The sequence below is a fragment of the Mauremys mutica genome, chromosome 4 (assembly GCF_020497125.1).
Source record: "Mauremys mutica isolate MM-2020 ecotype Southern chromosome 4, ASM2049712v1, whole genome shotgun sequence".
NCBI classification, from domain to species: Eukaryota; Metazoa; Chordata; order Testudines; family Geoemydidae; genus Mauremys; species Mauremys mutica.
In genome coordinates, this window is record NC_059075.1 from 66,118,832 (window position 1) to 66,690,628 (window position 571,797).

The 571,797-nt window shown below is 43.7% G+C and overlaps 3 protein-coding genes and 5 long non-coding RNA genes across 23 annotated transcripts; 3 read left to right on the forward strand and 5 right to left on the reverse strand.

Moving 5' to 3' along the window:
- The first annotated feature begins 56,934 nt into the window (after positions 1-56,934).
- On the forward strand, positions 56,935-211,092 carry LOC123369404. 10 transcript variants are annotated; one of them, XR_006579024.1, is made up of 5 exons: positions 56,935-57,208; positions 94,321-94,464; positions 136,486-136,607; positions 183,970-184,028; positions 185,382-185,456. It is a non-coding gene; the product is annotated as an uncharacterized LOC123369404 (long non-coding RNA). The 10 variants fall into 10 exon arrangements; XR_006579025.1 differs by lacking the exons at positions 56,935-57,208; positions 94,321-94,464; positions 136,486-136,607; positions 183,970-184,028; positions 185,382-185,456 and adding exons at positions 196,958-197,018; positions 203,632-203,727; positions 203,900-204,003; positions 205,841-205,989; positions 210,748-211,092; XR_006579027.1 differs by lacking the exons at positions 56,935-57,208; positions 94,321-94,464; positions 136,486-136,607; positions 183,970-184,028; positions 185,382-185,456 and adding exons at positions 196,958-196,986; positions 203,629-203,727; positions 203,900-204,003; positions 205,841-205,989; positions 210,748-211,092.
- On the reverse strand, positions 124,744-141,480 carry LOC123369407. Of its 2 annotated transcripts, none has more exons than XR_006579036.1 (4): positions 141,384-141,480; positions 140,671-140,906; positions 136,512-136,590; positions 124,744-124,871 (listed from the first exon to the last, which is right to left on the reverse strand). It is a non-coding gene; the product is annotated as an uncharacterized LOC123369407 (long non-coding RNA). The 2 variants fall into 2 exon arrangements; XR_006579035.1 differs by lacking the exon at positions 124,744-124,871 and adding an exon at positions 135,491-136,111.
- On the reverse strand, positions 142,673-160,966 carry LOC123369408. Its single transcript, XR_006579037.1, has 3 exons — positions 160,849-160,966; positions 145,261-145,396; positions 142,673-142,726 (listed from the first exon to the last, which is right to left on the reverse strand). It is a non-coding gene; the product is annotated as an uncharacterized LOC123369408 (long non-coding RNA).
- On the reverse strand, positions 198,616-329,898 carry PCNX1 (pecanex 1). Its single transcript, XM_045014974.1, has 36 exons — positions 329,676-329,898; positions 319,726-319,934; positions 315,885-315,990; positions 311,287-311,332; positions 309,751-309,840; positions 303,269-304,960; positions 278,182-278,314; positions 273,506-273,690; positions 262,782-262,872; positions 259,643-259,700; positions 257,222-257,439; positions 255,468-255,621; positions 253,755-253,787; positions 252,660-252,831; positions 250,698-250,808; positions 247,947-248,038; positions 246,076-246,185; positions 244,905-245,010; positions 242,877-242,969; positions 240,623-240,773; positions 236,951-237,092; positions 235,335-235,512; positions 234,538-234,646; positions 233,757-233,886; positions 232,442-232,500; positions 230,615-230,830; positions 229,903-230,156; positions 227,399-227,629; positions 225,858-225,958; positions 223,660-223,810; positions 220,345-220,575; positions 214,702-214,976; positions 213,017-213,222; positions 211,325-211,764; positions 209,333-209,473; positions 198,616-203,697 (listed from the first exon to the last, which is right to left on the reverse strand). The coding sequence occupies exons 1-36, from the start codon at positions 329,826-329,828 to the stop codon at positions 203,557-203,559; spliced, it is 7,008 nt and encodes a 2,335-aa protein (XP_044870909.1). The 5' UTR covers positions 329,829-329,898; the 3' UTR covers positions 198,616-203,556.
- Positions 329,899-336,594: 6,696 nt separating this feature from the next.
- LOC123369409 lies at positions 336,595-355,881 on the forward strand. Its single transcript, XR_006579038.1, has 3 exons — positions 336,595-336,678; positions 352,820-352,939; positions 353,666-355,881. It is a non-coding gene; the product is annotated as an uncharacterized LOC123369409 (long non-coding RNA).
- Positions 355,882-364,654: 8,773 nt separating this feature from the next.
- LOC123369405 lies at positions 364,655-367,568 on the reverse strand. Its single transcript, XR_006579034.1, has 3 exons — positions 367,381-367,568; positions 366,224-366,418; positions 364,655-365,102 (listed from the first exon to the last, which is right to left on the reverse strand). It is a non-coding gene; the product is annotated as an uncharacterized LOC123369405 (long non-coding RNA).
- Positions 367,569-379,765: 12,197 nt separating this feature from the next.
- MAP3K9 (mitogen-activated protein kinase kinase kinase 9) lies at positions 379,766-485,331 on the forward strand. 5 transcript variants are annotated; one of them, XM_045015792.1, is made up of 14 exons: positions 380,059-380,599; positions 387,052-387,465; positions 401,323-401,503; positions 414,956-415,104; positions 420,049-420,224; positions 426,068-426,308; positions 427,613-427,735; positions 428,755-428,908; positions 437,004-437,116; positions 437,909-438,721; positions 442,131-442,468; positions 481,901-481,968; positions 483,058-483,109; positions 484,724-485,331. In XM_045015792.1, exons 1-13 carry the CDS (start codon positions 380,257-380,259, stop codon positions 483,092-483,094), a joined length of 3,150 nt encoding a protein of 1,049 aa, XP_044871727.1. In that variant the 5' UTR covers positions 380,059-380,256; the 3' UTR covers positions 483,095-483,109; positions 484,724-485,331. The 5 variants fall into 5 exon arrangements, with proteins under 5 accessions (XP_044871729.1, XP_044871726.1, XP_044871727.1 ...); XM_045015793.1 differs by lacking the exons at positions 481,901-481,968; positions 483,058-483,109; positions 484,724-485,331 and adding an exon at positions 462,447-463,050; XM_045015794.1 differs by lacking the exons at positions 380,059-380,599; positions 481,901-481,968; positions 483,058-483,109; positions 484,724-485,331 and adding an exon at positions 379,766-379,852 and having other exon boundaries at positions 442,131-444,193.
- Positions 485,332-494,929: 9,598 nt separating this feature from the next.
- On the reverse strand, positions 494,930-529,688 carry TTC9 (tetratricopeptide repeat domain 9). 2 transcript variants are annotated; one of them, XM_045012705.1, is made up of 3 exons: positions 529,196-529,686; positions 502,583-502,765; positions 494,930-496,052 (listed from the first exon to the last, which is right to left on the reverse strand). In XM_045012705.1, the coding sequence occupies exons 1-3, from the start codon at positions 529,503-529,505 to the stop codon at positions 495,973-495,975; spliced, it is 573 nt and encodes a 190-aa protein (XP_044868640.1). In that variant the 5' UTR covers positions 529,506-529,686; the 3' UTR covers positions 494,930-495,972. The 2 variants fall into 2 exon arrangements, with proteins under 2 accessions (XP_044868640.1, XP_044868641.1); XM_045012706.1 differs by lacking the exon at positions 494,930-496,052 and adding an exon at positions 496,059-497,677 and having other exon boundaries at positions 529,196-529,688.
- Between the last annotated feature and the right edge of the window lie 42,109 nt (positions 529,689-571,797).

Consider the following 571,797-nt stretch of genomic DNA (forward strand, 5'->3'; position numbering starts at 1 on the left):
GCAGGTATAAGTCTGCTTATAACCAGGTTGAAGACCCAGGAGTTGGTGGGGCGGTGAACCTCGAGGCATAAATGCCCCAAGCCCTTGAGGAACCTAGAAACCACAGCGTGTGAGAATATGAAGCGGCCACTCTCCCTTGGGAGGAAGGTAGAGACGGCTGCCAAGTGCACCCTTAATGATGAACTGCGCCCGGCGCTGCTGTTTGAAGATCATAGGCAATCCCAGAGGAAATAGATCGGAACCTCTGTGGGGGAAACATTGTGTTTCGTAGCAGCAAGAGAAAGACTGCCAGTTGGGCAGATACGTTAACCGAGTGGAAGGCTTCCTACCACCCAGGAGAATCCTGTAGAACCGAGGCAGAACAATGCAACTCGGATCGGTTTAGGCCCGCAGCAGGCATGCGGAGATGTGCAGGGATTGCAGGTCTAGGTGGTAAAGTTTGCCGTGATCCAGCGTTATGAGGTCTGGGCAAAGAGGCAGGGGAATCGGTTGGCTACCGACAGGTCTAGCAACATGGTGTACCAGTGCTGCCTGGACTACGCTGGAGCGATCATGATCAGATGCGCTCTGTCCCTGCAGAGTGTTAGCAGGACCTTGCGAACCAGCGGGAGCGGTGGGAAAGCGGACGGCAGATGGCTCGTCCATGGCATCAGAAAAGCGGCCAAGATCGAGTCCTGGGAGAGGCCTTGGCATGAGCAGAACTTCTCTCTCATTCCGTTCCCGCGAGAGCGAAGTTCCAGAAACGCAATGGATAACATCCGGAGGAATCAACCACTTGAGAGACCGGAAGGAGCTGCTGAGGCGATCCGCCAGAGTGTTCCGGACCCCGAGGAGAAAGGACGCTACAGGTCCGTCAATGGAGCTGTGCAGGAGTCCTGGAGCTGGATAGCTCCCTGCAAAGAGAGGAGGACCGTGCTCCTCCGTGCTTGTTTATGCAACGGGTGTCCGTTGTGTTATCTGTGAACATCGAGACACAAAAGCCTTGTAGGTGCTGCTGAAGCGCCTGGTATACAAGGCAGACTGCTCTCAACTCCCGGACATTGATGTGCAAAGGCAGCTGTTGAGCCAACCAAAGGTCTGGAGTGGGAAACTGACCCAAGTGAGCACCCCAGTCAAGAGATGGGGGCGTCCATCAAGAGGGACACCGAGGGTGAGGTGGATGGAACAGCACCCCTGCACACATCAGGGAGGGCGTCGACCCCCAGTCGAGGGAGCCTGGGACGCTCGGGGGGGATCAAGGCGACCATGACCATGCTGTCTCTGGCCAGGTGGTACACTGAGGTGAGTCATGATTAAAGTGTACGGAGGCGAAGCCTGGCATGTTCGGTTACGCACATGCAGGCAGCCATGTGGCCCAGAAACCTAGGCAAGTTCAAGCCAAAGTTGCCGGGAAGATCCGTAGACCTTGTACAATGGTTACCAACGCGTGAAAGCAAGGCGTAGGTAAGCAGGCTGTGCGATACTGAAGTCCAGGGTGGCCTTAGTTAAGTCTATTCCCTGAGCGGGAATCCGGGTGGATTTCGTTATATGGATCCTCAGGCCTAAACGCAGGAATAGGATCTCGTCGACGCCCACACGAGTGGTAACTTGGGCCCCGGTGGCCCCTGGAATGAGCCAATCGTCCAGATACGGAGAACGTATATCCGACAGTGGCAGAGAGGGCAGCGACTACAGCCAGACACTGTGAATACACAGGGGGCTGGATAGAGGTCAGCCGGGAGGACTGTAAACTGGAAATGATGGTTGGCCACAAACCGGAGGTACCTGCTGTGCGGAGGATAAATGGCGACGTGAAAATACGCGCCCTTCATATCGAGGGCTGCATACCAGTCTCCGGGATCCAAGGATGGAATGACGGTCCCCATGGATACCATGCGGAACTCCACGTATATCAAAACTTGTTGAGCTTCCGCAGGTCTAGGATAGGTCTTGGTGATTAGGAACTAGTGGGGCTAGAACCTTTTGTCCCTTTCTACCGTGGAACCTCCTCTATAGCTCCAATGGTGAGGAGCGCCCGCACCTCTTGCGAGAGGAATTGCTCGTGAGAGGGGTCCCTAAGAGGGACGAGGAGGGATAGGCTTTTGCCCGATTGGTGGTTAGGAGGACCCTGATTTTGGCCCCTTAGGGGTCCCGACCAACGCCTACGACTGCCTCAGCGTCGCCTGCTGGCAAAGCCCTGTCTTTGTCTAGGTGCAGGGTAAGGGCGGCGAGGCTGGGCGGAAAGGTCGGCGGTGAGACATCGGCATGTACATGCCGAGAGGGAGTGCATAGTGACCTCGCTGACCTTTGGGCCTTGCAGCCTAGGGCCAGTTTTGAGAACAGGCCTTTGTCATTGAAGGACAAGTCCTGTATAGTGTGTAGCAGCTGCGAGGGAAGGCTTGATAACTGGAGCCATGAAATGCACCTCGTGGCAACACCCGAGGCCAGAGCCGTGGCTGTGGAGTCCGCTACCTCCAACAAGGTGTGGAGGGGAGCTCTTGCCACTTTGAGCCCTTTTTCCAGGAGGGCATCAAACTCTTGATGGGAGATCTGAGAACCCGACTCCGTAAAGTCTCCCACTAGATGACAAGGGAGCAGGGGGAAATACGTACATATAGGTGCCCGTCGTCCCTGGAGGATACCATGCACATGCATTCGACTCCCGTGCCTACGGGCGGGATAGTGGCCACTTGGAGATTCATAGTGAATGCCACCCGTCTCGGGAGGTCCTGATGGGCCCCCAGGCCGATTAGGGGAGGGTCCAAGGAGCACACTTCTGCCACCGCCTCATCTGGGGAGGAGGGAGATGAAAAGCCGGGGCAAGTGGGTCTTGTATGGGCTCACGCTCCTGGACGACCTGCCGATCTGGTGGGATGTGGGAATCCGGTGGCAGAACCGGACTCCCTCCGTAGCAGTCGGAGAGGGACGACTAACTGTCACCCCTGGTACCCAGTGCTCTGACGGAACAGAGCACGATGGGAGCACAGGTAGCGCGCCCAAGATGTACAGGGCAGCCACTGATGGAGTTCAGGGTCCTGTCCTGGAGCACCCGGAAGACTCTGGTGTCCACATCCGAATGGATGGCCATGGCGCTCGACGCGGCACCGGGAATCGGTACCGTGAGGCCTACCGGTACCGAGAGCGAGAATGGGACCTGCGACCGGAGTGATGCCGGGAGGCTGGCTGAGATCTCGAGGCTCGACGCCGGGAGCGGCTACGTGAGTCCAGTGCCTGGAGCGGTGCCGAGAGCTGCATCTGCACCGAGTGTACCAGGTCGGGGAACGGGCCGCTGATCGGTGCCGCGGGTACGACCGGTACCGATATGGGGAATGGTGCCAGGACCGTAAACGGTGCCGGCACCGGGCTTGACGACAGGAACGAGAACATCTGCGAGGCTGCGATCGTGAACGGTGCTGCTCTGTGGTGCCGACGCCGGGTGGTGTGAGCAAGACAGGCTCGCAATAGACAATATAACCCGCACCGGCGGTACCGGGGGTTAAAGCAGCGCAGGTTCTGCCCTTGCCATTAACACCCTCGCTGTGGAAATGTTTCCTGCGTGGAGGGAATGGTGAGCACAACCACAGCTCGCATCGGGGAGCGTTCAGGTGCTGGACTCGACGGCTCCTGCGTGGCCGGAGTCTACGGTGCTGATACTGTCGGTGCCGCAGCAGGTACCGGGCGCCAGGCAGTGCGACGTAGTAGGGCGCTCGGGCTGCGGAGCAGGCGGCTCGGACGCAGCTTCATAGCGAGCTCGACCACGGTTCGTACCGGGGAGCTTTCCAGCATCGGACTCGACGGCTCTTGCCTGGCCGGAGTTAATGGTGCGGATATTGTCGGTGCTGCGGCAGACATCGGTGCCGGGCGATCCGACTGAGCATAGCGCTTGGCTGCGCAGCAGGCAGCTCGGACGCAGCAAGGATATTGTGCCTCTTCATCCTCCAGGCCGAGTAGACGTCGGAGGCAGCGACGGTCGGAGCTGAGAGGCCTTGGCGGTACCGAGTGCCGGTACGGTACCGAGTGCCTTGGCGGTACCGGTGCCGAGGGAGCGTTCCTGAAGATTAACCAGCGCTCGGTGCCGAGAGCGGAGGAGCAAGAGCTGCCTCCCTCAGGAGCTGTTTGAGACGAAAGTCCCGCTCCCCTTTGATCTCGGATTAAAGGCCTCACAAATGCGGCACTTATCTATGAGGTGAGATTCCTCAAGGCACTTAGGAGAGGATCTCATGTCGGCATCGGCTTGTGGCCGGCCGAGCATTATAAAACCCTGTGGACCGGGCATTGGACCCGGCACCGGGTGAGGGGAAGGGGATACACCCCGAACCCCTGTGAAATAAATACTATACTACAAACAAATAAAGTTAACTACAACTATAAACATTTGAACTATATACTTAACGAGAGAAACTATGAGTAGCTAAGGAAGTGGAGGTCAGCTAAGCCACGCTCCACTGTTCCAACGACCAACACGGGCGGTAAGAAGGAACTGAGGAGTGGGTGGGTCAGCTGGTGTATATATCCGGCGCCATGATGGCGCCACTCCAGGGGGCGCCCAGCCGACCCACTGAGTTGCTAGGGTAAAAGTCTTCCGACGAATGTGCACGCGGTGCGCACACACCTACATGGAATGGATATGAGCAATCACTCGAAGAACCCCCCTATCCAGGGCCGGCTCCAGGGCCCAGCACGCCAAGCGCATGCTTGGGGCGGCATGCCGCTTGGGGCGCTCTGCCGGTCGCTGGGAGGGCGGCAGGCGGCTCCGGTGGACCTCCCGCAGCATGTCGCCGTGCTTGGGGCGGCGAAATTGCTAGAGCCGCCCCTGCCCCTATCAGCTCCCTGCTCCCCCAAGTTCCCTTTGCAGCAGCTGCCCAGCAGACTATCAATTGCCAGCAGTTCAGCTATCCCTCCCCCTACTGCTCCTGCCCTCTGCCTTGGAGCTCCTCCCAGGAGCCTCCTGCTTGCTGTGGCGGGGGAGGGAGGGAAGGGGGCTAATGTCAGGGTGTCCCCTTCCCCCTGCACATCCCATCTTCCATAGAGCAGGGGACACACACGACAGGACTCAGGACAGAGGGAGCTTCCTGGCAGCAGCTGCCGTCTTAGCTTGCTGTTCTACTTAAAAAGGCATTGTACTTAGAATGGGGTCAGCATACTTAAAGGAGCAATGCGCATCTCTCTCTCTCTCTCTCACACACACACACAGACACACAGTGTGTGTGTGTCTGTCTGCCATGCTGTCTCCCCTCCCTCCATTCGTGCTACCTTGTAGAGTATGAGGCTACATTAACAATGAGTTAACTATTGAGGGCTCAGCCAATTGCTAGTTCATCATTTAGCAGTAAGGCATTTCCTGGGAAATATCCTGACTTCACCATCTCAACCAAGCTTCACAATCATCATCACTGTGTACCAGTATTGTTTGTTTAAGTGTGTGTGTGTGTGAGTGAATATAGTTTTTGGTGAAAACATTTTCCCTGGAACCTAACCCCCCCATTTACATTAATTCTTACGCGGAAATTGGATTCACTTAACATCGTTTTGCTTTAAGTCGCATTTTTCAGGAACATAACTACAATGTTAAGCAAGGAGTTACTGTACTATACTCTGAAAGCAGCCGGTTCATTTCAATATGACTACTTGTAGAATAACGTACTACTAAATGTGAGCATGGGTGGCAGAATTAGGCCCTACATTAGTTAAGTCCTCAAAACTTGCTTACCTTAAGTCCTTTATCTTCATACTGGTGCAAATTTGGAAAGCCGTTCTTTCCTTATTATTCTAGTTTCAAATTAGCTCAGTCACTGGTTCCAAGGTTCAATTTATCTTCACATCCAGTTCTTCTCTATTGCCAAGAAATAGATATAGGGTACCTTCTGAGCTTGGAGTTTCTACTTTCTGGATTTGAAAGTTATTTTCTAGTATTTCAGGAACTTTTCTCATAATGCATGTTTAGCGATATTTTAATGAAAAGATCTGAGTATTTAATATCTCCCAAAAAGTGCAGTACCCAGCAACTCTCTTCAAACACATAGAATGTTGTCAGCACTTCACATCAGTGGCAGATTAGCCACTAAGCAGACGGGGCCCGTGCCCAGGCTCCCCAGCCAATTGGGGGGCCCAGGAAAAATGGGCACCCCCACGCCCTGCTCCCGCTCTGCTCATCCGGGGGTGGGGAGCAGCGGGCTTTGTCATTCCCATGCTGCGTTCTCCCCCTCCCCCCAACATGTTTCAGGTCACAGGGAACGGGCAGGGCAGCTTTTCCCCTCTGCTCTGCATCCTGCCTCAGCAGCTGGACACCACCTCCTGGGTCCCAGGGCCCTCCTGTTTCCTCTACAACCAAGAGTGTGAGGGGCGGGGGGTGAGGAGAAGAGAAGGGGATACAGGAATGAGTGGGTGGAAGCAGGAGCCCAGCATATGGCATTCCTTGGGCGGCAGCAGCCCCAGCAGGGAGGCAACCACAGCAGCACGACAGCAAGGACATCACTGCAGCAGCCAGTGTAGGAGTGGTTGCCAGCAGCAGCTGGGGCTCCCACATTACACTGTCCCCCCCCCCAGCACCCTAGGTAGTACTGTAGGCAGAGAGCGAGAGCCAGTGAACCAAGGGGATTGGCTTCAGTGTGCACGTGTGCATGGGTGCGCTTTGCCCCCCCCCATTGCCCCCCCGCCCAAATATAGCAGTCAAAACTACACCTATGGACCCAGAACTGGAGGAGCTCTAGCTCTCTGCGGCAGACTCAGGGCTGGGGAAGCTCTGCCCACTGCGGCCCAGGGCCATGGCAGGGGGAGGGAGGGAGACAGAGCTTCTCAAGTCTTGGGACAAGGTGTGGGGGAGGGGGCAGGGAAGCAAGGTTGCAGAGCTGCGGGGGCGGGGACAATAATGGGCTCATTGTGTGTGGAACAGGGCAAGATGGCAGGAGGAACAGGCAGAATTAAAAAAAGGCCTCATCCACCTCATTCAAACAACTAACAAAATCATCCAAAGCAAAGGCCTTGGTGGTGATGGGGGACTTCAAATTACCCAGACATTTGTTGGGAAAATAACACAGCAGGGCACAGATTATCCAAGAAGTTCTTGGACTGTATTGGAGAATTTTTTATTTCAGAAAGTGGAGCCAGCTACCCAGGAGCAAGGCTGTTCTAGATTTGATTTTGACAAATAGGGAGGAACTGGTTGAGAATTTGAAAGTGGAAGGCAGCTTGGGTGAAATGAAAGTGATCATGAAATGATAGAGTTTGTGATTCTAAGGAATGGTAGGAGGGAGAACCGCAAAATAAAGACAATGGATTTCAAGAAGGCAGAGTTTAGCAAACTCAGGGAGTTGGTAGGTAAGATCCCATGGGAAGCAAGACGACATCTGGCAGTTTTTCAAAAAGAGACATTATTAAGGACACAAGAGCAAACTATCCTACTGCATAGAAAAGATAGGAAGTATGGCAAGAGACCACCCTGGCTTGAGCAGGAGATCTTCAGCGATCTAAAAATCAAGAGTCCTACAATAAGTGTAAACTAGGTCAAATTACAAAGGATGAATATAAACAAACAACACAAGTATGTAGGGACAAAATTAGAAAGGCCAAGGCACAAAATGAGATCAAACTAGATAAAGACATAAAGGGTAACAAGAAAACATTCTACAAATACATTAGAAGTAAGAGGAAGACCCAGGACAGGGTAGGCCAGTTACTCAATTGGGGAGGTGGAGGGAATAACAACAGAAAATGTGGAAATGGCAGAGGTGCTTAATGGCTTCTTTGTTTCAGTTGTCACCAAGAAGGTTGATGGTGATCAGACATCTAATGTAGTGAATGCCAGTGAAAATGAGGTGGGATCAGAAGAGGCTACAATATGGAAAGAACAAGTTAAAAATTACTTGGACAAATTAGATGTCTTCTATTCACCAGGGCCTAATGAAATGCATCCTAGAATACTCAAGGAGCTGACTGAGCAGATATCTGAGCCATTAGTGATTATCTTTGAGAAGTCATGGAAGACAGGAGAGATTCCAGAAGACTGGAAAAGGGCAAATATAGTGCCCATCTATAAAAAGGGAAATACGGACAACCCAGGGAATTACAGACCAGTCAGCTTAACTTCTGTACACAGAAATATAATAGAGCAAATAATTAAGCAATCAATTTGCAAGAATCTAAAATAAGGTGATAAGTAAAAGCATAGATATGACAAAAACAAATCGTGTCAACCCAGCCTCATACCCTGTCAAAGAAAGCTAGCAAGCCTTGTGGATAGGAGGGATGTGGTAAATGTGGTATATCTTGATTTTAGTAACGCTTTTGATACTGTCCCGCATGACCTTCTCATAAATAAACTAGGGAAATGCAACCTAGATGAAGCTACTATAAGGAAGGTGCAAAACTGGTTGGAAAACCATTCCCAGAAAGTAGTTATCAGTGGTTCACAGTCATGCTAGAAGGGCATAACGAGTGGGATCCCGCAGGGATCAATTCTGGGTCTGGTTCTGTTCAATATCTTCATCAATGATTTAGATAATGGAATATAGAATACACGTATAAAGTTTGCGGACCATAGCAAGCTGGGAGGGGTCGCAAGTGCTTTGGAGGATAGAATTAAAATTCAAAATGATCTGGACAAACTGGAGAAATGGTCTGAAGTAAACAGGATGAAATTCACTACGGACAAATACAAAGTACTCTACTTAGGAAGGAACAATCAGTTGCACACACACAAAATGGGAAATGACTGCCTAGGAAGGAGTACTGCAGAAAGGGATCTGGGAGTCATAGTGGACCACAACAGTCAGTCAACAGTGTAATGCTGTTGCAAAAAAAAAAAAAAAAAAGCAAACATCATTCTGGGATGTATCAGCAGGAGTGTTGTAAGCAAGACACGAGAAGTTATTCTTCCGCTCTACTCAGCTTTGATTAGGCCTCCACTGGAGTACTATGTCCAGTTCTGGGCACCACATTTCAGGAAAGATGTGGCCAACCTCTAGAGAGTCCAGAGAAGAGCGACAAAAACAATTAAAGGTCTAGAAAACATGACCTATGAGGGAAGATTGAAAAAAAATTGGGTTTGTTTAGCCTGGAAAAGAGAAGACTGAGAGCGGACATGATAATGGTTTTCAAGTATGTAAAAGGTTGTTATAAAGAGGAGGAAGAAAAATTGTTTTTCTTAACCTCTGAGAATAATACAAGAAGCAATGGGCTTAAATTTCAGCAAGGGAGGTTTAATTCAGACATTAGGAAAAACTTCCTGTCAGGGTGGTTAAGCACTGGAATAAATTGCCTAGGGAGGTTGTGGAATCCCCATCATTGGACATTTTTAAGAGCAGGTTAGAGAAACACCTATCAGGAATGGTCTAGATAATTAGTCCTGCCATGAGTACAGGGGACTGGACTAGATGACTTTGAGGTCCCTTCCAGTTCTAGGATTCTAATGGGGTGGGGCTGTGGCTGGGGCCGCAGTCGGAAGGCGTGGAACGGGCTAGGGCTGCAGACAAAAGGGCTGAGGAGGGGCCCTCCCACTTGCTGTGGCCTAGGGTCCCACAAAACCTTAATCCCTCTCTGCTTGACGTGCTCAAAAATAATAATAAAGAACCTTTCTTTGCTGGAACAATTTTTGGCACATTAACCATTAATGAAAATTATCTGGAATTCTTTAGGTTACCCAATATCCTTATTGTGACCCTATTGGTCCTGGAGTAAATGAGAAAGCAAGCATTTTTTCTGTTAAGTGCATTCTTTTTAAAATTTCCACTGTTTTGAAATTAGACATTTTCTTTATGTACCTAAATTGAACTCATGCTAAAAGGTTCCACTATTTATTTACATTATGACTCTCCAACCCCGCCCCCTCCCCCAAAATATACAACACTCATTACTAAATCAAATCACACACAAATATTGTGGAAATACACACACACTGCCACACATACATTCACTGTGTGTTATATAACAAAAATCAAATGTCAAAAGGCTCATGTGGCAACGTGATTTCAGTTCTTTGAGGGGCTGGAGAGATGAACTAACACACAAATGTTGACATCAAATATTTATATATTTTACACACACCATTTACAAATGATCAATAGGAAATGGCAGTGGAGAAGGGCATTGACTGTTGGTAGACTACTGGCCAGGGAGAATAAGGAAGTGCATAAGGGAGCTTGTCAATGTGTATAGGGGACTGTAGTCGGGCGGACTGCCCCACTCCCTGTGAGAATGGGCTGCAGCAGGCCAGGGTGCCTGCGCAGACAGGGCTTATTGTGAGCCAATCAGCGAGGGGCTTATTGTGAGCCAATCAGGGCCAGGCTCAGACATATATAAAGGCTGCCCAGAGCAGGAGCAGTCAGTCTGTCCCAGGCCTTCGACAGGGGAAGGTCAGTCTCCAAGGGAGGAGACTAGCATCACGGACAGCACAGTGCTGGCCAGGCTCGGGGAGGCTAGGGAGCTTGAACCCCGTAGCCTGCCAGGCTGCAGGCCCTGAAGGGAAGGGCCTAGCGGGTGCAAGGGGCTGTAGGGGAAGCGGCCCAGGGAAACAGACAGCGGAAGGGGAGGAAAGGACAGCGAGGCTGACGCCAGAGGGTCCCTGGGCCGGGACCCAGAGTAGAGGGCAGGCCTGGGTCCCCCCCCTTCACTCCTTGCAGTGCACCCAGCCATTGGCCGTAGGGAGCGGCCATATTGCTACGCCAGATCCCTGACAAGAGGGATTGGACTCAGAGGGCGGTTGGACACAGTGACTGGGGTGTGGGACTGCTGATCACCGACCCCCGGAAGGGGGCGCAGATGGACTAAGGGGCACTGCCGGAGGGCAGTGGCCTCGAAGAGGACGCCGCCAAGCACGCAGCAATGCGGGTCCAAAGACAACAACAGAGGACAGAACGACGGACGGGACACCACCAGGAGGAGGCGCTCCACTGGAACAGAGCTAATTCCCAGAGTCACCAGCAGGAGGCGCCGCTGGGGTGAGTTCCAACCCGTTACAGGGACCAAGAAGACAAGTTCCCTCACTGCATATACACCTCTACCCCAATATAACGCTGTCCTCGGGAGCCAAAAAATCTTACTGCGTTATAGGTGAAACCGCATTATATTGAACTTGCTTTATTCTGCAGGAGCGCGCTGCCCTGCCCCGCCCCCCCCCCCCCCCGGAGCGCTGCTTCACCGCATTGTGTCCGAATTCGTGTTATATCAGGGTAGAGGTGTGTCAGGAACTATGTAGGAGGCTTTTGTCATGTAAACCTTAGGAAATCCACAGGAAAGCAATTCCCTCCTACAAGTTTCCAAAGGTCAAGAAGACAAATTCCTGGGTGTAGGTCCTTGCTTACCACACAGCCAATAAAACTCAAATTCACTTATCTGGCTGAGTTACAAGACACTCCTTTTAATAAAGGATGCTTCCCCATCAACTTCCCGTATGAGGTGTTGAGCCACCATTCTCTTTTGACCAGAATGGATACAATCAGTTATACACCTCAATAGTCAGAAAATACACTGTATGACAAATTAATTTGACAAAACTTATAAACACTAATGTAAACAGAAATGGTTACAAGTACAGTATTTATAAATCAACCATTTGCATAATCATTAACTTAAATTGCCTATACCTGAGTCAATTTTAAATGTTCAAGCTTCAGAAATATCTTTGCTACATGGAACCAAAGTTACTCAAATTTAAAAAAAAAAAAGGCGTGTTTTTTAAATGCTTTTTAACTAACAGATTTACCTGGAAATTCTCAGAACATTCTTCTCCAGACATATAGCACATACTCCTTCCAGAGAGAAAAGACAATATTCTTTGTATAAAGGGAAATTTAATTCCTATTTTAAGTACAAATCTCAACACAACTTCAACTATAGAGCGCCATCATAATATCTGATAGTGTTGAAAATATTCTAAATTCACTGTAAAATAGATTTTTTTAAAATTTAATTAGCACTATGTTCTAGAATTATTTTATAATCAACATTACCACAGAATTTAGTGTTGCTTTGCTACAGAAATCAGGGAGCCTTGCCAAAGAATGTAGGTCTGATATCCACAGAGTAAGTGCAACAGGCCTTGGTTGTAAGTGTAGTTGGTGAGAGGTCCAGGTTTAGCATCAGACTCAAAAGCTGATGCCCTTTACACCAATGGAGCATTCCCAAAACATTTCAGGAAAATGGCCATGATTGATTTTCTATTTACAAATCGTGCCGTATCAGGTGGACAAACAAAATTTAACAAATGACTTTAAAGGCCAAAGAGGAAAAAATAAAAAACAACTTTTATCCTACCCAAAGTCAGCCCACTCAACCACTCTCTATCCCCAACCAAGCAAAAGCCTAGGGAAAGGGCTTTCCAGTGTACACCAAAAGAACAAAAAAAAGTGGGTTCTGTCAGAACTGTAGGAGAAAAACATCCAAGGATCAAGAACTCTCCAACACCTGCCACCAGCTAGCTCCCAGATGTTTAAATCTATTGACTAGATATAACTAACATGACTTCAGCTGCTTTGACGGTATATTGGTAGAGAGTCAGTCTCTCACATAGCTAGAACTGAAGCCATATGGGCATAGGTATACTTTGTGTATCTGCTTTACAAACACAAAATTACAAACCATCTTAAATTAAAGCTTCCAGACCTACCCAGGATGCTTCAGGTCATCAAACTAGTCCTTTTCAAATGCATTTTAGAGTCCTACTTCAACAAAAATAATACATACTAACAAAATATTTCTAGTTGGTTTTGTTTAGAGTCTCTCATGGCTACTAAACACTTGCTGAATGTTGCTTACCTGAACAGCAAGTCCAGGTGCTATGAACAAAATTGTCTGAACAAAGCTTCAGAGTTAGAATATTATTTTATTCAAGTGCTTCATCTATGGTAACATGGTGTACTGTGATAATATTGCTTAATTCCTGTTAAATCCTTGAGTCAAGAGTAGAAAAATAATGGTGTTACAGTAATTATCTAGTTCCAAGAAGCTAATTACAATGAAAGGAATACACACAAGTTAATCACCCAAGGATCACTACAAAATTATAGCTTTAAAAACAAAAATCACTTTTATTGCCATTTTTACATAGATCATCCCAAAGGCCCCCCAAAAGGTGAATTTAAAAAGTTTATATCAATCCACCTTTTTTTTCCCCCCATCTTTCCCCAAGCTGGAGCTACAGCTTTTTATATATATTGGTTAAAGTTGTAATTATGATATTATAAGTAGGTTATGAGTGAGTCAGTAACCCATCTGTCTCCTTGAAAAAGAATGGAAAAAATGTTTTTTTTTAAATTAGGTATTAAAACAATCCAAGCTGTCAGCTATTACTTTGCCCATTGACCAATATGATGACAGAGCTGCACTTAGTATCTAATTATTACTGTGCAATTTTTACAGGTTTTGTTCTCCCAAGTTAATTAATTTAAGGTCTTCTCTGTTCTGAAAAGTAACTTCAAAAAAGGCACCATAGGATTGCATATTTGTCTCTGATTTCCAGGTCTTGTTTGATTAGTCTATACATAAAACTGCAAACTGACCCTAGAAACTGAAAGTTAAGTTCTGACAGTTTACAAATCTCAAACAGCACAAGTAATAGACATTCTGCAAACCAAATTCTGTTCTCTATTAGAAACACAGAAATTGTCATATTAAGACAGACCAAGGTACATCTACGGCCACTACCCTGGATCTGGCAGGGCCCAATACAGATGGTTAAGAAAAGGTGCAAGAAAAAACCGCTTGGCAATTAGGACATAACTTTTCTTCCTAACATCTTGCAGTGGGCCTATCCTGAAGCATGAGGGCTTTTTTCTGCTATAAAGTTTCACCCTATCAAATTTATCTGTACTGAGTATTGTCTACGAGTTATGGGGCAGATCCTCAGCTGGTGTAGATCAGCATAGCTCCATTCATTTCAGTTCTTTTGAGGTGTGAAACTGAATAGGATCTCATAGCTGCATTAGCTCTGCAGTGATAACAGGAGTAAAGACTTACTTTTGTCAATAAAGTAAGCAAATATGTACATGGGGCAGACACATTGAATAAGGCAATACATTTTACTCCATCAATTTTCAAAATAGACCCACATTTTAAATTACATAGTTCACTAGTGTCTTGTTTAGCCTCAGAAGGGATCAAACTGAGTCAGATCACAATGGTTCTGAAAATTGATGTATTTTTCTTGAAGCTACCATTTTTGACTCCACAATCTAACCTTTAACTTTAAAAAAGTCTCTAGCCCATTTGGATTCCAAAGATAACATAAATAATTAACCTAAAATAAAAACCTGATGGTACAGAATCTGCACTGCTGCTGAAAGAAGTATGAACTCCCAGTTTAGTTCAAAGGAGTAAGTCAAGTCTAATTATGAAAAAGCATTAACTATTCTGCAGCTAAGCAAAGCATGCAAGAAAGGAGTGTGACAACATTATGGAGTGTTTTGGCATCAAGTGGGAGGCGCTGGTTTGTGAGCAGAGCTTGAGAGTACCATTACTTCATCTCCACCCACCCCCTTTAGACTCTTGATTATAATAAATATATGCACTCAATAGACAAATACATTCTCCAGGAGCAAGCAACACAGCACGTCACCAGAGGAAAGGTTTCTTTTTGGATAGGGTCAGTAGCAGCAGCAAATATCCTCACTATTCCCATGATTTTATTCCCAGCAACAGGTTGGAGGTGAGCATTTTCTCTGCATTAGTGGATACCAGTCTGAGGCTTTGGAGGATTTATTTTGCTTATCTTCTGCTCATGTACTTTACAATTTTTTACAATAAACAGGACAAAACAAGCAGCTTTTATTTCAGAAGTACATTCATATTATACAGCTCCATACTGGACTTGCAATTAATTTTCAAAAGAAAAAATTAACTTACACAAAATCCTACTATCCATGAAAACGCTAATTACATTAGGATTAACATGTGGATTTTCAGAATGCCGACCTAGAATTAACAGACAATACTTGAGACAGTATCTGAAACCTCTCATTTTTATACATTGTTCAAACTCAAAAGGGTGTTTATATTCAGCTAAAAACAAGACCATACAATAGAGAAGGCTTTTGGAGTGCATACTAAAGCCTTTTGAGACATACTAACGAATGCAAACAATCTAGAATCATTCTGATCACCTTGCCCCTGGCGCCCCCCCCCCCCATTTCAAATGAACATGGTGACTAATATACTTAAAGCTGAGCACATTAAATATCTCACACTAGGATTCCAACTTTCAGAATATGCATTAAACTTGGAACTTCTCTATCATCTTCTGCCCTTACAGTCCAATTCTGATTCATCAGCCAGTCATTGGTGAAGTGGTATGCAGAATAAAATACATTAGCTACAGAGCATGAGTATACTAAGTCAGGCTTAACTGTATTCAGATGTTTTATCCATTACTATCAATTATACAAACAAAATAATCTTAAGTAAAGCTGAGAAAGTGTTTTATTTGTTCCTTCCAACAACTTCACTAAACTGGATTTATATTGTACAATAAGTGTAAGGAACTGTTTATAATACATTAACAAAAACAATTCCTTTCTAATTGCAACTGCAAGTCACGGAGTGGCCAAAAACTTCCATTTATAATAGGCAGGGGATATACTATACCTAACTACAGGTCTATCAAATATTTCCAGTTCTGCTGTGCAGCAGCTTGTGTTTGACACATCATAATCCAACAAGTTAAAACACGTTCAAAGTTACTTCATGGCATTACTACAAATATATTAGGGCCAAGAGGCACACCTAGTGTATGTTATTATTCAATTTAAGCTACTCTCCTGGTCAAAGATGAGGGAACCCTGCAGTATCACTTCTCTACAAACAAACAAAAGTTACAGATTAGCATTCTTGGTGCAACTCTCAGGAGGGAGAGCAGAGACAGCATCTTGAAAAACAGGTGAACTGCTAGTCTGTTTCAGCAGCACTCCCACCCCAGGATTTACCCTCACTGTAACTATCCTACAGGACAATCATACAGTAGTTTAAATGTTTACTTTCAAGTCAAGCAGTTCTAGGACTCCCTTTGTCCATTAATTGACCTCTATAAATCACAAAGAAGTCAACATTTGTTTTCAATCTTTTTAAAAATATATATAATATTGCTATATTATGGGTTGTTAAACAGTATGAACATTCACTCATAGTTGGCAAATCTGGTGACCTGTCATTTAAGAAAACACACTCACAAGAGTCAGAAACACGTCACTAGAAACTGTAAATTAATGACAAAAGTTTGAAGGAAATACTTGGCTAAAAAGTAGCCTATTGCACAGCATCTCTGAATTCAAGCATTGTTTTTAAACCTAGTTATAAAATAGTTTGGCCCAGTCTACACAGGCTGGACCAAATTACATTATAACAAAATAGAATACAACCACATTTAACCACTACTGCTCAATTCTGTGTTTACTGCATACACAAGGTCCCACTGAATTTCAGTGTGTCTTGTTTTTAAACTTATCTTGCTTTCCATTCCGAACTACATATCTAACTACAGCATTGCTGCAGGTGTCACTTACATCTCTGCCTACACTGTAAAAAATTGTGTTGGGGGAAATGGCTTACAACACAGTAGTCCACAATTAACACACAGTATGCCCTTGTACCATAAATAGGAATCAAATATTTTAGCCACAATCCAAAAACCAGTCCAAGTTGTAACTATGTTCCTGACCACATCAAGTACATATTCAGGAACATAATTAAAATTTGGACTGGTCCCAGCTACACCACAAGACCAAAGTGTATTTTAACTATATCATGTTGTAATCAAATCCTGTGATATGTTGGTTAGAGGTTACCCAAGAATTCTGTAATAAATTTCAGACAAGTTCATATGCTGTAAGAATGCAAAATCCTTTTATGTAACTCATTTTATTTCTCCTTTACTGAGACAATGTAACTAACAACCAGATTTCAGAACCCACCAAAAAAAAAAGTCACTATGTGTATAAAATAATCTAGGGTGTAAACAATTTTTATTTGGGTAGATAGGAATTACTTTAAAAAACCCTTTTAGTTTCTTAAGTGCAGAAACAAGCATTCTAATCAACCACAGTACATACTACAACTAAAGAGTTAAACAGAAAATGTAAAACTGTAGGAAAGCCCAACTGAATTTGGCAATACTCTGCTATTTGCATACATTCTGTGAAAGAATCAGTAACAATGCACATGGTCAGCTCTGGCAAACAACCAGAAAGCCAATCTAGTAGTTGCTTTATCAGGGGACACATCCTATCTCCAGCCAAGGAGGAAAATAAAAAACTACCCCCTTCAGTGCGTTGGAAGGGCATTTATGGACACAACGGAAGAAGCTAATGTAGGGGGAAAAAAGGTTATTACATTTCTTTTTTAAAAGAAAATTTTAAAAAAATACTTTCACACAGGAAAATGATAAAGACAAACACACCACATTATCTGAGGGTGATCACTTCACAAAGTGATCACACTATATCTGACCTATTAATCCTCCTCCTCAAGCAAAATCTGAACACTTTCAAAAGACGAGCCTTGGACATTAAATTCATAACTTTGCTAGACAAAAAAATCATGGACTGAACAGACACACTGGATTTATGCCTTATTACAACAAACTAACCCACTAACAACCACTTCCTAGCTGCATTTTTCCCCCCTTTCCTCTTGAATGGTCCCTTGAAATGTGTTAACTATTTATGCTAAACAATTTGCTTAGAGTGTCACTGCTAAATACAAGATTTGAAACTTGGGCCTTGGCTACACTTGCAGATGTGCAGCGCTGGGAGTTACAGCTGTGTTCGTACAGCTGTGTAGGGAAAGCGCTGGTGTGTGGCCACACTCACAGCTACCAGCGCTGCAGTGTGGCCACATTTGCAGCGCTGTTGGGAGTGGTGCATTATGGGCAGCTATCCCAGCATTCAAGTGGCAGCAACGTGCTTTTCAAAAGATGGGGGTGGGGTGGAGTGTGACAGGGAGCGGGAGAGAGAGAGAGTGGATTTTGGAGCTGACTGTGTGTCAGCTCCCTGCCTTGCAAAATCTGAACATTTCTTCGACCCCTCATTCACTCTTAACTGCAAATAGCCTGCAGACCAGATAAGCAGCTGCTCCAACGGACTCCCTTTCTCCCCCACCCCCGCTGTTTCTCTCCTCAAGCAAACACTAGGTTGTAGACATTCATCCCCCTGCCTGCCTCATTCACAGCAAGGTAGTGGGTTATCTCAATTGATTGTTCACAGTCAGTTACAGATTGATCACAGCAAACAAGAGCTGTGTTTGTTTTTTAGATAAGCAGCTCCCGGAGCCCCGAGTTCACAACAAAACAAAGAGAGGCATCATAACAAAACAGAGTAATTTAGTTAAAAGCATTCTGGGATATCTCCTAATCCCTGGAGGCCAATAACAGCGCTGGTGTGTGGCCACACTTGACGAGCAGCGCTGCATCACCAGTGCTGCACTCGTTATACCCCAAGCAGACCAGGTGTACAGCCAGCGCTGCAGCCAGGGAGTTGCAGCGCTGGATGTGCCTTGCAGGTGTGGACAGTTACTAAGTTGCAGCGCTGTAAAGCCTCCACCAGCGCTGCAACTCTCCAGTGTAGCCAAGCCCTTGGTCTACGCTAGACTTATGTTGGTATAGCTACATCGCTCAGGGGGTGTAGAAAATCCACACCCGAGTGATGCAGTTACACCAACCTAAGCCCCGATGTAGACAGCGCTATGTCGATGGCAGGGCTTCTCCAGTCAACATAGCTACCACCTCTCTGGGAGGATAAGTACCTACACTGTCAGACCTTCTCCTATCAGCATAGTCAGCCTTCACTAAGCACTGCAGCGCTATATATGTAGAACAAACTCTGAGTTAGGCTATGTCTACACTACAACCTATGTCAGCAAAATTTATGTTGCTCTAGGGTGTGAATATTTCACCTTGAGTGATTTAAGTGACACCAACATAAGCATTTGTGTGCACAGTGCTATGTCAGCAGGAAAGTTTCTCCTGCTGACACAGCTTATGCCGCTCATGAAAGTGTTTTTTTATGCCAAGAGGAAAGCTCTCTCCCATTGGCATACAGTGTCTTCACCAGATGCACTGTTGCAGCGCAGCTATATCCGTATAGCTGCACCACTGCAGCGCTGTTCGTATAGACATGACCTTAGACCGGAAGAAGAGCTCTGTGTAAGCTCAAAAGCTTGTGTCTCTCACCAACAGAAGTTGGTCCAATAAAAGATATTACCTCACCTACCTTGTGTCTGGGAAATTATCAGTTCACTTGCAATCACATCTTACAGGTGCCTTAAAAACATATATATCCACTAGAAAGCTATTATAAGCAGTCTTCCCATTCTTCATGTCTGCCTTATTTTAGGAAGCAGAGGCAAAATCCACCTGTACAAAGGAAAGTTACTTTCCCCCATTCCGTTATCCGGTACATAACACTTGTATTTATTGAAAAAACTATTAAGTCAAATCTACCTTAGCAGGCAGCACTATAATTTGCATTCAAGACTCTGCATTGCAGGAATTACATATTCTTTTGTAAAAAAGAACAGGCTTCAATGTCTGAAATCATTGTATGGAGGAAACTTTGCTATCCATATTCATTTGTATCATATCATGACTATTTTAAGTTCTAAAATCTATAATTAAAGAAAAAATGTTCTGCTGTTGACTCCTTGAACAACTTAGAACCACCAAAAAAAAAGCCAGTGAGAAATAACTGCAATGAATCACCCACAGTTATGTCCATGGAAACACTAAATCATTAGGATCATCAAAGAATGCAGACACTGTTTAACTATACACTGTGGAACAGATCTTCAGAACGATCAGAAGGTTCTGTTCTCAATTCCACTTCAGCTCAACTTTTCTGCAATGTAGGCTTTCTGAGATTTGTCAAAATTTCCAGGCAAAAATATATTAATACCTGACAATCAAAAAAACCTTTCACAAGATTCTAAAGCTGACAAACCTGGACCTCTCTAGGGCTTGTTACCTACAGCAGTTCTCAGACGAGTATCACGACTCCCAAATTAAAAGGGAATTTTCTGCTTCTACGGGGTTTTATAACTGGTACTGTATGTTGCTTTATATTCATAAATCTAAAAATAAAAAGATACCAGAGGATGCATCAAGTTTCCTTTTAAAAATATATTCAGGTCATCTTTTTAGTTTATATCCCTTTGCTACACAAAGCAGCTCATCTTTGCCACATTTCTGTCTAGATTTCGCATACAACCATAGTGACATCTCATCTAATTCCATCTCTTAGGTGAAAATCTGAGTGCAAGTGCACATGCAGCCTTCACAACTTCCTTTACTCCTTCCAGCTATGTACCAGAAAGCCATACTCTATGCTTCAGTAGCCAGAATGTCTGTATATGTCATTTTTAAATCAATTTTGAATTCTTACCCTGTTCCTTATTTCTCCTAGTTACTTGTATGTTAATATGAATTCTTGATGTTTCTGTTCTTCCTGCCAGAATCAATAATAAGTCAACTTCAAAAGGAGGAGTTCCATCTGCAGATTTTTAAAACATGGATTTTATTTTGTAACACAATTTACCAGAGACTGAAACATCCCTCCCATCAAAAATGCAATTTCCAAGCAAGGAATTTGTTTTCAGTAACTCAGAATTGGACTGGATATCCATTTCACTCTGTGTGTTGCTTAGGAAGAGCAAGCCAAATAACTGAATGGATTTTCATGCAACTCAACCAAAATCTGGTCCTGCCATCTACTTCAATATTCCTCCCTGCCCCACCCACCTGGGGACACACACACACACACACACACGGCTGCAGCTCAGCTCCCCCATGACTGAAGTCCATAACGTCTTGTTCAGAGTTACGGACAACCTCCATTCCCGAGGTGTCCGTAACTTTGTGGTTCTACTGTTCTGTGACTGGAAAGAGTTTCTGTGTGTATTAACATTGCTCCAAAGCCCTAGAGGATGGCAAGTGGCCTTATGTTTCTATTTTCTATCTTCAAACACTGCAACCTACAACTTCAGATCATTAAAGACAGCACCAAATTAACCATTATTGTGTGTTTTGTTTTTAATTCCCACATTTGTTCCATTTTCGGCCTGGTCACCAAGTCTGTCAGCTTCCCCAACCTTTTCTTGAACTACTAGATGAAACCAAGATACCCAGATATTACAGTGATAGTGATGCTATGTTAAGAACCTACACAGACAGTATTTGAGAACTACAACTCCTGGGCCATGAAGAATCTCTAAACCACCAATAGTACTTCCTAGTTTGATTTAATGTAGTGTGATGGGTGAAAAATGTTGACCTGCGAAGCATTTTCTTAAAAAAAAAAAAAAAAAAAAAAAAAGCTGAATAATTTCATTTTGAAGTTCACATTCAACTCAGAGGTAGTATCCTGGATTAACACTGCACTCTTACAGAACTTTCCAAGCTTAAAGTGCTTTACAAATATCTAATTCATCTTCATATATTTGCATGCATTAAATATTTAATATTTGATAAAGGAAGGCTTCATGGAAGTTTGATTGGTTTTGAAACAGGTAAAGCCAGCTGAAGAAAAAGCACAGGATACAGAGGCATCACAGTTCTATTATCCCTTTGTAAGGCTCTCTAACGGCATGACAAACAAAGAGGGAAAACATCCATCCATCCTTCTATATCATTGGTTCAAAATCTATGATTTTTTCAGTTCAAACTCAGACTACCGTATATACTTGTTCATAAGCCGAAATTTTTTAGTAAAAAAGGGAAGCACCAGAGAAGGGGGTCAGCTTATGAACGGGTATAGAGAGGGAGAGGTGGGACATGGCCCCTCCCCCCAACAGAGGGAGCAAGGAGAGGCAACACAGCCAGCAGAGACAAAAGGGAAGAGATGGGGCCAGAGTTTCTCCACTTCTGGCCACGCTGCCCACCCCCCACAGCCTCCGAAGCAGCTGCAGCTCCGGGGCTGGCACGCTGCAGCCGCGCCGCTCAGACCCGCCCCCTAGAGCAGGCTGCGGCCGCGCCGCCCGGGTGCCCGAGCATGCTGCGGCCACGCCGCCCAGGTGCCCGAGCATGCTGCGGCCACGCCGCCCAGGTGCCCGAGCATGCTGCGGCCACGCCGCCCAGGTGCCCGAGCATGCTGCGGCCACGCCGCCCAGCCCGCTAGAACACGCTGCAGCCACACCACCCGGTCTGGCCTGACAGAGCAGGCTGTGGCCGCACTGCCCAACCTGCCGGAGCAGATCCAGCCAGGCCAGAGACATCCTCCTCTGGCCCTCCCCAGATAAGGTGGGAAAGGATAGGATGGGGAGAGTGTGGGGGTCCCGGGCTACTCCCATGACTCCCAGCTTCTCCCCCCAAAAATATTTCCCCACCAGTTACTGTCCCGGCCCGTCAGGGTAAGCAGCTGGCGCGCCGGGACACTTTGTTTCCTTAGATTTACCTCCGTGCCTGTGGACGCTCGAGATAAACAAACCATCTTGGACCACCAGAGGCTCATCCTGATGGCCCAGGAGACAGAGTTTGCTGACCCCTGAATTATAGGGTCGGCTTATGAACGGGTTATAAAAATTTTCCATTTTTACTTATCCATCTTGGGGGGGTTGGCTTATAAACGAACCGGTTTATGATCAAGTATACACGGTATTTTGTTTTATAATTGAATTTCACACTTGCTTTGACACATGAACCAGAATAATGAATGTATACAATTTTTACATGAGACTTTTACACACATTCCCCCACACAACCTAATGGGCCCTTCAACTAGATCAGAACTGAAGGGCATTATGACACCATAGTAAAGAATCTAGGGCACACTTTCCATCTGAGTTTACAAAGGGTTGGAATGTGTTTCAATTTGGAATATATGATCTGTTAGCAGTAATATGTACTTCCCCTTTCTCACCTCTGAGGAAAGATTTCACAATATGTCATGATCAATATACCATAGTCAAGCTATCAGTAGTCATACCATTCTATGGTTATATCTTAACAGCAGATCTTAAGCAATGAAGCTATGCTAATACAGGCCTGACTCACCTCTTGTCATTTGTTAATTTCTCCCCTCTTCCCAGAGGTCAACCAACCAAGCCAGTTAATTATTGCTTGGTCTAAGAAATAACTGCTTTCTAGCAAAGATTCACATACAGCAGAATCTCAAAGATACGAACAACAGTTACAGACTTAGGACATCAATCGGGCAGCCACGGAGATCAAAAAACCCCACACATGCGCGCACATGCACACACCAGCAAACACTGTACAGCTTTGGGCTTTAGCTCTGGGAATCACAGCTTCAGAAATGGGTGGGAGGTTGGGGCTGCAGCTGCAGGGTGGCGGAAGTCAGGGCTCCAGGCAGGCAGGGTGAGCTGGAGGCTTCTGACCATCAGGAGCACCAGGGCTCAGGGCTTTAGATCTGAGGGAGTGCTGGGGTTCGGAGCTTCAGCCCCACAGCTCCAGTCCCATGGGGGTCACCCGGGCTGAGGGCTTAAGCCCCGTGCATCTGTTCCTGGCATCAGCCCCGTGAAGGTTGCCAGAGCTCCAGCTACGAAGGAGTGCCAGTTTCAGTCCCAACGTTCCCCCCAGAGCTAAAGCCCCAAGGCCTGGTGCCCCGATCCTCACCTCCATTGAAACTAGGGGTGAAGCCATGGGGCTGAAGCCCCATCCTCAGTTCCCTCCACGGGGCTGAAGGCGGGAACAGGCTGCAGGGCTGAAGCCCTGAGCCCCAGCACCCCCCAGGAGGCTGAAACCAGGAGCGAAGCCACAGGGCTGAAGTCCCAAGCTCCAGTGCTTCCCCAAGGTCTAAAGCCATGAGCCTCCACATGCATCTGACGAAGTGGGTATTCACCCACGAAAGCTTATGCTCCAATACATCTGTTAGTCTATAAGGTGCCACAGGACTCTGTCGCTTTTTACAGATCCAGACTAACACGGCTACCCCTCTGATATCACACAGTGAAGCAGCTCAGAATCTTGGAAGTGCAAATGTGCATTAAAGCCATCTGAAAAGCACAGAACCTGGCCCTTGAATTATATTTCCAGCTCTGCCAGAAGTGACCTTGTTCAACCCATTATCTCCCATCTTTAAACTTAGGGAAATGATGCTCACCTGCAGGCTAAGTTAGGGGTATGAGGCCTTGCTTTGTAATAAGTTCTAAGAAGATCACAGAATTAACACTAGTCAGTGGAGGAGGAGCTGAGCCCGCACACTTGCCCCTAGGCCAAGGGAGAGGGAGTATGGCAGCTGCTGCTACTCTATCATCTTCCTCTCCAGAATGTTAGTTCTGTGCCTGACGGCATACTCAGTACAAATGACAAAGAGCTCTGTAGGGCTTAAGTATGATCAGTGAAGATGGAATCAGAGATTTTGGAAGCAAGCATCTAGTGAGCTATACTGAGCATCTGCAAATAACAATGTTCAGAAGCCTACAACTTGACCAAATTAGGGTGGACAGCAAAAGGCATATCACTGACCGCAATGTCATCTCCCTTCCAAATTTCAAACTCCTCCGCCGAACTCTTAATACTGTATACTAAATCTCTTCAGAGAAACTGCTGGGGGGAAATAATGAACACTGGAAAGACTATGTACTTTTCCGCCTAGCTTCATTCTCAGACAACTGAACTGCATTAGGACAATTCAGCCCAAGGCACAGTGTAGCTAGCCACAGAAACTTTCAAGCCCAATGGTTGAAGTTTATCAAGAAGTCATAAGCAACTAAAATAGGGGTTTATCACAAAGTGTTTAAAAAACCTAACTACAAGCATCCCTAATAACTAAAACTATGATGGAGTCGCCATCCACTATATAAATTCCCAGAGACTGCACACTCACTGCTCACCTGAGTTATGCAGCACTGCCCCGACTATACAAACACTAACAGACAGCAGTTCAGCTGCAGACATCAGGTACAGGATGGTGATGGAGTATGCATTTGGGAGCAGAAAAACAATGACAGGAGAATCTTCACTCTGACTATCTTCCTGTGGTATTCCGCACAATAATTGTGAAAACAAGGAAGAGATGTTTAGGAGTGTCAGTCATAGGCCTGCTGCAAATTATACAGCAGTGGACAGACAAGCAGGTCAAGTGCTGCATGCACTAGGTATGGAAACAGATGGGCAAACAGTGCAAGTTGCCTTTGGTTCTGCAGGCACTCTTAAGAGTTCCTACAGGATCTCTTAAGCCAGCAGCTTCATTTCCCTGTCATAAGGGATGTATTCCATCTTTTTTCCTCTGTCATCATCCCCAAATTTATCTTGGCACTCAAATGCAGTATAGTCTGTCATCCTTAGTCTTCTGGTTCTTGACCTCCATCTCACCTCTTGGCATAGAGATCAGTCAAACATTCTACTGCTGTTGCCGTATCCTTGGTCAATCATCTGGTATCTGTGGGGCTAGCATTTGCAAACTGGGGGTGCCTAGGGCTGTGGCAGTGGTCTGAAATGAAAAATAAGAAGGTTATCAGGTGTATTAAGACACAGGCCACCATCAAAATTCCAGGGAATGAAATAAGAGTAACGCAGTTGGCCAGTTTTGTTTTTATCTCTAAGCCTTTGCAGAATTGAAGATGGTAAAAACAAACTCCCATGACCTCACTAATTTATTTTTGTTCTTTCAGGGAATAGGGGGTGTTGGAAGGTCCATGGGTGTATGGATTGGGGGTTGTATACTGTAACGCAAAAGGACTAATACTGGATAACTAAAAACAGGTTAAAAACCCTCTAGCTACTGAGGACTCTTGCAAAAGGAAAGGAAAGCCCATTTTGAGCAACTGAAGAGAAATTTGCTCTAGAGTCACTCCCTGATAACACAGAGCACACTATGGACCTGGAGAGAGATAGAGAGTTTCCACAAGGATGTGATGAAGTTAGCACAACTTCACACTGCCCCCGAAAATATAAATCACCAAGCTAGAGAAGTGATTTTACCAGGGATTTTTTAGGACTACCCTCCCACAAGGGCAAGTGGGGGATGGGAGGGGGGAAGAGAATAAGAACTAAAACAATCTCTTACTTCTGATAAGACTGCTTCCTTGAATTGGCTGGTTTGACACATAGGGCCTGGACAAAGCCAAGGTTCCACTGCTTTTGCCTGAAATTGTGTTAAAGCAAGTTGCATTCTAATAATTATGCCTGTGTTTCATGGACAATTAAATGTAACTGCTGTCAGGTACATGCCCCAGTCAGGCTGCAGAGCAGAGCTAAACAAGCCAACTGCTACATTATATTGTACCTGCTGGGGCCATGGTGTTCATAATCCTGCTTTGCCCTTTTCAATATTTCTGTGGTTTAGTAACTTCTTAAACTTATCTGCACTTGTCTGCCATTTTGAGTCCAGCCACACAGCACAGCTCAGCCAACCACTGAGCACTGTATTCTGGATAATTCAGCATTAGTTTGAGTCAGGGAAGGAGCTAACATTTCTGCTCCAGCAATGGATGAGAGGGAATTTTCACCTTCACTGAGGCTGCATCCCCCATTTCACAACAGTGACAGAGTTCATATCTGGAAAACTAGTTCAGCAGCCCCCAAATACACAAAGTTTAAAACAATAAAAAAACAACACACAGTAATGCACCTTGTACAGAGGAGGTTCCCTCATCTCTGCAGTTGTCATTCTCCAAAACTTGCTTGCCCGTTCTCACAGCAATCTCCTGATATTCTGATTCAGAAAAGGTCTTGGAACACTGGTACAGTTGCCTTGTACGGTTTCCTTTCAATCTCTTTTACATCACAACACTGTTTCTTTTGCAACTCCTGCTGAGCACTGGGCAGAGGTTTTCACTGAACTATTCAGGAGGACACTAAGATCTTTTCCTTGAGTGCTAAGAGTTCAATTAGAACCCAACAATATGTATGAGTATTATTGTATATATGTCAATACTCAATTTCCTGTCTTTTTCCTGCCCATTCTCCTATATTTGTTAGGACCCTCTGAAGTCCCACACAGTCCTCTCTCATCTTCACCACAATAAGTGTGCATCACCTGCAAGTTTTCCATCTCATCTTTCATCCACTTTTCCAAATAAACTGATTAACATATATAGTAACATCTGCCCCGTGCCTATCTGGCTCAGAGCAAGTGTAAGCCACACAGTGGTTCAATTGTCTGTGAGCTGTTGGGAGCAATTTGTGTGTGAACTCTGGGTGTGTTGTAGGCATGCTTAGGGCCCATCCAGTGGTTAGCATGCCAAATTTTTCTCGCCTTGATAGGGCTTTAGCTGTCCCACTGATGTTCCCATTTTCAGGCAACACTACAACCACTTATCTATCAACATGACAGTGTTAATCTAAATCAGGGGTCAGCAACCTGCGGCACGCAAGATGATTCTGAGCGGCACTCACACTGCCTGGGTCCTAGCCACTGGCCTCGGGGCTCTGCTGCCAGCCTGGGATCCTACCACCGGTCCCCTGCCACCTGGGGTCCTGTCCACCAGCCCCACTCAGACTGCTGCCAGCCCTGGGTCCCGGTCACTGGCCCCAGGGGCTCTGCTGCGGGCCCAGGGTACCAGCTGCCGGCCCCCTGCCACCTGGGATCCCGTCTGCTGGCTCCTCTCAGCCCACTGCCGGCCCCAGGTCCCAGCAACCGGTCCCAGGGGCTCCGCTGCCGGCCCGTCATCCCGGCCAGCAGCCTGGGACTCTGCAGCCACCCCCAGCTGTGGCCCACTGGCCCCAGCCTGGGGCAGTGAGGGGTGCAGACAGGGGCAAGAGGGGGCACAGCTCAGCACCCACACCTTAAAAATATCCCAGTACAGTGGTGCTGGAACAATATTTAAGTCCTGGTTTGCTGCTTACATCACTATCACGTCACGTGGAACAGCGCACTGTGTTTGACGTTGTGTGTGCCGTGTGTTGCGATTTTTTCCCCCGCTGTAAGTTGAGGGTTACATTTGACAAAATGTCAGCTCATAAGAAAGCAAAGTTAGATGTTCGTTCATTTCAGCCTTCTTAGATAGACATTTGGATTTATTCAAAAGAAGGACCGTGCTGTTTGTGCTTTCTGTTCTGAAAGTGTTGTTTGTCACACATCAAGTGTTCGACGACATTTTCCAACGAAGCACAAGAAAACCTTTCTTGACGAAGCAGACAGGACTGAATCAATCAAAAAGGCAGTAGCAGGATATGAGAAGCAAAGCAGTGTTTTTAAATGCTTAAGTGTAAGTAAAAATCAAGCCACAGAAGGAAGTTACAAGATTGCACAGTGCATTACAAAAAAATCTGAAAGTTGTTTACAGATAGGGAATACATAAAACGTTTTTCTCAGCTGTTCGGAGGTTTTGTTCAATGATTTGCCAAATAAAGATACAATCTTATCCAGAATAAAAGAACTGCCTGTCTCTGCCAGAACAGTTGAGAGACGTGTAAGCGAAATGGCAGAAAACATTAACGAAAAGCAGACTGCATTAAAAGACACAGCAGTGTTTAGCATTACAGTTGATGAGAGCATGGATATAAATGACGTTCCACATTTGGCAGTTGTTGTAGGATATTGTGCTTCTGATGAAATCAAGAGGAACTCTGTGGCCTAAAACCCCTGCATGGCACCACAAAGGGGGGTGGGGGGGAAGATATAGCAGAAAGTTTTGTAAACCATTTTGAAGAACGAGGAATTGACATCAGAAAAATATTGAGAGAGACAACAAATGGTGCTCCTGCCATGGTCGGAAAATAGAAGGGATTTATAAAGTTACTTGTAGATCAAATTGGCCGCCCAACAGTCAAATTTCACTGCATCATCCATCAAGAAAACCTATGTGCTAAAATTTCTAATTCAGAGCTCAATAATGTGATGAATACAGTGGTGCGAATTGTGAATTTCCTTGTTGCTCGATTTGCTTTGACTCACAGTTTCAAGCACTGCTAGAAGAGATGGACAGTATTTATAACGACATTCCATTTCACAGCAACATTCGGTGACTACGTCGTGGCAAGGTTTTGGTGCGCTTTGTAAATTGGTTTGATGAAATCAAGGTCTTTTTGTCAGGGAAAGGACAAAACTTCCTCGAACTGGATGATGACAAATGGCAGTGGAAGCTCATGTTTCTAACCGACATCACTACTCACCTAAACAAACTCAACCTCTGTCTCTAGGATGCAGAAGAAACGGTTCTGGATCTTTATGAAGCCTGGAAGGCATTTGTTGTAAGACTAAGTTTTTTCTTGGGATATTCGAACTTCGACTTTCTGCTACTTCCAACACATAAAAGAGCTATCGACATGTTGAACTGTCACTGTTGATGAGATTGGAATGTACATGCAAGAACCGGAATCAGAATTTTCTGACTGATTTCAAGATTTCCAGCGATTTGGCCCAATGCTTTCTTTTCTAATTAAACATGAAAATTTCAATGAAAGCGACTTATATTTGTCTATATTTCAGTGGATGGGTGTTGAAGATTTCAAAATGCAGCTCATTCAGTTAGAGTTCAGAATTGCGGGCATCAAAGTTTGTGGATCTGTGGAACGCACTTGAAGCTACTAAGAGAGATCATGGGGCCTCTATTCTGACCTGCCGGACATCTCTGCCAGTGAAATTTAACTGTTTGAAGAAAATTGTGTTTGCAGTGCTTTCAGCATTTGGATCCACATACCTGTGTGAACAGGTATTTTCACACATGAAATCTGTCCTCTGTCCCTCTTGGAGCCAGTTAACAACTGATCACTCAGAATCCTATGTGCAGCTTATAGTATCCAAATACATGCCAGACATTGGAAAACTCAGCAAGGAAAAGCAAGGGCAAGGATCACACTAAACTGATAAGATCTGCATTTTAATTTAATTTTAAATGAAGCTTCTTAAACATTTTAAAAACCTTATTTACTTTACATACAACAATAGTTTAGTTATATATTATAGAGAGAGACCGTCTAAAAAACATCAACGACTTAGATATTGGCATAGAAAGTACGCTTATTAAGTTTGCGGAAGATACCAAACAGAGGGATTGCAACTGCTTTGGAGGATAGGGTCATAATTCAAAGTGATCTGGACAAATTGGAGAAATGGTCTGAGGTAAACAGGATGAAGTTTAATAAAGACAAATGCAAAGTGCTCCACTTAGGAAGGAACAATCAGTTTCACACATACAGAATGGGAAGAGAGTGTCTAGGAAGGAGTATGGCAGAAAGGGATCTAGGGGTTATAGTGGATCACAAGCTAAATATGAGTCAACAGTGTGATGCTATTGCAGAAAAAAGCAAATACGATTCTGGAATGCATTAACAGGTGTGTTGTGAGCAAGACTGGATAAGTCATTCTTCCGCTCTACTGCGCTGGTTAGGCCTCAACTGGAGTACTGTGTCCAGTTCTGGGCACTGCATTTCAAGAAAGATGTGGAGAAATTGGAGAGGGTCCAGAGAAGAGCAACAAGAATGATTAACGGTCTTGAGAACATTACCTATGAAAGAAGGCTGAAAGAATTGGGTTTGTTTAGTTTGGAAAAGAGAAGACTGAGAGGGGACATGATAGCAGTTTTCAGGTATCTAAAAGGGTGTCATAAGGAGGAAGGAGAAAACTTGTTCATCTTAGCCTCTAAGGATAGAATAAGAAGCAATGGGCTTAAACTGCAGCAAGGGAGGTTTAGGTTGGACATTAGGAAAAAGTTCCTAACTGGAATAAACACTGGAATAAATTGCCTATAGAGGTTGTGGAATCTCCATATTTAAGATATGGTTAGATAAATGTCTATCCGGGATGGTCTAGACAGTATTTGGTCCTGCCATGAGGGCAGGGGACTGGACTCAACCTCTCAAGGTCCCTTCCAGTCCTAGAATCTATGAATCTATGAACATTAAAATGTATTACTGGCACACGAAACCTTAAATTAGAGTGAATAAATGAAGACTTGGCACACCACTCGTGAAAGGTTGCCGACCCCAATCTAAATTTTCCATAGTACAGTCATGAAGAAAACACAACTACCTTCTTTGCAATCAAGTATGTAAAACAGTTCATAGGTAAAGAGAAGCTCAAGTTTAAAGGAAGGCAATGAAGAGGCAATAGCCCAATGACATGGGTAAGCATGAGTACAGTTGTATTCCAAATTTCAATGAGGAAAAAGTTTCAGTAGCCAAAACAAAGCTTGACAATAGAGGTCTGGTTTGGAACTGCAAGCAGAATTTTAAACTCCTCCATAAGTATTAACATAGAATTAAAAACATATTGCTTAATTATCAGGAATCAGGGCCTGCAGGAGAGCCAGTCTCAAGGCTGCCTCATGAGCACAGCTGGCTTATAATAGGTTGCCTGACTGGCTACACCACCTGATTGGTGGGAAGAGTCAGCAGACCAGCTCTTAAGCCCAGCAGTAGCAGCAGTTCAATGGCTGCCCAAAGCATTTGCCCACAGATACATTAGGTCATTCCTTGGCTGCAGCCTTGCCTCACTCCAGGTAACCCAGCACTAATCATAAGGCCTGACTCCTGCTCTAACCACTAGGCCCAACCACCCACATCCCAGTCTCTGACAAGACCAAAAGTGGTCTTACTAATGTATGGGCTAATTTATCACACAAACAGATAAATTATATCAATGTCATCCTTCAGATGCTAGCCCTTTGGCTTATTCTTCTCCACATATATAGAACTCCTCCTTCATAAAAAAAACATGTCATAGTGCAAAAATTTGCCCTGATACACACACCAGACAACCCAACTGATGAAGAACTCAAACTATAAAATTATACTTGTAAATACAAAACCTCAACAACTTAGCTTTCAAAGCTGATGACAGCAAGTATATACTGATGCCCCTTTCTGACCTTAGCAGCTAGTCAAAGTTCAGGGCCTTGGGCACGTTCCAGTTTGAATTAGAAGTTGATAGTGCCTGGTATTTCCTTTGATGCAATCAATTATTTACAAGGAATGTACAAATGCAAGAGGAACCAAGAATAAAAGGAACAGTTTTAGTTTACAGCCCCAAGCCTCTTTAGCCAACAGACCCCAAAGCTCTCTATAGCTTTTTCCAGGCTACTGTGTTTTTAGGCTACTGCTTGGCTGTCTTGCTTTTTGCCTCTGCCTCTCTTTGTTCTTGTCTTTTTCAGTTTTTGGTCTCTTCTGCCTTCTCACACACACATACTAACCAAAATCAATACTCAGCCAAAAAACTCCTAGATGCATTCACACATTCCTTTTGTCTTATGTGGGGGACTTATTCTTAGTTATATTAGTTGTGAACTCACCCATCAGTTATCAGTCTCAATGGGTTTTTAATTCAACCCACAACAAGGTTTTGCCCAACTCACAACACAGTTCAGTGTTGTTGTTTGTTTTTTAAACTCAAAATATACTTATTCACAATTACTTTGGACAGGTTCCATAAAACTGTACTTATTTGACAGTGCAACTAGATAACGCAATCATTACTAAACTGGGAGACGCCCCTGTAGAAGACAAATAGAAAATGTCCGGAAAGGATTGTCCTTTCTTCCTGAAATATGTTTCCCTTTTACCCAATACATCATAAGTCATATGCTGTCACTGAAATGGCAAGTTCCTACAATGGAACTAGTTGATTTGTGTAAACAAAAAAACCCACCTATTTGTTGTTCCCTTTCCTCTTACACCCATCTACACTTCTGTCTTTACACTGTGCTCTCCTCAGGACAGGGAATGTCAATTCCTGAATGTCCTGAAAGCACCCGCTATATCATGGGTGCTCCTATAAACAAGTGGTAAATAAGAATAATAGTAACCAATAATTCTAGGTTAGTTTTTAATTATTATATAGTTCTGCACATATTTAGTCTCTCAAGACGTGTGGAAATAACTTCACAGTTTTCTTCCTTTGGGATTAAAGCAAGGACACCCCATGGCGTCCTCATTATAGTCCTGATAGAAAGGCAAAGAGGACATAGTACGCCATGACCTTCTGAGAGGCACCCAATCCACAGGATAGCTCAGATGGCTAATCAAACCCCCAAAGGAGAAAAAACAAGAAATACAACAGAGGGAAAAGAACTCAGCCCTCAGAATGCAGCAGCAGCCCCATGCCACGTTTGCCTCCCCAGCTTCAGATGCTACCAGCTTCCCCTGGATACTGTTGCACTAGACTCCAGTCCTGTTTCACCTGTTCTGTGCTTCCCCAGTGTGACAGAAGAAAGACAGGTGGTGTATCTCATAGGGAGAGCAGAAAATACCAGAAAGAAAAAGGTAGGGACATATGGGGCATTGAGACAAATCCTGGTTCCACTGAAATCCAAATGACCTGTGCCCTTCAGTGAGGCCAAGATTTAAACTCAAAGACACTCCAATAAGGCTCTAGGAACCAAAGAGTTACCTATTTTGGCACTCTCCAGCTTGTTGGCTGCTTGTATTGGGCTGGTGGGGTTGCCAGTGGAAGGTTTGTCCCCCATATCATCTTCCTTGCATATTGCTGTCTTCCTCTCCATGCCAGTGCCTCTGTGGCCCCCATTACCCTCATCCAATTAAACAGCAAAGCTACATCAAATGAAGTTCTATGAACGTTTTCTGCCACTTTCAATCTATTGATAGATGACAGTAAGCTGTGCTAACAGCATTGGGCCAGTAGAGTGAGGGCAGCCTAGGGGCTGTCAATCACTGTGTCTGCTGTGTGACCTTTGTGCATCTATACATATGCGGCAGGGACTCCTGGCCCTAGGAGCACAGGTCGCAAAGTCCTATTACAGTTAGGATTCGTGTTCTGTTTTTTCAGATTTTATTTGTTAAAAAAACAACCTGGGAATTGTTCAGTGTTTATTTTCCAAACATTAAAAGCAGGAAGAAATCAGGTTTAAAAATAATTTATTAAAAAAAAAGGGGGGACGGAGAAAATACTTTCATAATTTATATTTTACTACAGTATAACAAACTTTATGTACAAAAAGGTATTTCTCTCTCTCTCTCTCTCTCTCTGAGGTAGTAATTTTTCCAGAAATCCTGGTTTGCATACACTCACATAATTTTCTTCAAAATATTCTCACTCATGTCCAGCCTCTTGTTATCTTGGAGGTAGCCCAACTTTGAAAATAAGTGCTCTGCATCAATAGATCCAGGGGCTACACTCACAGCTCACCCATGCCACTGTGCTGAAGCTGGGAAGTATATCTTTAAGACTGTTCCATAAAATCAGCATATCCACTTTCACATTGTCAGGGTTAGGCATGTTCATATAAATCGTAAATTCCCCTTTCAGATTTGAAATTTCATTTTTAGTGGCAAATGGTTGAAACATTCCGGCATAACAGTCGTAGTCTGCTGCCCAATTTATCTTGAAGAAAGGGTGCAATACCTGGATGACATTCCAAAAACAATCTTTGGCACCAAACACTTCGGGGTTCAGATTACAAGCCCTGGTCATCTCCCATTTCCCACTAAACATTGCATTGAAGGTTTTGAATGCTTTTTTTTTTTTTCTGTTCTCTTGTGTTCTGGGGTAAGAAGGATTTCCAGAAACAGCTTGGTTTTCACATAGTATGTTTCTCCTGCACCTTTTGTACTCGATTCAGCTGAGATTTTGGTTGTTAGGATCCAGTAAGTGTCTGTATTGGAAAATGTGTTGGTAGTAGTCAGAAAAAACTCCAGTGTTTTCTGTGTCACACAGTGATTCCAAGTTTTTAACAATGAACATTATCTTGATGTGCAGAATCTGGCACTCATTTTAGTTATTTGCCAGTCTCTCAAGAAGTTCTGCTTAAGAGCCAACAAACTCAGGATGATCTAGGAGATGCATTAGCACAGTTCATGTGTTATTTACATGACAGTGAGGTACAAGCTCATCCACCAACGTGGATCAACAGGATAGGTAATTGGTAGTCGACTCTGCACTTGTTTAGCACTGTGTAAAACAAAGCCTTTAACTTGTTCTCATGCTTGAAAACAGCCCCGAACCCAACAATGCAAGATTTCATGTCTTTCATTTCTTCTGTAGCAGTAGCTGCTGACAACGTTAATCAGATGATCAGGACAGGTAATATGTAGCAATTCCAGTTTCTGATTGAATTTAATCTCCCATGCAAACTTAGTCACGTAGGAAGCAGAATTCGTGTTAGTTGTGGCCACATTTTCCCAGGTTAGTTGGTACATCTCAAACATGTCAGTTATTGCTGCATCAACAAAATGGCTGTCAGCAGAAGGGATGAATATCACATCAGCACAAAACAATGCAGATTTATTCGCTTTGAAATAAAAAAAAAAAACAAAAGGCCAAGAATCAGACAGTCTAAAGCATCAGGAGACTCAACAAAAATTAGACTAGACACCACATTTCCATCAATTCATTCCGTCAGTTTGGATACTAAAGCATCATCATTTTCTTTCAGATACTTCAAAGTGAGGTTTGTCTGCATTAGAAAGAGGTTTTGCTGCTGGACAGTATTGTTGCATAAAGTCATCAATAGGTCCCTCTGCAATTAACCGTGGTTGTCCAGCAAAGCAAAGAGCACACACAATTTCATTGACACAATTGTGCTGTGTTCTCTCTTTCATTAAAACCCTGGTGAAAGCTCCTGATACTGTTTATCCCGAAGCTCACTTTCTTCTTTAAGCTTCTTGTGTCGCTTGCTTTCGACACACTCCTTTACTCTGTCAGTGCGAGCACTGACCTCAATGCTGCAGTACTTGCAATGCGATGCATCCTCTTGATTCCCATCTTTACTTTTCTTTAAAATTTCTAAGCGCTTATTTTCTTGTTGGTATTCAGGCATAGATTTGTATTTCTGTCCCAGGTTTAACTTAACTATCTTTATCTGTGGAAGATTGATTTCAACAGATGCAAAGAAATAGGTGGGCAGCATCTCCTTGTGAGCCAATCTTAGAGTGATATAAATATTGCTTGATTTTCCAACTTCCACCATGTGTGTGTTCTGTGTTTTACATTGTTGAACTGCTTCAGTTGCAGAGCTGCAGGATACAACAATCACGTAAAGCATTAGAGTTTAACAAAAATAAGAACCTGAAAAAACATTGAGTGGATTGATAAATGGGTGTAATTCAGTAACAACCAAAACTCCTTCAATTAAAAAAACCTCTCAATTTACCAGGTAAAAACTGAAACTGTGGAACTCTAGTTATGATTCATGTGAAGGGTACCAGTCTTTCTCTGTGCAGCAGCAATTACTAGTTTACCCAGCAACAGTTCCTGATTTGTTAAGGTGTTCCCCTGTATTGATTGTCAGTTGTTAATATATATATTATATACTGTTACCAGTTCTTGGTGAGTTATCTGCTAGCTAGGTTGCCCCACTGTGATTCTGCCTGAACCAACAGAGCCCATGTTCATGATTTCATTTCTGCAATTAAGTTTATTGTTTAAATACTTATCAAAGACTTCAGAATTTGGATATCAGACCAGGCAGGTAGTAGAAGGAACCCACAAAGGAGCACTATTGCCTGTTAAGGGGAAGGCCTAGAACTACCCAGCAGTCAGAGCACAGTATTTTATACAAGTAACAAAACTCCTCTCCCAAATGCCTTGATAGTATGTCTATTCAAACCATCACCGCTAAGATATAGCATGAAGCACAAAGAGAACCTAAGGATCCCTGTGATAGTCTTTCCAGATTGTTTTGTAACAAGAAGAATTTTGACTATGTTCAGGGATCTTTGTTCCAAATACTAGCCTCTCCGCTCAGTTAATGGACCCTAAAAGCTCCATTCATAATAAATATATTCTTTTTCAAGGACCATGTCTCAAACAGTTCAAGAAAATACACAACCTTAAATTAGTTAAGATATATTAAAGTAGACAATTACTAACACTATTTACATGACAATAATTCACACAACAGACAAACATCAACAACTAATAGGGTAGGAGAGGACAGTTGGTGAAAGAGGTGTGCAAAAAGACCAAAACCAAACAAAAACAAAAACAAAAAAATGTTGAGGGGGTAGTCTAGTGTGCTGGAACCAGGTAGTATACCTGATACAAAAGCACTGTATGTGTAACCACCATAACAGTTTGATTACAAAAAACCATCAGTATGAACATATATGTGCGTGTTTTAAACAATAAGAAAAAACCTCTCCTACTCTAAGAAAATGTGTTTAACTTAACATGACTGGTCAACCACCACCCTTATCACTCTCTGCTTTGTCTCATCTGCTGACAGCCTGATCCAGTGCCCACAGAAGCCAATGGGAGTCTTTTCATCTACTTCAGTGGACATTGGATCAGGTGTATAGGCCCCAATCCTGCAAACACTTACCCACCAAGCTTTAAGCATGAGCAGTCCCACTAATTCAATGGAACTACTCATGTTACCAAAGTCAACCAAATGTGTTTACATGATTAGGGCTTTTCACTGTCAGGCCACGTCTACACTACAAAGTTAAGTTGACTTTATGTAAGTCGACATCAAGCCTCCGCTTTAAGCAAGTCAGTCTTGTGGGTCCACACTACACATATAGTGTCGGCAAAGTGCATCCTCACTAGCAGGGCTTGCATCGACGGACGGAGCATTACACTATGGGTTGCTATCCCACAGTGCATGTAGACGAGTTGAATTTTGGGTTGGACTTGCAATGCCTTATGGGACCAAAACATTTGAAAAGGTGGTTTTGGGAACATGGTGTTAGCCTCCCATGGTGCACTTACCTCCCTTCCCTGAAATAAATGGCAACAAATCAAGCCTTTTTCATACCTTTTTTCGTAAGCCTGGGTTACCTGTGCATTGCCATAGCATGGACCCCACTCAGCTGTACACTGTTGTTGTGACCGTTACGAACACCTTGCGCCTTATCCTACAATATTTACACAGAACAACGTGATGCCACACAAGCAGCCCTGCTGGAAGACAGAGTGGAGCAATTCGCAATTGCTAGCAACAGTCACGCATCACCTTGACATAGTTGAGTGCCGCTTCTGGGCCCAGGAAACAAGCACTAACTGGTGGGACTGCATCGTTATGCAGCTATGTGATGACATGCAGTGGCTGAAGAACTTTCGAATGCATAAGGCCACTTTCCAGGAACTGTGTGAAGAGCTTTCCCCAGCCCTGCACAGCAATACTAAAATGAGAGCTGCTCTGAGAGTGGAGAAGTGAGTGGCAATAGCTCTGTGGAAGCTTGCAATGCCAGACTGCTACCAGTCAGTGGGAAATAAATTCAAAGTGGGTAAATCTACTGCGGGATCTGTTGTGATCCAAATTTGCAGGGCCATCAACGGACTTCTGCTAAGAAGGGTAGTGACTCTTGGCAACGTGCAGAACATAATGGATGGTTTTGCTGCGATGGGGCTCTCTAACTGTGGAGGGGCTATAGACAGAATGCATATCCCTATCTTGGCACCAGGCCACCTTGCCAAAGAGTACATAAACCAAAAGGGGTACTTCTCAATGGTATTGCAAGTGCTGGTGGATCACAGGGGCCATTTCCCTGACATCCATGTGGGATGGTCAGGAAAGGTGCATGATGCGTGCATCTTTAGGAACTCCAGTCTGTTAAGAAAGCTGCAAGCAGGGACTTTCTTTCCAGACTGAAAAATAACCATTGGTGATGTTCAAATGCTAATAGTAATCCTGGGAGACCCAGGATCTGAAAACGACAGCTGAACTCCCCTCCCCACCACCAATTTTGTGCATTTGTGGTTGTACAAAGCATCCCAGAAAATGTCTGATTTTTAAAATACTTACCCACACTAGTTTCAGACCCCAAATACAGAAGGTATTTTAAATGTTTTACGCGTAGCTTATTTTTCTTTATCCAAACTTGTTTACAACCTTTCAGAGCTCATGTAAGCTCAGCAAATACAGTCGTTCAAAAAGACTTAGTATTTATAACATTAAACGGATTGGCATATATTAAACAATCTGACTGGATTTTACACGACTACATTTGTGTGTGTACATACATACATTTTATAGATTAGATTAGATAGATATCCTAAAAAAACTACGTTAAAAGAACATTATTTAAGTTGCAAAAGTAAAGCATACAAAAGTTAAATGCCACATTTTATGTCCATGCTGTGGTAAAAAACAGTATCTGAATTAAGATACTGAAGGGATCTGAATTAAGGTTGCATATACATCCATAAATCTACTATTAATTTTCAAGTGTTGGATTTTGTGACCTAAATGCTTTTTTAAAAGTTTATTTTTGCATGTAATTACTTAGGGTATGTCTACACTACCCATGTTACAGCACGGCAGTGCTGTGACATGGGCAGTGTAGACATACTTTATCACCGGGGAGAGCTCCTCCATTACAGCACAGCAGAGCTTGGGCTGAAGGCAGAGTTGGGAGCTGAACTGGCAATGGGGGAGGAGCTGGGGCTAGAGACAGAGCTGATCTGGGGGCAAAGTGTCAATAAGGGCAGAGCTGGTCTGTGGACAGAGAGGGATTAAGGACAGAGCTGGGCAGGGGGCAGAGTGGAGCTGGGGGCCGTTCTGGCCTGAAAGCAGAGCTGGGGGCATAGCATTCCCTACCCACCCCCCGTGGGGGCTGGCCCAGGTCCTGCTGCATGCCTCTCCAAGTGTTCCTCTGTACTCCCCCAGTGTGGGTATGCCCCACAGACTGGTGACCACTGGTTTAAAATATCTTGATAAGCAACATTACAATTGGACTCTTGATAGCTGGGGAACAGAAACAGCAAGATGGAGTTTTGCAAGGGAGTTCTCCAGGTGAAGCAGGAGCAACAACGTGGCCTTTGGGATGCATTTGTTGTTTGTTAGTTTGCTTGAAATGTGTCTGCTTGATGTAAGTTTATAATGTGGTCTGTTGTGGGGAGTGTCATGTTGAGCCTAGTGGGGCCTGGTAGGCAAGATTGAGAACTTCTTAACAAGGTTTTGATCCCTAATCCCTTTAGGATCGGTTAACCAGGAGACAGGGCTACTCAGGTAAAACGGGGGTTTAAAAAGCCAGCTCCAAAGCAACCAGAGGAGCTAGTGAACAGGAGCAGTAAACTTCCTCACAAAACTCCTGTTTGGAGGGGGAGTGTGAGAGCCAAATACACCTAATATTCCCTAAACTTAGGCCAATACACACTTCCCCAACCCAGTCCCCTAAAAAGCCGCAGAAGTTAAATTAATTCAGGCAGAAGTCTAGCAGCAGAGTGGGGGCTATCCATTTTAATGCACTAAATACAACATGTATGATTACCTGCCTTGTGGGCAGGTGGTGTATGTGTGCCTTTAGTGCAAGTAGCTCATAGCCCTCAGAGAGACAGGATGGGGACTTGAGACCAGAGTGGTTGAACTGGAGGAACTAGGGGAGACAGAGAGGTATATACGCAAGCCTTTCCAGGACACAGTAAAATGGCCCCACCCCCAGTATGACAGCCTCTGTGATATTCAGGAGAATAAATCTCTTGAGGAAGGAAAGCATCAAGCTGGAGCAGAGGGAAATGATCCCATACTGGGGATCCTACTTCCAGATGATGTCATGGTTTCCTCTCACACCGAGGATACCCTTCCTGGGGAGGGGACCCCAGCTATTACGAAAAGACAGGTAATAATAATTGAGGGATTTGATTATGAGAAATACAAGCAGCTGGGTTTGTGATGACCAAGAAAACTACATGGTGAATTGCCTACCGGCTATGAAGGTTGTGGATTTCGAGACATCTACATAGATGCATTAACGAAGAAAGACAGAAGTTGATAAAATACTGGTAGGAACTGAACGGAAACAATCATATGAAAGAGTCTCATTCAATTACATCACATGAAACAGGGATTTGGAGCAATCAAATTTTTGAATTGCTCCACTCCAGCTCCGGGCAAAAACCTACTGGTCCGTTCTCCAGCTCCAGGCTCTGCTCCAAAGCCCTGACATGAAGGTAAACTACTAAATATTGACACATTTTATAAGTGTTTGTAAACAAAGCAAGAAGTCTAAGGTGGGTGAACTTGAATGCCTGGTATTAAATGAGGATATTGATATAATAGGCATCACAGAAAGGGGGTGGAATTTTGATAATCCATGGGATGTGGTAATACCAGGGTATAAAATACATAGGAATGACAGAGTTGGTCACGCTGAGTGCCCATAATGTAATTAAATTTAACATCCTTGTGGGTGGGGGAAACACCAATGAAACCCACTACAGTAGCATTGTAGTTAAAAGTAAAAAAGTTAGAGTGGTTCAGCTATATTCCTCTCTTGGACCTAAACAGAGTAAAAGAGGTGATTAGAGGCAAAAAGGAGTATTTTAAAAATTCAGAGTCAAATCCTATTGAGGAAATAGAAAGGATCATGAACTCTGGCAAGTCAAGTGTAAAACTATAATTATGCAAGCCAAAAAGAATTTGAAGAGCAAAAGACAAAAACTAACCAAAAAAAAATGTTTAAGTTTATCAAAAGCAGGAAGCCTGCCAAACAATCAGTGGGGCCACTGGACAATTGAGGTGCTAAAGGGGCATTCAAGGAAGACAAGGCCATTGCAGAAAAGTTAAATGAATTCTTTGCATCAGTCTACACCACAGAACATGTGAGGGAGATTCCCACATCTGAGGAACTGTCCCAGATTGAAGTGCTGATAGAGGTGGTCTTGGAACCACCTGACTTCAATGAGTTCTGTATCAGATCTTAGGCAAGGGATCAGGGTGTACAGAACCACAAAAGCATACTTACTAACCTTCAAATTTCAGCCAGTGTATCTCCACTCAGGGAAAATAAAAAAGGTTCTTCTATATTAACAGCAAAACACTTTAAGAAAGGAAGATTACTCATGCTGCAGTTTGAGGACAGAAATATGCAAAACAAAAATATCAGTTTATAGTGCTTCAATGAAGCAAAACCTCAAAAATACTGCTCAGTTGGTAGCATTCAGAAAAGACTTCCAAGGAAAATTAACACCCAATCTTTGTGAACTTCTCCAATACTCCCAATAAACTTTAGAGGAATGACATGTGCAGACCTAAGACTATAATAATGTTTGAGTTAAACCAACCCTCAAGTCACCATGCAGCATAGCAATTCGCTTCCAGAAATACAGCCATCTCAACATGTTTTATGAGAATGTGCTTCCAGCAAAGTAAGAAGTTGTGCTAGTGGGATTTAAAACTAAAAACAATACTATCCAAGCATTTACATACAGTAAGCTACCAACTAAAATGGGGGAAATGTTGAGTTGGAACATGAGGCTCATTTGTCATTTTTAACAAGGCTCTCAGCACAGGGCTTATTTCAGTGCAGCCAGACAATACTTTAAATCTAATTTAATACAACTCTCCTTGAACACAGAAAGATTGTCAAAATGCAACTTGTAAAACAAAACTTCCCAGTCTTTATTGGATATTTACCCCAGTTATATCTTTAGTTTAATTTTTTAAAACACATGTACTTCTAGCAGCCTTTGGTTTGACAGTTTCTTATAAATGCACTTCAGGTTTACAGATTCCTCATGGTCCTATTTGTTGCATGCATCAGCTTGTTCTGTTCATTCTGCAGTTTTATATACTGTGTGTCTCACTTTATTATTACAGCTCAAAATGTATGACAATAGTTTATCATCAAACTAAGAATGGGAGTCTGAGCAGGCTTAATATAGCATTTTGTAGCACCACCACATATTCTGTTGGAACGTTATTCTACTAATCTTAGTCACTTTTCAGGCAAAAGAATGGAAGTCAGTAACTCTGAGTTCTATTCTTGGCTCTGCCGTTTACCTGTGCACCCTCCAGGCAAGTCACACAACACTAGTGTCTGAATATGCTTATTTTTTTAATCGAGAAAATACTATTACCATACTTCACAAGGATGTTGTGATGGTTAAACTCTTTAATGAGTGAGAGGTGCTATACGGATGAGTGTTATACAAATGTAAACAAAAGAAAGAAATGCCATCTCAAAAGGCACTCATAAGTGAACAAGATCAGGCTGACTCAATACTGAACCAATACCCAAACATGAGGCCACCGGCAATATGATATTCTGTAGGAGATGCCGCCTTCTGGATAAAATGTAGAACTAGGGTCCTGAGCACATGAAGTCAATGAAAATCTCTTGGCACTTTTCACAAAGTACACAGATGTTAGCTTCGGGGTCTTGACTAAATTCCAATTTGCTAATTAGTCAGCTAATCTCATTTATCTTTACACTTTAAACCTAGTAAAATATTCTTCTCTTACCTTAAACTGTTGTGAAAAACTGTTGTGTTTAATTCCAGAGACAGCTATTCACACCCACCCTTGTTTCTCTAATATCCTGGGACCAACACAGCAAACAAATATTCAATCATCATTAATAACCATGTGTCAGACATATTTGTGAAGGGTTACACTATAGTATAGCTATGGACCTTTGCAGTCTACTTGATTTCTTTTCCAAAGCAAAGAAACCTTTAAATACAAGTTTAACTGGAATTAGAAACAATGACAACTCATATCCTCAAGTTTTGCCCATACTGCACATAAACACCTTAATGACTTTTAGGACCAACAGATATAGACTTCAGCCAAACAGCAGTGGCACTTCATGGTTAGCACAGCTTTGGTTTCTGCCTTTTGAAAAGATGCACTCCACTGACACCAAACTTTACTGCCTTATGCTCTGAGTACCAGATACTTGATTAAGGCCTGGTCTACGCTACACAGTTAGGTCAATGTAAGGTAGCTTACATCAACCTAATTATGTCAATATACACTCTACTGCCTTGTCCTGCCGATGTAATTCCCTACTACATTGACAAAATAACTCCACCTCCATGAGAGGCACAGAATTTGTGTCGGGGTAGTTAGGGCAACACAGCATCTTTGTCACACTGCCTTACTTACATCAGCTGTTGGTTGTCTTGTCAATTTCATGGCTGGGTGCTGGAGCCATGAAATTGACAATAAAGCTGGACAGGCTGTCCCCAACTCCCCACCAGGCTTCAGCCAGGAGGCTCCCCACTCCCAGCTGGGAATGGGGAGCCAAGAGCCCAGCGGGGAGCCACACAGAGCTGAGAGCCATGGCTCTCACCCACCACACTGCCCCTCTTCAGTCAGTGGAAGCACTCCTAGTGAGGACACGCACCACCGACAGAAGGAGGGTAACGTGGACATAGGTCGACATAAGGCTGTAGTGTAGACATGCTCCTAAGAGGTCAAAAGATTTTCCAAATTGTCAAGATCTTTTTTCACCTACACCTGAGCATTAAGGTGACTGCAAAGAAGGTACCTGTTGCTATTCCTTATTTATTAAACAGAAATATTAGCATCGAAAATCCAGTGATGCAAATACAATACACAGTAACTTATCTGTTTTCTTTAAAAAAAAATATGCATGCATTCAAAAAGAATTTTTTATTTGGCAACATCTCTTTAAACACCTAAAATTGAAAGTTTTTTTAGCTGATTTATCAGCTACAGTTGAACAGTGTAGATGCATAAACCAATCACAACTTAAACAGGGGTACTCTGCATCATACTGTGCATATAATTACTTGATTTTAAAAATGTTAGCTCTCAATGGTGCTTAAGTACTTTAGCTGCAAGCATATGCATGCAACACTCACATACTGTAGAAAGCCCAAGAACTTTTGTTGCCACCTGTAAAATGTTACTGAAATAGCACAGCCCTGCAACAGAAACTCTACTCTTGCTCCATGTAAAGAAGGTAAATGGAGTACAGAAGGACACACAAAAACAAATAGACCTTCTTCAATATCCATTGTTATAACTTTATATCTAGTACCTCAAGATGACATCTAATTCCCAGATGTGTTTAAAATAACTGTAAATGAGAAACCATTAAACAGCATTAGAGTCCTTAAACCAGTATCTACACCAGGGGTCAGCAATCTTTCAGAACTGGTGTGCCAAGTCTTCATTTATTCATTCTAATTTAAGGTTTTGCGTGCCACTAATACATTTTAACGTTTTTAGAAGGTCTCTTTCTGTAAGTCTATAATATATAACTAAACTATGGTTGTATGTAAAGTAAATAAGGTTTTTAAGATATTTAAGAAGCTTCATTTAAAATTAAATTAAAATGCAGAGCCCCCCGGACCAGTGGCCAAGACCCGGGCAGTGTGAGTGCCACTGAAAATCAGCTCATGTGCCACCTTTGGCATGCATGCCATAGGTTGTCTACCCCTGATCTACACTAACATTTTTTGCAGAAATGTTCTACCACCACCAGGCTGCATCAATGGTGATAGCAATAGCTTTAGTATAAGAAGGCACATGTGTTTTAGCCATTACATCATCTAATCATACTAGGAAAAGGCCTATGTGAAGCTGTGGGTGTAAAGGTTCTACTATATGCCCAAGGCCTAGCAATCTGATTGTGTTCTTTGCAGCTGGGGAGGGGGGTGCGGAGCATTCCCCTACCTCTGTTTCTTCTGGTTGGTTTTCCTCATCCCTCCTCTCACTCTCCATGGGGAACCACAGGGAAACCAGGGGGAAAGCATCTCTTTAGCCCCATCTCTTCTTCCTTTACACCCTCTCTCTGGATGATCTGTTCAGCTCACAGTTTCAACTAGCATATTTACACAAATGATTAAAAAAATCTCCTCTTCTACTACTGGAATACAGCAAAACCCACATTGCCCTCCAACAAGACCCAAATATCAGTTTCTCCACTCTCTTATGTTGGATGTTCTATCAACTTTAACTTAGCATGGCCAAAGCTAAACTCCTGATCTTTCCACCCAAACTCTTTACTCTCCACTTTATCATTATTAACAAAATAATCTTCCCAATCTCTCAGGCCTGTAACTTTGTGATCACATTTGACTCTTCTATTTCTGTTGCTACATACATTCAGGCGGTGTCCAAATCTCATCTCATCTCTTCTTGTTCCAAAACATTTCTAAGATCTTATCTTTTCTTTCTCTAGACCAGTGGTGCCCAAACTTTTACTGTCACACCCACTACTTAGCAGTAACGGAAGATGTTTATGCCTTCCCACCCCCAAATTACTGCACAGTTGGCTCAGCAGAGGAGATTGGGCTGAAGACAGAACTGGGGGCTGAACTGGGGAAGGAGGAGGAATAGGGGTTAAAGGCAGAGCTGGACTGGGAACAGAGAGGGAATGAGGCAGAGCTGGGCTGGCAATGGAGCAGAGGGTAGCGTGGAGCTGTGGCTGGGACCAGAATTGGGCAGAGGGCAGAGTGTAGCTGTGGCTGGAGCCAGAGCTGGGGTGGCAGTGGGGTGGAGCTGCAACTGGGGCTGGAGCAGTGGGTGGAGTGGAGCTGTGGATGGGGCTGGAGCAGAGCTACAGCCCCATGGGGGCTAGGCTGGGCCCTGCTGCACCCTCCACATCCCCTTAGGGGGGTATGCCCCACAGTTTGGAGATCACAGACAAAATTCTCATCACCTCCTGTTTTCATTACCACCTCCAGTCTCCTTAACACTCATATTTCCACTCTCCAATCCATTCAAAACACAGCTGCAAAAAATAATTTCCTTGACTTCTCACTCTCTCCCTGGATACCCCTCTTTTACCACATCAACTTCAAGCTTCTTCTCCTCTTCAAAGCCCTCTACAACTGTTCTTCTCCCTAATTCTCTGCTTGTTTCTTAAAGCATCATGCATGCCACAATCTGCCCAAGATGCTGGTCTCAACTGACCATCTGTCAGCTTCCCACACAAACATCTCCTTCCACAGTGCCCCTTACGTCTTCTCCCTGAACTTGTTTGTAAGGTGACTGTCTTCTCTATCTTTAAATCTCCTAGCCTTCTGCTTTGACATCAACCAATTAATAAAGGCTAGGCTAAAAAGTAATTGGGAATACTTGACACTTACAATAAATACAAATTTGCAATTTTAAAAATCATAAATACCCAAAATCCCTTCCCCTTCCAATCCTGCACAGGGTTATTTGTCTTCTTTGGTTGTACGCTTATTGATGATGGGTCTGTATGTGATCAATCTTGCTTGTGCACTACAGAAATTCAATTATTATAAATAATAAAAGTCAACGAAAAGACCAAAGTCTAACTTGCATATTTTTCCCCCCATTTTGCACAGATGATGGTCTGAAATAAGTATTTGTTTTTCCAGTTTTCAGAAAACTGTATATTGTATCAGGTGCTGAGCAAGTTGAAGAGCACATCCACAACAGGTGATCTCTTGTCCTTGACAGGAATAAACCTGTTGGCAGTTTAAGATAAATATCTCCCTGTAAGTAATGAGACGCTGAAATTAAACACATTAAAAGAAAGGAATAAAATGGTAGTTGTCCAACTACAGAAAATTGCAAAATGTCCTTTCAGCTGCTTCTAGTGTGAAAGCATTCACTTGTAAATATTGGGGTTTGACCGAACTGGCAGTCAACATAATAGCTTTTTTGACTAGTTACATTTTACCAAAGCAGTGTTCCTAACTAGAATGGACTGAATCTTGTCATATAAAAGAGTTACCTGTTCATTGCTATTCACTTATTTTAATAGTCATTTTAAGTTATCACTCAGTTTAAAAATCTTGACCGCATCAATATTTCTGTGAATGATTAAATCCATAATATCCATTTTATTGTCACAAACAGAGAATTCCTTTAGCATTGGGGGGAGGGGGGAGAATGAAAAGGGAGACTAACCTTTTAGCCTAGTATACTGATGGTTCTTTAAAATTCTCTTTTCACATCTGAAAGTAAACACTTGTACCACAGTGCTCATATTAAAGTATGTCATGACAGTGTTATTAAACGACAAACAAATCTAAGTAGGTTTAAAGATTAAGGGTTTGACTACAGGAGTGAGTTATTCTGCAATAAATTAAGATGTGAATTTAAAGCAGAATAGCAATTCTACAATATCTTCCTGTGTGGACACTCTGGCTATGGCTACACTAGAGAGCTTACAGAGGCACAGCTGCATTGAGAGAGCTCTCCCATCGACTTAATTAATCCACCCACAACTCTCCCATCGACTCAATTAATGCCACCCATAGCAGCAGCAGCTATGTCGGCAGGAGAAGCTCTCCCGCCGACACAGCACTGTCCACACCAGCATTTAGGTCGCTGTAACTTATGTCTCTCAGGGAGGTGGCTTATTCACACCCTGAGCGACATAAGTTATACCGACATAAGTGGTAGTTTAAACATACCCTCTTTTTCAGGAATTAGAGTGCCATTTTCCAGGTTAGCTTAATCTGCTTCAAAACTGAACTAAACCGGAAAAAGACACTCAATCCTGAATAAGTGCATCCACATGGGGAGTTATTCCCTAACAACTATTGCAGTCAATTTCCCGATGTAGACAAACCTTTAATAAAGCCAAAAAAAAAAAAAAAGCCCATCTTTTCATCTTAGAAAAAAACATACAATTCCTTTCTAATTAACAGAAGCATTAGTGTTTTAATAAAGATCACCTCCACTTTTTCTGCATGATACTGCAGTGAAGATATAACGCTGACTTTTTGACATCACAGTAACTTCCATGGAAACAAAGCTATGTCAAATACAGGCTGATGATTTCACTGCAGGAGGCAGCAGAAAGCCTAGTGGGATAGTTAGGAAGACAGCCTTATTCAGACATGACCTTTTTCAATAACTGGAGAGGGAAAATGCAAGAACAAGAACTGGCCAAGTAAATTGCTTTCTCTCTCTGCCTTCACAAGTTTGCTTCAGCTTGAAAGTTGTTCTCTAGGTTTCATTCTTTGCTCAAGCTGCTGAAAACCATGAACAGTAACATAATGGTCTACTTTAGAGATTCTTAAACTTCATTGTACCGCGACCCCCTTCTAAAAACAAAAATTACTACTCGACCCTGGGAGGGGGGACCAAAGCCTGAGCCTGCCCAAACCCAGCCGCCACGGGGAGCGGGGGAGGGAGGGCAGCCAGCCGCCAAAGACCAAGCCCCACTGCCCTGAGCAAGGAGAGGGGGAAGCACTCAAAACCCAAGGGCTTCAGCCCCAGGCAGGGGGCCTGTAACCTGAGCCCTGCAGCCCAGGGCTGAAGCCGTCCAGCTCAGGGCTTCAGCTTCAGACCCAGACCCGGGCGCCAGCAAGTCTAACGCCAACCCTAGCAACTCCATTAAAATGGGGTCAGGACCCCAAAGTTTGAGAACCGCTGGTCTACTTTTTAGAAAAGAATCACCAAAATATGTACAACAAAAGGTTTAGCCAACTTCAGAACTGAAACTACAATAATATTGCTAATGTAATGTAGTATGTAAAAGATACATACTAATTTATGAAATCAAGAAGTTTTGAGGGGTTTTTTTTTGTTTTTTAAGGGATTAGAATATTAAACATAAAACTTGTAGAATTATTCAGCCCTTCAGCATAACCTAGAAGCTTAAAATCCAATTTAGTCTTTCAAAATTATGCATTTAATGCTAGAAGCCTGGATTGTATTCAGCGGAAACCTGGCAGGCCCACTAACATTTAGGCTGCAGAGTGCAGTATCCACTTACATGAGACATGTACAAATATCTCCTTTGCCACCATCCAATTAAACAGTTCCATGCAAATATAGGTTAATTAAAAGGACTAAAGAGAAGGGGAAATATAGAGTCCAAACAGTGTTGCTCCTCAACTGAGTAGCTCATTCTTACAATCTAAAGAATTCAGACTGCCAATTCAGTAAAGAAGTGTTGTCTTGAACAAGACTATAAGATATACTTATCTGTGATCAAATTAAAATAATTCTTTTCCTATGAAGTGGCAGTCTTAGTTATTATATGAATCTGTAAAAAATAAATATCTATTTGCACTGAGACAATACCTCTCAAAAAAGTCTTTACCAGTTTGAATTTACTTTTCCACATTCTCAGGGGCATATAAATTATTATTTGTTGTCCCCTAATTTCTAATCTACTTTTTTTTTTTAACTGGTACACTAGGTCTCGCCTTTGTAATGCAACAGCAAGTGAAGTTTGCTTTATTCTGCAAGCATCAGCTCTTCAGAAGTTTGAGAGTTCACTTTATTGCACTGTTCAAAGACAAACATTTAAAAACATGATGTTTTATTATTGGCCTCTTACAGAAAAGTGTGTAGTTCCTAGGTGTCAGTGGATAAGAGAAATCAGGTTTTCTGCCACAGAGGTCTGAAACCTCACAGCCATAATTAAAGTACGTGGATAGCCATTGATGACACTGCTGATATCCCAAGCAAAAAAAAAAAAACACAAAATGGACTAAACATGAAAAGAGTACAAAACATTTTAGCTGAGTCACAAAAAGTTTGCTACCAAGATGCTTTGGATTTTTTTAAAAGACAGCTAAGAAATTCCTACAACTACCACTTCATAATTTAGTGCTTACTTTTTCCATCATTTATCTGAACCAGAGAGATTGGAAAAAGTTGGAAGTTGAAAAACACATTCTTTTTTAAATACTTGCTACAAAAGGTCTAAGATTTACACTGTATACTTCAGGTGACGATATGAAATACAAAGAGATGATTCTTTTACATTAAGCATGGAAGTAACAACTGCAATTTGTTATTTTAAGACTTAGAAACAAAACAGGGCATAAAGTAAACAACAATAAATTTATTTTAATCTCAAAAACAAAAACTTAAAAGTTTTTCAGTATTATGTCAAAACTAGGTAGTTACTGGACAGAAGAGCGACATGTATTTTTTGTACATGTTTTCGTCAAGCAACGTGTCACCTCTTGCAACCATTAGCTGTACTTGGCTATGCAACAAAGTAGGCAACAGATGTGAAGCGAGATATTTGCTTACTTTCCTGGCTGAAGGAAAGATACTATTAAAACTGACACTGCAATACCAACAGGCAGCGACTATGTTTCAATGTAAAAACTCTTCTTAAACAGATTTGAAAGACAACTTTTCCTTATAGATGCCCTCAATTTCTACTACAGTTAGCACTTCATACCAAGACAAAACAAAAGAAACCAACAAGAAAAATAAACTGGTTTAAAGGCAAATGTGTTGTGTGACAATAATATTTACATCAGTTATCAATACTTAAAAGCCAACAGATGGGATTTTCCCCATGATCTATTTGATTTGAAAACTTTACATTTTCAAACCACTGAAATAGTCCTTAACATCTGTGAGGAAAATGTTATCCCAATTTTACAGATGGAAACACTAAAACAGAGCGGATAATTCTGTGCCCAAAGCCACTTAAGGAGTCTATCTCAGAGCTGGGATTACAACTTGGAATTCCTGTCTCACAGTTCTATGCACTAACCAGAAGGTCACCCCATCTCCCAATAACACTTAGCAAATGCTGTTTTGAAAGTACACACACAAAACATATCTCAACACAAAAATAATCCAGATAATTTATACATAGACAAGCTGTTTTACAGAAACTTGCATTTTCCAGGTCTACGATAGTAAGTCTGTCAGTAATGAACAGCCCCATACAACTCTATGGCTGATACTTATCATTCTAGCATCTGAACCAGGCATTTAAGTTTCAAAAGTACTATGAATAGAAGCAGCAAGGATGAATTTTGATCTAACCAAACAGAAATCTACAGGGGTTTTATATATTCAGATCTCTTTGTACCCACAGTAAAAAGCATCATCCATTAGTGATTATGAAACTCACCAATTGCAGAGATTTTTAATTCATTAATTTGCTCTATTCAAATGAAATTCTCTTTAGGAACATTCACACAAAGAAAACAAAAATCTTCAGAACAACTAAGCTGAAGTTACACTAAGCAAAACACGCTCATGGTAGATCCCAATCCAGAGTCTGAAAATCCCACTTGTCTACTTGTATTAGTAAAGAGGAAGCTGAATAAAAAGGACCAAACTCATTAACTTCTGTAGAATTTAAGCTTCCATGTTAAAAAGAAAAAAAAGAGTATCTAGCCCTTATGTTAATGTAGATACCCTTCAAAATGTAAGCCAATATAGGATTCTCTTCCTGAGCTGAGCCCACTGACAAAGGACTCCAGTGTCTCTGCAGCTACTCATAGGTCTCCCAACTCAGTGGTTCTCAACCAGGAGTCTGGGACCACCTGGAGGGCCGCAAGCAGCTTTCAGGGGGGCCACCAAGCAGAGCCAGCATTAGACTCGCTGGGGCCAAGGGTAGAAAGCCAAAACCCCATTGCCTGGGGCTGAACCCAAAGTCTGAGCAATGTAGCTTTGGCAGAGCCCTGTAGCATAGGGCCCCAGGCAGTTGCCCTGCTTGCTACCCCTTAATGCCAGCCCTGGCTTTTATATGCAGAAAACCAGTTACTGTGGCACAGGTGGGCCATGGGAGTTTTTATAGCATCTTGAAAAAGCACCTCAGAAAGAAAAAGGTTGAGAAGCCCTGTCCCAACTGACACCAAAGTATAAGTGCTATCTAGAACCCATGGGTAGAACTGAAACTGCTATGCATCATGTTAGTTTTACAAAGCAACTGCTCAGAAAAAGCTAGAACCAGTCTGAGGCACTAAAATATTGCTACTCAAACTCACTGATAGTTATAGTCCCATCGTCATTTTTAGCAGCATCCTCAAGATATAATATTTATGCATCCATCTAGCACGTTTAAGGTAAAGTGTACAAGCTCTTGCCCAAACAGTTTGGGGTTTTTATTTTAAATAAAAACAAGAACCACCACAACCTTTCACATCCCATAAGATACCACTTTAAACAAATTCATCTTAATGTCCATCATTAGAAATTTAAAATGAATTCACTGATATATTAAGATTAACCTATTTAAAATTTCCCATTTAGAGAGATCTATTTGAAGTCAAGCCACTGAGTCATATCTCCCTGGAAACATAAACCATGGAACAATCTAACATGTATTTTTTCCTGCTAACAAAAAGGATATTTAACGTATGATTAGTTTTAAATGCAGAATGCTGCATTGCTAAAGGAATAACAGATTGGGGTTTGTACACCCTTTAACAAAGAAGCTTTAGGCAAAGTCTCTTAAAACCTGGAAAAGAATGTGGGCAGTTTTCTGGATGGCAGGTAACTCGAAATTAGTGGAAGTCCATTTTCATACTAGATACTATATAGAAATAACAAAGCAAGCTTTCTTCAGGAAGAGGAATTCCAGAACAGTAAAGCCTCCATCCTGCTTTCCGATAGTGCAGAGCACTGGAAAAAGTTCAGGTACTGCACATGTGAACAAAAGAAGAATCTGAACACTGATTTCAAAGTAAATAAAGCAAAGACACAAAGATATTATGGAATTATCATACAAATGTTTAAAAAATTAATCATGTTAACATGTAGCCAAAGAAACACCAACATAAAAAATTGTTTCCAACAAACCAACATGCAGGTTCAATCAGAATATTTTTTAAAGCACTGGAAATATCAACATTAGAAAGCCAACCAATCTGTGTGATCAAAATTTTGATGAGGGCAATGGTGCAACTGTTTCCACACCACAGTGGGATATCCTGGATTTCCAACCAGTAGCGCAAAGAACTGAAATAGTTAGCAGCAAACCTCTTATTGAAGGGATTAAACTATTAATATGGAGAAAACTGTGCTTTTTTCTTCTATACAATCAATACACTATAGTATAATACAGAAAGCTGATACAAAAGAGTGAAATGGGCCTCAACTCTTACACATACTACAGGAACTTGTGTGTTTTCTCAGTGGCTTGTCCTTTTTTCACCTGGCTTTCTTTCCTCTGTTTGCAAGAATCTGATCTTCCTGAACCAAATACTCTTGCTAAGGAGAACAAAAACAGAATTAAACAACTATATGTTCAGTAATAGTAGAGTCTACAATTTTGCAAATAAAAGTGTCAGATATATAACTGAGAAATATTAGTAAGACTGAGGAGAGAAGTTACATTAGAATGCAAACAAAGTTCTTGGGATACCATAGGCAAGAGAGTTCATAGACAAGGAAAAACCTCTCGGTCGGTTTGAAGACTTGGGGAATGGAGGTAAGATTTTTGGACACATGATCAAAATAGACTTAAAACAATAGCTACAAAAATGAAGAAAGTAATAAAGACATTTGCTAGACCAAGAGGGATAAACAGAAAAAAGAGCAGAAAAAAATAAAATCATAAACAAAGAAGTGATGATCGGACATGTTGAGGCAGAAATAGTAAAGACCAATGAAGAATACAGCAGTGCACAAATCCCAATTAAAATTTCATTTCCATTCTCTATTTCAGTTATTTCCCTCTTCAACTTATTTATTCTGATGCTCACATCTACACCTGCTAGTAGTCACAAACTCCCACCTTTGTGCAGATTCCTACATTCAAGTCACAACCCCATTTTGCTTGTCACTTTGCAATATAAAAGGTTCACTTAACCATAATTGTTAACCTTGTATTTCCATCTCAACTAGTAATACTAACAACTAAACACAAATTAACAGCAGTAGCACCTACTCAATGCATTGCTGAGCAACATACTAAGTGCATTTCTCTTAATTAACTGACCATGTGTAAGCCAGTTACACAGGCAACTTAAAAGTTTTTCTGTTCCTAATTATCTATCGTTACGAAGATAGACATTATTTGAATAATGAATTCAATCATGTAATTCACACACTTCTACTTCCTGAACTCTATGAAGGCTCCCATTAAAAAAAAAAAAACTAATTAAAAAAGGAAACGCAATGTGTTTTTTTATATTACCAGCAAAAAATCTCAAATTCCCACATTGTGTTTCTGACTTAATGACTGATATGACATCTGATGGCCTAAGGCATGAAAGCCTTGGCAGTGAAATACAATTTTTAAACCATTTCTTTGAGACTTCTAATGCAAACTTTTGCTTCATTATTTCCACTTTTCTGATCCTCCCCAAAAGGAGGAGGGAAAGGAGCTCGATGGCACCTTCTACATAGAAAAATAATGACCAATATTTCCATCAAAAAAGATGACAATTACATGTTATTCAATCAACACTTATGCTGTCTACAAGCAAATGTTATGGAAAAAATTTCTATTTTCTCCTTAGGAAATTGCTTTAGGATTTACACATAAAAAAGTTAACACTTAACTCCCACATAGCATTCACAATGGTCAAGGATCTGAGTCAGAGTTTCATCATGAAAGGATTGCTTTCTAGAGGAAACACCAATCTAAGTTCACCCAGATAGAGCTGGAATCTAATGAAATCTGACACCTTTCCCTCCCGCCCTCCAAAAACAAATTTACATTGTATTATCAGCTAAGGACACAGCTCACAGATACACTTAGGCCAGCATGCATTAAGGGATTTATTAAAAACAGCATTACTGAAATATTCAGTGCAGACACTATTTTAAAGAAATCTTGTGAGCAATACTGCTCGCAGAAATGCACACACACATTTTAGAAAAAAATGTCTTCTCCATGTAAAAAGTCACACACACGCAGTAGTCAAGGTTACACAAGGAGATTTTCCTTTAAGTTGAGCGATTCCCTTTTTGTACTGCAGCTTTATCAGAAATGAATAGGTGCACTCCTCATTAAATGAACATGATCAACCTTATGATTGGTCAGTGTATGTGTATATTTTATGCATGAAAAGATATACAGTGAGCAATTCAATGTCACTAGTTTTGAAAATATAAAATGGAAAAAGGTGAAGAATGAGGACGAAGTCTGCCCCCTCCTCTTCTCTCTCTTTACCTGGTTTTCCTCAAACACAAACACAGCAGCTACTTTATTCCATGAGATCCAGTTTAAGGTATCCCCTGTATTTCACTTCTCCAGACTTCAAGGAAAGAAATTAACCACCTCCAAACATTTCATTCCTCCACTCCCTTTCCAACAATATAAACATTTAGATTATCAGCACTGCCTTCAAATGAGCTAATCATCATTACTGTGGTGCCAAAAAAACTACAAAGCAAAGCTGGCTTTTAACAAAAAGAAAAAAGAGTAATGCTACTTGTGTACTTATAGCATCAAATAACTCACTTCTTATAGTGGAAACAGCCTTATAATCTGATTATTTCCCCCTACCCCACCCCCTCAAAAGAAGGGATGTGTCTCTCTGACTTCATTTAAGAGATTTCTTTTTTTTTGCTTGTATTTAATCTGTTTATTGATTTCATTAAATAGTGTATGCAGTACTATAAGCAATGGGTACATTCCCTAACACATCATTGCCTATTGCCATTTCAGAACAACCTGTGCCTTGGTTCACTTAAATAACTTACCCCCTTTTCCTTTCTTCCCCTCCTTGGGACCGTTCAGAGCCGTTCCCACTCAACGTTCCCCTTCCTAAAGAGAAAAAACGCACATACACAAAAGCCATCACTACTGCACCTCCTCCTTCCACCACCACCTCCCTCGGTTCTGTTCACAGGGGAAAAATACCATGGGGGAGGGGGACGGATAAATCCATGTCACTTTTTGCTGAAAAAGGAGGTATCCAAGGAGCAGCAGCAGAAGAGGGGGGGGGGGGTAGAAAAGCCAAGTTAATATTGCGGCTTCTCCTTCCCTTGTTTAAGTTGGGGGCAGGGTGACTGAGTGTGAGGAATCCTTATGTCCAACCCCTTCTTTTTCCTCCTCCTTCTGCCTCATCGGAAATCAGCTCCAGTCGGAGCCCCTGGCCCCAGGACTTTTCCCCAAGGTTGCCTTGGGGCTGTTAAAGCCGTGCGGGGAGGGCAGAGAAAGAGCGACCCTCCTCCCACATAGACTCAATACATCCGCGCACCACGACCTCCCCCACAAAAATCTGGGGGGAGAGCAAAAGACAGAGAGATGGGGTGCAAGGGCACGCTCTTCGCGGGATCAGTGCCACGCAAGGCTCGAGGACTCCCCACAGACACATGGCAGTTTTGGGGGTCAGGGTCTAACTGACCCAGGGATGGGCGAAGGAGATAAAGAGATTAAATTAAGAGGCGTGGAGGGGTCTCTCCTCATGAGTGGCCAGTTCTCTCCAGGACCCTCCTCACCACTGAACTCTGGAGACTGCGGAGGAGGCGGCTTTCGATTGGGAAGGGGGCCGGCCGGTCTGGTCTGTCTGCTCACGATCCGCTCCATTCACTCTCCCCAGGCTCCGGCAGGGGAAAGGGGCGCCCCTCTCCAGCTCAGGACGAGCTCCACGCAGGGCCCCCCTCCCCAGGCTAGGGGCTGCGGGACGAGGAGGGTGTCCTGCCCCCGCAGGCTCCGCGCTACCTGCCCAGCTCCCGCACTGAACTCACCCAACAAAGTTGCTGCGGCTACTGCAGGAGCCTCCGCGCTGCGCTCCCTCCCCAGCTCCCGGGATGAGCTCACCCCGGCGCCTGCTCCGCCTGCTGCCAGAGGAGCTCTCGCGAGAGGGGGGAGGGGAATAGCCTTCCTGCAGTTACTATAACAACGGCCAAGCGCTGGGCCTAGCGGAGCGGTTGCAGCCTGCGCAGGACGAGGGGGGTGTCTGTAGCTCCGGGGCTCGCCCGACCACCCCCGGAGCACGTGGGGACCGTTTGCCCCCCACTTCAGCGCGAAAAGCCCGCGCAACGGGCGCCCGAGGTGGGGTGAGACCGTAGGGTCCCGGGCTCCAGCCAGCCGAGTTGGCCACGGAGACGCTCTTAGAGTCTGGATTTCGGGGAGGAGCGGACAGGTGGCAGAGCAGGGGCGTTACACCAGGTAGTCAACCGCAGTGTGCGGTAGGGACGTGCACAGGGCCCTTCGGGGGCTGCCACGGGCTTTCACCGCCGCTGGGTCAATCTGAATGTATGTTTTGTTTAAAAAGAAAAAAACCCCTTGGGCTCCCCATCCATGAGTAGTAGGGAAACTACCTTTGAAATGCACCTTCCTCCCCCTCCCCAGGGCAAACCCCACAAGGCAACTCCACCCCACCCCCCAACAGCTAGTAGAGAGCTCACCCCTGGAGATTAGATTGGTATGATCGCACCTCTCCTCACTCTCACATGACACAAACCCTCTCTCATACACGTGTGGTGCGCTTTGTGTGTTGGGAGGCAAACACTTGTGGTATTTTCAATACTTTTGATCTGTTATTGCTTAAACTGTGGAATTGGGAACACTCTAGCTGAATGCAAACTTTTAGTGTTAGATATCCCAGTGTAATGTGATGATAATGCAAATCTTTAGACCCATGTAAAAAAATAATCCAGCAGATTAAATTATTTTTCTGGCAAATCCATAACAAAATCAGCCAGGCCAGTCAAATACCAGCCAGGTGGTAACCCTGCTGGGTAAGGTTGGTGGGATGTCTGTGCCCATCCAGGGGTCTCCAGCAGTCAATAGGACTCAAAAGATTCAAAAATCAGGAGTCAGACCCTTAAAAAAATCATGAGATTGACCCCAAAATCCTGAGATTAAATTGTGTTTTGTCTCACATGAACACATGGCCCCATTGTATTGGGCACTAGATACAAGAGACAGTCACTGCCCTGCAGAGTTATACTCCGTCTAGCACAAAACATGGTGTTGAGTTTGTGATGTTGGAACTGTGCTCATCAAACCCATCACAGAGGTGCTTTTATGACTCCCATTACCATATTATCAGAGAGCCTCACACACTTTAATGTATTTATCTTTGTAGTACCCTGGTAAGGTAGGAAAGTGGCATTATCCTCATTGTGTAGATGGGGAACTGAGGCAAAGAAGCTAAGGGCACATCTACACTGCAAAAAAAAAAAAAAAAAAAAAAGGAGCAGCAAGGCCCAGAGCCCAGGTCAATCAACTTGGGCTCACACTACAGGGCAAAAATAGCAACGTAGAGGTTCCTGCCCATGCTGGAGCTCGGACTTTAACACCCACCCTTTGTGCAAGGTTTCAGAGCCTGAGTGAGAACATCTACACTGCTATTTTTAGCCCCATTGCATGAGCCTGAGTTAGTTGATCCAGGCTCTGAAACTGCTGTGGGATTGGTTTGTTTGTTTGTTTTGCAGCGTAAACATGCCTTAAAGTGACTTCCCCCAGATTACACAGTTGTCATGGGGCAGAGCAGGGAATTGAATTCCACTCTCCAAACTCACAGACTGATGCTGTGACCACTGGTCCATCCTTCCTTTCTATATAGGGATTACCAAATGTATATTCGATAGTAACAACTTAATTCCTTACATTTTTCTGTGAGGCTGGGAGTTCATTTCCCAGACATGAGGAAGAGCTCTGCATGGCTCAAACTTGTCTTTCTCACCAACAGAAGTTGGTGGGTGAGGTAATATCTTTTACTAGACCTTTTCTTTGTGGGCAGGTGGCATGTGTGTGCATTTGATGCAAGCAGGTCATGTTCCTCAAAGACCCAGAGTGGCTGAAGCAGAAGAGCTAAGGGAGACAGAGATACATATATGAGACATTCAGGGACATAGCAGAGCGTTCCCACTCCAGTCTGATGACCTCTGCTGTTCAGGAGGATGAAAGTCTATGGGAAGGAGATCAAGCTAGAGCGGAGGGAAACAATCTCATAGTTGAGACCCTCCTTCCAGATAATGTTATGGTATCCACTTGCACTGAGGATACCCTTCCTGGGAAGGGAACCCCAGTTATTAGGAAGAGACAGGTAATAGTAATGGGGGATTCAGTTATTAGAAATAGTTGGGTTTGTGATGACCAAGAGATTCACATGGTGAATTGTCTGATGGGTGCGAAGGTTGTAGACCTCTTGAGACAGCTGGATAGATTTATGTGTAGTGCTGGGGGGAAGCTGGTTGTTGTGGTACATGTAGATATCAATTACATAGGTAAAGGTAGGAGGCAAAATTTAGGCTGCTAGGTGAGAAGAAAAAGTCCAGGGCCTCCAAGGAAGTAGTCACTGAAATGTTTCCCGTTCTACATGCAGAGCCAGTCAGACACGCAGACCTGCAGGGTTTCAATCCATGGATGAGATGGTAGAGTAAGGACCAGGGATTTAGGTTTAGTAGGAACTGAGGAATCTTTTGGGAAAGGAAGAATGGGCTACTCTTAAACCAAAATGGAACCAGTTTGCTGGCATGTAAAATTAAAAAGTTCATAGAAGAGTTTTTAAACTAAGGGCTTGGGAAAGTTGACAGGAGCAAAGAAGTACACAGTTTGGACAGATACATCCCTTATCCTACTAAAGAGGAGAGAATAGAAGTTGATAAAATACAGGTAGGAACTGAAGAGAAACAAGCAAATGAAAGAGTCCTATTCAATTACATCACGTGAAGGCAGACAATTAAATATTGACACATTTTATAAGTGCATATATAAAATGCAAGTTTAAATACTAAGATGGGTGAACTTGAGTGCCTGGTATTAAATGAAAACATTGATACAATAGACATCACAGAAACTTCGTGGAATGATGATAATCAATGGGACACAGTAATACCAGAGTTGGTCATGCTGGTGGAGGAGTGGCATTATATGTAAAAGAAATCATAGAATCTATTATAATAAAAAGCTTAAATGAATCAATTTGTACCATAGAATCTCTGTGGATAGAAATTCCATGCTTGAATAATAAGAGTCTAGCAGTAGGAATATATTACTGATCACATGACCAGGTTGGTGACTGTCAGTGTGAAATGCCCAGCAAGATTAGAGCGGCTACAAAAACAGAAAACCCAACAATAAAGGGGAATTTCAGCTATCCCTGTATTGATTGGGAACATGTCATCACAGGCTGGGCTGCAGAGATAAAATTTCTAGACACCATTAATGACTACTTCCTGGAGCAGCTAGTCCTGGAACTCACAAGTGGAGAGGCAATTCTTGATTTAGTACACAGAATCTGGTCCACGTGGTGAATATAGCTGAACTACTCTGTAATAGTAATCATAATGTAATTAAGTTTAACATCCTTGTAGTGCAGGGAATACTAAAGAAAGCCACCATAGCAGTATTTTAACTTTAAAAAGTGGAACTACACAAAAATGAGGAGGCTATTTAAGTGGAAATTAAAAGGAACAATCACATGAGTGAAATGCCTGCAAGCTGCATGGAAACTTTTAAAAAACACTATAATAGAGGCTCAAACTATATGACTATCCCAAATAAAAACAACAGTAAGAGGACAAATAAAAACCACCACCATGGTGAAACAACACAGTAAAAGAGGCAGTTAGAGACAAAAAGGCATCCTTTAAAAATTGGAAGTCAAATCCTACTGAAGAAACTAGAAAGGGGTATTAACTCTGGGAAGTCAAGTGTAAAAGTATAATTAGGGCAGCCAAAAAAGAATTTGAAGAGCAACTAGCAAGAGTCTCAAAAACTAATAGCAATTCCTTTTTAAATAGATCAGCATCAGGAAGTCTACCTAACAATCAGCGGGGCCAATGGATGATTGAGGTGCTAAACAAACACTCAAGGAAGACAAGGCTGTTTCAGAGAAGTTAAATGAATACTTTGCATCAGTCTACACTGCCTTTCTTTTATGGTGACAACTCTGAAAAACTGTCCCAGACTGATGTGTCAGTAGAGGAGGTTTTAAAACAAATAGATAATTTAAACAGTGATAAGTTACCAGGACCAGATGGTACTTACCCAAGAGTTCCAAAGGAACTCAAATATGAAATTGCAGAACTATTAACTAACCTATTGCCTAAATCACCCTCTGTAGCAGATCATTGGCAGATATGTTATGCCGATTTTTTACAAAAGTCTACAGAGGAAATCCTGGTAATTACAGGCTGGTAAGCCTAACTTCAGTACCAAGTAAATTGATTGAAACTATAGTAAAGAACATAATTATCAGGCTCATAGATTATGACAATATGTTGGGAAAGTATCATCATGGTTTTTGTAATCATGCCTCACCAATCTATGAGAATTCTCTGAGGGTGTGTAACAGGTGCTTGCTACTCACTGCTCAGGAACGCCTCCTCATGGCTTATCTGAGGAATTAGCTCACCGCTGACCGTGCCCCATCCAGCAGTCACTCAGGCCATTGCCTCAGTCACTCACTCTGCAGTCCCTTTCTCACTAGTCAGGAGCATCTGCACCTCTCCTTTGTGGCTTAGTCCTCCAGCTAAGTCACAGTTGTGTTCCCCTTCTGGGGTCTCACCAAGTTCTCTCTCCACATAGTCTCAGGCAGACTCTAAATCCACTCTGCTGACTGTGCCACTCTCACAATGGCTTGTAGGGGAACCCCGTCCTGCCCTCTACTCTGGGTTTCAGTCCAGGAACCCTCAAACCAGCCGTTCATGTCTATAGTCCCTCAGACTTTACTGCTCCTTCCCTGGACTGCTTCCTGCATTCCTATTAAAGGCTCCTACTCTCCCGCGTTGTATCAGGCTTCCTCACTGTAGCTCTCTTCCTATCATCAACTCCTAGGTTTACAGAAGCCCCGTCTGCTCATGGGCAGCAGGTATCACAGGCTAGGAGAGGCTGAGCCTCCCCAAACAGCCCTGCATGGCCCAGCCCCCCCTCCCCCCGCTTCCTGCTGGTGCTCTTCCCCTGTGGCTGGGCTGGGGCTAGTGGGGGCCGACCTGCAGCCCAGGACTCCGGGCAGCTGGGGCATGTGCTCGTGCCACCTTCCAGGGTTGGAGGGCTGTGCCGCCCGCCCAGTGCTCCAGGGGTGGAGGGTGTTGGGGGCCACATTGCCTGCCCAGTGCTCTGGGGCCAGGGGCACTGGAGGCTGTGCCGCCTGCCTGATGCTCTGGTGCTGGGGGCTGTACCACCAGCCTGCCCAGCACACCAGGGCTGGGGCATCAGGGCCGACCACCACGGTGGGGTGGGGGTGGCTCTGGGCTCCGGCAGAGGAGCAGAGCAGGACAGGGGCTAGCCTCCAGAAGTGTGTCACCCATGTGCCTGCTCCTACCCCCTCCCCCACCATGAGCTCAATTAGTATCATTGTCCCTTAGCTCCCCAGCAGATGCAGCCTATGACTAATTGTTCTCTCTTGCCACCTTAACCCTTCAGTACCAGGGTGGGGTGAACACCTCATCACAGAGTATGAACAAACATGTAGACTAAATGATCCAGTGGATATAGTGTACTTGGACTTTCAGAAAGTCTTGGACAAGGTCCCTCACCAAAGACTCTTAAGCAAAGTAAGGAGTCATGTGATAAGAGGGAAGGTCCTCTCATGGATCAGTAACTGGTTAAAAGATAGGAAACAAAGGGTAGGAATAAATGGCCATATTTCACAGTGCAGAGAGCTAAATAGCGGGGTCCCCCAAGGATCTGCAGTGGGACCAGTGCTGTTCAACATATTCATAAATGATCTGGAAAAAGGGGTGAACAGTGAGGTGGAAAAGTTTGCAGACAATACACAACTATTCAAGATAGTTAAGTCCAAAGCAGACTGCAAAGGGCTACAAAGGGAATCTCACAAAACTGGGTGACCAGGCAACAAAATGGCAGATGAAATTCAGTGTTGATAAATGCAAAGTAATGCACCTTGGAAAACAAGCCCAACTATACATACAAAATGATGGAGTATAAATTAGCTGTTACCCTCTCAAGAAAGAGATCTTGGAGTCATAGTGGATAGTTCTCTGAAAAGATCTGCTCAATGTGCTGCAGCAAGCAAACAAGCTAACACAATGTTAGAAACCGTTAGGAAAGGGATAGATAATAAGATACAACATATCATAATGCCACTGTATAAATTCATGGTACACTCACACCTTGAATACTGCTTGTAGTTCTGGTTGCCCCATCTATCTCAAAAAAGATACATTAGAATTGGAAAAAGTATAGAAAAGGGCAACAAAAATAATTAGAGCTAGGGAACATGAGAACAGATCAAAAAGATTTGGACTTTTCAACTTGGAAAAGATACAACTGAGGGGGGATATGATATAAAATCATGAATGGTGTAGAGAAAGTGAATGAGGAAATGTTATTTATCCCCTCATATAACATACAAACCAGGGGTCACCCAACAAAATTAATAGGCAGTAGGTTTAAAACAAACACAAGGGAGTAATTCTTAACACAGTGCACAATCAACCTGTAGAATTTGTTGCCAGGGGATGTTGTGAAAGCCAAAAGTATAACTGGGTTCAAAAAAGAATTAGATAAGTTCATGGAGGATAGGTCCATTCATAGCTATTAACTAAGAAGGTCAGGGATACAACCCCATGCTCTGGATATCCCTAAACCTCTGACTGCCCAAAGCTGGGACTGGATGACAGGGGATGGATCACTCGATAAATTGCCCTGTTCTCTACACTCCCTCTGAAGCATCTGGCGCCAGCATCTGCTGGAAGACAAGATTCTGAGCTAGATGGACAATTGGTCTGACCCAGTATGGCCATTCATATGTTCTTACAAATATAAAATAAAACAAAAAACTCACACTTCAGTGGCAGCTCATATCCCACAGGGCTGGACCCAGTTCCCTGCTCCAGATGTTGCAACTTGTGCACACAGTTGTCCAGCCACCCCTCCATCATCATGATTTGAGCCGGGGGGGAGCAGCTGGGCCATTTGAATGGCACTGAATTTGAACGGCATTGCAACACCCAACCCCATCCCCACATGGCTAACATTAAACAAAATTAACTTCTCCCAAAATAAAAAAAATATATATATATATATATATATATATATATATATATATATATATTATATATATATATATATATATATATATATATATATAAATAAACGGGGCTCTACTAAGGTATACAGTTCCCTATTAGTTCTAATGTTACACCCGTGAGTATGAGGCCTGCTTTCTGGAAGATAAATTTATTCAGTCAAGTTCTGACCTTTGTAGTACTTACACAAGTAGGATCTGCTACTCCTGGAAACAGGCAAAATCTCCAACACGTGATATTAACCTTAGGTTGGGATCTGCCAGTCAAATCAAAGCAATTCCCCTCTCCAATGACTGTCAGATCACAAGTTAATAACATGGCTGCAGATGAGAAGAAATGAGCACACAACATCAGCACCTCCTCTTCCATGCTGGATTTTGCACAGCAAAGTTTTGCATTTTTTGTCATGCTCAGAGAACAAGCAAGATTTTTCTTGCTGAAGGATCTGCCCTTGTTGAATACTTCACAGATCAGCATTGGCTTGCTCTGAATACTTCTCTTCAGGGACAGACTACAAACCACTTCACTATGGCTAATGTAACTGAAGCTTTCATTGACCAATCTCTAAAGCTAAGATTCTGTATCAAATATCTCTCGGTTTTTGTCTTTTCTTAGTGGCACTGGTGCGCAATATAATGGCATCTAGAGCAGGATACGTAATGCAAGTCATTTTCAGTGAGCAGTTGTTTCAATGTTCAAATGTACACTCTAGCGATGTTTGCTTTCTGGGAATGTTTGGGCAAAAGAGTTAACCAAGACCTACATAAAGATCCAAGTGACTTGCAAGCTTCTGAGAAGGTTTCTCCCTAGATATCATGTTGATGGGTGCCCTACAAATGCTTGGATGAATTTCCAGTGTATTCTTTCTCTCCTGGATTTTCATCTTGGGGGTCATGACTACACTACTTCTCTCATACTGCTAAATGGGAGGGGGGCTTCAGCTACATTATAAAATGGTCCCAGGACTGTCCCACTATAGAAAAGGATGAGAACTATTGATCTAGAGCACTGGATAGTTACATTTTATAGATCTAAATAAATCCACATTACACCCTCCATCCAAGGATCTCAAAGTACTTCACATATGTGAAGAGGAAAGTTAAAAGTTTCAGCCTCAGTCCTATGAAGGGATTAGTCCAAATGGACCTATACTCTCCAGGCAGGCAGAACCATCAAAATTCAACATTAGATGTGATTTTACCAGCAGATTGCATGCTGCTGTGCAACTGGACTTGTCACTAGAAAATCAGATCATGTCAGAACATGTCATTGCTGATAACACTACTGAAGCTATAAGTTAACCATGAACATATGCACAATGTTAAACTTGACCTATCCCTGTCTACACTGACTGCAAAGTCATGTTTAACATCATGTTAATTAACATGACTCTTCAAGGTCATGTTCTAACACAAACTCATTTACTAGTGAATACAAGCTCAGTGAGGAGGAAACTTTACATACTGGGAAAGGAAGGCTGCACTTCTAGCATGTTCCTTACTCTAATCACAACAATTTGTTTCAAACTAAGGTCCGCATCTTGCTACTTTTGTGAAAATAAGGATTACTCCATGAGTAGGAGCTGCATGCTCCTACCCAAAGGAAAAAGCCAAAATGGACAAAAAATTGTCACAATCATCTTTCCATGTTTAATTGACACACATAACCATAAAGATATTCTGTCTAATGTTTGCAGGATATCTAAGTTTCTCACCCATTCATTTTCCTTGAAATCTCATTTAAAGAAACACTTGCCCTATACTTTTTGTTTTTAAAATGTTTATCATCTTTACTAACTTTTATCATTTTTATTTTGAAGTATGAAAATAATTTTTCTGGGTCTTTGTCATGCTTTTTGTGGAGAAGAATGGGCATATGGCTAAAGGCTTGTCTACATGGGGAAATTGACCAGAATAGCTAATAGCTGTTCCAGAATATCTCCCTGTGTGGACATGCTATTAAAGAGTAAAAGTAGTTTTATTCCAGAATAATTACCCAGCTTTAGAAGCACACTAATTATTCCAGAATAAAGTGACTTTTATTCCATAATAGAATGTTCACACATGAAGCTATTGCAAAATAGCTTATTCCACAATAGCTGTTCCAGCCACTTTCCCTTGTAAAGAAGCCCTAAGAGATGGAAACTTCTGAATGTCAATCCTTCTGTTACTGTCTTGTGTGTAACCTTTGCAAAATCAGTTAATCTCCCTGAATTACTTTCCTTGTCTGTAAAATGAGGATAATGATACATACTTGCTCACCTCACAGGGGTGCTATGAGGATTAATTAACATTCATGCAGCACTTCGAAGATGTAAAATGTTACATATGTAGTATTATTGTTTCTGATTAGATCTGGTCACAACTAGAGTCCCAGAGCCAACTGTGACGGGTTCCCCCCAGGGTGCCACCTGGAACTGGGGTACCATTGAGCCCCCTGACCCACCCTAGCCTGGGCTCTCTCTTACACTGTACTGCTGTGACAAACTGCCAAGCTCTCCAGGCTTTAGCCTGCACTTTCGCCAGCATACATACAGGTACATATACACCCATATGCACTTACATGCAGGCGCTTTGACCAGCCGCTGCAGTCAATGTGGAGAGGAATATGCAACAGCCTTCTGTCCCTGAGTTATGATTCCAACACAGTGGTTTAGATAAAGCAAAAATAACTTTATTTACTATAAAAGATAGATTTTAAGTGATTATAAGTAATAGCAAACCAACCAAAGCAGATTACCTAGCAAATAAACAAAAAAATGCAAACTAAACTTAATACACTAAATAGTTTGGATTGAATAGCAGATTCTCACCCTAAGAGATGATACAAGCAGGCTGCAGATTCTTAAGGGGCAAGCTGCACTTGCTTACAGCTTGGAATCCCCAGGTGTTCTATTCACAGGCTAAAAATCCCTTTGGCTTGGGTCCAGCACTTCCCCCAGTTCAATCTTTGTTCCTCAGGTGTTTCCAGGAGTCTTCTTGTGTGGGGAGTGAAGAATACCCAGTGATGTCCTTCCCCGCCTTATATAGCTTTTGCCTATGGCGGGACCCCTTTGTTTCAAAGTTTATTTCCCAGACCGGTCTGTTGAAAAACACTGACATCCCAAGATGGAGTCTAGAGATATGTGGTTGCATCACATGTCTTTGTAGAGTCATAGCAGCCATTACTACGAGGCTGTCTGTAGCGTCCTCAGGAAGATTCCTCAGATGGGGGATAAACTTCTTCCAAGGCTTATTGTTTTCCTAATGGTCCATTCTCCACCCATTGTCTAGAACAGGGGTAGGCAAACTTTTTGGCCCGAGGGCCACATCTGGGTGGGGAAATTGCATGCAGGGCCATGAATGTAAGGCTGGGGCAGGAGGTTGGAGTGCGGGAGGGAGTGCGGGCTGCAGGAGGGGGCTCAGGGCAGGGGTGCAGGGAGGGGTGCAGAGTGCGGGAGGGGGCCCAGGGCAGGGGGTTGGGATGCAGGATGGGTGCAGGGTGCAGCAGGGGGCTCAGGGCAGGGGGTTGGGCTCTCAGGGCAGAGGGCTGGGATGCAGGATGGATGCAGCAGGGGGCTCAGGGCAGGGGGTTGGAATGCAGGAGGGGTGCAGCAGGGGGCTCAGGGCAGGGGGTTGGGTGTGGGGTGCAGGAGAGGGTTGGGGTGCGGACTCCGGTCCAGCGCCACTTACCTTGATTGGCAGCGGCATGCAGCGAGGCTAAGGCAGGCTCCCTGCCTGCTCTGGCCCCACGCCGCTCCTGGAAACGGCTGGCACCACGTCCCTGTGGCCCCTGGGGATGGGAGGGGCAGAGGGCTCAGCACACTGCCCTCACCTGTGGGTACCTCCCAAAAGCACCCATTGGCTGCAGTTCCCCATTCCCGGCCAATGAGAGCTGCGGGGGGCAGTGCCTGCAGGTGAAGGCAGCATGTGGGGCCGCAGGGACATGGGGCCGGCCGCTTCTGGAAGCGGCGCGGGCCTAAGGCAGGCAGGGAGCTTGCCTTAACCACGCAGTGCCATGGGGGTGGCAATCCCACGGGCCGGATCCAAAGCCCTGACAGGCTGCATCCAGCCTGCGGACCGTAGTTTGCCCACCCCAATCTACAATGAAAATATCTTGTCTAGTGGGCGTTACCCAGGTATAACTACATGTGAAATACAGATACATAGTCAATATTCATAACTTCAGCTAAAAATGATGCATGCATATAAACAGGATAAACATATTCAGCAAATCATAACCTTTCCAATGACATCTCACATGACTTATCTTGCATAAAATACATCATAAGTATGTCATAATCATATCATAATAATATCACTGTGAAGAATATGGGGTGCAGTGTCACCCCAACTACCCCAAAAGATTGGAAAATTTGAATCAGGATCTGAACTTTGCGGCGCTGCTTCCAATAGAACATACAATTTTTTAACTGATGAATATCAACAATATGCTCAACACTGTATAGAACATAGCATTTCCCTTGCCCCAAGGAGGAAAAAAAACAATATAAATTGGATATAAAATGTATCAGCTGACTAGAGAATGGATTTAACACAGAGACAGCCAGGTAGAACCCTTGATTAATGACCTTCAGGACATGATACAAGGCCCATCTTTTCACTCTGTCTTCTGAGAGGTTGTATTAAGTAGGGACAGTTTTCTTTTCCTATCTTTAGAAGAGATGGTAGAGAGTTCTTGACAGTGGGATAGATTCAGTAATTTACACCTCTGTGCCAGCTTATCTCACTACTCCAGATGGGGATTTTATCCTGGCAGGACGTAGACAGTGTTCTCACTTGTCCCCCGCCCCCTCAGCTTTCCTCTGGGGGAACAGCTTTAACTCAATGTCTACAGAAGCTCCACAGAGATGAAGTATAGAATCATTACACTTCCCAATGCACTGACCACACCATCTTTGCAGCCAGTGTTGCCTGCTTTTTGAGCTCCATGAACCCTTTGTGGCCTCCCCAGTATAAGGGAGTTTGCAGCCATTTTGCACAGCAACCTTTTCAATAGTCAACACTCGCTTACCCTATATCTGGTCAATTTTGTTGATGTAGATAATTAATGATGGGGTTAAAATGTTTAAAGTAATTACAACTAGAGATAGGATCAGCCATTACTTATAGTTTAAAAAATAAAGTTTATAATTACAAGGAAATGCTTCTGACTTTGGTATATTAATAGAGTTCACAGGAAAAGTTTGTTTTAAAAAGATTTGAACAAACAGGAACTATGTATAGCACACTAGGGCAGAGAGAGTTTGTAGCACAGAAACAGCACAGAAGAAGTTATGTAGATGAGCATGAAAGGAGAGGACACAAAGAGGATTGTTAGGTGGGAAGTATGAAATTAAATGGTCGCTGTCAAGGCTGACAGGCCACAAACGTGACCTACCAACTGTATGTAGATAACAGAAGCCCACACTTTCACATTTCAGTTTCTTCTTGCCAAGCCTGTCTTGTTTTCCAGTCAGCAAGCACTTTACCATAATTTGCAAGAATCTGGATGATTCTTATGCATTTCAGCAATTGCCTACCCACTGAAATACAGCAGATATGCTCAGATACTATAGTGATGAGGGCCATTTAGTTTCTAGACAATTAGATATGCTTGGCAGAAAAAACTGTAGCACACACAAGTGCAAAGAGAGACACGTGTCTTGAATCTGTATTTGCAGGGATACCAATGAGCATAATTTCCATTTTAAGACAAACATTGTTTGCAGTATTGTTGTAGCAGTGTTGGTCCCAGAATATTAGAGAGACAAGGTGAGCAAGGTAATATCTACTTATGCTAAACAATCTGTTCCACGTTGTATTTAGCTGTGAAACTCTGAGTTCCTTTCCCAGACCAGAGGAAGAGCTGTCCCTAGCTCAAAAGCTTGTTTCTTTCACCAACTGAAGCTGCTCCAGTAAAAGATACTACCCTGCCCCCTTGTCATTTTAAGTCTAATACAGATCTTATTTATTAAATGAAATTCTTGGATCAGGAACACTTTCAATAAAAGCCCAAATGATAACTCTGATTTATGCAAAAGTAACTGCAATCAAATGTAATTTGAAGGTATTTTTAAGAAAGATGTTAGTGTTTTTATTTTAAATCAACACTTAGCAATACAGGAATTGCCATCCCAGATCAGACCAGTGGTCCACCTACTTGAGTCCAACAGCAGCCAATATCACAGGCTCCAGAAGATGATGCAAGTAAAACTGTAAAAGAATTATGGAATCTCCTATCCATAGAGGAAGTTTTTTTAATTTGCAAATGAAGAAGGACAATCTCTGTCACTGAAAGTAATGAATACCATAATATTTAAAAAATAACATGTATACCACTTTTAATCCTGAAGGATTCCAAAGTATTTTTACACACTATATACTGTATTACACAAAATGTGTTAAAAGAACATTATTGAGGTTGCAAAATTAAATACACAAATATTTGGAAATGCCAAAATTAATATTACCTATGCTATTTTAATTTGCGCCCTTCCCAACCCACATGTGAATACATTATGATACCGTCTTTAATTCCATGGTCATTTGCTATTTTTTCCACAGGACCATTCAGTGCATAGGATGGATGTGTTCTGGGGGTGAAGTAGGGTTGTGGAAAGAAGGAGATTGTTGTCTGTAGGACCCAGCTTCATATGATGCAGAAGTTGGAAGGTGTGTGGTGAATGAGAAAGGGTGTTGCCCGAAGAGAAAGGATGGTTTCATGGTCAAGGCAGTTGAATGTTACCCTAGAGAAATGGATTCAATCCCCACCTATACCAGAGTTCCTGTGTAGTTCTAGTAAAGTAACTTACACCAAACTTTTCACAGGTGGTCGCTCTTTTTGTGTTCCTCATTTTGCAGAAATGAGGAGTGCTTACAGCTGCAATTCAAGTCAATGGGAGCTATAATTTAAACATATAAAATGCTAAATATTGCTAAGTTTGCTGAAAAATCAGGTCCTAGGAATTTTGGCACCCAAAATTAGTGGACTTTAATCTCTCTGGGTGGGAATCCACAAAGAGATTTAGGAGTTGCAATGTGGAGTGTCACAACATTATCTTTTAGGCACCTAGAAAATCCAGGAACAACACTTCAATCAAGAAAGCCAAGTTGGTGTGTAGGCTCCTAGGGCCTATACAAGGAAAGGGGAGGGATGGGCACCTCCTCTCTCCAGAAAAGCCAGCATGCTGGGCCAGGAGCTGTCTAAGATAGGCAATGGGAGATGCCAACCAGATGGGTTTGTGCTAAGCCCCATCCCTCTGAGATTGGTGCCTAAATCCAGGCTACAGGGAGCTCCACTTAGTGATACATAAATGGACACCTGCTGCCTGGAGTGGATGGCTTAGGCACCTAAGGTATTTCTTGCAGAATGAGTTAGGTGTCTGCCTTGCTCCAGGCAAAATGTGTGGCAGAGGGTTCTGCCCACTTTATAACTTTTAGTGTAGTGGTTAGAGCACTCACCTGTGATAAAGGCAACCCACATTCATATCTCTCCTCTGATGAAGGGGAGAAAGGATTTGAACAGGGATCTCCCACCTACCAGAAGAATACTCTAACTACTGAGCTATGGGATATTCTACTATGCAGGTTCCCTCAATCTCTCCTGTTGAAGCCGTTCCACTGTGGATAAAGAAAGAGTAGTTGGAGCAGGTAAGTATTTATCCACAGTGGAACAGTCATTGGGCCAGAGAGAGAAAAAGAGAATTGGAATGACTCTGTATTCCAGTGGTTAGGGCTCCCTTGTGGGACTTGGGAGACAATGGGTCCAGTCCCCCTGCTCCAATCACTCTTTTATTATTTATCCATAGTGGAAAGCTTCAACAGGAGAAACTGAGGGAGCTCCACATCAGAATATCCCATGCCTCATTAGTTAGAGCACTCTCCTGGTAGGTGGGAAACCCCTATTCAAATTCTTTTTTCCTCTCTTGCAGAGATGGGGGAATTGAACTTTGACCTCCCACATCCCAGGTCAGTACTCTAAGCAATAGGCTAAAGTTAAAAGAGGGGCACCACTTCCATTTCGTGGATCCCACCCTTCTATGCCTCAGTTCCCCATCCGCAAAATGGGAATAATAATATCATCTCAGTTGTGAAAATAAATTTAATAATAGTTGCGAAGCACCTATACTATGCTCATGAATGCTACAGAAAAGCCCAGGAGGAAAATAATAAATCTGTCTTCAGAGCAGGGTTACAATAGCATGAAGTAAATAAGGCATGGGGCCACACACAGCAGAACAAAGTGAAAACAAAATAGTGAATAACTGCTCATTAACTGAACACCGTTCATCTTGCTCACTGAGTAAGGCAGGGGTCTTCTGGAAAATAATAGTATGTGATCATGTAATTAAAGGCTGTATCGTAATGCATATGTACAAGGAGGGTGAATTAAGGTTGTATAGTCAACCCACTCTGCCCAGGCCCCCCACAAATGCACAGTGACCACAAATGCACAGTGCCATGCACAACATCACCCCTGCCCACAGCTCTACAACAACTGCCCAGCACCCCCCACAGAACCCCCACTCCCTAGTGCCCCAACACACACAGATCTTCCCTGCCCCTTCACAGCCCAGCACCCCCCCCACAACTTCCCACAGACCCACTCCCCCAAGCCCTGCCTCCCAGCCGCGCTCACCGGCCCTACTGGGAAGCGATTGTGTCTGCTGGGCTGAGCTGGCAGCGCAGCCAGGGCCGGTCCCAGGGCCGGGAATCGTTCTGGCCCCTCAGGAGTGGCACGATTAGCCAGGCTAGGACCTGCCCGGCTGGGCTCCCTCAAGACACACTTTTCTGGAGGGGCCCAGCCAAGCCCTCCACACTGTCTCCCCCTCCACCTGGCTGAGACTGGCCAGGCTTCTGCACGGTCCCAGGCAGCTCAGCTCCGGGGAGGCAGGTGGGGACCTTCGGGTGGTGGGAAGCAGAGACTGCCCGGAGCCGGAGGTGTACTGGGTTTCCAGCCAGGGGGCTGAGAGGAGCAGGAGGTGGGGCCAGGGAGTGGAGAGGAACCCTCGGCCAGCCGGCGGGCAGGGCGAGAGGAGCCAGCGGGGTCTCAGAGCGCAGTGTAAGCAGAGCAGGCCGGGGCCCCTTCTGAGCATGGGCCTGGTTCCATGGAGCTGCTGGAGCCATTGTAAACCCGGCACTGCCCATACCACCAGCCCAGGCTATAACAAGAAGTTCTCCTACCACTGTAATGCAGTTACCTCTCAGGAAGGGAGGAGACACACAATAGCTATTTAACATCACCATCAGCATCATCAAACGGTTTGAGAGAGGAAGTGAAAAGAGTGTAATCCAACTAAAGCACCGCGCCCGGAAGCAGCCAGCACCACATCCCTGCAGCCCCTGGGGGCGGGGTGGCAGAGGGCTCCGTGCACTTCCCTCACCTGCAGGTACCTCCCCTGAAGCTCCCATTGGCCGGACATTCCCTGTTCCTGGACAATGGGAGCTGCGGGGGGCGGTGCCTGGAGGCAAGGGCAGCGCACGGAGCCCTCAGCACGGACGTGGTGCGGATCTGGCCCACGGGCTGTAGTTTGCCCACCCCTGAACTAAAGCCACAGTGATTTGATAGTTTTTATGATTTATACAAGTCACCCATAAAAAAAATCATTTAGTAATGTACACTAATTTGCAATATAAGTTCTCAGGAAAAGATACTTAAAATTATATATAAATAAAAAACCTCAGCCTTCAGAGACTTTTATTTTTTTTATAGTCCTATAATTCAAAAAGACTGTTTTCCAAACTGATATTGTACATCCAGTTAGTTTATATGTGGCTTTGTGGCTTTCAGGGTTCTGAACAAAATATAAAATGACACAGATATTTATCTTCAAGAAATCACTCTTATGCACAACAAAATTAAATTATAGTGAAAACTGAATGATGTTGGAAGAAATTACAAATGACTTACCACTCATTTGTTTGATGGATAGTTGACCCAGCTATCACTTTTTGCAGATCTGCCAATCAGCCCAAGTTCTAGGATTCATTCCTATTCTTGTATTAGAATCACAAATTAGTCACAGTACTCCATTGATAGAATTCCTGTTGAAGGAATGTCTTTGGAGAGGTGAGGAGGTCAGTATTTCTAGGTTAGCATTAGTATAGCAATGACTTTTTGTTATGTTTTTAATTTGATATTTAAAAGGACACCATCAATTTAAAAGTCACACTTCTGTCTGAACATTTTTGTACCTACAGTTGTAATTCACAACAAAGATTACTGTAACTTAAAGACATTGGAGGAAAAACAATCTGTTTTTTAGTTTGCTTACTTCATGCTTTTAACAGAAATTAATGAATAGTCAATTTCACTCAGTCTCTTCCCTGTAGAGAAGCCTAAGTGGTTGCTCTTGCAGTTTGTGTAGAGCAGTAGTGCCCAAACTTTCCTTGTTGCATCCACCCCATTACCAGTAATGGATATATCCCCCCCTCAGCAGAGGTGGTTGGGCTGATGGGGAAGCTGGGGTCAGAATTGGGGATGGGGGTGGAGATGGGGCTAGAAACGGAGCTGGCTTGGGGCTGGAGCATGGGGCTGGACCTGGGCTGGAGGTGGAGTGGAGCTGGGGCTGGAGCTGGGCTGGGGGCAGAGTGGAGCTGTGGCTGGGGGCAAAGCAGGGGGCGGAGTGGAGCTGTGGCTGGGGGCAAAGCAGGGGGCGGAGTGGAGCTGTGGCTGGGGGCAAAGCAGGGGGCGGAGTGGAGCTGGGGCTGGAGCTGGGCTGGGGGGAGAGTGGAGCTGTGGCTGGGGGCAAAGCAGGGGGCAGAGTGGAGCTGGGGCTGGAGCCAGGCTGGGGGCAGAATGGGGCTGGGTGGTGCTCCCCCTGACTATCCGGGCGCTAGCCCGGGCCCCACAACATGCCCCCCCCAAGGGGCACACCCCACATTTTGGGGACCACTGGTGTAGAGTCTTTCACACAGAAAGAGGGGAGGGGAAAATGAAAAAATATTGTAAAAACTCCAACAATTGGCAGGAAGACTGCAGAACAAAGAAAAGACTTGAAATTATTTTCAACACTTTTTTTAAAGCTGACTGAGAACTGGTCTACACACGGCTATAGTATGTTTGATAAAAGCACTTTTCTGTTGATATACACAACTGTATCCGCTAGGGGCTGCACCAATTTATAGCATAAGTATACTGGTTTAGAAAATTGTACATAGATTAACCCTAAATTTTTACATAGATTAACCCTAAACCCTTGTACATAGATAAACCCTAAATTTCAGGTCGATGGTGACCTTTTAACAAAAACAGCTTTTCAAGTTTGAGGTTTTTGTTAGAAATGCTTAGAGAATATCACCTTTGTCCGACTTGTCCTCATCTGTCCCTCCATGAACACAAGTCAATGCCACACCATTCTATTTGTTGCGAGCATGTTCTTTCCATTTCTGGCCAAAGAGTTTTGTCATGGGATTGGCCCAGCGTGTTTCGGTCTGCCCAGTGATCACTTGTGGTCTCTGAGGATCCAGTCACTGATGCGGGCTGTCCACCTATTGTCTTGCCTGTGGTCTACATGATCTACACGCCCATCTTCGCTTTGCGTCATACATCGCCTGCACTACATCGGTCACCTCTGCACATCTTCTGATCTCCTCATTTGGTATATGATCACGGAGCGATATCTTACACATTTGCCTTTCCATTACTCTCTGGGTGACAGCAAATTTTTCTTCCTCCGCTTTCATTGTTGACCAGCTTTCTGCTGCATTATATCATTGCTGGCAGAACAGTGGAGTTAAACAGTTCTTTCCTTTTCTTCATGGGCAGTTCATTATCCATTAGAGACATCTTTATTTTGTTGAAACTTGCCCACGCCGCCTTTCGCCTCCTACTGAATTCTCCTTCGAATGAGTTGTCTCTGCTCAACTGCTGACCCAGGTAAATATATTTGTCGACTTCCTTGATTTCTTTCCCGTTTACAGTAATGATTCCTTCTGCACAATGCTCATTCCACATCCACTTTGTCTTCAATATGGTCACTTCCAACCCTGGGTTGGTTAGGGAATATGACCAGACAATAAAACATCAAAAATAACAACAACAACAGCAGCAGCAAATAATAATAATGAACAACAAAAAAACAATAAAACACCTCAAAGACTCCAAGCGAGTCTATGAAGTCTATGGGAGTTAGTCATATCCTGTATGGGGAAATTAGAGCCAGTACAGTTTAGTTTATGATATGAACTCCTGTGAAATGAGATAGATTAGTTCAGTTACAAACAGTATTCATCTTGATGTTCTGGTCAAATTCAGGTTTGGGCAGTTATCCTGCCTACCTAATTCTCCCTACGTTTTCAGTCATATACTGGCATTTTCACTTTCTGGCCTAAACTGGTGTGTAATGTTGCTTTGCAGTGTCAGAGTCTGATCTCGTCAGTAATCTGTGCATGTAACTCCCATTGATTTCAATAGAGTGCCCAATGATTTAATGTTAGGAAAATCAGGCCCCATTACAGCGTGGTGGCTGCATTTCTGCTATGGGACAAGAGATCCTTATTGGTCTCTTGCCTCTAGGGAACCTTAGGATGAAAAAAAAAATCAGTATAATGGGAAAATACTAATATAGAGTGAATGTTTCAGATACACACTTTAAGTTAACTGTTATCTCTGAGCCTGAATCTTATATTTCAGATGAAATACAGCTATTACTATGCACATGCTGATCCGTAAATGTAATGGATGTTGAATCTTCTGTCATGGCTTCCCTTCCTCACAGATGGAAGCATCCATGCCTCATTTAAATATAGGCATTTTCTGAAATCAATGTTATATAATTACAAACTGAACTAGTTGTACTGTGAATCCAACAATAGTCTCCATACAGCATCAGGATGATCTACATGTCAACACCCAGCACAGTGTATCCACAGCACCAACCAACCCTGATAATTCATTTTCTTAGAAATGCCGAAGGTATTCAGAACAAAAGGGAATGAGATGTGGTAAGGATCCATTTATATTAGAAATAAGGCAATTTTCAAAAGCAGGTCCACTAATCTTCTCCTCCTGTTGAAAACAGTCTAGCTGCTTGTGTGTACAAAACAAAAACAATTTCAATACTATTACAGAAAGTGATCTCAATCATGCTTTCTTTAATTGTGCCAAAACAGTTTTATCCTGTCCAGGCAATGTAAATCATGTTAAAGGGAATCCACAGCCATTGTGAGCAATGAGGTAATTTCCCAATGTAGATGGGACTAGAGAGTCAGACACTTATAACCTTCCATATTAATGGATTAGACAAATATCTCTCAGGAACAGAAATATAAATAATTTTTAAACTGTTTATCTCTAAATCTAACCCTATCACTTTCACAGATGTGGAAAACTATCATCTTGAAAAATCATCACCAGAGCTCTTATTGGCTAATCATGCCCTGAGAGCATGCCAATGTTTCCTGCAGAGTAAGTCGTTGATGGGTATCATACACCACCTGTACCAGTAGAAGGGAGGCACAAGTGAAAGAATAAATATAGCATCCTCCGCTGCACACACTTTACCCACAGCTATATAGAGTTGGATGAACAGGCAGAAAGGAAGTTGACCTATGGGTAGATATGAGGTCAGAAGGGAGCAAGCCTATGGTGAATTTTGAAGAGTCAGAGGGCACTTTTGAATTGGATTTGGAGATAATTAAGGAGCTAGTGAAGGTGACTGGAAGAGTAGGGTGAAGTGGTTTTGCTTCCTAGAGTGAAGAAGTCTGAGTGTACCATTATCTGAATCTCAAAGTTTTTAGACTGTAAGAATTAATGCAGTGTTGTTGTAGTCATGTTGGTCCCAGGATGTTAGAGAGACCAAAGGTGGATGAAGAAAAATCTTTTATTGACCAATTTCTGCTGGTGAAAGAGATTCCTCTAAAGAAGAGCTCTGTGTGAGCTAGAAAGCTTGTCTCTCTCACCAGCAGAAGTTGGTCCAAACAAAAGACATTACCTCACCCAGCTTGTCTCTTTAAGAGTTCATTGCAGCAGTCGAGACAAGGAAGTGATTAGGGTCTAAGTAAGAATTTCAGCAGAGGTAGTGTCAAAGTAAATACAGATTCTAGCCAAGTTCTAGAGGTGATGACAGGCAATCTTACAGTAACGAGAGATGTGGGAGGAAAAAAATAAGTTCAAAGTCAGTTTAGGATGAGTTCAAGATTTCTTGTCATGGAAATATTAGAGTCTGTGTTAAGGACAGTGATTGAGGAGTCACATAAGGTGAGCAGATGAATGTTTGTTTTATCATGAAATTATTTCATTGTTATTTAAGGAATAAAAATCCCTCCTGCACACCCAACCAAATTTTTTTGTTGACAAACAAGAAAACATGTGTGTTTGATCCAGCAAAATCTCTTCCTGGCCCGCTGAGTCACAGAGACTTCACAGCTCTTTTATGTTGTGAAGATATTATTCACTGAGGAAATCCACTCTGTTTTTTACAGCCCCTTCCTTCTCAACAGCAGGACCTTTAACTCCACCCATCCTGATTCCTATGTCGCAGAACCCTCACAAATAGGTCCTCACACACACAAAAAATCACTATATTGTAAATTGTGGGTTCAAAGTACGGAAATTGGTCTGTTAGTACAAACGCCCAATGAATGCTGACAGGTTTTAAAAATAATCCTACAGTCAGACAAAACGTTCTCCACAAGATCAGGCCAGAACATATTCTGTCTTAACCTAACATGGCTTAATTGCTTTTCAGAAATAGCAGACTAAAGGTCTGAGACCCATAGGTACTGAGAACCTCTTAAGGCATTCTGAGGGCTATCAAACCCATTGACATTAAATGGTATTTGAGATCACTCATGACTCCTAAGAAAGTACTCAAAACCTGGGAGAATTAGGCCAGTGGCAAGCATCTGGGAAGCTGAAGAGAAAAGTTCACAGGAGAATATCAGTAAGGAAATAATTATCTCTTGGTTTTCCAAACTATTTACAAGATTCTTGTTCAACCAAAAGAAGACAAACCAACAAAGTCTCTGGACACTTTAACAATGTGTTGTTAAAGTTTAACAATAAACTCCAGATGACAGCCAATCACAAGTTTTCTGTTGCAACTTTTTCAACAAAATATTACTTTTTAAACAAACATTGTTATGAAAAAATGTAATTTCATGCAAAGCTTTCTATTGTTTCCATGAAAAAGCAAAACCTGAGAGCCAAAATGTTCAATTTTCAGGGTTTTTTTTGTTTTTGAAAAGTGAAAACTGAATTTTACTGAAAATCAGAGTTTAAAAAAAAACAAAATATATCTATCTTCACTTTTTTCCTTTCAAAATAAGAACATTTCCACACTAAAATTCCCAAATATACATTTTTCCATTTCTTAGAGAGAGAGAGAGAGTGAGTTTGTGTGTGTGCGCGTGAATGTGTCCCAAACCAAGGAACGTACCTGCACACAGGGCAGTTTTCACTCCAGAACTTCCTGTCCTAGTTTCTGGTTAATAAACTCTTGTGGCTTCCTCACACTTTTCTGAAATCCCTGCTGGGATTAAAACTTAAAAAAAAAAAAGAAAAAAACCTTCTCACTTTGATGACGTATCTTGAGTATACCAGTCCTGGAGGGTGCAACAGAGCTTCAGGATCCCCTCCCAGAGGTACTGAATGATTTTTTGCATTTTGTCACATGACCCTAAAGTATTGTATATTTCAATCTCCATTTCTATAAGCATTTTAATTTATAACAAACTACTTCTGCTCACTGCCAAACCTTAAGCTCTTTTAATTACAAAAACAGGATTGTGAATTTGATTTTAGCACAATATCTGTAATTTCAGTTGCTCTGTCCCTATCTCAAGTCATCTAATGACATGGATAGCTCTGCTAATTTACTTATGAGGCATGTGGATGACATGACTTGCTGTCTTGACATTTTCTATGCAAACCTTAAAGATTTTTTCATTTTATCACAACGATAATGCTTTTCAGTTGTACCGCTCTCCAGAGGAATGGATATAGCTTTCATAGATACATCCATAGGCAAATACTTTAAAACAATATAAATGTTGCAAATTTTACTAATGATACTGTGCAGAGGAGTTCATTATGTTTCTCACTGCAAAAACAGCCTAATTGCATCACGATATCTATGAGTCATATTAATCGGAGACATCTGTTGATGCAGGAATTCATAGGCCTTACATGAAACAAACATTGCAGGAACTCATAGGCCTTATATGAAACAAACAAAGAATACTAATGGATTAGTAATTTTAAATTCTGGCCTGCCATGATCTCTAGATTCATAGGAATGTAAGCAAAATCTAAAAATGAGGTAAGCTTTAGATGTCTAGATATGTAGGTGGTGTTTCTCTGTTAGAAAACCTATACTTTACCAAGTTCAAGTTTCTTCTAAAAGATGTTGCTTCCAGTATCCTCTGTATTGAACAGAACAGATGGAAATACAGTAAAGCCTGTATCCTGATTCCTACCCTCCAGTAATTCACTTATAGCTCATCTTTGAATATCAACATGGCATTCACCACAAACTGGTCTTTCAAGATGCCATGTGTAAAGTCTTTTTATCCCCTAGTCTAGTTGTTGTTGTATCTCCCTCCCTATAATTTAGGGACACATAGTAGTGACCACAGCTCAGCAGCAAGGATCCTGGACCAAAGATTATTTTAAGCAGGAGCACCAGTCCACTTTTTCAAAAACTGCATTGATTATTTCACACTCATTTCATGTATAATTTGAGCCCTAAATGGAACAAATATCACCGTTCTTTATTTAAAGCTGCACATACTTTGCTATTCAGTACCGACCAAATGGAGATGAAGATAGTAAATGAAAGTACATATGCAACAATTGTATAGACTAGGTTTGCTTCCTGGTCCAAGTGTCCTTGTGATTGCCCCCTGCCCCAGAGAAGGGGGGTGGGGGCAGAAAACTTTTCCATGAAATCCATTACCGCTATGTAACTTCATTGACGACTATGGAATTACTTGAGATTTACACTGATTTAATAAAAAGAACAGGAGTACTTGTGGCACCTTAGAGACTAACAAATTTATTTCAGCATAAGCTTTTGTGGGCTACAGCTCACTTCTTCGGATGAATAGAATGGAACACACAGACAGAAGATATTTATACATACAGAGAACATGAAAAGGTGGAAGTACACATACCAACTGTAAGAGGCCAATCAATTGAGATGAGCTATCATCATCAGGAGAAAAAAAAACTTTGAAGTGATAATTGAGATGACCCATAGAAGGTGTGAGGAGAACTTAACATGGGGAAATAGATTAAATTAGTGTAATGACCCAACCATTCCCAGTCTCTGTTTAAACCTAAGTTAATGGTCTCTAATTTGCATATTAATTCGAGTTCAGCAGTCTCTCTTTGGAGTCTGTTTTTGAAGTTGTTTTGTAGCAAAATTGCCACCTTCAAGTCTGTCACTGAGTGGTTAGAGAGGTTGAAGTGTTCTCCCACTGGTTTTTTAATGTTATGATTCCTGATGTTTTAATAGCAATCAAAATCTGGCCATAAGAGCAGAGAAACAGTTGGCTAGATCTAATATAGCATTTCAGATGCAGCAATCTATTCCCTTTGCTTTTAGATAGGTCCCTGCTGCCCTTTTAAAAGTGTAAACATGTAATTACCGTAAGCATAAGCAATAAAATATTCTTGATGTTATCTTTCAGATGAGATCTTTAGAACTGGAGTCCCATTTTCTATGTGGTCATTGAACATCCCATAACACTCTTCACTAGATTAAATGTTTGCTCCAGAGTCTTTGGCCAAAATTTCTTCTCCTCATCTTCTACAACATATGGTATACCAGTTAACTACACCTCCATTTTAGAGGTGGCTGCATTTTGACGGGGCTTTACTGATATAGGTGCTAGTCCTGCAAACACTTACACACGTGAATAGTTTTATGCACACAAAGTTCTAATGAACTCAGTGGGACTATCCACATGAGTAAAAGTCACTTGCCTAAGTGAAGTGCTTTGGGATATTTGTCATATCTTCAATTCTTATAGTAATTTCCTACTGACAGCGAAGCTGCCTGATGGAAGACAAATCCATTTCCTGGCAATTTCTGAAGTTTCAAGATTTGTTTTCATTTTGGATTGGAATGAAAACAAAATCTGCTCTACCTGAGTCTGAGCAGAGTTTTTAATCTGAAATCACTATGAATCATGCACAGCAGGGACTTGCTCTTTGGTTTCCCATATCCCAGAGTCACTAGCTGCCTGTATCCTCTCCTGCCCCCAAATACTTCCCAACAAAATTTTTGTGGCAACCTATTGCTTTTGTTATTTGCAACCTTATATTATTTGCCTCTCCCAGTTGACAGCAAGCACATACACAGAGCAAGAAATTCTCCATTTGCTATTTCCTGAGACAATCATATTTTATGGGTGAAGGCTTTTAAAGCTTTGGAAATTACATTTGAAATAAATTAAATAAATTAAATACTGCCATTAACTTTGTTTTTAATGGGCTGGTCCCATGGCCTGTTGATAGCATTTTGTGAGATATGATGAAATCCAAGTTAATTTTTTTGATTTGGAGATTGCCACCTGAAAAACATACTCTGTAATGACCTCTGGCAGCTGATGAAGGATCAATGTTCATCATGCTCCCCAATATGCTGCTTTCCTGTATGACAGCCCGAAGGGCTGCTGTTGTTACACTTACTAGACCAACCAATATTTGGTCATTTTACTATAAAACATTGTATTTTGTTTAGATGTACATTATTTGTAAAACAGAACCTTCAGAGAACCAAAAGGATTTAATATTTGGATTTATGGGGCCTGATTCTCATTTGCACAAAGACCCATTTACAGCTCTTTGACTGTATAAAGGGGCCTTAAAGTAGGAGTAAATTATATGGCCAAAGCAGAGAAAAGGGAGCTAATCAGTGTAAATCAGACTCATGCCCTTAATGTCCAAGTGGGATATATATGCTATGTCTTTAAAAAAAAAAATTAGCTGAGCTAAGAGGAAAACAATGAAATTAGAAAGGAAATTTAAAAGGGCTGAACTGAAGAAATAAAACATTAGTGGAAAGAAAACCAGCAAGACTAGGAGGAGTGATCATCATATCTGGGCAGTGAACATTGCTCCAGCTTCTAAAAGACCTAGCCAGTCAACTTGAGTTAACAGCTTTTTAGACTGTATATCGAAATCCAGGGATATTCAATTTGATTTAGTGATTATTTATTTCACATTCTTTGTTATTTGTTGTGCAATTGTTATTAGGGGATAGAATATTTTTCTTTAATATTAGGTTAAATGTACAAAAAGTAACTATTACGCTTTTGGGTATTTTCTTTCCATTTAATAGCATAAAAAGCCTTTTAATCTCACTGAAATTTTATTTTATATGTGCCAGTTTCCCAACCTCGTGATACTAGCCAGATAAGATTGTTATAGAATATAGATGATTGGAACAGGGATCTGTGAACCACATATTAGCAGTGTTTTTTATCTAACGCTGGACATCTATCAATATGTTTTGTGGAAGAAATGAAATTTCACTTCCTCTGTTGTCCGGGTCTACAATACTTGCATAAATGAAAATCCTTCATTATGTGATCATTGGGATCTTTATTATAATAATCTATTGCATCATGTATCATCATGCACACACTGAACTTCGCATCACAAACATTTAACTACAAGTATGAAGTTATTTGGCTATAGATTATTTGGGAGCCTAGTTATAGCACAAACTTGAACATTTCTGTAAGACTATTATGTCTATTCATGTCACTTTTCAGGTGTTACACAAAGATGCAATAGTAACTTTAGTTCACCAAGAACCCTACACCTGGTCCTGCTGGAGGCTATTTTGCAATTCACTGTCAATTGTGGTGTTACAGGTGCTGATACACAAGTAGGAAATTGGAGCTCCCTGTCAATAAACAATCATGCTCTAGTTTCAGCACAGAGGAAGGAGGCAGAATTGAGAGCTGCCTAGAAAACTGAAGAGAACTCAATCCATTCTACGCCATGCCTAAAATGCTTTCACACATCAGTACGATTGAGAGAATTACGGCTGTAAAAATCAATTTGAAAGGACTCTTCACCCACACCTTCTTTATACTCTGCAAATCTCTTAAGGCCCAATTCTGTCACCCTTACATTGAGCAGTCCTTGATGCTGCAAGTAGTCCCACTGACTTCACTGAGATTATGCATTGAGTAAAGTACTGCTCAGTTTGCTTAAGGGTGGCAAAAGCTGGCCCTACCCTACCAGGAGCTGCAGGAATGGCTCTCTGATTGCAAATAGAAGATGTGAATGAATGTAAACTTATTAACAGAAAAATGAAAATATTTGAGGACAATTTTAATGGGATTGGTTGGAGGGTGGAAAGGCATTTTGAACAGATCAGAAAGATAACTTTTTGTCCAAAACATATGTGGTTTGTTCAAAAAGTAAGAAATATGATTGCAAGAAAGTACAAGATTTCCTCTATTCAGTTTAGAATTATTTTAAATTCTACTGATTACCACTTGGAAAAAAGGAAGCAAACAAATTGGAAAGAAAAAATTACCTTAATGGAATGCTTGCACCCAGGAGATACAGTAATGTTTGAGAACACCACCAAAAGAGTGGATGAATGAGTTATGTTTTATTATTTACATTAAACAATTATGGGCAAATTATACACTTAGTGACCAGCCTATGGCTTGGGCAACCACTGGTGGCTTTTATATTATGGGTCTTGGAAGCCCCTGTGTTAAATTGTTTTGGATTATGAATTTAAAATCTGCCCCCTGAGCAGCACCTTGTAATGTTTAAAATTAACAATTTGAATCACCCCCATCACTATAAAGAGATAGTAGGTGCCAACATCCCCCCAGCTGTCTCCTACTGCTTCCCCTGAAGCCCCAGGACCATTGCTCCAAGCAGCTATGCTCCCTTTCTATTCTAGCTGCTCACCAGCTCCCTCATTGCTGTCTGCTGTCTTTCAGGGGGAGAAAGAGGAGAGTAGCAACACCATTGCTTTATCACTTACTTCCCCTGTGGCATATGTAAGTCCCAGGGAGAGGAGGATATAACCTCAACTGTCTCTGCCTGAATCTAGGCATGGCTGAATCTAGGCATGGAGAAAGGATGGCTCCCTTCTCCAACAGAGCCACCTAGGGCAGCACAGGAAAGGGGGAAAATACAAAGGTGGTGAGAACCAACTGCCAGTTTTGGCTCCTGATTCTGTGCTCCAGTCCTGGTGCAGATTAAAGCAGCCTGGGTGGCTGCTCTACCTTGTGCTAATCAGCTATGATCTCCAAGTGACCATAAACTAGCTGGTAGCAGCCACAGTGCCATTCCTCCTCCTTACATTAGAGGTGCAGGGAGGAAGTCATAGGAGTCAGATACATACCCACTGAAGACTCCAGCATGCCAGAGAAATCCCCTGCAGGGATTTCTGCTCCCTTTGCACCAACTGACTGTTACAAAAGCACTGGAACAGGTAAAAAAAATCGGATCCAAAGTATTGACTATTGCCCCTTTTTTTAACATAAGGCTTAGCCCTTGTGCTGAAGTGTTTTTATGCCAGTGGTGTAAATCCAGAATAAACCCTTTCAATTTACTGTGCAGTTATACCATCCGACAGATCACTGATAGGGCCCAGTCATGCATTCTTTATGCATCAAAAACCCCCATGGATGTTCACAGACTACATGAACAATTTAATATTTACCATATATACTCGTTCATTAGCCTGTTCGTTTATAAGCCGACCCCCCAAGATGGTTAGATAAAAATAGCAAAAACTGTATGGCCCTTTCATAAGCCGACCCTACATTTCAGGGGTTGGCAAACTTTGCCTCCCAGCCATCAGAGAAAGCCACTGGCGGGTCAGGATGTTTTGTTTACTTGGAGCGTCTGCAGGCATGGAGCCCCTCAGCTCCCTGTGGCCATGGTTCGCTGTTCCCAGCCAATGGGAGCTGCAGGAAGTGGTACGCCACTTCCCGCAGCTCCCATTGGCTGAGACACTTCCCACACAGATGACATCAGGATAGGAGGGACTGCATGCACTTTGGATGACTGGCCCTTGGAGCGTCTGCAGGCATGGAGCCCCTCAGCTCCCTGTGGCCATGGTTCGCTGTTCCCAGCCAATGGGAGCTGCAGGAAGTGGTACGCCACTTCCCGCAGCTCCCATTGGCTGAGACGCTTCCCACACAGATGACATCAGGATAGGAGGGACTGCATGCACTTTGGATGACTATATGGCCCTTTCATAAGCCGACCCTACATTTCAGGGGTTGGCAAACTTTGCCTCCCAGCCATCAGAGAAAGCCACTGGCGGGTCAGGATGTTTTGTTTACTTGGAGCGTCTGCAGGCATGGAGCCCCTCAGCTCCCTGTGGCCATGGTTCGCTGTTCCCAGCCAATGGGAGCTGCAGGAAGTGGTACGCCACTTCCCGCAGCTCCCATTGGCTGAGACGCTTCCCACACAGATGACATCAGGATAGGAGGGACTGCATGCACTTTAGATGACTGGCCCTTGGAGCGTCTGCAGGCATGGAGCCCCTCAGCTCCCTGTGGCCATGGTTCGCTGTTCCCAGCCAATGGGAGCTCAGCTCCCTGTGGCCAGGAGGGACTGCATGCACTTTGGATGACTGGCCCTTGGAGCGTCTGCAGCTCCCATTGGCTGGAGCTGGATTAGACTGGATTAGAATTCAAAACAATCTTGACAAATTGGAGAACTGGTCTGAACTCAACAAGATGAAATTCAATAAAGACAACTGCAGAGTACTTCCCTTAGGAAGGAAAAAAATCAAATATACAACTATGAAATGGAGAAAAACTGGCTAGGTAGTAGTACCGCTGAAAAGGATCTGAAGGTTATATTCAATCACAAATTGAATATTGACAATATGATGCAGCTGTAAAAAAAAGGCTAAAATTCTGGGGTATATTAACAGGAGTATCATATGCAGGGATCCTAGTTTTCCATGATAAAAAACCCAAAATTCTCCAATAAAGAAACCAACATAAAAATCTGTGTTTTTCCATTATTACAATGAAATGCTGAATTTTAGTTTCCCTCGCCAAAATATATATAGGTATCAGTTGAATAAAGTGTTTTATGGATACAGCAGAGCCCTGTTTATCCAATCTAACTGGGACCAGAGCCAGATTGGATAATCAAAAATTTTGATAATTTGGAGAGCTTCAGCATAAGCCCAAACCCTGCCACCTGGGGCCAACAGCAGGAGACCTGTCACCAGGACTCGGGCTGTCAGCCCTGGTTTGGTTAATATGGAGAGCCGGATAATGGATGCTTGGATAAGCAGGGTTCTGATGTATATGTTTTTGTTTTTTCACAAAATGTAAAAATAAAAGATTCTTTGTAAAAAACGCAAATTCCATGTTTTTCCATGGCAAATGGATTTCTAGAATCCCTGATCATATGTAAGACACAGGAAGTAACTGTCCCCACTACTTGGCACTGGTGAGGCATCAGCTGGAATACTATGTCCAGCTCTGGGCACCACACTTTAGGAAAGATGTGGAACAAATTGGAGAGAGTCCAGAGCAGAGCAACAAAAATGATCGAAGGTTTAGAAAACCTGACCTCGGAGGAATAGTTAACAAACTGGGCATGTTTAGTCTTGAAAAAAGAAGACTGGGGGGGGGGGGGCTGACCCAATAACAGTCTTAAAATATGTTAAGGGCTGTTATGAAGAGGACTTGTATCAATTATTCTCTGTGTCCACTGAAGGCAGGAGAAGTAGTAATGGGCTTAATCCGCAGCAAGGGAAATTTAGGTTAGATATTTAGGAAAAACTTTCTAACTATAAGGGTAGTTAAACTCTGGAATAGGTTTCTAAGGGAAGTGGTGGAATCTCCATCATTGGAGGTTTTTAAAATAGGTTGAACAAACACCAGCCAGGGATGATCTATGTTTACTTGGTCCTGCAACAGCACCCAGGGCTTGACTTGATGACTTCTCATGGTCCCTTCCAGCCCAAGATTTCTCTGATTCTTTGACTAACCAGTAGCTCTGCCTCAAGCTACCACCACCATTCTCGATGATGACAATATTTTCCACTGACATTTGTTGCATTGTGTGGCTCGCATCATCACTTCAGAGTTCATCAACTGTACTGTAAGAAGAGATGGGCTCAAACTGAAACCCCAAAGCCAAAACTCCACAAGCTGTAGAGCAGTGATCCCCAACGCGGTGCCCACGGGTGCCATGGCATTTATGTGCGCAGGGGAGAGAAGTTGCAGCCCTGCACCTGATGGGGGCAGAGAACTCAGGCTGCGGGCGCAATGTTCTCTGTTCCCGGCAGGCGCAGGGCCCGCCTAGTGCCCAGCAGAGGAGAGAAGTCGGGGTCCTGCGCTGCTGGGGACAGAGAACTCAGGCTGTGGGTGCCGGTGTTCTCTGTCTCCGGCAGGCGCGGGGCCCACCTAGTGCCCAGCAGTGGAGAGAAGTCAGGGTCCTGCGCCTGCTGGGGACAGAGTACTCCGGGGCTGCAGGCGCTCGTGTTCTCTGTCCTCGCGGCTTCTCTCCAGCTTCTCTCTGCGCTGCCCAGAACTGCCGCAAAAAAACCAAACAAACTAACAAACAAACAAACAAAAAAAGTTCCGACTCTGCCATCCCAAGAATGGATGCAATGCCACCCGTAGCATGTGCTGCCCCAGGCACGTGCTTGCTCCACTGGTGCCTGGAACCGGCCCTGTATGTGAATATTCTTCCGGCTGCACTGATACTGCTGTTTTCTTGTGCTTTGCGATTTATTTATTTTTTTAACATTTTGTCCCAAAATGAGTGGTTCAAATAAAAGATAATGTACGGATTATTTCAATGCAGAGTGGGAAGAATCCTATTGTTTTATTGAAAATAAAGGGAAATGTGTTTGTTTATTGTGCGGGGTGCTGTTGCAGTGCCAAAAAAACAATGTCGAATGCTATTTCCAAACTAATCATGGCTCTTTTGACATTAGCCATCCACTTAAATCTGAGTTGAGAAAGAAGAAAATTAATCAACTCAAATCAAATCTATCTGCCCAGCAATCTGTTTTCATTAGACAAGTGGTAAAGTCTAAAGGTGCTACTATTGCTTCCTTTAAAATTGCTCATCTGCTCGCAAAGAAGAAAAATCCCTTTCAAGATGGTGAATTGTTGATGGAAGCATTTTTGACTGGTGCTGATTGCCTGTTTCAAGGATTTCCTAACAAGGGTGAGATTTTGTCGGCAATACAAGACTTCCAGTTATCAGACAACACAGTTACGAGGAGGATACATGCAATTTCAAGCGACATGCAAACTCAGCTAAAGGATGACTTGGAAATATGTGACTGGTTTTCACTGCAATTTGATTAGTCGACAGATATATCGGATACAGCGCAGTTGGCAGTTATAGTGAGGATGGTATTTAGTGACTTCACCGTAAAAGAAGAGTTACTAAAAGTATTGCCTATGAAAGGGCGAACAAAGGGTGAGGACATCTATAATTTATTCAAATCTTACGCAACATCAATTAGTATGCCACTACACAAGCTGTCTGCGATCACCGCTGATGGGGTACCAGCAATGATGGGCAGCGCCAATGGATTCATTGCACTCTGTAAGAAGAATGAATCCTTGCGACGTTATGAGTATAATATAATATCTCATTGAAAGGTGAAAGGGCCAGAAAGAGTTAATTAACTCACAGACTGACCTGACCCATGGGTGAACCTTGAGGACTGGTTAGGAAGATATGTAAATGACTAGAGCTTTGAAATGCAAGTCTGCATTGTTAGAGGTAGAAGGGGAGATGTTTGCTCAGGTCTTGTGATGTCAGCAAACAAGTGTTGTCTATTGCTATAGTTTTAATTCAAAGATCAAAAAAGGAATATTAACATTTATAATGATACTTGAGTGAAATAGTATTATTGTCTATGTGTCTCTTTGAAGGTTGTGGTAACCTGTATCTGAACTGTTTAATGGATAAAGTACTCTGTGCTAATTGCCAGAAGATTTGGGAGAAGGAATTAAGCCTATTGTTTTCTCAGGCTGAAAGGCTGCTGGAAATGTATAAGAAGCCTGGGACACGATCCTACTTCATCTCAGATCTGCTTTGGGTTTCAAGAGGGGGAAACCTTAAGCCATAAGGATTGAGATCCCCAGTCATTGACTGGAGCCACCCTGAATATGGACATTGGACTATAACCTATGGACTATTTCTAAAAGGACTTTTGGCAACTACAAGCTCATCTCTGCTTTGTATCTGAACCTCAAGAATTGAATTCAAGTCTGTCTGTATATTGATCTTTTAACCAACACTCTCTCTCTTTTCTTTTTTAATAAATTTTAGCTTAGTTACTAAGAATTGGCTATAGCATGTATTTTGGGTAAGATCTAAGTTATAATTGGACCTGGGTGCGTGGCTGATCCTTTGGGATTGGAAGAACCTTTTCTTTTATATGATGAAGTAAGATTTTTAGGAATCATCATCATATCTGACAGGTGTGTCTGGATGGAGGCCTGAGGCTGGGCACTTTAAGGGAACTGCGTTGTTTGGACTTCTAAGTGACCAGTGAGGTACTAGAGAAGCTGTTTTGTGCTGGTTGGTAAATCTAAGTATTGGAATAACCACCAGCGTTTGGGGTTTGTCTGCCCCATTTGGTCTGCAGTTCACCCTGACTGAGTGACCTCAGCTGGCTCCCACGGGCAGCACCGTCACAATCCTTTCCAAACTTTATGTCTTATCCAGGGCCACCCAGAGGCGGGGTAAGTGGGGCAATCTGTTCCGGGCCCTGCAGGGGCCCCCACGAGAGTTTTTTGGGGCCCCTGGAGCGGGGTCCTTCACTCCATCCAGGGGCCCCGGAAAACTCAGACAGGGCCCGGGCCCCTGGAGCTTCTTCCGCTCCAGGTCTTCGGCGGCGGGGGGTCCTCCACCCCGGGACCCACCGCCGAAGTGCCGGGTCTTCGGTGGCAATTCGGTGGGGGGGGTCCTTCCGCTCCAGGACCCGCTGCTGAATTGCGCCGAAGACCCGCGGCAGGGGGTCCTTCCGCCCCAGGACCCTCCGCTGAAGTGCCAGGTCTTCGGCAGCAATTCGGTGGCGAGGGCCCCCTGCCGCCGAAGACCCCAGGCCCCCTGAATCCTCTGGGTGGCCCTGGTCTTATCATTGCATTATCCACCAAGAAGCTTTGTGCGTCAAAGTTCTTTCTTTTCAACACGCCATGAATGTCATTATTAAAATAATTAACTCTATTTGAAATAAACCTTTGAAACAACGACTTTTTAAGGCCCTGTTGGAAGATGTTGATGATAAACAATCTGATCTTATCTTGCACACAGAAGTACGATGGCTGAGCAAAGGTAAAGTTCTTGCACGTTTTTTAATCCTAATTGAAGAGATCAAAGAATTTCTGAAGTCCACAAATCAGAACTTTGAGCAACTAGAAGACTCCAGCTGGTTAATGGACTTGGCTTTTCTTGCCAACATCACTGACAAATTGAACATTTTAAATCTTGAGCTCCAGGGAAAAGACAAATATGTGGCTCAAATGATAGGTTCTGTAAAATCATTCAAAGCAAAATTGATCTTGTGGATGTCACATATGAAGACGAAGCCTCTCGTACATTTCTCAGGTATGAAGAAAATGGTATGTGACAGTGATTTTAACCCATCACCATTTGTTATCCACATTCAAACACTTCTGGAAGAATTTGAAAAGAGATTTCAACAGTTCACCATCATTGAGCCTGTAGTTGTCTTTCTTGTGAATCCTTTTACTTGCCAAATAGAGGTAACAGAAATGGCTACATCAATTGTGAGTCTCATTCAAGTAAGAACAGAAGACGTGGAACTGGAGATTTTGGACCTTCAAAATGATATTGTTCTAAAATCCTGCGCAACAGATGAAAACTTTTGAAATCTGCTTGACCGAAAAAAGTTTCCTGCCTTAAAAAATGTAGCATACAAAATAAAATCTTATTTCAGTTCCACTTATCTATGCAAAGTTCTATTTTCAACAATGAACATCATAAAATCAAAATACAGATCTCGGCTTACAGATGCCCATCTTGACAATTGCTTACAAACGGGAATATCATCCTACTTTCTCAACTACGAAAAATTGGCTGAAGAAATACAATGCCAAAAACCACACTGACTTTATTAGAAAAACCACGTGAATTAATGATACCTATTTTCCATTAAGTGCTGATGAGCACGTATGATTAACTTGTGTTTAACTTTTTCATATTTGTTTGTTTATTGAAATCCAGATACAAGTAACAATACAAAGAATATTTTTAATTAACCATAACTGGCTATCTATGTTAAAGTAAGAATAATAAATATATTTGGACCAGCAGTTCAACAATGTTTTACTTTTTTAAAATAAATAAGATGAAAACAGTTTATATTTATTTTGTAAAAACTCCTTAATTTTTCTTACAGGTAGATAAAAAAAAGAGCAAATTCACATGGTAAAGTGAAAGAGTAATTGCCGAATAATTAATACCTTTTAAATGTAAAATTACCTTTTTTATCTTATGGATTCATATATTATGTAATATTAAATATGATGTTTTTCGTATTATTTAATGTACAAATACAAAATAAGCCTTGAAAAAACTGTTGGCGCCTGCCACACTTCTGAAAACATGAATGTGCTACTGGCCACAAAAAGGTTGGGGACCACTGCTGTAGAGTGTTCAACCTCCAAATATAGATCCAGATCAGTATGTTGGAAAAGGTCCCTATTTTTATAACAGGCTTTTGAAATTCAGATCAAATTTGGTTGCTTGAACTCATCTCTAGTTATGTGTGACATGATGGATTAACATGTAATACGCTTTCTTTCCTTTGATAACAAAAAAAGTAATTAAAGAATGTCTGATTGAATCTGGCATGAGCTTCCCATAGGAGAAACTTAAATAGTATTCCATTGATGCTGTTGATTTAAATGCATCACAGTTACAAATGCAATAATACAATCATGGAACATTTTAAGAAGGGTCAGTAGCACATACACCATGGCAATACTAAAACAAAGCCCAAAGATTAAGATTTAGAAATGTAAGTAATGCGGTTAAATAAAAAAATTCATTTTTTTCATTTGATTTTGGAGAGAGCTTTCTGACATGAAAAAAGAAGTTTGCCCTTTTTTTGGTAATAAGATTTGATGAGGTATAAGAAGAAGAGGGGTGAGGGGGAAATCTCACTGTTGCCTTCCCTTCAGCAAAGCCCCAGCATTAAATGAGAAATCAGCTTGTTACTTGCTGCTCCTTCTCCTATCATCTATTCGCAGAAGTTCATTACTTAATTCCCATTCATATCGCCTCTGTGGAGAATAACAGGCTGATGACATTTCAGTTAATCATAATCTTCCTCTTCTGTGACAGCCAGCCAGCAGCCTTTTTTAAAATAAACTTGCAGAATGAAATTTTTTAAAAGAAGGACTTTTCTCACTCTCACAGAGGGAAAAATTGACAAGATGAATACGTGAGAATATTACAGAAATGAAAAAAATTCACATAGGCTTATTACTGCATCTCTCTCCCTCTCAACATTTTCTATGCTATGCTGTTGCCAGTCATATTTTTTACTGACATACCTTTACACTCACCTCTTATAATATACCTCTTATCTACAGCATACTTAGTAGCAAGAAAGATGCCTTAAGTCTCCAAGCATTGACTTTAAATATCAGCTGGTTATGGATACACTAGTAAAATGATAAATTGGGGGGAAACTGAATTTGATCCAGTACATTAACAGTTTATAACCTGAGAAACTTGTGCTAAGATTTCAAGCCATTACTGGTATCCATCTTATATGAGAGTCAGTATAATAGATCTGTTATAGTAACCCAATTACATTACCAAAAGATGAATGGGAAAGAGAGGTTAATGTGGAAACACTGTTTGGGGTTGGGAAAGCCTCAGAAAGCTTGAGAGAAGGCTTACTCGGACTCCAGCAAGGAGAGAAGCCATTAGCTAGCAGTTGAACATAAATCAAGGAAGGCTTGAGACTTGAATAAAGACCACAGAAACCCAAGGCAATAATGAGGGCTTGTGATGGGGTATACAACCTGGACAACAAAAGGTTATAGAACTGTTCTGGTCTCAGCGAGCTCCATCCCACCACACCTGCAAGGCAGGTACAGGCTGGAGGAGGAGCTTAACAGAGGAGCAAAACAGTTCACTTGTTAGCATACCAGGGGAAAGAACAGACCTTCAACCCTCAGTTCCTGAGGAAAGCCCTTATGGGCAGAGCTTCCCAGATGACCATGGCCTGAAGGATGGATCCTGATACATCCTGAGAGAGAGTCATTCCTCCCTCTTTCTTACTAACTCAATTTATATGCATTAATCCCCACTGCTTTTTGTTCACAGGCTACCCCGACTTTGACGGGATCAGGCCAGAGGGCCAAGTCACAGGAAGAGGCAGGCCACTGCAAGGTGGAGCAGACATCAGCAGGAGACACCCAGTGGAGAGAGACCTGTTATACCATGCCTGGCCACAAGGAAGTGCCAGTGGTAAGTCAACCCCTTCACAGGACCAGATAAGCTATTGGTAACATAAGAACATAAGAATGGCCATATTGGGTCAGACCAAAGGTCCATCCAGCCCAGTATCCTGTCTATCAACAGTGGCCAATGCCAGGTGCCCCAGAGGGAGTGAACCTAACAGGTAATGATCAAGTAATCTCTCCCCTGCCATCCATCCCCACCCTCTGACAAACAGAGGCTAGGAACACCATTCCTTACTCATCCTGGCTAATAGCCATTAATGGACTTAACCTCCATGAATTTATCTAGTTCTCTTTTAAACCCTGTTATAGTCCTAGCCTTCACAACCTCCTCAGGCAAGGAGTTCCACAGGTTTACTGTGCACTGTGTGAAGAACGTCCTTTTATTTGTTTTAAATCTGCTGCCCATTAATTTCATTTGGTTGCCCCTAGTTCTTATATTATGGGAACAAGTAAATAACTTTTCCTTATTCACTTTCTCCACACCACTCATGATTTTATAATAATAATAATAAGATAATAAGATATTTTCCATCTTATTCTCTATCCCTTTTTTAATGATTCCTAACATCCTGTTTGCTTTTTTGACTGCTGCTGCACACTGCGTGGATGTCTTCAGAGAATTATCCACGATAACTGCAAGATCTCTTTCCTGATTAGTTGTAGCTAAATTAGCCCCCATAATATTGTATGTTAGTTGGGGTTATTTTTTCCAGTGTGCATTGCTTTACATTTATCCACATGAAATTTCATTTGCCATTTTGTTGCCCAATCACTTGGTTTGTGAAATCTTTTTGAAGTTCTTCACAGTCTGCTTTGGTCTTAACTGTCTTGAGCAGTTTAGTATCGTCTGCAAAAGTTGCCACCTCACTGTTTACCCCTTTCTCCAGATCATTTATGAATAAGTTGAATAGGATTGGTCCTAGGACTGACCCTTGGGGAACACCACTAGTTACCCCTCTCCAGTCTGAAAATTTACCATTTAGTCCTACCCTTTGTTCCCTGTCTTTTAACCAGTTCTCAATCCATGAAAGGATTTTCCCTCTTATCCCATGACAACTTAATTTACAAAAGAACCTTTGGTGAGGGACCTTGTCAAAGGCTTTCTGGAAATCTAAGTACACTATGTCCACTGGATCCCCCTTGTCCACATGTTTGTTGACCCCTTCAAAGAACTCTAATAGATTAGTAAGACATGATTTCCCTTTACAGAAACCATATTGACTTTTGCCCAACAATTTATGTTCTACTATGTGTCTGACAATTTTATTCTTTACGATTGTTTCAACTAATTTGCCCAGTACTGACATTGGACTGACCGGTCTATAACTGCCGGGATCACCTCTAGAGCCCATTTTAAATATTGGAGTTACATTAGCCATCTTCCAGTCATTGGGTACATACGCCAATTTAAAGGAGAGGTTACAAACCATAGTTAATAGTTCCGCAATTTCACATTTGAGTTCTTTCAGAACTCTTGGGTGAATGCCATCTGGTCCCGGTGACTTGTTACTGTTAAGTTTATCAATTAATTCCAAAACCTCCTCCTTTAGTGACACTTCAATCTGTGACAATTCCTCAGATTTGTCACTTACAAAGGACGGCTCAGGTTTGGGAATCTCCCTAACATCCTCAGCCGTGAAGACTGAAATAAAGAATTCATATAGTTTCTCCGCAATGACTTTATCATCTTTAAGTGCTCCTTTTGTATCTTGATCATTCAGGGGCCCCACTGGTTGTGTTCTGCATTTTCATATTTTATTTATTTAAAAAATTCTGGGAATTTTCAGTGTTCATTTTTCAAACATTAAAAGTCAGATGAAATCAGGTTAAAATAATTTTTAAAAAAAATCGGGAAAAATTGGGAAAAAAAGAAAAACAAAAAAACTTTTATAATATACACATACAGTATAATTGAAACTTTTTTATGTAAAAAGTTATTATTTGTTTCTCTCAGAGGTAGTAGATTTTCCAGAAATCTTGTTTGCATATGCTCACATATTTTTCTTCAAAGTATCCTCACTCATGTTGAGCCCCTTGCTATCTTGGAGGTAGTCCAACTTTGAAAATAAGCACTCTGCATCAATAGATCCAGGGAGTACACTCAAAGTTTGCCTGTGCCATTTTGATGAAGTTGGAAAGTGTGTCTTGGCTGTTCCAAAAAGCCAGCACATCCAGTTTCACATTGTCAGGGTTATGCATGTTCATATAAGTAGTAAATTCCCCTTTCAGATTTGAAATTTCATCTTTAGTGGCAAATGGTTGAAACCCTCTGGCATAATGGTCATAGTTTGCTGCAAAATTCACCTTGAGGAATTGGTGCAACCTCTGGATGACATTCCAAAAAGAATCTTTGGCACCAAACACTTCAGAGTTCAGATTATGAGCCATTTCTCGCTGAGTGTTGGGGTGGAGGTTTTGAATGCTTTTTTGGTTCTCTTGTGTTCCAGGGTCATAAGGATTTCCAGAAACTGCTGGGTTTTCTTGCCATATGTTTCTCCAACAGGTTTTGTGCTCAGTTCAGCTGAAATTTTGGTTGTCAGGATCCGGTAAACATCTGTATTGGCAGTAGTCTGAGAAAACTCTACTGTTTGTGTATGTGTCACAAGTTTTCAAAGATGAACATTACCTTGGTGCACAGAATCTGGCATTCATTTTGGTTATGTCAGTCTCTTCAGAGTTTCTGCTTTAGAACCAACAAACTAAGGATGATCTAGGAGATGCATTAGCACAGTCCACATCTTATTTACATGACAGGCAGCGAAGTACAAGCTCATCCACCAATGTGGATCAACAGGAGTAGATAATTGTCAGTCAGCTCTGCACTCATCTCACGCTATGTAAAACAAAGCCTTCAGCTTGTTCCCATGCTTGAAAATGGCCCAAATCCAATGATGCAAGATTTCACATCTTTCATTTTTTCTGTATCAGTAGCTACTGATAACACATTAATCAGATGAGCAGGACAGGTAACATGTAGAAGCTCCAGTTTCTGGTTGAATTTAATCTCCTGTGCAAACTTAACCATGTAGGAAGCATAATCTGTGTTAGTTGTGACCACATTTTCCCAGTTTAGTTGGTACATCTCAAACATGTCAGTTATTGCTGGGGTGACAAAACAGCTATGAGCAGAGGTAATGAACGTCACATCAGTAAAAAACGATGCGAGTTTATTCGCTTTGAAATAAAAAATACAAACACTGAAGTCTAAGAATTGGAGCGTCGAAAACATCAGGAGACTCGTAAAAAAATCAGATTAAACACAATACTAAAGTATCGTCGTTTTGTTTCAGATACTTACTAGTGAGATTGTCTGCATTAGGAAGGGTTTTTGCTGCTGGACAGTAGAGTTGCACAAAGTTACCAATAGGCCACTCCGCAATTAACAGCAGTTGTCCAGTGAAACAAAGAACATGGACAAATTCATTCACACAATTTTTGTGTGTCCTCTCTTTCATGAAAGCTTGTTCCAAAGCTCACTTTCTTCTTTAAGCTTCTTGTGTTGCTTGCTTTCAACATGCTCCTTTATTCTGTCAGCATAAGCGCTGACCTCAATGCTGCAGTATTTGCAGTGCAATGCATCCTCTTGATTCCCATCTTTACTTTTCTTTAAAATTTCTAAGCGCTTATTTTCTTATGGTACTCAGGCATAGATTTGCATTTTTGTCCCATGTTTAGCTTTTTACCTTATCTATCTTTATCTGTGGAAGATCGTTTAAATTCAGTGCTGCACTAACTGGATGAAAAGAAATAGGAGCGCAGCATCTCGTGAGCTAATCATAGCGCGATATTAACATTGTTTTATTTTCCAATCTACACTGTGTATGTGTTCTGTTTTTTACAGTATTGAACTGCTTCAATCTCAGAGCTGCAGGACACAACAATCACATAAAGCATTAGTATTTAACAAAAATAAGTAGCCCAAAATATACTGAGTAGGTTGATAAACTGGTGTAACTCAGTAAAAACCAAATTCCTTTAATTAAAAAATCTTGTAATTTATCAGTGAAGATCAGTAACAATAAAAAATATGGAACACTAGCCACAGGCCAGTAGTTTAACTGAGGTAGTGAGAGTCTTATGATACTGGAGAGAAAACCACATAGCAAAAATTGTTGGAATCACAGGCCATCAGCCAAATTAAAGATCGGAAAGCCTCAGGAGGTTCGAGTGAAGACCAAGCATGGGAGCCCAAGGTAACATTTAGGGCTACAGAGGCAAGCCCACAGGACAGCAGTATAAAAACTAATAAAAGGTTACACTATCCAAAACAACATGCTTTATGTGAAAGTTCTGATGCTATCAAAGCCATTACCATTTGTCCAAGACCACAAAACCAAAAAGAATCAAACACTTAGCAACATCCCACCTTGTACATGGTTACAGGGGACACAGTTTAATGAAGGTAAATGTGTAGAACAGTGTAGCAAGGAGACGTGGCCTCCCTCAGAGTGACAGAGAGGGACCACAACATGCCCCCTGGTGGGCTGAACCAGGAGAGCCACGTCTGCCCCACTGGAAGCGAAAGGGCAGGACAAGAAGGGGAACTACAAAAGGCAGGCCCTGCAGCTCAGTTGTGGTGGAGCCAAAGGAGATGGACGCATCCCACTTGCTGCTGGAGCCTGCAGAGGAGCTGCTGGGGCTGCCTCCTGAGGACTGGCCAGAGCTCCCAGGACCATTGGCCAACCAACACACTGAGGAGTGGGTGGGACTGCTGCTTGAGAACTGGTCAGATCTCCCCGGGCTGCCGACTGACCTAGATGCTGGGAGCTGCTGGGGCTGCTGCCTGCAGACTGGCCAGAGCTTCCCCGAGATGACAGAATGCAGGTACACCTAAGGGAGAGATTAGGAAGCAGCCCAGGGAAACCAGGCAACAGTCTGGTTGGGAGCTGGCCTGATACAAAGTCAGTGTGTTGTGGGCGGATCCCCGCTGAGCTGGTGCCTGACCACTCCGCCACTGTTAGGGCCCTAGGCTGGGAGGCAGTGGAGTTGAGTGGGCCCACATCCCCTGTGCCACCCCACCCCCGGCAGTACTCCCCCTCCTTAGGCCAGGAGGTCCTGCACTCCTCAGAAAACCTATTAGAGCCCCATAGACTGTTATTGGTGCTCACCCTTACCTGAGCCTAGACTTCAGTGGTGCTCACCTGTACCTGAGCCTCTAGGCTTTATGGTGCTCACCCCTACTGGGACACTAGCTGCTCTACCCTGATTGCAGGCCAGAACCCACACATTGCCTTGCTCTGACTGGGCCTGGGGCTCCTAGACTGCTTAGCTGCTCTGCCCTGAGTGCAAGCCAGAGCTTACCCATTGCCACGGCTGTCCTTAGGCATATGCAGAATACACAGCTGCGTAGGGCACCTGAAAATTTGGGGCACTACTGGGTCTTAGTGACCCTCCCAGCAATTCCTATCCCTGTTCTGACCCTTCCTGCAGGCTCCCACAGCTGGCTGCTGCAGCCTGGTGACTCTTACTCCAGAGGGGATCTAGTAACTTAAAAGTGAAAAAGCCTTCTAGCCTGCCAGACCTATTAGCACAACATTCAAACTGTTAAAGAGCCATTCAAGTGGTAATGAAGCCATTTAACAGGCATTTGCCGACCCTCAGGTATATACTGTCAGTTTCTGAATTTACTGACAAAAAGAGTTGTGCATGACCGTAATATTTACTGAGAACATGTCAGTCTACAGGACCTTAGTTTAAAATTTGCTTTAAAAATATTTAATTAGTGAGTTGGTGAAGATTATAAAATCACATCCCTAAAAAATCCTTGTATAGATTTTTAGATGCACAATCATCTTTAGCCTTAAATGCTTGGATCTTCAGACATTTAGTTTTTTAAATACGGTAAATCCTTCAAAAGACCACCCTTATCTAAAATACACATTTTAATTTTAATTACTATAATAAAAACAAAACAAAAAATGCTTCCAAAGTCTTCCTGTCCTTTCTATCCACCCCTTTCTCCCTTCACCTCCCTCCCCCTTTGAAGACAGCCCTTAAAGGAAAAACACCCCTTTCCTTACAGATAGCTGAACAAAGTTTCCCTTTCTTTATTTCTGACTATCTGATTAACTAGTTTTAAGAGAACTCTCCAGCAAAATCAGTACCTAGTAAGATATACAATCCTTTGTTATGCTTAAAATCTTTGGAAACATCTCTTTTAAAGTTGGTGAAATTTCATAAACATGTCTATTGTTATGGAGATCACACAAAGCAAATGAGTGTTCCCTTTTTCTAAAAGCAATAAACATTGTTATGAACACACTAAACCTCTGTGACTGATTAATTTAAAATAATGTCTTTGTTTCAGTGAGTTAAATATGTAGTAATCTGGAATAATGACTTTATGAAGGTTTAAGAGTACATTTAAAATATAAAATCATCTTAGAAATACTGATTAAGAAAATGTAAGACACAGAAGAGCTGCATCATATATTCCATAATATTTAATGTTGTATTCAGCAAGACAGCTGACTCGCCCTTACTACAAAGTTTTTGCAAATAAATCTCTGACAAACTTCAGGGCATATCAAAAAACCCATGACTGACATTTTTTATTCCTAAATGTAGTGCTTTTAATTAGGTACCTTCTGCATGTCCAGTTGTCACCATCTGGCATGCAGTGGAAAACATGCTCCATTTTCTTTAGAAAGAAATTGCAGAAGAGTGTTTTTTTCAAATTTCACTTGCTTTATTTGGGTTCAGGGATTTGGCTGGAAGGGGGTGAGCAGGGTGAGGGATAGAAGAGAAGAGGGAGTTAGTGGGGAGAGGGCAGGGCCTGGGGCAGAGCAGGAGTGGAGAATGGATGAGGCCACAGGCAGAAGAGGTGGGCTGGGGAGCTAGCCTCCCCAAGTTGTAGCTTCACCCACTGCTTATGACAGCAGGTAAGAGCGGGTTGGCTCCCACACACCCAGTGCACGCTGCAGTGTTCTTAGGCAGGGGCCATATTCACAAAGCTAAATGTGCCAGCGCCGCACATTCTGTGTGAGGGAGAGGGTACGAGGGTCTCTGCGGGGAACTGTGACTCTCCGCCACTGTGAGGTGGGCCGAGTGTCATGTATCCTTTGCTGACTCGTCCCTCGCCTCCCCCTCCCCCCAGGGCTGCAAGCCCAGGCTGCGGTCAGGCATAGGGGCACCAGTTTAATAATACTGACCCCCTCCCCCTGTATGAGACTCAGGACTGGGCTAGGGTTTGTGTTGGAGGGTGTGCTAGGGTATCTGGGATTGGGGAAGACACTCTGTGGCCTAGGAGAATGTACGTGAAATGGTGTATGGGGTGTTTATGATATGTTAAAAATCTAGGGGGAATGTTTTGGCTGGTCTGGGGAATTTTGGGGGTCCTGGAACGTTAAAGAATGTCATTGTAAAAAGAACAAAGAATACAAGAGTTTTCTCTCCCTGAAAGGAAGGGAGGTGTGCCACAAGGACCCTGGTCCCTGGGAGTAAAGCTGCGCCCAGCTCCCCTGTGTCAGAGCAGATGAGTCCATTCAAGCCACCTAAAGGGGGCTGGGCAACACCTGAACCTATAAAGGGCAGGAAATGAGAGATGGAGGAGAGGGGTATCTGAGACAGGTGGTGTCTGGGGAAGGGGTGCCACAATAGAGTGGAGCTAATGCCATTGGCGGGTCCCTGGAGCAAGGGGCCAGGTGCGCAGGGAAGCAGGCCTGAGGTGCTGCTCCAGTAAGGGAGCAATGCTGATTAAAACTGGGAAGCTGCCAGGAGCAGGAGTGTCGGAAACCCCTGGAAGGGGTGGCCCTGAAGCCTGAGACAAAGGAGTGAGTTAAGACTGTTTTCTGCCTGTTCTAAGCAAATAAATGGTCTTAAAGGAGACTGGATGTGGCAGTGTGTGCTTGGAAGCCAGGGAGAAGCCCAACCCGGTGACAGACACCAATAAAAATAAATAGTGTCAAGTTTTGTCTGTTAGAAGGAGAGTTTATTTCTTGGCTGATGCCTCTTCATGACTGAAACATCCTGTAAAATTACAGGTTTCAGAGTAGCAGCCGTGTTAGTCTGTATATGCAAAAAGAACAGGAGTACTTGTGGCACCACGAAAGCTTATGCTCAAATAAATTTGTTAGTCTCTAAGGTGCCACTAGTACTCCTTTTTGTAAAATTACAGCCATTTTTAAATCCCTGTCTGTATACGTAATTATTAAATGGTTCATATGTACTTAGACCAAGTGAGTAGCAGAGGTGCTTATGTCACCGCAAATAACATTCATAACTTCACTTAGCACAGATCCCATAATGTTTGCAAAAATGATATTCTAAAATAATTGCCTCCCTTGCAACACTCAGTATGTTTTAGCTTGTGAGCATAACTAATTCCTCTCCTTATGCATGAAGTAACATTACTGTACAGAGAATTCATCTTTAAATTGCTTTTTACAGAACAAATTTATTTGAAATGATCACAAGTAACTTTATAAATTGTCAGCCTGTCTTTCTTTAATTTGGTGTTGGGAGGCAGGGGGTCATGGTTTAGCTTTTACTGGTCTGATCTGACAAATCCAGATGTTTTCTAGAAAAACTATTTTAAAGGCTCGATCCTTTCAAACACTACCGGTTGTAGTGCTTAGTACCAGGAGTAGTCCCCATTGAAGTCAAAGGGGAAAACTAACTGTAACATTCAGGATGACTGGTAATATGTTTGAAAGAAGAGAGCCTTAACTGGATCTTGTGATCATTAAGAAAGTTCAAGGCAAATGTTTATCTTATAATAAAATACAATAGTTGCAGATAAATAGCTGCTGAAGCCATTCTTGCTCTTTCATCTATAATTAGACCTGATTCAGGCCACCATAACTCATCTGGATAAGTAATGATTCTCACAAGTAGTTCTGGTGAGTTTGATGTGAATACTCACCCTGAGTAAAGTATCAGAGGGGTAGCCGTGTTAGTCTGGTTCTGTAGAAGCAGCAAAGAATCCTGTGGCACCTTATAGACTAACAGACGTTTTGCAGCATGAGCTTTCGTGGGTGAATACCCACTTCTTCGGATGCAAGTAGTGGAAAACATCCGAAGAAGTGGGTATTCACCCACGAAAGCTCATGCTGCAAAACGTCTGTTAGTCTATAAGGTGCCACAGGATTCTTTGCTGCTTCACCCTGAGTAAGTTTACCAGAATCAAGATCTGTGTCTCTTGTAAAGAACTAGAACAGACTGCAGCATAATTTTAACCATGTAAAAATGACACCCTGCCTTAACATTTGCATTTTTAAGTCATCATTTCATTAAAGCCCTCACTAAAATGAAATTATAGGGTTATAAGGCCATAGAACCATGGTAAAAAAAAAATCACACTTTGCTATGAGTAGGGCTCTGTGTCTGTCACAGAGACTGTGGAAGTTACGGATTCCGTGACTTTCTGTGACCTCTGTAACTTCTGCAGTGGCCAGTGTGTCTGACCCCAGGGCCACCCAAGCAGCGGCCAGTGAAGTTGGCCCCGGGGACCGCCTGAGCAGTGGTCCCGGGGGCGGCAGAAGCAGTGGTGGGTGGGCAGCGGGAGCAGCTGCTGCTCGGCAGCCGGTGCTGCTGGCCCCTGGGCCCCCCCAAGTAGCAGCCTCCCAGCTGCCCCCCCTGGAGCAGCACCCCCTGCCCCCCACCCAAGATTTAGTCAGGGGTATATAGTACAAGTCATGGACAGGTCATGAGCCGTGAATTTTTGTTTATTGCCTGTGACCTGTCCATGACTTTTACTAAAAATACCCATGACTAAATTGTAGCCTTAGCTATGAGTAAAGAAGCACAAAGGAATTGGTGGGTAGAAAGAGCTGGAGGAGGCTTGTAAATTGCAAATAATTTACAACAGTTGTAGAAATACTGTATTGTTCATGGAACATTTTAGAAGGATTTAGAGGATTTGTTGATGCTTTAACACTTCTTAAAAATTAAAAATTATTGAAAATGCAATCAAATTTGGCTCTTCTTACAAACAAGAGTACTTTACACCTTGAAAAAAGAAAAATGAAGTGAAAACACGAACCATAACTTCAAAAAAAATTGGTCTTCTACGTCACTGTGTGTCAGTTTTGTGGAGATTGTTCTTTCAGTTGTCACTTTATTTCATTCATTTTAACCTCAGCTTTATTTATGTTTTTCCTTTTTTCTGTTAGAAATGGGTGTGAATCAATACCCTAGTTCCAACTCCCTGGCTTCATCCCCTGAATGTGAACTCTAAGGAGCTGAATTTTGCAGCTCAGACTCCTTTCTGCTTCCTAGAAATGTCTTCCTTTTAATTCCCTTCCATTTTTTAAATTAATCCTCAGTTTTTCTTTTTTAATTCTCAGTTGTTTGATTTTCATCACTAATATTTTATCCCCGTCAGTGCTCTCAGCTTCTATTTTCATTCTGCTATGCAGATACTCCTTTTCTCTTTTCTTTTTCCCTATTTCGGGCAGAGACAGGAAGAGTGTATTTGTTGTATTTTTACCACATTTACCCTTCATCCCCCTTTTAAACCATGTTTTGTTAACGCAGAAATTGTCTGCTATGAAGCTACAGGGCTAAACTCTGGGTCTAGTTTCCAGATATGTGCTAGGAGTAGTGGAGAAAGTGGACCCGTAATGGTTGAGCAAAGGTCCAGGAACCAGTCTATATGTACAGTACTAAGCAGATGCAAGCAGAATGACTCAGGGACCCGGGGGACAGTGTACATTGTAGTGTTCCTTATGTCTGGCTACCTCCAGTACCTGCTACTAGATGCCAGCAGGCATACAGGGTGGACAAGAGCCTGGACAACCCCTCTTGAGGCTGGGAAGTATCAGCATGCACATTAGCCAGACCCCCCCAACTTAGCAATCATTGGAACATTTAGTTACCATTCTGCCTGGCTTTAATGTGGTTGTGCTGTGTGGGGTTAAAAGTTTCAGGCACCATCTTCCCAACCGGCACACGCATATACGACAAGGCAGGATGTAGCCCACAGAATGGACCAACTCTGTTTTAACTTTATAACAGACTTACAGTGGATGCCTGAGAAGCCATATATTTGCCTGGTGGGCTTGTCTGTATGGGTATGTCTACACAGAAGCTGGGAGTGTGCTTCCCAGCATGGGTAGTCAGACACGCTAGTCCTGCTTGAGCTAGCACCCTGAAAATATCAGTGTGGCTGTAGCAGTTTGGGCTAACTAGTACAAACCTGCCTGAACCTCGCAGTACATACTATTCCGAGCTGCTGCCTGTAGTGCTGCAGCCACACTGGTACACCAGCTTCAGCAGAGCTAGTGCATCTGTCTACTGGGGCTGGGCAGGCATACTCTAAAATCTGTCTCCAGCAATGGAGGGTTAATCTGCTTCCTCCCAGAGGCAGGGAGTGTCTGCAGTCCTGCCCTAGCCAATCCCCTATTCTTACAAAACATGCCATATGATATTTTAATATCCACCCAGAACCTCATTTTTTAAGAGCTCATCCAAAAGACACCCTTCCCCCACCATTTACTCAGAGTAAACTCAGTTTTCTTTGCCCAGGAAGAACAAAGGACACAGGTAGTTGACCCTGCCAGGATTAGAACCAGTATTCCCAGGGTTTCACAATCAATTCACAGATCCTTAAACTACCCTTTCAGCTAATCCCTGCAGAGTAAAGACACATCATCCTGCATCTGAAGCATCACAGTCACCATTATTTCACTTCATTATCTTAATTTTCATTTAAATACAGTGAACGGCTGATTGGCATGGCTGTGCCTTTTGCATTCAGGAACAGTGTGCTTCAAAGTATACGTGTCTTCTTTTTGGTTTAGGAGATTATGGGGATATAGCAGGCAGGATGCTATGGATCTCTCTCTCTCTTTCATTCACACTCCCCCTCTCTCTCCCTCTGTCCCTCCAAATCACCAGTTACACACTCAAATAATTCCAAATGAAAAAACAATAAGAAATGATTGAGTTAAAAAGAACCAGTGATACAGAACTGTTTCTCTCTTACTGGTAATTCAAAAGAAATCCTGTAGAAAGGTGACCATAACAGACGTGAAAGAAAATGCCAGGCACATTATAGTTTGGGATTGTATGTACATTGACATTATAGTATGAATGCAGCAATGAAAAACATTTCCATGCAGATGATGAAACTACATTTCTTTGTGATTTAAAGCTCTGATTTGACAAATCATGGCAGTTGAGGTTGTGCTAAAAGGATTGCTGGAAACAGAAGTAGACATGTCACTGTAATAATGCAATTGTAACAGAGCTGCAGTTGGTAGACAGTGTACAGTTCAGTAGAAGAACAATCATCAAAGCATTTACTAAATCTATATCTAGACATATAAATATACTGCGTGCATACATTTATTTCTATTTGGACGATGTACCTACTGGTATTCCCAAGCTCTAGGCACATGAATTATTAATAATCTTTAACACACACACACACACAATAATTCTCACAAATCCAGTGCCAACAGCGAGACACTCTCCAGTGTAATGTTTTCCATACGCAAAGAGCAAACCATGCATTTTCAATCTGGAGGAGTTATTTTTAATCCTCTCAATATCCTGCCACCCAATGGACAGGCAGAGAGCTTTTTTTATGTTTAAAGGTCCAGTATACAGAAAACAGAATCATAAGTACATACACCACACCCAGACAATGAAAACTTGATTCTCCCTATTCAGTGCACTGACTCCCTCAAAGAAATTATGGGTGGATATATAGGCTTTCCAGTGAGTGCTGAAGGCCAGTGGAGATTTCACAGAATTACCTCTGCTATGGCCCATTGTTAGTAGTTATTTGCTACGAGGCTAAAACTAGCAGGCACTCTAATGGTGTACATCTTTTGTATCTTACAGATACAAAGGAATTCCTGGATATATGTGACCCTAGGACCAGTACCTTTTGTTTGTATACATTTTAGTTATGATTTTCAGTGTTTACAGTATCTTACAGTGTTTACAGTATCACTAATAATGAGCAGAAATTCCTTACAACATTGTTTAAGGGTGACCATAAGAGAAGTATGCAGACCAGCTACAACTGAGAGACATTCCATTCTTTCTTTGGGTGTGTGAGGGGGTGGGTAATATTAAGTGCAATGAGAAAAACAATTTCAGCAGTTTGCTCTTTGTGGTAAATTGGTTTAAAGCCCAGGCTTCATTTCACAGTCACAAAAACAATGTCCTGATTCTCATTCCTGTATCCCTGCACCAGCCTCCTTTCAGCTCCTCATATTTTTGGGGCAGCTAGAGGCTTGTCTGCCTGGCACCTGGTGCAAACTAAAGCAGCACAGTGTGCTGTGGCTATGTCCCTTCTTACCTTTTCTGCTCCTGACAAACCAGGGACTAGTGGATTCATTGTGGCAGTTCAATGCAGGCTGCAAAATGCCCCCTTAGGCTGGGGTTGTTTCCCAGTGGGAGATTTGCCAGCATACAAGGAATGCAGAATCAGGGGTTAAAAGAGGATCTTTTTAAAGTTAACTGTGTAGCATAGCATTCTTGCTGTGAGATGGAGTCAAGCCAAAAGGCTTGGATCAAAATCTGTATCCCAACTTTTCATTGCTTAGAGACGTTCAGATCTGGGGTTTTGGTTCAGCCCATTATAACAGAAGGCAGAATCTCCACTTAATATTAAGAAAATCCTTTAAAAATATGAAGAAATCCCTAAGCATACTAATCAGTGGCAGCACAAGGTTCTAGAAAAAATAGCAACGGCTATAAAAGCTCTCTCAGAAATTCTCTGCATTATGAAAGAGACCCACAAATTCTTCATTCTTGAAAGAAAGCACATGTTGAAATTCCTTGGCTGATCAGCCAAAATGAGCAGCGTAGTTCCTTTCCTCCCAGGAGAGGAAGTACAACGTGTCTTTTTTTCCCTCATCCTGAGGATATCTTCATTTTGCTGAACTCTTAGTAGAACATTATATACTGTTATAGTAGGAAGTTGTTAATGATCTCTTCTAGGCTTCAAAGGACAAAGTCTCAAAAGAGCTTTATGGCTAAATAGTTTGCACTTCTGCAGCACTTCCATCCAAGAACCTCAAAAGCTGCTCAAATTCCTGTGGAATAAACTCTGTCTCTCATGTGAAGGAGATATTTGTATCCAAAAGTTGGTAAGAAAGGAGTTAACCCTCTCCCTGTGGCTAGAAAATGAACCAGTTGTCTGTGCTGAGTATGGGGATTTACAGAGTAGTAGGCCAGGGTGAGCTGCAGGAAATGAATCATCCCTGACACTTATTTATAGGAAGGATGTGCTGTGGGGAATTGGGGTCTGGGTTTAGCAGGTTAGAGGGGGCCATATCCTGTATTACTTGTTATTCCAGTGAAAAGGGGGTGTAAAATGCTACCAAATGGGATTGGTAACAATTTACAGCAACTCTGCCCTAGTGTAAATGACTGCATAAGGTGTGGGACAATGGAACTCAGAAGAAAACCAGGCTCCCCCACCTAACTTCTCTATGGAATTTGGCTGAAATGAACTACATCTTATTCCTTTCTTTTGGCCATGGCTGAGGGATAGATGACCTACTGCATTAGGTTTGGCTCTTAAAGAGACAGAAAAAACTTTACATTTTGTTTCATAATAAAATGCAGGGCAAAGGTAGTTAAACTTCACCAAGCAGTGCAAAATCCTTTTGTGCACCAACCAGCCTATCACAGTATCATCTCATGTTACAGACTGAGAGTTTAATTCACTCACCCTCGGTCACATAGCAAGTTCATACAGAATGATTCCCTTGTGCTTTAAACACTACACCACGCTGAAGGAGCAACTTCAAACTGATGTGATTGATTAATTTATTTTAACAAAAAAGACCAAGGAGAGAAGAAAAGCCCCTCATGTATTATGGAGCTTCCTCCCAACTCACGCATTTGCCATCTAGTTTTCTCTTAGGGCTCACCAATCTTGGTATGGAACCAAGATTTTGGACTCAGTGGTTAAAGGATGCAAGAAAGGCTACAAAGCTTCTTGACACACTGCATTTCTCCTCACCCCTTTTACATCTCCTGCCCCAGGCATTGTTGCTGCCTGACAGAATATTGTGCTCTGTCCCCAGCAAAAGTGTGTGCTGGCAAAATATTTCAAGACAAGAAATGAATCCAACAGCAGCCCTACTTTCCATACAAATTAGCCTGTGAGAATCATCAGGATAACAATAAAAAGAATCAGTCAAAGAAGCCTGTTTTTGGCTCAGGAAAAGGCAACAAAATCAGAGATGGGACTCAAATTCCACATGTGCAGGTGGGATGTGCTATTGTACCCCTAAACTACAAATCGCACCAACTAATGCACCTTAATTAAAGAGGCTTAAAGCCCCACAGATCAAACTGACTCCTCATAAAGCCCTTTATTGGCAAGTGGTTTCTGGGAACAATAGGATCATATGTCAAACAGACGTGTTCAAGTTGCAAGATTCAGATCCAAGACTGTTCAGACTTGGGGTTTTAGTTCAAATCTGTCTCTAGGCTTAACTGTTTCAAGCAGGAAACCCCATTGATTTTTTAGGTCACAGAAAAGTTCAAAGAAGCAGAACCGTAATAAATCAGAGTTTTCCTCATTAATGATGAGCCTCTTTAAGTCATGTTGCCAATAAGAAAGATAGACATGACCTCTGGAAGCACCTGCTGTACTGTTGCCAACACTCTTCAGACTGTTACAGATAGGCATAACACAGAGAATAGCAAGAACCTCTCAGCAAAATGGGGAAAACAACACTGTGCTGGGCAGTTGATGAAATGCTGCTGGGGGGACAGGGGAAGGTATGAGGCTTGACCAATCCAGGCACTGCAGTTGAAAGGAAATGAATTAGCCCAGACAGTTGAGAGAGAATACTCAAAGGTCATTGAGGTAGCTAAGCAACAGGGAGGAAAAATCCTCCATCATGGTATTTCCAATTGGAAATAACACAAGAAACCACATTTCTATTTAGCAGTAGTGTGTCTAGTGGTTAGATTACATGACTGGGAGTTCTATTTCTGATCCTGTTGCAAAGTTGCTGCATGATCTTGGGTAAATAAATTAATTCTTCTGTGTCTTTCAGTTATCCTGTCTTGTAAATGCATATAATAGTACGTCCTTACTATGTCACGAGAGCATTGGGAGGCTTAATTCAGCAATGTTTGTAAAGCATTTTGAGACCCTCAGATAAAAGGTGCTTCAGAAGTTCAGAGTAGAATAATTATTTTCTGTTTATTTCTAACAGGTAGACACACAAAGGGAACCATTTCGACATGTGTTAGTGTAGGTGGGAATGACTCACTTGGCTGGCTTAGAAGCTAGCTGCTGCTACAGTGCTAAATAAATTCCACAAAATAAATCTTGATAAATAAACAATGAATCTTCCTGCCTGCTACTAATGAAACCCAATATATTTCATATTTAATATACAAGTGTGCATACATTCAAATGTATGTATATATACACCTATGTAATGGTCATCCTTAAAATGTCAGTTGCCTTGTATAACTCCTCAGATAATTAAGGGAAACAGTCTGTCCTGGAATCACAAAAGTGTGCTAGAGGATATAGAATTTCTTGTGAGGGATCCTGCATACTGGAACAATAGCTCTGCCATCCTTTTAGAGGACTGCCTGCTCCTTGGCCAGATGCCAATCCAAGCTGAAGTGCAGAAAGGGATCACATGTTTTTACCACCATAGTTTACCACTGTCAGAAGAAGCCCAGGTGACCTGGAGTCAACAAATGCCTGAGCCCATTCTTCAAGCTTTTAAGGTTGTTCACTATATTAGGGGTATTTGTGCATTTTATATAATACATTTTACTGATGTAGACAAAACCTTAGTGTTAAAGCACAAGACTAAGAATCCGGAGAGCAAAGTTCTATTCCTGATTCTGTCATAGATTCTCTGGGCCTGGTTCTCCACTGCCTGGCACCCTATGTAGTCATACATACCCGAGCAAAGTGGATGTAAAATGTTACAATTCAAATTTGTAGCTTTTACACTTTGCACAAGTGTCAAATACTACACAAGATACAAGGCAGTGGAGAATCTGTCTGTGTGTGAGAACTAGGGCAGATGAGACTCTATGCCTCAGTTCCCCCTTTTTAAAAAATGAGAATAATACAAGGATGTTGTGAGGCTAATTTTGAAAATCTTGGATGGAAGTTACTAGAACAGCATCATAATAGTAAGAGTTTGCTTGTTTGGTACATCTGCTTGCAGGTTTCTTCTTTGGGTATGTCTACACAGCAAAGAAAAACTCATGGTTGGCCTGTGCCAGCCAACTCAGGCTTGCGGGGCTCAGGCTGCAGGGCTGTTTCATTGCTGTATAGACTTCTGGGCTGGAGTCTGGGCTCTAGGACCCTGCAGGGTGGGAGGGTCCCAGAGTTCAGGCTCCAGCCCAAGCCCCGAAGTCTACAGAGCGATGAAATAGCCCCTTAGCCTGAGATCCCATCAGCTGGCATGGGCCAGCCGCAGGCTTTTCTTTGCTGTATAGATGTACCCTTACTGGGTTTAATAGTTTTCAGCACATATAGTATTTTATGTCACAAATCACTGTGTATTATAGTTACAAATAGGTGGCGCTTTGATAGAAAGTGTCACTGATTACCCTGAGGCTGTGGCTACACTTAGCACTTCAAAGCGCTGCCGCGGTAGCGCTGCCGCGGCAGCGCTTTGAAGCGCTAAGTGTAGTCAAAGCGCCAGCGCGCGCTGTCCGTACTCCACCTCCCTGTGTGGCTTTGACCACACTGGCGCTTTGCAGCGCCGGAGAGGGTGTGTTTTCACACCCTGCTGCAGCGCTGCAAATTTGTAAGTGTAGCCAAGCCCTAAGAGAACAGGTAATATTACTACAGAGCTAAATGAACAATCAAAAAAATATTACTGCCAGCTCAAAGTTTCTCCTTACTCCTAACATACATATCAACTCTTGCCTACTCTCTCTCTCTGTCTCTCTCTCTTACACAATCTCTCGCTCTTACACACACGCATAGGAAGACTAAAGTAACAGCTAAGAATCAGTTTGTGAGAGCTCTCCTGATTATAATCAAAATGGGAGGTGTAGAACAGAAAATTTCACTCAGTAATAGTCTGGTTTAAACTCAAGCCCTGACATGTCCTTCAGTTAATTGACTGAATTAGCAAAGATATTTGAAAGTTTTCCAGATATTAAAGGAATCTCAGTTATTGTGAAGTCCTGCTCAGAAGTCCTTATTGTAACTCTAACAAATTTCACTAATCCTCCTTTAGAAAATGTCAGTGTGTTACAATAGTTAAGAGTAGATGCAGCAAAAGCCATAAATCCTTTTTCAAACCGTGCGTGAATCTACTACCAGAGATCCCCAAAGCACTATACTAGACAGACCTGCCTTCCTTTTTCCAGACTAGGAAAGGTCAATACTGTTAATAATATGTCTCCAATTATTTTATCAGTTTCACATGCATCCAATGCCAAGCTTCCCAGCAAAAAGTGTATGGATTTCAGCTTCCCCAGCTAAGATTTCAGAGAGGGTCTCAAGTTACATAAATTGAATCCAAATTTTGCATCTTTTTTAGCCATTTATATAGCTCCAGACACCACAGTACTTTAAGGCCAAATTTTTAAAAGGTATTTAGATGCCTAAAGAGGCAGATGGACATCTAGTGGGATTTTCAAAAGCACCTCAATGTCTCACTCCCACTGAAGTCAATGGGAGGTGCCTGTTTGCATATTTAGGCACCTAAATGCCTTTAAAAATCTGGCCTTAAGTGCTCAAATTGAGATTCCAACATGCACACTCAGGGGTGTTCAAATCCATAGTTTTGATTCAAGCCCAACTCTAAAGAAAGAGAGACACCATTTGCAAAATTCAGAAGCAGTTTTAGATTCTGAATACTCTAAATTAAAGGGGGATCTGATATAAAGTTTGTATTACTAACTTTTCTGCCACACACATGCATCCCAAAGTATTTTCTATTTAAAATAAGTCAACACCATAGTGGCAACTTGAAGGATCCTAATCCTCACTACCCTTACTTCAGTCTGGGGCAGTGTAATTAACTGGTAGTACACCTATGTGTGACTCGCTGTAATAAAACTGGTGTCCTTGAACAGACTTACTCTGACCTTTCGGGAGATGGGCTACGCTTTAAAAACAGAGGAGTTTTGATTTTCTTTTATTGTTTTTGTCCTTGTATTAAGCATCCAGATAGATGGAGTTTGAGGCACTGGCATTATTTCTTCAGCCTGTGTTTGTCTTCTAGTCCTTCCCAGAAAGATACATAAAGGGGATCACACCAGGAAAACAGTGGTGTTCTCTCCAATAATCTGGGAGGGCTAAAGAGAGAGACACTTTATAAATAAAAGTATCCCCAGTTGGAAAGAACAGATTTGTACTGAGAAAATGCAGTGTGGAGAAAGATTGCTAAGCTTCTGCTGCAAAATGTAATGAGAAACACCTGCAATGTATCTCCCCTAGGAGAGCAATTAAGTGAGAGAGGTTCTAATAAGCACCAATATTTCAGACTTATAGCAAAATTAAGGTACTTTTTCTTCTACAGAGGATTTGGAAGCAATTTTAAGGAAGCATATTTTGCCTCTGTGATCAACATTATTATCCAGTGAAAAGAGGAAATGAATGACAGCTAGAGCTCCCGGGTTGTATTCCCATCTCTATTTATTATTTGTATTATGCTAGCAAAGAAGAGCACCCCAATAATGAAACAGGACCCCTCTTCTACAAACAGAACAAAAAGACAATCCCTGACCCAAAAAGCATAATGCCAAGGACTTACTATAGGACCTTGGGTGAATCACATATGGCTTGATTCTCAAAGATGGCAATATGCTAAATTCTGCACACATAAATACCCCATGTGCATAGTCAAATGTTTAGCTACATGTCTAGCTGGCCACAGGAGGAGACATATATTGGTTTTGTGCTCACAAGTATGGTATTTGCTTGTGCACAAGCCTTATTTGTAATCATACTAACCCATCTTTGTAAATCAGGCTCTGTGACTCAATTTTCCTGGTGAATATACTTACCTCACAGGTGATGGTGTTATAATTTAGATGGCAGTGGTGCCCAGTATGCTGGGTACTTTCCAAACACAGGGGACCATGGTCCTTGCTCTTGAGGGGTTATTAGGCAAAGACATACAGACAAGAGAAGAGAAAAGGGATGAAAAATACAAGAAGAGTGATCAAGGTGATAATAGACATATTTCTCTAGCTTCATGTTGGCTGCTCTCTTTTTTGTTATATTTTTAACTTTAATGTGCTACATTAGCTCATAGTTTTATTATTAGTTTTGGTAATCTATGCCAGAAGTGCCTAGAATTTGTTAATATTATATAATGAATAAGAGAGGAGATGGCAGGAAGAGAAATGGATGGTCTCACAGTAAAGGCAACTGAATGTTGCCTTGCAGGATTCTGTCTCTGCCTCAGAATTCCTATGTGATGGTGGGCAAATCATTTACCCAAACTTTTCACAGGTGATCATTTATTCTGTGTTCCTCATATTCTGAGTGTCTGACCTGAGAACCTGGGGGTTTGATTTGCAGAAGTGCTGAGTACTCACAGCATCAAATGAAGTCAATGGGAGCTCTGCTTTGTACATATTAAGTGATATATAATTATAAGTACTCTGAAAAATCAGGTCCTAGGGATCTCAGATTAAGCACCCATAATTAGTGGATACTTTTAACACAAATATTTCTTTGCCTTAGCTCCCCATCTGTAAAATGGGAATAACACCTCCTCCACACTTTACAGGAGTGGTTGAAAATTAATTAGTACCTGAGTGCTTCACAAATATATAGTGATGAGTACCACACAGAAGGCCCTGAGGAAATTAATAATTCTGTTGTCAGAGAAAGGTTTTAGTAGTGTGCAGTAAGACAGACACAGGACTGCACACTGAACGAGGAGAAAACAAATAGCTGCTCATTAAGTGAGCACCATCCATTCTCTGTGCTGAATGAAGCAGGGGTCCAGAGGAAAAAAAATCATATATGAGCATATAATTAAAGACTATATAATAATGCATATGCAAAAGGAGGTTAAATTAAGGTTGCACAGAGATTTCCTAAAATTTGAGTGCTTGACTTTGCAATCTTAATAATGTTCTATTAATGTAGTTTTGGGTGTAATTTCCTAGGTTTTTTAAAAAGCAAAATAAAAAATGAATTCCAACAGGTGGCATCATATTAACACCAACACTGGTCATCAGCAGAGCTAGAATATTTAGATCCACCTCAAAGACCCCTCCCACTTGAGATAACAGAGTAGCTAATAGCAGCAGAGCATTATTCTTTACTCACCATGGAATGGTGAGACTCTGGGATCTTGGGTTCCATTCCAGACTCTGGAAGGGAGTATCCCCACAGACTTGTCTGCCCATTCCCGTCCCCCAAGCTTGACCTCTCCAACCGACCCTTTCCCAGTCCTATCTCTTCACAACCCCTGGCTCCTCATCCCAGTCCCAATTCCCAAGCCTTAGACTTATCTTCTTGTTCCCTTGCTTAGCACATCCTAGTCTCATTCCTCTACCCTACCCTGACTTCCAGTTCCAATCTCCTTGCCTAGCCAGTCCCAGTTCTCTCTCACCTGGCTCCCTTCTCCAATCTATATTTCTCCACATCAGGTCTTCATCTGAACACCCCCACCTATGTTCCTCATCTCCTTTGGTTTTCAGCCCCAGGCTCCCTCCCTGGACTCTGTTCCATTTCATCATCCCTCCCCCAGCTCCTTGTCCCAGTCTCTTTGCTGAACCAGACCCAGTTTTCTTTCTGTACCCCAGCTCATCAGATTTGTCTCCTGTCCCCCCCACAACTCCTTTGCCCTATCCCACCAGCCCCTAGTCCCAATCCCCTCTATGACATTTTGTGTTTCAACACAGACCAATAAGAGGTTGAGTCACTGCCTGTCCTGTAACCTTGGTGCCTTAATGCTCTGCTGCTGTGGCTCACAGCCTGGACACCAGACAGCCAGCGGACAAGCATAGTTCCCTGAGTGTCTGTGTGCTGGGCAGCCCTTGTTCAGCGCTCTGACCCCAACAGCCTACCTACAACACAACAGCCCCACCCTGGTCTCCACAGCCTTGGTCAATACTTGCTACATATCAGGAAGTCCCTTGCCATCTAGCATTGGGATGCTCTTAGGGCCACACCTCCCCCCCTTAACAAACTGCAGAAGGGTTAGCCCCTGGCTGACTGGGAGGCAGCTGGTCAGACCGTCTTTGCTGGACAGGGCATCTGCCACCATATTTTCTTTCCCCTTTATATGGAAAAAAACTGTTTTGTCTCTTTTGTCTGTTCATAGTCTCTAAAACAAAATCGGAGCGTATCCATAATTTCACCTACAGTGTTGCTACAAACATTTCACAGTGATATTAATGACCAGTGTGTTATTAGATTTCAAACAATATATTACATGTCACCTTTTAAATATATATCATTACTCCAGTGTATGAGGTGTAGTGATTATGTCAGGCCTGACAAGAGTTGCTGACACAGAATGGTGAACCACCAATGGGCCTCTGGCTACTCATCTGACTGTCTTCCCGGAACCCAATGGCTGCCAGTCCCCACCCCTGTTTCCCTCCCTGGTTCCCATTTCTAGTCTTCCCCATACCCCAGCCTCCTTGCTCAGCCAGTTTCAGTCTTCTCCCCACCCCACTCCCAGCCCCAGTCTCCTTGTCCCAATCTACTTCCCGCACCTCCTCAGTTCCAGCTCTTGTTCCTTCTGCATTCAAATAAGGCAACTTCCTTCTCCATATAGCCTGAGCCCAACAAGATTACTGAGAGCACGAGAAAGAGAGTTTCCCATGCTCTCAGTTCCAGTGGCCATCCCCAGTCCACATCAGTCCAGAGGTGCAGCTGTACAAAGTATTAGAACATGCCCACTACAGATGGAATCTTTGGGAAATTTAGCTGCAAAGCTGTAGCAAGTCTCAGCTGTAAACTGATTGTTCAGTTCACATAAATACCTACAACAATAACCCATTTTGTCTGCGGGTCTCAATGAAATAAACCTGCTACTGGCTCTGATATAGTCTGCAGAGACAAGAACATAAAATGTTGATAAACCCCAGAACAAAACAAGTCAAAGTAACTCATTTTCTGATTTCCTATTTCCCTGTTGAATAGGTCATTTGTGAGCTATAACCATCAGCCTGATCCAGGCAAAAAGAAAACACACTGGAACGTGCCCAGCATTTTCACATAGGAAGTGCGATTAAGGAACCTGTTTACTAATAATTTGCTTTATGAATAATAAAAACACCCATATAACATTTACATCCATAGATCCCAAAGCACTTTACAAAGCTGAATAAGTATTATCATCCCCAGCATAGAAAAGTGAAGCAACTTGCTCAAAGCGACACAGCAAATCAATGGCAGAGGTAGTATTAAAACCCACATTTTGAGTCTTAGTTTTATACTCTATCCACTAGATGCTGCTGCTCTGCAATGACTACATGGGTATAACTATAATTATATTTGATTATATACAAAATTCATTATAACAGAATATGCTGGCCCTTTAACTGCAAGCTCCAGGACCAGCTCTCCTGCTATCATATTATTCTCAGGATTTAGGTATTCTAGCATTTGAAGTTCCCAGATGGACTAATAGGAACTGTAGGAGGAAAGCCATGTATGCTGGGAAAAGCCTTTGTCTGGATGGTGAGAGCAGCTGTAGTCATCTCTTGACAGAATTCTCTAGTAACTGGGCCTGCAGAAAGGGAGCTGGGGAAGAAGTTTGGGAGAGGCTGTGCTGAAGAAGCTTGTAGAAGACCCAGGGAGAAGTCCTTAAAAAAAAAGGGAGGAAGGGAAGCAGCCCTAGGATTTAGTCTGGGGTGGGAAAAAGAGTGAGATGGGCCTGTACATTTGCTTCTCGGGGGGCAGGGGTGCCCCTTATAGCAGTCAGTTCCAAACTCCCTCCTCTTGCCTAGGGTAGGGGGAAGCCCCCTCTTAGGCCTGGTCTACACTAGGACTTTAAATCGAATTTAGCAGCGTTAATTCGAACTAACCGCTCAACCGTCCACACCAGGAAGCCATTTAATTCGAACTAGAGGGCTCTTTAGTTCGAATTCGGTACTCCACCCCGACAGGTGGAGTAACGCTAAATTCGACATGGCTAGCTCGAATTAGGCTAGGTGTGGATGCAAATCGAACTTAGTAGCTCCGGGAGCTATCCCACAGTGCACCACTCTGTTGACGCTCTGGACAGCAGTCCGAGCTTGGATTCTCTGACCAGCCACACAGGAAATGACCCAGGAAAATTTGAATTCCTTTTCCTGTCTGGGCACTTTGAATCTGACGTCCTGGCTGGACATCGGGGCGAGCTCCGCAGCACCTGCAACGATGCAGAGCTCTCCAGCAGAGGAGTCCGGCCAATCCAAGAATAGAAAGAGGTCCCCAGCATGGACAGACCGGGAAGTCCTGGATCTGATCGGTGTGTGGGGCGAGGAGTCTGTGCTGTCGGAGCTGCGCTCCAACAAGCGGAATGCAAAGACCTTCGAGAAGGTCTCCAAAGCAATGATAGAGAAAGGATACAGCCGGGATGCAATGCAGTGCCGCGTGAAAATCAAGGACCTGAGACAAGGCTACCAAAAAGTCAGAGCGGCAAACGGACGCTCCGGAGCCCAGCCCCAGACATGCCGCTTCTACGAGGCACTGCATGCCATTCTAGGTGGGTCTGCCACCACTGCCCCACCAGTGACCGTGGACTCAGTGGATGGCATAGTGAACCTGGACAGTTCCTCCTCGATGTTCGCCGATGGGGAAGATGAGGAAGGGTCTGTGGAGGACGGCGCAGGCGACAGCGAACACAATACCGCTTTCCCTGACAGCCAGGATCTCTTCATCACCCTCACAGAGATCCCCGACCAACCCTCCCCGGCAGTTAACCCGGACTCTGAATCAGGGGAAGGATCAGGCGGTAAGTGCTCTAAACATGTAAACATTTATTTTTTATAAAACAGGTATAAAAAAATAGAAATACTATATATAAAATTTTCAATGAAAAACTATATGAAAAGTAGGTCCACACATATAGGGATTGAACAATAATCCTCCAGGGACAATTCAACAAAGGTCTCATAGAGGTCCTCGAAAAGCCTCCGCAGGAGGTTCCTGGGGAGAGGTGCCTTGTTGGGTGCTCCGTGGAAGCACACTCTTCCACGCCAGGACATCCTTATGTACATGGGAATCATCGCCTCCACAAGCATGGCCGCATATGGTCCTGGTCTCTGCAGGGCTTCCCTTAGCATCCGCTCTTTGTGACTCCGAGGGACCCGCCTCAGGGTGATCTCGTTCATGAAATGCTGCATCTAATTAGGGCAATTAGTGTATTGTTACTGTTGTGAATGGTTGACTTTTACTTTGCATAACAATGACCCTCGTTTAACAGCCACGTGTTGTAGGCCACATAGGAAAAGCATACATTGATCTTTCCCGTGCACTGGCGGGAGTGGCTGGAAAAGGGTCAGAGTATATGATTTCCAGATTGCCTTTAGCGGGAGGGCACAGCTATCCATTAACTGATAAGCAGAATGTACTGTAAGGCTTACCAGGACTGTCTGCTAGACGGATTCAGCTGTCTCTCCCCACTTGTCCGCTCTCCTGTGCAATGCTGCAGCCAATGAGAGCGTATTCCGAAATCTCGAACTTGTCCTGAGATCTCGTGAGACTTGTTGCCCTGTATGGTCTTGTTCAGAGAAACTGACTAGACTGTGTTCACTGTTCGCAAACATGTATCTGTTCAAGGAAATCACTTACTTTTCCCATCACACAGCTTTGGCTCTTTCCCGGACTGCCCCGGCATCCCCCTCGCAGAGGCTGGCGCAGATTAGGCGGCGAAAGAAAAAGACTAGGGACGAGATGTTCGCGGAACTGATGGCCTGCTCCAGAGCCGAGGCGGCAGAGCAGAGACAGTGGAGGGAGACCCTATGTCAACAGCATCGCACACACATCGAACGGGAGGATAGGTGGCGGCAGGAAGACCAGCAGGCGACTCAAACGCTGCTTGGGCTAATGAGGGAGCAAACGGACACGCTCTGGTGCCTTGTTGATGTTCTGCAGGACCGCAGGCAGGAGGACAGAGCCCCCCTGCAGTGTATCTGCAACTGCCCTCCCCCGCCAAGAAGTCCTGCCCCCCCCCTCACCCAAAAGTACAAGACGGAGGGGCGGTAGGGGCCGTGAGAACTGTCACTGCACCACTGCATAGCGCTAATGTACCACACACCTCTCACGCTATAAATTTGTAGAAGTGCTTCCCTTACAGGCTCACCCAGTCCCAAATCCAAGTTTCATCCCCCCACTGTGTATTAGATTATTAAAAGCTGTTTGCTGTTATTCACTGTTTCGGTCACGTCTTTCGTGTCAGAGGATTTTTTTGTGTATGGGGGGGGGAGGGGATTTATAATTGCACGGTATAGCCTACATTACCAGGGTACAGACTTGGGGGCATGATCAACTGCAGGGCACACACACACTGCAGTCAGTAGGCACCAGGGTCACTCTGTGTGGTGTATGCTGCCCCGGGTCATTCTGTGATGTGTATGCTTGTCCAGGGTCCTAGCGCGTGCCACCCCCTTAATGTTAAGGCACGCTGCCCTTACCATGCACTTCCACCGTAGCAACGAGCCTCTCCGCTGCCCTGAGCCCCAACAAGAGCCCTCATCCACGGATAGATACTCACCCTTCCCCCACACCCCTCACCCCTTCCTACGCCCAAACCCGCAGCCCACTGCCGTCATCCAAACCCCTATCCAAAGAAGGCACCACTCGCCCCTTCCTGCAAACCCACCCCTTCCTGCAATCCCTCCCCTCCATGCACAACCACTTGCAACCGTCCCCCACCCCAGAGACCTATGTAGGAGCAGGAGGATGTCATTCCTCTATGGAACAAGCGGTCTGTACATCAGTGCACACCGTGCCCAGCACAGTATGCGTCCATGTTTCAACACCTGAACAGAAATGCAAAGTAAAACAAAGATTTATTAATAATGAGTGTTACAATTAATTTGCTTTAAAACGTGCTTTGGAAGTGGGGGAAACTTGGAGAACGGGGTATGTAACCGCAGATCGAAATCGACACATACAGACACAGGCCCAGGGTCAGTTTCTCTTGAAAGCAAGTGGAGAGTCATAGGTTACCCTGCTCTCCGAGGAAACTTGCTTTCAAAGCCTCCCGGATACACAGCGCTTCCCGCTGGGATATTCTCTCGGCACGGGTGTCTGGCTGAGCGTAAACTGCAGCCAGGCGATTTGCCTCAACCTCCCATCCGGACAAAAAGGTCTCGCCCTTGCTCTCACAGAGATTGTGGAGCACACAGCAAGCAGCAATAACTACGGGGATATTCTTTTTGCTGATGTCCGAGCGAGTCAGTAAGCTCCGCCATCTCCCCTTGAGACGTCCGAAAGCACACTCCACCACCATTCTGCACTTGCTCTCCCGGTAGTTGAAGAGTTCCTTCTCTCTGTCCAAGGCGCCTGTATAGGGCTTCATGAGCCAGGGCATTAGCGGGTAGGCTGGGTCCCCGAGGATCACTGTAGGCATCTGCACATCCCCAACCGTTATTTTGTGGTCCGGGAAGAAACTACCTGCCTGGAGGCGTTTAAACAGACCAGAGTTCCTGAACACATGCGCGTCATGAACCTTGCCCGCCCACCCAACGAAGATGTTGGTAAAACGTCCCCTATGGTCTACCAGTGCTTGCAGCACCATTGAAAAGTAGCCCTTTCGGTTAATGTACTCGCTGGCCTGGTGGGCTGGTGCCAGGATAGGGATGTGAGTCCCATCTATAGCCCCACCGCAGTTTGGGAATCCCATCGCGGCGAAGCCATCTATGATGTCCTGGACGTTTCCGAGAGTCACTACCTTTGAGAGAAGTTGCTCAACGATTGCGTGGGCTACTTCAATCACAGCAACCCCCACGGTAGATTTGCCCACGCCAAAGTGGTTCGCTACTGACCGGTAGCTGTCTGGCGTTGCAAGTTTCCAGAGGGCTATGGCCACTCGCTTCTGCACACTCAGGGCTGCTCGCATCCGGGTGTCCTGGCGCTTCAGGGCAGGGGACAGCAAGTCACAGAGTTCAAGGAAAGTGCCCTTACGCATCCTGAAGTTTCGCAGCCACTGTGATTCATCCCAGACCTGCAGCACTATGCGGTCCCACCAGTCCGTGCTTGTTTCCCGGGCCCAGAATCGCCATTCCACACCATGAACTTGACCCATTGCCACCATGATCTCCACGGCGCGGCGGACCCTGCTTTGTGAGAGGTCTGCGCCACTCTGTGAATTCCTGTCCTCACCGCGCTGCCGGAGCCTCCTTGCCCGATTTCTCAGCAGCTGACTGTGGAAGAGGTGGACGATAAGGTGCGAGGAGTTGACAACGGCCATAAGTGCAGCGACGATTGCAGCGGGCTCCATGCTCGCAGTGCTGTGGCGTACGCGCTGTAACTGACAAGAGAAGGGCGCGAACAGATTTCCCGCCGGAGCTTTCAGGGAGGGAGGGCGTGATTGACAGTTCAATGACAACAGTTACCCAAAAGCACCCTCGACACATTTTTCCCCCAGGAGGCATTGGGAGCTCTACCCAGCATTCCAATGGGCAGCGGGGACTGCGGGAACTGTGGGATAGCTTCCCACAGTGCACCGCTTCCAAAGTCGACGCCAGCCCCGTTACTGTGGACTCAGAAATTCGAATTAGTGTATTTACTGTGGATACACAAATTTGACTTCATAAGGTCGAATCCACAAATTCGACTTAAGTAGATTCGAAATAGTCTTGTAGTGTAGACAAGGCCTTAGAGCCTATGAGGAGACAGGAATTCACTCAGAAATCACTCCACAGTGTGATCATGAACAACTGGTTTCATGAGCAAACAAATTGTCCAAGTTCCCCCTCCCCCCAGATTCAGACCCCCACTCACATAGCAGGGACCCCCTTCCCATAGGGCTCTCTCCAATTCTTACATGCAATGCTGGGCCATGTGCTCAGGCCACTTCCTGCATCTGCCCCCCAGCCTGGAGCTCAGACTCAGCCTGCTATGTCCCTGCCACAGCTCACACAGCTGTTTTTCCAAAAGCAGGAGAGGAGCTGGCAGCAGGAAGTAGAGGAGGGATTTCCTTCCAGAGCTCTACCAGGGTGGAGAGGCCAGGTTCTGTTTGCTCATCTGCATGCCAATCAGGGCTCTGGTGCAAGTAAATGTTTATACCACCTGCTGCTGAGCTGTGTTGTGCTGGCTCCTAGGGCTGAAGGCCTTGGTAGACACAGTGCATGAGTTCTTCTTGGCTTTAGTAGTGTTATGATGTGCTGATACATCTTGTTGTAACTAAGGGAGAAGGACTAGTTGTGGATCTCTGCAAACAAGGGGTGAAGGTTGAACCAACACTGGGTAGGGGGCTGAGGGTCAGAGAGTGAAACTAAGCAATAATTTTGTTTGGACTTTGGTGTTGCTGACTATTGTGATATTTGGTGTGGGTTTTTTGAAGGCCCTAGCTCCTGGAGTCAAGTGACTGAGAATTTTTTGTTTTAATGAAAGCTAGGTTTCTATTCCCTAATGTTGTGGGAAAAAGCTTGAAAAATATGAACCCTAAAGACTGAAAACCCACAAGGCAAATAAAAAGAATCCCAAGTTGTTGGGTTCTTTTATTTCATGACTTTAGGGGGTCCTTGACTCATTATTTTTGGACTTTTGAGTTTGGCAATACTGGGGCATGTGTTAATTGGAATTTACAATGGAAGGAGAGGACTGTTTGGCTGGAAGGCTAAACTAACTGACTGGTGAGCTGGAAATGGATTCCACAGCCATACCAAATGCTGGAAAGGTAAGCCTCTGTTATGGTAATATTGTTCTATGGTCATTCAAGATGTGATCTTCAACTGTTATTTCTTTGATAAAGAATTTCTCTTTAAAAGCTGGGAAACATAGGAGAATTGATTTTAAATATAAAATACTGAGACATGAGTTTAAAATGGGTTAAAAATGATTTTATTTTCTCACTTATTACTAGAGCCAGGCTAACTTCCATTAGCTGAATCCAGCTGCATTAGATGCTCGTTTCTGGATTAGATGCTCTAGCACTGTGGTTTTTTGGGTGTTTGCCTTCCCAAGCTTGTGTTGTGTTCTTCCAGGCTGCTGACCCCGGTCCCCATGTCACTATACTTGATACATATATTATTCATTATTCATAAGGGAATATCACAGCCTTTCACTGTTCACTTGCATATTAATAGGTTTTGGCATTTGTGGGTATTTTCCTTATAAAGTATATGTACAAATATTCAGAAACTTGTGAGAGAGACATAGGAATGTCTTTAATCAAGTATCATGTAAGATGCAGAAGAGCTGGCAAACAGTGCCAACAGAATACTTTGTATTCCATAATATGGTGCAGTCCTTGTATACAAAAATTAGTTGGCCAGTGCTGATCCTCTTCTGCCAGTTCAAATACAGATCATTGAACACAAGGTAGCCTTCCTCAGTAGCACCTGGAGGTAAGCGAACCAGGAGCTGTTTTACTTCAGAATAAAGAGAGAAACAAATGTCCGATGTGTGAAAATCTATTTTTAATCAGTTATTTAAGTTTAATAAAATCCATTACATGTGGATGTAAAATATGAGATGCTATAAAATATATAGAAGCAGCAAAGAATCCTGTGGCACCTTATAGACTAACAGACGTTTTGCAGCATGAGCTTTCGTGGGTGAGTACCCACTTCTTCAGATGCAAGAAGTGGGTACTCACCCACGAAAGCTCATGCTGCAAAACGTCTGTTAGTCTATAAGGTGCCACAGGATTCTTTGCTGCTTCTACAGAACCAGACTAACACGGCTACCCCTCTGATACTATAAAATATATGCAACACAAAGATGTGAAAAATATCTTTTTCCATATGGGGCATAACATTTATATTTCAAAGGTAAAGACAAAGTGGTTTCAGAATGTTAGCACACAGCCACTATAAATGACCTTATCTTTACGTTGGGGATCACCTTCATAAATCTGTGGCATAGATATCACCACTGAGGGCCCAGTTCAATAGAAATTTCATCTGTCTTTTGCACAGCAGAAGTCCATGCAAGCACAGAAAAATTCCATTTCTGCAGTGAAGAAGATGGAGAGACATTATATTGAATCTGGCCTGTAGGGAAGACTTGTAACATGATTGCTAAGAAAATTATCTGTTTAAACTAATGCTTGTGCACACACATGAGAGAGAGAGATCTTAAAATGGAAGGTGAAGAGCTCAAATTACCCTAGTGCCTAGGTGAGATGAAACCCTTTGATCTTCATGTATGCAGGAACATAGAAACAATTTATAATCAACCTAGAGTTTGCCGAGTTCTTGTTGCATCCTTGGTTGTGATAGGTTTTTTTTTTCATTTTCTTCAAGAGAGAAATAAGGGAGTTCTTGCAGCTGGTGACCCGAAGGAATTGTTGGAGGCACACGCTACTGAAAAATATGTTTAATAATTATTGATTTCAGATTATTATTGTCAGATTTAAGATGGAAGAGATCAGTGGGAGAGGGTTTTACATGCAATTTACAAAGCAGGAGATACCTAATGGCAACTTTCAAGTTGTGGGCCCAGAGTCGATATATTAATCAGGACAGTAGCAGTCCAATGGGATGGAGAGTGTTTCTGGAAATCCTGCTTGAAGGAAGTAGCAATTCTGAGAAGGTGTGCAGTAAAAGGCCTTGAGTAGGACAGGAGCTGCAACTGGGAGAAAGCAGGGACAGAAAAAGACCCCAGCTAGAGGCAGCCACAGGACTATTGGATAAGGCAAGTGGGAGGTGGGAACCAGCTGAGGAGTTAAGGAGGCTGAGGCCTCTCCAATATCCCTTTCTTCTGATGTGTTCTCTGCAGGGGTTCATTGCACCAGGGAGCCGCTAATAGTTGGCCAACCATATAGATCTGAGTCTGTGAGATAAATGTACCTCACTGTAATTGTCTCTTCTCCCCGCCCCCTCTCCTTCAGTGCAATGTGGGGGAGTGAGGAGAATTTACAAAATTCAATCTCCCTGTGTGGCAGCCCATCCCAGCAGAACCATCTCTGTTCACCACAACTGTAAAAGATACATTACTGAGTACTGCTTAAGTGTTATTCTCCATCTCTTAAATCTCTCTCTACATAACTTAATATATGAAGATAGCATCTTACATTATCAACCAGGCACAGCAAACTAGACATTCCTTTGTAGTCTGAGCAGCAGTGACATGAGGAGCTCAACACTTTTCAAGCCCAAGCAAGATCAGGGGGAAGTAGGGAGGATGGTTTGCATTAGGAGAAGAGCAAAGAAAAACACACTTACACTTCATCTTATTCAAACCCAAACAATACAGGCCCAGTCCTGCACCCACTGAAATCAAAGGGAGTTTTGTCACTGACTTCAGTGGGTGCAGGACTGGGCCAGCAGTATTTTGCACCTCTACTTTGGGCATTTCTTGTAGCAGTTGACCACATTCAGATGACATTAGGTCTCCCCTCATGCCTGTGTGGAACATACCAGCTCCTCCTTCTGTGAGGTATATTGAAACCTAATGCAGGGAGCTTTCTGCTACTTCCTGCTGGGTTTACAAATTCTGGAGTCAATGAACATGTCTACACTGCAATTATACACCCACAGATGGTCCTTGTCAACTGGCCTGGGCTGTTTAACTGTGGTGTAAAAGTTCATGCTCGGGCTGGAGTTGAACAGCCCCATAGCCTGAGCTGTGAGCCTGAGTCAACTAATACAGGCCAGATCTGTAGCTGTTTAATTGTGGTGTTGACATACCAAATGCTTGTTGGCCAGAGCATCTGCTCTTGTGTGAAAAACCTGGAAGAGGGCATCAGAATACTTTGGGGGAATTGTTACAGTTTTTCTATCAGGGAATTTTGAACCCATTCTCCCCTCCTCTACAGAACAAACAGAGTTACAGCCCAGGCCTCCAATGGCACTTTGCTGCCATGATTTCCCCTACTGGTTGTTGCCCTTTTAAGAGGGTAGGGTAGAGTGGCCTTTACCCAGCAGGTAATGCTGGAGGGAGGAAAGGGAGGCAGACAGAGCTTCTGGCATGCGGCGAAGGGTGTAGTGGAGGTGCACCCAGAGCTTCTGGCACAGGGGTGAGAATGGTAAACCATGCTATGGGGGAGAATGGGGTTCACACAGAATCCCTGCTATGCAGGGGAGAATGGGGTATCCTACTATGGGGGGCACAGAGAGCCTCTGCCATTGGGGGGGAGAGAGTGGGGGACATACAGAGCTCGAGGCCTGAGGAAGGGGGTTGGGGAATTGCAGGGAGTCCCTGAAATAGAGAGAGATGGAAGGGTGGCATGAAGGGAGCTTTGGGGGCAGGAAATGGAGGAGTGCAAGGAGTCCCTGGTTTGTGCAATGAGCTCAACCTACACAAGCCATGAAGTGTGCCATCCCCTGGTATTTAATTATGACACCCATAAAAACTCAGTTTTATGTGTTTAACTATAAATAAAACACCCCAACAGTAGTTTTTAAGTGAATTTAGTGCTGGTTTCATAGATGAAGGACATCAGTTTCTGTTACTGGTTTGAGTGCATGTATAGCAATGCAAACCTCCCTCATACTGGCCTGCCAACTTGTTTTAATCATGACCTGGAAGGGCCACTGCTGGGATGAGAAATGAGCTTGCTTCCATGGTCCATTTAGACTATGGCCTTTTCACTGAGACTGTCAGTAAGGTTGACAATTGTGATGGTGGTACCTGTCCATCAGAACAGAAGTAATACCATTAAATAGCAATCATACAACTGTTAGTATGGACCACAGCTGGATTTGAATGAGTGGCCTACAAGTGAGACTGGGTATCTTGCTATCAGTCCCCTGAGCAATTTAGCTCCTACTTAATAGAGATTTTCTGACTTCTTTTCCACCAAATTAATATACTAGAGGCTTTTAGCAGAGGCACTGTTCTCAGTGGGAACATTACATGAATTAAAAATCAAGCCCTTTATAGTTGTGGAAAGATGTAAATGATATTAGGTTACTCAGTAAAATGGGACCTTTCAGCAATCAGACCTCACTTGAAAAGCTGCAGTTATGTAAAATGGAGCTCTTTCCAAAGGTCTCAGAGGAAGACATCTAATTCTAGTAATGAAAGACTGCTTCCAGCAAACAACTTGCAGCCTCTTGCTGCTGCTGTGACTAATGGAAATAAGTGGCGTATAAAAAAAAAACAAAACACAAAAGTATCATGGGAGAGTGAAAACCAAAACTAAGACCTTTAAAAAGAAACCTGATTAAAACCAAGTAAGGGAAATTGGCAGGGTTCATGGCCTTCTGCTTACTATGGGGGCATTGGGACCCAGGTGATGCCTCATCTTCCCCGCATGTGGCTTTGGGGGGAAAATTTACCTCTTCCAAACACCACTCTTGAGTAGCTTGTTTGGAGCTGATATGAAATCCTTGCATGTAGGGTGATGCAGAGATGGTACTGTGCCCTAATCACTGGACTACAGAGTCATTCTCTCTCTTTGTCTCTGGCCCAATGCATATTTAACTATACAAAGTGGAACAGTTTCAACAAGAGAGATTGAGAGCCCCACCTCAGAATATCCCATAGCTCAGTGTAGCGGGTTGGGTACCTGCTCCTGCCCTGAGAGGTTTTAAAAAGGGGCCTGGGAGGGCATGAAAGCTGCAGCTCTAAAGGCTGGGCTGATTGGGGAAGTGGCCGCAGTGTGGCCACACCCTAATCACGCCACAGCTGGCCTGTATAAAGAGACCAGGGAAGCCAGGAGCAAACAGTCTCCCTCTGCCTATAGAGGGAGAAGGGCCTGGCTGCAGGGAGCTAGACACAGGGTACTGGAGCGGAGCGGAGCTCAGCTCAGCTCAGCTCAGCTCCTGCCTGGAAAGCCCCAGGCTGTGGCCTAGCATAACCCCAAGAGGTACTGGGGGTTGCCGGGGGCAGCCCAAGGGGTAGGCAAAAGCAGCAGGTCCAAACCCCTTTGCCTATGATGAGTGGCTGATACTTCAGTCTGCCCCAGGGCGTGGGGGCTAGATAGAGACTGGGCAGTAGCCAAAACTGAGGCAAAGTGGGGATAGTGGGTTGGGGGTTCCCCAGGGAGGGGAGACCCAGATTGGTGGGGGACTGCCAGGGGGCAGCACCCCAGTTAAAAGGGCACTGGGGTCCAGGGAGGGGCACAGGGCCAGAGGACAGGCAGATCACCAGCCTGCAGAGGGTGCTCCTGGCTGGAAAAAGAGCTAATTCCCAGGAGTCACCAGCAGGAGGTGCTGCAGGGGTGAGTCTGCACCTCTACACTCAGTCATTAGTGTATTCACCAGAGGTGTAGGAAACCCCTGTTCCAGTACCTTTTCCTCCTCATGCAGAGTGGAGATTAAACTGGGGTCTCCCAGCCCTGAGTGAGTTCCGTATCCACTGAGCTAAAAGAGAGTGCCAGCTGGTAGGGGCAGAAAAGGCCAGAGCAGGGACCTCTAGTCATTCAGATAACCTACGAGTGTTGTCTAGACATTCTATGCCCTGTGCTGATTGGGTGTTTGCTCCAGCTCTTCCCTCCTTTACAGTTTCTTCCCTTTAGGTTCACTCCATACCTACCCCTCTTGCCCTCTACTTTCCTTTTAGCTGATCCCCACTTAACTATTCCCCCCTCAAATAATAATAATGGAACTAACATGATGTTTTCTACCATCATTGATCACTCTGTTTGTGTATTCTGCCGGTGTCTTTAAGCTCTTTGGGGGCAGGGACTATGCGTGTACAATGCTTAGCACAATGGGGCCCCATTTGTGGTTGGTCCTTAGGTGCTGCTGTAGTAATAATAATAATCAATGACTTCATACCTGGTGGCAGGCCCTGGGGCTGCAGTCCAGCTCAAGACATGAATCCAATGACCTCTTCCAAACACCACTCTTAGGTAACCTATTTGGAGCTGACATGGAGTACCTGCACCATGGTGTGTAAGGTGATACGAAGACTCCACTGTACAGCCACTTCTTTCCCTCTCCCAGATCCTGTAGACCACTGGTGCCCAAACTTTTCATGTCATGCCACCTCCTTACCCGTAATGGAATCTGTCCATGCCTGTCCCCTCCCCATTACTGCCCAGTTTGCTCAGCAGAGGAGCTTGGGCTGAAGGGGGAGCTGGGGGCTGGACTGGGGATGGGGGAGGAGCTGGCCTGGGGAGGAGAGGGAATGAGGGCTAGGGGCAGAATAAGGGGTGGAGTAGAGCTGCAGCTGGGAGCAAAGCAGGGGGCAGAACAGAGCTGCAGCTGGGGATGCAGCCGATTTGCAGCTAAGGCCAGAGCTAGGCTGGGGGCAGTGGTGCTCCATCCCTGCCCCTTGTAGGAGCTGGCCTGGAATCCACCATGTGCCCAGGGCCGGCTCCAGGCACCAGCAAAGGAAGCGGGTGCTTGGGGTGGCTAATACAAAGGGGTGGCACGCCGTCCGCCAGTGGGGCTAGTCCAGGTCTTCAGCGGGAGTTCGGCAGCGGGTCCCTCTCTTCCTCTTTGAGCTGCCGCCAAAGTGCCACTGAAGAGAAAGAGAGAGAGTGAACGAACTGCCGCTGAAGAATGGAGCGGTGCAATTTTTTTTTTCCCACCGCTTGGGGTGGCAGAAAACCTGGAGCCGGCCCTGCATATGCCCCCCCCCAAATGTTTCTCCATGCCCCTTTAGGGGGGCACCCCCCACAGTTTGAGGCCTATGGCTGTAGACCCACCAGGGTTTAAAAGGTATAGTGTTATGGTATACAGACCCTCCGCAGAGGAGTGAATTTCACTTTTAGTGTTACCATTACTTTACTTAGGTAACATTTTCAAAAGCAGCTAAGTGACTTAGGAGCTGAAGTCTCATGGAAATTCAGTGGCACTTTGGCTCTTAAGTCAATTAGTCTTACTGATTTTTCTATGAGACTTTGGTTCCTAAATCACTTGGATGCTTTTGAAAATCTTGCACAGGGGCTGTTACATTTCAAAGGACTTACAATTTTAAAAGAGGAAAAAAGCAAGATGATTTCCATTTATTTTTGATGGGAGATTTACTTCTCAAGTCAGATCACTCCATTAATCACAAGTGTGGGCATTTGGAATGAAAGGCCTAAAGTAGGCCAGTACTGGAATGTATTAACGTCAGATGATATTTGCTGGCAGTTAAATGGAAAAGAAAAAAACAGGATATTAACTTTTGGATCAAAATCAGAAAGATAGCGTCAACAGATCCTATAGCTTACAAACAAACAGAGCTGATGAAAATACATGCATTGCTTTCAGTTCTTTTGTTGCTGTCCATTCCTGGACAGTAAAGCAACAAGCATTTTGTAAGACATTTATGGGGCATGGTTTTCTTTGTTCTACCACTTTGCATAAAATACTCTTTCAAATTTATTTTTAGAATGTTGTCAACTTGCTCATTACAAATAAAATTGGAACGTAGCCACTTCCTGTACCAACCAACCCCCCCAAAAAGGGGGGGAGGGAGAAAAACCTGAGTCATACTTTTGTCCTCTTGAGAACACTTGAATCAAATGTTATGCACTAGTGATTTAGCAATAGAAAAAATGTAGTTAATCTGTCTTTAGGCTAGTTAGTATGGCATTGAATTGCTAACAAGTTTATTCAGGGTCCAGCTGAGAATCACTTTTAGGTAAGAGTAATATAACCCACACCTCTTTATAAGCAAGGATGTCTGGTATTGATTCCAGATAATTCATCTTCTTACTCTGTAGTTTGAAGCACACATCACCGTCAACTAATTCCGGAACAGTAAACACTTATTCATTGTAATGAAGAGGATTGCCTCCAGCAGATGAATTGCTGTTGGCTTTCTCCTCCTCCCCCTTATAAAACACTGTTCCTTTTTTCTTGATATGTTATTCTGGGACTTCATCCAAGCACTCGGTAGGGAGGAAAGCACACTAGACAGACTTAAAACTCCTGACCCAAAGCTCCTGATTTTTTATTATTTAGTATATTTTATATTATACTATTTACTGCTCAGATTAATAAATAAAATGCATTACACAGTTATGGTTTCAAGGGGCCCTCTCTAGCTCTTTTTCCTTGCTCAAGTCTCTTATGTAATGTATTGCTTTCAGAAGATCATGAAGATACTTCCACATGGATCCCACTCTTTGCAGTCACATTTGCAGGATCTTCACTATATTGTTAATTTGAGTCATCTGCACTGGAAGTACTCCTCTCATGTTAGCCTAGCTTGAGTGAGAGTGCCACACTGCAAAATACCTCTTGAGCTCCTGCATCTGTGTGTGTGCTGAGCTCACTTATGTGGCAGTGAGGGTGTGTCTACACAGAAATAAAAGATCCATGGCGGCAGACTCAGGCTTGTAGGGTTGGAAACTAAAAATTGCTGTGTAGATGCTCAGGCTCAAGCCCAAGACCTAATGTCTACACAGCAATTTTTCAGCCCAGGAGTCCAAGCCTTGTGAACCTGAGTCAGCTGATTTGGGCCAGCAGCAGGTTTTTATCCCATGGTTCTTAGCGCTACAGTAAACTGAGCTGCTCTATTAAATGTTTTGCAGTGCATAGTGGGAGAACTTGCCAGCCCTTTCTGGTCAGATGAAGGAAATTGTAGAATGGACTAGTGCCATGTTAATAGCTGATGAGTTGTGATCACTGGAGATATAGCCTATAGGTTCACATAGGCAGGGCTGCCCAGAGGATTCAGGGGGCCTGGGGCAAAGCGGGGGAGGGAACATGAAAAAGGTAATGTGCCCAGCCCAGCACTGACTGACTCATGGGGTTGAATTGGCACTGCCAGATGCTGTAGCTCCTGTCAAATACAGAGATAAAACATCTTTGTAAGCAGCTATAACAAACTCCTCTGAGCCAAGGGATACATTTCAGAATAAAATAGTGGAGGTAATTTTCTTGGAACCATAGATTCTGTACTTCCAAACAGGCCTACGATAACAGGAGAAAATGCCCCATAATCCTCTTCCTCCGCAGGCCTCATATCAACTATGTTGCCTTTCCTTCTTTTCCCTCACAACTATAATCCTACCAATAAAGGAGAAGCAAGTTCACTACATAGCTGCTTAATGAAGCACATTACCAGGAAAAATGGATGGATTGTAAATGGCAGGCCTTTGTTATTCCCTCAGGGGTGCACCTTGCTGTGGAGGGGTGATACTTCCTGAGATCCTGCACAGGAATGCAGGGCTCCTCTGCTGAGCCATCCAAAGCTCAGGTGCCAGAGACCTCCCCCATCCCCAAAAAGGCAGAGGAACTACTGCTCACGCATGTATGCATGGGTGCACTTTTGCTGCGTAAGAAAGAAAAGCAGAGGAGGGGCCTTACAAGGTGTGTGCACTCCCAGTGCAAAGCCCAACTCTGTGGGGTCTCTGGGCCATGCACTTCATGTATCTTCTAGTTCCCTTCCTCCTCCCTCACCACTCCACACCCTGTGGAGGAGGCCTGCACTATGGCTGTTGATACTACTCTACCTATTAGGCTGCTGAAGCCACAGCAAAGCAGATCTGTTGTCACTTCTGGGAGAGGAAAGGATTTCCCAGGTATAGATCCTCAGCACCAAGCCAAAACAAGTTATTGACAGAATAGGGAATAAACCATTTAGGCCCTGGTTCCCAGTCCCTGTTTCAATCATTAGGCTGTACTAGAGTGACCAGATAGCATCTGTGAAAAATCGGGATGGGGGTGGGGGGTAATAGGTGCCTATGTAAGAGAGAGTCCCAAAAAACAGGACTGTCCCTATAAAAACGGAACATCTGGTCACCCTAGGCTGTACAGCCTCTCACATTAAACCTAGTTTAGCTACTGCCTCTAATGGCATGTCTTCACTGCAAAGTTAACTCGATTGTTGCCATTAACTCAATTCCCACCCACAGATGAAAACGCTTGCATGTAGTGGTACTTTTAAGTTGAGTTGGCTAGCTCGTTGGGGGACTGGGCCAGATCCACAAGGAATTTAAGCACTACGAACCACAAAACACCTGCTCCACAACCACCTTGCTTATAAGCATCTACGTTTTTGCTGCAAAGGATGCAGAAATGTAGGTAGCTAAGGAACTTGAGGTCTGCTGTGCCAGCTGTCTGCGCAGGGCTGGGGCAGTACACAGAGGATACCCCCCCCCCAACATCTAACCACATCATCTTCTATAGATTTGCAATAAGGTTTCTCAGGTGGGTGTGCCTGCACTAATTTTAGAATAATAGCTGAGCCATGCACCACTAATATTTTCTTACCAATTTTATATTTGTTTGATTATGACCCTCATTAGTATAATAGCCATCTATAATAAAATATATTCACAGGAGTACATTTCTATATAGCAGGTATGGCCAAAATTTTCGACCTCTAAAAGTGGAGGTGAGAGTCTCAATTTTGGAGGCCATTGAAGATAATAGGCGCTGAAGGTTGTCAGCATCTTTGAAAATCAAGCTCAGGGTTTTCAAGACAAGCAAATCAACATTGAAGTTTCTAAAATCAGAGGCCACTTTTGAAAATTTTGACCTGAGTGACATATTCAAGGACATACACAGTCATCCCATGGATGGGCATGGAATAGAACCCAGGTCTCCTGACTCCCAATTACAGTGCTTGAAAAAGAATCAAAAAGTGACCTATGTGTTTTACATAAGTGCTATTGTTGATGGATCTTAAATAATGTTTCAACTATTGAAAGATTATTGGCCAAAGCAATCTCACCAAAAAAAGAGAAAACAAAAAACCTGAACTGTCCAAGAGAGAAGAAAAGGGAATATAGCTGTGTTGCCTTTAATACTCTGTCTCAAAAGGCTTACTCTTAGCGCTACCCTCAAATTTCCCTATAACACTACCAGAGAAATACAAGAGAGAAGTGCACATGCAAAAAGCACCACTGAGCTGGAGAAAAAGTGAAGAATAGTAAAAGACACCTAGGTAGGAATAAAAAGTCAGAGCTGCTGTGGTTATATGATAAAGAGAACTGATAAAGGAGGAGACCATGCTGAAAGCACAGGACAGCCTCAGAATGATCAAACAATCTTTTGTTTTCAGCATGGGTGGGAAGTACAGGTGAGATTCAATCCTCCTATTCACTGACCAATATAATACCCTACAATGGTGATCATATTACACAGCAATAGGACCTGAAACATGATTATGGTGTATTCTTTTATTTTGTTTTTCAGCCAGATAAAGGCCAAGTTCTGTATATTTTTGGAGGGGAACAGTGACATCTGTTGGTCAGTTAGGTTAATAACAAGTAAACAGTTCATACCATACTTATAGTTCACAACCAGGGCTTAAATTCAGCTGGAGCTGTTCGGAGCAGAGTCCAGTAAATATTTTCAACCCCTTGGAGTTTTTATCACATGTGGGGGCAGGAGGAGTGGGAAGCTCCAAGAAATACTCTTGAGAATTTAAGCCTTGTTCACAACAATAAGCCTAATGGTGTCATCTTTGTTTCTTTTCTAGTCAGGCCAAGCTAAATAGTAATCACATGCTAAATAATTTACCTGGTGAACTCCACACACTGCTAAAAGCAAATTTAGTCTCCTTACCCACCCCAAGTCCTTGGTCTGATGATTCTGTCTGTACAGGTGTTTTTATAGTGCCAACCACCTGGTATCTAGGCAATGACAACTGGTGGCACACTCACACCTGAGTCTTGGCATGGCACCATATGCATATGTTCTGAAGATCCTACTGCCAGATCCAGTGACCTGACTCCTCACAGAACTCATACGTACTTTCATATTAGGATGTTACTTCTCCCACTCTCTTCTCCATCCATCTAAAGAAGGGCAGAGCCAGCCTGTCAGCATCTCTGTGAGGCACATACAGTAAATGACAGTTTCTCCATTTTTACCATCAGACAGGACTCAGATATGACAGGCTAGGGTAGAGCATCATTCTTCCCTCCAGCTCTCACCTATTAAGCCTGTGCTCTTTCCCTTAAACAACACAAATGACAGACAAATTTCTCAGGAAAATTCTCTTTTCTCTCTGCAGAATCTCTCACAATCTGAACTTACCACAGCATGTTCCAAATACATGCCCTGTCTGCTAGAAACCTTCACTTTATTGGATTTTTCTGTTTGTTTGCGTGCGTGTTTTTGATATGTTTTCATTTGGAGAGTAATTGAGCCCAGTTCCTTCTGCAAATCCCCCGAGACTAATTGCCTTTTTTACTCATGGTAGAGCTGAGGTAACTGAAGACAACTCACCTGCTCAAGCTTCACTCCATTAATCAGGACTGTTGGTAGAATCTGCTGTATGTCATGACCTTCGGTTTTATGGACATTTCTGACAGAAGAAGAAAGGTGGGTTCCACCATGTAATTATCACATCATATTACATGAGTCTCAGTAGCGCAGCAGCTTACACACATGCTCTCTAGTCTCCTTAGCAATTACTTTGTAAATTATTTCTCACTTCACTGGGGCTTTGTGTGTGTTTTAACAAATGTCTCACAGCTTTGGTGTTTTTCTTTACACATTGAAAGCGAGAGAGTGAATTTAATCTGGAAAAGATAAAGCTTGTGACTTTCAGGATTTACATTTTTTTACCTTTTAAGCTCACTTTTTTGAAGAATAGACTGCCACACACATTCATTTGTGTGTTCTTTGGGCAAATCATTCTTTGTCCTTTCCATGCTGGGATCAGAATCTGCAACCATGCTGTAGCAGGGTCCAGCACCATTCTCGTCACTGAAATAGACGCATTTTATTCCCCCTGGGAATCTTTTTAGCCTAACTGCTTTAGACTCCTCCCCAGGATGTTTATCATTCTCAGGCTAAAAAAAATTATCGGCCCACACTTTGCTAAAGTTTGGGTGTGTCTGAATCCAAGGTTCTTGTTCAGCTCTGCTTTACTTGTAACATATTTTCAAACACTGCTCCTTCAGTTAAGAGAGCAGATCCTCATAAATACATTACCATCAAAAAAGGGCCACATGTTTTCTCTGTTTACAGTTTCTCTTCCCTTCCCAAAGCCCTGTCTGCCACTACTCAAGGGGCTGAGTGCAGGGTAGTGACTTGCTTCTTTTTTCCACTATTAGCATTAGTAGGAGCAATGGGTGTACTTCATGCGCTTGCTTTCACTGCTGGAGACTTGCATTTAGAATTTGCTGTATCTAACTTGGATAGAAAAAGATAGATTGTTGTGATTAATTCACAGTGAGGGCAGGGTAAGTTCAAGAAAACCTATGAAGATATTTTGTTGACTCATTCCCAGTGCAAGTGTAATACCAACAGACCCTGGTCATCGGCAGATGAAATCGAACCTGGGACCTTTGTGGATGAGCCTCTACTGCATGAGCTAAAAGCCAGATGCTTGTTAGCTAAGGCTGTAGAGCAGACTCATTAATTGCTCTCTCTCTAAGTTGTCTCGGTGCCAGTAAGTGGGACACAACACCACACCCAGAAGGTGTGTGGGTTACACAAGACCCCAAATGTAACAGGTAGCTTTCTCCCTATCACTTGCACTAAACTCTAAGCCAGCCCATCTTGGAGAAGGGAGGTTGTTGGTCCCAGTGGAAGAGGTGGACAAATGTAATAGGGCAGAAGGCAGTTTGTATCTCTCCTTTTCAGAGTCAGTCAGGGGCTAGAGTGGCCCATAGCACAAGTTAGGGTAGCCCTAACGTGTGATCCTACTTCAAAGGCTCCTCCTATGGAGATTAGCAGGGGAACAGAATACCTGGGGCACATGTCACCTTCTTCCTTCCTCCATGTGCCATTGCAGAACACACCCGAATGCCTCCTCCTGGCCTCTTGTAGTGACACAGAGCTGGTGGAACTAGAGCCACACAAAGTATATGGTCCCCCTGAACTGAGAGAGGAGCTATTTCTCTCAGGACCTTATTTCTGTCCTGTGGACATAGCATAATGATAAATTGTGTGGGTCCATAATGTGCATGTGTTTGTGAAGGGTACTTAGATGAACAGGGGAGGGAAGCAGGCTTCCTTGTAAATAGAGAAGGAGGGGAGAGAGACCAGAAATCATGTAATTTGATCCAGGCAGGGCTGCAGTGAAAGGGGAGGCAGCCATTCCGCCCCCCATGTGGCTTAAGCAGTTATCTAAATAAGGCTTGGTCAGTCAACACAAAGCAGCTTGATTTCCACACCAGGAGACAATGGAGCATTAGCAGGTAACATCACACTAGCATTTGCACCTGGAGCCCCTGGTGTTCTGCAGTTTTGGCAGCATGGCATTCAGGCCTTGGCTACACTTGAGAGTTACAGTGCTGGTGGTGGCTTTATAGCGCTGTAATTCACTCCCCGTCCACACTGGCAAGGCACATACAGCGCTGTAGCTCCATGGGGCTACAGCACTGCTTGTACTCCACCTCCATGAGAGGAATAAAGAGTATAGCGCTGCTGCTGCAGCGCTGGGGTGCCAGTGTAAACAGGGAATAATCTTAGTACGCTGTAACTGACCTCCGGAAGCTTCCCATAATCCTTTTAAGTGAAGATTACTCTTTGTTTTGTTGTGATGCCTTTCTTTGTTTTGTTGTGAACTCCGGGCTCCTGGAGCTGCTTATCAAAAAAACAGACACAGCTCCTGTTTGCTGTGAATGAGCAGAGGCAGGGGGCTCCCTTTGGAACGCCCACAGCTAGTGTTTGCTTGAGGATAGGGGGTGGGAGGGGGCTTGAGGAGAGAAGCAGCGAGGCGGGCGGGGGGGGGTACATTTGGGAGCGGCTGCTTATCTGGTCTGTGAGGGGGAAAAAATAAACAGTTGCTGTTTGCTTTCAGTGAGTGAGAGAGAGAGCGGTGTGGGAGGGGGTCAGGACTTGCAAGGCAGCTGCTGACACAGTGTCGGCTCCAAAAACCCACTCTCTCTCTCCCCCACGCTCCCTGTCACACTCCACCCCACCCCTTTTGAAAAGCATGTTGCAGCCACTTGAATGCTGGGATAGCTGCCCATAATGCACTGCTTCCAATGCCGCTGCAAATGCTGCCATTGTGGCCACGACAGTGCGCTGTCAGCTGTCAGTGTGGACAGACTGCAGCACTTTCCCTACTCAGCTGTACAAAGACAGGTTTAACTCCCAGCGCTGTACAGCTGCAAGTGTAGCCATACCCTCAGATACCACAGAGATGGGTATGGTAGAGACAAAGATACTGTCTGTTTGAAATAGCCTGAAGGATGTGGTTACTAGAGGGACAGAGTCTATCAACTCAATGCAAACCCCATGCCTCAGTAAGGAAGTTTCAAAGGAAGGATATATGAGAGAGAAATGCAATGCAGCAAGGAAGCATTTACAGCTGAAATTAGGGTGACCAGATAGCAAGTGTGAAAAATTGGGATGGGGTGGAGGGCAATAGGAGCCCATATTAAAAAAAACCCCAAGTATCAGGACTGTTCCTTGTAAAATCAGGACATCTGGTCACCCTAGCTGAAATCCCCACTGATAAAATAAAGGTGTTGGTTGGGGTCTGTGTGTAATAAACAGCCCTGTTAGAAAGTATCTTGCCTTTAAATCAAGCTAATGAGGCATACCTAATATCCTGACAAAGAGCCAGAAACTTCATTTTGCCACCAACTTGACTCCTGTTTTTTGGTCTCTGTTAACATGACAATAAATTCCTCACAGTTCACTAAGCACATCTTAATGGGGCTCAGGCTAGGTCTAAAGCACCATTAACTGGGGACAGACCTTTCTAAAATACTGCAAGGAAAATAACTCAGTTAAATATTTCCAGTTATGGAAGCCACCCTCTAAGCAAGTCGCTCTCTCCTTCCCCACCCTGCTCTGCACACACAAAATATAAAGTTAAAATGGATATGTTTCAACTTTCTATGGATGCATAGTTTCCCAAAGGCATGTGCCTCCTTAGCTTTCTTTTCTCTATGGGGAGGACGCAAATATAGTGATTAAAAAGTTAGGATTCTTGGCTCCACTGCTGACTTGTTTTGTGGCCCTGGGTAAATCTCTTAACCCCTCTGTCTCAGTTTCCTCATTTGTAAAACTGAGACAAGTGATATTTTCTTACATCACAGAGGTGTTTTGTCCTTAGACGGAACGTGGTACAGATGAACAAAGTATTATAAATTAATTCAGGCCAAAGCACTGGCAGCCAATACAATGGAAGAAAAAATACTAAAATCTCTACACAATAATCTAAAGCCTCCCCTTGGAAAATGCAAGCAAGCTCCCAGTGACCTTGGTGGAAGTTGTGTAAAGTTCTCAAAGGGATAATACTTGCCCTGCTCTAGTAAAGAATCTGTAGATAGGAATATAAAACACACAAAATGGACCCATTTATACTTGAGAGTCTGCATGGTATTAAAGGGCTGGTGGTGGCAGGGTAAAACATGAAAGCAATCTCGAGTTTTGTATAGAGAGAGGCCTCTCTAGTAGATAGTATTAAATCTTTACCGACCTCAAAGATATTGCCTTCTCTCTCCACAATGCAGTGACATCACAGTGAGACTGGAATTTCACCATTAGGCTCCAGATTTCATTCACCCAATCATGAATGCATGTTTGTGCTTCCTAGAAACTGAATGTTCCTGCTCATTTTCACGGGAGACCTTCAGTTCACTTTAGTTTGGCAACTTTATGAGCACATCTCCTCTTCCGAATTGACTCCTAAAAGCTGCATGTTACCCTGAATACCTAGGGAAAGAAAAGGAAGGGAAGAATTAAGAACTAAATGTTCCAACTACATTTAATTTAATTATTTTATGTTTGGCACATACTAGGTCCAATACATTTAAACAGGTAATGTGAAGAAGAGTGGCAAAATCTGGCCAAAAATAAACAATAATAATAATTTTAATGGCATCATCCAGTTGCCCTAGTGACTTGGGGGAGGGTGACTTCTAAATCAAGGGCCAAATTCTCTACTGAAGTCAATAGGCATGACTCCATTTACTTGAATGTATCTGTGTATTTACACCAGCTGAGAATGTGTCCCAATTAAAGGCTTGTAAATAACATCCCTCTAACACTCAAACAAATAAAGGGGTTCCAAATGCATGAACAGAACAGGGAAGAAAATGAAGATAGCAGGGAAGGCATAAATATATGACTATCATGGGTGGATCTTATCAGCCTCTAACAGATACTCAAAGGGTCTGTCATGTCCCATACCTGCTGTCTTTGGCTAGAATTTCCTTTCCTCCCTGCTCACTGTTGTGCATCAGTTAGTAGCAGTATTTCAGCAGTGCTATCTGTGTTTGTTAGAGTGCTGTGAGATAAAAGGAGTTATAAACATGCTGATCACATACTTTCTCAGTTAAGCAACTTATGAGAGCCTTAGTGAGAACATATTGTGCAGACTTGGTGATTCATAGTGCTATATCATGATTGTGGGCTTCCTTTGACTGTCCTTAATATGAATCTGCTTGGTGAGGTGCTGATCCCTAGGAGAGATGTGTATGCTTTCTTATGCTCCTCATATACATGGGCAGGAGGATGCTGCCAACTGGAGCTGGACAGGTTAAACCTCTCTGGGAGCAGCAGAGGAAGTGGCAGGGACCAGCTGGGCCTACCTGCACAGATAAAAAATTTGTATTTGCATCTGATCTGCAAACATGACTCGCTCAGGGACATATCTGTGATTCACTTCTGCCAAACAGCACAACTGGAGCACCTGAATCTGGAGAATATCCAAAGACTCTACCAAAATCCCCTCCTTTTGCTATCACTTGCTCACACTCCTCTCCATCTGCTTTATTCCCTTAGACTTCATCTCATATCCAGCCTGACTTCTCCCCTTTTTGGTTCCTCAAACTCATTCACAAATCAATTGTCCCCCATTTCCATTCACCAAGTAGATATACACACATTAAAACAAAAACAGAAAACATTCCCTCCCTCCCCAAAAGAAACAAACCCTAAAAACCATTAATACGTATTTATCACCCAGATCAGTTACCTTGTATGCTGTATCCCTTTCCTCCACCTTCTGTTTTACGCTGTATTCCCGAGGACTAATAAACCCTTCTGTTTTACGATGGCTGAGAGTCACTGCAGTCTAGAGATCAGGGTTGCATTACTCCCTCTGGGTGTGGAGGTCCCCTGGGTTTCCAGAGCAAGTGGACTCCCTGAGGGGGTCCACAGCGAGAGACAGGTGTGCGGGAGGCCCAGAGATGGTGCAGGCCCAGAGCTTAACCTTGACACAGAGTGGACCCCCGGAAAGGGTTGTCACACTGAAGGGGGTACCTCCCAGGCACCCTAAGGAGCCAAGAGAGCACAGGGCCTGTGAGTCTGTGACATAGAGTAATCAATTATAAGGCGCTAAGGGACTGTTGTGGGTCCTGAGCCCTGCATGTTTGGGGTCTGGTTCTATTCAATATATTCATAAATGATTTGGGTAATGGCACAGAGAGTACACTTACAAACTGTGGATGATACCAAGCCGGGAGGTGTTGCAAGTGCTGTGGAGGACAGGATTAGAATTTAAAGTGAACTGGACAAACTGGAGACATGGTCTGAAAAAAATAGGATGACATTCAATAAGGACAAATGCAATGTTTTATACTTAATAAGGAATAATCAATTGCACGCATACAAAATGGGAAATAACTGTCTTGGAAGGAGTACTGCAGAAAAGGATCTGGGGATTATAGTGTATCACAAACCAAATGTGAGTCAACAATGTAATACTGTTGTAAAAACAAACATCGCTTTGGGATGTATTAGCAGGAGTGCTGTAAGCAAGACACAAGGAGTAATTCTTCCATTCTACTCAGCACTGATAAGGCTGGGATACTGGAATACTGTATGCAGTTCTGGATACCTTATTTCAGGAAAGATGTGGACAAATTGGAGTAAGTCCAGGTGAGAGAAACAAAAATAAGTCATGTTTTCTAGACCTTTAATTATGAGGGAAGGTTGGGAAAAATTGGGGTTGTTTAGTCTGGAGAAGAGAAGATTGAGAGGGGACATAACAGTCTTTAAGTTCTTAAAAGGTTGTTATAACGAGGAGGGTGATAAATTGTTCTCCTTAACCATTGCGGACAGGACAAGGAGTAATGAATTTAAATTGCAGCAAGAGAGATTTAGGTTAGACATTAGGAAAAACTTCCTAACTGTCAGGGTAGTTAAGCACTGGAACAAATTGCCAAAGGAGGTTGTGGAATCTCTGTCCATTGGAGGTTTTAAAGAACAGGTTAGACAAACATCTGTCAGGGCTAGAGAATACTTAGTCCTGCCTCAGTGCAGGGGACTGGACTAGATGACCTATTAAGATCCTATCCAATCCCACATTTCTATGATTCTGTGACCATCAAAGTCTGACCACCTGGACTTCTCTGAATTAATTCCCGTTTTAAATTTACTGTGGAATGATCCTTACAAAACATGCATGTAACAAGCAAGTTAATAAGCCTTCTGAAAGATGATAATTCTGTCCAACCAGAGTAATACTGATTTGATTTTATTGGACAAATCAATCCCTTCCTTATATAGTTGTACTGGGTTGTTATAGCTGTGCTTCTGTGTGCTTTAAATAAACTAACTTATGTCACATGCAGTTTCTGTAAAGGTACACTTGAGTCATTCGGTGGATTGTGTGAAGTGTGTTGGTGGGGCTCAGTCCATTTCCCATTGGATTGGAATAAACATCACAAACCAACTCAAATCACTCCCCTACTGTCACTCTCATGGAGAAGACCAGGGACTCAAGGGGGTCCGAGATACTGAATTCCCTCATTAGAAGAGGCCCCTGTAGTAGAAGTTTGAGTCACCTTTGGATAGAGCACTTTGTCTCTGGAGCCATCAGTCTGGCATTGTTCACCAGCATTAAATTAACACTATTTTTAGGTTACATTTGGGAAACAAATGTTCTAATGTTCTCATTGCTTAATTACACCCTATTACCTTTAATAAAGGTTTAGCAGCTAAAATGGGTTTGCTCTGATAGCTATGAATTGGATTGTTGTTTTTTACTTTTATCTGCAGACTATTTTAAGGTGTTCTACCTTTCCTGGACTACCCAAGAGGAAGTTTGTGCACTTGTATTATCTGACGCTGGGAGATGTCTGTTATGCTATTCTGCTATTAGAAGTACATTTCTTGAACAGTTTAAAAATAGCACACTATGGCCTTGGCTACACTGGAGAGTTGCAGCGCTGGTAGTGGCTTTACAGCACTGCAACTTACTCCCTGTCCACACTGGCAAGGCACATACAGCGCTGTATCTCCCTGGCTACAGCGCTGGTTGTACTCCACATGGACGAGAGGAATAAAGAGAACAGCTGCAGCGCTGGAGTGCAGGTGTAAACAGTGATTAATCTTACTACGCTGTAACTGACCTCTGGAATTTTCCCATAATGCTTTTGACTAAAGAACTCTCTTTGTTTTGTTATGATGCCTCTCTTTGTTTTGTTGTGAACTCGGGGCTCCCGGAGCTGCTTATCTAAAAAACAAACACAGCTACTGTTTGCTCGAGCAGAGGCAGGCAGGGAATGTCCACAGCTAGTGTTTGCTTGAGGAGAGAAACAGCACAGCGGGGGGGAGGTGGGGGAGGGAGTCCATCGGAGCAGCTGCTTATCTGTTCTGAAGGCTATTTGCATTTAAGAGTGAATGAGAGAGGGGTGGGGGAAGTGGTCGGAATTTGCAAGGCAGAGTGCTGACACAGTGTCGGCTCCAAAAATCCACTCTCTGTCTCCCCCGCGCTCCCTGTCACACTCCACCCCACCCCCCTCTTTTGAAAAGCATGTTGCAGCCACTTGAACGCTGGGATAGTTGCCCATAATGCACCACTCCCAACACCGCTGCAAATGTGGCCACACTGCAGCGCTTTCCCTACACAGCTGTACGAAGACAGCTTTAACTCCCAGCGCTGTACAGCTGCAAGTGTAGCCAACCCTTATAAAACATTTCCATCTTCTTGCTCTTGCAGTAGAAATGAGTGGGAGTTAACTTTTTTCCTTCGCTGAAGTAAGATGCCTAGCAATATTCAGTAAGATCAGTTCAGGTGCTCTTGTGCTGGTGTGAGCTACTGATGCACATCATTACTTACCTGCTTGTATTCTATGCTGGGGAAGGCAGCGTGGCTCAGGCACAGGGTCAGGAGTCAGAACGAAGGTCTGCTTCTGTCTCTTCCACTGACTTGCTCTCAAAGGTGCCGACTCCATGGGTGCTCCAGGGCTGGAATACTCACAGAAAAAAATTAGTGGGTGGTTAGCATCCACCGGCAGCCAAGCTCCTCTCCCTCCCACCCAGTGCCTCCTGTCTGCTGGCAGCCCCACTGATCAACTCCTCCCCCTCCATCCCAGTGCCTCCTGCACGCCACAATCAGCTGTTCTGCGGCATGCAGGAGGCACTAGGAGGGAGGGGAAGGATGCGGTGCACTCAGGGGAGGGGGTGGGAAGAGAGGGGGTGTGGCCTTGGGAAGGGGTGGAGCAGGGGCAGGAAGAGGCAGGGCGGGGTGGGGGCTTGGAGGAAGAGGTGGCGGGGTGTGGGCCTGGGGCAGAGGAGGGGTTGAGCCCTCCCCCCTTCCCCCACCGAGGTATAAATGAAGTTGGCACCTATACTTGCTCTATTATATTGGGCAAGTCTTTTGGGCTCTTCTGGAGAGAAGGAGTTAGCAAGTATAGCTCAGTCTATTTTATATTTACATTTCATAATGTTTGTACCACGGACATTGTGTCACACACAGTTTTAGATAGCTGATCAGAACAGCCAGAGTTTGACCTTGTAGTCAGAACCTGCCCCAAAATATAGATACAAAATACAAAAAAATTAAAGTTTAAGAAAAATTGCAGACATCTTGCTTTTGAAGCCCTATAAATTAACAGGCACCCTAACCCCAGTAGCATTATCATTTTATAGTCAGAAAAACGGGCACAGATAAGTTTCATGATTTGCCTATGGTCTTACAGGAGGGCAGTGACAGAGTCAGAAATAAGACCAACTCCCCCAGTCCTTCACTTCAATCCTGTGGTCCCCAGCTGTTTTTGTTGAGGATCCCCTTGCCGTGATGGATTGATGGCTAGGAGCCCCTCTTCAGTGTCCCTTTGCACTGCCCTACCACACTTTCATCTCTGTCACTTTTTCTGTTCATTTCCTTTATCTCCTGTCTTTGTTTTCCTTGTTTTGTTTTGTCTTTTGTGTATTTTTCCTTTCAGTTTTCTATCCCTCTCTCCCCCCCATGTGTTTCTCTTTGCTCCCCCGTGCCTCTGAGCTCTCTTAAGCAGCTCCTTCTCCTACTCTTCATAGGGCTGTATACTGTTCTTGATTGGAGGCTGTCAATTGATGCCACTCATTCCTGAGCCAAAATCTGTGCCAGAGGGAAGCTTGGTGTAGGCTGCTCCCATGTATGTGGGTTGTGTCTGCATCTGGTTACATTAGGGGTAGGATGACCAGATACCACGTGTGAAAAATCAGGACGGGGATGGGGAGCAGGGGTGGTAAAAGGTGCCTATATAAGCCAAAGCCCCAAATATTGGGAATACCTATACAATCGGGGCATCTGGTCACTCTAATTAGAGGCCAGTATGGTAGAGAGGGAAGGTGAGGGGCCATCTTGGAGCTGCTTGCTATTTTAGCCATAACAGCAGAAGTTATTTAGGGACAAGTGATCAAGACTTGATCACATTTATAATGTGCAAACAGAATAAAGGCCAAAGAAGTCTAAATAAATAAATATTATATGTGCTTTAAAAGGGCCAATTTCACAAAGCTGAAAACAATTATGAGCCAAATCTGCTGGGAGGAAACATTTAATCAGAAAGAAATGAATGATAATTTTGAATTGTTTATAAGCACTTTACTACATCCCTAAAAATCCAAAATCGAGGGAGAAGGCTGTCCTGATTTTAAAAAACCAACAACCTGGTTTAGTGGGTCAGTGAAGGCAGCTTAAAAATAAAGATATCTGTAACAAATGGAAGAAGGGGGAAGTTGACAGTAATGACTATAAACCAGGAGCTAGGAACTGTAGAAAATTGATAAGGGAAGTAAAGATATACAAGGATAAATCTATGGCCAGCAGAGTTAATGACAATCAGAAGGATTTTTTAACTATATTAGAACCAAAAAGAATCCCGACAATGGCATTGGTCCCATAGTAGGTAGAAATGGTAGAATTATGAATAATAATACAGAAAGGCAGAAGTGTTCAACAAATATTTCTGTTCTGTATTTTGGGGGGGAAACAGATGCAGTCTCACCATGTGATAACACTCTTTCCATTCTGCTAGTATTTCAGGAGGATGCTAAACAGCAGCTACTAAAGTTAGGGCTGATCTACACTTACAATCCTGCTGCCCCCACTGCCTCCTCACCCTTCATTGCCCCAAGCTCTCTTCTGCAGCATTGCACACACCCCAAGCAGGGTCCACTGCTGAGCTGTGGTAACTGTGCCTGCTGCAAGCCTGGTCTCACTTCCCTGCTCTGGGCACCACTTAATGAGGCTGAGTGGGAAAGCTCAGTGCCTTTTCAAGGCATGTCCCTCTCAACTGCGCCTGACTCCCACCCTGGCATAAATCTGGGGGTTGGGGGGAGGAGGATGTGACCCCACGTGCCTCCTCCATGTGTCAGCTATGATTTCATTGTAAAAGTTACCGTGGTGCCTTTGTTTCTGCCTTCGGGAATGCTCACTCTGCTTCCCTCTAGGCAATGAGCATCCAAATGCACATCTCCCTGTCTAAGCCCCCGAGTAATCCACAAATTGGGGGAAGATAGGCATTCATATTCCTAAATTGCATGTGGGGCCCAATCCAGTCACCATATTCAGATGCTGTCTACCAGATTGGGTCCCCTTCAAAATCTGACTGGTGGTGGTGGTGCTGCCCACCTTACAGCTTTTAGCTCAGGGGTTAGAGCACTCTCTCTGGAGAGGTCGGACATCCCTGTTCAAAACTTTTCCTCCTTGCTGGCGGGGCGGGGGGATTTGAACCTGGGTCTCCATGATCCCAGGCAATGCTCTAACCACTGGACAAAAAGTTATGAGGTGGACATCACCTCCTCCTCCTCCAACCATTTTGTGTGGAGCAAGGCAGGTGCTTCCCTCATTCCTGCAAGAATTGCATTAGACAATTTAGGTGCCTGACTCCAGGAGAGGGGCGCCCATTTGTGGAGGTAGGTGCCTATCTTCATGAGAGGTGTGGGATTTAGGACACACTGCTCTTGTTGGTATTTCCCATTGGCTAGCTTAGGTGGCTCCCTGCCTCCTGTGTTGGCTTTTGTGGGTCACATTCTAAGGTCCCTAATGCTCCCCATTCATTGTATAGGGAGCCAAGGCACCTAACTCAGGCTTTGTGGATTACAGTGTTGTTTCTGTGATTTTCTAGGTGCCATGCCACTCACCATTGCAACTCCTAAGTCACTTCATGGACCCCACCCTAGGACATTCATCTCTAGTGCTGAGATCTGGCTGTAGAACGTGAACATAATGCATTTGGGAGTGCTGCCTTGCTTTAGATTCCAGCCTCAATAGTGGTTATCTGGGCTCAGAATTGCCATTGCCCCTTTTCCTCCTCATTCTGAGATGACGCCAGTTGTACTTTATTTGGTTCTTAATTTCAGTGTAACATTGGCAAAATTCCATTTTTCCACTGTAGTCTTCATCTTGTCACCAGAACAGAGTGGTGAAGGCCTTTGTACATGTGAGTGTTCCTAGGCAGAATAAATGCCTTCCGTAAATCCTGGTTCCCTTCACTCTGCTCATCCCTCAGGCATTCCCTGTCAGTACAGAGGTTCCAGTACAGTAAAGCCACAGTGCAGCTTCTGTATCTGGTAAAAGTTCATTCTTTGAGGGCTTTATAAAGGAAAGAAGGCATCTCTTCAATGTAATATTTTCACTATTTAGCAGGTTGTAAATAAGAGGAAAAGTACTTTTGATTTAAAAAAAAGTGTCAATATTAATGTTAAAGGTGCATAATTTCTGAAAGAATTTAGTTCAACTATTCTGACTGTTATAGCTATTAACTTGTTTCAATATCTGCTTATTTACATTTATTTATTCCATAGTAGTGGAGGGTTGTTGTTGTTTTTTTTTTAAGTGTATACAGTAGAACCTCAGTTACGTACACCTGGGGAATGGAGATTGTAACTCTGAAATGTTCATAACTCTGAACAAAACATTATGGTGGTTCTTTCAAAAGTTTACAACTGAACATTGTCTTAATACAGCTTTGAAACGTCACTATGCAGAAGAAAAATGCGGCTTTCCATTTGTTTTAGTAGTTTGTTTAACACAGTACTGTACTGTATTTGCTTTGCTGCTGCCTCATTGTGTACTTCCAGTTCCAAATGAGGTGTGTAGTTGACTGGTCAGTTTGTAACTCCAGTGTTCGTAACTCTGAAGTTCTATTGTAATGATGTGCTTTAGCAAGGCTTAGTTTCATTCCAAAGCTCTTTCTAGCTGTAGAGTCATCCTGGTCTCAGAGTTCTGGTGCCCCAAGTGATGCTTTATAGTACTCTGTGACATGGGCAGTGAAATTGCCTCGTTCCTTATGAACAATGGGTTAACTTCAACTTCCTTGCATGGGCACTCAGCATGAGAAGGGCTGCTCGAGTGGCTCCATAGGAAACGGGTAGGGAGGGAGAATGCTTTTAGAAAGGTTGGACTTCACACCAAAGCCATAGAAAGGTTGGCCTACTGGACTGGAACTGGGGATATTTGGGCTCAATTCCTGTAAATTTCATGTATGACCAGAGGCAAGACACACTTAATCTACTCTGCGCCTCAATTTCCCATCCATAAAATAGGGATGATGATGTTTCTCTATCTTACAGGGGTGTTGAAAGGGTAAAAAAATCCACAGTAAAAAAACATTTTTATCACATGAATTAAATGGTGATGTGCTGAGGTGCTATGGTGATGAGGGCTATATGAGTACCTAAACAGACAGACTGAGTTAAACCACGCACTGCCTTCTGTTCTCCCTCATTATGTTGACTTATTGTGTTTTTTGGTTATAAACACTAATATCTTGTGGACTGCAGCTGTTTTTATTCTGCTGTGTTACTTCACCAGAAGACATACCCTAAGTGGACGCAGACACAAGAGTGGTCTAACTCATGAGTCCTGCGGCCTAAAGCTCCTTTCGGTCTTTCCAATTGCCAAGTAAGGACAAAGCTGATCAACTTCAGGATTTTATTACCTATGAATTTAAGCAACAAGCAATTTCTATTAATTTGTCAAAACAAAATATTAGTCTCACAAGTATTTACTGATTAAACAAAGATGTACATGTGCATTAAATGCAGTCTTCTGGCTCCAGACAAGTTGCCAAACTAGCCCACTGTGTTTGGGCACACTGAGACTACATTTTGGTATTATGTACAGGAAGGGTCACAGGTGCTGACTTTTCAAAGGGCCAGGGGGTGCTGGATCCCCGGGCCAGGCCCCCAAGACCCCGCCCCGCCTCTTCCCACCCAGTTCTGCCCCTTCCCCCCAGGCACACCGTGTCCTCGCTCCTTCCCCCTCCCCACTGTGAAACAGCTGATTGAGGCGGGAGGGAGAAGGGAGGTGCTGATCCATGGGGCCCACCGGTGGGCGCGAGGCATTGCGGGGGGTGGGTGGGAGCTAATAGTGAGACTGCTCAGCACCCACCATTTTTTCAGGGGTGGCCTGTCTTCATGTCAAGAGAAAAGAGGGTTTTGTGGTTAAAGGAGAGGACCAGGAGACCTGGGTTTTGTTCCCAGCTCTTCCACAGATTTGTTACATGCCTTTGGCCAAATCACTTTAATCTCTGTCTCAGCTTTTCAATCTGTATAACTGTGTTGGTAATAGCTACCTCACAAGGGTGCCACGAGGCAAAATTCAGTGTTTGTAAAGCGCAAATGGAAGGTCCTAGGACAGCATAAATCATCATCATCTTCCTTTCTCTTATTGGTGCTCACAGGAGCAGTTAATACTGGATTTGGGAGAGGGCTGATAAATGACAAACAATACCAGGGTTATCTTAAATGTATTATTATAGTTACAAATCATTCTTTCAATTTCTCCCTTCCTCTGTTGCACATATGGCAGCTTCTCAAGCACGACACCCTTCAAGACATCTGAGTTATTGAGAGACAAAAAACTCATGGCCCTTTTAGGGAAAAATTCACCTTTTAAGGTTCAAGGAGTGTTTAGCTTTAATTTGCAATAGAATTCTAAATGTATAGGTCATTGCTTTAAGATTGCATTGGTGCTGAAATATATCTCTGATGGCAATTGGCCAGTGTATATAGGAGAGTGTAAATCAAAAGAAGCACATAATGTTGTTTCTGTGCTGCTTACTGTTCTTGCTTTAGCACTAGCCCAGCTTCTTTCACATGGAGGGGCTTAATGTACTTCACTTAAACTACAGCCAGAACAAGGCAGCATAGAATAAGCCCACCACTGTAATTTTACTTGAAAGGAAACATACAGAAGCTATAGCCAAGTCTTCATCTGGTTTTTTTTTTTTTTTTGACAATAGGAAGTTAATAGAACAGAGAGGCCCTTTCAGCTGCAGAGGAAGGTTATTTCTGCTCTAAGACCCACTGAATCATTCCGTTTGTTGCACACTTCTGCTACCAACAGTGGTCACAGGGTGAAAACACAATAGCTTCCCTTTACACCTGCTTCTTTGTGACTTCTTATCACTCAAGTTCTAGGATTTCTCAGCCACATGATACCTTTTGATAGAAAATATGGGTCAAATTCTTCTCTGTTACACTGGGGCAACCCCATTATCTTCAATGAGTTTGCATTGGTGTAAAAGCACAGGATTCCACATGGTGATTTCAGGGCTATTTATGGCTCCTAATTCTGATTTTGGAGAATGCCTAGAGATTTCCCCCCCTGGGTTTACATATCTTGTTAGCTAATATACAGTAGGCTTGTTTAGTGTTTTCTAATATGTCTCTGTGTCTGGATGAGATTTGTAAAAACAGCTGAAAATCACTCTAGGTAAGACTGCAGTTATAGTGGAAAGAGGGAAACATTTACAGGAACTAGCCAATACATTTTCTATCAAGGTTACATGCCCTCTGATAGGTAAGACAGTCTGCAGCCTAGCAGTCCTCCTGGACCCTCACTGCTACTGAATACTTAGGTACCATCAGCAGGTAAGAGAACCTTCTTCTGCCTATGGATGGCCTGTTGTCATCTCCCACTTTCATGACTACAGTATACTGCACCTACAAGTGAAGTTAGGGTTTCTGAAAAAAATCACGTGGATCAGAACTCAGCAGCCCATCTGCTCACTCTCACAAACTGCTGTGAACATATCACTCTGGTGCTATGGATTCACCATTCAATACCAGATTAGATTCAGGGTCCTGATTCTGAACTTCAAAGCCCTCAATAGACTGTGACTATACTAGTTCAGAGAGAGAGACACATCAGTTACATTCACCAGGAACAATGGAAGTATCTAGCTTAGACTGAAGCTTGGGTGAGTTTGGGACAAAGTGCTCTCTCAGCAGCAGTACCATCACTATGGCATTGAATTTCCTTTCACAAGAGTTGAGAATACCCATAGATCTTACTATGATCAGGACTAAATGCAAAACCCTATCTTTGCATCCTAGTTTATCGCCCCATCCGACTCCCAGAAAACAAACAAAAGACCCTAATGGTGGAAAAATCAGTGCCTAAAATCTCTAAAGTGGAAAGAAAGATGATCAGGGATGTATCTGTTTATATAATCTGTGCAAGGTGTTCAGGTAGCATGGTGATTAATACCTTGATAGATTTACTGCATTACACATTGAATGTCATTTGCCATTCAGCAAAGAGTCCTGTGGCACCTTATAGACTAACAGATGTATTGGAGCATGAGCTTTCGTGGGTGAATACCCACTTCGTCGAACGAAGTGGGTATTCACCCACGAAAGCTCATGCTCCAATACGTCTGTTAGTCTATAAGGTGCCACAGGACCCTTTGCTGCTTTTACAGATCCAGACTAACACGGCTACCCCTCTGATATTTGCCATTCACTATCACTAAGGTCCAGATTTTTAAATGCCTAACTGATTTAGGAGTCTAAATCTCATTTTAAAAGGGATTTAGGAATTTAGGAGCCTAAATCCCATTGACTGCCAATAGAATTTTGAGACTACATTAAAGCACATTAACAAATTGTTAATAAGCAACAGCAGGGACTACATAGACAGACAGTTCGTGGCAGGCTAGTGTGGGATGGATTCAAACCCCAGCTTGGCACAAACTAAATGTTTGTGAAGACAAGCCCTAAATCCCTTTTGAAAATGAGAGTTAAGCTCCTAAATTATTGCTGAACACAGCAATACCTAAATACCTTTAAATCTCTGGGCCTAAGGCCTTGGCTACACTGGTGCTTTACAGCGCTGCAACTTTCTCACTCAGGGGTGTGAAAAAACACACCCCTGAGCGCAGCAAGTTACAGCGCTGCAAAGCGCCAGTGTAAACACTGCCCCAGAGCTGGGAGTGCGGCTCCCAGCACTGTAAGCTAATCCCCACGGGGAGGTGGAGTACCTGCAGCGCTGGGAGAGCTCTCTCCCAGCGCTGGCACTGCAACCACACTCGCACTTCAAAGCGCTGCTGCAGGAGCGCTCCCGCGGCAGCGCTGTACAGCTGCAAGTGTAGCCATATCCTTAGTCTCTTTCAGCATTACTATTTTCTAGCTATCATCCTCCCAGTGAATAGCCATGTTTGGGAATTGCCTTAAATTTTTCCAAAATGAATTTAATTTTGATATTTTCTAGACATTATTTCTCTGTGCTCACTGATGTGTATGCCGCCACCTCCCAATTTAGTATCATTTGCGAGTATCAGTAACATTTACTCCCTCTGCTAGATCATTAACAACAATAGTTAAAACTAGAAGAGCTAACCTAGATTCCTGCAGTATCTCACTAAAATGAACACCTCACCCCACCTCCCACTGATATTTTGCCATATTGTTACCCGTTTTTATAGACCTTCAGTCAGTTTTTATACGCAGGTGTCTTTGTCGTATCCAAGCCAATTTGAATTAATTTTGAGGTACACTGTCAAATCCAAATATATTCCATTTTTATGTGCTCCCTTCATCTGTTGATTCTGCAATTGTCTGATTTATTTGAAATTCATCTTACTATGGCATATGCAGGTTTATTTGAGAGCACATGACAGCTGTTCCCTATTCTTGGTAAACTACGTTTTAGGCAAATCTTTCTGTGCGGAGAAGTCTAAAGACCACAGGTAGGAAGGGTTTAGTTCACAGGAAGTCCCTGAGATGGTTTCGTCATTATAGGGAGATTTCATCTTTTTGTCTGCAGGATTCAAACTTTATACTGCCCTTTTCTGGGTTACAAAAAGCCTTCTAGAGACCTTTTTTTCTTATCGTATGAAACTTCTTGCTGGGGAGATCTAGTTAAAAATTCACCTTTTTCCTGTTAGGGAATCTTACAGGGGTACCTGCTCCTCATTCTCTTTATTGGTGATTGTGGTAGAACTCCTGGCAGCTGTCATCAGTTTAACGAACAACTTAGATGGGATATACATAGGGGAGATACATAATAGTGTATGTTTTACATGGATGGCTTACTAATATATTCTTTTAATCCCAGAGAGGACTTGCATCACATTTTTTAAACACTCAGGACTTTAAGAGAATGCTTTGGACTAGCCATAAATCGGTGCAAAAAGAATGAATTATTCAGCATTGCTTAAAATAGCTTTGTTATTCCAGAAAGCATCTCAGTAAAAAAGTTCTTCAAGCGTAAAGACCCATGAAATAAATATCACAATGGAGGTGAATAATATGACGTCAGCTATAAACCTATTTACTGAAACATGTAAATGGTTCAACAATTGGATATGATTACTCCTGACAATCATTGGTTAGGAATGTGTGTTAAAATGGCAACATTACATAGGTGCAGACACTAAGTGGTGAGGAGAACATGTCTCCACTGAACTTTTTACTGTCTTGTAGATGTAGGGTGACCAGATCGCAAATGTGAAAAATCGGGATGGGGGGTAATAGGTGCCTATATAAGAAAATGTCCCAAATATCCAGACTGTCTCTATAAAATTGGGATATCTGGTCACCCTATGTCAGTGGTGCCCGTGGGCGCCATGGCGCCCGCCGAGGCATTTATGTGTGCCCGCCTAGTGCCCAGCTGGGGGGAGAAGCCATGGCCCCACGCCTGCCAGGGACAGAGAACTCCGGGGCTGCAGACTGCGGGCGCCGGTGTTCTCAGTCCCTGGCAGGCGCGGGGCCCACCTAGTGCCCAGCAGAGGAGAAAAGCCAGGGCCCTGCACCTGCTGGGGACAGAGTACTCCGGGGCTGCAGGCTGCAGGCGCCTGTGTTCTCTGTCCTCCCAGCTTCTCTCTGCACTGCCCAGAACTGGCGCCAAAAACAAAAACAAAAAAACCACTCCGACTCTGCAGAATGGACGGAATGCCGCCCCATAGCATATGCTGCCCCAGGCACGTGCTTGCTCCACTGGTGCCTGGAGCCGGCCCTGCATGTGAGTAAGTGTTGGCGCCCACCACACTCTTCAGAAAACATGAATGTGCTACTGGCCACAAAAAGGGACCACTGCCCTATGTAGATGCCCTCATTAATCCCATTTCATTTAATTCCTGAACCTCACAACAATTCTTATGATTGCACCTCTGCACCATTATCCAAATATATATAATTTAAATATAATATATTATATTTAATTAAAAACCTCTCTCTTTGGATCCCTAATAGCTTTACTGTTTGTAAAGCACTTGAGATTCTCAGACAGAAGGCTCAAGAGAATTCCAAAGTATTATACAAAGGAAAACTCCAGTGTGAGATAAGTTAATCTTCATTGTCTCTAATTACAGAGAATAAAAAACACTTGTATCTTAACTATAATGAAAACTGCCACCCTGGGTATAATGTTCAGTACTTATTATCTAACATACTAAAACAAATCATGGAAGTTTGCCTTTCAAATAGTTAAACTTCATTATAAGTTCTTTTCTTATGCCAATTTTGGGGGAGTTGTTTAACCAAACAACCTTATTGTTAGAGAAGGAAAGTCACTATTACCCAGTTTTATGAATGGCAACCTAGCACTTTTATCCAGTTTATGTATCCCTGATATGATTCATCTCTACCCCAACAAACAAGCCAGATAAAACACAAGTGGGAGACATCTCACCTCAAAACATTCTGCAAGCACTTCCTATATTGTTTCAAAATGAGATAGTTGTACATTAACTTAGAGTAAAAATATGGAAGGAAGCCTTTATGCTGTTGGGAACCATAAATGGATAAGAACATAGTCTACCAGTGTGTTTACTCACAGCTACCAACTGACTTTTAAGAAATTGCTTTATAAAATGAAGATTAGTTCTGCACAAAGGCATCTCATCACAGAGCAGGAAGGTAATAGACCAGAACAAATCTCTGGTGTGATCAGGCAGCGGTGTAGTGCATTTAGTGCTGGACACTGCATTACTTATATATATTAACAATTTATAGGGGGTACAGTGAAGAGCCCTACAGGATAGACTTACAAGCCTTTGTTAAATGCCTGCTAGTTCTCTTATTAAAGCCAGCAGAAAAACTTTCATTGTCTGCAAGAAGAAATGGATCTGACCCTAAAAGGGTTAATATAGATAGCATAGCTAGAGGGATAGAAAAAGGTATAAACACCTTGAAGAGAGAGGAACTACTGAGCATAATAAAAGAGGGTAGGACTAGAATTAAAGGATGAAGTTATGGGAGGAAAACATAGCATATCAGAAAGGACTTCCTGGAAGTGAGATCTGTAGAATAATTTCACAAGGGTGTAATTGTGGCAGCACCATCACTTGGCACACTTAAAATTAAGTATCAGAGGGGTAGCCGTGTTAGTCTGGATCTGTAAAAGCAACAAAGAATCCTGTGGCACCTTATAGACTAACAGACGTTTTGCAGCATGAGCTTTCGTGGGTGAATACCCACTTCTTCAGATGCAAGTGGGTATTCAGATGCAAGTGGGCAGAATACCCACTTGCATCTGAAGAAGTGGGTATTCACCCACGAAAGCTCATGCTGCAAAACGTCTGTTAGTCTATAAGGTGCCACAGGATTCTTTGTTACTTAAAATTAAGTTGGACAAATGAATAGTCAGGGTGATTTTTATGAATTTTTAAAAAATCCTTTATACTGGATTTGTAAAATTTAAATTAAATACCTTTTTAAAAACCCTATTTAAAATTGAAATTGACAACCTATGTTAGTCTAAACTTACTGTAGTCTATGAACATAATAGAAATTAAATAAAAAAATTATATTAAAGCAGTATATATTTGCTGCCAATGTTTTATAGAAAGTCAAACCATTGAACAGGTGGAAGACACTAGCTAAGTACCTGGAACCAGAGTTTGCTGAAGTGGTAAATCAGCTTTTGAGAGCAGTAGTCTCTCCTGCAGGTGCAGAGAAAATACTGTCTTCATTTCAGTTTATTCAGATAGTGCAGTTCAATGACTAATTCAAAAGTTGGAAAACTCACTGGTAGTGACAAAGCGGAAAAGTTGGTTTTCCTGTTCCAAACTATAAATAATAATGAGGTGTGAGAGGATGACATCTGTCACCAGATGCAGCTCTCACTACTGCAGGTACTGGTTCACCTCCCACAGTCTTTGCTAATTTTCAAGCACCTGCATCAGCAGAGGCTGGATACGCCCTTGTTGCTTATCTATCCCATTTGCTAGGGGTGGCAAGTCTGGGGTCCAGCTTGGGAGGGTTTTGCTGATCTCTGCAAAGAGTGCCTCTGCCCAAGGTGACTCCATAGTCTTTTCTCTTTCTCCCCCGGCCCCTCAGCTCAAGGGTGTCCGTCCTGGACTACAACCTTCCCTATGTGTGGGGTAACTGTGCTAGATAGGCTCTCAGTTCTCTTTCCTCAGGGTCAACTGCCTCATGCAATCCTTCACCCAGTACACAATTATCCGCACCATCCCCTTACGTCAGGGGTGATCGATGCCCTCGTTCTCCAGCAAGTCACAGGGTGCAGCTCTCATCACTGGACTGGTGCCTGCTCCTGGTCACTTTTTGGAGGTTAGCTCGAGGCAGACACTCTTGTCTGCACACTGTCACTGTCTGTTTCTGCTTACAGCCCCTCTCTACATTTCAGGAACTGCAGCATCCTTCTTCCCGACTCAACCCTCTGGCTAGGGTGCCATCTGTGTTTCCCCTTTCCGATTATGTGTATCTCTGTCCAACAGTCCAGTCACTTCCTCAGTGGCAAGTGGGGGATGGACTGGGCCCACCTACTACTCTGGGTCCTGACCCAGGGACTCTGTAAACAGCAGCCTCCTGCTGCACCTCTTTAAACTCCTGTGAATGCTGCTATATTTCCCTGGGCCACTTCCCCATGGCTCCAGCACCTTCTTCACCCTCACCTCAGGACATTCAGCTGCTCTGCCCTACAGCCAGCCAGGAGCTCCCTCTTGCTCCTCCGGTCCCTGCTAGCAGCTGCTCTGTCCAAGGCACTTATCATTCTCTCAGCCCTCCAGGGACACAGTTTTTACTCCCTGGCAGCAGCAACTGACTACCTTGGTCTCTGCAGCCCTTTTTATGTCAGCCTGCTGGGCCCTGATTGGCTGCTCCTTGCAGCCTCTCTCCTATTAGCTGCTTCCCACACAGCCTCCCTAGGACTTTATTAACCCCTTTTATGCCAGTGTAGGGAAAACACCCCATCACAACATGTACTGGTTCTGAAATTTTAAAGGACATACGGCTAGATTCTCAAAGATACTTAAGCTCCTAAATTCCATTGAAATCATTGGAAGTTACGAGCCTAAATACCTTTGAGGATCTGGGCCAGAGAGACCAGAACAAGCAATTAAATTAACTAACTACAGATAATACTTCCTTTGTTTAATAAATCAGTTAGTTTAAATGCAAATATTTTTATAACAGGGAAAGTAAGGAAATGTATCACATTTAAGAGAGCATTTTAAATTGTTTATTAGTTAAATAAAACTGTCTTGTGCATTTTAATTGAATTCCAATTTCCATCAAATGCAGCTTGACACAAATTACACGTAAAAAATTAATCCTCATCTAGTAAATAAGAAATGTCATTCATAAAAATTAAGAATCTGAATAAATGTACGTCAAGCTATATACTTGTGTAAACAAATATGTACACATACCAAGAGTCATGGTGGATTCTCCATTACTGACAATTTTTATATCCAGATTGGATGTTTTTCTAAAAGCTATGCTGTAGGAATTATTTTGGGGAAGTTCTATGGCCTGTGTTATACAGGAGATCACTGTGATAATCTAGTCTGATCTGTCCTGGCATTGGCATATATGAAAAATATAGTGTATCCGCCTGATTAGCAAAAAGTAGTACCAAATTATACAAACAAAAATAATCAGGTTTTTTTAGGAAAATAACTAAAAAACACAAATGTAAATCAAGATTAAAATAAATTATTTCAACCCATGTTTTTTGCTTGCTGATTTAAATCAATCCACTATGGCAATAATGGATGTACAATAGGGAACGATCCTACTTTGGCAGAGTGATGAATTAAATAAATCTTTTCTATCTCTAGATTCTTTAATCCAACTGTTTGCAAGATTTATTTACAAACAAATTAAGATTGTTCAAACAATGTCAAGGAGAACTGAGACATGCCTATACATTTTTCCAACACAGGCTATTATAAAACATTTTTCAAGATAGAGCTAGAGCGAACTAGTATAACCCTGGAAGAGGTATTACAGAATGCGTTTCAACCCCTGCTAAATCCAATAAATGCCATCTCACAAATGCACTATTATCTCTAAAAGGCCAACACAAAATGAATTTCTAAAACCCGACAGCATGGGGAGCAGATTTTAGACTAAATAGAAAAGGAAATGAACAGAGAAAAATATGCAGTGGTGTAATCAATTCACTATACCATATCACAGACAGTAGGAGGTTACAGTAACTGTCACAGGCTGGCTGACTCTTTAAGGAGAGTCAAGCTGTCATAGGTTTTGCCCCCACTCTGAACTTTAGGGTACAGATGTGGGGACCAGCTTAGATCTGGTTGCTGCCACCACCAAATGGTTTAAACACAAGTTTATGGGAAAGTCATTTGGAAACTTTTCCTTCCTCCTCCCCACCAATTCCCTGGCGAACACAATCCAAAATCCTTGAATCCTAGGGTTGGAAGGGACCTCAGGAGGTCATCTAGTCCAACCCCCTGCTCAAAGCAGGATCAATCCTCAGACAGATTTTTGCCCCAAATCCCTAAGTGGCCCCCTCAAGGATTGAGCTCACAACCCTGGGTTTAGCAGGCCAATGCTCAAACCACTGAGCTATCCCTCTTAAAGAAGGAGAAATTACTCATCCCCCCCTTTCCTGGCAGGATTGGAGTTTAATTTCCCTTTCTCCCACCAATTCCTTGTGAGTCCAGATCCAACCCCCTTGGATCTTGAAACAAGGAAAAATCAATCAGGTTCTTAAAAAGAAGACTTTTAATTAAAGAAAAGGAGTAAAAGAAATACCTTTGAGAGATTAGCATGCAAGCTGCTCTCACAGACAACAGATTAAAAACACAGAGGATGTTCCCCTGGGCAAAAACCTTAGTTACGCAAAAGAAAACCCAACTTGATTATCCCTCTAATGCAAAAAAACAAAGTCACAAAAGGAAATAAACATAAGCTAATTCATTCCTTCTCTAATACTCACTACCGTGGGTGATTCCTGGATCTTTTCACTCCGGCACAGAACTTAATAAATAGAACAAAGGAAGAACTTCCCTCCTTCCTCTTGAAACATCTTGTGACCTCCTGCCCCATTGGTTCCTCTGATCAGTTGTCAGCTAGGCTAGGTGAACTTCTTAACCATTTACTGTCTGTTTATGACACAAGCTTAGCCTTACCTGTGACCTAACAGTTTACCCCCAGCTGATACTGATCTGGTGACTTAATTGCCATTAGTGACCCCCAGATGTGAAAGGGTCACTCAGGACTACAGAGAGAGGAGAACTCAGTCAGAAGTGGGGGCAGGGTAGGAATTCCCTCTTTCTGGAAAGGGCCTGGTAAAGACAGGCTGAAGAGCATATCATGATCAGTGGAACTAGAGGCAGGGGGGCCATATTCCGGGGAGAGCCTGTTATGGATGGGACACCAGAGGAACTGGGAAATGTCTGAAGTTAGGCTGGAAGCAACATAGCGATACAGCCAGAGCAGTCCACTGGGTTTAATAAAACCTCACTTGTTCAGCTGAACTTGCATTCAGCTTCACTCTTTGCTATTGAAACATGGTGGCAGCATCTCTGCAGTGCAGCAGCTAGCAGCGTGAATCATGAAACTCGGCCTGAAGGCCCAGGAGCCGTGGATTTTGCGGACGCAAACATAGCCCAGAGATGGGCCTGGTGGAAAGAGGAGTCTGAGCTGTTTGCAGACCTGGCCGTGCAGGATGACAACAACAGCAGGAAAGTAAAACTTATATTACTTTATTGGAGAACAAGTCAGAGAGCTCTGCGCCACTCTGAAGCTCACCACTCTCTCAAGCCTCACACCAGTTCAGTTTTAGGAGCCCTGGAGACTTGTTGCTCCCCAAAGCAAAACAAAACTGTGAAGTGACACAGATTAGTCACTAGAGACCAATCCAAAGGGGAGGGGATAGACTTCTATGTTACTGCCTTACACACATTGCCTGCTACATACAATTTTGGGTACTTGACAGGATAGTCTGTGGCACTTGAGATCAGTACTTATGGGAGAGGTTGCTTCATAAAGGCTGTCTCTCATTAGAAAGATGCTTAGACATTGGTCGTACAGTGGAAACCTCAAGGGAAAGGATGAAAGCTGTAGGAGGCATACCACCTCCTGCAGTACATGCGGTGGGATAACACCAAAGGAGAGCAGTGCCCAGGGTCCCACACCCATAGTGATGTTGCCTCCCATAGTAAATGCGTCTAAGTGGCTAAAGGAGAAGTGCCCTGCACTAGGATAGCATTGGAAGGAATATGGCATGCTGAATCATTTTAGCAGTATGCACTAGAGCAGAGGAAGGTCCCAGAATGATTCAGACTGACTTGTACAAGACTGCTATGGCACATCAGATAGCGGTGATGACATCATGACTCTCTCCTTGAGTCCAAAAGTATATCAGATTCAGGCTGTCAGGACAGGAAAGCAACAAGGGACAATACCAACCTTCGTGCATGGAACAATGTTAATATGGAAATGCCCCACGTGACTACAGATGGATAATAGGATGTCCTGCAAAATGATTCTTCAGAGTGAATTGGCCTCAAAACACACCCATTATAAAGAGCAGGTACAATCTGATAATATGCAATGAGAGCATAATGTAGCCCATGGGAAAATGTAATGTCATAGTAACTAACCCAAAAAATAACAGCCCGTACCATCTGAAGTTTGTAGTGATGGATGGTAATACCACAGACTGTACAACCCATGAATCTGATCAGGGTGCAGCATTAGAATTTTATAGCTGTAGTGTTAGAAGCAACCAAAAAAAAAAATTCCATGGACAATGGAGACAATTTTCTAAAGTATATAGGGATGTTTTCCTGGTGCCCTACGCAGCTGCATACTTTACGTGAGGGTAAGGACGACCCTGCATACTGGAAAGACAGACATCAACTTCATTCACTGAGGGATGCATGCATCCCTCTCCTGTGAAAGGGGGTTCTCCTCACCTTCATGAAAGCGAGCCTTTACCACAGCTATAACAGGCCTGTTGCACAACTGAAACACTTACCTAAAAAAATGAAGGGCCTTTTGAGGACAGAAAATCCGGACCATCTGTCTTCGCTGGTATCTCATGTTTCTAGAAGCTTCAGGTGGAGAAAACCTGAAATCATGAGCAAAAGACTTAATGAAAACATCTGTCTAAATAGGGAAATAGCTACTGAAGACTTGATAATTAAACAACAAAATTTAGTGAGGAAATCAAAATTAATATAAATTTGCTCTAATTATGTGACACTATCACTCCTTCTGGATGGAATGCCTGAAATACCTGGTCTGCTAGGCTTCTAGCCACTTGTCATTTAAATCCCTCCTGAAAACCCATTTTTTCCATGAGTCCCATTATAAAGAAACCTACAGCATTCACTGTTATATTCATCATCTTTATGTTTATACATTTAAAATAGTTTGAGCCACTAAGAGGTCCATGAGCCACTAAGAGGTGCACAAGCCTATACCGCATAACCACGTTGCCATTTGCTATAACTTGTGTATTTTCTGTTCCTATTTCCTCCCTATTCTTTGACACCATCACTTGCTAAGCAGTATGAAAAATGCAGTGTGTAAGCACTTTAAGGACAAGGGGCAATTCTTTCTGTCATTGATGAAGTCCCTTGCTGACCAATGCTGTCGCATCAAGAAATATTCAGGTGATTGACAGACATTTAAAGCATTCAAAAAAATTATTTATTTTGCACCATTTGAGAACAGAAAAGGAAGTTTATCTATTAAAAAACCAGCAATAGGCATTCTTTCAATCCCATCTGCTTTCTGCCCATTTCAGTTAAACAGATTTTAGCCAAGTTCTAGACAGTGTGTGTGAAGAGACTCATTTAATAACTTCATCTTGGCCAAAAGGACCAAGACACTCAGAAATGGATCAACTAATGTGATATACCGCAGACTTTCCCTCTAGTTCCTGTATAATTACACTCTAGTGTGTCACTCTTTGGTAGGATTCCTAAATTGGATAGCGGGATGGATGAAAGGCAAACAGCAAAAATTCCAATATTCTGCTCCTAGCAAGAAAACCTCTGCTGTTTTTATTAAAATAATCCTTAGGGTGAACTTGGCACTCACAACTGTTGCATTAAAGCACCTCCATTCTCACTTGTAGCATTGCCGGGCCCCCACCGTTGTTTCTACATACTTTAATCTTCACTTCCTGAATCCCTTGCTTTTGAAGCACTAGTCACTCTCTTCAACAGAAACTAGCAATAATACTGGTGTGGGATTTTTGGTTTGGTTTGGGTGGTTTTTTTGTGTGTGAAGTATAGTAGATAAATTCCCAGTAAATATAAGGATCACTAAATTCACCCTACATTAGAGGGGTGAAAGACTAGTGCATTAAACCTACTGCATCATCAAGCCTTACACCAAGGCATTTTTACGAGGTTTTCCTTTTATTTTAGTATCAATACTTTCCAAATATTCATTTCTGAACAAGTTAGAGCAGCATTTGATGTAATATCAAACCAACTGTTACATTTATATCTTCTAAATAGTCGGTTCTTTAGACTGACGGTATTTAAAATTCTGTATCAATTCCGCCTGGAATCTTGAAGGGTTATCTTTTTACCCAGACATAAATGGATGCATTTATTATTGCTACTTCCTTCATGACTGTAGTTACCTCACTGGACTGAACCAGAACTATCTTTGGTGCTGGCAAGGAAAGCTAAATTTTCACTGATGTCAAATGAATCAGCTCCTTTTTTATTAAAACTTAAGCTCCTAAGACAGAAAGCTGGAACAGCTGTGAAATTACACCTTCAGTATATAGCCACTGGAGAATGTCAGCCCAGATTTCTAACTGGCTCTCACTTTCATGCAAAAGAAATTTAAAAAAAAAAAAAAAAAACCCCACAACCCTCATTATAATACAGTAAATAATTGATTGAAAACATTCAAACGGGTATGTGAAAGACTCATTGATAGTTATGTATATGGTGACAATGCAGCTCACATGTCATTGGCACTTCTCTTCCCCTTTGTTATTTTATTACAAGGTTCATTAGCAAGGATACAGGGACTTTTTTCCCCATTGTGGCCCTGATCCAGCAAAGCACTTAAGCATGTCCTTAAGTTCATCCCTATCAAGCAAAGCACTTAATCACATATCTGAGTCCCATTGACAATTTAGGTCATTGGTGGAACTGGGGCTTGTACCCACTTACCTGTGAACACTAATACTCATATGAACTAGGCAGGTGATAAATCCTCCATTTATATTAGGTTTGTTTTTGCATTGAGCTATCTGGAAGATATTGGAATTAATCAATTCTAAGATGAAACATGAACAAATTATGAGAATATAGAATTTTAATAATTTATTAAATAAGTTTTTACAAAAATTCACCTAAGCTGTTTACAAATTCTAATACAAATCCCATTAGAATATGTGCAAATTTACAGTCTCTTCAGTAGCAGAGTGATATAAATATTTTCACAAAGTGCTTTTTCCTTTCTGCCTCTGCCTGCAATTAATGTGTATTACATAGGAAATACTGTGTTAAATGAACATTATTTAGGTTGCAAAGTGAAACACTCGAAAGTTACGAAATGCCAAATTTATGGTTTCCCATGCAACCACTTTTCTGCTCCCTTCTGTGTCCATCTTGTGCACTTAATGAGGCAAAGGGGTCTTGTGGGGAAAAAAACCAGTATGGGACTATGTAATTAAACTAAAGTATCCTAACACATACATGGGGGGCAGGGCAGAATTTAGACTTGAACCCTAAACCTTCAGCATTCTAGCACTGATTATTACCACCTGAGCTATAAGACAAATTATATTATCTGGCATCATTGGGTCTAGTGAGTAATTGAAGGGAGCCTGGCTTTTTTCTCTTTCTCCTCTGCATGAGAGTTGGGGAGATTCAGGTGGTGCTGCCAGATGGGGTGGGACTAGACTTCCTGGGGCAGGTGCAGAGTTTGGTGAGGGAGAAGCCATGCCCATCTGTCTCTTGCAGCGGGGTACAGGAGGAGAGGAGAAGCCAAAGGCAACCTTGCTCCTGCTCTCTCCCTGCTTACAGCAGTTTTGGAAGCTCCCATGTGTGCTGCTGATGCTTTGAGGGTGATGTCAACCCCTTCCTAAGAATGCTCTTCTTCAGTTATTGTTTTGGCATGCTGCCAACATTTTCTTGAGAAACACAAGCAAGAGAAGGGAAGTGGTTGTTATTAAAAATCTCTGCTAAAGCTTAATGGAATTTCATGGAACAAAGAAAAGGCACTGCTGTAGCCTGAAGGCTATCCCCTGATGAATATCAATTGTCAGCTGCAAACAACAGAGGTGTGAACTTTTCAAAGAAGTCATCATAAGACTCTTTTGGAATGGAAATTATTAAGCATCCAAAACATAGAGGTTGCTAACAGCTCCCCCCTATAAAACACATTTCCTCCAAAAATACCATGAAGACCCAGCCTACTTAAAAGTTTTTACAAGGCATCATTTAAAAAAAATATTTTATTAAAAGTACTTTGAACACAACATTATACATTTTCCATTTAAAAAATGCTAAAAAATGTGAAGGTTACAAAGACTATGTCTACATTGCACAGCTTGTAGCAACACGGCTGTGTCATCACAGCCATGCCGCTAAAAGTCGTGCAGTGTAGCCACTGTTTGTCGGCTCTCCTGACGACAAAAAACTTCTACCCCCAACAAGCAGCATTTGCGTTGTCGGCAATAGAGCACTCCTGCTGACAATGCGCTGTTCATATTGACACTTGTTGCGGCAAAACTTTTGTCTTTTGGGGGTGGGGGGCTAACACCTCTGAAAGACAAAAGTTTGCTTTCAATTGCCAGTGTAGACATAGCCAAAGTGAAGCACTCAAAAATCAAAGTGAAGGTTGCTTGCACAAATGTAACTCAGGCCTGGTCTACACTAGGACTTTAAATCGAATTTAGCAGCGTTAATTCGAATTAACCGCTCAACCGTCCACACCAGGAAGCCGTTTAATTCGACCTAGAGGGCTCTTTAGTTCGAATTCGGTACTCCACCCCGACGAGGGGAGTAGTGCTAAATTCGACATGGCTATCTCGAATTAGGCTAGGTGTGGATGCAAATCGAACTTAGTAGCTCCGGGAGCTATCCCACAGTGCACCACTCTGTTGACGCTCTGGACAGCAGTCCAAGCTTGGATTCTCTGACCAGCCACAAAGGAAACGACCCGGGAAAATTTGAATTCCTTTTCCTGTCTGGGCACTTTGAATCTGATGTCCTGGTTGGACATCGGGGCGAGCTCAGCAGCACCTGCAACGATGCAGAGCTCTCCAGCAGAGGAGTCCATGCAATCCCAGAATAGAAAGAGGTCCCCAGCATGGACAGACCGGGAAGTCCTGGATCTGATCGCTGTGTGGGGCGATGAGTCTGTGCTTTCGGAGCTGCGCTCCAACAAACGGAATGCAAAGACCTACGAGAAGGTCTCCAAAGCCATGGCACTCAGAGGATACAGCCGGGATACAACGCAGTGCCGCGTGAAAATCAAGGACCTGAGACAAGGCTACCAAAAAGTCAGAGCGGCAAACGGACGCTCCGGAGCACAGCCCCAGACATGCCGCTTCTACGAGGCACTGCATGCCATTCTAGGTGGGTCTGCCACCACTGCCCCACCAGTGACCGTGGACTCTGAGTATGGGATAGTGTCGAGGGGCAGTTCCTCGGCGATGTTCGCCGATGGGGAAGATGAGGAAGGGTTTGTGGAGGACGACGCAGGCGACAGCGCTTACAATACCGCTTTCCCCGACAGCCAGGATCTCTTCATCACCCTCACAGAGATCCCCTACCAACCCTCCCCGGCCGTTAACCCGGACTCCGAATCAGGGGAAGGATCAGTCGGTAAGTGCTATAAACATGGAAACATTTATTTTTTAAAAAACAGGAATAAAAAATATGTAAAAACTATATAAAAACTTTTCCTTAAAAAAAACTATATAAAGAGAAGGTCCACACATATAGGGATGGAACAGAAATCCTCTTGGGACACTTCCACGAAGCTCTCGGAGAGCAGCTCGAAAAGTCTCCGCAGGAGGTTCCTGGGGAGAGGTGCCTTATTTGGTGCTCCGTGGAAGCACACTCTTCTGCGCCAGGCCATCCTAATGTACAGCGGAATCATTGCCTCCACCAGCATTGCAGCGTACGGTCCTGGTCTGTGCAGGGATTCTAGCAGCATCCTCTCTCTCTCTCTCCGAGTGACCCGCCTCAGGGTAATCTCGTTCGGCGAATGCTGCATCTAATTAGGGCAATTAGTGTACTGTTACTATTGTGAATGCTTGACTTTTACTTTGCATAGCAATGACCTTCGTTTAACAGCCACGTGTTGGAGGCCGCAGAGGAAAAGCATACAGTGATCTTTCCCGGGCACAGCCGCGAGGGGCTGGAACAGGGTCAGACTTTATGCTTTACAGATTGCCTTCAGCGGGAGGGCACAGCTATCCATTAACTGTTAAGCAGCCTATAGTGTAGTGCTTACCAGGCCTGGCTGCTACACGGATTCAGCTGTACCGCCCCGCTTGTCCGATCTCCTGTGCAAGACCGCAGCCAATGAAAGCGTATTCCGAAATCTCGAACTTGTCCTGAGAGCTCGTGAGACTAGGTGCCCTGTATGGTCTTGTTCACAGAAACTGACTAGACTGTGTTCAGTGTTCGCAAACATGTATCTTTTCAAGGAAATCACTTCCTTTTTCCCATCACACAGCTGCGGCTCTTTCACGAACTGCCCCGGCATCCCCCTCACAGAGGCTGGCGCAGATTAGGCGGCGAAAGAAAAAGACTAGGGATGACATGTTCTCTGAACTGATGGCTTGCTCCAGAGCCGAGGCGGCCGAGCAGAGACAGTGGAGGGAGACCCTATGTCAGCACCAGCGCTCACACAGCGAACGGGAGGACAGGTGGCGGCAGGAAGACCAGCAGGCGACTCAAACGCTGCTTGGGCTAATGAGGGAGCAAACGGACACGCTCCAGCGCCTTGTAGATGTTCTGCAGGACCGCAGGCAGGAGCAGAGAGCCCCCCTGAACTGTATCTGCAACCGCCTTCCCCCGCCACAAAGTCCTGTCCCGCCCTCACCAAAAATCACAAGAAGGAGGGGCGCTAGGGGCCGTGAAAACTGTCACTCCACCCCAGCAGAGCGCTCATGTACCAAACAGCTCTCATTCCCTAAAGTATGAGAAGTGCTTCCCTTCCTGGATCACCCAGTCCCAAATCCAAGTTTCATCCCCCCACTGTGTAGTTGAGTATTAAAAGTAGTTTGTTGTTATTCACTGTTTCCGTCACGTTTTCCTTGTCAGAAGACTTTGTGTGAAGGGGGGGGGAGGGGTTTTTTAATTGCATAGGACAGCCTCCATTACCAGGGTACAGTCTTGGGGGCAGGATCAACAGCAGGACACACACAGACTGCAGTCACTAGGCACTAGGGTCATTCTCGGAGGTGAATGCTGCCCCGGGTCAGTCTGTGAGGTGTATGCTGCCCCAGGGTCCTAGCGCCTGACATCCACAAATGGCAAGGCAGGCTGCCCTTACCATGCCCTTCCCCCCTAGCCACGAGCCTCTCCGATGCCCTGAGCCCCAGCAAGAGCCCTCATCCACGGACACATACTCACCCTTCCCACACACCCCTCACCCCTTCCTACGCCCCAACCCCCAGCCCAGAGCCTGCATCCAAACTCCGTCCCAAAGACGGCACCCCTCACCCCTTCCTGCAAACCCACCCCTTCCTGCACACCCACCTGCAACCGTCCTCCCCCCAGAGACCGCTGTAGGAGCAGGAGCCTGTCATTCCTCTAGTGTAGAAGCGGTCTGGACATCAGTGCACACCGTACCCACCACAGTCCGCGTCCATGTTTCAACCCTTGAACAGGAATTCATAATTAAAGAAAACTTTATTAATAATCAGTGTTCCATTAAAGTTATTTTAAAACGTGTGTTGGAAGGGGGGAAACCTGGAGAACGGGGTATGTAACCGCAGATCGAAGTCAACAGTCACTGAAACAGGCTCAGGTTCAGCTTCTCTGTAAATCAACTGGAGAGTCATAGGTTCCTCGGAGAGCAGGGTAACCTATCTTTCAAAGCCTCCCGGATGCACAGCGCTTCCCGCTGGGATCTTCTGTCGGCACGGGTGTCTGGCTGAGCGTAATCAGCAGCCAGGCGATTGGCCTCAACCTCCCATCCAGCCATAAAGGTCTCCCCCTTGCTCTCACAGAGATTGTGGAGCACACAGCAAGCAGCAATAACAACGGGGATATTTTTTTCGCTGAGGTCCGAGCGAGTCAGTAAGCTCCGCCATCTCCCCTTGAGACGTCCGAAAGCACACTCCACCACCATTCTGCACTTGCTCAGCCGGTAGTTGAAGAGTTCCTTCTCACTGTCCAAGGCGCCTGTATAGGGCTTCATGAGAGAGGGCATTAGCGGGTAGGCTGGGTCCCCGAGGATCACTGTAGGCATCTGCACATCCCCAACCGTTATTTTGTGGTCCGGGAAGAAACTACCTGCCTGGAGGCGTTTAAACAGACCAGAGTTCCTGAACACACGCGCGTCATGAACCTTGCCCGGCCACCTGACGTAGATGTTGGTAAAGCATCCCCTATGGTCCACCAGTGCTTGCAGCACCATAGAAAAGTAGCCCTTTCGGTTAATGTACTCGCTGGCCTGGTGGGCCGGTCCCAGGATAGGGATGTGAGTGCCATCTATAGCCCCACCGCAGTTTGGGAATCCCATCGCGCCGAAGCCATCTATGACGACCTGGACGTTTCCCAGGGTCACTACCTTTGAGAACAGTTGCTCAACGATTGCGTGGGCTACTTGAATCACAGCAAGCCGTACGGTAGATTTGCCCAAGCCAAAGTGGTTCGCTACTGACCGGTAGCTGTCTGGCGTTGCAAGTTTCCAGAGGGCTATGGCCACTCGCTTCTGCACAGTCAGGGCTGCTCGCATCCGGGTGTCCTGGCGCTTAAGGGCAGGGGACAGCAAGTCACAGAGTTCAAGGAAAGTGCCCTTACGCATCCTGAAGTTTCGCAGCCACTGTGATTCATCCCAGACCTGCAGCACTATGCGGTCCCACCAGTCCGTGCTTGTTTCCCGGGCCCAGAATCGCCGTTCCACACCATGAACTTGACCCATTGCCACCATGATCTCCACTGCGCGGCGTACCCTGCTTTGTGAGAGGTCTGCGCCACTCTGTGACTTCCTGTCCTCACTGCGCTGCCGGAGCCTCCTTGCCCGATTTCTCAGCAGCTGACTGTGGAAGAGGTGGACGATAAGGTGCGAGGAGTTGACAACGGCCATAAGTGCAGCGATGATCGCAGCGGGCTCCATGCTCGCAGTGCTGTGGCGTCCGAGCTGTAACCGACCAGAGAAGGGCGTGAACAGATTTCCCGCCAGCGCTTTCAAGGAGAGAGGGCGGGAGTGACGGTTCAATGATGACAGTTACCCAAAACCACCCTTGACACATTTTTTCCCCCAGCAGGCATTGGGGGCTCTACCCAGCATTCCACTGGGCAGCGGGGACTGCGGGAACTGTGGGATAGCTTCCCACAGTGCATCGCTTCCAAAGTCGACGCTGGCCCCGTTACTGTGGACTCAGACAGTCGAATTACTGTATTTAGTGTGGATACACAAATTCGACTTCATAAGGTCGATTCCACAAATTCGAATTAAGTAGATTCGAAATAGTCTTGTAGTGTAGACGTACCCTCAGCTTCCTTGTGTATATAACACAATACAGTCTTTAAATATACAATCACACTTTTTTTTCTGAAAGACTTCTGCTTCATTCATTCTATAGCATAGACAGTGCACAGTGAATGAGGCTGTTCAATAGTTATTTTTTATCCTAATTGTGTGGTTCTTTTGATTCATTCACTACACACCATCCAACATCCGCAATGAATGAGATGTGTAATTAAACACAATAATAATATATATGCACAGGAGGGTAGAGTTAAAGATGATGGGGCAACTTTAATCTTGTAATTTCCTTGTTTCTGAGTACCTTAACCTTCATTAACATGATGTTTAGGAAATGTTATGGTGGAGTTGAGGTTGGGTGGGCTGAACTGATGGGTGTGCAGACTGCACGGGAACCTAATTAATTGTCAGGCAGAAAGGGTGAGAGCTCCTTCTGCTGGGGCCAAAATCACCTTCAGGGAGTGTGCATCACTCTGTCCCTGCCAGCAGGTATATGGGATCTTGGGGAGCAATTACCACACGGGTGAGGTGCAAAATAAACTTTATTAAGCAAATACAAAAACAGGGAAAATTCAATAGTGAGGGGTATGGGGTTGTTAAGGTAGACAATTGGGGAGGGGTTTCTTTTTTGGTGAACAGTAAGGGGGTTTCAATAGTGGGGTACAACACAGTAGGATACAATACAGTGGGTAATCAGTTAACACTGAGGTATAAATGTAACAGGTAGCTAGCGATTTCTATGTAAAAAGGTGTGTCACAGCAGCATATAACCAACTAACAGTTATGGATAAAATGTGTTAAATAACAAACAATTTCAGGTAAAAATGTGTCACAGTGGTGTAAATGTAGAATGTGAGGGGTATCAGAGAGGAAGAAAGTAACCAATGGGGTTTTATGCTAGAGATTTAAACTTAGTGAGACAGAACAAACAGGCTGCAAGCTTAAGCAGCAGAGAGAGTGTAACAAGGTAGACAGACACAGAGAAGCTGGGGGGGGGGGTGTTTGCAGTGGGAAGACAGACAATTACAATTATACAGAACACAGCAAAATCTTATCTATGAGCTAACTTAACCAAGACTACACAAATTAAAACACAATGCAACAATTCTCTAAGCCTAACTTACAAAATATAATGCTAAACTTAACTTAATGGGTGCACCTTATGCTAAGGATAGTTCCAGAGGGCTGCGTGGTGTGTGTCCAGGATACAGCTCCAAAGAGTGTGTGTGTGTGGGTGGGGGGGTGACTGCAGCAGTGGATACAGCTGAAAACAGTCCAAGGCAAAGCCCACAGGAGCAGAACTTAGCAGCAGCACAAACTTATTTTCAGTGGCAGAGTGCCACGGGGTTTAAGAGAGAGGTTTTAGGACACAGACCAAGGTTTAGCTTGAGTCTGTGTGCTGGGGAGACAGAGCCAGCAGCTAAAATAATAAAATAAAAGTATAGAAAGTTTCACAGAGGGATTCTTACCATCCCCCAAGGCAGCAGCAGAGGCAGAAACAGCAAGCACATCAGAAGGCTTGGTACAGTCTTGATAATCAGAAGAGCTCTCAGGCAGCAATTCGTTCTTCGGGGGGGGGGTTTCAAAAACGGGGGTACGCTCAAAAATAAAACGAGAGCGGAGAAAGGACCCCCAGAACCCCTGGTTGATCAGACCAGGCAGCAATGCAAGAACCTTTCTGAAGTCTGTTCAAAAAAATGTCTGTTTTTAAAGGCAAACCCTGGCAGCTTCCCGCCAGTAACTCTGATTGGCTCCCCCTCTTACAGGGAGGAGGGAGGCAGAGAAAAACTGCAGGCAGCCACAGAGGCATGTTTGGACTAGCCCTGAGCCCAGAGGTATGACTCATGCCCAGGATCCTAAAAACACAATAGGTCTTGCAGCTCTGAACAGTGGCCACCCTACACCAAGCCCAGGTTTTAACAAGGTGATAACAGGACTAACCCTTTGAACAGGGCAGTGGTCCCACTTAGCATAAGTGGCCATCCCTTTGAGAAGGGCAATGGCTCTGGTTAAATAACTTAAGGGGCCCTCCCTTTGAGAAGGGCAGAGGCCCTGGTAAACAACTTAACAGCCAGGGAGGGGCGGCCACAGGAGGAAAACAAGAACAAAATGGAGTAAGGGGACAGCTGTAAGAACAAAATGGAGCTGTAACAGACAGAATGAGCAGGGAGAGTTCAGAAATCAAAAGATAGACCAGAAAAACACAGAATACTCTTTAAAAAAAAACAAAACAACCTCATGATTTTTGGAGTTTGACTTGTGATTTTTGATCTCTTAAGGGGGTCCAACCTCTGAATTTTGATCTCTGGATGTTGGAAATATTGCAGTTGTGTTGCCGGCACAAAGGCCTGAGGCGACAGCAACAGTGGTTCGTTGCCCAGTGTGCCTCGCTCCAATTGACACACCAAGGTGGAGAATGCAGAAAAAGTTTTATTTGAGATCTCAAATAGCAGGATGCTCGGAGACACACACGTCTCAAATCAAGCACACTCCATACAAGCAGCTTTCTCTCTTTATACATGATTTCAGCTAAGCATCTCTATTACCCCCCCTGCCCAGCCCCCCTTCCCCCCCCTCTTCTTCCCCCCCTTCTAGTTCCCATATAGCAGATACATTATAAAGTAACAATTACACTAAACAGGTTAAATCATACTTGGCAGAAAACATATTATCTCGTTAGTAACTTTTTCCCGACCGGTTATTTTGTTTAACTCCCTCTGTGCTATCCAGGTGCAAGCAGGAATTGCCTTCTGGTATCAGTGCTGCACTGATAACACATTCCATTCTCGGTTACTAACTTGTAAGGTCGATCCGAGTTTAAACATGGGCGCACTGTGGGCAAGCGTAAGGCAACTTTGGTTTATTTAGGCCTAATACAGGGAGGCTTTATTGGCACTGTTGTTTTCCACCCTTCTGTTAATAGTGGGCCATGCCTGGTGCCACCAACAGTTGTCTCCTCTTCCCTTACACTTAGAAGCCAGCTGGAAATAGATGAAGATGAAGAAGTTCACAGTAAATTAGAGCAAAGTTGCTGGATAAAACGGAAAAGAAACCTCAGTGCCCCATTCCATCAGCTTTTTGCACCTACATGAGCATCCTCAGCATGTGTAAATCATTCATGTATTCTGGTCTCTGGCTGCCCAATGGATTTGTGGATGCAATTTCATACTGCTAACTGCCTTGCAAATCCCACCATTCTAGAATGGCCTCACAATATCTCTAACATACAAAGATTTTAAAAGTTAGGCTAGTGCGACTGTGTGTATGTTTTCATGTGCCTAACGTATATGCACAAATACCTCATGGGTGCATGCAGATCTGCTATTTGAAAACCACATGGCCCATTTATGTGTCTAACTGGCCATGAGCACATAACTTGACTTGCATGCTTAATTTAGATGTACTCAGGTGTGTTTGTGAGTGCAGGAGAAAGATTGGGTGCACCCCAATATGGACCTGAATATATGTGTTATTTAAATACTATTAGTTTTTATTAGCTATTATATTGAAGAGCAAGAAAATAAGCTTTGGCTGCAACCCGAGCCCAAAGATCTACACTGCAATTAAACAGACGCTTAGCCCAAGGGCTTGTCTACACTGGCAATTTACAGCGCTGCAACTTTCTCGCTCAGGGGTGTTAAACCCCCCCACCCCCGAGCGCAGCAAGTTTCAGTGCTGTAAAGTGCCAGTGTAGACAGTGCACCAGTGCTGGGAGCTGCGCCCCTTGTGGAGGTGGTTTTTTTAGAGCACTGGGAGAGCTCTCTCCCAGTGATCTGCCACGACCACACAAGCCACGTTAAATGGCTGCTGCGGCAGCGCTTTAGCATTGCCAGTGTAGACTAGCCCGAGCCTGATTCAGCCATGGGTGTCTAATTGTAGTGTAGACATACTCTCTGAGTACATTTCCCAGACCTGAAGAAGAGTTCTGTGTAAGCTCAGAAGCTTGTCACTCTCACCAACAGAAGTTGTTCCAATAAAAGATACTACTTCACCCACCTTGTCTCTGCTTTAAGACATTATGTAAAACACGTGTACTTGATTTAGTTCATGTTTAGAAGAGCAACACAATTATGGAATAATCTTTTTCCTTGTACTTGTGTTCCCCTATTGCAAGAACACTGTAATTTTTGGAGGCAACAACCTTTAGCCCTTCAGACAATTCTCATTCTGTACTGCCTTTTGGTAGAAGTTCTAAATCCATTTAATAACCACACTGGCATCTAAATAGCAATGATCGTGCATGTCAAGTGAATTTTAACACAGACTGAGTTTTTATGGTTTATAGCTTTTGTACACTCCTGAATAGTTTAATTAGTGACATAATTTCCTGCAGACCCCACTGCACTTGTGGGAACAGAGTAGAATTACAATTACAGTCCTGGGTGGTGGAAATCAAGGGACAGCAGAGGAGGAAGAGAGAGAGAGAGAGAGAGAGAGAGAGGGAGATGCACAAAACCATTTCTCTGTAAGTGGCATAATGAGGAAATGGCACTGAGCTAATGCAGGCATATGGAACTATTCATAGCCATTTTGACAAAGGAATCATGAGTAATTATATGTGCAGCATCAGGGAAGGTATCTGTTTTGCATAGGGAGAAATGACATGTATTGTAATGAACTAGCTAGTGTCTGTAGCACTGGCCTATACTATATGGAGTCAAAGCTTCTCACCTGTATGTCATAGATCCTATGCTGTTGATGGAGATTCTCTTTTCTAGTAGCTGAGGTGGAAGAGATCTGTACTTATGAAGCAGGAGGATCTGAATTATATCTACACTGGGTCTGTGAAATTTGAATGGCTACTGCGGCTATTGGCAGAAGTATTATGGTAGCATCCAAAGGCACCATTGTTTTAGGTGCTGTACAGTCACACGTGAAAAACAAGATCTTTGCCCTTTCAATTCATTTTAAGTCAAGGTGCAATGAGAGAGTGTAACAAAGAGGAGTTGTCATGAGGGGAAGGACAAGGGCAAAGGTAATAAGGCCACATAGTCACTTAGGTTAACAGTGTGCACATCCTGTGGGTTTGAATCATATAAAGCTGCTTCCTTTTACAAATAACTAAATAAACTCAACTATACCTGACTGGAGATCAGCGTGCTTGTCATTAGCTGGCGATTTCTTAAAGGCATAACAGCAGAAGTGTCATGAGGGTGGCAGTAGCCTAATGGATCTGTTCAGGGAGGGCACTAGATATGTAAGGGCAGGGCCGGCTTTAGGAAGTGTGGAGCCCAATTCAAACAGTTTCGACAGGGCCCCAGCAGGGATGACTTAAAAAAAAAAAAAACACGTAAAAAAACACAGGGGGCTTGTACTCACCGGGCGGTGCTCCGAGTCTTCAGCAGCACTTTGGCAGCGGGTCCTTCACTCTCTCCAGGTCTTCAGTGGCACTCAAGGACCCGCCGCCGAAGTGCCGCTGAAGACCCAAAGCGCCGCCAGGTGAGTAAAAATTAAAAAGGTGCCTCTAGCCAGGGAAGGGATTCTCACTGGGCGCGGGGCCCTCTTAGGCGCAGGACCCGATTCGGGGGAATTGGTGGAATAGGCCTAAAGCTGGCCCTGTGTAAGGGGCAGTGTGGAAGAAAACATTTGTGGGAGAAGCAGAAATATGGGCATCATCAAGGCTGATATCACTGGTGGAGGGTGGGGTTTGGAAAGTGACCCAGTAAGAGACAAGAGCAGCACTGGGACAGTGTAGTGACATCCATGAAGTTCTTAGATGGCAATAAAATTGTTAAGAGTATCTTACAGGCTGCATTAGCTTCCTTTGTACGAGTTTAAATGAATTCTTAGTGGGACACCTTTAAGCTTCTCCTGGCAAATTGGTGCGCTTTTCCGGTCACTCGCATTGAATTTAGCCAGCTCTTGTCTTTTTAACATGTATGGTCAAATTGCTGTGTCTGGACATTTTCTATAATTAATTACCTTGACTAACTTGATAACAGGAAGTTATTTGACAAGAAAGAGTTAAGAATTAGCAGTTCTGACCCTTTTTGATTTAGCCAGGTTGACAGGTTTTTGGATTTCAGACAGTATCTCTCTTAAAATGCATAAAAAGAACAGGAGTACTTGTGGCACCTTAAAGACTAACAAATTTATTTTAGCATGAGCTTTCGTGAGCTACAGCTCACTTCTTCGAATGCATAGAATGGAACACACAGACAGGAGATATTTATACATACAGAGAACATGAAAAGGTGGAAGTATGCGTAACAACAGGAAAAGTCTAATCAATTGAGATGAGCTATCATCAGCAGGAGGAAAAAAATCTTTTTGAAGTGATAATTAAGATGGCCCATAGAAGGTGTGAGGAGAACTTAACATAGGGAAATAGATTCAATTAGTGTAATGACCCAACCATTCCCAGTCTCTGTTTAGGCCAGAGTTAATTGTATCTAATTTGCATATTAATTCGAGTTCTTCAGTTCCTCTTTGGAGTCTGTTTTTGAAGTTTTTTTGTTGCAAAATTGCCACCTTCAAGTCTGTCACTGAGTGGTTAGAGAGGTTGAAGTGTTCTCCCACTGGTTTTTGAATGTTATGATTCCTGATGTCAGATTTGTGTCCATTTATTCTTTTGCGTAGAGACTGTCCGGTTTGGCCAATGTACATGGCAGAGGGGCATTGCTGGCACATGATGGCATATATCATGTTGGTAGTTTGCTTCTGGGTGGTTAGCTGTATTTACATTCCCTTCCTCACTTCCCCAGCAGCTGAATGTAGAATGAACATTTTAGCTCCCAGTTTGCAATTCACTTGTTAAATGACCCTCTAGGCATTATTTTCTTTTTTTCCTCCTCACACACACACTTCCCACTTTTCCTCAGAAAAATCTCCAGGTCCTGCTTCCAATACTCTCACAGACAACTGGACTTACCCTGTCCCTAGTATAAGCGTTTGACATGTTTCACATTTACATCACTCTTGCTCTAAAAGCTTTATTCCCAGTCCTCAGAAAACACTTTAGTGGAAGAGTAATTATCTGGCCTTGTATGGAGAAGACTCAAAAGTTTAGATTCAGATCTATATTTGAGGATGTGGGAGTATTTGGGCACAGGACTTTGGTTTAATCTGTTTTAAAGAAAGGCCACATTTGCGAAATTCAAGTCCTGATCCTGGTGTGGATTTTTAACACCTCTGAGTTCAGCAGTATTCAGATCAGGTGATTTGGTTTGGGCTAATTTCTAGTTTTGTGCTGAATTGCAACTGCTCAATTTTACCTTAAAAAACAAAAAACTAAAAACCATACATAGAGAAGCTACATCAGAGGCAACCGTAATACTTCATATATATTGGCTGCTATAAAAGTACTAATGGCCTCACAACACCCCTCTCTCTTATGAGGTAGCTAAAAATGTTTCCACTTGTTTTACAGATAGGTAAATGGAGGCACAAAGTTTAAATGACCTTACCCAAAGTCACATAGTAACAGAACTTGGATTGGAACCCAGGATTTCTGCGGTCCTGTTCCCTGATTTAATTTCTACATAAAAGCTTTCACCCAACATTTATAATCAACCCCTATATACTCATGGTATTGCTTCCCGGTGGTACCTAGGGTTGTGAGGCACCCCACTGCCACCTACCCTTAGCAAGAGGAAGTCTTGTCTGTGCTTGCTGTGGGTCACCTCCCCAATTCCACCAGTCACGGGCGACACAAGCCTTCCCCTATAGGCTTTGCAAGCCCTGCTGTTACTTTACAGGTTAGCAATTACACACCCCAACCCTCCTCAAGCTCTCTAATATCTCCCTGGAGCGGTCAGTCCCTGGTTCACTGGGCACTCTCAGTATTCACAGATCAGCTGCTTTCAAAGAAGCAGTACACGCCAGCTCACCAGTTACACCAGATCACCACTTCACTCAACACACAGTACTTAAATATGTTTATAGTGAAACTAAGGGATTAGTTTGTTTAACAAAGCGTAGAGCCTAACAAGATACTCTCATGTCTATCCAAGTATTGCTCATCCAAAAGTCCTTGCAGCAGTGTACAGCCAAGCTGGCTATGACCCTTTCATGAGACAAGCACTCAGTCAGTTTGCCTCCTTGGTGAAGGATCCATGTTTCCTTATATCCAAAGATATACCAGAATTAACTGTTGTCTTTATTCATTAACAAAAGATTTCCTTTTTTGTATCCAGTCTCTTATTCTGCTTGTGGCTCAGTATATAAACAGACATACATTTTGAGGCATATAATACATAGATGACCAGACAGGGAGATAAGTGTCTGTTACCTCCTGCCTCAAAGGAATGTTTTCCAAGGTACGTCACCTTCTGGTGACTTGCTTTAACTCCAAGATCTGAATAACGTTATTTTTAGAATAGATACATAACTTCTTAAATATTATCAGTTCGTACATTTAGCAGTGATTATGATGACTTGTCTCAGTAGAGACCTCACACAACATCTTTTGATAAACTATTATGCATAACCTTTTGGATCTCTGTAAAACTCTATTCATCCCCTGTGCCCTCTGCCACTTGGCATCAACACATTGCTACCTAAGTCAAAACTAGTACTTTAGGCAATTCTCTTTCAAGTGATTATGGTTTTCAAAAAAGGACTTGTAATTGTCTGCACACAGGAGGCATAATTTCATATTGCAATAGCGCTGCCATCATTTTGGCCTTTCGAGCCTAGTATTTAATAAACTAGTGAGGGAAAAACATTTTTTTGAGGAAAAGTGGGAAGTATGTATAGAAAAATGAAAGCAAAATAATGCCTAGAGGGTTTTTCAAAACATGAATTGCAAAAAGAAAATGTAAATTTATTTAAGCTCAAAAATATGTCCCCCTTACACAGGTTGTGAGAGGCTTTCAAGCAGGAATAAGTTATAGCTAGCTTTTCCTCAACCTTTCTCTCCCTCTCTGAAATTCTCTGGCACTTCCTCCTTTACTAAAGACATCCCAGAATGCATCTTTTTGCGACATCGATACCAGATACCATGATTCTCATGTCACAGAGTAATGTATTCTGAGAAGTCTTTACCAAATCAAGAAGCACCAGAGGATTGTGCAGGGAATAATTAACTTTTACAAAGGTTAATTATCGCTCATTTTTGTCTGAGTGCCCTTCATAATCAGGTTAGTGGGGACAGTCAGTCTGTATTTCTTACCTTAACTCACTTTTCATTTTAAGCTTTGCAGTTGTTGGTTGACCTTTAACAGAATACAGATTAAGAAACCTGAAAATACTTTGGGAAGCACTAATCAAAGGTTATGATCAGAGTTCTGGGGCAAAGTCATTATTTTAAATAAGATTTCTCACCTGGAGGTTTGGGTATATCTATGCAACATACTGGCTAAATGACCATGTGTTACCAGTGCTCTCTACTGGATGTTTCAGCGCTAATGGTAATTCTCCTTTAGTTCAAGGGGTAAAGGCTTGGGGCTTTTGGTACAAGTAGGCTGTCCAACTTTTCAAAATGCAAAACTGGGAGAACTGTGGCAAGGATAGTGGCCAGGGTAGTGTGCAAGAGAGGACGTGGCAGCTGGGGAGAGAAGAAGTGCCTTGTCCTCAACCTATACCAAGTATCATCCCAGCCTTTGCCATTTCAGAATGCAACCCAGGCAATATGACAGTAAAAGGTGAGAGAAAATTATTTGCTCATCTGTGTCCCCTTCATTCTTTTCTTCCTGTGTCTGCAGACCCAGCTCCTTCTAAAAAAAACTCCCCAGCACTGAGTGCCTACAATATGTCACGCTCTTGTCTTTTTGTTTCTCTACCCCCAGCTCCTGCTGGGTTTTCTGTTCCTATACTTTAGTTTTCTCTTTCCCCCACATTCTCCTCTGTTTCTTCCTTTCTTCTCTTCCATCTTTCAGTCTATTCCTCCTCCCCTCTTCACTTCCTAGATCTCATCCTCCTGGCTCACCCTTTCCATCTTTTGTCATCCTCATCAAAAACAGGCTCCCATTTGTCTTCCGGTGCCTGCTGCAAACTGGTGGTGCATGGGAGGTGAGGAGAAACACAGCCACCTGCCTAGGCCAAGTCAGTAGTTGCCTGCAGTCTATAGACTCACCACTGACGTTAACTGGAATCAGACAGATAGATCTGCAACTCTCTATTAATTTGACTTTGTATATGGGGAGGCCTACCTCAAGTACTCATTGGAGTTCTCATAGTGGCCAAGTTGTGGGCAGCTCCATTCTATGCAAATTATTTAATCCATATCTATAAATTAGCATATAACAAATCTCAGTTTATGATCCACACATTCTGCCCCAAGCAGTGTGTGTGGGAGGACGAGGTAGGACATGGAGTTATGCAAATCTTGGTAGCTACGGCTGAGGATAGAGGAGGGAAGCTGGTGGTTGCCTACGGGAAGCTGAGGGGAAAGCTAGGAGGGTGCTGCAGTAGTGGCAGCTACTGTGTTGATGTATTTTTTTGTCATTGAATTTCCTAGATTTATGAGCAGGAGATGCTATGTGGTTGGTGTGAGTTAGTAATCACCTAGGCAGTTGTACATATCGTGTCCTGCAATTTGTATACCGAGCCAAATGAGCCTGTAGTCAGCAATCCCTATGTCATGGTATACTCCTCGCTCTCCAGCAAACTTCTGCAACCTCATGAGCCAGGAATCAGCCAGAATCCACATGCTGGCAACCCTGGCAATGTACCCCCTCAGTGGTTAAGGTACCTGTGCTGTCAATTCCAAACCTCAGCATAGCGTGTCTTTGGAAACACCACATTAATCTACCCCAGGAGCAGAAAGTAGCCTCTCCCTCTCCTCTCCCCTGGCCTTTCTCCAGGGGCTGGTAATATACAGATTTTCCTCAACCAACCAATCTAAAGTTTGCCTACCACCCATCCTCATTGCCCAACCCCTCCACAGCCACAATCCCTCTGCATGCCCCCTCCTCTCCCCAAATCCTCTGTCTCCAGCTCCTTCCCACACAATCCAACAAAAATTTTGGTCAGACCGACTGCTGACTATCCTGCTGTGTTCATAGTTAACCTCCCCATAAAATAAAAACATGTTATAACAGAGACAACTTATAGCAAGTAACATGAACTATTAAATCGTTATTGCACAGCTGTACAAAAGGTTTGGACTAAAAATGTCTGAGGTGGGATGTCCCTGAGGGACAATGGTGTCAGGACATTCCCTTGAACTCCCTGCATGGAAACCCTCTCATGGTTTGTTTGTTTTTTATCAGAGGATGTGCACAATGATTCTTCCAGACTGTGTATATCTATGCATGTGAAGAATTGAACATGTTCTTAAATACCATTTGCAATCTGATCCCCTAAAGATTTAGTGAATGCCATGCACTACCTTGGGTAAAAATTGGCCACCTGAGACCCATTTGACCTGCATCACAGCAACAGTTTGATCTCTACCGCTGCAGAAAAAAACTCCACCTGGAAACTTTTTGAACAATTGCTATTTGGGGAGGGGCTTATATTTCTTCCCCCCACCCCATTCAAATGACTCCAAATTTGGGTCACTACCGCTACCCTGCACCCTCCTGCGGCACACCCACTGTCAAAGAAATCCAACCAAGCATGTAGATTTTAAAAGAACTCAGGTCAACCTTTAACCAGATGTCATGATGCTACCTTAATTATACTGATGCTGCCTTGCCACTATAACCACAGTAAATAAGGTAGGGAACCAGGGACACGCCTGTATTTCTTGGACATTTTCTTGGACAAGAAGACCCAAACTCCATCCTTGTTCATAACCATGACATCCTGTAGAGTTAAGGCTATGGTTTAGTCACAGAGGTCACGGCAGTGACAGATTCCATGACTTTACCGGACCTCTATGACTTCTTCCACTTTAGCTATCAGCAGCTGAAGCTGGGGCTGGACGTGGGACTGTGTGTTGCTGCCCTGCAACTGGGGCACCATGGCTGGAAACAAGACCCTGTAGCCCCTGGCCTGTGGCTTGGGTGGGGGGAGGGCTGTAGCCAGGCTGTGCGCTCCCCATGGCTGCGCCCCCCTGCTGTGCCTCAGCCAATGGGTTCCACCAGGGGGGGCTGCAGCTGGGCCACGTACCCCTACCCCGTGGCAGGGGCTGTGCAGCGAGGCTGTGCGCTCCCCTTTCATCCCAGGGCCATGCATCCATCTTGCAGCTGTGGCCAGCTCTGGAGCAGGGGCTGTGCCCCCTGCTGGGAGAGGGGGCTCGGCCTGTCAGCCCCCTCCCAATGGGACTCTCTTCCTCCCCACTACTTAGCCCTGTCCCTGGTTATTTTTAGTAAAGTCACGGACTGATCACGGGCTCCTTGAATTTTTGTTTATTGCCCTTGACTTACAAAGGGAATAGATACTTCATGGTCCTTGGGAGAGATGATTCTGTGATTTAATTGATCTTTTCAATCCAGGGGCAGAAGAGATCCATAACAGCAAAACTGAGCGATTAGAGGGAAATACTTACCATGTATATTTCTTTGAATTCTAGGAACACATTTCAGTTCATCTGTGTTTGTGGCTGTGAAGCTTGCTGAACATAACAGTGCAGTATGTGAACTTTGACTATTTACAACAAACTATTTGCACATTATAGGAAAGGCATTTTAAAAGAAATTAGTCAATAATTGAGTAACTAAATTTCAAAATATTGTGATCTACTTGTAACCATTCCAGGAGAGAGAGGAGGTGAAATTTGACACACTTTGTTTTGTAAATAAATTATTTGCTCAGCACACTTGTTAGGTCATCTACTCCATCTCCTGCCCAATAGAGGATAGCTCACTACATTACATGTTCTGATGTTATGTCCAATCTAGGTGTAAATATCCCATGCAATGAAGCTTCCACTGCCACTCTTGGGACTCTGTTTCACAGGTTAACACAGTTCATGTTGGGAAGTTTCTCACAATAGTCTCTCTCTCTATAGCATCCCATTACTTTGGCTGAAAAACAAACAGGAAAAATAGACATTGAGGACTACCAATATTTAAAGAAAACAAGTTTCCTTCATGTGTTATGTACGTGACCTGAAATTGTTAAAAATGAAATGATTAAAACAAAACCCAGTTTGCTTTTTGCTCTACATTCACTTTGGACTATGAAAATACACTGAGCAATTTCTAGTCACTTTCACCTTTTGGTTCTCTTGAAATAGCCTTATTACATGAACCTACATAATCAGTTTCCTATATAAAAGAAATGTGTGAGTAGCAGTGGTCACTTACGTAATGGAACTGTAAATATAGTCTTCTTTTCTAATTTAATTACCCCCAACATTTACGATACTAATTTCTCTGTATTTAAAAATAATATCATACCTTGGCTGTATGTGGTGTCTTTCATCTGAGAATTTCAATTCACTTTGCAAACATTAGTGGGCACATCCTCAGCTGGTGGAAATTTCCAGAGAATTTACATCATTTTCAGATCTGTCTCAAACTCCTGCACAGTAGATCAGGATTATTTTCCCCATTTTGACAATGAGGGAACGCAGGGATAACAAAAAGAGGTTAAAGGCCTTGCTGAAAAGTTGCACAGCAAGTTAGTGGTAGAGCTGGAAATAGAATCCAGAACTCCTAACACCTAGTCTCCCACATTCTTCTCTGCTGCTTTAGGTGTTGATAATTTTTGGCTGTTGTAAGGGGTAAAAAGTACTTGGACCTTGCAGATGCAGGAAGAACTGTTTCCCCCCGATTTTCTTCGAAAAAATACATGCATTTACATTATTTATTGTCTGAGATGTAATACAGCTTTGCAGTTCCATTTTAATGTAAGAATTTATTTTCCATCATGGAAACTGATTATGTCTAAAACAGTTAGATCATGCAGCATAATGTAATGTACAGATGAACTAATAATCACAGCCAATGTTGAATTTTGACCCAATTATTCATTTCACAGGTCAATTCCATTCATTATTACACAAGAGAAGTGTTTAAAAATGCAAAGCAAGAAACTGGAGAGTGATCAGTTAAGGTAATCATCCTACATACAGAGAATTCTCCAAAGACAAAGTCCTGTAATAGCTGGTTAAACAGTAAACTGGAGGCAGTGATGAGGCCTAAGCCAACATTTACAAGGATTTCTTCCACTAACTTGCTTATCAGCAACTAGCTGTTTAGAAGTGGCTATGTTACAAGTCCAGCAATAGATCATGAGACCTCGTATATCTGGAGACTGTCCTCTGCTGCCATTAAGTACCATCCTTACTAATGCATCTGCCCACCAGCCTCATTGAGTGCTTTGAGATCTATGGATGAAAAGTGCTATACAAGAGAGAGTGATTGTTATTATTATCCCTCAGATCCTCACCCTTGTCTGTAGTCTCCCCATAACTTGAAACATAGCCCCATCTTCAGGCTTTCTCCGAGATCTAAATCTTTGATTCTTCAAAAGCAATTCTCCTAGTCAATGGGGAAATACTGGAGTATACCTTAGCCCGCACACAGTTTTCATCAAAGGGCGGGCCTTGCAGGGTGATAGGGTACTGAAAACTGGCACACAAGCAATCAAGAGTTCAAATCTCAGTCTTGGCTTTCTCCTTGCAAGCAGGAGATAAGAATGAGAAGGACTTTAAAGTAGGTTCAAAGGGGTCAGGTGACAAAAATCCACAGTAAGCATAAAAAAGGTGAGCTGTTAAAGAGGATTAGATGTTGCAAGAGACATGAATAACTAAAGCAGGGTCCCAGAAGCAACAAGAGGGAAATCAGTGGTGAAATCTGCTCAACATCTTTGGCATTTATACACAAAATCAAGGCATATAGGGAATAAACAGGAAGAACTGGGTGTATTAATACAAAAGCTAAAGTATGACTTACTTGGCATCACAGAGAAATAAAGAATATTTACATTTGTTCTGAGGTTCAGAAGGAGGCCAGTTGAAAGTCTCCAGGTAAGATAAAAGGAGAAAAAAACAGGGGTGACCTCATAGTGGGGCTTGGTTCTACTATAGATCACCAATCAGGAAGAGAACAAACAACTGAAGTATCCAAAAACACAAGACTGGGTAGTAATGGGAGACTAACTATCCAGGCATCTCTTAGAGAAGTAATATGGCAAAACACAAAAATTCCAATAATTTTTTGGCATTCCAAAAACTGGGAACAACTTCTAGAAAGTGGAGGAAATAGCCAGGGGGACAAACATTTTAGAAGTCTTTGTGACCAACAGGGAGGACTTAGTAGAGATTCTGAAGGTGGAAGGCAATTTGGGTGAAATTGATCATGAAATGATAGCTTTCACTGTTCTAAGGGAAAGAGTGAGAGCAGGAGAATAAGGACAATGGCATTCAGAAAAGCAGACTTTAACCTCAGGGCTTGGCTACACTTGCAAGTTGCAGCGCTGGTAAAGGCTTTCCAGCGCTGCAATTAGTAACCGTCCACACCTGCAAGGCACATCCAGCGCTGCAACTCCCTGGCTGCAGCGCTGGCTGTACACCTGGCCAGGTTGGGGTGTAGCGATTGCAGCGCTGGTGATCCAGCGCTGCTCATCAAGTGTGGACACACACCAGCGCTTTTATTGGCCTCCAGGGAATAAGGAGATATCCCAGAATGCTTTTAACTAAATTACTTCCTTTGTTTTGTTATGCAGCCTCTCTTTGTTTTGTTGTGAACTCCGATCGGAGCTCCGTTGAACTGCTTATCTAAAAAACAAACACTGATCACAGCAAACAGGAGCTATCTGTACCTGGCTGTGAACGATCAAATGAGAGGCAAGCAGTTTGCTTGACAGAGAAACAGCGTTGGATGCAGGCTGTTTGCAATTAAGACTAAGGGTTCGCGAACATTTTGTGATTTTTCAATCCAGGGAAGCTAACACACAGTGTTGGCTCCAAAAATCCACTCTCTCTATCTTCCCCGCTCCCTGTCACAGTACACCACAGAGAGTGAGTGTTGGAGGCAGGCTGTTTGCAATTAAGAGTTAAGACTAAGGGCTCGCGAACATTTTGTGATTTTTAAATCCAGGAAGCTAACACACAGTGTTGGCTCAAAAAATCCACTCTCTCTATCTTCCCCGCTCCCTGTCACAGTACACCACCCTCCACCCCCTTTTGAAAAGCACGTTGTTGCCACTTGAATGCTGGGATAGCTGCCCATAATGCAGCACTCCCAACAGCGCTGTACATGTGGCCACACACCAGCGCTGGTAGCTGAGAGTGTGGCCACACACCAGCGCTGGCCCTGCACAGCTGCACGACCAGCACTGTAACTCCCAGCGCTGCAACTTTCAAGTGTAGCCAAGCCCTCAGACAATTGGTAGAAAAGGTCTCATGAGAAGAAAGTCTGAGGGCTTGTCTACACTGGCACTTTACAGCACTGCAGCTTTCTTGCTCAGGGATGTGAAGAACACGTGGTATGGTCAGATGGAGAAGCACAAATGAGGCCACATCAAGTGTTTGGAATGCAAAAATTATTAGGCTTATTCACTAAGTGTAACTACGCCTACTAGATTTCAGATCTTTTGTCTCTCCTGTTACCTATTGTAAGAGGCAACCTCAAGTGTCTGTTTTCCATAAGAAGCAGAAGAATTTTTACCTTGTTGGTTGCACCTGCCAACCACTCCCCTGAGTGAATCTCCAACCTGCTCCATTTGACTTAAAAACCACTGCAAGTTTCCTTTATCACTCTCAGAGAGCACAATAGAAAATGTCACTTATGCAAGGAAACAAGCAAGCAGTATTTCAAGATACCAGAAAACATTTCCAAACCTCGAGTTCTCTGAAGTGGGCAGTTGGGCAATCCTTGGGGGCTACTGACAGAAAATGCAGACTGATGTGTGTCAAGACAGAAAGAACAGACACAGGAAGCAGCTTTTTCTAAGCACTCATTTCCAGGGAAACATTTCAAGTACAGATATAGCTCAAGGATCCTCAGTCAGTATTTCTGAGGCATATTACCTGGCACATCCCAGTGGACACCGAAGGAAAATTACGAACCAGTAGTAAGATTCACTTAGATAATAACCTTAAAATTTAGAGAAGTGATAGCACAGGGGTCGGCAACCTTTCAGAAGTGGTGTGCCGAGTCTTCATTTATCCACTCTAATTTAAGGTTTTGTGTGCCAGTCAGTGGTGAGCTGGAGCCAGTTCCCACCGGTTTGCGGGAACCAGTTGTTAAATTTAGAAGCCTTTTTAGAACCGGTTGTCCCACAAGGGACAACCGGTTCAAAAAGGGCTTTTAAATTTAACAAAAGCTCCAGCAGCTCCCTGCCCTTCCCCTGGCCCCAGCTCACCTCACTCCGCCTCTGCCGCCTCCCTTGAACGCTCCCCCGGCTTCTCCTCCCCCTCCCCGGCTTCGCGGGAATCAGCTGTTCGTGTGGGAAGCCTGGGAGGGCTGAGAAGGAAGCAGCGGCTTCCCACAGGTGAGCTGGGGCAGGGGAGCAAGGGCGTGAGGAGGGCTCCAGGTGTCACATGGCTCCGGCCTGGCCCCTGACCCCATCCCCAGGCGGCGCGGCTCTGGCCCAGGCCCAGCCCCGACCGTGGCCAGCCAGGCGGCACGGATCCGGCCCTGACTGCGGCCAGCTGGGCGGTGCAGCTCCAGCCTGGCCCCCGGGCCCGGCCAGCTGGGAGGCCCAGCTCTAGCCCCAGCCGAGCACCCTGGCTCCACCCGAGTGGCTCTGGTCCCAACCCCGGCCCCGGCCGAGTGTCCCAGCCCGGCCTCATCTGAGCGGCTCCGGCCTGCAGCCCCAGCCCGGCCCCCACCTCCAGGCAGCATGGTAAGGGGGCAGGAAGCAGGGAGGGGGTGTTGGATAGAGGGATGGGGAGTTGTGGGGGTGGATTAGGGTTGGGACGGTCAGAGGGCAGGGAACAGGGGGATTGAATGGGGGCAAGGGTCCCAGGGGGGCAGTCAGGAAGGAGCAGGGGTTGGATGGGGCAGCGGGGGGCAGTCAGGGGAAGGGTTTCCGGGGGCAGTCAAGGGACAGAGAGAAGGGGTGGTTGGATGGGGCAGGGGTTCTGGGGGGGCCATCAGGAATGAGAGGAAGGGTTGGATGGGGCAGCAGGGGGCAGTCAGGGGACAGGGAAGTGGGGTGGATGGGGCAGGGGTCCTGGGGGGGGGCTGTCAAGGAACATGGGGGGTTGGATGGGGCAAGAGTCCCGGGGTGGTGGTGGGGCATGACCCCTTCATGGGGTGAGCAGGAGGGCACCGGTTGTTAATATTTTGGCAGCTCATCAGTGGTGCCAGTAATACATTTTAACATTTTAAGAACATCTCTTTCTTTAAGTCTATAATATATAACTAAACTATTGTTGTATGTAAAGTAAATAAGGTTTTTAAAATGTTTAAGAAGCATCATTTAAAATTAAATTAAAATGCAGAGCCCCGCAGACCAGTGGCCAGGACCCAGGCAGTGTGAGGGCCACTGAAAATCACCTTGCATGCCGCCTTTGGCACGCGTGCCATAGGTTGCCTACCCCTGTGATAGCAAGTATAATGAAAACTGGACAAGTTGGCCTTATATGTGACAAACATCCAAATGTCTTGGAAAGTAGGTGGGATACTAGAAGAGGGTATGTTCCCTCCAGTATCACATCTCTTTTTATTAAAGCAATTATTCTAGACATTGACCAACTAATATTAACTATTTACATACCACCCATCCAATCTTAATCAGACATTCTCAAGGTCCAACAACAGAGCAGCTGGATACACAGCCTACTTCCCCAGGGATATAAAACCGCAAATAACAACAACATAACATATTTAGCACTTACATAGCTCTTTTCATCCATGGATGCCGAAGCACTTTGCACCTCCATTTTATTGATGGAGAAAACTGAGGCATAGACAGTAGGATGTTTTTCCATTAACACCTATGACCCAAAGCAATCAACATAATAAAAGGCTCTGGCTGTTAACTCTAGCCAGTCCAGAAAGTTTAGAGTAATGACAGAAATAGTTAGTGCCTGAAACAGTTGGACTAGATTCAGTTTAGCCCTAGGGGAGGAACAGTTGCCTCTTGGGTAGATGAGAACAAGATGTTTTGATAGAACAAAATGCACCGTTATAACAAACAGTATCCAACTAAAAGTGACACAATTTTGTAATTGCTTCTAATACATCAGAGTGCTTGCTCTTCCAAAGAGATCTGCTGTCTTATAATTCACATTGGGATGAGCTGCTAAGAATCTTGCTTTCTTCACAACTGAATTAATGTGCAACAACACTCAGACAGTGAGAAACATTTAGACTGTATTAGGCTTCCTCTCAGTGGGTGTAGGTAACAATAAGGGCTAATCACTCAAAGCTCTGGTAAATCTGAACTGAACAACAGAAAAAAAGTTAATGTACCATGGCAATTACATTGCTTGGGGTGGGGGAGGAGAGGAATAAGTTTCCTCCAAAACCCTGAGGTTTCTATGGTGAAGGAGGAAGGGGACTGGAGTAATTTCTGTTCATGGAGAATTTAATTTCAGACTCTCTCTCCTTCATCCCCTTAAAATAGCTTGTAAAATGTGCCAGATTGACAAGACTGCAAATTGTCCTTTTAAAAAAAGTGTTTCTCTTTTTATTGACAACAGTCTTTTCCCTGTGATTTTAAGGACGTGTGTGTTTGCACATGTGAGGGAGAGAATTCTGAATATCAGTTGTATGAAGAAATATTTTGTCTGCAAGGAGGGGATTGGAAGTGGCTAATGCGGCTGTGAAACAGTAATGCCTTTTTCTGTGTATTGTACCTTCACATTTCTAAGAACTCTGCCTGTGTGCAACGACAGCAGCCATTTTATTCTCAGTGTTACTAAGTGTGTCTTACTGAGGAGAGAGACCCAGTGCTCTCATGGAGATTTTACTTAATAGACTGTCTTGTTTTCCTTAATGAGAAGTAAGAAGCCGTGTAGAATGAAAATACATCGCAGTATATGGGACACATTACATGAAAGAAGCTGCTTGGATTTTTTTTTAAAAATATAACTCTGGTTCCCAGCAAGGTGGATTGATTTAAATCAAAATGATTGAACTCACCAATTTTAATCTTGATTTAAATCAGCAAGCAGGAAAACTTGATTTAAATAATTTATTTTAATCGTTTTGCCTTTGTATTTTTTAGTTATTTTCCTAAAGAAAGGTTGATTCCCATTGGCTGGTAACCATTAAAACATATTAATTTGTAACTAAATATAGCTTTTACAGTAACTTTGGTGCTTCTTTTTGCTAACCTGGAGGATACTCTATATCTATATACATTTATTTAAGCAATTTACATATTACGTATCTTACATTTTTACTTGTGATTTGTTGTCAAGCTCTGTTTGGATGGAAATTCCAGTTCAAGTAAAAATGCACAAAAACAGCATTTTATTTGTGTTTATTAAATAGAACTGTGTTGACTTTGCTGGTTACATAAGAAAAAAGTTTTAAATGCAAAACATGTTTTGATAAACTAACTGACTCATTAAACAAAGGACAATATTATCTGTAGTTACTGAATTGAACTGATTGTTCTGGTCACCATGCCCTTACAGAGTCTAGAAATAGTAGATCTCATCCCCTCACACCTAGTTTTTATTCCATAGATCCGAAGAAAACAAGCTTTCCTGCTTTTTCAACTCCCAAATGGCTCCTTAACTTTGAATGAACTAGTCCTTCAACGGAACTAGTTGAATAAACTGAAGAGCAAATATTCTTTCTGCACTGGCAGAAAAAGCTACTGCTGTCAAAAAGTATTTTAGCACTTCAGCAAACTCTGGTCCTGGTCCTTAGCCAGTGACTTCCACTAGTTCAGTGGTTTCAGTTTGGCAGCAAAGTGTAGTGCTTAATATTATTTCTTGTATTTCATTTGAATTATTTTAGTAGCTGATAATAAATGTAAGCCTGAATTTAGACTATCAATTTCAAATTTAATTTTAAATAGGTTTATTTAAAAAATAATCCATCAACAAACAACAAGGGAAATTAATGCAAATAAACTGAGTTAACAGGAAATAGAGGGGAATGATTCCCTATGAAGGAGTGTGAGAACCCGGCACCCCCTTCCATCAGGGAGCAACCATTGGGCAACAGCTGCCTGGGAAGCTCCTACTTCAGTCAGCCCTTTCCTCGAGAGCTGAGAGCCAAAAATCTGTTTGCTTCCCTAGTCTACCAATAAGTGAGCTGCTCTGCTTCTCTTTTAGAGACCTCCTCTAGTCTGTGCATGCATTATGCGTGGTGGGGCAGAGCTGCCTGATCCCAGAACAGCTCCTTAAACCCTTGTTGTCCAGTGTATCCTTTGTATACCCCACCACAGTCATATTTACAGGAGGGGGATTCTATCCTGGGAAGGAGGGGCTTTGCAAATGCCTTACGGGTGGTGGTGGATAATTGGCTGAACATGAGTTCCCCATGTGGTGGTGTGTCAGAAAGAGCTAACACAACCATTTGATGCATAAATAAAAGAATCTTGAGTAGGAGTAGAGAGGTTATTTTATTTCTGTATTTAGCACAGGAAGACTGTGTCCAGTTCCAATGCTAACAATTCAAGGAGGATTGTCATAAACAGATAGTTAAGGGTTAATGCCTCTTTTACCTGTAAAGGGTTAAGAAGTTCACCTAGCCTAGCTGACACCTGACCAGAGGAACCAATGGGGGAACAAGATGTTTAAAAAGGAAGGAGGGCAGCTTTCCTTTGTTTAGAGTCTCAGTTTCAGCCGGAGTGAAAAAGATCAAGGAACCAGCCTCTTATCAGAGTAGTAAGTTTTAGAAAGGGATAAATAGGGTTATGTTTATTTTCTTTGTAACTTGTCTTGGTATCATTAAGGGAATTATCAAAATTGGGTATTTGGGTATTTTTGTGTAACTAAATTTGTGCCCAGGGGAACATCCTCTGTGTTTTGAATTTGTTGTCTGAGAGAGTAGCTGGTATGCTAATCTCTCCCAGAGGGTTTTCTTTTACCTTTCTTTTCTTTAATTAAAAGCCTTTTTCTTAATACCTGATTGATTTTTCCTTGTTTTTAGATCCAAGGGGATTGGATCTGGACTCACCAGGAATTGGTGGGGGAAAGGAGGGGGGATGGTTAAATTCTCCTTGTGTTAAGATCCAAGGGGTTGGATCGGTGTTCACCAGGAACTTGGTGAAAAAGTCTCTCAAGGCTACCCTGGGAGGGGAAGGTTTTGGGAGGAAAGGGGGAGTTCCAGACGGAGGGATCTGGATGGTGGCAGCGATACCAGATCTAAGCTGGTAATTAAGCTTAGAAGTGTCCATGCAGGTCCCCATATCTGTACCCTAAAGTTCAGAGTGGGGAAGGAACCTTGACACGGATGTTGATAATCTAGAGAGGATTCAGAGAAGAGCCATGAGAATCATTAAAGGATTAGATAACCTGCCTTATAGTGACAAACTCAAAGAGCTCTAGCGCTATAGCTTAACAAAGAGAAGGTTACGGGGTGACTTGATTATAGTCTATACGTACCTACATGGGGAACAAATACGTGATTATGGGCTCTTCAGTCTAGCAGAGAAAGGTATAACACGATCCAGTGGCTGGAAATTGAAGCTAGACAAATTTAGAGTGGAAATAACATGTACATTTTTAACAGTAAGGATAATTAACCATTGGAACAATTTACCAAGGCTCATGGTAGATTCTCCATTGCTGGCAATTTTAAAAATCAAGACTGGAAGCTTTTCTAAAAGCTCTGATCTAGGGATTATTGTGGGGAAGTTCTATGGCCTTTGTTATACAGGAGATCATACTAGATGATCACAATGCTCTTCTGGCCTTGGAATCTGTGAATCTTGAGCTGTGCACTAACTGGGACTTTGCAAGTGTCTGCATACCAGGACGCTGCAGGATTATTGCAGGAGGAGAGTAAGGAAAGTATTGCTCAGAAAACATCAAGGGACTTGTAGACATAGTGGGAGATGATAAATACATGGTTACTCAGCTATACTTTGAGGCACTCATGGCACAGAGTAAGTACAGCACAGGCAGTGGAGGTTCCCTCTAAACAAACAGTCACCTTTTTTTGTTTTGGAGAGACCCAAAAAGAGGTTAGAGTTGTTCACTCTCAATCCTTGGCTTCTCTGCTGAGACTACCAACACGTTTGCTTGTTTGTTGAAGACAAAGCAAGTTCCTACACAAACCATTAGATGGAACTATATTTGGTTACTGCCAGCTCATACCTCTTTATCATCACCAAGTCATCCAGTCCTATCCTTTCTTCCTCCACTCTTAAATGTTCATGGCTTAAACTAGTTCTCTAGAAGTACCTTGATTTTTGCTGCTCTAACACAAGACTATATATAATTATTTGTTGGCACCTCTTTGACATGGACTGTGTTGCATTATGGATTTTTTTTAAATTTAAGAGCATATCTAGATTATGCAAAACAAATTGATCTGTCTTGCTATGAGAAGTTTTACAGCCACTCAACTCATCCCACATAATATTGAGGACACCAGATTGACTATTATTGGCTGTTACGAACAGATAAAAAGGGAAAGGAAGAAGCAGGGGTGGGGAGAGTGTGTGTTAGATGTGCCTACCCAGAACATCACCAATGATCATGAGGGTAACTTCAGTTAAGAAGTGTTTGGATGAGTCTATATGTGAACATACCAGTAGTCAGGGATGGCTTGAGCTGGTTTCCAGATGTATGGGGATTTCTTCAGTGGCCCTTTGTGATCCTAGTGCAGCATTGAGAATGAGCAGACAGCCTGAAGCCAAAGCTCTGATGGACGTAAATAGCCAAACTCATCTCAAATAGGTGATTAATCCTGAAGCCTAATGATGGCAAATTAAACGTGAACACTTAACTTTACTGCTTATTTTAGCAGTCTGTATAGTCTGATTGGGGATGGAAATTAAAGTGGCACCGTCTAATTCCTGGATACAACATATAAACAAGCAGAAAAGCAACTTTACCAAATATATGTAAAGATTGCATTTTTAATAATTCCCTTCATGCCTGGGCTTTGCACACACCAAAAAAGTTATTCGGCCTCTTCTATTTCTTCATACCAAGAATGTTATTTACGCCGATTAAAAAGAATAGTGTTTATCCTGAAGCCTCCTTTCAGACAAGTTGGGTCAGCCAGTCTGCATTAATCACATGGTTATTGGCCCCTATTCCACAGAGCCCTCACATCTCACCTCCTTCTCTGCTCCAGCATAAAGAGTAAGGTTTTCACAACTAGCTCCCCTAGTATACACAGTGCAGTGAAGGTTGGAAAAAAGAAAGCAAAGCAGGTGAATCTGTTGAGGTAAGATAGGTGCATTGGCTATAAAAGTAGACATTGCATATAATTTAAATTGGCACCCTCAGCAGACAGCCAGCTGTAAGAGAAATCCCTCTCCTATATGGGATGTATAGATGCCGCCATCTGCTGGCAGGTTTCTAATTTTTAAATCTTTACCTGTGCAAGGGAAGGTGAATAGGATTAGACAAGTTCGGTGATCAACAAGGACTAGTCAGGTTTCATTTGCAGTTAAAAGGCTCCTGGAAAAGTTGGGTTTGGCAAAATGCTGATGCATCAGCATTGGGGGGAGGGGGTGACTGGACAGATAATGGATTCTTCTTCTAGTAGTGTCCCTAAAGTCTGTCACTATAAGGCATGTTTTCCAATCCTTCAATCATTCTCATGGCAGATTAAATTCAATGTTGATAAATGGAAAGTAATGCACATTGGAAAACATAATCCTAGCTATACATATAAAATGATGGAATCTAAATTAACTGTTACCACTCAAGAAAGATCTTGGAGTCATTGTGGCTAGTTCTCTGAAAACATCCCCTCAATGTGCAGCAGCAGTCAAAAAAGCGCAGAATGTTGGGAATCATTAAGAAAGGGATAGATAATAAGACAAAGTATCATATTGCCTCTATATAAATCCACAGTACACCCACATCTTAAATACTGCGTGCAGATGTGGTCACCCTATCTCAAAAAAGACATTGGAATTGGAAAAGCTTCAGAAAAGGGCAACAAAAATTATTAAGGAATAGCTTCCATATGAGGAACAATTAAGATTGGGACTTTTCAGCTTGGAAAAGCAACAATGACTAAGGGAGGGGATATGATAGAGGTCTATAAAATCATGACTAGTGTGGGGAAAGTAAATAAGTGTTATTTACTTTTATTAACACAAGAACTAGGTGGTCAGCAATTAAACTAATAGGCAGCAGTTTTAAAACAAACAAAAGGAAGTATTTCTTCACACAATGCACAGTCAACCTGTGGAACTCTTTGCCAGAGAATGTTGTGAAGGCCAAGACTATAAAAGGATTAAAAGGTCCATGGATGGCAATTAGCCAGGATGGGCTGGGACGGTGTCCTTAGCCTCTGTTTGCCAGAAGCTGGGAATGGGCGACAGGGGATGGATCACTTGATGATTAGCTGTTCTGCTCATTCCCTCTGGGGCATTGGCCACTGTCAGAAGACAGGGTATGGGGCTAGATGGACCTTTGGTCTGACCCAGTATGGCCATTCCTATGTTCTGTTCTCATGGCTTTTCTCTGAACTCTCTCCAGCGTTTCAGCATCTCTTTTGAAGTTCAGGCAGCAGCTTCCCAGAATAGAGGCTCCCATCCTGTAAGTATAGCCTACATTCTTTGTTCCTACAGGTATGACTTTACATTTAGCTGTTTTAAAACATATTGATTGCCTGCACCCAGTTTACTAAGTGATCTAGGTTGCTCTGTATCAGTGACCTACCCTCTTACTCCTCCCCCTCCTTGCCCCCGGCCTCTTTGTGCCAATTTTAAACCCATGTAATGTGTGCCAGGTTGATTTTGTATTGTTCTAGTTTCTGTGTAAGTATATTACATCAACATTATCACCTTTGTCAACCAATCTTGTAATCTCATCAAAAAAGATAGTTTGATAAAATCTATTGTACATAAACCCATGGTTTTTATTATATTAATCAAGTCCCATGTAAGCCATTCCATCATTTTGTCTGAGATCAATGGCAAGCTAAAGGTCAATTGCTGTAGTCATCACATTTACTCTCTTTTAAAAATTGTCCTCTAGAACTTCCCAGTGTTCAAAGACTTTTCAAAAAGTCAAGTCCAGATAGGTCTTTTACAACTCTTGGATCCAGGTTATCTGGACCCACGGATTTTAAAATGTCTGACTTTAATAGCTGCTGCTAACATCCTCCTGAGTTACTCTCATCTTCACCTACTGAAATCAGTTATAGGTACACAAACTTAATAGTTACTGAAAGGGCCTTCCCTCTTGGTGAGACATTTTTAGCTTTAGGGGACTGTATAAATCTATTAGTAAAGAAGCCTAGATTTAGCACTAGTGTCTTGTGGCAAAGGAGAGTGGAATTATTCTTGAGTTAAGGGGTAATGCCTACATTTGGTTAATATTAGTTAACAGATTTGATGTCCATAATATACAGATACAATGCTCAGATACAATGCTGATGGGCAGGATTTTAAGTGACATACTATAAATATAACTATGAAGCAGAAATGGTTGGGGCAACGCTTGTATTAATGAATAGGTAACATCTAAATGTGTCAATGCCTAGTGCAGAGTAAGGGAACTCAGTTTAATATACCAGGGGTTCCTTCAGAATGAAGGCTACATTTTAGTCATGGGTATTTTTTGTAAAAGTCATGGACAGGTGATGGCCTATGACCTAACCATGACTTTTACTATATACCCCTGACTAAAACTTGGGGGGGAGGGCAGGGCAAGTTCCCTACCCAACTCCTGGGAAGTGGTGACCTCCAGCTCCTAGCTCCACATGCAGTATCTGCTCTGCCCCAAACCGCGGTTCTGTAGCTCCCATTGGCTGGGAACCATGGCCAATGGGAGCTACGGGGGCAGTGCCTGCAGGCAGAGGCAGCACGTGGAACTAGGAGCTGAGAAAGGGGAGTTCCCCCCACCCCCAGGTAAGCACCACCCTGCACCCTAATCCCCAGCCCTGAGCCCTCACCACCCAAACTCCTGCTGCTGGGGGGTAGGAGGCCCCAAACTGTCCCAAGAGCTGCTCAAGTGGCCCCCAGGTCAGCTGCACAGGCCACTGCAGAAGTCATGGGAAGTCACAAAATCCGTGAGCTCCATGACCTCCATGGAGCCTTATTCATAATAAATGGGGAACTGAGTGCTATACTGAGGTATAAAAAATGGTTCTTTATAGTCATTTGCAAAGTTGGCATCCCATGGAAGATGAAGTGAAAATGCAATAAATGAGAACAGCACAAATGAAAAAAGAAAATTTTATTTCTCAGTGTTTCTTCACTGTCAATACTGTCCTTTTTAATACAACACATTGCAAAAAAATCTCTGCTTTTTCCATTTTAAACAACTACAATATTTACAGGCGGTTTTCAATAACACACACGCAGACACATACACGCTTACAGACACACGCAAGTACATGTATCCCTATCCCTGGCAAGATATCCATATGCTGGTAGAGGCAATGTGTATTTTTCATAGCCCATTCAAAACTCAACCCACTCTCCCCGTCTATGTTTTATTCCCCTCCTCCCTCAATTTTCTAATCAGCAGCTCATTGTCAGGCCTACTTAGGGTCTTATGGAACAAGTTAACATTCAGCTCTATGATGTCTGTCTATCAAAGTCACGGGATGATTGAATTTACCAGAGGTTATATATTCAAACTGTACACCAGAAATTATTCGATTGCTTGTATTCAAATGTTTGTGACTGAGTGATGTACATATACTCCTGAAGTCTTTTGGAGCAGCCATCTTACATCATTTTTCTTGGAAATATACGTATACAACACTGAGGTGAAACAAGTAATGTACTGTAGTTCCCACCAAGGTGTTATGTAACCATTGTTTTATTAAGGCACATAAATACAACTAATTTCTTACACTGTCTAGCTTCACTGAGTGAACAACATCAGGCTATCATGTACTGAGTAATGCCAGAAAACAAGAAGCGTTGAAGCCTATATAATAGGTATAAAATCCCCTTAATAAAATTAGCTACATAAAACCTATGGTGGTTTAACCAGATGTCCAATATGAGTTACTTATATATTTTGAATGATTATTATAAGAAATCCAAGTTGTTCTACTCCAGTTTGTGGAGGGAGAGTCCATTCTCTATTAATAAAGGTCTTCAAAAAGTATAAGTTATGTATCTACACCACTGGGTCATTTAGTCTCTTGGATGTGGTATCAGTGAAGTGATTCACAGTTGGATATTATTCCCCAAGGCAAAACTTTTAGGGCATCTGCCACAAACTGCCAAGGGCACTAATACCACAGCATATCTATTCTGAATTTTCAGTTCATTATTCACCTAGGGTCTGCCCTAAAAGATCACCATCTCACAGAAAGCAGGCTGGGGTAGAGGAAGGACTGGAGATGAACTGCAAAGAGCTAATATGAAAATTGAGTCAAGGTCAGAAATGTGCCAAGTGCCCCACTAAACAGGATATAGGGCCATTCAACTATTTACCTTTTTAAAAATCCTTCCTTCCCCAACCCCATTGTGAAATCCTCTGGCACTTCCTGGTTTGCAAGAGAGATCCCAGAATTAATCCATCACTCCGTGACATCACAGATACCATGAACTGCATAAAAAAATCAGGTATCAGTGGTGGTCATATGCATTCTGGGATGTCATTAGCAAAACCAGGAAGTATCAAAAGATTTCACAGGTAGCTAGTGTGGGAGAGGGGGAATTTAAGTTAACTTTAATTGTGATTTGCTGCTGAAAGCCCCTGCAATCTGCTTAGTACAGACATTCAGTGTATTTCTGTACTTAAATATTCATTTTAGCTCAGCAGTAAGCCCTTAATGTATGTATCTATAGATGTATGTACTTAGAGAAATCTACTTACAGAAACAAAGTAGATGTGGATCCATATTCCTGGAGGCTACAAAGCTAGTCTTAACTGGAATGTTAATACAGCAAAATACCAGCAACACACAATGCTGCCAGAGGATAGGAGTGAAACCCTGCCACCACCTTTCTACAAGGCTGAAGTTTCCATGTTGGATTGAGAAAGTTTAAGAACTCTGTTCTACAGCCATGACGCTCCAGTCTGGTAGGACAACAATGTGAGAATATTCAGTGCTTCCACTGCCCCCCAAAAATAAAAAATTCTTATGCCTCAGTATTAACTCCTAATGATTACACCACCACAAAAATGAAAGCATAGCTATCAATTTAAAATAAATCTTGCTGGAGCACGGGCTGACCTAACATATTTGGAGTTAGAAGAATTTGGGTAGGTTTTGTCCATCATGAAATCAAGAGCCCACTAATTTTATACAAATTAATAGACAATCCAGCATAAAATAATTGAGATAATTTAAGGTTATAACCAAGTAACAGGAATATTGGAAGGTGAAAAAGCTAGTTTTTAAAAGCTGTATGGAAGGGTAAAATTGCAATTGGCTGATTTTTAGTGAGCATATCTGAAAACAGTTAATAGTAAATTATTAGGATTTACAAGCAGTTTTGGTGTTGGTGAAATACAAACTATCTGAATGACTTCACACAGACTTACTAATAAAGCTTTCAGCAGAAGCTATTAACCTGTTAACTAACCACATTACAATCGGTCTTCAAATGTCAACACATTGGAAACCTTAAGATTTAAAAGAGAGATCCACAAGTCATATTTACTGTTTAAGACATGCCTTGATTTTTCTAAACTTTACCTTTAAATTTAACTTCGAATAATAAAGTGTTACTGTAGGATTTTTATATGTCCTCCAAGCATATTATTAGGAATGGACTTGTTGCTGGGAGAAATTCATTCTCTTGCCCAAAAGAGAGTAACAGAGATTGCACATAAAAACCATATCTGAAGAGGTGCTTCATCCAAGTTGTGATGTTTTTATAATGGGATATATGTATTTACTTTACTTTTTAAGCATCTGATTCTCTCAAGGCATTAGAACAGTAAAGAACCCTTGTATGAATACCAAAATTAGGGTCTGTCCCTAGAGAGGATGCTCATTCGTTAGTCTTTGTGAAACAATATTCCAACTGATAAAAGAAATGGATCTTGTAATTGTCAGCAGAGAAAGGGCATAAAAGTACAAACCTTCATTCAAAATGGCTTCAACGCTAACAGAAATTTTCATCACTCATGACAGCAAAGCTACAAAACTGCCAATGAAGTCAGCTACTTCACTATGTTTTCAGATAACTAGGAGATAAATGTAACCACACTATCATGTGCACATTTGGTAAGGTGTTTGGAACAGAAAAATGATTTCTAAGGTGGTAGATTCAGAACTGTGCATTTATGCAAAGATTAAATACTGCATATGTATAAACTGTACAGTAATATGCAATTGTAAAATGCACAGTACATAAAGTGTACAAGCTTTGCATAGTATACAACATAAGCAAAGCCCTACAACAGTGCACTAGGAATAGGATTCATAACTGACCAGACACTAGGCATAGAAAAGGCTACTTTTTCATAGCTAAAAGCATATAGTAACTTGAGTCAGAATATCAACAATGCTTTGCAGTAGGCATTTGCTTCCTACATTTTCCTTACCCCTTGTATATTTACTCTTACATAAGTATATAAAGGACTAGATTTCAGTGCTGACAGAGAAATAATTGCAACACATCCCCTGCAATCTGCTAAAAGTCTCCCCCAGTTATACTACCTAGGAAGAAGAGGTAATGATGGGGGAGAGAAGATGGCTGCTCTCAAAAGCTAGGACTGTGTGAAGTTCTCTGCAGAACTGAGCATAATTCCAGATCAGAGACAGGAAACAATCACAACATGTACATTTTTCTCATGGATTAAGAGAATCAAGTCAGAGGAGCTGCAACTTAATTCTAAACTGAAGTTTTCTCCTCACACCCCCATGGTAAATTTGAGTTACTTGTTTCCCTGAATAACATATTTAAAAAAAACACGATAAAACCTAGGATATGTAACACATGAATAACTGAACTTCACAGTTATAAATACTCAAATTACAGTTACATAGAATATATAATCATTGAAAATAAAATTCAAGTCATAGAAAAGAATGAAGACTAGAGGGAAAGGAAAGGTGAGATGGTAAAATTGATACAACAGTTTAGGGCTGTGCCTCCTCTATAATTCCTTAAAAAACAAAAACAAACCCTCACTTGTTTAACTGGATTGAATCTGAAAACCTTCAAGGTCTCAGAAAATAGACATGGATCATGGACTAAGATTCACCTTTACCTCCCTCAAAAATCAAGTGCCTTTTCCAGAGAAGAGCTGTCAGTATAACTGAGTTAGCTCCATGTGTAAAGGAGCAGAGAAGTCAGGACTATCTAAGGGAGACAAAGGATGCAAATTAGTGCATTGGGACCCACTTTAAAGCTGAATATGTTGTACAGATGATTGATGTGGTTGTGCACCACAACCAAAATAGCCTTTGATACAGTTATGGGGATTTTCAGGTACATTACTAGATATTTGGTATTCTGCCATTTATTCTGAAAAGGATGCAATGCACTGATAGGAAATACAGACTGTTGAACCAAACAGAATCCCTGGCACAGCTTTTACCGTCAACATGTATATGGAGAGGGAGGGGGGTTAATCCCAAAGGCAATTTAAATAATGATATTTTATTTATATATAAATAAATGTTCTGAGCAATCTCAGATATTTTAGTGCATTGCTGTAAAAAATTAGTGCAGTTCTCTCATTAAAGATTTTAGCTCACAAGGAAGAAGATAATCTATATGTCTGTTCAGTCTCTCGCCATACATCAAACCTCTATATGGCTTTACACTGAACCAAAGGTTTGTATGCTAGTCACTTTCTTTGAATAAGGTGAATGGACGCCACATGCTCTGTGACAAAACATGGCAATTTTTGGCAAAGCAATAGAAAAATATGAGGCGCTCCTATTTTAGAACTGAAGTTTGTTGATTTAGAGCAATACACAATGCATAAAACAAAGTTTCAAAACAAAAACGATGTCTCAACAAATCTTTACCCTTCATGCAAATGTTTCCTCAGCAGCTAACAACTTAAAAAACCCAGCTCTTACACGTCTTTATTTTGGAGAAGGGCCTTCTACAAGCCCCCTGTTTTTAAGTCCTGTCCTATAACTCGACTAAAGTTTCATGCCCTGGGAGCATCCTCTCCTGATTCCTCCTCTCTTCTGAATCCTTGGAGGAGGGGAAGTTTAATTATCAGTGTGGCTCACACTTCAGCCCCAAGTTCTAGGACTCCAGTTTCAACCACAGCAACATATTTGTCTTCAATCTGGACCAGCAGGATGGTTTTATCTATGTGGGACCTACTCCCTGGATCTCTGCTGCAAGGCACCCAGCGGTGAATCACCTGGAGAAGGCAATCATAACAATATGAAAGGTTAGTTCCACACAGATTACTGCCATTTCATGGTCTTGATTTATAACTCTGTACCATAACAGGGCAGAGGCAAAAGTACTGAAAATGTCATACAATCTAACCACACATTTTTCAATGGATATATTATTCTTGTAATACTTCCTCAAAATCTGCTATAATCTCTTTATGCCAGTAAGGAAAGCTTGGAAATACACTAAATAACTAGAGAAATGCTGTTTGGCACACAAAATCCAATCTGAGGATAACATATTTTGAGGGAAGAGGCCTATAAAGGAGGTAAGACTTTACTTTTCTGTGCTCTGCAGAATCGTAGCTTTTCTTTTTGGTTTTCCTACAACCATAGAGTTTTCTAGTCCTCTAGATACAAAGATGAAGACAGTCTTCCTACTGAGTATTACTACACCTCTGTGTTTGTGTGTCTATAGCAGTAAAGGATGAAAACTCAGAGGTTTACTTTCTGTCATTCATCTCAGTGGGGTGTTAAAAGAATACTTAAGTCTGTTTAAAAACACACTCATCAAGCTTAAACTGTTACATATAAATTGTAAAAGAACAGCTGGGGTTGGATTTCAGCAAGAGGAATCAAGTTAATCCAAACCAGACCCCATGTAACCACTGCAAACTCAGTGAAGAGCTGGAGGGTGGGGGAGATAAGGAGGAACTTGGATATAATGAGGCTCCTTTTACAGTGAAAATAAAGAGTCCCAAATTATTTTGGTGCACTACAGTGAACAAACTGCAGTTTAGGTTACAGTGATTCTCTAATGCTTTAGACCAGGGGTAGGCAACCTATGGCACGTGTGCCGAAGGCGGGACGCGAGCTGATTTTCAGTGGCACTCACACTGCCCAGGTCCTGGCCGGTCCGGGAGGCTCTGTATTTTAATTTAATTTTAAATGAAGCTTCTTAAACATTTTAAAAACCTTATTTACTTTACATACAACAATAGTTTAGTTATATATTATAGACTTCTAGAAAGAGACCTTCTAAAAACATTAAAATGTATGACTGGCACACAAAACCTTAAATTAGAGTGAATAAATGAAGACTCGGCACACCACTTCTGAAAGGTTGCCGACCCCTGCTTTAGACCAATGAGACGTGAAATATTACACTCCTCCCCAAAAGAGACTTTCAGAAACACAGGTTTGTTCTCTACCTCTACAAATTATTCACAAAAGATACCACAGAAAGGAACAGGATTTCAGAAGCATTATTTGCTGTCTGTGCAGGAGCTTTGATAAACTACATTTTTCAACCAAGAAAATTTGTGCTATTTTGGTATACATTTAACACACTTTCACAAGGCAGGGTACTGTATTGTATTTAATAGAAAAGCAGAAGCACACTTAGGAAAGAAGCAGGATGCACATAATGTTGAGAAATTTGAGACCAATTCAGTTAAGTCACCTTTAAAAGCATAATTTGAAAGCCAGTGTACAGAACATCTCAAACAAAAACCCAAATAATTTTTACAATTTTTTGGAAACACAGCTTACATACCAGGTACAGAAGACACACACAGATCTTAGAGCAGAGGTTCTGAACCCTTCACTGTGGGAGCTCTGATCCTGCCCATCTCATGTCCCATCATGCAGTGTCCAAAAACAGATTCTGTCCATTCATTCTTCACTCTCCCCTCCCAACCTTTTCCCCCTTTCTTTTGGTTCGTTTTTGCTCTGGTTCACTGCTTCTCTCCCTAGTTACTCCCTCTAAAAGCTATTCTCTTCCCCCTGGTTACTCAACAGAAAGCTACGTGCTACTTGGTGTGGGGATGTGCTTATTAGTGGTCCAGGACACATGCTCCTGCAGCTGAGCTGGATATTTTGAGAGCAGATAGTGCCTTTGGCTAGTAAGCTTCTTCTTGTGTCCCAGTGTGCACGAGCATCTCCCTTGCTCAGTTGACTGCAAAAGGAGCAGGAAGGGAAGTGAGTTTCAAGTGAACTTTACCAACAGCAGCAAGTTTGTTATAGGGAGTTGGAGTAATGCTTCAGAATTACTAAACAGAACTAGTCACACAAATATTAATAGAAATAAACATTTAGATCAGCAGCTTATTCTAACCTTCAAACCCTCTCTTTTTAACCTTCTTCTTTTTCCTTCTTATCATCAAGGAGTGTAGATGATGGCATCCTGTGACAAGCAAGGCCAGTTAACAAATTCCTTGGAAGCAACTGCTAAGTGACACTGGCCAACTGCCAAGGAGTACTCAGAATGATATGCATAATCACTAGGATATTCCTTATCTGCAATGGCTAACACAGTAAGTTCCAAAACTAGAAGGCACAGTATTAACAACCTAGACCCTTAGTTTGCTTATTGTGTCTTATATACAATACCACTAGCAGCTGCTGTATTAAGTCAAGTTTACACCTTAGATTTAATGTACATGAACCATAAGAGTGGACTGCCAATGGCAATACAAATTCAGTCACGCACAAGGGGAATTTATTTCTGTGTTCTTCATTCACACACTTAAAAATCAAGTTAGACTCTAGCTGTTCACGGAAGCCAATACCTCTAAGCATAAGACACCATAATAGTGGTTAGAACAGAGCACTGGGTGTCGAGTTCATTTCCCTGCTGCCACTATCTGCCCTTGAACAAGCTGGAACTACTCTGCACTTCTCTCTCTTCCCCAATAGGTATAATAGGCACAAGTTTTTACCATCTTCATAAAACACTTTGAGAGTCTTTGCTGAAAGGTGCTACAAGGAAAAAGTTTGTTGCATTTTTGGCTGCCAATTCAAAGAATGTTTTTTTCCTTCAGGACAAAATTTCCCATATGACAAGCCCTACAAGAAAGTTTAGGATGTTTTAAAAAGTCTCCTTAGGCTTCTCAGGGCTGATTGCAAAGAAATGGGGTAGGGTGGGAGGGTGTATCAACAATTTTATAAAGCTGTATATTTCTAAGGGAATCTCAATACCCAGCCTCCCTGGAATAGCTTCCTGGATGCTTGCAGTGAGTGGAGGCTGCAACCTCCACCAGTTTATTTTCTAATGCGTACCACTGAATGCCTACGTGGGAAGTCTGAACTGCTAAGCATTAGGAAGTACTTGTTCCCAGTGCCAATCAATACATGCACACATCATTTTAGAGTAGTGTGTCTTCCCTGGTAGTTCTTATGCCTTTTATATGTAAGGGCATTCTGACTTATTTGCTTGTATCATTCAGCTCTGAATATTATAGTGATCTTGAAGAACACCCCTGTTGGGGCCAAGCACTGATCCAGGAATGACTGACTGTTTATAAGTAAAATGATGAGATTTCTGAAAGGTAGAGTTGCAGTTTTCTAGAAAGGAAACTATTTGAGTACATAATAATCTTCTCTACTAGATGAAAGCTGAAGTGAAAGCTGAAGTTGCTGCTATAACAGAGGAGGAGAAAGGGGATTACAATTAATACGCCACTGGAAAAAACTTAGACTATATCTTTGTTTTCAGTTGAATCTCAGAACTTCCTTTTTATATACAGAAATGAACTGGAGTCCTAATTATGTTATCTAACAAAGTGACATTTAAATATAATTGACTCAACCCTATTTGCATTATAGTGATTTGATTTAAAGCCAAATACTATTAACCAAGCAATTCCTGTAATATTAAGGCTGGCTGGTAAATTCATCTTTAGCATACTCTCAGGAGTGGATAATTTTAGGAAAGGAAAACTGAAGGCTGGGTGAATAGTACAGTAATTTAAATGCAATGCACATAAAGGGTTTTGCTTTAGGTTTGTTTGTTGTCTTTTGTATAGGGTTGTCAATTAATTGCAGTTAACTCATGCGATTAACTCAAAAATTAATTGCGATTAAAAAAATTCATCGTGATTAATTGCACTATTAAGCAGTAGAATACCAATTGAAATTTATTAAATATTTTGGATGTTTTTCTATATTTTCATAAATATTGTATTGTGTTGTAATTGAAATCAAAGTGTGTATTATTTTTTATTACAAATATTTGCACTGTAAAATGATAAACAAAAGAAATGATATTTTTCAATTCACCTCATACAAGTATTGAAGAGCAATCTCTTGGTTGTGAGACTGCAACGTACAAATGTAGATTTTTTTTTCCCCTTACATAATTGCACTCAAAAACAAAACAATGTAAAACTTCAGAGCCTACAAAGTCCACTCAGTCCTACTTCTTGTTCAGCCAATTGCTAAGACAAACAAGCTTGTTTACATTTACAGGAGATAATGCTGCCTTCTTCTTATTGACGTCACCAGAAAGCGAGAACAGACATTTGCATGACACTTTTGTAGCCGGCATTGCAAGGTATTTACATGCCAGATATGCTAAACATTCGTATGCCCCTTCATGCTTCAGCCACCATTCCAGAGAACATGCTACCATCCTGATGATGCTTGTTAAAAATAATAATAATAATTAAATTTGTGACTGAACTCCCTGTGGGGGAACTGTATGTCCCCCTACTCTGTTTTACCAGCATTCTGCCATATATTTCATGTTACAGCAGTCTTGGATGATGACCCAGCATATGTTGTTCATTTTAATAACACTTTTGCTGCAGATTTGACAAAATGCAAAGGTACCAATGTGAGATTTCTAAAGATAGCTACAGCATTCAATGTTTAAGACTCTGAAGTGCCTTCCAAAGTCTGAGGGGGACGAGGTGTGGAGCGTGATTTCAAAAGTCTTAAAAGAGCAACAAGCCAATGCGGAAACCACAGAACCCAAACCACCGAAAAAGAAAATCAACCTTCTGCTGGTGGAATCTGACTCAGATGATGAAAAGGAACATGCGTCAGTCCGCACTGCTTTGGACTGTTATCAAGCAGAACCCATCATCAGCATGTCCCCTGGAATGTTGATGCATGAAGGGACATATGAATCATTAGCACATCTGGCACATAAATTTCTTGCTATGCCAGCTACAACAGTGCCACGAGAATGCCTGTTCTCACTTTCAGGTGACACTGTAAACAAGAAGAGGGCAGCATTGTCTCCTGCAAATGTAAACAAACTTGTTTGTCTGAACAAGAAGTAGGACTGAGTGGACTTTCAGGCTCTAAGAATTTTAGATGGTTTTATTTTTTAAAGCTTTTTTGTACATAATTCTACATTTGTAAGTTCAACTTTCATAACAAAGATTGCATTACAGTACTTGTATGAGGTGAATTGAAAAATACTATTTCTTGTTTTTTTACAGTGCAAATATTTGTAATAAAAAATAATTTAAAAATGAGCATTGTACACTTAGTATTCTGTGTTGTAATTGAGATCAGTATGTTTGAAAATGTAGAAAACATCAAAAATATTTAAATAAATGGTATCTATTATTGGTTAACAGTGTGATTAATCGTGCGATTAATTTTTTTAAATTGCGTGACAACCCTACTTTTGCAGTAAAGACTATCTTGCACCCTTTGGACTGGTTTCAGAAATTTCACCCAGTTCAAGTGAGGATCTAGGCATCTTCTTGCATACAGGTAGTAACTCCAAAGAACATCTGCTCCATCAGTGTATGATCAAATATACCTTTTGAATGGTGTCTGCACAGTGTTTCAGACTGACCTTTAACAAAGTTGACTCCCCCCCCCCGCCCCAATTCACAAAATCAGCTTCCAAATGAAACTTACATGGCCTTCCATGCCTTCCTGAGGACTCCAGTCTTTCCAGCTATTTCTTCCAGCTTTTAGTCGTATCACCTCATCTGGCCACTGCAGCTCCTTCCTTTTAGACATGTTGATCCCTTCCAGTACTTGGCTGGGATCCATTATCTAAAATGAAAAGTAGAAATTGATTTTAGACTATTATGGAGCCAATTAATGGTTAATAGTGAACCCATAACTGTTCCCTTAGATGCTACTCATAAAAATGTTGCTCTTTAAAGGACTGATCTTGCACCCACTAAAGTCAATGGCAAAGCTTCAGTGGATTTCAGTAGTGCAGATTCAAGCCCTAAGTTAGCTAGGAGCTACACTTCAAATAACTTGAGTGGCACAGGCCTCCCGATTTGGGAATGTAGAGCACAAGGCTCAGAGGATTTAACATCAGGTAAAAGAACTAAGTTCCATTTAGGATGCTCAGCAGAGACCAGAGGTGAAAGTAAGCCGGTACGGTACAGTATGGCGTACCGGCAAGAGAGTCAGTACGCTGTGCCGGACCATACCGGCTTCCGCCTGTGGCTCGGTGGCCGGGCTGGGCTGGGATTTAAAGGGCTCGGGCTCCCAGCAGCGGTGGGAACTCCGGGCCCTTTAAATCCACGCCCGAGCTTGGCTGCCGGGCTGGGGCCAGGATTTAAAGGGCCCGGAGCCCTGCGGCGGCTGAGCCCCGGGCCCTTTAATTTGCCCCTGAGCCCCAGGGGTTCTCAGCCACCTCTGCAGCTGGGAGCCTCTGGCTGATTTAAAGGCCCTGGGGCTCCCAGCCACAGCAATGCCCCAGGGCCTTTAAATCTCGAGAGGCCCTGCCTCTTCTGGTTGAGGCCACACCTCTTCCGGATTAGGCTATGCCCCCCCTCAGGACTCTGGCAGTACCGGTAAGTCCTGTAAGTTACTTTCACCCCTGGCAGAGACCAGCCAGTGTTTTGAAATTAACAGGCTTTCTGCACTTGGAAGAGGTCAGCAGGAAAGCATTGTGGAAAACCTCCCTCAACTTGTGAACAAGCAGGAGCTGCTTAGATACCCACCATCACACTAGGAGTTTACAGAAGGGACATGGAAGAAATATTTTTGGGAAAAAACAGTTTTAAAAGAGCGTCCCTGAACATTAGCAGATCTTAGCTGTATTTTACTTAGTCCACCCCTGCCTGCGTACAAAAGCTACAAAACTGAGGCCTGCCAAATTTATTCGCAATTGTCTGTCGTTACTGAATGACTATGACCAAGACAGGCTTCACTATGGCATTAAGTTTTGTCCCCATGTGACACAAGCTGGATACAACCTTTGTCCTACTGGTGACTTCTTCTAAATTTATCCCAGCAACACTCTATTGTAAACATATACAAGGGTTTATTGAAAGCCACATAAGCTAGAGTTTGTGTTTAACTTCCAGATTTCAACAAAACTACCAAGATTTCCCCTGGCAACTTAAATCAGTGGTGAACTGCTCAAAGAGTTTGTATGTGGCAGTAACCAAGAAGTGAACAATGAAAAGGAAACGGACAATATTTTTACAGTGACTTCTACAGAAAATTTTCTTAGTTTGCAAATCAAAAGATACAAACTGCCAGCACTGCAAAGGAAGCTGTTCTGCCTTTCATGTTACAACCAGTAAATAAAGATACCGCAAGCAAAACTAAACTTATAATTTTGTTGTTAATGTATGAAGTAGAACAGAATCTAGCTGACTCTCTCACCGCTGTGTGCTAAAATAAAACATGTCTGTAATGTGAGTAGATATTGCTCAGTATTCCAGTAGGCCACCTGTTCAGCAAAATAAAGATGAACCTTTCTAGTCATAACTGCACTTCTGTTCTGCACTGAGAAACTCCAGGACATATGTGTGGATAGAAGGCAGTGATAGTGTTATTTAGTTACCACAAGGTGGAAGATAATAAAAATACTGTAACGAGGGGAAAAAATAAGGGCTAAAAAGAGTGTAGATTAACGTGTTCTTCTGGCTGATTCACCTGGATTCTGTAAATAACTTCATCCCTTTTGGCTTGCATATGGTTTGCAGGGCTTGCATTACCACCTGACTGTGCATCAGTTACGTTATTCCCTCCTTCTGTTCCTAGAAAGCCCACAAGGGCATGTTGTTTACAGGCTGGGATGCTTTGGCTGGAGCTGCTGGAAGAGGGTAGGCCATGCTGCACGATGACAACGCCAGTCTGGCTAGTGGGTTCCATTTGGTTCACCATGGATAGGCGGGACTGGATGGAGGATGGGAGGTTACGAAGGGATATCTGACTGGTGGAAGAGCGTCGGCAAGGCACAAAGCCTGTAGTGGACGTGCGAAGTGATGAATGGCGACTGCTGTAGCAATAAGATGAATGGCTGGCTACCGAGGCACGGGCAGGGGAATGTCTGACAAGGCTTGACTGCACAGAGTGGGAGCTGTGACTGGTGCCTAAAAGAAAACAAAAAACAAAAACAGAATCAGGAGAGTTGATAGTTTTAATTCATGCCTGCCACACATTTTAGATTTTAGACACTTACACAAGTGTTTTGGCACCTCAATACAAAATTGATGGGCATATCAGAAATGCCTAGAATACTTCAGGGACAAGATGTACTACAAAGTCCTCTCAACAATGAAATATTTGAATATGTTCAGTTAATCTTAACTGGTTTAAGAAACTGATATTACATTGCTAGGAGCATAGATGCAGAAGTGTAAGTGTCCTTTGTAGGTATGAGCCCAGCTCTTATTGCATTAATGAAGTATTTCTTTAATGCTGAAGAGTTTGGTTTCTCATTCTATGTTGTCTAATTCTGTCAGTAACATTTGCAGTGTTTCAGAACACCAAATATTCTTAGTCAAACAAGTGGTTTGACTGCACTCCTAAGTGTGCATCAGAAAGTTTAGTTACTATTGCTGCCATTTTAACTAGTTCTGAAATGTTTAATTAGATTTGAAGTTGGCAAAGAAAAACCATGAGAATTTTAGCTGTTATTAGTGTTATTTAATGCATATTTATTAATGCTCCTCTCTGGTGCCAGACAGTTGTAGATACCCCATCACAATTATGGACCTTATAATGCTATATGGTATGATAAGATTCAGAAGCTGGCAATGTACAAATCTGTCAAATAGTTTTATTTTTCTTGAAAGGCAAATAAAAGCAACTATACCTCAGGAAAAACACATGCTCAATTACCTCCAGTTCCTCACTAGATCACTAAGGGCACTTTCTTGGCTACTGTTTAACTGAAACCCTGCAGCAACAGACAATTTACTCCACAGTAGCAGTAAGGTTTTAGTAGCATAAAAGACAGATATTCACATGTATAAAACTCTTGCTATGATTTTGGTATTTGTGAACACAAGGGAACAGTAGGACCGGTGTAGGTTAGCCGTCCTGTAGGGAGGTGTTATGAAAGGTTATCCCACTCAACTCTGGTCAGCATATCAATCCTGATCTGCAATCCTCAAACCATTCCAGTAGTGGTCCAGAGACCCATCATTGTGCTAAACTGCATTGTGATTTTTGGATATGAATACATTTCCATTGGGAATTAAGATTACAGAACCAAATTAATTTTGTGCTTGTAGCCCAGCCCTGATCTACGGTGGTCAAAAATACCATTCCCTCTGGGACAGACAGCCTACGTACAGTTCCAGTATTTTATATAATATACACACTTTAGGTTAGTTTTACCTAATGTTGAGGGGTGAGATGTGACAGGAGGGTGGAGTCCCACTCCAGGGCCCTGCCCTGTAATTAAATTCCCTCCTGCTTGTGACATGCTGCTTTGCGACTCATTGGCAGCTGCACTGTTACTTGTGCAGGAAGCTCCACCTCCAGCATCTGAATCTTCAATGTTTCCACCACTGTTGCAGCCAGCACCACAACCTTTCCTTAATCTGAGAACACAATGAGAATCAACTGTATTAGCGAACAGAAAAAAGTGACCAGACATCAGTTTCAACTATATTGCTTTTTCTTCTGTACTATGCTTTCCCCAACTTGTAGGTTGCTATCTGACACAGCACTAAAAATATTTTCCTGACAAACATTTAAGTGATATTTACTTTTATTATGTAGAACCAACTATTTAAAAATGTGACTTTGAGAATTCAGTGGTAATACTTTTAATAACAAACACTAGAATTTATTGCTCTTCTATTTTATGGTCATATTAGCACCAGAGTTTATGCTGGTCTGTCTATAATGGCAGTCATTTATCTGATCTCTAATTTCAAGCTTTTCCTCATACTTTTTCTCTCTTTATGTTTAAAACGAGCAGGAAAAAACTGTTAGCTCTTTTCAACTGTTTCTTTTCGTATTGCTTTAGCAATGGATTTCAATTATGACATACTTTAGTGACTATGATGTGCCAGGGTTCTTTGAGATTTTTATACTACCCATGCCAGCATTTGAACATTTAGGTGGGCTAATCAATTTGTTAGTTAGAGACTGTAAGCTTTTATTTTTACTATGTTGCTTGGAAAGCTACGCTTCATTTAGACTCACTAAAGAAAGCACATTTACTCATCCTCCAATCCCAAGTACTACCCTTGTTCTTCTGTTCTCAAATACATTGCTAAATCCTTTCCCAGTCTCTTTGTTTCTTGAAGTATAATTAGCTTAGGTCTAATGTTTTTTATGGTACTGTGACAGGTTATTCTAGCAATATGCTGGAGAAGTGGTTTGGGGTGGAGAAGAGATACATCACAGTTTGCAGTAAATACACCACACAATTTTGAGGAAGCGGCCAATTTGTACTTATATACTATAGGTGTACAGCATGGTTATACCAACATTTAGTCAAATACTCATGTAATACTGTAACGTTTAGAATGGTATGTTGCTTACATATTCAAAGTGCTGTACAAAGTCATCAATCTTGAAAGCATTAATGCCTTGCATAATTTTACTCATGAGAGAGTCCCAGTTACTTCAGTGGGACTACTCACATATTTAAGCATGTTAAAGTCCCAGACCTGCATGAATCTTCCCCACACCTTTGTGAGGTAGATAATTATGCTCCTCTTATGGACAGAATAAACTGAGGCATTGAAAAGTGACACACTCAAACGCCACAGCACCTCACTGGCACAGCTGAGATTACAACTCAAGGCATAATGTTTCCACCTAGAAATTTTTTTTTATTTAATGAGTTGTTAAAATTGGACATGATATTCTAATTGGCCTGCTGAATAACACTCTTGCAGTGGCTATGTGTTGCAATTGTGATTGAAGGGGAAAATACTGAGAGGCATCCATACTTCTGTGATTGAATGCCATAAATTATGCTCTGCTAAGATGTACTAACATCTTAGCATTGACAGTGATGTTGCTGAATAGCTGAATGCTCTTGAGAACTCATTCCCACAGCTCACCTGTGCCATGTGGACACTATGAAGTTTCTGATATTTCCCAGACTGATAGCTCCCCCAAGAAACTCCTTGAGCTGATCATGGCTATCCGAATAGGAAGTAGTCAAAGGTGAGACATAGATTGGGTATCCAATGGGCTGGTCACAGGAAGAATTGATCATATTCCTCAAAGCCTGCTTTGCATTTTGGATGCTCCCTCTTTCTGGGTTACGGTTACGCAGGAAGACAAGTTCCTGCTGCTGCCCAGCCCAGAGGCCACGCACACACTCCTTATTTACCTGCAAAAGAACAGCAAAAAAAATCAAGGACAAAAAGGACATATTGGAAAACTAGTCAAGGAGAGGAAGAAAGAAAAAAAAAGCTACTAACCTTCCGTAACTGTTCTTCTTTGAGATGTGTTACTCATGTCCATTCCAATATGGGTGTGTGCTTGCCCCGAGCACTGCCGCAGGAAAGTTTTTCCCTCTGTGGTATCCATCAGGTCGGGTGTGGTGCTCTCTGGAGTTGCACTCTCATGGCGCTGGTATAAAGGACCCTGCCGACCCGCCGACCCCTCAGTTCCTTCTTGCTGGCTAACTCCAATAGTGAGGTAGGAGTGGGAGGTTTTGGAATGGACATAAGCAACACATCTCGGAGAACAGCAGCTACAGAAGGTTAGTAACCGTTTTTTCTTCTAAAGTGCTTGCTCACGTCCATTCTAATGTAGGTTACTCCCAAGCAGATGTAAGGGGTGGGGGTTGGAGTTCACTGACAAGCAGACTGTAACACTGCTCTGCCAAAGCTAGCATCATCTTTAGCCTACTGAATCATGGCATAGTGAGAGGCAAAAGTGTGGACCGAAGACCACACTCCTGCTCTACAGATGTCCTAGATAGGGAACTGTGCCACAAATGCAACTGACGAAGTTTGTGCCCTTGTGGAGTGTGCTGTCAGGGACAGAGCAGGGACTTTCATCAGATCATAGCATTTGTGGCTACAGGACGTGATCCATGATGAAATTCTCTGGGCTGAGACTGAAGGACCCTTCATCCTGTCTATAACAGCCACATAAAATTGAGTCTTTTTCAAAGTGGATTTGGTTCTTTCCGTGTAAAAGGCCAGCATGCATTGACATCTAGTTAGTGAAGCCTCTGCTCCTGTTTGTTGGCATGCAGTTTCAGATAGAAGACCAGAAGGAATATGTCCTGATTACTATGGAATTGTGAAACCATCTTTGGGATAAAGACTGGGTGAGGACATAACTCAACCTTGTCCTTGAAGAATACTGTGTATGGAGGTTCTGAAGTAAGGGCCCTAATCTCCGATACCCTTCTGGCCTAAGTAATGGCCACCATGAAAGCCACCTTCCAGGACAAACAGAGCAGAGAATACATTGCCAATGGCTCGAATGGGGAACCCATGATTCTTGAGAACACCAAGTTGAGATCCCATGGGGTACAGCCTGTCAAGTCCCTTGAAAAACCGTCTGCAGATCGAGTTTGCAAAGCAAAGATGGACCAGCCATTCACCCACAGACGAAAAGCTGAAATAGTAGTCAGGTGGACGCTAATCGATTAAACCAATAGCCCCTGCTGTTTCAGGTGTAGCAAGCAGTCCAGAATGAATGGTACTGATGATTGCATGGGCAAGACACCTTTCTGCGCTCACCAGATCAAGAACCTTTTCCAATTTGCCAGGTACACAGTTCTAGCGGATGGCTTTCTACTCTCTAAAAGAACTTCTTGAACTAGTCCGGAGCATGAGCTTCCAGACCATGAGATGAAAAGCCTTGAGGTTTGGGTGACACAGGTGACTGTGGTCCTGGGATATCAGGTCTGGAACCTGAGGTAGTTGGATTGGTGTTTCTACTGATAGGTTCAAGAGCACTGTGAACCAGTGCTGGCGTGGCCAGGCTGGGGCTATCAGGATGACTCCTGCTCTGTCCCATCTAATCCTCAGCAAGACCTTGTGTATGAGATGAATGGATGAGAATGCAGGGCAAGAGGAAGACATCTGTCAGAGATCCTGGACTGTGGCCCAGGAAAGAGCAGAATTGGAGATACTTCCCGTTGCACATCATTGCAAATAGATCTATTTGGAGAGTTCCCCACTTCTGGAAGATGACTTGTAAAATCTCTAGGCAGATGGACCACTCATGGTGGTTGGAGAAAACCCTGCTGAGGTGATCAGCAAGTTGATTCTGAGAACCTGGCAGATAGATTTCCTTGAGGTGAATCGAGTGGGCTCTGCAAAATTCCCATAAGCAAAGTGCCTCCTGACACAGGTGAGAAGAGTGTGCTCCACCCTATCTGTTGATAGAGAACATGGCTGTTGTGTTGCCTGTAAGGATTGACATGCACCTGCCTGCTACATGGGTTTGGAATGCCTGGTGGGCCAGGCGAACTGCCCTGAGCTCTCTGACATTGATGTACAACAAGAGCTCTTCTGGAGACCAGAGGCCCTGAGTGAGTCCAAGCAAGGTCACCATCCCATTGCCAAAGTGTCTGATGAGAGAGACTAACAGTTGGGGTCTTGAGAAAGGGACTCCTGTGCACACTGTTAGCAGGTCTAGCCACCAATTGTGGGAAGTAATCACCAATGGGGGAACTGTAGTGACTGAGTCTACATGATGTAGGTGTGGCGAGTATACTAACGCCAGCCACGCTTGGAGAGGTATGAGCTGAAGTCTTGTGATGAACCACATAGGTGCAAGACGCCATGTGGCCCAGGAGCTGTAAGCAATTTCTTGCCATGATGACAGGGTGATTCTTGAGGCTTTCTATATGTTTCTATAAGCTTTCTATGCTTGGAAGCATGCTTCTGCGAGCGAAGCTCTGGCCTTTAGTAAGTCCAGTACTGCCCTGATGAATTCTATCCTCTGGACCAGGAAGAAGGTGGATGTCTGTGCATCTATGAACAGACCTAAGTTCTGGAAGGTTGACTGTATTAGTCTCACATTTGTCTTTACCTGGAGTCTGGATTGACTTTTCATCAGCCAATCATCGAGGTATGGGTAAACCTGAACTCCTTATCTCCTCAAGAAGGCTGCAACAACTGACATGCACTTCGTGAATACCCGAGGGACCGCCAAGAGACAGAATGGGAGCATCATAAATTGGTAGTGCACATGGTTCATGACAAATTTGAGGAAACTTCCGTGTCCCTGAAAGATGGCAATGTGGAAATATGCGTCCTTTAAGTCAAGGGCAGCGTACCAGTCCCCTGGATCCAAGGAGGGAATGATGGAGACCAAGGAGACCATGTGGAATTTCAGCTTCTTCGTGAATTTGTTGAGGTTTCGCAGGTCCAGAATCGGTCTGAGACTGCCATTGGCTTTTGGGATTAGGAAATATCGGGAGTGGAACTCTCAACCCCTTAGCTCTGGGGGAACCTCCTCCACTGATCCCACTCTTAAGAGTGATTGCACATCTTGGGTTAGAAGTTGTTTGTGAGAAGGGTCCCCGAAGAGGAACGGGGAGGGAAGGTGGCAAGGAGGGGAACAAAAAAATTGAAGGGTGTATCCCACTGCGACCATGCATAGCACTCAGTCAAAGTGGGATAATTCTGGGGAATTTCGATCCATAAACTGTCCTGGTACATTGTCCTCGAGCATCCCATCAAAAAGCCTGCTTTGACCCCGCCAAGTGTCCGGGGGTGCAGCTACAGATGAAGACTGTGGGGGCGGTTTCCTCCTGTAGCCCCTGCTCTTCCTGTTGCTATAGTCCTGTCAAGCAGGCGGGAGGAAGAAGTGAGCCGTTTGCTGTGGCCCTTGACTCTTCTAAAAACTGAAGTTTGGAGTCTGTCCGCTCTGAAAAGATTGATGCATCTTCAAATGGCAGGTCCTGCAAAGTTTGTTGGACCTTGTGCGGCAAGCCCGAGGACAGCCCGATGTGGGTTGCACCCTGGCAGCATTTCTCTGTCCCACTGACCTCGGTGTAGGTGATCAGCCTCTGTCGGTCTTCCTTTGCTTCTTCCTAGGCACCAATGACAGTGAACGGTGGCTGGGCTCTCTCACATTCGCATCCTTATTTGGCACCGGGGATGACTGATGGTGCTGAGGTTCCTTAGGCATGGTCGGAGCATCTCACCTTGGTGCTGGAGCTGGGGAATGACGCCAGACATCCCAAAGTGAAGCCAGGGTGCGTCTTACTGAGGCCAACGTACCCGGTGCCGAGTCCAAGTGGCCCTGCTCCAGTGGAAGTCAGAATGTTGCCTCCATGAGGACAGAGCGGAGTCTAGCATCTCTATCCTTTTGGGTGCTGGCTTAAAATCCCTACACAGCTGAGCTTCTCCTAGACACTTGGGGCAGCTGTAATGGGGGTCACTCACAGGCTTAGGCTTGTGACAAGATTCACAAGGCTTGACACCTGGAGACAGGCATGCCCTGGTTCTGGGGGGGTGGGTCAGTTAATCCCACTTAGCAGAGTTCCTAACTAACTTAATAACTGAAACTTAACTAGTAAATACAATCAACTATATACAATAAGAGTAGAGAAAAGTTCACTATGAAATACTTGCAACAGCAAGAATGAGCCGTAGTTCCAGCAACCATCACGGGCCATAAGAAGGAACTGGGGGGTTGACAGAGTCCCTTATACTCAATCTGTGAGAGCGCAACTCCAGGGAGCAGCAGAGCTGACCCGACGGATACCACTGAGGTAAAATCTTTCTGGTGGCAATGCTCATGGCAAGCACACACCTACATTGGAAAGGACATGAGCAAGCACACAAAGAAGAATTACATTATTATGGACAGAGCATATAAAAGTGTACACAGCACTGTACAACCATCAACCATTCATGCTCTCTGCTTCAAAGGACTCAATATATGGGCACAAGCTGCAAACAGTACAGAATAAAGTGCACAAATACGGAATAGGAGCTGGATTCTAGTTTTTGAAGAGTGAGTGGCAGTTTGGCATACGTTAATTGAGGATTCTCTCACATACCTGGGCTGGGGTAGGGGACATACAGAGAAGATGATATGAAGCAGATAAAAGGTCCATTTAAGAATGACACTTGAGTGGACAAAGGGGAGCAGCAGGAAATAAAGCTGAAATCCAAAGTTATGGAGAGACCTGGAAGGAAAGCTTAAGCGTTGTTCAGAAGAGGGGGCATTTGTGTAAATACTGAAGGGGCAGAAGTAAAGCTATGGTCAGACCAAGGCTACATTTATCACTGTCGTCTAACTGTAGATAAATTCAAAATTGCCACCAACAGTACAAGTCACAATACAGACATGCTTTCATGGGGCCATGTTTATACAGTAGGAGTATTATGCTGACTTTACAAGGTATTAAGACACTTTCCAGACCTCATACACATAATGGACAAGAGGGCAATAAAGAAGATAAACAATTAGGTCCAATGAAACTAACATAAAGGGACTGCTGAAACTGTGTTTTGCGGATATTATCACTAGGTATTTTCAGAGATGACATTATGCTTTTTTTTCTGTCAATATTTAATGTTCATGGACAGCACTATCTTGATAACCAATTAAGTACTCTCTCTCCATGAGGACAGCCCATGCAGTGACCACTTACTGAGAAAGGTAATGGGTTGGGCTGAAGTAGTAGTTTTCTGTAATGATTACACTAAATTCTAAAACATCATGAAGCAGCACATCACATGTCCATTCCACGTGCATACACAATAAACACACACCTTGATTACTCTGAAACTGAGATACCGCTTGTTCAGCATGATGATTTTATATTCATTAGTGCCATCATCCATCACATGGCGGAGGGCAAGCAGGGAGGGAGAGTTGGAAAGGACAGCGCTCCTCCAGGCAGGGTCCCCTTCATGTGCTATAACCAGGTTTTGCTCATGGGATACAATGGCTTCGTAGAGGACAGTAGGGTCATCGTATTCATCTGGGGAAGTGAAGTGGTCCTGAATGAAAGCATTATTTGAGAACAACTTAGTGTCACAGATGCTAATTGCGTAAAAAAAGTAGAGATTTCAGACCTCAGAAACGATAGATAATGCACTGCACAAAATTACAGTAATCAAAAACGGATTCCCACCATTGTTCAGATGAGTTCAATATCCACCACATCAAATGTTTCTTTAAGTTTGGGGGTGGGGAGGATTTATCTATTACTGGGAACGGTTAGTTGTTATAATTTTCATACTGATTTTATTGTGTATCTAGTCACATTGCCTATGGAGAGGTTTTAGTAAACTACTTCAAAGGCTCAGAAGCCTTGAAGTTTAAAGCCAAAGAAGTAAAGTACTGAGTATTCAGTAAGAGGCTTCTTTTCAACAGTTGGTCTCATATACAGTCAAACAAATACATGAATGTGTGTTCAACACTGATCCGCACAGTCACACACTAAAAAGAAATTGGGTTTCAGACAAAACATCCTGTGTATTTCATCATGCATTCACAATATCATACTATTGCTAGCCACATATTTATACCACATATTTACAGGATCCATTCAGTATTAAGTTACTGATACAAAAGTACAGATGTAAATTCTAAAGGGTGAAGAACATGTTTGGGTTTTTCTTTTTGTTTGTTTGCTTGATTGTTTTAGTGCCTAGCACAATGAGGGCCCAATCCTGAGTGGAGATACCTCAGGGCACTACCACAATGCAAATGAAAAGTCACCAGTTATCTGTACTATGTATTAGTTCAAAGGGTTATGTTGAAAAATATTTGTATTTTTATGTACATTTTCCATTTCTCACTTTTATCGCACCATATTCAGGTGCACACTTTGTAGTGGCCTAAGTAATATCTTGAGAATGTTTCAAGATTTGTAAATTGTAATCCTGCCACTTTCACCATGACTTTATATTACTCTACTGATGTTGTTTTCTGCATTTACTCCTACTGTTTGTCATTTTATATACACTGCTAAATTAAGAGAATTCCATGATCTAATGGAACAAGCTAACTCAATTATTGCTATGTCATTGCATGATAATTTTTGGAGACTTTCAGACATTGCAGTGAGCAAGCACTGTAGAGCTATTTAATTAGAGCAAGCTTTTTTATTTAATTCGCTCACAACTTGGATCTTTATGATTTTCATATTTCAACAGAACAGATTTTTGGATTGCCAATCCCTTTTCCCTACAAGTTGCATCTCAGTTGATGTTTGCTACATTTGCTGAACTTTGCCAATATATTACAGTGGACACAGGGAAGCTGCTGCTTCCCCTGTGCTCCCGTTGCACTGGAGTGGCGGATACCAAATTTAAGCTGTTTTGAAATGCAAACTTTTTATTTTCAAGTAACAGTGAAAGCTCTGTTTCAGGACAGAGTGATAATTAGACCTACAAATAATTTCTGGAAACACTTGCACCAGCATTTTTTATTAAAGGCCCTGTAATGGTACATTAAAATAAATTCTGGCTCACACGAGAGAGAGAGAGTGTTGCTTCGGGCAAACCCTGTTTCAAAGGCATAATTCTCCAAGAAGATAAAAGCAGCCAAGCTCACACAGGAACAGTAAGAGGACATGGAAGGTGTTCACTGTGATTCTGAGATTTGCAGCTGATGCCTTGGTGATGGGGGTAGAGGAGTAACATTAGATGTTGGTTGTTGTTTTCACACTTCTGCAGCATTGAATATAGGAGATTATTTTTTAGCCAGCGCCTCAGTCAAAAAAGAAAGGCAGGCCCAGGAATTGCACTCTGCCAAGGACCAACAGGACCCTCCCCATTCAACCAATTGCGTATGCAGGGGCGGGTAGGCTTCTCACTGGGGAGTTATACATGGATCTTACTAGGTGGCCCTTTTTGTTTCATACTGGCCCCCGACTAGTCAGCGTCTGGTGAATTTTTCAAGCCTTGTATCAGACTCAGATTTTAAGGCAGAAGAGATCATCGTAATCATATAATCTGACCTCCTGTACATCACAGGCCACAGAACCTCACCCATCCATAGACCCAGAACCTCTGGCTGAGTTAGTGGAGGCCTCACATCATGATTTACAGACTTCAAGTTACAGAGAATCCACTCTGTAGTTTAGTTTAAACCAGCAAGTGACCAGCACCCCATGCTGCAGAGGAAGACAAAAAAAACCCCAGGGTCTCTCCCAATCTGACCCAGGGGGAAATTCCTTCTCAACCCCAAATATGGCCATCAGTTGAACTCTGAGCATATTGACAAGACCCACATGCCAGGCACCTGGGAAAGAATTCTCTGTAGTAACTCAGAACCCTCCCAATCTAATATCCCATCTCTGGCTGCTGGGGATTTTTGCTACTAGCAGTTGCAGATGGGCCATATGCCATTGCAGGCAATCTCATCATACCATCTCCTCCATTTACTTATGAAGCTCAGTCTTGAAGTCAGTTGGTTTTTTTTGCCCCCATTGCTTCTCTTAGAAGGCTGATCTTTACCAGAGATGAGCTGCAGAGAGTACAGTATATGGAGGTGATGTGACCCCAGAGTCTACGCTTAGTTCCCTATGTATGAGTTATCCACCCCCACAAGCCCTTCTTTCCCTCCCTTGAGTCCCTTATCTCTTTTTTCCCTCTCCTTACTTTCCGCTTCTTCACCAAAATGGTTAAATTAGATATCCCAGTGTAACGTCCCAACTCAAGAAATGCCTGACGTGAGGCACTTAACAGCGAGGATTTCATGTCCTTAGAGCTACTCAAAATACAGAGAGGGGAAGGAAGAATGACTGAATGAATTCCCAAAAAGGGAACAGGACCAGTCAGGCAAGCCAATGAGTTTGACCAGGCAGAGATTATATTGTATTAACTGAACATGGTTTCACCTCAGTTTGATTCGCCAGAATGAAAGGGGCCCTATAAACATTTAAAACACTGTCTTTAAAAGCATATTATAGACTTAGCTAGCTCTAGTCAACACACTGTTACCTTAAACAAGATTTAAAGCTTGCTATGCTGGCCAGGCAAGCTGTGTGGAGAACTGCTCCATATATCAAAATTTAATCAATTAGTATGGACAGAGCCAAAAAACCGTACATCCTCCCCCGTTAACCTCATTACCTGATGTAGTTTGAGTGACATGCGTATTCCAGGAACCACCACTTTCCTCAGCAATTCCATGTCAGCAAAGATCCATTCATCTCGGATTGAAGAGATACGGAAGTCGCCCTTAAACAGGGCATGCAGCCCATACAGGAAAGATTCCAAATTACTGTATGGGATGGAAAGTAACCCAAAAACATTAACACATTTAAAAACCTCCATATGCTGCATCCCTTCATTAGATCAGTAGAAATACTGATTTACATAATGTAACACTGAACTGTAGAGACAGGTACGGTTGTCATTCCTCTGTACACATATGAACATAAGAATGGCCACAATGGATCAGACCAATGGTCCATCAGGCCCAGCATGTGGTCTTCCGACAGTGGCCAATGCCAGATGCTTCAGAGGGAATGAACGGAACAGGGCAATATTGAGTGAGCCATTCTCTGTTATCCAGTCTCAGCATCTGGCAGTCAAAGGCTTAGGGACACCCAGAGCACAGGGTTGCATCCTTGATCATCTTGGCTAATAGTAATTGATGGACCTATCCTCCATGAACTTATCTAGTTCTTTTTTGAACCCAGTTATAGTTTTGGCCTTCACAGTATTCCCAGCAATGAGTTCCATAGGTTGACTGTGCACTGCGTGAAGAAGTAACTTCCTTATATGTTAAACCTGCTGCCTATTAATTTCATTGGACAACCCCTGGTTCTTGTATTATGTGAAGGGGTAAACAACACTTCCTTATTCACTTCTCCACTCCATTCATAATTTTATAGACCTCGATCACATCTCCCATTAGTCATCTCTTTTCCAAGCTGAACAGTGCCAGTCTTATTAATCTCTTTTGATAAGGAAGCTGTTCCATACCCCATATCACTTCTTACACCCTTCACTGCACTTTTTCAATTTCTAATATATTAGATCAGTCTGTGGGGGAAGAGGGCAATAGCCGGCCTGGATAAAAAAATAAAACCTAAGTTACAGCATCATGGCTATAATTAAAAATATGATAATTATATTAACATTTGCAGTGGGCATGCTATAGTTACAGGAACTAGATAGAATATATTTGACCAAGAATGCTGAGGGTCAAATTAAGTTACAAGAATGCATCATTTTGATACTTTTTTTAAAGCATCTGGAACTTTCCAGGGGAGTGCAACACTACAGTGTATGTATCCATCAGGAGACTGCCTCAGTTGTGCCATTCTTGGTGCAAAGATTAAGAGCTTTACTACCTTCTTTTGCTTCATCTCATCACCTTCATTTAACTCACCATGAGGATTTATCACCATTTACAATTCCTAGTTATAAATAACATTTTTAAAAACTAAATTGCTATTATTATAAGTGCTCTTTTGCTATTTTCAAAAGTGACTCAGGCATTTAGACTCCTAAGCTTTTCCAAGCTAATTTAAAAGATCTTGTGAAAGTTATGAACCTTGTGATCAGCCCCAATGAAGTTACTGTATTTCAGCAAGATCATATATAGTGACAATCCTTCAGAAGGCCAACTAGGCAATTTCACTGTAATATGGTGAATTCAGAGGAGGAGTTAGTCAACAGTTGTCCTTTCACATGTGATAAAGAGTAAGTGTGCTGTGCTTGGAGTCCAGGAGAAGGACAAAGTTTTAGTATGTGTTTTCGAGTCACCAATTTCCGGTTTGCCAACACACACAACTAAATTTGACACTAATCTGTAACACAACATCTACCAACCACAGGTGACATGAACTGGGCAGGCCAATGAACCTGTACCACTGGTCTAACCTGCATCTCGATGAAGATTATTCTGTGTGCCATGTGTTACAACACTCCTCTCTGCACCCCTTTTTATATATAGGCCTCATGCTTGGAGCAAGGAATGAAGTTCAATTTCAAAACTTGATTAATCCTGCTCATTTTTCAGCAGGTATCATGGACAAGGAAGGCGTGAAGGCCCTCCACTCCACCACTCTCAACTTCAATTAGTTAAGGAAGTGAGATGTTCAGCTTCAAGTCTTCTACATCCTTCATTTGCTGAACCCTGACATATCTTCACTGGATCATCCACAATATTTATGAAGGAGGGTGGCTTAGAGTATCTGTTCCTTTGGGGGGTCCAAGAAGAACATTGCTTTTGTATAAAGAGTAAGCCATTACCCCAAACCTAGATGCTCGCAGGCTCCTCTCCTCCAAAATCCCTAAGAACAAGAGCGTAGTATTACCTAGACATATGATGGGAAGCAGTCCCCAAAGCTCTCCGCCCCAGAACACAGAGTCCGTAACAAAGAGTCACCAAGGAGGAGTCTTTATCTGCATCCAGCGGCTGGTAGTAATAAATACATTAAAAAATAAAGAGTCATGTGGAGAAGGTAGGGAAAGATTCATACTATAGCAAAATGTATTCTGATAGGAGTGACAAAAAGGCAAATACAGAAAGCTACTAGAAATCAACTTCAAATGGCACTTATGCTAAATAAAAATGGGTTGGCACTCAGAAGCACCCGAATTCAAATTAGGGGTTCTTTTCAAACAGTGCTTTGTAAACGCTGCCTTACTAATGAGATTTGTACAAAAAAGCACTACATTTGCCATTTGAATTGATTGCAAGCTGAATACAGTACATACTATCCTGCATGCATACTCTGTTCTTCAATTCTAGGTTTGATTCATAAAAAGACTAGTCTTGATGAATAGAGATGTAACAGGCATTTTAATGGACCAGACATACACCTCTCACTTGAAAGTTAACTCACAAATATATATTGTTGATAACTTCAGAAGTATGTAGACTGCTTCCACTCATCAAAACACGCAGAGCAAAAAGCCATGTGTGTGGTGCTTTGTAAAGAAGCACTACTGATGTAACACTTCATTATAAAGATAATTCTCTAGGCAGTAAAATGTCATGTATCCAAGTTATTGAATCTGCTTTCCACCACCCCCACAAAATAATTGCCAAGTGATGGTCATGTAATAGAGGCAGACAGTTTTCTTTGATGGCCATTCTCCACATCTAAAAAAGGTTTCAAATATTATACTTTCTAGAAGGGGCCTCCTTTTAGTCACTTATCTCCAATGAGCTTCCCACTCTAAAGACCCAGGTACTTCATTAAATCTAAAGGATCAGGAGACCCTTTTACCCACTCCCTGAAGACCATGTCTATTCATGGTCAAACCACACATTTGAGAATTTAAATAAGCAGACAGATGCCAGTGTAATTCTCTAGACACACTTTTGTATAAACTTCCTTAAAAGTGTGCAGGAGGTTTGGAGAGAGGACAAAGAGGCTAGGAGATGAAGTGCTCATCCAGATGAAGTGGTCCAGAGAAGAGCTTCAAATTTGACCATGACGTACCTAGCAATGCTTTTGGCAGTTGATTTTAGATACTATAGAGAAATTATTTTGCAGTTAGGGTTGTTTTGATGAACATGAGTGACACCATGGCTATTCTAAGACCACTCTTCTCTGCCTAAGCAGAGGCCCAATCAAGCCAAATTATGTTGTGTGATTTGGTCACCTCCTCCTTTCCCTAGTGCACTTCCAACTACATAATACACTACTTGCAATCTAAGATTAATTTGAATTTTGGTCTCAAGAGATCAAGGTCAAAGCATTAACTCATCAACCCAAACCCAATGTAACACTTTCCTACAAATTAATTTGAAATCTAAATTTTAATATACAGTTAAATCCAACCCTACCAAAGAAAACATATTTAAGAGACTTTCCTAGAAAAGTTTAATAGTTCTGGTCACGCCTACCTTTTCTCTTCGGGAGCAGCAGTACTCTATCCAGTTGAGGTAAGTTGCACAGAAGCTTTCTCTGGAGACCCCTGCTAGATGATGGTCATAATCCTCATCAATATTTGGATTAAATGTAGGGTCCACATCAACATAGTTGCAGTCTGCACATGGCTGTAATCCTTCCTGCATTGTCTCATTAGCTAACCATTCCTCCAGCTTGGGGGAGGTTGACACATAATAGATAATGCCCTGAAATGGTACAAGTTGAAAATATAACAACCTATACTACATATCAAGGAAATAGTTTAAATCTAATTTGTTGCATTAAATTGTGTATTTCTCTGTTACACATGAGGATGGAAATAGCACACCATACTGCTTGAAAGTGCACCAGGTTTGATTAGTGGGGGATTTGTGACAGGCTTGTTTCTTTGGTATGTTATTTAAAAAAGGACTGAATTTAATGTTTTTAGTTAAGAAAAAACAAACTTCAAGCCCTTGTGGCTGCAAAAAGAGCCTTCTAAATGTGAACCATAAGTCTGACAAGTATTTCAAGGCCAGATTTATTTACCCCTCAGAAATATGAAAGGTTATGATTATATTTGAGACATCGATCTTTTGAAGAGATCAAGGCCTGTTGGCTCAGGGTGACCATTGAAGATGTGGCAACTGGCATCTTTTTGCAGAAGTAGACATTTTCCAGGGAGTCTCTGGCTAATATTTTCCCTCTAACATTGTTATGCAGCGATGTGCATGACAGTGGCCTTCTACCCCCACTCCCCCATCCCAGAGGTGGCTGCATTTCAAAGATGGTGCCTGTAAATACTTAATAGAGAGTTTTGGGATTCTTGGGAATGAAGAGATCACAAGTATAATTTCCTATCATTAACACAAAATAGTATTTATGTGCAACCTTTGCAAGCAATGAGAGTATGGCAGGCTCCCTACATTCCCCCAGGTTCAACAAGGCCTATCTTAGTTTTGGATTTGCAATAATTAATGGCAGGAAAACTTTGTTAAAAATATTTATGTAAATAACCTTAACAAAGGTGCACTTACCCAGATCTGAAACAAAGACAATGATTGTTCAAAGGTATCAATCGAACAGCAAGGAGGAGTTTTAGGGTTTGGATATTTTGTAATAGTGGTGGGGGAGGGGATGGAACTTTTTTCCTTCTTCAGCTCTGTCCTGGCCAGGTTCATATTTGGGTAATTACCTTCTGTCCCCTAAGCTTCCACTGATGTTTCAGTTGGATACAGTAGTCACTCTCTGTCCTAAATTATTGTGTTACATGGCTGTCCAAATGTGAAAATAGCTGTTACACTTTACCACAGGGCATGTCTACACTTGATTCTCAGCTCCAGGAGACATACTCACACTAGCTCCTTGCGCTATAAATAGGGCCCTACCAAATTCACGGTCCATTTTGGTCAATTTCACGGTCATAGGATTTTAAAAATCATAAATTTCATGATTTCAGTTATTTAAATCTAAAATGTTACAGTGTTGTCAATTGTAGGCGTCCTGACCCAAGGGGGGTGGGGGGGGAAAAGGGTTTTTCACAAAGTTATTGTGAAAGTTTAGTTGATGTTGGTCCTGCTTTGAGCAGGGGGTTGGACTAGCTGACCTCCTGAGGTCTCTTCCAACCCTAATCTTCCATGATTCTATGATTGTAGGGGGCTTGCAGTACTGCTACCCTTATTTCTGTGCTGCTGCTGGCGGCAGTGCGGCTTTCAGAGCTGGGCAGCTGGAGAATGGTGGCTGCTGGCCAGGAGCCCAGCTCTGAAGGCAGAGCCGTTGCCAGCAGCAGCAGCACAGAAGTAAGGATGGCATGGTATGGTACGGTATTGCCACCCTTACTTATGTGCGGCTGTCTGCAGAGCTGGACCCTCAGTCATCAGCTTCCACTCTCTGGCTGCCCAGCTCTGAAGGCAGCAGGACAGAAGTAAGGGTAGCATAGTATGGTATTGCTACCCGTACTTCTGCACTGCTGCTGGCGGGGCGCTGCCTTCAGAGCTGGATGCCCGGCCAACAGCTGCCACTCTCCAGCTGCCCAGCTCTGAATGCAGCGCAGAAGTAAGGATGGTAATACCAGGACCCCCCTGAAATAACCTTGTAAGCCCCAGAAACTCCCTTTTGGGTTGGGACCCTCAGTTTAAGAAATGCTGGTCTTCCCTGTGAAATCTGTATAGTATAGGCTAAAAGCACACAAGACCAGATTTCACAGGGAAGACTGGATTTCATGGTCCATGACACATTTTTCATGGCCATGAATTTGGTAGTGCCCTAGCTATAAATCACACCCCCAGCTCAACGTGTAGACATACCCTCAAACAAGCTGTTCTCCTACGGTGAATGAGAGATTCATGTATTCATAACTTATATCGCATTGTGTAATCCTCCTGATGAAAGGCACTATATACACACAAAGTACTCATGCTTCCAATTCCCCAAAATAACATTATGTTGAAGGACAGCTGAATACCCCCCACAGCCGCATTTGCTAGGTGCAGAGCCATACCTTGACATAATAAGTGGTGAGAATTTTCCGAAGATCGAAGACTTGAAGCATGGAAGCGGCACTGTTGTCTGTGATGCTGTAGCCTTCCAGAACATACTTTGTCACAAGCACTTCCCATGCCAGCCAGCGTTGGCCAAAGGTAGCATTGAACGAAAGCATATGTGGGATGTGGCCAGGTTCACAGCAACAAAACCCTTCATCTTCCTCTACTCCCTCGGTGATGGCCTCTACTTCTCGTTGCTGACAGTAAGTGCCTTAGGGGATGTTAAGGAAAGTAAGAATTTAGATGACTAATTTGAAGATAATTGATATTTTAAAGTTTGAGACAGCAGAATACATCACAAATTATGTTTCTGTGAACAGCAGGTAAATTAAACTACTGTCTCTAGCTTAACTATTTAATGAAAAAAATTAAAATTGCTTAGTTTTAATTTACCACTCTATATTCAAACATGCAACTCAGGTATAGGAAAAGAGAGTAACTGTCCATCATTGTAGGTGTAACACATTAAAATGTAATGAGAAACCTATATTAGCTCGGTTATAGAGCTCTGGTTTTCTCCCACTTACATAACAGTGGACACAGAAACCCTGAAGCCCAAGTTCAAAGCCAGTGGTTTAGAGAACCAAACCGTAAATAAGTTAAACTTCTCAAAAAACGAGTCAACTTTGTAAGTCAACCAAATGAGTAATCAAAGCATAGAACTCTTACCTCTGAATTCAAGCCCCCTCAGCTGGAAGGTGACCAGACCATTTCCTATCTCTATAAGGTGTACTAGTGCATTGAGGTAGTCAGAAGCTAGGATGAAGCAGTCCCCAGTACTGTAGTTCCCCCACCGCCCCAGCAACAGGTCTCCACACAGGCTGTGCTGAAGGGAACGGGTTAAATGCTCATAGAAGATTGAATTCAGGTTGTTATCATCTGAACCTGCAGGAAACACCCAAGCTTTTATCAATTAAAACTTGTACTTTGCCATCAAGAAAATGCAGCAGTGAATGTAATGTTATTTCAAAGATCTCAATCTCTTTTTATAGAGGCAACTATTCAACTAACTGGAATTTATTCTGAATGCATTGATAGATTAATCAGTTTTGTTTGTTTAAACCTAACCATTAAATTTCTGTGATCTCCAAGCCACTCCTTCAGTTTCACTCATACTACACCCATGTACCTAACTCCATGCACTGCTATGCTTAAGGACATAGGCCCAAAGGAATCAAGCAACAATCAGTAGTACTACTTTAGGATCCCACCGCCCTGGCACCTAGATACCCTTTAAGCAGTGCTCAGTTCCCAGTTCCCAAATTGCCCTTGTTCACAGCACTCAAACCCTACAGAAAACAAAACAGCTGTGTGGATACTGCAACAGGAAGGGGAGAAGTAGGTAGGCATGGAAAGAAGAAAAACAAGGCAGAGCAGACCTCTACCCCAATAGAATGCGACCTGATATAACACAAATTTGGCTATAACGCAGTAAAGCAGTGGGGAGCCCCAGGCCCTTTAAATCACCGCCTGAGCCCCGCTGCCAGAGCTCCTGCGTTGATTTAAAGGGCCCAGGGCTCCCCACAGTGGCTGGAGCACCGGGCCCTTTAAATCACTGCCGGGGAAGCCAGTACAGTCCAGCACGGCGTACCGGCACCGTACCGGACCAAACCCGATATAACGTGGTCTCACCTATAAGGCAGTGAGATTTTTTGGCTCCCGAGGACCGTATTATATCGGGGTAGAGGTGTATATGGTAGTTTGGGGAAGAGTTGGAGAAAAGGGGATGTGAGGGCAGACAATGGAATGGCAGAAAGGAAAAAAAAAAGGAGGAGGAAAAGAAGATATCAGAAAATACAGCTGTGATGAGTAAGGAAGAGTTAACCACTGATCTAAAAAATTGCTACCACCTTTGTAGTTGTGTGATTTAGCAAGAAAGGTAATGGTGGAGCTTGATCAGTTCATTTCCAAAAGAAAGAGGTCCTCATTCCATCATTGGATCAATCGGTTTGTTTTGTGCACACAATAAAATGTAAATGTTATGCCTCTTCCTAGGTGATTGAAACTATTCCTAATTGGTTCAGACATAACAATAAAAAAAAACCCTAATGGTTAGGGTACAGACATTGTCCGTAGTTAAAGTTATTCACAGTTAAGCTAGTAGGAACTTTAGTGTCAAAGTACATTGAGTTTACTTCTGTAATAATTCCCTTCTCCAGCTAAAGCAAAACCCTCTGAAGATTAACTACATTTATAAAAGAGGTAGGTATTTCCCCCCACATAAATTAGATTACAGAGGGTGCTATGTATATAAATACACACAAGTCAAACACTTTAAAAGAAACCAATTATAAGCTGGGCTACGTGTACCGCAGTCATAACATTCAGTGTAGGAGGGGAACCTCAACTTGATATGCAAACACAATTTTTAATTCTGTCATAAGGAGTTCCCAGACGCAAATGGAAGTTGATGTGTGTCCCTTTCATGTTAGTAATATCTGTACATGACAGACTCACATCTCCACTCTCATTTCAACCAAAAAGTAGGACTATTACCTGGATTTCTATCAAGCTGGGAAGCGAGTCTTGTGTTTGAATGGTCCACACGCTTTGTGCTGAAGACAACAAAATTAAAACAAAACATATTTAAGAGTTTTTCGTACTATAGGAGAATATAGGGAAAGGAGTTGTAAATGATGCTGTACCAAAGAAACAATTTTTTTTTTTATGATAGCTTTGAAAGCTTTCCCTGCAATTCTTCTTTACATTCAACTTAGAATCCTGCCCGTACATAACAATGCCTTTTAGCTGTAGTAGTGTTAGAATCTAAATACACCAGAGCCCTCTCCTTTGCCCACAAAAAGCCAATTAAGGTAGATAGCTAAAACTTCATGCAGAACTTATAAACTATGTTACTTGCATTGAAGTCAACAGAAGTAGCAAAGCTAACACTTGGCTGTGCTCAAAGTTTACTTTTCAGTGTGGCACTAGTAGTTAAGAAGCACAAGTGCTACTCCATTTTAGTTCTCCTCACCCCAAAAACTGCCATTATGTTTGCTGAAGGAGAAACCCAAATTTGTACACCAGGTTTTAAAAGCAAGGTCTTTAAATAATTCTACTCTGGCAGGTGACTATAAATGACACCTAGGTTTCATTCATATTTATTGCCCGTGACTCGACATGACACTTGCTCATTTTACATGTGAAATGATTTCCCCCTTAAATGCTAGTACCACAAGCTCATCCTGCCATCTGAATGTCAAGCTGGGTTTTTTTCTGGTTCAGGCATCATCATCAGTAAAAGAATCTGCAGGCCCCATTTTACTTCAATAATACCTGCATAACCCCACTGTTTCAGTCTAAGGGAAAGTTTAATTGAAGGTACCATCTGACCTGAAGAATCTTTTATTGGTGGTGGTGCATAAGCCAAGAACTGATATTGACTACGATATCAGGGTGAGTTTTTGGTTCTGGAAGTTAGGAAAAAAACGTTTTACTTGTAAAATAAGCAAATGTGAAATGGAGTTACCAGTACAAATAAGGAACCTGCAAATGCCCTTTGTATACAGTCACTTTTCAGACTCAATTTTCCCTTAAAATTTCTGTCATTTTGGAGCTTAAATTATCCAGTTTATATGCTAGTGTAAATAAAAGCTACATGACAGGAATGAAATGTAAGCACTGTCAGCGTAGAAACAGCTGCTATGATGTTTCAGAAAAATAATATACTTGTATGAAAGTATTAAAAGCCAAGAACAAATTCTCTCTAAAAAAATCATAGCACCTAGAAATAAAACAAAACCACATTCAGTCACAGCCTTCTCTACTAAACACAGCTGACATGGCTTCTTAATGGCTTAACTTCACCCACTTGTAGTCTCTTTCCCAGAATTTGACAGGTCTGACATATGAAGTGATGAATATTGCACTTCCCAGAAAGGGGTTCAGTGGGGTGGAGAAGAAAGCCGACACAGCCGCTTGAACAAACAACATTGCAGAATCTGTGGGGTGACAGGGTTAAGGAAGCCAAGACTACCATGTGGTTCTTTTGCAATATCACCAAGCTCTTTTGTAGCACTTTTAATCATCAGATCTTTACAAAAAGGAAGGTAAGTATCATTATCCCCATTTTAGAGATGGGGAAAGTGAGGCACAGATGTTGTCACCAAGTAAGAACAAAGCAAGATCTCTCAAATCCCTCATGTATTATATAAAGAAAAAAATTATTCACCAGTACCGGGCACCGTATTTTTTTTTGGGGGGGCAAATAGGAAAAACAAGACTAGAACTGCGAACTTCTGTATTAAATAAGAATCAACACCTGACCCAGGACAGTAAACAAAGTGCAAGTCTCTATTTGTGGATAAGAGGCTTCAAACCATGAATTAAAGACTGGAGATAGTTGTTGAAAAAAGGGAAATCTTGGTCAGCCCTACAATTTTTCCAATGGAATAACCTGGTCTAGGTCTTTGCTACGATGGAACTGTTCTAGTTTTACTAGTATATCCAGACAGCAAGTGCATATAGTTGTCATTCACATTCATGAGGCAGGATAAGGTATTCTCTACATTTAATTAGTTAAGTAAACTACAGTACGAGTCAAATTATAAATAGATGTAATTAACAACAAGTTGGAATCTTCAAAAGGATACGTGGCACAGCAAAGGGCTGGGCAAAAGCATGGAAAGCAGAGCCCCACGTGATCTGCCAAGGAGCAATATAAGTATACACAAATCTCAATTTATAAAAGAGTTCCCAGAGCTAGAGAGAAAAGGGGAGAAGATAAAATATATAAATCATTTTGTGACTTAACTAAAACCAGTGTGTTTTACGTATGAACTTCTCAACAGAAAATACATATAATTTTGAGTTGCAATAAGATATACACTTACCATTATAATTTTGCATTAATTTGTTAAAAACACTCCTTTATATAGATATTGAACAATCACAACAGTAAAACAGATAAACATTAAACGAGCCTTAAAATACAGTAGAACATAAGTTTGGGGAAAAAGTAAAGTTTTAGTCATAAAAATAGAACCAAATATTGGGCTAAAACAGAGTTTCCCCCTTCAATCTCACTGGTTCACTATCAGTGCTTTGGAAAACTACTGGTCTTGTAAGCACTTGAACTGGTCTGCCCAAGTGCTTCTAGCCATACTTTGTGTCAGGAAACTGAAAACTAAAACACATAATTCACATCTTCTCTGCTACAAGAAAGTGCTGGGACTTTAAAAGAACAGATACCCTAACACATGCTAAGGCCAAAAAATTGATCCTGGGAACCAGAGATTCCCAGCTATCTAGTAGTATATGGTCATTTATTCATAGCACGGATCACCTTGGAGATTACATAACCACCAGTAGGATTTTCATTCCTTGGATTCTCAAACATGGTAATCCGAAATACTCAGTTTCAGGAGTGTGTTATTTTGTGTAAAGTTACCTTGCTGAAGAGTATGGACATGAAGAAGAGGTCTAGCAGCATGGTCTCAGAAAAACTTTTGTAGTCAAATGTAAAGAAGAGCACTGTGAAAATAACAGTGACATACTGGCAGGTTGGGTTGCTGAAAGAGGAACGCAACAACTTCAAACCAGCTATGGTGATCATTAAAGCGCCAATCCTACAAAAGGAGTGCAGAAAGAAAAGTTACTCATCTGCAGTCTACTGCTTACCTGCTGTTAAGCAATTCCAGTTTCTTCACATTCTATGCTTAATAGATATGTTAAGGTTTTTTTTTAGGTTACGACTACAGTCTTTCCTTCATTATTCCCAATTTAATCAACACTCTACAAAAACAATATTAGCACAATCTGTGGGATAGTCTTCCTAAGAGATATAGAAAAAACCCATGTGTGACAAATGTGGAGCTGATATATAATAACGTCATGAATACTGAGAGGCAATAATTTTATTAACACTGTGACAGGGTTAAGGAAGGGACATTTATTGTACATTGGTTATTAGAATTTGCTGTATGATGATATTGGACTAACCTATATTAGGGGTGGTGGAATATTATACACCTATAATGCTCAAAATCAATGAGGTTTGTGTATGAAGATGACAATGGCTTCCCAGACAAGAGCTCCCCAGAAAACACTTTAAAGACAACGAGAAAAGCTGTTAGCTTCAAGGATCCAGTCTCCAGTGAGTTGCAAACCATTATCTGCGAGAACTGGGAGTTACTAGATGAAAGGGCTACAAACATTTCAAGTGTTATTTGATTCCTACAAAACTAAGGAGGCAACTGGCTGACATGGAGAGATTCTGCAGAGGGAATTTAAAGAAGTTAAATCTTCCCAGATCCACAGAATGGTAAAGCCTTAGGGAAAGTCTAGATATGCATACAATCAGTTTTGTTGTTTTAAGATCTGTTTTCTCTAAAATATCATCTTGCTTTAAGGAGGCCATTTGGTCACTGTATTAACCTTTGATATTCTTCTCTGAGGGACCAGAGCCATAGTCACACCTGCTGGAATAATCACAGTGCCAAGGGAGTGCAGTCAAGGCCCAGTCTGACAGCAGAAGAATTGTATGGTTCCAAACGGCACCACATGACAGCTAAAGGAGGGGTAAGAGGTGCATTTAGCCCAGTAACTGACATATCATAGCCTGGGATTTTTCAAGATTTAAATGGACAAAATACCAGAGAGAGTATTGTAGGGAATAGTCCTGCATTGGCATGGATAGGCTGGATGGTAATAGAACTATTTTATCTCTGATGTCTGCAATTTGATACATTACTAGAAAACTCTGTGGCTTGAAATCTGCATAGTATTTGATATGATCCGAAGGGCTCTTTTTAACAAACCTGAAGACTCAATTTTATGATTTCTGCATTTAAAAAGTTTACATATTTCATTCACTATAAGCCATATGGTGATCCAGACATATGAGGTTTGCCAGGTACTGACATTAGAAACTAGCTGTTACTACTTTGCTTTAATTGCAACTCGTATTAACTATACTTCCACTGCAGCTGACAATTATGACGCCCTTTGCCATTTTGTTCCACCATATTGGGTATACTCAAGTTACTGACAATCTTTTCTACTTACTCTGTGTCCAGTTTCTTTGGACTAGCAATGTTCTTGGCACTGCTGCTGAGCTCATTGAGGACTATCAATGGGTAGATAACGTTCTTCTCCACAAAGAGGAGCCACACATGAAGTTTCTCAAACCACATTACATGGGCAGCATCTAAACAGCAAAATAGGAGATCACAGATTATACTAGGAGCCTAAATAGCTCAGGAGATTTCTAATAAGATGCAGTTCATCTTGGCTCTAGATCAGTAGTTCTAAACCAGCCTCGGTCATCTGAGACAAAAAGTTCTGGCCCTCTGGCAACTGTCAGGTGGCATACACAAAGATCTGGTAATCTTTAGTAGTGAGGCAACATGGGAATAATTGCTCTCTCCCTGCCAGTTTCAGCAGAGAAGCCAAAGACGAATAAGGATTCTCACACTTAACTACCTTCTCATCCATAAAAACAATCCTTCCAAGTCCTGGCTGAATGTCCTTGGAGAGAAGCTTGCACTACCGTATCTGTATAAAGTTTCCTATAGTTTTGGATTTTGGTAAATGTTACAGTTTCTGTATATCAGCAAACATGATTACTTTTTTGAAGAGATGTAAGCTGTTACCATAGCTACTGATAAAATTACATTCCATTTTGATTGTTTTAAAATAATGTTTTTCCACCCATATTTGAATTAAAATGCTTCAGATATATGTCCCTACAATCTTAGAACAGGGGTAGGCAACCTGCGGCACGTGTGCCGAAGGCGGCACGCGAGCTGATTTTCAGTGGCACTCGCACTGCCCCAGTCCTGGCCACCGGTCTGGGGGCTCTGCATTTTAATTTAATTTTAAATGAAGCTTCTTAAACATTTTAAAAACCTTATTTACTTTACATACAACAATAGTTTAGTTATATATTATAGACCTATAGAAAGAGACCTAAAAACGTTAAGATGTATTACTGGCACGCAAAACCTTTAATTAGAGTGAATAAATGAAGACTCAGCTCACCACTTCTGAAAGGTTGCCGACCCCGATCTAGAAGAATTTACCATATATACTCTATCATAAGCTGGTTCATTTATAAGCCGACCCCCCCAAGATGAATAAGTAAAAATGGAAAATGTTTCTGACCCGTTCATAAGCTGACCCTATAATTCAGGGGTCAGCAAACTTTGGCTCCCAGGCCATCAGGATAAGCTGCTGGTGGTCCGAGATTGTTTGTTTACCTTGAGCATCTGCAGGCACGGAGGTAAACCTAAGTAAACAAAGTGTCCCGGTGGGACAGCAACTGGTGGGAAAAATTTTTGGGGGGAGAAACTGGGGGTCAGGGGAGTAATCCCTCAGACCACCCCCCACATGACCCCACTTCTAGCCCAGGACCCCCACACTCTCCCTCTCTATACCCGTTCATAAGCCGACCCCCGTCTCTGGTGCTTCCCTTTTTACTAAAAAAATTTGGCTTATGAACGTGTATATATGGTAATTATCCTGCAATTATAAACTGACAACTAACAGCCTCTTTTGATCTTTTGTATTAATTGCAAAAAATATATATAATATGACATTGTTATTACTGAGAGCAACACACACACAAAGCTAAGGAAAAAAATCAAGGTTACGGACAGCACTCACACAGGCCTGGAATCAGCTCTGGATTATGTCAGTTTTCAATTATGCCCCTCCCTCAGTGATATGAAATTTGCTGGGAAGAGGCTGCAGGGGTACAAGGTGGCCACAACCTCCCCATCACCAGGGAAGTCCACAGGGGTCCACAACAGTCAGAAAAGTGGGAGGCAATAGCCAGGAAATGAGTTAGGATAGCTGAGAGATACTGATTCAAACATCTTCACTGCAGCCTTCAGTAGCAAGGCTTCTTTGGAGCCCCCAGCAGAAATTAAAGTTGTTCCTCGCCCATAGCAGAGCCCTCAGGGAGGGCAGACTACTGCCTGCCCTACCTCAGGTGAATTCTCTCTGCTGTGCAAGGGGCCAAGCCATGGTACATTAGATCTCTAAAATTTCATAATGATGTATATGGCTTTAATTTTGCATATACATATTAGTGTGAGACACAATATTACAAACATGTGAGCACTGCAGCCTAATTGCAACAAAATTTGTGTGCATGTTAATTCTCAGTCATAAAATTGTATTTAGGTAGGTATTTTTCATGTATATTTTTCATCAAAAAAATGTGATATCAAATCAGACTGATTGTATTTATTTGAACATGTAATCACTGAAATAATGGAATTTAAAACTGCCATTATGGGTATTGATGCTGAGACAGAAATTTACCTGACTAAACTGCAGGTTAATTAGAAGAAGGCCACAAATACTTTCTGGTATGAGATGAAGTTTTAGATACAAATCTGAAACTAGGTAAAGAAATAAGATGCTTGCTTGCTATAAATTTATTTTCTCTTCTTTACTACTCAGCTATCTACTAATTTCTATTTACAGGGCTATTAGAATGTTATTGACCTGGCAGTTCTTATTTGCTTCTTGTATGCAATGCTAGATTTGGCTCAGGTTAACACTGAGATGTGTGAACTTTTAAACTTCAGTAAAAATGGTTTTTTTCCTCTAAACCTGGCTGCCTGCGAACTCAAGATCTGAATGCAGAGTTGACGGTTCTCTGGTATATTTTCACTAGCCCAATTCAGCAATTGGAGCAGGAACTAGGAGTCAGGAAACTTGGGTTCTATATAGATTTTTTAACTGGCTTGCCATGTAATCTTGTTGGAAATATTTAGGCACTGATCAGCATGGACAAACGCTTATGCATACACACTCCACACCATGTGAAGTAAGCCTCCACTAAAGCCAATGGGGCTGCATGCAAGCTATAGGTGGTCCAACCACACAGATTGGCTTGCAAGATTGGGGCCTTAGTTTCTGTCTGTTTTCCCACTTATACATTTTCACCTTTATAAAGGCTTTTAAGATCCTCACATGAAGGATACTATTTGTATGTAAATATAAACTCATTTTAACACTTTTTGTAAGGATTTTTTTGGGTTAACGGGTATATTTGCTACCTTTTTCAAATGAAAGTTCCTTAGAAAACAAGTTTCATAAAGAGTTTCATTAATGAAAGAAGTAAAATGGAAGTGCATTTGTTAGATTTATAGTGCAGATAAATGTATGTTTAAGCATGTATATATGTGTAGTTTCACACTTAGTACCCTTTAAAACAAATATTCTATTTTCAGATTTTGGCTGTTATTTCCAAACAAAATTTCTACAAACATGCTAAAAGCATTAGTTTTTAATAAGGACCAATATAGCAAGCTGAAAGTATACAAGTGGGTCTGAAATATCCAAAACAAACAATTTAAACCCTCCAAAATATTGAAAAAAAAGACAGTGAAAAAATATATGTTTGCCAAAATGTTGCAAGAGAAGTTTCAGCACAGAGTAAGTTTTCAACACTTGTAAGATCCTGAAAACAAGGATTCAATGCAACTGCGGTCATCATAACAATAGCATTGCTAATGTGACGCCATCATTATTACTTACTAAAGATACATAAAATGCCACAGGATCAAGCAAGGCATGCTGAGGTAGGAAAGAATTAACACTGTCCATCAGAGACCCTGAAACATTTAAGCAATGAGAAGTTGTAAAGCAAAAAGTTAAAGTAATGGTTAATATAAACTGCTCAACCATTAGTGCAAATTTAAAAAAAAAATTACTGATACTTACTTCGGACTTCAAATTGATAATATTCCTTGGTTTTCAGCAATGAGTGAGAGAAGCAGTGCCAAGGAAGCTGCTTTCGGAGTTGAGGCAGCACATAATGGGTTAAAAATCCTACGGAGCCCACCAACGCATACAAAATGTAGCTAAGGACAGGCTAAAGAAAAAGAGGAGTTGAACAAAAGACAGGTTCTCAGTCTTATAAACAAGAAGCAAATCTTGATGTTTTCTATAACCTTTATATATCAGCCCGTAAAAGCACGTCTGGACTTCAATTCCTCTTTTAACATAAGAAAGTATGTCAGCTATAAAAATGTAAAATAATGAGTGTTGCCTCTGAGGATAAGATTTTTCTACTTTTGATCTTCCCTGAAGATGGGGTTGCTACCTTTTCTTTTATAGTATTGCTGATCTTTAATAGACAGTTGGTTCTGATTCTTCTGTGTTTCTTCCCTAAAATGGCAAAACTATTATCCTTGAAGGAAGATTTCTGCTAGATAAAAAGGAGGTGCAAGTGCAGAAGAGATTGATCCTCATTCTGGATTATATTTTTAAGATTTTTCTTGAAGAAGAGTTGAATAGCACCCTCTTACTGAAGTATACCCTTTACATACAACAATAACATCACCTCCATGTATGTGAGCACACTTCTGTTTAAGAATTTTACAGCAACACTCACTATATGTGAACACAGTATCTTTAGAGACATGAAAACAACGAGAAGTCTGGTGGCACCTTAAAGACTAACCGATTTATTTGGGCATAAGCTTTCATAAGCCCACAAAAGCTTATGCCCAAATAAATTTGTTAGACTTAAAGGTGCCACCGGACGCCTTGTTGTTTTTGTGGCTACAGACTAACACGGCTACCCCTCTGACATTTAGAGACATGGGTATGCATTTTATATTACAGCAGTGCCTATTGCCAGAGCTAAATTGGGGTTATGAATCATATTTTCATGGGTAGGAAGGTGGTTGTGAATTCACAAAGTTAAAACTTTTCATATGGGTCCGTCAAGAAGCTCATTTTTAAATTTCTGATGTCTTTGGCCATTTAAAATAAACCAGAGTGTAATAAACTATTTAGTTAACTCAACAGCAGATAACCAGTTGGGGATGAAGGCCACATTCATCAGGGATAGGTGAAGTTTGGGCTTTCCCTGGAAAAGACATCTGCCTTCGCAAAAACTAGTGTGGATGTGGCCATCTCTGCTCAACTAGAAGGACCCTCCATCTGAAAACATTTAGATTTAAAAATAAACGGACACAAATGCTTAACAAGAGCTTCTCTATTTTTGTAATGATAGAGAGCAATAGCATACTGGAATCCTTCCAGAATTTATGCCATTTCTTTTCTTTGAACTACTTGGAACAGTGATGCTGGACAAACAAATTAGACATTCTAGTTCTTCCAGGTAGCCAAAATCTAGCGTATGTCATCTGTGTAGCAACTTGGCCCATCATATTTGCCCTAGCAATTTGATCTTTTGCTCAGAGTGAAAGTTACATTTGCTTTCAATACTGTAATCAAACTAGACAGTTTTGGAAGGTTTCTCGAGCTACTTAGGCAGCTAGCTTGATGTGTAAATAGCAAATTCCGCCACTGGATCTGCTTAGACAGACTCCTTCACCCACGCAAATCCTGTGGCATGATGCGGCTTTAAGGCACATGTCAAGTTGAAAACATTTAAGGGTATTCTGAAGCATATGCTAATGATAGCTAGGCTGATAGGTGGAAGCTTAGAAAGCAACTGTAAGGAAAGGTCTCCTGTTCCCCTGATATCCTGCAAGGAACCATCCCTCTACTCCCCACTTCCATCCCATGGGAGATGAACACTGTCTAGGAGCGACAACTGGACACAACAGATGAAACCACTTTGAACCTTTTTGTCAGTTTACTTTCTCCCTCCTCTAGAATGAGCCTGTAGGTATTTCTGTGGGTGGGTAGAGTGAAAGAAGGGCATTTTATCAAAAAAAGTGGAGAACCTAGATAGAGAAGTAGGAGCGGGGAGGATGGGAAGAAAAGGGAGAGGAATATTGGGGACACAAAAAAATTGAGATTTAAAAAGGTCTTCATGGCAGGTATTAGTCACACTGTATGTCTGAATAGCACCTAGTGTAAGTCATGCCCCAAGCCCAAATGGGGCCATTGGGTACAACCATAAAAGAGTATTAAATAGTAGCATTAGCAAAAAGGCATCTACAAGAAAAGATAAAGTACAAGTATTTTATAAATTGTGAGGCATAATGCAGTAACTTACCTGCAAAACTGTGAATACTGTACTGACATGAATAGCAAAATAGAGTACACCAATGACGAGGCACACTATCAGGTCAGACTGTAACCGTTCATTCTATGGAATAAAAAGAAAATAGCTTGAGAGAACATAAATGTTGGTACTCTTCTTCCAGTCCTAGGGTCACCTCCGCTTACCTCTTTGGTTAGTTAAAGGAATATGGGGAACTATTGTCAAAAGAGTTCAGCACTGACCTAAATCTGCTTCCACTGATGTCAACTGAACTTTCCTCTCTAACTTTGACAGCAGCAGCAGTTAGATAAGTGCTTTCAAAAATCCCACCATTTTTATTTCCCAACTCCCAAGAGAGGACTGCAACAAGCACCAGTGCATGGAAGATAACCCTTACTTACCTGGTTTTGATCAAGAGCATTTGCCCAAATGATTTAATTTAAAACATCTGATCACTGCCATACATGAAAAGTTAATGGACAAAACACTTTCATTCCGGATATTCTTCCCTTCCAAAGTTTGAGCCTATTACCTCAATGTATGTAACTGAATTAAGAGCTATTAAGGCCAGAAAGAAACACTGTGATCTAGTCTGTCCTCCTGCATAACACAGGCCAAAGATTTTCACCCAGTAATTCCTGCATCTAGCCCATAACTTCTTGCTGTGCAAGAGCATCTCTTAGAAAGACATGATCATGTTTTAAAGACTTCAAATGAAAGAATCCATCACATATTTAGGTAAATTTTTCCAATGGTTCATTACCCTTGCTATTAAAAAAAAACAAAACCCACATACATTATTTCTTTTCTGAATTTGTCTAACTTCAGTTTGCAACCACTGGATCTTGTTATGTCTTTGTCTGCTAGATTAAAAAGCCCCATACTGTCTATCAGTAAATCTTCTCCCAATGCAGGTACACCTCTACCCTGACATGTGACCCGATATAACACGAATTCCGATATAACATGGTAAAGCAGTGCTACAGGGAGGCAGGGCTGCGCACTTCGGCAGATCAAAGCAAATTCAATATAACGCAGTTTCACCTATAATGCGGTAAGATTTTTTGGCTCCCGAGGACAGCGTTATATTGGGGTAGAAGTGTACTTTTAGAACACAATTAATCTTCTCTTGGATAAATTAAATAGACTAATTTTCTTAGGTTTCTCACTTACTGCTTGTTTATGTGAAACAGGATAACAACTGGATACTGTTATTTTCACAAGCATTTACAGTGGATTTACTCTAGGTATCCAAAGAATGTGATAATAAAATTAAGTCAACAGAGCAAGTCTCCAGTGTTACTAGAAGCAACTAATTCTTCATTAAAAAAATGCACCAGCTTTCCTTAGTTTTTAGTGTCTCTTTGTGGGCTGGACTGCCCAAAGCTCTTGTTTATTCAAAAATATTGAGTTAACATCTTTTGGCAACTATCACTCTTTTCCACTTGAGCCTTCATACACACACCAAGTATTACGGTGTTTATTTGGGTACATATTAAATTATGAACATGAGTTACAGAACATCAATTATTCTTCACTGCTCTATCATTTGGGAGTTCTGGCCTTCCTAATTGTATCTCTTTTTTGATAGCTTATATTGTCAAGGCAAAGGTAATACTTTTTCTCAAGGCTGTGCATTTTTAATTGGGTGTATAGATAAAGATACAGTGTGGTTTCAATACTGATAGTCAATGAAGCAACAGACTCAGCATTTTGTACTCAAAGTGGAAATGCATTCTAAAGGTAGATGGTCTTCTGAATGTAAAATTTTGACTCAAATACCCATTAGCATTAACTCAATCCTTAAGGAGTTATTTTCACCATGTTAAATATAAGTACCTAAAATTCTTGAAGTCAAATGAAAGTCAATGGGACTCGAATGCCTTACACCCTGAGGCTCCCTAAAAGTCCCAGCCCTGGACTGCAGAGTATATAGTGCTAACAAATTCCAACTAACTCAACACTAAACTAGTACATACTCTATTGGCCAGGATTCAGTATATGTCTGGGTTGAGTTTTACAAAAAGCCAGCCTACTTACCACTGAATTTCTAAGTTTTTCAGGTAAAGGATCTTTGACTTCAGACAGAGGATCCTCTGGGTTTTTGTCTTCGGAATTAGGAAAAAATTTTGATTGTACTAAAGAGCTAAAAAGATGCAAAGCAAGAATTCACTGTGATAAATACATTGATTTGGGTGGGTTTAGAAGAGGTAACAAAATCAGAGGCCTATTATAAATTAATAGAACATAAGCGGCTCCGATCTACTATCTTTTGTGGCTTAACTTACTCAAAGGAGTTTAGAAATCTCCACAGGTATATAAAGGTAAGCCTATCTGTTTGCTTCATCTCTCTTTTACTGAAAGGAAAAGCTCAATAAAATCTGTTCACATTTTCCACTCCCCACCTCCCAAGTAGTCTCTGTTGGTCCCAGGGCCGGCTTCAGGCACCAGCACTCCAAGAAGGTGCTTTGGGCGGCCAACAGAAAGGGGTGGCACGTCCGGCTCTTCGGTGGCGGGTCCCTCAGTCCCTCTCGGAGGGAAGGACCTGCCGCCGAATCGCCAAAAAATAAAGTGAAAGCGGTAGAGCTGCTGCCGAAGTGCTGCCGATTGTGGCTTTCCCCCCCCCCCCCTCCTCCCCGCTTGGGGCGGCAAAAATGCTGGAGCCGGCCCTGGTTGGTCCAAATGCAAAATAGGCAACCAAGGACTCTAGTACTAACTAAAGCTCTAACAGACCAACCCACACTCCTTTAATTTGTAGGGCCATGTTGACCAATCAGCCAAACTCTTAGTAGATGCTACTAGTAATAAAGCTTGATATGGCCACATTTAGAATCTTTTCAAAGTATTTTTATGGCGTCTTTACCAATAGTATCTAGGTGGCTCACAACCTTTCGTGTATTTATTCTTGCAACATCTCTATGAGGTAGGTAAGTACAATTATCCCTATTGCATACACAGGGAACTCAGACAGAGATTAAGTGACTTGCCCAATGTCACAAAGGGAGTTGTGGCAGCATAGGGAACTGTACCTGGGTTTTGAGAGTTCCCAGCCAGAATCTTAAGTACCAGACCATCACTCGCCCCCCACTTTTTGTTTTCCACAGGGTTGGACCAACATCAGTTTCAGTGGTACTACTGGGTTTCTACTAATAATCACAATGGATCTCCCTTGAGAGTTGCCTTGAGGACAGATATACAGTCAGACACTTACAAAAGTACAGAAGGGTCACTACTTTGTCTGCTGAGATGATAGGATATCGCTACTAACAAGCCACAGAATATTGAGAAGAGGACTGGAACATGCTGGCCATCCCAAGAATCCTGGGGACAGAAGAATTAAATTTTAACAGAAAGACAAGGATATATAAAATCAATATCACAAATCAGAAAACTTGTAAAGTAATAAGAAAAAGGAAAGATGAAAAAAGTCATATGCTTTTCAAAATAAAGGTATTTTGTTAAAATGTTTACCTATACTTTCTGTAAGTTAAAGCCTTTAATCAGTTTTTATGCCCGTTAAATAAAGGCTTGAACTGTCTCCTGAGTAGATGACCTCCTGAGGTCCCTTCCAACCCTGAGATTCTATGATTCTAAGTCAATGGAAAACTCCTGTTAACCTTAATGATCATGTCTTAAGAGTGCTACGGTCTGATCAAGCATAAGATTAGAATGCCCATGTTCGTACACTTTATTTATACAATTAGTGCTTATTTCATAAATATCTACATATTCGCTTCTAGTTTGCCTATAACCATATTATGTAAGTGGTGAATACCATATGAACACTATAATAAATTGTTTTCAACTTTCTCTTGTGGTACTTGTTGACACACTAGGACTGAGTCTTCTTGGAGTCGGGTTGCTTGGGAATGCAGCCCAAAGCTGGTGGTAAACTCCATCTAAGGCTATAATAAATAAGTGTGCCTGTTTACTATGCTGCATCACTTGGGTTCAAAAGTAATTCACAAGGAATCCTCATTTTGGTTTTAGAAGACTGCAATAGTTTTATTATTTGACGTTTATTTTACAAGTACCACACAGTCATGTAATTTATCCATGTAATTAAATGTTCAATAGTTTTAATGTACTGTACGTACTATTTATCACATACCACATGATCATAATCCCTTAACAATTATTTAAATTGAAGTTCCATTCTGAAAATTGACTATGTAAAAAAGTGTCACCTTCTTACTCAATAGAACTAATCCTTTTGTAACGTTTGCTGACTTTAGATGAAAACAAATATTTATTCTTTTACTCCTACTATGCTGGATCTGCAGGGATCAGATTGATTTAACAAAGTTTTGTTCTATCTTGTATATCAACTGATTTGTTTACTATCATCTAATCAGTTACACCCCTGCAAAGATACTGAAAACAACTGGTGAACCTATTGATCTGCAAGGGCACAATTAGGCTAGTAAATCTTTCCATCATCACAAGTAATAAAAGAAACTAGGTTGACTCTCAAAGCCCAGGCTGAGCATGCAGGACCGACAGTTAGAAAAAGTCAATTTACTTGTAAACTGACCACATTTGACCTAGAAATCAATGACACGCTACACACAAACATGGAAGTCAGAGTGTCATTTTTATATAGTTTTTCAGAGTTAAACTGTTCTTTGAGCAAGTATACATTTTTATTTGTTCCCTTGCGCTTGTCAGCTGCCTCTCAACCCCTCTCCCATAAACAGATATTCACCACTTTGGCAGAGCAAACTATACCCTGGTTTCTTTGCATCATCGGGAGTGAGTTTTTAAATTCAACCTTTTGGATGAATTAAGAAAAACACCAATGCATGAAGACAGTGCAATTAGTTGATCAGCTGTTATGTGCCCCACACAAGAATCAGTGCAGAAAATAAATTGAAGGGAGATGGGGAGAGCTTCACTGAACACAAGTGCGTATTAGATTGTTACATGATCTTATGAAATTAAACATTGGCAAAGTAAGTGTAAAACCTTACCAAATCAGAATGGTAACACTTTACACTCACTTTTCACAAACGTAAATAAGTAGACAAAAGTGAAAGGCAGAATCCTAAATATTTATTTATATACTATCAATGTTCTGCTCACCTTCAGGGCGCCATAACACAATCCATACAATAATGCTACTGCCACAATACTACAGATAAAACTGTAAAGGGCTGCAAGCAGGCTTGTAGTGGCTGGAAGTAAAAGGGGGGCAAAAAAAAGGATCAGCTGCACAAACGTGAAGACATAAGCCTTTTTAAAGTTGATTGAACAAAAAACTACAAAAATTGCAACACTTCGTTGCTTCAATACCTGCTCAGATGTTAGAAAAATGCTACCAATTACTACTTCACAAATACAGTCTCTCTCCCACCCACAAGTTATTTTTTTAACTGAGCATGATTTACATGTTTTCTTTACCATTTATTCAACAGCACTGCCTTGGGAATAGTCAACTATTGCTGCAGCAAACGCAGTAGCTGAAAGCTAACACTATGTTGGACCTATGTGATTAATCTTCTTAATTCTCAGCAACAGACCAGGGAATATTTTCTCTCTTATAAAAAAATAATATAAATTTAGAAGCTGGAGGCAATTTGACACTTGATACTATTATGGAAGGTTAAATTCGGAGCCCTGCATAGTTGATAGTACTACTAATTTATATAATCTGTTCTCATTTTGGTTTTTGTTGATGAATATTTCTTGCCACAAAAATGTTTTTGAAACACATCACTGAAAAAGTTAAGGTGGGCACCTAGTAATGAACGCATATGTTTTGGGATAAGGAGATTAGGTAACGCAATAGGTGAGCTTGGTAATGAAGTGATGAGTGAGATATTTTCAAATCCTAGTGAAAGTGCAAGTCAACATGGCATCAGGAGCACTGCATGACTTAAAGTGTCTGCTCAGAAATCTGAGAACACAAGGATGCTGCAGGAAAGGTATTAATTTAAATGTATATCTAATACAGTAACTCCACACTTAAAGTTGTCCCGGTTAACACTGTTTCGTTGTTACATTGCTGATAAATTAGAGAACATGCTCATTCAGGGTACGTCTTCACTACCCGCCGGATCGGCGGGTAGCAATCGATTTCTCGGAGTTCGATATATCGTGTCTCATCTACCCCGAACAAGCTCCCGTCGACTCCGGAACTCCACCGGAGCGAGTGGCGGTAGCGGAGTCGACAGGGGAGCCACGGACGTCGATCCCGCGCTGTGAGGACAGGTAAGTAATTCGAGCTAAGGTACTTCGACTTCAGCTAGGCTATTCACGTAGCTGAAGTTGCGTACCTTAGATCGACCCCCCCCCAGTGTAGACCAGGCCTTAGGGGTGTTAATGTCAGGGTGTCCCCCTCCGCCCTGCTCCTACCCCCCCGCTTATCCCATCTCCATAGAGCAGGGGGGACACAACAGGGCTCAGGATGGAGGGAGCTTGCTGATCTACTTAAAAAGGCAATGTACTTAGAATGGCAATGTGCATATCCCCCCCGCCCCTAGAGTGTGTGTGTGTGTGTGTCTGCCATGCTGTCTCCCTGCCCTCCATTTGTGCTGCCTTGTAGAGTGTGAGGCTACATTAACAACAATGTGTTAACCCTTGAGGGCTCAGCCAAGTGCTAGTTCATCATTTAGCAGCAAGGCATTCCCTGGGAAATAGCCCACCCTCTGACTTCCACCTGAACCAAGCTTCACAATCATCATTGCTGTGTACGGTATTAAATTGTTTAAAACGTGTGAGTGTGAGAGAGAAAATAGTCATTTGTCTGGTGAAAAAAATTTCCCTGGAACCTAACCTCCCCTATTTACATTAATTCTTATGGGAAAATTGGATTTTCTTAACATCGTTTCACTTAAAGTTGCATTTTTCAAGAACATAACTATAACGTTAAGTGAGGAGTTACTGTATTTAAACTGTGCCCATGAACCCTCACAATACAGGTACACTGAAGATGTTTACATCCTCACCACAACTAAAATTAGTCAAAAAAATGTATTGGGCACAGGGCTGCTCTTTTGCATCCCCTGGCCCTGAGGAGCGTACGGTATGCCTAATTTACCTGAGATGAAAAGAAAGTAACTCTTAGCAGTGATCAACAGTAACATCGCAAGCTAATTAAGTAGCTATGTTGATGGATTTAAAACCATGTTTGCCCCTGATCAGATGTGGATAAGAGTAGGGAAACTTTAGGATGGATAAGTGAGGGAGAAGCAGTAAGCAATCTTTAAGTAATGTAGAGGACAACAAGGAGATGGGAATAAGGAGTTCTCAATACAGGTACACTTTCACCTGCCTTGAAGTGGGAACTGCAAGCACTCTGATAAATGGGTTATAAAGATGTCACAGTTCTACATATCTTAGGCATTCATGATCTGCTTTTTATCATCATATCTAGATACCAAATACAACAATTGAAGAAATATTCTTCTGTGAATGGACCATTTTTCTGCCCCCCACCCAAGCACAAGTCTCTTACTGGATGTACATTTGGTAGGTTTTTAAAGAGAAGTGAACAGTTTTCCTTTCCTGCCCTAGAATTGAATTTTCTACCAGTACGTTATTTTGCAACTTTTTAAAACAGTAAGCTCTGACAGATGTCTCTTACTGTAAAAGCATAAGTATTTTACTTATACTTACACTGTGAAAGGAATTGCTCTTTGTTACAGAACTGTGCTACATGAATGAGTATGGGTTCTTTTCACTGACTTCAGTAGGTTCTGTATTTTGAGCCCAGACCTAGAAATCATGTTACTAAATAGACGTTTAAATTATATTATTAATTTGATTTGGAAAATGGTAGCAGTTGCCTGATCTAATACTTCCCTCTATCTTTGACATAAAAGCTGCACTCACCGTTGCCACCAAAGACATGAATATCCAGCTGTTCACAGAGGTACATCACAAATGTATTCACCTGAGGCAGTAGACCAATGAAGAATACTATAGGGAAACACAGCGTAAATACTACGGAAAAGAAAGGTAAAAAAAGTGAGTATGGAAAATCTGATATACTGCAATACTCCTCATAGTTTCTTTAAGCTCTGTGATATAGTCAAACAAGATACAATCCAACATTGCTATGGCTATACTATACGGACTTTCTAACAGTTTCCAATTATATCAGACTTCACTTTAACTTCCACCTCCAACTTAGATTAGTCACGACATTCCAACATTCAGAGGGATAAGTACATCTTCGCTGACTCCCAATTTAATCACCAGTGAAATCTGAGAGAGCCAGTCTAACGTGACTGGACTTTTGTATCACAAGCTTTACATTTTCACATAGTAAAGACCATGGAAGAGGGTCTTCAGGTATAAGGTCCTGTAAATTTTTCACTCACTAGAATGAAGGCTCTCATGCCTCTCATCAGATCAGAACTCCAGGGAGGAAATTCTGGCCCCATTTAACTCAGCAGGGCCAAAACTTCACCCTGGCTTTTATTGTGCCACCACAGGTTTGTTGAACAGTCAGAAGAACCTCACTGCAACTGATAAATAAGTTTACAAATTGAAGAAGAGAAGATGTTTGTTTCTTTAATTCTAGTTTCCCTCCATCCCTGCCTCCTCCCTCCCCACCCAAGGCAACCATTCAATTGGACATTACACATTGGTTATATATGCTTTTCCACCACAACAGCGACATCTTAAGCTCCTTCTCTCCCATCTTAGTTCAGACTACCTGTATTGAACTGTTGTAGCACTGTTCTCTGACAGACACTTGGAGTGGATTTAGACTATGAACCAGGTCCACAAGTCCCACTTGGTGGCCAAATGATAACAGATGTCCTAGTTGAGCTCTCATTAGTGTGATGCCAGCACGTCAATGAAACCAACCAACTCTGAGGTTTGTCTTACCCTGCGTCTGTGTTCTCTGGCAGACAAGTCTTACTTCTCCAGGCATGAACGAATTCTGGCGGTCTTGGGGTTCAGATCTGTGCTCTTTGCTTCTCCTTAGCAGTTTAAGTTTGCCACCAATGTACAGTTCTTTGTGAAATGCAAAACAGTTTGTGAAACAGTGCCCTCAGTGTTGTTATTAGCTGCTTTGAAGGCACTTTCTCTATCTGAAATAAATTAGTGTTAATTGTTCAGAAAGAAGAGAAGAATTTAGGGGCAATGAACTGTTCACTGGGTTTTATGAGCACAATTATCAATACAAGTACAAATTGCATGGGTTGAGACAAGCCTACCTGAGCAGAATATTGGAAGGAAAGGATTAAGAAGTGGATTTTTAGACAGTACAGAGAGAGTTAAAGTACATTGAAAGCTATCTCAAAGATGGACAGAGCCTGGAGAAGATACCATTGCCAATCATGCTTGACCAATACTGTCTCATTGTTTACTTGTACTCCCCAGTCTGTCTGTAGTGATCTGCTGCTTCTTCTCTTATAGAGTGTAAGCTCCTTCGGGTAGGGACCATATTTTGTTCCACATTTGCATAGTGCCTAGCAAAATGGGGTCCTGGTATATGACTAGGACTCCTTCACCCTACAGTAATACAAATACAAATAATAAACACACCACCACCAACACTGATACACTTATTTTAAATTCCTAGCGGTTTGAGAGAGGAAAATTTTCACACTCCAAAGCTCTGTTATGGACACCAGAAAGCCTAAAGCTGCTCTCTCAAATGAAAGGAGAGTGAACTGGGGTGAGAATGTAGTGCTGCAACAGTCTGACACAGAGATCTGGACCTGAGATTTATTTAATAAAAGCCTAAAATGCCTCCATTGTGGTGGAATAGCCAACTCTAACCCATGGTTAATATAATATCCCGGTTATTGGATGCTCATGTACAAGAAAGTAACTCACCTATAACTAAGTCCCTGGCAGACAGCAGCAGCAACGGGTTGGTGAAGACCACTCCATACAACCTGAACCTTGTTGTAGATGTATTTCTGCTGCCATAATCCAACAACCATATAAGACCGCAACACAAACAGAAATAAACAGGCCTACTATAGGCTATGATACGATTATGACCCTGAAAATGATAGAAGATTTGTTTCATTACTGGACAGAAATGTGCTCTTCACATTTATAATGATAAATTCACATAACCACAAATTTTAATTTTTGTCCATCCTTTTCTCCAAAAGTCCTCTCCCGTAGTTTGTCAACATCTCTTAAAGAATATTTTATGACAGTACATCGAGGAGTTTTTATAATCTGTTTTATATTGCTGTAAAGACAGGGACACTTATGGCTCCAATGTTCAATGCCTTTCTAGACGAACAGATTTACCTTTATTCTCCATCAGGTTTTTAAACAACGTTCCTTACAGAGATATTAAAACAGACTATGCGCCAAGTGTTCTTGTAAATAAAACTGAAAAATGTGTTTGTTTTTATTAGATGTATACCTCAAACTAAGAAACATTTTGTATTTATTGGTCAGATTTTGCTACTGCTAAAAAGCTAGACTGTTAGATATATAATAAAAAATACAGTAACCACCACCTACAATACTGTACATAGCTTCCTTAAGAGGCCTGATATAGTTTCTCACCTCTGGCTTAGGTCACAAGTAAAATAAACTTCTGTCAGACCGATCTAATACATGCTTAATAAAATTTTCTGCTCTCAGTCTTCAACAGTAACAATCTGAACTCTTTCCATTTTCAAAAGTGCTTTATAACTAGTCCTCATAATACACCTGAGAGTTAAATAGTCACAATTTTAGAGATTGAAAAACTACAACAAAGAGGTTGTGACTTGCCCAACCTACAGAAAGCCATAATTGGAATTAAATACTCAAATTTCCCAATTCTGTCCAATAATAGAAGTCTCTCATCCCAAAGATGGCACTTCTCCCCAGATGCTAAGGACTCAGGCAAAGAGAATTAACCCTCAATGGTGGAAGTGCTGGACCCACTAGGGTACTGAAATGGCATACGCAGTGACTTACATGTCGAGGGGAAGAAGAATCTGGTTGAACACTCTGAAAGTAAAATGGAAAGAGAGGAACATTATTTTGGGGGCTGCTATCTTTAGAGCATTATTCCAGTTGGTAACCCTGATTCACGGTAAGATTCCAGGATTATTATATAGATAAGATTCCACGAGTGTCAGTCCATCTGTGTATCACTGTGAAACCTAGAATGTCTGTTGAACCAGAATAAAGCAATGGAAAAAGCTTCAAGCATGCTTGAGAGCTCTTTTGGTTCAGAATATTACCAGTTGCAATCATACTGGGTTTCACAGTCTGTTACTATCCAGTTTTTAAGTTCTTGGCCATTTTGACTTTATGAGTAACATCTGAGAGACGGTAAGGCACATGTCTATGCCATGCCAAGAGTCCTCGACCACTGTCATAGAGGAAACTCAACCAACCGTCACCCTGATTCTACAGCGAATCTGCATGCAACAATTTCATTGGTTGTATGAGGGAGACTACACAGATGGTGGGTTACTTGGCCCAGGTGCGACATCTGAGACACAGCATGGGGCTTTCAGCCACTAGAAATCTGTAACCTTTGTAAATATTTACTAGATACCTTGTGAAATTTAAAACGCCTGATGGGGACCTGACAGAACTTCCAACACTAACTAATCTGATACTGAGAAACTTTTTACTTTGGAAATTAAACTTTGACAAGCTTCTTCTCTGCACACACTTTCACTGAGGACTAGCGGGCAAAAACAGTTAACTTCTTACAGCAAGCAGTTTTTGAATCATGAGTAGACAGTTAAATAGAGACTGGGACGCTGGAAAATCAATTTTTACAAGTCTCATAACACAACACAGAATATCTTTAAGTTTTATAGAAGAAATTCTCATGCTAGAGGAGATCCAAATTACTTCTGACCCATTCTTCTTTTCTCAAACTCCCTTTGCTTCTTGGAATGTAAGCAATCTTTTAACCTAACTCTATTTTGGAATGACCTTCTTGGCAATTTGACATCTGGTGAAATGCTATGATATAGAGTAGAAAAAGGAATATCTATGTGTATTTTTGGAGTGAAATCCTCATTTATTTAAATAATGAATTACAATAAAAGTGTCCTTCAATGTTCTGACCTTCCTTGCCAATCTTTTAAAAATACACTGACAGACTCTTCAGATCAAATCAACAAATAAAACAACTGACATCTCCACATAATCCCCACACCACCAATACCCAACTCTACAAAAACTCATATCTCCAACAGGCCAGGGAGAAAGGATGGGCCTTTGCCATGTCTCTGAATGGCTAACACACTCAGGCCATACCAGACCAGAAGGAAGCGAGTTCCCAAGGTCCAGGGCCCTAACAGAACACATTACCAATCACTCCCTTTTGTTATACCAATGGGGTTTCAATTCAATTGTTTCCCCGACCACACTTGTAGTGGTATGTCATGGGCAGAGAGGTTTAGATTTTTATTGTTCCTGTTTAACAAATATACCCAAGACTACTCCAGTGAAATGACCTTGTGTGGCCTTATTCTAAACTTTAGCAGAAGCCAAAATTTTTGTTTTACAAACTTCTATACAGCTCTCTTTCCAAAGTTCTTGGTAGCCTAAGCACTCAGCCTTCCCAGACACCTTTGAATAAGAAAGTTTGTCACACAAGTCCTCAACAGTTTATTTCTATTGTTCAAAATTGTAATTAAAAATTAAGATAAAAAACTAAGGTACCTTGAGCAGTGAGTACTGACAACTGGCTATTACCAGGCAAAACTGGAAGACCCAGATATCCTTGAAAAAGCCCTCTATAAGGAGTACAGAACCCAGGAAAGCAACTAAAACAGCTAGGATGACAGCTAACACATTTTCAAGGATCTCACGATTCCTGTAGGGGGGGAAAAAAAGTAATATAAAAAAGCAGGATAGGTTTAGAAGAGATTGGCAGAGAACAGCTAGCACAGAAGCCTAGCAAATAAGCTATGCTGCTGGTAGAAAAATGGGCCTGAACTCTTGCATAGTACATATTAGCAAACAGTAATACATATCTGTTAGCAAAGCTTAGGCAGAAGCTACCGTGAGTTCAGTGATTGAGATAAATGGGAATGGGGGTGGCAGTGGGGGGAGGGTGGGGTGACAATTGCCATCCCAACAGCCTTTTGATATACACATGGTGCCTTCTGAAGCTATTTACAGTTGACAAAAGGTGGTGTACAACACAAATTTTCATAAGGGGCTGGAGGGAGTGCCAGGTCTCACCCAGCAGCAGCAGCTCCTGTCCCACATGACTGGACACTTTGCTTTGCCAAGTACACCATGTTGCAATGCCACTCGCTCACATTTGGCCCAGCTAAACCTAAATGGCACTCCGACCCCATGTACCAGGTTGCAACGCTCAGGATGGAGAATGAGGCCCAGCCCTCTGGCCCAGGGCCGCCACTGCTGGGTAAGTGCAGGGCTGGCTTGCTCTCCAGCCCACCACTAAATGACCCATTGCCCCCTCCCTTCCATTCGCCATCCACTGCATGAGTTCAATGAAGGTTGAAGACACTCAGCATCTTGAAAAATTGGGCCTTTAAGAAGCAGCTTTGATGACCTCAGAAAGTAGTTAAATGCTCAGCTAGATGAAGAATGGTGGCCTGTAACATGGGCCTGTCTCAGAGTTCCGTAAAGGGTGCTCAGGAGCCCATCATCACATTAGGGAAGGCAAGAAAAAAAATACTTTAGCCATCTTATTTGTATGCAACACGGTTATTTATTTAACAGGACTGTGTAGTGCAAGAGTTGAAATTACTCTCACTCAGTGGCACTAAGCCACTCAATTCAGACTAAGCAAACTACAGGGTAATGCTGACTAATAGAAATAATAGGTGTTTACATAGTTATTATTGCACAGACAATCACACTGAGGAAAATTTAAAATTACTGTTTGAACTTCAATACACTGAACATGTCCAAAAGGGATTCATGCTCACTTTATTTCAACAGGTGACACCAAGTAACATGATTTAGCTATTTCTGCCTATAAGATGACACTCTGGGATTGCTGTCACCTCTTGAATCATATTTGCATTATTTCAGTTTGTAACCATCATTTGGAGTGGTTTTGAAGCTAATGTTATCTTGTACCAAGCCAATTATCTGGTTTTACAGCCAAGTGTGCAAGAGCAATCCTTCTCATTCTGTTTCTAAACAGTTCCTAGAGAAGTCACTATCTGGTTTCCATATAAGGTATCTTATATTTGAATCAATAATTTGGAATTTTCCATGTTAATACTAATGGGGGTGGGATGAAAAAATAGAAATTAGCTTTCACAATATTAGTACAATTACATTTTGCTCGGTTTCTTTTTTCAGTGTTCAATAAATTTATATGGCTTGCCAAGGATACATCCATTTGTACTATATGGTATATTATTCACAATTTAGTTACAAATCTTAATCTTTGCTCCTTTGAGCTGCAATCTGGTAGTACATGAGGATCTCACCTATCAAACAAAGCCAAGAGAGTTAGCCTATCAAAATTAATGCCAATCCACAGCTTGGGTAGGATCCAAAAGCGATAGTATTGTTTAACTTTCTGGGCTGCTTCCTCTTGTGATTGCATACGGTCCTGAAGGTCAGGGCTTAGGTCAATGTCTTGGTGCTCCAGCAGATCTGTATCTATAGTTAACAGCCTGTTCAACCTGATCTGAGGAAGAGAAAGCTAAAAGAAAATAAGTATTAAGAGTACAAGTTATAATTACACTTTCTACTAACTACATCTTTGAAGATTAAGTAGTTTTGGTTTTGAAATACTATTTGCTAGTTACCACTTATTTTCTCTGCCTGTCAACAGACATGTGAGTGGCACGAGTAGAGGTGCATGCAAAGATAATTTGGCATTCTTACTTTTGCAGCATGCAAGTGTCTGTTAAACTATTTATTTTATTTATGGTGGAAACTCCAAATCTGAAGAGAGGTGAACTAATGAGGCAAGCAAAAGTAATACTTGCCACAGATAGAGACTAATTCTGATTTTAGATAAGTGGCTATACATTGACATCTCATGTAGTCAGCTATGCTGCATGCAAACTCATGCTCAACTTGGTTGTTGATTTTGTGAGGCAAAGCAATATACTCATGTTTCAATTATCAGACTTATGCCTAGAGTATTTAATATACACTTAAGTTTTAAACAACAGGGTTTGCTCTCACTAGCAAAGCATTATTCATGATTGGCTATGCTTTCCTATCTCTTCCTTCCCCTGCCATTTAATGTCAGAGTTCTTCCCTGAAATCTCAGTAACACCACAGAACACACAAAACTACTGATACCTCAAGATACACGTGATACAGTGAGAAGCAATGTTACAAAAGTATGTAGTACAAACACTACTGCCTAACCAAGTGTGTAAATACTGTGAAAAGGCCAAGTTACATTTTAAAGAGGTCCCATTTATTCTTTACGTATAATTCTGTAGCGATTGTAAAAAATATTTTAATATGGAGTTATAGCTGGCATTTAATTTAAGCTCTTTTTTAAAATTAGAAAGCGACATTGTTCAATTTGAACAAAAAAAACAAAAACAAAAAACACCTGCCTAAAAATTGTGTACCTATGTAGTTACATCTAAGATTATTGTAAACAAAATAAAATAATCTATTTTTCAGTTTGGTTACTTTGTACATTCAACAGCTATGTGTGTATAGTCAGTTTCAGAGTTCTCCTATATTATCTTATCACTTTTTTTAAGAGGAATTTTCAAAATTCAGAATATACAATTTAAAATGGAGTCCTAGCAGAAACTTGATTTTTTTTTCACATTAGTTTTTTAAAAGTTGACAGAATCCTTTTAAAGCAATGTCACTACAAAAGATTTGTCGCATCATAATGATCCATGCAGCTAAGTAGAGGCTTAAAGTGTCAATTTGTATTCATAAGGTTTGAGTTTCTCTGAATTTTCTGAATTTGCAGTTACAAGAAAGGGGAACAGAGAATGGGGCTGCATACACAGGTAGTACTCATCAACGAGTGGGCGCTCTCCCTTGAAAGGATGCTCCCACGGAAAGTCACAGTGTTTCCAACGGACATCAGGATTGAGCTGCGGAGATCACATAACCCTGTGCAGGGCCAGGAAGAAACAAGCTTCTTTCTGCTCTGCACCAAAATTCCAACCTCTGTTTTTGGTTAAGTGATTTAACAAGTTTCATCATTCAACCATAAGTTGTGTGGATCATCAGAATGCTGATTATTTGCGCATTGAATGGTATGGGAATGGTAGAACGCTGAAGGAAGTACACAGGTATGTTTGGCATTGACAGTAATATGAGATCTGTGTGTCACAGGAACACTGGGAACTGCAGAATTTTTTGCACAGGTACTGTATGTTCAGTGATTTGGTGTGGGCCTTTGGCTTTACTTAAGTGACTCACTTCACACGTTCTAACCTTTGCGCATTAGATCCTGGTGGCAGGGTGTATACCTTGATAGGAGAGTCATGATTGGTTCTGAGGACTGCAGGATAGAAATTCACACCTCCTACAGATCTTAGAGGTGCATAGGAATAGGGCTCTACCTGAGTACATGCATCAATCTTTTGGTCAGCTTTATGACGACATTTGTTAGAAGAACCCCTAATTCCAACATGTTTTATGACCAAATTATACAAAATTGAAGATCATGTACTTTTTGTTCAATTTTAAAAGGTGTAGACTACTCATATAGTTATGCTTGTAGATGAATTTAGCTTTAAAATGTGCATGTATATATGTCTGAAGGCACTGCAATATTGAGTATGAGCTTCTTTCCAAGTCAAAAAAGTTGTTTTTTTAAAACTGGTACAAGGTATGGTGGATCAGTGCTCTAAAAATGTGCATGCAAATAGGCAAAAGGTTGCTTTATCACAAGCAATTAAAAAAAAACTTACTAGATCATGTGGATAAAAGCGAACTGAGGTAGAGCTTGATACGTGAGAGTCCGTGTCACTATAGGAACAGAAAAATACTTTAAATTAACGTTACATTTGACTTCAACAAGCCACTCCAGTGTATTAAAATGCCTGAAGTTTTATCCCAAAGCAAGACCAAACTTTTAGCGCAAGTACCTTCATTCATTTTTGTAATTTCTTAGACTTCACACTAACGTATTTCAAACAAATAAGTAGTTGCATTTTAAGATGCTTCTTACATGTAAACCAAGAAGAGTGACAACAAATCTTACCCATATACTGAATGGCAAAGAGATCATATGTGACAGTATCTGCTACAACCACAATAATAAAGATGCTCTCTTCTTCCTCAACTCTACCATATAAACTATACTTTGTCACAGATCCCTGGATTGGCTACCAGTTGTTGTCACAGAAGGAATCATCTCATTTCCTGTTGCCTGAGTGAACCCTTTTTTAAACTTGTTAGCCCTCAGAAGATGAGCACTAGTCATCCCTTAATGAAAATCTGAGTATTTCTCCTTTGGGCTCACAAGGAGAGAGAATCTGGTGGACTTCTGCTCCTACCTCCATCTCTCTCTCCCATTTCTACTGCACCGCAACATTGTTGCTGATTGTTATATAGTTAGGGTAAAACTAAGCAATGTAGGAGTCTAACCTTCATTGAAAGTCACTTCTATAAAAACTAAAACACATTTGAAAATGTAACATAGGCATTTTTAAAAAATATTACCCTCAATCTCTAGTCAGAAATTCAAACAAAGTTATCCCGCCATTTTCACTCATTTTAGGCCAGATTGCTTTTAATGGATTCCAATAACAAACCCTTGCTTCTCACAGCAACGTTAAATTTATAGCAAGAACTTGGACAATTAATTTCATGTAAATGTAGTATGCAATGATATGTCAGAATTACACCAAGTTTAAACACATTTCCTTTATTCCCTCGCCCTCAGATACAAGGCATCTTAAATTTGCATTTTATCAAAATTCAGAGGGTGTTTTAACAGAGTAAGCTGAAGCGTAGCTACCCAGATTTTTTTCTAGTTTGTGCCGGCCCCTATCATATGCTATTTCTGAACATCAGACCATGCTCCTCATTGTAAGAGTAAGCGATGTGAAATAAAATTGTAGTCTTTAGTCTAAAATGAAGACTGTCATTCTGCAGGACTTTTTCAGTTAATTTTAAAGCCCACACCCAAAAGCCGTAGACAAGTTATACTTTAGATCAGAAAACATGGCAAAACACTCATGCAAAAAAGCCTGCTGAAAAAGTTGTACTGGCAGTTAGAAGAATTTATCAAAGTCCAATTTAGTTAAGGCACTCTGAATGTGGATTTTTGGGTTTGCAGTTGACTGCAAGTTCAGGCCAATGAGATTCTACTGCTCTGGCAAGCGATGGCCAATATAGCTAGTTGAGTATTCCCTGCAGGCGAAGGGTAGGAAGGAAAAAACATAACACCTCCTGCACCCTCCCTTTGGATTTAATAGCATTCTGAACAGGACTGAGTCATTTATAATTGGGCTATAGTGGTGGTGTTCCTCTAAGTGCCCAACTACTCATTACTCAACAAGCCTCACCTATCTGCACTTGTTCACCAGCCTCCATTACTTCATCTCAGTGAGGCTGTCCTACATTTGTAGGATACAGAATCAGTTTTCATTTTGCTTTTTATAAAACTTCAAAATTCAGTAATTACCATAAGTACAGAATGAAGCTTCTTGTGTATGTGTTCCTGCACAGAGCAGCTGGCCAAAAAAAGTGAAAGCAACTCTGGACAATTCATCCCATAACTCTAGTCAAAAGATTTATTCTACACCAGGTGTAGGCAACCTATAGCATGCGTGCCAAAGGTGGCACGTGAGCCAACTTCAGTGGCACTCATGCTGCCCGGGTCCTGGCCACCGGTCCGGGGGGCTCTGCATTTTAATTTAATTTTAAATGAAGCTTCTTAAACATTTTAAAAACCTTATTTACTTTACATACAACAATAGTTTAGTTATATATTACAGACTTATAGAAGGAGACCTTCTAAAAACGTTAAAATGTATTATTGGCATGCGAAACCTTAAATTAGAGTGAATAAATGAAGACTCGGCACACCACTTCTGAAAGGTTGCCGACCTGTTCTACACTATGCCAATGCATTCAGTGTATGGAGATTTTGGTGCAGCTAGGAGGTAAGTGTTTAAAGTCTCCCAAAAGCTAGACTAATTTTACCTCTCAAAATTACAACTACCCACAGAAATGAGAAGGTTGAAAGTTAATATCTCAATTAGATTGGGTCAGTTCATACTGCTCTTGAGTGCGAATCCCAATGCTTTCTCTACAGCTGTGCAGGGCCCTCTTAGCAAGACCACGGCTATTAAAATGTACACTGCATAGGGGCAGATCTGGCAGGCCCATGCAAGGAATACACAAGTGTGTCCAAGGTCAGCTCCATAGGAGGTCCCTGTGTACTGTTGCACAGCAGGCATTTGGAGTGGTGTCTCTTGATCCATGGCTACATGGATCCAACAGTTGTTTGCCCATGGGCACAAATGATGGAGGTTACTCCAATCCTGAGGGTGGAGTAGTAGGCCCAGAGCAATTCTGCTGCACTTAAGTGGCAGACTTAGCACTCTTTCTAGCATCAGGAAAACTTCCCAGTGCCCAGCCTGCTTTTCAGGCTATGTTTGCAGGCAGGCATGTTACACTTCTCTACACTGTTTCAAACTATCCGCACACTCAATAACACAGTACTATCAATTTACATTTGCTTCACAATTGGAAGTTCAGTTTGTAGCCCTAATTGCTAAATTTTATTTAACATCATATGCTCTGAAGAAACTGATTTTTTTTTCCCTTGGGGAACTTACTGTCTTCTACAGACTATATGGAAATGCATTTGTCAATCCTTGAGTGAACACACTTACTATTATCTGGAATAGCAATAATTTTCCAAGGTATTTGTCACTTTAATGCTGTTTTCTGCTAAACTTGTTCAGATTTCACAATAGTAAAGAGATACACAGGATTACATTTTTTATACTTCAAGGTCTTCTATAACTGAAATTAAATGCTTGTAACTATACTGCAGATAAGATAAGAAGCCTTCTGACTGGCCTTCACACACACCAGATGTTGGATGATCTTCTTGCAGCTGGCTCAAAGTTCACAAGTGACATGTCACAGCCTCCCGTCTCGAAGAGTGTAGAACTAAACTTACCTATTAAAGAAAAGGTCAAGAAAGATCAAATATTCAATAGTGCTTCATCCCAGCAGTGCTGATTTCTAAAGAGTAACATTTTAATAGACTGCTATAAATGTAGATCTCAAAACAAATAAGTCATCACGTAAAATGTGATTAGCATAATGGATTAACAAAATATCAGGAAGGGGTAGCAAAACCTTAGATTGCTTAGCATTCTCCTCTAATACCAAAGTGATGTCTCTCATGTCAATTTACATGATATACATTTTAGACACAACTGCAATTCATTATAAATTACGCTTGTCAGGATAATAAACAATATTGGAGATACAGGGAAACAACAGTGAATTAACCCAACAGAAGTACAGTGGTAGCCTTTCAGTGAATATGTAGACAAGCTACTTGAAATGGCAAATTGCATTAGTGGGGTTTCATAGAAAATACACTACTATACGCGTTGAGCCATGTGGTTGTTACAACAGTCTACTCAATCATCCACCATTAGCAATTGGCAACCATGACATTTAACTAAGGCAGAAATCCCACAGGTGGCAAAATTAAGAGGCTTTTAAAGCCAGGTTTCTGCTTGAAAAGAAAAAGAAAATCCTACAGAGAGCATAAGTGTTTTGTCAGTTATACTTGTGTCCCGGCTTGTCTTTGGAGAGGAGAAAAGAACTGCAAGCAGAGAGATCTAGGATCAAGCACTTAACAGGGTTTGGAGAATGAAGGCATTATTGGGAGCTAAAGAAACACCATTAATTTGATGTTTTTACATTGGCTAAACCAGCATCTATTTCAACAATGATAAGAGAGAGCAAGCCTGTTCCTAAATCTAAGAACTATAGAAGCAAACAGTCAGAAATGAAAATCAAGCCCAAACAGTAAACTGCCTGACCCACAAGATACTTGTCCTTACTGTGCCCTTCTCTCCCCAAAAACCTGGAAACTTGCCCTAAAGTCCAGATTCAGGATATTTCAGCCTAAAGATTAGAAAATGAATTCTAAAGTCTTTTAATGGAAAATGTTCTGCTATCAACTCCATCTCGTGTAGAATAAGTATCTCTGGGAATCTCTCATGTAGATAGTTTTAGAGCTACTAACTCAAAATCAACACTATAAACTTTAGCTTGTGTGTCCTGCATTTTTTAATTTTATAAGAAAAATATTTTTCTGCTCCCTTATATTTAAAAGCTGTGTGCAGTCCCAAGAGCAACATCTAACATGATCAGACCCTCTCCTTCCTCCTTTCTGTACATACACCTGACTGCTCATAAGCTTCTATACCCCAAATTCTTGTAGAGTTTTGGTGGCAGGTACATCTGAGCTCCACCTAGAGAAGTATATGAAGGTGAGGAGATAGGAAACGCAACTGACAGCCAACAAAAACAGTGTAACTGATGCAAAGTGCTTTTAACTGCACAAAATAAGCAGAAAATATCTGCATAAAAATAAAAAACTTCCCACTGAGTTAGAGACTTTAAGTGCTACTTGTAACAGAAGTAGTTATAAAAGAGTAATGGAAAAGGAAACTTGGAGCAACCTGGCCACTTGTAAATTAGACCTAAGAGGAAAAGGCTGTTTGGGCAAGACATTTATACATGTTATAAGTTGCATACAATGAGCACTAAACTTGGCTACAGGAAAGTTTGTCCACTATATCTAATTATATTTGCTATGGTTTATAGTAGTTAGTGGACACTATAGATATTTGAATTAATGTTTCAAATGTCAGTGTCTTTTTGTAAGTTTAAGACCTCAGTTAGGCTCTCCAGTTAAGTGTCCATGGTTTGCCAAAACAAACAATTGTGTTACTGAAGTTTAATTTTAACTAATGCCCCATACATCTGCTCTTTCACCACTGATTTATCCCATTTATATAATTAAGTTTCACAATTACATCAGTAGAAAGATTTTAGTAGTTGAAGTGAACTTCAACATCAGATCAGACGGTTCATATTCTGGCCAGGACATTATTATTTATGACCGATCAAAAAAATCACATTTCAACACATGAACACATTATCTTTAAAAGAAACAGGTAAATCAGCAAGGGTTTTCCCAATTCTTGAAGCACTTGAACAACTGAGCTAACAGCCGGTTATGGGAGTTAACAGAGGCAATACAATTATTACAATCAGAATTGAGTATTCACCAAAAATATCCTCTAAATCTGTTGGATTTAGATAATTTAGTTCAATAAAATTTATGTGCCATTAAGGACTAGTCTCCTTTGGACATCAAAGTAAGTTTGTTGTCTTAAAAGATTATACTATTACATCAACATTGTCTCAGAAGAGTTTGCAGCTGTGGAAGTTCTAACATATACTTTCTTCACCCCAACACCTCTTTGAATCTATCAAAATTCAGATCTCCAAATGGAGAATATTTCAAGCACTTAAAGCCCACCGTGGGATAAAATATTCCCTGGAAGTAGAAATATGACAAATAATTGTAGCAAAAGACAAAACACTCAAAATGTAAGATTTCTTATTTCCATTTGAATGGATGCACCTTTACCAAGATATCTGCCATGCTTCACACTTTTGCAAAAAATTGATACCCTTCCTAGTGAAAGTTAGCTTGCTTGTGTGAAAAAATATGGCTCTAAGATTCAAATTTTGGCATCTTCTTGATAAAACATAGTTGTCCTTTTCTAAAAGGAAAGAAAGTGATGTTCTATTAACATATTAAGTCACCCAAAGCAGGAAAGACTAAAAAAAGTTTGTTTTGGGTTTTTTGGGGAGGTGGAAAGGAGTTAAGTTTTGGGTTTCAGAGTAGCAGCCGTGTTAGTCTGTATCCGCAAAAAGAACAGGAGTACTTGTGGCACCTTAAAGACTACAAGTTTTGGGTGTCCTTGGAGATTCTATTATTAAACTCCAGAGTTTCAGTCTGAGTTAAATGATTTTTTCAACTGCAGTCTTCATGAATTGCTAAAATCTCTTTTGGCTAGATATCATATACTCAGAAAACCAAGGACTAGGGCATCATGGAAGCTTGTAGACAGACTTTCAGCATCTGTGAGATCCTTACAATGCAGTGTAGAAACGATCAGATGAGGAAGTAGTCACAAAGTTCCTCCTCCAAGTTCTAGTCAAAATATGCCAATGGACACATATCTAATTCTGTATTTTTAACTATGGAAGACTATAAATAGATATTGAATATTTACCTAGTAAGAATCTATCCCCCTCCAACCTCTTACCAAAGCAGTCTTGGAAAATAAAAATTAAGATTTTTTTAAACCTCATGTTACTTTTAACTAGTTTGAGTATAAAACGTCTGTACAATTTCAGAACAGTCTTTTATCATGTTGCAATTTTCTGAGGCAAAGCAGAAGTGATATTGCTTACTCCTGGGAATAAAGAGATAGTAAATAAAAAAACTGCTTCAGTTTTAAGTATTCAGATTCTCAATATATCTTTTTATTAAGTTATAATTGTTTTAACAATTGTGATTTGAGAAAGGAGACTATTTAAACAAATTTCAGCTGTGCAGCAGATGACCCAAGCTTATCCTGCAGGCACAGAAATACAGGCAGTAATATGATTGGCCTCTAGATGGCATCTGCCCACACTACTCCTTAGTTACTGTTTGATAGACATAGTAGTAACTTTTTATACAAAGGAAGAGCTGTGAATTCTAAGAAAACTCTGCTTATAAATGTGTTCAGATTAAAAATACTTCCAGAGTATTAACAGTTATGTCAACCTATTTAGAGAAGCTTTGGGATATTTGCATATAACCAACACAGTGATACTCAAGCACCGAAGTACAGATTACATTCTTGAACTGAGATGGCAAGAAGAAAAGATGAATGTGGGCATTTGTGAAAAGGATCAGAGAATACTATGTGCCCAAGGACAGAGGAGTGGTGGCTCTAGAATGAGAAGTGTAGAGATCCATGGGACCCTGTCTGAGCCAGCCTTCAGCAGCTTCGAGGTGCAAGAAAGGCAGAACCAGCACCTCAGATGGCTGAAGCCAGAAATACTTAACTTGCATAAAACATGCTTAGAATCTAAATGTTCTGAAGTATTCTCCTGACAAATTACTTCCAGAACTCACTTCATGTTTCCTATTGGTTAAAGATCAGTTTGCCTTTGACTAGCCTCTTAGGGTCTAGCTCTGCAAGATGCTGAAAGCCTTGATGAAGCAATTTGGTCAGATTAGCATGTGTTGAAGTCTACATTAACACTAGAATGAATTAGAACATGTTACAAGGTATTAGGTAACACCATGTCTTTAAATCCTAGTCAAGACAAACCCACTCAAATTGACAGAAGTTGAGGACATTCACCGCTGTGCAAAATTGCATCTTAAAAGGAGAGGAAATTTAACTGACCTCAGACTTTGGGGTAAAGTCCATATAATTATGTTTTTGGAACTCTAAAGTGGTTTTTAAAAAATATATAAGGTAAAAGTTTGTGAAAATAGTCGCCCAACAATCGAAAGCAACCTGACAAACTACCAAACGGGAGATTTCCCAAAGGTACAAATGAAAACTAAGCACCTGCTACTTGTGCCTTTAAAAATTCCCCTGCACACACCCATTCATTTGTTTTATTATTTTGCACATATGTTTGAGAACTGATTCAGATTCAAGCATTTATACTGACAAGTGATTGAGGTAACCCTGAGAGACAGTACTGTAAATTGTGATCTTCTATTGGACTTTTCCAAGGATCTGAAAATTCTGTAAAACATCAATAAATTAAAACCTTGCAATAAACCTGAGAGGTAATCATCATCCCCACTTTAGAGATAAGGAAAAAGGGGTGAAGCGATTTGCCCAAGGTCACAGAAGTCTGTGACACAGCTTAGACTAAAACCTAGGGTTCCGAACCCCTAGATCTGTGCTTTAACCACAAGATCAACCATATTACACCTTTTAAAATGAAGGATACAGCTGTCTGAAGTTCACAAGAATAGTTTACAACAGGGGTGGGCAAACTTTTTGGCCCGAGGGCCATATTGGGGTTGCAAAACTGTATGGAGGGCCAGGAAGGGAAGGCTGTGCCTCCCCAAACAGCCTGGCCCCTGTGCTCTATCTACCCCCTCCCACTTCCTGCCCCGACTGCCCCCCCTCAGAACTGCCAGCCCATCCTACCCGCCCTGCTCCTTGTCCCGTAACCGCCCCCTCCCCGGGCCCCCCACCGCTAACCGCCCCCTCCCCGGGACCCCACTCTCTATCCAGCCCCCCCTGCTCCTTGTCCCCTAACCACCCCCTCCCGGGACCCCACCCCAATCGAACCTCCCTGCTCCCAGTCCCCTGACTGCCCTGACCCCTATCCACACCCCGGCCCCCTGGGACTCCACTCCTACCCAACCCACCCTGTTCCCCATCTCCTGACCCTTTCCACACCCCTGCCCCGACAGGCCCCCCGAGACTCCCACGCTTATCCAACCCCCCCCCATTCCCCATCCCCTGACTGCCCCACCAAACCGCCACCCCATCCAACCGCTCCCTACGCCCTGTCCCCTGACTGCCCCCCAGTACCTCCTGCCCCTTATCCAACCCCCCAGCCCCCTTACCATGCCGCTCAGAGCAGCATATCTGGAAGCTGCACTGCCCGGCCGGAGCAAGGACACGCTCCCACGCTGCTCGGCAGGAGCGCACCGCTCCGCTGCCCGCGCGGTGGCATAACTGTGGGGAAGGGGGGACAGCAGGGGAGGGGCTGGAGGCAAGCCTCCCTGTCCGGGAGCTCAAGGGCCAGGCAGGACGGTCCCGCGGGCCGTAGCTTGCCCACCTCTGGTTTACAGGCATCTCATCCTAGGTCTAGAAATCAAACACTTGTTCAAGTAAGTTAGCACTCTTCATTTTTAAACTGCCCCACGAACATTAACATCCACACCCCTTTGTGATAAAGGGCTTCACAAAATTTACCTGACACCTACTTGCCCTCAGACTTAACTTACTAACCACAGTGAAAAGTATCTGTGCTGCCAGGCCATGCTCCCAAAACCAACATGCTGGAGAGTATTTTTTCCCTTTTGTGGGCTCACACCAAATTAAAAGCTGTGTACAGTACATCAGGACAGTCTATTTGTTTTCAGAACATTTCGCTTTTCCTTCCGCACACTGTCTTCTACTGTCTACGCTATATTTTGCTCTCCCTTCCCTTCTCCCTCCCCCTCAAGATCTTTGACACTTTCTTCCTGAAGTAACAGTATAATCTATACGAGCCCCCAAACTCCGATAGCATCAGACATGGAGGTTTTACTAGACATCTGATAACATGAAGGCTACATCTACAACTAGTACTAAAGCTAACTGGCCACATGGAAGTACTGAAGATACTGCTCAACACCATCCAGCCAGCAAGTGCAATCCCCAGTTGAGGAGCCACACTTGTGCCTCCAGCTACTAGGAAAGGAAAAAATGCTGGGATTCTCACCAGGGTGCTATGCCTGAACCTTGCTCAAACACATCACCTGGTGTGTTGCATTCAGCTTGGAAATGTCTTGTACATTTGAAGTGCTTCACTCACCATCACCACTGGCAGCTACATTTGTCAACAGAGTAACACTGTCGCAAAAAAGCAATCATCATTTTGGGATGTATTAGTTGGAGTGTTGTAAGCAAGACATGAGAAGTTAATTCTTCCACTCTACTCTGCACTGATTAAGCCTCAACTGGAGTAGTGTGTCCAATTCTGGGTGCCACATTTCAGGAAAGTAGTGGACAAATTAGAGAAAGTCCAGAGAAGAGCAACAAAAAATAATTAAAAATCTAGAAAACATGACCTATGAGGGAAGACTGAAAAAATTGGGTGGTTTAGTCTGGAGAAGAGAAGACTGAGGAGGGGACATGATAACAGTTGTCAATACATAAAAGGCAGTTATAAAACAGAGGGAGAAAAAGTGTTCCCCTTAACTTCTGAGGATAGGACAAGAAGCAATGGTCTTAAATCGCAGCAAGGGAAGTTTAGGTTGGATATAAGGAAAAAACTTCCTGTCAGCATGGTTAAACACTAAAATAAATTGCCTAGGGAGGTTGTGGAGTCTCCATCATTAGAGATTTTTAAGAGCAGGTTAGACAAACACCTGTCAGGGCTGGTCTAGATAATACTTAGTCCTGCCATGAGTGCAGGGGACTGGACTAGATGACCTCTGGAGGTCCCTTCCAGTCCTATGATTAAGGCTAAGATTGTATCACGGAGGTCACAGAACCCAAGACTTCTGTAACATCTGTGACATTTTCGTGTCAGCCCCAGGACAGCGAGGCTGGAGCAGTCAGCTAGCGGGAAACCCCCGCAGCTCCAAGCCACCATTCCCGGGCATATCCCTGTGCTCTAGCTACCATGCCGGCGGGCGCTGGACCCCCTTCCCCCCATTTCTTTACCCTCCCACAGCAGGGCTCGGGCTTAGCCACATTTTGTCAGTTATTTTTTAGTAAAAGTCAGATACAGGTCATGGGCTTCCACGAATTTTTGTTTATTGCCTGTGACCTGTCCCTGCTACAACAGAAGTGTCCTTTACTACTACTCCTTTCCCTCAACTTTCTGGTTGCTGTCAAGCAGGAAGTATCTGCTACTGTACCTCTTTTCCCCATCCTCTATTTTTGAGTGCTTTTCCTGTGAGAATAGCTTCAGTGACTTCCCAAGCACCAACAGGTGAAACTGTTTTTATTACCTGGGGGTTCTGCTTAGCAGCAGTGAAAGCTGTAAGAATCAGATTAGTTTTCACATCAGAGTTGGGCATTTTAATTGAAGAGTTTCTGATTCTAGTCTTATAACCCTCAATTTCAACATCCCAGGGCTTTAACAAGGTATTTACTTAGATTGCTAAAAAGGATGGTGTGATTAAGATTTGATCAAAATAAAATCTATTACAATTTACTTGGATGTGGCTACCATTCGCTCAGGGGAGCGAATACAGAACTGAGAACATAGGACTTATTTAACTAAAGAAATTCTACCAAAAGACTGTCCTCAAACTAAGTTACCAGTTGGAAACACATTAATATTAATTAGCTCCTTATATTTCATATATAAAAGCCTCCCAGGTTGCAAGAACAGATTTTCTGAATAGCATGGCACTCAGTCTGGGGAGCTCTTTTAGACAGGGGAGTTAAGGAGGAAGTGCAGATCCTTCCATTTAGGTATGGCTACACCAGGTTGTGGATACAGGCGATGAGGAAACAATTGCTATGCCCTGCCCTGGATTTGCTATGATTTTGTTTCTGCTGAAGGAAAGAAGATGCCTGGTTTCATGACGTGCAAGTTTGTGGATATACCGGAGGAGAAGATACCTGGTCTAGAAGTGCAAATTTCAACTCTACACAGCATTCGAGAAAAATGAAGACGTCTAGTTAACCAAATTCAGACATCATTGGCACAGATACCACAAGAAGGATGTGTAATAAGGGATCTGGAAAGATTAGTAACTGAAGAAGCACACCAGCGATTTGTGACCAAAAGAAAAATGAATGAGGAGACAGTCAACCCAGCTAGAAGTATCAAATCATTCAGATACTCAATGAGTCAACAACCAAGAAACCTGTCTCTGCAGGAATGGAACAGCTACTAGTGGCAGAACAAAACAGAACAAAAAAAGTCAGTGATTTGAAAGGGTATGATTCACATTTCTGCAGTTAATGTTTTAAAGCACAATATCATGAAATGCAAAGTTATGCTTTCAAATTTGCACACAATGGAACCAGAAGATACTTTTGAGTGGTAAGTTCTATGCTAAAACTGTACTTAAAATGTGCACTACACAAAGCAACTCTTTAATTGTTTCATCTGCACTGTGAAGAATAAGATGTTGCAGAACTGCACTCAAACTATGTGATTGGTAGATCCTTAAAAAAATTAGCAGTCATTGATAAAGGTTATTGTTACAGGTGCCCTATTTTAAATATCTTTGCTGTGTTTTTTGCACAAGAATCTAGAAGTCCCATGTTGACCCCCAAATCATTAGCAGTTGTTTACATGTTGAAGTTAGGAACCATGGTATGTTGTTTAAAGAAAGGATCCCTTGAGATCACCTTAGTCCAGCGGTTTTCAAACTATAAGGCGGGCCTCCCAAAGGAGGTGCAGGAATGTGTCAAGGGAGGGGTGAGCTGTTTTTTTTTTTTTTTTTTTTAAAAAGAGCTCTGGCTGTCAGCCCCAAGTGGCTGGGGCTCATGCAGAAGGGCTGTGTACACCCGGGAGGCAGGGATAAAGGGGACAGCTAGAGCCTGCCACTAGGCATGGGCTCTTCTTTCCCCCTCCCTCAATTCCTCACTGGGAGGCAGCCCAGACTTGGGCTCCCTTCTCCCACCCTCTCAATCTTCCACCTGGTGGTGGTGGGGCTCCAGCTGTCAGTCTGGGTAGCAGCAGCCGCAGCACAGTAGTAAGGATGGCAATGGGGCGCTAAGTCAGCTGTGAAAAGTGATATTGACAAAAAGGGTATTCACCCACGAAAGCTTATGCTCCAATACATCTGTTAGTCTATAAGGTGCCACAGGACTCTTTGTTGCTTTTTACTTTTCACACTGCCACCCTTACTTCTTTGCTGCTGCTGGTGTGGTGCTGCCTTCAGACTGGGTGCCCAGCGAGCAGCTGCTGCTCTCCGCTCTGCCTTCAGATCTGGGTGGCACTATATGTACTTGTAGGGGGTTGTAAATGACTACAAACACAAAGAAGGGGGGGGGCAATGAAATACGTTTGAGAACCACTGCCTTAGTCCATTTCCATCTCTAATGAGATTATTGTATCATCTTGGGCAAGTCACTTAACATTACCGTGTCTCAGCTTCCCCATCTGGAATGATTTTACTGACCTGAGAGGTTTAATTAGCAGTTGCAAAGTGCTTTAAGACCTCTTGATTTAGAAGTACACTCTATATACTAAGAGGCACTAAAATGGTCCAATGAATTAGAGAAGACTGACTTACAGGGGGAAAGTCTGGAAATTTTTTACAACTGACTGGTAAAGTTACATACAGAAGATATCTGCCTGATTGTGGTAACTAAATGCTTATAATGGCAGCAGCATAACATTCACGTAACTTAATTTTTTATTAGGAGACAATCTCAGAAATACAAACAATAAGATGCTTTAATTTGAATTAAGCTGCTGACTTCTTAGAAATGTAACTTGCAATAACTGACACTGTCTGTATTCAACTTCCTATGATTTCTCACCCTCTTCACCCTAACCCCTCCACACACATTTGAAGGTCCAATATATCATGGCCCACTAGGAGCAGGAATTCTTTGGAGACCATAAAAGATGCTTTCAGGGCCAGTACATTTTTAAACACTCATCCTGAACTAGAAAAATATAGACTTCAATCCCTGCTAAACTCTGCAACCAAAATGAAATAGAGTCAATAGAGACCAAGAAAACTAATTCAGCAGCTTCTAATGAGTGTAAATACTGGAACTATTGTGCTGTTCAAGTCATGAAAGCACATACAGCATCCCTTAAATCTATGCCTCTTTTAAGGGTGTTTATATAGTATACTTGCTAAAGGAAATGGGGGGTGGGGCAGAATAATTATGAAGGAGTGGAGAACTGACCAGAAGTAATATTTCCCTCTAAGAAATGCACCCACACATTTCTGAAATGAAGATCTCAGTGTAAATTAATTTCAGTGCATTATTACCCATAAATCTGCGGCATTATAACTTCCATGTCACCAAGGTTACATAAGGCCTGCATACCAAGTTCATCGTGCAAACTGCTACCGCCTACAGCAGATGCATTGTCATGTGATGCTTCTAAGTGGACACTCCCATTTCTCACCAGCAAGGAGGCGCTAGCGCTGAGCACAGCTGCCTGGGAAGGGGGGCGGGACTGGACTTTGACCTGTGTTGTGGATTGCTGGTCTTGCTGACCATCTTGAAGGCTACAAAAAAACATGGATTGGGGAAACATTACAGGGAAGAATAAAAAATAACTAGAAGTGATGAAACAAAACTATTAAAAAAAGACAAAGTTAAAATAAAGCATACCATGGCAAAGCCATTAGGCCTACTCCTGAGTACTGTAGAGCAGAGTATTTAGAAATTAGCTAAGTAAATATATTCCAAATCCTCTACTACACCATTTAAAAATTGCTTATTCTTACTGCTTTTTAATTTGTCCTTAAGCTCCACATAATGCTATTCTAGGGACATGTGTATTTGCATGTGAAATAGCAAAGCTGTGTAAGATACTACTTTAACTTAAAAAAAAAACCCACTTAACTATCAGACACACCATCTGTTTAATAGTTATGTGCCTCTGGTGCTTCTCAAAGCAAGAGCTGCTGAACTGTTGAATATTTGCTTTTTTCAGGGACCCACAGGAGCATTTGCTTGCCTGCTGGCTGTCCAACTACACTCTCTTCTCTACACCTTCAGGCCAAGTTACTAGTCAAACTCTAGAGTAGACCTTACAAGTAACTGGACTATAGTTACATAAACTCTGGATATATTGCTTTAGTTGGCTTATCTGTTCAAGCTGAATAGAGTACAAAACCTTTGTAAAATAAAACTGTAAAAAAAAACTAGATTTCTAATGTTACTAGTTTGGATTTTTTTAAAAACTGATTATTGTGGCAACATTCCATTAGAACTATTAGCACCAAATTTTGGTATAAAGAACAGAGATTCTTTTAAGTCCAAAGATATATATGTACCAAGAAATAACTTTTCAAATACTTCCGCCTAGGGTCAAGAGGCATTTACAGCCTATTTCCCTGCCAGTTTTAAAAGTTCTAAAAATACTATTTTCCTCTTACAACCTATTCCCACTTCAAAACTACCTTTTTGATATAAAGTCTTATTATTTACCAGAAACAGACCTGAAAGGACAAAAAATGGGTAGAGTAACACACTGTAGGTGCTCATACCAAGCCATGACTAAAATCTTCTAAAATGAGGTAGCAAAAAAATATGCTTTTTAAAAATGTGTCTAGCAGATCGCATACTAGGCTACTGTTTTTAAATCTTCTTTCATTTGGTAAGGTAAGAAACTGCACGTTGCACAACTGTAATATACACAATGTGTATATTTCTTTCTTTGATCAAATAAGAAATTATCTTATTTGAGCACCCTGGTATGTGGTATATTTTATGGTTTGGTTGAGCAAAACAAGTTTCCCCTGTGATGCACAGAACATCATTGCCCATTCCTTTTAGCAGTTCAGAGTGTAAGTGGTTTCTGGCGCCTTTAAGGAATATGCTGTTCTACATCTCACTAACAAGGCAACAACTAAGTATATATAAAGTATTGTGTGGACTATACCTGATTACGGCAACAGAATATATTCTAGAACTTCTGCTTTTCAGTTCCCTTCTTAAAAAATGATTGGAAAAACCACAAGATTATGTATTGAGAATGGGTGTTAAAGCACATGCAAAATAAAGCAGACATGCACACAGCACATGGAGAAAAGCAAGCTTGCAAGTCACTATACCATATTTTAACATATTTGAGTGTGAATGCTTTTCAACCTTATTTAATTCAGTGTTTTGCTGCTGTGGACAAGGCTCTCAGTGAACTACATGGCAACAGAAGCCCTTAGGGAAATAAGATTCAAAGATGCATCATCCCTCAAGAATGCTTCATTGTCTCAATTGAGCATTACCCAGAAGCGCAATAAGGCTAATCTAAACAGCCTATAATTACCTGAATAGATTTTCCTTCAAACACAGCTATAAGTTAAAAATTGTACTTATTAACTTTTTAGCTATCAAATCCTATGACAATAAGAAAGCAAAACACTGAGTAAAAGTTTTATAGAATATCCAACAAGAAGCATTATTCTGTCTAGTCAACAAGATAATTCTGAACACAAAAAGTTTCTGGAGCCATTCCATTTCAAACACAAGTAAATTTAGAAGTCAAATCTAAAGTCGGACACTAGTACAGACTGTCACGTACACTGAAGTACTTGTGGCTGCTACTCTGAAACCGTACACTGAAGTGTTAGTGTACAGCGTTATGTCTAAAGTGCCCAGCACACTGCTGGTACTTATCAGGGATATTGGAAGTACACCTCTACCTCGATATAACGCTGTCCTCGGGAGCCCAAAAATCTTACTGTGTTACAGGTGAAACCACGTTATATTGAACTTGCTTTGATCCACCGGAGTGCGCAGCCCCGCCCCAGAGCACTGCTTTACCGCATTATATTGGGGTAGAGGTGCAGTCTGTTTTAATATGGGGCAACGTATGCCCATGTACCTATTTTACCACCATGCCTTTAGAGTTTACTGGAGATTTTAATTTAAAATCTTTTTCTTGTCCAAATATCTAGTTACGCAATGCGATTAATCTATTTTAATAAAATGTTTCACTACCGAGACACCCTTGTAAAAATGTATCTTGGAAACTTCAAATGGGATTGCACAAGTCTTCTAACGACCGTCTCTATGACATCTAATATTATGCCAGAGTCAAGAGATTAGGAAAGAAAAGTTTCATTGGCAAGAGTATTAGAGAAAACAGTATCAGGGCAATTAAAGGTTAATATGCCTAACTGTTATTAAAGTTTAAAACTTGCAGCAATAGAGTTTATTAGCAATATAGGAACTAGATAGAGAATTACTTCTTATTAGCAGAGATAGAAAATGCCTACCTATTTGCAGTGATCAATACTTTTCCAATAAATTACTAAAATCAGTTCATAATGGATTATATTCATATTTCTCTGCATTTCTTTTTTACACATTAAGTTTTTATTTCTTACTTCATGGGTCTCTTCAGTGCACATACAACTCCCATTAACACTAAGTTACGCAAACAAAGGGAGTATCTTTTTATTTCTACTAGTTATATAGAAGTCTGAAGAATATTTAACATTAATAATTTCCAAATAAATTTCAGTTTGTATCTTAAACAAATTTGTGACAAATAACCAGTGACCCTCTTGCTCTAAGAATGAGGTCATTTGTAACACTGGTTGACTGGCAGTTAGATATAAAATAGGTTAAGACATTTTAAACTATAATATATTGGGCTCCCAGCCAGCATCACAAATAATACTTTTAGTAAGGTGTCTGCTACCAGTATTTGGCTCTGCATGTATATTTCAAATACTTAATTTCAGTTTATTTCTGGTGATGTGCTTCTTTGTACAGTAACTCCTCATTTAACATTGTAGTTATGTTCCTGAAAAATGCAACTTTAAGTGAAAATGTTAAACGAATCCAATTTTCCCATAAGATTTAATGTAAATGCAGGGGGTTAGGTTCCAAGGAAATGGTTTTTTTGGGCAGACAAAAGACATTATATACTGTACTGCACAGCGGTTGGGAAGTGCCCCTGGCTTACCCCACACAGGCACAGCCCGCTGCAGGCAAGGACACTAGGAAGCACCTTTGCAGCAGCGGCGGCAGCTTCCCCGGAGAAGAATGCTCCGGGCCCGCCTCTTCCTGTCCCCGCTCCACTCCAGGCCCACCTCTTCCCACCCCCTACTCCACCTCCTCTCAGGAGCATGCCACATCCCTCCCACCCACCAAAAAAAAAAAGTCCTAAGCCCCGCCAAACAGCTTAGGACTTTCTGGGAGGGAGGGGGAGAAGCAGAGAAGCTCTGTGTCTCCACTCCTCCCCCTCCCTGCCAGAAAATCCTAAGTGCTGCCAAACAGCTGTTTGGCGGTGGGGAAAGCGCTGGGAGGGAGGGGGAGGAGGCGGAGAAGTGGAATTTGTGCAATGCTCCCTTGTAAAGTCGCTGCTCTTCCACAGAATCTTACAAGCAGGCAGCCAAACAACATTATAAGGGAGCATTGCACAACTTTAAACGAGCATGTTCCCTAATTGAGCAGGGACGTAACATTGAAACAACGTTAAACGGGACGACATTAAATGAGGAGTTACTGTAGATGTTCAGAGATCTGAGATAATGGGTTCTGGTTTTCATTTACACAGGAATAAATTGGAGCATGTTTAGCGGTTTACATTATCCTGCTAATTTTATGGTGCAGATATCTTCCCCTCTACACTTCCTGAGAAGTGTGAGTACTCCTATTCTCCTCTTCCCCCTTGGAAGAAAAAAGAGATGCTGATTTAACATTTTCTTATTTATGTTTAAAATTTAAAGTATCTAAAGATTTGACATGAAATTAAAGTGAAAGAGAACTGAGTATAAGTCAGTTTGTTACCATTAATTCGTTTTGTGGTTGATCTAAACCCACATGTGCCATGTTAAGAGATTGGCTAATCTTGTCATTGTGGGGGGAAAAAAGTGCCACGTATACATGCACAAATTCAGCTAGTCCAAAGACATGCAGAGACAGCCCAAAAAGGGTTAAAGGTGAGGAGAGAAGGGAAGTGCTTTTTGGAAATGCTAGTGGGTGTGGGAAATAGTCTGCTGCATGCATGCTAAAGATGGTGGAACATTTAGATACCATACCTGAGGGGCGATCCGATGAGCAATGTGGGAGGGGTGGGGTTACTCCCTGCATTGTGCCGGCGCCGTACTGCCTGACGCCTAAATGTGCTGCGTTCACGGTGAAACATGACAGTCTCCTCGCTGGCTTGTGCTGCTGCATCAAGACAGACTTTAGGTCAAACAGGAACCCAGCCCCAGTTATATACACAGCAACTGAAGTCTCTCCCTTCCCCCACCCACACCTCAGTTAATGAATTTTGCAGCAAGAGAAATTAGTTCTTTTCACTTACTGTACTCAAGTCATTTACTACTGTCATCTTTTACCTTAAATAGGATCACAAAAGCACATTTATTATAGCTAGATTTATATTTTCTTTAAATATACACCCTACTTGTCTTTCCCCATGTCCAAATAGCCAGGATTCCAAAAAGTTTGGTCTACAAGACTTTAGATTTTGCTGGGAAGGGAACTGGATTAACTTCTCCAGCTCCCTAATGTAAGGAATAAATTATAGGTGGAGCTGGTACCACTGCCTATAAAGGTTGCTTGATACTTCCCATTATTCTTTTCAGTTGCACATAAATTTCACCAAACTTGAATCATTTGGTCTGAAGGTTTCTATGCTGGGTGTTTGCCTCAGGCTGAATTTTTGAGAAAATTTCAGCCAGAATTCTTCAGCTGTTTCCAAGAACAAGGCTAGAGAAAAATACATTTTCCCACATTAAAAGATAGTGTACTTTTCCTTGAAAAGCTCTAATCTCCATCCTTAGAAGCAGGGAGTGGCAGCAAGGTGTCAGAGATGTACCTTTTTCCATCTCTGTGAAAAATTGGCCCATATTTGGTCAAGGTATAAACCTCAGAAATAAAAGTTAGTTCACACGTGCTCAGTGGCATCATCTTACATTTGAGCAGCTAAACTCCCAGAAAATTGCATCTGTACTGGGCCTTTTTCTGCCCAGGCCAGAGGATGACTTTTCCTGTTTTTTCAGTTCTGGGCTGCCGCAGGCCATTCTGGGTCCAGGTCTGGACACCTTAAATGAGGGCAGGGCACTTGACTCTTCAGTGCTCTCAATGACTCTCCTGCTGGGTCCAGACATTCTAAAGAATAGCACTACAATGAGGAGCCAGGGATAGACTAGAGAAAGGACTGGAACAATCTCAGGTTGGAGGAGACAGGACAGAAGGGGTCATGTTTGGGGGTAGACGGGAAGTGAGCCCCCTAAAGAACAGTCCTCTCTAAAGTCTGGAATGGAACCCATTATTCCCGAGTCCCACCATTCATCTGCTGTCAACAAATATTTGAAAGCCACTCTCATGCTGGTCCACATAGAGGACGACAACCTACCATTACTATCATTTACTGCCATTAGGTCAGCAGAGGCCTGTGCTGTGTATCTAAAGGCTCCAACGCTGCTGATGACCCTTATGAGTATCAATATGGCACATGGCATTTTTGCTTTTTCAGTTTGCTTTTTAAAAGATAGGAAGACACACACACACACACAAAATCTACATTAAAAGAACATCAGTGTTGAAAAGTCAAGAACTCAAAGTTTGGAAACTGCAGAGTTAACTCTACATAAAACCTTAATTCAGCCCCCTTGTGCATATGCATTTGTATAGTCTTTAGTTACATGATCATATGCTAGAAACCCCCTTTCCCATTCAATGTACAGGATGGACCTGCCCTGGGGATGATTCAAAGGTGTATACTGAAAGGAGACTGTTGGCTATAGAACCCCTGCTTCCCTTTTTGAAGAAACGGGAAGGCATATAGTGAACGAGGCAGGGGATTGCTGGAAAAGAATTTAATTCTCTGAAGAACTGCCCTGGAGAACTGAACTGAATTCTATTCCTGCCTGTGTCACACAGTTCCTATGTGATTCTATTCAAGTCACTTATATCAATCTTTTCACAGATGGTCACTAATTGTGTGGTATTCCTCATGTTTTGGTTGTCAGACTTCTGACCCTGGGGTCTGATTTACAAAAAGGGCTGAGCACTCACCACTGCAACAGAAGTCAATGGGAGCTCTGTCTTAAACATATTAAGTGCTATATAATACTAAAATCACTCTCAAAAATCAGGTTGTAGGCCTGTAAAACAGGGATAACACCGCCCCACTCAGACCACAATGGGGTTTTGAAAATAAATTAAAATTAGTCTTTGAGTGCTCCACAAGTATTATAGTGATGAATGCCACAGAGAAATCTCAAAAGAAAGTTAATAATATTGTCTGTAGAGTAGGATTTGAATAGGAAGGACAAAACAGGTGCCTGGGACCACACTATGAACAATGTGGAGAAAACAAAACAGTGAAATAGTTACTAATTAACTGTACACTGAATGAAGCAGAGGGTCCTATGGAAAAATATTGATCAGGTAATTAAGGACTATATCAGAGTACATATGCACAGGGGGAACTAATCAAGTTGCCCAAGCAACCGTAATTCTGACATTTACTAGCTTATGCATGCTTGACTTTGCAACCTTAATGATGTTCTTTTAATGTAATTTTTGTGTGAACAATGTTCTAGATAATCTGACAGTGACTCCTATTGGGATTTTTCATGATCTTGAGACTTTCCCTAAGGGTGGCAAGGGCAGCCCTCAGATGCATTTCAGCCTCTGGAACCAAGAGACAACATTTTGGGATTTAGTTGTCATTAGGCCACCCAATTGGCTTGTATGAAAGCCATTATGTATTACTTCTTTTAACTGCAGGACAAAAAAAAGCTTTTGACTGCAAGGACCTCTCCTGCTGTCAAATTCAGACCACTGAATAGTTATGTGTTAGCGAATGTTATACAAGTCTGTCCTCTCAAGAAGCTACATGTCAAAGCTGCAACCAAGAAACTCGATCTAATATAAACAAGTAAACTAGTGGCGCAGAAAGAATGGTATTCCAGTTTAAAACAACTTAAGCAAGACCATTAAGACATCAGGCTGAACAAGTTTAAGTTGTTTTTTAAAAAAGCAAAGCATCATTCTGAAAGTGCACAAGATTTAAAGCACTGCATCATTATGAACATGTAAGACTAAGTACAGTTAAAATAAAGCTAGTAATTCTGTATCTGACCCTATGCTTGAAGAAAGGGGATGGAGACAGAAATCTCAAGCAAAATGTCTGCTATTTGGTTCACCGGTAGTAATGGAAGATGAAGTTCCTAAGCCAGTTTCTATCCCACTCTAGAATTTGTTTAACCATGACGAAGGCAGCCTTATTTTAGAACGTAAGGCTCCTTTAGTGTTGAACAGCAGGTTATTTTGTAAGTCAGTATTTGAGCAGAATTGATGTTATTTACAACCTCTTTTAGGAGGGCAGTTTATCTAGACTGAATAGTAGTAACTCACATTTGTACAGTGCTACCATCTGGGGATTGTGAACTTGTGGTCCATACAAAAACTTGGGCTCTTAAGACCTTTGAGAGAAGTTCGGCATCTGTGTTCACATGTAAATTTCAAATCTCATTTAGATTTGAGAGGTAGATAACCTCGGTTGTGTCTTGGCCAACACTTGCTCTCAGTAAAACTGATTCTACTCTACAATGCAGGAATTTTTTGTTTACTGAAGAGTGCAGGACTGGTTCCACTGTCTACAGCATCACTCACAAGACTCACCTCATGGAATTATTTTGGGAAGATTTCTAGACTAAGAAAGGAACTACCATAAAAATCAACCTAAATTCATGTATGTTATAAGAAAGGTGGAGTTTATATGTAATCTTAATATTACAGGAATAGTTCTATATTATTAGCAGAGTATAACAGGATTATTGTAATTGTCTGAAAACTAGCTCGTTAATTAGTTGCATCTTCACTTCATAAAAAGCCCAGTTTCAGTGGGTCAAAGTCAATCTTTGAAGTAAATCAGTTTACATAAACAAGGCTCCCCAAGATCATAAATGTCTGTCTGGGAAAATTCTGTTTACAATACAACCTTTGGCTCTCAAGTGTTGAAATTCTACAATATTAAGTTTCAGAGTAGCAGCCGTGTTAGTCTGTATCCGCAAAAAAAACAGGAGTACTTGTGGCACCTTAAAGACTAACAAATTTATTGTAGCATGAGCTTTCGTGAGCTAAAGCTCACTTCTTCGGATGCATAGAATGGAACACACAGACAGGAGATATTTATACATACAGAGAACATGAAAAGGTGGAAGTATGCATACCAACAGGCAGAGTCTAATCAATTACGATCAATTGATTAGACTCTGCCTGTTGGTATGCATACTTCCACCTTTTCATGTTCTCTGTATGTATAAATATCTCCTGTCTGTGTGTTCCATTCTATGCATCCGAAGAAGTGAGCTTTAGCTCACGAAAGCTCATGCTACAATAAATTTGTTAGTCTTTAAGGTGCCACAAGTACTCCTGTTTTTTTTTACAATATTAAGGTGTGTTTGAAAAAGTTAAACTTTCTCCTGTTTAGCGATTTATTTTAATGAGCCATCTGAGTCTTACTATCTATTTCCAAGATATGAAAATCAGGACGAAGTTTACAAGACACATACAAGTAGGTATGTATGCTACTGCTCAGAGATCAATACAAGAGCTATTGCGGAGGCCCAACAGAAACTTCAGCCCACCAACCCATACTTCCAGCTGTTGGGAGGAAGATTAAGTAGAACTTATCCCAGAGCACCCCAGAGCCTGCCAGGGGGAATGGGAGGGGAGAGAGTTGTCTTTCATGGAAGCCTTTGGATGTTGGATGTACAGCATCCCTCCCTGATTTCTGGATGAGACAATCTCTGCCTGCCTGCCTCCCTCCTCTGTCCAGATCCTGCAAAAAACAGATGAGAGCGAGGGGTTGTAGGAGTAGGATTTTATATTTGTATTAGAGGTTATAATGATTGACAGTTATAATAATGTAATATGTATTAATGTATGATTTGATCATCCTGCCAGCCACCCTTTTTGACTAGCAGAAAGGAATGACCCTCTGGGATATTGGTAGAAACGCATCTGACAGACTGCCAGTGTCTGTACTGATGTTAAGGCAGGGACAAACCAGAGCAATCCTTGTGGTTGATTATGGTCAACCTCTGTTTTAGGATAAGTTACCATGTTGACTATGGGGTCCTGTTTCCTATTTGCATTACAAATTAGGCCCTTTAGTTAAGTATACATTTCTTTGTTTTAAGGTTTAGTAAGTAAGAGACAGGATCTTGTATTGTGTCTATGTCAATGAGATTAGAGGCATGATGAAGGCCCGGGCCTCATTGTGAACTGTTTTGGTCACAAGATTTAGTAAGGTTTAATTTACAATGTCATTTTTGCTCAACATAAAATACTGCTCTTTGTATACCAGGGGTTCTTAAACTTTTGTACCGGTGACCCCTTTCACATACCAAGCCTTTGAGTATGACCCCCCTTATACATTAAAAACACTTTTATATATTTAACACCATTATAAATGCTGGAGGCAAAGCAGGGATTGGGGTGGAGGCCGACAGCTTGCAACCCCCCATGTAATAATCTCACGACCCCCTGAGGGGTCCCAAACCCATTTGAGAACCCATTGTATACCTTCGAAGGTCTCTGTAAAAGACTGTGAATAAGGAATGAAGGCATCAGGAAAAGATAAGGTGTGAAGGCCATTGTTAAAGTCAGATGGTCAATGAAGGAGGAGTGAAGACACTTAAGACACCAGCGTATCCATGATTAAGGAAGGGCAAATTGACGACTCTGAGGTGGAGGCTGGCACCCCTAAAGACAAGATAACTGATTAAATCTGAAACCAGGAAAGGACCCTCTCGAAGGTGCTTTGGCATGTTAACATCAAAAGATAACACCAATTAAGGAGTAACTGGTCATAATTTTCAAAGCAAAATCCATAGACTTCAGCGGAGAAAAAGGACTATAAGAACAGGGTGCTTTGCCATGGAACTTTGGGTTCGTCTTGCCACAACTCCAGGAGCATCAGATCGCGACCAACAGAGCACGGCTCCCCTCTGCGACCAATCTGGCTGGCCACTAGATTGATCCAGACTCTGGACTGGTAACTATAAACATCGACTGGCAGGACTGTGTGCATGGTGTGTGAGAGTGAGAGTGTGCGTGAGAGACTGAAAAGCATATGCTAACTGCTGTATTCTCAATAAATGCGACATATTGCCTTTTTCCCTGAAAAAAATCCCATGTGCTTCTTATAAGCATAACAGGGTGCCTTAATTGGTTTATCCCACCCTCAGCCTCTGTTTTGTTTTAGTCCACCCTCCACTGCCAAGTGCTGGTTGCCTGACTGTTGCTATTTATGGCTTTTCCCCCCAAGCACCAGCAAAGTGAAGCCAAGAACCCTGATCTACATTAGTGTTTTACCCACTGATGTAACTGCTCAGGGGTTTTATTACTATGGCCTGGCCTGCATACAAACTAGCACCAGATTGGCTAGATTCCAGTGAACAGTGCAAGCCTTGAACGGACATATTTCAGTTTAGTTTAAACCTGATCCTTATATATGAATTTCTTGGTCAAAGTATAGGCAAGGTCCAGATTTCAGAGGAAAATTTTTTAAAAATTGTGGTAAGTACATAAAAAGATTTCAGGGTCCATTCAAAAGTGTCTGGAGGTCCAGATTTGGCCTGTGGTGCACCTATGACAACCCCTGGTACTAATGGCTTTAAGCTAAATTGTAAAAGCCTAGTTTAACAATCAGTTAAAAAAAATAATCACAATTTAAGTTAAACTAGTGCAACTCTGAGTAAAAAGATTCTTTTAAATTTCACTAGATTGCTGGTTAGGGTAAAAAAGCCACTATGAGCAACAGCACAAGCACTGGATCCTTCTTTTAGAGAGAGTAATGAAGGCAATACTGTATCACCACACACCTGGAAGTAAGGCTGTCGATTAATTGCTATTAACTCACACGATTAACTCAAAAAAATTAATCCCGATGAATTGCACTGTTAAACAGAATACCAATTGAAATTAAATATTTTTGCATATTTTTCTACATTTTCCAACATAGTGATTTCTATTACAACACAGAATACAAAGTTGTACAGTGCTCACTTTATATTTTTATTACAAATATTTGCACTGTAAAAATGATAAAAAGAAATTGTATTTTTCAATTCACCTCATACAAGTACTGTAGTGCAATCTCTATCTTGAAAGTGTAACTTACAAAATGTAATTTTTTTTGTTGCATAACTGCACTCAAAAATAAAACAATGGAAAACTTTAGAGCCTACAAGTCCACTCAGTCCTATTTCTTGTTCAGTCAATTGCTAAGACAAACAAGTTTGTTTACATTTATGGGAGATAATGCCGCCTGCTTCTCATTTACAATGTCACCTGAAAGTGAGAAAAGGCTTTTGCATGGCACTTCTGTAGCTGGCATTGCAAGGTTATTTATGTGCCAGATATGCTAAACATTTGTATGCCCCTTCAAGTTTCAGCCACCATTCTAGAGGAGGTTTCCATGCTGATGATTTTTTTTTTTAAAACAAAAAAAAGTCAATTAAATTTGTGACTAAACTCCTTGGGGGAGAATTGTATGTCTCCTGTTCTACCCGTATTCTGCCATATATTTCGAGTTATAGCAGTCTTGGATGATGACCCAGCACAGAACACTTTCACAGCAGATTTGACAAAAAGCAAAGAAGGTACCAATGTGAGATTTCTGAAAATAGCTACAGCACTCGACATATGGTTTAAGAATCTGACGTGCCTTCCAAAATCTGAGAGGGATGTGGTGTGGAGCGTGCTTTCAGAAGTCTTAAAAGAGCAACACTCCAATGCAGAAACTACAGAACCCAAACCACCAAAAAATAAAATCAGCCTTCTGCTGGTGGCATCTGACTCAGATGATGAAAATGAACATGCGTCGGTCCACTCTGCTTTGGATCATTATTGAGCAGAATCCTCCATCAGCATGGAGGCATGTTCTCTGGAATGGTGGTTGAATAATGAATGGACATATGAATCTTTAGCACATCTGGCACGTAAATATCTTGTGACACCAGCTAAAACAGTGCCATGTGAACACCTGTTCTCACTTTCAGGTGACACTGTAAACAAGAAGCAGGCAGCATTACCTCCTGCAAATTGTAACCAAACTTGTTTGTCTGAGTGATTGGCTGAACAAGAAGTGGGACTGAGTGGACTTGTAGGCTCTAAAGTTTTACTTTGTTTTATTTTTGAATGCAGGTTTTTTTTTTACATAATTCTACATTTGTAAGTTCAATTTTAATGATAAAGCAATTGCATTACAGTACTTGTATTAAGTGAATTGAAAAATATTATTTATTTTGTTTTCTACAGTGCAAATATTTGTAATAAAAAATATACAGTGAGCACTGTATTGTGTTGTAATTGAAATGAATATATTTGAAAAATGTAGAAAACATCAAAAAAATTTAAATAAATGGTATTCTCTTATTGTTTAAAAGCACGATTAATTTTTTAAATTTTTGACAGCCCTAATTGGAAGTCTACCTTCCCAATGTACCGTCTAGAACTTTATTTTAAAGAAAAATTCTGCAGAAGTCGATAGGTTGCATTCCCACCAATAGTATGGTGGTCAAGTGATTATTTCAAAACCTCAATATAAAACTATCCGATCCATTAAGCAGCAGACTGTACAGTTGGAATATATGAACACTAGCTGAACCATCCTGTCTGTTATACATGCATTTCTAAAGCCTACTTGCTTTCCTTTTGTACATATAGGTGAAGGCACATACACATCATTAAGTGCTTTATGCAGAATTACGTAACAAAGCTTGAAACAGTTGTGAGAGCTCAAGAAGCTAGACCAGGGGTCGGCAACCTTTCAGAAGTGGTGTGCCGAGTCTTCATGTATTCACTCTAATTTAAGGTTTTGCGTGCCGGTAATACATTTTAACATTTTTAGACGGTCTCTTTCTATAAGTCTATAATATATAACTAAACTACGGTATTGTTGTATGTAAAGTAAATAAGGTTTTTAAAATGTTTAAGAATCTTCATTTAAAATTACATTAAAATGCAGAGCCTCCCGGACTGGTGGCCAGGACCCGGGCAGTGTGAGTGCCACTGAAAATCAGCTCGCGTGTCGCCTTCGGCACGCGTGCCATAGGTTGCCTACCCCGAGCTAGACTGTATATATTGTTATATAGTATATTACTAATTTTAAAGAGAACACATGTTGCCATAAAATAAACTAATCTTTGATTCTTTCATAGCAGATTATGTGTTTGAATACTTGAGGTAAACATAGGTGTGGAGAAACCCCGACTCCTTGGTACAATGAAGTATGCTGCACCTTTCATGCACAAATCATTGTTCTCAATCCAAACTGAACTTAAAAATTGAAAGAGAAAATGCAAGTGGTGAAAATGCAATGTTTCCTCCTATTACTGAAATTAAGGAGGCTTCATTCAATTTTATACTAACGAAGAGTACCCACCACAGAATCCCAAATTAATCCTCAAATCAGTGTGGTTTGGTGAACTCCTAAGTGAAAAGAAGGCAGCTAAGAAAAGAGGGACAAGCTGCAGAGGCGGAGTAAAATTTTTCAAAACACACAACTAAGGAGCCTAAGTATCATTGAAAATCAGTGGCACTAAAGTTCAAGTGTTTTTGAAAATTTTGCCTTCAGACTAAGCACAATTAAACTCTTAAAACACCTGAGTGATCTTCTGAAATTCCATTTATGTGGCTAGTTGAGTACATTTGAACTGGATTTTAAAAAACCCACCTGTAACTAACAAGTGCTGCAAACTCATCATGACATCTGAAAGTCAAGACTGATTATTAATGGCTTGTGCATCACACACTATAGTGAGGAAGAGCCTAATGTCTAGTCATGTCCACGTTTTCAATCTGGGTGCCTGAAATTTGGCACACAGATTAGATCTGTAACATTAAGCATCTGCATCCCATCCACGATCTGCAAACATGGTCCGCGGATATCTGCAGGTTTGCAGGGCTCTAGGAAGCAGGACACAGAAGTTTGAGCAGGAGGAAGAAAGGGGACAGACAGGGCAAGGTCAGAGGAAGCCAGCTGACCAAGGGGGAGAGGCCCTATGTTTTAGAATCAGAGGGGTAGCCGTGTTAGTCTGGTTCTGTAGAAGCAGCAAAGAATCCTGTGGCACCTTATAGACTAACAGACGTTTTGCAGTATGAGCTTTCGTGGGTGAATACCCACTTCTTCGGTTGCATCCGAAGAAGTGGGTATTCACCCACGAAAGCTCATGCTGCAAAACGTCTGTTAGTCTATAAGGTGCCACAGGATTCTTTGCTGCTTCTATGTTTTAGAAGAGAAGGGAACTCAAAGTTGCTGGAGGAGGATCCTGCATCCCACAGAGGACTCTGAATCCAGCCCTTGCAATCCCTTCCCCCCCCCCCCCCCAACACACAAAATTCTGGAGTGGAGAAGAAGAGCTGGTTGGGAATTTTCTGATGAAGCTTAGTTTCATTAGCAAATGCCAGCTCAGTAGAGTGAAGTAGTCTGCTGAATGTATTACAAATTCAAAAAAACTTCTGAAGCACAGCAGAGTGCCAACCCCTCCTCCCACCCCCAGTGGCACAGAACCACAGTGTCTTGCTTCTCTCCCTCCCCCTTCAAACTCCTCCTAGGGACAGAAAGGCATAGCACCTCTCCAGCTCCAGTTGGGGATGTTGGTAAGGAGTGGCTGAGCTCTCTTGCTTCCTGGCAACCAGGCTGGAAGGCTCTAGTCCAGTGGTTCCCAAATTTGTTCCGCCAGGCCCATTGGCCTGAAGCAGTGAACCGCGACCACTGGGAGCCGCGATCGGCCGAACCTGCGGACACGGCAGGTAAACAAACCAGTCCGGCCTGCCAGGGGCTTTCCCTGCACAAGCGGCGGAACAAGTTTGGGATCTACTGGTCTAGTCAGTTTCACAAATGAGGTTTTCCTCCCCTGAAATCCCTTTCTATGGATATTTTGTTTTTGAGGTTTCATCCTGCTTCAGAAGCAAATTCTGAAAAAATATAAACATTTTTGCAAAAAGGCATTCCTTTCTTCAGACACGTCTAGCGGAGAGGAAACTGTGGCAGAGAAATGCCTGGAGGGTTTATTATTTTTTTTTAAAGGTTTGAGACTGTATGTTAGAATTCTGTGTTATGTGCTACACCTACCCCGAGGCCCCTTGAAGAGGTAAACCTGAAGTCTCATACCTTTGGGTGGAGTTCTGGAAGGTGTGTCTAAGCTACTGGAGTACCTTGGTAAAGGAGCAGGAAGTTAACAGCAATCCTGGCGGCCTAGGCAGCTAGTTGTGGGACTCCACTTCCGTGAAGGGAGTAACTCTGCTTGAACTAGGGCACTAAAATTAGCAGCATAGCTGTGGCTATACACGAGGCAGCTCAGGCTAGCTGCCCAAGTACAATCCCACTCAACCTCCTGGACGTACTCAGGCAGCTAGCTCAAGCTGCCGCCATGGCTCCACGATTATTAGACACTAGCTCAGACAAAGAATATCACCTCCCAGCTGCTGTGTAGACATCTCCTGGGCACCTACTCTCAGGCTGTGTGTCAGGTGCACGTACCAAAGAAAAGAACAGTGCTGCAGCCTACTGAGACTCAGAGAAGCTTAAATCACACAGGGGTTTCAGTGTTTGGAGCCACTCTCAGTAACCTGGCGAAATGCCAGCAGGAAGAGCCTGACCAGTTTGTAACAGCGGGTTAACCAGGTTTCAGGAAAAAGAGGAATTGGAAGGCTCAGATGTTTTGTTATAGTTCGGAATCTTACAAACAGAAGAAGAGACCTGGCACCAAGTAGCTGTTAAACAGAGAGAGCATTTTAGTTTCTAATATGTAAAAAGTGTGTTTCAGAGAGTGAAACACAAAACGGCATAAAGATCTCTTGTCCAGCATAGAGGTGCAAAGACAGCTCAAGAGAATGAGATCATAAGACATTCCAGGATAGTGGTACTGAAAGGTAGTGAACTGGAAAGCTTACACATCTAGGAGATCCAGTACCTGTGGGCAGATCCTCGGTTGGTGTAGTTCGTTGCCATACTTTCACAATGGAGCTATGGCAATTTATACCAGCTGAGAATCTGTTGACCGTAGGATGACTATGAGTAGGCAATGTGATGTGGCCGTTAAAAAAGCTAATGCGGTCTTGGGATGCATTAGGCGAGGTATTTCTAGTAGAGATAAGGAGGTGCTAGTCCCGTTATATAAGGCGTTGGTAAGACCTCATTTGGAGTATTGTGTGCAGTTTTGGTCTCCCATGTTTAAGAAGGATGAACTCAAACTGGAACGGGTACAAAGAAGGGCCACTAGAATGATCCGAGGAATGGAAGGCCTGTCGTATGAAAGGAGACTTGAGGAGCTCGGTTTGTTTTCCTTAACCAAAAGAAGGAAAGAGATAAGAGGAGATATGATTGCACTCTTTAAATATATCAGAGGGATAAATACCAGGGAAGGAGAGGAATTATTTCAGCTCAGTGCTAATGTGGACACGAGGACAAACGGATACAAATTGTCAGTCAGGAAATTTAGGCTTGAAATTAGACGAAGGTTTCTAACCATCAGAGGAGTGCAATTCTGGAACAGCCTACCGAGGGAAACAGTGGGGGCGAAGAACCTCCATGACTTTAAGATTAAGCTGGATAAGTTTATGGAGGAGATAATATGATAGGATAACGGGCTTAGTCAATAGGTCAATTAAGGGCCACACTGGTAATTAGTACAATGGGTCAATGATAGGATATTGTTAGCCTTTTTCCAGAGGGTATAGCTGGAGAGTCTTGCCCGCATGCTCGGGGTTCAGCTGACCGCCATATTTGGGGTCGGGAAGGAATTTTCCTCCAGGGTAGATTGGCAGTGGCCCTGGAGGTTTTTCGCCTTCCTCCGAAGCATGGGGCAGGGGTCGCTTGCTTAAGGAGTGGGTGGATCGGCTTATGTGGCCTGCATCTTGCAGGAGGTCAGACTAGATGATCATAATGGTCCCTTCTGATCTTGAATTCTATGATTCTATTTGCAGAGATTACTTTCTGCCAAAGGAAGGGAAGAAATTACACAATTTTTGGTGGATGTAATATATCTATCAAGCATCCACAGAAAATTATGCCCAAGATTGGCCATAACTCAAATGTGAAATTGCAGGACTATTAACTGTCATCTGTAACCCACCATTTAAATCAGCTTCTGTACCAAATGACTGGAGGATAGCTAATCTGATGCCAATTTTTAAAAAGGGCTCCAGAGGTGACCCTGGCAACTACAGGCCAGTAAGCCTCACTTCAGCACTGGGCAAATTGGCTGAAACTATCGTAAAGAACAAAATTGTCAGACACATAGATGAACATAATTTGTTGGGAAATAGTCAACATGGTTTTTGTAAAGGGAAATCATGCCTCACCAACCTACTAGAATTCTTTGAGGGGGTCAACAAGCGTACGGACAAAGGAGATCCAGTGGATATAGTGCATTCAGATTTTCAGAAAGCCTTTGACAAGGTGCCTCACCAATGGCTCTTAAGCAAAATAGGCAGTCATGGGATAAGAGGGAAAGTTCTCTCATGGATTGGTAACTGGTTAAAAGATAGGAAACAAAAGGGTAAGAATAAATGGCCAGTTTTCAGAATGGAGAGAAGTAAATAGTGGTGTCCCCAAGGGATCTGTACTGGGACCAGTCCTATTCAACATATTCATTAACGATCTGGAACAAGGGGTATACAGTGAGGTGGCTAAATTTGCAGATGATACAAAACTACTCAAGATAGTTAAGTCCCAAGCAGACTGCAAAGAGCTACAAATGGATCTCACAAAACTGGGTGACTGGGCAACAAAATGGCAGGTGAAATTCAAATGTTGATAAATGCAAAGTAATGCACATTGGAAAACATAATCCTAATTATACATATACAATGATGGGGTCTACATTTGCTGTTACCACTCAAAGAGATCTTGGAGTCAGTGAATAGTTCTCTGAAATCATCCACTCAAGGTGCAGAGGCAGTCAAAAAAGTGTACAGAAAGTTGGGAATCATCAAGAAAGGGATAGATAATAAGACAGAAAATATATTGCCTCTATATAAATCTATTGTATGCCCACACCTTGTATACTGCCTGCAGATGTGGTTGCCCAGCCTCCCAAAAAAAAAAAAAAAAAGATACGGTATATTGCAATTGGAAAAGGTTCAGAAAAGGACAACAAAAATTATATAAAACGGCTTCCATCTGAGGAGAGATTAATAAGACTGACTTTTAGGCCTGGAAAAGAGGCGACTAAGGGGAGATATGATAGAGGTCTATAAAATCATGAGTGGTATAGAGAAAGTAAATAAGGAAGTGTTATTTACTCCTTCTCGTAATACAAGAAGCCACCAAATGAAATTAATAGGTAGCAGGTGTTTGTAAAACAAACAAGTATTTTTTCACGCAATACACTGTCAACCTCTGGAACTCCTTGCCAGAGGGTGTTGTGAAGGCCAATACTATAACAGGGTTCAAAAGGAAGCTAGATAGATTCATGGAAGATAGCTCCATCAATGGCTATTAGCCAGGATGGGCAGGAATGGAGTCTCTAGCCTCTTTTTGCCAGAGCTGGGATTGGGTTACAGGACATGGATCACTTGATGATAACCTGTATGTTCATTCCCTTTGGGGCACCTGCCATTGGCCACTGTCAGAGGACAGGATACTGGGCTTGATGGACCTTTGGTCTGACCCAGTATGGCCGTTCTTACTGATTTCTGCAAGGAAGTTGCCAAGAGATGGTGGAGAGGGACAGAGAAAGAGAAGGGTCATCCCCATTCCCTTCTCCACAAGGTAGCAAACTCTGGTAGGGAAATGGGGCAGATGATAACACCATAATGTAAGAATCCAGCAATCAATTCTTTTGCTAGTCAAAAAAGAGCAGCAGCTATAAAAAAGTAAGTATCATAGAATATCAGGGTTGGAAGGGAGCTCAGGAGGTCATCTAGTCCCAACCCCCTGCGCAAAGCAGGACCAATCCCGAGACAGATTTTTGCCCCATATCCCTAAATGGCCCCCTCAACGACTGAACTCACAACCCTGGGTTTAGTAGGCCAATGCTCAAACCACTGAGCTATCCCTCCCCCAAGGTCTAATATTCCAGCGTTTCTGCTGTTGATGCAATCAGCCACATTGAGAGGCAGACAAATGAATACTTCCCACCATGTCAACTTGTAATTACTGAGTTTGTGAGACAGAATACTATCTACTAATCAACAATTTTGGACATGAAACCATCTGCTTTGAATATTGAACAAACATTTTTCTAGGCCAGGGGTCGGCAACCTTTCAGAAGTGGTGTGCCGAGTCTTCATTTATTCACTCTAATTTAAGGTTTCGCATGCCAGTAATACATTATAACATTTTTAGAAGGTCTTTCTATAAGTCTATAATACATAACTAAACTATTGTTTTATGTAAAGTAAATAAGGTTTTAAAAATGTTTAAGAAGCTTCATTTAAAATTACATTAAAATGCAGAGGCCCCCGGATTGGTGGCCAGGACCCGGGCAGTGTGAGTGCCACTGAAAATCAGCTTGCGTGTCACCTCTGGCATGAGTGCCATAGGTTGCCTACCCCTGTTCTAGGCCATCTTGAAGTCAGATGGGTATGTTTTTGCATTAATGCCTAAAGACTTCACTCTGAACCGTCTCAGTTATTTTACCGTATTTTATTTCTCAGAGCTATGACATTATCTGGGAGAACATTAAAAACATGAAGTTTCTGCATTTCCACATGGTCCACTTAATTGTAATATACCTAGTTTTTTAAGGCTAGATACCATTATCTTAATCTAGTCTGATTTCCTGCATAAACACAGGCCAAAACTTCAAGTGGTAATTTGGGCATCAAAACCAGAAGTCTGAAGTATTTATGCTGAAGATCTAACTTTCGTACCTTAGATGGCTTTTATGAAGCTTTTTGTACACTTGACTTTCTAGGTGGGATAAATCATAAGTAAAGATATTGAGAATTTGCAGAACACACTGCTATTTTCTTCGTGGTATTGAAAGTGTTTTGTATTAAGCTCATATGCACCACTACTCATGCTCTTTCCAAGTCATATTTAACACAAAACTATGTTTTAGGTATCCAAGTTTTAGTTAAATTCTGTACAGCCGAGAGTTACATCCTATAGGTCCCTCTAAGCAGTAGTATATGAAGTTTCCACCGTGGTGCACAGAGAATAGCGAATATTATTTTCTTTGAAGGTCAGAAGTTGCTCATGGCTACCCGTGTAACAATAAATTCAAGCATGTCTATGAAGTGAATTCAAGAAAGGAATTGCTAGTTTAACTGGAAATCAGATTTGATCATGTAGGATCCAAATGGCATATATCAAATGCTAAATATATGTAAATATTGAAGTCAGCAATGAATCCAGCAAACAGCTCTGAAATGTGAGAAGTGTCCTACTGCTTATGATGGTTCTCTTTCAGAAAAGTATACTTGGACCCTATCTACGTCAGGCAAAAAGGTATTCAAACAGTTGCACGAGCGTTGCCAATACAAGACAGATACTTTGCTTCCATTATCCACCATTTTAAAAGATATTTAAAAATAATTGTCTGTCGATTTTTTCATGACACTTGAGACTATCTTTATTTCAGGCCCAGCCAAGATGATTCAGTCCTAGACAATTTTTTCCCCAGTGCAGGTGGAAAATAAAACATTTGGCTGTACTTTCTTTTAAACCATTCGTAAGTATCCCACAATACGTTTGTTTGGTTTTTTGGGATCAAGCACTCCGTACCTTCCATCATTCAGCCCTGTGGAAAACTAGGTAAAATACCTACCAGTCTGTAATTGGTATTCTAAGGGGAAGTTTTCCCTGGGGTAACAGGAAAACTCTTAGCTGTAAATAATACTAACACCTGTGGTAAGCAACTAAGGTGTACTCCTTACTGTCAACAGCCACTACTTTGAGTCAGACAAGTTTGTGCTAGTTACACATGCCTCAATTCCTTCTATGACTGCTCCAGCAAAAGCCTATCAAGCTGTCACCAACCCAAAGGCTGATCAGCAGACCCCACTCAGGATCTGTAGCAATAAGGTACGATCACATATGGGGTGGGCAATAATTTTCATGAATTTTGGTAAGTCATCATGGGCCACATATTTCTACTATATTAATGCAGGGGATGTGGGGTCTGGGAGGAAGTTTGGGTGCAGGAGGCAGCTCCGGGCTGGTGCAGGAGGGTTGGGATGCAGGAGGGGGCGCGAGGTGCAGGCTCTGGCCAGGAGGCACTTACCACACGTGGCTCCCAGCCAGCAGTGCAGCAGGACTCAGGCAGGCTGCCTGCCGTGGCCCGATGCTGCTCCTGGAAGCCGCTGCAGCTGGCGTGTCTCTGCGTGCTCCTTGGGCAAGGGGGGCAGCAGGTCTCCATGCACTGCCCACGCCTGCAAGCACTGCCCCTGCAGCTCCCATTGGCCGGTTTCCGACCAATGGGAGCTGTGAGGACAGTGCTGAGGGTGGGGGGCAGCGCACGGAGCTGCCTCCCCTCCCCCCAACCCCCACCAGGGGCCTGCAGAGATATGCCAGCAGCAGCCGGCCAGTTCTGGGAGCAGCGTGGGGCCACGGCAGACAGGCAGCCTGCCTGCCTGCGTGCCCCGCTGCACCACGGGACTTTTAGCGGCCCGAACTCTGAGATCGCGAGGGGGCAGAGGAGGCCGGACAGAAATATTAGTCATTGCAAGCCAAACAGATGTGTTAGATGAGGCGGACCCGGCCCATGGGCTGTATTTTGCCCAACCCCTGAATCAGATCAAGGTGTCATAGATCCACTGCTCATTGGACACCCAAGATTGTACACAATGCTAAGTAGTTTCAGGAGAAGATCAAAAGGCTAAGATTCAGTACAATAGGCCTTATACAACAATAGTTTCTCTAGGGACACACAAAGCACCTGAAAGGAGCAAGATTATCTTGGCACAAGTCTTCCAGTGAAAAGGCCCAGATTGTCCACCTTTGCCAGAAGAGCATAGAGAGGACCAGAAAGCCGCAATTAACTGCTGACTTATTGGTAGAAGAGGGACTTTCCACACAAGATACTGTGCTTTCCAATTGTGTTACGCTTTTGCAATGGCACGTAGTGGTACATGTGGGAAATATTTATTTTAAGCCCAGTGGCTATCATTCACAGACATTGCCATTTTGGTTTTTGGACCACAAAGAGCATCAATGAAAGTAAAACTTCTCTCAGAGGGCAGGAGGGAAAAAAAAAAAAAGATAGTTTAGGCTAATGATAAACCCCCTCTCAATATTAAACTTGCTTACTCTGTAGTCATATCCCCACTTTTGCCATGAACCTGCTCATACCATTGACACCATGAAGTGTTAAATGGCTACTTATGAGGTTGGAAGTTTCTGAACTACTCCACTTCATTTGGCTGCCTCTTACGGCAGCTAGGTCTAAGTGATAAGCGAGCTCTACCAAGTTAAAGACGTTTTAAGGCATTGCTGCACACCAGATCTTTACTTTTATTATATACCAAGCCCCTCTCCCCCCAAAAACTATGTTAAAAGAACATTAAGGCTGAGAAGTTAGAAAGTGCAAGAACGAAGGTTGCCATTGCAACATTAATTCAGCTGCAATATGCATATGCATTATGATAGTTTTCCTATGTGACATCAGGCAAGAAAGTGTGGTAGAATAAAGAATAAAACAGCTCTTCTGGGACCAAGGCAATGGTCAAGGCATTGCTTTCTTATCTATTCTTGTAACTCTGCCTAATTTACAGTCCATCCTGTGCAGTGAATGAGGCAGGAGTCCCGTAGAACAACTAGTTATGTGACTAGGTAATTAGAGACTATCCTACTGAATATACACAAGGAGGCCAAATTAAGGTTGCACAGATAACCTAATTCTAGCATTTCTTAACTTCAGAGGACTTGACTTAGCAAACAGAACATTCTTTTAAACAGTTTTATGTATGTCATTTCCAACGAAGAACCCAAAAAAATTCATCACGTGGAACTGTATTAACCTCCACATTGAATAAAATAAAAAAAACTTGGTAGCAGTATACTGTTACATCTGTAGACAAGACATTAAAGGTGAGGTATGGGAGAAGTGACATGTTACGTTACAAAATTATCAGTTACACTGCAGAGGAACGTTGGGAATCATGAATTCTGTTATAGGCTTAAGAGGGGAATGTTGCCTAAGGACTACAGACAGCAAAACAGGCATGTACATTTGACTCATTCAGCCTGAAAGACTTGGGTTGCCCATATTAGAGATAGGATTCTAGTTGCAACTGACAAAAACAGAGTAATGGTGGGGATTTATTATAGACCAATACATTAGACAAGGGAATAGGATGAGCAGCTCCTTAAACACGCTGTGTATTGTGTAGGAAAAAAACTCTGCATTATCAAGAGGGATTTCAATCCAGGGAGGATAAAATTAGATTTACAAAAGAGTTCTTAAACTACACACATTTTTCTCTTCAAAAATAAACCTGTTGCAAATTTAATTTGCAATTATAATAAGTTTAGGCCTTGACATAGGTTGTTATAATCCATTAAAATTTAAATAAATGACGCAACGAGTCCTCAAATTTTAATAAGCCCATGGATCTGCTTTTTTTAGGTATACAAAAGAATTGGAGGGGTGGGGGGGACATGTTTGTGAGGTCAACTCAACCATTATAAACACAATTTTATGCACTACATTGTTGATATTGTGTTCAGTCTTTACAATTTAGCAAATGCTGGTACTGTATTTTCTTTTTCCAGGTGCAAGTACTTACAGTTTCTGTTGCGCAGAAAGGCTTTTGCCTTGCTGTTGGTTTCAGTTTAGTTAGTAGGAGCAGAGAGAATATTTTCTTCAGTTGGACTATTTCATTCAAAATTGAGAAACCAATATGGAATGAAAGCAGGAAAGCTTGTTTTCCCTGTCAAATATATGAATAAAAACCATTTGGAAGGGAATGAGATCTAATTCTAATAAAGTAAAAGAAAAGGAGCCAGACTGTCAAAGGTATTTAGATGGAGAGAGATTTTCAAAAGCACTTTGCATTGTTTCTGGTCACTGTGGGCCAGATTTTCAAAGGCAGACAGGTGCCTAGAGGGATTTTCAAAAGTACTCTGATTATGCGCTCAGCTCCCATTGATTTCAAATTGCTTTTGAAAATCCCTCTAGGCCAGGGGTGGGCAAACTTTGTGGCCCGAGGGCCACATCTGGGTATGGAAATTGTATGGCAGGCCATGAATGCTCACAAAATTGGGGTGGGGGGTGAGGGCTCTAAGCTGGGGCAGGAAGAGTGGGAGGTGTGGGGGGGGGCAGGATCTGGAGTGGGGTTGGGGCTGAGGGATTTGGGATGTAGGAGGGTGCTCTGGGCTGGGACTGAGGGGTTCAGAGGACAGGAGGGGGATCAGGACTGGGGCAAGGGGGTTGGGCAGGGGGAAGAGGCTCAGGGATGCAGGTTTACCTCGAGCTGCTCCCAGAAGAAGCAGAAGCAGCAGCATGTGCCCCCTCGTGGAGGTGCGGCCAGGCAGCCCTACTGCACACTGCCTCATCCACAGGCGCCGCCCCTGTGGCTCCCACTGGCCGTGGTTCCCAGCCAATGGGAGCTGCAAGGCAGCACTTGGGGTGGGGCAACATGTGGAGTGGAGCCCCCTGCCCACCTCTATGCACAGGAGCCCGAGGGGGGACATGCCACTGCTTCTGGTAGCAGCTTGCAGTAAGCCTGCATGCCTGAGCCTCTCTCCGTGTCCCAGCTATGATCCCCCTCCCGCCCTCCGAACCTCTCAGTCCCAGCCTGGAGTACCCTCCTGCACCCCAAACTCCACATCTCCAGCCCCACTCCAGAGCCTGCACCCCCAGCTGGAGCCACAACCCGCTGCCCCAGCCCTGATCCCCCTCCTTGGGCTCGATTCAAATGGCTGATGAGCTGGATGTGGCCCACAGCCCATAGTTTGCCCACCCCTGCTCTAGGCACCTGTCTACCTTTGAAATCTGGCCCATAGTAACCAAAAGCAATCCAGCAATTCACTAGCTATTTAATATTTCCTTTGTTTAATAAAATCAGTTTTCAATGCAAATGATGTTTTGCCAAATTTTTCTTATGTATCCAGCGTATTTGAGGTAGTTTTATTTTACTAATGAAAAACAAGTTTTTAAAATGCTATTGCTGTGAATTTTTAATTTTTTTTCCCAGACAAATACAGCTGGACATAAATCAAAAGTAAAAACTAATTAAGTCAAGAAATGTGTCAGTCACCATTTTCTAACCAAAACGTAAAAATCAAGCATCTGAAGTGTATGTTAAAACAACTGCTTAAACAAAGATATATAGATACAGTGTACCTTCCATTCTAGCAAAAAGCAGTACAAATTTAGTGTAAAGGCTAAATTTGTTTGCAAATAACCATGTTGTAATGTTTATACCAACCACTTAGGGTACGTCTACACTACGGGACTATTCCGAATTTGCATAAACCGGTTTTGTAAAACAGATTCTATAAAATCGAGTGCGCGCGGCCACACTAAGCACATTAATTCGGTGGTGTGCGTCCGCGGTCCGAGGCTAGCGTCGGTTTCTGGAGCGTTGCACTGTGGGTAGCTATTCCCTAGCTATCCCATAGTTCCCGCAGCCTCCCCCGCCCCTTGGAACTTCCGGGTTCTGTCTGGAGAATTTTTTAAAATGATTCTGAATTTCATCTTCTATAACGGAGCGCTGATAGAACGGATTTGCCTGCCCTTACAGCGATCACGTCCGCATGGTCCATGCTGGAGCTCTTTTTTTATTTTGATTTCGGACTGCATCGCCACCCGTGCTGATCGGAGCTCCACGCTAGGCAAACAGGAAATATTCAAAAGTTCGCGGGGCTTTTCCTGTCTACCTGACCACTGCATCCGAGTTCAGATTGCAGTCCAGAGCGGTCAGTGGTGCACTGTGGGATAGCTCCCGGAGGCCAATACCGTCGATCAGCGGCCACACTAACCCTAATCCGATATGTTAATACCGATATTGGCGCTACTCCTCTCGTTAGGGAGGAGTACAGAAACCGGTTTAAAGAGCCCTTTATATCGATATTAAGGGCCTCTTGGTGTGGACGGGTTGGGCGTTAAATCGGTTTTACGCTCCTAAAACCGATTTAAACGCCTAGTGTAGACCAGGCTTTAGAATCAACCCTTTAGGAAGGCAACTAAAAAGCCCAAATGCAAAGCAAGATTACTTTTTAAATTATTCAAATCAAGGTTTCCTTGCTGTCGACTTAAATCAAGATTAACACAGCAAGGTACAAAAGCTAGCATTTCCTTTCAACAGCTTGAGACAAGCCCACTGAAATACGCCTTCACACTCCTCTCCAGATGTTCTCTTAACCCACCAGCCTTGACCTGAGTTCAGGTGTACTAGGTAGTTCTCCATAACTAAAGCAAATACTGTACAAATTCGATCACTTTCTCCCACGTATTCTTCTTGTTCATCCAAGGAGCCTATTCAGAGCATTAGGGATCTATGCCAGAAAACAGCCATTTTGTAAGGAACAGCAAATGGAAGGACTTTCCATGTTAAACAAAATCTTATACTGTACAGCTCACTGCAGGTAAGTACCAAGAGGTTAATACCTTTTGGTTTGGTATGCATTGTCTTCATAAAGGGCCTGCAAGTTGGCAGCATATTTCTACTATCAATGTACCAACTCTGCCACAAACTAAAGGTGATTAGTGTTCACACAAAAATTAAGATCAGTCATCTCTAGAGACAGTATATTGTATCCATCCTTGTTTGCATATCAGAAACCGTTCAAACAAAAAATTTACACTAAAGTAGTTTGACTGTACTAATAAACTAAGAAGAGTGCAGTTATGGTGAGAACAGTGAATTTATAAACAGGCCCTTTTATTAATCAGATCTGTTCCCAATAGGTATTAAAATCAAAACTGCTTACCACTTTGGTGACAAGGATGTTTTTACTATGGGTACGTCCAGACTACCCGTCGAATCAGCAGGTAGCGATCGATCTATCGGGGATCGATATATCACATCTTGTCTAGACGCGATATATCAATCCCCAAACACGCTCCCGTCGACTCCGGAACTCCACCAGGGCAAGTGGAAGTAGCGGAGTCGACCCCGCGCTGTGAGGATGGGAGGCAAGTCGAAATAAGATACGTTGACTTCAGCTACGCCATTCCTGTAGCTGAAGTTGCGTATCTTACATCGACACCCCGCCCCCCAGTGTAGACCAGGGGTATGTTATAACAGTGTTAACCTTGAAGAGCTATTTGTGAAAGAACAAGCTGGATTCTTTCCTGACTCAGATTGCTTCATTAGGTGATTCGTTAAGTTCCAGAACTCATTACAGATGATTAGGGCTCTGTGTCCGTCATAGAGGTTGTGGAATACCATGACTTTCCGCAACCTCCATGACTTCTGAAGTAGCCAGTGGTCCCGGGGACAGCGGAAGCAGCCACAGCTCAGCGGCCCCCGGCAGCACTCCCAGGGCAGCCGGAGCAACTGCTGCTCAGCGCCCCTCCCCCCAGTGTTGCAGCCCCTACCCCTCCTAGAGCAGCAGACCCGCAGGGGCACCCCCAAGTAGCAGACTCTCCTTGGGGGCCCCCCAGATAAGATTTAGTCAGGAGTATTTATAGTACAAGTCACAGACAAGTCATGGGGCTGTGAATTTTCATTTATTGTCCGTGATGTGTCCATGACTTAAAAAAAATACTCATGACTAAATCGTAGCATTACTAATGATAGACAAGCTAGAAAGAACCCAATTTGACTTGCAGATTTCACACTAAAGGCAACTAAACAGGATATATATATATATATATATATACACATACACACACACACACACAAACTAAATGAAATTTGATCAAGAATCACTGACAGAACCCTAATGCCAGTTTCACAATTTTTCAGAAATTAAATGTACTGTAAGTTATAATGCTTGCTTCTAAACTAAGGGCAGTAAAGGGATAGCATGAATTGTGTTTAGTCTTCCAAACAGACTTTAAACAAATTTCATCTTACAAGATGAAATATTCACTACCTTTTATGATTTAAGCAAACTTAATACTTGCTCTAATAAAAGTAACAATTACAATGTCTTACAACTTAATTACAAATGTTTATACAGTCTCCATCTACCTACACACTTGAAGTTTTATAGTTTTCATGACTTTCATTGACAGGATCCAGATATCAGCGATGAAATCCAAATTTAAAGGAAACTAGAAGTCAGACTTGAAATAATCAGTAACTATACAAAGGTCCTGAAAATTCTTATTTCTGGTCCATTCAATTTCCACAACCAAGTGACAAGAGTCAACCCTTCTGGTCTAAGATAGCCAGTTTGGCAAAATGACTCAAGAAACGCAGAAGCTGAAACAGAGATGATTGATTGATACTGATGAAATCCTCAGTATGAAAAAAATAGAGTAGTACATCCCTATGCTCATTTTGCCTGCAACCAATAAGTCAAGTTTACGTCTCCTGTTCCATCAGTAATCCAAGCAATTTTAAACAACAACAGGAAGTTACATTCCCCTCATTGTCACTGGAAGGATTGGGTTGGCTCATAATGAGAAAAAAAAAGCTAATCCTGATGCAAATGACTTTGCTCAACCACCTTGGTAACAATGACAAGGTTAACGCAAAAAATCAAATTCCTATAAAGATTTAGTGAAGTAACCAAACTGTCATGAGAAAAAGCAATTCAAGACACAAGGGCAGATTTTTTTTTTTTTTTTTTTTTGAAGTGTAGTACCAAGCCATGCTAGACAATTCCAATTAACAGGCACAGAAGAAGGGTTATTCTTACAATTTCAAGTAGCACAAAGGCTTAAAAAGAGCTTTATAAATTAATGTAGGATTCTTTTAATTTGTTTTGAGAGCAATAGTGAAGCAGGTCTACCCTCAGTTACAACGATGTAACCCAAAGACACAGTTCTGTAAAAAAAACAAGGAATATCAACAATGGATTCTATAATATTTCATTACATGCCCTTACACACAGTCCCAAAAGCTTTGTGTCCTCTAAAACACAGAACTTCCATGGGGAAGCTTTTCTTTTGTCTCTAGTAAAACTAAAACCAGAACAGGATGAAGAATTGAAGTATAGTTTGTTGTAAGTCAAAGAGCAAATAATCATGGTTACCAAATTTAGTAGCAACATGTGGTAATGTTACTTCTGGTAGCTTTGTTACTTACCTCCACTTGCTGATTCTTGCTCTTCCCCTTCGGGAAACATAGCCTGGCTTGGCAAGCTATTCCTAGAACGAGTGACTGACTCTAAATGTGAAGCCCTTCCCAATAGAGATAGCTCATCTAGCACCTCTCCCTCTTTGGCCTCCAAATCTGATTTTGAAGTGGTTAATTGTTTTATGTTACCTGGTGCCATTAAGCTATTTGGGTTATTTAAACAGGCTACAGTACCACTGTCCAGACTTAATACTCTGGCACGACTCTTCACACTGTTAGTGCTAGAAGTTCGACGTGTTGAACGTTTTTTGCTAATTCCTTCAGAGCCTAAATGGGCTTTGTGGGTGTTTGAGTCTGCGCCTCCTCTTTCTTTAATGTATTTGGTCTTTAGAGCATTGTACTTTCCCTCAGGAGACTGACATGAATGGGAAGTGGTGCTGGAAGAGCTATCACTGCTGAACTGGTGGGCTGACTGCATGCTTGAGGTCCTGCTCAAGTCACTCTGATCACTGGAGTCCTCGTCATGACAAAACACAGCACTTTGGGGTTTGGTTCCAGACACACCTCGAAAGGAAATGTATTCCCTATGCCGGCTTGAGTCAAAACTACTAGCCCGCTTTTTTCCTGTCCGTCTCCTGCTCGATTTATGAACAGAGGCTGTCCGATGGATTAAGCTAGAGGATTTAGGTCGTACATCTCCTTCCTTTTGTTTACCACCTGTTTCTTTACAAGTTCTTGAATCAACTAAGGCAGCCAATTTCTCACTCTGATCATCTCGTGTTTCAGCAGCCTTCCCAGGTGGCCTGTCTACTTGTGTAGTCAGTTCATTGGCATGTGGGTTCTTATTGGCTTCTTCTGAAGCAGAGGCACTAAGACCCCTTTGACTGTGTATCTCATCGGATGTGTTAGAATCCTTTGTTTCTTGAACACCACTATTAGTGCTCATTTCTACAGCAGTTCTTTCACTACTAGACCTTTTATCTGTAGCAGAGCTACTGTCATCCTCTGAGTCAATACAGCAGTCCTTTCTCTTGCTGGTCTTGCTCTCTTCTCTAGGAGACTCCTCATGCTCTGACAACACATTTTCTACATGAGTTGAACTGGTCTGCTCACTTTTGTAGCTACTGATGGTACTGTTAGTGTCACGATCAATTCCACTGCAATAGCTTTCTGTTGAACCACTACTCCTACCACTCAGGCTTCTCAGACTGTCCACGCTTTTCTCTGCTTTCAAAGATTTGCTCTTCCCACTCTTGGCCAGCTGCTGAGGGCTACTACTTTTCAGGATGTCATCTAACTGAAAGACTCCTGAAATACAAGAGTTCTCAGCTAAGGATTCTTTAGATCCACAATGGGGTTTGGAAGCTTCCAACTCACTGACTGGATCTAGTCCTCGTTTTTGTTGATAGAGAGGAAAGTCATTTAGAGAAGCATCTGGAAAAGCAACAGCAGAGCTAGAGGTCCTTGGCACACCTCGTGGTCTGTGATCTTTTCTATAGGAGTGGGAATGCAAAGGTACAAGAGAAGCCATTTCAGTGTCACATGCACTAGATAGAGACTGATCCACATGGTGGTTGTTAGGGAGGCACACTTTATCACTGTTGTCCCTTGGCAAATCCTGTCCAGAGGATAACGAAGGCTGGATGGAAACAAAGGAGTCATTGGAGACCAGATGAAGAATCTTCTGATCAGCTGCCAAATCTGTGTAAGTATACATTTGAAAATATTAAAGTCAGCAAGACATACAACTTTGCTTTTCTACTACTAGGTTACAAAAGAAACAGTTCAGTGAAAAGTTAGTTACTTGCTACGACAGTAAAAGTTTTACAGGTCCAGTTAGCTAGACTGCAGCATTTCAGGTTCTGGGAGACTTGTTGAGCAATTAGTAGACAATGCCAGAAAAATACAAATATCGCTGCAGCACTCACGTGAGAGTTAAACATGGGCTACATTAGCAAACACTAAGAGTAAGATAGTACTGTGTCAAGACAGAGCACAGTTGTACATCATTTGTATTGAGAGTTATACATCTTCAATACTTGGACAGAACAGAATTATTAAACATTATGTCCCATCACACCTTATTATTGAAGGTCAAAAAAAGCGATTCCTCTACTTTAGTGATCTTTGTCAGACTTAATGTTCTTTGATGCAGTATGTGCATCAAGTCCTTTTTTTGTAAAAAAGGATCAGATCTGCTCCTTTGTAGGAAAATACAGTAAATGTGACTACATTCACAATCTTACAGAAATTTTAAAAAGTGATCAAAGCAGTCACTGCAGTAAGACCCCATGACTGAAGTGACTAAAGTAGATCCAAAAGGCATAGAGAAAAACCCATCAAGTGCATTAGTTTCCTACCATAGACTATAAAATGCTCATATTAACAAATCTGCATGCACTGTCAGCAAACAGTTTGATCACACTCCACCTGAAGGGGAAGTTATTCAAATTCTTCTAAACTGCAGTGCTGAATCCCAGATTTAGGTATACAAGTAGTTACTACTCATTCAAAACTGAACTGCAGCTCTACTCTGGAAAATGGTGCTGTAAAAAGAGCATCATGTGTCGTCATGTGTCTCAACAACTGTAGTATCACGTGCACTAAAATTACAATTATTTATATTATATTTAGAGATTTTTTCCTTCTGCCTGTCTTGCAGAAAGCATCAAGAGTGAAGCTCTTTTCCTTCTTGTGCATTACCACCTATATAAAAGACCTGGAGGCCAAATCAGGCCAACACAATTACCAGCCCTCATTGTTTACAGTGGGTTCATACAAGTGTAATTAACTGATTGGAACTTAATACATAGTAGCTCTGCCTATGCACAAGAAGGAGCAGAATCCAGATAACTCTCAGCTAGCACTGCAGAGCTGGAGTAGAAAGCCTGAAACTTGTCAGTGAAGCAAACAGTCGTGACTCTGAATACACAGGTAACCTACCTACTGGCAGGGGTGAAAGTAACTTAAAGGACTTACCGGTACACCGAGTCCTGAGCAGGTGCGTGGCCTCAACTGGAAGAGGCGTGGCCTTTCAATATTTAAAGGCCCTGGGACTCCAGCTGTGGCTGGGAGCCCCTTGGCCTTTAAATGACCCCGGAGCTACCAGCTGCAGAGGCGGCTGGGAGCCCTGGGGCTCCAGGGTGAATTAAAGGGCCCGGAGCTACCCCGGGGCAGCAGGGCTCCAGCGGGGATTTAAAAGGCCCGGCACTCCTGCCACTGAGGGGAGCCCTGGGCCCTTTAAAGCACTGCCAGAGCCCTGCCGCCGCTGGGGTAGTGGCAGCGGGTCTCGGGTGGCGCTTTAAAGGACCCAGGGCTCCCCGCAGCGGCCGAAGCACCTGGCCCTTTAAATCACCTCCAGGGCTTCGGCAGCCGGGCTCAGGCAGGGATTTAAAGGGCCCAGTGCTCATAAGAACGGCCGTACTGGGTCAGACCAAAGGTCCACCTAGCCCAGAAGCCTGTCTACCAACAGTGGCCAATGCCAGGTGCCCCAGAGGGAGTGAACCTAACAGGTAATGATCAAGTGATCTCTCTCCTGCCATCCATTTCCACCCTCTGACAAACAGAGGCTAGGGACACCATTCCTTATCCATCCTGGCTAATAGCCATTTATGGACTTACCTCCATGAATTTATCCAGTTCTCTTTTAAACCTTGTTATAGTCCTAGCCTTCACAACCTCCTTAGCAAGGAGTTCCACAAGTTGACTGTGCGGTGTGTGAAGAAGAACTTCCTTTTATTTGTTTTAAGCCTCCTGCTCATTAATTTCATTTGGTGGCCCCTAGTTCTTGTATTATGGGAATAAGTAAATAACTTTTCCTTATCTACTTTCTCCACATCACTCATGATTTTATATACCTCTATCATATCCCCCCTTAGTCTTCTCTTTTCCAAGCTGAAGAGTCCTAGCCTCTTTAAACTCTCTTCATATGGGACCCGTTCCAAACCCCTAATCATTTTAGTTGCCCTTCTCTAAACCTTTTCTAGTGCCAGTATATCTTTTTTGAGATGAGGAGACCACATCTGTATGCAGTATTCCAGATGTGGGCATACCATCGATTTATATAAGGGCAATATCATATTCTCCGTCTTATTCTCTATCCCCTTTTTAATGATTCCTAACATCTGGTTTGCTTTTTTGACTGTCTCTGCACACTGCATGGACACCTTCAGAGAACTATCCACAATGACTCCAAGACCTTTTCCTGATTCATTGTAGCTAAATTAACCCCCATCATATTGTATGTTAGTTGGGGTTATTTTTTCCAATGTGCACTACTTTACATTTATCCACAGTAAATTTCATTTGCCATTTGGTTGCTAAATCACTTAGTTTTGTGAGATCTTTTGAAGTTCTTCACAGTCTGCAAACTTTGCCACCTCACTGTTTACCCCTTTCTCCAGATCATTTATGAATAAGTTGAATAGGATAGGACTGACCCTTGGGGAACACCACTAGTTACTGCTCTCCAGTCTGAACATTTACCATTTATTCCTACCCTTTGTTCCCTGTCTTTTAACCAGTTCTCAATCCATGAAATGATCTTCCCTTTTAACCCATGACAACTTAATTTACAGAAGAGCCTTTGGTGAGGGACCTTGTCAAAGGCTTTCTGGAAATCTAAGTACACTATGTCCACTGGATCCCCCTTATCCACATGTTTGTTAACCCCTTCAAAGAATTCTAATAGATTAGTAAGACACGATTTCCCTTTACAGAAACCATGTTGACTTTTGCCCAACAATTTATGTTCTTCTGTGTGTCTGACAATTTTATTCTTTGATTGTTTCAACTAATTTGCCCGGCACTGATGTTAGATTTACCGGTCTGTAATTGCCGGGATCACCTCTAGAGCCCTTTTTAAATATTGGCGTTACATTAGCTATCTTCCAGCCACTAGGTACAGAAGCCGATTTAAAGGACAGGTTACAAACCATAGTTAATAGTTCTGCAACTTCACATTTGAGTTCTTTCCGAACTCTTGGGTGTATGCCATCTGGTCACGGTGACTTGTTAATGTTAAGTTTATCAATTAATTCCAAAACCTCCTCCTCTAATGACAATTCAATCTGTGACAGTTCCTCAGATTTGTCACCTACAAAAGATGACTCAGGTTTGGGAACTTCCCTAGCATCCTCAGCCATGAAGACTGAAGCAAAGAATCCATTTAGTTTCTCCGCAATGACTTTATCATCTTTAAGCGCTCCTTTTGTATCTCGATCATCCAGGGACCCCACTGGTTGTTTAGCAGGCTTCCTGCTTTTGATGTACTTAAAAAAACATTTTATTACCACCTTTTGAGTTTTTGCTCTGGACGCTGTGGGGAGCCTCGGGCCCTTTAAAGTGCTGCCCGAGCCCAGCTGCTGGAGCTCCAGCAGCGCTTTAAAGGGCCCGGGACTCCCTGCAGTGGCTGGAGCTGTGGGCCCTTTAAATCACCACCGGGGAAGCTGGTCCAGTCTGGCACACCTTACCAGCTCTTGCCAGTACGCCGTACCATACCAGCTTACTTTCACCTCTGCCTACTGGGTAAGATGGTGCAATTTATACTTAGGCATTACTTAGGTGCAGTACTCCTCTGAAATATGACTAAGAGAAGTCACCATGAAAAAATTCTCTAGGCTGCAAGTTTATACTAAGCTTCACATCTAACAAGATTTTTTCATGGAGTTATAAACCCATGAAAACAGGTTTAAAAATAAAACTACTGACAACCATAGAATATAAGTTAACGTGCAATGAAAGGATGCATGATCACACATTTTCAGGCATCACAGTAATAGTTCTCACACATACTGCTGCAACATGCAGTTTCTGATCCTGCAAGCAATTTGCTGTAAATATGCCCTCAAATACAAAAATCCACTCCAAAAATCTTACTAACCTTTTGTAAGTTGTACCTAACTACACCAGTGTCATGCCTTTTAGAGCATTTTCAGTGGCAAGGGGGCAAAACATACAGCATACATCCAATACCCTTTGGACGATGCCAGAAAATTGAGCATGCATGCAAAGGGTGAACTTCAGAGGATGCACACTGTATACCCAAAGGGCTTACTGTAATTAATTAAGAAAAGGAGAAACTCCAAGACACCGTCTTTTTGGTTCCATCTAAAAAATAAATGAATTATCCACATTCTGTCCAGCAGTATCAATAGTGACAGAGCATGAGCTTCATGCAACTCGGGTGACCAAATGTCCTGATTTTATGGGGACAGCTCTGATATTTGGGGCTTTGTCTTGTATACCCCCCATCCTGATTTTTCACACTTGCTATCTGGTCACCCTACATGTAACAGACTCTGACATTTAACTGAAGTGTTAGGTTTTTTGGTATGACCAACTAGGAGGTTGTGAGTTATTCTAAATTAACATTTATTAAAGTGACATTAGGAGGACTGAATAGCCCCAATGAAGTGCATACCGATATAGAAGTTTTATGGCAATCATGGACCATAATGCCAGATTAAAGCATAATAAACCAGAAGTCTCACCTTGTTCTTCACTCCCTTCTTTACAAAGACTACAACTCCGGCCAAGACTTAAACTGATATCATCAGAAGTCTTCGCAGTGTCAGTATCTCCTATATATTGTAAAAAGCATATTAGTGCTCAAAATATTAACTTTTAAATCTATTGAGGGTACACATATTTTTAAAATATTTCACTTAAAAGTAAGATGCTAAACATAAGATTCAAAATTTGCATTAAGACCTCAGCTTAGTCACTTTGCTTGAAAATGTTTTAACTACCATAATTAAGTAACATAAGATTACTGTAATAGAAAGGAATTGGAGAAAAGTGTCTACTTTATCAGTTAGTTTTACTTTGTGTATAAGCTGGTTCTGCTTTTGATTGTGTGGGTCTTCAATATAGCAAGTGGGAAAGGAAAAGGATATTCTTACAGAGAGAAATAGGAAAATGAAAGCCTGCTGAAAATTTAGTTTTGCTCAGAGGTAGGTGAAGTACCTGAAGCTACTTTTTAAAGAATATTTACTGGATTGTAAATTTACAATATCCCTTGAAATGCAAATTCACAAAAGAGCAATCATGTCAATTCTCTAATAGAAGATGGAGCATATTAGGAGTTTGCCAGGTAATGCAGTAAGCTAGGTTAATCATGCTAACTTGACTGTATTTTGCAGACAATAAGTTATTTGCTTTTAACAGTTTAGGTGTTTTGTTGCCTATTTTTGAAAGCAACATTCTGATTAACGAAGACTAGCAGAAACAAAATACTATGACTTTCCTTGAGCCTTGTTTACATTAGGGTTTTTAGCCACTGGAATAAAGCACAGACACACCACTCTGGTATAAACTGTGATTAACACTGCTGCAGCTTCTCCAGTTTGAAGCCATGTTAAGCTGCACTGGTACAAGACAGTTTACACCAGCGCACAGCTTCTCTATCAGAATTTTGCACAAATACAGCCACACTAAACACTGTTGAAGGGTGAACAGAACCATCAAGAGGATAAAAATTTACATAGATTAACTAGCAGGGCAGGGAAGAAAACCAGTTATTTCCTTATTTAAATTTAAAAGTTGCACATTTAAGGAGGCCACCTTCCATTTTGCCTGTTACAAATAATCTTTCCCACTAAAATGCATTTTAAAAAAGCTATTCTGGACAATACTACTTCTCTCCTTATTTGTTGGATGCTTAGCATCCAGTAATATTAAGTTAAAGTATTGCAGCAGGTGGAACAATGGCTGCAGGGTAGGTAATAAATGAGTATTTGAAAGGATAGAGAGTGAGGGAGAGGAGAAAAAAGCAAGCACCTTTCAGGAAGTGAGACAGATTTCTATGCTTTCCTTTCCCAGTGAAGTTTTAAAAAGTTTCTCTGCACTTGTAATCACAATGCCCAAAGAATTAAGAATGTTTTCTAGTCAGCAGGCAGCATGCTCACCCATCCCTATAACAATGGCAGGCTGAAAGGTAAAGATGGTGGACAGGATTTGGAAATACCACATCGAAACTGATTTGAAATGCTCCTGCAAGGCAATATCAAGGATAGACCGAATCTTACCTTTGATGGTTGCTGTTGTTCCAAGACGAGATAATCCTGATCCAATCTGGAAACAGCGCATTTTAAAAATGAGAAGAAAAAAAAAGAGTAAGCCTTTTCTGAGTTACATGGCAACTGCAGTTTCCTAGTGCTGCAATGTGTACATTATTTACTTATACACGTAAGGGAGATTTCCAAAGGCACAAATGGGAGTTAGGTGCCAGAAGTTGGGCACCTAACAGTCCTTTGTGTCTTCACAACTGTCTGTGAATGGTAAGCCATCTAATTTATTATTCAAGAGTTAACACTAAGGCTCTACCTAATTTGCAATATTATGGATCCCACAATATTAGGCTTCCATCACAATTTTAGCTTACTTTGCACAGTACACAATTTTGCATATATTTTGAATTTTGAAACACACTTTTTCTCAATTAATACAGTAGAACCCCATTTATATGAGCTGATAGGGGCTGGGGCTCCTGATGTCAACCCCAGGCATTAATGATAGTAAAATAGTTGAAGCAAAATGTCTGGTTATCAAAAAAAATATGCATAACAATACTTGAGTGCTTATATTGCTCCAGCAAATTTTTCTTAAACAAATAGGTCTTTTCTGGCTTTTTCAAATTACCGCAATTAATAAAGGTCCATTATTATTTTTTCCATGGTTTTCCATTTCTCGTCTACAACTCAGCTGCAATTACTTGACAGTCATCCCACAATTCAAGTAGGGCCTTAGTTATTACAAAGTTGCATTCTTTTCTTTATACCTATTGGAAGTAGCGACTTTTAAATATGCAGATTTTAACCTGACAGCTTCCCTTTAAATTATCCAATATTGAAATAAACCACAACAACATTCTTGCCAGGCTGACAAGCATCAGGCTATAGATGCCTATAGTGATGAAGCCTATAACGGTTCAAGAAAAAAAACGGATATTGAAATATTTATCACTATTTCCTTTAACCCGTTTAAAATAATAAGCAGAGACATACTGGTGACGAGGATCCAGCTATGCAACACTGGGAGTCAATATTGTCCGAGTTATAGAAGACAGCTTTGGACAACTGCTGATCATGACTATACTATTAAAGCATAAATCTCTCCAACAAGCTGCATGGCTACAACTGATTGTATAGATGAAAGCTTAATAAGCTATGCTGAAATCCCAAAAGCATATCCAGTATCACAACACAACTGATTTACCTGATCAGCTTTGTTCCTGGCAACTACTTCTGCAGCATACAATTAATAACAGATCTGAAAAGTATTACTATAGAGCCTAAGAAATCAAATCATGGACCAGGATCCCATTGTGCTTGGCACTGTACAAAACAGAACAGAGTCCCTGACCTAGAAAGATTACAATATAAGCATAAAAAAAGATAGTGGATACACATAAATTCTAGCTTTGTGTCCTGGACGGTACAGTAACAATAGCATGCATTTATGCAGCTGTAAGAAAAATTAACACAGATTCATAAGCTATTCAAATTTTATGCATGAAGGGCTTCAGTACTCCTAGAGTGATGAAACCCTTCGAACACACAGAGCTGACCCTCTTGGTTGGTTTTGCTGCTACACTCCCAAGCCACTTCCCCAGTTCCTCAACCACCACTGCCACAGACTCCTTCAAAAACAGACCAGCAGCAACGAATACCTCCTACTGTGCTCTGACTAGGTGCAGTTATCTTAGCCTGCAGATTAGCAGGCTCTCTTTTTGCTGTTGCTCCCACTCGTTCCCACATTACACCCTTTCCCTTTAAGAAAAGGATTTAAGAACAAAGTTAAAATGGCTGATTTCCAGTGAAGGGGTGACAGGAGAAAAGACAAAGACCAAAACACTCACCCTAGGAAAAATCTGTAACAGATTTGAATTAGTTTGATAAATCTTACAGAGCAGTTGCTGTTTTATAGCTAGAGCTTGTGTTTATTAAGAATTTTTAGCTTTCTTCACATATTTTGCTTCATATGATCGCCATTAAGTACATAACTTAAGAAAACAAATACATTCAAAATACAAGTTTTACTGAGCAAGGCCAAAACATACTTTTGTGTTTGCATGTTTGCAACTACCAGTTAAAAAAGCAAGATTTGCTTAATGTCTAAAGAAAGCCTGATACACTTCTTTACCTTCAAGCATTAAAACTAACATTTTATTTCAGAATGCTCTCTTTATGAACTATGTCTTCACTTTACATTAAAGTTGCAGGAGGGTATATAATCCACTTTTTTGAACAATTCAGTGGAGTCGAAGTTTACCTCGTTAGTACACTTCTATCTCGATATAACGCTGTCCTTGGGAGCCAAAATATCTTACCGCATTATAGGTGAAACCACGTTATATTGAACTTGCTTTGATCCACCAGAGTGCACAGCCCCGCCCCCCCAGAGCACTGCTTTACTGCATTATATCCAAATTTGTGTTATATCGGGTCACGTTATATCGAGGTAGAGGTGTATTAAAAAGCCATACAAGCATGCACACAAGTTCTGCTTCCTCACTCAACGCTAGAGCTGAGTGAATAACTTTTTTTTTCCAGTTTGGTGAGTGACATAAAAATCCAGGAAAATATTCTGTTAATTTTGAACTGGAAGCGTTTAGGGTTTTTTTGGGTTTTTTTAAACAAAAACAAAAAGCCAAAACAAAGATGGTTCAAATCAAATGAAACAAGATGTTATTTAGAATCAGTATTTCATTTCGAAACAAACTTCCAAAACTGTTCCTTTGAAAGTGTAAAAATGGAACAGATTTCCAAAACAAAATTTCAGCTGAAACTATTCGTTAAATTCAGCAACTCAAATCTGCAAATAGTTTGTGTCCCAAAACATGCATTTTTCTGTGAACTTTCTATCCAATGAAAATTTTTTGTCGAGCTCCACTCAGCACTACAGAAGGAAAGAGGTCAAATACATAGTGATAGTAGTATACTTTCAGCTAAAATAGTCATTAACACATTAGATTGAAAAGAGAAAAGCCAGAAGAATTTACTTGCTATAAGCATTTCCACTATTCTGCTCACGATTTACTGGTTTGAAAGAGAAACTATCAAGGCTGACAGGCTCAAACTTGAAAATGGAAGAAGAGATAGAATATAGAGCAGAAAGCAAAAAGGAGTGGCAGCTGAAAACAGAAAGGGATTATGTAAAGCACCATCCTTACTTCATCTTCATGAAGAAAGGATGTAGGTCATACTGCCACAATCCAGCTATTTTCTCCTGTAAATCTTGCTGCCTTCAAGTTCTTTGCTGAACAACCAGAATTGGTACATAAGCACTGGAAAAAGTTAATTCTGCCTACGCATTTAAGCCATACACAGGGCTCAGGTGTTTACTGTCACCAAGGCTCAGTTATTACAGCTTCCATGATTTTAGAATAGCAGGTCCCAATTTTGCCAGCACAGATGCAACTTTAATCCACCCTCCTTCTCCATCATGGAGCCAAAGAACACTGTGCAGTTAGCATTAAAGCACAGAAAAAAGGGGTTACAAGTAGCAGAAAACAGCTTGTGCTCTCTCCATGTGCTTTAAACACTACTAGTCGTACCAGTGCATCAAAAAAACAGAGGAGTGTTTATAAAGCCACAAAATGTTTGAGTTCCCTTCAAACTTGGTCTGCACCCATGGAAGAGATATCTATATATATTTCCAACACTGGTTTAAAGAGCCCTCTTATTATAATATATTCCTCCCACAACCCCAAAATACTTTTTCTATTGAAAAGATTAAATGCTAGAAGCAAGTTCTTGCAGTCCTGCCCTGATGGGGAGGGAGAGGAAAACAGAAAGCCATGACACGTACTTTCTGCAAGATAGGTGGACAAGGCAGTATGACCAACCTTATAAAAAGTGAGTATACATATTTAGTGAAGGAAATGTTTCTTGGCTGTGAACACCACTTCATTTTCGAGTTCCCACATAACGCTACAGAAACAAGTAGTGCATAATACAATTACATTAAAACTGAAATCTGAAAAATTCACACAACCTTGCCATTTTGGCTACAGCGGCCCATAATTATAACCCCTCCCCACCCTGCTTCCCCCTCAACCCTCCAAAAACGTATCAGAGGATCAAAGTAACTGGGACACTGGCACAGTTCTTCTGGAAATGAGAGAGATTTAGCATCTCTCCACTATCATCTTATCTTGCTCTGTTCCCGTTAGCCAACATTTATGACTACTGCCCCCGATGTGTCAAGAGTAATGTCTCTCAAAAAAGCCAGTTAGCACGATAAGAAATAGCCACACAAGGTAGTAATGGAAAAAACTTCCTAGGAAGAAACTTCCATTCAATCTTCTTTGCAATTTAAATGAAATTTGCCATTTGGGAAACTGAAAAGGTGAATTTAATATAGAAGTACTAGGTAAGAAGTTCCCAAAGAAATGAAGTTGTAGAGCTAATGGAGTAGTAGGAAAGAAAAGACATTTCAACTACTGGTCCTAGGGCACTGACGAAGTGTTTTACAAAGAAACTGAAAAAGAACAGGGCGACAGAGCACACTGTTTAATCTTTTATTTTGATGGAAAAAAGGGGGACTGCAAGCTTACTGGGAACAGTAACAAAGACTGCAGTAATGATTAGATAGCAGTAGTTGGATTAGCTTTAATTCCTACCTGATTGTTTGGGTCTAGAGCAGCATAAGAATTGCGTGAACTGCAGCCAACTGGGGGAGTGGCTTCTCGTATGAACTCAGACATCTCAATCCCTCCACCAGGGTCACTAAAGAAAAAGTACAAAGACAATACGATGTTTTAAACCACTATTCCCATTACCTTTACTCATATTTGCTAATAATTCAAAAGGCACAATGTTTCAAGTCTTGATTTAATACAGGCTGTTTGGGTTGTTGTTTTTTTAAAAACTTCAAGGTATGTGAACAAATGGATACCAAAGTACATTTTCTACTTCATTTACCATATGCCATGCTAGGAGGGCTTGGTCACACTGCAAACTGGCTATTTTGGATTTGTGCAATGACTCTTGGAGACAATGCAAAGCAGTCCCTGAAGACATTCTAATTTATGCTGGGAACTAGAAAAGTCCCCAGCCACCTCCTGAATCTGAGCCTTCCCTTACCCTCCAAGATGGCAAAACTCAGCAGCTACTAAGAATTAGGACCAGAGGATTTTGAGCAGGATAAACTGAATCTTGTTAAAACTAAAATTAACAGATTTTCAGCCAGCCTGCATAGACCCAAAGCTAGAGCCTTCTGCAAAAAAGTTTATGAATAGGATAAATATGCCCATCTCCAACAAATTAGGAAATACTTGAAAATGGGACTCCACTTTGGCATGGCTCAACAGTGTAAAGTATATAGCAGCAAGTAACTATTCCTTAATCTGAAGCATTCCTGCTAACATCAACAATGGTTGAAAGCAAACACTGAATTCTGGATCACTAACTTCAGCTTTAGCTAAAATGGTGGATATTCCTTAAATGGTTTTAAAATAAATGAAGAGTAAAATTAAGTTAAAATGAGCATTTCAGTTTAATTACAGTATACATTACAGCCGCAACTGTGCTAGTATAATAATGCCTTGCAAAAATATTCCTATTTTGCCCCCATTGAGTAGCATACTCAGAAATGTTGCATGCATTTAAAATACACCTCTACCTCAATATAATGCGGTCCTCGGGGGCCAAAAAATCTCACCACCTTGTAGATGAGACCGCATTATATTGGGTTCAGGCCGGTACGATGTACCAGCAAGAGCCGGCTTCCTTGGCAGTGATTTAAATGGCCTGGTGCTCCAGCCGCTGCTGGGAGCCCCGTGTCCTTTAAATCACCACCGGAACTCTGGCAGCGGGGCTCGGGTGGTGATTTAAAGGGCCTGGGGCTCCACACAAATTCGGATAAAATGTGGCAAAGCAGCGGGGGTCAGGTGGTGCTTTAAAGGGCCCAGGGCTCCCTGCTGCTTTACATCTGAATTCGTGTTATATCGGGTCGCGTTCTATTGGGGTAGAGGTATATTAGCATGCACATTACTTCTCAGTGTGAATTTACAGAAGGCTGGGTTGAGCAAAATTGGCACAGCTTTCTTTTAAACGAGCTACAAAAAGCTAGCATGAGGAATAGTTCACTCCACTAGGGCTCCCCCATACAAGTAAACCTAGAGTTGTACAGCAGTCATCCCTAGCAGAATATAAAAGACTGACACAGCATTACTGAAGCTAGGAATATATAAACATAAGTTTTGCAGGCACAGGAAGAAGTATGGATTTCAAAACTCAAATCATGGCATCTACAAAGGATTTTGCAACTCCTCAAAACTCAGACCTTCAATTTACAACCAATTATAATCTTGGGTGAATTATATGTTCATTTGTTTTCCCTATGAAATACTGGAATTTTTCCATTCTTGATTTATCTGTTTACTTCTGCAAGTGAATTCTGAGTGTGAGAGAAGTTGCCAGTTTCAGAACAAGAGTCACAGAAGCAGACAAAGTTATCATATACAAATGGGAAGAAAACTTAATGCAAAAGCTACGTCCACAACAAGTAGTAATAATGAGACTAGAAGTTCAAGATTAAGAAGTGAGACAGTCATGAGATATGAGTTAGTAATTTGAAAACGTTAGGAAAAATTAGCAGTTATTTCAATGCCAACTACCACGAACTTATTTAAATTGGCTAGAAACAGAGTTCAGCTAGTGACTGTAACAATGAAATAAAGCATAAATAAGATCTTGAAAGCTTAGTAGCCTGACTGAACATTACAGTAAAGCCACTTCCAAGGAAAAACAAATACACAATTTTATTGAAGAAGTCAGCAATCTTCTCAAACGAAAGTTACCAGTTTAAAGTCCACGAAAGTGAATTGACAATCTGTCATTTTCAAAAATTGGCCTTCTGACTTGGAAACTGAACACACTAGGTGCAAAATGTGTTATTAGTTAGTACCCATCTACTACTGTCTCTTTGTAACTGCATACACAGTCTACGCAATGTCGTGTGTAGCGTCTTTGACCAATTATCTCCAAAGAATAATAGCTTTTTCAAAAAAGCAAGTGTTTCATACTGATTTGTGCTGAAGAGTACTATGGCAGAAGAAATTTTAAACAAGTTTCAGATTTACAACGGGTGATCAAAAGGATTTGACTATCCATCTGCACCCCATAAAAGATAGACCCTGCAGTTAATTAGCTACAGATACAAACACACAAAGAAGTTAAGTCAGAATTTTAAAACCCTTTTTGCTCAAAGTTCCAGTTTCTGAATGGAAACAGGATGTAAACTGCTGTTGTCACCAAATATACGGCCAGATTGACAGGCTTCTTTCTACATGCTCACCTTCAGCAAACAGTATTCAGCAGGCACCTCAAAGGGCCAGTCTGCAAAAACCAGCTACAAGCTTCAGAAGGAAGGAGGTCAGAGCATGTTAATTTTTGAAGTATTAAGAGTGTTTTTTGGATTGTATTTTGTCCCTTTAAACAAAGGGCATATGGGTAGAGGGGACTGGGTTGGCACACTAAATCAAAGAATACCAGATATTTAATTCCAGCTCTTATGCAGACTCCATTTTTAGTCTAGGCCAAGTCACTTACTACTTGACCAAGTAGTTCCCCTCCCCATGTGCCAATCCCAAATATCTGTAGAAAGGGGATAATTCCTACCAACTGTAAATGAGGTTGTGAAGGTTAGCTAGCCAATGTTTGTAAGTTGTAACATATATACACACACCAAATATGGTCAGTCATGACCTGACCATTACATCATTTCAGTATAATCATTAGAAGGTACTTGCAGAATCTGAACCTTAGCCAAAATTGCCCTTATAGCCATCTAGAATCCACTGGTAGAGTTGAGTGTTTAACTGATTTCCTACATTTGAAAGGAAGTGCTTTTTGGAACTATTATTTTGGAACTATTATTAAGCTAGAAAGCTACAGTGTGATGCTATATCTAAAGAGATGCACCACCATCACTACTTTGAACTTCAGCTAAGAGCAAACCTAAACACAGTCCCCCTCCACCCCCACTCCCCCCCAAAAAAGTTTCCCTGCATGGAGTTGGGAACAGGGCCACTATGAGAGGCACAGAACTTGTGGATCTTCCAGATGGGAAGTGGAGAGTATGGTGTTACATATTAAACTCCACCCTCAAATTCACAAAATGCCAGGCAACTGCTGTTCCTGATTAGGGTGACCAGACAGCTAATGTGAAAAATCAGGGCAGGGGGTGGGGGGATAAATAGGAGCCTATATAAGAAAAAGACCCAACAATTGGGACTGTCCCTATAAAATCGGGACATCTGGTACCCTATTCCTGATTGACTTTAAAAAGCCATTTGACTCCCTGAAACATCCAAAGTTACAGATATAGCTAATATCCCCAGTTGTTTTTTTTCACATTACCTTGATTTACCAGTTATCAGCCTGATGAGGGCTACTGTTACAAGTAAGTAGTGCATGCAGAAACAGCTTTGACCACATAAGCAGATGAAGCGCTCTTACCTGGGCCCATTGCTGTCTGTTCTCCTGGTTGAAGTATTGCCTTGTTCAGTTTTTGCACCCCTGTCCATATGTTCACTGGCATTCCTCTCCACAATTTCTCCTTCATCCAATGCCCTGTGCAAACGGTAGTTCACCATTTTCAGAACAATGAAGAGAGCTGCTATCACTGGACAGTAGACTGCTACTATCACCATTGAAGAAGGAAGGGCCTTTCAAAAGGAAAATTAAAAAAAATGAAGTGGATTCAAGAGATGTTAAAGACTAGATCACCAAACAAGTATAAAATTGTTTGAGTGTAGTAACAGAATTTTATTTGTGCCATGTACACTTTCATCATTCCCCAAAACTGATATAAAAAAGACACACATAGGATATCAGCATGTAAGACTTGTTTCAACTAGTTTTTTCAAACCTGAAAAGGGGACTTGGGTGGGAATCAATTACAGGGTGCCAAGAGTAGACATGGAGTGGGGACTCCATATCCCAGAGGCGGGCAAACTACGGCAGACCGTCGTGCCCAGCCCTTGAGCTCCTGGCCAGGGAGGCTAGCCCCAGGCCCCTCCCCTGCTGTCCGCTTTCCCCTGCAGCCTCAGCTTGCCGCGCCGTCAGCGCTCTGGGTGGCAGGGCTGCGAGCTCCTGCCGGGCAACATGGCAGCACGGTTGGCTCTGGCTGGCGCAGCTGCCGGCCCTGGTGCTCTGAGTGGCATGGTAATGGGGTGGGAAGGTTAGATAAGGGGTAGGGTGTCCCAGGGGGCAGTCAGGGGACAGGGAACGGAGGTTCGGGAGGGAATGAGGGGGTTGGATAGGCACGGGAGTCCCGGGCGGGCCTGTCAGGGGGGTGAGGTCCCAGGGGGGGCGGTTAAGGGTGGGGAGTCCCAGGAGGGGGGAGGGGTCAGGGGACAAGGAGCAGGGGGGTTGGATAGGTTGGGGGTTCTGAGGAGGGCAGTCGGGGGGCAGGAAGTGGGAGGGGGCAGATAGGAGGCAGGGCCAGGCTGTTTGGGGAGGCACAGCCTTCCCTACCTGGCCCTCCATACAGTTTTGGAACCCCGATGTGGCCCTCAGGCCAAAAAGTTTGCCCACCCTTGCCATATCCACTGTCCAGATGACTGGGCAGCAAGGTCTCATGATCAATTTGCTTTAGAGTCAATGAAAAGCAGTGACCCCAAGTGAAGTATGGAAAGAGTTTTGGGAGTGGGGTGAGGGAGGAGGAAAAAGATCCTGTTTAGATAAGTTGACAAATCAAGTCAGAACACAATAGCTACTCCCACATGCTAGACACCAGTATCATGGCAGCCTAACACGTTTTCCTGCCTATGCAGAAAGATTGTTTATATCATACAGACTTGACACCTAAGCCTTACTAGAAATTAACCTGCAAGACTTCATGGTTCAAGGAACATTTGTGCTGGAACAGCTATACATGCCCAGAAGGAAGTGGAAACACAACAAAGGTGACCTGGAAAGGATTTTTCACACCACCACCACCACCACCACCCACACTTTATTTTGATGTGTAAAAGAGCCTGACTTTTTTTCCCCCAACTTATTCCAACTTAAGGATGAAAAGTGAGAGCTGATCTTGCCAGGTTTTGCTGAAAGACCAATAGAAGGTCTCAGGGAACTCTGACTCTAACTGAAGGAGCAAAGATGTTCCTCTAGATTTAACCCCATCTCTCAAGGCCGTGTCTAACATAAGAGGCTGGTAGAAGTCCTGGCACAACCTGATAACCTGTTTTTAAAGCATGCTCAAAAGAGACGAGAGAGAGGAAAAGAATACCTCTGCAGTGGAGATCCATCACAGCTTCTGCAACACTGCCAACCCTCACCTCTCTGGAGAGTTACTTTTGCTTGTTATTCTGTAACTTGTATTGCCCCACCCCCAAGTTTTTGATTTCTAACTTGTCTTGTCGCTCTGGCTGAAGCTCTTTAAATCTTTTACTGCTGCTGAAGTTCTACTGGGTCTGTTAGAGGGGCTGGAATCAGCAGAGGAGTTAGAAACTTCCTACCAGTAAGTAATTAGTCAAGGGAATAGATACAAGCTTTTCCTATTTACATACATGTTGGTAGTGATGATGCCGCAAGAACTTTAAATAGTAACTGCAAGCATCAACAGGTCCCAATTAGAGCAAGACAGGAGTTAGAGGTGTGGTTGATAATCTTGCTTTGAATGTTTGCAAACAAAACAAACAGGTCAAAAAGAAAAATTTACCGTGAAATTGATTCACTAACTCAAAATATTTTAAACTTGTCTAGAGCAGAGTAACTTAGGTAGAAGTCCAAAGTTGGGGGGTGGGGGTTGTTTTTGTTTGGGGATGGGACAAGGGAGGCAAGAGAAAGAACTAACTTAAATTTTAATGTCTTGGCCTAAAACTAAGTGTTTTCAATAAATTTATCCAGAAAATACTTTAACTAAGCTGCTATCATAATCACTAACACGTCACTATCATATCTATTGATTAGTTAACCCATGCCATGGAATTCAGTGCTTTTGTTCAGTTAGAAAAAAGACTGCTTGTAAAAATAGATTTGCAAAGCCAATACACTTGACTTTTGAGCTAGATTCTTGAAGCCCTGGGGGAAAAATAAATTGTGCCTGTGCCAGCCTTAAATATACTTCTGGTAAAGCAGGCCTGTAAAGATCAGCCAGACAAATCTTAGAAGCAGGATCCACAGGGAAATACATTTCATTTTCTACTTTGAATTAGAGGACAAGTTATTGGTTCATATTAGCAGCCATTAGGAAAGGGATAGATAATAAGACAGAAAATATTGTAATGCCATTATAAAAATCTATGGTACACACACACACACACACCTTGAAAACTGGGTGCAGTTCTGATTGCCCCATCACAAAAAGATAAATCAGAATTGGAAAAGGTGCGCAGAAAGGCAATGAAAATAATTAGGAGAGACTAAAAAGACTGGGACCGATCAGCTTAGAAAAGAGCTAACTATAGGGGGAGGGGGTAAAATACGATAGGTCTATAAAATCATGAATGGTCTAGATTAAGTGAATAAGCAAGTATTACGTATCCCCTACACATAAAACAAGAACTAAGGGTCACCCGTGAAATTAATAGGCAGGTTTTAAAAAAACCAAAAGGAAGTACTTTTTCCACACAACACAGTCAGCCTGTGAAATTTGTTGCCATTGCCATGTTGCAAAGGCCAAAAGTATAACTGGGTTAAAAAAAAATAGATCAGTTTATGTACCTATTTGCCATTAGCCAAGACGATCAGGGGTGCAACCCCATGCTCCAGCTATTCGTAAACACCAAACTGCCAGAAGGTGGGACTGGATGGATCACTCGAAATTGTCTTGTTCCGTTCATTCCCTCTGAAGCATCTGGCACTGGCCAATGTCAGAGACAGGATGCTAGACTAGACGGGCCATTTTTCTGCCCCCATATGGCCATTCGTATGGCAACTAACTTAAGGTTTCTTAGTAACAGAGACCACTGGATTAAACACATTTAGCGAAGGAAGAAAGTTATAGATCTGAAATGAGGTGAAAACAAGAAGTTTGTGTATCATGACCAAATGTGATAACTACGATGGTCTATTTCAGTCTGACAGAAGCCAATCATCACAGATATCCTTTATCTCGTAACTATTACATTGCATAGCAATTCTCAAAGTTTGAACGGCAGTGCTCATAAAAATGCATTATACTAGTTAAAGCCATGCTTGAGGGAGACAGGCATTACATGAGCCTTCCTGCACAGATCTCTCACTCACAATTTTGCAACTTCATCTTGACCTACAAGCACATGTACTATCCCCGGAACGGACAGCCGACTGCGACGCGACAGCGTTGTGACCGACATGGAAAAGAAGATCTTCATGGTGGATGTCACGGTACCATTTGAAAATGGGTCACTGGCCTTCCACGAGGCCCGAGCTCAGAAGGTGCTGAAATACACCCCACTGGCCGACACCCTGAGAGCCTACGGCTACAAGGTCCAGATCCACGCCCTAGTCGTGGGAGCCCTCGGTGTGTGGGACCCCCACAACGAGCTGGTGCTGAGAGCATGCGGAGTTCGTCAACATTACAGCTCATGGTGTCCGACACCACCAGGTGATCCAGAGGCATATACACAGAGCACATCATGGGACACCACCAGTACCAGGTTGAGTAATCGAGACCGCCGGTCTGGGAAATAACCCACTTCCTTCCTTCCCTGACGAACCAAGGGACACACCTCACCCATGTACTTATGTGCTACACCAATACTGACTTGGACTCTAAATACATTCCACGGGTAGCGTACCCAAGCCCACTTATCCACTGGCATTTTAAAAACTCCCGCACCCCAATCTGGGACTATGTTGGTTATGTGCTATGTATGTATCTCGTGAACCTTGTAACCGATACTTGTAATCCCTCATATCCCAAGCCTGACCCCACATGTACAGTACCTTCCCTCTTAACTTGTGTAAATTTGATTTTAAACATTAACTTTAATAAAAATTTTAATTCTAATCCTAGGCCTTTCCTGAGAAGACTACCAGTTGGGTTTAATTCATTATGGTCCTATAACGAGAACAAATTTTGATGAAGTCTAATAATGACTTCACAACTAAGTGCTAGTTTACACTGTCAACGCTAAAGCGCTGCTGCGGCAGTGCTTTAACGTGCCTTGCGTGGTCGCGGCGCAGCTCTAGCACTGAAACTTACTGCGCTTGGGGGAATGAGGTTGTTCACACCCAAGCGAGAAACTTGAAGCTCTGTAAATTGCCAGTGTAGACAAGCCCTCTCTCTCACCTGTGACTGAAACAAAGGTGCTACTTTAGAGTGGTTAGATTAGTTTTATTAGCTTTTGTCACTCTGCCTCTTTTGTATAAATATCTCGTTTTAAACCTCAGAGAAATCCTGTTCATTAGTTTGTTATACATCTCTCTTATTCTACAATATTTTTGTAGCTCTAGTATGTGGTACAGGTAAAAATCATAAGCCTGTACTAGAAACTGACTTGCCTCTTAAAGGGACTAATTGTTGGTAGGCTATACGCCAAAAGATCAAGTAGACAAAATGCAAGAACTGCTTGTTCATTAGATGTAGGGTGGAGAAGAGCTTTTTAAATTTACGAATTAATTCAACTCAGCAAAAATTTGTTTTATATTTTAATACTGGCTAGACACAATATGCAAATTTGGGGTGCTCAACTCTCCATAAAGTTTTTTGCCTCCCTTTTGGAACGGCCAATACTGGGGCTTCAGGCAATCCAAACTGAAAAAATATTTGTTTAAGAACTTCTGACTTTGAAGCATTTGGGTGTCCTAGGAGATTTAAGAGGAAGTTTATGACATTTCCTCTGCAGTAATATGCTGAGTGCTACAGTTTGAGTTAAAGTTTGACCAAATTGGAGTCAATACTGAATGTTTTTAGAAAGCCTGTAGAGCAAGACACTGCAATAATATTAATTGCAAGAAGCAAGGTCCCACATTCTGTATGCTGCATCTAGTTGTCAGTTTTATTTAAAGCTTAAAGAATAGATAATGTTTTCACCCCTCTTAGCCAGAAGGCCGAGAATGAAGCACTAAAAAAAGCTGGGCCTGAGCCCAAGATAATTCCAGGTTTTTGACTTGCATTTCTCAAAATCTGAGAAGACATCCTCTAAGTATAAGAATGGCCAAACTGGGTCAGACCAAAGTTCCATCTAGCCCAGTATCCTGTCTTCTGACAGTGGCCAATGCCAGGCGCCTCAGAGGGAATGAGCAGAACAGATAATCTTCAAGTGATCCTTCCCCTGTCGCCCATTCCCAGCTTCTGGCAAACAGAGGATAAGGACATCATCCCTGCCACCCTGGCTAATAGCCATTGATGGACCTATCCTCCATGAATTTATCTAGTTCTTTTTTGTATAATGCATTTATGACCTCAACTATTAAGTTACAATAAAGAGTAGGAATAATGGGATTTTCTGAAAAACTAAATCTAGTTGGGAACAACAACAAAACACGAAGTACCACTTAGAGAAAGTAAGCACAAAGTCACAGGGAAAACATCTCATTGAAATGCACTCCAGTGCCTAGGCTTCCTGGCTGTAATCATGGAACCATATCTATTTTCTAAAAAGGTCTTACCATATCACACTTCTACACTGAATTACATTTAAGTGACCTATGTATGACTAGCTATTATATCGATTCTAGATATCTAAAGAGATCTTGCCATTATAGACATGGACATATTCCGTAAACATGTCCCATGCTTAGAATAATGGCTCCAATGAAGTAAGTGGCAAGACTCCCATTTACTTCAGGGAAGCCAGGATTTCACCCTATTTCATTTCTGAGTGATTTTTTGTTTTGTATGGGGGAGTGGTGAGTTTAAAATAATGTGGGCAGTGATTTGAATACTACACTTACTGAAATAACAGTTAGCATTTATATAAGAGTTATTTCAAGAGACTTAGGTTCTACTCCTGGCTCTGGCATATCCTGCTAGATGATGCTGTGACAAATCACTTCCCCTTCCTGTGCCTCAGAGCTTGTATATATTTAAAATCCTGCAGTGGCACAGCTCCACTGTCTCCACCTGTCAGGGAGTCTGAAGAACTCCTGTCTCTGGTGCCCCAAGGGAGAGGGTGAAGGAGGTGGGCTGCTAGGGAGCCCAGCCCAGCCCTCTTTGCCCCCTACCAGCCTCCCTCCTCCAGTAGGTGGAGGTTCCTGCCTCATGTGGTGTCTCCAGAAGGGAGCATGGGTCAATTGGCCTATATACTTGGATTGAAGCGCAGGAATCTAACAGAGTTGAAATTAACATGGTTTTGTTTTCTTCTGTATGTGTATTGATAATTGAGTGTATATCTCTGGGACCAGAATATATCAACAGCTGCTGCTAAAGCAACCGAAACACTCCCACAGACTTTTAGTACAACAAACTACATCTTTAGACAATGGAGGTATATTTGAATTTACTAGTTTGAAGGACAAGGTGCATCAGCTCAAATAAAGTATTTCTTGCCTAAAAACTGAGTTACAATTGAATGTAACTTGATTATAAAAACTTAAGTCACCTTTACCCTCAGAGAGCTTGCTACAAGCAAAGCACTGAAGAACTTTGTGGCCTTCCTACCACAGGATATTTTAGAAATAAGTCCCAAACGTTGCTACCCTAATGCAGCAAAAACAAGTGGGAATTTGTTCCTAGAATTTCCTACTGTGGGAAAACACATGACGTTTTACAAAGCTAAATGTAATAAGATCTCCCAGCATTTGACATCTTTGTTTTTAAAGTAACAGGCTGTTTGTCAGCAAAAACTACTTTGAAGCTAGTTTAGAAATCCTCTCCTACACACAGTTATAAGCCACACTCCAAACAAACAAAAACAAAACAAAAAACCTGGCTTCCTCCAGGGACGTTTAACAAATGTTGCTTAACTGTGCAATTCCTGCAAAGATACAGTTCCAAAATACCAACAGTAAATGATGTTAAAAAAATAAAAAATAAAGGAGACATTCACGAATAAGATGACCATAGTCATTCTGTCTGTTTAGTTTATGTCTAGACAACACTTAAAAACGGCAAAGGGTGGAAAAGGGAAAACAGCCAAATATGATTCAATCTGCTTTAACTTGTGACTAATCTTCCTACTTATTCTTGGAGCATTTGGCATGTTGTTGTTGCATCTTTTGCTTGTCCGGGGCAATGGAGAATTTTTTTCTAATTACCTCAAGAAGAAACAGCTTGTTTTTTGCCTGCTTTTTCCTTCTGTATCAAAGCACAGATAGGCAGAAATAGTGCTTAAAGTTTCACTCAGGGCAAAGACTCCTAAAGCACCAACTCCTGCTGCAAAAGCTGCACAAGATTCAAGTTACTCCAATTTCATCAGTTATCAGAAAAGGACAGAGAAGATTCTTTCCAAAGGAGTTTCCTGAATGGACATCTTGCTGTTTGTTACACTGTTTATGGCAAGCCCTAGGGGTGGTACTAATTAAATAAGCTATTTTGTCAAGCATGACTGGATATAGGAAATTACCATAAAAATGAAGGACAGAACAAACTCCAACAAGCTGCACCTCAACAGAAGACTCCGAAAGGATCTTCCTGCCTTTACATGAAAACAGATTCCCAATATAGCATCCATTTAGTTGTAAACTGGATTAGACTGTTCATCTATTACACACACTGTAGATTTTTGGTTTTTTGTTTTGTTTTGTTTTTTTTAAAAGAGAGGCAGCTGTTAATTAACAGCCTCTTGTTTCCTTGTCAGGAATGTATTATTTTTCAATAACGTGCAAAGCCATTTTCATTTTCCAAAGAACACCGAAATACAAAAGGGCAGGTAATCTCAAAGGGCTGTAGTCTTCAAATTTTACATGATTCCTCCACCTCAGTAATTTCTTAATATATTCTAATTACTGATATTGAGTCTACCCTCCTCCTCCACCAAGCTGTAGTGTTTGCTAATGAATCTAGCAGCCTGACCTATGACCTCTAGTTCTCCTGCCCTTACAAACTCACACAGGGTTTTACCCTGGGGACTCATTCACTAATCCGCATACATTTTTCACAAGTCAGCTTCTGCTTTAAGTTGTCAAAGCACCTTGATTTCCCACACTTGCAGATTAGATCTGATTGTGCCAGAGATCAATCATGTCACACCTAAGTGATCACACTGTACAACTGCTGAGAAATCCATGAGCTGAAATATTAATTTGTTTCACAGATGACATGCAAGTCAGAATTTGATGCTAAAAGATAAAGTGGTGAGTAATGTACAACGGGAAGCTACACACTGACTGCCTGCCTGCCTGCCCTCCTTCCCACAATCCAAACATAACATAAAGAAAGGGGTTTTTTTGAATGGAAGGCAAGGGGGAACCCACAAAGGATCATCAAAAATTAAGAGGAGCTTTTGGGTTTGCAAGTCAGTCTTTTAAAAAAAACTAAAATCAAAACAAGATGCTAAATAGAAAGGTACCTTTAATAGCAGATTATATTTCTACAGCACCTATTCCGCCCCCCCGAGGATCCCAAAGTACCTTACAAGCTGCAAGGCATAAGAATGCCTTCCCTTACTATTACAACACAGTCAAAACAGGAGAGCAGACAGCACACAGTGCACACAATATATGAATGGACCTTTAGACTATGATCTTTGAAGCTTATCCTCTAATTTTAAGAGATGAGCCACAGAATCTTTGCAATTAGACCACACAAAACTATGGTCAAGGTCTCATCCAAAGGTTCCTGGGGACATAGACTGCAAGCAAATGTTTATGTGAAAATAAAATAATAATACCACCACCACCTAGGTCTTATACAGCACTTTTAATCAAAGTACTTTAACAAGGAAATAAGCCATGTTATTCCCATTTTCCAGATGGGGAACACTATGACACAGGGAGGTGAAGTGACTTGCCCAAGGTCTCCCACAGCAGGCCAGAAGCCAAGCCAGGAACAGAAGCCAGGCTTCCTTAGTCCCAGTCTGCTGCTCTATAACTGTGGGAATTTACAATACATGAAACTTCTATTCTAGGCCATTATAACAGCAACCATCAGTTTAAACCAATTCAGATGTGCATTACAAGCCTAAGGACTCTGTCTCATCTTTGACGTTTCTATGGTAGCTATAGGAAACTCAGGCCCTTATTGCCCAGGCTGGCACAGGAGAGCACCTCGCTGGCTCTGGGTACCACAGAAAAAGCAGGAAGTTTAAAGTAAATCCAAGTGGTCCCTCTCTCGTCTTTCTTCCTCTCCCCCGGGGCTTTTAACCATAAATGAAATTAAGCAGGAAGGGCCCCGCAGGAGCTGGCAGGGCCGGGGCCGTACACCCCCAGGCACCCCGCTGGGGTATTCACAAGGCTTCGGCTCGGATTCAGCCCAGGGGGAGCGGGAGCAGGCCCCGGCCCCCGGGGTGGGGTGGGAGCCCTGATAGAGGGGAGCGCCCCACGCACACGCAGCCACGGCCCCGCACGCGAGCACGGGGGGGAGCCGCACTCACCATGTAAAGAGTGAAGGGGAAGCCCAGCAGGAAGAGCCACAGATACAGGTGCAGCGCGTTGACCCCGGCGCCCTGGTGCGGGTCCTGGTACCAACCACCGCTTAGCGCCGCCCACACGCCCTGGCGCAGGATCTGCAGCGCCTGGGAGCCCATAGCGGCCCCGCTCCGCCGCGCCGGCCCCGCTCTATCCGCCCTGCGAGCCCGGCCAGAGCCGCGTCCCGCCCGCACCCCGCGACAGCCCGCACGTCCGCGGCCGCCAACGCCGCCTCCTCCCCACCAACGCCGCCGCCATCTTAGGTCCGGGCCCCCGGCCGCCCCCGGACCGGCAGCCCTTGCGGCTGCAGCCGCCCGTCCCTCTCGCCGCTGCCAGGGAGTGACAACGAGCAGCGCTGCCTCAGAGAGCGGCGTCCCCGGAAAACCCGCCCCGCCTGGAGCGCCCCCGTGCGGCCTGGAGGGAGGGCAGCACTTCTGAGCCAGGGCGGCCCGGAGACCTTGCAGCAGAGCCGGGGCTCGCCTGGCAGTACCCACGTGCGTCTCCCCGTGCCTGAGCCACTTGGGAGTAGCTGCCGGCGGGGCGTGACAAGAGGGTGTCGTGGGCCCCTTGGTCACCGTGATAAGGTGGGCAGAGGCCCGGGGTGGAGGAGTCTGGTTAGTGGCAGTTTTCCCCAGGAATTGAAATTAGGTGGGGGTGTTTGAATCTACAGGAGGGGTGGCACTGGCAGCTGATGAAGGGTCAGATCATGAGGGCAAAGGTGCGCTTTATGGCACCCTAGTAAAAACTGAAAAATATATCAGGGGCATTTTATTAGGTTTAACTCATGTTTTAAAATCATCACACAAAGCCAACCCTCCTATGAAGCACTAGAGCTACATCTTTCTTGGGCCTTGTCTACACTACAAGACTATTTCGAATGAACTTAGTTCGAATTTGTGGATTCGACCTTATGAAGTCGAATTTGTGTATCCATACTAAATACACTAATTCGAATTTCTGAGTCCACATTCACGGGGCCAGCGTCGACTTTGGAAGCGGTGCACTGTGGGAAGCTATCCCACAGTTCCCGCAGTCCCCGCTGCCAGTGGAATGCTGGGTAGAGCCCCCAATGCCTGCTGGGGGGAAAAAATGTGTCGAGGGTGGTTTTGGGTAACTGTCATCCAGGGCCGGCTTTAGGCCTATTCCACCAATTCCCCCGAATCGGGCCCCGCGCCTAAGAGGGCCCCGCGCCCAGTGAGAAGCCCTTCCCTGGCTAGAGGCACCTTTTTTAATTTTTACTCATCCGATGGCACTTCGGGTCTTCAGCGGCACTTCGGTGGGTCCTTCAGTGCTGCTGAAGACCTGGATCGAGTGAAGGACCCACCACTGAAGTGCCGCCCAAGACTCGGAGCACCGCCCGGTGAGTACAAGCCCCACGTATTTTTTATTATATTTTATTTTTTTTAAACACGTGTGGGTGGTTTTTTTTTAAAGTCATCCCTACCGGGGCCCCGTCAAAACTGTTCGAATTGGGCCCCGCACTTCCTAAAGCCGGCCCTGCTGTCATCATTGAACCGTCAATCACGCCCTCTCTCCTTGAAAGCGCCTGCGGGCAATCTGTTTGTGCACTTTTCTGGTCAGTGACAGCGCGGACGCCACAGCACTGCAAGCACGGAGCCCGCTGCGATCATCGCCGTTTTCTCCTCCTCGCACTTTATCGTCCACCTCTTCCACAGTCAGCTGCTGAGAAATTGGGCTACTTTTCAATGGTGCTGCAAGCACTGGGGGACCATAGGGGACGTTATACAAACATCAACGTCGGGTGGCCGGGCAAGGTTCATGATGCGTGTGTTTTCAGGAACTGTGGGCTGCTCAGACGCCTGCAGGAAGGTAGTTTCTTCCCGGACCACGAAATAACTGTTGTGGATGTGCAGATGCCTATAGTCATCCTCGGGGACCCAGCCTGCCCGCTAATGCACTTGCTCATGAAGCCCTATACAGGCGCCTGGGACAGCGACAAGGAACTCTTCAAATACCAGCGAGCAGCGAGCAGCGTGACCTGTGACTGTTCAGTTTCTTTACAGAGAAGCTGAACCTGCCCCTGTTTCTTTACCCAGTTACTGTTGACTCTCCTCTTCGGTTACATACCCGTTCACCCCGTTACCCCCACTTCCAGCACACGTGTAAAAATAAAATACATGTCCCATTATTACTTAACAAAGGTTTCTTTATTCATGACTTTTCGTGAAAGGGTTGAAACTGGGACGCAGGCTGTGCTGGGTAGGGTGTGCGGTGATGTAAAGACCGCCTCTAAACTCAAGGAATGACAGGCTCCTGCTCCTAGAGCGGTCCGCAGTGCCGGAATGCTTCTTTCAACGGAGCCTGCCATCCCTCTTTATAGAATTCTGTGTGCGGGCGGATATGTGACCTTGTGGTGGAGGAGGACGGATACAGATTCCTCAGCTGCGTGACTCAGCGGTCCAGGACAAGGACCGCTGTATAAGATCTGTAACCGCCCTCCCCCGATGCAAAGTCACATCTCCCCCGCCCACACAGATCCTGGAAACCACCTCCAAAAACCGACCAGGTTGCCTACTGACTGCACCGTGTGTGTGACCCGCTGCTGATCCTGCCCCCGTGTCTGTACCCTGGGAAAGGTGACTGTCCTATGCAATTAACCACCCCCTTCCCCACGCCCCCCATTCGAACACAGTCTTCTTTGAAAAAACATAACGGAAACAGTAATTAACAGCAAAGCATTTTTATTACTTAAGTAGACAGTTAGGGGATGGGACTGGGATTGGGACTACTGTGAGTCTGGAAGTGAAGGACTTCGGCAAATATAGGGTATGAGAGCTTTTGGGTACTTGAGCACTGTGCTGTGGTGCATTGACAGTATTCACGTCCCCGGCCGCCCCTCCTCCTGATTATTTTCGGTGAGGGGGGGATGGGACTTTGTGGCGGGGGAGTGCGGTTGCAGATACACTGCAGGGTGTCTCTGTCCTCCTGCGGTCCTGCAGAACATCCACAAGGCGCCTGAGCATGTCCGTTTGCTCCCTCACTAGTCCAAGCATTGTTTCAGTCGCCTGCTTGTCTTCCTCACGCCACCTCTCCTCCCGTTCGCTGTGTGAGCGCTGGCACAGAGAGACGGTCTCCCTCCACTGGCTCTGCTGGTCCGCCTCTGCTAGGTAGCAGCCCATACGTTCCTCGAACATCTTGTCCCTTGTCTTTTTCTTTCGCCGCCTAATCTTTGCCAGCCTCTGCGAGGGGGATGCTGTGGCAGGTCTGGAGACAGTGGAAGCTGTGAGATGGGAAACAGGCAGACAATCATTTCAAGCCCGTTTTCCCAGAATTGCCCTGGCATACGCCATAGCGTGGCAACCATGGACACTGTTTTGCCTTTTGTGTATGTCACCGTATGTGTACTAGATGCCGCTGACAGAGGCGGGCCAGCAGCGCTACACAGCAGCATGCTTTTGCTTTTGCATGACAGCAGAGATGGTTACCAGCCATATTGTACCATCAACCATACCATAAATTGGTAATAAGGTAGTAATAAGATGGGCATGGTTACCTGTCCTTTTGCACTGCCCCATTTGGTGCTGTCATAAGTGCCCCTGGCCGAGCAGCCAGGGGCGCAAAAGCAAAAATTGGGAATGACTCCCTGAGTCAATCCCTCCTTTTTGGTATCTAAAAATAGAATCAGTCCTGCCTAGATTATGGGCAAGTGTACTAGAGAACCACTGTATCATAGAACCAGAGAGCACAGCTGCTCTGTGTCCGATCCTGCATAAATTTGGAGCTGTATGCTATTCACAGGGGGTGCTCCTGCAACAACACCACCTGTTCATTCCGTTCTTACCCCAGCCTTCCTGGGCTACCATACCATTGTCCCCCCACTTGTGTGATGAAGTAATAAAGAATGCAGGAATAAGACACAGTGACTTGTTTGTGAGAAATGAGTGGAAGGAAGCCTCCAGCTGCAATGATAGTCCAGGCAGGACATTAAGGAGTGTGGATGAAGGAGCCCATCATCCCTATGCTAGTCCAGGGGCAATTGAATCTTTTATTTACAATGAAGGGTGGGGGCTGATGGAGCTCAGCCCCCTGTTGCAATGATGAGGACAGTTACCAGCCATATTGTACCATCAGCCATCAAAAATTAGGGACAGGCGCCCTTGATTGACCTTACTGATACTAGTCGGCATGGTTACCAGCCCTTTTGCACTGCCCCATGTGCCAATAGGCTGATGATGAGGATGGATTTCCATCTTATTGTACCATCAGCCATCCATAGCGTGGGGGGAGCAAGGATGTTGGTGTTGAGTGCTGCACCATCGCGTCTATCTGCAGCATTCAGTAAAGATAGGGTGACATGTAAAAGAGTCAACAGAGGATTGTTTTCACTTCTGGTGGTGGGTGGGGTGTGTGCGCAAATTGCCGAACTATGCCCTGACCCACCGCAGACACTGTGTTTGACCCTAGAAGCATTTGGAGCTCATCCAAGAATGCAAATACTTTTCGGAGACAGCAGGAACTGTGGGATACCTTGCGTCCTCATTCCCCCCTCCCTCCATGAGCGTCCATTATATTCTTTGGCTTTCCGTTACGCTCGTCACGCAGCTGCGTGCTGATTCTGTGCTATGCCGTCTGTCCGTAGATTTCTTAAAAATACTTTGGACCAGGCGTAAAATTACAGTAATTACCCTAATTAGATGCAGGAGTCTCCGAGCGAGATCACCCTGAGGAGGGTCACTGAAGGAGATAGAGAGCGCATGCTGCGTGAAAGCTAGCACGAACCAGGGCCCGATGCAGCCGTGCTCGGGGAGGCAGTGCTCCCTGAGTTCCTCATGAAAGCCTCGCGCGGAAAACTGTGCTACCACGGAGCACCCAATAAGGCAGCTCTCCCCAGGAACCTCCTGCTGATGCTTTTCGATTAACGCAAGGAGAGCTTCGTGGAGATCTCCAAGGATGATTTCTGTTCTATCCCCATATCTAGAGAGACCTCCTTTTCACACAGTTAAGATTCCTGTTATATTAAGAATAAAAGTTAACATGGTTAAAGCACTTACCGACTGCTCCTTCCCCTGATTCACGGTCCGGGTTAATGGCCGGGGAGGGTTGTTGGGGGATCTCCGTGACGGTGATGAATAGATCCTGGCTGTCGGGGAAACCAGCGTTGTAAGCGCTCTCACCTGCCTCGTCCTCCACAAACCCTTCCTCATCTTCCCCATCCGCGAACATCACCGAGGAACTGGCCGTCGACACTGTCCCATCGTCAGAGTCCACGGTCACTGGTGGGGCAGTGGTGGCAGGCTCCGTAGCATCCGTTTGCCGCTTTGATTTTTTGGTAGCCTTGTCTGGGGTCCTTGATTTTCACGCGGCGCTGCGTTGTATCCCGCCTGTATCCTCTGTCTCTCATGGCTTTGGAGACCTTCTCGTAGGTCTTCGCATTCCCTGTTTTGGAGCGCAGCTCCGAAAGCACAGACTCCTCGCCCCACACACCGATCAGATCGAAGAGTTCCCAGTCAGTCTATGCTGGGTCCCTCTTTCTATTCACAGATAACATGAACTCCTCTGCTGGAGAGCTCTGCATCGTTGCAGGTGCTGCGGAGCTCGCCCCGATGTCCAGCCAGGACGTCAGATTCAAAGTGCCCAGACAGGAAAATGAATTCAAATTTTCCCGGGTCATTTCCTGTGTGGCTGGTCAGAGAATCCAAGCTCGGACTGCTGTCCAGAGCGTCAACAGAGTGGTGCACTGTGGGATAGCTCCCGGAGCTACTAAGTTCAATTTGCATCCACACCTAGCCTAATTCGAGCTAGCCATGTCGAATTTAGCGTTACTCCATCTGCCGGGGTGGAGTACCAAATTCGAACTAAAGAGCCCTCTAGTTCGAATTAAATGGCTTCCTGGTGTGGACGGTTGAGCGGTTAGTTCGAATTAACGCTGCTAAATTTGAATTAAAGTCCTAGTGTAGACCAGGCCTTGGTTTCTTGTACTTTTGCACAACTCTATTAACGAACTTATCAAATGCAGGGCATTCAGCGTTGGGGGCTTCTCATGTGTCCAGTACTTCCAGTCCTTCATGATATGCTCATGATCAGGGAAAAAGTCTCTCAGAACACAAAATTATACATAATAAGGAAAAAGAACGCTGAACTGTAGCTATTGGGACTGGGAGTAACAAGAGATAAATTCCTACTTCTTTCATCATAGGAAACATAATACAAAGTTTGGGCTGAACCACTAGTGATGATAAAGAAAAAGCTGAAGTCAAATCTTCATTTGTTTGTTGTATGATATTCCACTCTGTGTTCAAATTCTTTATTCTTCCTGATCATATAGCAGCCCCATTGCTGGTAGTCTCCCACTCCATGAAACTGGCAGTGTTTTATAAGACAGGCATCTGCAAAAGCTATGTAAAGATTCAGTAGAATCCAAAAGTTGCTACTGTAGATTTATAAGAATCAAGTCTGTGTACTTTTTCAGCTGGCTTAACAAATGTTTCTTGTCCTCTTCACTTAAGGAATCAATATAAGTGCTTTAATTAGTCAGTTTCTGAACTGAAGTCTTTGCTTCTTCCAGTATGTTTTCAATCTCTCTCTCTCTCTCTGATTGATCCAAGTGTAGCTTCTATTACTGGACAAAGATCTACTACTGTTGTAGTGGATGCCTGGATGGCATTGTTTAATGACCCCAGTGTTTTCAACAGTAGACTTTCAAGAGAGAGAATGACAATTGTCCTTTCTAAGGGCAGGTTTACCCTACAGGGTTAAGTCGACCTAACTTATGCAGCTCCAGCTATATGAATAATGTAGCTGGAGCCGAAGCAGCTTAGGTCGACTTATTGCGGTGTCTACAGCACACTGGGTTGACAAGAGAAACTCTCCTGTCAACTTACATTATGTTTCTCATTCCAATAGAGTACTGGAATTGATGGGAGAGCAGTCTGCAGGCATTTTAGCAGGTCTTCACTAGACCCACTAAATCGACCGCCAATGGATCGATCACCACAGCGTCGATCCACGGTAAGTGTATACGTACCCTGAATGTAGTAGCAAAAGTAGTCCACCAGCCTCACTACTCGGTAGATACTTTCCAAAGCCAATAATAATGGTTGCAGTAATTTTAACACAACAGCCAAGGATCACTTATGAGAAAGCCAGCGGGTTTTCTTAGGTTGGACTCATTTGAACTTCAGCCCCAGCGTATCTTCTATTTTTTCTAAGACGTTCAGTCCTTTTTGACTCTTGCTGAATAAAAGAGTATATGAAGAAATTAAATATGTTTTTAATGTCTTTTGAAGATTCTGCAGCTCATACTAGTGTTAGCTGGAGTAGATGGCCTCTGCGGTGTGTATAGGAGAGATTAGGGTTACACTTTTCTCGAGCAAAGCTTTTACTCCACTGTGTCTTCCAGAATAGTTTGAAACTCTATCAAATTCACAAGCAGCCATCTGTCTGGGGTTCAGTTTGCAAGCATTTAACTCTAAGATGTGGGTTGTCACAGATGCAACCAATGTGTCATCTATAACCTGAACATCTAGAAATGCATCTACTGGCCTATCACTGACATCAAGATAATGTACGCAGTGACTTAATACTTGATGCCAGTTTGCATCGGTGCATTTGTCAGCCATGTATGCACATTTTCTGAATGTGGTGACAGAGTTCTTCACTTTTTTAACTGGTGAGTCTTTCACTGTTGCACTACGTGCTTCTAACCAGTCTGTTGAGTTTCTTGCAGAAAGATAGCGAGCATTTGCCGGGCTTGGTCAGAACCAGTGTCCAACTAACAAGTGACAATACTCTTAACATTGGCCTCCAGTTTGTAGTGTTTGGTATCTTTCGCTTAAATAGAAAGTATGATGTGACAGCCATGTTTGTTTGCATAAACTGTGTTGTCTCTCCAGCATTCTTAACAAGCTCATAAAGTATTTCTAAAATTGGCTTTGACAGTGACTGGCTTATAAAGTCTATGTAGTCCAGCGGCTTGGTGTTTTGCAGCCTTTTCACATAGGTTGTCAGCATTGGTTTGCTGATCAGTCTGGCAAACCAAGCTCCTCCACTTTTGCTATATAAATTCATGGTATGCCCACATCTTGAATACTGCATGCAGTTCTGGTTGCCCCATCTCAAAAAAGATATATTGGAGTAGGAAAAGTTACGGAGAAGGACAACTAACATGATTAGGGGTATGGAACAGCTTCTATATGAGGCGAGATTAAAAAGACTGGGACTTTCAGCTTGGAAAAGAGACCACTAAGAGGGGATATGGATAGAGATCTATAAAATCTTGATGTTGGGATATATAAGGGTTAAGTAGAGACCAGGGAGACTGCTGATGTGCTGGTATGATATTAGGAAGTAGAGGCACAGGCGGGCACTGTTTCTTCGCTTGATAGATAAGTGTCATCCCTCACCCTCCCATTCAGCTTGTTGGAGATAAACAAATGTTGCAGCTGCATAAGGAATGTAGTTGTCTAAAGGATACCTTTGTGTAAAGAAGTGTTATCTCCCCAACCCTTCCTTTCCCAGCTACATAAACGAGAACTTCTCACTGTCCCTTCCTCCCTCCCCAGAGAACTGTTGATTAAGGGAACTTGTGGCAACCAATTACTGCAAAGAAATATATTTTCAAGGTAAAAATGTGTGTATAATATGCATATGCTGTAATCGGTCAATAGAGGTGGGTATAATCATAGTATGGGTGTTTATATTACTTAATAAGGGTTTTGGGGGGTTGTAACAGATGTGGGAGTTTACATACTAACTTAAATAAAAAGAGTGTGCTGTAACTAATCCAGTGCTTACTTGACAACTGGGTTGAGGGGAACAAGTATCGCAATAAAGAAGCCCGAACTCAAATCCGTCTCTGGGTCAGCCTGCTCCTTCTTCTAACACTTGACTGATCTAGAGAAAGTGAATAAGGAAGTGTTAATTACTCCTTCTCATATTACAAGAACTAGGGGTCACCCAATTAAATTCATAGGCAGCAGGTTTAAAATAAACAAAAGGAAATACTTCTTCACACAACACACAGTCAACCTGTGGAACTCATTGCCAGGGGATGTTGTGAAAGCTAAAACTATAACGGGGTTCAAAAAAGAACTAGATAAGTTCATGGAGGATAGGTCCATCAATGGCTATTAGCAGGATGTGCAGGGATGCAACGACATGCTTTGAGTGTCCATAGCCTCTATTCGCCAGAAGCTGGGAGTGGATGACAGGGGATTAATCACTCAATATTTGCCCTGTTCTGTTCATTCCCTTTGAAGCACCTGGCATTGGCCACTGTCAGAAGACAGGATACTGAGCTAGATGGACCATTGTTCTGACCTAGTATGGCCGTTCTTATGCAAAAAGTAATTGTAATATATAATAAAATAAAAATATTTAGTACAGAAACTCCCCAAGATAATGACCTCTTGAGACAGCGATGATATATGATAATGATCTTGTCCAGGGTTTCTCAAACAGGGGTCGCTGCTTGTGTAGGGAAAGCCCCTGGTGGGCCGGGCCGGTGTGTTTACCTGCCCTGTCCGATCACGGCTCCCACTGGCTGCGGATTGCTGCTCTGGGCCAATGGGAGCTGCTGGAAGTGGTGCAGGCCGAGCGACTTACAGGCCGCTGCTTCAGCAGCCCCCATTGGCCCGCAACCCTTGTTTGAGAAACCCTGGTCTTGTCAGATAAAGCATTCTGAAAATCTTGGCCTTCTAGGAAATGTATATTTATATAAGTTTCCCAGTCACAAATGTAGCATTCTGGAGCAAAGTCACTAAAATATAGTCCAACAAATAACATGCCTCTCCCTTCTCCCTCCACTGCCCCCCCTCATATAGTTGTTGTCCTTGGTCAATGGAGACCCAGAGTTCAGAGGTGCTTTTGCATGATTTCACCTCCCACTCTGGCAGGTGGAGGGGTGAAGGCACCTTGATCGTTCCTCCAGCCACTCACTGCTCACTCTGGCTCCTGTTCGTTATGCTCATTTCACTCCATTGCTCCATCACCCATGACCCTGCCCCATCACCTTCTCTGGCGCCTGCCACTGTGACCTTGGTGAGTCAGTCTCCTGAGGTTCCACCCAGCAATCAGCGATTTCAGCTCTCTGGGGGAACCTCACTGCTAGTGGGCAGGGTCTTCCACAGAAACGCTGTCCTGCAGCAGGTCTAAGCACTTAGACCTAATTATTAGTGATTTCAGCTCTAGTGGTCACTTAAAACAAAAAACTCTCAGTGGAGCCTAATCAGTCCTATCTTTAAATAGGGGATGGGGCAGGTCAAATAGTGCCTGTGACTCTTAGGCAGAGCTCACACCACCAAACAAAACACCTGTCCCCACCCTCTCTCTCTCTCTCCACTGGGATCTGCCATCCAAACCCCTTGCTTAGGGAGTGCAGTTCAGTTGAGGGTGACCAGTGCTTAATTTGTAATGAAAGAGGTGCCGAGGCTCAAGCTATTAGGTGCCAGGGCTTGAGCAAGTTTTTTACTTTCATAACTGATGTGGCAAGACCAGAGGTCCCGAGGCTATGAACTGCCAAGCGTAGATGTGCCGGGGGCTCAGACTGGCAAAAATTAAGCACTGAAGGTGACCCCCTTAATCATGACAGGCTAGGTTCAGTTCTGCTGCCCTTTACTCATACAATAAGGATAACAACATTTCATTACCCCCACATTCAATACTAAAGTGATTTGTAACCCAACACCAGCCAAAATTGATTATGTGGGCAACACAGCTCTGTCTGCTGGATACCTAGGCAGAGTAAGTGTGTTCATGTAAATACAGTCTGGTCCTGAAGACTTCCCTCCACTCTCCCTCTTGCCCCCTCACCCCCTCCCCGCTCATTCAGACCTCGCTTACAAATCATAATTTGAAATTATAAGGTTGGCCAACATCACCAAAACGAATGCAACGACATTGTCAAAAAAAAAACAACAGCTGTGTAAGGAAGCTAGTATTTGTTCATACCTTTCAAACCTATTACACTTTTTTCAGGTACAAGTATTTTATCATATACTGTATATCAGTGGTCTCCAACCTTTTTTCACACAAGATCACATTTTGAATTTAAGTGCAACCCAGGATCTACCCTGTCCCTTCCCCAAAGCCCCGCCTCTTCCCTGAAACCTCACCCTGCTCATTCCATCCCCCACTTCCTCCGTCACTCACTTTCCCCCACCCTCATCTACTTTCACTGGGGCAGGAGGTTGGGGCTCGGGGGGTACAGGCTCTGGGCTCGGGCCGAGGGGTGCGGAGTGTGGGAGGGGGCGCCAGGCTGAGCCTGGAGCAGAGGGTTGAGGTGCAGGAAGGGGTAAGCTCTGGGAGGGAGTTTGGGTGCAGGAGGGGGCTCCAGGCCGGGGCAGAGTGTTGGAGTGCAGGAAGGGGTGTGGGCTGTGGGGCAGAGCATTGGGGTGCAGTAGGGGGTATGAGGTGCTGGCTGCAGGAGGGGGATCAGGGCTGGGGCAGGGATATGGGAGGGGATTTGGGGTGCAGGCTCCGGTAGGGGGCGCAGGGCTGGGGTGCAGGCTCCTGCCAGGCAGCGGCGCAGTGGGGTTAAGGCAAGCTCACTGCTTGCCCCAGCCCCACACTGCTCCCAGAAGTGGCCAACACACCCCTGCGGCCCCTGGGGGGAGAAGCACATGGTCTCCTCACATTCCTGCCACATTTACACAAACAACCTCTCTGGGGTTTTCTTTACTTTCTTTTTTTTTTTCTTTTTCCTTTTTTTTTGTGGCGGACTGAGAATCTTCTGTAGAAAAACTAATTTTACGAGGTCTGCCAGTGTACAACATGATACTAAACGATAGATGGCCAAAGTAAAACAAACTAAGAGTGGATTTTGCAATAAGTTACAACAATGGTTTTCTTCACTCCATGCCCTCTAAACCCATGGGAATGTGGGTTTTGGAAAAATAGGGCAATATCAAATGTGGTTAAATGCGGACTGGTCAGATGAATTTCTAGAACAACTCAGTCAGAGGGATATTACAAAAACACAAAGTAAAATCACAATAATTTTAAAAATACTACTATGTACTACAGAAATGCCTGAACACACTACCATTTACAAGTGTGATACCACAGTGTTTTGCACCATTCCTGGAATTTAAAAAGGAGACCTTTATGTGATTGTCAGCCTTCCTCATGGAACCATCTGATGCTATCATTTCTAAGTTACGTGCTGAAAGGTACACCAGGCTCGGTGGATATAGAAGTTAGACAAAAACAGATGAGCGGTTTGGGAGAAAGATGTAACAATGACAAATGCATTAACTGTTTTATCCCTTGCCAAACAGGACTTTTATTGTTTAGACATCACAAAGTTAGATTACAGTTGAGCGAGTTACAGGAAACTGGAAATAACTGTCACAGCAATTAAAGTTTGTTTGCAAGTATTTTTACATCAAAATATCAATTTTGGCTCATGACTGAAATAAAAAAAATAAAAAAAAAATCAGTATTTCCAATTGTTTACATTGCTACAGTCAACAATACTGAGAACTAGAACATTACATAATCAGAGCCATATGTATAAAACAAAAAGCCGTATTACTTGTCTTGAAAAGGTGCTTCCAACATTAAACTATGCTCACACCATCCCTGTGAAGTAGGCAAATATTTATCCCTATTTTATAGATGGAAACTGAGGCACAAAGATGGTAGGTGACTTAGCCAAGGTCACAGAGTTTAAACTCTAAGAGGTTCCTAGCTCCTAGACCACATTATTCTATTGTAATTCTATGAATTATGTGATGAACTCCTGGGGTTGGTTATCTGCCAGGATTAAACCTGGAATCACTGGACCCAAACATCATGAGTCAACTGTTTCAACTAAAAGGACCAGCTTCACTAACTCAGGCCTGGTCTACACTATGGGGATAAATCATGCGTGCAAATCATGCAAAGTCATGAAATGGGCTACCAACGCAATAAAAAAAATAAAAATTAAAAATTTTAACAAAACTGACATGCCGAAGATGCTCCTCGCCTGAGGTGCCATTTGATCTAGGGCTGGCCCTGATCAGTAAGCAAACTTAGACGAGATACAAACAGCTTCTTAGAAAAAAATTGCATAACAATTAACAGAAACCATCTCTTCCAGCTCTGCTTATTCATTCAGTTAAACAGAAAGTCTTACAAGTTCTGAAAAAGCACTTTCTGATGCTTTCCAGTAATATTACACTATGCTAATGGAAAGTAAAAATTAAGACGAAACATCCCAAGAAATTATTCAACAACATTTCCGAGACAGAACAGCAGAAAGAAGATAAAAGTGCTTGATATCAATTTAAATAATTTAATTTACACTATATATATATATATATATAGACTAAAGCAAAGTCCACGTGAACTGTTGTGTTCGCACTGGTCAGAAGTGCCTGAGAACAGCCTAAAAAGTTCCATTGTCAACTTTCAAAACTGCCAACATGTCACACAAGCAGGGGCGGCTCTAGACATTTCGCCGCCCCAAGCAGGACGGCATGCCGTGGGAGGCACTCTGCCGGTCGCCGGTCCTGCGGCTCTGGTGGACCTCCACCGAAGCCGCGCGGGACCAACGGACCCTCTGCAGGCATGCCTGCTGGAGGTCCACCGGAGCCGCCTGCTGCCCTCCCGACAACCAGCAGAGCGCCACCAGTGGCATGCCGCCCCAAGCACGTGCTGGGGTCTGGAGCCGCCCCTGCACACAAGCAACTGAAATGCGTGACAAATTAATACAATGGGGAAAAACCTATGATCTGCTGCACATCATGCCATAAATAATAGAGAATGGTCTTTGACTATCAAGCCTGTTTTTCCTCACTGTGTGGATTAAATAAACCCTTTTTAAAAAAAAGTCACACATAGCCACAAGGACTTCACACATAGTTCATCAGCAGGTTTTAAACTTTAGTCCTTCAGATTCCCATTGCTTAAGCAAAAGGAAGTAGCTGTTATCTTCTGTACAGAGTAGCAACTAGAAGGGGACAATACATTTTGCCAATGGATTACACAACTACTGAGAGACAATCATCACTGACAGATGATGTTTTTATACTATAAAACTTGTTCCATTCCCAGCTCTGGGGAGAGCATAGTCTAGTGGTTAGAGACCGTGTAGCCAGTCAACTGGTATGTTAGCTTTGAAAAAGAGTGGCTAAGTGGATGAGACTTCAATTGGTGATATTGAGGAGCTAGGTTCTGTTCACAGCTCAGCCAGAATTGACCTGTGGGCAGCCGCTCAGTTAATTTATTTGTAAAATGTAGGTAATAATACTTGACTGCTTCCTAAGGTAGGGTATGACACTTGGCTCAATAATGAGGGCTGCAGAGTGCACAGAAACAGAGGTGGCAGAAGCTCATTGCGAATGGGGAGGGCTGAAGTTTGGGGCATGGGGTTTGCATTGAGGAGCCTAGGGTGCAGAGGACGCTTGGGCAGTGCCCGGTGCTCTGGCAGCTGTGGGGGTGGAGCAAGGTGGCAGGTCAGGCACTCGCCTTGCCTCAGAGATGCACAGCAGGCTGAGGAAGCAGTCCCTGCTCCCCCCACCCTAGGCACTCAGAGCAGCCAGCTCCCTGCCCTCACCCATCTGTTGCTTTGGCAGCAGTTCCTGTCCTAGAAGGGAAACAGCCCATCCCCACATCCCTGAAATGACACAACTGTGCCCTGCTGCCCCTTCCCCAGACAAGGGAACTGGGGGCCAGGCAAATAGAAGAACGTGGGCTGTCCCATCTCTCACCCTCCTCAGGTACAGAAAAAATATTGTGGGATGGAAACATAGATCAGGCCCCGCCCCCAATATTTCCATTGCTGGGGCATTAGCTTCCACCACCTCCTGGTTTCACCACCCCTGCACAGAAATATAAAGAGCAGTCTGCAGAAGTGAAACTTGACTTCAGTCTCTTGACTCCCAACCCAGTGCCCCTTACCCTAAACTAAAGATATTTTGTAAGCTCTCTTTCTCATAGGCTGATCTACACTTAAAAAAAAATTACCATGATAGTTATGTTGGCTAGAGGTCTGATATTTTGCTGACCTAGTTATACCAGTAAAAGCCCTAGAGTAGACGCAGTCATACTGGTATACCATAGGCACCTACTCCGTGGGTGCTCTGAGGCTGGAGCACCCACTGGAGAAAAATAGTGGGTACTGAGCACCCACCGGCAGCACCCCTATCAACTCCCCCCATCCCCCAGTGTTTTCTGCCCGCTGGCAGCCCTGCTGATCAGTGCCTTCCCCTCCCACCCGCTGCAATCAGTTGTTTCGCGGCATGCAGCAGGCTTTGGGAGGGAGGGGAGCGAGGGGGTGGTGCACTGGGGCGAGGGAGTGGAATGGGGTTGGAAGAGGGAAGATGGGGGTGGAGCGGGGGTGGGAAGGGGCCTTGGAGGAAGGGGTGGGGGCAGGGACTGGGGCAGAACTGGGGGTCAAGCACCCCCTGGCACATTGGAAAGTCAGCGCCTATGCCTTATTACCAGTATAGTTCATTGTGGTTCTGAACCCGAGTAAGCTCCACTGGCATAAGCACTTCTGGCAGGGGTTGCTGCTTTAACAGTACTCACATAATTAAATCAGCAACATTTTGTAGCATAGACAAGCTCTAAATCCAAGAAGGGGGAGTCATATTTCCAAGTAGCTAAAGACCAGAACAGACTATAAACATGGAACTAAACCAAGACCTAGAAAGGGAAGAGAAGCTGATGGTCCTGGGTCTCCACCCAACTGCCATTCATCTTATGCAAGTAACAACCTTTGGAAAGACTGAGTATAAATACAAAATATATTTGCATTTTTAGGAAGAGAATTGAGCGGGGAATCCTGGGACAAACATCTAAACTTCTTAGCTGGATCATCTTAAAGATAAACTTCTTTGGTAGCACACAGACCCCAGAACTGTTATTTGAACTCCTCCAGTTTGCTGGAAAGATTACCCTTTACATACTGAAAAAGGGTTAATTGCCAGAAGAAGCAATAACTCAAATTTTAGCTCGGTGTTTGTGTAATACAAACCTTTGCCTAGTTAAGAATATTAACCTGACCATACTGCTGTTTGAGTGAAATGCAACGCAATTCATAACCTACATTCTGGTTGATTTTGCAATACACTACAAAACCTGTCTTTATGCACTTTGTTATAATGTGATTTATTCTAATTCCCTAGGTAATATTACAAGTAGAATTTAGTTTACTGTAAAGGTGGAGCCCAGAGTGCTCTGGCTTAAGTTAGGTGGTATATCTTGATTTAGTAAGGCTTTTGATATTGTCTCGTATGACCTTCTCATAAACAAACTAAGGAAATACAACCTAGATGGAGCTATTATGAGGTGGGTGCATAACTGGTAGGAAAACCATTCCCAGAGAGTATATATCAGTGGTTCACAGTCAAGCTGGAAGGGCATAACGAGTTGGGTCCCACAGGAATCAGTCCTGGTTCTGTTCAATATCGTAATCAATGATTTATATAATGGCATAGCGAGTACACTTATAATGATTGTGGGTGATACCAAACATGGGGGGGGGGAATGGGGGGAAGGAAAAGGAAGGGGGTTGCAAGTGCTTTGGAGGATAGGATTAAAATTCAAAATGATCTGAAGTAAACAGGATGAAATTCAGTAAAGACAAATGCAGAGTACTCCACTTAGGAAGGAACAATCAGTTGCACACATACAAAATGGGAAATGACTGTCTAGGAAGGAGTAGTGCAGAAAGGGATCTGGGGGTCATAGTGGATCACAAGCTAAGTATGAGCCAACAGTGTTACGCTGTTGCAAAAAACAAAAACAAAAAAACACATTTTGGGATTGTCATAAACAGATAGTTAAGGGTTAATGCCTCTTTTACCTGTAAAGGGTTAAAAAGTTCACCTAGCCTAGCTGACACCTGACCAGAGGAACCAATGGGGGACCAAGATGTTTCAAAAGGAAGGAGGGAAGTTTTCCTTTGTTGAGAGTTTCAGTTTCAGCCGGAGTGAAAAAGATCAAGGAACCAGCCTCTTATCAGAGTAGTAAGTTTTAGAAGGGAATAAATAGGTTTATGTTTATTTCTTTGTAACCTGTCTTGTGCAATTAGAGGTAGAATCAAATTGGGTATTGGGGTATTTTTTTTTGTGTAACTAAATTTGTGCCCAGGGGAACATCCTCTGTGTTTTGAATCTGTTGTCTGTGAGAGTAGCTGGTATGCTAATCTCTCCCAGAGGGTTTTCTTTTACCTTTCTTTTCTTTAATTAAAAGCCTTTTTTCTTAATACCTGATTGATTTTTTTCCTTGTTTTTAGATCCAAGGGGGTTAGATCTGGATCCACCAGGATTTGGTGGGAGAAAGGAGGGGGGATGGTTAATTTCTCCTTGTTTTAAGATCCAAGGGGTTTGGATCTGTGTTCACCAGGAAATTGGTAAAGTCTCTCAAGACTACTCAGGGAAGAAAAATAGTGCTTGGGGGTGGTGGCAGCGATACCAGATCTAAGCTGGTAATTAAGCTTAGAAGTGTCCATGCAGGTCCCCACATCTGTACCCTAAAGTTCAGAGTGGGGAAGGAACCTTGACAGGGATGTATAAGCAGGAGTGTTGTAAGCAAGACATGAGAGGTAATTCTTCCACTCTACTCTGCAGATAAGGATTCAGCTCGCATATTGTGTCCAGTTCTGGGCACCACGCTTCGGGAAAGATGTGGACAAATTGGAGAAAGTCCAGAGGAGAGCAATAAAAATGATTAAAAGTCTAGAGAGCATGACCTATGTAGGAAGATAGAAAAAAATGGGTTTGTTTAGTCTGGAGAAGTGAAGACTGAGAGGGGACATGATAACAGTTTTCAAGTACATAAAAGGTTGTTACAAGGAGGAGGGTGAAAAACATTTCTTGTTAATCTCTGAGGATAGGACAAGCAGCAATGGGCTTAAACTGCAGCAAGGGAGGTTTAGATTGGACATTAGGAAAAACTTCCTAACTGTCAGGGTAGTTAAGCAGTGGATCAAATTGCCTAGTGAGGTTGTGGAATCTCCATCATTGGAGGTTTTTAAGAACAGGTTAGACAAACACCTGTGAGGATCTAGTTGTTATGTAGTTCTGCCTTGAGTGCAGGGGACTGGTTTAGATCAGTGGTTCTCAGTCAGGGGTATGTGTACCCTGGGGGTACGCAGAGGTCTTGCAGGGGTTACATCAACTCATCTAGATATTTGCCTAGTTTTACAAGATGCTACATAAAAAGCACCAGCAAAGTCAGTACAAACTAAAATTTCATATAGACAATGACTAGTTTATGCTGCTCTATATGCTATTCACTGAAATTTAAATACAATATTTATATTCCAATTGATTTATTATATGGTAAAAATGAGAAAAATAAGCAATTTTTCAGTCATAGTGTGCTGTGACACTTTTGTATTCTTATGTCTGATTTTTGTAAGCAAGTAGATTAAGTGAGGTATAACTTACGAGTACGCAAGACAAATCAGACTCTGGAAAGGGGTACACTAGTCTGGAAAGGTTGAGAGTTTGTTGACCCCTTTAAAGAACTCTAATAGATTAGTAAGACATGATTTCCCTTTACAGAAACCATGTTGACTATTGCTCAAGAGTTTATGTTTTTCTATGTGTCTGACAATTTTATTCTTTACTATTGTTTCAACTAATTTGCCCGGTACCGACGTTAGACTTACCGGTCTGTAATTGCCGGGATCACCCCTAGAGCACTTTTTAAATATTGGCGTTACATTAGCTAACTTCCAGTCATTGGGTACCGAAGCCGATTTAAAGGACAGGTTACAAACCTTAGTTAATAGTTCCGCAACTTCACATTTGAGTTCTTTCAGAACTCTTGGGTGAATGCCATCTGGTCCCGGTGACTTGTTAATGTTGAGTTTATCAATTAATTCCAAAACCTCCTCTAGTGACACTTCAATCTGTGACAGTTCCTCAGATTTGTCACCTACAAAAGCCAGCTCAGGTTTGGGAATCTCCCTAACATCCTCAGCTGTGAAGATTGAAGCAAAGAATCCATTTAGTTTCTCCGCAATGACTTTATCATCTTTAAGTGCTCCTTTTGAATTTTGATCATCAAGGGGCCCCACTGGTTGTTTAGCAGGCTTCCTGCTTCTGATGTACTTAAAAAACATTTTGTTATTACCTTTGGAGTTTTTGGCTAGCCGTTTTTCAAACTCCTCTTTGGCTTTTCTTATTACACTCTTGCACTTAAGTTGGCAGTGTTTGTGCTCCTTTCTATTTGCCTCACTAGGATTTGACTTTCACTTTTTAAAGGAAGTCTTTTTATCTCTCACTGCTTCTTTTACATGGTTGTTAAGCCACGGTGGCTCTTTTTTAGTTCTTTTACTGTTTTTCTTAATTTGGGGTATACATTGAAGTTGGGCCTCTATTATGGTGTCTTTAAAAAGGGCCCACGCAACTTGCAGGGATTTCACTGTAGTCACTGTACCTGGAGCTCTAACCCAGAGTCTCACAGCCAGGGCTGCTGCCAATCAAGAGTCTAGGGCGTGGCAGAGACCCTCTGGGCGTGGCAGAGAAGGGAGCAGTCCTTAGCCTAAGCCTCCAGGCTAAAGTAGTCTATAGGGGAAGCTCTGGGCAGGGCAGGGCAGAGCAGACCACGCTTTTGCCTAAGCCTCCTGGCTGAGGCATCCAGCAAGCACACAGACTGGGACTCTGGCCCTCTGGGTAGGGCGGAGCAGAGAGCAAGCAGGCTTTTGCCTAAGCCTTTTGGCTAAGTCAGTGAGCAAATACACAATCTGTGCCCACAGTCTCCTGAATGGGGCAAGTCACAAATAACACGCAGGCCTGCTGGCCTAGTGGTGAATAGGCTGCCATGCTAGGGGTGGGGTTGGCAGCAGAAAGTCCTGGGCCCACTCTCCTCCACTGGGTCCTAGCCCAGGGCCCTAACAATGGCAAATGGTTCTGCCACTGGGTCAGCGGGTATCCTACCGAAACATGCTGACTCCCTACTATTTTTTTTTTTCACTCCAGCAACAAAACTGGACTTAAGTCTGGTTTCCGTGGGCTACTTCCTGACATAGTCTGGATGGTGGGGTTCTGTAGTCCAAGGGTCTTCTGTCTCCTTGAGGTATGCTGTGGATGGCAGTCCTGGCAACTCTGCTCCAGGGTCGGTCTCCTCCGAGGGCAGGGTACTTCTCAGCAGAGGCTCAGCTCCAACGGCAAGCTTTTCCTGGGGTCACTTCCAGTGACGCCGCGTCTCCACTGCTATTGTTATCTGGACTAGCTAGTCAATGGTGTGTGATTCCACTTCTATTAAAAAGTTGCAATACTAGATTTCTCTTCTTTAAGAAACTACAAGAAGTTAAAAAGACTACAATAGGCCAAAAATACTGAAATAAATGTAAGGTGTGGCATTTTGGACAACTATAGAAGTACAACAACAACTGCTCAATCATGCCTGCTATATTTAGAACAGTCAGGAATTTCACTGTAACCCTTCAGTTGCTTTGAATTTCTGAAAAGTTTTCATTTTGGGATGAAATTGCCCATGCTTTTTTTCAAATCCAAAAATATGGTATTTAGGAAAGTTTGAGCAAGATCCCTTGATTTAAGTTTGATGGCAGGGGAAAGGAGACTATAAAATGGTTTCCTACCTTTCATAACTGTTGTTCTTTGAGATGTGTTGCTCATGTCCATTCCATTCTAGGTGTGTGTGCACCCACGTGCACGGTTGTCGGAGACTCTTGCTTTAGCAGTATCCATAGGACGGGCTGTGGTGCCCCTGGAGTGCTGCACTCATACCGCAATATATCAGGCGCCGCTGGCCCTATGCCCTCTCAGTTCCTTCTTCCCAATTACTCTGACAGAGGAGCAGGAGGGCAGGTAATGGAATGGACATGAGCAACACATCTCGAAGAACAACAGTTACGAAAGGTATGTAGGTAACCCGTTTTTTCTTCTTCGAGTGCTTGCTCATATCAATTCAATTCTAGGTGACTCACAAGCAGTATCTATGGAGGTGAACTCGGAGTTCACCACTTGGTGGCTCGCAGTACTGCTCTACCAAAGCCAGCATCATCCCGGGCCTGCTGGGTAAGTGCATAGTGGGACATGAAGGTATGGACTGACAACCAGGTGGCCACCCTACAGATGTCCTAGAGAGAAGCACTTGAGCCAAAAAGGCTGCTGAAGAGGCATGTGCCCTGGTAGAGTGGGTGTTGACGATCACTGGGGCAGCACCTTTGCTTGATCATAGCAAAAGCAAATGCAGGCAGGTTGACCTTTCAGCCACAACAACGAATAATTGCATCCACTTATGGAATGGCTTGGTCCTTTCAATGTAGAAGGCCAGAGCCCTCCTGATATCCAAGGCATGTAGCCTGTGCTCCTCCTCTGACTTACCAGTCTTCTTTCTGAAGCCACATAAGTAAATGTCTTGGCTTGAATGAAACTGAGAGACCACCTTAGGAAGGAAGGCTGGGTGCGGTCTTAGCTGGATCTTGTCCTTGTAAAAGACCAGGTAAGGCGGCTCTGAGGTGAGCGCCCGAATCTTGGATACCTGGCGGGCCGATGTGACCGGGAATGCAACCTTCCAGGAGAGGAGAAGGAGAGAGCAGGAAGCCAAAGGCTCGAAGGGGGCACCCGTAAGCTGTGACAGCACCAGATTCAAGTTCCACGGAGGAACAGGGTCCCTGACATGCAGGCAGAAGTGCTCCAGGACCTTGAGGAATCTGGCTGTGATATCTTAAGAGAAAACAGACCTGCCTTCGAGCAGTGGGTGGAAGGCCACTAGATGGGCCTTGATGGAGAGAGAAGCCCTGAAACTTGAGGTGCAGGAGGTAGTCTAGAATGATCTGCAATGGGGCTCACTCAGGACAGATCCCCTTACTTGCCATCCAGCAGGTGAATTGCTTCCATTTGGCCAGGTAGGTGGCCCGGGTGGAGAGCTTTCTACTGACAAACAGGACTTGCTGGACTTCGGATGAGCACTGCTGTTCTTGCGTGTTTAGCCATGCAGCAGCCAAGCTGTCAGATGAAGCGCTGCCAGGTTTGACTGCAGGAGACTGCCACAGTTCTGGAAAAACAGGTCCGCCTAGAGCGGCATCTGGAACGGGGTTGCCACTGAGAGGTCTAGCAGCATGCTGAACAAGTGTTGGTGTGGCCATGCCAGCGCTATGAGGATGACCTTCGCCCTGTCCTGCTTGATCTTCATGAGGACCCTGGGCAGCAACAGCACCAGAGGGAAGGCATACATCAGAGCCCCCAATCACAGGAGCAGGCATTTTCTGTTCTGCCTGGATGCGAACAGGTCTACCTGGCAGGGCTGGCTCTACCATTTTTGCCGCCCCAAGGGAAAAAAAAAGCCACCTGGACTGTGCCACCCCAAGAATGGACGGAATTCCACCCCTTAGCATGTGCTGCCCCAGGCATATGCTTCCTCCACTGGTGCCTGGAGCTGACCCTGCCACCTAGGGAGTTCCCCATCTGCGGAAGATAGAACTGACCACCTCCGGGTGAAGGGACCACTTGTAACGAGACAAGAATGTCCTGCTGAGGCGGTCCACTAAAGCATTTCCAGCCCCTGGGAGGTGAGCAGCCACAAGATGGATGTCATGCTGCAGGCAGAAATCTGAGCCGGGGCACTGCCTAACATAGAGCAGAAGACCTGGCTGCCCCCTGCTTGTTGATATAAAGACCATGTTGTCCATTAGGACCTGAACCACCTTGCCTTGTATGTGAGGCCAAAAGGCTTGGTAGGCTAGGCGAACCGCCCTGAGCTCCCTGATGTTGATGTGCAGGGAATGATTGTGACTGGACCAATGGTGTTAAGTACTGAGATTGCCCAGGTGGGCTTCCCCAATCCACGTCCGAAGCGTCACCAACGAGACTGGGGCTGTGAAGGGGACTCCCTCCAGCACCGATGGGGGATCTTGCCACCAGATAAGAGGTGATAGTGTGCGGTCTGAAATCCTGATCACCTGGTCCATACTGTGCTGGTTGGGGACATAGACCGACGCCAGCCATGCCCGTAGGGGCTTGAGGCTGAGTCGCATCTGCCGGATCACATAAGTACATGCTGCCATGTGACCCAACAGTGTCAGGCACATGTGGGCGCTGGTGAGTGGTTGGGCACACAGAGATGTGATGAGGTCCATCATGGCTTGGAACCGAGTCTCGGGAAGGAAGGCTCTGGCTTGAGTGGAGTCGAATTCTATATGTTGCACTGGGGTGAGGGTCAACTTTTTGTCATTTATTATTAGGCCCAGGTCATGGCAAGTGGAACAGACCACATTGAGATGCTTCTGCACCTGATCCAAGGACCGTCCCCTTATAAACCAGTCATCAAGGTATGGGTAGATTTGGACTCCCTGATGTTGCAGGTAAGCAGCCAGTGGCGCTATACACTTTGTGAACACCCTTGCGGACAAAGAGAGACCAAAGGGCATCACCGTGAACTAGAAATGGCACTGGCGCAACGTGAAATGGAAGAAACGCCGGTGCCCAGGGAATATGGAAATAAGTGTCCTTTAAATTGAGAGTGGCATACAAGTCTCACGGATCCAGGGAGGGGATGATGGAGGCCAGGGAGACCATACGAAACCTTCAACTTTTTGACAGATTTGTTGAGGCGGCGCAGATCTAGGATAGGTCTGAGACACCCCCTTTTGCCTTCATAATGCGGAAGTATTGGAAGAAAAATCCTCTTCCTTCTATGTCTTATGGAACCTCTTCTACTGCCCCTAGGCTCAGGAGGTATTCGACCTCCTGAACAAGGAGTTGCTTGTGAGAAGGGTTCCTAAAGAGGGCCGGGGAAGGGGGATGGAAGGGTTGGTCGGCTACAAACTGCAGGGTATAGCCCGACGAGACAGTGTTGAGCACCCAGAGGTCCAAGATGATATGGGACCAGGCCGATCGGAAAGGGTGGAGGCGGTTAAGGAAGATTGGGAATGGATCCGGTGCAGTGACTGGGGCATCATTCTCAGGCGCATCCTCAGAATGACTGCTTCTGGCTGCCTTGATTCCTGGAAGGACCAGGCTGGGCAGGTGGACGAGATGACAACTGGTGGTGTCTCTTAAAACCCCTGTCTTTGTCCTCCTTTTTGTAGGAGCTGGAATGAGGGGAATCCCAAGACCTCAATGATGGTGGAGGGCGGACCGGCTTTCTGGCCTACTGAGGAGTATGTATGCCTAAGAAATGGAAGGTGGCCCAGGAGTCTTTACAGCCATGGAGCCTAGCATCAGTGAGCTCCAAGAAGAGCCCCGTTCCCTCAAACAGGAAGTCCAGGAGGGTTGATTGCATCTCCTGGGACAGCCCAGAGGTCTGTAACCAGGGGCTATGCCTCATGGCTATTGCAGAGGCAACCACCCAGGATGCTGAGTCCGTGGTGTTACAGGCCATCTGGAGGACACCCTGGGTTATCTCCCTGCCCTCTTCTATGAAAGTGGCGAACTCCTGCGCCCGATCCTGTGGGAGGCTCTCTTTGAACTTGCCAACGGAGTCCCACCGGTTGAAATTGTATCTGCCAAGTAGGGCCTGATGGTTAGAGACCCTAAATTGGAGGCTTGCTGTGGAATAATTTTTTCTGCCAAATAAGGCTAGCCTCTTGGCATCTTTATATTTGGGGGTGCCACTTGCCTGGCTCTTTTGTTGATGGCAGACACAACCAGGGACCCCACAGGAGGGTGCGTGTATAGGTATTCAAACCTCTTTGCGGGGACATAGTACTTCTTTTCTGCTTTCTTGGATGTGAGCGAAATGAAAGATGGGGTCTGCCACACCAACTTGGTGATGTTTAGGACCCCTGGATGAACGGGCAATGCAACCTGGGCAGGGGCAGAGTAGGGAATGACATTGAAGAGGTCATCGGGCTCCTCAGCTAGCTCCTCGACCTCCAAGTTCAGGTTGGCCACCACCCTTCTAAGTAGGGTTTAGTGCTCCCTGACAGGGCTTTGGAGCTGTGCTCTGGCTCCGCTCCAGCTCCAGGCAAAAATCTGCAACTCCACTGCTCCAGAGCTGCTCCGCGCTCCAGCTCCGGGCTCCGCTCCAAAGCCCTGCTCCCTGAAGTCATCGGGGGGCTACCAGTTTGTGAGGACCCCGCCACCTCCTCAGCCAGGGACAATGAGGATGACTGCACCACCAGAGGTTGGGGGGCATCCCATTGCTGCATCAGGGACCACTCCATGGTCGCTGGGACCTCCCTTGGGGTCACTGCTTTGGATTGGGCCCCTTGCTCTGACACTAGTGCCAGCTGTGCTGGGGGTAGCTTGTCTGATGCCGCCTGGGAGGAACGGTGGGAGTATGGTGCTGGCATCACAGGTACCCCCCACGAGTTCCAGTACTGCCACTCGGCGGGCCATTGCCCTTGATCTCATGCCGGTGCTACAGGTGGGCCCCCGGCTGGGAGACGATTTGCCCCGTACAGGGGAAGGGCTAAACTGTCCCTCTGACCCAGACCACTGTCCTTCTGGTGACCAGGGTGGGACCGTCGACTGACTCTTGTCGGTGACCGGTATGGGGAAGGTGAGGGCCAGTGCCTGCCCGAAGAACAATACCGGGGCCTCGGCGACCAGTACCATGACCAGGAACAGTCTCATGTTGGAGGGGACCGATGCCTAGGAGACCTGCAAGGTGATGGCGACTGGCGCTTTGGCGATCTCTGGTGGGAGTACTGTTGGTACCAAGAATACAGGCATTGGTGTCGTGATTCCAGAGTCTGGTGTCTTGTAAGCAGAGACCATGGTGTCGGAGATCTGGACCTCTTGGCTGGAGACTGGGGTTGCAGTACTGGGGTCCTTGGCCATGGCGAAGGGGAACGATGGCTGCAGTCCGGGGACATTCCACTGCCTTTAGGGTGGTCCTATCACCAGCTTGGTCATCTGAGCTGGTGTCTTGGCGGGATCTGCCATGCGGCCAGGCTTCTGCAGTGCTGGCTGGCCTAACTGTTCTTTGGCCACCGGGACCATCTCAGGTGCAAATGGCCCTGCAATGGGCTGGGACCCTCTACCACTCCCCAGAATCGGAAGTTGGTCCCTGGCTGGGCTAGGGGGTCCGACCACAGTGGTATCCCCAAGAGCCTCCGTTGCAGGCATGAGGCTATTAGAAAAAACAAGCAAGGGAGATTTCATTAATTAATTGAGCGAGAAAGTGATTTTTACTTAGGGTGTTCCTTTGGGGATTTTTGTTAATAACTATTTAATTCAAACACTTGGAAGAAGAACAGATCTGTGTTACAGATTGAATCACTCCTCTGGCCATTCAGTTAAAAGTCTAGGACCCTGATCCTGCAGTCAAATCCATACAAGCATGAACTTTGTGCCTTTACAGAACCTCTTTGAATACATATTGGAAACATCTAGTGTTAGGAATGTCAAGTTTTCTCCTTAAGTGAAGAACAAAGTGGGTTTTTTTTCCTTTTAAGCCTTTATAAATCATAAGGTGAGGAAGAAAGGAGAGAACACCTTTGCAGATCACCTTCCCATTCCACCGAAAGTTCATTATCTGCACTGGGGCACAAAGACAAAGCAAGTTATTCCATTTCATAATACACAAATAAGTTAACTGGAATTTACACATTTATACCTTTTGATTGTAAGCTCTTCCAGGAAAAGACCTCATTATTTTGTTTGTTTCCTATCACCTATGTTTTTCCTTCTACAGAGCCACATAGTACTTCACAGTGCTACTCCAGTGATCTTTCAATTAAGTTAGCAAAAGATGGTGATTACTCATAAACTCATTATACCTATGACCTGCACAAACAACTTGTCAACGAAACACACTTGTGTTACTCTTACCTTGTTCTCCCTTTCTCCATTAGTTTGTTACAGCCAGCTGTTGCATCTCTTTAAGCTCTTTGGGGCAGGTACTGTCTCTTATTACACATATGATGCAGTCTGAGCCTCTAGGTAATACTGTAATATAAATAAGAAAATAAACAGGCCAAAAAACAGGGAGTACATTTACACATTTTACTGCCAGAAAGCTCTAAATGAAAACATTTCAAATGACAAACATTTTTACACAGAAAAGAGTCTCCAATAGGCTAAAAAAATAATCTAAAAATACATAAATGTTGGCTGGCTCCCCTCTATTATATAGTAAGAATTGGTTCCATCAAGCTACTTGAGGTAAACCCTTAGCACCTTCCTGAACCTTCAGTCTTATTACACAAGCCTTTCCCAGCTGTTTGGGTATGGCTGCAGCAGGCAGCTTTAGCAGGGAGTTAATTCTCTCACTACCAGTGCTACAGTAGGGCCTCTGCAGCCCATTATAGGAATTTTTACAATGACCTTCCTTCCCTCTTATATCTCATATCATTAATAGAGGATTTTTTTTCACAGGAAACTTCTCACACTGTATTTTTAACCAGTCATTTTCACATCTTAGGACCCAGTTCTGCAATTGCCTCCATATCAGCAGACTCTTGCACCCACAAAGAGACCCAATAGCCAGTGAGGCTCCAGGCAATCACAGGCAACTGCTTGCATGTAGCAAGTGTCAGGGATTGGGGTTTGGGTATCCACTGATGGCATGAGAATTTCTTAAAAAGATCACAGAGATAAAACATCATAAACAGGTTTAATATCATAATATATAAACAGTGAGCTGAAAGTATTTTAACAGCATTTAGATAACGTGCTTTAAACTAAGGCACGCTAGTGTCTCAATACATGCACCTTTCTACCAAAAATGATTAATGATCCTATTAGGAAAAATTCTTCATTAAAATCATCATTCAGCATCATAGTTTCATGTGGGCAAAGCAATAGGATGAGCTATTTTAGCGAATCTATAAAACCTCCGCCCACATTTTCAAGGGTTTTATCTCAAATGTCTCTCTCTTATGCATGGTTTGATTTTGAGTTTTTGTAAGTGTTTTAGTTCCATTCGGCTTCCACCAGCCCCCCTCATTTCAGTTAGTTCTCTTCACCACAGCCCTGTAAGCTGATCTAGGTGAGCATATGCTGGATTCAAGTGAGGGTTTGTGCAAGCACAAGCACCTGCCCAGGCAGATCAGCCTGTAGGATTGGCACCTGATCTCAGGTCTTGCTCAGACTTCTGAGAGAACAGCAACCTTACATTTCCATGGTGCCTTTCTTCTTATTGAATATCAAAACACTTTATTAATTGTATGTATAGGACCCATCCAGGGGCATACACAGGAATGTAAATTTGACTGCTTTTGGAGGGGCATGTTAAACACATGATGTTATGAGGAAATACACCCTTGCTATAATGAACCTGTGGGGATCCAAGGAATTTGGCCATTGTAGCCAGGCATTCATGATATCAAAAGAGAAGGGGAAAGACAGCTCCTCCAGCCCTGGGGCTGTGGCAGGGGCAGAGAGAACCCCCGGCTCTGGGGCTATAGCAGAGGTGCAGAATTCCTCTGGCCCTGAGGCCACAGCAGGGAGAGGGAGCTTCTCTGGCCCCAGAGCTGAGGTGGGGAGAAAACTCAATGGCATAGGGCCAAGAACGGATCACTGCAGACTGTACTAGAAACACACCTGTTCAATGATGATTCCCCATTTACAATTACATTTTGAGGACTAGCCAGCTTTTAATTAATTTAATGTGTAGCATGTATTGTTCTAGTTTTTTAATCAAAATGTCATGCAGCTCTAAGTCAAATGACTTACAAAAGTCTAAGTATGTTATATAAACACTATACCATTATTGACCAAACTTGTAATCTCATAAAAAAGATATCAAGTTAGTTTGACAGGATCTATTTTCCATAAGCCAATGTCAATGGGCATTAATTATATTAACCTAATTTAATTTTTTATTGAGTCCCATATCAGATGCTCCATTATCTTGCCCAGGATTGATGTCAGACAGGCAGGCCTATAATTGCCCGGGTCATCCTGTTTACTTTTTTAAATGTTGTCACAACATTAGCTTCCTTCCAGTTTTCTGAAACATCCCTAGTGTTTCATGACTTATTGAAAATCAACATTAATGGTCCAGTGAGCTTCCCAGCCAGGTATTTTAAAATTTTTGGATGCCAGCTATCTGGACCCGCTGATTTAAAATGGCTAACTTTAGTAGCTGCTGCTTAACATCCTCCTGAGATACTAGTGGAATGGAAAAAATGTTATCACCTGATATGACTACACCATCTGTTTTTTTCCCCAAATACACAACAAATATTTATTCGGCTGAGGAGTAAAGAAGGATTTCTGCATTTGAAACTATTGAGGGAATATAGGGAGTCAGAATGTAATTTGTTCCCTTGAGATGGAAAGTGGTCATGGCACCAAGGTTAATAAATCTGCACTTGATAAAAGTTCTACAAGATTTTTAATGAACTCAGTTTCATGTGAAAGACAGCACCTCTAGTCACACAGTGGTCCAGCTGATTTAGTTTTGACTCTGAGGGAAGAGTTCCACCTACTACACCACTAAGGGCTAGATCACGCAATATACTATCTCTTTCAATTCATATGTGCAAGTACCACCCACCAGCTCACAAGATCTGACCCTATTGTACCTTTCTATATCACCTTTATCTGTTCCTTGGAGCTAAGAGCTGACCAAGCCAAAACAGCTTTGCTTGGAAAATCTGATGAAATCACACCCCAAGGTATCTGGCTACTATTTTTATATTTGCTTGAATTGGCAATGCCTGGAAGTGCAGTTGACAGATTTCATAAAGTAAAAATTAACACATGATTAACCCAGGGGAAGCACCCTGAGAACACTGCCACTTTATGATATAGTAACTTGGATTCCAGTAGCCATTTTTAAGAAGTATTTTAAAAAATTCCATAAAAATTACAATATAAAAGCAATATTCGATCGATAATAGCAGCAACCCAAACTGTCTCGCACAACCTTTCCTTTTTCTCTTAGTAATGGAGAAGTGCTTACTTAAGTAAATCATAGTCCTCCATCTGCACCCCTGCCTGGACTAAATGAAATCAGGCATAAATACATGGAACTAGGGCAGCTTGGGGGAGGCATAAAGTCTGTTTTATTAGGTAGGACATATGGATCTTAAAGAAAGGGTCTTTGATGTTCAATTGGAGGTGGTACAGTTAGTCTTCAGCAAAAGAATGGCAGCTGCATAGCTCTTCCGTCACCCTTGCTTGTTGAATATGGGGGAATTTTGCGCCACAGCGCAATGCAGAATTTTGCAGAAATTAATGTGTGTGCAGAATTTCCCAAACAGAAATGGGCTGCACTAGGGGCCGCTGGACCCAGCAGAGCCCAGCTCACACAGAGAAGACACTGCTGGGGGAAGAGAATGGAGCTAGAGGGTTCTTGGCAGCTGCAATTCCCCAGATTCCCTGAGGGAAGGAGATAGTGGCATGCAGGAAACTCCACACTAGCTGGAGACCCAGGATCAGGCTGATTTCGCCCTCTGGATCCTTGGGCTCTTAGGGAGTGGGTGTCTGGCCTGGGGGAAGGCCATAGCTGGAATCTGAGGGGGGAGGAGAGGGGGTGGTATCTGGGCTGGGGGACCCCATGGCTGTGCTCTGAGAGGAGGGGATGTGGTTATCTGGGCTCTGTGGGGGAGAGGATACAGTTATCTGGGCTAGGGGGACCCTGCGGCTGGGCTCTGGGGGGAGGGAGGGGTGTGGGTGTATTGGCTGGGGGGGCCCATGGCTGGGTTCTGGGGGCAGGGGTTGTGGGTGTCTGGACCCCTGGTTGGGATCTGGGTGGGGAAAGGGGCAGAGAAACAGGAACTGGGTTGTCATATGGGTTACTTTAACTCTCTACTCATGGGGGAATTTGTGTGTGTCTGTATTGTTACAGACATACTTGCTGATAGGTATTTTGAAATAAATTACCAAAATAATTGAAACTGTCATGATTATGTAGTGTTGTTTTGACAAATACTCTGGCTGGAGAGTCTTGCCCGCATGCTCGGGGTTCAGCTGATCGCCATATTTGGGGTCGGAAAGGAATTTTCCTCCAGGGTAGATTGGCAGTGGCCCTGGAGGTTTTTCGCCTTCCTCCGAAGCATGGGGCAGGGGTCGCTTGCTGGTGGATTATCTGCTACTTGAAGTCTCTAAATCACGATTTGGAGCATTCAACAGCAGAGTCAAGGGAGAGAATTAGTTCAGGAGTGGGTGGATCGGCTTATGTGGCCTGCATCTTGCAGGAGGTCAGACTAGATGATCATAATGGTCCCTTCTGATCTTGAATTCTATGATTCTATGAAATAAAATTTGCTGAATTTTTAATTTTTTGGTGCAGAATGCCCCCAGGAGTAATATGTTTTACATTACCTTTCAAGGGGCATCTTCTTGATAATGATTTTGGTATATCTTACCTTTAGTTATCATGCTGGTGGGTGTACTACAGGTAGACGAATCAAGATACACTCTCAGAGAGTACTACACTAAGACAACAAAAATAATCTTTCAGGAGTATCAGCATGTGACTAGTTAACCTGTTCACTGAACCAAATTCTGTTTTGCCCTATACTTATACCCATGCACACATGCTACCTGCCATCACAACTCTTTTCCTTCATCTGGGATGGTGAGATGTGATGTTCTTCACTAAACTCTGTGGTATACTGTAAATCAGCACCCAGGCCCGAAAGACTCTGGACATTGAACAAAAATTAAACTAATAACAGATTTGAAAACTCAAAGGCAATGCAGCCTAGTAAATGGCACTAATTATAAATATTAATACCTACCTCTGATACAGTACATTTTATCCACAGATCTCAAAGAACTTTATTATCCCCATTTTACACGATGGGGAAACTGAGGCACCGGAAGGCAAAGTGACTTACCCAAGGTCACCCAGAAAACCAGTGGCAGGGCTGAGACAAGAATGGAGCCCAGGTCTCTTGAGTGCCAGTCCAGTGCTCTAGCCACTAGGACACACTGACTTCAACACTAGAACGTATCTGTATACTGTCACAATTTCTGAGAAGGGTCAGAATATATATGGACTCTAGGAGTGCAGTTTTCTTCATTTGAGATACAAATCAGCGGACCCAGGATCAGATTATTCCTTCCTACTCTATATTTATTTACAATATGACATTGTTCCTGGTATTGTTTGACCAGGAACAGATATTGAATAAAAGCAGTAGCAAAGCTCATAGAAATGCAGAAAACAGCTGCATTTCAACCTTCAGTGAACCAGCAGGTTCTCCCATAATGACTGTTTAGGCTGTAGGATCATCCCAAAGTATGGAAAAACTCCATGAGCATCTTCTGCAGGGGTGAAAGTAACTTACAGGACTTACCGGTATTGCCGGAGTCCTGAGCGGGGCATGGCCTCATCCGAAAGAGGCGAGGCCTCAAGATTTAAAGGCCCTGGGGCACCGGCTGTGGCTGGGAGCCCCAGGGCATTTAAATCAACCAGGGGCTCCCAGCTGCAGAGGTGGCTGGGAGCCCCCTGGTGCTCAGGGGCAAATTAAAGGGCCCGGGGCTCCAGCTGCTGTGGGCAACCCCGAGCTTTGCCAGGCTGGGGCCAGGATTTAAAGGGCCTGGAGCTCCTGCTGCTGCGGGGAGCCCCCAACCCTTTAAATCCCGGCCCCAGCCCAGCTGCTGGAGCCATGGGCAGTATTTAAAGGGCTCTGGGCTGCCCGCAGCCAGGGGAGCTCTGAGCCCTTTAAATACCAGCCCCAGCCCAGCCGCCGGAGCCGCGGGCAGTATTTAAAGGGCTCTGGGCTGCCCGCAGCCAGGGGAGCTCTGAGCCCTTTAAATCCCAGCCCCAGCCCGGCCGCTGGAGCCGCGGGCAGGATTCAAAGGGCTCTGGGCTGCCTGCAGCGGTGGGGAGGTCTGAGCCCTTTAAATCCTGGTCCCAGCCCGGCCGCTGGAGCCGCGGGTGGGATTCAAAGGGCACTGGGCTGCCTGCAGCGGCGGGGAGCTCTGAGCCCTTTAAATCCCGGCCCCAGCCCGGCCGCCGGAGCCGCGGGCGGGATTCAAAGGGCTCTGGGCTGCCTGCAGCCGCAGGACCTCTGAGCTCTTTAAATCCCGGCCCCAGCCTGGCCGCCCGAGCTGCAGGCGGGATTTAAAGGGCTCTGGGCTGCCCGCAGCCACGGGCAGCCCAGAGCCCTTTAAATCCCCGCTGCGGAAGCCAGTGCGGTCCGGCACGGTGTACTGGCTCTTACCGGTACTTTGTACCAGGCCATATCGGCTTACTTTCACCTCTGATCTTCTGGCATATTTCCTCCCTGATCATTTTGTTTTGAGTTAGGGTTTGCCCCTCACAGATTAGCTGCAAACTCTGCCTTCAAACTTAGCAGATCTTCAGAGCTCTGTAGGGATCCTGGGGAATCTGCAGGAGTTCAGGGCCATATATTGAGGCCTTGTGCCTTTGCAGCTGTTCTGCTTTTGCCCTTGATGTGTCCCCCTCCCCAGTCCCACTTCCCATATTAAAAATATGAATGTATTTATTTTATAAGTGTGTGCTTTAATATTTGTCAGAATGCTGAGACTTAGCCAGCTCCTTGGGAAATCCTTGATGGAATGTGCAGTACAAATGAACTAGCAAAAGATTGTTCCACAACAATGACATCGGATATATGAATCTGACAGTGATGTGAGCTGCACATATTTGTGACTATATCTGAATGCGAAATGTAAGATCTTTTTCATTGTTATTGTGGGAAGGTCTGTGCAATGACTGCAGACTGGTCTGGAAACACCTTCCTGGAGATAAACAATGGAAATGATCTAACACTTAAAATATAACTCCAAAAGCATAAAACACAAATGGCATCAAAACAAAGGAGGAGTGGAGTAGGCAACCCCTTCACAGAAAATTATGCTTCACTTCATTATGTTTATAGACCCCAGACATTCCAATGATAGTCACATCAGAAATCCATTGACAGATAGACTATAAATATAAAATGTATTGCAAGTCTTTACAGAAATCCTAAATCGAGATATCACAAATCAATTTGCCTGTCCTAAAGTTTATAGCAGCTAAAAAGATAGATTCTGAGTTCCTTTATTTTATTGGCCAATATTTGGGCAAGTGATATGACAAGAATAGTTTTTTGTTGCAAGCAACCTTAAAATACACAAAGCTGTTTTGCAATAGAAAATGTACTTCCAAGAATAAATTCGATACTGTATGCTATACAAATTATGTGAAAAACAACCTTTATGTGGAAACAGCACAGCATGTCCTAAATATTTTGTCACTTGGACTTATTTTTGGACCTCTGGCACATGCTGCCACTTCATCTTTTTGTCAGTGTCAACTCAGTTAAATGTTGGCTCTTAAATCTTCCTTAAATGGTCATGTCACATAATGCCAACCAAGACATTTTAAATAAAAGACCCAAGGTTAGGGGCCAATCTTGTAAGCCTTCTACACAAGAGTATCTTTCTGCATGGCCATATTCCTACTGGCATTAGGGGAACTTCTCACATGAATAAAGTTACTCTATTGAAAGGGTCTGTCGGATCTGGATCTTAGCTAGTAACATTTCAGACCTTTCCATAATTTAACCTTCCCTACCCTCCCTTCTGAACCCAGTGATTAAAGTGGTATCCTGGGATTTTAGAAATGGAGGTTCAATTACTAGCTCTCCTACAGACTAGTTATATCTTATGCAACTCAGTCTCTCAGTTCCCAATCTGTAAAATGGGATAGTATCATTGCTTCACTTAGAGGCATGGTGTGAAGATAAATACATACCCTCCCTTCTGCCTGACTTCCTGCTACAGATTTAAAGAAACAGCATACATGTTCTTAGAGACTGCTCTGTGATCTGCAGATCAACTAGGGGCTTCCATAATGACACTATTCTCACTGGCTAATTGCATCCTGATTTTACAAAGATGCTTTTTAACTCACAGACACATAAACTCTGAAATAGGTAGTCAGCATTGGCAGATTTAGCTCATGGATACAAGAAGTAAATCCCCTCCCACCACAGAACGGTTTTAATAATAAAATAATAAGTCACATTTTACTCTTTTGGGGGAAGAGCAAGTCAAGGGTGAAAGGGATTAACTAGTTCTGTGGTTCTTAACCTGGGGTGCATGCATCCCCTGGGGGTGCGAGATGCCCTTTCTGGGGGGGTGAGACATGCTAGATTTTTTTAGAAGGTAAATCATCGAAAACACAAATTAAGCACAGGCACATAAGTACAACTACTTTGTTTCATCAAACCTATGTATTTATTAACATTATACATTTTTAAATAATTACTGTAATATACAAACAAAAATATATCTAGGTTTAAAGAACTGACCTACTTTTGATAAGGAGTGCGAGAACATTTTTTGATAAGGGGTGCGAGAACATATTTTGAGAACCAAAGGGGTGCAGGCTGCAGCAAAGGTTAAGAACCACTGGACAGAAGCCCCAGGAATCTCCATTAAATTAATTTAGCAGAGCTCCTGACTGATGCTAATTGGAGGGAAATTTTGATGGTGGCAGTGCTAATAGGTTGTGTGGTGTATAAACCCCACAGAAAAATGAGGCACTGGTGTGTTGAAGGGTTATCTTTCCATGATGATGTTTGGCTTCCCCTTCCTCACTGGCAATACAGCATGCTCAGGAGCCACGCTTCTATTTGCTTCTCCACCTGCACAATAGCCTCCTACCTGAGAAAGGAATACAATCATGGAGCAGGAGTTATTGCTACTGGGAATGGTATTAATTCCTGTGTGGATATATACCTTGTCATTTGGAATCTGCTGTGAGTCAGTGGCAGAGCTGTGAATAGAACCCACAAGTCCTAATTGTACACCATGCCAAATAAGATTAATTCAGATTTCAGGCAAAAGTACATCATGAACTAAAACCTCTCCCATCCCAACATTTTGGCTTTAGAAAATAAAAAAACAAGCTAACATTCCAGAAGCATATGTATTGTCATTCACCAGCACTCTTTCTACCCTATTGTTTCAGTATTATGTAATTTATTTTTCTCTGCCACTAAGGTTTTCCTACAGATTCTCTCTATTATTTCTTTCCTTCGGTAACAGTGCCTGCTTTGGCCATGCTTTCATCAGATACATGCAGGAAATTAAATAATGCAACATGGCAGAGTTTCAAAGGTCCTTTTTCTTAAGGGGAAACGTGAAAGGGTACTAATGGTTTGAGGAACTGGGAAAAAAATAAGTCTTATGTAGACTGCTGCTATTTCATGTAACTGACAAAAAACAATAAGCTTGGAGCCCTAAGGAAACAATGTGTGACTCCAGCAGGTTCAAAAATAGCCTGTGTGAGAATTTCTTCAGTTACAACACAATGGAAAAACAAACTATATATGTAAAAGGCAATATCTAACTAATGGGAATGAATACCTGATCTGATGCAGACACAATGTAATGTGCAGTCCACTGCATGAATGCATGGTGTTATGAGTCACAGAGTCACTCAAGATCTTCCACTCATAAAATCATGCTCCCTACAGTCTGAGCTAAAGGAGAATCTATATTAGCTGCAGTATCATAGCCTTAGGGTTTATAGAATTTGAGGGCCAGTGGTATATAGTACACCAGCAAAATTATCACACAGTCGCTTAGCTGATGCTCTGAGTGCCCAGGATTCATAGGAGTTAAAATCACATAATCGTGCTAATTTTAAGACATCTGTGGTCACGAGGACTTCCTGGCTTTCATTTTCTAAATCCCAAGCCCCTGTTACATGAGTTAAAGAAGCATCCCCATTACAGGTAATAGCAGCCTCCAGTATCTGCCATGATCACACAGCGACACACCTGAACAGGCTTGATATTCCATCCAGTAGCTTCCAGTGGTTCCTGCCAAGATTTAGGGAGACTTCATGTGGTGACTGTAGGCAGCGCAGGCTATTTCAGCAAATCAGGGAAATAAGGAAGAACCAGTGTCCAGAAGACTGAATAAAGTGTTCCCTTTGGATTCACTGCATCAGAGTCATGTCCCCTCTCTCCACCCTACATGGGCATTAGAACAGATTTTAGTAAAACAAATAGAAATAGAGGATAATCTGGGCTTGGAACAAAAGAACATTGTGTGTGTTTTCAGGAAGTTTCCCATACAACTCTTGATGAATCCCAATCATGCTTAATTTCTGAGAAGAGACCCCATCATAGCCCAAAGTGGCATGGCTGAAGATTAATTGAAATGTAGCAGTAGAAAATGGATGCCTATCACAAGACTTGGATCCCAATGATATGCTTAAGTTTGTTATAATTAAATAAATGTAAGACCTCTAGCAGGATCTATTCAATAATGTTTCTATAAAGATACACATTTGCTTTAATTTTAAAAAAGTTTTACATACAATAGTATAATTTAGAATTTCTATGATGTCCTCCATCTGAGAATATCATTGTGTTTAAGGCAAGCTAATGAAATAAGCTTTAAAACACTCCTGGGAGGCGACAGATCATATTGTTATCCCCTTTTTTACAGACAAGATAACCTCTTTGGGACTCAGTTAAGTGTCGCTCACAAAGTCACACAAGAAATCTGTGGCAGAGCTGAAATAAAACTCAGGACTCCTGAGTTCCAGTATTGTCCTTTTCCCCTTCCTTCAAATGAGGTAATAAAAAAAATTCTTCCAGAAAGAGAAATTTCATCAAAAGAAAATGTAGCATGAGGAGAAGGTGCCACTGGTAATATGTCAACTACCTGAACATCAGGGCAAGATCTAAAGGGATTTGTTTATAAATTGTTAGAAATGCCATATTGTATGTGATCATAACATTCACTATGTGAACTTCAATGCAAGATTTACATACTGTGCAGCTGTCATCATATCAACACAAAGCAATAGGTTTAGATGATACTCTGAGTCCAGAGTTCTGAATCATTTTGTCCTACCACCTGAACAAAGAAAATATGTATACAGATGATTTGCACAAGGAAAATAAGGCAAACTGGCCAAACTCACTGCAAGGTTGGGCAAATCCACTCCATAAATCCACAGTGTTAACTGGACATGAGGTGAAGAACTAGCTCTTTCCTCAGCTTCTTGTCAGTGACTTTCTCCCCCTCATCCAGCAAAAGGCTTCAGTCTTTTGCTGTGCTAATTAGGATCTGTGAGAATACCAATGCCAATTAGTTAAAACTCCTGCTGGTTAGGAGATCTGAAGTTCTGCTTCGCTAATAACAATGACCAAAATAAGCGCTTGAAGGTTACTGTAAATGTCATGCTGTGTATTGTATTTCCAGAGGTGACTTGACGCAAAGGCTGCATGTCCAAAGACAGACACTGCAGCTCCTCAGTGTGTGACATTAATGAGTCCTACCTGATTATAGATCCTCCACCAAAGAGACAGCTGCAACATTTTTTAAAACTTTCTATAACTTTTTATTACCTATTTTTGAAAACATAGTACAATTTGTCCACTGCCTTGACAATATGATGACATATGCCCTCTGCTGGGAATACTACAGACAATAATATTCCACAAATAGGAGACACATTTATTACCAGTTTACTCCAGCTCTCACGTGGCTACACTATAAAGTATGAAAGATCAGGTGCCCCTCATAATGCAGGGAAATAACACAAAAAGCCTTGAAGAATAGATGAAATGGTCTAACTATAACATTTTTACACATTTATTCAACACAGCATAGTCCAGCATCAGGATTTTAACAATGTCAATATAGCCTAGGTTTTCCCAAATATTGTTAAAAAGCTATGAATTTAATGCAGTGTTTTAGCCCCATGGGTGACCTGCCTACAATACCAGTTAGTTGCTCACTTCTGATCAAGAGTTTGTTCTTGCACCACTGAAATCAGTGGAAGTTTTGCCATTGTCCTCAATGGGAGCAGGATCAAGTCTATAGAGAGTATATGCTGGTGTGAAGGTTTTACTGGCATGAGATTGAGATGAGTGCATTACTTATGGGCAGTGAGGCCATGAGTGAATTATAGAGGTCATCCCAAATGAGTGGCGATAAAACCTTTATACCACCCACACAAACTGTGTTTGTCACACAAGTTACAGAAAAAATATTTACAAATGTTTTAAAGAGTTTCAAAAATATGTATTGTGATTATTTTTCAGATCCCTCTTCCTGTAAAGCCACATGCCTTAGTTACCATGACTCCAATTGTGCAGGGCTCAGAGGGAGTAATAAAAACCTCTACAAATTACCTAAAATAGCATTTCTATACATAAAAGTGTCACAGTTTTAAAGTCTATTATCAGAGAACTTCCATGTAGATGCTGGGAATCTCCTCTTCCCAACTGAATAAAGCTCAAATTTCTAGCACTAATGGACTAGGAGAATCAGACTTCAAATCTCAGACATTTATATACAGAAAATATGTCACTGGCACATCACTGAAACTTGCACATCTAGGGCCTCTGGTCAGTGTAATCTAGAGGCAACATTCCTTATGTTGGGGAAGAAAAAGAAACATTTCTTTGATAGGTTGATTTTTTAAAATGATAGCTTTTTGAAGTTGTTCAGGGGATTGGAATGTAAGAATTCCTGGGGAGATGGATTAATTGGTAGAGGTCAGGTCAAAAGTGTCTGAATAGTTCATGTATATGCTTGTATGACACCCCCTACCCCCCACATATATGTAAAGGGTCAAATTCTCCTCACTTACTTCCATGCTACTTTACACCTCAGGAATTAATAGGGATGCATAGATGTAAATGGGGTAAGAATTTGGCCTATGGTTCTTAGTCCCTTACCATAAAATGTCATCACACTATCCTGAATGTGTGATGCATGAGTTTGTCCCATCAGACAATCATATGCATCAAAACATGCAATATAATATGGTGGTGGCAGTGACCCTGGTGTAAAAATTAAGAAAGTTATCTTCATTTTAAAACTGATTAATATATGTCCTTTCATAAAACCTGCACAACAGTATACATGAGAATAAAAAATAGTGCAATTTCTCCTGCTGCAAATAAGAATGCAAAGAATGCAAATAAAGTAATCTGTCATTTTAAAACCTTCATTCTTATTGTCTGTTGCCTTTATTTTGACATCCAGCCTAGGTCAAAAATAATGACCACAGTGAACATACTTGACAGACATTCCATCAGGACATGATATATGCTCCTCAAGGGCCTTTGATTTCCTCTAATTTGCTTGGTCTGTCCCCCATTTTATTCTGTGAGGGCTAAATCCTGATAGGTGTTAAAATACCTGCTACTCCCATTGGACCTTGTGATGTTGCACTCCATATGTTTATGGAAATATGCTTATGAGTGTAAATATAATGTAACTGGAGTATGCTTTATGCAAAAGGTCTCTTGTAAGGTATCATTACAAAGCTTATAATCCACTGAGTGTGTTCATTCTATTTGTATGAATGTATCATTCTTGTATCTGAAGCTAGAAATATGAAGTATTACGATGAAGACCTATTGTAACTATGCAAAGTGTGGGCCATTAATGGTGGCTTGGAATCTTGATGACTCTCATTAACTAGGATAATTGGTTGTGAATGGCTCTGTTTACTCGCAAACCTTCCTGGGTACATGCAGACCAGCCCTGAAAAAATGGAGAATGAGGTCTTACAGTGACATGTGATCATGTCACCAGGTACTGGAATCCATTTTAAACCTGGTGCTTTTCTATTTAGAAGGAGTGGTGGAGACCCAGAGAGACAAAAGATTCTCACCTTGTGCCAAAGCTATAAAAAGGGGGTGGAACAGAACAAAGGGGGTTGCCAGTCATGAGAAATCCCCTAGTTACCACCTGAGCTGGAACTAACAGAAACTGTACCAGGGGAAAGGATTGGGCCCAGACTAGGAAGGAGTCTAGTCTGTGAAAGAAGGTTATTGGAACATCTCTGAGGGTGAGATTTACCTGTATTCAGTTTCTTAATGCATTAGGCTTAGACTTGCGTATTTTGTTTTATTTTGCTTGGTAACTTACTTTGTTCTGTCTGTTATTATTTGAAACCACTTGAATCCTACTTTTTATACTTAATAAAACCACTTTTGTTTATTAACAAACCCAGAGTAAGTGATTAATACCTGGGGGAACAAACAGCTGTGCATATCTGTCTCTCAGTATTATAGAGGGTGGACAATTCATGAGTTTACCCTGTATAAGCTTTATACAGAGTAAAACAGATTTATTTGGGGTTTGGATCCCATTGGGAACTGGGTGCCTGGGTGATGGAGATAGGTAACCTGCTGAGTGGTTTTCTGTTAAAGCCTACAGCTTTGGGGGTGTGGTTCAGACCTGGGTCTGCATTGCAGCAGGCTAGTGTGTCTGGCTCAACAAAGCAGGGTTCTGGAGTCCCAAGTTGGCAAAGAAAACGGGCTCAGAGGTAATTTCAGCACATCAGGTGACAGTCCCCAGGGGGTCTCTGTGACTGAAACCGTCACAGACCTAATCCTCATTTCTGGAGGACAGATCCTCAGCAGGTGAAAATTATTATAGCTCAGAAGATCTGTCCCTGGGAATTTTGCCATTGACTGAAATGGGAACAGGACTGGATTCAGTTAGAGTTGAGGGCGCTCAGCACTTTGCAAGATTGAGCCACATCTAAGCAGGCTAAGCCCAGGTGTCATACTTGTTTCAGAGCTTATAAAAGCTTTAACAATACAGGTCACTGTTTACTCCAGTATATATGGGGGAATTCTGTGCCAAAAATAAAAAAATCTGTGCACAATATTTTAAAATTCTGCAAAATTCTGCATATTTTATTTGTCAGAATAACACAATATAATCACACCAGTTTCAATTATTTTTGGTCATTTATTTCAAAATAAATGAATTAAACAAACTAAAATTTCAGCAAGTATGTCTGTAACAATACAGATAAAAAAGATTCAGGAAATGTTTTTTGACAAATAGATTCCTTACTAGGCATATTAATACAGAACTCTTCATAATAATTCATTTAAACTACAATACAGAACCGTATTTCCCACACCCCTCAGAAACAGTGCAAAGGCTTGGGGGAGTCAGGGGTAACTGAGTAGCTGAGGGACAGGGAGGTAAATTGTTGGGAAGGAGCCTGGGTGTGAACCTGGAAGGTTGTTGGGTATGGGTGGGAAAAGTATGGAACAGGTTTTTTGGGGGGTGGGGAGGAATTGTTAGGGAGCTTCCCCCTTGCAGACCCTGGCTAGCCCTATCCTCCCCCATTCGGTCAAGCACATCTGCCCCTGCCCCCATGTATTCCTGCACCCCCATGTGTCCCTGTCCCCTCTGTCCACGTCCCTCCACCCCCACTCAGACACCCACTCCCTCCATCCCATGTGGCTCAACACCCCTCCCTCCCTGTCCCCATGTGGCTCTGTCCCCCCATCCACCCTCTCCCCTGTCCATATGTAGGTCCGCACCCCCTCCCTCATCAGGGGCAGCTCTAGGAATTTGGCCGCCCCAAGCAGGGCGGCATGCCGCAGGAGGCGCGCTGCCGGTCCCGTGGCTCCAGGGGACCTCTTGCAGACGTGCCTGCGGAGGGTGCGCTGGGAGGGTGGCAGGCGGCTCCGGCGGACCTTCCGCAGTCATGCCTGCGGGAGGTCCGTTGGTCCCGCGGCTCCGGTTGACCTCCCGCAGGCATGACTGCGGAAGGTCTGCCGGAGCCGCCTGCCGCACTGCCGGCAAAATGCCGCCCCAAGCACGCGCTTGGCGCGCTGGGGTCTGGAGCCGGCCCTGTCCCTCATCACCACGTGGCCCTGCGCCTCCATCATCATTCAGCCCCTACCCCAGTTTTTCCTCCCCTGCTAGCCCTTCTGAGCCCCTGTCTGACCACCCCCCATACCCCAGCAGCCCCACACTGTTTGTCTCCCCATAGCTACTGTTTCCTGACCTGGCCTGACAAGCACTGAAAAGAAGCAGGCTCTTTCTCTTCCCTCTCTGGCAGGGAGCTGCTTCTGTGTTCTATTGCCACAGCACCGTCTGGTGGGCAAAAGGCGGAATCGCAGAAGTTATTCTCTGCTGTGAGCTGCTGCTGTTCTTGCAATGGTCCATCTAGCTCAATATCCTGTCTTCCGACAGTGGCCAATGCCAGATGCTTCAAAGGGAATAAACAGAACAGGGGCAATTATCAAGTGATCCATCTCCTGTCATCCAGCCCCAGCATCTGGCAATCAGAAGCTTAGGGACATCCAGAGCATGGGTTGCAGCCCTGACATCTTGGCTAATAGCCATTGATGGATCTGTCCTCCATGAACTTATCTAATTCTTTTTTGAACCCAATTATAGACCTCTATCATACCCCCCTCCGTCATCTCTTTTCCAAGCTGAACAGTCCCAGTATTTTTAATATCTCCTCACATGGAAGCTGTTCCATACCCTTAATCATTTCTGTTGCCCTTTTCTGTACCTTTTCCATTTATAATATATCTTTTTTGAGATGAGGTGACCAGAACTGCACACACTATTCAAGGTGTGGGAGTACAGTACCATTGATTTATATAGTGGAGTTGTGATATTCACTGTCTTATCTATCTCTTTCTTAATGGTTTCTAACATTGTGAGCTTTTTTTGATACTGCTCCAAATTGAGCGGATGTTTTCAGTGAACTTATCCACAACACCACCAAGATCTCTTTCTTGAGTGGTAACAGCTAATTTAGACACCATCATTTTGTAGGTATAACTGGGATGTTTTCCAATATGCATTACTTTGCATTTATCAGCATTACATTTCATCTGCCATGTTGTTGTCCAGTCACTCAGTTTTGTGAGATCCCTTTGTAACACTTCACAGTCTGCTTTGGACTTAACTATCTTGAATAATTTTGTATCATCTGCAAACTTTGCCACCTCACTGTGTACCCCTTTCTCCTCATCATTTATGAATATGTTGAACAGCACTGCTCCCTGTATTGACCCCTGGGGGACACAACTATTTACCTCTCCCTTCTGAAAACTGACAATTTATTCCTGATCCTAGAGAGTACCTTCCCTCTTATCCCATCACTGCTTACTTTGCTTAAAAGTCTTTAGTGAGGGACCTTGTCAAAGGCTTTCTGAAAGTCCAAGTACACTATATGCACTGGATCACCCTTGTCCACATGCTTGTTGACATCCTCAAAGAATTCTAGTAGATTGGTTTGGCATGATTTTCCTTAACAAAAGCTGCGTTGACACTTCCCCAACAAATCATGTTAATCTATGTATCTGATAATTCTGTTCTTTACCATAGTTTCAACCAAATTGCCTGGTACTGATGTTAAGCTTACTGGCCTGTACTTGCCAGGATAGCCTCTGGAGTTTTTTAAGAACATTAGCTATCATCCAGACATCTGGTATAGAAGCTGATTTCAGTGATAGGTTACATACCATACTTAGTAGTTCTGCAATTTCATATTTGAGTTCCTTCAAAGAACTCTTAGGTGAATACCATCTGGTCCTGGTGACTTATTCCTGATTAATTTATCAATTTGTTCCAAAACCTCCTCTATTGACACCTCAGTCTGGGACAGTTCCTCGGATCAGTGGTTTTCAAACTCTTTTTCTGGGGACCCAGGTGAAGAAAACTGTTGATGCCCGCAACCCATCGGAGCTGGGGAAGAAGGGTTTCGGGTGGGGAGGGGGTCAGAGCTCTGGGCTGGTGGTGCAGGCTCTGGGGTAGGGCCAGGGATGAGGGGTTTGGGGTGCAGAAGGGACTCCAGGTTTGGAGGGGTTCAGGGCTGGGGCAGGGGGTTGGGAGGGAGGTCAGGACTCTGGGTGCAGGCTCTGGGGTGGAGCCAGAGATGAGGGGTTTATGGTGCAGGAGGGACTTTGGGTTTGGGGGCAGGGGGGGCTCAGAGCTAGGGAAAGGGTTTGGGGCCTGGGGTGCAGAGGCAGGCTTCCTGCCTGTCCTGGCATCACAGACCACACTGCGCCTGAAGCGGCCAGCAGCAGGTCTGGCTTCTAGGCGGAGGTGCACAAGCAGCTGCACCTGGCTCTTGCCTGCAGGCACCACCCCGCTCCCATTGGCCAGGAACCCACTGGCTAGTCTGAGTTTTACTCTGACTGAAATATTAGTTCAAAGAACTTTTTACTTTATTTACCTAATTACCAAGAAAACATCTCTTTTTTAAACCTGCAGTTGAAAGTCTGTTACAGTATCATGCAATTCCACAAGGTGGCAGAGTTGTCTATTGTTTTTCAGACTACTGCAGTTAGATATAGTAAATGACTAAGTAAACCTGGGTCATCTGTATCATACCTCTGAATCTTCAAACTTTCCAATGTGCAACATTAGCAGTCAAAATATGAGAAGAATGACAGAAGGGTGGACGATCTGTTCTTAGTTTGTCACATAATTTACTGATGATTTACTGATTTTTTTAAATTACAAAACCTGCTTTGTAGGATGTTCTCTTATTGTATGACTTTTTTTATTGTATGATTTAAGCAAGCCAATTTTTTTTCCAAAAAGAAAACTGGAAAAATGGTATTTTACAGTTGTATACAATACTTCCCCAAGGAACATCAGCAGGACTGGGTGGCTGGCCCTTTAGAGCCCCAGCTAATGCGTGTGTCATTAAAAATCTAGGTTCTATTTCTAACTCTGATTGAAGGAACCTCTCCTTAACTTATTTCTAAAGTCTAAGGTCTGAGAGGTCCTGGTCAGTTTCATTACTACAGGGTGAACTGTGTCTTAGACTCTTTTATTCCTCTTGAGTGCTCCCCATCGGTGACATGCCTGGCTTCCTGGATCTTGCTCTGGGTAGAACCACATAGTTCAACCACTCTTAGATTGAATCTCGTGGCAGTAGCCCCTAATTCCCAACTGTCTTAATGACACGGTCATGACTTGGTTTTGACCTGTAATAGTTTCCCTTAGGAGCCTGTGTCTGTATAAAGTTTGCAGTGACACAGAAAGTGTCTTCAAAACAAAGCATTATTTATTCATTCCTGATAGGTACTAAGCACTTAGTGCTTTTACCTAAACAGACATTTTACCAATGCTCTAAAAGGCTTACATGCATGGGCCTTACTTACACAAACTTTCCTTGCCAGCTTTTGTAAATTTTCCTAATTCCATCTCTAGTAGGGAAAAGCAGCCTGTCCTGCTGCAGCAGGCTCCCTGTCTCTGTGTGTCTCAGTCCATCTCTCAGATTTCAGTGACACACTCTGGGTAGCCCTTAGTTACTCATTCAACCAACCTCTCCTTTCCTCCCCCCTAGGATTTAGGATCCCCTTTGATCCTAGGCTCAGCCTTGGGAAGAGCAAGCCATTCTAGCATAGATGGAGCCAGACAAAGGGGTATTCCTTAACTGATAGGTCCACCTATGGCTTCCTCAAGGATTCTTATCTTTGCCACTGTTTTTTCCCCTGTCAGTTTTCCCCTTTACAGTCATCTTTGATTCAATTCTCAGCACTCTGGTAGGTTAATATCAAATAGATAAACTGAGGGGCATATGACATTTATAAAAAAATGTTACACATCACTCTCTCATTTTCCAAGGTCAGTAATAAGAGCTCTGAAGATTGTGGAAAAGCAGTGCAAAATTTTTGGTCAGCTATGGTTCTTTTTGAAATAGTTATAACGAAGCTCTAACTGGTTGTTTTTCCTAAAGAATACCCTAGAAAATTTAAGCACTTCCCAACCTACAATAAACATGTTGAAATAATTCTCTATCACAAAACACCGTTAAAATAGAAATCCTGGTGCATCTGAACTGTAGTGATACTGCCCGGATGTTATAATGATAATGTAAAAGAGAAACAAGGCTCTCTGGTTGACTCATCCATTAGCAGGTGGTAGGGTACATAAAGCTGTTGGGTCTGCTGACTCACCATGCCAAAGTGACTCCACTTTGGATGGAAGGGAAGCAGGGAGCAGTCCTTTAGAGAGGAGGTCATTGAAAGAAACCCTGGTTCGAGGGAAGGCAAATCTTACATTATATTAATGTTTTTGAGTTAGGTATAAAGTCAAACCCAAGGGAGGTAAATTTGGATCCTAACTCAGGATCTATGCACTCTCTTGAGAATGAAGTAAGGGATTAATTTAATCAGCCTTTACCACTGCCTTCAATATAGCCACTGAGTGGGAGTAAAAAGGGCACAAGGAATTATATGATTTTTCCTTCTGTTTAAGCAAAGGACATTGGCTGGTGTTCCTTTATCAGCAACAGACACACAATCAGAAAGTTTCTAAGACAATTGGATTTCGCATGAGAGTTGGGAACTGCATTAGATACTAAGATCATGGTATCTTTAGAAATATCTTGGACAGATGGATATGGGCATTTTGGAGAGCCAGTCAGAAATAGTTGGCTTTGGGCAAGTAGAAGGAAGCAAGTTTAGAAAACATTTATTGATAGGAACAAGATCCCCCAGGGAGAGAGATTGGGAAACAGTCAGAGAAGAAACGTTATGAGGCAGCTCGGTAAAGTGAGCAAGAGCACAACAAGATATAACAACATTAAGCTGAAAGAAAAAGGGATGGAACAAGAGAAGAAACAACCAGGGAGAAAACAAGAGCCAAGGGGGGAAACAAAACAAAACAAAAAACCACAGATGGAGAAGTGCCCTTGAAAAGTCAAGTGAGCTCCTGCTTATCCTATGGTAGCACTGAGGTTGTATGAAGGGTTTAAATTAGGATTGTCGTTTAACTGCAGTTAACTTGTATTATTAACTCAAAAAACTCAATCGTGATCAATCAGTTTTAATCACTCTGTTAAACAATAGGACTATACTGAAATTTAATAAATATTTTGAATGTTTTTCTACATTTTCAATATATGATTTCATTACAAGGTAGTACAAAGTGTACACTGCTCACTTTACATTTTTATTACAAATATTTGCACTGTGAAAACAACAAAAGATAGTATTTTTCAATTTACCTCATACAAGTACTGTACTGCAATCTCTCTATTGTGAAAGTGCAACTTATAAATGTAGATTTTTGTTTGTTACATAACTACACTCAAAAACAAAACAAAGTCCACTCAGTCCTACTTCTTGTTCAGCCAATCACTAAGACAAACACGTTTGTTTACATTTACGGGAGATAATGCTGCCCACTTCTTATTTACAATGTCACCTGAAAGTGAGAACAGGTGTTTGCATGGCACTTTTGTAGCAGACATTGCAAGATATTTACATGCCAGATATGCTAAACATTCGTATGCCCCTTCATGCTTTGGTCACCATTCCAGAAGACATGCTTCCATGCTGATGATGCTCATTAAAAAAAATGTGTTAATTAAATATGGGACTTCTTGGGAAGGAACTCTATGTCTCCAGCTCTGTTTTACCTGCATTCTGCCATATATTACATGTTAGAGCAGTCTCGGACGATGACTCAGCATGTTCATTTTAATAACACTTTCACTGCAGTTTGACAAAATGCAAAGAAGGTACCAATATGAGATTTCTAAAGATAGCTACAGCACTCAACCCAAGATTCAAGAATCTGAAGTGCCTTCCAAAATCTGAAAGGGATGAGGTGTGGAGCGTGCTTTCAGAAGTCTTAAAAGAGCAACACTCCAATGCAGAAACTACAGAATCCAAACCCAGGGGCGGCTCTAGGTATTTTTCTGCCCCAAGCATGGCAGGCAGGCTGCCTTCGGCGGCTTGCCTGCAGAACCCCGGTCCCGCAGGTTCAGCGGCACACCTGTGGGAGGTCTGCCGAAGCCACAGAACCAGTGGACCCTCCGCAGGCATGCTGCTGAAGGCAACCTGCCTGCCGCCCTCGCAGCAACCGGCAGAGCGCCCCCTGTGGCTTGCCACCCCAGGCACGCGCTTGGCATGCTAGTGCCTGTTGCCACCCCTGCCCAAACCACCAAAAACGAAAATCAACCTTCTGCTGGTGGCATCTGACTCAGATAACGAAAATGAACATGCGTCGGTCACTACTGCTTTGGATCATTATCAAGCAGAACCCATCATCAACACGGATCGTGTACTCCGGAATGGTGGTTGAAGCATGAAGGGACATATGAATCTTTAGCGCATCTGGCATGTAAATATCTTGCAATGTCAGTTACAACAGTGCCATGCCAACACCTGTTCTCACTTTCTGGCGACTGCGAACAAGAAGTGGGCAGCATTATCGCCTGCAAATGTAAACAAACTTGTTTGTCTGAGCAATTGGCTGAACAAGAAGTAGGACTGAATAAACTTGTAGGCTCTAAAGTTTACATTGTTTTATTTTTTAATGCCTTTTTGTGTACATAATTCGACATTGGTAAGTTCAGATATCACTACAGTATTTGTATTAGGTGAGTTGAAAAATACTATTTCTTTTGTTTTTTACAGTGCAAATATTTGTAATAAAGTGAGCACTGTACATTTTATATTCTGCTGTAATTAAAATACAAATATATTTGAAAATGTTGACATCCAAATAATAATATACTGCCATTTATTTTAATAACAGTGCAATTAATCCCACCATTAATAGAAATTATTCTTTATTTGCACAATTAATCACAACTAATTTGTATTCACTTCACCACCCTAGTTTAAATGGCTGCTTGACTTTTTTTTTTTTAAAGGAACTTATTTTCTCTTTGTACAGTGGAAATGCTTTGCTACTCTCCACTATAACCATCACAGTTCTTAGGCTATAATAACGAAGTGGTGGTGTGTGTGTGGAGGGGGGGGGGGGAGCGCTACCCCGACTGCTACTCGAACGCTGCTGATCCATTGTCATAAGTCCTTACACCGCTAACCAAGTCGTTTTCAAGTCACCTGGCAGGGGCCTGCACTCCCAGAGCAGAGGGACACGAGGCCCGTGCAGCCGCTGCTATGTGCGAGTCCCAGCGGCTGTGACCCCGTGACTGCCATGAAGCTCTAGATGGCGGTGGCTAGAGGCCCTAAATCTGTAGCACCCACAGGCGGGCCCGACTCCCGCGAGGCTGCTGCCGCCGCCGCTGGGGGTGGGGGGTGTCGGGCAGCGGGCTCATTCAGCACAGCAGCAGCTCACGAGCCGCGAGCCCGGGCCGCGCCCCGCGGAGCTGCAGGGGCTGGGAGGGAGAAGGTCTGTGACCGCGCTGAGGAGCCGCCGGCTCGCACCCCCGAGACGCGCCAGGGGTTCGCTAGTGACTCACACCGCCCCGGAGAGCGGTGAGGTGGCGCAGTGCCGCCCACCGGCTCAGCCTCGCGCTAAACCCGCCAGGCGCCACTTGCCGCGGTTACTGCTGACTCTGCCTCTCCGACGCCGCAGCAGGTGCCCCCGCCGACATGACCTCGGCTACAGCCGCAGTTGGACGGCAGTGTCTTACTTGAAGCCGCCTCCCAACCAATGGCAAACAAACAAACGTTCTCCGCGGGGACAATTGCCCAATCCAAATGAGGCGTTTCATCTCATAGTACCCGCCCCCACACCCTCCGAGCCAATGACACGAGCAGTACAGAGAATAGACTCCTCCGCCGCAAAGTGGAAGCAGGGGCGGTGCTCTGGCGGTTTAACTGACGTGGGCCGTCAGGCCAATGAAAAACTACCACTGATGGGGCGTAGGACCAACTGGGAGAACGCCGGTGAGCGCGAGACATCAGAACCGGGTGGGTGGGGATTTCCCTGGGAGGGGCGTGGCTGAGTATCTTCAATCAGGTAAGGGAGGTGCTGATGGACAACCTCATCAGCCAATAGAGATGAATATCTGGCAAGGGGGCGGGGCCCGCGGGCCCGAGCGAAGCTGCGGGAGCGGAGAGTCAGGTGGCTGAGGATGCGCGGCAGCAGGAGGTGGGGGATGCGGCGGCGGCTCAAGGGTGCCCGGCACTTGCCCGTGCCCGTCCCCAGACGGGGCTAAGGAAGTCCCCGCTGACCCCCGCCCGTACCTGCTGCGCTGCCTGGAGGCGCCCCGGGTCCGGCTGCATGAGCAGTGGCCGCGGCGGCGGCGCCCGGCTTCTGCGGGCGCCTCCCCGTATGGAGCAGCCGCTCCATGGAGCCCTTCACAGCGCGCAGCACCAGCCCGCAGCCGGAGGCGGGGGCCGACGGCGGCAGCAGCCCGGGAGAGGAGCCCCCTCCGGGCGGGCCGCTCTGGACCGCAGTGTTCGAGTACGAGGCGTGCGGCGACGACGAGTTGAGCCTGCGGCCGGGGGACGTGGTGCAGGTGCTGTCCCGGGACTCGCTCGTGTCAGGGGACGAGGGCTGGTGGACGGGGCGGATCGACCAGCGCGTCGGCATCTTCCCCAGCAACTACGTGAGCAGCAGCGCGCACAGCCGCCGCCAGGGGGGCGCCCAGGAGCTGCGGCCCCACTACGCGCCGCCCCCGGCCATACACCGTAAGGGAGCAGCGGGCCATTGGCGGGGGTGGGGTGGGCCCGGTCGTATGGGGGCGGCCTAGCCTGTCCCTATTTCTTGTCTTTTAATTTTAGCCTGTAAGTGACAGCAGGGAGTTGTCTTCTCTGTGCTGAGGAGCCTGCGAGGGGGTGGGTTGGCAGGCAGCTCCTCAGCCCTGGGCAGGGCTTCTTGGTCAGGCAGTGCCAGCCTCCTGCAGCTCAAGTGTATGATTTATAATGACCATGTCCTTAAAGCGTCTGCACTGACTCCTCACCCACCCCATGGGTTTTGGCATTGGTGTGGCATTATCTAGGCCAAGTGGGGCACGCTGTCAATCTGCTACAGGGTTGGAGGTCACAGACACAGCTTTTTCGTCCTATTTATCCTGTCACTCGCAGCCAGGAGCTTGAAAGCTAGAAGTTAAGGTTCTAGGATCCCAACTTAGCAGTAACTTGTGAAAGGATTAGATGCGGACGAAGTACTGTATACAATCCATCATGTCCCATCTGAGATGTGCAGAGATCACTGTAAAAAAAAATACAGTTTCTTTACTAGTACATTACATATCCTATTCCGCCAAATGTCACTCTTCTCCTTATCCTAACACACGTTTCTTCCTTTTCCACATCCTTCTCTAATTTCCAGAGGACTACACCTATATTTTAGATGTAGGTCATCAAGTTGTTATTTCATTAACCTGAATATCTATCACCTTTTGCTAAACTAACCTGGTTTCAAGAGTTTGGTATGTTCATGCATGATGATAAAAATTTCAGGGTTAAAGCTCCCAGGATTGTTTATGTAGCTTGGTGTTTCTCCCAGTACACTTAGGGAAGGGTTGTTTGGAAAGAGACCAGTTAATTCTTAATTAGACATGTCTGTGTTCTGCTGCTACTTATTCCATATATTACTTTTTAAAAGAGTCAGTTTTAACAAAGGAAGTGTACTTTCCTAACCTAAGATGTTGTATGTTAAAAGGCTGCTTTCCAGCCCTTTGTCCTTAAGATCAAACTCTGCCCTCAGATATGTGCACATGAGTCTTATTGACATAAGATACTTAGGACCAATCCTGTAATGATCCCTTATGCCCACTCAGAGCCTCATTGACTTCTGTGGGGCTCTGAAGGAGTGCACAGATCTCTCTTTATGGAGTTCATTGCAGGATTGGGGCTATTAGTTGCTCCGTAGCCTGAAGCCATCCCACAGTCCCTCAGTTTATTAATTGTGAGCTATAGTTGTGGAAAGCAATACATTCTAGAATGTCTGCATCTAGAACATGTTTCTATCTTCTCTATTAATATCTTTTTCAATTAATGCTGGGAATTCAGACAAAATGAAGATTTTCTTTTTTGAATTAGCTTATTTTGTTTAAAGCAGTGGTAGAGTATACAAAAATGCTCACATAGGACAGTGAAGTCCTTCAAGGAAGATCTGTGAAATGATAATGTTTTTCTATCTGGCTCCCTGTATGCTCAAAAGTATGTTGCTGGGATTAAATCATGCCGTCTATGGGAGAATCCTGGTTTAGGAGCACCAAGAAACAGACACTATTCCGATCATTAAAGCTGAGTGTTGGATCAATGATTCTGCCCTCCTCTGCTCAGCAGCTGTATGGTCCAATCTTTCCATGCAGGGAACAGACCAAATATTACCAGTAAGTGTGGAAAGGAATCCCTCCATCACAGAGCCATTTCTGCTTCCCTGAGACTGCTCAAGGTCCTGTGGCCCTAACTTTTTATTGGGAGTGCAGAGGAAATGTACATAGCAATGGATTCTCCAACCCTGTTCCATCTCCTGTGCGTTGGTGCTCAGAGGGCTGCTGTAGAGTACACCCCTTCCAGCAGCCCCAAATCCTGCTGCTCCACTTGTACAGCAGAATTGTGGTGCCTCTGCTGTATAGGGCCTTTTTGCACTTCCGGCTGATAGGATTGCCTCTGTGCGTTAGGAGTTTTGTGTGCCCTAGTGGCTTGTTAAGAAGTGTTGGAATTTGATCAAGCTGTATACCCATCTGTTGTGTGCGTGGCTGCTGTTGAATTGGGTTTTTACCTTAATGTTTGTGAAAGGTGCTGGACTGACAGTCCTGGCAACTTCATTCATGCAGATAGCTGGAATAGCGTGGACAATAGCAGGACATTCTCTTCCACCACTCAGCCAATGTGCCTCAGTCCTAACTTAAAAGCAGCGAAGAGTCCTGTGGCACCTTATAGACTAACAGATGTTTTGGAGCATGAGCTTTCGTGAGTGAATACCCACTTCGTCGGATACCTCGAGGTGGAAGGATAGTTCAGGTTCCATGCTCTGTTAATCCATGGCCTCTTTGTTGAGGCTGCCAGCAGGGGTGCTGAAAGACTGTGAATGCCAATATGTATTGTGGACTCCTGTCCACTAGCAATTGAACTAATTATTGATGAAATGGTAATTATGCTCACATTCAACTTAGTTTGGGTGTGAACCAGTGATCTACGGGCTCTGCAACCAGTCCTTTGACTGAGGAATCCGTATACCTTTCATCTACTTCAGTTTATTTGATTTCTTTGTTAATTCTTAGTAATGTTACTGTCTTGGGATTTAAGTATTGTTAAAATATTATCTTTCCCTTAACTTTTACAGTTCAGGAGAACACTACTTTTTACACATTGCGTTTGAATTTAGAAAGTGGGTTAGTACTTGCAGCAAGATGAAGAAAAATGAGGATTTGTAACACAACTAGTTTTTTGCACCTCATTAGGCCAACTCATACATCTTACCCAGTGGAGTTTTGTAGCTATCTTTATGAAGAACGAGACTCTAATCAGTCATAATACTTAATCCTGCCTTGAGTGCAGGGGACTGGACTAGGTGACCTCTTGAGGTCCCTTCCAGTTCTATGATTCTATTATTGTCTTAGATTGTGTTGATTTCTCCGAAGGTAAACTCCTAGTTATTCTCTTAGATTTTCTTGATTAGACTGTCCATGGGTGAAGTAAGATTGTGAGGTTGCTATCCCAGTTTACCTGAAAGCAACATACAAACTGCAAGTGAAACCGAAACCAAACTTTTAAGTTCACAGGTACTTTCTTTTTCTAACTACAAATGAGGTTTTGCTATGAGATGCAAGCTTATGTGTGGAGGCACAAAACCTCAAATAATCACTGGGCATAAAATCACATTGTGTTTCCAGCATGAGAGTATAACTTGCAAATCAGGATTGAATTACAAGATACAAACATGGCAGTTCCTTGTGGAGAATCTGTCATACTTTCTTCTTTTAATAACCCCTTTCTTCCTTCCATCCCCAGCACTGCCTTCTATATTTTCTGTGTTTCTTTTGTATGTCAGTTCCAAGAGTAAGCTTTTGTAATGGAGCAGAGCATCTGGAAGAATATTATTACTACATCCAGAGCCATTCTATTCCTTCCCTAGCTTTCGAGCCATTAACTAAACAAGATGCATTGCTAGAGGAACTGTCCATTCAGCACCCCTGGGGTTAGAATCATACCTTTTCACTGGAGTGTGTATGTTGATATCAAATCTGGATGTAAAGATTTTGCTATATGTCTCAAGGTTCTTTAACCAATTAACATCAGACCAGCACTAATTGATCACTCTTCTGCATGCCTTTCCTCTACCTTTTTAGCTTATTAGCTAAAGTACTTATGGGAAAATCTTACGATCAACAGCCTCTCTAAAGCATTTTCAGAGGGTAGATTGTTGGGTCCATAAAACTTGTTTTGTAGTTGTGTATCTGCACATAAAGTACATTTTAACCACCTGTTCTCTCTCTAAAGGCAGGGTATAGGGAAATAGTGCAACTTCTGGAATTCAGTTGAAAGATTCAAAAAGTAGAAGAGGGCCACTGTTTCCTGTTTTGAATCTTCTAACAAGAGGTACCAGGGCTGGTACTTGCACTGAAGGGCCTCAACACAACTGTAATAATGCCTCTTAGACGCTTTCAGTGCCAAAATAATTGGCTCATGTCAGTTATTGCTCTTGTCTTAGAAAGGCTTGATTTAAAATATCACTAATATGTTTGGTCAGAAACTGGTACTGTGACTTCTGCAGTCATGTAGATGACCAGTATTAGAACACCAAAGTGCCATTACTGTGGGAGTGACACTGTGTCCATGAGTAGGAGAAAGAGTCTGCTTTCCAGCTCTGTTCAACAGGGTGATTACATGAAGACAAAATAGATCTTAGACAAGTGTAACCTGGGCTCCCCTGTTTTAGGCGTGGTTTTTTGGGGGTTTTTTTGGTCTCTTGTATTGGAAGAGTCACAGGAGTCAAGAAAGCTGTATCGGGTGAAAACTCCTGGTGCTGAAGGAAGGGAGTGTAATGCTAGGTGAAATAGTTGAGGTGTTGAAGGTGAGGATTCTGTTGTGCTGGTACTATTGTGTGAGGAAGCTTTATAGCTAAGCTTGGCAGAAGTTGATTTTTATTAACAATTTTAAAGCATATTGATGTTTTAAAGCATTTATTTTTCAGTTTAAATTTTCAGTTGTGGGAAATTTGGGAGTGGGTCAGACAATTATTTAATAAAATGTTGATTCAAAAATTTAAAGTTTTATGATTGTTAAAACACAAATTATCAACAGCACATGAAAATATACAAAGCAAATACCCTTAAATCAGTCTCTAAATTCTCAGGCAGCATTTTTCTTAATTTGCCCATCTGTAAAGTTGAGTATTATTTATGGAATTATTTTCTTGTGGGTCTTTGGTGGAATTGATGTTTACTGACATTTGCTGATTAAAAATCTAATCCTTCCAAGCCTAATTATAGCATCTCTCTGTCTTGCTTGTGTCTAATCCATGTTTCCTTGATCTTGGTCAGAAACAAGTCAACCGAAGTTACAAACAAATTTAATTTTGTGCAATGACCAGTCTGAGCCAGTATATACAATTTAAGATTCAGTTGTGGGGAGTGTTTAAATAAATCTTTAAAATGATGAACCCCTGGTTTTCCATATTAAATATTTCCGTATCAAAGTCACATTATGTGTTGGTCTAAAGATGACTCTTCTTCTTATCAGTTCTGCAAACTCAGTGTGCAGTCTGAAAATCCCGCTTTGCTGTCTGTCAAATGATGTCCGTGACATTAGAACTCTAACAATTCTATTGACCTGTTGGTGAGACAGCCCTGCAGCCTATACAGCCAAACAGGCGCAAACTAGATTTTAACAGGAGTGAAAACATGTTTAGCAGTTGAATAAGGATAGACACAGAAGGAGCAAATGCAAAAAAATGCAATTTTTGTTTGCTTTTGACTAGGTCTATAGCAGTGGCTACTATGTGAATAGAGTGTAATCCTGACATATCATGTGATGGGGTCAGGAGATAAAAAAAATAGTTTAACAGCATTTATTTGTGTCAAACTGTGGATGTTTTTAATAAAGGTGTATCACAAACTAAACGCACTGCCTGAAGATAAAGTTCAATGAACTCGTGCAGATGGAGAACATTTTCTACTCCTGAGGGCATTCTGTGCCAAAAAAATAAAAATTCTGCACACAATGTCTTAAAATTCTGCAAATTTTATTTGTCAAATAAATGTGAAGGCTCCAGCATGGCATTGGGGAGCACAGGCCCCTGGCTGCACAGAGGTGGGAGATCACTCTGCAAATCCCGCCCCAGGACATGGACTCAGCGGTGAGGCTGCACCCAACCCTGACACAGCGCAAGTACTGGATCTGCCCCAGAAACACCCCAGGGCCCTGCCCCTCCATGCCAGGTGCACCAGGTGTTCTATATGGCCCCAGTTCAAAGCAATAATGTGACAGGGGGTCTGGATGCATGGGGGTTAGACGGATGGGGGAACAGCTCCCCATACAGTGATCCTTCCCCCTGCATCTGAGGAAGTGGTGGGTGCAATTTGCAGAGCTTCCTGCAGCCTGGGGAGAAATCTGGGGGTGGGTCTGACCCAGACCAGATGCCGTGCAGGGGAAGAGGAAGTCCTGTCTTCTCCAGCCTATCCGGGACTAGCAGCTGAGCCTGGCACAGGGTAGGAACCACCAGTTGGGTCTTCCGCAGTCCTACACCTCTGCTGGCTGCCCTGGGCACCCAAAACATACTTCTGGGGAAGGTCGCATGACTGCTCTTGTGGCTTCCCTTTGCTTTCCCATCAGAAGGTCATTTTTTGGCGGGGAAGCAAAGAAATCTGCAGGGGGACATGAATTCTGTGTACACACAGCAGCGCAGAATTCCCCCAGGAGTAATTTTCAAGATAGGTTTTACAATGTATTTATAAAAATGTGCCAACCCCTGAAAGATCCCTCAGATCACAGTAGGGAGGCACAGAGCTATCTTTTTCATGCCTGTTGTTTAAGGGTGAGTCTAGTAAGTAGTTCACTTATGGCTTCCATTAGAGGTTGATTTATTTTGTAAGGATGGCATTGGGCATCACAGACTTTTCCATGTATGAACTAGTGGTTGGATGATTCTTAAGAACAGTTTAACATTTATTTTTCTCTCTCCCTAGTACTGGAGATTGACTTCTCAGAGCTGGCTCTGGAGGAGATCATTGGCATAGGAGGCTTTGGAAAAGTCTATCGAGCTGTTTGGGAAGGAGACGAAGTTGCTGTCAAGGCAGCTCGTTATGACCCTGATGAAGACATCAGCCAGACCATTGAGAACGTCCGCCAAGAGGCCAAGCTTTTTGCTATGTTAAAGCATCCCAACATCATTGCCCTCAGGGGAGTGTGTCTGAAGGAACCTACCCTCTGCCTGATCATGGAGTTTGCCCGTGGTGGGTCGCTAAATAGGGTGCTGTCAGGTAAAAGGATCCCCCCAGACATACTAGTGAACTGGGCTGTCCAGATTGCCAGGGGAATGAATTACCTGCATGACGAAGCGATTGTTCCTATTATCCACCGTGACCTCAAGTCCAGCAACAGTAAGTACTATGCCTTGTGTAGCCAAGGTTGGGATTGGGTTTTGAAAGGAAGTGGTAAGGAAGGAGGCATATTGCTAATTTAAATCCTCTGTTGTGAACCACTGTATCTTCTAGTGCAATCCATTGGGGATAAGAAAACTGAGTGTTGCAAGGAAGCTAAGTTCTCAGCAACATGGTGGTAAGCATCTTATAAACAAAGACTCTGAGCAAGTGTTAATTTCAGAGTGTCAGTCATGTGTACTTTGCAGAGGTAACCAAGTTGGTTGCATGCAGTAAAGGACAATATTCCCCCAACAGGAAGCATATTTGTACAGTGAGCTAATATACATACTTGCTTACAAACAACTAATGCTCCTGAGATCTCAAAAGAAGTTGAATTGAGTCACTTCAACATACATCAGTATGTAGGAAAGTGCCACTGAACTTAAAATGCAAATTTGCATTATCCTTTGGTAGAATAATGAGACTAGTTAAACCTGAGGTAAATGTAAGTAATACTTAATATTAGGAACTGGATCAGGCCAGTGGTCCAGATGTGATGGAGTATGTTGTTTCTAACAGTGGCCAGCACCAGGTGCTGAAGACGAAAAAAGTACAAGGAAATCTCACAGTTGGCAGATGTGGAATGATCTACTCTCATCATTAGGTTTCCCCCTAATCCCTTATAATTAGAGATTTAGATTAATATCTGAAGCATAATGTTGCTTTCAAACTTGTTGGCATTAACTGTTAACGTTGGATAGCCTCATCCCTGTAAATGTCCAGTCCCTTTTTGAATCTTAAATTTTTGGCCTCAGGGAAATTCTATGGCTGTGAGTTTCGTAGTTGAATTATGATTTGTATGGAAAAAGTGTTTAGTCTTTGTTACATTTTTAATTAATTGAATGTCTCTCTGGTCTTGTGTTTGAAGACAAGGAGCACAGAAGCTCTCAACCAACTTTCTCTATAACATTAGTTCTTACGTACTGCTGTCATTGTTCTTTTATTCATCTCTTTTCTAAAGTAAATAATCCCAATTTTTAAATGTCTTCATAGGAGACTTTTCCCCAGAATTCTAAAAATTTTCATTTCCTTTCTGTGTTGTGGATGTGTTAAAGGCATGTTAGTAAATTCTTTGAAGTGAAGAGTTGACCAAAGTAGGTCCTAGCTCTGACACTGACCTATTCTTCATTTTTTGTGTCTATTTTCTCCATCTGTAAGAAAACCCTTATTTGTCTATTTCATAAGGAGGGTGTGAGACTTCATTCATTAACACTTATAGAACATTTTGAATTATTCAGTGAAACGTACCATAAAACATAAAACTTATTTTTAAAACTCCTTTTGTCTGCATATTTCGTTTTGAATTCCTTGAGTCTAAACATTTAGAGCATTGCAAGCTGCATGATATGTTAAGTTCTTCAGCCAAGCACAGAGTTCTGGCTGGGATAGAGAAGCAAAATGTTATAGCTTATCAGTACCATCCGTGCTGTGAAGAACAACAGTAAATGTTGGCAAAGTAAATTAGTGGCGCTTGAAGTCAGACTGAGACGCTATAACTTTTTTTTCAAAAATCCCACCCAACCCGATTTGGGAGGAAACAATACATTAAGTATTGGGGGAAGGGGGGGAAATGAGTGAGTGCTTGGATGAGGTTAAGGCAAAGTGAATATGAAAATTCTTTTTCAAGTCCAGAGGACTCTCTTGTTGAGAGGGGAAAGGCTGAGAATTTATTGCACCACATGCTGTGCCACTTAGGCCTGCCCAGCAGCACTCCATCGAGGACTGTGAGTTAAAGATGCTATCAGGAAAAAAAATACAGGAACATTGGAAGGGGGAAAGTTTCTGCTCTAACCCAGCAAGATCTGCAGAAAGCAGCAGGACAGTAAACAAACTAAATGCCAAGGTTGGTAGTTGAGGAAGGGGTGTTAGATTATCTATAATAAAATTCCATTATTTTATCTCCCACATTTTGCAAATATGGAAACAATCTAAATGGTACTACAACTATGGACTCAGCATAGTACAGATGATGTTCATAGATGCTTGATTGTTTAGTTTTTTAAAGTTTATCTATCAAACTGTATAACTGCAATGAGTGACCTTGTTTTTATTGTCTTATGTACACTCTCTTCTGGCTGTATCTATGAAAAACTTAAATTCCCAGATTATTTTGGCATTGAGGACACAAATCAAGTTGGAAACTTTATTTTCCTGTGATGCATGGTGTATGACCTTCTGAGCCTCAGAGCTTACAAAGAGTTCATGTTTGAATGTATACTCTGTAGATATTAACAAACAAGAGTTTGAAAAAAAATTATGGAATATTTTTGAGGGACTGAATGGTTTAATTGGCAGGCACTGCCGAAGCAGTGTTTTTCAGAGTAGAATCCTATTTCTATACCTTCCAAAGGGTTTGAAAATAATGGGCTTAGGCTTCTTCTTTGGGAAGATGTCACAGGTTGGTTGACCCTCTAAGGCCCACCCTTGCCTGTGACAGATCAGCTACCCTCCCAGCTGATTCTGATAGGGCCATCTGATTATTAGCCTATTTAATTATGGGACCTAACGAAGAAGGGGTCGTGGGCTCTCTACAAAAGAGCTGTGAGAGCTCAGTTAGGAGAGGAAACTGCAGGAGGGCAGTTGACTCCCAGGGGCGGCTCTAGGCATTTTGCTGCCCCAAGCACGGCAGGCAGGCTGCCTTCGGCGGCTTGCCTGCGGGAGGTCCCCAGTCCTGTGAATTCGGCGGCAGCCTGCAGGAGGTCCGCCGAAACCGCGGGACCAGCAGACCCTCCACAGGCATGCCGCCAAAGGCAACCTGCCTGCCGCCCTCGCAGTGACTGGCAGAGTGCCACCAGCGGCTTGCCGCCCCAAGCACGCGCTTGGTGTACTGGTGCCTGGAGCTGCCCCGTTGACTCCTATGGTAGCTCCTGTAAAAGGCTAACTCCCAGATAGCTCGCCTGGAGGAGAATTGAGCAGGGTTGCAGGAGGGAGGCTGGCTCCTGTGACTGGTCCTGGAAGAAGGGAAACTGCTAGAAGGAGAAAGCCTCGAGTCAGCACTCTGTAAGAGGAGGAAAGAATTGAGAGCTGGAGCTCAGGAGGGATAGAAAATTTTTGTTTATGTTGTATTTGGATTGTTATCAGATTTGTTTCTGGTGCCTTGCTGGATGATACTGAGAGACTTCTACCTGGGAGAGTTTCCTGCAGGGGAGACTGAGGCAGCGTGAATAGTGCCACAGTGGGTCACAAGGAGTAACTGTAGAGGGGAAATTCTGCCACAGTTTGGTAGAGGCTGAGCAGTGATCTAGCCCCTGTGGAAGGGAGCAAAGTAGGACAGCAACACTGTCACAGGAGATCATTCCATCTTGGGGGGGGGGGGAGACAGCTGAATTGTCCCTTTTAAAGGTTCCATGATTTCTGTTCTTGAAGATATTGGCAGCTGAGATGCAGCCTCCAAAATAGATTCTATGCTTTCTTTCCTTAAATGAAAAGGGAAGTGAGTAAGGGTGCCTGTAGCTCCTTGTACAGCTTAGCTCAGGCATCTGTCCCAATTTTTTTCTCCTCTTTCCATCCTCTTACATTTCCTGAAATGTGATGTCCATGGAGATGCGTGTGGTGAGGAATAAGAAGAACAGTCTCTTAAAGCTTGTAGGTTTGGGGTAATTATCTAAACCTGGAGCAGAAAATCCCCATCCTTGGGACCTCTGAGAATCTGAGATGAGTGGTTTGGTTGCTTTGTGGACAGTGTCAGAAAACAAATGTAATCCTTAAAGATAGCTGACCCTGTACCCATGACTTTTGAGAGGTCTGTGCTGTACTTCAGGGTGCATAATGATATTTTGCTGCCAAGTGACTTCCAGTTGTATTGCAATGGACAGATTTAGAATCTGTTAGGCAAGCTTTCTAATGGTTCCTTCAGTGGGATGTATAATCCCAATTATGTGACTGGATAAGTACAGCAGCTGTTTTGGGATTTATCCCCCACACAATGCCTTTCTTTCTCTCTTTTCCCCCCCCTTCTTCCCCCCCCCCCAGGTATGTGATTAATATGGTTTCCCTTTGTATTGCATAGTGTTTGAGAGGCTCAGAATTTATCCAGCCTAAGGAAGTAAAGAAATTGGCCAAGACTTTCAGATACTGAGCAGTCACCATCTCTTATTTCTAGTGGAATAAAGAAATTAACATAGCTGCTCTTGTTTACTTCTCTACTCGTGCATCAGCCTTAGAGATGGCAGCACAGGAATAATGCCAGTTAACTGATGCTGCAGGGAGACAGCCAGCAAGCGATACTTGCACTGTCTTGGTTGGTTCAGTAAAACATGATTATTTTTTGCAATATATTGTGGGATTACTTTTCAGATATCACTCATCCAAGATCTTAAAAGCACTTTACAAAAGTCAGTCTCTATTTTACAAAAAGTGAAACTGAAGCGCAGGGTGATTAAGTGACATGGTCAAGGTGATGTAGTGTGGTAAGGGCAGAGCTGAGAATAACACCCAGGAGTTCTGACTCCAATCTTGTGTCTTTCTAACACATTAAATCTAAAAGATACTGCTCTCTAAGTGAGCAGTTTTTGGTGCATTGTGTAGAGTCTGAAATATCCATATTGATACTTCAAAGCTGCCGCTTTCTGATGACTTCCCATCACTCCCATGCTTTTGGCTCCCCATTCTATAAAACTGTGAAACACACCTCCTTTCCAAAACCTCCCAAATACAACTAACTTCAGCATGAATCTGAACAGCTGACCCAGCAATTAATAATAATAATTGATTTAAAAAAATAGGTGCAGAGCATTTAACCTTTACTTCCAGGTAAGTATCTTAAATCCAGCTCAAGGATAATAGTTACTGAAAATTGTTACTATTTTATAGGTCTGTATGAAAAGGCAGCCTCAATTAATTTTCTAGGTATAGCATAGTCCAGTTACAACTGTCCCTCTTCCTGACAATCACATCAGAGGGAAAAACTGGATGGAGATGAAACCACTGCCTTTCTCTCCTCTCTTCCCGTCCCCAACCGCCACAGTCCCAGAGTTGGATCCATTCAGGGCAAGATTAAGGTGCACTGGCAGGGCAGCATGGAAGGTGTGTGTGTGTGCGTGCGTGCGCGCACCACTGACTAAACTCTCTAGGGCTTTCAATCTGGCATCTCCCATCAGAATTGAACTGGGTCACCAACACTACTTTCTTTAAAAAGGTAATATTTCTAAATAAGGAGAGGGAGGCTGTTTTATGAGGTAATCAGTTATTTGCTCTTGGGCATACAGATTGGTGCCCCCCACCAACAGGAAGGTGAGAGATGGGAGCATTGTCACTTTCTAGCCAATAAATTGGCATGCTAATTTTACACACATACATGCAGGTTCAGTGGGGAGTGCAGGGAGCACTCATTAGTTCTGTATTTTTTAAGATAATAAAGGTGACTAAGAATATATACTTCTGGAGAGCTGTGACCAACTTGAGGAATATTGTAGACTGACCTTTCGAGGTTCTATCCTTTGTCAGTTTGCCAGGCTTTGTGGATACATTGCACAAAGCTGCTAGAAGTATACAGGATGTGGTGGGCTCTCTACTCCTGCATTATTTTCTGCCAAAAAGAAGTCTTTCACTTACTGCCCATTCATCAGTCACAACATGGGTTATTGGTCCTGAGGAGTTATTTCCCTGTCTGCATGCAATGATATGCTGGTGCTAACTTTTTATTTTTCCTACTGATGTATTGGAAAATCCATTCATTAAGACATTCAAGAGAGTGGGAAAGTTTTCAGTTCAGGCCTTTTCCTTGGTTCTTTGTTTTTTTTTAACTTGTCTAAATTAGTGGCACTTTTTTCTTAATGAGATTTTACAGATACTTTCTTGCTTTTCAATTATACAACTTTGAAGGCAGTTGTTACTCTAATTCTGCGATCTAAGGGGGGCTGTTACTTTAATTTTGAAAAGTTTCTTGGTTCGATATTTTAATAAAATATTATCTTATTATCTCTAAGTCACATGCTCAAAATGCTGTGACCATATGGGGTATTTGATACCCATGCGAACAGTCTGAGTAAAACCACCAAATATTAATAAGACAATACTGAGCAAACGGAAGTTCTTATTTCTTTGAGCAGAGATAGAATTACCTATTGGAAGAGTCAAAGTTCCATTCATATTAAACAAGGTTGTATTTTTAGACCTAGTTAATAACTGATTGCTGCAGGGTCTGAAATTCTGCTGTATAATAACTGTTGATAGATTAAAAGCAGCAAAGAATCCTGTGGCACCTTATAGACTAACAGATGTTTTGCAGCATGAGCTTTTGTGGGTGAATACACACTTCTTCAGATGCAAGTTAATAGATTATGACTTAATGATAACTGCTGTGTGGTGAGACCAGGCGAGATATAGATATAATATTGATTGGGGTGGGGGATCTAAGTGATTCACTCTACTACCTCTTCTGTATTACAGGGCTTCCTATTGGTTCTCTTTATTGGGTGTGCTTGTGGTATGAAAGGGAGGAGACAGAGTAACCTTTAAGGGGTAACTGACTGTGCATTGTGGCAGGAAGCCTTTTACCTTCCAGAACCCTCATTTGTTTCCTGGTAATATGTAGGATCAACTCTGTGCACTCCCACCAGGTTGCTGCCTCTCCTGCCTTGGGATTTGAGTGGTTTTTTTTTTATTGTAGCACCTAAAGTCAGGTGGTGATGCTAATAGTACTGTCAACTGTAGTTTGGGGTCTGTACACGAGTGGAGCCGGGGCTCGACACTCTCCGGGGGGATGAGGGGAGCCACGCCGGCTCACTACACTCCGGTTGGTCCGGGAACCTAGCCCAGCAGTCCTTGCAGTAATTGCCCGCCCGGTGGGGGCAAGGGGCTCAGGTCCTCCGGCAGGGCTGAGCCGTCACAATCGCTATGCACCTGGCCCTACATCAGGGTGGGGCAGCAAACACTGAGTCAGAAAGCTCAGGCCCTGGGGCAGGGCTGAGCAACAGTACCAGTTATCGGCCTCCTCAGGCCAGGGAGAGGGGGAGTCTGCCACCTTGGAGTGGGGTGGCAGGGGGGACGCAGGCCCTCCCACTCCACTGTGTCCCAGCCTGGGGCCCTAGCAGCAGCTATCGATCCGCTGTTCCGTCAGTGGGGATCCTGGCTGCAACACACTGACATAGGCTCCGGTAACGCCGCAGCCTGACTGGGGTCGGCTGCTCCCGGGCTGCTTCCGTACTCCCCCTCGGGACCTACCTGGGTCCTAACGTTGGCCTCTGGAGGGTCCACGAGCATAGGCTTGTCGCAGCCGGGGCTGGGTGGTAGGTCCGGGAATTCCTCCGGATAGTCGGCCCAGGGTAGCTCCAGCGGCTCCTCCGGATAGCAGCAGGCGCGGGGGAGCTCCGGCGGCTCCTCCGGATAGCAGCAGGCGTGGGGGAGCTCCGGCCAGTCTGGGCGGTTGCCCTGGGTCGCAGGAGTTTCCCAGTCTCAAGCTCCCTGAGGGACGTCTGCTCTCTCCGGCTGCTGGGGACTGACGGAGCTCTGAGGGTCGGCTTTTATAGTTCCGGGTCGCCGCCTGACCCTTTGAGGGGCGGGCTCAGCGCTCCGTAGCTCCGCCCACTCTGGCCTCCGGCGGGGCTCTCCCTCCTCTGGGCTGGAGGGGAGCCACGCCGGCCCACTACAAGGTCCATCATGGATCTGTGAGTCTCTCTGTAGCCACTGTTTAGAAGCATACAGTTAGTTCCATTTTCTGTTTAATATCTAAATCTAACTTTGACTTCAACATCAACTTCTGGGGAAGTGCATTTATTCTCATAGCTAGGGCCCTACGAAACTCATGGTCCATTTTGGTCAATTTCATGGTCATGGGATTTTAAAAATCATAAATGTCATGATTTCAGCTATTTAAATATGAAATTTCATGGTGGTGTAACTGTAGGGGTCAGGACCCAAAAGGAGTTGTGGGGAGGTCGCAAAGTTATTGTAGGGGGCGTTGTGGTACTACTACCTATACTTCTGCGCAGCTGCTGGCGGCGGCTTTGCCTTCAGAGCCGGGCAGATGGAGAATGGTGGCGGCTGGCCAGGAGCCCAGTGTAGAAGGCAGAGCCGTCACGAGCAGCTGCACAGAAGTAAAGATGGCATGGCAGGGTATTGCCACCCTTATTTCTGTGTTGCTGACTGCAGAGCTGGGTCCTCAGTCAGCAGCCGCCACTTTCAGCAGCACAGAAGTAAAAGTGGCATTGTATTCTATTGCCACCCTTAATTCTGCGCTGCTGCTGGCGGGGTGCTGGCTTCAGAGCTGAGCGCCTGGCCAACAGCCACTGCTCTCCAGCTGCCCAGCTCTGAAGGCAGCACAGAAGTAAGGGCGGCAATACTGTGACCCTCCTAAAATAACCTTGTGACTCCCCTCTGCAACTCCCTTTTGGGTCAGGATCCCCAATTTGAGAAACGCTGGTCTCCCCCAGTGAAATCTCTGTAGTATAGAGTAAAAGCACACAAAAGACCAGATTTCACGGTCCATGACGTGTTTTTCATGGCCGTGAATTTGGTAGGGCCCTACTCATAGCTATGGGGATATACTGCCCCCCACTTACTGTGGTGCTGTGCTGTGGTGAGGGAAGGAGGATGAGGAGAGAGCTCTCATGCTGCATATAACTAAAAGAAAACTGCACAAAATGGAAACGTGATTGCAAATGTAACAACAAAATTATTCCATTTTACCATTATATTTCCAGCTGGAGATGGCTCCCACTGAAGCTTTGTCATAATATTATAAATATATATAGACACTATTATAATAGGCCTAAACTTTCAAAAAGTCTTAGTGGACCTAATTAACAAAATGCTATTCATGTGATTTCTGCCTGATAGACGGTTTTTACTCCCATGACATTGCTGATGTTTCTTGGTTTTGCTGTCTTGATTCCAGGAAGTCCCTTTATCCCCAAACTTTCAAGTTGATGTGATTTGAGGAAGAATTGAGCTGGCTTCTAGACTTAATTATTTCCCATGGAGCACTTAAATGATTATAAAGTGCAGGCTAATTCAAGCCTAAAAAAGAAAGGTGCTTTAAACCAAGCAGTTGGCAGGAATTGAATCTCAATCCACAAAGGAGAAACTCCACTTTTTTCCAGGGTTCTCTTTTTCATAAACATTCAAGATGTTTTTCCACTAAAACAAAAAGACTTACTTCACCCTAGCTGAGTGAAATGTATCCATTCTAAATATATCATGGCTCTGGAGGCCTACACGTTCCCTTCCCCCATTAAGCATTCGCTCTTTAGTGTTACCATACAGTTCAGCTTAAACTCCAGGAAGCTGTGCTGTCACATCCATCACATGCTCCAGATTGATAGAATGGGACAGCTGGCGAGCTTTGCTGGACACTCACACGTGTGATAATTAAACTGCATTTGCTATTTTAGGGAGGAAGAGGAATTATTTAAGCTTAGTACCAATGTGGACACAAGAACAAATGGATATAAACTGGACACTAGGAAGTTTAGACTTGAAATTAGATGAAGGTTTCTAACCATTAGAGGAGTGAAATTCTGGAACAGCCTTCCAAGGGGAGTATTGGGGGCAAAAGACATATCTAGCTTTAAGACTAAGCTTGATAAGTTTAAGGAGGGGATGGTATGATGGATATGATGGGTGCCTAATTTTGGCAATTAATTTGGCAACTGATCTTTGATTATCAGCAGGTAAGTATGCCCAGTGGTCTGTGATGGGATGTTAGATGGGGTGGGATCTGAGTTACTACAGAGAATTCTTTCCTGGGTGCTGGCTGGTGAGTCTTGCCCACATGCTCAGGGTTTAACTGATCACCATATTTGGGGTCGGGAAGGAATTTTCCTCCAGGGCAGATTGGCAGAGGCCGTGGAGGTTTTTTGCCTTCCTCTGCAGCATGGGGCACAGGTCACTTGCTGGAGGATTCTCTGCAGCTTGAGGTCTTCAAACCACAATTTGAGGACTTCAATAACTCAGACATAGATTAGGGGTTTGTTACAGGAGTGGGTGGGTGAGATTCTGTGGCCTGCATTGTGAAGGAGGTCAGACTAGATGATCATAATGGTCTCTTCTGACCTTAAAGTCTATGAGTCTATGTAGGCAAATATGTTCTCCCTTTTAATATAGCTGATGTTGGATAGGGTTGGGTGTGGGATAATATCTGCTTGTTAGCAGAATCAGAATTCACAGTTTGGTTTTTCTTTCCAAATTGTGGAATTTCGAGGGTGGCCAGTGAAGTCCTTGCTACAGAATCTTTTAAAGTGCTTAACTTGTGGGGCTCAATTCACACCTGGTATAAGAAGACACAGTCCCACTGAAACTAGTGTCAAAGTATCCAGCACAGCAGGTGGTGACAGGGCCTATAATGATGTAATGAGGGGGAGCATGCATATAGTATGTAGGAAAACCCAAACCTAGTCCACATGCAAGTCTGTTACTCACTTCATGTACAGTAGTTGGAAGAATTTTTTTCCGAAATGCAGGGTGTGACAGGTTGGATCACAGAAACCCCCTGCAGCAGTGGTCCCCAACATGGTGCCCATGGGCGCTGTGGCACCCACAGGGGCATTTATGTGCGCCCGCTTAGTGCCCAGCAGGGGAGAGAAGCTGTGGCCCCACGCCTGCCGGGGACAGAGAACTCTGAGGCCTGCAGGCTGTGGGCTGCAGGCGCTTGTGTTTTCTGTCCCCGGCAGGTGCGGGGCCCGCCTCCTGCCCAGCAGGGGAGAGAAGCCGGGGCCCCACGCCTGCTGGGGACAGAGTACTCCGGGACTGCAGGCTGTGGGTGCCAGTGTTCTCTGTCCTCGCGGCTTCTCTCCGGCTTCTCTCTGCATTGCCCAGAACTGCCGCCAACAACAACAACAAAAAAAGCTATGACTCTGCAGAATAGACTGAATGCCGCCCCGTAGCATGTTCTGCCCCAGGCACGTGCTTGCTCCACTGGTGCCTGGAGTTGGCCCTGTATGTGAGTATTCTTCCGCTGCACTGATACTGCTGTTTTCTTGTGCTTTGCAGTTTATTTTTTTTAACATTTTGCCCCAAAATGAGTGGTTCAAATAAAAGACAACGTACATATTCAACGCAGAGTGGGAAGAATCCTATTGTTTTATTGAAAATAAAGGGAAATGTATTTGCTTATTGTGCGGGGATGCTGTTGCAGTGCTGAAAAAACATAATGTTGAACGCCATTTCCAAACTAATCATGGCTCTTTTGACATCCACTTAAATCTGAGTTGAGAAAGGTTTGATTTGAGTTGATTAATTTTCTTCTATCTGCCCAGCAATCTGAACCCTGAACTAATGCTCCTCTGCCCAACCCCCCTCATCCCCCCAAGAGGCCATTCTTTATGGCTCTTAGTCTGCCAGTCTGAGATTGTGCGCAAAGACTTTTTGTATGGACACCTATCCACTGGAATTAGATTGAGAGCTCCAATTTGTTTATCCTACATAAATGAAAAGCTGTCAGATTGTGATTACTTTCAATCAGAACCAACCTCATTCTGTATAAACCTGTAGTCTACAGGAGCCATATAAGGCGCAATATCTCATTACTAACTTCTTGAGCCAACCAATCCCACACAGGTGAAGGGATTCTAAAGCCTGCAGAAAAAATTGCAGGACAAAAATGTGCCCTTATTTGGGCTGATACAGTTGTATAAATGAATATTTGTTCTGGGTCAAGAACAAAAAATCTCATATGCAGTGAATCCTAAATAATACAAACCCAGCACTCCTCCTATGCAACATTCCATTGAATGTAGTTACCGTTAATGATACTGCTGCTCATGTGCTATAGTTACAGGTGGGTCATTTGGTGGTTGTGCTCCTTGTTTTATAGGGTTTGCATTTGGATGTCAAGTTACTGTATAAGCCTGCTTATTTCCTTGCATCTTATTCTAGCCTCTCTCCTATCTTTATCTACAACACAGACTTAGGAGCTAAATATGTAAAACTTAAGAAAACTTGGACATTTCACATTAAAGTGTTACTAAAGCTGAATGGTAGTGTTTTAAATCCACTTTGCATTCACTTTGTAGTGGTGTAAATGACAGCACAAGGTGCAAGGCAATGGAGAAACAGGCATCATGCTGCTTATAGATAAGGATTCTTGTACTCTATGGTAAACTCACATTAATTTTGTAGCAAAGGCCCCTTTTATTGCTGTATCATATTGCAACAGACTAGGAACTGTGGCAGCTTTATTTATTTATAAAAAAGGAGGTGGTGTAAAGTTTAAATAAGAAAATGAATAATAAAATCAGTACAATAGCCCTTGTGGTGCTCATTTTGATATTAAATCAATGTAGTTTTTGCTGTCTGCACCATTTGTTTTAAATATGCTACAGATTTTTGTGCAGACAATGCATAATTACATCTTAAAAGTTGCTAGAATAGAGGATGAAGGTTTTGGCACATGAGAAAATGTCCATTTGGCACCTAGGAAGCTGTTGAAGGGGGTCTTGAATTGTAGAATAATCACACTAGCTGGATTTTTGTGCTAAAATGATCAGCAAAGTCAACTGTTTCACTTAAATTGTCATCTTTAAATTTCAATGTTAACTCATTAAGATGAATGAAGTGGTTCAGACTTCTGTTTAAGCTATTTCAGGCTGTCTGCAAACTCAGGAAGACAACATTACGTTGGTTTACTTTAAGGTAGGCTTTAAGTTTTTCGTTGCTACCATAAAAACTAGAATTGTAAATTTTTAAAAAGTTAAGAATCTGGAGTGTCCTTCCATGCCTGGATTCGGCTTTAAATTCTGCATACTCTGAACCCTGTCCATAGATAATGGCCAAGGCGGATTTAAATTTGAGTTCATACTGGAGTAGAACTGTAATACCGTTAAACACATTTAATCTGTTTGCTCAGTTTAACTGATAGCAGTCTTGTTACTACTTATGTTTCTCTCTTTGCTCCTGCCTCAACCCTGTTCCCTCCCTGTACTCCATTGTGACACATCACATGCAACTTATTCACTTGGCCAAGATTTACAGAAGTCCCTAGTGATTTTTGGGTGCCTCAATTTTGGTATTCCCAACGTGAGACAGTTTAAAAGGGCCTGATTTTCAGGAAGTGCTGAGCATCTATTCTTTGAAAATCAAGCCCTTTTAAGGTGTGTCAAATAGGGCACCCAAAATCACTGTGACTTTTGAAAATCCTGACCTGAAGATGAGTTTATCGTATGGCCATTTCCATTTTAATGTATTTTTAAATGTAAGTGTACATCTACCCTTATGGGGTTGTTCACCTTGATAAGAATCTCTTCTAAGCAGTTCGTGAGAAAGATGTGATAGTTGCTTTGCTCAGAAAGGATTAATTAGGAAATTATATACGAGGCACCTCCCCTTTTTTGGATTTCTAGAAGTTACAGTGGTTCACTTCCCTTTACCAGAAGATGGTTTATATAGAGTAACAGTACGCAGTACACCAAGTGGTTCTTATGTCCTATTTACCTGTACCTTAGGTATCCTGATACATTAAAAACCAAAGGCCACATATCTCCAGCATCCTAGAAGTGCATATATGATGCTATAACCCTATATCCTCAATTGTGTTCTAGTAAAGACTGAGTAAAAACTGAGCAAGGATTTCAGGATTTGGCCAGTTCTGCTTCTGAAATCCTTGCTTTCAGGTCTTGGCTGCGATTAATGTTTTTATTAATTATGAGAATGGACACATTAATTACAGTTGGTTTTTCATCAGATTGAGGGCACAGTTTGAGACTTCTTTTACAAGTCAAGATAATGTGTAAAGCATTCAGAAGCCAAGATTAGTTAAAAGTCAAGGCAAGACTTACATTTGGGAAATGGCTTCTCTTTGGGGGGGGAGGAGATCTTTATGGATAAATCCTAGCCTCACTGTGCATGTGTTTCATTTCCCCCTTCCCCCTTTTCCTCTAGTATTGATACTCGAGAAGGTGGAAAATGGAGACCTGAGCAACAAGATATTGAAGATCACGGATTTCGGCTTGGCCAGAGAATGGCATAAAACCACCAAAATGAGTGCAGCTGGAACATATGCCTGGATGGCTCCTGAGGTCATCCGCTCCTCCATGTTCTCCAAAGGCAGCGATGTGTGGAGGTATTGATTTGGCACTGAGTACTTGGATACTAAACATTTAAGTGCTGGGGACTGCCAGACAACTTACTGTATGCTTAATACAGTACCAATCCTGGTTAATCGAATCCCCAAACACCTGTTTTACTAAAGCTCTGTGTCCCCTAGCTTTCCATCCTGCTGTATCATCACCCTCCTTTGGGGATTAGGAATCCAGAACACGGGCTTTTCAAAGTGGCCAGCCAACTTCTGCAGCCCTCCAAATCCCTGTTGCTTTATGGGTTTGGACGTGTGCTTTTCCAGTCTCCATTACCCTCACTCCTCTGCAGTACATAAAACAAAATCTGTGCACTTAACAATTGTCTTTTGAATAAGACACAAAATCAAGATCCTATCCACTTGTGATTATTACAGAGTTAATTTTTGCAAGCATAAGTGATTCAGATGCAGTCATAGAATATCAGAATTGAAAGGGACCACAGCAGATCATCTAGTCCAAACCCCTACTCAAAGCAGGACAAATCCCTAGACATTTTTTTTTCTTTTTAAACCCCAGTTCCCTAAATGGCCCTCTCAAGGATTATGAACTCACAACCCTGGGTTTAGTAGTTCAATGCTCAAACCACTGAGCTATCCCTCCTCCAGCTGATGTTCTGGCAGTATTCCAGCTCTAGTATTACATTCTGTCTATCTAAACTGCAGGGGGAGTTTTACCTGGACATGGTATTTCTTACTTTCATTCCTAAATTGGTGTGATACAGTGTCTTTTCCAGTATTCCAATGGAGGAGGATACATTTCGATGGTAGGTGAAATATTGGCTGTGAAATATGAAAACTGTAGGTAATGCTGTACACTTACTTGACGCTTTTATAAATCACTGGGATTCTTCTGAATGGAAGCTGGTATGGAAAAGTAAATGATTACGATAATGCCAAGTGGCCAGTATTTTGTGTGTGTTTGTATGTGTGCTTTTCTTGTGATACAGTCAGCAAATCCAGAGTCCAGGAGGTAGTCCCAGGATGATGGGGGTTTGTATTTGGGAAATTACATAGAGTCAGTGCTTTGGGATAGCAAATGAGATTCTCATAACTGTACACAGGTGAATGGCCCCCCACTTGGTTCATTAGATTAAGGCAGCTTGCTATTGTCATGCATGTACAGCTGGCCTTATGCTGAATTGCAGCTGGAGTGATTTGAATGAGCAGAGGTGTTTCTCTTCATGCATTACTGTATTTGAGGGCAGGTTTTAGACATATTGTGTTTGGATTTATTTTTTCAGTGGAAAGAAGGTTCCTGAAATCCTGACACTGCTGTAACTGGACCTTATTATAAAGTCCTGTTATTCACAATTAGTTGGCAGCCCCCCATCTTCATATGTAACATGTAAAAATTAACATGGTTATTTTTGTGATGTAATTCAGGAAAGTGAAGGGTAGAACTCTGCTCTTTATGTGAGAGGAAGAATGGTCTTGCTGTTAGAGCAGACGTATTGGGAGGATTCTTGATTTCCTTACGTGTGTGCCAAAGACTTGCTGTGTGGCGATGGGTGATGGATTTGGGTTTCATGCATATAGTCACTATTGTAGATGGTGTTGAAAACCAGGACCTTTTGTCACCAAACCCCAAAACTACTGCCACCTGAGCTAAAGGAGTAGCTCTGTTTGCTGTAAATAAACAGCAGGCTCTTATCACTGATGCAGACCAAACAAGGAAGGAACATGATTACATGTACTTTGCCAGTTTTCAGTGTTGCATATTTAATGCAAATCACTTCAACTTTTTATTCCTCAGTTTCCTCATCTATATAATGATATGAAGCTTAGAGCTTATCAGTACAAGGATTTTTTTGATGTTGGTGCACGCCTTTAGAATACATGTGCTGCACCAATGTAAAAAGTGACTTGCAGCAGTGTGGCTGCACCAGTTCAGCTTATTCATTATCTTGGTATAACAAATCTGTACTAGGGGTTTTGTACCAAACCCCGCTAAACCTGTGCAAAAGAAACTCCTGAGGGAATTCTGCACCTAAAAATTCTACATGTTTTATTTCTCTAAATAACACAATATAATCACACCATTTTCAATTATTTTGGTAATTTATTTCAAAATAGACATACTTGCTGACAGGTAACAATACAGAAAACAAAAAAGATTCAGGACATGTTTTTTGACCAGTAGATTCCTTATTAGAAATATTAGCCCATCTATATGGCGATACTAATATTTCCTTGTATGTCAAGCACAGAAGACTTTTAATGATGTGTCTACACAGCCAATTTGGGCGTGCAGGGCTCAGGCTGCAGGGCTGTTTTCATTGCTATGCAGACTTCTGGGCTCAGACTAGAGCCGGAGCTCTGGGACCCTCCCACTCTTCAAGGTCCTAGAGCAGGGGTGGCCAACCTGAGGTTGAGAAGAAGCCAGGATTTACCAATGTTTATTGCCAAAGAGCCATGGTAATATGTCAGCAGCCCCCTCCCCTCCCCGCCACTCCCAGCGCCTCCCACCCACGTGCAGCCCCGCCAATCAGCACCTCCCCCTCCCTCCCGATCAGCTGTTTCATCTTGTGTAGGAGGCTCTGGGGGAGAGGGGGAGGAGTGAGGGAATGGGAAGGGGTGGAGTGAGGGCAGGGCCTGTGGCAGAGCCAGGGGTTGAGCAGTGAGCACCCCCTGGCACGTTGGAAAGTTGGCGCCTGTAGCTCCAACCCCTGAGTCGGTGCCTATACAAGGAGCTGCATATTAACTTCTGAAGAGCTGCATGTGGCTCTGGAGCCACAGGTTGGCCACCCCTGTCCCAGAGCCTCAGCTCCAACCCCAGTCTGGAAGTCTACACAGCAATGAAACAGCGCCGCACCCCAAGGCCTGCGAGCCCAAATTGGCTGGCACAGGCCAGCCACAGGTTTTTCTTTGCTGTGTAAACATATCCTTAGGAGTGAAGTTAGGCCATGATTTGACACAACACTTAAATATGTGCATAAAGTATCCCCATTGAAACTAAGGCTTTGCCAGATCGGGACCTTACTGGATGGCATAGCTAAGTAGTACTTAGCATGTCACCATACAGTCACTGGTCTAGAACTGAAATTGCTGCAGACAATAGAGTAGAAGGGCAATGGGAGTGGAGGTTCCAGCATAGCAGTGCAGAATGCAGGCCACTGGCTGCATGGAGGTGGGGGATAATTCTGTAGCCCCTGCCCCCTCCCCGGGAGGTGGATGTGGCAGTAATGCTGCACCTCACCCTGACACAGCACAAGGGACGGGCCTGCCCCTGAAACACCCCAGGGCCATACCCATCCGCTCTGGGGGCACTGCGATAGTGAGCGAGAGGGACAGAGTCTCACACGCACGTCCAGCCCTGCCGCGTGATCCAGGGGTGGGGCAAGCAGGCTCTGTCCAGCAGGATCCAACTGTGGAGGGGCTTAGTGTGGAGGGATCCAGGTGTGGGGTGAGAGGGTTCTGTGTGGGGCAATCTGGGTGTGGGTGGATTGGCGGGTGGTCTGGGTGTGGGGGAATTTGAATGTACAGGGGCTTGTTGGGGGGTTCTAGGTGCAGGGAGAATGGGACTCGGGTGGGTCAGCAGGGGAGTCTGGGTGTGTGAAGATGGGGCTTGGCAGGGCGGTCTGGGTGCAGAGGGCTCATCACGGGCATCCGGGTGCTGGAGGAGTGGGTCTTGTTGGGGTGGGGGTCCGGGTGCAACCGGTTGGCGCTCAGTGGGGTTTGAAGAGGGCTCAGCATGGGTGGTCCAGGTGCAGGGGGGGTGGGGTGCAGCAGAGTGGGGTTCAAATGCAGGGGACTCAACAGGGGTAGGGTCTGGATCCAGGGAGGTGGTCTGAGTGCGGGGGTGGTGTCTGGATACAGGGGGTGGGTCGTGGCGAGGGGGCGTGTGTGTGTGTGTGAGGGTGGCGGATGCATGGGGGTTGGGCGGATGGCGTGGCAGCTCCTTATTTAATGATCCCTCCCCGGCAGTTAGGGAGCAATGGGCCCTGGGAGAAGCAGGGTTGTGTGCAGAGCTTCTTGCAGCCAAAGGAGGTTCCTGGGGTGGGTCTTACCCAGCCCCAGGAGTGACCCATGAAGAGGAAGTCCTGTCTCCTTACCCAGCCCAGCTGGGGCTAGCAGCTGTAGCCTGGTTCACCATTGGAGCCACTGGCTGGGACATCCCCAGTCTTGCCCCTCTGTGACTCTGGGCACACTGCGATAGCATGCATGAGGGACAGAGTCTCGCATGCCCAGCCACGGCCCCTGAGGTGGTGATTTATGTCTCCCCTGGTTGCTCTTGATGTCTGAACTAGACCTTGCTCAAGAGCATTTCCTGGGAGGAGCGCATGAATCAATTATTCTGCAGGGAAAGAGTAAAATCTGCAGGGAGGCATTAATTCTGCACTTGCACAGTGGCACAGAATTCCCCCAGGAGTAAAAAAGGCTCAGTGTAGACAAGACCTTAATGAATGTGTATATCATGCTGAGAACCTATAATATCTATGCACGGTATTATAATCCTCCTGTGAGCCTCTCCCCCCATTTTCCTTGTTTTACATCTCTCAACTACAAAGTCCTGTCTTCTGGCTACCAGCCTCACAGAGAGAGAATGAATCTCCCTTTGGAGCCATCTGTGGTGGTCTTTAGTTGGAGAGGTTCGCTGGTGAGAGTGCCACAATGTTCTGCCTCTCCACAGGCCTGAAATATTTGTTGCTTCTGTGGTATTCTTAGCCCTGGCAACAAGATACTGGCACTTGTAGGATCACAGATGAGGTGTGTTGGATAGAGCATGGTCCAGTTGGGCATTGGGCCCTGGCCACGTGGTGTCTGAGATACATGTATAGAGGAGCAAATGCCACCCAGGCAATATTGTCATTTGCAAGCATTAGGCTGTTCACAGACAGACACAATTAAAAACTCCTACTCTCACCTAAGCATGCTGTTCAAATCCCTGACAGGATAGACTTTTTTTTATCCTATTAGACATGTCTCTCTCCCACACCACTCTCCTGGCTAATCGCTGCCAGATTGGAATTTGGTTGATAAGCATCCATACAATTAATCTCCTATAAGAACAACAAAATTAGCTGTCTCCCTTCCTGAGGTATGCATACTCTTTTATCCCAATACCTTTCCTAAAAGGTTTCTTAATTTATTGGAAGAGCTCCTGTCTGAATGGGGGTCCCTAGCCTTTTGCCAGAGGTCTTATCCAGCTCATCTCCTTGATGCACAAATGCACAGGTAGCTGTTGGAGAAGATGCTTATTATAGGCCACAGCAATGCTCTGAGGAGTGGTTTCTGCCACTAGTGCTTTAGTTAGGCTTGCTAATAAACAATACTTTGCACTTACCTAGCATGCATGCCTTACTATTATCACTTACTTTTTTTATGTTGCAGTAGCACCTAAGGGCCCAGTTATAGATGATGCTGTACAAATAGTCCCTCCATCTGAGGCTCTCAATGTACTTTATAGACACGTAATTCTTACAAGAGCCCTCTCGGGTAAAATAGGTATTTATTTCCACTTTGTAAAGGGTGAAAAGGAAGTGCAGAGATTGCAATTTGTACATAGTCATACAGTAAAGTAGATATCAGCTGGGTACTGTAACTACTTAACTGTGATTCCTATCTGTTGTTTGCCACCCCCAAACATCACTGCTCATACCTTTTTATTTGTAGGTGTGGTTTCTGCTGGTATCTATAATACCTTGCTCTTGTATAGCACCTTTCATCCATGGATGTAGCTCACCTGGAAAGGGGCATGCCTAGCAAACTACTTCAGTATTCGAATGTTGTTTTATAGGACATTACCCCTATTTATTCCTTGGTGCAAATTCCTTTCTCCCAGATTCTGGAATGCTCAGATGTTTTTTAGAAACATCCAGAAATGGGTGTTTGGTGGGGGAAGGGAGGAATCTCAAAGTAAACACTTCCTCAGAGAGCCATTTTATTAGTGAGGAGAAGTGCAAGACCAGCAGGCCATATAGGGGTATAGCAAGGTTTTTTCCATTTTCTCATGGAAATTTCTAACCGCTGCGTGTACTTCACTTTGATACATTTACACTTTTTACAATAATTTTTTTCTTTATCCATGTCAGTGATATTACCATAATGCAGGAAGTGATGCCACAATATCACCTAGCCTCTTTAATTAAATATGTACAAGGTGCATGTCTGGCACCTTCAGACCAGTTACCTGCCCAGAATTTTAAATTTTCACCTGTGGGAATAAAGTACTGGAATCATTTAGACATGTCTGACTAGCAGATGGAGAGGATTCAGAGGCTGAGTATTGGATGGGTGAGATTCTGTGGCCTGCATTGTGCAGGAGGTCAGACTAGATGATCATAATGGTCCCTTCTGACCTTAAAGTCTATGAGTCTATGATATAGAGGCTTATACTTACCTTTTAGAATGCTAATTTGAATCCAGCCGAGTCTGTTGTGACTGAAACAGACTACGTGAAATGAGTCAGTGGTGGCAGTTCCTATCCCAATGGATAGGTACTTATCTCATGAACACTGTTCAGCCACTATCTCAAAATCATTGATTATCCTCTTTTGCTTGCAGTCTTAGGGCATGGCTACACTTGCAGATGTAGAGCACTTTGACTTAAACCAGCCTTCGGAGAGTGCAGTAGGGAAAGCGCTGCAATCTGTCCACACTGACAGCTTCAGGCGCACTGGCGTGGCCACATTTGTGGCACTTGCAGTAGCATTGGGAGCGGTGCATTATGGGCAGTGTAACAGGTGGGTCCGGGGCTCAACCCTCTGAGGGGAGGAGGGGAGCCACACCGCCCCGCTTGTCTCACAGGGGTTCTGTCCTGTCTCTTTAAGGCTAGGACAGGCCCAGGCCCCCTGGTGCAGGGGCTGGGCGACAAACAGTCTAAATAGGTCTCAGGCCTTTTGTGGCAGGCTGAGCCAGTAACAAACAGTACAGGGGCTCAGGCCTCTTGTGGCAGGCTGAGCCAGTAGCAAGCAGTACAGGGGCTCAGGCCTCTTGTGGCAGGCTGAGCCAGTAGCAAGCAGTACAGGGGCTCAGGCCTCTTGTGGCAGGCTGAGCCAGTAGCAAGCAGTACAGGGGCTCAGGCCTCTTGTGGCAGGCTGAGCCAGTAGCAAGCAGTACAGGGGCTCAGGCCTCTTGTGGCAGGCTGAGCCAGTAGCAAGCAGTACAGGGGCTCAGGCCTCTTGTGGCAGGCTGAGCCAGTAGCAAGCAGTACAGGGGCTCAGGCCTCTTGTGGCAGGCTGAGCCAGTAGCAAGCAGTACAGGGGCTCAGGCCTCTTGTGGCAGGCTGAGCCAGTAGCAAGCAGTACAGGGGCTCAGGCCTCTTGTGGCAGGCTGAGCCAGTAGCAAGCAGTACAGGGGCTCAGGCCTCTTGTGGCAGGCTGAGCCAGTAGCAAGCAGTACAGGGGCTCAGGCCTCTTGTGGCAGGCTGAGCCAGTAGCAAACAGTACAGGGGCTCAGGCCTTGGGTAGCAGGCTGAGCCAGTAACAACAGTACAGGGGCTCAGGCCTTTTGTGGCAGGCTGAGCCAGTAGCAAACAGTACAGGGGCTCAGGCCTCTTGTGGCAGGCTGAGCCAGTAACAAACAGTACAGGGGCTCAGGCCTTTTGCGGCAGGCTGAGCCAGTAGGTAGAGGGGGACGACTGCCACCCGTGAGTGGGGTGGCAGGGGGGGACACAGGCCCACCCACTCCACTGTGTCCCGGCCCGGGGCCCTAGGCAGCGGTCCTCACCGCTGCCGGTCAGTGGGGATCCTGACCGCAACACACTGACATGGGTTCAGTCTGGTCAGCAGCCTGACTGAGGTCAGCTGCCCCCGGGCCACTTCCACTATCCCCCTCTTGGCCTACCTGGTCCACGGCGTCTCGCCCCGGGAAGTCCCACTGCATGGGCTCGTCCCAACCTGGGCTGGGGGGTAGGTCTGGTAGGTCCTTAGGGAAGTCCAGCCAATCCTGCCCCGGGGGCTCCTCGGGGTAACAGCATGGCAGCTGGGGCGTTCCCCCGGGCTCCTCGTCGTAGGTGGCGCGGGGGAGTTCCGGCTGGTCTTCCCAGGAGCGAGGTAGGGTGCTCTCCGTCCAGTCCAGGCAGTCGCTCGGGGCTCCAGTGGTTCCTCCGGTAGGAGCTCCCTCAGGCAGGTCTGCTCTCCCCGGTGGCTGAGAGCTGACTGAGCTGGGAGGCCCGGCTTTTATTCTTCCGGGTCGCCGCCTGACCCTCTGAGGGGCGGGCTCACCCTGCTGTAGCCCCGCCCCTTCCTGTGTCCGGGGCTCAACCCTCTCCGGGGAGGAGGGGAGCCACACCGGCCCGCTACAGGCAGCTATCCCAGCATGCAAGTGACTGCAGTGTGCTTTTAAAATGGGCGGGGTGGGGTGGAGTGTGACAGGGAGTGTGTTTGTGTATATGGGGGGAGTGGGTTTTTGGGGGGCTGAGAGCATGTCAACATGCTGTCTGGTAAGTTCAGACAGCAGCAGACCTCCCTCTCCCCCCCACCTCTCTCTCTCTCACACAGCATTCCACAGTAAAGGCTTGCATGCCAACTGTCAGAAAACGGAGCTTAAGGAGATTATGGGACATTTCCAGAGGCCGATCAGAGCGCAGTAACGCAACACCTCATTCGGACTGATGCCTGCGCATTGTAGCCGAGGCGCAGCAAACGTTATTCCTCTCACCGAGGTGGAGTACCAGCAGTGCTGTAGCCGCGGAGTCAGAGCGCTCTACGTGCCTTGCCAGTGTGGACGGGGAGTGAGCTAATGCGCATGGGGCTCTTTTATTGCGCACTAACTCGCAAGTGTAGCCAAGCCCTTAGCAGAAAAGGCAAGAAGTCAGTAGTGAAGTTAACTTCCCTTTCAGCTTCAGTGGTGGTCCCTCCAGGTCAGGGTTGAGTAGGGCGGGATTGGGGAAGTTAGCACTGCATGCTATACCTGTTCTGAGGATAAACAGTCTCCTGTGCTCTCAGTCCAGTACTATTTGTCAGCACTAAAGTATAATCAGGATTTTTTTTAAATGAAGTGAGATTTCATTCTTGATAGAAAATGTCTGTTTTCCCAGTGGGTTTTACATTGGGAAGGTGAAGGAACTGAGCTGGGTGGGGGGGGGTTTCCATCCTTTGGATCCCCTGTCTGACTTTGCTGTTACTTGTTGTGGGGAGGGGGGGAATTCCTTTTTCATATTAAGTGCAGATACTTGGGGGAGGCAGAGAAGGAAAATAGGGCACTACTGACATTTAAAAATAAAAACCAGAGAGGAAATTAAGACCTTTAATAAGTTCAGAGACATCAGGGAAGGTGGCAATATCACATAGCCCCTCCAACTCCCTGAAAATCCACTGAGTAGGATTGAACCTGATGGTTAAATGGCTTAAAGGATTACTGGATTACTAGGAGATGATTAATTATTCATATGAACGTTGGTTCACTTGGGTGTACAGTCAGTATTCTGTGGTTCCTGTTGTAATTAAAGTCCAAACAACACTTCAGAATGTTGTAAAGAGATCTGGGCCTCATCTCCTTCTCTAACTCCTTAATGGGGATAGAGAGTCTCTTCTGCTGTTTTTCCTTTCAACGTGTTAACCTCTTCCACCCTCTGGTTTCTGTTTTATGACCACCAACCTTCTGCTTGAGAGAGGCTGAAAGACACTGTGTTCAATATCTATCAATATTGCTTCTTAATTAGTTCAAAAAATGCAGCCTTCCCTTACCATTTGGGGCTGAGAACATTGTCTCCAGACAATTCTGAGCACCCTACAGAAGAGATGGTGACAAGATTGGGAGCAGGAATCAAAATCATATCTCCTGCAAGCATTTAAATTCAGCACGGGATTGCTGGAATCCCATATTTGCCCATCCCCTCTGCTTTTAGAAATTTCCTTCAGAGTGAGTATCATGTTCATAACACTTGCCCATCAGCACTGATAGGAGCAGCAGCTGTAGAGAGAGACTGTTGAGGGACCTGGTAAATTTCACTCTGCTGCTACTTCTGGGTGACGAAGACCGACCGATGTGCAGAGTAGTATAATTTTAAAATTATAAAGCATCAATAGAATATTAATGTTCTTAGAATGTTCTAAACTTCCTTTTTTTTTCCCTTCAAAAAAGCAAGCAAAAGTCCACTTTTTTGCACAATCTGTTGCTGGAGCTGCTCCTTCAGGGAAACAAGAGAGACAGACTACTTGTTAGTATTAAGAGGCTCAACGGGACATTGCCTGTCTCCTTAAACCTCTGCATCTGTCTCATAAAACTGAATGACATGACAGAGCAGTGTATGGTATGTTGGGGTGAATTGCCTTCTACTGTATTATGTCACGAGTTGCTAAATAAAAAACAGGACATGATTCATATTCCAACTTCACATCACTTAAAAATTTCCCTTATGGCTTAAATCGGATTTGGTGCTTCCTTCTTTTGTGTTGCTGTCAGTGCTAAATGGCTTCCCTCTTTCATTCCAGAGATATTTCAGTAGTAGATGAAGTAATAGTTATAATTTGAAAAGTGCTGTGGGATGCTTCTGAATGAATGCTAAATAAACAGTAAATTGTGAATGGTACATCAGTTCATGTACAGTAGGACCTAGTTGTATCACATGCTCTTTCGTGTCAATAGTGGAGCACAAACCAATTCTGAGAGTCAGTATGTCCAGTACAGACACATCTACCTGGTTCAAGACACTTCAGATTATTCCAAACGTGGATGCCTGCTTGCCTGGGGATATGGTCTGGAATGGTGTTTCACTGCCAAGCCTTTCCTTAACCACAACATGGGGGGGGAACCTCTAAAAGCTGAACTTCCATAAATAAAGTTGCTGCATCAAACACTGGTGAGCTGATATGTCACCACTGCTGGTAGAAGTGCCTCTTATGGGAGCACTCTTTCTTGTGATAACATCATAGTTTGATTAATGTTCAAAACCCAGTACAGCTGCTGGTAAGACAGATTTTTTCAGAGTGATGAGGTCCACTCACTACAGTGGTGCCTCCTGCTGACCATCATGGGGATTAGTTCTGCCAGCCAGTGCGCCCTCTCCAGGTGATGCCTCTCCCATCATCTTCTCTGCCTGCAGACCTGCCTCAGTCCAAGTCCTCTTCATGACTTGGCCCTCTGGCCGAGTCACCATCTATATTTCCCACTTCCAGGATGGGTACTGCTGTTCAGTAGTCAAGCCATTTCCCCAGTGGTGAATGGGGGGACCTGGGCCCACCCAGTACTCTGGGTCCTGACCCAGGGACCCTGCAGATAGCAGCCTCCTGCTGTGTCTCCTTAACTTCCTTCAATGGTGCTTCAATTCACTGGGCCACTTCCCGGTGGCCCCAGCACCTTCTTTTCCCTCTTCTCAGGGTATTCAGTCAGCAAGTCCCAGCAGCCAGCCAGAAGAAGCTCCTTGTTCCCCTGGTCCCTTCCAGCAACGGTTCTGTCCCAGGTGCTGCCTTTGCTGCAGCCTGCTGGGAGCACAGATCTCACTCCTTAGGCTCCCCACAGCAACTCACTCTCCTCCGCCCTGTATTCTTTCGGTACTAGCTCTCTGGGCCCTGATTGGCTGCTCCATGCAGCCTCCCTCCAATTGGCTGCTTCCTGTGCAGCTTCCCTAGGCTGCTATGAGGACTCGCTTCCCCTGCTCCTTTCTGGGAGGGGGCGTGGCAGGCCCCCAAGACCTCCATTAACTCCTTCCACTTGGGTGTGTGATGAACACTCCATCACACCCCTACAGACCTGCCAAGTCTATTTTCCCCCTTTCCACTGCCATATTGCCCATTCTACTACTAGCCCTGCTTTCCCCCCCCCCCCCCCCCCGATACCTGTGTCAAGGTTCATTGCAGAGGGATTTCATAGGAAATCAGAAAATCATTTGTATTTAACAACAAAAAAGGCAGGGCATTATAGTGTTTTTAAAGTCCTCATCTTGTTTCCCTAACTTCTCTCATAATTTAAATGATCCATAATTAGATTACCCAGACTCTCTCACAAGACTTAATTCGAAGCAAATATTTTTCTCCCCTTTTCTGAAAAACATCACATTTCTGAGCTATCAACAATGCACTCTGAAATTTGTTAGGCTGACTGCTAGGGACCACGCTGGAATTTTTGTCAGAAAGCAAACACTCCTTAGAAGGAATAAATGGTAATGGCTTTTTAAAAATTCCAGACTCAAGTCTAAGTCCTTAAGATGTCATTACTGGTTTCTAAGAACACACGATTGTTGAAAACCGCTTAACTTTCTTATTGACATTTTCAGGGTTAATGAAATCCTTAAACTAGGGTAGTACTAATAGGCATTCCGCCTTCCCATTTCTTGGGGCTTATTGTCATGAAAAAGAGAATAGTACTAATACTGAAAGTATGGCATGTCAATGTACATATTTATTTTTGGATTTATATACATGACATCTAGCTAGCTCTCTGCTCCCCATAAACGCAATCAGCTCTCCACATTGCGCTTTTGTAACAGCATAACTTTAAAATGGAGTGGCATCTGGTTCTGAAGTTTTTACCTGAGTGTATACAGTTACATGAAATTTATGCAAAAATATAATTAGGCAGGCTTATTACCCCCTCCGCCCAGTTAGGCTGTTGGGTGGATTATGTCACTACACATCCTCCTTTAAGGTTCAGTAGCATATTATAGGAAAGAGCTGGCATCCCTTCCACCCCCCAGGTAATCAGTACTCAGGTATTTTGCAGGAGTGGTATAACAAAATATTTATTTCTGGAGCACCACATTTAATCATAGATCTATGTCGTTAAATTGCCACAGAAGTTACTTCTACAGGCTTGTGAACCAGAATGATCAGAAAGACCACAAATCTCTCTGCCTTCATAGCAAAAAGTAAAGCATAGCCACTTCTTTGACCTAGCCATCCCAAATCAGTACAAGCATATAAAAGCTATATTTTGGGGTGATGGAGAGGTACAGAAATCCATCAAAGTGTGATTTGGAATTTAAGGTACTTGAAAACTACAGTAATGAGCACAGTAAAAATATTTGGAAGACTAAATTCTGTCTAAAGAGAAAATTTCCAGTCTCTGTACAGATCCACATAGACTATTTTGCTACATGCTCTATTTTTAGAGAGTTTAAATGGTAAAATTAAGAAACCTTTGCACAATTTTTTAAGAGTATTTACTGCTCAAAATGAAAATGGTAAACTGTTCATTTAAAAAGAGTGAAACCCTAATTGTTGCTATAGTGACTGTGCTTCTGTAACTTTGACAAATCAGGAGCCCTGTCACATCCTCGGGGAAAGCGAGTTTGCCAAAACAGGACAGCTAAATTCAGGAAGAGGGGGCTGCACAGATGAATACTGGCCGAACATCCCACAAAAGCAGGTGGTCTGTGTACAGACGTACTAGTCCATTTAATTTGTTTCTTTGTTTGTAAATGTCGGATTTATTTAGTATCCTCTAATATGTGAGGCAGTCTTGATAAATAAGAGAGCCTTATGCCCTCTTTTTGCTTGAGGTTTATTAAAGTGTTTGTTATAGCCAAACACGCACTTTCTGTCTCTCTCCCAATAGTTATGGTGTGCTGCTTTGGGAACTGCTAACTGGGGAGGTACCATTCCGAGGAATTGATGGTCTAGCAGTTGCATACGGAGTTGCCATGAATAAACTTGCCCTTCCGATCCCATCCACGTGCCCAGAACCTTTTGCCAAACTCATGGAAGGTAAGAGCCAATTGCAGTGGGAGAGATAGTGTTTATATATTTTTCTTGAGTGCTTTCCATGAGTGCCTATTTTTGTAGGTTTCAGTAGCTCAGACCACAGAATTAGATGGTTTTTCTCAGTGGACCATGTTATTACAGAAGCCATACTAAGTCTGCTATGACAGTTACTATATCATAAGACCTCTAGGCTGCAGAAATAAAAGCCTTTGTGAAGAGGGGAAGGGGATGTTCTTGTCATCTTGCAGTCTTGATTGTGGGTGATGAGCTTACACCAAACCTCCAGATCCAAATACCACCACATTTGGAGTATTTGAAATCTAAGTCTACTTCTGAATTTTGCAACTTGAGCCTATTGATAGCTAATAGTATTATCACTATTATATATAATCAGAACGGTCTAGTGCAGAGGTCTTCAATCTATGGGGTGCGCCCCCCTAGAGGAGTGCAGAGTAACATTTGGGGGGGGGGGCACAGCTGGGGCCCTCACCAACCCCAACAGGAGGTCGGGAGGGAGTGCCTCCCTTGCCCCGCACCTGGAGATCTGCCGCTGGCCGAGGCTGACAGCCCTGTGCTCAAGGTTCCTGGGCTCTGTGCCCAGCCACAGCTGTGGGCCTCAGCCCCTGGCTGAGGGTCTGCTCCCGACTCCAGCTGTGGCCCCAGCTTCTGTCCCCTTGCCCCTGTCTGGGTCCCCCCCTCCTGAAGCCGCAGCCCACTCCCAGCTCTGGGGGTGGGGCACAGACAGGGGTAAGGGGGGCACGAGGTAAAAAGTTTTGGGGACCACTAGTCTAGTGGATTGAACTCTTGGCTGGGGATCAGAAGGTTGGCGTTCTATTCCTGCTGTGCCATTGACTTGGTGGGCCACATTAATGTATTTTGTAATCAATGGAATAGTACTTGCTTGCAGTATTGACACAATAATTGAAATGAATGCTACCTGCAGTACACTGGTGGTGAAATGGGCCTGGTATGTGACTTTTGACAAGTCACTTATCTCACAAAGGGTGGTTGTTAAGCTTAACGTGTGTATAGTACTCTCAAAATGTAAAGTTCTATGTAGTACTAGTGCTAAACATCACCTGTATCCCCATCAATCTGGTAATGTCATACTCAAATTTTGTGGGGGATTTAATCATGACTTTGACATGCTGAAAAGACCCAGGTGGTTGAAGGCTTGTTTAAAAAAAAAAAAAAAAAGTTTCCAGAGGTGAGTTATAGTACGAATATAATACCAAAGGAAGGAATAGTCTTTTGTAGGGTGCAATTCAGGTGATGGCTGATGGGTTCAGATGGGTTCTCTGGCTATTTTAACTCTGCAAATGTCCCCTGAGACATCCACTCCAATCCAGTTCTTAATTTTTATCAAAATATGTATATAGAATTCTAAAAGAATGCTTAGAACTTCTATTTTGTGCCTTATAGCTGAGGCTCTCATAGCGCTTTACAACCATTAAAGAATTAAACCTCACAACCCTCCCGTGAGTCTGGTAGTATTACCTCCACTTTACAGATGGGGGAAATGGAGGCATAGAGAGGTGAAGTGACTTGTTAAGTGTCACCCAATGATTTTGTGGCAGGGCTGGAAATAAACCCAGTTTACTGATTCCCCCCGTTAGTGGGATAGACTTGCCTTTGATTTAAGTAGATGTCACTGAAAGGTTTGTCTGCTTCTGGAATACTATTGTCTTTCTCTGTCCTTTGATACAGATTACAAACACAGTTCAATTAAAAATCTAGAATTCTGCATAATGGTTTGCTAAAACAATAAACCATAGGATTACAAACAATAGAATTGCAGATATAGTACATGCATCTGCATTACTACAACTATGACCGTAAGTGACCGTCTGGTTACGAAATTGGGAGCAACTTGTCAGGTGGATGTGGTTACCAAGAAACTACTGTAAATGAACACTTGAAAGTATAGAAGCCACTAAGTGTGGAAACAATGTAACTTGTTCACTGAGATTCCCCTGGTTAGATACACAGGACATGCTATGGGAACAATGGGAATCAGATTGTATGCCAGTGAATTTAAGTACAGCACAAAGAATGCAGTGCAGCAAGCTCCCTCTAAAAGAGCTAATGACAACATCAGGCAGTCATAGTTCAGTGCATTTTATACTGACAGTGTTTCTTAGGAGAAGGGAGTCAGTTTCTTAAAATCAAATGTTGGTGTTGGTGGGGTGGAAAATATTGGAAGGTGTGAAATAAAGTCATATGCCCTATATTTCAGCCCAATACTATAGAGCAACCACCACTTCCACTTTTGAATGTTAGCTTCATGATATCCAGGGAGAACAACTGGAAGGGAATAAGAAAACAATCACTTTCCTCCCCCTTTGTCAGAATTGTTTGTCAAAAACACCATTTCCCTTCCTGGTGAACTCTGGTTCCCCTAATGCTGATTTTGCGTTTGAATTACTGCCCTGGTGGTCTTTACTGAGATGACAAACATGAACTTGCCCTCTTCAGAGAAAAGATTTGTAAGTTACAACTGTGCTCATTAGTGCAGATAATGGCAGCTCTAGGCCTGGGAAAATAAAAGCCATGGACCACCTGCATCGTTATCAAGCTCACTCACTCATGCACTTGGCTGGCAGCAGCACTTTGTTTTACACTGGGTCATGTTTGCTTTGCCATTCTTAAAAACTGGGATAGAGGGGCAGGGATTATGCCCTTGACAATTTTTCTGTATCGCCCATCGTCACTAGTTGGTCAGCAGTAGGGAGGCTATGAAGCAGTTTTGGACGTCCCTGGTTCTGCACATAGATATAAGAAGCATCTCGAGAGCCATAAAAAACGTTCATTCCTGTGTTGCTTTTGGGACCCAATCAGATGCCTAAAGAACAGCATCCTGATGCACAAAATCTCAGTATCAAAATTCCCAAATGGAGAATTGCAATAATTTCAAAATTAAAAAAATAATAATGCAAAATCAGAATCCCAGCAGAGTCGAAAAGGATAAGAAATAGGAGTTCAGATTAATCCCTGGTGTAATTGTGTTAAATTAATAGAATTATTGCAGGGATGAATTTGGCTCATGATGTCCTCTAATCTAAATGGCAATTTTAAAATTATAAAGCATCAGTAGAATATTAATGTTCTTAGAATGTTCTAAACTTCCTTTTTTTTTCCCTTCAAAAAAGCAAGCAAAAGTCCACTTTTTTGCACAATTTGCACAACTTCTCTTGGCCATATGGGAAGCCTGTGCTTCAGCCCCTCCAGGTACTGGTTGGAAGGGATGGTTACATTTACACATTGGGAAGGCCCTCTGCATTACAGCATGTGTATCTGCAACTGTGGGGGGTTGAGGTGGTTGTACTCTGCCACCTCTGGGGCTATGGTCATGTGATAGGCCTTTCCTATCTGACTTCTTGTTGGGGATTGGCATGCAGGAGTTCTCTAGCATTAAAGGGAATAAGTGTATTGCTCAGGCAGGAATCTGCGAAGACTGCACTAGAAGACAATATGAAGACTACAATAAGAGAAAAAATGTAGAATGAAAAACTGACATTTGCTGAGGAAGGGGGTCTACATTTGAGGTGAGGGGGTTGAACGATTGTGATTTTCCTGGTCATGAGAGTTTCAGATCATCCACTTAACATGATGGTATTTTTAAAAGCAGGATCTTGGTAATTTAAGAGTTTGTGACTTTATTATACACCATTCTTTATTTAATATCTCTGCTCCACATTACCGTAGTACCTGAACATCTTTTATATACTGTTGCCTGTTAGCAGCGGCTAAGAATTGTACATGTGGTAAGATGGTGCCTTAAATTCTGTGTTTTGGGAGCTATATAATAGAATAATTCACTGCATTTTGAGTTCACTTTTTGAAACGTGGCAGCTCAAATCTGGTTCAGATTAAGTGGAAAAAGTTACTTGTTCTTTGCTCATCTAAAACAAACACACACCACACAACTGGGTGTCAAGGACTGACTGTGTCTGCCTGGGACGAGAATAGCAAGGTATATTGCAGATCAGAATTGAAGATATATAGGATACATCTTCACTGCAAGGTTAGCTCAGGCTCTTACTCAGTTGTTGCCCCTCATCTCCCTTTCATCCACACAATCAGCCTTCTTACCTGAGTTAGGTGGTTCTTTCTACCTCAGCTAGCTGGCATAGCTGGTATGGGTTAGAGCCCAGCTTTGCTTTCACTCAGACTGGTAACCTGCCCACTTTGCAGTGAGGTTGCAGGCTAAATCACAAGAGTGCTGATAGTCCTTCAAGGCTTCTCACAATTCCTTCTGTGTGCAGGAGGACAGATGAGTTCTCCTACAACTCACTGGAAAATAATCCATAGAGTGGCTCTAACTGCAGCACAAAGAGCTATGAGACATGCTCACAGAAGTCCTAGCAGCACACATGGGGGAGCACAGCACCAGTGACGACACAATAACTTGGGTATGGCTTTGTATTGTTGTTGCTCACACCCAATCTAGGCTAACTTAAGTACCATTCATCCAAATTAACTCTCCAATGAAGTGCAGAAGAAGCTAATACTAACCCTTGCTTCTCTATGCCGAGCTATGCTCTCACAGCAAAACCAGTCTCAGCTCCATAACCAATTAGAGTTTAAAGCAAAGTATTTGGGGGAAATATTTATGCTGTGTGGTTTTTAACAAGCTTGGTAGTGTAGTTATCTATAAATTGAGTCAGTCTCTAACAATATTTTCGTTAGTTAACATCTATATTTCAGTAGCATTTAGAAGCCACCAAATCAGGACATATTTAAAATGACAGTCCCTGCCCCAAAGAGCTTAGTCTACAAGAGAAGACATGAGGATGAGGTTGGGGGATGGGAGAGGCAGGGTAACAAAAATGCGATAGTGCACAATTCTTAGCCAGTCAGAAGAAGTAAACACAACTTGCCACCTGCTTAGTCTCTAACCTACTTATTCTGATGTTTAACAACTTGCTTGCCTTTGTTCTTTTTTAGACTGTTGGAATTCTGACCCACACTCACGACCATCTTTCACCGATATACTAGACCAACTCACTACCATAGAGGAGTCTGGCTTCTTTGAAATGCCCAAAGATTCCTTCCACTCCTTGCAGGAAGACTGGAAGCATGAAATCCAGGAGATGTTTGATCAGCTCAGAGCCAAAGAAAAGGTAAAAAGGGAACAACATTCCACTCTCATGTTATCTTGGACTGTGATTTTGTCTGGTTTCGCAGCCTAAACAGGTGGTATCTTTGTGTGTTAGTTTCTTTTACTGGCATTTTTAATATGTACATAAAGGGGTTGGAATGGGAACAAATTAGGTTGTAGTACTCTTCCGTGCTATGTCCACACTTAAACTCTGCCCGCTTGTGACATCAAAATGAGAGTCCAGTCACAAATATTGAAGATTTTCCATAATATGATAGTCCCTCTCCATTTTTTCATGTGTCACCTGGCAGTGAAATTGTTAACAATCGTGACAAATACAGTATCATTAGGCTTAGATGTCAACACCCAAATAATATGGAAGAGGCAGTTCACATTCTCAGAGCTGTTGTTTCTGGCTGCCTGCAAATTCAAGCAAACATCAGAATTGGTTACACGATGATCACCTTTTCAAGGTTTTGGTCACAACCACAAGGGCTAGAGACTTACATTTTTTAAATTATATTTCAGATACTGGAGCGCAAGGTACATCTGCTAAGCCAATTTGACTCTTTGTAGGGAATTAGCTCAGCTCATCATGTACTTGGGAAGCTTTTAAAAATGTCAGTATGCCTGTGGTTTTTAGGGGTCTCTTGATATAATCATGCTAGTAATAGTATTGACCTCTTTCTTTCACAAATCATACGAGTTTCCCACTTGAGTGATTTAGTTGATATGGCACAAAATTTTGCAGTGCTGTTCTAGGTGTCAAGTACACATGTACACTTAAAATGTACTGGATTTGGCCTGCACCATATGGCCTGCAGTGTCAGTAACCAGATTGTGACACATGGAGCCTCTAATCTGTCTCCTCCCCAGGCTCTAGACTGTAGGGATTGCCAACAGGCAAGAGTAACAGTAAAGACAAAATGGAAATAATGGAGAAGTTCAAGTAGACAGAGCTGTTGTACCCTGATTTGCCCCCTCCCCATAGCAGGAGTTCTCCATGTGTCTGGAACTGATGCAGGGCCAGAGGAAAAAGAAACACAGCTGGTGACTGGCTTGCTAAAAAGCTATCTGCCTTTCATATACTTTTCTTTATGGTCTCTGCTGCAAATAGTCACTGGAGCCACTGAAGCATCTGTCGCCCAACTACTCCCTACCCTGTTTTCTCTGTTTTCCTGGAAGACACCAGCAGGTCCCTTTGCCTTCCCTTTTCCTCCTTCCCCTTCCCCATAGTGGTATTGCGCTGTCTAATAAGTGTAAGAGAAACACTGGGTGATTGAGTGTGGCAGCAGACTAAGTGGAGACAGCATTGGAGGATAGTAAGGACAAGGGGATGGACAATGTCCACCACCAAAAATAAAGGCTGCTCAGTGAATGGGGGTGGAGTTCTCGTCAGAAAAGTGGAGTACTGTCTGAAAAGTGAACATAAACTGCAGCAGCTCTGTTACTGCCCTGGTAGAACATCTGCTTACTATGGTCAGTATAAGAAGAGGGGAGGAAGTCCCAATCAGTGTATTACAATGGAGTGACTTAATACGTCCAGCAGTTGGGCTGGTGGATATATGCCTAACCAAGGTTAAGGGAACAATGAGCTTATCTATAATGAAAGTGTCACTTAAAGGTCAATTTGCTTTAGGCTGAAATGTTAATTTAGGGGTTGAAGGAGAAAGAGCTCTTTAAAAAAAGACAAAACCACAAACAAGCAAAAAAACCACCAACAACCCTTAATGTGAATAGGAATGTGTTCAGAACTTTTTTTTTAAATTACATTAACTTTTTTTTACATATAAGCACTTCCTTCTGATGGTGGTGTCCGTTGGTACACGTGGTACAACAGCATTATGTTAGTGCTGTAGAGGCAGAAGATGAAACTGCTCTGATTAGTCCAAGTTCAGTGTCCAGTCTTAGTGATGTGCAAACAGTAAACAAAACCACCAGTTATGAGAATTAAATTTAAAAAAATTTAAATGTGTAGTTTTTCTTAAATTTATAATTTTTTCAGAGCAAGAACCGTCTGTTTGTACAGTGCATAGCACAGTGGGGGCCCCAATCCTGATTGGAGCTTCTGGTGCTACTGTTAGGGTAGGTCTATACTTACCTGCCGGGTCGACGCGTAGCGTTCGACTTCTCAGAGTTCGAACTATCGCGTCTAATCTAGACGCGATAGTTCGAACTCCGAACGCGCTCCCGTCGACTCTGGAACTCCACCACCGCAAACGGCGGTGGCGGAGTCGACGGGGAGCCGCGGACTTCGATCCCGCGGCGTCTGGACAGGTAAGAAGTTCGAACTAAGGTAGTTCGACTTCAGCTACGCTATTCGCGTAGCTGAAGTCGCGTACCTTAGTTCGACCCCCCACCCTAGTGTAGACCAGGCCTTAGAGAAGTAAAAATATGAATCATCTATAGAATTCAGAAAAGGACATTTTGAAGAATACTTACTTTGACAACTAGTGTTTGTTTTTTAAATAAAGCTTATCATTAAGCTTGTAGGATGGTATTACAGATAACAGTGAGGTTACAGAAAAAAGAAGAAGAGAAAGAGAGAGAGAGAGAGAATCAGTTTAAAAATCCATACAATTTAACAGGATGCTTCCAAACCAAAAGGAATTAAACTTGAACTTTTCAACTTTTAGCTCTGCAGTGAAATTGACCAACTGGAGATAATTATTCTGTGATTTTTCTGAAACCTTTTGTCCTTGTGGTGAGAAGGAAGGAATGTGATGGGGAGAGCAAAGGATTTGGAGATCTCAGGAACAATTAATTCCAGTTGATCCGTTTCATCAACAAAGGGCAAGGTGAATAGTTAACTTTAAAATCCTCCATGTTCACAGGGATGCTGCACCCTAGCATGAGTTGATAGGAATGACCTCTATATAATGAACATTTAAAAGGAAACAAATAAACCTCACTTCATTTCTCTTGATAACATTATTGTGTAGATTTGTGTTAGAGCTCACAGACTCCATCTTTAACGCCAGAAGAGACCATCATGATCATCTAGTCCAGGGGTCCCCAACGCGGTGCCCACGGGTGCCATGGCACCCGTGGGGGCATCTAAATGCGCCCGCGTCCTGGCCGGCAGTGGAGCATCCGCTGAAATGCCGCCGAATTTCTGTGGCATTTCAGTGGCGACGCCTCTCGATGACATCACTTGCGCGGCTCAGCCCGTCACACTCTGGGGTTTCGGCTGCCAGCTCCTGCCAGCTGGGGTCACAGCCCGCTGCCAGTCTGGGGTTCCTTCCCCAAGGCCAGCAGCGGGTGCTGAGTGGGACCAGCGGCAGGACCCTGGCTGGCAAGGGGCCAGCAGCGGGAACCCCAGAGTGGCAGCAGGCTGAGCAGCTCAGCCCGCCCCGCATGCCATCAAAAATCAGCTCGTGTGCCACTTTTGGCACGCCTGCTGTAGGTTGCCAACCCCTGCTCTAATGTATCTCTAGTGAGCAACCATATCTCCCCTCAGCCTTTGTTTTGTTAGGCTCATCAAACCAAGCACCTTGAGTCTCCTCTCATAAGATAGGTTTTCCATTCCTCTGATCATCCTAGTAGCCCTTCTCTGCACCAGTTCCAGTTTGAATTCGTCTATCTCAACCATCGGAGACTAGAACTGTGCACACAGTATTCCAGATGATGTCTCACTAGTGTTTTGTATAATGATACTAACACTTCCCTGTCTCTATTGGAAATACCTCACCTGATGCATCCTAGGATTGCGTTAGGCTTTTTCACAGCCACATCACGTTGGTGACTCATAGTCATCTTGCGATCGACCAATAGACCCAGGTCTTTCTATTCCTCTGTCACTTCCAACTGATACATCCCCTGCTTACAGCAACATTTCTTGCAGTTAGTCCCTAAACGCATGCCCTTGCACTCTGCACTATTAAATTTCATCCTATTTCTATTATTCCAGTTTTCAAGGTCATCTTGTAGGATATTCCAGTCCTCCTTCACAGTGGCGGATTAGCCACTGAGCTGACTGACCCCAGGTCCCCGGCCAATTGGGGGACTCAGGGGAAAAATGTGTCCTGACCCCGTGCCCCAACCCTGCTCCCCAGCATGTTTCTGCTCACGGGGAGTGGACAGAGCAGGACGGAGCGGCTTTTTCCCCTGCGCTCTGGGTCCTGCCTCAGCAGCTGAACGCCACCTTCTGGGTCCTAGTCTTCTCCACATTCAGATCCTTAAGTTCTTCAGTCCAGTCCACTTCCCTAACTACTTCCCTTAATTTTTTTTTAAAGTTTACCCTTTTGAAATAAAAAATCCTACTTGCAGACCTATTTTTGTTTATTCTTCCATTTAGTGTAAACTGAATTAGCTTATGATCACTTGATCCAAAGTTGCCCTCTACAGACAGTTCTTTTGTGAGGTTCTTGTTGCTTACCAATACTAAATTTAAAATGGTGTCCCCTCTTGTTGGTTCGGTGACTATTTGGTGGAGAAAACTTTCAACCATCACATCGAGCAATATCTGGGCCCTGCTGTTATTAGTAGCACTTGTCCTTCAGTCTATATCTTGGACATTCAAGTCTCCCATAATCACACAATTCCTACTAATACTTATTTCATTAAAGGTCTCTATCCATATCCAAATAGGATCCTTTGGGTCTGTAGCATATCCCAAGCACTATCTCATTGGAGCTTCTGTTACCTTTCTTCCCCAAAGTGATTTTAGTCACCAACAGATTCTGTTTTCCCATTCCATCACTTCTAATTTCTTTACGGTGTACCTTGTCATTAACGTGCAATGCTACTCCACTGCCTTTAACTTTTATTTCTGTCTTTCCTCCACAGCACATACCGTTCAGTACCTGTACTCAAGTCATGACTACTATTCCACCATGTTTCTGTTATCCCTATAATATCTTGTTTCACTTCCTGCACCAGTAATTCTAGTTCCTCCGTTTGGTTACCTTACGTTGGAGCTAGGTTTTTTTTTGTTTTCTGTCTTACGATACGCTAGATGGGAACATTTAATTTTTAGATTGTTTTGAAGTCAATTTAAACAAATTAATGTAGATGCTGATTTAGGCAGGAAAACAAGGGGGAGTTAACAGTTGGAAATTCTGAACAAATCCTGCAAAAATGAGCTGCCATATCCCATGTCTTCCTCCTTTCACCCTCCCAGATACCTGGAAAGCAAGCATCCAGCTTCAACTGCTGTCATCATCTTGCTGGAAAGGTGGAAAGTCTGAAGTTGCTGTGTTCATTGATGTGGACATATGCTACTTACTCCCTGGCTCCCCTGTGATAATGGCAATACCCAGACCTGAACAAGCCAGCATATGTGAAAGTTCAGGCTGAGCCTCCAGTAGCATAGTCAAATCTGTGCTTATTAAGAGTTCTGATGCAGAGCCGAATCTTTTGATGCACACTGTAATGTTCAGTCTTTTATCTTGAAACATTTCTCTCCAAGTTAAATATCTAACTGTACGTATTAGGGAAAGCACCTATGTCTGAAATATTTTATACTAGTTAAAGGGAACAACTTCTAACATGCGAAAGTTGGAAATGTTTATTTTATTTTTACAGTCAGTATAGTGCTTGAAAGGTGCCTGGCTGACCTCTGTAGAGACTGAAGTCCTTTGTTTAATCACAGATCAGACACATCATGACCAGCAGCAGAATAAGCTTCTCCCACATTGCCCTGTCAAAGTGTCTCAACCCTGAGCTGGAGGGACAGCTTTGAAAGGGGAGAGTGGAGTTCAGTCTCTGTCACTTCACCCCTTGGCCTCCCTGCTGAGTGTGTGAACCAGGCCAGTAATGTACTCCAGCCATCTTTGGATTTGCTCCTCTAGTAGGTAGAATAGTTTCAGAACTCACATGTCATACTTGTGATCTATGGAATTCTTCTCTCTTTCCTCCCTGCAGGAGCTGCGCACGTGGGAGGAGGAACTGACCCGTGCTGCACTCCAGCAGAAGAACCATGAGGAGCTGCTGCGGCGGCGGGAGCAGGAGTTGGCAGAGCGTGAGATTGACATCCTAGAAAGGGAGCTCAACATCATCATCCACCAGCTGTGCCAGGAGAAGCCTCGGGTGAAGAAGCGCATAGGCAAGTTCAAGAAGAACCGTCTTAAGTTGAAAGATGGCAATCGCATCAGCCTCCCTTCAGGTCAGTGATGCTGTAGTGCCGGGTTATAGAGGGGTCCTCTTGTGCCAAATGAGTTTCTGTTAAATGTAGCTCCTTTGTGCCTGCAATCATAGAATGTCCTATTGATGGTCACAAGATGTGCCTTAAGAAATCCCAACCTCTTTGGCATCAAGAAATTAAAGGTCAGTGGTTATAGGGAAAAACATAGGAAATGGTAACAATAGGATGCACTATGAATAACATTGTCCAAAGGGTAAGGATGTGGTTAAAGAGGAATGTTGAATGTTTGAGTGTTTGTAGCACACATCACTAGTCTGCAGCTGGTATCAGGAAATTCACTTTAAAGCAAAATATTAATTTTAACTACCAATGCAACATTTAGGTCAACAATACCCCAAATGCCCACTTTCATTGAAGGCAGTACCTGAAAGTGGTGGAAGTGTCTACTTTGGAGTCGTCTTATTGTTAAATAAAGCTCATGTGGGTATATTTGATATCAGAACAGCAACCATAGTCCATTGCACTGCTGGTGTGGGAAATGACCTTGGGACTCTGAGAGTCACGTTGGGTAGCTAAGGGAAGATTACGAGGACTACAGCACTCAACTTCTCAGCACCATTTAGCTCATAAATACAGAATTAGATTGCTGCTTCGTTCCCTCAAGACTGGATGGAAAATGTCACTTGGTTGGCCAACAATTGGGGAAGTAGGTGGGAGAATGAGGATGGCTTCAAATTGAGTAGTGAGTCCATTGTGATAAGAGTGGGTACTGAATGTTCAAATTGCTTGGGGCGTTCCAAACTGGCGGGAAACAGAAAGCTGCATGTGTTTGATTATATAATTCACCCAGAGTTGGCAGCCTTGTTATAGATGGTTCTTAACATGTACTGCACTGTTGACTCTCTCTCCGAAGGGAGACTGAGAGTTGGGGGAAGAGATGGTGGTAGATTATATTTTTAATAATAACAACCATCTTTAATAAGATTGTAAACATTTGTTTCATGAATTTTTGCTTGCCCCATAAGTCTCTTTGGGAAATGAGTTGAAAAGGTTTCTACCTGAAAAATTATGCAGGTACATATGGGTAGGAATGTCAGTCCCCAACTAGACACATTTATATGCAGCTCCTTTGCAGTTGTATGTCCAGATGCAAAGCACTAATGTTCAGGCTGCGTTAGGTGTGTGTGCAAATTGGGGGTTTATGTGCCTGCAAAGATGCACTGAAACACTGGTGCCATTCTGCAAAGGTACCAGAAAGAATTAATAATCCTCTTTGTCGTGTTTCATAAATGAGTATTTTAATTGTGATTGTTTTTTTTAAACAGATTTCCAGCACAAATTCACTGTGCAAGCATCTCCAACCATGGACAAAAGGAAAAGCTTGATCAGTAGTTGTTCCAGTCCTCCTGCAAGTCCTACCGTCATTCCCAGACTCAGGGCCATACAGTGTAAGGAGCTTGCTATAACATTGAACTTGGGAAGAATATAATATGTCTAGCAGGCGCTGCAGTGGGGTGTTGAGTCTTGTTTAGGAAAGGCCTATAAACATACCTGAATGAAGTCTAACTGTGGGGAGTAGGTGGGGAATGTTCCTTCTCCCAGAAATTGAACCTCACTTGTTTGTGTTTCTGGGCACTTGCTGATTGATTGTATTGGAAGTATATTTCTCGGGGATACAGCCTGCTTGCTATAACTGAATGTATGGGATATATTTGGAAGTTCAGAATGTATTTTTGAGGTGGATCAGCTGAATAGGCTGAAAGAGAACTGTGTGGCAAAGGAATGGAAATTGTTTGGTAAAAACATTTCAAGAAAAATGAAAGCAATTGGTGTGGGAATGTGGCCCTGTCATAACAAGCAGTGGAGACCTTACAGGGGATACAAGTACATTTGGAAGAGCAATATGAAGGTAGTGTTGCCTAGTGATTAGTGTGGGTCTCAGCACAATGAGAGTTGGATTTCTATTCTCTTGTTGGCAGTTTTAGAAGAGAACCTAAGGATTAAATAGGCTATGAAGGGCCTCTCAAGGTGCTCTTTCCGGCTCAGGATTGAGGCATGATAAAGGAGGATTACACAGCCATTGCCTTTGCCAAACCTCTTTTGGGTTTGTATTCTATTCCCTACTTTGCCACAGATTTCCTGTGAGACCCCATGGCAAGCTACTTAACCTCTGTGCCAGTTTCTCCATCTCTAAAATAAGGATTAAAACAAATCTATCTGTGTCATGTGGGTGTTGTGTGGCTAAATTGTTTGATGTTGGTGAGCACCTCACACTCTTCAGGTGGTTGGTTAAGTAGTGTTAGTACATTTCCTTCAGGGTCTGTAGCATTGTGCCTTGCTTCTCTTTTCACCAGTGCTGCAGAGTGCTACATTGCCACTCAGGCAATGCTCAGGCAGCATTTTGTGTTTTTCCTGCCCCACATGCCCATCCTTTCTCTCTCCCCCACCCATTTATTGGTTTCCGTAGTGACACCTGGCGAAAGCGGCAAAGCATGGGGATGCAACTCAGTCCTACAGAAGGAGGAAGGAGAGGAGGAAGAGAAGAGAAGCCAGAAGAAGAAAGGGCGTACCTGGGGACCAAGTTCTCTTTGTCATAAGGAGTTAGCTGCAGGAGAAGATGGGTAAGAACAAACAGGGAGGGTCTTGGGGGAAGTGTGAGTGGCCAAAGTTTTCTGAACTTTAAAGCTGCTTATGAGCACTTGGTTCTCAGAAGGGCTGCCTGGTAAAACTCCAGCTCTGTCCTGCAGATCTGCCACAATTTTCAGCTGAAATAATTATTTATCCATTGTCTCACAGACATTAGAGATAGAAGAAACAGGTAAAGTCTCATCTAATCCATCCTCAGAGGTCCAGTGCAGCATTGTTTTCAACGTGCTTTCCAGTACTTCGTCCAGGGTAGATTTAAAGTGGTGGGTTTTTTTCCGTTTTGCTTAGGAGACTATTGCACAGCCAATAACTCTCAGATATTAGGTGAATTTTCCTGATATTCAGTCTAAATTTTCTGTAGCTCGATATCCTCCAGCTTCTAATTATACCCCTTTTGCACTACCCTGAAATATTCTTCTCCATCCTTCGTATTTATACCCTTCGAATACATATTTTCCTTCTCTTGTGTAGTATTATTAAGCTGGTACTAGAGGAGCCAGGTAGATATTTTTTCAGCCTTTTTAAAAAGTATGTGTGTACTTGTTGTGCCAAGTCTGCTGCTGTTGATTTCTATTCTGTGGTTCCAGTCTTACGTGAAGACTGTATACCAGGATTCAGACCTCAGCATTTTTGTGATGCTGCTTTAAAAGATTAGTTTTTATTTTTAATGATATGATTAAAAAATCTGAGGTGACTTGATGCCTCATAGGTTTGAAGATTGGATATAGAGCCTTTCACCCCTAGGTTGCTAGTCTGGATGCAGCCCAGATTTGTAGAGGAAAAAAATCTGATAGCTGGTCAGTAGCCTATCTGAAATGAGTCTGGAATCTGTTAGTTTGCCAAATTCCTGGAAGACAAGTGTCCATATAACAAACCTGCCCACCAAAATTGACATTGATTGCCCCTCGCAGAAAAGCCCAGGATTGAATGGTCCATGGAAATTCAATTACAATCGCCCTTAAATGGTGGTCTTTCTAGCCCAGGCTTTTGAGGCATATTAGCAGGACAATGTGGAGAGAGCCTGCAAGGCCACTACTCAAGCTGTATCTGTTCTGTAGATAACTCTTGAAAATGAATGCCTTTATTTATATCACAGTCCCATAGCTTTCACCAGCATTCCATTTAAAAGGGGGAGGAAAAAATGTTGATAGTTGAAAAATGCTTCTGCCTTGAAGTCCAGAAGCCTTTTGTTGGAACTCTGAGAGGGTTGGAACTCTGATTTAGTTGGTGTTGGTCCTGCTTTGAGCAGGGGATTGGACTAGATGACCTCTCGAGGTCTCTTACAACTCTAATATTCTATGATTCTAAAACCTCTTCATCTCTTCCACTTCTCCTCTCCAAGACAACAGCTGGAAAGGGTGAAGCATCTATTGTGCACAGGGAGCTAGAAGGATGGGATTTGCCAGTTTCCTAAGACTGGTTGAAATTAACTTAATCCTGTTCCCTGCAAAACTGAGGTGCTATCTCTGTAACTGACTGTTCATCTCTTACTGAGGAACTCAGTAAGGTCACAGCATTGTACAGAGCAGCATCTGGAACATAGTGACTATTTTGCTGAATGGGCAATGCAGTGAATATATGATGAGCCCTTGCTGCTCATTGAAATCGTGCCAGACTGAGAGGCTCTTCAAAGCAAACAGAGCTGCAATAAGCTGCAGTCACTCTAAGGCACGCTGCCCACTTTTATTTTATTTTTGGTTAGTTAAAGGTAAATTTTAAGGCTCACTCACTTAAGTGCCAGACATAGGTAAAAAATCCCCTTGCAAGCTTTTCGCACAGAGCTGTGCCAGTGCTCTTTAATTCTGGCTAACAACATTCTTGTCATTTCAGTTGTCTACATAGCTCTCTGCCAAGGCATCTTGAATCCTTATTTCCTTTATCCTTTGCCATGTCTTTTCCAACAGGGATTTAAAAAAAAAAAGAAGTTGATAAATTGGAGAGGGTTCAGGGAAGAGCCATGAGAATGATTAAAGGATTAAAAGACCCGTATTATAGTGATAGACTCAAGGAGCTCAATCTGTTTAGCTTAACAAAGAGAAGGTTATGGGATGACTTGATTACCATATAAGTACTTACATGATGAACAAATATTTGATAATGAGCTCTTCAGTTTATCAGTGAAAGATATAACACAATCCAATGGCTGGAAGCTGAAGGTAGACAAATTTGGGGGGGTGGAGGGCAGGGGTGAGCTGGAGCCGGTTCGCACGGGTTCGCGCGAACCCGTTGTTAAATTTAGAAGCGGTTTTAGAACCGCTTGTTAACTAGCTTCCCTGCGAGGGAAGCTTTGATGGGCTCTGCCTGGGAAGCCTGTAATTCCTCCTCCCGGCTGCCGGGGGGCGCTGCGCTGTGCTGCGAGAGCCATGTGAGCTGTCTCCTGGCCCTGTTGCTGCTCCTGCTCTTTGGACCTCTGGCCCTGGGGCTCCTGCTGCTGCCTGGTGAGTCCCCGGCTGCCTCCCGCTGCTCCCAGCCCCCCCCCCCCCCCCGTGAGTATCTGCGCCCCTCCCCCAGCCAGCCCCTGCCCCCAGCCAGCCCCTGCCCACAGCCGCCCACAGCCACCCCCCTGCCCCCAGCCACCCCTAGCCGCCCCCTGCCCCTAGCTGCCCCCAGCCACCCACAGCAGCCCCCTGCCCGCAGCCACCCCTAGCCGCCCCCTGCCCGCAGCCACCCCCAGCCCCCAGCCAGCCCCTGCCGCAGCCACCCCCAGCCCCACCCTCTGCCCACAGCCGCCCTCTGCCCGCAGCCAGCCCCTGCCACAGCCACCCCCCTGCCCCCAGCCACCCCCAGCCAGCCCCTGCCCCCAGCCAGCCGCAGCCACCCCCCTGCCCCCAGCCAGCCCCTCCCCCGCCTTCCCTGCCCCCAGCCACCCCCCTGCCCCCAGCCAGCCCCTGCCCCCAGCCAGCCCCTGCCCCCAGCCAGCCCCTGCCCCCAGCCACCCACAGCCACCCCCTGCCCGCAGCCACCCCCTGCCCACAGCCACCCGCAGTGCCCACAGCCACCCGCAGCCCGCCCGTCTGCATCACCTGCCCACAGCCAGCCCGTGTCACTCCCTGCCTCCAGCTAGCCCTGCCCCACGCCCCTATCTGCAGCCAGCCCCACATCCACTGGTTCCCTGCAGTTCCCAGGGCAGTAACCCTGCACACCTGCTTTAATGAGGGGGGGGGGGCAGGGAGCAGCTGGGACCCACACATGTGCACACCCTAGAGTGACCAGACAGCAAGTGTGAAAAATCGGGATGGGGGTGAGGGGTAATAGGAGCCTATATAAGAAAAAGACCCAAAAATTGAGACTGTCCCTGATCACCACCCACACATGTGAAACGGAGCTCATTTCTAGTTCAGCCCCATCTTTTTAAAAAAGAACTTTAGGTAGGGTTAAAATATATCTGTATTTTCCTGGACATGTCAGGCTTTTCGGTTCTTAATCACCTCCTGGGAAAATATGGACGTATGGTAACCCTATTGGTACAAAAAATACATGCTGTCGCACATCCCTTAAATCAGAACTTTTTATAGGGAACCCGTTGTTAAATCAGAACTTTTTATAGGGAACCCGTTGTTAAGATTTTGGCAGCTCTACACTGGTGGAGGGGGAAATAAATTTTTAACAATGAGAGTGGTAACCATTGGAACAGTTTACTACTGGTTGTGGTGGATTCTCAGTCACAGGCAATTTTTAAATCAAGATTGGATGTTTTTCTAAAAGAGATCCTCTAGGAATTTTTTCAAACAAGTTCTGTATGCTTTGTTTTACCAAAGGTCAGACTAGATCAGTGGTTCTTAAACTTATTTGATTTGGGCCCACCTTCTGTGTGTCTGTAGTCCTTTATACTCCCCGCCCACACCCACCCCCTCACCCACACAAATACATTTACCATCACCCAGCTCTCAAGGCAGAGCGGAGAGCCACGGCTGCTCACTGGTGCTCAGCTCTGAAGGCAGCGCCATGCCAGCAGCAGCAGAGAAGTAAGGGTGGCAATGTGAAAAGTGATATTCATCAATATCACTTTTCACAGCAGACTTAATGCCTCGTTGCCACCCTTACTTCTGCGCTGCTGCTGCCACTCCAGGGCTGACAGCTGGAGCCCTGCCACCTCCAGGTGAGGGATTGGGTGGGAGGAAGAAAGAGCCCAGGCTGCCTCCCTGTAAGGGATTGGTGCGGGGAGCGCCCAAGCCTGGGCTGCCTCCCAGTCAGAGATTGAGGGGAGGGGAAGGAGAGCCTGAGCCTGGGTGGTGAGACTCTGACTGTCCCTTTTATCCCCACCTCCCGGGGGTGCATGTTCCTTTTGCACGAGCCCCAGCTACTTGGGGCTGATAGCCAGAGCTCCTGGGTGGGGGGGAACCTGCACTCTAAATTCAAGTTTGTATAAAGCCAGTCAGTGAAAAATGACAGTGATTATTTTTATCCTTTTAAAGCTTGTCTATGAACTGCAGAGATATGCATACCTGATAACAGGCTGATATGCTGAACTGGCAGGGGCTGATTAAGGCTGAACATAACTTGGAACAGTGTCATGACATTTACATTGTGACGTTTGATATTTACTTTAGGGTGTGTGATGGAAACCCTTAGTCTTCTAATTCTGAGCCCCATTAGCCCTAGTAGACCTCAAGTCAGCTGATAGAGTGACCTGGCCTCAGCCTGCTGTTGCGACATGGGAGATTTTTGTTCTGCCTAGGGATAGACACTTTCAGGTTTTCATACCAGCGGTTGGGTTGTTAGTGTTTGTGTGATTTTAATGTTCTTTTGGACTGAAGGTGACATTTATGGTAGCTATAGGCCCTTGAGCTGTGATCCCTTTCAGATCTCGCAAGGCAAGCAGGACATAACCTGATCAATACATAGATGAGGGACTTTCAAAGAAAATCCGTTTGCTGCAAAAAGTGGTGTTGGAAATTCAGTAGCAGACATGCTCTCCTGCATCAGTACTGTACCAATGCCCCAGCATGGTGTTTAAAGGACAGTGTACTGTTGGAGACTCTCTCTTTCAGATGAGACATTATTAAGGATCCCATTATATGTTTGGCAATTTACTGACCAAATGAGATCTAATCAACTCACAGGCTAAAGAAGGAGCTTGTAGGAATTCCCAAGGAGAGGGATAACAGGTTTTCTAGTAGGAAGGGAAGCTGAGGAGGTTGAATGTAGTTACTACTTTCTCATAACATAAATATATGAATACCTTATCAACTTTCCCACCCAAACTGAAAAAATCTAAACCTAGCCCCCTCCCTTCCAAAAAAAAAAAGGTGCTGGGGTGGGGGTGGAAGTAAAGTAGGTTGTTTGGCTGCTAGTGCTGTCAACTAGTACTGTTCCAGAGGTGATGTGCTTTAGCAAGTGGAATATATACGTTGAACTGCTTTCAAGCGCACCCTAGTGGCGTATATGTTGTGCAGCAGTCTCGTTGTCAGGCCTGCAGGGACTGTAGGTAGCAATGTTTGTAATTTGGGTGGGAGTGAAATGGTAAAAGAATGTAAGAATGAGGTGAAAATAATAATTAGTCAACTTCAGAAAAGTCTTGGAATTATTCTGATCGCTCCTAGTCTTCATATTCAAAGTAAGGCTCACTTTCAGTGCCAATGAATCTTCGACCTCTGCTTTTTTATGAAGGAAGCTGTGTCTAGAAGGAGGCATAGAGAAGCAGATGAAGTTGATGTGTCGTGCTGTGCCACAAAGGGCAGCCCAGAACACCCCTGTAATCTTCAGGGATATCAGGACGAAGGTGAAGGCTAGACTGACAATAGTTGTGCATTATTCACTGTTTTGCTGTTTACCGTCTGTATGCATTGAGAACCTAGTACATACCCTTCCAACTCCATGGAGAAAGACTCCGTATTAATTGTCTATATACCGTATAAAAGACCTTGGCATTTACCCTTGGGGTGAGCATAGTGCCCCCTCTTCTTTTTGCTTGCATTGACCATCTATCCATTCCTTAATGTCTCCTCTGTGTTTGTTTATCCAGGTGTATATATAAGTGGGATGCTTAAATATAACTAAAGCTACCAGGTTGTTTTATCACATAGTTACAGCACATCTTGGGATGAATAAATCATGATATAGAATTTTGTCCTTGTATAGGTCACCCCATCAATCACAGTCTTGTTGCCAAGTCATAGGGACACCTTCCATTGGGACATAAGATCAACACTACGCTGACTGGGTTCAAACTCATGGCAGGATATTGCACACACTCTAGTGGGAATGATTAATGTGGAAGAATGAAATATCTCAAGACCGATGAGAACAGAATGCTTTTAATGTAATTTAAAACTATGCCCCTAAATTGGAAATAATATTTGTGGTTCTAAGATATTACAACAGTCGTTACCCAACTGATCATGTGCAAAATCAAGTGTAGTCTTTGCAATTTTGCTACAAAAAGATAGTCCTCTGTCCAGTGAGCTACAGGAGCACCTTAATTAAATAGAGAGTAAAGGAAATCCATACCCACACAATGAAATCTGTAATAATAATACTTTGAGATCCAGATCCTAGGTGAAAGGCACTAAAAAGTGCAGAGTGCCTCCAGTAATGAATTAAGCTTCATGAGAACCCTGGAAGGAGGTCAGTATCATTCCCACTTTATAGATTTGTGAAACAAGCACAGGAGAATTGTATGATTTCCCCAAGATCACACAAGTCAACAACACAGGTAGGAATATAACCCAGATCTCCTGATCTGCACTCTCATTCTCTGACCATTAAACATGCTCTTTCCCAGCCCATTGAGATAATGTGTACACATCCATAGTACAGTGATTGCTGACCTTGCTTTGTCGGCATGGTTAGATCTCCTCTCTCTCAGCTTCTGACTCTCTTAGCTGGGTCTTATACACTTCACAGCTTAGGGGAAGAGCTAACTTTAGGAGTTTGAAGGGAGTCGCTTCAAATCTGCAAGTCCAGATAGTACAAGACAATTAATGGGTGCTGATATCCTTGCTGATGTGCCAAAAAGTTGCACCACTGAAAGTTCTGACATTCGCAGTGGCTTGACAGTGGGCCCTAGGAAGTAAACAATGTGATGGTAACAAGCTTGTGTGGATGGAAAGTAAAGATCCATCTGGGCCACAAAAAGTTTGCCTGCAGATCCTAACTCCCCTAAAGTTTGAGTTTGGATTAGAGCTTTTAGTTCTGGCCCATATTTAGAAGAAAATGAATGATACAGTCATACACTATATGGCTGCATTGACTGTTGGGTCTGTAGTATAGTCATTCCAAGGTGTACTGGTGTTACACGTGTGACTATTACCACTGTTAACTGGTTGCTCTAAAATTGTTTTTTGGAAAGGGTTAAATATACAAGGCATGACCTTGGCACATCCCATTCCCTGCAGTGATTTTCAGCTTTCATTATTGCTTTGTGTTTTATGCTGAAATATTCTTGGAGATTAATTTTCTTTGCTTGCTATATATTGTTGCACCTGCCTTAAAATGTGAGTTGCAACATTTTGGTAAAAGAACTGAGTTTTGCTTAGTTTCTGTATCTTCTATAATTGCCTCTGCATGTTCTGTTAAAATGGTATTTTGTAAAGTCCGGCACCCCCACACATCACTGACTCTCAGCAGACATCCCTGTGCTTGCCACATTGTAGTACAGTAGGAGAGATGCTTTTTCATTTTTTTTCTTTAGTGGTGGAAACATGTCATTGTTGCAAAATGTCTTACTTCAGGAGGGCATTAGCTCTGTCTATGTGGAGATGAATTGGCCCAGGTTGGCAGTCCTAAACGGAACAGTATTTGGAAATGTAGGGGAGAAGAGTCATAAGAAAGGCCATACTGTGTCAGACCAGTGGTCCATCTAGCTTAGTATCCTATCTTCTGACAGTGATCAGTGCCAGATGCTTCAGAGGGAGTGAACAGAACCAGTTCATCAAGTGATCCATCCCCTGTCTCAGGTTCTAGCAGTCAGAGGTTCAGGAATGCTTAGAGCATGGGGTTGCATCCTTGATTATCTTAGATTCATCAATGGCTATTAGCCATCCTCCATTAACTTATTTAATTCTTTTTTGAACTCGGTTATATTAGTCTTGTGTAATACATATTTTTCCCTGTCTTTTCCTCCTCCAGCCTGAAGTCTCTGGTAGATGGATACAAACAATGGTCATCTAGTGCTCCAAACCTAGGGAAGGTCCAGAGAACTACACCTGCCGTGCCAGGATTCACCAGCCTAGCAGAGATGGGTAAGGGCAGACCATGTACTTTATTTCACGCATGTGCACACATCCTTGAGTGAGCAATTCTATTCATCCAAGGCATCTTACTCCGATGTCTTCACTTTGGTGGCTCACTATTTCACCTTAATTTCCACAAGAAATGCCCTTTCTCATCTCGTCTTTTGGATTTTCTGTGTGTTCATTCCCCTCCCATCTCTCCACACTCACTCTGCAGCTCACCAGTTCTTACCCCAAACCTCTCAAAACCACTGTCCAGCTCTCTGTTCTCTTTGGTAGCGCCGCATTGCTTAGAAACTTTGTGGTCTTGTTAATAATGCTGTTGGGAAAGGATATTTGGGTGCTGCAATATAGGGATAGATCACTTACAGGAAATACTGTGGGAGTGGTTCTTGTCTCCTTCCCTACCTTTCTATTCATTTCCTTATCATGTGTAAATATACTGCAGCTGGGAAGGCTGACAAGCTCTTTTCAGAAAGCTACTCTTGGTCAGCCAGTAGGGGTCACAGCTGAACATGTGATTTATCTGTTCTCCACCTTTTCAGTGCTCCCAGCCTGCACCAGCTTTGAGAGCTGGATTCACATCCACAAGGGTCAACTTTTTGTGCAGTCTTGGATTGCCTAGCTTGGACAGAAGTTCCTATTCACATTTGACTATGGTTAAACAGTTAGTGCTTAGATGAAGGCATTTCCTCCTTTGCATGCTTTGTGAAGCTTAATCCATTCATGTTTGTAAGGCATGTTGTGATTCTCTGTTGAAAATGTTATGCCAACACAAAGTATTTTTCATTTGCTTTGCAGAGGATGAGGACAGCGAGTGTCTTAATGGAGACGAAGTGCACCCTTCACCTGGGCGCACCCCATCATACCTCTGCATCCCTTTTCAGAAGAGCGGAGACTTGGATGGCCCACCCAGTGATGCCAATGAGGAGTCCACCCCCATGAATTCTGCCACAAGCACCCCTCAGCTCACGCCCACCAATAGCCTTAAGCGGGGTGGCTCCCAGCATAAGCAGTGGGAGGTTGCCTTGCTTGGTTGCGGAGCAGTGCTGGCTGCTGCAGGCCTGGGCTTTGATCTGTTGGAGGCAGGCAAGTGCCAGTTGCTGACCCAGGATGAGCTGGAACCACCAAAGGAGGAGAAGAAGAAGCGTGACAGTATTTTCCAGCGGTCTGGGCGCCCACGCAGAAGCACCAGCCCACCTTCCCGGAAGCTCTTCAAGAAAGAGGACCCCCTGCTACTGCTGGGCGAGCCATCCACCTCACTGACCCTCCTCTCCCTGTCTTCCATTTCTGAATGTAACTCCACCCGCTCTCTGCTGCGCTCAGACAGTGATGAGATTGTGGTGTATGAGATGCCCATCAGCCCTGTGACAGTCAAGGCTCCCTTGCCAGTAGTTACCAACCCGCTGGTCAATGTACGCATTGAGAGGTTCAAACAGGACCCCAACCAATCCCTGACTCCCACACATGTGACTCTCTCTTCCTATGCCCAGCAAAGGGGGCACAGGCGAACCCCTTCTGATGGGGCCATCAAAGTAGCTGGACTGGTTGCCAATGGATGCTCTCCCAATGGGTGCACTTCCAGTAACTCTTTAACTGGTGCACTGGGCACAGGTAAGTTTCTCCTTCTCCTCTTTCTCAGTCTTCAGGATGAAGGCCAGACAGTTGGTGCAGTGGTTCTCCTATCCCTCCCTCTTGTGCCTTTGTTCATTGAGAGAGTGAGTACTCTGTGTTTATATAGTGCCTAGCACAATGGTCTGTGGTAAAGGCTCCTAGGCATTACCTTATACTAATAATAAATAAAATAATACTCTAATCCAGCAGTTCTCAAACTGTGGGTTGGGACCCCAAAGTGGGTCATGACCCTGTTTTAATGGGGTCGCCAGGGCTGGCTTAGACTTGCTCGGGCACAGGGCTGAAACCGAAACCCAAGCCCCACTGCCCAGGGCCGAAGCCAAAACCTGAGGGCTTCAGCCCTGGCTGGCGGGGCTCAGGTTACAGGCCTCTTGTCTAGGGCTGAAACCCTGGGGCTTTGGCTTTGCCACCACCACCCCCGTCCCCACCTGGGGCAGCGGAGCTCAAGCAGACTCAGGCTTCGGTTCCCCCTCCTGGGGTTGTGTGTTATTTTTATTGTCAGAAAGGGGTTGTGGTGCAATGAAGTTTGAGAACCCCTGCTCTAATCAGTTCAGGCCTGGTGTCACCACTGTGCAACTTTGGGCAAGTCACATAACCTCTGTCTCTGTTTCCTCATCAAAGGGTATTGTGAGGCTTACTACATTAGTTTCTTAGACAGAAGGCATTATCCAAGTTTAACATCTGTAGTATGCAAAGTCATGGACAAATTTTTAAAGGAGAGAGTGGTTACGGACCTTGAGGCCGATGGCAACTGGGACAAATTACAGCATGGTTTTACGAAAGGTAGATCGTGCCAAACCAACCTGATCTCCTTCTTTGAGAAAGTAACAGATTTTTTTGACAAGGGAAATGTGGTGGATCTAATATATCTTGATTTCAGTAAGGCGTTTGATACGGTACCGCATGAGGAATTACTGGTTAAATTGGAAAAGATGGGGATCGAAATGAAAATCCAGAGGTGGATAAGGAGCTGGTTAAAGGGGAGACTGTAGAGGGTCGTATTGAAGGGTGATCTGTCGGGTTGGAGGGGGGTTACCAGTGGAGTTCCTCAAGGTTCGGTTTTGGGTCCGATTTTATTCAATCTATTTATCGCTGACCTCGTAGGAGTGGGCTGATAAAGTTTGCGGATGACACAAAGTTGGGAGGTATTGCCAATTCGGAAAAGGATTGGGATATCCTCCAGGGAGATTTGGATGACCTTGTAAACTGGAGTATTAGTAACAGGATGAAATACAATAGTGAAAAGTGTAAGGTTATGCATTTAGGGATGACTAACAAGAATTTTAATTATAAGCTGGGGACGCACCAGTTGGAAGTAACGGAGGAGGAGAAGGACCTAGGAATCCTGGTTGATCGTAGGATGACTATGAGTAGGCATTGTGATGTGGCCGCTAAAAAAGCTAATGCGGTCTTGGGATGCATTAGGCGAGGTATTTCTAGTAGAGATAAGGAGGTGCTAGTCCCGTTCTATAAGGCGTTGGTGAGACCTCATTTGGAGTATTGTGTGCAGTTTTGGTCTCCCATGTTTAAGAAGGATGAACTCAAACTGGAACGGGTACAAAGAAGGGCCACTAGAATGATCTGAGGAATGGAAAGCCTGTCGTATGAAAGGAGACTTGAGGAGCTCGGTTTGTTTTCCTTAACCAAAAGAAGGATAAGAGGAGATATGATTGCACTCTTTAAATATATCAGAGGGATAAATACCAGGGAAGGAGAGGAATTATTTCAGCTCAGTGCTAATGTGGACACGAGGACAAACGGATATAAATTGTCAGTCAGGAAATTTAGGCTTGAAATTAGACGAAGGTTTCTAACCATCAGAGGAGTGCAATTCTGGAACAGCCTACCGAGGGAAACAGTGGGGGCGAAGGACCTCCATGACTTTAAGATTAAGCTAGATAAGTTTATGGAGGAGATGGTATGATAGGATAACGGGTTTAGTCAATAGGTCAATAACATGCCACAATGGTAATTAGTACAAAGGGTCAATGATAGGATATTGTTAGCCTTTTTCCAGAGGGTCTGGCTGGAGAGTCTTGCCCGCATGCTCGGGGTTCAGCTGATCGCCATATTTGGGGTCGGGAAGGAATTTTCCTCCAGGGTAGATTGGCAGTGGCCCTGGAGGTTTTTCGCCTTCCTCCGAAGCATGGGGCAGGGGTCGCTTGCTGGTGGATTATCTGATACTAGAAGTCTTTAAATCATGATTTGGAGCATTCAGCAGCAGAGTCAAGGGAGAGAATTATTTCAGGAGTGGGTGGATCGGCTTATGTGGCCTGCATCTTGCAGGAGGTCAGACTAGATGATCATAATGGTCCCTTCTGATCTTGAATTCTATGATTCTATGATTCTATAACGTCACTTCTGTTGTTCATTCCTGAGAATTCCACCTTCACGCTTCACCCTTCCTTAAGTTCCCCTTATGCTTTCAAGGCAACTTCTATTCTGAAAGCCAACAAAAAATGGACCTGAGGCCTTCTGGACTGAGCCGGTGCCACTTTTTGTTCATTGGCAAGAGGGTTCATGTTGGGGAGTACAAGATGTGCTCTGCCGCCAAACCTTTACCAGGGACTGAGCCTCCACAACATCCCAAATTCCTTACCAGTATGGGGGGAGAAACACTGGAATTGTTCTCTGAGCCAAGTGGCTGTAGCTACTTAGAACAACTGCAGCCTGCCAGGACAATGGCTTGTTGTATCAGGGTCTGTAGTGAGATACAAGTTAACATAGTCATTTATGCTCTTAAAAATAGCTTTAGTGAAAATTTAAAACTTCATTTATTGAACAATAAATTCTGCTTTGGAATTCTTCACCATATACAAATTCATATGATGAGACATTGTGCTTATTGTGTATATTCTATTAAAATACATTAAATGAACATTAAGATGATAGAGTGAAGCATCCCAGAGCCACTGAGTGACAAGATTAAGGTTTCCTACTCAAGCTTTAAGTGATCTGATTATATAGCATTGGAGCAGTTGTATCTCACTAGTGCGTCCAGAATAGTCCAGGAGCCAGTGGACCAGTCCCTTATCTCAAATCAATACAACAGGGCTATAGACTTCTTTGTTGTTTGGAGAACTATATTTGTCTCCTCTTAATAATTTGTCCACACTGGAACTTCTGTTCCCAACTCAGTGTTTCCTATATTTATTAATGCAATACCAAAATTGTCTAGGGAAAAGATCAAAGCTCCCCCAAGCTCCCAGTGGTCTACCTCACATAGTGTTTCAGATGAAAACTGAGGGGTTCTGAATTTTGGATATATTACCTTATTTTTGCACATGCCTTTAGTGTATCTGGGCATTAAAGCCAGACAGATGCCTTAAATAACTCCAGCTTAACTGATGTGTCTTTTTTCTCTCTTTTTCTCTCTCTTTTTGGATAGGTGTATTAAAAACTCCCAGCCCAAGCCGAGATCCAAATGAGGTCCCTCGCCTGCCAGACCCCAACCTTGTCTTTCCTCCAACACCAAGACGCTGGAATGCACAGCAGGACTCCACACTGGAAAGACCCAAGACCTTGGAGTTCTTGCCAAGGCCCCGCCCTTCAGCCAATCGGCAGCGGCTTGATCCCTGGTGGTTTGTGTCACCCAGCCAAGCCAGGGGTGAATCCTCTGCCAACAGTTCAAGTACTGACACCCCAAGCAATCTGGACTCCTGCTTTGCTAGTAGCAGCAGCACCGTAGAGGAGAGGCCAGGACTTACTGCTCTGCTTCCTTTCCAGGTGGGTGTTCCTGTAGAGGAGCGGATGCTATTAGATATAGATGTTGAGGGGCAGAGCCAGGACCACACGGTTCCGCTATGCAGAACTGAACTTAAAACAACCAAACCTGCAGCATATGAACTGAAACAAGAGTTCTGGTCTTAGCATGAAATCCATTAGGGGGCAGTAAGCCTCTTTAGAGTCAATCATACTACTTGCACTGAGAATGCACTTTGAAGACAGATAAAATGGAGGGATGCTACTGAGATCATATAATGGTGCTGCCTCTATTGAAAATGTGTTGTCTGACTGCCTGATTTTTATCTGCAGTTGGATGTAACTGGGCAACTCAAAGCTGCTGACTTTTGCTGTGGGGATTTTCTGTAGTCTTCCTTATCTTGTCGTTGCAGTTTGAAACGACAATAAGCAAAAATGATCATATCAAAGTCTCTATATTTGACCTCTCAGAGTTTGACAAATGTTGTATATTGATATATATCCCAGTATTGATCCTGAGATCCCAAGTATTACACTATATCAGGCACTGGTGTTTGGTATTTTCCCAAGGCTGTCCAAATGGGAGAAATAGCAAATATTTGGAGATTTGCTTCACTGAATCCCATTCTTACGGCAGGGTTGGTCTGGCATCTACCCGCTACTCCAGCAGAAGCACCTGGCCCACACATGCTTGGATTTTATAGTCTCGAATAAATTCTTTGTTAAATGCTCCTCAGATGCAGTTTTCATCTGGAAATCTGACACATTCCATCTAATCAAATCTATCTAATTTATATAATATAATGTAGTCCCTTTGTATGAGTGGACCTGTAGCTAGAACAGTAATTCACTCTTTCTGTTGAGTTCTGTGTGACCTCAAATGCAGGCTCTCCACACTGATGATGTATAACAAAACCATCAGCATTAGGAACCAGACAGTATGTTTGGCTTGCAGAAGGAACTCAGTGTATTCATTAGTGAGGTTCTTCCTCACCCTGTCAATGCTAGGAAAATCAGGTATGTAATCCTAATGGCTTGCTTCCATCGAAATCCGTGGGAGCCAGATCTAGCACTGAGGCCTCATATCATGTAGAAAATATGTATCTGGATTAAGCTAAAGTCCTAACCAGTTCCATTCTTTATCCTATCCTGTTCCTACTCCTAGATCTTTTATCCTGGGTTAATGTCTTTCCTACTTTAATCTCTTTTTTTTCTGTCCTTTTGTCAGTAGCTGGGATGCTCCAAATCTCCAATAGAGTTCTTAGATACAATTCACTAGGTGCCAGGAAGCTAAGAGCCAATTGGAAGAGCACAAATCCCCATTGCTACTTTTCTCCACATGTTGCCAAATGGAGAAATCTCAGATCAGTCCCAGTATTCAATGTAATAATGGATTAATGTGTTGCTCTAACCAATCATTCTTGAGAAGGGGAAGGTGGGCAATGTAAATCCATTACGGGAAAACTACCGTTCAGGTAAATATATTAGTTCTTTGGCATCTGAATAATTCATGTGCCAGTTGCCAAGCAAGGGAAGGGAAAGTGCATGACGTGGAGTTTCACTTGAGTTGTCCAAGAAATAATGGCAAAAGACTGGGGTAAAAGGTGTTAAGGTTCAAAAATAGTTTCCAAAAAGAAGGGGGAAATGGCAAATGTTGGTATCTGCGATAACAGCAGCAAATAGTGGTGCTAAGAGAAAATATATTTACATCTGAGAAACTCCACTCTTTTTAAAAACTGCTATCTAGGAATTGAATTGAATAAATAACATTTTCAAAGTAACTCCCACATTTGTCTTTGTGGATCTCTTCTACTTTTGTTTCTTTTCTTACCCAGTCCCATCAGTTCATTCTCTTTTCTGTTACTCTAACTCACAAAGTGAGATGCTGAATTAGGAAATCAAAAAACTCTCTTGGGCCCTTATAATATGGTGCCTTGAAGATTTTGATTGTCCTTTGTTCTCCTTGTTCATCCTGTACATCCAGAACAACCAAAACCTAAGAACCACAGGTCTCCTTTGATTAATCTCTGGTAAACTGAAAAACTTTATTGGAGAGTTGACCTTTATGTAAGAAACCAGATTGGCAGTAGCTGCAGCCTCTTCCCAGACCAGCTAGATGATCCTGCTCTGCCATCAAAGAGATCCCATGCCATCTCCCTGAGTTCCACATCAGTAGTACAATATTATTTTTCTTAGGGTATTTTTTTCAGTATACTGTTGTTGCCTCAGGTGGTTGTTGTGTATGGGACAGGGAGTCTCAGTGTATAGTTTCTTTTGTCCTACTGAATGTGGGATTGGATTGATTTGTGAACTGCATAGAACAAATGCTGCGTGGTTTAGTTTCAAAGAATCATAGAAATGCAGGGACGTCAAGAGGTCATCTAGTCCATCTCGTGCTCTGCGATAGGACCAAGTATATCTGGACCATCCCTGACTGTCTCACCTGTCCTAAGAAACCTCCAATGATGAGGATTGCACAACCTCCTTTGGAAGCCCAGTCCAGAGTTTAGCTATTTTTATAATTAGGAGGGTTTTTGGCATCCTAGGTTCCTTTATATTTCACATGTCTGCTCTCCTGGGTTTTGTTTCCTTTGAAAGGACCATCACTGCGGCTTTCAGTACTGTAGTATGCTTCATAGCATGTGAGATCAAATACCGGTACCTGACTTGCAGAGTTTATACCAGGGATAGGCAACCTATGGCACATGTGCCGAAGGCGGCACGCAAGCTGATTTTCAGTGGCACTCACACTGCCTGGGTCCTGGCCACCGGTCCGGGGGGCTCTGCATTTTAATTTAATTTTAAATGATGCTTCTTAAACATTTTAAAAATCTTATTTACTTTACATACAACAATAGTTTAGTTATATATTATAGACTTATAGAAAGAGACCTTCTAAAAATGTTAAAATGTTTTACTGGCACGCGGAACCTTAAATTAGTGTGAATAAATGAAGACTCGGCACACCACTTCTGAAAGGTTGCCGACCCCTGGTTTATACCTTCCCATTAATTGAAACATGCACTGAATTGTCTCTGTTACTGGGGTAAAAATAAGCAAGCAGTTACCTTCTCTCAGTTATTGTTCTAAATCTCTGCTTTTAATGGCTTGCTCCATCCCTCTCATCTTCATCAGTTTATTATTTATTATTAATATTATCTATTTATTTGATTTGTGGTAGTGCCTTAGGGTCAAATTAGGGTCAGGAAATTGCACACACATAATAGATAGTGCCAGCTCCTAAAGGAGCTTATAATTTAGGCATAAAAAAGAGTCAACAAATGGAGAAAAAGTAACATCGAGGCTAGGCGGGGGTGGGTGGGCGGGCAGGGATGGACCAGGCAATAGTGAAATGATTTGTGTTTTTAGTACAGTAAGAAGCAGTCACAAGATTCCACATGCCTAATCACTGTTGAGAGGTTTGTTGGCATCACAGCAAAGGTGAGTATAAAAGGAGGAATTTGAAGGAGGACAGTGTAGTGGCTTTGTGCTTTTACAGGAATCATAGGAGTTAGAATGGGGGGAAGGTGCAACATTTTTTTGTGTGAACACTGGACTAGTGAGCTATGAGATGGCACAGCAAAGATAGAAATCAGCTTGATAATACTGTGCTGTTGGGTCTCAGATATTCAGGTATATAATGTAAAATAAGATAGAATGTATGTGCTTTATTTAAAAGATTCTGCTTATTTTTCCATTGCTGGAGTCTCAAAATAATCAGCATGTTTCTTGGCAGTTTATGACCTGTGTAGTTATTTGCCCTCAATCCAACCAGTCATTAGCTGCAAGACATATTGGCTTTTACTGCTGTTAATAATACATATACATAAACATGCAGATTAAAAAATGCTATATCATATATTTTAAAGCAGAACTGCACATTACCATGATGCACTTCTCTAGTTACAATACTGGTCTTTTAATCTATCTATATCTAATGCACTCATCACCATAACATCTGAGTGTCAGTATCTAGCAGTTAGAGTCCAGGACAGCAACTATTAGGAAAGCATGATGTATTCTTAGTGCTCAAAGCAGTGGATATTCTAAAAAGCTTCACCTCTCCACCAAAAATAAAAAGAAATGCTGTGTGGTTGAGTAATACATGAGGAGTCCAGGGGATGCTATATTGCCCAGGAATGCATGGAGTAGGGCTGACGGAAAATTTTCTGTTGAAACAGTTTTTGGATGGAAAATTGTTTCATCTAAAATTGAAATGAAATGCTAAATCAGTTCAGATAAAGAAATTTTTCACAAAAAGGCTTCCTGTGGAAACACATTTTTCATCAAAAATTTGAATGCCCAAACCCCCAGATATTTCCATTTTGAAATGCTGCCACAGTGCCTCATGAGAATTGTAATGTTGGCTAGATGTGGACTTTTGCTTAATTACACTGTTAGCTCCAGAGTTGATGGTTCAGCTGGACAAACAAATAGCAAGTGGGGATCTGATGCAAGTTTGAGGATAACCCAGTGGGGCATGCTTATTTTAATTCTTTGCAAGATACAGTCTCGTGTTGGGACAAATACCCCCCCTCACTGTATAGAAATGCTTTTGTAAAGCCTTGCCCACTTCGGGATTTTAGCCACCGCTGTAGCTGCAATAGGTCAAACTCCTAGTGTACACAATATGTACCAGTGCAACATGATTTGCATTGATGCAGCTTTATCCCAGTTTTAAGGGGATATATTTACAGCGATGGCCAAAATGCCAGGATAGACCAGGCTAAGTGTTTTGTGTATCTCATTGGGGAGTAGTTGAAACCTCTCCCCCTTTGTGCAGCTTGCTTACCTGCAGATGTCCTAATCTCCTGGTTGGGACCTTCCCAAGAGCAGATTATGAAGTCTGGGAAGATTTAACTGCTTCCCATTTTAAGGCCGTAGGAGAGAGAGCTGGCGTGTGGGTACAGGCCTGCCCTGGCCATATCCTTCTGCCTTCCAAAGTCTGCATCTTTGCAATAAAGGAAGAAAATGGGGTTGGGAGTGAAGTGGCAGAAGTATTCCAAACTCAGCTCAAATGAAACGCCACTCATACTAGATGATCAGAATATGATCACTTATGTTCCCTGGGATCCTTGGGCTTGGCTGCTCCTCACTGGAGTCCAAAAACACCCATGTCTTTGTTCTCGACTTCTCCTTGATAAGGCTCATATCCCTACTAGATTTCTTGAACTTGATTCTCCATTTAGGAGATCTTAGATGCTCTGGTGAGCATCTTGGGTTTGGCTTCTTGATGGGGGTGGCAGTAGCTCTCAAGTCCAGTCATTTGTGGCAGCAGAATGAACTGTGTCACAGTACATTGTGGAGCTCTTCGTAATATGGTTCTACTCCTTTCCCACATGCTTTGAGACATGAAATAGCCAGTTTTAAGCACTGTTACCACTGAGTATTTGCGTAGGATAGTTAATACCTCCCAGAACTGTTGTTTCGGGCTCTTAAACACAAGCAGATGTTGCTGCATCAGTAATGCTCTGGTCACATTTTCAAAGCTATCTCAGCAACCGTAACAGGTAGACATTTCCCCTTTTTAAAACTTAGATTCTGGAGACTAAAACAGCAGCATGGCAGAGGTGCCAGTATTGTATACTGTGATGTACCAGTTGAATTTGAGCTCTGCTTTGCAGAGATTGAAAGGTGTTCCTCTTTAAAATGGATCCGTCTGGGGGAAATGCTAGGGTGCTGAGTGGAAAAAGGATGTTGAGCACTTGCAACTCCCATTGAAGTCAATAGATGTCTCTGCATCTCAGGATTGGGCACCTTATTTAGAAGTTGAAAATACACTAAAGGTCTAAATACACTAAAATGTTTTAAATCTTGGGGTTGGATGATGAGTTTTCTAATGCAAGAGTTATTTTGGCTGAGCATCTGGAACTCCAAAGCAGATTCACCAGTGGGTCAGTTTAGTTTTGGGTGAGAACAGGCCAATGTTTAATTCAGAGAGGAACCGTCCCAATGTCAAATCATTTAAGTGGGAGCATCTAGGTAGAAAAGATGTTCCTCTGGTTCTGCTACCTATTGGCTATACACACAGTAAGGAAATGAGTGAACCCTTTTAGGCCCTGTTCCTGCAAAACTCTTGAGCACATACATCCATTCCCATTCAGCAAACCCTTTCCAGTGAAGTCAATGGCACTGAAGTGCTTTGCTGACGTGAGGCCTTAGAGCTCTTCTGTGCTAAAGTGGAGGGTTGTGTTCCTATCTGTTCTAACCAGGCTGTTCTTCTTAGGATATGTGTTAACTGCAATTAGATACCTGTGGCTGGCCCGTGCCAGCTGACTCAGGCTCACAGGGCTCAGGCTGTGGAGCTGTTTAATTGCGCTGTAGATGCTCCAGCTGCAGCCTGAGATGAGCTTTCAGACCCTCCCACCTTGTAGGGTTCTAGGGTCCGCACCCCAGCCCAAGCCTGGATGTCTGCACTGCAGTTAAACTGCCCCTTAGCCTGAGTCAGCTGGCCTGGGCCAGATGTGGGTTTTGAATTGCAGGGTAGACATAACCTTAGAGGAATGGCAGTGTATGACTGTCACTTGACAGGTGACTCCTTCCTCCAGTTCCTCAACAAGGCTTTAAGAAAATGCCAGCTTGTGTGTGCTTGTATCTGCTGACTGCTGCTGTGATGCTAGCTCTTACTACTTTGGGAAGTGGTGGTTTCTCTTGCCACAAGTGGAGGCACTGTTTCCATGTGGGCTGGTTGTGAGCTGTGAAGAGGCGTGGGTGGGTGAGGGGACAGAAGTGTCAGTAACCCTGATGCCTTTTTTCAGATTTATTTCCCCCACCCTCTTGCAGAATACACACTCAGGATAGAGTTCTGTCTTGGCTACAGTTGCCAAGCCCAGCAACAGTCAATACCCTCTCTTGGTCTGATGCTAATCAATCTCTTGTGCCACCTTCAGCTACTTGCTGCTGGTCCAGCACAGTATTTGTTGATGTGTATAATTTGTTCACTGTAAATGTGGGGATGTTTCTGGTGCATCTGAGATGTTTTGCCTGAGCTATGTGTTGAGTGGTTTATATGGAGTAGGTCAGGGAAATCACTGTCCTTTTAACTGTTCTGTGTATCTGAAAGGTCATTATCTTCTCAGCCAGGGATATATTTTCTGCCCTTTTTATGCAGTATATTTCTCCTCTGTTTGCCTTATCTACAAGCTGTGAAGCTGATCTTGCTCTCATTAAATTCAAAGGCAAAAATCCCATTGACCTGATTCTGCTGTATTACAATGCTGTAAGTATGGATTAATGCCATTAAACTGGAGTAACTGGAACAGAATCAGGCAAACAGATTTCAGGGTTGTATGATCATGCCCTTATGCTCAGTCTTTTGAGGTGCAGAACTCCTTTCTGCTCCTGTTGAAGTTAGTTAGGAGTAAAGGGTGCTGGACACCTCATAAGCACCATGTACCCTGCAGGATTGGACCTTTATTATGACCTGCTAATTACCTCAGTTTGCAGTGTGGCTTATCTCTCCTATCTAGGGTCTTCACAAATTTGTCATTATAGGGAGCATTAGAAGGTGTTCTTTGCCCAAAGTACACAGTATATTTGTCAGCAGCAAAGTGGTCAAAACTGCAAATGCTAATTTCCTCCTGAAAGTTTAAATAAATCAATTGAGGCCAGTCTCCTTATTTGTGTGTGTGATGACTTATTGTTAAATGAAGTGATTTGTTGGAGCCTTCCTTTACTTCTTTTCAGCAGCAAGCCTATGGGGAAAATAAGACTGAATTCATTTTTTAAAAAGCTTTATTTGTGACACAGCTGTTGCCTCTGACCCATTGGGGCTTAAAAAAAGTAGTTAAATTTATATCAGTCTGGTTTGTTTCACTGTAGCTAACACATCAACTGATTACCCTTGTGTATAATCTACTGTATCTCTTTCCTCAGTTCCCTGTCAATGTATTGTGTGTATCTTGGATTTCAGTTACTTTTTGTATTAAGTTCTTTTGTTGTAGAATAATATTTAAATGACTCAAAGAGCTAATTAATGTTGTCAGGTTTTTTGTTCGTTTCTCTGCCTTTTTTTGGATGTACTGTAAATTGTAAACCAAGGATGCCAAGCAGGCTTGGTTCAATGGCTAAAATTATTATTGTATTACAGTGTAATGCTGATCTAGGCCTTGTCTGAACACAGAGCACAGAGACTTGAATAAAACTGTTGTCATTGACTTAAGGTTTTGAGTTTTTGTTCCATTTTTCAAGTATTTTTGAGCAGGCTTTGATAATTCTGACCATGACTGCAGAAAACTGATAGTCTTTGCTAAAGCAGGGCATGCCTCTACAGTGTCGCCCTATGTAGCTCTGCCAGTGCACCTCAGTTCAAACCTGCAGCATCCCTGCTGTTCCAGTCTTGGACCTCCACATAGTTCTGCAAATCCACCTCCGTGCTGACATGTAGCGCCACTGCTGTTCCATTCCTGGTACTCAGTACAGCTTTGCCTCTCAATTCTGACCTTCAAGACCATCTGCTAACCTAATCCTGGACTGCCTTTGAACAGACTGCTTAATTGTATGTTGTTTTTTATTAAGGCTAATGTTCATATAGGAATTAGCTAAGACTATCCTTCTCCTTATTCTACATATGACGAAGCAAAAATGTGACTACAGCTGTCCAGAGTCGAAAGGCTAATGCAGTAACCCACTTGGCTCATGAATCGTGACATTTAGCAGATGACTTTTTAAATTTTAATGACAACTTTCTTTGGTCTTCCTATCATTTCACTGAACCCGTCAGACTGCTGCGTGGCAGAGGCCTTTTCAGAATCTTTACTCTGCTCTTGTATGGCAGATGGAAATGTGTAGGGATCTGAGTTTCAATCCTGGCAACATACTCTTCTCCTAATGGAAGGAGGCATCTCATACAGCTGTCAGGCAGCCCTCTGTAGTAAATTAATCCTATGGGCAGGCAAGTTACCTAGCTCCCTTTGAGAAGGAGGATTTTATAACATTAGGATGTGCCAGAAAGGGGATAAAACTGGGTGGATCGCTCCATCAAAAGTAAAAAGAAATGCTGGGTGGTTGAGTGATGCATGAGGGGTAGAGGGGATGTTGTTATATAGCCCAGGAATGCATGGAGTAGGGTTAGTTGAAAGTTTTCTGTTGAAACAGTTTTTTAATGGAAAATAGAATTTCATCTAAAATGGAAACAAAATTCTAAATCAGTTCAGATAAATGAAAATTTTCACAAAAAGGTATCCTGTGGAAACTTTTTTGATGTTTTTCATCAAAAATGTGAATGCCCAAACCCCAAATATTTCCATTTTGAAATGCTGCTACGGGGTGCCTCATGGGAGGTGTAGCTCGGGTAACTTATGCTCCCATTCCCCGCAAAGTCCATCTGGGCAACCTGCTCCATAATCTCCCATGATGCACAGTGGCATTGTGACTGCCAGGAAGCACCACTTCCCCTCACCAAGAGGCCAGGCCGTGGCGCAGCATAGCAGAAGCATTCAGATGAGGGAACACAGCCTATAGAGAAGAATGGGAGCATGGGGCACAGCAGCAGCAAAAACTCAAAATTCCTTGATGTTGGCGTCCATTTTCTGACCAGCTGTAGTAGACGAAGGGTCCTTGAAGGAATGATCTGTTATTGAGTGTGCACCTCACATTAAGAGGCAGCGTGAGTGGGGGCACTAGGGCTGAGTTATACACAGAAAAAGGACCCTGAGGAGCTACTCTGTGACTGAGTAATATAATTATTTTTCTGCTTATAAAAGGAAGGTGGACACATTCTGGAGTACAGCTTCTCATGTGATCTCTATGCTTTATACAAGATCAGGTGTAGAGGTGAACATGTACTATGTTTACCCAGGTCCCTTGGAGGCTTTGATTTACTGAAGCATCAGAGCAGCCAGCAGATGGCACATGCTAGAACAGCTCATTTAATTATCTTTTCTTTTTTTATCAGAAGAATATATTTCTTTGAGGAAACTCCTAGCAGCTTTCTAAGCAGATTAAGGAGACAGAGCCCAGACTTCTCCATCTGATCCAGCTTCAGCTTAATAAAATAACATTAATCTCCTGCTTTTTTTAATTAAATGTTTACTTGCTTAGCTCTTCTTAAACATAAGGGAAGTGGAGAAAAGCAATCTCAGTAAAGCACCCCCTGTGCTTAGCAGACACCTAATTGATTGCATAATGATAGGTTTGCTTGGAAGTTCTCACTGCTGGCTAGTAAGTTGACATCATCATTTTAGGGAGTTTGCAGACTTTAGTGAAAGTGCTGGAGTGAATGTGCAGCTGAACAAATGTTACTGTAGTTTAAGCAGGGCTCACTGAGGCAGCTGAAAGTGTGATTATGTGATTGGCTTAGCTATGACAGTAGGGAAAATGGGAGACAGAGATAAGATTGTAGCTAGTGATGGATAAAACTGCAAATGGTTCAGTTAAGTTTCCAAACTTCTGAATGCTTATCTGAACCCCATCTTGATGTCCTGAGAAACTGGCCTGGGCTGGAAATTAAGAATGAGCCCTCTTGTGTATGATATGCTGAAACTTCAGATTTCCATTTGGGAGGGAAACACTGGGTGGAATAGCCTTTGACTTTGACACTTTTGGTCCTGGCTGGGACCCAGAACTGTGGTGGTGTCTGAAAATTAGAGCTAATCCTGAGCTGGTAAATTAGAATCCCAATCTGAATTGCCACTAATTTCTCAGGGTTGTTTGCATCGCAGGTTTTGGTTTGGGGACAAAAAGTTACCTCAATTTTTCCAGAAGTTTGGGTTTGTGTTTTGGGCAGGATTCGGTTGTTATTTTATTACAATCAGTTTGTTCCCTCTCTGATGTGAACTCCCTTCATCTGCCAGAGCAGAAAAGTATTGCAGTCTCAAAGGAAACTTCAGTTGGCTGGTGGGGTGAAGCTGTAACCAGCTTACAAAGAGAAGAATGGGTAGTTGGTTATATTTTTGACTCACAGGATTCTACATATTCCATGGAAACTTTCTATGAGATTCTGGCATACAGGCTACCTCTTAAAGCTGCTTAATCTGGAGCCTTACTATATCACATATGATTAGTGCAGTTAAATCCTCCTTAATTAACAAAGAACAAATCCTTCAACAAAATATCCAAGTGCAGTGAAAGGTGGTGGGATCAAAGATGGCACTTTAACATAAATACAAGAGAGAAAAAGACTATACCACCACTATTAATTATACCCAGAGCCCCATGTATTTGCTGTGGAATTCACCCCTTGCCACAAAAATTATGCTCCTGAATCTCAGCCCTCATTTTAAAACCAAGTTTCTATCTCTTACGGTTGCCAACATAACCTTGAATATGCAAGCAAAGTGTAAAGTGATAGTATTGCATCTGAGACTGCAGCTAACCTGTGCTCAGAGCGCTAACTGCTGTGAATATCACATTCATCTCAATTTGCACAGCTGTGGATCTTGTGAGACAGTGGTTGTGAATCCATGACTGTGCTAAATTCTGTGGCATTTTTCCAGAATGCCACAGAATTTAGCATTTCTATCATAGAATTCACCATTTTGATGCAGAATTTTGTTTTCTGGCTCCCTGACCTACTGGGACCTGACTGTAGCTGCCTCAGTCATGCTCAGTCTCTAGCTTTTCTCACAGTGTGCAGTTATTTGGATAGGATTAGGGAGCATGCTCCCAGCAGTGTTCAATAGAGCTGGGCAGCAGGGATCAGGGTCAGGGAACCAGAGCTGCAGTCCAGCTTGCAGCCAAGGGGTGGGGGTTGGGGGAGTCAGAAGTATAAACTAGGCAGCTTAGGCCTGGTCTACACTACGCGTTTATACTGAATTTAGCAGCGTTAAACTGATTTTACGCTGCACCCGTCCACACAACGAAGCCCTTTATATCGATATAAAGGGCTCTTAATACAGATATCTGTACTCCTCCCCGACGAGGGGAGTAGTGCTCAAATCGGTATTGCCATGTCGGATTAGGGTTAGTGTGGCCGCAAATCGACGGTATTGGCCTCTGGGAGCTATCCCACAGTGCACCATTGTGACCGCTCTGGAAAGCCATCTGAACTCGGATGCACTGGCCAGGTAGACAGGAAAAGCCCCACGAAGTTTTGAATTTCATTTCCTGTTCGGCCAGCATGGAGAGCTCATCAGCACAGGTAACAATGCAGTCTCCTGAGAATCGAAAAAGAGCTCCAGCATGGACCACACGGGAGGTACTGGATCTGATCGCTGTATGGGGAGAGGATTCCGTGCTAACAGAACTCATTTCCAAAAGACGAAATGAAAAAACATTTGAAAAAATTTCCAAGGCCATGATGCAGAGAGGCCACACCAGGGACTCAGTACAGTGCCGTGTGAAAGTTAGAGCTCAGACAAGCCTACCAGAAAACCAAAGACGCAAACGGAAGGTCCGGGGCAGGGCCAAAAACATGCCGCTTCTACGCTGAGTTGCATGCAATTCTAGGGGGGTCCGCCACCACTACCCCACCCCTGTCCGTGGATTCCGAGGTGGGGGTGGTAATCGCAGCCATGGCTGAGGATTCTGCGGACGGGCAATATGAGGAGGAAGAGGAGGACGAGCTTGTAGAGAGCACACAGCACTCCGTTCTCCCCAACAGCCAGGAGCTTTTTCTCACCCTGACGGAATTACCCTCCCAGCCCTCCCAAGCAACTATCCCAGACAATGAAGCCATGGAAGGGACCTCTGGTGAGTGTACCTTTTGTAAATATAAAACATAGTTTAAAAGCAAGCGTTTTTTAATGATTAATTTGCCCTGAGGACTTGGGATGCATTCGCGGCCAGTACAGTTACTGGAAAAGTCTGTTAACATGTCTGGGGATGGAGCAGAAATCCTCCAGGGACATCTCCATGAAGCTCTCCTGGAGGTACTCCAAAAGCCTTTGCAGAAGGTTTCTGGGCAGCGCTGCTTTATTCCGTCCTCCATGGTAGGACACTTGACCATGCCATGCATGTAGCAAGTAATCTGGTATCATTGCATGACAAAGCCTAGCTACGTATGGTCCCGGTGATTGCTGGCATTCAAGCAACATCCGTTCTTTATCTCGCTGTGTTATCCTCAGGAGAGTGATATCGTTCATGGTAACCTGGTTGAAATTCAGGAATTTAAGTAAGGGGATAGAGATGGCCATTCCTACTGGGCTGTTTGCCTGTTGCTTAAAAGAAATCCTTCCCTGCAGGTAGCCAAGCGGGGGGAAAAAGGGGGGCGCGATTGGCGCTGAGCTTTTCCACGTTTGGCTAGCAGGGATCTTTCCTGCTACCAGCCACACGGTTGGGGGTGGTGGTGGAAAGGGGGGTGTTTAGCAGTGATCTTCCATGATACCAGCCACGGGGTGGTTTCTGCTGCTGCACGTTAACAGGAAAGAAGCAGCACTCAATGGGCTTTGCTTGCTATTTGGGAAAGGAGGGCGCTGGATAGATGAAGTCTGCAGAAGACGAAAGACAATGGCTTACAATGGCTGCATGCAAGCAGAATTCTGATGCCCGGACCTGCGTCTGATCTGTAACACCAAAGCCGCAGGCACTCAATATTAAGATGCAAAATGCAACCTTGTAGTGAAAACACATGTGCTATGTAAGGTGAATAGTGTTGTTCACCGTGAAAGAGTATGACCATTGTTCTCTAAAATGTATCTTTTTAAATACTTCTCTCCCTTTTTTCCCTCCCTCATGCAGCTGCAAATTTTTCAAGCATCCCTACTCCGTCCCGAAGGCTATCTCAGATAAGGCGGCGGGAAAAAAAAGACACGAAAAGAAATGTTTTCGGAAATCATGGAAGTGACCCGCAATGAAAGAGCACATCTGAATGAGTGGAAGGACGTGGTAGCAAAGTACAGGAAAGATGCCAGTGACCGTGAGGATAGGAGGGACGAACGTGAGGATAGGAGGGATGCTCGAGATGAGAGGTGGCGGCAGGAAGATCAGCGGTGGCGGGATGCAACTCTGGGGCTGCTGCGTGATCAAACTGACATGCTCTGGCATCTGGTGGAGCTTCAGGAACAGCAGCAGGATCACAGAGTGCCGCTGCAGCCCTGTATAACCACCCTCCCCACTCGCCATGTTCCTTAGCCTCCTCACCCACCAGACGAGTAAGAACTCATGGGAGTAGGCTCCGTGCACCCGCCCACTCCACCCCAGTGGACAGCCCAACCAAAAGGTTCTCATTATTATGAAATTATGAAATTTTTATAGTGGCCTTTTACTTCCCTACTATTCTCCTCCGAAACCCCACCCAGGCTACCTTGTCAGTTCTCTCCCTCTTTTTATAATTAAGTAATAAAGAATACATGATTTTTAAACGAGAGTGACTTTATTTCCTTAGAAAGCAAGCTGTGATCGAAGAGGGGGTGGGTGGCTTACAGTGAATGAGTCAATCAAGAGGAGGAGGGTTTCATCAAGGAGAAAGAAACAGAACAGTCAGACTGTACCCTGGCCAGTGAAGAAACTGGTTTTCAAAGCTTCTCTAATGCGCACCGCTTCCTGGTGTGCTCTTCTAATCGCCCTGGTGTCTGGCTGCGCGTAATCAGAGGCCAGGTGATTTGCCTCAGCCTCCCACCCCGCCATAAAGGTCTCCCCCTTACTTTCTCAGAGATTGTGGAGCACACAGCAAGCAGCAATAACAATGGGGACATTGGTTTGGCTGAGGTCTGAGCGAGTCAGTAATGTGCGCCAGCGTGCCTTTAAACAGCCAAATGCACGTTCTACCACCATTCTGCACTTGCTCAGCCTGTAGTTGAACAGCTCCTGACTACTGTCCGGGCTGCCTGTGTATGGCTTCATGAACCATGGCATCAAGGGGTAGGCTGAGTCCCCCAGGATAACGACAGGCATTTCAACATCCCCAACTGTTATTTTCTGGTCTGGGAAGTAATTCCCTTGCTGCAGCCGTTTAAACAGAGTAGTGTTCCTGAAGACGCGAGCGTCATGAACCCTTCCTGGCCATCCCACGTGGATGTTGGTGAAACGTCCCTTGTGATCCACCAGTGCTTGCAGCACCATTGAAAAGTACCCCTTGCGGTTTATGTAGTGGGTGCCCTGGTGCTCCGGTGCCAAGATAGGGATATGGGTTCCATCTATCGCCCCACCACAGTTAGGGAATCCCATTGCAGCAAAGCCATCCACTATGACCTGCACGTTTCCCAGAGTCACTACCTTTCGTAGCAGCAGCTTAGTGATTGCTTTGGCTACTTGCATCACAGCAGCCCCCACAGTAGATTTGCCCACTCCAAATTGATTCCCGACTGACCGGTAGCTGTCTGGCGTTGCAAGCTTTCAGAGGGCTATTGCCACTCGCTTCTCAACTGTGAGGGCTGCTCTCATTTTTGTGTTCTGGCGCTTCAGGGCAGGGGAAAGCAAGTCACACAGTTCCGTGAAAGTGCCCTTCCGCATGCGAAAGTTTCGCAGCCACTGGGAATCGTCCCACACCCGCAAAACTATGCGGTCCCACCAGTCTGTGCTTGTTTCCCGGGCCCAAAATCGGCGTTCAATGGCTAGAACCTGCTCCATTACCAGCAGGATCTCCAAAGCGCAGGGGCTGCAGTTTGACAGAATTCTGTGTCCATGTCCTCATCACTCTCGTCGCCGCGCTGCCGTAGCTGCCGCCTCCTCGCCTGGCTTTGCAGGTCCCGGTTCAGCATTGAGTGCACGAGAATGCGCGAGGTTTTTAAAACGTCCATGATTGCTGTCTTGAGCTGAGCAGGGTCCATGCTTGCTGTGCTATGGTGTCTGCACAGTTCACCCAGGAAAAAGGCGCAAAACGGTTGGCTGCTGCTGCTTTCAGGGAGGGAGGGGTGAGGCTCTACCCAGAAGCACCCGCGACAATGTTTTTTGCCCCATCAGGCACTGGGATCTCAACCCCAAATTCCAATGCGCGGGGGAGACTGCGGGAACTATGGGATAGCTATGGGATAGCTACCCACAGTGCAACACTCCGGAAATCGACGCTAGCCTTGGTACATGGACGCACACTGCCGAATTAATGTGCTTAGTGTGGCCGCGTGCACTTGACTTTATACAATCTGTTTTACAAAACCGGTTTATGTAAAATCGGAATAATCCTGTAGTGTAGACGTTCCCTTAGAGACAACACAGTAGCTGAGGCATATTGATCTGAGGAGTTGAGCCATTAATGCCAGTTACAGGCTCTCTCTTTGCCTGGCACAAATAAGAGGAAGGAAATTCTGAGCTAGGCTGCCTGGGCAGCACTATGGATGCAGAGACTAGGGGAGTGGAGCTGAGCTATCTGAAAAGCATAACAAAAAATCTATCTTCAAAAAATAATCACACATTAATTTTATATCTGTGAGTGTTTCCAAGTATGAGCTCCAGCAAGTCCATGTTTTGGGTGGGGCTTGGGAGGTGGGAACACAGAGAATCTCATAGTAACAGAATAAATTCATGTTGCTTTGGAATTTATGAATTGCTGATGCAGATTTGGGGTATTGTTGCTGTGGAATATGATCCCATTGTGCAATGGCTCTGAATATAACAGAGCTGATTGTCGATATGCTACCAGTATAATGAAGAAAGCTGGAGAGAAATAAAGCTATGTACCATGTGACATGCAAGACTTAAATTATGCAACAAGGCCTTCTGATTTAGGCAGCAGAGCAGTACTGAATTATGCATCAAACTGGAAATTATACAGAAATGTATGGCAGCAGAGTCCTATGATCAAGGATTTTAGGAGTGGTGATGGGGTATGCACCCTAACCAGGCTCTGAAGGGTTGTGGGTCTGAGAGGCCAGTTATGGTATCTGGCTGCATCTGGAGAGAGAGCTAGACTTAACTGAACATGAAGCCCACCTAGGAGCAGGCTGGTTAGTATAAAGCCAGGAAGTTGAGAGCAGGAGGCTGCAGGGAGAGTCTGGAGTCTCTGGCTATTGGGAGGAGAGGAGACAACTGAAGAAGGAGAATAAGCCCTGGGATCCTAGCTCTGGAAGAAGGGTCCACCCCAGAGGAATTGTGGGTAAAGAGAGTCTGAGAGGGCTGAATAGGAAAAAGCCCAGGGAAACAGCTGCAAGGAGTAGGACTGACCAGACCTTGGCTGCTCTTTATAGGGTCCTTGGGATGGTGCCCTCTGTAGAAGGTGAACCTGGGTTCCCCTACCAGCCACTGAGAAGTGGGACAAGATTGTTGGAGACGCCAACCGGACAGCTTGTCTGAAGGGACTTTGTTACCCTGGAAGGGGAGGACTACATAGTGACCTGGCTGGAGGGCTGAGTCCTGAAAAGGGAGCACACCAAGTTGTGAAGAGCGAAAGGGAGCAGTGACAGGATGAGTAACCGATGGAAGGGGGTGCCATACTGGGTGAGAGCTGATCCCCAGAGCAGCCACAAGGAGGCACCACCTGCGGTGAGTGTACCCTTCACAGAGGTCCTTGTGGCAATTACCACCTCCTGTAGGCATCCCCTTCTCCTCAAGAGCTGCAGCCTCTTTTGTCACTGGGAGCCCTGTTCCCCCAGCCAGGCAGTCACAGCTTCTCCTCCTAACACCTTCAGGAGTGGTGCAATTAAGAAGCTGGGCGCTTCTCCTTAGCACAGCCTGCATGATCAAACTAATCAAAGACTTCATCTCTCAGAGGCCTGAGTGAGTGGATTGTTCCTTGCTGCTGTCTTCAGTCTGGAAGGATCTTCCTCTCGCTGCCTTCCACTTCATCCTTTTAAAGGCAGTAGAGTGGGAAGCAGAAACAGAGAATCTGCTGAAGTGCCCCTTGTGCGGAAGCCACAGGGTATGTCTACATTACGGGATTATTCTGATTTTACATAAACCGGTTTAGTAAAACAGATTGTATAAAATCGAGTGCACACGGCCACACTAAGCACATTAAATCGGTGGTGTGCGTCCACGGTCCGAGGCTAGCATCGATTTCTGGAGTGTTGCACTGTGGGTAGCTATTCCGTAGCTATCCCATAGTTCCTGCAGTCTCCCCCGCCCCTTGGAATTCTGGGTTGAGATCCCAGTGCCTGATGGGGCAAAAATCATTGTCACGGGTGGTTCTGGGTAAATGTCGTCAGTCATTTCTTCCTCCGGGGAAGCAATGGCAGACAATCATTTTGCGCCCTTTTTCCCTGGATTGCCCTGGCAGATGCCATATCACAGCAACCATGGAGCCTGTTTTGCCTCTTGTCACTGTCACCGTATGTGTACTAGATGCCGCTGACAGAGGCGATTCAGCAGCGCTACACAGCAGCATTCATTTGCTTTTGCATGATAGCAGAGATGGCTATCAACCGTTCTGTACCATCTACCATGCCATTGTAAATTGGCAATGAGATGACCGTTACCAGTCCTTTTGTGCTGCACCATCTGCTGCTGTCATAGGTGCCCCTGGCTGAGATCGGCCGGGGGCGCAAAAGACAAAAATGGGAATGACTCCCCAAGTCAATCCCTCCTTTATGGTATCTAAAAATAGAATCAGTCCTGCCTAGAATATGGGGCAAGTGTACTAGAGAGCCAGTGTATCAGAGAACCAGAGAGCACAGCCGCTCCGTGTCAGATCCCGCAGAAATGATGAGCTGTATGCCATTCACAGGGGGTGCCCCTGCAACAACCCCACCTGTTGATTCCCTCCTCCCCCAGCCTTCCTGGGCTACCGTTGCAGTGTCCCCCATTTGTGTGATGAAGTAATAAAGAATGCAGGAATAAGAAACAGTGACTTGTTAGTGAGATAAAATGAGGGGAAGGCAGCCTCCAGCTGCTATGATAGTCCAGAAAGGACATTAAGCAGTGTGGGGGAGAGGAGCCCAGCATCCCGCTGCTATGATAGCCCAGGCAGAACAGAATCTTTTCTTTACACATGAAAGGCGGGGGCTGATGGAGCTCAGCCCCCTGTTGCTATGATGAAGATGGTTACCAGCCGTTCTGTACCATCTACTGGGAATGGTCAGGAGTTTTTTACCCAGGCACCCCCAGCCGACCTCACCGGAGGCCAGCCAGGAGCACTCACGGGCTGATGATGAGGACGGATACCAGTCCTTTTGCACTGCACCATCTGCCACAAGGCTGATGATGATGATGGATATCAGCCATATTGTACCATCAGCCACCCATGAGGGGGGGCGAGGATGCTGCCGTTGACTGCTGCAGCATCGCGTCTATCAGCAGCATTCAGTAAACATAAGGTGACATTTAAAAGAGTCAAGAGAGGATTTTTTTCCCTTTTACTTCTGGGGGTGGGTGAGGGGAGTAAATTGACGAGCTAGGCCCTGAACCACCGCGGACAATGTGTTTGACACTACAGGCATTGGGAGCTCAGCCAAGAATGCAAATGCTTTTCGGAGACTGCAGGAACTGTGGGATAGCTTGAGTCCTCAGTCTCCCCTCCCTCCCTCCATGAGCGTCCATTTGATTCTTTGGCTTTCCGTTACGTTTGTCACGCAGCAGCGTGCTGAGTCCCTGCTGTGGCCTCTGTCTGGAGATTTTTTAAAAATGCTTTGGAATTTCATCTTCTGTAATGGAGCTCTGATAGAACAGATTTGCCTGCCCATACAGCGATCACATCCGTACGGTCCATGCTGGAGCTCTTTTTGGATTTGGATTTCGGACTGCATCGCCACCGGTGCTGATCAGAGCTCCACGCTGGGCAAACAGGAAATGATATTCAAAAGTTCGCGGGGCTTTTCCTGTCTACCTGGCCACTGCATCCAAGTTCTGATCGCTGTCCAGAGCGGTCAGTGGTGCACTGTGGGATACCGCCCGGAGGCCAATACCGTCGATTTGCGGCCACACTAACCCTAATCCGATATGGTAATACCGATATTAGCGCTACTCCTCTCGTTAGGGAGGAGTACAGAAACTGGTTTAAAGAGCCCTTTATATCGATATAAAGGGTCTCTTAATGTGGACGGGTGTGGCGTTAAATCGGTTTAACGCTCCTAAAACTGGTTTAAACGCGTAGTGTAGACCAGGCCACAGAAGGAAGAGACTGATAAGAAGGAAGCAGGCAGGCAGGTAAAGTGGCAAGGGCAGAAGATGCATTTCTGTAGACTCGCGTCACAAACAGGATAAAAAGGTAAACTACATCGTTATTTGGGTAACCACTTAATCTCTCTCTCCACAGGCTCCAAGGTGTAAAATTAATCCAAAGACTTCCTGTGACTTCCCTTTCTTGGCGATATCAGAAAATGGAGATGGAATTGGGTTTGTCATTTGGAAAGTCTGAATGTGTGCAGACATGAGTCACTGGTGATGTGTACCATGAAGGGTTGCTCCAGATCTTTCAGATCAGCTTTAAAATGTTACTTTAAATGTCTTGGAAAATATTATTCTAATGTATAGTTTTGAAAGTATGGCATATAACGGATCCACCTCTTCTATGCAGTCACTGTACTATGGTACTTGTAAACCAGAAAAAAAGAATCACTTGGTTTCTTTCATACATATACTGAGCTAACTAATAGTTTCTTTCCAGTTTTGATACTGCACAGTTTTAAAACAAAATAGGCACAAACTCTATGGGTACTCACGGAAGCCACTCAGGTACTGTGATGCTAAACGCCCTTATAAGAATGTAGACATATAGAACAAATCAAGGCCCTGATCCACCAAAATCTTGTTTCGTTTGTCACACTTTATTTCCACTGATTTCAGTGGGATTACTCAGTGTGTGTGTGTGTGTGTGTGTGTGTGTGTGTAAGTTGGGGACACGTGCAAGGTCTGGTCTACATTTAAAGATTAGATTGACCCAGTTCTGTTGCCCAGGACTGTGAAAAAATTTGCTCCCCGAGTGCCATAGTCCCTGGAGTAGACATGACTAGGTTGAAGGAAGGAAGACTTCTTCCATTGACCTAGTTACTGCCTCTTGGAGAGATGGACTAACTACACGGGTGGAAAAACCCCTTCTGTTGATGTAGGAAGCATCTACCCTATGGTACCACAGCAGCACAACTGCAGCGCTGTAGCTGTGCCACTGAAGCAGCTGAAGTGTAGACATGCCCTAAGTCTTTGCAGAATTCCCCCCCCCCTTGCCCTATCGCTGTTTTTCAAAGTGCAGCTAGTAAGGGAAACTTCTCAGCTGGTGGGGAGGGGAGGGGAGGAGGAATGTTTCTGAATGTGCCTGGAGGGGGTAGGAATGAGAGTGGGAGGATTTCTGAACCAGGCTGGGTAAATAGGAAGGAAGGGGGATGGGCTGCAGAGCTGAGGAAAGGGGGATTCTGAGCTGGGGAAGGGTTGCCTGCCTGGGAGGGTGTGGGGAGGTTGAGCTTTGTGGGGGTTGAGTTGGAGGGAACCAAGAGGTTCTGCAGGGTTCTGAACAGGGAGGAGGAAGGTTTGGGTTGGCAAGCCTGAGTGTGGGTTAAACACTGGTGAGTGTGCAAGCAAGTGCAGGTGACAGTAGGATCAAATGGAATGACTGGGAGTTGGGGGGGTGACATTCTAGTGAGAGAATGAGAATGAGGATGTGTGGAGAGTAGGGATAGACTGGGAAGTGAGGGGGAGAGTAAAGGGGTAAATTCTTTCCTCCTGCCATTTGGTCAGCCTGCTGGGAGAGGGCTGGAGAGGGGGATGAGGAAGGCGGAGGGCAGTGTCAGAAAGAAGGAAAGGAGGCAATGTGGTGAGCAGACCCATCAGTTATTTTGAGCACCTGCTACTGCTGCTGATAAACAAGATGAATATAATTGTTTAGGGGTCTGGTTATCCTAACATGTTGGGTTTTTTGTTTTGTTTTGTTTTTTTGCTAGGTGGCAAAAACTGATGATGATGTGTTGAGAAAGCCCTTCACAAATACCTTCTGCTGTGCTGGTTTCATGTGATTCTTATTTACTTTGCTCTTGTTCTCATTTATTATTTATGTGAACATGTCTTAATTTCTGTAACAGTTCAATACTATCCTTTGAGTCAACATTTAAATGTCATTTGAAATTTGGAGTTACTCAAGATGAAAGGCTACCTTCCTCTTTAATGCCACAATTATTGGAGTCATACTTGTGAAGGTGCTAGCAAATCACATACAGACATGAGTAAATGTTTTTGTTTGTTTAGTGTCTAATTTTTAGGAAGACTGAACTTGTGGCTATGTTAATTGGTGAAATAAAAGTGTGTGTGTACATATGTGTGTACACACAGATTTCTGAAGGGTCCCATCTTGCTACCATTTCAGTAAATGACAAGTTCAGTGATATCAGGATCTGGCCTACAATGTTTAGCTGTTCTCAACAGAGATCCTGATGTAAATCTCTCCTGTTTAGCTATTATTTTGTATGTCTATTTCTGTAATTCATTATGACAACAAAATGCAATTTAAAAAAGGAAATAGTGGCTGAAAACACATTGGTGGCTGCTGAGCTGTGTTTTTTCAGAGATGCTCAGGGCTCTCTCTGAACAGGCTTTGCTTGAAAGCTTTCTTGGCATATATGCTGGGAGAATATATGAGGGGCTTATGAGAAATGGAAAACAGAGGTACAGATCTGAGCTGGACCTGGTCCAGGAAACAGAGGCCTAATGAGATGCTGTCCTTTCTTGATGTGAACAGGGTCTAGGCACACTACTCTTTCTGTCTTTGGATCCTGCAGGTACAGATGAGCTTTCAGTCTTAGCATCTGCTGCTGACTATCAGCCTGCGGGGATGCTCTGCATTCCCACTGAAGCCGATGTCCTCAAAGGGTACTAAGGATTATGAAGACATTATTAGGTGATGGGTTCCCCGCCCCCCAGGGTGCCACCTGGAACTGAAGTACAGCTGAACCCTCTGTCTCACCAATCTGGGTTCCCGCTTGCACCGGGACGTTGTGACAAGCTGCAAAGCCCTCCAAGCTTGTACTCACACCAACATTCACAGGCAGGGATCACACCCAGCTGTGTTCATGAATGCTCTGGCCAGCCACTCATGAACCCACAATAGAGAGGCTACAGCCAAATACCCTCAGCTCCCGAGCCTAGGACCCCAAAGCTGTACAGTCCTGCCCTGGTCAAAACCCAACCAGCATGAATTTATTACCCAGTCCACCACTTCTACAAAGGAAAGTGGACATGCACCAACTCTTGTTCATGCGGTGAGATTTATCCCCTTTGCATGTCAAACAACACACAGTGTTTTAGGTAAAATCTACAATAGATTTATTAACTACAGATATAGTGCTTTTCAGTGATTATAAGTGATAGCACACAGATCAAAGGAGATTACCTAGTAAATAAACAAAACCGCAAACTAAGCCTAAAATATTAGAAAAATTGGGTATGAATTAGCAATTTCTCACACTGGCTGATGATACAAGCAGTCCACCAGGTTTCTATACACAGGCTAAAATCCCTCTTCCGCCCTCTTCCCCCCCAGGTTCAGTCTTTTTTCTCTGGTACTTTCAGGTGTGTAGTTGTGGGAAGTGTGAGGTACTATCATGATGTCATTTTCCCCCTTTTATATCTTCTTCCCACTTGCTGAAAAGCTCTTTTGCTGTGACCTGGGTCAAACAGTTCCCATTCTGTAGTGCTATCTCTGAGAGGTTTCTGTTGTACACAGTTCCTAGGCTAATCCTTGTGCTTGTGTGTATGTCCTCAATAAGCCATTAACATTGTTTGGCCTTTTTACTGTTGTACCTGAAAGGCTGCTTGTGGGTGTTTTCAACCTTACAACATGCTTCAGTAGCACATACATAGCTGAACTTCATAACTTCACGTACAATGATAGCACATACAACCCAAAGAGATTTTATTTGCTAGCAGATCAAGACTTTTAGAATATTTTGTCCAAAACGTATCATTAGATGACAGTGGTGAATAGGGGGGTGTCAGGATGTCACAATGGGAATACCACCTAATTGAAGCACTCACCATGGGATGGTTAGCTGTTGATATAGATTGTGTCCAGTAATTCTGTCAGTTCTCACAAAGTAAAATGGACTGGGCTGGGTCAGTACTTGGATGGGAGACTTCTTGAAACCTCTAGGTAGTGATTCAGTTTGTAGGGTTGCTCTCCACCAGTTAAGAAACAACGTAGAGGAGATATCCTCCCTTGGCTGAGACATTGAGCTGAAATCTCATGGCGCTTTTCACAGCAGTAGGGGGGATTAACCCCAGTCACCCAACAAAATTCCAGTGCAGGAAATTGCATTCTGATTCCCCCTGCAGTTTTCATTAGATATGGGATTCTTCATTTTCTGTTCTAAACTGTTTTTCAGTGTTTGTGTGCTGTTTGTCACATTCCTCTCCGAGCAGATGTATTTTAGTGATGGGTGAAGTCATTCCTGCCACTTTGGCTCCTTAAGCATGAAAGGTGTCCTAGTAATGTAATTTATTATTAAAGCAGCTGTGTGCAGACATACACATTTTGATTTACCAGATGTGTTTAATGGCACATTCATTGTTCTTTGTTCCTATTATTCTACAAACTTATCTCGTCAGATCTTTTTATCTTTGATCAGAGCATGTTACCCCCTACCTGGGTATCGCACATCTTTTATGAAAAACAATAAATCCTTGTCTTCAGACTCGTAATGTGTGTACTTTCGACTTAATTCATCTCAGCTGTAACTTTGAGTTCTGTCATGGATAGATTTAGCTCCTCCTTTCAGAAAATGCCTTCTATTGGTAGGTCTAAGTATTATACTTTTAGTATAGGAAATGACCTGCTGAAATACATTAGGATACCTTGGTATCCTTAGCACAAAGTTGCTTGTGTGGAGATTGAAAATGGGTTAATGGGCTGTCAGCATCAAACCTCAAGGTCTGTCTTTCCTTACAACTCCCACCTACAAATTCCAGGTACCAATAGTAGTAATAAATACATGAAATCAGAGGGAGGCCCATCTTTTCAAATGGCTTCATGATACAGTGCTTAGTCCAATAATCTTGTACATCTTGTGCTTACTGAAGACATTTTCATTTTTAAGTAACTAAATAAACTGGGAATAGTTTGAAATGTGAATCATAACCTTGGTATATAGGATGTTTATCCTAATTACATGTCTGCTTCTCAACAGATATGTAAGAAGATGTTCCATCTCCATTAGCCTTCTTTCTTTTAAATTTCTTCTATTAATGGGAGGGAATGTCATTCAGATCACTCTTTTGTATCTTGCTTAAACGTCTAACATGTTCATTTAGTAAGTTGACTTGAAGGACAGTCTGGTGCTTCTCTCACTTGGCAGTTGAAGAAGCAGCAATTTGTTTCTGTATTGACTGTATCTTGGGAGATACAGTCAATCTGTCAGCATGAACTGAGGGTATCAGACGTTCAGTGTGTTATTTGCAATGTACGATGGTGCTACCACATTAACTCTTTCTCCGGTCTTGATGGAAGTAGGACTCTTACCTGTGGTGACTGTGACGGGGGCTGTCCTGCTCTGTCCTAGCAACATAGGGAATCCCAACATAGGGAATCACCTTCCTGCTTCTGATGTACTTAAACATTTTGTTATTACCTTTTGAGTTTTTGGCTAGCTGTTCTTCAGACTCCCTTTTGGCTTTTCTTATTACATTTTTACACTTAATTTGGCAGCGTTTATGCTCCTTTTTATCTACCTCACTAGGATCTGACTTCCACTTTTTTAAAGATGCCTTCTTATCTCTCTCTGCTTCTTTTACATGGTTGTTAAGCCACAGTGGCTGTTGTTTAGTTCTTTTGCTATGTTTTTTGGGGTATACATTTAAGTTGGGCCTCTATTATGGTGTATATGAAAAGTGTAATGGTAACAATAGCGCATCCATATCTCCTTCTAAACCTCAATCTAAACTAAACTAAATCTTCAGTTTTCCAAGACAATGGTAAAAAGGAAAGCACCTTGCCCCCCTGCACCCCAACCCCCTGCCCTGAGCCCCCTGCCTGCACCCCGCACCCCTCTGTACTCAACTCCCTGCCCTAAGCCCCCTGCCTGCACCTCACACCCCAACCTCCTGTCCTGAGCCCCCTGCTGCACGCTGCACCCCATGCACCCCAACTCCATGCCCTAAGCCCCCTGCCGCACCCCGCACTCCTCCTGTACCCCAACCCCCTGCCCTAAGTCTCCTGCCTGCACCTCACACCCCAACCCCCTGCCCTGAGCCCCCTGCTGCACCCTGCACCCCAACTCACTGCCGTGAGCCCCTGCCACACTCCCCACCCCTCCTGAACCCCAACCCCCTTATCTGAGCTCCCTCATACACCCCACACCCCTCCTCTGCACCAATCCCTTGCCCTGAGCCCCTTCTTGCACATCGCACCCCCTCCCACACAGCACACTCCCTCCCGCACCCCAACCTTTATGATGATTGCCTTTTAAAAAAAAAATTCCCTGGGTGCACACCGTAATGAAATGTGCTGCGCACACCTATGCTTATTGCCCTTATATAAATCCATGGTACGCCCGTATCTTGAATACTGCGTACAGATTAGAAAAGGTTCAGAGAAGGGCAACCAAAATGATTAGGGGTATGAGGAGAGATTAAAGAGGCTAGGACTTTTCTGCTTGGAAAAGAGGAGACTAAGGTGGGGTATGATAGAGGTATATAAAATCACGAGTGGTGTGGAGAAAGTGAATAAGGAAAAGTTAGGTACTTGTTCCCATAATATAAGAACTAGGGGCCACCAAATGAAATTAATGGGCAGCAGGTTTAAAACAAATAAAAGGAAGTTCTTCTTCACACAGCGCACAGTCAACCTGTGGAACTCCTTGCCTGAGGAGGTTGTGAAGGCTAGGACTATAACAGGGTTTAAAAGAGAACTAGATTAATTCATGGAGGTTAAGTCTATTAATGGCTATTAGCCAGGATGGGTAAGGAATGGTGTCCCTAGTCTCTGTTTGTCAGAGGGTGGAGATGGATGGCAGGAGAGAGATCACTTGATCATTACCTGTTAGGTTCACTCCCTCTGGGGCACCTGGCATTGGTCACTGTCGGTAGACAGGATACTGGGCTGGATGGACCTTTGGTCTGACCCAGAATGGCCGTTCTTATTTAGCGATAGTCGGTGAACTCTCCTCTTTTACAATGCAGCTGTCACTTCCTCGCACCTCTGAAGTGTTTTTGATACTGACTTCAGAAGGAGCAAAGACTGTTTCATTTAGCAAACCAGTCTCTAAATGTATATGCCTTCTTTTTCCCCTCCTCAAGATTCTGCTGTGTCTGCAACACTATCGGACTGTTCCAGCACTCTGTTCCCTACACAACTCCGCCAGTGCACTTCTGTCCTCAATTGCAGTCATCACCCAAAACAGATTTTCAGTCCCAAGCCCCTGCACACCTATGGCAGTGTTCCTCAGTTTGCAGTGTCCTCAACTATTCTAATTTTGTCCTTGTACTCTGGCAGAGCACCTGAATCCTGACCTGCACCAATCCCTACTATTCTAATCTGGAGCCAGCTCCCCTGCCCTCTACAAATGCATAGCCTTTGATCCTGACCTATAGTGTCCCTGGTATTCTAGTCCTGGCTCCCTCATGATTCTGTCAGTGCTGTCCATCTTGACACTGTCATGTTATTTCAGTCCTGGGCTTCTCCTGAGAAAACTACATATCAAAGCTGAACTGTGTGATAGTTCTCTAACCTGCATAAATCTCTAGTATTACTAACCTTGAAGGATCCCCCACTCTAGAATATTTCTATTTTACCTAGGAGTTAAACTCGGATCCACACAGGTGAAAGGCCGGTATACTAACCCACCGCACCTTTTATTATTGATTATTGTGTCTCATGTGCTCTTGGCCCTTTTACAGTAAAAGTAAGAAGACATTCCTTGCCCCAAAGAGGTTAGTATCTAAATAAACAATGGACAGATGAAGGATGGGATACAGCAAAATAGTGCTTAGAGGGTTTTTCTTCTGTTCTGACCTTTTTCAGGGAAATACTAAGGTTGATAGGCTATTGGAAGATGTTTGCTGTAAGGAAGGACTTGAATCAGTCTGACATGCCTCTAAAAAGAAACTACTATTATGTTCTATAGAGAAGTATATGCTTTCAATAAGTTTTTTTGCAGCATCCTAAGGAATTCTATAACAGGGATATAATTATCTATTAAATTCTAAAGTCTGCTTCAAAATACTTATAGAAAGGCTATAATTTTCTATGTGACTTTTCCATAAGGGAGTCTTACAAATCAAACATCTTGGACCACCATGTGGGTCTAAATTGCAGTGGTTTTTGAGTAAGTCCAACTGCATTCACTCTTTGTCTAAGTAGTTTAAGCAGGAAATGCCTCGAGACATTTCTGCAACAGCCAATTTTAAAGTGAAGAATAATAATCTATCTAATCAATAAAAGCAGTAAAATGATTTTTAAACTTCATATGATGACCTTGGGTCTTGCAGCATGTCTAGCTGTCTGGCGTTTAGAGGGTACGCTCTTTCAGGCAAGGATTGTGTCTTGTACAAAACTAAACACGCTGTTAATAAATGGGCACCCGGAGCAGTCAATGCAAGCTCTGCCTTGACTACTAGGAGATGGCAATCATGCCATATTCCCTTGGAAAGGTTAGTTCCTCTAAATACGCAATGAAGTCTCAACTTTGCCCTGTGATATCAATGTCATAACTGCATGGGCATCTTCAAAGATTTATTCCTTGGGCAGGTAATTCTGTTATGCAACATATCACTAGGGGGAGCTAGAAGTTAACTAGCTGTTTGCAGATTATGGTGAGCGTTTCAGGCTTTGCTATGAGCTCCTAGATTCCCACCTTGTCCACATGGAGCCAAGTATTGGAACTTTTTCTTTGTAAGCTTCTAACTAGAATAAAACTATTCCCCTGTTGTACCTTTAAACAGCTTGTCACACTCATTCCATTGGGAGTGAGAAGAATCCTTTTGTCAGGTCTTCACAGTTGGTATGTCAGGACAACCTCACTATGTACAGACCCCACCCTTCAGCAGGGCCTCAAGTTGCCTCACCCTTTGGCCCTACTAGGGGGATAGTAGTGTCTAGTTCATTTATGGGAATTTGTGTGGCACGCACTGCCATAGTGCCTGAGCCCCTCCCATAAACCGGTGAACGTGAATAGGTCTCATAACATCATGATGTGGAGAAGTTTGATCCCCATTTTACAGATGGGGAAATGGAGCGAGAGGGAGGTTAAGTGACTTGTCTGTGGTCACACCGTGAGTCTGCAGCAGAGCCAGGAGCAGAGGCTACATCTCCGCATTCCTAATCCTGTATCTTAACAAGGCTATGCTTCCGGCCCTTCTGAGATGAGCACATAGGGTGCAGAACTTGCAAGAGATGTTGTGCTCCAAATGAGTAGGGCACAAGAAGCTATTTCCTTTGTGTACTCTTACCGCCAGCCTTGGTGTGTGGGTGGGCTTGTATTGTGTATAATGTAATGGGCTCATGAGGATCTCCTGGTGGTTATTAGCAACTTACAGTAAAAGCAATTTGCTGCTGTAGCATTAACACTTGCAGTGTGTGCCTGGGGCTCTGGACCCTGACCTGTATTCTGATCTGGAAAACAATGAACTGAACTTACTCTGAGGTCTGAACCTAAGTCCATGCAAGTGTTCAGAAGAGATTACCTATCCCTCTCCAGGTCAGTCAGAGACCTGACAATTCTCCTTTGCCGATTTCTGTCTCTGTCACTCTCCCACACCTACCCTTAAGGATCCCATTCATCATGTTACAGATGTGTGTCTGCCTTCATTTTTACACAGCTCAGTGAATACACCACTTGCTTGATGCTCAGCAATATGAGCATAGAAGGTACTCAGTGGTGTCTTGGTGTCAGGCTGGAGTTAGGCCAGCCGTCCCCAAACTCTGAGGCACAACCCCCTAGAGGGGTGCAGAAGAATATTCGGGGGGCCACAATGGGGTATGGAGGAAGTGCCACCCAGCCCTGCTCTGCTCTGCCCTAAGCTCCAGCCCTGGCCTTGGCTTCTGTGACTGGGGGTTGGGGCTGGGCCACACCAGTCCCCAGCTCTCACCTGCACCCCTGACCGTGGCCCTGCTCCCAGCCCCAGTGCCTGGGGGGCAGGGGGGAGGGAAAATTACATTAAGAGTAAGGCAGGGGCTGACTTCAAAAGTTTGGGAACCACTGAGTTAGGCTGATGTGCACTATAATGTGTATTTTAATTGTAAGTGCAGGTGAAATGCCTTGATTTGACCACAGGAGGTAATGGCTTATGTGAAACTTGTATGGGATGCAGCTCTTTTGTCTTCTCAGCAGTGCTGAGATGGGTCAATCTAAAGTCCATGACCTGTGGGCAAGATTTGGCACCAGATCTCCCGGAATGTCAGTGTTGCCAGGAAAATTTCCTTTTGGGAATAAAGGTTTGTGGCCAAGGTGATGCCACAGCAGCCAGGAACAGTTTTTACTGAGCATGATTTTGAGTATCTGACACCAGCTGGTAGTCTCTCACTGCAGCTTCTTCTGATGACTAAGGAGGCGCTGCTCCTGGTCTCCAGCTACAGGACCCATACCTATTAGTGCAAAAGGATCACCGATCACTAGCAGCTCTGTGCCACAGGAGGTTGCAGAAAGGAATTCCACTGAAATACCTGGCATGGGTGGAGAGCACAAATGTGTTGTTTGTCAGTGCCCTGATGTTCTATGTGCTGTTTTAAACAGTCTAGAAGGACAAAATTTGCTGCAAGGGCTTTTTCATTTTCACCTGCTCATCTTGCCTCCACACCATAGCACTGAAGTTTCTCTGTCAGGGAATGGTTCAGCAGGAGGGGGGTGGGGGGCGGTCACTAAGCAATTTAGATGAATGCAAATGGAAACAGCACATGCTGTTAAATAGGCCATTGGTAATGAGGACAGGAACCCTTTCATAGATCTCACCTGCCTGATTCTGCTTCAGGGCAGTGGTGACCACTAGCATGTGGCAGCTGCTGAGTGGCTGAGCATTAGCGGGAGTTGGTTTCAGTATGGTTCCTAGTAGGCTTTTGTGCTCTGGCCTATCTCATTTGACAGTACATGTTAGACCTGTCACACCATTGGAGGGATTGTATCTAGGTGTTAGAGCTGGGGGATGCCTGGGTTCTACTCCCAGTTCTGTCCCAGATTTTCTGTGACTCTGGGTAAATCAGTTACTCTTTTGTCCCTCAGTCGTCCAATCTGTAAAACAGGGATGTTACTATTACCCACCCAGGAGTACTGTGAGGGGTAATGCATTATTTATAAAGCATTTTAAAATCCTGGATGAAAGATGTTTTATAAGAGCAAAGAATTATGATCACTCCGGTTCAAAAGGAATTATTCTGGGGAAAGTCCTGTGTGTATGGCCTTGGAATTGATGAATCTGTGAACTGGCTCCATTTGCTGGGAGTTTAAAAAGTGGGGGCAGAGGGATCAAGACTGAAAAGTGAACTCTCTTCTCACTGCTAGTCACCTCAGTGCAGTTGTATGAGCCCCAGGCAGAATTGAGACATATTGGCAGGGCAGCATTGCAGGTACTTGCTCTGCTGCTGCCCATGTTATACCTGTTCTGGAGATAGAGCGTGTCCTGTCCCCAGGGCTGTTAGCCAGCAATAAATTCACTTCAAAAAATCTGATAGCACAAAAGATACCTGTGTAACACTGTCCTTCCCACATGGCCCCCAGCTGATAGGATTGCATGCTCTGCAATTTATAGACAGAGATACCAGATAGGATTTTGTTTGGTTTTGAGGGTTATTTTTTTTTTTTAATGTATGCAGCCTTTTTTAATAGAAAACAAGGTTTTTCTGCATGGTTCTTAGCAATGCTAAGTGGGAATCTCTTCATGGTGTCAGCAGCTGGTGCTGATGCCATGCAGATTAAGGGGAGGTGGGAGTTATACTGTTGGCATGTTATAAATCATGAAGTCAAAAAGCATTCTCCACATCTCACCCCACCCACATACTCTTTGCCCCTTGTCTGAGAGGGTGGGCAAAAAGGTGTCTCCAGCTCCGTGCTGGCAGACCAGGCAACAACCTGAAAACAAAAGTCCAGCTGGTTTTGTGATTTTTGCCCTTCATTGTAACATACCTTGGAGGGCAGGTTACCCTGAGTGAAGACTGAATTCTGCAAAGGCTCAATGCTTCCACAGCTGTGTGCAGTCTGATAAGGGGGATGACAACATCCCTGGCTGATAAAGGGACATGCTGAGCATTTAATTAGGATTCCCTGAAGGTACCCATGTGTGTCTCAGGTAGCTGAAAGATAAGTGTTTGTGTGCAGTGAGGGGAGAATATGCAGGACTTCCATCTAGGCTACGTATCTTAATTTTGCAAGGTTATGGATCCTACAAAGCAGGGGAGAAAAAAATTACATTATTCAGTATTCCATTGGGGGGCACATCAACTCTGCTCTGTGGGCTTTATCACTCTACAGCAGTGTTTCTCAAACTTGGGACGCCGCTTGTGTAGGGAAAGCCCCTGGCGGGCCGGGCCGGTTTGTTTACCTGCTGCGTCCGCAGGTTCAGAAGATCGCAGCTCCCAGTGGCAGTGGTTTGCTGCTCCAGGCTAATGGGAGCTGCAGGAAATGGCGGCCAATATGTCCCTCGGCCCACACTGCTTCCTGCAGCTCCCATTGGCCTAGGGCAGCGAACCGCGGCCAGTGGGAGCCCCAATCAGCCGAACCTGCGGACACAGCAGGTAAACAAACCGGCCCGGCCTGCCAGGGGCTTTCCCTGCATAAGTGGCGTCACAAGCTTGGGAAACACTGCTCTACAGGGACCTGGAGTTACGAGTTGCACAGGAAATGCGTGTGCACTTTGTCTTTCTAATGGGATTCAGTGGCTTGCTGCCTTCACATCAAGCATGCAACCTATGTGAAAATTTCATTTTGCTGAGGACGTGGGGCTTGAATTGTAGAATGGGCATTAGGCAGCGTGCTACCACCCAACCACTGCCTGCATCTCTCCTGAAACAAGCCACAACTTGTCAGCTTGCTAGTGGGGTTTAGAACATAAGAACAGCCATACTGGGTCAGACCAATGGTCCATCTAGCCCAGTATCCTGTCTTCCGATGGTGGCTAATGCCAGGTGCCCCAGAGGGAATGAAGAGAACAGGTAATCATCAAGTGATCCATCTCCTGTCACCTATTCCCAGCTTCTGGCAAACAGAGGTTGGGGACACCATCCCTGCCCATTCTGGCTAATAGCTATTCTCTGGGGGGCTGAACTTCCACATGCTTTCACCCAAATCAATTTCCCTGAGCCATCCCATTCCAAGGAAAATGTCCTATCAGCTTTGTACAGAAAGCCAGGTAGCAGCCACAGGTTAATTTGCTAGTGACAGACAGGTTTTGGGAGCTTAAACCTATATCGGCCCCTGCATCAACTGATGGGTGACTACTGACTAGACCTGTTACAGGAATACAGTGAAGATCCCCTGACTGATCTTTCCTCTTACAATAAATGAAGTGCTCACAGAACAGGAGTAGCACAAATAAAGGCAGTGAAAACTTTCCCCTCACTGCCTATATGCCTCAATACTGACCCGGAAGGTATGAGAAGGGAGTTCAGTGTCCATGGCTCATTCAACCCTTGGTCTCTGGGCTGAGACTGCTAGTTGCAGTGGTGATTTTGGGAGGTGGACACCTGCACATTAGGAACTGAATGGAGATGACAAAAGTCATTTCACAGAGGCCAACAGTCATCAGATGGTAAAGGCTTCCCACCAGTGCTAATCTGGTGATCAGGAAATGCTCCATGTTGCACTACCCAGTCCGTGAGCTAGCCAGTCCCCTCTCCCTGCTGCCCCACATGCTCTGTATACCCATACTCCATCCATTTCTGCTTTTGTCCTCCCAAGCCACCTGCTCCCACTCTATTCCCTTGTTCATGCCTGATTGCTTGTGTTCCTGTCAATTTCTTGCTCACTTCCACATATCCCACCTACGGCCACTCAGTTTCTCTTTGCCCTGCTCTTTCCTATTCTGTGTCCTTTTCTGCATTTTCTCATAGATAAGTTAATCAGATTTTTGTAGCATCTAATCAAATCTGAGCTATCTGCCAAGTTATGTATTTACAAGAATAGCACTGAAACACACAATTAGACTGGGAGTGCCTGGGTCACTACAAAAAGTAATTTTCCCTCTGTTGATACTCACACCTTCTTGTTAACTGTTGGGAATGGGCCACATCCACCCTGACTGAACTGGTTTCATTAGCACTGACCCCCTCACTTGGTAAGGCAACTCCCATCTTTTCATGTGCTGTGTATTTATACCTGCCTTCTGTATTTTTCACTCCATGCATTTAATCAAGTGGGTTTTAGCCCACGAAAGCTTATGCGCAAATAAATTTGTTAGTCTCTAAGGTGCCACAAGGACTCCTCGTTGTTTTTGCTGATCCAGACTAACATGACTACCCCTCTGAAACCTGTCACAATATTAAATGAAGATCAGCAAATGATAGTGGTTGAATTGAACTCAGCTCTTGTCATGTTAGGGTTCAGCTGCTTAAATTTGCCTTTGGGATGCCTTGTCCTCCTAATTCTTTCTCCTTTCTGTTTCTGCTATTGCTGGTAGGCTTTGGTGGAGGGATGGGTTTTGCGCCAGGCTCTGAAACGGCTCATACTAAGGGTCAGTCTATCTGGCAGCGAATACCATGCTCTAAGACTCAGCACTGAGAATGAACGTAAGAATGTAGCACTGGAACGGACCACCTGGGTCATTGAGTCCATTCCCCTGCTATCACAGGCACATGTCATATAATCCAGTTCACAAGCTTATCAAGATCTGCTATAAAACCAGTCAGGTTTCTAGTCCCCACTATTCTTTCTAGGAGACTGTTCTAGCACCTCAACTCTCTGAGGGTTACAAACCTTTTTCTAAAAAGCAACAAAGAGTCCTGTGGCACCTTAGAGACTAATAAATTTCTCACTTTTCTCACTTTTTGATGAAAAAACTGTTTTGACCCCACATTTTTAGTTTTGGATAAATTTTTGACCTACATCAGATTTTTTTTCATGGAAACACGTTTTTGTCCCAAATGTTTCTCTCTCTCCACCATTTCTTTTGATGGCCACTTTCAGGCCCTGATCCTCTACAAAGAAAGTTGCAATAAGCAGCCAGTAGAAATTTATGAGCAAGAGAGGGAGCACAGAGGAACATGATCTTCCTTTAACACCCCACCTTGTATTGGAGTTTGTACATGGGTTTTAGCCCACGAAAGCTTATGCTCCAATACATTTGTTAGTCTCTAAGGTGCCACAGGACACTCTGTTGCTTTTTACAGATCCAGACTAACACGGCTACCCCTCTGATACTTGAAACCTTTTTTTAATTCCCCACTAACTTTACTCATGGCTAGTTCATACCCATTTGTTCCTGTGCCAGCATTGCCCATTAGCTTAAATGGCTCTTCACCATCCCTTGTGTTCACCCCCAGATGCTTGGTCGTCGTCTCTCAAAAATTTCATCTGAAGACTTCTAGTTTCCACAACTTCACTCATGGAGGATATCTTGACGGGTCGTGGATGGTGAGTTGGCCTCTGGGTAGTCTGGGTTGAAAATCACAGAGACAAGGACCTTGATTTGAATCTGGAAACAAACAGGGAGCCAGGTGAGAGTGTGGGGTGCTCAGATGATCCATCTTCCTTCAGGGAAGTCAGTTTTCCTCATTGTGTATTTATTAAAATTAAGACTGAACTCTGGACCCTGCATGTTCTTGCACAGTGCAAACATTTGTTGTGCTCTAGTGCAAGTGTGAATGGAGGCTTCATATGAGTGCAAGTAAAGCTAAGCCCTATGGTGACCACACTGAGTGGTAGAAGTGGCAGGATTATTTGTAACTGCTCAGGGTAAAAATAGAGAGGTGGGGTGTTAAAGGAAGATCATGTTCCTCTGTGCTCCCTCTCTTGCTCATAAATTTCTACTGGCTGCTTATTGCAACTTTCTTTGTAGAGGATCAGGGCCTGAAAGTGGCCATCAAAAGAAATGGTGGAGAGAGAGAAACATTTGGGACAAAAACGTGTTTCCATGAAAAAAAATCTGATGTAGGTCAAAAATTTATCCAAAACTAAAAATGTGGGGTCAAAACAGTTTTTTCATCAAAAAGTGAGAACATTTGGATACTATCACGGAGTCCCCGGGCGATGCTCTGGAACTGCTCCCCACAAAGCCAGTCAGGACTTTGGGGAGCCTCCTCTCCCCTGGAGCAGACTGTCTTCAGGGCAAGAAGCTCACACGGCTTCACCTTCCTAGGTCTGACCTTGGAGCATTCAGCATCCTCTTCCCCTCCGTGTGCGTCCCACAGCGAGTCCGCCCAGGCGGGGTCCTGGGGAAGCCAGAGGGTCCTGCACCCTGACTTCGCAGTCATACGTGACTCTTAGCCAGCCAGTAAAACAGAGGTTTATTAGATGACAGGAACACGGTCTAAAACAGAGCTTGTAGGTACAGAGAACGGGATCCCTCAGCCAGGTCCATTCTAGGGCCTAGTGCGCCAGACAACCCCATCTGCCGGGGGGGAGGGCCCTAGCCATTTGTTGCCAGGAGACAGAGTGTCGGCCATTTATGCACACTGGAGACTTAAGAAATGCATAGGGGAAACTGAGGCACCCACACAGTATTCAGAGGAAACATTAAGAACAGTCCCACTTAGTCACAGATACAATGAGTGTTTGGTCAACAGCTAGAAAAATATGGGGTAAAAATGTATTTCAATGAAATAATCTGATCATCTTGCATCAAAAAAATGTGATGAGGCAGTGGTAAGGGCAGCCCTGTGACATACAGGCATACTTTGTCCTTGGTACTGTTGCATCTTGAACATCCAAGGATTCTGTGGTGCTTTACAAACACCAATTAGTTCTCCTAACACCCCCACAAAACTGGTCACTCCTATTATCAGACTCGTTTTACAAACAAACTGAGGCACAGAAATTGCTTTTGCAAGGTACAAACTGAAGAGCAGAGCTGGGACTAGAAGCTAGTACGACTCCTACTTCCTAATCCCCTCCTCTGGCCACATGTCTGCTCTCAGACCTGACCCATGGTTTTAGCTGATGTATACATCAGCTAACTCTTGTAGAGCTAAATCCAATTGTTAGCATAGATAATGACATTAAAACAAAATAGCTGTTCCTGGCTAGAGATCAATGGAGAAACACACAAGGTTCCAGTAAGAGCAGGCACCACTAGCAGGAAAATGTTGAATCCCGTGGCAAGTTATGGAGTAAGCAATGCACCAAAAGAACCATCCCTTTAATGATTCATTAGGAAGAAGAATGACTTGTGAAAGCTGCCACAGGCCTTTTTGTTTTTCTTTTAATAGTTCCTGAAAAAGTATTTCAGTGCATCCAGAGCAGCCCTGGACCTGCTCGTTTTTAATTTTGTGGGGAAGGATAAAATGGAGGTGGTGGAGGATTGGGTGGGCGCAGAAGGGCACAAGCATTTCCCTTCATCAAGATCTGCAGTCCTTAAATAAGTGTTTGTCTGCTAGGCCGTGTCCATTGCATGTTCTTCTAGCTGAACATAAGCGACTAAGGCCTAAGCAGTCCCTTACGTGGGAAACTTTATTCAGGGACAGGAAACCAGGTGAGCTTCCCCTTACAGAGTTTTCTCTCTCTTCTTCTACCTAAGGTGTTTTTCCTTCTAATTGAAGAAGTGGGGTTGAACCTCTAGAACTCACAGATGCCTGCTTCATGGTCTGGGGGACAGGCTGTGTTGGAGCTCTGCTTTCCACAAGCCAGGGAGAGGGACAAGGAGGGGATCTCTCCCTCTGCTCTTTGCAAGGAGAGAGGAGGAAAGCTGGGTCCTCCACATTCCCCTTTAGCCCCTGCAATCCACTGTTTAAGGTTTCCTGGCAGTACAGATCCAACTGAATCCTCATGCAACACGCTCCCCTGCCAACTTCTCCCCTCACCACCTTCTCTCCCTCAGCTCTGCCTTCAGAGGAAGGTTCAATAGTACCAAGAATCTCTCTGTGGAAAAGTTAATACTGACACTGTAGCAGTGTTTATCCCATGGGTGGTAGGGAGAGGATGTATATCTTCCCCCATGCGTGGAACCGTTGCTCAAGGAGGGATTTCTGTAGAAGAATGCTATAGAAACATTCTTCCTCCCTTTTGTGCTCCCCAGTAGGGCAACCACAGGCTTCTCATCCCCTCCCTCCATGCACGGAAAAAAAGAGGACAATTTGACCCTTCTCCGAATGATACTTGTGTAGAAAAGCTAGCAAAATCTGGACACTTTTGGGAAGGTACCTTGGTTCTGTGTCTGTGCAGCACCTGGCATGTTGTCACTGGGCACTACTGCAGGACAAATAATAATAATTAGGTGGAACTAATGAGATGGATGCAGTGTCATGTATAGAGCTGTCTAGTGGGGCCTCTCAGAGTATCTGTCACAAGTGCAGCCTATTTAATATTTTCATGAGCAGATCAAGAGGATGCAGGGGAGACTGTGTTAATCAGAGCTGCAGCTGAGAGAAAGGTGGGAGGAATCAGTGATACTGTGGAGGAGGAGAAGGATATGCAGTATGAGCTCTGGAAGCTGGAATCAATGACACGAACTTTAGTAAAGATAAATATTAAGTGACTGAATGCATTCACTCTGCAGTGTATTTACTCTTTGCAGTCATTTATCCCAGATAATGTTCATGGTCTGCTATTAGACACTTGGGGATTCAGTTGCTATGAAAGATGCCATGCTTAATAAAGCTGGATTGATTCATACTGGAACAAATAAGCAGAAGCATGTTAGAGACTGGGGGAATACTGGGTGGGCAGCTGAACTGCAATGAAGGATCTAGGGCTAAAGTGAGTGACGAATATGAATTAACAGAGCAATGCTAATGCAAAAAAAAGGGGATTTACTATGTGATGTGGCACTGACAGGACTATCCATAGTAAGCGAGGGAAGTGCTATTCCACCCTGCTTGACGGGGGTTAGGTCCTAGTTTCAATTCCACCGTCATTCTGGGCTTCACTCTGAGACATGGACAAAGTGGAGAGTACAGTAGAGAGGGAGAAAACGATAAAGGGTTTGAAACCAAGGAGTATAGCCAGGGGAGCTGGGAAGGGTTGGTGAGGAGAAAAGATGTCTGAGGGGGAGACGTACCTGTCTGCAAATGAAGAAAGGGATGCTAGAAAGAGAACAGGGATCCATTATTCTCATTAGTCACCAAGATCAGAACAAAAAGTGATGGGTTTACTGCTTACCTGGGAGAGCTTGCTCTAGAGCTGAGAACAGGTAACCAGCCCCACCCTCTGCAGTTAGGAAAATAACAAGGATACTGAAAACTAGACTTATAAATTGCTTTCCGTTTTCATAATCAAAAGCGTTAGCAACATCGATGACACTAACTACTATGAGGGCTTACAGACACCGTATAAAGCTGATGGAGCTCTTTTTAAGAAACACCTTCAACTCTGCAAGGGGAATTCCAGAAAAAGCCCTGGCAGGTTTTGCCTCAGAGGAAGAGAAGGATTCTGACCTTGAAGGAAAAAATATATCAGATGATCAAAATATCTGTGGGCAAACCAACAGCAGCGTGGGAAAGGATCTGTTTTGCTCTCTGCTCTTGGGCCTGTGGGCAGCAGTCACAGCAGGAGTGGCCAAGTTACAATCAACTATAGATTATTTTTATTGCAACTGATGACAAGCCAGTTTCTCGGCAGCCACTCAATTATTTTATTAAATCGGTGGTTGAATGTCAGAGGAAAGTTCACTTATTAGATCAAGCTGCTCTTCACTGGGGACTTTTGCAACCAGCAGATATATTCAGAGTGGCTGCCTGCGTCCGTTTGCCATTTGCCTTCAGCATCTGCATCAGAACATCAAAGGTAGGAACTTCTTGAATACACCCATAGGCACTTAGCTAGCCCAGGATTGTAGGTGAATCCCTTACTTTCCTCTCTTTATGAATACCCACAGTCATTTCTCAGTACCCAGCCTCTAACACAATACTGCAATACTTACACTGCAGTGTACCACTAATAAATAACATCCCTCCACTGCTGTCCCCTGCTTACTAGAAACTGTAGACATGGCATTGCAGGCTGCTATGTTATTGTCTTCCAATGATTTCTGGGTGAAATCTGATTGTTTTACAAGTTGGGATATTCCCCCCTCCCCGACTGCCAGCCTTGGGGTCATGGAGTCTGTCTGGGGTCACTCTTTTTCATGCACCTTCACCAGCAATAGCAGTTCTGTAAATCCACAAGCTACAGCCACAACAGCTGCTCTCAGGCTTCTCTGACAACTGCACTGTAGCTTTCTAAACAGTCTAAGGGGCTCTCTAATTTACTGAGCTCTGGCTGCAGTGTTGTTGTAGCTCGGTTGGTCCCAGGCTATTAGAGAGACAAGGTGGGTGAGGTCATAGCTTTTTTTTTTTGGCCCCACCTCTGTTGGTCAGAGAGACGAGCTTTTGAACTTACCCAGATCTCTTCTTCAGGTCTGGGTAAGCTCAAAAGCCTGTCTCTCTCACCAGCAAGAGTGAGTCCAATAAAAGCTATTACCTCACCCACCTTGTATCTCTGAGCTCTGTCACACCAACCCAGATGCACATAATTTGAAATCCAAAATGAAAATTTCCCACATAATGAGTTTCACCCTGCTGCCCATCTGGCATGTTAGGGGAAGAGTATTTAAAGAGAGAAAAGGGAAGGGTTAACCCCTTCTTAGATACTTTGGCTTAATTAGCCTTCTTCATTTCAGAACAGGGTAGTTGAGGAGGTGCTGACCAGAAATCTCCAGACCCAAGATAATATACCATAATTATCTCTGCACAACTAGCAGGACAATTGCAAACCTCTGGCCAACTGCAGTTCCAGATCAGGGTTGACAGAGGATGGAAGTACGGTCTGACATGGATAACTATTAATTAAAGAAAGACTGACTTCAAAAAAAAATATTTTTTTTTTAACAAACAGTTATTGGAAGGAGCAATGGGAAGGAGGCACCCGGTGACTGGGACATGTGGAGGTCAGTGGCTTCTGGAACTTTCCTTTTGTACTGTGGTGGGACTTTGGGGCAGTTTTCGAATGCAGTTTGAATGGAATTACAGTGGCTATTTTAGGTATTTCCTGCAAGCTGAATACACACAGGTTATTCATTGCATCGATTCTGTGTGTATGTATATGTAGCCCTGAAGGTATTGCTGATTTGTAAGAGACGCTGAAACATTTAAAAACAAAAAAAAGAAAAAGGAAAAAAAAACAGAAAAGTCACTGTTTGTGGTCAGCCTGCAATGTTTTGTTCACTCCTATTGCAGAGCCAGCATACAAACTCTCCAACTCCTGAGTTGTGCCAACATTGCTTCAAAAGTGCTGATGCACAAACAGGTTGCATGCCTTGTGAGCCATTTGAAATATGGGTGAGGAAAATTATGGCTTAAAGTGGCAAGAAAAAGAAACCTGAATATTTCTAAAAGGGCGTTGCAGACTAAGCAGCACTGACCAGTTTCTGTGGTCTGAAAAGTGACGGTCAAAATGCCATCATGGAGTTTCTCATTTATTTTTTCTCAGTGACTTTTCCAGCTCATAAGTCAAAATTCATTTTTCTTCTAGCCCCAGAGATCCAACCTAGGCTGTGAAAATTTTGTTCAATCTGCCTCATATGCTATAACATGTAATAAAGATTCTGCAGGTGGAGTTTAGGTGAATATTGTTGATGATCTGAACCAGGGTCTCAACATGTTAAAAGCCAGTTCACTGTATCACTGAGTTCCCCTCTATTTATTGCCGTTGCCTTATTTCTTTAAACCAAAACCTCCTGGAGAGTTCTTGGGAATTGTTCTTTTAAACACATTTATGGCGAACTGTAAGTGGATATGCATTTATCCTGCAGTACAAACGCATGCTTCCAATCTATAGTATCTTCTGTTCCTCTTGATATCTAATCCTCTTCTTTGGCAAAGTAAATAATAAGAGACACTCTTACAGATCAGATTAAGCTTCCAGTCCCTTTTTAAAAGGATAGGAGATCAATACCATTACCAAAGCCATTAAACAGTCCTAAGCATTTCAGCTGTGCTCTGTGTACAGTAAGATTGCAGAGAGGTACTTCTACTAATATACAGACCTACACCTTCACTGTATGGGTGTGCTACATGCTGCCTCCACCCGTCCCCCCTCCGATGTGACTGACTGTGCCCAGTATCAGAGAAACAGGGTTGGTGATGAACTAAGGAGCCTTTTACCCTTTGGTCTCCGGTTCAGGTCACTAGTATTGTCCATTTTTAGGCTGAAACCTGTGAATATGGCACCAGGATGGCCTGAGAAAGCTCCAGGTTCAAGACCATGCTTTTGCCTTATTCAGAGTTAATTTTTTATCCCAGATCACACTAAATCAGGAAGAGAAGGAACTTGAACCTGGGTTTCCCACATCACAGGGCAGTGCTCTGTCTAAGCACCAGGCTATGGAGTTTCTCTAACTTGCTCCTGTGTCTCCATGAAATGTTACCCTTTCAATGAAACAGCATATTTCAACAAAACTACCAGCTGTAGATACAGCATTAGGACAGTCCCTGCCTCAAAGAGGTTACAACCGAAGTAACATCACACCACAGTCAGCACTAATTAGTTCCTCTCTTGGCAGGCTAAGCAGAGAGGTTAAGGATTAAACAGACCATGGAGTCTGAAGTCCTCCATCATCCTGAGAGATGGCCCCTCTAGGTCAGGACTGAGTCATACCAGCGGAACTGAGAAGGGGAAGCGGACATTGCTGCTGCCCAAGCTCTACTACTTTGGTACGTAAATAGAGGACTCCAGATTTTATGGCTTTCAATCAGCTATCATTCAGAAGTATAAATTCACTGCATGCTGAAGCAGCAGGGTATAGCAGCTTTTGGATGACTATAACCTGCCATGTGTTGTAAGACCCGAGGCAGAGGGCAAATGATTACAATGTGCCTTCATCTTCTAGAAGTTCATAGTGGCTTAAGATGATCTAACTGCTGCCATGGAAGGGAGGAAGGTGTGGTCTCTAGTTAGACCAAGATACTAGAAGCCAGAATCTGGGGTTCTTTTCCCAGCCACTGACTCACCTATGTGGCCTTGGGCCAATCACCTAATTTGTCTATTATTCAGTTTACCTATCTGTAAAATGGGGATTATAATACCAATTTGCAGGTGTATTATGAAGTGTAATTAACATCTGTAAAGCGCACTAAGATTGAGAGATGAAAGGCTAGCAAAGGGCAAAGCATTATTATAATTATACTGAATACAAAGTATGAAAATAGACGTGCATTCACTTGGCATTATTGTTTTGGCTACGACATCATCATCAGCCAATCTGAAAGCTCCATCTGTATCCTACTCTCTGTAGCCACTTTGCAATTATGTTTCACTGTACAGCAATTTTGTTCAACAACTTGGTTGTTTCTCACATCAAATGAATTATTCAGCAACAGATTGTGTTCTTGTCTTTGACAATACTAATACCTTATGTTCATATAATCCTTCAAAAGTGCTCTGCAAACATGGTTACTAAATTCTTCAATGCACCTGTGAAGTATGCTACTATTATTATACCCACGTACAGCGGAGGAAACTAAGGCTCAGAAATTCAGTGACATGCTAAAGACACACTGTGAGTCACTGGTGAAACTAGAAAGGGTGGCTGTGTCCCTGATAACCAAAAATGACACATTTTGCCTAGGACTGCCTGCATCCTAGTTGGAGAGAGCTCCCTTTCTTGAGCAAGCAAACCAAGATTCTGCTTTGCAAAGGGACGCTATAAAAATGGCATTGTAGGACTCCTTGTTTATTTTCTAATTGATTCCCACTGGGATGTGCTCACACTCCAAGTGAAAAGATGACGTTTTGAACTGACAGCGTCACAAACTCAACTTCAGGGCTGAGTCAAGTTGCATTATTGTTTGCAGGGGCAGCCTTCCCTCTCCCCCCCCCCTCCAAGCACGGCGGTCCACTGGTCACGGGGATTTGGCAGCATTTCTGCAGGTGATCTGGCGGCACCGTGCCTTTGGCTACCCGCCGCTGAAGCCGGGCAGGCTGCCCCCCCTGGCTTGCCACCCCAGACATGCGCTTGCTGCGCTGGTGCCTGTAGCTGCCACTGATTGTTTGTCTACCCTCATTTACACTTGGGAAACCCCATTCTCTTGTCTCAGAAACAATTATATTGATGCCAGGTCAAAATAAAATAGATTTCGCTCTCCCAAAGCTATGATGAGCCGGCAGGGCTAGCAAGGGTAAAAAGTAGCAATGCTGTGGGGTGATGCCTAGTTACAGGCCTTGTGATCTCAGTAGCTCAGCTTGCTGATCTAATGTCAAGAGATGAGCCTTATGAGTTTATTGGCTCAGTGACTGAAGTTTGTTGGTCTGGCAGAGGGTCGTCTGCTGTGAGATCACTTGCTGAGCACCTCCAGCTTGCTAGGACGATTTCAAGGATGGGCCTTTGATGTTGTTGCCTCAGCACCTTTACGTTGGTGTGATGGGGTCCGAGCACAGGCTTCTGTGCAATCTCTTGCAGAGCCTCTAGCTTGTTGGGCTGAAGCCAGGGTGCAGCAGGTTACTGGCTCAGTACTCCAGTTTTCAGGGTAAATGCAAGGCACAGACCTCTGAGATCACTAGCTCAAATGCTTCAACTTGCAGTGTTGCCAGCCCCAAACATTAAAAAATCGCCAGCAAACTCCCCCATTCCAAAAATCAGAAGATTTTTAAAAACACATTTGACCTTCTTGCCATTGGCTTCCTGATGCTGGTGTGTTTAGGGGTCACATTTTTAAAGTTTTCTTTCGCATTCCATGAGGGCTAAACACTGACTTTTAAGGGGGGAAACAATTGGATTCCAGCAGCTGAGGCTTTAAGCAAAGCACTGAATATCACAATGTGATGCCTCTGGGAGAGGTGGCAACGCTGACATGTTTGGCTGAAATCAACGTACCAGTCTCTGAGAGTCACCATTCAGTTTTCTCTGCTGATGCCAAGGCACCGGCCTTTGCCATGGCATTGGCTCAGCATCGTTGCTTAGCTGATGACATGGGGCAGGATCCTGGGAAATGGCTCAGCAGCTGTAGCTTGCTGGGCTGTTTTCAAGGCATGGGCCTCTGTGAACTCCCTGGCTCAACACGTACAGCTTGCTGATTTGACGACAAGGCGCAGAGGGTACTAGACTAGATGGATTACTGGACTAATTTGGCATGGAAGTGCTTACATTCCTGTGAACATCACATGGAGCCACTCTGGTGGGTTAGAAGGTAAAGTGCTTTGTGATGTAATGATGTTTTTATAATCTGCAGCAAGCTTCACTGTAACCTAATGCTATGTGGATGAGTAAAGCGATGCTAAATCTTTACTTCCATGAGGGTTTCCTGAGCTGATTGCTACAATTTATCCAGCCAGATGCCTGGCTCAGGTTATCAGAACCCAGCGAGGAATAAGACTGGCTGACAAATCAGTTGTAGTCCAGCCAACATTGCTTGAAAGGTGAGAAAATCTGTGTGCTCAGCAGCTACTTCCCAACTGCAAATCCCACAGCTGGCTTTGCTTTGTCCATATGTTTCTTTCTGGGTAAGCCAGATAAAACCAAAAATCTACCAGCAATTAAACTGCAAGTATAAGAGTAGTGTCTCATACCTCTCCCCAGCAGCATACAGGGAAATATCAACAGGGTTTCTATCTAGAACCAGAGTTACAGATCCCACTGCAGAAGAGGAAGAGTAGAACTATAATGTGGGTTTGACCAGCTGCTCAAACTGCATCAGGTCACTTCCTTGAGGATAAGCATCCCCATTGCCAAAACCAACCCCCACAATTAGCACTAAATTGCTCCCTGTAGTGGCAATTTGAATTGATTCAAGGAGACTAAACTCCCTTCTCACTCCTGGGAACTGGACTGAGACCCAGCAGCTCAGTTCCTGTAGAGTCCCCAAACAGCTACCAGAAAAACAGATACTAAATGCTCCCCCTCACTTCCCAGCCTGCCCTGGATTCAAATTTACCTACAGTACAGGCAAAGGCTCTATATCCTTATTGGTGATCTCCTGCAGCTGGGTGTTGGGTTAAAAATAGTCAGGTATGCTAGTTTGTGTGTTGGCAGAAATAAAAAGCAGCAAAATAGGCAAAGGGATGCATAAGAACAGAAAAAGACTATACTCAAAGGTTTGGTTCAGATAAAGTAAACCAAGCTTAGCTGCTTATCCAGACTAGGAAGGGGAAAGTCAGCTCCAAAAATGTTACAGGTCACCCCCCACCCTAAACAGTCACTCATCACCAGTGGCAGATCAGAAATGTCTTATTGTCCAAATTTAATTCAGCTTTGTTACATACCTACCCCCACAACCCTTCCCTCCAGGAGGAGATGGCTGGGACCAAACAGTTCCTCTACCTCAACCTGTATTTACTTGCTTTAGCAATTCTTCCTGGGGCAGAAACCTAGCAGCCTGCTACCTCCTCCAGCTGACCTCCCCCATTCCCCTAAGGAGGCAGCTGTCTGTCTGACTACTCCCTCCTACATTTTCAGGGGACAGACCCTTAGCTGTAGCACAAATGCCCAAGAAAGATCTAGAAGCTGGGTCCCAGAGACAGGTCAGGTGGTGACTCCTCCATCTTTCTTACCCTCCTACCACATCTTCTTTACCCTGATTTTTCTCTCATGTTCTTCTTTGCTCAGTACCTCCTGAACCAACTCTCCCTTTTCCCACAAGGGCTCTCATGACACTCCAATCAGCCTCTCTCCAGCTTTCAGGGCAGCAAACATCACTCTTTCTCTCCCTGCCCCCACTCCAAGGATTAGCTCCCTAAGACTCTTCTCCAGCCTGTGGAGGCACCTCCTCCTCTAAGTCTCTCACATATGTTCAGCAAGCCCCATGCCCATTGTGTCTCCTTCACCTGAGCCAGGCAGAGATGCTGGTTTTTCAGGCTCTTAGATAGTCCTGTTCCCCTTTGGTTTTCTCCTTGTTTTATTGATGAGCAGATGGAAACTTAAAATATGTTTTCAAACTGTATGTTGAACGCTAAACCAAAAAAACCCAAACCCCAAACAAACAGAGCCCAATTTAAATAGCACACTTGTGCCCAATGCAGCTTGATTGCCACACAAAAATTAAATCCTTGGGAGACCTAGTACATCAGTAACTAGAGATTTGCCCAGCCTTAATTTTCAGTGTATCACCTTCACTCGTTCTTACTGATGGGCCCGGTCCTGTCCTGTGCACTGTTCCCCTTCAGCTCCCTCTGCATAAAGCAGTGTAAGTGACCTGATGTAGTTTCAGCAGCCGTTCAAACCCACATTATAGTTCTACTCTTCCTCTTCTGCAGTGGGACTTGTAACAGTGAAAGCAAAGCTGCTTATGATCAAGCTACTGAGATTTCATCATGACTCACAAATCCCCAAGATTCAAATGTGTAACATTGGCCTTTTTAAGGTGGGACAGGGACAGGCGAACAAATGGGCATGTTTAATATCAGACAGCTCAAGTCATTTGGAAGAGGGGGTGAGCTGTTTTCTATAAAGGGATGTGATCGAGTAGTTTAGGCCCCACCTCCAAAGATGTGTGGGTTTGTTGTTTTTAAAACAAAACTCAGTATGAATAGAAATGAGTTCATATAGTTTCTCTCAGCTAATTTCAGTGCAAACTGTTGGGTTACTGGATGTAAATCTAGTCCTGCTATTTCAAAAACTCAAACACTAGAGCACCGACTAATGCATGAAAACTGAAATTGGCCATAAATGCAAAGTGAACTGACCAGGCTAGTTTCACTGTCCAAGCTGAGTGAAATGCAGAAAATAAACAAACAGCATAAATCAACTACCAACGCTTTTCTTTTATCTGAGCCTCCCCTGACAAGGAATTGGCAGATGGTTTCACAGCTGACGGGGAGCATGGGGGCTCTCTGCTGCAGGGGCAGAAAGATGCCTGGGTCAGCAGGATGCTGCCTGAGTGTCAGTTGCATTTGGGGGCCCCTGCAGAAGCAGGGAGGGAAGACAGGAGGCAGTCAGAGAGTCACCTGCAGCTGTGGAGGATGGGCCAATTTCTCTGCCCCCGTCCCCTTCTCCTCACCCCTGTGTCCTCATGGAATTGTTTGGCGCACGTGCACACACAAGGTGGGGAACACTGTCATAAATGATGAAAACAGAGCAGCCAGTTAAAGTGGTTTCCGTTTTAATTCCAGTTTATGCTTTCATAATCTAGACCAGGTTTATTAACTATAGGAGTTTTATCTTGACAGAATCCTTCAGATGTGTAGGAAGTTTTCTATAATCTCAGTGTCCAGATTTTGCATTTCTGATGTTGAGATTTCACAGTAATAAATACCAATCTGCATGGCCTGAGGTAAATTTGGGTCTAATGTGAGTAACGGCCAACTTGTCATGAGGCATGATTGTGAATTGTGGGGCTGACAAGACACAAGGCACCATACATTTGGGTTACACTCAGCTCCCACGGAGAATACAGGGAGTGACACTGGTGATTCCCTCTTTGTCAGTCCTGCACCAGTGCATGGGTAAGGTGCTGGGGGGCACTGAGCCGCTGGGGGCACTGTGTTTCAGATGAGAGAGAAAACCAAGGTCCTGGCCACTTGTGGTCATTGACGGTCCATTGGTACTTTTACATGAGGATGGTTGCTAAGCCCAATGTCCTGGACAAGTTCCAATTCAAGTATCCCATTCTGCATCCCAAACTACCCTGTGCAGCTCCAATGGTATGCTTCATTCCCCCTCCCCTACAGTGGTTGCTGTCAGAAGGGCTGGGTAGCTGGCAAAGATTCAGCCCTTCCCAGGCAGACTCAGGAAGCTAGTGAGAATCAGTAGGGGCAGTGGGGAAGCAGCAGGCTGTGAAAGTTGGTTATTGCAGAGTTGCCACCATCTGTAAAGCTTGGCTGATGCCCAGGGAACAAGGAAGGCTGGGGATCATTCCTATGAAGTCCTCCCTTCCTGTAACGCACCCTCACTCCCTAGCACAGTGGTCAGAACACTGAATAGGCTACAGCACATAGAGCAGGCAGCCGCCTGCTACTTTTCTTCGTTCCCTTCTAACCTGCATTCAGCAGAGCCACTTTGCTGCATGAAAAGCATGCAGCCTTGCACTGGCCTCTGAGCATGGACTGGAGCTCTCTTCCTTAGAGCCCTTTGCTAGATCCTGCCCCAACTCACCAAAGGCGTGCTCAGGGGCCAGGGTAGCACAGCTGTAGTAGCCTGGCTTTAGCTCCAGTAGACCTCCTGCTAGGATGGCAGAGGGGTCCTGAGGCGAGGCACTCTGCAGTGAGCATTGCTCCATCAACCAACCAGCCCCAGTGCCTGCTACCCATTGTGGTATGGATGTAGGGAAGCTGGAGGCTCCTTCTTCCGGTTTGTGGAAGACCAGCCAGCCTATTAGCTGGGTCCCCAGTCTAGCAGTCAGTGCTTGGGAGTGTTCAGTGTATCAGTCTCTGCTCCCATACAGTTGTGCAAGGCACTGCAGGGGTGGGGGAGGCGTGGGGGAAGGTTTGCCATATCCTTTTGCCCCCCAGCATATCCATGCAATGCAGGGCAAAAATTTTCCCTAAGCCAGGGAATGCAGGCAACCAAGAGGATGAGACAAACTAGGCCAACCAGTTAATTTCCTTGTTGGTACACAGTTGTATCTTGCTTCCACACCAAAGGAATCCTCTCCCCACGACCATCACTGTAATGAACTGACGTTTGTATGTACCACTGCCTTCAGCTGGATTGAATCTGAAATACTCAGCTGGGTGGGCCCATTACTGCAACAACTGAAGAATAGTCTTTTGGCTCAAGTGGCAAGAGCCTCTGGTTCTGGAAGTGTTTTGATTCTGAGGTCTTTCCCCACTGCCTCTGCAAGGTCCTGAGTGGCCCCACCGTGCTTGATGACTGGGTACTATATTCCCATCAAGCTGCTATGAATTCACCTGGCTTATGTTGTAGATTTGCAGGGATTCATGCAGACAGGAAGATGCCCTCTCTTTTCACCACCATTACCCAGGTAAGGACAAGCGTGCAGAACCTAATGTGCCAGAACTGACCTAACCCATAGCATTTAGAAACCTAGGAACCGTACGGGAAGCCAAACAGGCATTTCTCTAAGATCTAACGTTGGTTGCAGTGATACAAACATGAGCCTCATAGCGTAACATTAAGCCTGTAGTGATATTAATAGCTTTGCTAATTAAGTGTGGAGCAATTAACGGGCTCTTGATGACAGGGAGCACCCCCCCAGGCATCCCACATGGGACCACTCGCCGCCCTCCCACACCACCTCCTGTCAGTGGAAATAGCCCTGCCCAATCCTTCAAATCACAGCACTAAGTATGAAGTTACGCACAGGAATTCAGTAAGCATGTGCACATTCTTCTGTGTATATGTGTGTGTGCATAGGGGCAAGTGAGGGTAGAAGCAGAAGGGCCATGTGGTCAGCAACTCCCATGAAAGATTGCATTGAGCCCAAAGAAAAGGGAACAACCAACAGACTGAACTGAAATCTTAAATGTGGAACAATACATAGACTCTTGGTATGTCACTTTACCCACCACCAAAATGCAGCCACCTCTGGAGTGGAATGCCTCAGCTGTCTAATAGTGTACAGTGACACTATGCTACAGTTTAGGAGCGGATGTAAAGCACATAGTATACAACTGGAACAGGTGGGGAAATTCTGCGGGGTTAGCATATAAGTGCTCTGCTAGGAATTTGGTCAAAACTCTGGAGTTAATGCCCTCAGACTAATGAAAAGAGTCATCAAGATCTTCTAGGAGCATGAGTGGCCAGGACCTCAACTTTGTTTCTTCTGAAAAGCAGCAACCTCTTATTTTTAAGTGAAGGATTGTTCCACTGCTGGGCCCCTCTCCTCCATTGTAAGGGTCCTCATGTGCTCAGAAAAATTCTGCAGCCTGTTGTGTTAATATTTTCTCACACATACTTAAAAATGTTTCTGTGACAAAGGGAGGAAGTCTCTCCTGCCCCCACAGCTGGAAAGTCCCCTCTAATCTCATTGTCCTTTTCCCCTGCTGTGTATCCTGCCAATTAAACTGGGATTTATTTAGTGCAAATAATCTGGCTAGACCCTGGGTCTGGTCTCCTTCCGGCTTAGCTCTTGTTCTGTCTAAGGCCACAGGCTTACTTCTTCGTTTGTTCCCCATCACCAGCTTGGACCTCATTCTCTGGTCCTACTCCTTCCCCCAAATAGCTTGGCCCACTGTCTGGCTTCCATCTCCCTCTGTCTGGCCCTTGCCTCCCACCAGGTAACATGACTGAGTTATAGTATTCATATACTGCCTGCAAATAGGCCCACCTCAAAAGAGTTGGGGCTGAGAGTGTGTGGAGGGATGAATGCACGTACCCCACCCCAGTAGTTCAAGTTCAGGGCTTGAGTGTGTCAGAAGGGACCAAAAGTAGGTGTCTTATTCATTAAAACTGGCAAGTCCACCACCCCACTCCACACAGACACCCTTTCTGTGCTTTCCCGCAGCCCCTATCAGGTGGCAGTGAGGGGATGTTCATCCACACTGCAGGATTGTTCCTGATTGCTGTGCCCTCTGAAGCTCTGGGGAGTGAGCTGTAGTCGAGCCAGGGCAGTGTGTGAAATAAGTGGATAAATAACTGATTGCCATCTCTGTCCCAGCCATATTGCATTTGCATAGTGAACTGGTGTATCATACAGGTTTCACTGAGGGTCAGAGCTGGTTGTCAGGTCCCATTATGAGGGTGACAAGTGGGTATTTTGGCAACCCTATTTAAAAAACAGACAACCTTCCAGGAGTCCAGGGGTTGATTAGACCCCTGGGAAAGCTTGAATTTTAAGAATTTAAAAAAAGTAAAATGTGGCTACTGGGTCGGTATTTTGCTAACATAGTTTATATAAAGGATGAGCACTGTAGATATGGTACATATTTTGATCTTTCTGACAATAATTTGGGGCCTCCTGAAGATTGTCTGGGGGTGCCGTTGTCCCTTTTGTCCCCCAGCAGCCCCAGACCTGTGGAGGATTTAGTATAAGCTCCTGGGAGCAGGGGCCTTGTCTTCTAAAGCACTGTACGTCCTTCCAGCACATTAGCCAGACAGCCTTCTAGCTCGCCCTTTATATTGCCCTATATTCTCTGAGGTTCAGTGCAGGGTCATCTAAAGAACTTCTCTCCTCACCCTGGACTTATGATGATGGTGGCAGTGGCTCCAGCCTCTTTACCGCCTTACATCCCGGCCATGGTGAGTGGAGGCAGGGCCAGTCCTAGGGGTGGGCAAGTAGGGCGGGAATCCTGGGTGCTGACTTTAAGGTGGCACCATTGTGCTGTTCCGTTGGGCGTTTTCCTGAGGGATACATTTCAGCTGGTCTAGATATTTATCTACCCTGACCCTCCAAGCCTTTTGCCCAGAAAATGCAATGTATCCCTTGATGGGGTGTGGGATACTGGAGCCCACTTTCCTCATCAAACACATCAGTTGTGCTGTACGCTGCTCATTTCCATACTGACAGCTGGAGGACAACAGCCAGTTCACATGCTGAGTGAAAGCCCTGACTCTATGAGGGGTGCTCAGTGCACCATCTGGAATCACTTGTAGGGAGGGGAGAAGGGTTGTTTCCTAGTGGATGTGTGTTTGCATCACTAAAGGACCCCTTCGGCCGTTTCAGCAAAAAGACCAAGAGCTGATGGGCCATGGAGACTGAACTTCCTGCTGACCCCCAGAGGTGATCTGAGGGGGAATTTGGGGAAGTTTGGACTGATGGTACCTGTTCTGTGAAGAAACAGGTCTTCAGGCTCCAGGGTGGTCAATCCTGCACCTTTCACCAGCGTTAATTTTCTTAAAAGGAAAGAACACAGGAAGCACCAACACAAGCCAGACAGATTGCAACCTCAATCCAGTGTACTAATAATACTTAGCACTGTACATTACTGTAATTTTACTTACAACATTAACTAATAAATCCTCACAACACCCCTGCGAGGTAGGGAAGTGCTATTGTCCCCATTGTACAGATGGGGAAACTGAGGCACAGAGAGGAAAAGTGACTTGCCCAAGGCCACACAGCAAGGCATTGGCAGAGCTAAGATAAGAATGTAGGTGTTCCTGGCTCCCAGCCCCATGCTTATTTCTCTAGACCATGCTGCCTCTCTGGAGATTAGGAACCCAGGAACCCCTTCTAACAGTAATGTGTGGAATTGTTGACCATTCACAATTTTTATTGGCAGATAGTTATTCCACAGTTTAATCCCTGTACTGTGCAGTGCACCTCATACCCTTCAGAGTTCCACAGCACTCCCAGAACTCACTCCCTCAGCATTGAGACTGCTGTTTAGGAGTATCACAGGGTGCTCTGTGCTTTTATTAAAAAGATGTTTAGACTGGGTTTAATTGGCATTGGTTCTGGAGTACGTGAACTCCTACAGGGCCTCAAAATACAGAGCCGGAGAGGAAGGCACAAAGGAACTGGTGAAAGGGGAATCTGCTTCCCCTCCTGAAGTGGCCAACACCTCTCTTAGTTTTCTGGCTCTGTAGAATTCCAGTGATCGCTACCAGTAGGAAATGCTTGTCTCCAGTTTGTTGGTTGGTAAATCAGCCTCAGAGATGTTCTCTTCAGTGCAGAATTGCAGTGAGCACTCAGTCCAAGGCTAAAGATGTGCCTCTCATCGCTTCCTCCAACCTTCTGCCACTGTCCTGGAATCAGGCAGGCTGCAGCCACTGTGCTCTCCCACTGAGGGGTCTGGGTTATGACCACTGTGCTGCCAAGCAGCCAAACCCAGAGTCTGAGTCTCTTCTAAAACTGGGATTAAATTAAGAGCGCTCGAGGGAGGCTGGAGAGATGGGGACAGAGTGAAGCAAATGGACAAATCCACCCAATGAGCAACTGGGAAGGAAATGTCCCCCTTGTCACTGAAGCAGGTTCCTGTTTACAAGGCTTCTTTCTCCCTCTGGGAACATCTGCTAAGCTTCATCTCGGTCAGCTGGATATACCGTATGACATTGGTATCTGCAGGGAAAGAGGACACACGCACTCACCATGATTACAACTTCCAGTGAGAAACTTACGAACAGCTACACACTCTCCTGCTGCTGTTCGTCATGTCTCCTTTTTATAAATACTGCACCTGAAGTTACTGGGCCGTAGGAACTGCCCCCCCTCCAAGAAAGGCCCTCTGGGTCAGTACCCTGTCACCTCTATGGAACAGAAATCTGCTCTTTGCTCACTATCCCTGCTCTAAAATCTTTGTCCAGACCTTGGTGAGCTTTTGCCCTGACTATTGTAACCTCCTCCTCTCCTACCTGCCTTCTCCCCAATCCACTCTATTCAATATGTTAAGTCATCATCTCCTCTTGCTTTCTGATCAAGTTCTTTCTACTGGCTTCCTGTCTCTCAATGCGTCATTCAGGCTCCTCATCTTCATTTACACAGCTCTATACATTCTTGCCCCACCTACATCTCTTCTCTTACTTCTTTCAACTCCCATGTTCAGTTTATCTTCAGGTCCTGGTTGCTCACTTTCTGCCAGGCTGCCACTATGCCTAGAAAGTATCTCTCTTTTGGCTGACCAAGTTACCTCTCTTCTCCTTCAAACCCACTCTGGGAATCCTTCCTACCTTCTCCCCCGCAATAATCCCCACACTTGCACTATTGTTCTTTCTGCTGCCATGTCTATTTTGGACAGTAAGTTCTTGGGGGAAGAAATGTGTCCTGATCTCCATGTGCAGAGTGCTGTGTGAGGCTACAGTGCTGTATAGGTGAGAAACTGAAAGCCTAGTTCCTGGATAATTGTGCACTGCTACAGCATGTATAATGTGTGTGGTTACTAATCTCTGACCCCAGCTGTGAGAGGATCTGCTTGCTCGGAAGCATGACGACTGCTATCCTGTGCGATTACTTCTCTCTAGATGGTTTCAATACACGTAATATTCCAGTTCATATGTAGCTAATCTTTCCTTGAATCCTCTTGAAGTACTTGCCTCAGTGAGGCCCTACAGCCGTGTAGCCAGCTCGCCTTTGCCTAGTGCAGTGCCCCCCCCACCTTTTCCCTGTCCACACCTCCCACCTCCCAGAGCTGAGAGCAGGGGATGTGGACAGGGGTAAGCGGGCTGAGGCTGGGGCCACAGCTAGGGGCAGGGGCGGGGCCAGGAACAAAGCCTCACCGAGGCCGGCAGGTGTGGGGCTGGCAGCCAGAGCAACCAGTGTGGAGCTCTGGGCACAGGGCCAGCAGCAGGCGCTGGGGCCAGGAGCGGAGCTGGGTGGTGCTTCCTCCTTGCCCCCCCATGGGTGCTGGCCATGCCTCCCAATGTTCCTCTGCATTGGGGAACCAGTGGCTTAGTGGAAGGAGAGGGAGGATGTTTTCACCTACACAGCAACCCAGGACAAAGGTGGCTGAGAAATAAGAATGCAAAAAGAGACAATTTTCATTGATATTGTCATTCAGAAATGGCTCCTTGCTGCCCGTCTCCCTTGTAAGGCCAACCAAGGCCAGTTTAAGTAAATTTGAGGCCCTGTGAAATCAGTCAATTAGGCTACTCTGTGCACCAGGCCCAAGATTCTGTGTGCAACCTCCTCTCCTCTCCTCTCCTCATGACCTGCCCAGACTGCTCTACCACATCAGCTGGGGATGGAACCTGCAAAGGGAGAAAAGAGGAACAGGTAACGTGTCCAACAGTGGTGGGTGGGTTTGTTGTGTGCACTGAGAACATTATGGTGGCAGGTTTCCTGTAAAAACAAGAAGGGGAAGCCAGGCCTATTGAGATAAACAAGACACATCCAGATACCCCAAGGAGTTCCCAGTGAGTAGGAGTCAGCACCTGAGCCCCACTGGGAGGTTCTCAAGCTCTCCCAGGTGGGATTGGTTCCCCCTTCCAAGAGTCATCTTCAGCTGCAAGTCTAGCAGTTTGTCTGATCTGGTGTGGAGGCCAAGGATTCAGTGGTCATGGAGACTAAACTATTTCCTCACCTTATGCAGTGGCCCTTCCAGGTCAGGTCTAAGGTACATTCAGAGGGCAGCATGAGGAAGCTGTTTGTGTTATATCTGTTCTGTGGATAAAGCACTTCCATGTCCTGGGCTGCTAATTCAGAATATTTCACACTCACTGAGTGTCTAAGAAATTTAGAGCTGGTCTTGAACTAAAACCCTGGAATCTAAAAGCCCCAGACACTGGGAAATTCAGATGAGGACCTGGATCTGAATTTTGCAGCTTTGACCCTCCTTTCTAAAAAACAAAAGCAGTGAATGTGCAAGGTATGTGACCTCAAATAGAGGGGGGAGGATAATACCAGCTCAAACACCCTCTCTGTCCCCTGCACCCTCATTCAAATATTCATATCCTCTGCTGCTCCAGGAGCTGATGGGTTACAGCCTGTATGAGCTTCCCTATTGCACACATCTTGCACCTTGAATGTCTGCCCCGTGAAGGTGATAAGTGATGATTGATTGAGTAAGCATGCTAGGAAATCACACCTGCCCGGGCTCGTAGGACCAGCTGGATGCCTGACTGAGGGGAAGAGGCAGAGTTCAGTGCATGATTGGGCAATCAGAGGCCACATCTCCCTCTAGCCTGATGGGTAAGGGAGCCAGTGACTCATGGCACAAATTCACCCACATGGAAAATTTCTCAAATGCTTTCTCCTATATCTCAGGAGCCAGGGGCAGAATAGGATGTAGCATGGTATGTGGCAGGAGACATTCTTACTGCAGGTTACCTAGAAATCTCCCAGGCAAGTCATGACATCTTCTCTCAAGCTCACACTTTTGTCAGAGAAAAATATACACAGCAGTTGGTTACAGAGCAAATGGAACCCTTTCTCTCTCTGCCTTTCCTTTGTTACTAACTCAGGGGTGGCCAGCCTGTGGTTCTGGAGCCACATGCGGCTCTTCAGAAATTAATATGAGGCTCCTTGTATAGGTACCAACTCTGGGGATGGAGCTACAGGCGCCAACTTTCCAATGTGCTGGGGGGTGCTCACTGCTCAACCCCTGGCTCTGTCACAGGCCCTACCCCACTCCACCCCTTCTTGCCCCCTCTCCTGAGCCTGCTATGCCCTCGCTCCTCCCCCTCTGAGCCTCCTGCATGCCATGAAATAGCTGATCAGGAGGGAGGGGGAGATGCTGATCGGCAGGGCTGCTGGTGGGTGGGAGGCACTGTGGGGGGGCTGCTGATGTATTACTGTGGCTCTTTGGCAATGTACATTGGTAAATTCTGGCTCCTTCTCAGGTTCAGGTTGGCCACCCCTGTACTAACTAATAATTCTCTGCACATTTTACCTCCTTGTTTTGGAACATTTCAATGCATTGTATAAACACTAATCAATTAAGCCTCTGTGAGAGAGCGAATGATGACTTTACAGTGGCAAAGCCTTAGGCAGAGAGAACTCAAGTGCCTTGGCCAAAGTCTTACAACAGGTCATTAGGAGAGCTGGGTGTAAAACCCAGGCTTCTTGATTCTCAGGACTGTGCTCATGCTAGTATATAAAGCTACCCTCTAAGGGAAAGTCTATTGCTTTCCTTGTGGTTTTGGTTTAGAGACTAGATAGAGCCTAGTGGTTAATACTCTGTGGTATCATGACTGTGACCTATTTTGATTCCCAGTCCTTGTAGATCACAGAGATAGAAGGACACAGAAGGTTGACTCTGTGGCTAGCGTGCTACTCTACTCTGCTGGAAAACTGGGTTTTATTCCCCGTCTTTTGTATTTCCCTGCTACAAAACAAATAGAAGGGGCTGGGCCCATGTAGCCTAACTGCTGGCATTTTATGTTACCAGAAGGTCAACTCAAGTTCCTTCTTTGCTCCCAATTTCTATATGCCGTGACTAGAAAGAGCGATGGACAGGAAGAGGTGGAACAACATGTATGGTAAGGCCAAGGTTCCTCTGAAAACAAAAAGGCTTGTAAGTAAAACTGATATTTGGCTGCTTCAAAGTTCAAACCACTTTAAACTTTGCTATGTGGATAGCTCAGTGGTTTGAGCATTGGTCTCCTAAACCCAGGGTTGTGAGTTCAATCCTTGCGGGGGCCATTTAGGGATCTGGGGTAAAAATCTGTCTGGGGATTAGGCCTGCTTTGAGCAGGGGGTTGGACTAGATGACCTCCTGAGGTCCCTTCCAACCCTGATATTCTATGATCAGCTTCTGATCACAGAGTTTATGAAAAGCTGCAGATAAGTTTTACATAATTAAAGTAGCCTCCCCTTTCCCTTTCCAAATTGTCTTCTCTAATGAGGGGAGTTACACAATTCTATTTTATTCTTTTCAGCTCTGCTTGTGATTGAGGTGGGAGGGTAGAGAAAAGGCCAATCCCAGCTCTGCTAACCTTTGATGGGGAACAAATAGCCTTAAGGGATTTGCTGTACTGACAAGCCTTTAGAACAGGGAAACCCTCTGAGTGAATTCCTGCTTGCCATTTAAAAATTCCTTCTGTCAGGCGGAGTAGTTTTCCAGTGATTGATCTCCAAATCACCCTTATTAGAGAGATACATTGCACAGAACAAGATCATACTAATACTCAAAGTGCTTTACCACTACTAATGAACTGACCCTTCAGAGGTAGGGAACAGTGCTATCTCCATTTCACAGAGGGGGAAACTCGGACAAGAGACATTAAGTGACTTATCCAAGAGAATATAGTGAGACCGTGGCAAAGCCAGGATTAGCACTGAAGTCATCTGACTCCCATTACTGTGGTTTAACAACCCCATCCTCCTTCCTTTCGATGAATACTCCAGATTACTTACCTTTTCCCTACTGTATCCCCCAACTTTCAATAAATAGCCATAAATAAAACAGAATAAGGGCCTGAAATGTCATAATAATTGTAAATAGTACTAGAGAGGGATCCGGGCTGTCGAGTGCAGGTCCAGAGCTATCCTTCCCCTGAATTAAGGGCAGTTTGGGCCATCCCCTAAGTATCATTGTAGCCTGCCGTGGTGCTTGAGGCCATTGCTGTTGAATACTTAGGTATTTATCTTTTAAAGAGATGAGAGCAACCAGACCATGTAATACTGCAGGGAATAAACAGCAGAAAAGCATGCAGTAAAACTAGGGAGAAGCCAATTCAGATAATATAAGGACTGGAAACTTTGAAATTTGAAACTATGCTGAATCTTAAAAGAACAGTATAGCTTTTTATTTGGTCCCCACCCCACCTTTTTTTTTTTTTTTGGCGGGGATGAGTCTCTGCGTTTCCTGGCTCTGGCTGGAACTGAAAGCAGGAGGTGAAAACTGTACATTAGTTGGGCTAAACTGTGCCTTTAAGCACATTAACTGAGCAAGGGGAACATGCACAGCTGTACTGGCCAAAGGCTTGAGGCATTCTGTCCATACATGGCACATGGAAGCAAAATGCCTCATGAAAGATTCCAGCACTCACTACACCTATTCATTTTTACAACTGTACACTCATGCTTGCCTTTTCCTGCAGTGACCATGTCCTCACTCCAGCTGGACACAACTCCTCTGGGGCATCAAGCACTGGCAGCTGTGTTAGCCAGCCTCCCTGCTCCCCCTTCTGCTGAGGGAGCACTAGCTGCAGCATTCTACCAGGCCTCGGGGCCCAGTCCAACTCCCTTTCCACACTCAAGCTGGAGAAATCACTCTTGGCTTATGTTTGTATTTGGCATCTATTTCCATTACGTTTTCCTTCGATCCTTATAACTTTTTCCCTTATTTTCTCAGAACTGTTTTTAAAAAAATACACTTTGGTGGGTCTAATCTCCACGCCTATGTAAAGATGTGACAAACTCTTCAAATATCTATGTCAAAGGGCAGTCAAAGCTGGCACCAGTAAGTCATGAATATAGAGCCAGAAAGACAAAGCTGCCCTGTGTTACTAAAGCGAACAGTCCTGGGCATGTGCTCAAGAGCCGTACTTTTGTTTGGAGTACATTACTACAAGGGCCAAGAAATCTTACAGGCCAGTTTAATTATGCAACCATCGTGCTGGCAGAAAATAAAAATGTTTTTGTTGTTACTGGGCAAATAGGTGGTGGGTTCCTGAGCAGGAACCTAACGGATTCCATGGTAAAAGTTAAAGAATGGGGACTGGTGATTGGGGGAGATGAGGATGCCTGTCTAGTGGGGCACAGAGACCTGCCTCCACTGAGATGATGGAAGGTGTGGATGTTAGCAACAGCAAATGGCCTCCTAATTTCCCTATGGAGAAGATGCAGGTGTGTCCTCCTGATGGTCACTTTCAGAGATGCAGGAATCCCTGGGACTGCGGGAGGGGAGCAGTGGGGAGATAGACATCTCCACGTGCTTCCCTTCTTCTTCCCCCCCCCCAAAAAAAAAGGTTCCCGCAATACCATTTTCCAGGCTCTGCTGCAGCCTCAGCAGTGGTCAAAAGCTAATACCTTCAGGCAATGTCACTGCAAAGCTGCTATGCTACCAATGAATTCTTGAAAGGAAATATAACTAGACACAGTAGGCCATGTTCATCCCTGGTAAAATCGATGCAGCTAAACCAGAGATGGATTTGGCTCAATGTAAGGAAGAGCAAAGGCTGTGAGTGTGAAAATCTTGTGGCTACCAGTACCTGTTGGCTGTCGGGACCTTGCTTCTTTCAAATAGTCCAGTGCCTTGTTGAAGTCACCAAGGTGGTAGAAAGCTACACCCGATCGATAGAGTGCCTTGAAGTTCTCTCCTTCCTTCTTAAGCACTTTGAGGCAATACTCCTTGACTCGCTCATAATTCACCAGCTCGGCCTGGAGCAGACATGCTGCAGGACATGAGAACAGGGAGAGAGAAATGAACAGGAACTGTTAGACTCTTATTCTGTCACCTCCCCACATCCAGTGGAAGGAAGATAAAGGTTGAGCTAGGGGTATGGCTCCAAAAGGTACGCAGTCAAATAGTTTAAACATCAAATCCAACTTCTCAAACTGAATATAAAGGTTTTATTTTTGCAATTTCAGTGAGGATAGGTTGTTTTTGCAAGGGGAGCAGGGATTTAAACTCCTCCCCCTACAGAGTTGGAACTCCAAGTCCAATAGCTTTGTGCTAGTGGCTGAGAGACAAGAAGTGAAGCTGACTAAAACAAAAAGGAACACAGTGTCCAAGCACAATAAAGTACAAAAATTGATGATCCCGCCTCGTAAAAGTAGAAAAATAAACTAGATTAATTTTTTTTTAGTTTTACTAATCCAAGGTTATCAAACATACAAGTAAGGACTCTATTTTATAAATATGTTGACAGTGACCTTTAACTGCCTCTTATACAGTGGATTAGAAGTCAGGCAGTAAAGCTAATGGCATGGAAATCTTTGAACTGATCCCTGTGGGGGCACCTTTCAACTGAAGATCTGAAAGCCTAAACAGGGGAGCTGATCCTGCAGCCCTTTCTTATGCCAAAAGTCCCACTGATTGCTTACTGAATACATAAATAAGGATTGTATGATCTGGCCCATTAGATAATTAAGCCTCATATTATTAAATATAAACTCCTACTGGGCATTGGAATGTTTAATACCCATCTTAACCAATGGGCAAAATGAGGCACAGAGATGATACAGGACATGCCCAGGTTGGGGTGAATCAGTAGAGAGCTGGGAATAGGAACCAGGAACAGCCTCTTACTCTAGCCATCAACACCACTTCCCCTAAACTGGAGGCCTGCATTGCTGTGTGGCCTGTTGGCAGGCACCGGGCACAGACAAAGAAGACTGGCTGCTCAGCTGGAGGAGACAGTCCCACCTCCTGTTCAACCCGAGATGGGGCTCTCAAGCTGCCCCTCCGCTCCCTAGCTGTGTTGAGCTCACTCCCTCTAGTGGAAGATGCTTCATCGCTTTTCCTTTTCCCACTCCAACCATTTCCAGTGCTGTCAGCACAGGAGGATGAAAGGAGCTCCAGAGCTCCCCCTTCCTATGTTGTCCCAGTGCCACCTGTACTGTGGGTAAGGGGAAGGAAGGAGCACTGTTCAGCAAACAGAATTTCCATCCCATGGGAAATTCCACTATTTCAACATTTGGGTTCCACCTGAAACAGGATGAAAAATTGATTCTACATGCAGAAGAAACCTGGCAGGAACACAGACCACCTGTGTATGTTAGTTTTGATTTAAACACCATATTCTAGTAGAGCCTCATGGCTCTAAGCAGAAACTCCTAATCATGTGTTCCTCACAGATAGTTGCTGTCAGTAGAGAACATAGTGTATTTCAAAACACATACTCACCGACTATTTGAGTAGTAAAGTTATTGTGCAAAGGTATTTCCTGATCCAGTTTTGTCTTTTTCTATTTGTCCAGCATTGATTTCTTGCTGCGTTTCTAATGGAGCTTGAAATGAATGTGCCTTGTTTTTCTTTCTTTTTTTAAAGCTTCTTATAAAAATGGTTGTGTGAATTTAGTGCTGGCTTGACAGCCCTGGAGACGGGAGTCCTCTATTTATCCACTGAACAGGTACAGCACTGGGAGTAGCTTCCCACATGCTGCCCATCCAACATGCCCTATCCTGTTCTGGAGAGACCAGCTCTTGGAGTGAGTGGAAGGGGAGTTTATTGTCCCTGGTTCTTTTGCTCCTTGATCTCTCCAGTTATAGTAATAGAAGTGTCTCTGTAAAAATGACAGATTTACTCAGACTACCTCAAATATTCCAGTGTCAAACTTGCTCGATTTTTTTTTTTAAACTGGCAGTTCCACAAACTCAACCCGTGTTCTGAAAACCTAGCTGGGCTTCTTGTGACATTAGCAATAAAGATTCTGCAAACATAATTTAGCTGCTGCTGCTGCTGCTGCTGCTTTTGCTGATGCACAAGACATATGGAGTTGGTTCTGTGGGGCTAACATACTGGACACTTGTTTGTCTCAGCAAAGTGAGCAGATTTGACTGGAAAGTGCAGGAAATAGCTATGGTGAGTGAAAAGGGGCCATTCTGACTGTCACTTTTCTAACTCTCTCTCTCTCAAGGGAGTGTCCCTTACAAATATTTAGTAGCATGTATTCTTATACTCACTTTGCTTCATTGAGAACCATCTCCTTTCTCCATAGTATTAGAGATGACTGTGGATATGATTACTTTATAATGTAAATCTTGAAGCTGTTAATAAAACATCTTTTTAAAACTTTCTTCCTAAGTCGGTCAGGGAAGGATTGTTTTTAAAAAGTTGTTATTCCTAAATAGACTTGTATATCTGTGGCTGGCAGTGTTTGTTTATGGTATCAAACATTTCATCACCCTGGCTCTCTCAGGAATAGGTCTCCGGTGAGGCCTTTCCAGGTACAGGCTGTTCTCGAGGAGACCAAAAGAGACTGTGGTTTATACAGCCCTTCCTCCCTCTCCCTTGATATCAAACTGGTGCTGCCCTACACAACAACCTTTACAATACGTTTTAAATGCTTGGAAGAATGTACCATTCTTGAAGAAGCACTTTTCTTTCCAACTTGGCATGTAGGGAATCTTTTCCAGTAGCGGTGTTGTTTGGCTGAGTTTTATTCTCAGCTCTGCTAGTGACTATGTGAACTTGGGGAAACATAACCTCTTTGTTTCTGTTTTACTCATCTATAAAATTACACACCTCACAGCAGAGGTGCTGGAACTATTTTTATAGTGGGGGTGCTGAGAGCCATTGAAGCAAACTGTAAACCCTGTTTATAATGACAACCACTTTAAGCCAGGGGGTGCGGCAGCACCCCCAGCACCTATGGCTCACAGGGTGGTTGAGCTTCTACATTATTGTCTATAGGTGCCGACTCTGTGGGTGCTCTGGGGCTGAAGCACCCATGGGGGAAAAATGGTGGCTGCTGAGCACCCACCGGCAGCCCCCTGATCAGCACCTCCCTCCCTGTGCTGTTTTGGGGCATGCAGGAGGCTTGGGAGAAGGGGAGGAATGAGAATGCGGTGCGCTCGGGGGAGGGGATGAGGCAGGGCAGGGGTGGAGCAGGGTGGGGGGGGGTGGCACTGAGGGAAGGGGTGGAGTGGGGCAGGACCTGGGGCAGAGCCAGGGGTTGAGCACCCCCAGCACAATGAAAAGTCGGCATCTATGGTCCATAAAGTGCTTTGAGATCATCAGGTAAAACATGCTACAGGAGGGCAAGGTATTCTTGCTAGCAAAAGCTCTGAGGGAGGTCTCTGCCCACCTAACTTTGCAACTGAATGTTACTGTCTAAGTAGAGATGTGTGGAATGTGGCCACTTTGGTTCATTTGTCTAATTCTGCACAGCGTAGGACTAAACACTACAGTGGTTAAAGTGCTAGCAGAGCTGCCCCAAATCTACAGCTTGCACCATTGTTGGGGCCCTCTTGGCAATGGTAGGAAGTTGAAAGGAAAAATGGCCAGGGCCTTAGCTACACTAGAGTTTCATTTTGAGGAACCCCAAAAATTCAAAGCAAAGCACATCTGAAACTGCCATGTTTCACCTGTTTTTCAATAGAAATCTCCCCAGCAGCCTTGGGGAACCAGCCAGTTTACCAAAACAGCCCAGCTTAACCCAAAATGTTGTGAATTTTTGGATGAGTTAGGGGTTTGTAATGAAATCTAAAATAAGGGTATTTGGGTTTTGGTAAAGATGTTTAAAGTCTGGACTATGCTGGGATTTTTGCCACTGGTGTAGCTGCACCAGAGCAAACCCCTATTATAGACACAATTTATATCAATGTCTAAAATCGCACTGCAGACCAGGTCTAAGATCTATCCACCTTTATGAAACAGTAAAAGGAGTGAGCCAAATTACTATGGAAACCAGATTAATATACCCCTATCCTTCTGGACCAATGCACCTGGCATGTTCCTCAGGTGTCGTGCATGGTGTTAGTCATTATCAGAGATTCCACTCGCTGCTCTCCCTATAGGATTAAAAAATGCTTTGCCAGAGAGAATGTCTTGAGTCACAAATTTATATTTCACACATTTCAGGGGTGGCTGGATCTGTGGTTTCAGGGCAGTCCATTATTATAGGCAGGGCTGGTACCACCACCTATTATTAATGTTGCCAGGCACTTCCCATGATAACATTTTTGTTTTCAGTTGCTTATAACTTTGCCAAACTTTAACAGTTTCATCTGAATTTTTCCATAATGGGTGTTCGCCTCAGGCTGATTTCCCTCCCCCTGTCCCCACCCATAATCGTTCATCTATTTCAGAGAACAAGCCCCGGAAAAATACATGCTTCATACACATTGAGTAGAAACTTTAGATTTTAGTTGCTACATTCCTTGAAAATTCTGTCCAGGCTGGACATGCTCCAGCCTGAGGTTAAGCAGGACTTTCCCTGCAATTGCTGCTCTGGACTATTGCTCATGTTGGGTCCAGGTCTGGGTCAGTGTCCAGGCACCAGAACTGAGAGCAGGGAGACTGTCTCTTGTGCGCTCAGTGACACCTTCCTGGACCCAGGCTTTATGGATTAGGAAGTTGCCTGAGTCGAATGGAGATGGGACAAGAGCTGGCTCATGGTGGGGAGTAAATTGAGACAAGGAACTTGGGGTGAGGGAGATGGAGAGCAGAAACTGGAACAGAGGCTGGAGGGGGCAGAGGAAAACTGGGACTGGAAGTTATGGTGGACAAATAGCCTGTGACTGGGTGAGCAAGGAGACTAGGACTAGGATCTGGGAAAAGAAATAGGTTGTGGGGGGAGTGGGAGCCAGTAGGTATTTAGGGGGATGGACCAAGACTGGATGAGGTGCTGGAGGAGACAGGGACTGGCTGGGAAAGGGGACTGGGACTGAGAACCAGGGGGATGAAGTGAAGGATGTGAGGGGGGAGGGGAAACAAATCTGAGGAGGAGCTGGGGTGCAGGTAGAGAACTGGGACTGGCTGGGCAAAGAAACTAGGCCACAGAGCCTGGGAGAGGGCCATTGAGATTGGATGAGGAGCCCAGGAAGGGAGACGAGGCTTTAAAGCCAGTGGGGATGTGGCTGGGGGTTCCTGAGGAAGAACTAGTATGTGACCATGTAATGAAAGTGTATATCACAATGTATGAGTTAAGCTTGCGCAGAAACTTTAATTTTGGTATCGCCTAACTTGAGTGTCTGATTTTGCAACCTTAATAGTGTTTTTTTCATGTACGATTTGTGTCTGTTATCTACCTACCTATCTATCTAATTTATATCTATATCGAGAGAGAGAAATGGAAGGGGAGGGAGGCAAGCAGGCCAGTTGAGAATCCAAACTAACCTCAAGTTCGGGGTATTTGGAATCAGGGTTTTGTTCCAGGCCCATCTCTAGTATTCAGAGGGCTCCGCTTACGTGTAAACCTCACTTTTTAACCTCTGCTAAATTCTATGACAAGATTCCAAACTGGCAAGAGAAAAAAGAGCCACAAGGGATGAAAAGGAACGTGAGACAGCTTTATAATGTGGGGGCAGAACAGAGGCTGTATCAGATCCTTCTCTTCCCCTACACACAAGTGGGCTGCACTTTTCAAAGATGTTAGCCAGAGTTCCCAACATACCCTCAAAGAGTGAAGATTAGAAGTATTCTTTGTTAGAGAAATGCCACATGCTTTAACGCACCAGAACTGAGCGAATCATTAGGATCTGAAGAGTTTCCAGACCAACGCTCTCCCATGAAATATTCCATATCCCAAGCCTGCAAACAAAGGGGATTTTCTGGCTCCGCACCAATAAGATGCTAATTATAGCCATCTTGATAACGTCTAGCAATAATCTGATTAGCTGACGACTAGTTCCTGGACTGCCTTAATGGGATGAGCAGGGAAAATTAAAGTGACAGTACAATTTTCTAATAGGAAGCAGCTCTCATTTACTCCTCTACACCTACCAAGGCTGTGTAAATATGCCTGCTTGTTGTTACATGCAGGAGACTGTATATGAAATTAAAATCCAGATTGTATGACATGCTGGCACCCTCTCTGCAGGGGCTGATTAATGCTAAATGAGGTGTGGATATACCAACACTGAGGGTCCCAGGTAGCCTCTTCTTCCAAGCCTCCATCCCTTTCCTTTCAGCCTAGTTCTCCACTCCCAGTTCTGACTGTTCCTCTCCGCTAAACCTTCCTGGACAGACTCTTTGCTAACCTTCTAGGATGAGCCGTTTCTCTGCTGCTCGAGTCCTGGATATTCCTGCCATGTGATGCAAAGGGTCATTGTGCTGCTGTCTGTAAGAGTCTGGCTGGCACAGGTGAGCAATCCTTATTGGTAAAGTTCACCTATTTGTAAAAATAAGTTTTCGAAACTTTTCAGAAACGTCACCCTCTCACCACAATTATGAATGGTGCTTATGTCTCCCTGATAGCCACCATTTTACAGCTAATTCCTAGCAGGAAGTCCTGCATCAGGATATAGTTTGAGATACAGGAAACGGAGCTCATCATTTGACTGTGTAAACACTTAACTTACAACAGCTATGAAAGTTTCTTGCCTTTCCCATGCATTCAAATGCTGTACTGGATCTTCTGTCTCTCAAACTTTATCAGACTTACAAGGGGGCAGTGGCCTGTTTGAATGCTAATTATTCTTTTTTAAAAGTTATCTTTTTAGACAGTACGATGTTTTATGCTTCTTTTTCATTCGCTGCAGTGACTAGAACCTCAGTTATATGAAGTTGCAGTTTTCCTTTATAACAAGACTAAATTTGTATTGCAAAGATAACCCTAGTGGAATTACAATCTAAGATTTCAACTGGTTCTCATGGCTTCCAGTTGGCTTGGTAAGTTTTGGAGCACAGCAATGAGTATATTGGGCTACAGCTTCCTCTAGTTACTGCCCTCCAAATGAAACCAACACAGGCCAACCAAAGTAGCCTAACAGAATTTCCGCTGGGACACAGCCAAAGGAATGGTCAAATGATGGCAGGCAGACGAGTTAGACTTTGCGGTAAACTCCCTCTCGAAATGTGCAACAATAAATCCTCGTTCCAACAAAATAAAAAGGTGACAGTAGAAAGAGGCCCCAAACAAGATCCTCTAATTCAAGCCCCTTTGAATTTCATGGAAAGGGGATTCAGGAGCTCTGTGTTCTAAGTGATAGTCACACAATGAGTCAATAGCAGAGCCAAGAACAAAGCCTGGTTCCCTGCAATAACCAGTAGGTTATGTTGCTTCCATAAACATTTCTCTCCCCTGCAGCCAGTCTGTCTGTCTCTCTCTCTTTTGGTCACGGTTGCTATTGTTGTTCTGGCAGGTTAAATCCTCTGGAGGTTTCCTTCTTTCTGACCTCACTTAGAATTATCCCAGTAATCCCTGACCTAGCTTTATCTTTTAAAGTCAATACTCATCTAGCCCAGCTGCCTGTGTTTTGCCTTTTGAATCTATTCCAGAGCCCCTTTGTTATTGTTTCTCTGTCAAGCTTTTTCCACCCATACTGAATCTTTCTCTCCCTAGAGCCCCAGTTCCATGTCACATCCTCCTTCCCTGTTGCTTTATCCTCCTGTTAATGCCAATCAAATGCTTCTTTTCCCCATTAGTTCTACCAAAGCCAACCATGGGGCTCCAGTCTCTTGTCATTTCTGTAGGGCAATAGCAGATAATATCTGAAGAGGGATCAGCAAATTCATTAGATGTACCATGACTCTGGAGACCAGGAAGGAGTTTTAGGCAGAGAGTATGGCCATAGGGCTGGTGCTTAGAGTACAACAAGAGGCTTGGTGCAGAGGCCAAAGTTCTCTGAATTTCTAGTTTAGTTGGGCCACAAAACAGATCCTTGGTAGCAATGTCCTGGACACCTATCTATTGGGCAAATAGCTTCTACAAGCATATATTGTGTGTAAAGTTATTGGGGATCCTTTCCAGTGAAAGGTGCTGCATAGCTGGAATAGCTACATGGCCAAAGTGGGGTCCTGAATGAATGATGGCTAGCTTAAACATGCTCAAGACCAGATAGAGGGGATGTTGGTAGGAAGGGAGAAGCATCTGGAGGAAGTGACAGCAGTAGAGAGAAAAGAATCTAAAGCTGGCTTGAAGACTATGACCCTTCTCCTCAGATGAAGTCATTGACATAGTCATCCATGCCATTATTGCCTCCACGCTGGATTTCTGCCAATGGGTTCAATTTGGAGCTGCCCTTGATGATCACTCAGAGGCTAAAAGCTAGTGCATTATCCTGACTAATAAACCAAGTAAGCTAACATGGGCACACAACACCTGGGCTCCATGGCCTGCCTGCCCTGGATGTCGTTCACCTCTTGGTACAGCTGAAGGTGTTCATGATTATCTATAAGGTTCTGTAGAGATTGGGAGCAAGTTATCTTCAAGACTTCCTCTCATCCATGCCTCATCATGGCATTTACTATTGGAACTGGAATGCTCTCGCCATCTATCCTCAAATTTGAGCACTGTGCACTCGGCATCCTTGTCCTGATCAGGAGTGCAGTAACACTTTCACCTGACAGTCTGTTACTTTTCTGGAATGTACCTTTGTGATTGCAACCAGTCCCTCCTCCAGTTCAGCTGTAATTTCTCTCCTGTCCTTTACTACCAGATACAGAGTTACCTCTGTATTACTGACACACCTCCCAGACATCCCTCTATGGATGCCAGGACAGCAATGGATTGCTGACCTGCCCTAAAGAGCATTAGATCCTATCCTCTCCTGACTCCAGGACCTTCGAATTCTCACACATTTTAGGTACAGTGTATATGAAGGATATAAAATGGTAAAGCCTGTCACTCTGGCCGGCTTATTTATTTGCTCTCACACAGGGTCCAGGACTTGAACTACACTCCACCCTGTTTAAAATGTAACTCAGTGTTAAGCAAGGAACAAACAGGGAGAGGTGCTCCTCTTATTTAAACGCCGAGCCATTCAAATTCTGTACCAATGGTCATTTTAGTACTCTGACTTCCCACATTAACGCCAAATCTGCACTGCAGACTTCTGTCACCACAGCTGTGGTGGTCAGGGATGTGAAGAGGTCTGATTCTTGACCAACATACCTGTACTAGCTGAAGCCCCTCTCTTAGTTGCAGTTATATTGGTAAAAAGTTTTTATCCCAAGTAGAAAGTGTATCTGCAGAAGCTAGGAACATAGGAACTGCTGTAATGGATCAGACCAACAGGTCCATCCAGTATAATATCCTGTCTCTGACAGTGACTAGTTATGTTGTTCAAAGGAAGGTACAAGAAACCCAATAATTAACCACTATGGAATCACCTGGCCATGGACACCTGCCCTCAGCCTGAGTCTTTGCGCATCCAACATAATCCCAAGCAAGTTAGTTTGGCCCTGAAACAAAGTTTAATATCCATTGTACAATTCTGATCCTGCCTAATGTAGCTGTGAACGTTCTTATTAATTGTAAGTGTCTAATCCTTTTCTAAATCCTATTAGGTTATTTCCCTCAATGACACCTTGTGACAAGCAGTTCCACAGATAAATTATGCATTCGGTTAAAGTGTTTCCTTTTACTACTACACTTTAATCCCTTTTTTTTTTAAAATCTATTAACCACAGGAACTGGGATGGCTCCCTCCTTGCTTCCAGTTATACCAGAGCAGTTAAGGATGGGAATGTAGTAATGTATACATACAAGAATTCTGATATTTCTTCTCTGTGATTCCTACATGGCTTTGGATATTATGCTGCTCTTGTTTTCTTGGAGCATGAACACACTGCCAAGGCTTGAGCCCTTAATCGCTGCAAATAATTTAAGAGGATAGTTGCCAGGGATTTGAATTACAGTTGTGTATAAAAAAAAAAAAATCGGTGTCTGAAGTAGGAGTTGAAGTGTAACTCTCTGCTACACCCTTTGCCACAAGAATCATGGCCTGGGACATGGAGCAGGTTCCAATTTAATTTTTTGTTTTGAAGTTCCAAAAAAGAGTGGCCAGAGTGTCTTTTCAGGGCTACGGCCAGCTCAAGGCAATGCAAGACCCTGGGGACACCATGATACAGACCCACTCCCTTCCATGGCTTCACTCCTGCAGACCCAACCCTGTAGTGGCAGAGGGGGGCTGTCTCCCTGTAGAGGCAGGGGCAGTAGCATGGACCCCCTTCCTCCCTGCAGGAGCAGCAGTGGGGTGCCCCCCTCATAAGTAGCTGGAATGGTTATCCCCCTAGAGAGACCAGGGTAGCAGGAAGGGAAACCTCCCCAGGATGTACTGCTTGGGTAGATAGGCAGGGCTCAGTGCACTCTTCTCCTGCAGCCACGTACACAATCTTCTGCTGGAGTGGTGTTGGCAGGGCACCTAGAGCCGTAGGTCTTAACATCCCATTGAGATACATGGAGCAGTTCACCTCACAGAGCTGTTGCTTCAGGCTGTTTGCGGACTACGGCAGAAATCACTGCATTGGGCACACTTCATCTCCGAGAACTGAAAACTGTGGGCTAGATTGTGACTTTGGGCACAGCCCAGAACAAGGGGTGGGGGTGGGAATCAGTGCAGGAGTAGCCCCAGGAAGCATTGTGACTCTGGGATATACCTCCGTGTCCCTTGCTTCTCAGAGCAGGGGGTCTATACCACTCCAGCTCAGCAACTCTGGTCAGTGAATACGGGGGATGGATCCAAGGCAAGGCTGCAGTGCACCTATTCTCTGTCCCTCCTGCCCATCTTTGCTGGGAGGCAGTAAATGGGTGAGTAGCCTGCTGCCTGGACCTAACAGCTGACTATTTCAGATTGGCAAAGACCTTGAGTGAACCAGTGGGCAGATGTGAAGTCACAGCCACAACAGGCTACACAGAGTCTCAAGATTGCAGCAAATGGGTGGAGAACTCCCTTCACTGCCTGATTAGGTTACATTGAATAGGACTGAAGCCCTTGCTTTAAGGAGCAAGGGGAACATGGCAAGGCAGACACTTAACTTGCTTCGTCTTAGATGACACACAGATGGCCAAGGTGGAATAGTAAAGCAGGACTGAGAGCTGATGGCTCAGTCAATCCCTCAGAGATGCAATGCACTCCAAATTGTCAAGAGTTAAACTCTGAGGGAAACATGCTGACTACTTCCTAGCTTGTGAATGAGAGTCATGACCAACTGGTGCCACTCTTGACGGAAAGAGCCATGCCTCACTGAGTGAAGGAATCTTCCCTTCCTCCTTCAAACACGCAATATGCAGATGAGACACAGCTCTACCTATCCTTCGCCACACAGGACCACACCACCACCACCACGTTGGCCCCAGTGCATGGATGATATCAGCTCGTAGATGAACAGCTAGCTGAAGCTGAATCTTAGCAAGACAGCGGTGGTACTGGTGGATACAGGAAAGTATTTTGAAGAGCTTGCAACCACGTGCAGTTTTCATTGGTTGAAGATACACACCCACAATAGGTCAATTCAGTCCAAGCGCTCTGATTTCTCATTGATGCTAAGCTCTCGCAGAGCAGTATCTGTGAGTAACACTTTCTACCAGCTCTGCTTGGCTAGAAGACTCCAGCCTATCCTGGTGGATGAAGACCTGGCTTCAATTATTCATGCCTTCGTTACCTCTCGGCTGGACTATGGCAATGAGATACACCTGGATATGAAACCTTCAGCACTAAGGAAACTCCAACTAGTTCAAAACACTGCAGCACACCTGAGCAACACAGGCTACTGCAAACATATCAAGCTTGTCCCCTGCTCCCTACACTGGCTTCCCATAGAATTTCAAAACAAGTTCAAGGTCTCGCTCCTTATCTTCAAAGTGCTCCGTGGACTAGCCAAGGCTATCCAAAAAATTGTCTGAAGCTCCATAAAGGCTGCCATTGACAATTCTGTCCCTCTGGTACAATGGAACTCTCAACAATCAAAGAGTAAAGCTCATCTATGCAGGAGACAGAACTTTCTCCAGCGGTGGTCTGAGACTATGGAATGAATTCCACCAGGAACAAAGGACCACCACAAACCTCACCACTTTCCGCTGTAAGTGCAAGGTGCATTACTTTGGCACTGCCTTCTTTAATATAAACACATAGCAACAGGTATATTTAAAATATAAAGACACACCCTACCACAAGACATCACTGCACATGTTTCTCCCTCTGAGGAGAGGAGGCAAGAACAAACAACAAATGCACTACTGGAAGGTGCTCGGATACTGAGGTGATAAGCATTTATAAAAACCTATATAGAATAGAATAGTGAAGGATGTTTCTTTGATTGCTGACCCAACCGCTTCTCTCAATAGGTCTTAGGGAACTAGATCAATGGACATGATTAGTGGATTTCTGCAGCCTGCAGTACAGAGGCAAGAGTGGTTGCTGTTGTCAGTGGTGCAGAACTTTCCAAGTGAAAGCCTGCTACCAACTGGCTGTGGGCAAATGCATGCTGGTATTATGCAATCGGATGGCACAGGAAACAGGGAGTGGATTTGTGAGCAGCAGTTAATAAAGCATCAGCCTTAGCAGGGCAGAGCTGTAACACATCCAACCCTAATATGCCTGGCAAAGGGAAACATAAGCACGTTGGCTGATTTTCAAAGATGTTTTGTTTTACACAAAAGGTTCCTGCTGCTTCATCTGTGCCTGCAGGGAAGTAAGTCATAGAATGCTGAATCTGTGATGTCACAATGACCTCCATGGCAACAGACTGAGCAGTCACAAAGACAGGATTTTGACTACACTTTAACGATGGAAAAAAAGGAAAAGCTGGGGCTGTGCAAGGCAGGGGTGAGAACTTCTTAACGGGCATCCATGATCTTCACTGCAAAGAAGAGCCTGGATGCCTATGCAAACAGGTGGAAACAACAAGGAGGAGCCAGCACCAGGTCAACAACTAGCTCCCTAGGTCCCCAGTGGTCCACAGGTGCTGCTATATAACAGATCTCCATCTAGCAGCACCTAACCAGTTGCAGTTATTGACACAGGGATGGTGCACAGTAGTGAACAGCTTTGGGATACTATGATGGGAAGTTGGTCTGTACAAATGGAGTTAATCAGGATGATTATGTAATCCTAGATGCCACAATAGTCTTCAGGGCCCCATTGTGCTGCATGCTGTACAATTACATACTAAAACATGAAAAGAATCCTGTGGCACCTTATAGACTAACTGACGTTTTGCAGCATGAGCTTTTGTGGGTGAATACCCACTTCTTCGGATGCAAGTAGTGGAAATTTCCAGGGGCAGGTTTATATATGCAAGCAAGAAGCAAGCTAGAGATAACGAGGTTAGTTCAATCAGGGAGGATGAGGCCCTGTTCTAGCAGTTGAGTGAAAACCAAGGGAGGAGAAACTGGTTCTGTAGTTGGCAAGCCATTCACTCTAGCTCAGGAACCAATCCATGCAACAAACCTTGATGCCAACTGCAGAGGCACAGTGACCCATCCTTTTTTCGCACAGCAAGGACTCTGAATGAAACACTATGAGGTTTTCCTGGATTTACATGCATAGGGCTCCAGCTCTGGTTCAGATATAGTGTATAACTGTCCATAGGGCACCTTTGTCCCTGGTTGTAGGTCTATTGGACAGTCATAGTCCCTATGTGGGGGTAGTAAATCTGTTTTTCCTTTCAAATATATCCATGTAGTCTCAGTACTTGTCAGGGAGGCTGGGGTTCTAGTCTGGAGCCACCCCTGTTCTGGTTAGCTCACTGCTGTCCAGGGTTTCGCTTTTGAGGGTCTTAACCAATCCAGGGGCCAGAGTGCAGATCACCTGGTGGGGGAGGTGTTGGTCAATTTGTTGAAGGCAAGCTTTCCAGCAATATTCACAGGGGACGCTAATGCTGCTCCGCTGCTGGGAGATACATGTCGTGCCAAGAATTACTGGGAAGAATAGAAAGTGGATCACATCAAAACTTATTTCCTGGTGTCCTACCACTGTGGCAGATAAGGGGACAGTCTCCTGGGTCACTGGTCCTGGTGACAGGAGTGATCCATCAATCGTCTCCACCAGATCTGGTGTTGGTTTTGGCCGGAAAGGGATCTGGAGGGTTTGGACTGCCTTAGTGTCTATAAAGTTGGCAGCTGCCCCATTATCTGTCATTGACAGTGGCAGAGGAATCTGCCTTGCCTCCCTCAAGACCTGTAATCACTGCACCACCTGGAAATGCGGGGAGACCCCATGGTTACCAGAACAGGTTCCATTCGAGGGTTAGGGAATGGTTCCAGAACATAGTACTCTGGTGTTGCCCAGGCTGTACCCTGCTAGGGCAAGGGCCTGGGCTGGTCTGTTTCCCAAGCTCTTTCAAGCTGGACAGGAGGCAAGGACATATCCTGGCATCCCATAGAATGTGCTACTGACATTCTTTCTCCTCCGGGGTCATGCGTCATGGATGGATTCAGGACTCGGTTCTACAGGCATTGACATAGCGGGCAGACGTGGGGGCATCTGGCTAACCCTTCTTTCCTCCTCCGGCTCTGGCAGCCAAGAGTTGATGCACAGGGTGAGATCAATAAAGGCCTCTAGGCAGGTGGCATTTTCCGTGTGGGCCAGCTCATCTTTTGCGTCCTCACTGAGTCTAGGCTGCCTCATTCCATTCAACATCATCTGCAAAGCACTGGAAGTGAGTGGTGTGGGAGATGGCCGGCCCTTGCCTCTCACGCAGCTTCCGGAGGGCAGCCTCTGCAGAGCGGACATGATGCTGTGTCATCAAAGATGGTTGGGAAGGCTGGCAGGAAGATGTCGTAGTTGAAGAGCACTGGGCTGTTCTGCTCCAACCTGGGGAAGACCAGTCACGTGATTCACCAGTCACCAGAAGGCTGACTACTAGCCCCATCTTTCTCTGGTCAGTGGGGTACATTCAGGGGTGGAGCAGGAAGAGCAGCCTGTATTGGTTCAGGAACCCCCAGTGTTCCTGATGGTCCCTGTCAACCCATTTGGGCCGTGGCACCACAGCAGCCTTGTTCAGGCAATGGATGGTCTACTCAGGCATGTAGTATAGCTGCTTCTCTGTGAGCATGCTAGCTGCTCATATAGGGTCTGGGCTTTGGCAGTGAGCTGCGTCCCTGGGCCTGTGACTGTTTGCACAGGGTCTGTGCTTTGGTTGCAAACTGCAGGCTTGGGTCTTTAGCATGAGGTTCTGCTTACAGATGGGTGACTCAGTCCTGCAGGTCTCACAGCCTCAGGGAAACTGCTGGTCAGTGGGCGGTCTGCCCCTTCAATCTTCTATGAGGGCTGGATGGGGGGGAAGGGGCTGAAGAGGGTCTGAAAATAACTGTCTGGGCCGGGCCATGGGTGGCTTATGTGCATGAGTCAGTTACCAAGTTGTGGTCATGAGATGAGTAGGGAAGTTGGGGTTAAGCCTGGTCAGGATGCAAGGGAGTCAGGGTTGGGTGCCGAGCTGCAGACAGGAGCCAAGTAGCGAAGCTGAGGTTGAGCCAGAGTCCAGAGTTGGAATCTGGGGTTCAGAGCAAAGCATGGTCTGGAGTGGAAGGAAGGAGGCAGCCTCAGGGCCAGCTCCAGGCACCAGCTTATCAAGCAGGTGCTTGAGGCGGCAACTCCAGAGCGGGGCGGCACTTTCAGGTATTCGGCAGCAATTCGGCAGAGAGTCCCTCACTCCCGCTCGGAGCGAAGGACCTCCCGCTGAATTGCCGCAGATTGCCATCGCGGCTTTTTATTTTTTTTTTTTTTTTGGCTGCTTGGGGCAGCAAAACCCCTGGAGCCGGCCCTGGGCAGTCTGCATCTTTGCTCAGACAGTTCTCTGTGATGGCTTCATGGTTTACATACCAGCATAGGCCAGTCAGTGGACTGCAGGGGGGAGCTGACACTTAAGCTCCGGCAGGCAGTACTTCCTGCAGTGTCTAGCTTCACATGGTCCACCAGCAGAAACCTTGCCTGAGCTTCTGGTGGCAATGCAGAGGTGTCAGTAATCCAAAATCCTACTAGTCTCAGGTTTTAGTCCCACAAGCTCTTTACAGCAGGGTGATGTGGTGAGAGGATGTAAGACTCTGGAATAGTCACCTAAGTGAGTTGAAACCGAATACAAATGCAGATGTAGGTGTCTTCCATCTCTGATTGTTCTTCACCTGCGAAGTTATGAAATATCACCAAAGAGAACGAAGAAAATGACTAGCCAGGTAAACTTTTGGTATAGATGGTCTTCATGTTATAGGTGTGATGTTGCACTCCATATGATTTTATGAAAATATGCTAATGAATATAGTGAATATAATGTAACTGGAATATGCTTTATGCAAAAGGTCTCTTGTAAGGTATCATTACATAGCTTATCTACTGAGTGTTCATCCTATTTGTATGAATGTATCATTCTTATATCTGAAACTAGAAATGTGAAATTAACTCTGAGGTCCTACTGTAATTATGCAAAGTGTGGGCCATTAATGGTGGTTTGGAATCTTGATGGCTCCCATTAACCAGGACAATTGACTGTAGCTGGCTCTATTTATTTGCAAGCCTTCCTGTGAGTCAGACTAGGAAGAATGAAGGCTTGGGGTCTCCCAGGACATGTGACCATGTCACCTGGTACTGGAATCCATCTTAAACCTGGTGCTTTTCTTTTTAGAAGGAGGGGTAGGGACACAGAGAAACAAAAGATTCCTGCGTTGTGCCAAAGCAATATAAGGGGGTGGAACAGAACAAAGGAGGTGGCAGTCATGAGAAATCCCCTAGCTACCACCTGAGCTGGAACTACCAAGGACTGCATCGGGGAAAGGATTGGGCCCAGACTAAAAAGTCTAGTCTGTGAAAGAAGCTTATTGGAACATCTCTGAGGATGAGATTTATATGTAATCAGTTTCTTAACGTATTAGGCTTAGACTTGCATGTTTTTGTTTTATTTTGCTTGGCAACTTACTTTGTCCTGTCTATTATTACTTGGAACCACTTAAATCCTACTTTTTATACTTAATAAAATCACTTTTTGCTTATTAATTAACCCAGAGTAAGTAATCAATACCTGGGGGAGCAAACAGCTGTGCATATCTCTCTGAGTGTCATAGAGGGCGGACAATTTGAGTTTACCCTGTATAAGCTTTATACAGAGTAAAACAGATTTATTTAGGGTTTGAATCCCATTGGGTGCTGGGTGTCTGGGTGCTACAGACAGGAGCACTTCTTCAGCTTTTGGGGGATGTGGTTCAGACCTGGGTCTGTGTTTGCAGCAGGCTAGCGTGTCTGGATCAATAAGACAAGGTACTGAAGTCCCAAGCTGGCAGGGAAAATGGGCTCAGAGGTAGTCTCAGCACACAGTGACAGTCCCAAGGGGGTTTCTGTGACCCAATCCGTCACAATAGGCTTGCTTCATTATACAGTTCCTCCCTTTATTAGATTTCTTGTTTTCTTAAACTCCATGGCACTGTTTAGAACAATGGTCCCCAAAGTGTGGGGAGTGCAGAGGAATGTTCAGGGAGACATGGCCCAGGCCCCAAAGGGGGCAGGAAGGGAGTACCACCCATCCCTGCTCTTCCCCCAGCTACACTCTGGCTCCGGCCCCATCCCCACCCCCACCCGAGGCCCTGGCTTTGGCTCCTGGCCCAGTTCCCAGCCCCACCCCCAGGGGGACATGGACAGATTACATTACGGGGGAGGAAGGGTATAACACAAAAAATTTGGGGACCACTGGTTTAGAGTATGATAATAATGTATTGAATACACTGAACAGAACTAGCACCAGATGGCATGTTTTAGTGTGAACAAAGAGGCTATTCGTAGAGGGAGGCTTTATTATATTTGGTGCACATTGTGTCAGGACAGTCAGGAGAAGTTTGGCACTCAGAGGTGTGATCTAAGCACAAGGTTAAGAGTCAGGATTTCCCGAGTTCTAAATGCACTTCAGTCACTGCCTTGCTGTGTATCCTTGGGTAAGTCACTGAACCTCCCTGTGCCTCAGTTTCTCATCTCTAAAATGGGGATAATACTTCCTGCCTCACAGAGGGCTTATGAGGAATAATTATCTCATGAATGTTAAGTGCTCTGAAGATGGGAAGTGCTCAATGTTATTCCAGGGACAGCTCAGCTACTTTGCAGAAGGACCTTGCTTTATGGGTTCCAGCACTATCAAAACCTTAGCATCCACATTTAAAATGAACAAGAACACAGTGTGTGGTTTAAAACAATTGTAACTTTTTAAAATCATTGGTTATTGCTGCTGCTACCTTCTTTCTACATTATTATTCAGTTGCACATAAAAGAAGAAACTGGTAGGGTGGCAAAATTTGACCTCACCTTTTTAATTATACCTCATCTCACGCATCCTTTGCTCTTCCTCTCCTCCTATCATTCTCCCTCACTAGGGCTGCATTTTAAGTGCAGAGCTTATTGGACTTGGATGTAGAATCTTAACACAGTCCAGTCTGGCCCCACCCTACATAGGCTATTTATTAGGATATGAGGACGTGCAAGAGTATTTGTTGTGACTCACTGGGGGACAATTGCTGGAGGAAATTCCTGAACAGAATTTCAGAGGAGGATATGGTGACATTGACAGGAAAAGCTATTGTGAATCCCTTTCATTAAATATATCAATGCACATCTCAAAGCAGGTGGGCAATGAATAAATCTTGAGCAGAAAAATTGATCACTGCCCAGTGGTTTTGGTTGGACCTTCTGATTCTTGCCATCCCCTGCTTGACTTTATTTTGAACGTTTCATGCTGCTGCCTTTCCACTAAATCTGCCTGCCCATTCCTCAGTCACCAGCTAGTTGGGTTAACTCCTCCAGATGGGAGTCGGACAGGATGTCCTGTGCATGCAGAGCAAATGCAGCACATCGCAGGCAGCTGGGCAGCTGTACAGTGAATAGGTGGCACATCAGCATTAATAGGCTTTTCTCAAATATAAAAACTGGGGATGAGGGTGTCACTTCGGCTTGTAAAAGAATCTCCATTTTCAAATGGATTTTTGGGAGCCAAGGAATACACACACTATACTACTATGCACAGGTGCCTTTCCCTTCCTAAGCTATCAGTGACAGGTACTCTATTAGAAAGTTAGCAAGGGGCCAGAGAGTAGTTTTCCTCCAAATCTGGGTGGAGGTACTTTCATCCCATCCTTTTCATGCATATGTAACTCCATCTGCCTGAACAGGGATCTCCCCACCACCCCAAACAAAATAGCAGAAGTATTTTACAGTAATGGCTCACAACATTACCTCTCCCAAGATCGATATTACAGTGTTTGAGACCATCATCTAAATACATCCAACACTCACCCAAGCAACATCCACTCCCTGCCTGCACCTGTAACACCTTGGGCTGTGATCATATCATACCCTATAAATCAGAGGTTCTCAGATTCTCTCATCATGTGGACCAAAAGAGTTAACATCAGGCAACTAGCCAAGTCTTCTCTGATCATCAGCTAGGACACTGGTGATCTACAGACCACAGTTATAATCTAAACAGGGTTGGGTCTGCTCACCATTCAGAAGGGACTCCTTCCAAGGAAAACCGAGGAAGTGATAGTGGTGTTTGAGTTACTAGCTCATTGCAATCCAACAGCCAAATTCTGCCACCCCTATTCATGATGAACAGTAACTTCCTCGGTGATTAGTTTTTTTTTTTATTTCAGTGGGACTCCTTCCAGAGCAACTCATGATGTACTACTCATGATGAATACAGGTGGCAGAATCCAGCCTTATGTCATCAACGAGCCAATACCCCAGGGTAGTTCTAGGGGGTTGCTATGCTTCCAGAGTTGCCATCTTTTGGATTGGATGAAAAGGGAAGATCTGACACATTCACAGTTATAAAAAACTACATGGCACTTTTTGCAAGAGTAGGGATGCTACTGGCTAAATTGTATCTTAGATCATTACATTCTGTAATACTTTGCAGCTACATAGTGCCTTCCAGTTTAGGATCCTAAAGTGCTTTACCAACATTTTAATTAAGATATAAACCCTTATAATGTTCATTCATGTAATTAATTAAGCCTCTCAATACCTCTAAGCAGGGCCGGCTCCAGAGCCCAGCGGGGCAAGCACCCGCCTGGGGCGGCCCTTTCCCGGGGGGGCGGCAGGCTGGGCCGGCGGACCTGCCGCAGTCATGCCTGCGGGAGGTCCACCGGAGCCCCGGGAGCAGCGGACCTGCCGCAGGCATGACTGCGGAGGGGACGCTCGGCAGGCGGCTCCAGTGGACCTCCCGCAGGCATGACTGCGGACGGTTCGCTGGTCCCGCGGCTCGGCTGGACCTCCCGCAGGCATGCCTGCGGCAGCTCAACCGGAGCCGCCGGACCAGCGAACCGCCTGCAGCTGCGGGAGGTCCAGCCGAGCCGCGCGACCAGCAGACCCTCCGCAGTCATGCCCGCGGGAGGTCCGCTGCTCCCGCGGCTCGGGGGCGCCTCCCGGGCATGACTGCTTGGGGCGGCCAAATTTGTAGAGCCGCCCCTGCCTCTAAGAGATAGTAAGTAGTAGTATCTTCATTTTACAGATGGGAAACTGAGGTTTAAGGAAGTGAAGTGACTTATTAAAGTTGAAATAGCCATCTAGTATCAGAGCCAGGCATAAAATACAGATCTCCTGACTCCCAGTACCAGGCCTAATCTACATAGCTATCGCTCGCCTCAACTGGAGAAGTTCTCCTCCCCCTGCCATGGCTGGATTGCAGTGTTTCTCCCATGTGGCCACCAGAGGTTTTTCTTGCAGCCACAGCCTCCTGGAGAGGCAGAGAGGGGGAGGGGCTGCCAGCAGGGGTTGGGCCCAGCCCTCCTCTGGAGCCACAAATGCCAGAGGAGCAGACAGCTGGTGTGAGTTCCCCACCTTCCCAGGGGTGGTGGGGCTCAGGCTTCCAGCTTCAGCCCTGGGGTGGCGGGTGCCAGGCTCTGGCCACAGGGCTTCGGGCTCCAATCCTGGGCTCACTTCCCACCCCTATCACCCCCCCTGGCCCCCACTGCCTCCTTACCCACCTCTCTATCCATGGCTTAATTCTGGCTTGCCAGGGCTGTGTAAGTCTGCTGTGAAAACCCGTATTTGTATGTTTGTTAATATCACTTTTCACTGCCTCCCAGTTAGCTAGTAAGTCTGCTCTGAAAAGTGATACATATAAATAATAGTTCTCAGAGCAGCAGCCTTACTAACTAGCAAGTCTAAAAAAAAAAAAGTCAAAAAAGGAAAACAAACAACAACAAAATACGAGAATGTGCAAAGCACCTTATTTTGTTTCTATTCTGTTTAGGTCCAGTAAAGAACAGACAAAACTGTACATTATTTTTATTACTGAGTCTGCAAAAAAATCATACCTAAATAAATTACAATGATTTGGACATGTGTTTGTGCACATTTGTTTTTCCTAAAGTTAATTAATTATTTTAGGAAAATCTGTCAGAGCGGCCACCAGCAAGAGTTGGTGGACGCACTCAAAGGTCACCAAAAAATTTCTTGTGAGAACTCCTGGTCCAGAGTGTCTGCTATTGTAAGCAAATACTTGTCAGTTTCCCTATCGTTGTTTCACACTCACTTGTAACAAACATTAAAAATTATGCTACTCTTAGCATTTTGCTGTGTTCGGAAGGACTAAGACCTGTTCACCCCTCCCGAGCAGAAATAGCCCTTTCCACAATTGAAAACCTGTTATGCAGTGTTGCTGGCACAGAATGGCTATTACGGTCTACCTCAGAGATGGTTCAATTTATGGTGTGTGAGTGATCCCTGTTTGTATGTGGTTCATAAAGCACTTAAGAGCCTTCTAGACAAAAGGTGTAGTATAAATGGAAGGGACAGTCATTAATGTATTAATGAGATTTGGTGAGTTCAAATTTGCTGCATGCATTCCTCGTACATTTATTTTATTTTTTTAAAATAACCTTTTGCTCAGCTCTAGTGCAGCATCAGGATTTCCCTGATGTTTCTGTTCTTTACTCTATTTTCATTTGGGCTGACTGAGGCAAAAAAGAGGTCAAGTGACTTGCTCAAGGTTGCAGACTGTCAATGAGTCATAATGAAATGTTTTCTTAAAGCTATGTTTGCCTTGTAATCATATGTTTATTCTACAGGGCTTTATGTTGTTGGTAGAATTTTTTTTTATCCTAGCAATTTCAAGGAACTTAAACTATGCTGCCACTATTGTTTTTTGGTGAAATTGATCAGTAAGATTCATGATAAAAGGAGTTTTTTTGGCAGGCCTGTATAAAACATTGCAACACTAGACTTCACAAATGTGATCAGTTCTTTTAAGGCCATCATACTGTTGTATCTTAAAAAACATAGTATTGCTAGTAGCTTAGTGCAAGAGATATTAGCAGTATTGCCAACTCCACACATTCAAAAATCATAACGTTTCTCTTGCCCCAAATCATGAGATTGGAGTTTTTTAAATCTTTGATTTTTTTTTTTAGGGCAAATTTATTATTTTTATATTTATCATCTGTTTTTTGAGCCTTTAAGGTTAATGTTTTCCAACTTTCCCCTCCACCCTCCACCCCCAACGAGACTTTGGCCTGATCTACACTTGGGGGGGAGGAATCAATCTAAGATACGCAACTTCAGCTATGAGAATAGCATATCTTAGATCAACTTAGAATCACTTTCTTCGCGTCCTCGCAGAGCAGGATCGACGGCTGCTGCTCCCCCGTCGACTCCGCTTCCACCTCTCGCCCTAGTGGAGTTCCGGAGTCGATGGGGAGCGCATTTGGGGATCGATGTATCGCGTCTTGTGTAGAGGCGATACATCGATCCCTGACAGATTGATCACTACCCACCAATCTGGCGGGTAGTGTAGACATAGAGACTTTAAAAAAAAAAAAAGAAGAAAAAGTAATTGGATTGCATGACTCCAGGTGCTTGGGCTTAAGCAAACCACCAAATATCGTAAGATACAATAAAACTGAAAGAGTTGGGAATGCTGTATTACGGTGAATACTTACCCTAGCCTATGTGCTTCCCTGACTGGTACAGTCTCCCAAAAAGTACAATATACAATGCAATGCATCTCTGAAACAGGAGAATGTAGTGGGCACACAAAAAATGACATTGCAAAAGCAAAGAAGGACTTGCAAAATGCTAAGCTTAGTGGAGAGATTGGAAGCACTAAAAAAACCTGATAATAAGGACACTCAGGTGATAATACTGAATTATACCAACAAAACTGCCTTACTCAGAATTGGTGCATACTCCTCTTAGGTGCATACTGCTAGCATAGTCCAAGCACTATGCAGATATTTATTTATTCTAATTTTTTTTTAAATACAATTCTAGTGCTCAGCAGCATAGTATCCTGTACCACCTCCTTACTTCCCCACACCAAATATACTGATTTCTGCCCTAATGATATCTCCTTGCTAGAGCCCTCTGGGTAATTAATTCAGTGGCTTCTGTTGAACCTCAGTGTTACATGATAAAGTCCTACAGCTACACCTTTTGCTGTTTTCAACAAAGATTCTTTTAGTAACACATCCTAATCCTTATGGCAGTTCAGGACCAGTTCCCCTTTACCTCACTCCTTTTCCTTTTGGACACCAGTTCAAAGAGAATCCTGCTAGAATTTGACCTCTAGAACTAGACTTGTAGTAGCGACACTGCAGTTTTCTGAGTGGAGAGACTCCACTTTAATATGTTGTGTATTTTTTCAGTGTTTACATTTTAAGACATTACATTGGGCAAACATGAAATCATACACTTTGGAGCCAAATTCTGTTCTCTGTTACATATCTGCAATCCCACTGAAAACACGAGTATAACAACTGTCCAAGTGTAAGAGTAGAATTTGTCCTACTGAAGTGTCTTCACAAGGGAAACGCTGCAGATGATTCTAGGGTTAATTATGCTCTTACGTGTTGAAACAATTTAAAGCTAAGTAAAATTTGTTTAAATCTAGGTTAAACCGTAAGCACATGTTTTCCTGTTGTCTGATTGTACTAAAATCTCATATACAGTGGCAATCAGCAATGGTTAAAAAAAAAAATCCCAAACCAGAAACAATAAATAAATGAAATGGGACTATTATTATGTCAGCAAAAATAGGATTGTAAACATTTCCAGCAAAGGCAATTTGTATACTCAGCAGAAATATTAACAAAAAGCAAACATCTATCCCTTCCAAACCCATTCACCTTCTAGATATATGCCTAGTTTATACCTCAGGACTAAGAGTGAAGATATTTCTTGTTAGAAATGTTTTAAGACTAGGAACACATTAAACTGTATTAAGCTATTAATGGTATTATGGGTTCTTTATATAACGCTGTCAATCTAAACAAGCCTTACAGAGTAAGATGTTTGATTTGAACAAACATCCATGAACACAGATTTTTTTTTAAAGAGAGACAAAATTACACTTAGTAATTACAATATTATAGTGACACCTTCTCTCTCCCCTTATGCAATTTAAATAATAATTGAAGGAACCATAATATATCCAATTAGAAAATGTGTTCTAAAAGGGACCTAGATTGTGCCCTCACTTACATTCAAACAACCCCACTGATTTCAGTGTATGTGCAGGAGTGTAAGTGAGGGTAGAAAATTGATCTACTTTATTCCCCATTTTTTTTCAGCACTGCACAACACAAGAAGCAAAGCTAACCAGCTCTGCCTAGACAAGCCAAATGCAAAATGAAGGTAATCACTGACATGCTGATGTCCTGGCTGTGGCCAAATTTTTGCCAAGGTAACGAGGAAGCATCATTTTGGAAAGAAGTAGGATTTAAGGGGAAAGAGGGGAGAATCTAAAATTGTGCTTTTTTATTAACTCTCTCCCATGTACACGCAAACAAGTGTTTTTTTTTTATTTTGGAAGTTCCTAGTAAGTATAATAAATAATGTTTTTTATTTTAAAATAACCTCCGATCTTGCAGTCCTTACCCAGGCAAAGCTCCTGTTGAAGTCAACACAAGTTCTGTCTGAGTAAGGACTGCAGGATCAAACTATAAAGTAGTTTAACTCCTCCATAGAGTATTCATTCAAAGCAGATGGGAGGAAGCCAAGTCAAATGCAATGATGATCAAGCATCTATTGGCTAGTGTGGCAACTAGTATCTAGCAACTAGCTAGAACTACATTTTCTTTTCACTTTTATAGCTAAGATAGATAGATAGATAAAAAAATCTAGTATAATTTGTGGTTATCAAAATGATTTCCAGACATTTCCTTTTTTACACCAGAGGTTGTAGGACCCCTCCATCGTAAATTACAGGCAAGCTATGGTAAAAGGATTGAAGGCAATCTCAGGCTGAAGAAGAGAATGCTGTATAATCTTAGAGAATTCCTGAATTGTACTTTTTATGTATCTGAGCACTTTATACAAACATCTATTCTGTTACCTCTCTATCTCCCAGGGGGTATGAGAGATTAGTTATATTTTTAAACAGCTGTACAAACATTAAAGTGCTTGTGTGCACATATGTTGAGTAGTAGTAAAAATGCAGATGACCCCTAAAAAGAGATGAGATTTTGATGTGTTCTCTATATTTGCCAAGGAAGGACTGGCAGAATGCTACACCCCTCCCAACTAGCAAAGCAAAAATACTTCTCTCAAACATATGAAAATAATATTTCATACGCCCAAAAGGAATCACTGAGAGTACAATATATAGGACCTTATTTTGCAGAGTGGACTATGTGATTCCTAGTTAATAATGAGAAAGGATGAGGAGGGGAAGGAGAAGGGAGAAGACTATAAAGCAGACCCATAGTTCCCTCTAAGAAATATCAAAGACCCTTTGTTTTTGGTTTTTATTTTTTTTAATATTTCCTGGAAATTTCAGTGTTTATAATAAAATTTTTAAAATGGGTGAAAATCATTACCAAAAAAAACTGTCCTGTTTTCTGGGTAAATAGAGGGGTTAATATGGGAGATGGGAGGGTAGAAAAAAGCACCAACTAAAGGAAGTAGGAGTACTTAATGTAAAAGTAGTTTAAGGCTGTGGTGTAGTGCGTGAAAAGTACATTAACAGCACCTACACATATGCCCACACATGCCTGTGCGTGTATCTTCCACAACACTGCCTTACTTTAAACAGCCTCCCCTTTACACTTAGACTAATTTATTAACAGAAGCACTCTTCCTAATGCAACGTATTGGATTTTCTTAACAGAACCAGTATTTTCACTTATTGGAGGGGTCCAAAATTCGGGTAAAATGGGTGAAACCCGAATGCCAGCAGTTGTAAAACCCGAGAATTTTCCAGCAAAAAATGGGTAAAAACTGCACAGGAAGGAGGCCCTTAGAGCTCCCTGAGCCCTGAGTCAATCCTGCTGCTCTGCTGTAGTGCTCCTGGGTGAGGGGCAGGAAAGACGGGGAGGGGGGGGGGGCACAGCAACCTTGTCATTGTGCCCTTGCTTTGCAAGCGGTGTTGGAAGGTCGGGCTAAAGGCCCAGCAGGGGCATGATCAGACACCCCCAACCCCCGCCCGAAGTTACTGATGGGCCGGGGGCGAGGATCCCCGAGGCCAGCCCCAGAGCAGAGGGGACCACACGCCCCTGCCAGCGCGCCCAGCCCCCGCTGACCTGCCAGGCTGTTGTAACAATCGATCTCGATGCTCTCCGCGCTCTGGCTCTGCTCCGCGGTGAGCTGGCCCCGCGGGCTGGCGGCGCAGCTGGCGGAGGAGCTGGGCTCCGGCGGGGCCGGCGGCTGCAGCCCCTTCAGCTCCAGCAGCGCCCGGTGGTACTTGCCGATGGCCTCGCGGAATTTCTTGTCCTTGTAGCACTGCGCCCCTTGGCTCTTGAACTCCAGGGCTCGCTGGAGGAGCTCGCCGGGCTCCGCACCAGCCTGGGCTCCCGCGGCGCAGCGCCCTGCTGCGGGGCTCTGCCGCTCCATCCCCGCCGCCCCCGCGCTCCGCCGCCGCCGGGCGGGAAATGGGCTTCAAGCCTCCGAGCAGCCGAACGCCCCAGCGCCGCGCTGCGCCGCGCCGCCTCCCGCTCCCATCCTCCCGCCGCCGGCCGGCCGGGCGCTGCTCCCTCGCCCGCGCGCTGCGGGCCGGGCAGGCTGGGGCTGGGGCTGGGGCTGGGGCTGCCGCCGCCGCCCCCGCGCACGGGGAGAGCGAGCGAGTGAGCGCCGGCTAACCCGGAAGGAGCCCGCAGCCAGGCAGGAGCCCAGCCAAGGATGGGGATGGGGGGGAGGCTGCAGCCTGGCGCCCCCCCATTAAAAATATCAGACAAAAAGCCACCTTGTTGCTTTCTGCAGCCAGGCTCTTAAAGGCGCAAGCTCCAATTTCCTGGCCCTCCCGCGGGGGGGGGGGGGGTCGCTAATTTTACTGGAGGGGCTCACACTCGGTAGCTTCTCCAGGCCAAGTGCTCGACACCCACTAGGGCCTCCCGGTATTCCGTCATTTCTCTTCCCCCCCCCCCCACCCCCAGCTGCCTGTGTGCCCCAGTCCCATCCTCCCATTTCAGGAACTCATGCCAAGGGCTCTGTGTTCCCCCCATTCCTATTTCCCCCTCCCCATTTCCACTTTCTCTTCCCCGTCCCCAGAGACCCCATTTCCCCCTCCCTGCCTCCACTCCCCTCACTCCCTTTTGATTCCCTGCTTTGCCCTGCACACACCCAGTCCCCCCACTCTACTTTGCCCCATCACCCAAGTCCACTGGCTCCCATTATGCTTAGAGCATTTCAGGACATTTTGGAATTGATTGGATGTGGCATGTCAAAATTATTGCATTAGGTAAACAGAGAAATGCCATTGAGCTGAGTGTTGGACCTCGTTTTGCTCAGTCAGATATGATGTTTGCATGATGTATCACGTAGTAATTCAGTATTGCTAACCCTAAGCATTCAAAAATCACAGTACTCCCCTTGAAACATCTTCAAAGGGCCTGACTTGCAGAGGCAGGTGTTCAGCACTTTCTGTGGTCTCAAATTAGGCATCCCATAATTGATTTACAAATACTTTCTGATTTAGAAATCAAAGGTGGAGGGCCTGTTTTTGTGTAACTTGGAAACTGGAGATGGACAGTGTGTGTCTTAATCATAGAAGTCAGAGGTGAAATGTGTGTGTGAAAAACACACATTAAGGATGGAAAATTCCTGTTGAGTCACATTTAGCCATCCAGTGGCAATACTGTCCAATGTCAATACAAATTACTTACATAATCTCCTTTTAGATACATTTGATTGTAGTTTGATTTAAACCAAACCAGTGTATGCCACTGAATTTAGAATATTTACTTGCTGGGGAAAAGAGAAGATAGTCCTAGCATGTCAACCACACTTCCTTTGCAATAGGTGTTGAACACATTGGACACGGTCCACTCCAGCAAGACAGCCATTTCCAACAATGCTCGAGGGAAGAAAGGCTGTGTATAACACAATTTGTCAAACACAGCAGGATTTACTAGTATAGGAAAAGAACATAAGAGCGGCCATACTGGGTCAGACCAAAGGTCCATCTAGCCCAGTATCTTGTCTTTCGACAGTGGCCAGTGCCAGGTGCCCCCGAGGGAATGAACAGAACAGGCAATTATCAAGAGATCCATCCCCTGTCATCACCCGTTCTCAGCTTCTGGCAAACAGGCCAGGGACACCATCCCTGCTCATCCTGGCTAATTGCCATTGATGGACCTATCCTCCATGAACTTATCTAGTTCTTTTTTGAACCCTGTTATAGTCTTGACCTTCACAACATCTGGCAAAAAATTCCACAGGCTGACTGTGCATTGTGTGAAAAAATACTTCCTTTTGTTTGTTTTAAACCTGCTGCATATTAATTTCATTTGGTGACCACTAGTTCTTGTGTTATAAGAAGGAGTTAATAACACTTCCTTCCTTACTTTCTCCACACCAGTCATGATTTTATAGACCTCAATCATATCTCCCCTTAGTCATCTCTTTTGCAAGCTGAAAAGTCGCAGTCTTATTAATCGCTTCTTATATGGAAGCCATTCCATACCACTAATAATTTTTGTTCTTTTCTGAACATTTTCCAATTCCAATATATCTTTTTTGAGATGGTGCGACCACATCTGCATGCAGTATTTAAGATGTGGATTTATATAGGGGCAATATGATATTTTCTGTCTTATTATCTATCCCTTTCTTAATGATTCCCAACATTCTGTTCGCTTTTTTGACTGCTGCTGCACATTGAGTGGATGTTTTCAGAGAACTATCCATAATGACTCCAAGATCTCTTTCTTGAGTAGTAACAGCTAATTTAGACCCCATCATTTTATATGTATAGTTGGGATTATGTTTTCCAATGTGCATTGAATTTCATCTATCATTTTGTTGCCCCATCACCCAGTTTTGAGAAATCCTTTTGCAACTCTTTGCAGTCTGCCTGGGACTTGACTATCTTGAGAAGTTTTGTATCATCTTCAAATTTTGCCACCTTACTGTTTACCCCTTTTTCCAGATCATTTATGAATATGTTGAATAGGACTGTTCCCAGTACAGACCCCTGGGGGACACCACTATTTACCTCTCTCCATTCTGAAAACTGACCATTTATTCCTTCCCTTTTTTTCCTATCTTTTAACCAGTTACCAATCCATGAGAGTACCTTCCTCTTATCCAATAACAGCTTACTTTGCTTAAGAGCCTGTGGTGAGGGACCTTGTCAAAGGCTTTCTGAAAACCTAAATACACTATATCCACTGGATCCCCCTTGTTCAAATGCTTGTTGACCCCCTCAAAGAATTCTAGTAGATTGATGAGGCATGATTTCCCTTTACAAAAAACAAATTGATTTTTCCTCAACAAATTATGCTCATCTATGTGTCTGACAATTTTGTTCTTTACTATAGTTTCAACCAGTTTGCCAGGAAAGGAGGATAAAGTGGAAGGGAAGACCCTAGAAACATTTAAAATATATAAATTCAAGACACTAGCATGTCAGCATTCGTAATATTATCAATGTTTGTATCCCAGTAGGGTAGATCAATTATGCTCAACAGTTATTCTGTATAACAACCAAAATAACAACCATACGTCCTCTAAGCCCCCCAGTTTGTTGGGTCTTTTATAAGCCACTCTCCCCAGAGCCACGAGCTTGGATAGACTACAGCTCTGTTCATGGAGCTATTAATGCTTTCCAGAATTGTGATACCATGTTTCTTGACATTAAAGTAGCCTGTAGGCATCAGCTCTTTGCTGATCTTGTGAATCTGAATGATTTAGGTATTTCTCCTGATAAAAGAGAAATAGTTGTAAATGGAGTAGTCACTTGAAAAGTAATGCTAGCATGTGTATCCTCCCAGAACCCATTAGTAACCAGATGCATCCCCAGAACACATACCAAAGAACACAGGGTCTGACATCTTTAACAAGCATCAATATTTTTAATCCCAACCTTGTGCAGAGGCAGAGACATTGTCTTTCTGTGTGGTTGTGCAGCATCTAGCACAATGGTGTCCAAATTTCTACTGGGGCCTTTGGGTGTTAATGTAAATATGAAATAATAAGATGAGTCAGTGGCAAAGTTCTAATGAGTAGAACTGATAGAAATTTCTGGCACGAAAAATGTTGTGAAAAATTACCTTTGTTTGAAAACAAAACTTTTCATGAAAAACTGTCAACATTTATTTTGACATTTTTCCAATTTTTGCAAAAAAAAAGCAACATTTAAATTGATATTTTAAATTTAAATAATCATTTATTGAAAACCAGTACAATTTCAATAGTGATTGTGAAAACCATTTTAATAAAAACTTTAGTAGAAAATATCATGGAAAATTTCATAAAAAATGGAAAATCTGAAACCCATAAAAAGAAACCACTTCCAAGTGTCCATTTTTTTAATTGATTTGGTTTCCAGATTTTTGACCAGCTGTACTAATGAGGATCTTTTAAGGTAGATTCAGCACCACTGACCAGAGGATATTTTAACTTTGAAACCTGTGCCTTATGAATGGCCTTCAATAATTCTAACTTGGCCTCATGGAGGACTGAAGAAAGGTATAAATGTCTGAGGTTTGTCTCATAAAGGACCTCATTTCCTTTAGAAATGTTAATAGAGAGGTGGCTGCTGTCAAGGCTGGTCCAAAAGAAGCTAGTGCATGGCGACAGATAGTGCCAAAAACGGAGTTTCTGCAAATTATTGATATACTAAGATCTGTAAAAGATCCGAAGGATGTTTCTTCCATGGCCATGACCCTTACAAGAAAATATGAGTTATCTCAGAGTATTGCCTCAGCATGCAATAGAGATTTACATTTTTGAGTTCAACCAGATTGGTCCATATTCTCCTAATATCATAAATTGCTGATCAATACAATGATTTTCCATTCTATGGGCACCTTAAGCTGGATATGGTGCAATACCGTATGCCTCAATGTGAAAGCTTCCTAATATGCCTCTGGGCTACAGACACTAAATCTGCTATTAGATATGTGTAGGACAATTTAGCGAAGGACAATATTCCTTTGCTAAATTGTCCTACACACAGCTAAATATTTTGTTGATTTTTAGTAAAATATTTAGGGAAAACAAAACACGTGAAATCTATAAGGCCCTTCATTTTCAGTTTGTATGGATTTTTACTGAAAAATTCTTGAATTTTACAAAAGCTATATTTTGGTTTTTACTGATTTGCAAGTGAATTTTGGACTAGTCAAATACATTAAAATATTGATTATGTTAAGAAAATCCAATACATTATATTGATTAGTTTAAATGTTAATAAGAGGCAGCTTGTTAAAGTAAGGCAATGTATGGAATATACACACACATGCATCCACCTGCATATGTGTACTTACCATTAAGGTACAGTTCATTAGATAAACCACAGCAGTAAACTGTTTTTACTTTCACTATTCTTACATTTCTCTAGTTGTTGCTTTTTTCTGTCCTCCCAACCCCCAGTATTAACCTTGATATTTACCCAGAAAACTGTGAAGTTAATTTTTTGCATTGATTTTCACCTGTTTTCAAATTTTTGCAATAAACACTGAAAAGTTCCCAGGAAATTTGAAATAAAATAAAACCTGAAAAGAAAAGGCCTTTGGAAATGTTGGGTGTAGAAACACTATGGCAAAACATTAATGTTAAAGACCGTGTATATGGCTTCTACTGAAAAATGTGAGAGCCTGTCACCTTCTCAAATCAGGAAAGATTTATCTATGGGTGCTGACTTGATATCCGGCTATGTAGGTGTTTCAGCTGTATGAGGGTCCAGCAGAAATTCCAGGGATCTGTCGGAGAAAAACTCAGTTCTCGCTTTTTCGTTTGGGTGCAGCAAAATCAAATACTTTATTATTTCTCCAGTAATTACAATGGAGGGAGAGAGTGCCATAGGACACAGGGTTGCCCCAGTCCCGGACAGGTCTCTCAACTGGTAAACAATTACAGCAAGCCTTTATACCTTTGTTACAGACAATTTCTAGCAATAATACAGATGGTAAAAAGCAACAAATACATTTTGTTTATTCATAAGCCTTTCTGCTATCTTATTTGACTCACTCCTAAAAGACGCCAGCCTGCATATTTGGTTATCAAGTTGCAAGGTCATAATAACTTTTTACACAGTTCTTTCTTGCTTCTAGAAGTCTCACGTCATTAGGGTTACAGCTAGGCTAACTCTTGCTAACTGACTGACATGCATTAAAATCCCCTTCAAATCCTTATTAATTCTTTCCCTGCTTCCACAGATCAAAATTAAATTTCTCACAAGCTTATAAGACTAGCCACAGCTGTGATGTTATCCAGTGTATTTCAAAACCTGACAGAAGTCAAAAGCATCAACAAGATATTGGGCTGATACTCTGGGCTGGGAAACAAAGTACCATTCACATCAATTAAGTTTAGTTCCTATCTTTAATGCCACCACAGTGCCCTAGTGCAGTCTAATGTTGGCTGTTGAGTCTGTCTCTTCATTTGTGAGTAATTTTTCTATCTGTCTCTGTATTAGCCTGGGTGTGCCTTCCTGCTTGTCTGGTTGCCCCTGGGTGTGCCTGTCTTTCCTCCTTCAGATTGAATTTTCCTTAGCATATGACAAAAAGTGTACATTTGCATTGCTCACTTACTGAGATATGTATATGGAGCTCTGGATCACATGCATGGTAATGTTATTTTGGGATCTCCTTTTATTGTATCTTAATGTTCTGCTCTCACAATTTACCTGAACAAATTAACTTCTTTTTACCAAAGAGTCATAAAGTTTTGAACTGTTGGCAGTTGGGAAGTGTGCTGCTGGGCAAAACTCTTGAAATAATTTGAAAGATATTGAAGAAATATTAGTGATGTATCTTCAGTCATCCTTTTTTCTATGATTGCATCTCTCTCTCTAGACTGTGTGATTATTAATATAGTCAGAAATAGCATAGATGTGTTGAATTTCAGAACATGCTGCAAAAGCATTTGAAAAGGCTTCTGAGGAGGGCGGCAGATATGGGCTTTTGAATGGGTTTGGTGCTGTGATTTCTGTCTGGAGATGGATTTTTCTGAGTGTATTGTGTATTTACTGACTGTAATTTTAAGGCTAGTTAGGATGCCTCACGTTTATGTACATTTTTTAAAATGGAAATTTTTATGAATGCAGCATATGTCCTGTGTTCTCAATCCTGCATTCGTGGTGCAGTTAAAATTAATTGATTCTGAGGGGAGTTTTGGGTGCGCATGGAAGCGTATGACTAAGCGCTTTATGAATAATCATAGGGGCAGACCAGAAGTTGTGCCTCTCTCCAAGTGGGCTAAGAGTGGTTGTAATTGAAGTGATGCCAAGTCCTATCAACTGGGAGAATGGCATCCCTGCCTAGCTTACGCATAAGGATAGAACATCCCCAAGTTGCATCTGAATTCCAGCATACTCAGCTGCTGCAGCAGCTACAATCTTTCACCAGTCTAGTAAATCATCCATTATTTATTTCCGAATCTTTCATCAAGGTCTGCACCTCACATTACCTTCCCCTCTCCCCACAAAAAGGAAGAGGAAAAGGAAGAGATGGAATTTGTGATCAAAGCAAGAGACAGCTTGAGGAAAGAAAAGCAGAGAAGCCTCTCTGAAATCCCTGGTCTGCATCTTACTTGTGTGTGGTTGTAATTGGGGAAGGAGAGGGAATGAAGGTGAAACGAGAAGCAGGAAAGTGTTACCACATTTAATGCAAAATCATTTTATTTTTCAAGATAATTTTTTCAATGGGTGGTTTCTGATAACGTGCAAGATTAATTTGACTGTGGACCAAAGAGCAAACAAACTTCAGCCTATGATGCGCTTGCAAATTGTTCACTTTGACTATTCATTGTTTGTGTTTGTGATTAGTTATTAGGTCATGTAGCATTGTTTAATGCTTCCTGGTTGGATGACTGAAAATGTTGAAACTGAAGAATAACAAGTAACACAGGAATGGTGAATAATCAATCATGAACAACGATTGTCATTGTTTTCAGGCAAATATGTGTATTTGTATGACAGCCATTCTGCAAACATTTGTGTGACCAAAATCTTATTCACAGAAATGTTTGTAGATCAAGAATAATAAGAGATGCATGGACAAACAAAACAGCTGTTCAGAATTCAAATGAATGCTCCCAAATACTGGCTTTACAATATTTGATCAATTTTTCTTTTTCTTTCTTTCTTTCTTTCTTTCTTTCTTTCTTTCTTTCTTTCTTTCTTTCTTTCTCAAAAATGATGGCAAAGTGCTAAACACTGTACTTAGCTGTGAAGACTAACAGAGCAACAACAGGCCAACACAGAGGCAGTTGATTAAGCTTACAGTTTTTCTCTTTGGCACTTTTAATTAAAATCAGTGCTTGCTTCAGCAGAAAGAGTCAGTCAAATGGAGGAGGAATGGAGTGCTGACAGATGAAGTTTGACAAATACTTGTAATCTCTTCAAGACCTGTTGTTGACACAGTCCATCTGCAGGCTGCAGTTATAATTTGTCTAACCAACTCTGTATTCTGGGTAGAATCTTGCACTTTATCCAGACTGAGCATGAAGAGGAGACTGTGGTAATTGCTCTGCAGTGTGTGAAAAAAGTGTGCAGCTAGAGATGCCATCTCTTGGAAGAGAGATAAGACTGAGACTATGGGCATGGCTACGCTTGCAGATGTAGAGCGCTGTGCATTAAACCCGTCTTTGGAGAGCCCAGTAGGGAAAGTGCTGCAGTCTGTCCACACTGACAGCTGCTTGCGCACTGGCATGGCCACATTTGCGGCACTTGCAGCAGCATTGGGAGTGGTGCATTATGGGCAGCTATCCCAGCATGCAAGTGACTGCAATGTGCTTTGCAAATGAGGAGGGGATGGAGTGTGACAAGGAGTGTGTTGTGTGTATGTGGGGGGAGAGAAAGTGGGTTTTTGTGGGGCTGAGAGCATGTCAGCATGCAGGGCCGGCGCTGGTCCTGCGGCTCCGGTGGACCTCCCGCAGACGTGCCTGCGGAGGGTCCGCTGGTCCCGCGGCTTCGGTGGAGCATCCACAGGCATGCCTGTGGGAGGTCCACCGGAGCTGCGGGACCGGCGACCGCCAGAGCGCCCTCCGTGGCGTGCCGCCCTGCTTGGGGTGGCGCAAATCCTAGAGCCGCCCCTGTCAGCATGCTATCTTGTAAGTTCAGACAGCAACAGACCTCCCCTTCCCCCCTGCCTCTCTCTCTCTCACACACAGCATTCCTGGCTGTCAGAAATGGAGCTTTCAAAGGGCATATCTGCATTCCTACAGTGATTCAAAACTATGACAAGAGTGGCCACTTGATTTAAGGGGATTAGGGGACGTTTCCAGAGGCTGATCAGAGCGCAGTAATGAAACACCTTGTTCACACTGGCGCTGCGGTGCTCCAGCAGGGGCACAGCAAACATTATTCCACTCGCTGAGGTGGAGTACCAGCAGCTCTGTAGCCACAGAGTCAGAGCGCTCTACTTGCCTTGCCAGTGAGGACGGGTAATGAGCTAGGGCGCCCAGGGCTCCTTTATTGGGCTGTAACTCGCAAGTGTAGCCAAGCCCTATGTCTGCACTAGAGACCTTACAGTGACAGACCTGTACCACTGTAAGATCTCTCGTGTAGCCACTCTATACCGATGGGAGGCAGCCCTCCTGTCAACATAATTAAACCACCCCTAATGAGTGGTGGTAGCTATGCCAGCAGGAGAAGTTATGCTACCGACTTAGCACTGTGCAGATTGCCACTTATGCTGGTGAAACTTTATGTCGCTTGGGGGTGTTTTTTCACACCCCTGAGTGACATAAGTGTTGCCAACATAAGTGGTAGTGTAACATGGCCTCACATTGTTAACACTTCTGACCGTTAAGGAACCCATGTCATTGTTTTGCAATATTAGAGGCGTAAGCCCCAGTGTCCTGGTCATATTTGAATTTAGGTGTAGTCCCATTGCATTTTCAGTCAGATATGGTATTTATCCTCACTTATCATCCTAAAGTGAGGAGGGATGGTGCAGTACATCGCTAAACAGATGCCATATTTCGCCCTAGAGATGGCTCCACTTAGAGTGAAGTAATTCCTATAGATAGCTTGAACAAGCAGTAAAGTTTGTAAATGCTTTGAAATCCATTTGGATGAAAGGTGTGGTATAAATTTAAGATCTTTATGATCATGTGCATGTATTAGGAAAATTCTAAATGCAAATTTTTTGTTGATAAGAAAAAAGAATAGGACAGTGAGCCCAAGCTCAGAAGGAAGAGCACTGCCTACTGTATTGCCAACACAACTCTTCTTGCACCACACTGAGTTTCCTGAGGCCCTCCAATCCAAGGTTTGACCAGACCCAACCTTATGAGGTCTGGTGAGCTTGCTGCTCAAGGTGGTGTGATTGCAAGCTTGCCATCTGAGCATTATTCTTATAGCAAAAGCCCTGGAATGCACAAACAACACTCTCAGCCTTGTTCTTTTGTTGCAAAAATGGTTCTGTTCCCAATCTGAGCAGCTTTTCAGCTCAGGCCTCCCCTCCCAGGGCACTGCAGTGATGGATGTTGGCCAACCCAGCCTGATAAGAATATAATGTTATGTATGCCAGGAAGCTAAGTGAACCTTACGTAAAGAAACAACATTGCTGAATCCTGCAGAGAGAAGAGAAATTCTAATGTGCTTGCCCTTGGTTTGTAAAAGCCTACCTACATTTGAAGGTCCTAATGTTGATAGTGGGATGCTGTATGTAAGTGGAGTTCAACCTGTGGATTATTACCCATATCTAACCAAGCCCTTCTGTAGATTGTATTATGGAAAATTAGTTTTGTTCAATGATTTCTACAACACACTGCACTACAATTTTGTTTTTAAAATGTATTTCTTTCTCTGTACACTATTAAGCATGGCCTACATTACAGCAATGCCCTGAGGAAAATGTGAATAACAGCCATTATAGCTTTAGTCCTCTGAGTGCAGCATAAAGCTGAAAGTGCAGAAGAATCCATCGCTGGAGCTGCCAAGAGAATTTCTGAGCCCTGGGAAGGAAGGAATTTCTGAGCCCTGGGTCCTAGAACTTCACAGCTCAGGAAAGGAAGGTTTCCTGTCAACTGGAAGCCTTTGATTGCAGTTCTGGCTTTTGAGCCTTATCTGAGGCCTCTACATTTCTCCCTGTTGCTGCCTCAAGACTCTTTTCCATGATTTCCTCAGCCTCCCCAGTCTTCCTTGATGCTCCTATAACATTCCTGACTTTCTGTTGGCCTGTTTCAATATTCCCCTGTGCCATCCTTCAGTGAGTGTTATGCTCCCCAAAGTCCCTCTTGCAAATTGCATTCACTTCTGGCCCTTCTCCAATGCTCCCTAACTCTCCTGTGCCATTAGATACTCACTGATGCGCTACTGACCTCTTCTATGCATCACTAGTCATTTCTGCTTGCAAAGACTCTGACCAAAGTGACCAGTGTAAGTGCTGCATATATGCAGACGTTATAGTCATCGGCTAGAAGACCATACGTGTGCATCGGGGATAGAATCCAAGAACTTCAGTTCCTAAAGTGCAGGTTTCTACCACTTGTATTTAATGGGAATTTCCATTAGTTATCATTGGTAATAAGTAAGGCTGATTTAATCATGTGTATTTTTAATAAAAGTCATGGGCAATAAACAAAAATTCACAGCCCGTGACCTGTCCATGACTTGTACTAAATATACCCCTGACTAAATCTTAGCTGGGGGGGGGGGGTGCTGCTCTGGGGGACTCCCAGGGGGAAACTGCTCTGGGGTGCCTTTGGGGGGGTGCTCGGGGGGGGGAGCCTGAGGCTAGCGGCACCCATGGTCTGCCAAGCTGCGGCTGCTCCTGCTGCCCCCAGGACTGCTGTTCAGACTGTTCCTGGGTCCAGCTGCACTGGCCACTGCTTGGGCAGTCCCTTGGGCCAACTGCCCGAGTAGTGGCCAGTATGGCTGGCCCTGAATATACCACGTAAGCAAGGAAGTTATAATGCTGTATTTGCAAATATCTGAAAACCCAGAATGCTGGGAAGCTGCAGTGATGTGGCCGCTTGAGCCCTAAAGACTGAAGTAGGAAAAACAAACAAAATACAGAACATATCTCAAAAGAGGTTTGGAAACCTACTATTACATGCATTTAATGCTACAGCTTTCTATGTCATTTACTGCAACTCTGATCTTCCTGTCTTGATACATGCAATTAAACCAGCAATTTAGCTGCTTCCTACTTCATTATTTCATATTTAAAACTATTAATATTCAGAACATTTAAAATAAATGGTTTTGGTTTAGTCATGTTTTACATTAAATCAGGAGAGTGTAAATGATTTACTATTCCATTCTGTTTTTCCTTTAAATACTAAATAGTAGCCAAGGAAAAGGGAGAGACATTTTCTGCGGAGATTTGAAAAGATGTAGCGTCAGTCATGTTGAGAACTAGAGGAAAGATATTCCAGATGGCAGGAGACACAGAGAAACCGCTCACACCAGCAGTGGTGAGATTGTATGAAGAAACAAAGATGAAGTGGAGTAAGTATGAAGTGAGGCAAAAGAAACAAGGTGCTGGAGGTGGGCTGGAGCAAGTCCATGGAGAATTTTAAAACCAAGACGATAATTTTGAATTGGATCATAAAATGAATGGGGAGTCAGTGAAGTTGTTTGAAATGGGGGGCAATGCAACCGTGCTTCTTTGAATGTGTGAGGGGATGGTGTACTGAAATCTTCTGTGCATGTGGGTGTCTTGAGGAGGGACAAGAAGAGGCCATGGAGCTCCAGTGTCAAGGTGAGAGGAGAAGAAGACATGGAAGAGGATTTCATCAGCAGGGAAGTTCAAGCATATGCAAGCAAAAGGTGCAGGAACCTCTTACTCTAAACTGGGAATATGCCTACAAGGGGAGATTTGTTATCTAGAGGGGCTTTCTCTGGAGAGGCCAAATGAATCTTATAGCAAGACAAGTGACACACCATCTTTTAACTATCTCTGTGATAGGAACAGCAGTTTCAGCTTTAACTTGTGGCCTTGCCGTGACAGATCTGTACTCCTTCTCACCACTTTCATTGCATGCAATCATAGTTTCCTAGTTTGGGAAAGGACAAGACCTATTGAAAAGGCTGTACTGAGAGGCCTTGGATCCATTCAAGTAATTAATATAGATATTACATCATTGTGAATAATCAGATATGCTGAGGAGGTCACAGTGAAGAAGAAGAGTTTGAGGAGAGCATTTGTTTCCTAAGTTGGGACAAAGGACTATGGGGACTGGGCAGGTCCAAGTCTGCTTTTATGGGAATCAGTGAGTATAATGGTGAAACTATGGAAAGTTTAATCTTTTTATGTGGCTTCTATTCCAGAAAAATAAAAAGAGAAATGCATTGCAGTAACAGTCCTCTGGTTCTACCATATCTGCACCTGATCACACCTACAGGATGAAAAACCATTTAGACTAAAGGCAAGATACTGCTCCCCCTGAAGCTAACAAATTTATAAGCTTGATAAATTTATGGAGGGGATGGTATGATGGGATAGCCTAATTTTGGCAATTAATTTGGCAATTGATCTTTGATTATCAGCAGGTAAGTATGCCCAGTGGTCTGTGATGGGATGTTAGATGGGTTGGGATCTGAGTTACTACAGAGAATTCTTTCCTGGGTGCTGGCTGGTGAGTCTTGCCCACATGCTCAGGGTTTAACTGATCACCATATTTGGGGTCGGGAAGGAATTTTCCTCCAGGGCAGATTGGCAGAGGCCCTGGAGGTTTTTCGCCTTCCTCTGCAGCATGGGGTACGGGGTCACTTGCTGGAGGATTCTCTGCAGCTTGAGGTCTTCAAACCGCAATTTGGGGACTTCAATAACTCAGACATAAGCTAGGGGTTTGTTATAGAAGTGGATGGGTGAGATTCTGTGGCCTGCGTTGTGCAGGAGGTCAGACTAGATGATCATAATGGTCCCTTCTGACCTTAAAGTCTATGAGTCTATGAGTCTAGGTACCCATTTTTAAAAGCTCTGCATGCAAAATGATTGATGGGTGAATGTGTATGCAAATCTCTGATGTGTGCAGCACACGGGCCTTACTTTGTGGGAACTATTGTACTAATTCATAAAAGAGAGGGAGTATGTTGTAATAATTGGGCCTACAAATTTTCTCTAATTGTGAGTGCAAGTCTAAAAAGTATGCAAAAGTTATTTTCTTTGTCTTTAATAGAAGGTTAAAAGGATCTTTAATAGTGTGTTTGCCATGGTACTAAGCAGGCTAAGGTCTCTGTGCACCAAACTCCAAACTTAGTTTAACACTTTTTAATGTTGGACGGTAATTGAGTTATGTCCCTTTAGCCTATATTCCATCTAAAATAATACAACAGAACCACCTGTAAATCTGCTAAGTCTCTTGATTTTTTTTGTAGGTAACAGATCTTTGGGCTTTCTTACATGTCTTCAGGGAAATTGAAGCAATCTACTGGTTTTTCTCATGCCAGGCTCAGGAGTTTTGTGTGTGGGGAATTCATTTGAAATCAGAGAGTGATCTAGGAAATAGCCCTGGCACTAATGTGCATCCAAGTCATCATCGGTTCCTTTCACTTTTCTCATAATTTAGCTTAACCAAATCTAGATTCACTGGACAGTCACACAGAGAGAAATCTAAACAAATATTCTCCCCCTCTTATTAAATGTCCACATTTTTCAGACTTCTCATTGAATCCCTTTCAAGTTTGAAAGATTCTATCAGAATTTCTTGGGCCTACACCTCACTATTCAGATTCCCTGAGGTCAGAGAGAAAAGCTTTTGTAAAAATAAAACAAAACAAAAAGGGAATGAATCTGTTGGATTCCTCCCTTTTCCATTGTAGAGATAAGATACTATTACGATTTTGGCTTTGAACACAAGTACAACGCTGTTGAGAATTGCTTGACATTCTGTATTTCCTATTCATAGATTTTAAAGCCAGAAGGGACCATCCTGATCATCTAGTCTGACCTGTATTACATAGAACCTCGCCCACTAATTTCAGCATCCTACCATTGGATCTTATTCTACCTCCTTCTGTTAGACTAAAATAGCCACATATTATCAGAAATCTCCTCTTCTTGTAGGTATTTGTAGATCACAAGCAGGTCACCTCCTAACATAGTCTTGGATAAATTAAATAGACTGAGCTTCTTTAGTCTCTCACCATAAGGCATGTTTTCCAGACCTCCAGCCAATTTTTTAGCTCTTTTCTGAACTGCCTCTAATTTATCAACACCCTTTTTGCAATAGGGACGCCATAAGCGGGCAGAGTATTCCAATATGTCACTAATGCTATATATAGAGGAAGTACATCTCCCTACTCCAACTTATATGTCCAAGGATTACGTTCACCCTCACAGGGTATGGCTACACAGCAGCTGGGAGCATGCTTCCTGGCATGGGCAGACAGACGCACGCTAACTGTGCTTGAGCACACAAAAAATGGCAGTGTGGCTGCAGTGGCACAGGCAGCGGCTCGGGTTAGCCACCTGAAAACAAAACCACCTGACCTCCTGGGCATGTACTCAGGTGGCTACCTGAGCCCCTGCCTAGGCTTCTGTGGCCATGCTGCTATTTTTAGTGTGCTAGCTCAAGCAGAGTTAATGCATGTCTGTCTACCTGTGCTAGGAAGTGCACTCCCAACTGTGGTGTACACATACCCTTGGCTACAGCATTGCCCTGGAAGCCCATGTTGAATTGGGTTCTCTGCTGTGACCCTAAAGTCCTTTTCAGAGTCACTACTTTCCAAGATCCAGTCCCCATCTTGTAAGTGTGACATCCATCCTTTGTTCCTAAATGAAGGACCTTGCACTTAGCTGTATTGAAATGAATGTTGTTCAAATGATCCAGCACTTCAGATTGCTTTCTATAGCTGACCTGTCTCATTATCCTTATTTACCACTCAATCAATTCTTGTGTCATCTGCAAATGTTACCAGCAATGACTTTATATTTTCTTCCAGTTCATTGATAAAGATATCGAGTAGCATTGGACCAATGACAGATCTTTGTGAGACCCCACTAGAAACACCGCCATTGGAGGATTATTCCCCATTTACAGTTATTTTTTGTTATCAATCAGTTAACCAGTTTTTAATCCATTTTCTATAGGCTGCATGGAATTTGTATAGTTCTATTTTTAATCAGAATGTCATGAAGGACAAAGTCAAATTCCCCTACAGAAGTCTAAGTATATTATGTCAACACAATTACCTTTCTCAACCAAACTTGTAACCTCATCAGAAAATGATATAAAGTTTGTTTGACAAGGTCTTTATTCCATAAACCCATGTTGATTGATATTGAGTACGCTACCAAACTTTTAATTCTTTATTGATTGTGTCCCATGATTTACCTGGGATCAATGCCAGGCTAACTGGACTATAGTTTCCCAGGTCACCCTGTGTACCTTTTTTACATATTAGCACAACATTAGTTATTTTCCACTCTTCTGGAACTCCCCCAGTGTAATAAGATTTCTTATAAATCAACATTAATGGTTCAGAGAGCTCTTCAGCCAATTATTTTAATACTCTTAGATGCAAGTTATCCAGTCCTGCTGAGTAAATATGTTTGTTTAACATTAATGGTTGCTGTTTAACATCTTCCCTAGTTACTGATGGAATAGAAAGTATCTCATTACCACTGTAAGGGTATGTCTACACTACAAGAGTAGTTCGATTTAACTTAGGTCGAATTTGTGGATTCAACCTGATGAATTCGAATTTGTGTATCCACACTAAGGACACTAATTCGACTTTGTGAGTCCACACTAACGGGGCAAGCGTCGACATTGGAAGTGGTGCATTCTGGGTAGCTATCCCACAGTTCCCGCAGTTCCCGCTTTCCATTGGAATGCTGGGTAGAGCCCCCAATGCCTTCTGGGGGAAAAATGTGTCAAGGGTGGTTTTGGGTAACTGTCATCATTCAACCGTCACTCCTGCCCTCTCTCCTTGAAAGCGCCGGCGGGAACTCTGTTCGCGCACTTTTCTGGTCAGTGACAGCGCGGATGCCACAGCACTGCGAGCATGGAGCCCGCTGCGATCATTGCTGCACTTATGGCCGTTGTCAACTCCTCGCACCTTATCGACCACCTCTTCCAAAGTCAGCTGCTGAGAAATCGGGCGAGGAGGCTCCGGCAGCGCGGTGAGGACGTGAAGTGTGAGAGTGGCACAGACCTCTCACAAAGCACGGTACGCCGCGCCGTGGAGATCATGGTGGCAATGGGTCATGTTCATGCTATGGGACGGCGATTCTGGGCCCGGGAAACAAGCACGGACTGGTGGGACCGCATAGTGCTGCAGGTCTGGGATGAATCACAGTGGCTGTGAAACTTCAGGATGCGTAAGGGCACTTTTCTTGAACTGTGTGACTTGCTGGCCCCTGCCCTGAAGCGCCAGGACACCCGTATGCGAGCAGCCCTGAGTGTGCAGAAGTGAGTGGCCATAGCCCTCTGGAAACTTGCAACGCCAGACAGCTACCGGTCAGTAGCGAACCACTTTGGCGTGGGCAAATCTACCGTGGGGGTTGCTGTGATGCAAGTAACCCACGCAATCGTTGAGCTACTGCTCTCAAAGGTAGTGACCCTGGGAAACGTCCAGGTCGTCATAGATGGCTTCGCCGCGATGGGATTCCCAAACTGCGGTGGGGCTATAGATGGCACTCACATCCCTATCCTGGGACCCGCCCACCAGGCCAGCCAGTATATTAACCGAAAGGGCTACTTTTCAATGGTGCTGCAAGCAATGGTGGACCATAGGGGACGTTTTACCAACATCTACGTTGGGTGGCCGGGCAAGGTTCATGATGCGCGTGTGTTCAGGAACTCTGGTCTGTTTAGACGCCTGCAGGAAGGTAGTTTCTTCCCGGACCACAAAGTAAGTGTTGGGGATGTGGAGATGCCTACAGTGATCCTCGGGGACCCAGCCTACCCGCTAATGCCCTGGCTCATGAAGCCCTATACAGGCGCCCTGGACAGTGACAAGGAGCTCTTCAACTACCGGCTGAGCAAGTGCAGAATGGTGGTGGAGTGTGCTTTCGGACGTCTCAAGGGGAGATGGAGGAGCTTACTCACTCGCTCGGATCTCAGCGAAACCAATATCCCCATTGTTATTGCAGCTTGCTGTGTGCTCCACAATCTCTGTGAGAGCAAGGGGGAGACCTTTATGGCGGGATGGGAGGTTGAGGCAAATCGCATGGCTGCTGATTACGCTCAGCCAGACACCCGTGCGATTAGAAGAGCCCAGCGGGAAGCGCTGTGCATCCGGGAGGCTTTGAAAGCTAGGTTCCTCAGAGAGCAGGGTAACCTATGACTGTCCAGTCTCTTTACAGAGAAGCTGAACCTGCCCCTGTTTCAGTTACTATTGACTTTTTTCAGCGGTTACATACCCCGTTCACCAGGTTTCCCCCCTTCCAACAGACGTTTAAAAATAAAGTTATTGGAACATTTTTAATTAACAAAGTTTTCTTTACTAACGAATTCTCGTTCAAGGGTTCCAACAGGGACGCAGACTGTGGTGGGTACGGTGTGCAGTGATGTACAGACCGCTTCTACACTCAAGGACTGACAGGCTCCTGCTCCTACAGCGGTCTCTGGGGGGAGGATGGTTACCGAAGGGTGTGCAGGAAGGGGTGGGTTTGCAGGAAGGGGTGAGGGGTGTGTGGGAAGGGTGAGTAGGTGTGGGGAGATGATGGCTCTGGCTGGGGCTCAGGGCATCAGAGAGGTTCATGGCTATGGTGAAAGGGCATGGTAAGGGCAGCCTGCCTTGCCATTTGTGGATGCCAGGCGCTCGGACCCTGGGGCAACATACACCTCCCAGACTGACCTGGGCCAGCAGACACCTCGCAGAGGGACCCGGGTGCCTAGTGACTGCACTCTGTGTGTGACCTGCTGTTGATCCTGCCCCCATGTCTGTACCCTGTTAATGGTGGCTGTCCTATGCAATTAACAAACCCCTCCCCCCCCCTTCACACAAAGTCTTCTGCAAAGAAACATGACGGAAACAGTAATGAACAGCAAACTATTTTTAATACTCAACTACACAGTTGGGGGATGAAACTGGGATTTGGGATCGGGTGAGCCAGGAAGGCAAGCAATTCTCATACTTTAGGGAATGAGAGCTGTTTGGTACATGAGCGCTCTGCTGGGGTGGAGTGACAGTTTTCACGGCCCCTAGCGCCCCTCCTTCTTGTGATTTTGGGTGAGGGGGGGACAGGACTTTGTGGCGGGGGAGGGCGGTTGCAGATACAGTTCAGGGGGGCTCTCTGCTCCTGCCTGCGGTCCTGCAGAACATCCACAAGGCGCCGGAGCATGTCCATTTGCTCCCTCATTAGTCCAAGCAGCGTTTGAGTTGCCTGCTGGTCTTCCTGCCGCCACCTGTCCTCCCGTTCGCTGTGTGAGCACTGCTGCTGAGAGAGGGTCTCCCTCCACTGGCTCTGCTGGGCCGCCTCGGCTCTGGAGCAGGCCATCAGTTCAGCGAACATCTCGTCCCGAGTCTTTTTCTTTCGCCGCCTAATCTGCGCCAGCCTCTGTGAGGGGGATGCCGGGGCAGTTCGTGAAAGAGCCGCAGCTGTGTGATGGGAAAAAGGAAGTGATTTCCTTCCAAAGATACATGTTTGCGAACACTGAACACAGTCTACTCAGTTTCTGTGAACAAGACCATACAGGGCACCTAATCTCATGTGCTCTCAGGACAAGTTCGAATTTTCGGCATTCGCTTTCATTGCCTGGGGTCTTGCACTGGAGATCGGACAAGTGGGGCAGGACAGCAGAATCCGTGTAGCAGCCAGGCCTGGTAAGCCGTAAACTTTAGGCTGCTTAACAGTTAATGGATAGCAGTGCCCTCCTGCTGCACGCAATCTGGAAAGCATAAAGTCTGACCCTGTTCCAGCCCCTCGCGGCTGTCCCCGGGAAAGATCCCTGTATGCTTTTCCTCTGCAGCCTACAACACGTGGCTGTTAAACGACGGTCATTGTTATGCAAAGGAAAAGTCAAGCATTCACAATAGTAACATTAAAGTAATTCCCCTAATTAGATGCAGCAGTCGCCGAGCGAGATCACCCTGAGGCGGGTCTCCAGGAGAAACAGAGAGCGAATGCTGCGTGAATCCCTGCACAGACCAGGGCCCTATGCTGCCATGCTGGTCGAGGCGATGCTCCCATTATACCTCAGGATGGCCTGGCGTGGAAGAGTGCGCTTCCACGGAGCACCCAACAAGGCACCTCTCCCCAGGAACCTCCTGCGGAGGCTTTTCGAGTACCTCTCAGAGAGCTTCGTTGAACTGTCCCAAGAGGATTTTTGTTCGATCCCTATATGCATTGACCTTCTTTTTATATAGTTTTTATTCCTGTTTTGTTAAGAAATAAATGTTTACATGTTTATAGCACTTACCAACTGATCCTTCCCCTGATTCGGAGTCCGGGTTAACGGCCGGGGAGGGTTGGTAGGGGATCTCTGTGAGGGTGATGAAGAGATCCTGGCTGTCGGGGAAAGCGGTATTGTAACCGCTGTCGCCTGCCTCGTCCTCCACAAACCCTTCCTCATCTTCCCCATCGGCGAACATCGCCGAGAAACTGCCCCTCGACACTATCCCATCCTCAGAGTCCACGGTCACTGGTGGGGCAGTGGTGGCAGACCCACCAAGAATGGCATGCAGTGCCTCGTAGAAGCGGCATGTCTGGGGCTGGGCTCCGGAGCGTCCGTTTGCCACTTTGATTTTTTGGTAGCTTTGTCTCAGGTCCTTGATTTTCACGCGGCACTGCGTTGCATCCCGGCTGTATCCTCTGAGTGCCATGGCTTTGGAGACCTTCTCGTAGGTCTTTGCATTCCGTTTTTTGGAGCGCAGCTCCGAAAGCACAGACTCATCGCCCCACACAGCGATCAGATCCAAGACTTCCCGGTCAGTCCATGCTGGGGCCCTCTTTCTACTCTGAGATTGCATGGACTCCTCTGCTGGAGAGCTTTGCATCGCTGCCAGTGCTGCTGAGCTCGCCACGACGTCCACACAGGAAATGAGATTCAAACTGGCCAGACAGGAAAAGGAATTCAAATTTTCCCGGTGCTTTTCCTGTATGGCTGATCAGAACATCTGAGCTTGGACTGCTGTCCAGAGCGTCAACAGAGTGGTGCAGTGTGGGATAGCTCCCGGAGCTAGTAAGTTCGATTTGCATCCACACCTAGCCTAATTCGACATAGCCATGTCGAATTTAGCGCTACTCCCCTCGTCGGGGTGGAGTACCGAATTCGAACTAAAGAGCCCTCTAGGTCGAATTAAATGGCTTCCTGGTGTGGACGGGTGCACGGTTAATTCGAATTAACGCTGCTAAATTCGAATTAAAGTCCTAGTGTGGACCAGGCCTAAGATATGACTACATCATCCTGTTTCTTTCTGAATACAGAACAGAAATATTTATTAAATACTTATGCCTCTCTCTAGCACTTTGTAGATTAACTAAATTAAACATTGGGAGTAATACAAGCATATCGCCACAATGCATTTTAAGATCTGGAAGTTTACATTAATTTCTTTCTTTCTTTCTTTCTTTGTGTGTGTGTGTATATGAAATCTATCAAACTCTCTAGGATTGCCACAATTGCAGGCAGCTCCATATTCCATCTAAAATAATACAACATATTTGGGTTTTGTTACAGCATAACTGTAAAATGTGAAGGCACCTGCTTGTGATGTCTTGTGCCTTAATTATGCAAATATATGCAAATATCAATCTCATTTTCTGTTACAGAATATTTGCAGGTTTATAAGCATCTCACATTGTGCTTTGACATTCTGCTATTGTTTATTTAAGATTATTGCTCTTACATTGACCATACATCAGGTTATGTTACTCTGAAAACTAGTGCTGAAATATGTAGACCTGTAAGAACTGTTAGCTTTGCTTGCACTTATTAGCAAGAACACTTGGGTTATGCTCTGGGACACAGGGAATTAGGCCAACCTGCTGGGAGTTGTGGAATATGTGGGGACTGCCTTCTTCTTGTTTGCTTGCTAATTTCTTTAATGTTATGTTTGCTTTATTGATCATAATTTTTTTTTGCCCTTAGTGGTTTTTTTTGACAAGTGTTCATATGTATCCTACTTTACGAAATGCTTATGGTGCTGCATAAACTACACTCTCTTCAGTGAAATCATTATTAGAAACAGGATGATACACATTGCACACAGATGCTGATGACAGCTGGAGGCACTGTGAAAAACAAACAAACAAACCCCACTAGTTGATTACTCAAAACCCTGTTGCCAGTGAGCCCACAACATGATCAATACTATAACAGTAGCCACTACTGTTATATGACTGGGGTATTAACCTTTGTAATTCAGACTCAGGTCAAATGACTGGAGCCCAGGATTAAAGTCCAATCTCTTACCAACACTCCTATGTATTGCAACCTTATTATAAATACCACCCCCATCAACAAACCCAGGTCCCTGGTACATATCAGCTAGCACCATCTAGTGGAATAGGGGTTATGTAGGCTTGACATTTAACCACTGCTATTACAGAAGGGTGGGGAGTCGGGACAGATTTAATTTCATTGTAAACATAAGGCCATATGGCAAATTCATATTATGTATTAAAAACTTAATGGGGAAGGAAGGGGAGGGGAATGATCAGACCCAAATGGGTTGATATCCCTTCTTCTAAGCATTTACCACACAGAGGAGGTGACATTTAAATTGTGGGGAAAACTGTGTTGAAACAAATCAGCAGAGCACCATCAGGGCACAGGAGTTGATGGAAACACACCACTAATTGATTATAATAGAAATACCCCTCTCCTCTAAGAAATCTATGTAATATATGCTCTTCAGGCTGAAGGAGAGCAGTGTCCTTTCACACCACAAGAACCATTTCATATAGCAGCTGACCTATGTATACTGTTGGCATTATGACTGGGTAGCTCTGTGAATGGGTTTTGAGAGATGAAATCTGGACATAGCCATAGCTCCCTATAAATCCAATGTTTATAAACTATCTAGTCACCTGCCTGAGAACTCAGGGTTACCTAAGAAGGAAGATGGCTCCAAACAGGCACCGGGTACTGGACCATGGAAGTTGTTATACAGAAGAATATTAAGGGAGAGCGAGCCAGCAGTTAGTGTCAATGACACCACAAGCCACATGCAGTCTCCTCTACTCAATCAGGTATGAAACCCAACTGGGCTGAACAAAAATATTTACAATTTTGAAATTTAATGCCTTCCTTTGACCCAGGTGTCTGAAACCTTTTATGTGAAAAACAAGGCCTCAGGGAAACTAATAAATTCATGGATTTTTTCCAATAGATGGACTGAAAAAATTAGATGTTAGACTAAATTAGTATAAAAGATTGGGGGGGAGGGATATTTATTTTAACAAATGGCACATAGCCAAAAAGAGAGAAGGGTAAATGAATCCATCTTTCCATGTCCACCTTTGTAGCTGTCCAAATTGGGACAGTATTCAATTTGAAATCCTTAGGTAAATCTGAGGAGACCATTACACTAAGTTATTTGTTCTGATGTAAGGGCCATTTGGAAGGAGTGAGAGACCCAGAGCAAAACAAAACCGCAAGCCATAACTTCTGATCGAGGGTACACACACTGTAGATGAGAGCGTGCTACCTAGCACAAGCAGACAGATGTGCACTCATTCTGCTCATGCTAGCTTGTTAAAAATAGCCATGTAGCTGGGGGTAGGAAGGGCAGCAGCTTGGACTAGCTGCCTAAGTACAAAACTGCCCGGACCCGCTGGGGCCGTGTAGTCGGGCGGCTTGCTACCCCCAGTGACACTGCTTTAGCATGTGACTGTCTACCTGCAATAAGAGGAAGCGCCCTCCCAGCTGCGGTGCCAGTGTACCCTGAGTGTAACTTATGCTAGCCTGAAACATGATTTGAAGTGGTCACTTATTGTCATAAGAGCTGGTAGAGATGTGGTAGGGTTAGTCACAAAGGCTAGTAAGCCACAGGTATATAATGTTCCTCTCCTACCACCATTATTCCCTTTACCTTTCATGACACTCATATAGAGCAATTTGCTGCAGCTATAGCTAGCTCGGGAGAGAAAGGTGAAAGCAGGCATTCCAGCCTTGGCCCGTGACTGAGGTGAAAAATCTGAGAGGGTGCCCAGCTGACCACAGCTCCTATAAATGGATTGACTTAGAGCAATCAAACTCATTTAGCAGTAAAGTCTTCCTTAAATCTATATCTTTCTATTCCTTGGATTAGGAAAGGCCATTCAGCGTGAGTGAATACCTTGGCTCTCTCTTTGGAGATGAAACAAGTGCCAGCAGTGTATTTTTGGGAATGGTAAACTAGATTGTATAACCTTGTAAGGTTCCCTGAAGCTCTCTGTAATGAGTCATCACTGAGCCTGATGAGTCAACCCTGAGCCTGAGTGACATGGAACCCCCAGGTTATCAACCAAGGCTCAGCCAATCCACAGGTGTGGGTCTAACCAGGTCACCTCAAGGCCAGGGAGATAGGCTCCCAAAGAGAGCAGCCACTCCTGCCTGCTCAACATTGCTACCTGGCTGGAAGTATCCTCTGCCATTTGGTAGTTCTGACAGACTTCCTGCCCCAGCCCTGTTTCAACCCTCTTCTTGGTTCCTGCTTTGACCCCTGGCTCCAGTCCCTGGCCTGACCACTAAGCCTCACTGCTGCTGCTCCAAGCACGGGGCCTGACCATCCACTTCTCAGTTTCTGACACTGTCTTTCTCACTATAAACCGTGGGTCTAGTGTGTAAGGGAGTAGACTGCCTATCAATTAGATTGTGTTATACATAGCATGCAAATGACACACACTTAGCTATGTATTTCTATATTAGGCCTTACTCCATGTTTGGGCAGGAATAACCTGGCAGTCCTTCAGCAGTGCTTTCATTCATGTGCTGATCTCCCTGCTTGTCACTTTGTACCTTGTGCTTATACCAACAACACTTTGCACCTCTGCAGTAGGCATCAAGGTTCTTAACGTGTCTTTATTATGTATGGGTGGAGTGTATTTGGGAATAGCATTGTAGAATTTATAGCTTGTCTATATTCCTTTCCCAATTCTCCTATTAGCATTATTTATTATTTGAATTATGATAGCACCTAAAAGTTCCAAATAGGGCCCCATAGTGCTAGATACTTGTAGTGGGGTAGTCACCTGCTCCAGCCCTGGAAGGGTTAAAGCCAGCCCTGGGAGAGGGCTGAGGCTGGGAAGGAAAGCCTGGGCTGACTGGGGAAGGCAGTAACAGCTGGGGCCAAGCCCCAATCAGGCCCAGCTGGTCCCTATAAGAGGCTGTGAGCCAGAAACCCAAACAGTTTCTCTCTGCTTGTAGAGAGAGAAGGGCTTGGCTGCTAGGGAGCCGAGCAGGGTACTGGGAGTGGAGCAGGGCTGGGGAAGGGTAGAGGAGCTGGGGAGCTCCAGCCTGGAAAACCCCCAGGCTGCGGGCCTAGCTGAGGGCCTAAGACAAGTATTGGGGTTGCAAAAGGGCAGCCCAGCAATAGGTAGAGGCAGCAGGTCCAGACCCAACCTTACCTAGTATGAGTGGCTGACACTGCAGTCTGCCCCAGTGCACGGGGGTGAGTTGGTGACTGGCAGTAGCCTACGATTGAGGTGAGGTGGGGGTAGTGGGTGGGGGTTCCCCTGAGTGGGGAGACCCGGAGAAACAGTGGGGGTACTGCCAGGGGGCAGCACCCAGTGAAAGGGTCACCTGGGGTCCGGGAGGGACATGGGGGCCAGCGGTAGTGTGACACCTGCCGACAGGGGGTGCTCCAGAGCCTGGAAGCTAATTCCCTGAGATGACCAGTAGGAGGTGCCGCCGGGTGAGTCTGTGCCCAGTTACAGTACTGTACAAACAAAAGACAGTCTTAAGAATCAATTGCAACAAGAGATCTATGTCTATACTGAAGCTGAAAGGTGTAATTCCCAACTTGGGTAAACATACCTGCACTTCTCTGCTTGAGCTAGTGTGCTAAAATGGCAGAGGCACAGGCAGCAGTTTCAGACTAGCCACCTGACTATGTACCTAGGCTCTCAGATGGACTTATACTAAGGCAGCTAGGCAGAGCTGGCGCCTGTGCCATCATGGCCATGCTGCTATTTTAGAGCACTAGCGTTAGCAGAGCTAGTGTGTATACAACTACCTGATCTGGGAAAAGACAGTTACCTTTTCCATAACTGGGGTTCTTCAAGATGTGTTGCTAATGTCTATTCCACAGTAGGGTGTGTGTGCTCGCCACGTGCATCGGTGTTGGAAGTTTTTCCCCTAGCAGTACCCGTAGGGGAGCGCCCCTAGCGAGCCCTGGAGTGGCACTGCCATGGCGTGGTATAAGGGGTGCTGCTTGCTCCCCCAACCCTCAGTTCCTTCCTGCCAGACAACTCCAACAGAGGGGAAGGAGGGTGGGTTGTGGAACAGACATGAGCAACACATCTCAAAGAACACCAGTTACGGAAAAGGTAACTGTCTCTTCTTCTTTGAGTGTATTCTGCAATAGGTGATTCCAAGCTATATCTGTTGGAGGTGGGTAGGAGCTCAAAAATTCTTGGGACGGAGCACAGCCCTGCCAAAGCCAGTGTCATCCCTGGTCTGGAAGACAATTGCATAATGAGAGGTGAAAGTATGAACTGAAGAGCATGTAGCAGCCCTACAAATGTCCTGGATGGGCACGTGGGCCAAAAAGGCAGCCAATGAGGCCTGCGCCCGAGTCGAGTGCGCCCTCACAATTGACAGCGGGGGGATTACCACCAGGTTGTAACTGGTATGGATGCACTATGTGATCCAGTTGGAGAGCAGCTGAGCGGAGTTCAATCCTTGAGGGGGCCACTTGGGGATCTGGGGCAAAAATCAGTACTTGGTCCTGCTAGTGAAGGCAGGGGGCTGGACTCAATGACCTTTCGAGGTCCCTTCCAGTTCTAGGAGATAGGTATGTCTCCACTTATTAACTATTATTATAAACAGAGTTTTGTTGTCAAACGGGAGGTCCTGCAGGGAGGTCTGCGCCTCACTGGACAGCCCAGAGAGCAGGAGCCATGACGCCCTTCTCATGGACCACGTGGCCATGTCCACCACATCCGACGCTCCCTGCAGGGTTGCCCTGGCAGCCGCTGTACCCTCCTCCACCAGTGCTTTGAATTCAGTGCTGTCATGCTCCTGGAGGAAGTCCTCAAACCTGGACAAAGAGCCTCACATTCTGGCCCAGGAGAGCCTGATGGTTTGCCACCCGTTACTGGAAGCTCAAGGACGAATAAATTTTCCTTCCAAATGAGTCCAACCTCCTTGAATCTTTATTTTTCAGAGTAGGGGCTGGTTGGCCCTGTCACTCCCTGTGGTTGACCAACTCGATCACCAGGGAGTTAGGGGCAGGGTGGGTGTATTCATGCCCCTTGGCAGGCACAAAGTACTTCCGTTCCATTCTTTTAGAGATGGGGGGGCCAATGAGGCTGGGGTTTGCCACAGGGCATTTGAAATTTTCGCCACCCCTTCGTGGAGAGGCAAGGCCACCCTGCCTGATACTGAGGCAGACAGTATGTTAAACAGGAAGTCCGAGGGCTCCTCCACCTCTTCTGCCTGGAGGTTGAGGCTTGATGCCAACCTTTTTAATAGTTCTTGGTGGGCCTTAGAGTCCTCCTGCAGGATGGAGGGAGGAGGGGCCATAATTGCCTCATCAAGGGAGGGCGAGGAGGCCGGCACCATACTTTTCATGTCCACCAGCACCAGTGGATCCACCACCTGTTCAGTCTCCGGGCACAGTGCTGAGGATTTACGTCCCACTGACTTCTTCCTCGGAGGCCAGGAGAGGGAGGCTGACGGTCCTTCTGAGGCTCTTGCCACCGAGCGAACTCCCACCAGGGGCTGCGTCGGGGGCCACAGTGCCTGGCCTGACCCATCGATGGACGGATACAAAGGGAAGCCGGGCTGATGTACGACCTGCCACTGTCCCTGGACCGGGAGGAGCGGTGGCACTGGTAGCGGTGCTGACCCCGAGCCTGCGACCTCGACGTGGAGGACCGGTACCGCTGGTAACATCTGCTTGGTGATCGGCTCCAATAGGAAGATCTGCGACAGCGACTCGCCAGCGATCGATGCCTGGGGCTTCAGTGGCAGGGTCCTGGAGCGAGATGACAAACGGGAATGGTGTCGCCGTTTGTGTTGCGATGGGCTACGATAGCCCCTCCGAGACGAGGACCTTCGGTGGCATCTGCCTCAGTCCCGTCGGTGTTTGCTCCGTGAGGCAGAGCAATGCCTGGAGTCTTGGTCAGATGGAACCCAGCCAGACAACCTGGTGGGAGTCGATGGCGACCCACATGGACTACACACGGAATGGTTGCTGAGCGGCAAACGGCATCGGGAATGTTTTCTCGACTGAGACCAGTACCGAGTCGGGGGTGACTGTGGAGATCCCAGCGGTGGCTTGCCTCCGGAGCATGGGGCCAACATTGGCGGTGCTCCTAGTACCAGCACGTTCATGACGTCCCGGGCTGCCTGCAGGGCCTCTGGAGTAGAGGGCATCTGGACATCTGGGGAAGTCTGCTCCGAATGGGCCGGGCTACTCTGCTCGACTTGATTTGGAAGCCTGGAGGCCGATGTGGATCGAGGACTGCCCAACGTGGGTCTAGTCTCTGCCCCAGATTTACTGCCGCGGCGGAGAAGGCATCTTCTTAGCCTTCTTGGCATGCCCCGTTGATGGGGAGCAGTGCCGACTAGTAGATGGCACCAGGGGGTCGCCGCACACTGACATCACGGTGCCTGGTGTCAACTGGGAGCGGCGTGCTGGAGCCGGGGTCAACGCTGACTCCATGAGGATAGCCTAATGTTTCTCTTTCTCTTGGTCTGAGGCTTAAACGACTTGCAAATCTTACAGCGATCGCTGAGATGAGTTTCAACCAAACAGTGTAAACAGTCTGCGTGTGGATCACTCAGTGGCATCGGGCACCTACAAGTGTCGCATGACTTAAAACCCAGGGCACGGGGCATGCCCCAGCCTGGGTGCACTACCTAAACTGAACTAAAACTAATCGAGTACTAACTACAGGTCACATACGCTGACCGAAAAAGAGTTCTGGGGACGAGCTACAGCAAAGCTGGAGCAGAGCAGTTCTGAAGCACTTTCACTGGTGGCAAGAAGGAACTGAGGGTTGGAGGAGCATGCAGCACCCCTTATACTGCGCCATGGAGGTGCCACTCCAGAGATTGCTAGGGGTGCTTCCCTATGGGTACTGCTAGGGGGAAAACTTCTGACACCGGTGCATGTGGCGAGCACACCCTATTGTGGAATACACATGAGCAATCACTCGAAGAAGAATTACACCTTCCAGGTGCAGTGTAGCCATACCCTGAAAGGTTTGATGTGCCTACAGCAGAGCCGGGCCTGAACCAACCCCTTGCTCCTGCCACCTCTAAGCTTAGCAGTGCATCTAACTCCAGTAGATAGTGTGTAACTTGTTATATATCCCCTCTTCCATGTCTTATTTTTCCCCTTAATGAATGAAAATATTTAAAACAGAAGAAAAACTCCAGATGCACATAAGAAACATTTTGCTTGTTCAGTTGAATAAGACCCAGGGCCGGTGCAACCATTTAGGCAAACTAGGCGGCCGCCTAGGGCGCTTAGTAGTTGGGGGTGCCTAAAAGCCCGCTCAGGTGAGGAGGTGAGCTGCGGTGGGGGGCGCCGCCTGCAATATCCAGGGGATGGGGACGTACAGGGGAACTGCTCCCCATCCCAGATCACCTCCACTCTGCCTCCTCTGCTGAGCACACACAAGTCTCCTCCAATCGGCGCCGCAAGGAGCACCGCCGGTGTGCTTAGCGGAGGAGGTGAAGCCGAGGTGAGCTGGGGCGGGCTCCCCAGGTTCGGTTAGCTGCCGCAGGAGATGGGCGCAAGGTGGAAGTTTCGCCTAGGGCGTGAAACTTCCTTGCACCAGCCCTGATAAGGCCCTTTATATGGAGATATGCCTATCTCATAGAGCTGGAAGAGACCTTGAAAGATCATTGAGTCCAGCCCCCTGCCTTCACTAGCAGGACCAACTACTGATTTTTGCCCCAGATTTCTAAGTGCCCCCCTCAAGGATTGAACTCACAACCCTGGGTTTAATAGGCCAATGCTCAAACCACTGAGCTAGCCCTGCCCCCACAGGGTTCCTTGCTACATGTCCCATTGCATCTATAGAATAATGGGACTGATTTCTGCCAGATGTGCAGTTATCATAGCATACACTATAAAGTAGCTGCATACCAACTGACTTCAATGTGCTGTGCAAAGCAGAGAGCTTCTATGCGGCTTTTAATTATACAGATGCGGTGCTTTGCGTAAGCGCAGGTTAGTTATTTACTTGGAGGATATCACACTTCTCTGTGTTGGAAGCCTAATTAATTAAACTTTTTTTCCTGCTCCTAAGCTCCTGCTGTAAAATGCTAAGCAACCAGCCCCATCTGGGCTAGCGGAGAGAACCTCACCAAATGGAGCTTTGCTGATGTGTGAAATGTATTGGAAAGCACTCGTCTGCCTCCCAGTGGCAGCTTCTTTACCTCTTGAGCTGGACTGTTACTGGCATTGCATACAGTGAGGGTAGATTTACATCTGCAGTCTCTCCTGGATCTATAGGCTGAGGCTATGGCTACACTACAGAACTTACAGCGGCATAGCTGCACTGGTGCAGCTCTGCTGCTGTAAACTCTCTAGTGTAGCCGCTCTAAGCCGATGGGAGAGATTTCTCCCATCGGCTTATTTACTCCAGCCCCCACGAGCAGCAGTAGCTATGTGAGTGGGAGAAGCTGTGCCCTGCAATAGCGCTATGCACACCATCACTTAAGTTGGCGTATTTCACTCAGGGGGTGGCTAATTCAGACCCCTGAGTGACATAACTGATGTCAACTTCAGCTGTAGTTTAGCCATAGTCTCACACCGCAAGAGTAATATTGCATCCTTACACAGCAGACGGGAGAGGGGGAAGTGTCAGCCTTGATCACATGACACTTGGTTGATCGGTGTGGTATTCACAAAAGCCCAGGCTATCCTATCTGGCAAAACCCCAGGTAGAAGACTGGAAACTCCACAAGGTTCCTCTTGTGGGATTTCCTAGACAATTATCTGTCAGGGGAAGTTTGCTCCTCTTTTAGGAAATAAAAGAGGAAGCACATACCCCAAAAGTGAGGATCCCCCATGAGCTGCAGGCCAGAGCTATTTGAACAGAGTCCCTTGGGCCTCTACATTGGCTCCAGGCCCAACCCTCTGGCTCCACTGATACTCTCCTCCCTGCACAGAGGAGTTCTCCAGCATGGAGTAAATCCATGTAAGAGTCCATATTATTAAACTTTGTGAGGATTTCCTGTGGGTTTTATGAGGAAATTATGTGCAGCCCCTGGCCTAGCCTCTTCTCTATTCATGGAACTCCAGCCCTGTGCAGCAGCTTCTGGGTGAAAAGGAGGATAAGGCCACAACCTTACCGTCCATGTGCACAAAACCCTTTGTGACCAACCAAATCCTCTTTCTAGAAAATGCCTTGTGTGGACAAAGGAGGCAAAAAATTCCTTTAGCTGCCTAAATTGCTAGTTTCCCCACACAAGCCTTTGAAAATTCTGCCCTCTAGTTCCTTCTATTCACTTATTTATTCCCCCAGTATGATTCAGTAGTCATATGTGTTGCATTACAAATTTTAATCACCTGGCAAATAAAGCTTTGATGCTGCTGGTTTCCCTGACAGGTATATACGGTGTTAATATAGCACATCTGACTGTTTCACAGGATCAGCAAATTCCCCAGCCCCACGCCCTAGGGTTTACCTAATCTTCAACTACTAATTCATTCCTTTTCTACAGGCCCTGAAGATGAGGCTCCTGGGTGCTTGGAGGTGGAGAGCTGGAGCTGCCACTCGATCTAGCATTGGAATCAGGAGGTCATCATAAGAGGTTAAGGTATTTGACTGAGTGGCATAAAGTACATTCTCCATCAACATCATTCTCTGTTGGTATCAGTGGAAAAAGATTATGCCAAATAATATGTCTAATACAGTGGTCCCCAACCTTTTCAGTGTGGCGGGCACCTGACGACTAGCCGCCGAGGAGTGCAGCTCCCGGGCAAGCAGCCGCCAAAATGCCACCAAGAAGTGGCAACGCGAAAAAGCATCTGTACAAGTTAACTTTCTCACCTACTCTATTCTGGAAACATTATCAATATCTATTAAATAATAATAAAAAGAATTAAGTTACAATTGAGATTGCTGGTGGAATTCAATAACATCAATAGTACTAAAACACATTTTAAAAACCTGAACATTAGGATGAGAACCCCAACCCCTTCTAAGATGTCTTTGCCCTGCAGAGCAGCATACAGGGACCCTCACCAGCCCTAACTGAATCCCAAAATGGTGTGATGGGCTTTTCACTGGCTCCTCCTGATCACACCCCTTCCTTGCAACCGTGCAGGGCCATTGTGGGGTGGGTATGTTTTGAGTGAAGAGTGAAGGCTGGAGCATGATGCATTTTGCTAGCTTCCAACCACTGGACTGGTCCCTCAGGAGCCATTCCAGCTGGTGTAGGTTAGGACAGGTTGCGCTAACTTGTGGTGGTTGTTTGTTCATCTCTGGCTGGCCCAAAGTCTGAGGAAGGCATTAAGGTCACCTTTGACACTCCTGATGTCTCTGCCCTAAACATTTGGAAATATCTAACTAATGTTATAGGAACATTTCTGACACCAACCCTACTTCCAAGCACATAGACTATTAAACAGAAAACATCCAAATGATCAGGATCCAAACAACCTTAACTCTGTCCTCAGATTTGGTAGTGGTTTATGAGCCAATCAACTTCCATGCAAGTGGATTCTTTAACATTCTATTTTACTGTCAGCATAATATTATACTTTACAAGTGTAATCAGCCTCTTTAACATTACACTGCTGGAGAACTGAATACATACATTGTATTTGTTCTGAAGTACCAAGGTGGATGTTAGGACGTGAACAGTTGCTGTTTTAATTAAAGGGACTTCACTTCGTGTGTGTGTGTGTGTGTGTGTGTGTGTGTGTGTGTGGTGGAGGAGCAGGAAATGGAATATGTGGTGGCAAGAGAGTAAAATGGGACAGGAGAGGGTGTGGGGAGCAGGAGGAATCAGAGTGGGACATGCAGAGCTGGCAAGGCATGGGGGATGTGATGGGTTTGCAAACGTAAGGAAGCAGTTGGGGGCTGAAGAAGCATGAGGGTGAATGCTACATTGGGGAACATAGGAGGGTGGAGGACTGGGAGCTCAGGAGGAGTATAGGGGTGCTGGACAGTTTCAGGAGGTTGGGGAACATGAGAATGAAGGGAACTCACAGGGAACACAGTGGTGGGAAGGGCGACTTTCTGCCAGATTCCCTTTGGGATGTAGGAATGCTGAGCACCCTGCCCTCACCCACCCCTCCCAAGCCATGGATTCCTGACCCCACGGAGAGCTTCATGCAGGTGCCTTCCATGTTGGCCCAAGGGAGAGAATGATTGGCCTCTCCTGGGGCTCATAATGAAAGATGTAGGAGGGTGAAGTCTCTGCTTATCCAGCTGTGCAAACGGTTGCTCATTTAAACAGTAAAGGTCATTACAAGTGATTCTAATCTTGCTGAGTGACAAATAAAACCGGCTCTGATCAACATTTTGGTCACTTGATGACCTTCAAGAGGTGGTGCTAGGGAGTCACAGACAGACAAGAAAGACACCACTGAGGATATGAATGTTGGTAGGGAAAAAATCGTGTAAAATGAGTGGGAGTGAAAGAAGGGGACTTAGGGTTACCAGGCAACAAGCACTGGTAAAGAATAACATGAAAGGACAGTGGGGAGGAAGCCCTCCAATCAGTTGGCTGCCTGGGTAATTAGGTGCCTGAGAAAGCGATGGAATTAACATATTAACATTCCATAGAAGGTTAAGAAATCTGTTTGAAGTATGTAGAAGGTTCTGAAGAACAGAGAAATTATTTGAACAAAGGGGCACAGTTGAGATGAAAATTATGCATTAAAAGAAAATATCTTACCTTAGCCATTAATAATACCTTTGATTATTCAAATGGAAAGAAACATAAATCGTTCATTTGCTTTCCACCACTGCTGCTGTTTCTTTAATTTTGCACTTTCATTCATCTTGAACAATGAAACTAGGCTTTTCATTTTCACTTTCTGCATCCAGTCCAGCTTGCTGGGTTTTGTTCATGCCAGTTGAATTAGGTTATCAGTTCTGTGCTGCTGAGGAAGGCTTGAAACCAAACAAAAATGCTGTTTTTACTGAAATTAAAGAAATGAAAAAATCTATTTCTATTTCTCAAAATTGGGAAGTCCTTATTCAGTCATAACACTCATTCCAAGTGTTTTGCCTGAGTAAGAACAGCATAAAACCCCAGGACTTCACAATTTGATCCTGAAAGGTTTTCTAAAGCCTTGCTCAAAAATTAAAATGGGGGCCTATTTGACACTCTCCTGTAAATGGCTAGATTTTTAGTGAGTCTGCAGATACTTTTATCATCACTATTTTTTTCAGTGTGGCAACTGCAATAAATGTGCAATACACATAAGCGCTGGTAAAAGACTGCTTTTTATCTCCCTGGTCCCAGTTACCTGATGTGGGGTCACAGTTACAAAAGGTTACTGCTTCCTGCCATAGAACAGGAATCTGGCTCCACTGATGCCAGTGGCTACTGGTGATCTTTTTTAAAATCAAATGCAAATAAAACATAATATCAATCAAAACCAAAGCCTACAAACTAATCCAGCCAATTGATAAACCACAGAGGGAGTCAAGTAGGGCAGAGGTCAGTCAATGACTCCCCCCGATGACAGAGGAGAGGATTATTTTGCCTCTTATTGGGCATCTGTCAGTCACTACTATGTCTGAATCTCCATGGCTTTCTGATCACATGGTCATTCTTGTTCACTGAACAGTTCCTTCTGTGCCACCGAGATGGAGCCACCAGCTGGAGCCTGTATATGTTTTTCTTTATTAATAACTGGGTGGGCTTTTGTGTTTCTTCTACCAATGCTGCAGCACTGTCAGTAGCATTCCGGATGTCCTCAAGAAGCATACCTCTAGTGACCTCCCTGCTTTTGTTTATCTGCTGTTCCTCCTTTGGGATTGAACCCCAAGTGTGGTTATAATGTATGACCTTGGGGCATATAGAATAGCTATTACTTTCTGTTTAGAAGCCAACATTCTCTCCCGCTTGCTATGGAGGTACCTGTTTGGCATTCTTATAATAATTCTTCTCTTTTTTCTTCCTCGTATAGAACTATATTGCAAGTCTTTTTTCAGGAAGCTTGTTAGATGTTGGCAAGATTTTGTCCTTCTTCCCATGAATTTGTGAACTGATGACTCTAATAAAGCATTGTGAGGGTGTGATGATACTCTAACAGTGCCAGGCAAGGAGCCCTTTAATGCCCAAAGCGTTTTCCCCCCTCAAGTTTTTGCAGTTTGTACTCCAACACTGTTAGCAATGTTGGGAACTCTAGTCTGGACAGGTCATCAGCTGCAGTCAACACTGTAATTACCATACCAATTAGTTCTTCTCTGCTCTAGTAAGAAAAGAATGACACAAACCAGGTCATTCTTTTCTGTAGTCAATGCATATCTTTAGCTTTAGTTATGAAAACTATATGCATGGACAACAGCCTAACTGAAGGGAATGCTCTAAGGAAGATATAAGCCAGTTCACAGTTTAGGGTTTTAAAAGAAAATAACGCTCCAGCTCCATTTTTATGACACTGTTTATGAGCACAAAATTCCCTGCACAACCCATGTTTATGTATACAGCATACATAGTGTATGTAAATGACAGACTGTCTGTAACTTGAAGTCTTTAAATTATAATTTGAGGACTTTGGTAACTCAGCCAGAGGCTAGGGGTCTATTACAGGAATGGGTGGATGAGGTTCTGAGGCCTGCAATGTGCAGCAGATCAGATTAGATGATCATGATGGTCCCTTCTGACCTTAAATTCTATCAGTCTATCAATATAATTATTGGACTTTGCACCACAGCTAGCGTCAGGTTGAGTGGCTGCAGTAATTATTCGGAAAAGGGATGAACATTTGGCAAATTAAATAGATGTGAGGTTCAGAACTCAAAAGACATACGGTATTTGTGGCCTGGTATAGACTCAGGGCACAAATACAGTGTGCACTTCTGAAGCAGCTTTCATCTAAGGATCTCAACATGCTTTACAGATATTATCCGGTTAAGGCCCACAGTGTCTTTGGGAGGGAAGATGACTTTGGGGATTTCCAATGGTAAACACAGAGCTTTTCACTTAGCTCACTGGTTCAAATCCATTGACAGTGACGAAAAGTAAGAGAACATTCTGCATGTTAGATGCTGGGGAGCTGGGTCTTGGAGTAGGGAATGGCATTACAGAACATAACGGCTCTGAAGGAACTTTATTGAACATTTGTATTACCTTTCATATGCACGTTGTATGAACCAGTGCTTAGATATCAAGATTAAAAGCAGCAAAGAGTCCTGTGGCACCTTATAGACTAACAGACGTTTTGGAGCATGAGCATTCATGGGTGAATGTCATGCATCCAACGAAGTGGGCATTCACCCACGAAAGCTCATGCTCCAAAACGTCTGTTAGTCTATAAGGTGCCACAGGATTCTTTGCTGCTTTTACAGATCCAGACTAACACGGCTACCCCTCTGATACTTGACATCAAGATTAAAGGCACTCCAGAAATATTAAGATGGATAGAACTAGTTTTAATCATTAATGTTTAATGGAGTTTATGTAATGATCATTGTACATTGTATTATTATTCGTACATAGTATGATGTTGCAAAGAGATGAAAAGGTCAGGCTGCTATATATATGAAGTATATTGAATTGTGTGTTAGATCAGATGTCAGGACTCAGGAGTACAGAAGAGAGAATAGCACCTCTATGTTGACACTACAGTGCTCTGAAATCCTTTGGGATGGAATGGGCTATAGAAATGTGAGACCACTTGTGACGGGTTTGGTCACAGAGACTCCCTTGGGACTGTCACCTGATGTGCTGAAAGTATCTCTGAGCCTGTTTTCCCTATCAGCTTGGGACTCCAAAACCCTGTCTTGTGGACCCAGACATGCAACGCAGACCCAGGGTCTGAACCATGTCCCCAAAGCTGCAGGCTTTAACTGAAAACCACTCAGCAGGTACTCCTGTCTCCAGCACCCAGACACCCAGCTCCCAATGGGATCCAAACCCCAAATAAATCCATTTTACTCTGTATAAAGCTTATACAGGGTAAACTCATAAATTGTCTGCCCTTTATAACACTGATAGTGAGAGATGCACAGCTGTTTGCTCCCCCAGGTATTAATCACTTACTCTGGGTTCAATAATAAACAAGTGATTTTATTAAGAATAAAAAGTAGGATTTAAGTGGTTCCAAGTAATAACAGACAGAACAAAGTAAGTCACCAAGTAAAATAAAACAAAACATGCAAGTCTAAACCTAATACATTTGGAAACTGAATAGAGGTAAATCTCACCCTCAGAGATGTTGCAATAAGCTTCTTTCACAGACTAGACTCCTTTCCAGTCTGGGCCCAGTCCTTTCTCCTGGTACAGTTCTTGTTAGTTCCAGCTGAGGTGGTAACTCAGGGATTTCTCATGACTGCAGCCCCCATTGTTCTGCGTCACCCCCTTTTATATCTTTGGCCCAAGGCAGGAATCCTTGGTCTCTCTGTGTTCCCACCCTTCCTTCTAAATGGAATAGCACCAGGTTTAAGATGGATTCCAGTATCATGTGACATGTTCACATGTCCTGTGAGACTTCATTATCCACTTCACATACACAGGAAGGCTTGCAGGTAAAGAGAGCCATCCTAGTGAATGGGTGCCATCAAGATTCTAAACCACCATTAATGGCCCACACTTTGCATAATTAAAGTAGGACCTCAGAGTTAACGTCATATTTCTAGTTTCAGATACAAGAATGATACAGACATACAAATAGGATGAACACACTTAATAGATTATAAGCTTTGTAATGATACCTTACAAGAGACCCTTTGCATAAAACATTCCAGTTTACATTATATTCACACTCATAAGCATATTTCCATAAACATATGGAGTGCAATGTCACACCATTGTCATATACCCTGAAAATATTCTGCATTTAAAATAAATTATGGTTAAAGAAAAAGAACATTCAAGCAGCAATACTATCATTTTGTTTTAATGCTACGTCTGACAGATTCACAAAGGCCAGTGTGAAAGCAGACACTGGGCCTGTAAGTCAAGCCTTTCTATCTGGCTTTTTTCAGTGATGTGCTTTTGAATCTTTTCCCTGCATTGCCCAGCATTTTTTCAGAGTTACTTGGTGTTACCTCAGTGTGTACTTTGTTCTGTGGTTTCATATTGTTCTGAAGCCAGAAGAATTTCAAAGAATTCTCCTAGCACCATTTACTGTAAACCCAGTAGCAACTCACTCATATTTCATAAGTAATTCAAGCCTTGCAGTTCTGCATTAGTGTAGGGAGTGTACTCTCTGTGCATACACTTTAGAATTGTGCTTGTGGGTGACTGGTAATGGGAGATGGAGCTTCTTGCTATGTGGGTGCCAGTTCAAATACAGCACATGGGGGTAGTGTCCAAAAGGTTGTTATGATCTGATAGCTTTTCAGCAGCCTCTGAAATGAGTTGAGAGTTGTCTAGTGCTTAATGGCAGGTGTATACACAAAAAACTACCACCTGACTGACATTAATTGGCTTCCTTGCTGTGCGTGTCAGTAGACTGCCCAAGGATCTACATGGGCCATGAAGCCAAAGTTCCCTTTTGTCCTAGAGGTGGTCCTTTCAAGTCAGAGTTTAGGTACATCTGCTAAACAGCTGAAGTGAGGCTTGCACTGCCACTGCTCATGCTGTACCTATTCTGTGGGTAGAGGACTGCAGTCTCCAGAGCTATCAAACCTTTTATATACTGAGCTGTTTAGAGCAGGCACTGTCTTTTTTATTATATGTGTGTACAGTGCCTAGCACAATGGTGTTCTGATTCCCGGCTGGGATTGCTAGGAACTAACATAATAGAAAAAAACAATAATAATTGTACCAGGAACAAAAATCATTAAATAACATGCAAATAACAGCACCATGAAGAGTGCCAGTTTTTATCTAGTTATTTATTTAGATTTTAAAAAATACAAAAAGATATCTGTCTTTTTTATTATTCTAGGTATCAGGAATCAGGGCTTGCTGCCCTTCCAAGAGTACACCAGGATTCTAGCGGTAGTTGATCTCCTGATGAAGATGGCACATTTTATACCATGTCGCGGCCTCCCCACTGCCCAGGAAATAGCCTGTCTATTCAAAGACTACATCTTTCACCTTCATGGGTTGCCCACAAGCATAGTATCCAGCTGGGAGTCCCCGTTCATTTCTTGCTTTTTGTGGGAATTTCTGCATCTTTTTGGCATCGAACCTCGTACCTCAACTGTTGAGTGAGTCAATCAAGTCCTGAAGCAGGACCTACGCTGCTTACTAAACTACCAAGACGATTTCCTGGAACTCATTCCCCACACTGAATTCACCTACAACTCCACACATGCCCTGAATCAACAGACCCTTTTCTTCACGAATTATGGGCTCCACTCTTGGTATCACCTCAAAATCTTCCTCAACATTCACCAAGTGCACAGGGCTGCTGGAACAAATTTTACAGTGGGGGTGCTGAGAGCAATTGACTCAAGCTGTAAACTCTGTATATAATGGAAACCACTTCAAGCCAGGGGGTGCAGAAGCACGCCTAGTTCCAGCACCTAGGCAAGTGCATCAAGGACTTAAGCATCAGTTAGAAGAGGCTAAGACAACATACAAATGCCATGCTGACACTCACCATCATACGACCCCCAACTTCATAGTAAATGACAAGGTTTGGCTTGTGCATCCCTGAAGCTGGGCCACAAGTACTAAGGCCATTTGCAATCATAGAACAACATAACTCAGTAATATTTTGATTGCAGCTGCCAGAATCCCTTAAGAGCCACCCTGTGTTCCACATCTCTCTCTTGAAATCTTTTGTTGAAAATCCCTTCCCACACTGCTCTACTCCTTCCCTGCCGATAACCATGCAGGACCAAGAGGAATACGTGATCCAGCAGATTCTGGACTTCTGCCGAGTCCAGGGAAGATTCCAATATCTGATTGACTGGGATGGCTATGGCCTGGAGGAGCGGCCAGGGGAACATGTGGAACACGCTCATGTCCTGAACCTCCTGCTTGCCTTCCATTGGGCCTACCCCAAGAAACCCAGCCCAAGTGCTTCTGGAGAGCAACCCCCAAAGGAGAGAGGTGCTGTCAGGGCCAGACCAGCTAGGATCAGCTGCTGGCCTACTCCTTGAAAAACATCACTATAGGCAACAAATGAGCCTCACCGCACTGCCTTGGAATTGACAGAATAGCCACAGCACCTCATTGGCTGTTTGTTTAGCAGCCCTGCTTACAGGCCTGGCACGCACAGGAGATAAATGGCTGCTGAATGTGAACCACACCTACAACTGTGCTTGCCTGGCTCTTGCTTTCAGCCCTTGCTCCAGCCTACTTCCACTCCTTGGTCCTGCCTAGTTCCTGTCTTGCTCCTGCCTTGTTCTTGAACCTTCTTCTGCTCCACCTACCACCTGCACAGGCTTCTGACCTCTGGGTTTGATCCTTGGCTTCACTCTGGCTTATGACTCTGGTTTACCGTCTGTCTATGACATTCGGCTTCTGTGCCTGTGGTACTGACCCTCAGCTCATTCCTGGACTCCAGGGCCGTCCTTACCCATACGCAAAGTATGCAGCTGCGTAGGGCACCAGGAAATTTGGGGCAGGCCCCGCTGCTTTCCCCCCACAGAGGCCTGGGGCTGCGTAGGGCACCAAAATAGCTAGGGATGGCACTGCTGGACTCTAACCACCCTGGACCCAGCTCTAACCTGTAGGTTGAACTCTCATTTTAACCATTAGGCCTGACTGCCTATGGCCTGGTTGTCTACAGAAATATGATCTAGATTAAATTACTATAATATAGGTGTATATCTGGTTGAAAGACAGTACTCAGAGAGCAGTTATCAGTCTTAGAATTGAAGGACTGGAAGGGACCTCAAGAAGTCATCTAATCCAGTCCCCTGCACTCATGCAGGACTAAGTATTATCTAGACCAGGGGTCGGCAACCGGTGGCTCGCGGCTCGCCAGGGTAAGCACCCTGGCGGGCCGGCCCGGTTTGTTTATCTGCCGCGTCGGTAAGTTCGGCCGATCGCGGCTCCCACTGGCCGCGGTTCGCGGTCCCAGGCCAATGCGGGAGGCAGGAAGCCGCGGCCAGAACATCCCTCGGCTCGCGCCGCTTCCTGCCTCCTGCATTGGCCTGGGATCGTGAACCGCGGCCAGTGGGAGCCGCGATCGGCCGAACTTGCCGACGCGGCAGATAAACAAACTGGGCCGGCCCGCCAGGGTGCTTACCCTGGCGAGCCGTGAGCCACTGGTTGCCGACCCCTGATCTAGACCATCCCTGACAGGTGTTTGTCTAACCTCCTCTTAAAAATCTCCAATGATGGAGATACCACAATCTCCCTAGGCAATTTATTCCAGTGCTTAAGTACCATGACAGGAAGTTTTTCCTAATGTCCAAACTAAATCGCCCTTGCTGCAATTTAAGCCCATTGTTTCTTGTCCTATCCTCAGAGGTTTAGGAGAACAATTTTTCTCTCTCCTTGTAACAATCTTTTATGTGCTTGAAAACTGTTATCATGTCCCCTCTCAGTCTTCTCTTCTCCAACTAAACAAACCCAATTTTTTCAATCTTCTCTCATAAGGTCATGTTTTCTAGACCTTTGAATCATTTTTGTTGCTCTTTTCTGGACTTTCTCCAATTTGTCTACGTTTTTCCTGCAATGTGGCACCCAGAATCAGTCACAATACTCTATTTGAGGCCTAATCAGTGCAGAGTAGAGCGGAAGAATTACTTCTCACATCCTGTTTACATCACTCCTGCTAATACATCCCAGAATGATGTTCGGTTTTTTTGCAACAGTGTTACACTGTTGACTCATATATGGCTTGTGATCCACTATGACAGGGGTAGGCAAACTTTTTGGACCGAGGGCTACATCTGGGTATGGAAATTGTATGGCGAGCCATGAATGCTTGCGAAATTGGGGGTTGGGGTGTGGGAGGTGGTGAGGGCTTCGGCTGGGGTTGCGGGCTCTGTGGTGGGTCCAGAAATGAGAAGTTCAGTGTGCAGGAGGGGGCTCCGGGCTGGGACCAAGGGGCTCAGAGGGCAGGAGGGGGATCAGGGCTGGGGCAGGAGGTTGAGAGGGGGTCAGGGGTGCAGGCTCCGGGCGGCGCTTACCTCTAGCAGCTCCCAGAAGCAGCGGCCATATCCCCCCTCCGGCTCCTACATGGAGGCGTGGCCAGGTGGCTCTGCGCGCTGCCCCGTCTGCAGGCGCCGCCCCTGCAGCTCCCATTGGCCATGGTTCCTGGCTAATGGGAGCTGCGGGGGTGGGACTTGGGGTGGGGGCTGCGTGCAGAGCTCCTTGGCCGCTCCTACGTGTAGGAGCTGGAGGGGGAACTTGCCACTGCTTCCAGGAGCTACGTGGAGCCACGGAACACATGGAGCAGGGCAAGCCCCTGACCCCATTCCCAGGCTGGAGCGCCAGAGGGGGGCAAGCCCCGGATCCTCCTCCCCAGTGGGAGCTCGAGGGCTGGATTAAAATGTCTGAAGGGCCGAATGTGGCCCCGGGGCCATAGTTTGCCCACCCTTGCACTATGATCTCCAGATTCCTTTCCACAGTACTCTTTCCTAGGCAGTCATTTTCCATTTTTAAATGTGCAACTGATTGTTCCTTCCTA

Excerpts from the sequence above, each read along its gene's own strand:
- PCNX1 (XM_045014974.1), bottom strand. The coding sequence starts at position 329,828 with ATGGGCTCCCAGGCGCTGCAGATCCTGCGCCAGGGCGTGTGGGCGGCG. Across the intron at positions 262,873-273,505 it reads CAGTTTGCACGATGAACTTG|GTAAGTTTAGTTCTACACTC; the intron begins GTATGCAGGCCT and ends TTTCTTTAATAG. Across the intron at positions 225,959-227,398 it reads GCTGCTCCCGAAGAGAAAAG|CCGCTGGATGCAGATAAAGA; the intron begins GTAGGCGTGACC and ends TATTACTACCAG.
- MAP3K9 (XM_045015790.1), top strand. The coding sequence starts at position 380,257 with ATGGAGCCCTTCACAGCGCGCAGCACCAGCCCGCAGCCGGAGGCGGGG. Across the intron at positions 401,504-414,955 it reads AAAGGCAGCGATGTGTGGAG|TTATGGTGTGCTGCTTTGGG; the intron begins GTATTGATTTGG and ends CTCTCCCAATAG. Across the intron at positions 426,309-427,612 it reads TCGCATCAGCCTCCCTTCAG|ATTTCCAGCACAAATTCACT; the intron begins GTCAGTGATGCT and ends TTTTTTAAACAG.
- TTC9 (XM_045012705.1), bottom strand. The coding sequence starts at position 529,505 with ATGGAGCGGCAGAGCCCCGCAGCAGGGCGCTGCGCCGCGGGAGCCCAG. Across the intron at positions 502,766-529,195 it reads TTGTTACAACAGCCTGGCAG|CATGTCTGCTCCAGGCCGAG; the intron begins GTCAGCGGGGGC and ends CATGTCCTGCAG. Across the intron at positions 496,053-502,582 it reads AAGGTCCCGACAGCCAACAG|ATACCAATGTCATACGGTAT; the intron begins GTACTGGTAGCC and ends CTTTCCCTGCAG.